Here is a 548930-nt window from a genome sequence, read left to right as displayed (position 1 = left end):
TTGGTCAGACCCTAGCTTAAGCTGCTACAGTGGAAAGAAATCATGTTGAAAATGATTGCAACAGGCAAACATTTCAAAACACAGTTTGATCAGATTTTCTGGACAAAAGATGTGAATCTAAGTAATACAAATTCAGAAGTGTTAAAGTGTATTTGTTCTGTACCTGTCTTCGCACATTGAAGTGAACCAGGACAAAAAGCCTTGGATGTGCACATACATCTTCGTCTATATCACCAGTATAAAAAGGTAACAAAGCAACAAGAGAAAAGCTTAAAAAAGCCAAGAAGCCCGGCAGTAACATAGGCCATAGTAAATCTTTATTTCTCTGCTTTTCCACTACAGGAGCCTCAAACATAATGGACAGGAACACAATCCCACAGCAGCTTTTTCCATTTTAAGTAGACCAAAATCAGCCTGCCTGCTCTCATACAACAATCTGAAGAACAGCAATCTGAAGATGCTATTCCAATGGTATTTCAATACATCATAAATTAGCCTATTTACAGCTAGAAAACTTAAGTACTGTCCAGAGGATACCGATGTCATAAAACCATGAATGGTGATTTGGGGTTTGTGAAAGCTAGAGCACTCCATATTGCACCTACATCATCATCTCTCATTTCATAGGAAAATCAAGCTGAAAATATCTTGACCAACTGACGCACCATCTTCATCCAACAAGCTCTTGATGTTCACTTCTGCACCAACGTGCAGATTCATAGAAACAAACTTCACAAATTAAAAATGCCATGATCCTCACTTATTACCCAGGAAACCAGCTTCCTCTTCCCACATAGGAATCTGGACTGCTCTAATGCTTGCCTCACAAGCAAGGTATCAGGGTCAAGCACATGGGACTCTGGATAAAGGGTGAACTCCCATTAACTATTGTTTTGTTTTGAAAGCAAGGTCTTTTGTGACTCCTTAGAATATAATCTACACTGATGTTTCTCCAGAACTAGCCTAGATAAAATAAAACCTGTATGATCTGAGCTGGGGTTGAACAGAAGTCAGCTGTTTAAGATGCCATCATAAATAAGCTAAGTCTAGCCCACAAGAGGATAACAGTCACATTTTTAACTATACTGGCTCATGATTTTACTTACTTCTTACAGAAGAGATTATTCAACAGACATAAATTCCAAGTAATCAAGTCTTAGCTGAGACCAGATTTCAGATCAGCAGTTGCTCTTATTTAGCTATGTGTCTATGATTATATCACACAAGTAATCTACCTGAAGATTCACAGAACAAGACAGAACTCCTGCCAAAAACGCAAACATACAGGTAAGTTGCTCTAACACCTGCACCGAAACACAGCAGTAAACCGAGCACATAGGTAAGTTTTCACAGAAGTTGGTGTTACATATAACAAGTGTAAAGGAGAATAGTTCCAGTGACTGAAAAAACAGGGATCAGCTTTTCATTTTGATATGCAGCTTGACATTTTTCTCTAGAAAATTAAATAAACTGCAAAAGCTCACTACATCCTGCTCTGTTCTAAACAAAACAAAAAACACCCAATGCACACCTAAAACATCCGTCATGTAAAGCTTTTGGTCAGGAACTCAAACACAGAAATCTAAACTAAAACAACAAATGCAGTTTTGCAATGTAACATCGGTAGTATTTTAAATCCAGAAAAAAAAACATACAATTCGATTTCAACATCAACAAAACCATAGCTGTATCAATACAGAAAACAATTTAATTTGTTTTGAAATAAATATTTGACATACAAAGCATATACAGTGAAAAAGGGTCACAATAAATTACAAATGGAGTTACTTGCTCATTCGCTGAGAAAAGCCCTTGATATTTCCAATTTCATACCATCAAATTTATCATTCTTGCTGATTTAAGCACAGCACTAAACAAATATGGATCCCAGTGCTTTCTTTCACAGGTACTGGCATGGATAATTTACTGCAGTGATCCAATTTGAAAATCAGTAGGGACCAGTAAATCGCTGCATAAAAGAAAGAGCGAATGAGGTGCTTTTTCCTTAGTGTCAGCAGCCTGCTATTATTATGTTTATTAGATTTTCTTGAAAGGGCTTCACATTTTCTCAAATATGCAGGAGAACTATATTTCCCCTCTGAGCCTTACATTAGCATTTTGTGCCTCAGTCCTTGAATACAAGTAAAAGATGAATTTTTCAATTCATTTTAGAAGTTTGTGCCATATGGATGGCACCAAACTAAGCAATGAAACTCCCTTACCTGTACAATATCTGCTATTATCACAGACCTAGCTTTTGCAGAAAAGTTAATAACTAATGCTGACAGTTTATAAAAAAAAAAGGTATTTTTGAATCCACATTTAAGAATAAATTCAATTACATTATCCATACTGATAATGCATCTTTGCAATAAAGGATTGCTTAAGGATCTATCCTTAAAAGATGATTTAAAAATGAAGGCTTAATTTTTCCTGTGATTTTTTTAAAGAAGCTTACACCCTGTTAAAAGTTACAAAGATACTGGTCTATTTATATATATATATATATATATATATATATATAATTTTAGCCACAAATATGTACACTGCAGCAATTAAAAGTTATAGACAACTGCAACAGATCAGCACACCCCATCAACACCTGGCACAGGAAAGTGCTCGTGATCTCATTCTGTCACATATTTCTTCCCTCAGCAGAAGAGGGAAGACACCAGGGGCCAAACCTAGCTCTTGCACATAGGAAGCAGTTTTTGACAACAGAAGCTGTTCTAGTTCGATGGTCTTTACCAGCCTTAATCTAAGCCCTGCAAGGTACAGTACCTTTTGGAAACAGGACCAAGTCATACATGATACAGAAACAAATCAGTCTCCCCAGTGCCTATCCAACTTTATTACTTTTTTTCCCTGCTCTGCCAGAGCTCTTGTATTGCCTCAGGCAAGTGAACTTTCCTCCCTCATCTCAGTTCCTGTCTGTAAAATGGGCAAGAACTTTATTTACTTATTAACAAGGGATCTGTACAGCAAATGTTGCAAGGTGCCTAATGATAAAAAGGTCCAACACAGTTAGCAGCTCAAAAAATGTCAGAACAAGTACTGGCTCATGACTATAATAAAGTTCATTAACATGGAACTTAAAATATTGACAAATATTGCTCCCTTTGAACATCCATCACGGAACAGTTAGCATTTCTGCTATGAATGGAACAAAACATAACACTGACAGCACAAAGATGATGATGAAAGATTAAAATTAAAAGACAATAAAGGAAAGGATAGATGTAGTAGTGGATTATTTTGTTAATCCTTTTTTTTAAACTGGCAATAGCTGCTCCCAACAGCCCCAATTGGTCCCGATGCTTTATTTATCTGCAGGTGAGAACAGACAAGTGTTATGCTGAATATCACTTCTACAGCAGGCTTGTGCACAGCAAGAGGTGGGTCTGCCCACAGACGTATCCAACAGCACTTTGACTCATGAAATGTTAAGATGATTAAAACAATGACCAGTGTGATCTATGCTAGTGGAAACATCCACTGTACACGTAGGCAACATTTCACTAGGACAAAAATTCTTCTGCTTTGTATTTGGGGGTCACAAACATTTTACAGTCAGCTGGAAAATTTCTCTGACTTCTGTTACAGCCTTTGCATCACAGCTAGCTGTTGACAGCAAAGCAACACAAAAAAAAAAAATCTCAAGCTGCTCAAGCTGTCAGGACACAACCAGCATTTCATGTGCTAATTTAGTAGTTAGTAGAGAAACAGTCACAGTTATAAGGAAACAGGCACAAGGACAGTGTGTTTTTGCTAGCCTTGAGAAAATTTGCGTCTTATCACTTAGGCAGCATAAGGCTACAGAACATAAAATCAAAGTTGATGCAGAGTGCAGGTCAGTTGCCCAATTTATTTTGCTTTTAAGTTCTTCTTATCCCATTGTTCCATATTTTTGTGGTACAGCAGTCAGGTAAGTTTTACCAGGCCACAAGCAAAATCCAGGCCTCAATTTTGTCAAGCAGCTCTTGGCAAAGCCAAGAATATAACACTAGACAAATCAGCTTCCATTTATGAAAATATTCCTCCTCAATCCATTTTTAGTACCACTTAAAGAAAAACTGCACAAAAGATTCCATATCCACATTTAAACTCTTACTTCATGACACTGTCTTCCAACTCTCTACTTACTGCAATCTCATTCACTTATTCCTTTTAAACATCCTTGCCCATTCAGAGTTGGATTGACTTAACATCCTTCAGTTACAGTTGCAATACATCATCTCCAATTTACACTAATTTAATAATAATAGCATACAGTTAAAGGAACAGTAAACCACACTTGTAACAGCAGTCTTAGACCACAAGCACTGGCTCAGATGAAACATGTCGCTCTCCTTAGAGGAATTAACAAAGCATTTATTTGCCTTCCATTCCCAGTATGGGGGACCAGCTTAGACAACCAATTTAAAAATCAGCAGAGGGCTGAACAGAACCTGATGTCACTGCCCAAACATACTGTGTAACATGAAATAGGCTCTAGAACGGTGCTGAAGAGTTGAAATGGTCAGAAATAGGTCTAGATTTCTGCTCTGATACCATTACTACAGTGCTTATTCATAGGTTAAGTTTTGAAACAAAGTGTCATAAATTTTTGCATTTTAGAAGGCAAAAATTTCCCATAAAATGATTCAGAGGTGCATAAGACACTGATTATGTCTCATGTCAGGAGCCCCAGTGGGAATAAGAGAACATGCACACATACGCACAGGACTGCATTCTGCTCAACTTCCAGGTTCGAGTATCAACATGTTCTGTTAAACAGAAAATAAGCTTGAAGAGCATAGCAAGTTACATTTAACACTCCTTTATTTATAGTAGAAATTTTAGTTTTTATAAAATCCTCAAGTCACAGGATATACATATATTGAAACTTGTTGCAAGTCTTAGCAGCTGTAGAGCAGTACTGCATGCAATTGCTTCTGCAGTATGCAAGTGTTCTATAAATAGCTAATCACGTTCAGAGAGCAAGATGAAAAGTCAAAGAGTATCATATTCAATTACCAAAAAACAGGTCTTTATCAGTACCAAGAGGTTGAGCAAAAAATGAAATAAGTGTATAAATACACATCTCTGAACTAGCACGCTAATACAACTGAAAAGGCTGAATGATACCCACATCACAAAAGATAACTCAATAGTTACATAAAATACTTTGCATCAAGACTGTTTGCAGAAGTGTTTCATGTAAGACTCCTCCAACGAAGGGAGAATAGTGAAGCACAGTACTTTACTATTTTTACAAAAGGCCAATGAATCCCACTTAATTGTATGTAATTAGAATATTAACATAAACTACAGAGGATTAGGCAAATACTTTGCCTTGGATTTATGGAAAGGCATTGTATTTGGACAGATAGTATTCTTTTTCCATGACCTACCTTCCAGCTGTTGGGTGAATGCATAATCAGCACTCAATTTAATATTCACTTCTGTACTTATGACTGATCTGAAGGCAGCATCATAAAATGGATTTACGCCAAAAAATCCCACAGCCATTTGTTTCAATAGCTGCCTGAATAGGTGCAATCCTTTATGCAAATTTCCCATCATGATGAGTCTCAGAAACTGGAAGAACAATTTATATAGAGCTAGCTACAGATTAATTTCCTAAAGAGTAGACATGCTTGAATTACCACAGTCTCACATTTGTGTAGACACAAGAACACATCTGCAATGATTCTCCAAAAGTTACTACATTTACATTGATTAGTTCACTTAAGAGATGGTTAGAAGTTTAAGCATTACATCTTTGTCTGAAAAGCCTCCAGGTCAGCAATTTGGCTTGGTAAAACATCTTGTTATGTCAAGATAGCTGTTTTCCATGGTCAGTCTTGAGATTTCTCCCAACAGCCTAATGCAAAACTATCACAAGGTAAAAGCTTGGAAGGGTTATCTTTAAGTAATGTTAACAGAAATAGGCTCTCCTTCAGAAAGAGTGTTAACTATGCCAGTTTGACAGTCTTTAATTTGTTTTGTTGAATTCAAAGTGGGACGTAATTTTATACCAAACATAGTAATTTAGACAAATTCTACAGATACATTTAATAAGCAGAAGAATACTGTCCGAAGTGTACTGCATAGGTATGTGCACCAGTGCTACCTACTGGAGACCTCCTACTGTAGCGATGCTTCCAGTTAACGTAAACCTACAAAGCACAAACTTAAAATTTTTTAATCAATGTCCAACAACTGATGATTTCTAGAAAACAATTCCATAAGACTGGGCATGTTTTAGATATATGCAGCTACTTCCCCCCCCCCTCACACCAATTAGCAATATAGCACAATAATTTTAAGTTTCCATGACTTGCTTTTGATATGCTAAATTTTATATTATCTCCAAGAAAAGCATATACACGTTTTTATACAGCCTGGAGTAAGATCAGTGTAAAACCAGGAATTTATAATCATCAGCAGAAGTGCCAGCTGCTCATAATGTTCACAATAGATGAGTGTCTGAAATTCAACTACGCAGCAGTTGGTGCCAATCTGCTTATAAAGGAAATGCTGCTGAGACATAGTCTTCTTACAAAAACAGGGCATGAGGGCTTCATTATTAGGTGTTCAACAACTATTCTCAGCTCGGTGAACAGAGTCCTGAAAAAAAGATTTAATCATACTTAAACATTGTATTAAAAATGCTATAGCATTTACCAGAACTCATATCTAAATGACTAAATCTAAACTCTAAATCTAACTCTAATTTATCTAAATAAGTGACTTTATTTTCTAAATAAACAAACTTAGATAACACATATATAGAACTTGCTAACTAGAAGTGATATCAACTCAGTGTTGCAGCATCTTGCAAGAGCTTCAGATTTCTTGTACTTTAAACATTAATATTTTTAATCAACTTTAATTCAGCCACTTCCATTGAAGGACACGGAAACAGCAGAAAAATAAAATCCCATATTCAAGGAAAAAAAACACACCACACTGGGGGAAGGCAGGACAGAGGAGTGATGCTTTTTCAGAAGTACCATAAGAGTTTGGGAGGCAATGGAAGTGGTGTGTTAGTGCTGTTTCTGACTAGAATGTGACTTGAATGCAAGAACATCGCACTCTAGAACAAACTCTTAAAGAGACAAACCTGAGAAATGAAAAAAAAACAAAAAACAACAACAAAAAAAACTTATAACAGTATCCTCACTTAAAACTACAGAAATACCATCAAACAACTGGGAGAACAGTTTGTTTGGGCAACCTGGTCTAGTGGAAGGTGTCCCTGCAGGGAGGCTGGAACAAAATGATCCTTAAAGATCTCTTCCAAGCCAAAACATTCTCTGATTCCATGAAGTTATTCTTAGTGCACAACCAAACAAATATGTATATTTTTTTTTAACCAAAAAAAATAAAGTGCATTCATAAATTTGTTGTTAAAAAAATACACATAAGACTGAACAACTGATTTCTTACAAAATAGTAGGTAATAGGAAGCAATCAAGCTTATGATTCTCTGACCTGTCTTGGCATACCACAGCATCAAGGCTGCTCCCTTGGTACTTTATCAAGCCTTTTTCTAATCAGACAGTTATCAGACTGGAAAGTACATTCATGAAATCTAACGTTATGCAAAACTTGTCATGAGAAAAAAAAAACAAGAAAGCATTGACCTGATCAAAACCTCATAGAAATATTTATAATTTCAAAATTTAAAGCAATGGAAGCTGGTCAAGCCAATGCTAATCAATAAGGCTTTATTTCAATTATAATAAAGCTGATTTACAAATCTAACTAAAGGAGGTAATTAACATGTTTTAGATCATACATATTTAAGATCTTTTACTTCTTCAGTTGATGTATATCAAACAAGTTTGTAAGCGTCTATTCTCACGTATGATTAGTCCTAGATAGGCATGGAACCTAAAAATAAGGATGTCGTTCTGATAAGTGGTTGCAGAACAATGAAAAAGACTTTCTTCTTCCAAACTTATTTTCCCCAAAGCACAGTTTTAATTATACAAGCATGTTTTGAAAACTCCTATTCAATGATGGTACTACACTCCAGGAAAGTTCACCTACATAAAATAAGCATGACCTTGAATCAGGTGTGGTAGGGTTTTGACACATTTTGTGGTTTTTAGTTTTTGTTTGTTTGTTTGTTTTTAAAGCTATCCAAGGTATATTCTGTATTCTACAGTTACCATTTGCACATTTACTATTAAGAGTTATGCATCCATTGCAGAAAGAAAAAATTCTGAATGCCTGAACACTACATCATTAAATACTAACTTCCAAAATCAATTTAATGCTTACCGACAGTATGGATTTCGCCGGGAGGAGTAGCGTAATGTTAGAAACCTATAGTAAATGAACGGCTGGAGCAGACTCCCCTGACCACTGAAAGAGAACAGAGAAGCAGAGCTTAATACCAGTTTTAAAAAGGTCAGGATTTCCCATAATAAAAGCAAGAAAACTATTTCAGTGAAAAAAAGACAGGCTATGGCCATATTTATTCAGATAATCTAGATCTGACAACAAAATATGTACATAAACATGCCTTAACAAAGGCAAAAGACTTACAGAAATGCAGTATTACAGTTTTCACATTTGTTTTATATGTAAACATTCTATACACCTCACTTCTGGTGACTAAGACTAACCAAAGTGACAGCGAGGCCAGTCTAGTATTAAGAAAACTAATGCTGGACAAGTATGGACATTGGCTGACAGTAGTACTCCTGTGTTACAGTTAACTCTTCCAGCCCTAAGCATAGCACTTTGAGAGTCTGGACTATATTTGTACTATCTTTTTTATTAAAAATTCAGAAAACAATGGAAACCGTACGTTTTGAGATATAACACTTAAACATATCAAACTGATTTAGTTACTCTGAAATTAGGTCTTTATACCTTACAAAGCTGCTGTTCCACGTGACAGTACTGCAAACCATTCACAAAATAGAGAAATACCTTGAGTTTAATTGACTGAAGCTTCTTTATATAACACAATATTAAAATTGTGTCAAATTGTACACTGCATCGCAGCACCAGTAGCTAGCTCCTTCAAATATGAACGGTATCTTTAGCCAGAATATAAAAAATAAAGTGAAAAGGGAGATGGGCTACAAGGGCAGGGGAGAAGTCATAGAATCATAGAATATCCTGAGTTGGAAGGGACCCTTAAGGATCATCAAGTCCAACTCTTGACTCCAAGTCTTTCATCTGTATAATATTTACAAGCAATTTAATATGCTTAGCAGCTTGAAGAACAAAATTTTCACTGTAGTTTCATCTAACTTTTATACTATTTTAACATTTGGTATACGATCTCTTAAAAGCTTCAGAATCTACTAGGTAGCTTACCAAGTAGCTACACTTCACGTGCTAAGTTTTCCATAGAGAAAAAAAAAAAAAAAACAGATCTCCCCGAAGTTGTAAAGCACTCTCTGTATCCAGTATCTAACATTCAAGTATCTGTCAGCTGGTAAGTTGCCTTAAAGCGTAATAGAATCTATCAGAGCTGAAGCACTGAAGGGTTCAGCTGACATGTCATAAGATGCAGACAAATTATGTTTCTGTCAACTTCCAGGAACATAAAGCCTTCCTTCTGCTGTCTTTGAGACCCCTCAGGACAAATGCTCTCACTGTGCAATGGCATACACAGAACAAAGGGCATTAATCCCTCTCCAAATATTAAAAGGCAATAACTCAAACTTCAGTGATTTTCAGGTCGTTATATCTTTGTACATGTTGGAATCCTACTGAAGTTGCAATCTTAAGAGCCCTAAAATGAATTCAACAGGCTGCACAGACACAGTGGGCAAAAATAATGAATTAGAAAGAGGCAAAGGTCTCTGGTGAGAAATAACATGGGAGAAGATATAACCCACTCCTGCTTGTATGCTTCTAGCACAATGAAATTCTATGCCACTTAACCTTCTGTGATCCAATAACCAAAAATAAGAGTGAACAGACACCTTCAGTGAGGCTAAAGATCAATATTCGATTACACTGACCAACATTATACTTACTAAACTACATAGGTACGCTTAAGTTATAGAAGTGGAAAAACTTGGATTCAATCCAACGTCACTCATTCTATGAAATTGAGTTGTTTCTGTATCAGAATGAATGCTGTTTGATTTCACAATGCATCAACTGCAACATCAAAGAATCAAATAAACTAAGTTCAAGCCTTAAACTATCACAAACTGAGATCCTTGTAACCCACAGCAAAACATACTTGGGTAGAAAGTTTCTCATTGTAAAAATATTTATGACAATTCTTACCTGAAGAGCATGAAAACTGTAGCTGGCATCAGAAAAATTTCATTGCAAGCAATGAATTTTAGAATATTCTGCTGATTAGCATTCAGTTTCTCTAAAAGGTTTCTCAGAAAGGGCAGACTATTCGAACCTCGTGCCTTTAAAGAAGAAAAAAGTGCCAGAAAACATACAGGTTATACTGATCTTCTCTAGCAAAAAGAAATCAAAACATTAACGTTTACCATTTATGACTCCCTCTGTCACTTTAGGACTAGATCCTTTAAAAGGGATTGAGATCAGTATTGCAAAGAAAACCACTGAAAGCGTAGAACCCGTATTAGGATAATCATTAACAATCTCAGGAGTCATAGAAGTATGAAGTTCAATTAAAAACGTGAAGTGTTGCAAATCCCTCATCCACCCATTTCAGGTCCAACTACACAGCGCTAGCCAACAGCCTTATTCTTCAGTCCACTAGGATGAAGTGCCTATGGTAGCAATATGGCCTAGTTAGGAGGTTGGAGCTATATAAAGCTGTTCAAGACAGTATACTGAGCATCAGGTTCACCTGGCAAATACTACTGTGCTTCCTAGCCTCACCCTGAAGTTTGTTATTTAACTGCTGATATAGAACATTAAACTTTATAGCACATGGACTGTGCTATGAAGTTTATAGACATTGAGAAGACGTTGAGAAGTTTATACTCCACTGATACACAGTAGTTGCTTCCTTCAAAGAAACCCATCTGAAGAAAAATAATTAGCATCAACTCCAGTATATTATTATCAAGTCGTAGCAGAAGGAGCAAAACAAACCAGAAGACTTTTCAAATTCTCTGCTGGGATTCCACACTGCAATTTCACTAACTCCTCTAACATAACTGAAGGAAATCATAGCTGCAACTCCCAAACCTGCTCATAAGCCCCAAACACACCACCAGTATTAATTATATACCAAATCATACTTACATCAAGAACCTTCTTTGTGTATGTGGCAGCATGAAGCAAAGAGAATAGCAGAACTGGGAAAATACTCACTGAAGCAAGCGATAAGGAAAATTAAAGGCTGCAGAAGTGCATAATTTCTCCACGATATTATGCTAACACACAAGTGATGGCTCTTTGCAAGAGGTTGGATAGAATGAGTAATACTTGATTAAGACATGTCTATGTCTAAGGCTGCATTTATAGCTGTGCCCTTTTCTTCTTACATCTTTTCTTTGCTACGCATTTTTATCAGCTTTAAAATCAGCGTGTACGTACATACGTGAAAGTACAACTTGCATTATTATACACCGTGCGTTTCCATTGAACTGTATTCTTTCTACATGAAAGACACATAAGGCTACTACTTAAAGTCTATCATATATATGTAGTCATCACAGTTTTATAAACAGAGGCTGTAAAATGCATTTCATCACTAAAGAACATGCAGCTGCCAGCAGTTCAGATTTTAGAGTGCAAGAACACAGACATTCCTCTGCCAGAGTAGGACATTAAGCATACACATACAAAACTGCACAAAGAAGAGCTACTTCTTAAACATCAGCTTTGAAGAGCCACAGGAGTAAGTCCTTTTTGCAGACTTGATCTGCCTAGTAATGTGCCTGAAAGACCTCTTATGGAAAAATTGCATCTTTACACGCTCTACTTGCAGTAAGGAGCTGTATGTGAACCCTGTACTGGTAATAAACGAAAGCTATCAACTTCTCTGAAAGGATCACGTGAGACTAGTAATAAAATATGCTGAACTTAAGTCTCAGGAAAATACTAGAAGCCAGAAACTGCTGGCTCCTAGTGCACTAGTTACAGAGGTGATTAACCTGGATATGGATCAATCAACATAAGCCTCTCCTATTTCACATAGAGTATGTTCTAAGAAAAGCCAACGTTCTATTTTAAATTATTTTTTAAAAATCATTAAACAAGTGATGGAAAGAATCCAGGTTTTAAGATATTTAAAAACATTACCAGGATGACACAAGCAAAGGATACTTGTAACAGGGTAGGAATTCACAAAGATAAGAGAGTACAACAGGTAGTGGCAGCTGTCCTCCAGCAAAGCCTGGGCCAGGAATGCCCTGCTAAGCTGAAAGTGCGGGAGCCTTTGGTGTAGTCGGAGAGCACTAGTAAGAGCATTTGCCAGCAAGGCACGCTGATAGAAGCTTGCTGCTTCATGCAACCTGCAAATCATCAGAGGAGACGTTACCATAAGAACCGAGCCCCTGCTCAGAAGTCTTTCACCCTTGAGAATTGCATCAACAATTGCACAATACCTGAAGTACTTCTATTATCGTACATAAGAACTAGTATGAAAAAAAAATCAAAAATTGGTAATACTGACTTACTGACAATGCTAAAGCGACTCAATATATCATTCTGTAACTACGCAACAACAACATAGCCAATACTTTATAATTATTCAACGCATTTTCTAAACACATCAAGTATTTTAAGCCAACCTTTAACAAAAGCTGTACTTACAAACCAACCCAGTATACTAACTATAAATTGATCCTTACATGAAAACCACTCTATGAAAACGGAGCATAGTTACTTTGTAAATTTTTAAATACTGTTTTTCAATATTGAAGTACATACCCTAGAAGAGGCAGGACAAATAAAGCAGAGCAGTAAACCGTGAACAAGCGGGAAATCCACATTGCCGTATCCAGCTTGTTAGCCATCAGAAATTGCTACATTAGAAGAAGACAAAATGATGAAGGAAACCGACTTCCACAGAAGTTGGGATTTTAATATTTGCATATATTGAATGTTCTTCCTTCAGTGTTAAATTGCAACTCCTCCAACAACCTTGAATCAAATTATAGCTTGAAGCAAAGGGCTTATTTTCATTCCGTGTGATATTTGATTTACTCAATGTTACTAACCAGATCAAAAATAATTAGACCGCCTCAGAATCAAAAGGCTCCTTTACACTCTACAACAGAATACATTGTTAAGATCTTCCATGGAGGTAGTGCTTCAACACATACCAATGTCACTGAGCAGCCAACTTCAAAAACTTATCATGTAAGGTCTTTAAACCTGACTGACTCCTGTATCTGTTGCTCCAAGGCTTGTTATAAACATGCACTTCATGCAACTGGGCCTAGAAATGCCACCCTTCTTACAGAGGGGAAAAAAGATGGAGCAACTTGAAGTTAGCATAACCACATCAGAAGCAACAGCAGGGTTTTAAGCTACAAAATCCTGGCTTCAAAAAAACACAAGAGCTCTCAGTAACGTAGAAGTTCTCTTGTTAAGCTCTTCTAACCACAGGCCTCTTCACACCTTTGTATGGTCCCAGGACCAGAAGGGCCCTAATGAAACACAGCATGGTTAAGTGATAGCAAGCCTAACAGAAGCATCAAAACATCACCATTTTTCCCTCCATCTGTGTTCCTCCCAGCTTGCCTATCCTTGCTCCCACCTTTTTCATGCCTCATTTTGTGCTTGGGTCTGCCAGGAGCTCCCCATTCACCTTCCACCCCTCCCAATTTTAGAAGCCAGTTTTAGAAGCCTGCTCCTTTTATATAGGAGACCAGAAATTAACCAAACAGCAGCTATCGTCCTGCACCGCCTCGCACGCCAACCACGCCGCCACTTCCACACAAGCCCAGCTTCAACCCAGCCACCCCCGAGCGGCCGCACGCCGCCAGCACGCCCCCACTGAGGCAGCCCTCAGAGGGGGCCATGCCCGGGCCGGGGGCTGCTGCTTACCACGGCCCCGCCGCCGGCTCCGCCTTGCATGGGCCCGTTCTGCGTGGAGTCCGCCATGGCCGCGCCTGCGGGGAGACAAGCGGGAAGAGAAGCGCCTCAGACGCGGCCCGCAAGACTCAGGACTCGGCCCCCGGCCCCGCCGCCGCCCGCCCGGGACCCACCGCGATGGCCGCAGCGAGCGCTCCCCGCACGCCGCCCGTCCCGCCGCGGCCCTGCCCCGGATGCGGCCTGATGTCACTTCCAGCCGCCTGCCGGGCCTGCCGGGGAATGTAGGCCCTGTGACGTCACGCTGCCCGCCTCGTGACGTCACAAGGCGTCGCTATGGGGTGGGGGGGCGCTATGTGTCCCCCCCCAGCCCGCCCCATGCTTCCCTGTGGGGCTGGGTGGGGCGGGTGTCCCCACACAGGCGGTGCCCCAAGCACGACATGGCGAGATGTCACCACAGGCCTACACTGCATGGTGGTGGTGGCATCCCCAAATACAGTGACACCACCACATACAGTGACATCCCCAAATACAGTGACACCACCACATACAGTGACATCCCCAAACACAGTGACATCCCCAAATACAGTGACATCCCCACATCCATGACACCACCACATACAGTGACATCCCCACATACAGTGACACCCCCACATCCGTGACACCACCACAGCAGCAGGCGTTCATCGCCTCACACTAACGTGGGATGGGCGTGTGGGTTCTCCCTCTCACCCTCCTCCTCAAGGGTCACGTCTCCTGCACGTCCCTGTGTCACACAGCACAGCCATGCCATTCCCTCAGGCCCCCGTTCCCACCAGGTGTGACATTCGTTTTCTCCACCCTGTGTGGTCCATAGAGGGAAAGGCCTCAAGTTGTGCCAGCGGAGGTTCAGGTTGGAAATGAATTGACATTTCATCCCAGAAAGTGCAGTCAGGCATTAGGACAGGTTGCCCAGGGTGCCCATATGCATCCATGGGGGTGTTCAAGAAAAGGCTGGATGTGGTGCTTAGGGACATGGGTGACATTGGTGGTAGAGGGATGGTTGGACCAGATGATCTTGAAGGTCTTTTCCAACCTTAGTGATTCTGTGATTCTATATAGACCACACACCATATAGACCACACTCCCCACCTCCTCCCAGCGGGGCGGTAAACAGCAAGAACATTAATGCTTGCTGCAATGCTGCTCCAGGGAGTTTTTTACCCACTGAGGGCCTAACAGGCTTTTCAAATCCATTTAGCAGGACGCATCAGTAACACACAGCCTGGTGCTATGCCTTAGTGATGTAAATGGGAATCACAAGGTCGCAGAGCCTAGGCGGGACGTGCCCCAGTCCTGCATTACTAACAGGGTCACATCGCACAGCAGTGATGCAACCTGCAAATTAACTGTCACGCCGCCTCAGGCTGTAACCGTGTGTTTTGATGTCATTGGTTCCCTGTCATGTAAAAAGGCAAAAAGGGAGCTTCTTCAAAGCTGTATGCACCCCAACATTCATGCTGTGAGCAGTACCAAATTAAAATGCAGCAGCTTTGAAGTGAGTTTCAAAAATCATTAAACTTTAAAGCTAAAGAGCTTTAATCAGCATTTCAGATATGCTTGTCCTTGATGTGAGGACTGAGCTGGATAGCACAAAGCACAAGTCTCCTACTCACTCTGTATCATGTAGCGTATCCCATTTGCAAGTTCTTGGAAAGGATTAATGCTCCATTCATTACTCTGTCCCTTGTCTTAATATTGATTTTTTTTTTTACTTGATCTGTGCCAGATAGCCATGCAAACACGATTCTGTGCCTGGTTAGAGGTCTGTGAATCAAGTATTACTCTGTTGAAGTGGCATCTAGTAAAATAAGACACAGCCAATGCCCATGCCTTTGCCTTTTAGCCTCTGTAGCTTCCTGTGGTTTGAACGCCAGGGTTTCTCACAAGGATGTGCCACAGGTTCCCCCTCCTGGTGACATGGATTCCAGAAACACAAGCCACCTGCTCAAGTTTCTAATCATTCCCAGATGCTTTTAATTACTCTTTAGCAGAAAAAAAAGATATTTTTTTTTTGTGCGACCGAGGCTGTTGGAATCAACATCTGCAATCAGCCTCATTTCTGGTTTGTGAAAATTGAACTTGAAGATTGATTAGAAAAGACTTGAGAAAGCATCAGGAGAATGTGTAATGAAATGTATTGACAGGGAAGGAGCAAAAGAAGAGTCAGCTGATAGGGACTCTAATATCATAACAATTACATGCAAGCTAAGGCTTTAGGCTAATCAACACGTTTCAAATTGAAGACGCAGAACCTGATTTTTCATTTAGTTTCCCAACCACTCATCTCGTGCTCAAGTGGCTGCAAAGCAGGCACAAGAACTACCTGCTACTTGGGGGGCATTCTTCTACAGGTGGAGGACACTCTGTGGGTAAACAACACTTGAGAATTAAAACAGTCAGAGTGTCTACAGGGTGTTTTCGAATGTGTAGTTAGAATACCAGCACACACTTATGTTAAACTGAAATTAAAGCTTTGAAAAGTGGCCCCTGTAAATTAACTATTGTGAGATTATTTTCTCTGTTATAAAGGAAAATATTAACATACACAGATTTATTTAGGTAAAGCAACAAAATTGAAATACATATTGAAGACCATCAGAAATTTAGCTCAACAAAACGTAAATGTCAAAAAGGGCAAACAAAAAAAACACCTTCTGATGAGTCTTCAAGATTATATGCTTCTTAAATTGGCCTAGGATGACAAACCCATGTAGTTGTCGGGAATGCTTGTTTATTCCTTAGCATTTGTAACTTAAGGATGACTGAATGTACGCACATACAAAACATTCACTTCTGGGGACTGTTTTGCCGTCTGTCTAGTGTCATTTTAGTGTCATAACACTAATTTTTATGTTCTGTTTTTGCAAAAGTTGTCTTTCACAGATCGGCCTTCATTTAATTTAAATAGAATGTTATTCTGTTATTTATTCCTAAAATTTAACGGCTTAAAAAGTGCCATACTGAAACAAACTTAATTAGGAATTAGGAAATTTTAACAGGAAGTACTACACTTGTGTCTTTACAGCTGAGAAGTTTCCTTTGTTTTGTACCAGTTTTTCTTTTCCTGACTTTCCCTCTCACTTTCATTCTGTGTCTGTCGTTACTTCTTGTTCGATATTGTCTTTCTTGTTGAGCGATTTGGACCACAGTACTCTTCACTTCAACTTGAGAAAAGACATTAAGTCGTAGTTTCAAAAATTAAATTTTGGCTATTGGCTTCTCCCTTTCCCAATTCTTTGCTGCTACGATATTGCTGAATGAGCAGAGAAGAGAAGCAGAAATTGATTCCCATGTTATTAATGATTTGGTTTCCGACAGTTGTAAGGGGATTCTTTCGTACCATCAAGGCACCAGTTTGCTTACTTCTGCTTCCACTGATGATTGATTGTTCAGATATGTAGAAGAGTACTGTTGTAATTGCCAAGGATTTATCTGTCTTATTAGCAATCCAGTCCCATTTCTTCTCCATGGCAGTCTGACACAATCAAGGTAGACATATCTGAAATCATAACTAACACATCTCTGTTTCTCCCCAGTGCATTTATAAGCCTATATAGAATTACTGGCTGTTAAGGTACCTAGGATCAGCTTTCTCTTAGCTTAAAAAATGATGGATGCTAGGAGATATATCTTGATTTTTCAGGCCAAAACATATACACCTACTTCCACTAACCCAATTTGAAGCCTTAGAGAAAAAATAAATAAAGCATTTTGGTATGTCTGTAAAATAATTCCTATATTTAAGAGTAAAAGAATACTTTGCATTGGTTAGCTCAGACTGAGACTCTGCAGACACTGCAAGTTTGCTAATGCTCACAACATCGCTAAGAGTTAAATATTGCATGGATCAAAATCAAATAGATTTGTGAAATTAAAATAGATTTGTGTGTATACACACAAGCAGTGGCATAGCTGGGCTGGAAAGGGAATCCACACACAGTTCCCAACTCCCCTTTGCCACTTTCCTTTGAGTCACTTTGTGTTTCCAAATGCAATCCTATACCAAACTCCACACGTCATTTGAAGACTGAATATCTGAAGAAGAGGGAGGCTTCTATGGTGTTTCAAATTAATTACTGAAAACCTCATTACAGATACTATGGAAATATTTTATAAACCATAAATATTGTTAAATGAATTTGGACAACCATAATAAAATATTTGTACTTTGCATTACAGCTTTATAGGTTGTTTTAAAGTTGGACATTGTATTGTTTTCCTAATAGCATCACAGCCAGCAGCATAAAAACTTTTATGGTCTTCAGTATCCTCAGTTCTCAACTACTTTAACAGTAGTTTGTGTATCATCATTTAGGTGGCATTCAGCACCTTGCAGCACAGAGCACTTGAGGTTCAGAGGATGATTTTATCTATTTTGTACTTTGGGACTTGAAAGAAGGTACTGTTGCTAACATCAGTACACAGTTTTCATTTATTTCAAATAAAAGAGAGAACATTCTTGCAAGGTCGATAGGATTGCAGTTCCTCATGGCCAAACTAGCTCCATTATTTGTATCAGTAGTGTATAACGCAAAGCTAAAATAAGTTTTTATGCAAAATTGTAATGAACAATTTGGTTCTTGTTAGTGGTTATCTCAAGCTGGCTGTCCAAATTTCAAGAAACAATAAAGGACATCGGGTCAATGCCTGTTACATTTTTCAGAAAAAGAAACAGAAGTCTTCTGTCTCTCTCTACTAGATTGCTTTGTGATTTTTGCTTGATGGTCTGTAGCAATATCAGACATGGTCTTCTTTCTTTTCCCTCACAGCTGGAGTTTCCATTTACTCACCCTTCCAGGAAGGATTAGCCTTTTAATCACTAAGTGCCTGCCAAAGCAGTGAAAGAGAGAAATCACAACCTTTTTGAAGATGTGGAAAATAGGAAGACAGTCCTTCAATTTGCTTTCTGTGATTTTCTAATTTGCAGGATTTTGGTATATCCCTACATTACTAGGGAGGGTGACACAGAAGCTGCAAGTGTAATCTTAAGATGTTACGAAAAGCTATGATAACTCTCTATGTATCTTTTTAAGAGTGGAGATATGTATTTTATTTGTAATGTTCAGCCCACCAAGGGCGTGAAAAATACTTGAAACTCAAGTATGGAAAGAAAGATGGGCAAGTGTTCTTTTAATAAATGCAAGGAAGATTTTATAATTCTGCAGCAAGAGAACATATCAACAAATGGGGAAATACAGTGAATTATAGATGTGAGCTTTCAACTGCCTGTACTGACCGACTGGAAATGCTGCTGCAGAAAAATTGACAGACATCCTCTTGCAAGCCTGAAGAAATATCTGAAGATGTAGTGATCAATGGTGAACTAAGTATTGTGTTAACTGATAAAACTTTGCCCTTCCCCTGCTAACTATGGACTACAACAAGGCAATAAAAAGACAGAGCAAGGAGAACAAATCCCAAAAGTTGTGAACTTTCATAGTGAAAACTTCCATTCATGATGCAAGGAATGTTAGCTGTATGTATGGATAGAAATATGCAAAGAAAGATTCCCTTTCTGAAATACCACCCTCAGCAAAAACAATCAAAAAACCTGCAAAGTTTGGCAACAGTTTGACACTTCACATGGTACAGCATGTGTAACTAAAGACCAATAGCACCATAATCTGTGGTCCAGTCATTTTCAGCAGATTTATTCATGAACAGAGTTACATTTCTGCCACTCATTTATCATGATATCTTTTTGCAGATAAAGAACTAGGTTCTATTTCAACCCACGTAAGCTGACTGATAATGAACTACTAAGAAGTTTCCTGCTTTTATCTGAAGTCAGCAGAAGTCAAACACTAGATATCTTCCCTCAACATAACTGTACCAGTCAGAAAGCCGGAAATCCCCCTCGATTCACATACAAAACCTTTCTCACTACTAGAATAAATGTGGAGACTGCACAGGTTTAGTTCTCTGTACCTCCAAAGCCACCTCTGGTTTCATCCACATATGTCTTTAGATTTTTTTCTCACATCTGTCTGTATTATCTGCACTCTTAAGAGTATTGCAAAAGTACCTAGGAAGCAGTTGTTTTACAGGTGTATACAGAAATCCTTACTAAGATTAGAAGAGGCTTCAGAGAGAAGCTTTTGATTTTGGACAGTTTTTACTCAATCATGTATAGTTTCCTAGCCACTCTAAGTTTCACTAGTCTCATTTATTATATTTTGTAAGTTCTTCTCAATGTTTTACCATGTACTGTCAATGTTGAATTTTCAAACATTTGTTGGGGTGCAGATAAACTCTGCAATCAGTGGCTTTCTATATTCTTTGAGAGATCCCATTCAGAAATTCATAATGAAAGAAGACTGGGTGGGTGATTAAATGATAGGGATATGTGGAAATATTTTTAACATTTTATGTTGAATTGTTTAAGCACAGTGAGTTGACATGTCTTCTGGAGATACACTGTTGCTTTTATTTTATTTTATTTTACTTTATTTTATTTAGGGGGGGGATATATTTACTCATTGGTGTTTATTCACCAAACATGAGTCAAATGCTCCAAGGGTTCCAGCTAATATAATTAATCCCTCTATTTTTTTTTATTTTATCCCATATAATTTAATTAAATTAATCTAGGTTTACAATCATTGCCAAAAAATACATGCGTATTTTATCCAACTGTTTTATTGTGGCTACTGGTAATCGATAAGAGCTCAGAACTTAGAAAAGATAAAGAATACATAGAAAAACAATCAGGTTAATTAGATTTGTCCTTCCAAACAGTTATAGGTAAAGTCCATCCATTTAAATCTGATCTAATCATGTGCTGAAGTGGCGTGAAATTGAATGAAACCAAGCTGTCCATATCCCAGAAATGTTCCTTGTGAGATATAACAATCCTCAAGGATACCAATTAGTCAGATAGCCTACCAGTAAGTCAAGGATAAGTTTCTCACTCAGTCATAATGCTTCTGATTTATATACAGACCGTGGTGACCAATAATGTAAGCTTATTCTCTGAGGCTCATAACTTCTTATTGAATTCAGCATTCCATGTTACATCTTTTGCAGAAATGAGCTATCTTGCATTTCTTCTTTGGCAATCTTGGGTCTCTTGTATATAGGAGCTAGCAATTACTTTATTAAGAAGGTAAAATACAAGGGAATTAGGGTTCAAGAGAGATATCTGGCTTTATAAAAAGGAATATGTAAGCCAAAAGAGATAAATATAGAGCAAGGTTACAGTTTCTGCAATATAATGGTCAGTGGTGTATCAGTCAGTATCAGTCAGTGGAAAGTGGAACAGGCAGGAAGAGAAGCACAGGGAATTCAGGAACTGACCGTAGAAAACCATCTATCTCACTATTTGCTTCTTCCCAGAGGCTTTTGATGAGTCATACCATTTATTCTTGATTACAAGAATTTTGTTGAGTTGCACACTTCTGAAAATTAAGTAAGTGTCCTTAATCTCATTTTCCTAGTCAAAACATATATAAAAGATTTTTTAAATTCTTCTTTGTCATAGATAAGATTGTCTTACATTACAGTGTGTCTAAGAACACTGTGAATAATTCTCTTGCAAGATAACATATTCTGCATCTTTGTCTTAACCTTTACTAGAGCCAGGGCCTTTATTAAAAGCCTTGAAATAATAAAAATTATGTCATACTTTTCATGTGATTCCTTCATTGTCATTTGTCTGCAGCAGGAAACAGCATGCAGGTGCAAAGCCTAAAAGAAATCTGACAGGAACAGGCAAAAAGTTCCAGAAGTTCACATGACATGACAAAATTCACATTGCAATCATTAAATGGTGAATTAGTATCCTGGGAAAGATCCTTAATGAAGAAGGATCCCATCCAGTGTTTAATATGATTCCTCTGGTACTCCATCAGGGATAAAGAAGCTATGGGAAGATGTTCTCAACATGTAATATCATGATGGGTGAGGGTGGAAAGATACAAAGATGTTTGAACATTGAGAGTCATTCATGATAAGAATTCTTAAGCTGAATTCTAGGACTGAGATGAAAAAAATGCAAATGGGAAAAGAAGATTAAAATGGAAAAGTGTAATGTGCATGCTTATTTTAGCACAAATAGAAAAATTCATACAAATAGAGGTATCAAAAAGATAAAGGAACATCAGTCAGAAGGTTGAAGCATTAAGAAGAAAGCTGTAGTAGAGTATTTAATGAGAGGAATATGTTTGAAGAACAGGAGAGGAACAACAAGCAATGAGAGATTAATTTACATGCAGCAGTATATTGCTTAGAGTGGAATCTGTATTCTTGGAGATTTTCATGACTCAGCTAAAAAAAGCCACAGGTGACTTGATCTGATGTTGGATATGGTCCTGCTTCAGCAGGAAAGATGGATCTACCAGACCCTGGGGTCTGTTATAATTAATATCTGTAGGACTTTGTGAAAAGTGGGGTTTAAAGAAGCAGAAACAGAGAAACTGTAACAGCTAGTAAAGGGTATGATGTCCACCATTGTAAGGATAACAAATACACAATGGAAGAGCAGTCGTGGTTATATGCATAGTGAAAGATGAGAACTCTTACAGATTCATAGAAATTAAAATGAAGTGATGAGTAGCAAGGCAAGTTAATAACAGAGTAAGTATTCTCAGAAATTGCATCATTATGAAAAGAAAATGTTGATTTCTAAGATACAGATAAAAGAATATGGGTTATTAGTAAGCATACAGTACAGCTATTCTTAGATGTCACAGCTCACAGCTTTCCTCATCAATACTGCATCAACAACCTGAGATATTACCTCTTTTAAATAATGCAAATGTTGTAGGATAAACATATATTGAAAATAAACCTGGACTGAGGAAATGCAAGTTTTTATTGTTTAAAAAAAAAAATAATAATCATAATATAAAAGATATTGATCTAAGCTTTTTATTTTTTATCAGAAATGCCCCTGGTTCTTCAGGGAAAGAGCTGATTTCGTGAGAGGATAGTAGAAGTGAATTGCTGTATATTAGGTAATACCGGGGCAAGTATCCTATTAGTTATATTAATGTTGGTACAAAAATAAATAGGTATAAACTGCTATTAATTTATTTTGACTGGAAACAGGAAACGTCCTAACCAAACATTCAGAATCTGTAACAGCCTTCCAGTGAGAACAGCGGAAGCGAAGAATCTACATTGAAAATGAAGCTTTGTGAGTTTGCACAACAACCTGATGAGCTTGCCAACTCAGATGGGTCCTCCTGAGATGCAAAAAAGAAACTCTCTTTCAGTCAATCTTTCAGCGTCTCAGTTAACTATATCAATTTACTGGGAGGAATGAAACAGCATCAGACATGACTTTTTTACTGTTTTGGTATAAATGAAGCTATGACCATATCCACAAAATGAAGAAAATTTCAGTGGTTAGTGACATTCATCCTAGATCTCATCCTTTGAAATCTCCTGATATGTACATTTTTCCTGAAAATAAATAAATAAATAAATAAATAAATACTGGTAGTGCTGATATATTAGTATTCTAAATACTGATTCATTTTTTCAGAACATCAGGAGTTTTTACTTGAACAGACAGAAATCAAATATTTTTGTGATTTTTTTAAGATAAACCTGAAACAAAAAAATGTTGTACTCTGCAATTTCTAAGGTAAAACAGTTTTGAAAGACAGCTGGTTAAAAGTATCTCAGACGTTCTGTGACTAAAATGAGAGAATTACATGTGGACCTCATAGTCAAATGTTTAAAGTTTCTCTAAAAGCTTGCCCCCAACTTTGGAGCTGGAAACAAAAGCCTCTTATGAGTCCCTAAAATACAAGCCAAGGTAGCAAAAAGGTCTGCCAGTGCTATCTCCAAGCACAAGGTAAAATTTATTTCTACCTTTCATCAGAATTTCCAGACACCAGCCTCAATTTCCACTGAATCTTTCCAAAGGTCAATCTTTGGCATCATTTTGAATGGACACCATCCAAGCCAAGTGACTCAGCACCTTGTTCATCAGCTGTAATCTGAAGATAAGCCTTTCCTCAGTACTGTCTGATGCTTTGAACCAAAGATGTTAACAACCTGATGTTAACTACCTGAAATATGAACTAGCCTGAAATATGAACAGAGAACAGGTCATAGGGCTTGCCTACTTTAAATCCACTACAAAGATGTGGGTTTTTGTTGTTGTTGTTTGTTTGTTTTGTTGTTTTGTTTTTGTTTTTTGGTTTTGTTTTGCCCAAAACATAGCATCATACACGCAATGAAGATGGTATCAAGTTTCTGGAGTAGCCCACGGCCAAGAATGCCATCAGAACTGTCGGGTCCAAAGCATGGAAACCATAACAGATCTTACTGACACAATTAACTACAGTCCTATGAAAAACTCACTGCTTCAAAAATATTTTCCTGCGTACCTGCTTTTATGAAGACCTTAAAAGAAGCAAATAAAGTGTGTTTCTATTGTTGGTGGTGGTGGCAGTGGTGGTGTTTTTGTTTTCCCCATAACAAAGCTGAGTATTGGTAACATTTGCTAGCCTAATGACCTTACTGTCCTGTAGTGGCAGTGTACACTGCTAACAATTAAATGGGATCCAGTTCTTTTACAGTTTTAAACCAGAGGCATCAATGATAACATTTAATTAATTTTACCCGTGGTCATCAGCTCATGCAATACAATCAAACTTGTGTCAATCAAGTATTTATTTGTCTTAGCTTTTCGTGGTGCTTATCGGAGGATTTATTGCTTAGCAATCAAACTGGAAAATAGTCATTCAATAGTCAAACATATATGAGTTTAAAGTGAATACAAGTAAGATCGTAGCTCTGTCTTCCAGCTGTAAGTTCTGATGAATGTTAAATTCATAAGATTAAATCATCAAATGAATGTATTTCTATTCCTAAAGTCTTTTAACTTCTAATATGACTATTATTTAAAATAGACACTCAATTCAAGAAAAAATATTTAGCATAGGAAAATAAATGTCTTTTTGTCCTCTCTATTTGGTCAAATAGATTTCCATCACCAGGACACAAATGTCTTTTATATTAATCCTCAACAAGATGATATCCTGTGTTCCAGTGCATGGTGCAAAGAAGAGAATGAACATTGCAAGCCTGAAAAAAAGAGAGTGGAGGGCCAAATAGTAGCTAAAGGGAAAGGCATATTCGGTGCCTAAGCATTTTACATTATTCCAAAATAACAAGTGGTTTCTCATCTCTTTCTGAACACACCATGTTTAACTCCACAAGAGATAGCTAGGTCACAAGGCAGATCTGTTTTCATCATATCCCTATGCCTGCTGGAAAAATTCGTAGTAGATTCTGTTGATAAATAATCATATCAGGTACAATTCATGTTTTCCTCCCACTGAATCACAGAGAATGAACAAACTAAGGAGCATAACCTCAATGACAATGTAGAAAATCTCTAGCAATCTTATTTCTAAACCATTTTTTGAAATTCTGGAGTTATGAAGAATTTCCTGTTACACAGTAAATAGGTGAAGTGAAATGTATGAATTCTCAGTTTCTGCAGTTTTCTCAGGGTTTTAAGGGAAATTTAAGCATTGTAATCTGATGATTTGTATTCCATCTATAATGGAATAATAATTTCCTATTTTTCCTTTCAAGTAAGTTTGTTCATAGTAATTCAGATTTCTAGTTATTCAGAAACTGGATTGTGTCTGCTTGCTGTTCTTGAAAACTAAATTGGGCACTCCATTTTTTTTTTTTTTGTTTTCTGTAAACACTTTGAGGTACACTTAGTTTTGTTGCTATGACACTTACTCCAGCTCGGCTGCATAACTGCAAGCAAACTCAAATTCCACAAGTCCAGGAAAAAATAATAATAATAATCTGAGCAATTGCAGCATTCTACAGCCTCCATACACTCAACTGACGCCTTTAGAGGTAACAATAACACTAAAGCAATAACACTAAAACAATAAAGCCCAAATGATGATGATTACAAAATAGTAGTGGTAAATTCTGTTCATCATTTACTGTATAATTATCTCCTAACATTTCATTGGAGACCCTCACATTAAGATTCTTGTTTAATGTATAAACCAACGCTGGTGTCTAACACTGAAAAAAGGTCACTAGAAATGAATAGTGAATAATATTTGGGACAAGAAGCGTAGTTAGGAGAAGTATGTAATACATTGAAGGACTTTTTCAGTGGTGTTGGCATCATCATAGTATCTCTGGCATTTGCAGATGTACAATTGCATGATATCTTGAAGGAATGGTATTTCTCAAAGAACAGCGAAGTTTACTAGGAACCAGAAATAGTGCGGGGGGATTTCTTCTTACACTCTTAAGGGGACTTTCATGCTATTTATCTATTCTTTTGAAAATGGAACACTCATGCCATCTAATCACGACTTCCTCGGATGCTGAAAGACCAATAAAAGGGGCACATTGATACCCAGTGAATAGAAATACAGTATTGCATTTTGGATTTGATCTGTTCTGTGTGTTCTTTATATTCAACCCATAATATTCAAAGATTGTTTTCATGAACCTAGCTTATGCAGTTGCTAGTCATCTGATTTCATTCTGCTCTGTAGATCTGTGTGAATAATTTGTCTTTCCTATTTGAGTATTGAATATCAAGCTGTCTAGTTGGAGAAATACTTTAAACTGATGTCTGCCATATGTATTTGTCATACACAAATTGAGATAGCACTTCAATTTCTAGGTTGCTAAGAGCTTTTTTCAGTAATGCTATCAGCTGAGATCAGTTTGAGTAAAGGCATTAACATCTGCTATCAAAATAGAGCTTTGTATTATGAACAATAAACTTCCTAAGGCTAATACCAAACAGTTAGGTGACTTGGGATTAATCTTTTGTTAGATCTCGCCTCTAGAGACCTACTGCGAAATCTTGTTTTAAAATCAAAAGTGAAAATCAGTTTAGTGGTTTCATACTTGTTCTATGTAGACATTTGTCTAGGTAACAAAATCACCAGACTATTCAGTGTGTTTAGCAGCCTAAAAGTAAAAGCAACTAGAGAAGACAGAATGTGTTTCCAGCTAAAATACAGTTTGAGCTAAATTTTAAACTGCAGCAAGAATGCATGTGTGAGGGCTGTGGAGTTTGTTCCTTTTGTGCCACTGACTCACGTCTTTAGATGAGCATAAGTGGCAGCAACCCTGTTCCTTAGTATTGACTTAGTATGACTGCTTTTCAGGCTGGTGAAACAAATCCTTACAAAGTGCTTTGATGACCTTAATTCAAAGACTACCTGCAAAGACCCTGTTTCTGCCTAATATGGGATGCTATGGAGTCCTGAGCACTCCATCCTATGCAATCCATCCTGCATGCTTGTCCATTATATACAGCACCTGGACAAGGTATGTTAGAAGGTATGTCCTTGACACTGTGATGTGCACCTTGGAGTGAGGTGGAGAGCATGAATACAAACAGTATAGACTCATGTGGTTACTCCACACCATCATTTCTCATTGCACCGGAAATCCAGGGTAGTTATTATGACACTGAGGACATTTAGCCTGTTTAATAAAAAAAGATCCAGAAAGTGAATCTGAGCAGTCCTGATAAATCGTCCATACTGCCAGCTCCTGCTTTACTCCTTTTCACTGTTTTAGGTTGCTCTGACTAACTTTCTCCAAAGCAAATCTCTAAAGGAGCCAGAAAGCAGTGTGAACATAAGTTGTATGGCCATTTAGCCTTAGCAGTAACACCTAGTCCCCAGATCTTTTTTGTTATAGAATAACTAACCTGCGAGTTATCACCAAGACAGATAATACACAGCCACCTTCCGACTTACTACAGGCAAACATGGCTCTTGCCCATTACTAAAACTAAGAAGCTGTAGGGGTAATGAAGACCCTGTATTCTGGCCCTTTTTCTCCATGTCCATGTCATGTGCTAGACTCAGAGTGGCTTTATCAACTGGACATTTTAACTGGGAAAATCAACTCTATGCAGTTCCTGCTGGTTTTGAAAGAAATTTCTCAGCATAAGGGAAATGTGCTCCTCAAATCCAATCTCTTGTTCTTGGTATCTCAATAATTAATGTAGTAATTAAGGTGGTTTTGCTGCAAGATTTTATTTATAAAAGTTTTAACCAAAGCAAATGTTGTGCATACACTAAGTTCTGATTCCATCAAAATGGAATTTGTTTCCCCTGGATGTTTAACTGCACTGCAGGAAAATACTTAGTCCAAGGCTTTTATATAATAAGCTTTCAAGATCCACTCAAAACAAGACAATCAGCATAAGAAGAACTTACCCATTATTGCAGGTATTTATAAAGAGACTGTATGAGAAAATAAAAATTGACAAATAAATAAAAAATTACCATTCAAAAATGGTAAATAAAATGGGCCAGGGCCTGTTCTCCAGGCTTCTGGATAAGAAAATACCACTGCTGTCCATATATTCTGCCAGTACTATTTACTGGGAACAGTCCCAGGTACAAATTTTCCCCACAAATTAAGCTGGGAATGGGCCCAAGCCCTGCCAACGAGCACTGTAACAATCAAATAGGTATGGGCAAGTACAGGCCACTCGGATATAAAAATTATTCAAAATGTTATTCAAAACCAAATAAAAGCGCAGGCAATTAGAGTGTTTAGTCTTTAATCCTTACCATTAGTCTGGCTATCGCCGCACACAAAGACCAGCCATATCCTGCCATCAAGCTGTCCACAAGCTCTTTTTACCAGAGGAAGGAAAGACATACGACCAGATATATTTTCCTAGGATACCGCACAACGCACAGCCGTGTAATTGCATTATACCACAGGTCCTGACTGTAAGCAATGAGCATGGCGAGGCAGGGTTCTGGGCTAACCGTCCTAATGGGCTATTTCAGTTGTTTGTTTTCAATAAAAAACCTTCCGCATTACATGCCAAGATTTAGAGTCCTTGGAGAAAGTTGTTAAGTTAGATGTATTAGTACTCTGTTCTAGCAGCAGCAGGCCTACGTAATACAGCAGGTTTTGAAATAAAGGTTGAATATTTCAGTCTTATATCCCAAATATTTGCATACATTCATTAAAAATGTCTATCTGTAGCATATTACAGAACACAGTTGAGGTAAATGTGTGGAGAAGGTAGAAGAGCTCTGTATTTTAATAAAAATATGAGCGATTCACCTTTTCCATTTATTGCTTATATAACGATAATGACTGAATACAAAAGGGTTCATTTCTTTCCTGGGCGGTTAAGTGAATATTATCCTGCAAATTGGGCATGTGCCGTCTATTAAGTGCCATCTGCCTCTGTACAGAAGGCCAGTGAGTGAATTATCAGCTTTCACCCGCCCCTGGCGGAGTCTGTGGAAACCGAGCTGAATTTAGGGGAAGGAGCCTGCATGTAAGAGGCAACAGAACCAGATCATGGGGCTGTGAAGTGGGCATCCTCTGCCTGACCACCACACCCTGCCTCTCGGGAAAATAAGGGGAGAGATGCCTAGTTGTGTACAGCAGTTACAGGGAGCTACACACCAGGCTATTCCAGCCTGACAGCAAAGAGGAGATGCTTTGAAGCAGGATTTTATGCCAGCGGAGAAATGCAGTTACCTGTGTAGTTTAGGTCTTCAGCAGATTTTGTGGAAGGCAGCACATGTTCTGGGTCACACGGGTGGGAAACTGCTGTATGGTTTCTCCTTTCTGTGCTACATTCAGCTGCTTATGGATCTGAGGCTCTCCAAGCCAGGGTAAAATGTGCTCATTTGCAACTTGCTTCGGTGTCTCCATACAGAATTGCACTGTCTATCTGTGCAACTCAGATTTCAGCCAAATATTGCTTTTAGTGCAGAGTCATTGAGTGAAGAACAGCAAAATTCAGGAGCTTTCCTGGGGAAAAAAAAAAAAAAAAAAGGAAATAAACAAAAATCAAGGCTTTTTTTCTTTTTTTTTCTTTTTTTTTTTCTTTTTTGAGTGTGTGTGTGTAGGAGCAGCACAAAGCACAGTCCAAGAGACTGAACACTGCAGACATGATATAATGGAGAACCAGGATGGTGACATCAGGAAATTACATGACACTCAGTACAGACACTCCCATGCCTCCAAAGCAGGTTTAACCAGCGGGTATTTATTATGATTATAAAATGCTTTTAACATTGCATTTTAAACATTAAATTGAATAATGCTTTTTTTATTCTAAATATTATACCTTCACATTTTACTGACTGACCTTGTTATTTATTCTGATGGAACAAGGCTTGTTTAAGAAAGGACTGATACCCTTTCCACCTGTCTTGTTTAAGAAAACCTCAGTCGAGCACCTTCTGATTTATTGTGCTTACTGCTGCTGCTGCTGCACAGGGCGGATGTCTCCATTTTGCTGCCTTCCCCCGTAAGGATCCTGCAAACAGAAAGGCCTACAGTACAGATGAGAAACAGCCTCACCATTTAGCAGTGAATGCTGCTGTGTCAGACATAAAGTGTTTATATCTCATTTCAGCTGAAATCCTTTTCCTCTTCTGGTAGCCCTTTTAGCTGGTGCCTGTTCTCCAAGCATGCACAAGAGGCACCACGGCAGGATGCTGGCTGAGACATGCTGGAAAGCAAGCTGTGTCTGGGAAACAGCTGGGGAGGGGGAAGAACGGGCATTAAAAATGGGCTGCTTCACCCCAAATTAGCTGTGGGTTCTTCTGAGGTTACGCTGGTGATGTTGGCTGCCTGCGAGTGCTTTCCTTCTTAAAAGCAGGAGCAAATGGAAATGTTGTTCCTGAAAATGGTGGGGTAACTGGAAGACTGCAGGGGTGGGTGGGTGCCCTTCTTGCTTGTCCTGGTGCTGCAGGGCCTGGCCTGGCCCAGAGTAAGAAAAATAAATTATTAATAAATAAATAAAAATAATAATAATAATTTAAAAATATATAACGAGAGGAGGAGAAAGGCTTAGGGAGGAACTGGGGAAGGAAGAAGAAGGGAAAGAAAGGGAAAATAGTGGAAGAAAGGGGAAAATAGTGGAAGGAAGGGAGAAAATACAAAGGAAGGAAGGAAGGAAGGAAGGAAGGAAGGAAGGAAGGAAGGAAGGAAGGAAGGAAGGAAGGAAGGAAGGAAGGAAGGAAGGAAGGAAGGAAGGAAGGAAGGAAGGAAGGAAGGAAGGAAGGAAGGAAGGAAGGAAGGAAGGAAGGAAGGATCAGGTCTTTCTGTAGAATTTGGTGCTTCCACAAGCAATCCCCACCACCTGCCGTAGCTATTTCCCTGGAGAACAGCCCGGATCACACAACAGGCAGGTAAAAGCCACCTTCCCGCAGGCTGGGAGTGCAGAAACACGGCGGAGCAGGCGGACCCGGCGCGTTTCGGCAGTCAGCCACGAGAGGGCACGTTGCGCCTCTCTGTGCTCCGCGTAATTGATGGAGGCAGCAGCGAGAGATAATTAGTTTTATGTATATAATATTTGATCATGAAAATATTCCTTGCCTTATCCTAGTGTAGGGAACCTATAATATATGTTAAAATAGTTAATTTTTTATTATGTCTTCGAATTGTTTTACCCGTCCTACCCCCCAAATTATTGTAGCATCAACTGAAAATGTAGGCAATGTAAGCAATGTTAAATCTAATTTTTCTGTGCAAAACCTAATTAGCCATTTTAAAAAAGGTTAACGCCAGCGCCTCAGACGGTTTTTGTTTAATAATCCTATTACTGATGGCTCATCATGTATAAAATGGTGCGGGTAGGATGCAAAATTTCCACTTGTTTATAAGTGTATCTGGGAGAAATGTATAAAATAATCTACAGCACAGGAGGCAGGGCAGTGCGGAAGGGAAGGCGCTCGCCTAAAACGTAAGTAAGGCACCTTTCGCTCCGCTCTTATTGCCATTGTCTTTGCAGGATCGAAATGTTATCTCTGGCTACGGATTTGCTTCCAAATCTGCGCAACCTTTTCTCCCACATTTGTATTCTAGAGAAAAATCTCGCTTAATTATTTTTTTTTTTCCCCTCTCCTCCTGCCGCAGTGCGAGCTTTTTTTCCCCTTGGAGAATAAATGACTTGGAGGACCGGGGTTAGCTCCTGCTGCTTGGGGAGGAGAGGGCATCTGTCCTGGAGAGCTCCCCGCGGGAGAAGCGGTGCTTCCAGGTCGGCCGCTGCAGTGTCTGGCCAAAAAAAAAAAAAAAAAAAAAAAAAAAAAAAGAGAGAAGCAGGAGCAGGTGGCTGAGGTTTTAGCTACCTGCCGGGAGCCCCAGCCTCCCGTGCCGGCTCACCGGGTCCCCTGCTAGGGCTCACCCCAGCTTTTTCCCGACACATCCCCGAAATATCGCACTCCGGCGAGGGGATGTAAAGAGCGCTAAGTCGTGTACCGGCCCTTTTGCTATTTCTGCTGGCATTTCATTGTCCTTCAGCGTCCCGAGGTGTCACGGTGCAGTGGAGGAGAGTTTATACGAGAAAGGGGAGAAAAGGAAAATGGTTAGGAAGCGGTTTTGCCGTGATGCAGGAGCAACCGTGAGAGCGCCTGGAAGGGCAGCGGGCTGCGGCTTGGGCACGGAGCTGCTCCTGCCCCACGGACCTCGGAGCCGCTTGATGCAAACGACTTCCCGAGCACGCCCCAGATATTTAATGCACCAAGAGGCACGATGGGGAAAAGTTTCCTTATTTAAGATTGGGAAAAAAAAAAAAAAAAAAAAAAAAAAAACACTAAAAATTCGGGAACGTCCGTGACTTTTGGCGTTCGCAACCCGAGGCTCCCGCCGCGCAATTTGGGAGGCAGGGATCCTTGGTGCCGGCAATATTTAAGCCATCCCCCCGTCCTCCTCCCGATGTGCGGCTGTAGGGGCACACGCGTACACCCGGGCGCACACGCGTGCGGGACCCCCCGGCCCGAGCCGAGCGGAGGATGCTCGGAGCCCCTTGGGGTGGGTTTAGGGGCTCAGACGGACCGGGACGGCTCTGGGATCGGGGATCTGGGATCGGGGCTTCGTGCTCGGGGATTGGGAATAGGGGATGGGAGCTCGGGGCTCCCCGCCGAGGCCACCCCGCTTGGAGAGCGGGCACAGCCCCTCGCCTTATGCAGCGAGCTCGCAGCTGACAATCTTTGTTTTAAACCCCCGCTGATGTTCCTCGCTCCCCATACCCCCCCATCAGACAAAAATATCTGCATTTTCACCCAAACGCGAGCAATTACTAAGGAAACGGGCCTCTCTCGCCGCGCATTTTCCTTCTGGTCCATTTGAAAACGGATCCATCAGCGGGTACCAGGCGTTTAAGGGAGAATTTCTTAAAGGGCATGTGGGACGGCAACAAAAGGCTGCCATTCACGGGAGAAGTCAAAGGCACTAAATGGGGACATCAAAAGGAATTCGGATCCAATCGAAAAATAAAAGAATCTGATTTCTTTTCTTATCTGAAACACGCAGATGAAAAGCCCCTAAAGCAAACAGCCAAAGAAAGCGATGTTTTTAAAACAGCGAGAAAGGGGGAGAAAGGGGCAAAAAAATAAAGAAACAATCTCATGAATGCGTTTCTTCGGACTTTAAATGAGATGAATGACAACATAGTATCAACAGCTTCTACACGACAAACCCCATTAGACTAATGTCTTTTCACTGCAGCGGTTTTTACGCTTTAAACTCTCCCCGGCCGGAGCAATGCCTATCCCTCTAACAGTAGGATAATCCGGAACGACCCTTTTTCTAGGTGAAGAGCGGCAGGCATCTCCCCGGGGCTGCCGCCAGAGGTTGTGCTCCGGGGCTTGGAGCTGCGGGGCACGGGCACACGGATGCCTGCGTCCCCCCGGCATCTCCCGGCGGCTCCCTGCTTTTTAGCGACTTGTTTCGGGGTTTTATTTTAGCGTTTCAAAGCAGAGGGCATCGCTGCGAGAGGATGCCCTTGCTGGAAATGTAACTCCCAGCAAAGAGAAGGGAGATGCGTGCGTCCTAGGGAAACGCGAGTGGAAAGAGCTAGGTCTGTCGGTGGAGGAGGAGGATGGATCCCCACTCCTCTGTTTGCCCGGGGAGAAGGGCCGGCTTCCCTCCTCCTTGCCTCCCATCTCCCAGCCGTAAAACCCCTGCCCAGGAAGCCGAGACTTTTCGGCGGTGCTTTCGGCTCGCCTTGTCCCGGCTGCTTCGGCCCCGCTACCGGCACGGGGCTACCTTGGGCTACTTTGGGCTACCTTGGGCTACCGGGGCAAGGGGGAAAGGTTTCTGCCCCGTCCCGCCTGCCCCCTGCCCGGATAAAGCCCTTCCTGACAGGGGAGGGAAGGGGCAGGCTGCAGGGCAGGGGCTTCCCTTTGGTCTCAGTGTGTGTTCTGGGAAGCGGTGACAGATTATTAGCGAAGGGAGGGGTTTCGCCGTTTGATGAAGATATAACACGCTCCGCACTCCCCATCCTCCGGCACAGGGAGCCGGGCAGTCCCTGACCCCCAGCGCAGCAATTTGGGGGATTGAGGGGGAGGAAGCCGGGGGGCAGAGAGGGCCAGGGCCAGGCAGGGAGCGATGGGATGGGGCGAGGATGCTCTTAGGGCAGCCTTTTGTTTGGGAGCGGGTGATCCGCATTGTTTGTCAGCGCCGAGAAGAGGGGAAATTAATTGCAACCAATTAATAATTAATCCCGTTTAAACAGCTTTATTATCAGCCGCGAACGAGAGGGAATTGGTCTGATAACCCCCCGAAGACCGAATGTCAAGTTTAACCAAATAGTTATTGCTTTATCAAGCAGAGCCTGCAAATAAATTAATCAAAAGCAAATATGTTCTTTGTGCGGCTCATTTGCCGGTAATGGATGGATATGAAGATTTGCCGATATTATTGTCTGTCATTCAATCTAACAAAGTGAACATTTATTGCATATATATTAAAAATTATCCCTTAATCGAGTGGGGCTGGGGCTGCAGTTATTGGAGTCTTCCCAGAGGTGAGGTCCCCTCGGATGGCAGCGGGGAGGGCTGCTCGTCGCCTCCCGTGCCGTTCCCTTCGGAGCATGTTTCAAAATTGCTTTAATCCACCGCTAAATTGAGCTGTTTTACTAACTGTCCGCGATATCACAAACAGTCGGAGGGGCTAATGGACGCGATGTTATAAAAATAGTGGACGTAAGGCACAGAAGAGGCGATATATTCGCCCAGGAGTGATGGCCGGGGACCCAGGCACGGGAAACAAGCCCTCTTTGTCTCCTCCTTGCTTACATCATTTGCTAATTAGGCATAAAATTGTCTTCATACACTGGTATCGCTGGCTTCATAAACATAACCATTATGGTTCATAAGGACCCCATTGTGGGGAGCCCTTCTCAAAATAGAAAAGGATCTGGAGAGGTCCGGAGAAAAAAACCGTCCCCTTTGTTTTCTCTTTTTGAGAAGACGGATGGGCAATGTCACGCAGATGATTACTTTGGACTATTAAATTGTCAGAAAGGAAGAATTTCCCTATTAATAAAGGGGATTATGGGGGAGCGCTAGAGCCGGATCCTGGAGGCTGCCGGGGCCCGGCCCGGCCCGGCCCGGCCCGTGGGAGCCGTGGGATGCCCGGGGCTCGTCCTGCCAGCCCCGCTCCGCTCCGCTCCGCTCCGAGCGGGCCGGCCCGGCCCCGGCGCCGGGGCTAAGTGGATGGAGATGGATGGAGCCGCCTATCGCCCCCGACGCGGTGTCAGCCCCCGGACAATTACTGTCTCCAGAGGGATGGACAGACTGACTGACACTGACCTCTGCCCACGAGCCCACTGGCGGCCCCGAGGAGCTTATGTGCAATTTGCTGGATTTCGTTTACAATAACCCGACTTGACATAAATAACTCTCCATGCTGTGTCTACGCCCGCGTGACCTCCTGAACTAGCGCGGAAACACTGCCGTATTGATCAGGGGCGCGGGATTTCGGCTTTTTCCTTTTTTTTTTTCCTTTTTTTTTTTTTTTTTTTTTAGCCGCCCCCCATCCCCGGTCCGCGCACTCCCCCGCGCCGTCCCGTCCCTGTCCCTGTCCCTGTCCCTGTCCCTGTCCCTGTCCCTGTCCCTGTCCCTGTCCCTGTCCCTGTCCCTGTCCCTGTCCGTGTCCCTGTCCCCGTCCCTGTCCCCGTCCCTGTCCCTGTTCCTGTCCCTGTTCCTGTCCCTGTCCCAGCGGGGGCGGCAGCAGGACCCGGCCAATCCCCCGCACGGTGCCGAGCTGGGACTGTGGGGGCCTTTGGCTTCAGACCCCTTTTTAAAAAAATTATTATTATTATCCTTCCTCCCACGGTTAGAAAGTGGCGAGAGTGAAATTCCATGTCGCGACAGCCAGCAACCCCTCGCGACGCCAGCTGGGCTGCAGCGCCGACGGATGCGCACGTCCCAGCGGCCTGAAGCCCAAGGACGGTCTCTTTCCCCATCCCTCTGCTTCTGGGGTCGAATATGGGGAAATCTATGTCCATAAGTATTAGAGACAGCCCGCTCCGCCCAAAGCCGTGGGCCCGGGGTCCCTGGACCCAGTGGTGTTATACGTAGGTTATACCTGCTTTCCTTAAGGTTTCCTTAATTTCCCAGCCTAAGACCACATCGGGGGGGCACTTCCCGATGGGGGCCAAACGGGATTTTTGTTTCGGGCCCCTGCGAGGGTTTGCGGGGCGGTGGGCGCAGAAATAAGCGGGCGGGGAGGTAACGGGGTGGGGGAGAGGAGAGGGAGCTCCCCAGCAGAGCTGTGATCCATTTAGCGTGACATATGGAAATCCCTGGCGGACCCACAGCCGCCCTTTATCCGCCGCTAACTTTTGTGTTAAACGTTCACAAGGCGGCCGGCCCTATCCATCCTGGCCCTATTACCAAGTGAATGTTGACTCCGGCGCTGCCTTCCTTTCTGCCTATTCTGGGGCTGCCTCCCGCGCAGATTTATGTATTTTTGATATTAAATTCTTGCTGTCATTGCGCCCGCTCTCTTGTTGACTTTCATTGACCCCCTGCCCTCGTCCCCATACTTTTCCATATTTAATTCCGGAACATTTTTGCCGGTGCCCTCCCCTCTTTGTTCCCTCCCGGTTGCCTGCCGTCCCTAACGGCATGTGCTGTTTGCTCTGCTGTTGAACTTGGAGGGGTCACATAGTCTTGCGCTGTGATGTCCAGCCCGGCCGCGCTGGGGAGGCGCCTTGTGTCCCGAGCCTTTTTTTCCCCCCCTAGCTACCGGCTCCCTAATGACTTGGGCAAACACCTCCGCTAATGATCCCCCGGGGCTCCCCGATCCCCTCGGGGTTTTGTTCGCCTGAACTCCGGGTGCTCTGCCCGTCCCGCTGCTGCCGTGGCCTCCCTGACCTGAGACATCGCAGCTCTTCTCCTTGGAGCGGGCTGCCTTGTCCGGCTCCTCCTGGGCCAAAGGCCAGCATCCCGGGAGCACTGCGTGCCACCAGCTGCTTGAGGTGACACCGAGGCACAAAGCCGAAGGAAACCCGGGCTCACACGGCCGCATGAATGTGGCCCTTTATCTCCTCTCCTCCTCCGCGCTCCGAGCCTCGGCCCCGCGGCTGGGCTGGGGGAGCGGGGCAGCATCCTGCCTTCCTTCCCCCGCCGGCCCGCCCGCTCCGCCTCGGCCGCTCTGTTCAGCATCATGATGTGACCGGTTTTCAGAATTGCAGTCGCCTGGTGTTTCGATTCTTCCCTGCCTGCGCGCTTGTGCCCTGGAGGTCCCTTCAAAATGGATGCTAATTGTTGGGGCTGCACACTGCTGCCTGCTAAAATGCCCCAGAGCTCCCAGGCCCTGCTCCTCAATGGCTTAATTGACAAGGACTTGTCTGTATTTAGGAGCAGCTGGTCCAAAGCATTGGCACATCAGTGCAATCTTAACACAGCATCCCTAGCCTGGAGGAGTATGAGGGTAAACGTGGTTAAAATGAAGGAAGATTTATAGTCGGCCCCCTTGGGTAATGCGACAGAAGACAGCTACCAAGATTTTCCCTGGTAGGGGTTTCATTCATCAGCTTCCCGGCCTCGGCAACGTGTCTAGGAGCCACGTTCCAGCTATTATTAATAATAGGAGGTGGCCATTTAGAACAATTAGGCAGGTGACAATATCCCACAATAACGGTGGCCCCGGACGAGACAGGGAGCCGCTCGCAGCCAGAGCCGGCACCGGCAGCGCCGGGGCTCCGCAGCCGCTCGGCTCCGGGCTCGTTCGGCTCAGGAGCCCGCAGCCCGCACCGCAGAGCCTCGCCTCCTAAATTCGGCCAGGCACCGGTGTGCTGCAGCCCCCTGCCAGGGGCTGCGGGGGATGCTGTCCCCAGGACCTGCTGCATCCCTTCAAATTTGCATTCAGTCCTCCTCCGGCGCGCAGAGGCGTTAAAAAAATAAAAGAAATAAAATTAGAGCATCCATTGCATCTCCGGATTTTAAATTAATTAATCTCTTTAATTTCGAATGCACAGATCAGATTTTATAGATTTTATATATATCCATATATATATCCGTGTATATATATCCATATGGATATATATATGTGTGTGTGTATATATATATATCCGTATATATATATATCCATATATATATATCCTCCAGTCGCTATAAATACTTCATCTCGTGTGCTTCCCATTTAAGCCATTTAAATTTACTGGGTTTCTTACCAGGAACGGCTGGGTTTATTTTCTGCAGAGGGTTATTCAGCGTTTCATACAAAGAAGGTTTATTGCACGCCTTAAAACCAAGGGATTTTTTTGTTGTTGTTGTTTTGCCATGTGTGGGAAATACTTTTATGTTCACACAGTTCGCCCCATGAATAGGGATAATAGGTTCGGGATCCTCATTGAAATTTGAAGTTTTTTAACAGAAATTCCCTAACTTTTGCTCGTTTTCTCAACTTTTTTCGTAGGAACAATGCCAACATTGAAGCCCTCGGTTGGAGTCTGCACAGTTGGAGATCTTTGGTGCCATTTTAGACATCTTTGGATTTCATCAATCAAACTGACTGCAATTTTCCATAAAAACCCTGAATTTGGGTCAGAAAGTGGGCAAAGCAGATAAAGATCATTCGAGCTGTCTTATAAGATGATAAATAGATATCCTTTCAGTCCAACAATGCAAGAAGTGCAGTTTTGTAATTCACTTCCATTGGTTCTGAATGCAGTGAGTCGAAACAATTTATACATGTTTTCCCATGGTTAGAAGATGTCTTTACATACTTGTCAATAGTAACTTGACCTTTTTCCCCACTGAGCTACGAAGAGGTGTTTTTTTTTTTTTTTTTTTTTCTTCTCTTCCAGAGTACAGAAAAGAGTTGTTTTGTTTTGGTTCCTTTCCTTTTCTCGTCCTCCCCTTTCTTTTAGCGGCTAAATCAATAGGTTATTTCTGCTTATCCCAAGGCTTCAGCAGCTGGTAGGTAGCTCACCGCTCTGCCCGGCGAGCTTTAGCCGGGTCTGTGGGACACACCGCTCGCTGTGTGCTTGAACTTGGAGACCTGGCCTTTCATCTAGGTGGGGAGAAGCCCTCCAGGTCTTGGGGTGGCTCTCTGGATCCCACTCCCATGCCCCAGCCACGCTATGGAAGAGTCTTTAGCATCAGCAGCGCTAAGGCAGGGCACCGCTCCGGAGGTGTTTCGGAAAATCACCTCCCTGGAGCTGGGCTGGGTGCTCAGGGAGGGGAAACTGAGGCACGGAGCCTCTCCTCCCACGGGGCAGAGGACGGGATGCTGCAAAACCACCCCGGGGCCGGGCAGCCGGAGCGGGGAGGCGGCGGAGGGAGGAGGAACAGAGACCAGGCTCCGGCTTGGCTTTTCCTCCCTTCTCTCCTCGTTCAGCTAAGTGCTGAGCACTCCCCGCTAATGGATGATGACCTGCGGTGTGCAGCTGCCTCCCGCTCCTCAGATAAAGGCCGCCTTTGCCATTAATCGCCTTTTGCAGCAGGAGCGCAGTGGGTGCCCGGGCACCCACCCGCAGCACCCCGGTCCTGCTTCAAGGGGCAGCCGCTGGCCCCGGCCTGGCGATGTCCCCTGGCTCTGGGGACAGCCGGTGGCCCTCCCCGAGCCCCCTGCCCACTCGTGGCCCCGTGGGTGAGAAGCAGAGCGAGTCCCGGCATGCGGAGGCTGCAGCTCTCCTCCCCGAGGCGCACCTTGGGTAGAAACCCCACCTAAACGAGACAACTTTACATTTGTATTTTTAAATATCATTCTTTGCATTTCTTCTTCTCAAGCGGTGACACCGCTGGTGTGCGAGGCCGGAGGGAGGCCCCGAGCCTCCCCGCAGCCTCTGCTGCCGAGGCCGGGCACGGAGGCGAAGCCCCGAGCATCCCCGGGCACGGCGCAGCCACGACTCCAGCAGGAGCCGAGCTGGAGGCATGCTGCAACAGTTCTGGGAACAAAACACTCCTATTGGGGTTGCAGTTAGCGTGACCAAAATAGCAATTTTTTCCTTAGAGACTCCTCCACCCCGCACTAAGCTTCAAAAGTGGCTGCCAGCAGGTGAATGCATCTCCTCTCTGCATCCTCCCCGGCTATATCCAGAAGCGAAGCCCCTGTGCCGCCACCCTGAGCCCCGTGTTGGTTCTTCCTTATTATTATTTTCTTCCTTTATTCTGTTAGGCAAATATTCAAGGGCACACTTGAAGCTAAGACTGACTGTAGGGATTTCTGGCCCCTTCCTTTGACAGGTGCTCTTTCTTCAGGCGTGGCCCCCGGCAAAAAGGTGCCCCCGGGCAGGGCAGGGGCTGCAGGGACCTCTCCGTAGGGGAACCTCGCATGTTTTCACACGGCCAGCGCGGCTCACTCACCTGCTGCTCGGGGCGGAGCCGTGCGACTTGGCCCCGAAGGGAAATCAATAACCAGCTCCTGAATGTCATCCCGAGCCGCTGGCACCAGCCGCCTAACGATTCAGCCGGGCACCCTGCTACAAAGCGGATGGCTTACCCGGGATGACAAAGACACCGTGGAAGATTATTATTTTTTTTCAGCCGACCTGGCTTTTACCAACAGAGACAGCCCTGCTCCGGCCCCACAGCCTGCCTGGCAGTGGGGATCCCCCTGCCCTTGCCTTTCTCACCGCCTGGAAGTGGGGCCGGCCCCAGGCGGGCAGGGGGCTGCTATGGCTGGGGATAGAGCTGGGGGGTGCGAAGCTGGAGAGACAGGGCTGGGGAGGCAGGGAGGGAGGCAGGGAAAGAGGTAGCGAGGGAGACAGGGAGGCAGGGAGGGAGGGAGGGAGATGCCCTCGGTGGGGCACCGGTGCCACTCAGGCCGGCGGGGGGCTCGCAGCTCGCTCAGCCCCGCTCCCCGGTCTCTCAAAGCCCCTTTCAGCCGCTCTGCGGGCTCCTCACCGGAGGAGGCTGGAGCTACATAAAAGCGCATTATGAAAATTATAATATCAGGCCCAGAGCATGTCCGCGGAGGCAGCTCGGCAGCTTTCAGGCATTGAGCCCCCGTTCAGCTGGGCCGAGCTGTAAAATATCCATTTGAATTCGGTGCCTGAATGGAGCAGCAGCAAGAACAACAAGGACCGGAGCAACAGAGCTCCCTTTATCCCCCCTGCAACTTCCCCCTGCTCGGTCATTCCTTGCCTGTCGCACCTTTCTCGCTCATGGGCAAAGCCGAGGGGCTTTTTTTTTTTTTTTTTTTTTCCCCTCTTTTTTTCTTTTCTTTCCCCGGAGCGGGAGGGGGCACCGAGCGGCGGGGCCGTGTGCGGGGCTGCCCCGTGCCCTCCCCGCGGGATGCTCCGGCCCCGCTGCGCTGCGGGGATGCGGGACGGGGATGCGGGAGGGGGATGCGGTACCCGGCCGGCCCCGCTTTTGGTCCCGCGGACCCCAAAGGAGCCGGGGGCCGCCGGGGGGGGAGGAGGGAGCGGCTTTGGCAGATATGATCTATGGAGGCAGATGAGCCGACCTGCTATTGAAAATATCGCCCATTGTCTTGGTAATGGCCCGGTTGCGACTGGGGTAACCCCCTTTCATATTAATCGAGCCTCGCAAGGCGGCGGTTTCCTGGGCGCTGCGCAGGCGGGCGAGCAGCGCAGGTGTTGGGGCAACCTGGGCAGGCGGTGGCCCGGCCGCGGCTCCTCGGCGCGGGCAGGCGGCAGGTGCTGGCGGGCCGCGCACCCTCTGCGGCCGCCGAACAAAGGGCCGGCTCGCCCCGGGTCCGCGAGCATGAAGAATTGTTTAATTTCAGGGGAAAGTGAAAGGCTCTGCTTCTGCCGGGACGTGACATTTCCTGTGGTGAAGCCTGCATTGGCTGCTAATAGAGATCTAATTGATGGGTGAAGTCCCATTTCCGCGCTTTCTCCTTTATTGCTCCATCCAGTCTGTTGCAAAATATAACCTTAATCTGATTTAGCAATTCCTCCAGGATTCGGTGCAAGCTTACAGCACAGGAAAAATCGTTATTAAAAAAGTTAAAATACAGACTCGGATTCAGTGCGTTGCCTTTCTCTCTCTCTCTCTCTCTCCCTTTTTATTTTAAACCCAACCCTGCCCAGGCTCCTGGCATTTAACACGTTCCCCTTCGGTAATCACCGCGGGTTTTATGACTATTAATATCGGAAGGGATGGGCGATAATGCAGCCGTCCCTCTTTGGTTTAAGTGCAACCGGGCGCCGGGGCTGGGACCGGAGCGCAGCCCCGACGGGGCGGCCCTGCGCGGCCGGCAGCCGGGGGGAGGCGGGGGAACGAGGCCCTTTCCGAGGAAGAATATAGCTATAAATACCAACCCCCGCCCCCGGAACGGAGCTGATGCATCCCTCTCTCCCAGGGCACACAATAACGGGTTGGTTCAGAAAGACAGCCGAGGGACCCGGTGGGAACCGGCTGATGCGCGGATCTGTGCCAGCTCCTTTCTCGCTGGGCAGGGGCACGTCGGGGCTGGGGAACCCGGCCGGGGGGGCTGCTGGGTGCCCCCGGCACTGCTGGGTGCCCTCGGCACTGCTGGGTGCCCCCAGCTCCCCCCCGGTCCCATGGACGAGCAGCGGCGGTGTGGAAGCGCTCCTCGGGCCGCCGGGCAGCGGCCAGGGCAGGGAAATTCCTCTTAATCGATTCCTGGCCTTTTTCTTCGGCTTTATTTCATCCGCGCTATCTGCGATAGCGAGGAGGAGTGTAGCGGCATTCTGGACCTATACAAACTCTCTTCAGTCCCCCCTTGATAGGTTTAATGAGGCGGAACGCGATGAAGGGGATTTGAACCGGTCTAAATGATTGATGAAGCCTGGGGCAAGGCTGAGCTTTTTCCGGATAAAGCCCCATACAGCCCGTCATAATGGCTGGATAGTGGCAGGGCCGGGCTCCCTCAAAAGCCGTGGCCCAGGCGCATTGATGGAGAACAGGAGGGAAGGTGCTCTCTTGTCGCCTAATCACCGCCTGCACTGAGCCACCAGCCGCCTGCAGCAGCACGGCGCTGCGGAGGAAGCGGCCCGGGGGCGGGGGGGCACTGCCGGCACCCGCAAGCACTCACACCCGCAAGCAAACCCGCACACACTCGCTCACACCCGCACACACGCACCCGCACCCGCACGGCTCCCCCCCTGGCACGGCACGGCAGCTCCCAGGCACCCAGAGCCTGGGGACCCCAGGAGGATGGGTGGTGCTGGTGGAGATGCTGCTGGTGATGCTGCTGGTGATGCCTGATTCCGGCAGGCAGGGCATCAAAATGAACCCTAGATCCTCACTTTCACTTCCAAGGAGTGCCAAGTGTTTTACTGTGGTGGCACAGCTAGCTTTGTGCCAACCCTCCTCGGGTTAAGGCCCCACGACTAAAAGTAATGCCACATAATGACTGGATGGGAAAGCCCTTATTTTATAAAACCTGAGTTGCCAGCAAGTCCCGCTGAGCATAATGCTCTACAATGAAGGAACCTCAAGTCCCACAGAAGTGAGTGAAACGCTGATTAAAATGTGCAAGCTGGTGCCTCAAGCATATGGGGGCAGACATTACGTGTGCCCGAATATTGCATAAAATCAGTGTTAGGAAAAAAAGTCCTGGGTAAAAATATACCCTCTAAAGTCACGATCCTCTAAAGCTGTCTACAGCTTTCCCCTTAACAATCAAACACAACCAAACACAGCCTGATTGTTAAGGCAAGGATGTTCCTTGACCCTGCTCTTAGGGCTCCTGGGATAGATAAAAAGTCCTTTACAATATCCTGTGGTTTTCATTATAGCAAACTACCAGAAACAATCTTTTATGCTATTTGAAAGTGCACCATGAAAAGAGGCTGTTGGAATTACTTGTACAGAGATAGAATTTAATAAAGCAATGAGGACAGGTTGGAGAGGAAAAAGGATGACTATTCATTTTTTCACTTCTTCTCTACCACTTTGGCTTTGATCATTCACCTTTGGGACTAATACCTCAATCCCGAATCAGATAAAACTCTTACTGAAGTCAGCAAAGCTAAAATCGTGTTCACCTTACTCATGAAATCCCACGGACTTCCAAGGAACCATTTACACTAGCAGAGCGAGCAGATTTAAGAGATACCAAAGTAGCAACCCTGATGGATGTAAAGTGCCTCCTCTTCTGCTTTGGGGTAGGAGTGCTCACGCTGACAAGGGAGAAAAAACCCTCTCGAGTAGAATAATTCCACTAATTCTACCCCATGCAAAATTTCCTGAGCACAAAGAAGTTGAGAAAGAATATTAGAACAACTTTGTTAAGAAATGAGCATGAAGGGTGAGTCAGGATTGCTGCTGTTTTGCAAAAGCCATGGTAAAGTGCTTTGGAAAGAAAAAAAAAAAAAAGAAAAAAGAAAAAAAAGATAAAGGAAATCAGTGAGTTAAATGAAATTATTAGTACATTGTGATTTGTCTCTGAAAAGCAAACAAAGACACTTGGGACAAGAAACTGCGGGTTGTCTCTTCCTAGACAAGAACTCTATTACATCTATCAATCTCCTTTTATCTCTAAATTATCATTGTTTTATTATTTACAATAAAATTACAGCATATTTTATCCTACTCTAGATCCGAGGATCTCAAGGCATCTTACAATTATTAATGAATGAGCAGGGCATAAAATAAACCTAGTATTTTATATTTAGATACCATCTTCTTCCTGGAGATCTAAAAGCATGCAAAGTTTCACAATTTGGCAACAACATTGGGGCAAATTTTATTTACCTACTTTTTATATGGAAAAAGAGATGCCACGAGAGGGCATGTTGACTTGGAAAGTAGGGCTCTCTAGTATTAAATAAAGACCTTCTGATTTCTTACCAGCTAATCCACGTCTTTCCTCTACCACTGCTAATACTGAACTTTCTCCTGGTTGGGAAGACCACAGTTTGCTAGCTCCAAGGGGAAGCTCCAAGCATCCCACCCTGCACTACAACACCTCTCCTTTCCAGGTGGCTCCACAGAAAATGCTGCAGAGCTTCTCTAAAACTTGGTGATGATGGGGAGGCTAGGTAAATTCATCAGTAAAGTGGTTACTCTCTTGGTGATTTCATCTCTCAGTCCTGCATGGAATCAATGCTGTGGCTAACTACACTGCCTCACACGTGGTGACTTTGTTCTGAGTGTTTTCTACCCCTTCCCAATAAGCAAGGTGGAAAAGAAGAGGTTAAGAGAGCCCAGAAAGATAGGGGTAGGCAGCACCCACATGGTGCTTCTGCAGGCACAGCAGCCAAGGGAGCACAGCAGCCAGAGGCACAGAAGGCACCAAGGCCTGGAGCCTGCCAGGTCTCATTTCATTCTGGGTGGAAAATCCAAATGCAAAAGCCCAGCTTCTTCCCAGCAGAGTAATTTGGTGGGAACTGCTCACAGGAAGCCGTAAGTTTCCCCCTTCCATGGGGTTTTAATGCAAAGAGAGGAACAGTAAGTTCATTTGGTCTTTTAATCCAGAAGATGGTTTCTTCCTCATCAGTAATAACAAAACTCCACACTAATATGATGACTTTTTCAGCTTATGACAACAGAGATTTCCTTACACCATAGTTATCCATGGGTGAGTACAGGCAGAATATTCCCCCAGTGAAGTGCGGGGTCGAGTGACAACCTGCATTGAGCACGTACTTGAGCATCACTCATCCCTATACTCCTGCTAGTTTAGAAAAGTCCAGCAAAAGCATCTACCATCCTCCAAATGTAGAATTTCCTCCATCAAAATCAAGCGAACTTGATGCCAGCGTGGATATATCCTGTGAGGAACATGTTTAATAACCAGCATTTTATGAGATGAGGTAGAAGTGGCTTCCCCTGAGAAAGTCAACCAAGTGCCTAGCTTTTTTGATATAAAGTCGAACAGACATTTCTCTCTCTCTCTCTCTCTCTCTTTCCCCCTTTTTTCCTAGCAGAGGTTTATGCCTACAGACTTTCCAGAACTTGGCCCTGTCTCTTGGACATGCAGCTAGATTTCTTCTTCTGATTAATGTATTTTGAAGGTCTTGCTTGCATGGATTCTTTGTTTCACAAACAGCTTTATTTATTTATTTTTTATTCCTTTCTTTAGAAGGAAAAACCCAGTTCTTACCCATTTAATGGGAGTGCAAGGAACATATCACCCACTGGCTCACTGTCTTCAGACCATTCTCTGGGTGCCAGCATTTACATGTACAGGAAAAGCTGGGGCAAATGTGCACGCACACACTGACATGCACACACAGAGTGAGACTGCATAAACCCAGGAACTCTGACAACAACTCTCTTGAACATTTCCTAAATATTTTTTGCTGATAAAAATATGGAACATCTACTTAAATGCCTTTTTTAAAACAAAACAAAACAAAAACAATCAATCAAGCAAACAAAAACAAACAGGGAAATAGTGGCCTTGCTATTTACAGGTGAAGAGGCAGCTAAAAGACTAAAAGATATTAAAAAGGGATATAAAATCTTTACACCTATTACTTATGAAGACAGATACTCAAAACAAAGCATACAGGAACTTCTGCCAATGTCCTCAAGGCTATACATCGAGTTGACTCTCTATAGCACACACGTGTCTGGGGCACATGTATGCATCTACATGCAAAATGTTTTTTTTTTGTGTGTTCGGAGAGGCTGAGCTCTCCCTGTTAGGTATCTTGTTACGGTCTTTTTCTCAAGTTTTCTATGTAGTGCCTCTTTCCTTGGAGGAAATGCCAAATCCACGCTTTTATTTAGAATATTTTCTTTGTGGTCAGGCACTCTTTTCTCCACCAGTGCGGCCGTTTGAAACGTCTCAGCCCTTCAGACCGCTTCATCAACAGAAGCAGAGGCAGCGAGACAAGCAACAAAGCTCAGCATCAGCGTGTCCCCGTTGGCTTTTCGCAGGGCTGCTCCTGCCAGTGGTCAGTTGTTACAGGAGAACAAAGTGCCGAAGATGCCTGCAGCTCCATTCAGCCGCGCGGTTGCCCAGGCAGGCAGGCAGGCAGGCCAGCAGCCAGAAGCCAGCAGGCAAAATTCAACAGCCACGCTTCGAAACGCAGGCAGCAGCGATCAATGGATCCATAACTCCCGGCCCTCCAGATATGGGGTCATCTCTCAATACTACCCCACTGTCATATACAACATTTGTCTTGTCCCGCTTTCAACTGCTTGTGTCAGTCTGTGGGGCGACTCCATAATACACATATACAATAGCACAATGAAAGCAATAATCTCCTGCCCAGTTTCTTTATTTATTTAAGTGCTATTACAAAGTTTCCTGCAGCAAAGAGAAGCTGGGAGGCTACAACCTATTCCAGCCATGCAACAGCTATCCGGATGAAAGGAAGAATGTGGTGACTTAAATAAATTACATGTTTCTGTGACTTTTTTTTTTTTCTTCCCTCCTCTTGGCAACACTATCAAAGGGTCTGTAGGGAGAGAGGGGGGCAGGGAGGTGACTTCAGTGATATTTCAAAATGCGTAACACAAAAAGAAGCAGAAATCCTAATAAACACAAATCGTGATTCCAAGGTAATTATTTTTCCTTCTGACATTTTTAAAATGGAATTTTCTCAATTTATATTTATTATGAGTAAAATGCAAATACAAGTCATACAGAATAGCTCGGAGCTTTCTCAGTTTAATGATTTTGTGGCTCTAGTTTTTGAAGTCCTAATATCATTATGAATCTTTAACATAAATAACTTCCGTAGCAGCAAAATGACTCCTTCTTAGTTCAAAATTCTGTCCAGAGGATTACCATAAAGTGCTAGATATTGCTGTTCTCAGCATCATTGCATTAATTGCACAGATGACTGCATTTGGCTAATGTTCACAAGCCCCATAATCAATCAGGGTTCATTCTTGCTCTGCTATCACCCCGACACACTGCCAATTACCCTTTACAAGTACTCACACCTCTTGGGCCCAGTCATAAATAGATGTTTCAAGGGCCTCCTGTAATGAATTTTTTTCCTCCGCTGCCTGAATTGACCAGGAGCTCTAGAGTCTGTTTGCTGGGATCAAGGGGGTCCCCTGACCAAGTTTTTATCTGCAGGTCACTAAGCACTACCTGTAAAGTTCTTGCACATACCCTCTGCCATCATGCCTTGTTCTCATGTGTTTATTACAGTGATTGGTGGTTCTGCTAGCAATGATGGAGGCCTTTCTCAAGGCAGAGACTACTGTCCTGAGATCAATGAACCATCTGTGTTTCACATTCTGTCCCAAATACTGTGCACCCTACAAACAATCCCACCATATCCAACTTCCACTGAGGGACTGAATACAGACTGAACTGCCAGATGGGGAAAAGTCTCCTTGTCAAGGCAGAGGACTCGATCCTCCTGTGCAAAGTTATCTATCAGAAAGTTCAGTACATCATAAAGCCTGTCAAATACTCCAGAGTGGAAAGTTTTCTGATCAATAGCATAGTATTTGACTAACATCACGAAAGCTATCCTTTGAGGACTTGGTAAAAAAAAAATATCACAAGACTAGAAACAATCTTTCCAGCCTGATAGAAAGGGAAGTTCCTCTAATTACTTTCTAGAGAAGTAATGAAAAAAAGTTGGAAGGGGTAAAACTGACAAAAGCACGTCTTCAGTAATGCATCAGCACGACCATCTCCATTTCCTATAGCTAGCACAAAGCAAGAAGTGGTTGCTCCAGCAAAGCCATTCATAGGCAGTGCCCAGTACCTCTCCTGAAGGTTAGCTGCAAGTACCTGGAGAGGAAGAGTCCACAGACAATTTTGCACTTTCTCCATGAGCATTGGGCAGGCTCCTGGCAAAATCAAAGGAGGGGCCCTCGGGGTGGGCTCTGAGCAAGCATGTGTGGGTAAGTGTAATTTGTTAAAACGATGTCTGCTCTCTTCGCTGCAATACCAGAGTCCTAAATGACTCTGTAAAGCATTGGCTGTGGCAGATCTGAGACATTTCTCAGTGCTTAATAATCTGACTGAATAATAAAAGAGAATTTGTGTGATCATGAAAAAAAAAAAAAAAAAAACCAACAACAAGAACAACAACAACAACAAAAAACAACAGCTCTGTTCTCCTACAGCCCTTCCTCTGTAAAGATTGCAACAGAGCTTTCTGAGCAGTTCATAAGCCATGAACAAAGATGGGATCAGGGCTATGGTGCTGGAATAGAACAGGAGTTAGCTGAAGGGCATCTATGTAATGAGATACAAAAGGCAGTTAAAAAACTTTAATCTGATCAATCTTATATGGAGAACTGAGAGTGTTTGCAATTGAATGCTTCTTAAAACAAAGCCAATAACTCACCATGTTTTCAGTGAGTGATCCAATCCCATGTTTTCAGTGACACAAACCTTCTTCCTCATTGGGCAGGTCTTCTTGGAAGGACCAACACCAAGATTTTTAGATTCTTAACATTAACCACAGTCAAAGAAGAAAAATGGTCTCAGTGGTGCAATGGCCTTATACACTATAGCAACTCCTATCCTTAGAAACGTCTGCATCTAGGAGCCCAGTTGCCCTGATGAGATAAACTAAGGGGGCAACTTCACTCTGGATCTACCACTTGTAAAATCTTTCTTCCAGAGAGTATTTCTAAAGTTAAACAACCACAAAGTTGTAATGTTGGTATCCTAGAAACAGGGTTGAGTAACAAGAAAATGTAGAAACTGGGCACATCATTTAGCTCATAGTCCTAAGATAGGCAAAATTCACATGAGAGCAATGGAGTGAGGACTTCAGGATGGGTTCCATCACTGGCCCTTTGTTTTCTTCCACATCACCCCTTACTTCCACTCTCAGCATAAGGAAGAGGTGGGAAGTGTGCTAGATGTGAGCTCGGTGGTAATGGAGTCAGCGTGTTTGTTACAGAACATAATTTGAAGTAAATAACAACTGGAGATGTCTCACACGGGGCCAGACCATACGCAAATTACATATGCACAGACAGAAGTCCTAATTGTGATAACTGCAAAGAACAGACTCTGAGTCACTGGGAAGTGAACTGTTTTCTGTAGATGACTCCTGCATCACATAAAAGACCATCTTCAGGAAATAACCTTTCTATAGATACGTGGCAACTCTCTACATAAACACAGTTGTTAGAAATATGTAGGATTTCCAGCAATGCTATAATATTTTTATATACACGGTCACTATCTATTCCATATACACAAACATCCGCCTACCCAGAAAATAATTGTGGATAATTCAATGTTCAGATTCGATAATGGATGCTCAAATAAATATGAGAATTCCAAGCAAATTTGTGCAAATGAAAAAAGATTTCCTCTGACATAATGGCATGGTGCAAGGCTGTCTGTAATGAGCTGTAATTTGTCTGGAAGAGCATTTTAAAGGGGTTGATCCATCCACTGGAAGACCAGCAACTGCTCTGAGACTAGAAGCAATGAGCCAGCCTGCCTCGTCTCAGAGGAAATTACACCACAAGCAGGCCAAATTTCTGACAACTTCCATAAATTATTTCAGATTTTCATATTTCAAATTTCATCTGCATTCATCATGTGAGTTTGACTGGGGAAAAATGTCTAGGAGGAGCTCTGCTAGCATTCAGTGCAGCAGTCCCAGGAGCCTGCCCTGGGACTAGATAATTTAATTTAGTTTTGATTAGATTATTCTTGCTGCAGTCTACTGCCAATCTGAAGTATTGTGCCTTCTCTTCTACTTAACCTTCCTGCCCCATGCCTGCTCCAGCCTGCATGCAGCTCTCTGTATTGCAGAATATATTTGAACAATCAAACTTAGGAGTTATTATTTTGCTTTCCATTGTCCATCCTTATAAAAGCACACATCTTTCACTGGGTTCCCTCTTCCCTGAAATCAGATTACTTCTTTTTTTTAAGTTTGTAATATTGTTTACCATTTTCAGTGGAAAGTGCCCTGTAATTTAGGTGGAAAATCTAAAATCATTACTACATCTCTGGATGATGCAACATACCATAAATAAGGATCATTTCTAAAACAGCTATAATCATCACTGGGCAATACACACGAGGATAAGAACAGGTAAATAATGAATTCATCCATCTATTTAACTAAAAATCTATTGTTAGCCAAAGTTATTAATCAAATCTTTAGCTAGTGGTCAATAGAAAAACAAACAAAACACCCCCCTGAACTAGCTCCACGGTGTTTCTCTGCAAGTAATCCATTAGAAATGCAGAATATGAACTCTTAGCAGAAAAATTCAACCCCACAAACAAAATGTCTTTATGGGAGAAGTGTGGGAGAACAAGAACAAAAACCTTCTTCGTGTGAAATGCATCTGAATGTATATAACACTTTTACTAGCAGTAACAATATGCAATAAATATTCCTTAATGTATAGGCATTATTTTTCCCCATTTACAGGATATGACTGAATTTATACATGTTTCAGGAGCAAAATATTTGTAACTCTCCAAGTTGCAGCCTGGATTATTAGAAACACAGATAAGGTAAACAAAGCTAATGCTGTTCTTTAAGTAATATCTATCACTTCCCTGTTATTGAGTTATTTCTTTTAACAATATAGGTTTTTTTGATGCTATGTGTCTGAACTGAAGATTTTAGATTCTTTATTGTTCTCCATTTTGATGAAAAAAATTGAATTGAGGGCTGTTATATTGAGTTTTGTTCCGTAAATATACTGAAATCATATTTTTGTTAGAAACTATCAATAAATCCAGTATAAGAAAAGTAATAAGATACAAATATGAGCAGGACCTTTGCAAAGGAAATATTACAAAGAGACTGTACCCATAAAACATATTAGGGAATGTGCTTTCTCCCTTGTGTTTGAAGAAAATGCAGAAGGAATTACAGGGAACTCTGTTATTTTTAATACAGATGCGACACATGAAATCAGATGACTTTAACTGCTAGGTGATAACATTCACAAAAACGATCAGACATGAACAGTTAATGTATAGATTGTCTTAAAAGGACATTATTTATCAGCTTGAAGATTTATTTCTCATTAGCACAACTTGCCAGCACAAGGCATCACTTTCCAAAAAATGACTCTATGTGTACACATACATCTAGATACATCTGCTACACGTTTGTGTGCACTCATATGTACTAATACATATGTGCACACGTATTATTTTGGAATTATTTTATGTGCATATAAATCTATGCATAAACACACAGGCAAGTCTATATTTTTTGTGTGATTTTTGGTAAGCAGGGGAAGAACCCACCACCAACAGAATCTGGGGAAAAGAAATGCTGAAGAGAGGAAGGGAAAATTTAAACACAGCAAATTAAGTGTGGAACATCCCACAAGGCACAGCTGAAGGTAGAAACAAAACAGCCCTGTGCTTGTTGTCTTTAAGCCTTATCCCACAGACCCAATACCTTGCATTTTCACACAAGCAGCCCTGCTGGAAACAACAAATTGGGTATGCAAGAAAGGGCCTCCAAGATCAGGTCACATGTACGGATGCAATGGGCATGACAAACACAGAAACGTTCCCCAAAATGTATGCATTTCTTGCAGTTTATTGAACAATCTCCAGGGTGGCACAAGGGAGGAATTCTTCTGACATCATCTGGTTTTGTCTACATTTTATTAAAAAACAATTTACATTCAGCAAGGGAAGCTGTCTTAAAGACCTATTGTTTTCCCTTGTTTCAAGCAGCATCAATGGCTCATTCCTGCTCCTCCTGAACTTAACAACCTCGGGCTCTGTCATTGTATAACTTGCTCAGGGCTGCTAAGGATGTGCAAGGGAGCGTTCAGAAATCTGCACCTGATGCACAGACCGCAGGAGGCAGCAGCAGGACTCGTTTCAGGCACTCTGTCTCAGGCTTTCTGTCCAACTTTTGGCATTTTATTGTTATTTAGGTTTTTCTTGAACACATCTTCCACGTGACCCTTATGGCACAGGTGGGATTTCTTGCTTTGCAGTGGAAGGAGAAGTCCCTGCTTTCCCTGATGAGTGCAATCAGAAGTAATATTGACTTCAAAGCTTTAAAAACATGACAAATAGCAGATTTGCAGTGCAATTTGTGTGTCGCTTAAAATGATGATGGGAACATACATTATTATTTAAAACCAGACTAAATTAAACCATTTTTATAATGCAAAAGGATATTATTCTAAGCACATTTAACTAAGAAGAGTAGCCATGACTATGCTCAGTTAATTATAATATAATTTATAGCTACTAAAATGAACAGACTTCATAATTTTCAAGTTGTACACAGTATCAGTCACCATCAAACAGTACGGTAATGATAATTTTTGCTTCTCCTCTCTGCTTCCCCCTACCTTTTCTTCCCCTTGTGCTCTTCTTCCCAGTGTCCAGATTCAGGTCAGTCTTCAGCTGCTTTGTGTTTTTTTTTGTCTGATAACAGAAATAAGATCATAAAAATCCTCTTCCCATTCTCCAAAGTAGAAGCACTGTTCCTGCCTCTTTTTCAGAAGAACTCTAGTTTCTTGAATGAAGTTGCCTTCAGTTTCTTAACTAAATAACTAACTAAAAAAAAAAAAAAAAGAGGAGTACATCAGCTTCTGGTCAAATTGCAGGTAGAGCTGACGCTAACCTGGCTTTTAAGAAATGCTTTAAAGCAATTTGCTAATCCCTGGTACTGAGTACTCAGAGGAAGCAAGATGTCTCAGGGCACGGTTTACCACAAGGGCTCCCAAGCATAAATCCACCCAACCAGACACCCAGAACAACTTGACTTCCAGGAAAAAAACACAGTAGCCAGGAGAAGAGCTGGATATAGGTGTTTTTTAAGAGCTTCTTTGAGAACTGTCTGTGATTGTAACAGGCAGTTTCATTGAATCATCTGGAGGTCCCGTCCTTTTCAATACAAGTAATGAATAAGTAATTTAATTAATGGGAAAGAAAAAACAAACAAACAAACACACAAAAACAAACAAACAAACAAACAAAAGTCTCTGAGAATGACACATGTCATGCTTGGGTAACAGAGATGATTTTATAAGGTAGATCTGGAGCTCTGGGAAGAGGTATCATTGGTTGCAATTTCAAAAGTTGAGGTTATTTTTTTAAACCTAGGGAGGATTGTTTCAAAATATGGAGAAAAAAAGGGGATTATTTTTGTAGATCATCTTCTGTTGAAGCAATACTTCTCCAAAATCATTACTAACCCTCCCACATCAGTCCACACACTGCTGATCTCTAAGCTGCCTCCCTACAGCATCACTTGAAGACACCAAAGGATTCCGCAGGATCTAACTAAGGACAAACCTTTCTTTTTCTCTTGGATTAAATATGGAGCATATGCCAAAGAGGACAGAAAGCAGCTCTTTCAGGGCAGCTCAGGTTTTCCCCACACTGGTCCGGTCCCTCATATTTATTATAAAAGGACACTAAAGGAGTTGGGGTTAGCGTGCACTCTGCAGCAGGACTGGGTCATTAAAGCTGTCCCATCACCTCAGTATAGCTTTAGCCATTTTGCAGCTAATAATTTGTAAGCACCTTACTTACTTGCAGGTGATTCTCCTCTTTCTGAAAATAAAAGTCCCAAATCACACTGAAATCGAAGTATCAAGTTGCCTGCAATTTTGAAACAGTAAAATTTGAAACAAACCCAACTTTTGCATCTTTCTGAAACAAGCTAAAGGTAAAATGCTATGGAAATTTTTCGAAGTGTTGGATTGCCTTTTTTTTTTTTTTAATAAGTGGACTTCTGGGTTTTCTCAGTGACTGGAAGTGAAGCAGACATATCATCATGGGGAGGCTTGTGTCTTAGTATCTGATACCTTACTGGAAATTGAGATAAGGACATCTCACTAAATAAATAAATAAATAAATATTGAAATCTTTACTAATTAGATTTCCAGCTAAATTTTGCACACTGAAGAGGAACTGATTTTCCAGACATAAATCCAAACTTTGTGGCTCTGGGTCTCTCTTCGTCTCCATAATATCGGCACAAGTCTCCGGATGAGCGTATTTAATATAGCTCCAAGACAGGAACCTTCTTCCCTCATTTTCTTAGTGTAGAGACCAAACCAGTAGTGAGACGAGGGTGTCCTCTGACAAGCACGGAGAAAGACCTCCTCCAGCCCCCAGCACTTTCTTTCAGCACCTTAACCTCAGCTAGGCAGCGTGTCAGCAGTGCTTATGTCCCAGCTGCATGCAAGGGCACCTCACCCTGGGCACAGTCAGGTGAGAGGTGTTATTCCAGTGGCCAAAAGGACTTTCCTTAGTGTCAAGCTGTATCACTGATATTTTATTTCAGACTTCAGGTATCCATTTTTATTTTTATTTATTAAATGCTTGCTTAAGAAACTCTCCACAAGGCCTCCAAAACCATATTTCAGGGAACACTGCATACCTTGGTGGACTGATGAAATTAAACAATATTTAAATTTATAGTTCAACAAAAATTTTCAACAATGCTTCTGAGAAACAAACAACCAAGACAACAACAGCCGGGCATCTCTCAGCCCATAGTGTAGTTTGGATACAGCAGGGCAGTGATCTTGGTGACGGGTGGAGGTGGAAGGAGTCCAGGACCCCCTCTGCAGGAGCATTGTTCCATCCATCTCACCCGTAAGCATCCATTTAAAGCTGGTGATTTACATCACCAGCCAACATCAGCCACGCCAAACACCTCACAGACAGGAGGAAGGGTGGTGGGACTTTGAACATTTTGTTGTGCTTGTGGCACTGGGCTGTCTGTTTCAGACACCCCTTTCCTTACTGCCTAGTTCTACTGAAGGATTTAACAGAGCATACAATCAAAGCAAACTCTGTTCAATGAATCCCTTAAAATCACCCCTCACTTTCAGTTCATGTTTAAATCCTAGCTATATGTTCCCACAGCACTCTGACCAGGCTCCCTGTGGCCTGCCAGGGTGGGCTTTCTGTGGTGTGGCTGGCCTGCCACATGTGGGCTACAGCCTCATCTCACAGTATGCTAGACAGCTGGCAGGCAATTAAATTCAATCTTCAGTGCTGAACATAGACATTAGTGTGCCCCATCATCAGGCCATGAAGTCTGAAAAACATCGGACTCATTTGACGTAGATAATAAAGGCGGTAATGCCACATAATCTGGGCAATGCTCATTTTTTCGCACACAGTAGCAGAAGCAGGGCTGACTCAAGGCTTCCCAGTAAGCACAAGCTGAATTCAATTTGCCAGTTGCAGCAGAGCAGCTCCTTGGCACCAGCCTTCTTGGATGACTCAGAGCACCAAGGCTGAGCCTATTCCCCTGGCCCCGCTCCCTGCGTGTCCACCCCTCCTTTGCTCCCACCCTGTTCCCAGCCCTGAACATCAGCATCCAGCCAGAATCAGGAGCTTCTGGCCACAGTTCTCAGGTAACTTTCTGTTGTACATACATACACAGTAACGTTTCTCATCACTAATTATCCAGCTAAAACGAAGAACAGGAACAGAGTGGTAGCTCAGGGCCATCTTCTAGCACCCTGACACCCAGGAGATGGTTGCTTTATGCTTAGCATGTGCCACCTTCTTGGGCTTTCTGCTGAGAAGAGAGGACTAAGGGGTTCCTTACCTCCAGACAGGAGCTGGGGAAGGTCTCCTGTGCAGATGGCATCAGGAGGGCAGGAAAAGCATGCCGCAGTGACACACTAATTATTCAGCTTATATTTCCTGCAAGAACCCATCCCTTCCAGCAGACACCACCGAGAAGTTTTGTTCCCAAGGAGTTTAGCCAAATGAGGGTTATTTTAAGCCTGCAACAGTGTTTCCAGACGTGATTCAGTGAAATGTATTATCGAATATGAAAGGTTAAATGGCTGCTTATGTTTCCTCTCCTGAGATGAAAACAAGTGGAGGTACCACACTGTTCTGCCTCCCTAGGCCCTGTGTGTTCCCGAGGACTGCAACAAACACCCTCTGAATGCCACCAGGGACTGGAAGGGGCAACAGGGATATCACACTAGTTTTCTTTTACTTTCCTCCCCCTTCCTTCCCTGCCCTTCTGCGTGTGCAATCAGTCACAGCCCGAGCTGAGCAGGGTGGCCTGAAGCAGGGTGGCCCCACACATCTCCACCGGTGCTCTCCTTGGAGCACCCCGGGCATTTTTGGGGTGCAGTGGGGAGGGGAGCAGAGGGTCAAAGGGCTGGCAGTCTCCTTAGCTCCCTTCTTGCCTCCCCAGGAAATCTGTGTTTCTGACCAGCTGATTTTTTTTTCCTTCTAGTTTGGGAATGTAGGTCTCGTTAATGAGATTAATGGGAGCTGACTGTATGTACAAAGAGGACAATAGGTCCCTAAGACGAGCCATGTCTCCTTTGGGGAATCTGTCATTACAAATGGGGAAGACACGTAGATTTGTTGTGGTCTCTTTAGATGCCAGAATACTCCGAGAACAACAGCGTGCTGTGGAGGCTGCTGGCAGCCCTTGTAATGGGAGGTAATTACCAATGACCACTGATTAGCACAAATGTCTGAGGATAAGGGCTGGTCCTCCTGGCTACCCAGTCAATAGCACACTTGCAGGTAAGGCAGCTGATTTATAGATTTTGTGCTAACAAACAGAAGGTAAAAGCAGAGTAGGATTGTTTTTGTGGGTACCTTGAGTAGGCAGGTCAGATTTGAGCCTCTTATTTGGTTAGATAACCCAGAGGAAGGAGCAGCTCAGTGAGACCCAGCTTGCATCTTCCCCAGCTCTCCAACAGAGCAGTTCTGTTGCAGTACAAGAATACAAAACCCTAAAAGACAAACCTCCAGTTGTCTTCACAGGTCCTGATTTTTATATTTTTACTTTTTCCCCAGGATTTGCAGTCTGCTCTTCCCTCCCAGCCTGCCTGGTTGTCACTTCCCTGGAGCAGCCTGGAGGACCCCCTCCTCAATGCTGGCAGCCATGCATCTCATGCACATAACCACTGTTTTCTGTAAAAATATCCCGTGGAAGCTGTCACTAGTCCAACACAAAACCCATCATTTACCTGGCCTTTACACTGTCAAAATACACCTGTCCTAGCCAGAATATTAAATAAGAGCTACCTTTGTTTAGCTGCAAGTTTAAAGAAATGCCATTTCTACTTCAGATGAAGTGAAATTTTGTTTCAGGCTTCGGCTGAGCTGTATTTATTACAAAATGAAGTCCCAATTTGAATGAGAACCTATTACTTCTATTACTCCCTTCTGAGCCATCACAAGTAAATATTATATAGATTATCAGAAGATATGAGGAGATCGGGCAGATTGGCTTCCTGATCAAGGTTACACTGTACTCATTATGCAGCAGCACATCTGGAATGGTCCAGTCGTACCCTGAGAATTCCTAATACATTAATAAGACTTACACCTCCTATAATTGCATTTGGCTGATTAACTTTCGCCCAGCTGGTCTTAGCTGCATAAAAAGGTATTTTATAAGCTTGTTATATAGAACAAAATTCTGAACATCTTTGGCATATATCTTGCCAACTTTTATTCTGACCTGAATAACTCACTTTCTGGCAGCATTTAGTGCAGATGAATTTAAAATATCCATCACAAACATTAGCCCCCCTGAGCCTGAAACTTCCAGATGTATAGTCATGACCATATGCCATGGAGAAAGATTATTTTCTTATTAGCCATTTTAATATTCAGCTGTAGCTGTCCCTCCTTGCTTGTAATGGAAGTTTAGCTCTTAAAAGCTTATAAAAGTAGCAAGGTTAGGTTTTTGGCTTTCTAAAGGCCATAGCTTTAGACCTCTAGTTTGGATGCCTTTGTTCCTGCAGCTGAATGCTTTCCAGATCACAGTAGAGTCTGTTTGCTCTTTGAGGAGAGAGGAAAGAATCCATACATTCCCCACTAGCTTAAAATGCAAAAACCCCTTTGTTCCATAGCAAACAAGGCGGCTGGAGATCAATTCTTCTTCTCCTACCATTAGGTGTCACTGCAGTAAATGGAAATTACAGACAAATGGTTTGAAAAGAGAAACCATTACCAAAGATTACTCTGTGAGAAGAGAAATAAATATGTTTGTTAAGTAAATGATGGCTGTATTCTAACAGCACCTTATCTACACGTCATTGCAAGCTGCTTTTCTAAACAAGCATTTTAATTAATTTATTTATTTTAACTTCCTGGGATTTGTCAAGGCAGTTACTCTAAACACGTCCAGAAATTATTTAAGGATCTCGTTGTAAAGGTATAACCAAAATAGGCTCAAACTGTGCAACCAGTACTCATTTATTGGTTTCACTAATTTAGTTACTTTATTAAAGGTGGAAATACAAGGAGATACATTCTGTAATCACAAATCTGTAGACAGGAAAAGAAAGAGCAGATAGGGAGGTCAAAGTACTTCAGAATAAACCAGTTATCCAACTTCAGCTCTAACAAGTTATTTCATTTTACTTCTTCACAGAGATTTATGGTTTTAGAGATCAAAGTACCAAAAAAAAAATAAAAATCTGTACCATTTGTGTGGTTATTATTATTATTTAATTTTGCAAGTTATTGCCAACATAATCACCTTAATATTATTTTCTTGATTCCAAAGCCATATTTGATGCTGAATATCTACCACAGTGTTAAGAGCAGGCATTTATGCTTTAAACTTCTGTAGTTTTACACTACCTGTGATTCCCTCTCACAGGGTCTGATTTAACCTTTGGAATTCTTATTCCAAACAAATACCTCCAAAAGCAATATTTTGCTCTCTCCCTCCACTCCACCCTCACCCCATTTTAAGCATAGCTCCAGTATCCTCTGGCTCCATTAAAAACCACTTTTAATCTGCAGGCAAGAGTCAGGCCCCAGCTGGCATCAGGGAAAGCTTCTGGGTTCACAGAGAATGTTAAATCTGGTGTCCAGCACTGGGTTGCTGCTCTGTGTACTGTCAGCCAGCTCTCCAGTAAACACAATCAATGCAGTTCTGAAAAACTAAACCTAGGAGTTTTCAGGCCATTTCATTTTAATGTACTTAGCTTTTCCACTTGTGGTAAAGTGGAGTATGGTGATTTTACAATAGTAAGTATATTTTATCTATGTATTTAGAAAATAAAGTAGTTTGTCATGAAAATATTTCAGATAGCAATTCTTTCCCCTCATGCATCCAGTGTGCCAAAAAAAATCAACCACTGAAGCCATCCAGCATACTGTTAAATACTGGAGGCCAGGTCTCTGTTGGCTCTGCTCACTGCAGCTCTTGGTCCAGTAGGACCACACCAACCTTCTCCATTAAAATGTCTGGACTCGTTTTAATTACCACAGTCGTTTGCAACTGTATATCCAGTGATTTAATTTGTTTGATTGCTCAAGATGCATGTACAGTTAATGTATATACTTTAAATCATGGTTTTACTTTGGGACCTGTGGGATGAAATAGAAAACAGAAGTCTATGGCTTGTTCTCTGTCTGTTCCTGCCACTGGAACAGGATTGATCTTCATAACCTGCTTGATTCACGTGATCTAATTCAGCGCCTGGAAAGTTTCACTAGGACTTGAAACGTTTTTCTTCTTGCAGAGAGTTCCTGTAACAGCTAAAAGTGAAAAAAAAAAAAAAAAAAAGAAAAAAAGAAAAGAACAACCATAATATTAAATATATGCTGTAGCATAGGAATATATGTATGATTCTATTTACATATGTCTGTATATATGTTATGTACTTTGTATTTATATACATAATATATATCGTATACATAGATTATATAGATATATACCCAAGCATATATGTGTATGCATATATAAGTATGTATTTTGCACCTAAAATCAAATGCATTTTTGCATTAAGTAATTTAGTTATTCTGCTATTGTAGTGGCTTACATTTTGGTAGATGAAGACAAACCGCTTAGACCTTGAAAACACATGGGCTACTCAGATAGATGGCATCTGGGAGGACTCCGAACTCCCTCAACATTCTATAGGGAAAAACAGAGCCAGGTGCATTTCTCCGTAAATCAAATTAGCTGGAAGATGCCACATCCAATTGTAGTAAATTGATGTGAGAGTTTGTGATGTCTATAGCAGATCTTACAACAAAGGTCAATGTGCAGAGGCTTAGACAACAGGCGGGTATACAGCAACTTGTAGTGGAACTGCTTGAACAAAAGCAAGGAAGATGTAAAATGCAATCAATTTTTTAATATAGGAAAATACAATCTTAATGATATATTTTAATTAACTCAGCCCAATCGTTTACATCCTTTAAAATGTTAATATAAAATGGTGTTTGACAAAGGCATTTCAAGACACATGTTTAGAAGATGGTTTTACCTTTGAAAATAAGAATGGGTTTATTGTAATCAGGCTCTAGAATAAAATAGACCTGGATTATGTGGACAGGGAAGCTTGGAAAAGAAAACAAATGTGGTTATCTATTACATAAACTTATTGAAAAACTACTGACATATGTCAAATTTGCCTGTCATTGTCATTGTTTTTAAACATCCCCCTTGACATCGGCAAGTTTATATCATGTTTTATGACACTTAATTATCCCTAATTTTATCTAATTAACTTCATAAGACATCTAAAGCAATTCAAATGTTTTCTTAAATAAATGATAAGAAAGCAGCCTTAAAGAGGAGGGCACATATATGTTCCATTCAGAAAACTACAGTTGTAGGAATGCTGAGGGAAAAATTAAACACCTAGATTTTGGATAAAGGCTGCCTGTGTAAATGAAACCTTAAGCCTATACAGACAAGGCTTTTAATTACTTAATCAAGCAGTGTTTTCTCCACAGGATTTTTGCCTTATTAACTGAGCAAAATAAATATTTGTTACAAATCATATATATATATAAATATATAATATATATAATATATAATATATATAATATATATAATATAATATATATAATATATAATATATAATATATAATATATATAATATATAATATATAATATATTATATATAATATATATAATATATATATAATATATATATATGTAGATAAATAAATATAAATATATATAATATATATGTAGATAAAACTTCTTAATCCCCAAGTGCTATTTGCCATGTATTGTTCAACATCTGAACTGAAGAAATTAATTTCTTGGTAGGTGTTCTTGTATGGCTTTCATCCCAGTTACTCAGTGCTTCAGAAAATAACATCTATGGATTTGTTTTTGTCACATTTAAAAAATTAAAATAAATATATATATATGATATCACTATTCCTATTTTACAGATGGAAACTGAGGAGCAGAGGGACTGAGGTCAAAACTAGTAGCTCTAGGTGCCCAACTTGCAGAGATTCAGACCATTTTGGGGGGGAGGGGGGTTGTAGCATTTTCAGTGCACACTGCCCAAATCCAGTTGCCTGTTGTTGTGTTGGTGACCCACCTATAAATTTCATGCTGCTGATGTTGGAGTCACCACCAAACGGATGGGCAGCTGCCTGGTGCCCCACGGCCCTGCACAGCACGTGCACCCTTCAGCTGATGGGGTTGTCTTCAGTGGCAGTGAGCTCTTTGTGGGCATCTTCACACATGTCAGAAGTCAGGTGTGTAGGCATGTCCCTCTGAGCCACATCCATTTGTATCTTAAATACCTCCAGGGATGGCAGCTCCACTACTCTCCAGTGTTTGACCCCCTTTCCATGAAGAAATTCTTCCCAATACCCAAACTAAACCTCCCCTGGCACAGCTTGAGGCTGTTTCTTTACGTCATTTGAGAAAAGACACACCCACTTCACCACAGCCTCCTTTAAAGAAGAAGGTTCAAATAAAGCCACAGACACTGTGCATTTTTGAAAAATACCGTACGTGTTTGAAGCTGAATTATCAGCGACTCTAGAGACAACTTTTTGTATCATTTACTTGGCTGGACTAACAGAGAAAGTGGCAGCAATGGTCAGAGAAGCACAGCCCCTTCAGACCAGACCACCATTTACAGGCACCACTGGTATTTAGCCAGGCTGATGATTTTCACTTATTCTGGAGTAAGGCTGGTTATGGTAGGTTGGTAATTCCCAATTATTTTTGACTTGTATATTCAAAGAGTTTAGCTACATTTGTGCTTAGATAATGTTATTACAGCAAATACTAATGAAGTGCACTTTGCATTTCAAAACACCCTTCAGGGCACTGGACAGCTCAGAAGGCTGGGACCAGGATCTGCATTGTCTTGCCTCTTGCTAGAAGTCCCTCTTGCAAGAAGTCCCTCTGAATGTCACCCAGGAGGTGCAAAGTGCTGCAGGGACGTCATCCTGGGGGACTGCATCCCCCTGCGCCCACCGCCGTTAGAGCAGTGACGTGGAGGCCAAGAGGTGAATGAGCCCCAGAGTTAAAGCACCTCTCAGCTGCAGAAAGTAATTCCCCTAGACAGGAGGGAGTGCACTGCAAGCTCTCCCCACTCCTCTTTGTCCTTCTGGAGGAAGATATTTCCCTGTTTTTTCCATTTGCTGTAGGAAATGTGCCATTTGCCTACTTGAGAGAGCAGCAACAGCTCGGTGTGAGTTACTGCAAAGAAGATGCTGCTCCCCAGAGAGAGTGGCCTGCATCTTCCCACGAGTGAAAACACTGACAAAAAGCAGTAATTCATTGATGGACAGAGTGCTTGAGGTGGACAAGGCCCAGACGAGTGGAAGGGCCCATGGATGTGGCAGGACACCCTGCAGACAGTTTCTGCAGGCCTGTGGTGCAGTGCTGCTGCTCATCCACGAACTGAGCTTCTGGGAACCATGCCTGGACCTGGGTGCTCTGGAAAATCAAATTTGCTTGTAAGAGAGCCAGAGGACTCTGCAGTAACTGGGAAGATGCTCCTGCCTGACACAAAGAGCCACGTAAAGGTATGGGTGTTATCCAGGACTGCATGCGTGTGGTGGGCAATGGGTATGTCCTGGCCATCTGTAGCCAGCTTGACTCACACCTACACAGATCAAGTCAAAACTACAGGTCATGAATATTTAGACAATCCAATATATTTTTATTCAAAAATTTCAGCAAAACTGCCCTGGAAAACCTTTTTATTTTTTTTCTTTTCTGCTGAACAGAAGCATAGGACAAAGGTCCCTATGGACCAGACTAGCCCTGCAGTGCTATATGATCACCCTATACATTGGGCTGGTTCTTCACAGGGTTGTTAAAGCAGCATTAGAAGCAGATTGCGGCAGCTGTGGAAGGCAAACCGTTTGCATTGCACCAGATGTTTTGCCCTGACAGCTCCCACATGTACTAATAACGCCGTCTGTATGCGTGCTGGGGAGGAGGGACAGCATTGCAAGGGACGGGTCTGGAGCAGCATGCTGGAATTTCTTCCGCCTGTCAGCAGAGCCTCTACGTTAGTTGTAATTTTGATGCATTAGTGTTCTGGTATCTCTGTCCATGCAAAATTAGACCCAGTGGAAGAGTAATTTTTTGCCTGGCTTCCTAAGGAAATGAAGCTTATTGCCATCATGCTGTTTGTGTGTCTGTCTGGGCCCTTCCTTATCCTCCCTGTAATAACTTCTAAGCCCCTTGGCTGATTTCAACCAGGTTTGATCGGTTACAGACTCAAAACCAATTATGTTTCCACGCATGGAATGAGCATAGACCATGAAATTGAGAAGTCCAAATGATGGCTCCCACGAATAGAAAGGCTCTAGCTTCAGCTCACACCAGAGAGCCCATGCCAACAGAAAGCTGGTGTAAGAAGGGAACAGGAGAGCTCATGGGGGCTTAGGGCATGGGGAGAGGTGAGCTGGGGAGAATGGAGCAGGATCTTGCCCCATCAGAGCAAGCAAGTTGTTAGGTAGGCTCAGCCTAAGAGTATCGACAGCCGTAACTGTGTGCGTGGTGCTAATTACGGAAACACAAAATAACCAGCTGTGAGTGGGATGGTTCCATACTGACTCCTTTGCATTTATTAGATTGTGCAGGGAAATTAACAGGTTGGTTTTTAACGGCATGGGGATCCAAGCCGTGACACAAGGGGACGATGAGATGCTGCAATGACTTCTCCTTGAAGGTGACTTCCTTGGAAGTGGTGACATTCAGATGCTACAGGAGATGATGTGATTTCTCCGGTGCCTTTCGGGGACTTGCACTTAAACTGAATTAGTCTGTATCTACAAGTTATGCCAGCTCAAGTATATCCCACGATGGTTAAACCAGCAGTCCTCCATGTTCAGGAAAGATACAGCTATACATAAAAGACCTGGAGGGCTTACATAAAGAGTAGGGGAGAATAAAAACAAGAGGCAAGAAAGCTCCTTATGCTGACACATCTAATATCCCACAGTCCTCACACAAACCTGGGTTTAGTGCCCTTTTACTGCCACTGAATATGCATGAATGTCCCAAAAATGTTTATGCTAGGACACGCACTTATTGCTGAATCCTCTGAACCTACTAAATAAAATCAAATCAGTCTTTTGGGGAGATCACAAGTTGATGGCAAGCATTTTTCTGTGAACATTTTCCAATAAAGCAAACCGCTGTCATTAAAAAGAGACTTTTCAATCAAAATATTCACCCGGCCACCCACAAGTCCTCCATGCCTTTATATATTTTTTAATAAAAAATGTCAGATCTTGGAAAACAAAACTATTCAATTTGCTGCTTTTATTAAAAACTGCAGGATCAAAATGATAAAGACTTGTCCATGTACTGAAAGAACAATTTTTTTTTTTATCACAGAACTTTATTTAAACAATAATTGCGATTATTTCTAATTATTAATTTTAAGAACGCGTATGTGTAGGCTTCATCTTAGTGACATGTGTGGCTCCTCAGCTGACATCTCTGGCCCCTGTAGCACTGGTTGCTGAACTCAAGGCCGCTCAGTGGAAGCACAGAGACAGGATGAGGGATGCTGAGCAGCCCAGATGGTCTTTAGCCAGAGGGCCTGGTGGTGTAGATGGTGATTTCACATTCCTCTTTTCAAGCAATTGCAGCCTCTGTAGAGGACAATGGTGTTTGCAGAGAACCAGAGTGGTCTAACAACCAGGACATGGGGCAGGAAAGAACATTGGTAAGAAAATTATGCTAGGCAGACACAGGAATCGCTAAACAGAAAATATTGCTTAGATTGGCAGAAAATAAGGGTAACCGTACTTGTTTTGACATATGTACAAGGGAAAAGGGTATTTAAAAATGCAAGTGTGGTTGTTAGTAGTCCTCGTAGCTCTTGCTGGTTAATCTGGTGAAACGGATGAAAAGTTAAGCAAAATAAATAAATAAATAAATAAAATAAAGGAAGTGGGGTGGGAAAGAGAATATCTAGCAATTTCATCTTTCTGTTGCTGTCATACGAAAAGTGAAATAAAGCTGTTCATACCCCTATTGAAATTCTGAGTGCTGCTCAATGAGTTTAAATTCTTCTTTTTTTTTTTTTTTTCCAGGATTTAGACAGAACCCATCCCAGCAGAGAGTTAAAGATCTCTTCCCACTGAGGCCAATGGCAAAACTTCAATGGTAAAGCAGAAGCTGGACATGAATCAATACAGGAAACATGACCCATTTTCAGGTTATTAAAAGAGTTGTGAATTTTACAGCATACAAATTTTTCTGTAGGAACTTCCACTTTCTGTGTTTTTTAAAATTCTGATCAATTCTCATGCCCCCCCACTCCACTCCTGAAAATTCAGATGCATTGAGTGAAGTGCTGTGCTGAAACAGAGCATATTTATTGACAATGAAAAGAGAGCAGTACACTTCCAAGCAATTTAAAAATAACTCCGTTCGATTAGTTTCAATGCAAGGATGATAGCGCAGAGGATTATTTTTCTGTTGTAGTAAATTATTTATGTGAAAGTTGTTTTCCCTTTAACAAGTAAATCTTCCTCGACACAATTGCATTAGGTCTCTTGAATTTCATAATGGGGTTATCAATGAATGCACACAGAGTTTCAAGGTAAGCTAAGCTCGGGCCATATAGAAAATCAGCTGCTGTACTTGCACCGACACAAGTGCTCTTCCACATCTCTTCACATTGGGAGAACAAAAATGACGTGCTGCTGCTGAGAGTTTCTTTCTGTTTCTCACTTTCCCTTCATGGAAAATTATCTATGATGGAGCAGTGGCAATGAGTTACGGCCCTGGCAATGAGGGCAGCATGCACAACTCCAACACAGATCTGCGCTAAGCTGCTGCTCACCCAGAGCCCTTCCCAGGAGGCTCTGAGCATGGCTCCGTGTCACCTTGCTCGTGGGGACCTGTCCAGGAGGGGACACACGTGCAAAGAGGGGAAAGAGCAGTAAAAACCTAGCCTACAAGCATTCCTGTCCCTTAGGAGATGTAAATCATCCCCTGCACCACAATATCAGTATCATCCCTTTTTCAGCACTATTTTTTTCTCTGCACAGCAGTAATTTTAATATTCTTCTTTTATTGCCACATGAAAAATAAAGGAAAAAAAATTCATCTTCCTCCTGCTGTTCCTTTCATCCTGCTATGGACAAATTAATGGCACAGAAGTGCCTGCCCCCCACTAGATTTTGGCTTTGGTCCTCTGTAGGTTTTTATGTAGCAGAATATGACACTGGAAGCAGCAGGATCCTCTGCAGAGCAATATTTCAGAAGATGATGCAAAGTCAGGCACAGTCTGGTTTCATATCTTCCTTGGGCATATTTACATGCACATGCTCTCCCTATGCAGCACAGAGATTAACTGAAACTGGTCCAGATAATATGGTACTTCTATAATTCTTGTTTCTTGCTACATATAATATAGCACAACAAACATATAGGAACAGTGAGGAAGAGCCTTGTCTAAAGCTGAACAGGGTGCACCCATTAGAGGGGATGGGTAAAGGGGGAAGCTGAGGCCAGGTGGGGAGAGAAGGGGCAGATGTCTTTTGTCAATGCTTACTTCAAGGATCAGCTCTCAAGAAAAATTACCCAATTTCCCTAATTCCCTAATTGGAACAGAACAGAACAGAACAGAACAGAACAGAACAGAACAGTTCATTTGGAAGGGACCTACAAAGATCATCCAGCCCAACTGTCTGACCACTTTAGGGCTAACCAAAAGTTAAAGCAGATTCATGATGGCATTGTCCAAATGCCTCTTGAACACTGACAAGTTTGGGGCATCAGTTAAGGATTATACTGTTTTGATTAGGAAGAACACTTTTCCAGGTGCACAGTGATGTTCTTCAGAGACAACAACAGGAAGACAAAAAGACTGCACTGAGAAGCCATACAAATAGTCACACTTGGACATCTTATGGAGCCAAAACCAGACAACATCTGGCTATTTTCCCATTTGGCATTCAAGGACAGTAAAAACATCTCCACAGGCATTCAAAACATTGATGGAGGTGGGCAGGAAGCTCAGCACTGCTTGGCTTTTGTTGAGCATCAGGAGCCAGAGCTGAGTATGTGAGCAGTACTTGCCATGTGGTGTGCCTACGTGGCAGACCTCCTGCCACGTCTCCTGCCTACGAAGAGAAGCAGAGACCAGCTATTTGCCCATACCACTTCTTACAGCTTCCTGAAGTAGGAGGAGAGGGCTGCGTACATCGTTTACAAGTTTAGGGAAGATTGTGTTGATTAGCCGTATAAGCACTTATTTCAGTTCTGCTGTTTCAATGAAGTGGTAAGACACAGCCTGAAGTGTTGCAAATTGAAAATGCAGTTCAGAAATACCTACCAAATATTTGAACCAACACCATATTTTCTAGGAGAAAATATCTTTAATATTTAAAATAGAGTTAATGATAGTACACAAATAACAAGGTTATTAGAGGCAACTCAGACATGTTTGTCCACAAATGATGCTCTGTGGGACTTGTGAGAAGCCAGAGAGTTTCCACCTTCTCTCTCTCTGCTCACCTTCCCGCTGACATTGCCTCTCAGTGATGCACAGGATGCGGCTGCAACAGCCAGGGGATGAGCACTGCAAGCATCACCTGGCCCCGTGGTGCTGCTGACCTCTGGCTCTGCTGCTCTGAAAGCAGGGATTCTAAGTAAATTTCCAGTTTTTCTTCAGAACTGGGGTGTTTGGTGAACTCTCTAAACTGCCAACACAATATATATGTCTATCAAAAATATTGGCTTGATAAAAGTAGACGGTGACACACACTGCCCACAAGTGCTTCTCCTAATTTGCCCTTGAGAATTTAAACTTTCAGATAAAATCTGTTGGGAGTGTAATGTTTCTGGAGACAATCACTGTTTATGTTTTTAACCTTTGAATTAAGGGTTTTTTTTTCTTCTTTTTTTTTTTTTTTTTTCTCAAATGCAAGCCAGAAAATGCTCCTCTAGTAGCATTCAGTACATTTATTTAGACTGATTTAATCTCCTACACAACTATTTGTAACTTCTATTTTTTTGACATTCTGAAAGCATACCTTCATTTTCTACATTGTTTTAAAGCTGATTCCAAAAGAATTAAAAAGATTAAACAAATGAAAAAGAAAATAGAATTAAAGAAAAATAAATGGCAGAAAACAAATTAACATATTATGCACAGTTCTGTTGTGGTTTTATAATAAAAATGCAATGCAATTAAACAAATTACTTTCTGTCATTCATAGTGGTTCGTGCAATGAGATGATGTGTGAGGACAAGGGAGAAGTTCTGCAAATCAGCTTCTTAATTACCTAAGCGCAAAGTTTTGGAGCTTCAGAGGAGCAGAAGAGAGCCTTGCAGTATCCAGATTGCATCAGTCATGACTCAGAGCAATTGTCCTGCTTTCTTTCCTGGAGAAAAACAGCAAATAATTATTAATATATCACTGAACACGAAGAATTAGTGAAATACATTGCAAAAACAGACACTGGTCTTTGTATAGTATTTTTTCATCAGTACCTGCAAAACAGTCTGCACTCTGGATGGAACTGATCTACTTCACCGATGGGCTGAACTGCCTTTCAGGGTCAGATTTTGCCTGATTTTAAAAGGGTTCTTATTGATTGAAAGTGGATCTGAAATCAGGCAGAGCTAGAAGAGGCCCGGCTATCAGCAGATCCCATTATGCCGTGCAGAGGGAGCTCCAGCCGGAGCTCGGCGGGGCCCCTGCAAGTTAAGCATATGCTTTAGTGCTTTGCAGGACCCGTGCCAGAGATCTCCATCCTTTACAAGATGGAGTTACCAAGCTGATGGACATACTCCAAAACAGGGCTCCACGGCAGAAAAAGCAGCAGATTAAAACCCTTAACTGAAGGCTCCTTTTCTCCTGAGTGGCCAAGAACAGAGGGGTGCTCTCAAAAGCACCCATGATTAAGATAAAGGGGAGTGCAGCACTGTCACTCAGCACAGCCACATGCGGTGCATCCTTTCTAACCTAAGAGAAAAGAGATTTGAAATGCTGATAGACCTTGCTAAGACCAGGCTGAAAACAGACTGGTGCAGAGAAAAAAAAATCTCCTGTAACTGCTATGGCTGCTACCCCTTGCAAACTAAGACTCTGTAAGGGCGGCCAAATCTTTCTGAAAAAATTTGGATATAAACAAGCAAGCAACCATAGATTGCTTAAAAGAAAAAAAGAAAAAAAAAAAGAGTGCTGCACACGCAAGAGCTTGGGGGTGATGAAGAGGACACAGGCAAACAATGCCAGTTCAGTCTTAGAAATCCTTGTAACGGATCCTGATGTGCTCATCTCCCCTGCTTTCATTTCTCTTCTGTCCTGGGTGAAGGGTTTGTGTTTAATAACATCATTTGCATCAGTGTGTCCCAACTGACCAAGGTACTAGGGCTGGGGGAGATTAGCATGGTAATCTCATTCTGATGGATAAAATTAGCAAAGATATTCCCCTGAATGGAGAGCTGCCATTGGCGAGCTGCCGTGCTTAGAATCAATTACTAAATTACTTTGAGCTCTAAGTCGACAGTAACAGAAAAATATTGGCATCGACCGAAATGAAATAAGATAAAAAATATGCGATCATTAAATCTCTCGCTACTATTCGCGAATGTGACTCACAAGAACTGCACAAAAAATAAGGCAGAATTTAATTTTTAACAGTGGTCCCTGTCATCATTTCAAGCGGAGCTGCGCAGTGCATGGAAGCAGAGCCCAACCTTCTTCTGCTGCTTCCCGGAGGAGCATGTGCAAGCAGAGCAGGGTCCAGAAAGGCTGTGCCAAGGCATAAACCCTTCCTTCGTGCTGCAATTACCCGCTCTCTGTGTGGCAGAGTGTACGTACTTACTGCTTTGCAAGTATGTGTTAGGAAAAGGAAGGTCCCTGCACCAGAGAATGCACAGTCTGGGGGGGGTTTCTGGACACACACATGGTGTGCAAAATTCATCTTGATTGCTCTACAATAAAAATAAATAAATAAATATATAAATACATAAAATATATCTTATTTTCACTACAAGCAAAACCACACAGAATATACCTTCACTCCTCATTTGACATGCTAGGCAGGGCAGAAGTACTTTGCAGGGATGGAGAAGGTCGGAAGGACTGGCACGTGCATTGCTTTGGCTGAGCTTTTGGAAGTAACTACGGTTTTCAGACTGCTGGCTTTTGACTGCCTCAGTCACGAGCAATGGCACACAGGTCTGGCATACAGACAACACCAGGCTTTTGAAGCTTGCCTAGTTGAACACGTGCACCTAGAGACCTCTCATATCACTGGCTGGTTTTGCAGAGTTAAGTCACAGAGGCTGTAAATAAAAGCCCAGTTCATCTCTGCTGGATTAGAGGAAATGCAAAAGAGAAAAACAAAAAGAAAAATTACCATCATTACCCAGAATATGGAACAGGGCTCATTCTATCTTTAAACATTACCCACTATCTTAGCCACAGTTATGGAGTATGTGGCTTCAAAATGAAAATAAAAGTAAAAAAAAAAAATCCAAGTAAAACATGACCAGTTGGATAGCAGAGAAAAAGAAATGTGAAAGAACCTTTTATCAGCTTTAAACAGTGGGAATCACAGTAGCATAAGTAATTGATAATATTATTAGCACAGTATACATATCAGCTGTCGGGATATTATGAGGACTGAATCCAATCTCTGTTGAGGGAGTCAGGGTCAACATCATTAACTATAGATCCTGTCCTGGTTTACATATAGAGCCCTCGGGCCAAGTGTCTGCCAGATACATCTCTATAGATGTGCATAGCTATAGGACATACAGGGGGCTAATCACACACATCAGTAATAGACAACAAGCTTTTGTTTATCTGAAGGTTTACTGGAATTAACTGATTAGTGTCAAGTTGACACAATAACTTTTGTCTGCAATGTAGTTGATCATTTTGATGGTTTTATTGATGGAGTGTTGTCTAATGTAAATTGTAAGGGTAGTTGAATGAAGTAGGAAACATTTTAGTTAAACAGAAATTGAAAAAGCCACTAGTAAGCCTATCTTTAAAATGTCACATTCTGCAGCCTTACAGATGCCATATAATAGTAACAATGATGGCAACAACAGTAAGTAAGGGGAATTTAAAATGGAAATAGGCACAACCCAGACATAAAATTAACTCTCATATAAATCCTTAGATGATATCCTGATGATAAAATGAATGTAAGGTGAATTTAGCATCTCTCCTTCACAAAAAAAAAAAAAAAAAAAAAAAAAAAGTCAACCTAATAAAATAGAAGGGAAAAAGAAGTAAAATATATTTATTTACCTAAACACAGAATGGCCCAATTTAGAATAAAAGTATGAATAATATTTAACAAAAAATTCCTGCTGTGGCAAACAAATTAATTCTTTGCATGGACTCATAATATTATTTTCTGTTACTTGTTAGGTATAATTACGTTCTTCCACAGATAATAAGTAAAATACTGCTTTACAGTGACATGTCAAATAGCTTTTATGAACTAGTTTAGGCTTTCTGTTCTTATGGCTTCACAACACAGTTAGAAGCTCTTGGTTCACAACTACACATAAGAATATTCATCTTCTAACATAAATAACAATGGACTTCTTTTCTGATCCAGCCATTAGGTTATTTGGTGCAGCTGTTGGATGATCTCCTTTGAAAGTAAGCTCATGGAATACAATTATGTTATGAATGATTCAAATATCAAAAAGATGCTATAGAGTCTGAAATATTTATGTTCTGCTATAAATAACAGAAAACTAATTCACATTCTTTTATAACTTCAAAATCACCTTCTTTTCCTTTCCAGACACAAACTGTTCTCCCCACAATAGCAACTCAAAACAATTAGGCTAAGACAAGGGGGATACTGTGTGTCACAAAACGAAGTAATTAAATTTAGGCAGTATTATCAATGATGCCCAGTTCCAACCATTGAAGCGGCAGTTAGTAACCCCAGTCTGTCCTTCTATCAAAAAGCTATTTATTCTTCATTACTGGCTATCCCTGGCTTATAGGGATTCATTGTCATTAGAGTAACTTATAGGAGGAACAGTTAGTGCAGTGATATTATGGAAATAGCCATTTCACAGTTCATGGGCAAAGTAGAATCGAGTCACAGCTTTCCAGCAGTTGTCCGTGATGGTGAAATCTTGTCTGTTTCATTTATCACCCTTGAGGATTCATTACATTTGTTTGGCTTATAGCAGTGTAATAGAGTGAAATCATGTCACCAGAGAAGACGTAGATTTTGGAGATCCCATCTATGCAATTCCTACTGAGATCTATACACTGCAAAACTGGGGACAAAGCATGTTGTACCATGAGGATGCAGATTTCCCAGTTTAGATAAGAAATAGCCAAACCAACACCATTCCACATTTTCCATATGTAGTAATGGCTCCCTCTTCATATGTCTCAAAATTAACCTGACCACTATTTGCTCACAGAAAATGTTGGGCTCTCTCTGCTTCCCACTTTGCAGCCCATGAAATACATGCTACAGAATTCTTCTCTCCAAACCACAGTCATTAGCTCTTGCTAATTATCATTGCACTGCATAGGGTGTGACTGTCTGAGAGCGTGTAACTTCAAGCACTGTGCTTTCAAAAGGTGTTGTCACACATGCCTTTAAATCAGAGGAAGGAGAAAATTACAAGAGCTTCTTACATGGAAGGCAATGAAAGTAAATGGATGTTTAGATAGGTTGTATCATTCTTGAAGAAACGTAAATCTAATTAAGCAATTCATTTTGTGTGCTTCCCTACCTGAGAGTACATTAATGCATCCAAGAAATCACAGCCCTTTTTCAGCAGCATCTGACTTAGCAGTTTTCTGAAGAACTCTGCTTCTCTACTCAAAAGTGCATGGTGTTGTTAGACCCTAATATTTGGTCAGAGCCTGGTGTTACTAGTCTATTAGGCACATAATAAGTTTATGCTTGTTTGAAACTGGCCAAATACATTGTCTGTCCAGATTTCTGTCTAGTTCCTATAAAAATTAACTTGAAATGGATTTTAATATAAGACTGGGAAAAAACAACAACAACAACAAAACTCAGTATGGAAAACAAAATGTTTCCTGTGATTAGCTCTGAAATAGCTAACCCAAACATTTGGCTTTTGTGCAAATAAAGTCATTTTAAACCTACTTTAAAAAATAGATCCTGTGCAAAGTTATATAACATTTCTAAATTCCTTTTTGCTAATTTTAAACAAGATGTTAAAATATCTTGCTATTGATATTCTATGGATCTTACATGTAGTTATTTGCATCATAAAAGTACCACTATAACAATGTCAAGTCAGAAGTGGCTGATAAGAAGCAAACACAATATGTTGCTTTTTATTTCTACAAGTATCATCTTTTTATACATAAAGCATAAAGGAATCTTTTACATGTAGCTGTACACATCAAGGATTCCCAGCTGTGCCTGGCAATGCGTAGTTAAGTAAAAGTATGAAAAGAAAACAGACTATTTGTGGTCTGCACAACAGGCAGGTACAACAGTCAGCAGAATGGCAGAGGGTGGTGGCCCTCTTGGGCAGCATTGGGAAGATGGGGTGGACAAAACAAACTTTTTGTGTGTGTGAGGTTGTGATTTTACTCTGACCACCCACAAAGAACAGGGAGGAATAGGATGTTCGGCAGTAACCTAAATTTCCCATGCTGGACCAGCCTATTGCAAGCCTAAGCTACAATACAGAAAGATGGTAGGGATCTCCAGACAATGCAGATGATGCTCTGTCAATGCATGAATATGCCTTAAAAGTACAACCAAGACAGATATCACATGTATATCTAAAATACATTCATTAAAATATATTCTATAGTGGAAAGGAGAAATCGGTTTAGAATGAAACTATGGACAGGCTCACCATGAACTTCAGCTCAACATTCCATTTATACAGTAACTATCCCAATTTCTTCAAAGGAAGAAGGGAGCATTTGAATTTTAAGTACTTATATGAGAGGTAGGCTTTTTTTCCACAAATGTTTTCTCATCAGAGCAGTTGTGAATGCAGGGTGGCCTCCTCAGGTATCACAGCCTGAGGATTCTTCGTTCTGTCTCTAGTGACTCCTTACTTTCTCTCTACACTCTTATTTTCCAGGAAATGTTTGAGTTCACTCTTCTCTCCTGCCTGCATTTTTTCTGTCTTAACTTTTACTTAACTCTCCAGAATGCCTTTGGCCATCTCTTTTCCTATTTCACGAACAACATGGTCACTGACAACTAAAAGGTCCGTATTCTTACTCTCAGCCACCTTGGCTCTGAACACCACCAAGGATTCTTCCTGTTTTCCTCTCCTCCTGCAGCTTCTTCTGCCATCCCACTGGAGCACTGAAAAAGATGAGATATGCAATAGTGGAAGATACTGCTATTTGTCACTGGGCTCACTGTGTAGAAGCAACACAAGGTCTCTTTGTGCCCAGTATAAACATCTCTAGTTCACAAGTTCAGCAAACAGAATAATATGAAATACATAGGTAATATCCAATTTATGTAACAAATTAATAGAAAGCAGTAATCTTGATGGCAAAAATATTCTCTAATCATTAAGATCAAAGGATAAATCTGAGATAAAATACTTTAAAACACTTTGCCCAACAAGTCTGTATTCAACAGCAATATTAAATTAGCCTAACAAATAAGAAGTAAAACATAAAAATTACAAGTTGTAAGGAGATTAAAAGAGTATTCTGTTAGTATGATTAAATGATTTGGGGTTTGGCATAGAGAAATAATCCTGAGATATGTTTTCTATCTCAGTGTAATATAAAGGCTGTGTATTACATAAAAAAAGGGAGAACAAAAAATTTTGCTTATCCCAGGATTCTAATTGCTTTATCTTGCCAAAATTTTTCATTGGGTCAAATACAAAGACCTTCATTCAGTAGTTACCAAGGCTTTCTTCAGGAAAATTCCCCTTGGCCTCATCGTTTTCTCTACAATTTTCACAGTCTTACAGGCAACTCACAGCTGCCCTATGGTACAATTTGTCAGTCATGATATACTGTGAGATATGTTATATGCGTGTGTGTGTATGATATAATGATGTGCAAAATAGAATATATATTAATTAAAATATAAGAGGAGAATGCTATTTCACTCACTGCTAATTTGCATTTCATATTCCCAAAACATTGTAATACTATTATAAGGTATTGATCCAAGCATGACCATTTGATTTCACATCAATACTAATATGACTTTTCCATGATCTGTTGACATGTGGGATTTTCCTGAGTGAAATATTTTTTCTGAGTGAAATAAATACATAGCAATGCCTGAGTATTTTCTCTGGTAAATCTGGGTTCAGCTGTTCTGTATGAAAAGCTGTTGATAACAATGTAAATCACCCTGTCCCAAAACTTGAATATAGACTTTTACCAGTAGACTTGGATTTCTGTTTTAATGCTTTCCCTAATCTATTTCTTTTCCTTTCCTGCTTTGATATAATGGTGTCTTTCCAATACTGTATGTTGTCTACAGCTATACTAAACATCCTAAACATAGGCAGAAAATGCCATTTAGGAGTAAGACTCCTTCAAAATCTCATTCCCATCCTTGGTGTGGTTGTTCAGGACCTGACATAAGGATTGCTGGAATAACAACCTTCTGCTGAATCTCTCTGAATTAGGTAAATAATATATTTTCTTATGAAACAGTTCTTGCTTTACTGTTTTTTGTATACAGATCCCAAAATCTTATGGGTCCAGCAACCCCATTCTTCTGTCCCACTAGATAGGCACACAGTATGATACTCAAATAGCCTTTTGTTTTCTCAGAACTGCTGATGTACTTCTTCCTACTAAATCCCTGTTTCTATCAACATTACACAAGAGTTTCAACCTACACTTTTGTTATTTTTTTTTCTGGTGGTTACCAACTTCAAACCTACCCAGCGGTTGGGGATAATGACTTATCTTTGCTGCAGATATCCACGTGGAGATCTCTTTCCCCATCTATACACACACATGTACCCTACACAGTTTATGCTAAAGACAACACCACCACTTCCATTGACTTACTTGGAGCAGACCTGGATCTTACTGGCAAGGAAAGCTTGAATGGGAGAATGCGGTATGTCTGGGAAGTGTGCTAAAAATTAGCCAATATTGGGTTCTTCCCAGATTTAGCCCAAAACCAGACATCCTGTTTTCCTCAGAGAAGCCAAGGAACACAAGGAAGAGGCAGAAATTGTCACTTTCTTCAAATGAGATGTTTGTCTTTTCCATCATCTACCAAGACCTGAAAATGGTTCACAACCCCAAAATCTAGCAATAGCCCTCACTGCTCCTGGACCACAGGGTTACTGCAGGAGGTGAAAACTTCACTGGGGCAGGGGACAAACTCTAATGGCTGATCCAAAGCAATTTAAATCACTTTGTGAGTTTGCTAGAGCTCTATCACTTCCTTCTTGGTTCTCTTGATAGACTGTGTGTAAATACAGTGTGTATTATTCTATGTCCTGCCATCTACTCACTTTCACACATCACTTTCCTTACTTTTGAAGATATCAGCATATTGCAGTATACAATTACAGAACCTGAAAACTCAATTAATGTGCTATTTACATGAGTATTAACTAGAACAATGCCTATAAATGCATTAGGAAAAAAAAAATCTTCTTACAGATTGCAAATAAACTTTTAAGAACTGACCCAGTGCCAATCCTTTCAGCGCCTGTCTGGATATAGGTAATTATTTTAGTTAATGGCACAGCACAAGGTCCCAGAGTACACACATAAACCCACATTTTCCAAGAGAGATTGAAGCAAGGATTACATAAAAGGTTTTAGTAAAAACTACAGACTTGTTCTCATCTAAAGCTAATACCCATTCACATTCTCTATTAACGTAAACAGATAATTTACCCTTAATTTAAGGACCCTTCACATCAAGCATAATCAGCTTAAGGAAGATATGTGGTCAGCATAAAAAAAGATGTATTTTGCATCTTATGTCTCCTGCTTTTCATTCAAGCTCAGCTCTGCATCCTGTTGTCTCCAACCAACGTAGGCTTCTATATTGCTGTTTCTCCTTGGCCAGCACTTGCCAGGTATGGTCTCTGGCTTGCTGAAATCCTGACAGAGGGAGCCTGGGCTTGACTGCTAAAGCCTGAGGGCCCCACCAGCACCCTTCTTACACTCACTTAGCAGAAGATGGACCATACATGACTTGAGCCTGCGATCCCATTTTGATGGAAATAAAACAAAAATGCAGATGTATGTGATTAGCACGAAAGCATTGTTGCACTTTCCAAGTTAGCACATGGGCCTGGATAGTCGTAATTTAATTGACTGATTGATTGATTGATTGGTTTGAATATTTTTACTGGGAAGCTAAAAATGAACAGGTGCCAGAATGATGTTGCTTTTGCATGGGAGTCTGGGACCATCCATCACGCGTCACTTGCAGGCAGGAGGGCTACTGGAAAACAGTGGGGCAAATGCAGCCAGGCTTTGCTAAGCCGCCTTGTAGAAAGAACATAGCTGTGGTGGTAAAAACAAACAGAGGAGCCATGGAGCAAAGCCGCCAGGGCTGGAGCGGCAATGCCAAGAGCAGTCACCCCGCTGTGGTGCCAGTAACAAGGGCTGACCTCCTCCAGGGTCTGGCTGCAGGAGGGGAGTTCTTCCTTCAACCCTGAGCAAAATGCGTCTGAACCACCAAGGAGAAGGTCCCAGCCTGTCTGACTGGGTGCTTCTTGCTCGTCCTTTCAGACTTGCTGACTACCTTTAGTCTCTCAGGTATGTGGCCTTGCTCTGACCTGTTGCTCTTGTAGAGAGCCTTGCAGAGCAGGACATACTACAGGGGCTCTGCGCACCTCAGCAGCGCCAACACGAGCCCTGGTGAAAGAAGCTCCATGGGATTTCCTTCTGGTAGCCCCTGCCCTTGTGTGGGAGCTGAGAGCACCTTGCCTGAAGGCAGAGTGTATCCTTCCGGGCAGGAATTCAGGATCACCAAGCTGTGCCTCCTTGTCACTGGCTACTTATTCTGAGAAAAGAGGCCTTTTTAGCTTTCCATTGACCTCTTGACTTAGAAACAGTTATCTTTCACTCTGGGAAGAACATACCTTTCCGTCCCTCTTACTGCCTCATTCAACCTCATTGGGCTGATCGACACAAACAGGCATAGAGACATCAAATTGCCCTAATTGGGTCAGGCCATAGGTCTGGTCATGGCCAGCGATCATTGCTTAGAGAAAGAACAGAAGAAGTGGGGCCCTACAGAAGGACCCTGCCCTTGGTGAATCTGCCCAGCTACCAGCAGAGTAAAGGCTGCAGCTGGTATCCATCACCTGATGATGCAAATACAGAAATACCAAATACCAGAAAAAAAAAAAAATCTTGAATTTTTTAAACTCATGCACATGGTTTTTATGAAACAGCACAAATATATATTTACAATTGTATGTGACATGGACCTCTATATGTGAATCACTAATGGCATGTTTCACTGCGCTTCTGTACTCACAAGAAAATAGGTGGATTGGCACTTTCTGGACATAGTAAAGATAAGAAGTATATATATATATATATATATATATATATATATATATATTTTTTACTACCAGTAGGGTTTCTTTAATTCTCTCTCAAGATATTTGCGCTGTGGTCTCTCTCCTTACAACTTGCTTTGTACATTTCATGGGAGGTTTCTGAGTTTCTGTGATCCTACCTTCAAGTTCTCAGCCCCGTTTCTGACAAAGGCATCACACTCCATAACTATGTAACTACTTTTATGACCAGCTTGCACAGGCAAGCTGCAGCCCAAGCAGGCTGTTCAACACTAATCCAAGCTCTGCCAAAATCATAGTCTTCAAAAGGTCCAGTAGGCTTTGACCAATTTCATCAAGCTTAGAGGCAAGGCCCTATAAGAGGTGCTGCTCAGGCTGTCCCCATGCACAGAACATTACACCCTAACTCTCTGTCTTTGCAAAACTGCACGTCTTTCCTACAATTTGAAGCATCCTACTCTTCCTAGGATCTTACTCTTTCTCCTGTGTGCTGCTCTGCATGGGGCAAAAAATACCTCTGGATGTACAAAGTGCCAGGGTTGGAAAAAAAAGAAAGCATGCTATTCATTGTCAATGTTTACGTAAGTGGAAAAAATCTTTGCTTACAAAACAGAAGGTGAAGGTTATACCATCTGAAATGTGTGGGGTGTTTTTTTTTCCTGCTGAGCCATGTCGGGCAGTGCAGGTGGAGCCTCTCCTGGGTGCAGTGGAGCAGACAGGCACAGCTTTGCTACGTGTTTCTGCTCTCACAACCACACACAAACCTTGAGCTGTTCTTTTTATCTTTCTTTCTTTTCATGGGGCTAAAAGATAGCAGTTTGTAAGACAAGCAACAGCCAGGCCTTGTAGCTTTTGGTTTTAACCAAAATAACCACAGTATTCCACTGGGGAACAAAGGAGAGAAGTGTCCGGATCCGCACTTCACTGGCTGGCCGATGCCAGGAGCAGGTTAGGGGCTGGAGGAAGATGTCTCCTGCATAGAGCAGTCCTTTGCTCCTAACAACAGAAAGCTTTGATTCGGCCACATCTTGGCTCCAAGAGGGAAAGCCAAGCCTTCTCTTCGGGCTGCTGCAGCCCCCAGGCCCCTCGTGCTGCCCTGCCTGTCCCAGCAGCTGCCCTCTGAGCATCGCTGCCTTTCACATCCCCTTCCCTGCTTGCACAGTCCACAGCTAGCATTTTGCTTTTTTTTTTTTTTTTTTTTAATCGCAGAAAGGCCTCCCCGCCTAATCTAATTCCCGCTCCTTTGTCACAAGCAGATGTCACTTTTACATCTGTGCGTCTGCTCGAGCGCCCGGCTCCTCCAGCCCAGCAGATGTTGCCGCCGCCAAGGCAGCAGCGAGGAGGGGTGTGTGTTGGGGGGGGAAACAACAAAAAAAAAAAGCAAGGCTCAGATCCCTCTGCTGGCGGCGGCCTGAACGCCACGGCCCGGCCCTGAGAAGCGAGAAGAGAGAAAAACCCTGGGAGAGTTTCGGAGCTGACCCTAACCGCGCCGCTCCCCATCCCAAATGGGGCTGCTCGACGGGGGGCTGCTCGCCGTCCTCCCCACGGGGGAGCTCCGGGCAGGGCAAGCGAGGGGAACCCCACACCGGTGCCCGGGGCTTGCTGCGGCCACGGGTGACCGCGAGGAGCCGTGGAAAGGCCGCTGGGCCGGCTCGGGGCCGCTTTCCCATGGGCGGCGGCGGGCGCACAAAGGCGCGCTGTTCCCTGTTTTGTCTCGCTGCCTCCGAGCATTCCTCCGGCTTCCCCCCAACCCCGGCCCCTTCTGAAAGGGGGAGAAGAGGAAAGAAAAGTGGCTTTTACACGGGCAGAGCCTTTTTCCCCGGCCCCCGCTGGCAGGAGGCACCCCGCGCATCCCCCGCGCATCCCCGCGCATCCCCTGCGCGCCCCGCGCATCCCGGCTGGGCCGGGGCTGGTGGCGGAGACAAAAGGGCCCTTTGGGAAGGCAAAAACAAAACACACACACACAAAAAAAATAGAGGGGAGGGGGGGAGAGAGAAAGCAACCGGGAGGCTCTAATTCTATTTGCGTCGCCTGGAAATCAGAAGGGGTTTTTCCACACTTCGCCTTGATTTGATTATTCCTTAGAGATGGTTTCTCTGCCCCCAGCCAGACGCGTGGGGGAAGGCCGCCGAGGCAGTTGGCCTATAGTGGCAGTAATCGAATTACCCATTTGCTCCAAGTTTTTCGGCAGAGCCGCTCGCGTGGAGAAAGAACAACCGGAGCCCAAGAGCCCCGGGGGGGCGGGAGGGACGGGACGGGACGGGGGGGGGACAGAGCCAAACCCTGCGGGCTCGGGGTGCGGAGCCGGCCCCGTGGGGACACCAGCGGGGGACAGGGACCCCGCGGGGCGGTGACAGCCCCCGAGGAAGGTGCTGGGCTTGGGCACGGTGGCTGCGGGTGCCCGGCTGCCGAGCGGCCCCGCAGCCCCGACGGCGCGTCCCGGGTGCGGGCGGCACCGGGGGAGAAAAAGCGGGACAAAAGGTTTTTCCCCGGAGGAAAAGCATTCGGAAATTTATTTTATTTTATTTTTCAACTGCCCTGCGCTGTTTGAGAGGGGGCGAGGCACCTCCCTGCCCCGACCGCGTATTCATATTCATGAGAGCGCGGGGAAATAAAGACAAATCCCCGCTGTAGTAACACTTAGATTCGCATCATTCTTTGGTGCCCTTTAGATTTGGGGGACGGAAGACAGATGTTTGCAGCGCTTTTCTCCTCTTGTCTGGCGGCCATAAAGGGAGAAGCATTCAGAGCTCGCAATTTGTTTCCACCCTCGCGCCGGAGCCGTGTTCACATTTATTTTCATTTCGCCGCCGCACAAAAAAGTGACCACGGGCCGCCGAAGGCCGTTCTTTATCAAATCCACATCGTACAACGTGCGGCCGCCATAAAACCTTCAGAGCTCGCCATAAAGCCATCACCCGCCTCCTCAGCGGCTCGAGAATCTTGAGAATCTTTCTCTCTCTCTCTCTCTCCCGTTTTTTTTTTGTTTTTGTTTTTTTTTTTTTAATGGCCCACCGGGAACCCGGAGCGCCGTGTCCCCTAAAAAAAAACCCGCTTGTTGTAAAACCTCCTTGTTGTAATTAACTGCACCGCTCCAGAGCATCTTTAAGGTACGAGAAAGCAGCGCCCAGCGCCGCCGTCCCCGGCTCCCCTGTGCTCAAGGAGCAGCCGTGAATTAAACTACTCAGCTCGACAAACACTGCGCCGGCTTAAATGCCCCCGTAAAGGCTTTAGGAGTTTGTTACTTTAATTGCCGACTTGTTACGGAGCACATAAAGGGGGTAATGAATGTAATAAAGCTAATTACCCGCGCATTTAAATCATAGAAAATCTCCACCGTCCGTTCGCGCGGCGGCGAGATGCGACTGAGTGTTTCCTGCGCTGCCCCACCGAGAGGGAAGCCTTAATGAAATCCAGCTAACGAAATGCAAATTACACCGCCGCCGAGCAAACTCCCCGCCGAAGCGCGGCGCTTCCCCCGCTGCTGCTGCGCGCAACCTGCGCGGGGCCCTGCGCACCCGCGCAGGGGGGCACCCAGCCGCGCTCCCCCCTCGCCAGCTTTGCCTGGTGCCCCTCGGTGCTTGGAAAGGCGCTGAGCCGAGCCCCCAGGCTCGGTGGCACAGTGCGAGCAGCTTGGTTTGGAGCTTTTCCTTTTTTCTTTCTTCTTTTTATTTTTTTTATTTTCTTTTTTTTTTTTCTTTTTCTTTTTTTTCTCCCGCAGGGGGAAAAAGCCGGCGCAGGGCTGCCCGAGCCCCCCGCACGCACCCGCTCGCCCCCCGCGCACCCACCTCGCCCCTGCCCCTCCGAGATCCGCGCTGATAACGATCAATAACCATAAGGAAAATTTAATAAAAGCCTTACGTGGGGGCGAACAACTAAAAACCGGGACCCCGAGCCCAACGCGGCTCCCAGTTACAATCCAGATGTTTTGCGCCCGGGGGCTTTTTTCGTTGCTAAAAAATCCCCGCAACCGCAGCGCCCGGCCGGAGCCCCCGGGAGAAAAAACACCAGCAAGCAACGAAAAATCGCGGAGAAATGCGATTTGGAGATTGCTGGTTTTATCCCCTTAACCAGGTGTGTGTTAAAGAAACACGCTCCGTCTGCACATTAATAATAATAATAATAAAAAAGAGCAACCCACTGGCCCACTTACTCTATTTTACAGGGTGCCCGAGTCTGCTAATGTCCCAGTCCTTTATAGCATTTCATGCACTTCGGGGGGTAGACTTGTTGTTAAATTGAGCGTGTAACGCTCTTACAAAACAGGTTTCTCTATGACATCAAGGTTTCTCTCCCTAACCAAGCGCGCACACAATAAAAAAAAAAAAAAAGAAAAAAAAAATCCGGGGAAGGAGGGGGGCGGTGGGGAACCACACTATCTCAATTTATGCCTAAGGTATATGATCAGTTAAAAAGGCTTAAAAGCACGGGCAAATTGGATCAGGGAGAATCGTCACCCAACTTTCATTATTTCCAAGTAGTGTGATTGAATTAAAGGGCAGGGAGCTGGTTAGAAGGGAGGATCGAGGGGCTCGGTGCGTAATGGTGTGGTATTAAATTCTAATTAGAGATGCAGGAATCAGCGATAGGGAGGTTGGACAGCTCGGTCCCCCAGTGCCAGCCCAATAGACTGATGAGTTATTGTCATGTAAAAAGCGCCAGCAATAAGACCAACCGCTTTGCTATTGTCCAAGTGGAAAGAGCCAAGTTTATTATGAGGACTATATGCTCTAGAGACCTCAGGCAAGGCATCTCATAGGAGGCTTTTTCATAAAACTAGGCTCTGCTGGTAGTAAGGAGGCCACTCTCGAAGCAGGCGTTGAGCTGTGCACATCTCCCCACCACAGGCACCTTCTCCATATATCCAGCTTTGATTTCATTTTTTCCACTTGGCTGAGCCATCCAGAGCCTTTTCAATGTATAAAATGGAATATTCTTACCTCAATTCCTCTGCCTACGAGTCCTGTATGGCTGGGATGGACACTTCGAGCCTGGCTTCAGCTTATGCTGACTTCAGTTCCTGCAGCCAAGCCAGTGGCTTTCAATATAACCCTATAAGGACCACTTTTGGGGCCACCTCTGGCTGCCCATCCCTCACTCCAGGATCCTGCAGCCTCGGCTCTCTTAGGGACCACCAGAGCAGTCCATACGCAGCAGGTAAGGACCTCCAGCTTTCTTAGCCCCGGCAGCCGCCTCGCTGCTGGTATATAGGAAGCCTTGATTGCATTTGAAAATGGAAATGTGTTTAGTATTTACCAAACGAAATTTGCTTACACAAATGAAAGAATTTATCACGTTAGAAGCGATTGCAGGGAGGGGTAATTCACTTACAGGGTTACACTATCCTAGTCACACCCGAACCGCCAACAAAATTATCTTAAGCTGCCAAAATGATAGGCATAATTTATTTACTTTGCGATGAGACGTAAAGCTTAGAAAATAATTAAATAACCAAAGAGTAAAGCTCATTACTGACACTGTCTTAAAAAAAAGGAAACCCAACCCAACAGCAGCAGCGGCGGCGGCGGCGCAGACCCGTTTTTTGCTGGTCATTATTTTTGCGGCACTTTTTACCGAAACCTCTTTGAACAGGATCAGCTGGTAAGGCTCGAGAAATGCAAACAAATTTCGAAGCAGCTCGGTAATATCATTACCGGGTGACAGCTAGCGAGCAGCCCGATGTTTCCTCCGATGCTTTGTGGCGCTTTCAATCAGTTCTCCCCTCTCCCGGCGCATCCCCCAGCCGGGAGCGCTACCAGCCGCCTGCCGGGCTCGGGGCTTTTCGCTCTCCCACGTTTAGAGCATCCTCGCCTCCAGCCCTCCGCACCCCCGTTTTAGCGTTAACCCCCTCTCGCTCTCCCCCCACGGGTGCCCCCCTCGTGGGTTTCTCTCCGCGATGACTGCTGGACTCCGCCGCCGCTTCCCGCACCAGGACGTTGCCGTTTGGGCACCCCGCCGCCCGCCTTTCCGGACAAGTATCTTCGGGCAGCCACGAGCGATTCACAGCTTTTTCTTCTCCTCCTCCTTCCCTCTTTTCCTTCTTCAGTTCCTTACAAACTCTTCACCGACCACGGCGGTTTAAACGAGAAGAGGAAACAGCGGCGGATCAGGACCACGTTCACCAGCGCCCAGCTCAAGGAACTGGAGCGGGTGTTCGCAGAGACTCATTACCCCGACATTTACACCCGGGAGGAGCTGGCGCTCAAAATCGACCTCACCGAGGCGCGGGTGCAGGTACGTGCGGCTGGGGGACGAGGGGGCGCCGCTCCGACGGGCACTGACGGGCACCGGGCGCTCCGACGGGCACCGAGGGCCCCCCCCGGGCACCGAGGGGTCCCCCGGGCACCGAGGGGTCCCCCCGGGTACCGAGGGCTCCCCCCGAGCTGCGGGCGGAGGGCGGCGGGGCCGTCCCGCGGCTCCCCCCGTGCCTCCCGCCCGCCCGCAGCGCCGTCGGGGCGCCTTGCGGGCGCCGTCGGGGGCCGGGGGGCGGCGGCGGGGCGCTGCCTTCGGGGACTACGGGGCTGCTCCCCCTCTCCCGGCCCCCTCGCTGCCCTCTCCCCGCCCGCTGCCCCCCCAGGTGTGGTTCCAGAACCGCCGGGCCAAGTTCCGCAAGCAGGAGCGGGCGGCGGCGGCGGCGGCGGCGGCGGCCAAGAACGGCGCGGCCGGCAAGAAGTCGGACGCCTCCCGCGACGACGAGAGCAAGGAGGCCAAGAGCACCGACCCCGACAGCACCGGCGGCCCCGGGCCCAACCCCAACCCCGCGCCCAGCTGCGGCGGAGGCGGCGGCGGCGGCGGCCCCAGCCCGGCGGGCGGGCAGGGAGCGGCGGGGCCCGGCGGCCCGGGGGGGGAACCGGGCAAGGGGGCGGCGGGGCCCGGCGGGCTGGCGGCGGCGGGGCCGGGGCAGGGCTGGGCCCCGGGGCCCGGGCCCATCACCTCCATCCCCGACTCGTTAGGAGGCCCCTTCGCCAGCGTGCTCTCCTCGCTGCAGCGGCCCGGCGGCACCAAAGGCAGCCTCGTCAAGAGCGGCATGTTCTGAGCGCCGGCCCACGGCCCTCGGCACCCGCCGCCCGCCCGCGGCTCTGAGCGGGGACCGGGACCCGGCCCCGCGGCGCAGGGACCCCCCGCGAGTCCCCCCGGGGCCGCCCCCTCGGCCCGGCCCGGCCCGGCCCCGCAGCGCCTCCGCGGGCCCCGACGGGGCGGACGGGGTTTGGTGGGGGGGGGGGGGGCTCCCCAGCAGGCCTCCCGCCGGTGTTTCGCTTTGTTTCTCCTCGTTTTCTTTTTACGAACCTCCTTCCCGCCGCCAGCCCGAGCGGGCAAGTGTCTTGTCCCCCCTCCCGCCCCCCCGCCGCCCCCCGACGGGGCGGTTCTGGCTCCGCCGGCCCTCGGCTGGGTTTGGGTCTCTCCGCTGCCGGCCCCCGGCCCCCTCGGCGGACGGCTTGTATTTATTATTAATTATTAATTATTCTTAATTATTCTTATTCCACGGTCCACGCAGTTTTTAGGCACCTCCGTTAGGGTTTTCTAATTTTATTTGAAGAGGCACAAACTCTAGCTATTAGTTGAATGTCGGCAGGTATGCTTTCTCTTTTTCTGTGTCTTTCTACGACTGTGTTCTGTGACTCAGCTGTATAGTGTTAATATCAGTACAGACTTGTCTAGTTGACCGTATAAATAATGTTTTCCCTTCTCGTAGTCTCTATGGCGTGTCTTTATGGAGAAATAAGGTTCTCACGGGTTCCGTTCCCTTTGCGTTTAGAGAGACCAGGTTCAGGCAATGATATATATTTTTGTTATCAGTTGCATGTCGTCTCATTCTTTTTTTTTTTTTTTAATTTTTCCCTTTTTTATTTTTATTTTTTTTCCCTACCTGTTGGAATATGTTTGTGAGCATAATCGTCATAAATTATGTTCAGGATTTTCAGATTTATTTATAATGTGGTTAAGATGAATGCTTCTATTTAAAAGGGGAAATATTTCTACATGTGCATATAGTTTTCCAAGAGTGTACCATTAATTGATTGTTGATAATAAAAACCAAAAGCAAATATAGCTCACCCCAGCTCTTCCCGCTTATTGTCAGGGGGTTGTTTGGGAGGTGCTGGGGCGATGGGGGGGGGGGGGCATGTTTTTATTTCGGCAGAGACTGAAGGTGAAAGTCGCAGGCTCGGGACGGGGTCATCTAAAGGAGGGGGGGGTCTGCAGGGATATTTGTCACCAGCCTTCACGTCGGAGAGGCCACGGCCCTGTGTTGGTTGGGGAGGAAGGTACACGGGGTCGGAGCTTTTGTAGCAACCCCGACGGTCAGAAAGGGCCGGAATTAAGCTCAACCCGTTACGATAAAAACGGGGAATGCAGCACGGGTCTGCTTTGTCCGCGGGTGGACCACTCCTGGAGTAACGGGGGTGAATTTTGCTTTAAACGCCCGCAGCTTTTTGGGGACGGGGCCTGGCGGGCGGCGGGGGCAGCGCCAGCCCCGACGGCGCGGCCGGGCCGGGGCCCCCCGAGGGGCTCGGGGCAGCCCTGGTGCCACCCCCCTGCCGCCCAGGGCCACTGTGGGGTGACGGCGGGGCCGATGAACTCTGTCTGACTCTGGCAGAGTCGACGGGGGCGGAAAAATAAAAGGCTGGCTTGGGGGGCTGGCTGTGGAGCAAAACGGCAGCAGCGTTCCCTGCAGTGCTGGAGTGTCCAGAGAGGGGTCTGCAGCCAAGGGCACAGAGAAAAGAGCCAGCAAAGCCAGGCAAGTGCTGGTTCGCTAAAGAAAATCCTTCAATAAGCAGATTTAAAATGCTGCAATAAACCATACGGTCAGTTTTCCAGAGGGAAAAACAAATAGGCACCCTGTATGCAATTATTGAATGCAAGTTGTGTTATCGCGTGGCTCGCTTTTACCAGTCCACCTGTTCTCCCAAACACCCGAGAAGGATTTAAGGACATCTCTGCTCAAGGCAAACTGTCTTTAGGAATGAGCCGTCTCCAGCCAGCAGCACAGCAGCAGTGGCGGTCAGTGGCAAGCTCCCCCTGCCCGATTCACCTGCAGGGCACGGCCAAGCTGACCCTTGTGCTTTTAGGGACAGCAAGACCCGCTCCTCTGGCACCCCAGCCAGCCAAGGGGCATCCAAAGATACTACAGCTGTTTGGGCCTTGTGGTGCAAAGCTTCCACGTTACAGCATGCACTGTGATTGATAAAGGGAGGAGATGACAACACACTGCTACGTGTCTGGGTGTTTTCTTCCCATCAGTTCATTACTTTGTCTGCTAAGACCTGGGGTTTGCTTCTAATATGAGGGCTTCAGATTCCCAGCATTGGATCTAGCTATGTGTCTGCTAGGCTGGAGACCTTTCTCTCTCCTAATTTCACTACAATGTAAACCGATTTGCATTCTAATCTATCTTCCTCTGGATAAATTAAGTAGGCTGTGGCCTTAAAACCTCCCATACTCCTCAGGGCTCAAACTTTTAAAATCTTTTCCAGAACTGAAGCCTGTTGGTGACGACACTTTGCAGAAAGGACATCCGGACAGCCCCAAATGCTGCAGGGTCTCTCTCAGTAATGGGTCATACAGCACTAAGATCACCTCTCTATTACTGACCATGATTCCGCATTCATGTATCTGAACTTCTCCTTGGTCCTTTTGGCATGCTGCAACCTTCTGTCCAGCCACGTATTCCCTCCAACCCTAAATCCTTTCCCTTCTGACCATAAATCCTTTCCCCTCTGACCATCAATCCTTTCCCCAGTCACTTCTTTCCCTGTTCTGGTCACCCCCCAGCAGTGCAGGGGACCGCAGGATGCCCCAGACCGTACAGGATGGACCTGTCGCAAGAACCAGCATGCCAATAAATTCATAAACCTTAGCAATTATTCAGTCAGGTAGAAATGGATGGTTTGAAAACTCATGAAGCTTGTTGCTCCAGCCTGTTTGAAAAGGAGTATTAATTAAGTAATCTGCAGCGTTGCTGCTGACCTTCCCAAGCACGGAGTCTAGGCGGGCCACAGGGCACCCAGAGGGGGCCCAGGCCAGAAGAAGACACCAAACGGCTGCTGACCAGCAGTGCCAGTGAGAGTCAAAGCTGGTCTCTGACACTGACAGACAGCACTCGCAAGGCAAGGAGCTCTGGGCAGGAGGACCTGGCAAGCCCAGGGATGCTTCAGTGAAGAAATGAGGGTAAGGTGTATCACTCGCATTTTGACTCATGTTATTGAAATAAAGAGTAGTTTCTTTTAGAATTCAACATCAATCTGACATGAATGCATGGTGTTTCTTGAGGAGTTCAAAGGTAAATTCACATTGCTAGTATTACAAACTTCAACACAGCTGTGTTTGTAGCAACTGCGCCGTTTTCTTGTCTGCTCTTTTCAATGCCGTGACTGGAATTCGGGCCTAATGATGAATTTGGCTCTGGGGCAGCTCCTGCACTCTCTCTCTTTCTTCTCTCCCGTACACAAACAAAAACTTGTTTACAATATGAATCTCTGAGATGGATGGGTATTTACATGACAATGCAAAAATGAATTTTATTAGTCAGGAATACATAGCTAGCATGTAGGAAAACTACAAGTAATATAAAATCTTTTTCACCGAGAAATGAATGTGTCTAAATGGTTTAATCTTTACATATCATCACCTTCTTAATAAAGCTATCAAACTATTATCAACTTTTTGATTTCAAAGAGTCAAACATTACTCTATGGACCACCCTCACCATCTGTAAGGCAGAGCAGCAATACGGAGGCCATACTGCAATGGGATCTGAAGCCTGCTGCTTCTGTCATTGGTTTTATTTGGTCCTTCACATGTTGGCACCTGAGAGCTGTTGGGGAACGAACCGATGGCTCCATCTGGAGTGCTACTAAAATGTGTCTCCATCTTTGAAAACCAGCTTTGCTCTTTGTGCTTTGCACAAGAGCTCATGAGGTAGGCCAAGGCCAGGCCATTTGAGAGGAAGCCCATCTTCTTGCCACATGGGGGGCTCATCCAGAAACAGCTCAAGAAATGTTGGTGTGAAATAAAGCTCCCTTTTTCTAGGCGGGACATTTCCTGTGGAAGGAGGAAATCAGCTTTTGGGCTAATCCTTCTCATGATGATCACATCAGCAGGAAATTAAAGGTTCTGAACATGGACAAGAATGTCATTTCACACGGTTGTGCAGTTCCAGTCAATGCTTTGTCCTAATCCTTTGTAGAGTAGAGGCAGAAGGGAAATGCAGACACTTCTTGCTGTTTCAAGTGGCTCAGAGGAAGAAGCTCAAATGTAGAAAGTCTATCAACAACATTAGATAAAAATTCAGGGTAGCCCTGGGACGTGTGAGACTAGCTATGCCTTTCCAGAGGTCTGAAATCTAACATCATCACTAAGGCCGCTGACACTGGGCATAAGCTGTGGACAGGGCCTTTGTCAGCCTTAACTTCCATATCATTTAACAGAAAGATGTTTACAGAAAACAAATCAACACATTAATTTTCCCTAAGGAGAAAATCTACCCAAATGTTACGAGGTGAATACTCAGCACCTTGAGAGCCGCTGCACTGGGGAAGCTTTAATTCTCACTGCAGTTTACTGAGGCAGTGTTAATGGAATTAAATACAATGTATGGTTACATGTACGTGCTCTACAGACTGTCATGAGGTGCAGGTTGGTCTTACCTGCCCAGTCTGGTGGGATTCACAGAAAGGTGGCAAGGACGATCAAGGGCGCATGTCATTCTAGATAGGAGGAAAAGTTACTTGTGTTAGCAAGGGAGTGTGCTGTAGTGTACAAGACTACATTTATGTGAATGCCAAAATACTGACCAGACTGGAGATGCTAGGTTAGGGATTCTTGGTTTTTACCCGTTTAATCTCACCTTTCAGCGAATGTTTTACTCTGCCAACATCAGTGCTGAAGATACCCATGGCCAGCTTGTAGCCAGCTACCTAGTGGTAGCTAGATCAATGTTGAGTCAGATTTATCTTTAAAAGTATATCTTTATTCACTGACATATTTACACAAATAAAACCACATGTAGCCTGCCTCTTTGTTCTGGGTATACCAGTGCAGCTCTGAGTGACGGAGTTCCCAAGGACCAGCTGGTAACATTGATGCTAACAGGGAAAGTAAACTCCCGTCCTTCCTTCACGACTCTTTCTTCCTACAGATATGGCTTTTATCAGTGTTGTACAATTGAGAATAAGATATGTTCTTCCAAGCACCATTACTTGCTTATATCACAGGGGTAAAAATCTAAAAGGATAACACACAACAGTGCCATAATTTGATTCCTGCCTTACTATGGAGCAAGTTTAGCATTGGTTAAAGGAGGTACCTCGGCACCTAGATAATCAGACTGAGACCCACGGCCATGAGATTTTGCTAAAGTAAAATTTTTAGCTAAATTCTAAAAAACTCTGAACTACTAAATAAGAGTATCCAGCCAGTACAGTCTGGTTTAATAAAAACTTCTGAAAATGATATAAAACCACCCATTTGTGGGTTTAAGCCAATCTCTGATTCCTAAAGATGAGACCTTTAACAAAGACTCCTCCTGAAAGATTTCTTGTGTGTTCTTCTAAACCATAATGTTGCTCAATTCCAGAAATAAGTTCACAAACTGCAGATCACAAATTTTAGGCTTTGTTCCTATATTCTAACAGCAAATGGGACCATGACCTCCCAAATTTGCTTCGTTTACCTTTCTTCTTTGTCTTTCTGGGTGGACAATAGTCCTGGCTACCTTCACGCCCTTTGAAGTGCTTTCAGCCCTGGACTAAGTGCATTGCACAGCTGAAGTCAAGTACTCATGTCTGCAAAACTGATTCATTTTTCCTGTTATTACTGATTACTTCCATTGATCAATACTTTCACTGGTGCATACCACTAATACATTTAAATGTCAATGTGGGAATTAATTATCCCAATTTATTTTCTTCCAAGGATCATGAAATCCAACTTTTTCTGAGACTTTGGGATATAAACATAAATTTATGACCAGATTTGTCTCTAAAATTGTCCAGAATCTTTTGTACAAAACCTCATAAGCTTAAAATAATTTTGAAGTATTTTACTTCTAAGGCATTTTTTACAAATACACTTAAAAGTAATACAAATGAAAATCCTTAATCACTTTAAAAATTAGCACATTGAAAAACTTGCAATTTCTAAACACAGTTACATGTGGGTTCTGAACAAAAAGGGGTTTCTCGAAGCAATGAAAAATATTAACGATACAAGAGATGATTCAATTATATAACTGTGTATTGTAATTCCCAATGATTTATAAAAGGCAAAATTCAGATATGCTATGCAATAAATTATCATTAGGATGAGACTACGGTTTGGTCTAATAGAATCCCATTATTTAGAAATGGAAAAAGAAACCCTATTAGATTATATAGTTAATTCTCTGCCAGTGCTGAGGTCACTGCTCTTTCACGCTCAGCTCCTCTACATGAAAATTGTTGGTGCAGTTGAACGGTCTTTTTCTGCAGACAGGGCTATGGAAATAAAAGAGGAGTATATATATATGTATATATATGTATATATATATATATATGTATGTATATATATATACCTGTGTATGTGTCTGTGTGTATGTGTGTATATATATATATATGGATGTTATATATAGAGAGATCATATTTCCTGGACCTGCAATGACCAAGAAGATTCATCTACTGCTGGTTTCAGTGTGATTTAAGTAGCATACAACTTTGGAGAGCAAAACCATAGCCTGGGAGACACTCAGTTTATACTGAAGAAACACTAGAAATGTGATTTATCCCACTCCATCTCTCAGCAACCCTGTGTTTTCCACCTAGAAATGGCTGTGAGGCTCCAGGTGTTGCCCAGTGCTGTTTGCAGCCTGGCACCAAGCTGCCACATGGCTTTGGGAGTTGCAATGACACCTCCCAAAACAACTGAGCCATTGATGCTGACACAGGCAGGGCCCACACGTTGTGCTCCAAGGGACTGGGAAAGAAAAACTTGCTCTGGGCAGGGGTGCTTCTGTTTGCCTGTCCAGCATCATTACACTGCAATGTGTGAGTTTAACAAACTCAATATTAACTACACTGATGGCTAACAAACAAAGGTACTAAAATTATTGCTTACTTTCCGTGGCTGTCTGCAAGAGAGCTGAGAAATAACTTGTGTGTTGCCATGTCAGGAGGCACAAATCCCATCACCACTGGTGGTACAGAGTCAAACAAGCACTGACTTTAAACAAGTATCAGATACTCCTGGTCAGCGTGGCTCCATGAGAACACCGTATTTCAAAACCCACGCCAAGCTGATGTTCTAAAGAAATGGCTTCAAACTTATTTTATTGTCACAGTGTAATTTATTATTATTATTATTTTGTAACAGAAGTCCTGGGCTGGGTAGCTGTCCCACCAGCACACCGCTCAAATGAAAGAGATGGCACTGATGTAGAACTGATGGAAAAGAAGATTTGAACAATTACACAAAGCAGATAAGCCATTAACTTGTACCAGGGTCTCATGACATGCTCTACAGGACAGTTGGGCTGCAGCCATAATTAAAGCGGGCCCTGAGTCATTCTGGTGTAGCACCAAATACTGACAACGAGGAAAAGAAAATCTCTGGTAGCTTCTGTGTGAGGGTGGGCTGGGGTCAAGTCTGATGCAGGCTGGGGCTGAAATACATGTACATGTATATTTGGGATACTGGGCTGTGAGACAAAATTGTCATTTTATTACAATTTTATTTAACAGACTACCATCTGGAAGCATAATCACATCTAGCTAAAGACCTCAACCTGCTTTTCCGCACTGTGTCACCTGTAGGAAGGATATTATTCTATTATGTTAAATTTTGCATTATTCTCCTAATCTCGTGCTTAAATTACTCAGATATTTAAGGAGTGAAAATGCTCTTCTATGGGAGTGACCCGATGGATCTCCTCTTGCAGTCAGAGGCAGCAGGACTTTACTTGGACACCCCCTGCACCCCCAGAGGTGTATTAAGCACCCAGCCCCACCTTCATCTCCCCCAAAAAAAGACACCGCCCAGATCTCCCTGCACTTGTGCACTGCTTAGATTTCACTTGCAAGATGACAGCAGCTCCTGCAGCACGTGGCGTACAGACAGACCTGAGTCATAGAGGAGGAAAAACATAAAACAGCAGCAGCCTGAGTTTGTGTTGTCCGGGATGAGACCAAAGACTCCCCATCCCCATCCCCGTCCCCATCTCCATCCCCGTCACCGACCCCATCCCCATTCCTATCCCTGTCCTGGGGCAGATTGTGGGGGTACGGGGTCAGAGAATGAACAGTCAGGGATGGGTCTTGTCGGGCCTCCCCCTAAATTCACTCCTGAAATTCTGCCTGGAATATTGTAGTGACAAAAGGTGAAAAATCAACAGGAGCCACGGTCTTTGAGTGTGTTGCTTTTATTAGCTGATAAATGCCACTTCCATTTTTAATCATCGCTTGATGAAGGCACTGATAGCCATATTTATATGTTTGGTGGTGGGTTTATTTTTATTTATATATTTATTTTATTTATTTATTGGTTTGGTTGCTTGTTTTTCCCACCTGTGGAAAAATTGTGACAGATGAAGTGTAGGAACGAGCCTACAAGGCCAGTTTGTTCCATTACACTGAAAAACTCCTTGCAAGGTAGGAACATCAACTAGCCTCCTCTGCCAAAAGGACACCACTAAGACTTTGCCCATTGATATCCTGGGCCCCTTTAGGATTGCTTTTAAGTACGCATACATGAAAAGTCATTCCTGGCCATGGGCTCATTCCTCTTCCAGCAGTACTACTCATCATCTTGGAAAAAGGGTCCCCTCTTTTCTGCCTACTAGCTGAAGATGCACTTAGTAAAGCTCATACTTGGCTTTGGCCTAGTTGGTCAGAGTTTCGCTTTAAGAGTTTCTATGTTCAGCCCAAATTTCATGTGAAAATGGTTTTATCAATGGCTTCACCTCTGCGAGGCAACTTCCCCACTCAAAACAATGTGCAAATATTGCTGCAGTGGCCAGAGTTAGGAAACAAAAACAAAAACAAAAACAACTTTTATGCTACTTTTTCTAGGTTTCATAATAACAAATATTTAGTTTGTCAGTGTCATTTGTTAACATGTAAAGAAATGGATAAATAAACTTAAATCAGGCTAAATATATTCTGCAACCTAGTGTGCTTCTTAGATTCTTTCTGTCATCTGGGAAGCGAGTGGAAGGACAGCGTAGCTGTAAATGAGCAGAATTATTGGAATGGTCCCTCCTTTAAGACAGACATCTTCAGTGTTAATTAAGAATTTTAAAATACTTTGGTGAAAATTTATGATAGGTTTAGTTTTATTTTTACTGATTTGTTTGAAAAAAATTCAACTGGGAAGTCTTTTTCAGAAAGCAAATTATTGTCGCTGCCTCCCAGCACCAATTTATTATCCAAAGTAATAACCTTGGCAAAAATGCCTGTTTCAACTCTTGAATAAGAACTTGGTTCACATGTCTAATGCCCTGTGTAAGAGAATTAGCAGAAACTCATCTCAATGCGGTTTCAAAAGAGGAAACTAAGCAGACAGCCTTGTTAATTTAGCATATAGGCTTGGAATAAAGTACAACATCCATCATCTCTTGAAATTCAATTAAAAATTGGTCTTGTGTCCAAGGAGAAGGAGCCAATTTTCTGCTGGAAGCAGAGCCTCGGAAGATCACTAAAACCCTTTTAATGGCTCTTTCATTGTGGGAGCCAATGGGAATGAAAAACCAGTTTGGGAGTTCACGTCACCCCTCCCATTAAAACCTCCAACGTGTGCGATCCTCGATCCTCGGGCCGGGCCTCCAGTTGGTGATGCCGTGCTCATGGACACATGGGGCATTCAGATCTGCTCCTTCGGTGCTTCCTTGGAGCCATCCTCGTGCCTTGGGAGGCTGCCAGGGTGCCAAGCCTCCAGGCTGCCCCCCGAGTAGAGGGTGAGCACAGGGGGAGGCTGTGGTGCCTGGCCCCCGTGCTCCGTGCCTTGCAGGCCATGCTCCCACCGGCAGGGAAAAGATGCTGGCAGACACACTCTGAGGTTTAATATCTGGGGAGAGGGAAGCCTGAAAATATGTTAACAAGATTTTCAGCATTAAACACGATTTTGTTTCAGATTTCAGCTGTTAAACATCTTAATTTGTTTTTGCTTTTTGCTCCGGTAGCGTAATGCTAATAAACTCTGACAGCTTGTGACTCCGCGACGAGGAGGTTTCTCAAACCAATCTCTTTGCCTGAAATTTGATTTACAAAGTGCCTCAGTCCTTCAGCTGGATGGCAGCAGTCGCCGTCACAACGCTTGTCATGTCTTGAAGCAGGAGCACACACTGGAAGCCATGAAAAGAGGAAAAGAGGGTGGTTTTTGCTTGTTTGTTTATTTTCTTGTGCTGTAGGATTCACTGAGAGGAAATAATCCTGTTAACCATTTTATATTCTCTTTTGTCAGTAAGCCAATTTCTGGAAATGCTGTCTTGTAATGTCTGCCACACTTCCAAAGAAATAGTGGTTGTTTTCCTGGAACAAAAATTAAACTCTATCTGCAAAACCTAGGCAGCATCTCTGCACTCTGTTTTTATGGTATAGCATACTTTTAATGATACTAATCCATTTTTTGATTAGTTGGTTTAATGGCTAATGCAGTAAGCATTTGGGCTCACATGTTCTTGTGCCAGCCCTACCTAGCTCTGGGCTTCTCCCCACCAGCAGCCAGGTCAGGCACCTCTCTGGGTGCTCATCTTACAGCTGCAGGTCGCTGCTGAGCCATCAGGATCATCTGCTCCAGCTGTAGGACACCCCTGGGTCACCTCTTCCCCAGAAAATCAAATTTTTGTCCTTTAAGTGCCCTCTGTGGCACTTCACAGGCCGGCGAGGCCAGCACGGCCCTCTGGAGGCCCCTGCTCCAGCCCCTGCTCCAGCAGGGACACCCCCAGCAGGGTGCCCAGCACCACGTCCAGGCGGCTTCTGAAGATCTCCAAGGAGGAGATTTCATACCATGAAAACCCAGAGAACAGGCAGGAAAAATAGAAGATGAACACAGACACCTGCTCTCAGAGGCATTCATCTAGGCTGCTGCTGGCTCTTGACCCTGCGCTGGGGAGCTACCAGGAGGTTTAAGCAGAAGGTTTCGGCTGGCCCCCTCAGCCCAGGTGCAGGCAGGAGATGCCCCGCTGTGCTCCACGCTGAAGTGTGGGGCTGGCTTCAGCCCAGCTTGGCCAGCTGCTGGCAGTGCAGCTGAGTCAGTGCCGGGCTTGCTGCTGGCTAATGGCCTTACTCCTAGACAGGCTGGCTCCGCTCCTGGCGGGCTTCTTGCTCTGCTGGCTTTTGCTGCAGTAGCCAGATAGCCAGGTTTCTCTGAGCTCTGCAGCACTGCACTGTGGTCACGGTAACAGCTAAGTGCATGCTCCGTTGCATTTTTTTTAAATTTCATTTTTGCTCTCTGTACAGAGTTTCCAACATCTTTATTGCCATAGCTCATCCAGGTTGTAGCCCAAATTAAATTCGCTGAGTGAAGACATTCTTTCTCTCGGCAAATTAGTTTCTGTGCCCCATTTATCCGTTTGGAAACAGACACGTAACAACATCTTTCTGCCTCACAGGGGTGTTTTTCAATCCTATTCCAGTAATGATTGCAAAGTGCTGTGCTGCTTTCTGGGGATGCTGGGCCCTGTAAACATCAGTCATCGCACATGTGGGCTGGGAGGAACCTGCAGACTCATCTCCCTTTTCTGTCTGTACTACTTGAAACATATTTGAGACACCCAATGAACAAAATCTGGTGCTTTCAAACATGCCCTGTGGCTCTGGCTATCTAACCTGAGGCCTGCTGAAGATGTCTGATTGTCTGGGGATGTGATATTCTCAAAAACCCCCAAGTCCCTGAAGCCGGGTGCTCAGGTATTGAGGTATTAAAAATGATTCAAATCTTGTCCAAATTGTTTTGTTTTTGTGCAATGTGAAGGAAGTAATTGGTATTTGTGTTCAAGCTGCAGCTCGGTACTGTCAAAACAGAGACATTTTTCCTTAAAACTATAAACCAGTAAAATGACATTGTAGAATATGTTTTCTTTCTGTGATGAAAGGTACTAGGGCAGACCATGCAGAAATACATCTTACCACATTTGCCTTGCTAGCCACAGGGATTTAATAAAGAACATCAGCGCAGCATGCACATAGCCCTACCACAACTGGGTTGCTTCAATCGCCTCCTTATTTACGTGTTTCTGCAGGAGCCCCCATGCAGGCAGTCTCTGCCCCGTGTGCTTGCTGCTGCTCAGAGCCCAGTGGGCAGCCACCATATTTGTTTACAACCCTTTTTTTGAAACGAGGCAAGAGATTGAAGAATGGTGTATTGATAAATTTGGAGAATTTCTGTCTTCCAATTTAGCTCTGGCATCAGTGGGGAAGCTGATTATTTTTACTGCACAGGGTAAGCCTTCAGCGCCTGGGTTGGCAGCACACAGGGTCACTGCCAAGTGCATGAACACAGCCACATGCTGCTCAGGTACAGAAGAAGCTCAAAAAACCTTGAAGCAGCAAGGAGAAAGGTATTCACATGTTGCATTCATGCTGTAAGCAGATTTTTCCTATTTAAGATAAAGAGAGAGATTGAGAAAGCCAAGTATTGAGCAATCATTTTCTATCCTAACCTTTTTATCCTCCTTTATACCTTGCTCAAGTGCTTTGTCTCGGTAAGGGGCTGACACTTAACATCCAGCCTCATGTGGAAAAGCCCAGCTTTGAGGGCAAAGAACCACCTACACAAATTCCAGCAGTATATGGAGAAGTGTGCCCAGAGGACCCAGGCTCATGCAGCTCAGGCTTTCTCCCCTCCATCTGATGTGCCAGGCTGTGCGGCCTCCCAAACTCCTCAGCCCTTGGTTCACCCAAAGGTCCATCAGGATCATCACCTCGGCCCATCAGAATCAGGTCCAGCAGATGTGACATAAAGATGCAGCTTTGCAAGTGGAACTACAGCACCATGCTCTGCACCCAGCAAGGCAGCAAAAGCATCAGTTAACCATGACAATTTTTTATCCCATCCTTAGGAACCTGGTACAGACAAGTGGTTTTATTCTGTTGTGAAGGTCTTCTCCCAATACAAATATTGGTACTCTCTATGACAGGGTTGAATAGAGGAAAACGTCTCCTTTGCAGAAAATATTGATTGTCAGAGGTTACACTGTTGAACCTACATAGGAATAGCACGAGTGGCTAACATCTGGTGATCATGTTTCTGGGAATACAGTTACTGATTCCAGTCATGCGTATTTGTGAACGCCCTGAAAGCATAGGTCAGTTCTTGTTTTTAGAATATTTTTATATAGTTTTTATATTGTTTTATTATTTTTTTATATATAGGTAATTATATTTAGGGTCATGCAAAACAATCTAGGAGCCTCTAAGTCTGGGTGCACTGCGGAGAGCACCAGTCCTTCCCACAGGTGCCCCGTGCTGGAAGTGCAGTCTTGGCAGAGAAGCTCTTTGCCTTTTCACAGGAAAGGTGTCAGGTGCCAGATGTGCTGTGCAGAAGGCGTGTTTCAGTGAGCTCCCGAAAACCAGACACTAGGCAAAAGATTCCTTTTAAGAGACACCACGCCTCACACGAGCACTGTTTGCTATCAGGTGTCAGTGGCTGTCTTTCTGGAAGCAGAGGCTTGACCCAACCATCTGGGATATTTTCTGTCCCTTGGGCCTTACTCTGCTCTCACACTCAGCATGGGAAGTGCCACAGAGTTTCCAGAGGAGTGGAGGCACGTCTCAGCTCCTGTGCTCGTTATCAGAGCAATACATTACCTGTAGTCAGAAGCGACAGAAAAAAAGGAAAGATTTGCCTTTCTGTTGATTTTTCTTCAGTTCCTACAGCCCTGTGAGTGGCTGCAGGAGGTGTCAGGCAGCAGGCTACCTGCTTGGAAACCTGCAGCTGTGACCCACGGGGGTGGCGTTTGCCAGGAGAGTTTGCTGCACGTCACGTGAGGTGAAGCAGATGGACTCTGCGGATGAGTTAGCAATGACTCATAAATTTGTCTCAAATAATGGATTTTTTTCCCCCTAAATGACTTTAAAACCCATATGCCGTGGGGAGGAGAGCTCCAGCAGCTACCCTTGTGGAGCACGGAGTCTTCAGTAAGGCCCACAGAGCAGCAGCTGGAGCCCGGTGGAGGGGTAAGCCTTCCTCCTGCTTGTTTAGCTCACACTGCATTTTATAAAACAAATGAACAAGAAAACTAAAATCCCCCAAATACCAACCCCACACAATGCTGTGAGGACAGTCACAGCCCAGCCTGTACTTTCCATCTCTGTTTTGGGCTCTTATTGCTTGCAAAACTTGAGCGGCTTCCAGTTCAGTCATTTCCCCTTATCAGGAAATTCAGATGAAATTACATTCCCACCGGAGGCTTTTAGAGGTATACAGGAGCCCTGCTTGCCTTTACAAGAGATGTATTTATTTTTTTTCCGGCATCTTTTTTTTTTTTCCAGACGAGGGTCGGCAACCTGATTGGGCCTGGTGTGCAGCACCCCTCCGTGCAGTTGTGTCCCTGCAGTGGGGCATTTTGTCACCCAGGCACGTGAGCAGGTTACGGTGCTGGTGAGGCAAGCAGCCAACATATAGACATTTTATACAGTCTACTGGATTACGGCAGCAATAAACACCTGCTGGGGGCTGCGCACCCACCGGTGCCCTTTTCACATCACAAGTAGCTCTGATTGGGTTGGGGCTGCCAGGTTGCATTCACCAGAAAATGATTATCACCACAGTAATATTCACCACAAGACACCATACCAGAATTAAAGGGAAGAAAAAGTACACAAAGTAAGTAAAGCAGCAGCTTTCACCGATGGGATGTTCATGCTCCACAATCCCATCTCAGACATATCGCATGCAATGCGAGAAGCTGGTTGTTAATAAGTAAAATCAACACCACCAAAGGTAATCAATGTTTTATTTATAAACATACATTTACTATAAAAGCTGTTGCATTTTAGACAAGTTTTCCTAATTTCCAGAGGCATTTTAGAATAAATAAAACCAAGGAAAGATTAGCGCAATTGGTATTCAACATCAGTCCCAGCCAGGACAGCGATCCTTGTCCTTGAGTGGACATGCACAGAAGGATGGTCCCCTTCTGGTTCACCAACCTTTAGGACATTCACTGAAAACTACAGATGTACTGCATCAATAACACTACTACATAGCAAGAGTAAGGAAAAATACACCATGGCAAGTGGGGTAGTGAAATACAGATGGGTTATGACACCTGTTGAAGGAGTAAGAGGCTAAATAAATTCTGAAACATCTAAAATCCATTACATATATTGTACTTGCTTAGCAATAATAAATCATTTTTGCAACAAATACATTTACATGGTAGTTCAAATGTAGTAAAGCGTTATTTTTGTTTCTGTGCTTAAAGTTCCTGGTAAGAAATGTATCATACTTGTGTGTTTAACCTGAAGGAAGGAAAAGGAAGGAAAAGGAAGGAAGATTTTAGACTGAATGAATTTGCCATATAAGATTACAAAGGAAATGTAAATCAAACATCAGCAGTTGGCAAGTACAATTTAGAAAACTGCTGAAAATTATTCTGTGCTGGTGAATAGATGCTCCCTGGGGGGAAAAGCTGTAGTCTGAGGATGCTGCTTCGTTTTGCTTTACATACAACTAACGTCACCAAAACATGCATATATGAAACGAAGGGATAGACACTGGGACAAACTAAGCAGCTTCTGGGATGCAGCCGTGTGCCTGCAGCGCTATGCACACCCCCTCCCCAGCCCTTGCTCATGCATTTGAGTCCCAGCCATGCTCCTACACAGCCTGGGCTCTTAGCATCAAGTTATTGAGAAGCGGATCTAACCTCTGTGACAACCAACCCTTTTGTACACTTGTGAGCAGTCTGCACATCTAAACCACGTCACACGGGGAAGCAGTGACTCACACCAAACAGATGCACGAGCATGCATTAAAGGTCTTGGTTAGAAATTAGGCCCAGGCATTGTTTGTTCACATACCCTTAATGTAGCCCATGGAATTGCACAGATGCACAAAGTAGTTTATAAAATCTGCTTCTGAATTTCCATGTTACACGTTATTTGCAGGAAAAAGCTGTGACGTCCACATGCAAAGTGTAAACCTCCTGGTTATCAAAACCTTTCAGCAGTAAGTCATGCAATCGGTTAATCCAAATATTGGACTCACTGTTTCATTTCCAAAACATTTTTTCTGATTTTTGATTAATTTTTTAAAAATATTCCCCAGGTGAAGTCCGTGAAGGACTTCATTTTTTTTTTTTTTGATTTATTGCATCCATAAGTCAGCACTGACTGTGTGCAATAGCTTTGCAGTTTCTAAGGCACAAATTGAAGGAAGTAACATGTAACTTTCCAGCAGATCTCCACAATCTCCTCACATGACAGCGTTGTACATGTGTTGCCAATGACACGCAGTTCTGCATGCTCATGTAACTCACATGCAAGCAATTGCCTAATGTTTAAACCAATAGTTGCTAGCTATATTACAACTCAAAATTATTGCTTCCCTAATAACGACTTAATTTCCATTTACCAACACATCAAAAGACAATGGATGTACACAGACATAAAACAAATCTTTTAATTTATTACGGTTTTAAGGCAGGATAAGTAACTTTTTCCCTCCATTGTAAGTTGCATCTCAAAGAGCTAAAGTGGGATATCTTAAATAGCCATTTCCTTTACCAAACTGTGCTATGAAATTTTACAACTGTAACACATCCCCTGAACTTGTCTGTGTACTCTGATAAACTCACACAGCTCTGGCCGTTGCTTCCATGAGCTGCTGGAACACTTCAGTGAGAAGCAAAGGCTTAACCAAAAGGCATAAAGGAAAACTGGCCCAAATGGGGGGAAGCTTTCGCCTACTGCCATCAGCCTCCTCCCTGCCTCCCTTCCAGGCTCACAGGCTTTGCTTATCTTGTTGGGGTTGATGTCTGGAGGAACACAGGTTCCTGGCTGCATAATTCATCCTTAACTCATGTGATGATTCTGGAGGGGACCCAAACCACACATATTTCTCCCCACGAGACTTCAACCAAACGTAATGATTGCAAGGGAAAGAGCAGATCCCAAAACAACTCAGACTGTCAGTGGGAAAGCACCACGCCAGACAGAACAGCTTCACTGTAACCATCACACTGCAGCTTGCAGGCTCGCGGTTCAGTTGCGTCTACCCACGCTGCTGCCTCTCCCCCACATCATCCTTTCACCAAATTCAATGACAACATCAGCTGCTGAACTTAGAAAGAAGGATTGCTCCTGACAGGAATCTTGCAGTCGTTAACGGTATGCAGTCTTTAGGTTTAATGAAGAAATCTTTATTTGAGAGAATATTGAGCTATAGTCATGAACATTACTTGAGGTACACAAACAAAAAATCCTATCACTAAAGGTGCAATAATTTATTTGTATAACTCCTACCCTCCACTGAAGGTAATATAAACACAAATGTTTCAGAATTACAGGATGTATTATCAAACTAGTCTCTGTATAAAAAAAGTTATAGCTTCAGTTATAACAGAGAAGTCATGTGCTGTGATGCTTAGTTTTTCAAATGCACTGATTAGATACTACCTTAAAATTACTTCTCATCTCAACTTGGCATATTCTATAAAGGTTTTGTAAACTCAAAATTTTAATTCCTAGAAATATTAACACAAAACAGCTTTATTGCATGTTTATTTCCTTATTACTTTCAGGAGGACAAAGTAACAGACTGAAAATCATAGACATACCTGAAAATGTGGGATTTTTTTTATAGTACTTAGGCTTTGCCTTACCAAATATGGTCATATATGTGTTGTAAATTTCTTAAGAAAGGGCAAAACAACATATTGCATTTTAAAGGAGCAGGTGCAGCGCTTTTATGAGTTTTTCAAAATGAGATGAGGGCCACGATGTCCATGATTCAAGCTCTTACAAATGATTGTCTGGAGGCAGCCGATACATATGAGAAGAGAGTTCCTTCTTCAAAGTAATTAGGACTGAAAGTCATGTCACAATGTAGTTGGCTGTCCAGCAGCTGGAAAGAAAGAAACAAACAGAATTCAGTCATTGGTTTACAAATTTTAACAAACATTCCTCCTGAACCAATGGAGTACGTAGGATTTTCCTGATATGAGCCTTATCGTTTTAAAAAAACACATCTGGAGATATGTGTCATTGGTGCCCTGCTTCTCTTCCTTCCTGCAAAGTTGGGGCACTAACTGCAAAGAAAGGTTTTGTGCTGTTTGCATTCTGCATGCACTTTTATTTCATTTACTCGGAAAGTACTTGTGGGTGTACTTACTATTAGGCTCTGCAGTGGCAAAACAGTCAAGCAGAGGACTGATGAGTCATCTTCAGCTGTGCCTGGTTTGTGTTACGTGGCAATACAGAGCCTTTGTGTTATCTGGCCATACAGGGAATCTCTTGAATTTACTGCTTGCCTTTGATTTCAACATTCACAAATCTCTAACTCTTTGCATTTTTGGCACTGAATAGTGAGCTCCCTCAGTAACTAGAATTGTGAGATTTTGTTGTCGAGAAATAACCTACCAATAAAATCCCATCCACTTTTATTTAAAAGTAGAAACATACTCTGGACTACTACATAATCTTTAATGTGTTTCTCCCTTAAGTTTTTTGGTAGTTGATTTTGAAACAAAATCCCCCACAGTTTCAAATAAACAAATTTCTGCAGCAAAAATATCTCACTGAGATGTCCCTAAGCATCTTAAACCAATACTGATTAATCCTGGGTTTGTCAGAGAACATCAGTTGTGTGCACTGCTGTGTAGGTATTCAGACATAGGCAAGGGTGGAGGTAGGCAAGAGCTGTGGAATCAGGCAACTGACTTTATATTTAGCATCAGACTTCCCGGAACTGGAAGGCAAAACACTAGTATCGTGCCCCTTTGTTCTTCAGTTCAGATGTGGAGTCTGTCAAATTTTAGTTAAAAATGAGTGACTAACCGTGTTTGCAGTTTCGTGACATCAAAATTTCAAAGTCCTTTTGAAATTGTCAAAAAAAAGGTGTAATTTAAATTTACATGGCCAATATTTTAAGATTTTGCACGAGGAGTGGACACAACAGGAAGAGACAACTTGTAGGAAAACTACAAACCCTTCCCATTATTATTTTTCAGAAACCATACGTTTCCACAAAACCGATTCCCACAGTCATCAACACAGTTCCCATTGTGCTTGATATGCACAAATGCAAAACCTTACAGCACAAAACACTGCACACAGTTCTGTACTGCATTTTCTAGCACTACAGTGGTAAAAGATGGAGCCTACAGCATATAGACTGATATACACTTTTACTGAGCCTTCATCTGTCCTTAAGGAACCTCAATTCTTGTTTAAGCAAAAAGGATTAAAAAGAAAAGAAAAGAAAAGAAAAGAAAAGAAAAGAAAAGAAAAGAAAAGAAAAGAAAAGAAAAGAAAAGAAAAGAAAAGAAAAGAAAAGAAAAGAAAAGAAAAGAAAAGAAAAGAAAAGAAAAGAAAAGAAAAGAAAAGAAAAGAAAAGAAAAGAAAAAAGAAAAGAAAAGAAAAGAAAAGAAAAGAAAAGAAAAGAAAAGAAAAGAAAAGAAAAGAAAAGAAAAGAAAAGAAAAGAAAAGAAAAGAAAAGAAAAGAAAAGAGAAAGAAAGAAAGAAAGAAAGAAAGAAAGAAAGAAAGAAAGAAAGAAAGAAAGAAAGAAAGAAAGAAAGAAAGAAAGAAAGAAAGAAAGAAAGAAAGAAAGAAAGAAAGAAAGAAAGAAAGAAAGAAAGAAAGAAAGAAAGAAAGGAAGGAAGGAAGGAAGGAAGGAAGGAAGGAAGGAAGGAAGGAAGGAAGGAAGGAAGGAAGGAAGGAAGGAAGGAAGGTGACTTATCACCTTCTCTTCCTTTTTGTATAAAGATAGATGTCCAAACGTGCATTATAAAGGTCAGGATTTCAACCGCATGAGGCAGTTTTATGGTATCAAGCCTGAAGAGGATAATCTATTTCTGAATGTGTTAGGTTAAATAATTAATACAAGGAGTTGCTAGCATTTCTTACCAGAATTAAAAAATAAATAAATAAATAAAAAATCACCACAGAAATAGTTATACGACAGCACCCTCTAGCTCTGCTGATGGGTAAATATCTCTGACCTGAAATAGCAGAGAAAAAAGAATCTGTTCTACTAGCAAAGGTGGGGAGGTATCTTTCCTACTCCTGGATTTCTATTGCTTTTGAGGTAGAGGAGGAGAAATAACAAGTGCTCTATATCCCTGCCCATCAATTACAGCTGTAGGCAGTGAGTATACTGAACACTAACATGTGACAAAAAGGCAATGATTACTCCCATGGATTTCTTCCGTGCCTTCTGAAATGCTCTAGCAATTTGGCATCCAGCACTAGAAAGGATTTTCAAGTGATCTAACGTAAGGCAGGAAAAGTGCATTGAGATTTCTTTGACATGCAATGTCAAAAATCTCTTTGTCTGGCTCATTCTTCAAAACTTGTAGCAAGCAACACATTAGCACATGTCTGAGGATCCCACCACAAGGATTTGTTGTGGTAAGTTACATTAAGTTCCTAATATTTTCCTTCATCCTTTCCTCTGCAAATAGATGCCTGGAGACATAACAAAAAAACAAAAAAACAAAAAAAAAAAAAAAAGAACTTCTCAAAATAAGGCCCAGGGTCCTAGATCTAGTGGAGACAGCTATACTGACTCGTGTGAGGTAACAGATTCAAGCCTTCAGGACATGCAATGTGTGTGCACTCTGTAGAAGTTTATGCAGAGCAACTGCCTTATAGCCTAGTATTGCTGAACAAAGATCCTTTGTGCAAGATTTAATGAGCTTGGAAGTCTTTTTCATACAAGAGGATGACTAAAATGAGATGGGAAGGCTCCCCTTTCTATAGCAAAGCTATGCCTAAGTTGCAAAGCCATTTTGGCACAACGTTTTTTTCCAGGAGGAGAAGAACCTGTCAGTAAAAAGGATGGTAACAGTGCTGTTAGAGTTCACCACAAAATCAGACAAAAATACACATCCACCTTAGGACACGATTTGATACTTACTTCTGGATCGGATATAACAATCGTTGCAGTTAAGAAGACCATTTCTAATCCTGACATCTGTTCCACTCGCTGCATCTCCCAGCTGTCCCTTGCAAATGCCACACTGTCAATTGAAGCACAGAGAAAGTATGACAGGTCATGCCCCAGTATCTGTCACAACTCTCCCAAAATTTTGACTTTTGTTTCAATATTTTTTGGAACAGTGAGAAACAATAACCCCCCAGAACCCAGCCCATAATCTTGTGGAATACTGTATATCAGTAACAATTTTTTTTTTTTCAGAGCCAACAGCATTTAGGACTGGATTTCAGCAGTCAGTACTCATACAGAGGTAATGTTTAAGTGGTTTTAAGAGACACTTGATTTTGATGTTGCACTCTAGAGCCAGCCTGTTTGCACAGGAAAATCTTCTAGAGGCCAGAGGTTTAGTCTGAGTAAATGTCAAAAAAAAAAAAAAAAAAAAAAAAAGCTACATAAACACCTAATACCAACTAGGGCTGGGATAATGCAGATGGACACTCTGACACTCTGAGTTCCCTAGATAACACTGCCTTGAGTCATTTCCTGAGACATTCAAGAACAGACACAAAAGTATTTCTGTTTAGAACTCTGGTGAAAGCCAGGATATACACAGAAATGCTGAGAAAATCTTCAGAATATAAAATCTTGCAATATTTTTGGATGACTTTCCACAGTCGAAGCTTTCCAGCCATGGGTCAGAGAGCTTACAAACTGACCAGATTCAAGGAAAAAAAAAATCACAAGATATCTAATTTTATATTTAGAAAGCAAGTACAACTGGAAAGTTACATGATTCCTCCCTCTGTAAGTTAGGAAGCTAAGTTTACTTGCTAAGTTACAGATTTTAGTTCATCTAACATCTGACAATAGACTGTATAGCAGTATTACTTCCACTTATCCACAAACAAACACAATAAGCATGCAAATCGCTGGTCATCTCATTTCCAGTGACACATCTAGACCTTAATACACTCTCTCTTCACACTGGATGATGACTTGAGATTTTCTGCAGGTGAACACAGTAAGAGACGTACCCGGAAGCACTGAATATGGAAGTAAAGACCAAGTGTTTCAATAATCATGGCAGCTCCCTTTCCAAGAGGAAGCCCACAGGTGGAACAAAGCTTCTTTCCACTGACGGACCTAGGAGACAAACACTGTTGTAAGAAAAAAAGAGCAGTAACTAAAACCCAAACAAATATTTGGACAGGTTTAGGGGGAGGGAAATGATGGGAGAAGGGAGCGCTGGGGGGGGGTTCACATCAGAAATGCAGGTTGGCCCTTCAACCATTAGGACATTTTCTACTTGAAAAGACAGTTTAACACAAGACATGTATGATTCAAAACTGTCTGAAATAAGGAGGGCTTCTGACTGAGCCCTGGGGCTAAAGCAGGCTTCTGCTGAATCAGCCTGCACACCTGCCGCACAGATGCACATCTGCCATCCAAGCAGAGGAGTTCAAATGCTTGAATGCACAGAAGCTCGGTCCCATTTCCTTGCCAGTCTGCTGTGCTACATCAAGGGAGATGTAAGCCTTTTAGCAGAGGCCCGGATGGATGGGAATCATGCCTGTGGATGACCAGGACCCAGTCAATGATGCAGCAATCAGAGCAGATACTCACATACATTACCTGACTCGGATTCTCAGTCTGGAATTTTCTCTATTTGTTTGCACATGGGTTTGCTTACTGCAGGTCAGAAGGCAGGAATGCTGCTCTTACACCCAAATGAGCTGGCTAAGTTCAAGCAGCAACATAACTGCACTAGCACAGACCAGGAATCAGGCACTTACTAACTCAGTTTAGCCTATGTTGCTGCAGATACATGCCTGTTATACTCCAGTTAGTTTAGATAAAAGCTGAAATCAGACCTTCATCTGTAATGCAAAAATACTTCAGCTCTCACCCTAAGATTAAGTCCTGTCCAGACATTTCTAATAAATCAGCTGTTTGATAACAGCTGGGCCCCAGGTACTCTTTTTCATAATGTTTTTAACGGCAGTGCAGGTGTACACTTATATGTGCTTCACGCTCTTCCCTTCTCACCTATCTGCCAGCCTGTCAGAAGTGGTGTTCATCTAGTGAGATGAGCCTGAGAACGAATGGGATCCCCTGTCATTATGTGTCACCCACCCTTTTTTCAGCCAGGGCTGAAACCAGGAGAGAAACTTCAGGATATATCAAGTGTTTTGAAAAGATGGTTTGATGAAATCGTACACAGATAAGCAAATTTACAATATCTCACTTCATGTTTTTGGTGCAACAACCTAATAAGCCACCAGAAGAGACAGATATGGGCTGCATTATGATTAAATTTCTTTTTTTTTTTTTTTTCAGAAGACACAGAAGCAGCACAAAGAGTCATCACAACCAAAAACTGTCCTTGCCTCCATCTAATCTATGTCACTACTGAGCACATCATTTTCTATCCTACCATGTACATTGGCAGCACAGGCACCTCAGTGTCTTTTCTTGTTTCATTCTTGTTACTACTTTTAGAATAACTTTGTTGGATTCTTCTCCTCAGCTACAACCATAACCCTTCTGCTCCCATCCCTTTTTACATTATCCTAGAGTCCACATTTGTTTCCACTTCTTCTCCACTATCAGATTTATTATACGGACAATAGAAGAATCAAAGAATAAAGTGCTTTGAGATTTTTTTTGAGAAGTTTTCTAATGTTTTACTGGGAGGATTGATTACATCTTACCCATTATTTTCAAAACTAAGATTTATTTCAGAAGAAGATCGTGGAAAAGGGACTCAGATCAGGTTACAGCTGCTAAATGATATGAAGTAGCTATCAAGAATAGTTATGTGTAGTGATAAATGATTTGCAATATCATCAAAATTGCAGCTACTATTAGCAAAAATAGGAGAAGCTGTTCACATAAAAAAATCTCAGTAGTTTCATGACAATGCAAATGGCATTGGAAAGAAGGGTTTGCTATCAAATCTGAAGAAAAATGTCATTTAAATATAACAAAGTTTTGCTATGGTTTCTGTGTTGTATGATTGCCCTATTTAATAAGCTAACCGATTTTAATATATCCCAAATTATCGGTGATTCAGTCAGGCTGCAGTTCCTATTTATTTAGAGTTGGAACATCTATCTCACTAAAAGCTGCACAGCTCATTGACAGACAGAATCAAATCTCCAGGAACACATCTTAGTCCTGAGCATGTGACTTTTCACTATAAAGACAACATCCTTTGGCTTAAATGCTCTGAGCTCATGCTTTAGTGCTTGCTTTGACTGGAGCTTATATTATCCTATTTTAATTTCATTGAAATTTCAATGATCAAGCAGTCCTATAGCTGCCTTCCGAACTGTGTTATTTTAAAACACAACGATACTGCTGAAGCAGGCAGGAAATATGGAAGAGGGAGCTACATGTTTATTATGTGGATGGTTATGAATTGCCACATTTAGAAGAATAAATAATGCATCTGCATAATACTAATGCAATTTATACTGCAGCGGTTCACCAGTGCCCACAAGATGTATTCAGTCTGCAAAATTCCTTATTGACCTTTTGTACCTGTTGGGTGACTGACTCGGCGCAGCAGGAGAGCAGGGAGACAATGGCCCGGATCGGAAGTTCTCGTGACAGCCTGCCCTAAAATACAGGAGAGAAAATGCATTACTACAGCTGAAAATAACAGAGGTTTTATCCTGAGAAGCGTACATCACAAGGCATAAATCTGATGTCTACTGCCATTTTGACACAAAACAAACAGCCAGCATGCATATTTTGGTTCAGAGTCTTGATCTGCTTGCTATTGCTCAATAAAATAACTCACAAAGTAATTACCCACGTGCTGACTCCTACCAACACAATGTGGCTTGACGAAGAAGGGTCAAGGCAAGGCACAACATCTTGCCAAGGGAACGTGCACAGAGGCACACTGGTAGAGCAGACGGGGGGTCACTGATGGAGGGGCTGTGCCCTTCACTGGGTAAAAACAAAGCTGTCAACACTGAAAAGTGGACTATTCCTATCTGCAGCCATTCTATCTTGCAAAAATTTGGTGAGGAAAAACATGCATGCTTTCTGTTATCAGCAATCATAGAACTGATTCAATCTCTCACTGCATAAAGCTGCTAGCAGATTAGATTTTTTTTTTTCAAACACATGAGTAGTTTTTTATGAGGATTAGGTAACCAAACCTCAATCTACATTAGTTTAGACAATATATAAGCTTTATAGAGGTGACATAGTTTGCAAGGAGACTGTTCGTATATACACTACAGAAAACTGATGTTGCTTTCTCATTACAGATACACTTTTTGCAAATATTAGGCAAACGTATACCCTGTTTACTGAAAGAAATGGCATTACCTTTTAGTACACAGCAAAGCATCAGAGAAGAAAAAAATATATGCAAAGTTTCTAGCAGAAAGAAAACATTAATCTGTAAACATCCTCTTTTAAATGCCATAATTCTTAAAGAACTATTCTACTGGAGTGGAATAAGCGATGTGTCTTTAGAAGCCAGGGAATGAAGCTCTCAGATACTAACTTCAGCGTGCCAGTGAAACCTAACCTACAGAGAATGCTGAGGAGGGATATAGGGGAGGAGAGAGTCAGCATGAATTTGCACACTCTGCAGTAACTCTTATTTTATGTTCTCACCTCCTTCCTTCCCCTGTGGAGTTCGGTTTCTGTCCCACACTCTGACCCAGGAAAGATCTCTGCCGAATGTCCTCGGAGCAATGCGGGGACTGTTTCGTCAGCAACTGCTGGTTCCATGAGACGTCTGAAATGGGAAGTGGGGACATCTCAATATTTAGGACAAAATGCTTTTGTCAGTACTGATTAGCCAACAAAACTTGTGGACGCACCATAAAGCAGACAACAGACATGAAAGTCAAAATTAGGCAAAGATGACCATCTTGACCATTGTAAGGAAACACCAGAAGCTTTCAGTTACATACAGTGCTGTGTTTTCACATCCCCAGCCCTCTCCTTGGATAGCTTGTACCCCTTTGAAAGTACTGTTACTTAAAAACAAATTCTCAGAAAACCAACACGAAATCAGAGATTGGCTCTGGCATCAGATGGGGGTAAAGTCCTGCTGCATTCCCTTCCCTTACACATAATAGTATGTAGAGTTGATAGAAAGGTGGTACACTCACTGTTCTCCATGAGCTTATCAATAAACAATTTCCTTCCCTTGTAATTTCCTTTTATGTTTCAGATGAGTGCCTAAGGCCCAGTGACAACACCAACCTCTCAGCACTATGCAATGAACTGTGGTGCCCAGGCAGCCAACCATCCTGCCCATCGGACGGAGCGCACTACATGGATCCTTCCAGACAAATTTTGTGGCTCACTGGTCAGGAAGGGCCACCTTTCAAAGCATCAACTAACTGGTTTAGAGGAGAAGCAAAATTTTGCTGGGGTCTATGAAAAGCATATTACGTATTTTTTATATCATCAAGGTCAAAAAAAAAAACTAGTCCTGACTATTTAAGATCTTAAGGAAAGAGCAAGGATGTGATGTGTCAAGGGGCAAGAAAGGAGCTACCAGAAGTAGAACAAGCTGTTGAAGAGAAACCAGAAAAGCGTTATTAGCAGTGATTAAAACTGTCAAATCTCTTAAGTTTGCTTAATCACTACTACACATCCTCAAGGTTGGATTGCTTGGCAGCATCTTTTGCTTTCTTTACTCGAGTAACCTTTATCAAAGAGCTAAGAATGCAATAAAATTGTGACAGGGTGAGCAAACTTGCTAAATTAAATAAACTGCATTTGCATTTGGAACAGGAAACAATACAATAATAATACACAAGTAATAATGCACAAGTAATAATACACTAATAACACTGAAACCTTTATTATCCATGGGTGGTTCATTATTTATAATCATTAATTTTAATGTTAGATTGAAAATAAAGATCTAAAATTTGTTTTTAAAATCTACAATTCCTTAGTCCTACTTATTTACTCTCCATTTATTAACTCTCCACTGTTCACCTACATTAGACAGTGATACTAAATTAGTGAATCTCCCTTTTTTGAGGGTAACCCTGTTGACAGAAATGCTTTGGGGAAGTTTCTACATTATCAAGCAAGCAATATTTATGGGGTCTTTAAAATTCTATCAAGTTGTATCAAGACAAATCCTGAATGCATACTGGGTAATGTAACAGATGGAAGATAACTGTGAGATTACTTTGAATTAGATTTCTACTTGCAGCCAAAACATTATTTGCTAATGTAAATATGATTTTAAATTTTACCTTATTTCTCTTTACTAACAGAAAACAACTTTTGAATCTGAGATATTCAAATTTTGAAGAAGTAAGTGTGCTATTAATTTCCAAAATTCTCTGAGTTAAATTGCAAGCCACTATAAATACCTGCAAGATTTCTATCTGGGTAAGAATACATGCGTATGAAGGTCTTGACTCTCACCCTGAGTCAATGGCAGATTCAGCCGGGCAGGCGAGCTGCGCTCCATCATTGACACCTGGTGCTCCTGTTCACCTCCTTTCAAGATACCCGTCTCTGGGTGTCCTGAGAGCACTTTATTTCCACTGCCAACAAAAATAAGTCACATTGTATAAATAAAGCCAGGAAAAAATCCAACTAGAGTCTAATGGTAAAATCAGATTTTTGAATGTAAGTGCAAAAATGTGCACTTATTATGTGCAACAGAAGTTTTGTTATATGTGTCAGCACTGACAAACCAATGGGTAACAGCCATGAGTTAACAAGTCTGACTCCAAACGTGCCAGGTGTTCCTTCTTACCTCACACACAGCCACTTACATGCACTAGAGACCACTCTGGATTTGTGGAAAATGGTTTACTTGGTAGAGAAACAGCTTCTTTCAGCGTTCTCTATACAGCATTCAGCATCATCAGATGCTTTGTGAAAGCTGTGATTACCAGTTTGATGAAAGACCAGTACTTTGAACACCATTTGGCAAGTTTGGGTATGGCACTTCTGAGACAGACAGACAATCTCACATTGCTTCTGAGTGAAAATGGCTCCTTCTCCTTCATTCATCCCAAAGACTTGTGAAACTTGTAAGCAAAACACAGTGCAGTGACATACACAGATGTCCGGGCTAAGATCTGATTCTGATCTGGTTGATGTAACAACCTCTCAGAGAAGTCGTATGCTGAAAAGGTAAGCCTTCTGACATGGCCAGCTAGCACCACACATGGCCATATATACATAAGCCTGATCAGGATGTATTACACCTATCACCATGCCAATGAAATGAGAAGACTAAGACCAAATGCACTTTATTTCCTCCTCTAGTAGTTGTTGCACCACTGGAACCACCACCTTGAGATGTGCAGTTATCACAGCCTCAGGGTCAGATGCTGATGTTCCAGCATCAATCATTGGCAAATGTGATGTCCCAGAACTATACAGAACACAAAACTCCAAAGGGCTAAGAAATGCCTAGGCTTGATCCATACCTCCTCTTTTCTTGCCAGCGTTCATTTTCCTTGCTTTTCAGAGGTGGAATACTGTCCTGCTCCCAGAGCAGTTTTTTCTGCCTTGTAACTTCATTTTGTTTGCCTTCCTCTGGAGAGCTGTTTGAATCAGTTGTGTTCTAGAAGACAGCAGGGGAGGGGACAAGGAGCTTCTCTTGAACTCAGCATCAGCATGCACATGAGCAAAGCACAAGGTACCCCCACGTATATTGTGTTTACACACCTTATCTTCATAAAGAACACCTCACATTATACAGTGGAATCATTTGACTTTAATAAGGCTAACTTTGTATTTAACAAAGACTTCAGCTAACATAGCCAATTAATTGGATTAAATGGAGCTCCATTTGCTTCGCTGTTTTCTGGAAGGGATGGCAGGACAGAAAAGGTGGAAAAGCAGGAAGGTAGGATTCAATCTCAACTCAGATATGCTTAAAGCACTGTCTGACAGTCAAGGTTTCGCATGCAGGGAAATAACTTCAGATTTTGTTGGCTTTGAGAGGGTAGGTAAAACAAACAGAAACAGGGGACTTTTTTCACAGCACCAGTCAAAGAAGAGAAGTAGCTGCAAAAAAAAGAAAGTTTAGCCCTCTGCTCCAGTCCAAAATGGGACAATGCCAGTTGGTTTAGGAATACGTCTCTTCCCTTGTGAAAATATACAAGTTACAGCACTTTGAGGTATCACCAGTTATGGAAGGTATCCAGGAAATACTCCAGGAAATACTCCTCTCATTGTTCCCAGACTTCGCTAGCCTTTAGCAAAGAGTGAAACTCTGCACTGAAGTTGGCTTTGACTTTATTGCCTTAGGATTCCACAAGAAACTCACCTCTGTTTTATTTCCTTCAGTGGTAGAGGAAGAAGAGGAGAGGAGATCAGCAGAGTTTGAAGAAACAATGAATGGAACTACAGTATCCTCAATTATCTTACGTTCCTAAAAAAAAAAAAAAAAAAGAGAGGACCAGGAGAGAGTGGGAGTTAAAAAACAGAATGATAACTACATGCTTAAAAATTAGAAGTGTAAAGTTTGGCTACATGTTCATATTTAAATGGCTAGGAAAGAACCTGTGTTACCAAGAATAACAGTAATACCTCAACTTTTAATTTGTTGCAACATTTTAAAATCCCCTACCTTCCACCATTACCATCTTTGAGACGGGATGCCCATTTCCAAACTGAAAAAAGTATTCCACTTGGGATGGCACCACTGCTTCTCACAACATTGGTCAATTAAATTACATATAAAAATAAGAAATTACACCTAGTACACAAGAAACCTATTTCAAAAGCTGAAAAAAAAAAACTTTTTCTTAAGATTACAAGCATGGCTCTCAAGCACAGGTGATAATACATCAATTTGCATAAGATACTACTAGTCAGACTAACAACATTGATATTTTCCACGTTTCTGCAAAAACGACCCATATATGACAGAATAAAAACACTATTGTCTATATTGTAAATATTCTACAATTGGAAGATTTGAACATTTCCTATGATTTTTTTTTTTTTTTAAACAGGCTGGATTACAAAACATCTACACGATGAAGCCCAAGGCAGACAATAACTGCATCTGGAATTCCACCAAGTCCAGACATCAAGTATATGCCAAAGCACAAAAGACTTTCACTCTGCAGGGAAGCCTGAGCGGGCCCAGACACAACCCTTTTGACTCACCCAGACTTGCATGGCAATTAGGCACCTCCACCTCTGCCAGAGACTCTGAGGATACCTGTCTAAATATTTAAATAGTTTTCCTCAGTGCCTATGGTAGTGTTTAAGAGAAGCAATCCTCCTGAGAATTCAGCCTTGAGAAGTCTTTCATTTAATAATTTAGGTATGGGTTTTCTTTTGGTTACATAAGTGGGTGCATTTAAATACAAGAAAGTCAATAAACCTCCTCCTTTCAGCCTTATACCTCCTCGTAGTATCTACGCTCCTCCTCTTCAACTTCCCTCTGTGCCTTTTCCCATTCCTCTTTCAGCTTGTCTTGTTCCTTCTGATACTTCTCCTGTAGGAGGATACAAACAGAGGTGAATTCAGAGCATACCATATTGGGAGTAAAGTCTGTGGTATGCAGTGAAAATGAACCTGTGAAAAATGGCTCCATCAGAAACAGGATGAAACAGAAAGGTAAAAATTAGAAACATCCATGGGTGTCAAAAAAGCTTCCTTTCCTCCTTTTCCCACTTGCTTCTATCTCTTACAATTAAGACCTTCAAACCATATGGAACTTTTAGCATACTACAAGAAGTTTAACCTGTTAGAAGTTTTTATGTGCTTAGACAGAAATTAAATTTATTCTAAACAATTTCAATAATTCCTTGTTTATTATATAGTTTTAAGAGTTGTAAAAAGCTGTCACACACCTGAAAACATTTAAGCATGGATTTTGCATTAATAATTACAGCTAAGCAGAATACAAACAAACAGGTTTTGCAGATGCTGGTTTTGGAACTAATTCAAGAGAGATGTCGGTACAATATAATGGATGATGAATAATTGTGCAAATTTAAAAGATAAATAAATAGTTTGCAAAGGTTTGATGAAGGTAAGCTCATAATTGCTAAGCAGTTCATTTTCCTCCTTGATGGGATCATTTTTTGAGAATTAATTTCACACAGTTTTATATGAAAAATTACCTTAAAGAGATCTTCATAATTGTGTGACAGAACTGGTTTGAATATGGGGAAGAATGGTGACTTCTATATGCCTTTTACAACAGTTCCAACTTCTGTTCAAATTAGAAACCACATCTGCCTAATCCAAAATAAATGCATTTACTGTCAAAAGAACACCTGAATTTGTCAGAAAAACCATGACGAGAACTTTACACCATTCCAAGAGGAAATAAACGTACTAGCTAAAAAGAAATAAACCTAAGAAAGCAGCACAGAGACACACAAGTAGTTGTACAAGATGAAAAGACTCCATTTTACTGTTCTTCATCCTTGGACGGTTTGGTGCTCTTATGTTGCATGGAGGAAACATATGACTTCTTTGGGACCAATCAAACCTAACCAGTATCAAAAGATACTACTCACTGACTACTTTGATACTGAGCAATATCAAAAGACACTACTAAGCGCAGGGGAAATTCAAGTTCTCAGGGCTGTTGCATTTCTCCCAACTACGACACAAACCCAAACCTTTTATAGAATACTCTACACCACCAAGCAAAACCAGTGGTTGTTTTGAGGAGGGTTCTCCCCCTCACAAAACAAAACAAAGCAAAACAAACCAACCAACCAAACAAACAAAAAAAACACCACCTTTGTGTACAAATTTAGTTTGATGTTTTCCAACAAGAACATGCAAACACAGCAGAAATCTACAAAAAGTTACTAAGACCAGTTGCACAAAGAAGAGTTGCACAAGCATCAGGGTTAGGAAAATATTAGTCTCAAGAAAGAGGCTCTAAGTAATTAAGAGTCTCACAGTTTATGCTCAACATACTTTAAATATAGTTGAGGATCAACATCTGGTTGAACTCTGCATTGGAATGCAGAACTAAATCCTTTCAGTCCACCCAGGGTGTGGGGAAGGGAGAAGTAAGACTGCATAAACCACAGAGAGTATTTGGTTCATTCATATGCTACAGAACTCTCTAAAGCATCCACAGAGGGTGTGGAAGACATGACATGAAATGCTTGACTTTGGTCTAAAGGAGCTGGAAACAGCTGAAGCACATGGTGGAAGAAATGTAGCATCTTCCTTACCTGAAGCAAGCGTTCTTGCTCATGCTGCCACCTTTCCTGACGCTTCCTCTCTTCTTCTGGATCCCAGGACCAGAAATTGAAGCGCTTGTGTGAAGGAAAACCAAGCTATTAGACTTTAATTCTTCACAAGGCTACCAGAAGGCTGCACTTCCTCTGGCCTGCCCCCAGCAGTGATGTTAAAATGGGAAACTCAGAACCAGATAATGGTACTCTTAGTTAGCACACCATATCCTGAGCTTCACTGACACTTGGGTTTTCCCACAGGTATCCAAATGAGAGAATAATCATTTGGTTTGCAAAGAAAGGCTTGGGAAACTTCATCTGGAGGGAACAAAAAGAAAAAGACCCGAAAGAAAGCTCTAAGCAGCACTGAACAAAGATGCCTCCAGGTGCCCAAATTTAAGGAAAACTTCTATTTTTCTTCTCTGTAATCTTCTGTGCAACATGCAAAGAAATTTGTGAATGTGAAATATATTCTCTCATTTCATATGTCTGCCAGCACAACAGCCTAAAGCCTCACTTTAAATTTTTATCCAGGGAAGAACACTTCAATCACAGATCTAGACCATGTTTTGGCTTGGATTCTGTTTTTTCTCTCTCAGTCTGATTTGGGGATGTTACAAGGCAGTTTGCATTAAAAAAAAATAAATCACATTTGTTAAACACATATATCTAAACCAAAACGACAATGCAAAAATGGTACTTACGTTTGATTTGTCACCACTATCAGAATCAGCTACAGAAAAAAAAAAAAAAAAAAAAAAAAAAAAAATTAAACTTAACAAGACAAAACAGCAAAAAGTGCTTAGCCTGCAATTAAAGCTACGTTGTTTCTGTATAAAAAAGCCTCACGTTAGTTTTCTATTTGTTCCCACAACCAAATGCAAGGACAAATTGCAAGCAAACAAACCAGAAAAATAGACTACACCCATCACCAACAAAGCTACTTCTAATTTGGGTACAGAGAAGCACAACTTTAACTAACACCAGGTTCTACTCTACCACTAGCTACTGCTGTCTACTTCTGGCCACAGCCATTAGCAGTGTTTGAACACTGAGCACTACCTACTTTGATCTACTTTTCCCTTCGTGGTTCAGTGCAAGGAAGGAAAAAGCATAGCAAAGCTACAAGGGTGGGACTACGCTATTCAAGAGCCACAGTTACGAAGAGGACCGTTGCCATTCTCTATTCATGTCTTCAGGCTGATGTAAAGAAATAAGGAAAAGGTATTTAGAGGCAGGTGATTTCATTTGGTGCCTGAAGCCAGAGCATCACAGCAATGTGTAACCCAACAGCTCTTTGTCAACTGTGCAGCAGGAATAGATGCTTTCTACAGAAGTGAGAGGCAGAAAAAGTCCCCGGGATCGTCAGCTTTTGCCCCAGTCCCACAGCTGAAGACACCTAGGACTCGAGGCAGCGCAGGGGATGAAGCTGCTCTTAGTGCTGCATTTACCTGGCTGCGAGAAAAACCGTGAGCGCCGCCAGTCGTTCCGCACCCTAAGCGGAACCGCGGCCCCGCGGGGCGGCTCTGCAGGGGATGGCACAGAGACAAAACAAGAAACAGGGAAGTCAAAAGGTGGTGGCGAGGCTCAGACCCTGGCCTACTCGGCCACCAGTGGGATTTTTATTACAGCAGCTTTGTAACAAGCTCAAAAGGTTTTTAAAGGCCTTGCAGATCACAAGGACTACCCAAATTTAAATGCTACTTTTGCAGAATGGCACCTAACCCTATATCAGAGCTCTAGCACAGAAATGCTAATACACTCTTGCATTTGTTTCTGTTGTACATGCATATTTTAAAGGATTATCTGATCATTTCATGGTATACATGCTGTGAACACTAGAGAGCAGCCAAGTGTTTCAGCATCATTTAGAAAATACTAGAGACGCCTACAATCTGTCACTCCGTATTTGGACTGATTTGTGCTTGAAACAAAACAATACTGTTGGCAAAGCCTGTTTGGAAAGTACCTTCCCACCTAAAACAAGTAAGACTTCTCATTCCTTTACTGACTTTCCTGTTTTCCACAGTGGATTACCTTCAGTGAAATGCTGGGATAATCATTATATTACCTATATATAAGCTGACAACCTCGCAAGTTCACAGGGGGAAGAAAACTTCCCTTTCTCCCTCTGTCTCCCCCTCTCTCTTTCTTTCACAATACCCACATATATGCATCTCTAAAATCAATATAAAATAAAACTACTAAATATTAACAATCTCAAGCAATACTTTGTCGTGAAGGCAAGAAAAATAAGTTCTGCTTTGCAAGAGCTTGTGATGCGCAGAGGTCAAACTGGGGGATGTGGCCAGATATGTGTGTTGGTCATCTATAAAGAGGAGCTACACACAAGCAGCTGAGTGAGGAATTGTCTCCAGGAGTTTTTACCATGAGATAAACCCAATTATTAAGCCATTTGCATCTGTGAGCAACATACTAATGAAATATAATACTCATGGACATAATACAGCTTTAATTGTTAGGCCTGGCCCCCTCCTTTGTGTCCCAATTCTGCTGCTGTGGTTAAGGGGAACAGCAAGAAGCGTCCCTTGCATCACAGAAGCCACGCTACCTGTATCAGTCAGATGCAACTAGAAATTAAACATATTATCTTCCAAACCTTCCAGGCCATTGATTAGGCATTCCCCCTTGACTACCACAGACATGCATACGTCCAGCTGAATTCTCTGCAGCTCCCAACCTCTCTTTTTGCTCACCTTGTCGATCAGAATTCTGCAGAGTGACCTGGCTGGTCTCAGGCAGCTTCTTTAAAAATGGCAATACTATACTTCCTTCTTGTTCCAGGGCCTTCGGTTTTATTACCTGTTGAGATGTTTGGGAACAGAAAACTGCATTCAAAAATCACCAGGTACAATCAAAGATTAACTTAAACCCTTTCTATTAATTTCTAAAACAATGTTATCAAAGTTTAATAAGCCTCTATTTCCAGAATTGCAATATGAACTTGCAATATTGAAGCAATGAAAATAACCACCAGTTGTTTGTTCTTGATACTCTGCACACCCAAGCTCATCCTAACCCAGGACCATCATCTAGTGTACCTGACAGAGCAGTATGGTGATGGCCACTTGTTACCCCTGCCACATACACAAAATCCACTGTCTACACCTTTTGGATACTCTGCTCTCCCAGTGTGTGGAGGGACTGGGCTTTGCAGGTTGAGTTCTCTTTTCTGCTACAGCCAGTTTACAGATTCAAACACTCCAAGCAGACACCGGGGAGTTTCTTTGGAGGAGGAACTCTCTTATAATCATTGGATTTGGCACAGAAAACATCTTTCAGGGTCATTTCTTAACATATTTTGAATGAAATCCTGTTATGACATTATACAGAGAGAAAATACCAACTAGATATTGCACGATATCCATTTCCTTGTGAGGTCTTCTTCTTTGTTTCATTTTCCATTCCCTTTCTTTCCTGCCCGTACATACCTCCTGCGTAGCAGGGAGCACTATTTCCTTCTGCTGCTCCATTTCAGGTTTCTTCACATCTTTCTCACTTGGAGCAACATCCTTGGAAGGGACAGGACTTGGAGGAAACTCTAAGCTCTTCACAACAGGGCTGGCACAAGCTGCAGTTGACTTGAATTGCTTTTGATCTGAACCTAATCCACACATACAAGAGAGAACGTCACAAGGTTAAGATATTTTTTCCAGATACAATGTAGACTTATTTCATATCTTCTTTCTTCAACACTGGCAAAATTAATCTCTCAGAAAAGACAAAACTTGAAAGATGAATTTCACCTGATGAAATGTAGATGCTAACATTTGAGTTGGTCACTATGGGACACCCTTCATGGTTAAAAAAGGCAGAAAGGCACTCCTTCGAGAAGGATCACACAAACAATTTCAGACACTTCTCTTGTCTGAAATGAGCTGTAACCTATTAACACATCTACTGAGGTACAGATCTCTGTAGTGCGCATTCCTAGAGCTGTACGATGAATCCTATTCTAAGGTGCTACCTGGACAAGCAGCTCTACAACAGTTAACATGGTCTCACTGTCAGCACTGGAAGATATGCCAGCTTGGCTGTTTCCACTAAACCAAGTCAGTCAGGCATCAGAAAGCAAAGAAATTGTGGTAAAAGGAAGCCTTGGACTGGAATAACCAGGTTGGGACTCAGTTCTTAAAAAAAGAAAAAAAGCAAACCAACAACACACACACAAAAACAACAACAACAATGACAAAAATTGATGCTGGTTTACAAGGACAAGGGACCAGGAGCACAAGGGCCCACAGCTGAGGTCTGTGAAAACCCAGTGGCTGCCAGCTGGCACCACCATGGAGCAGTTTCCGCCATCCCAGGCAGTGCACAAGCACCCACACATCTCTTAAACATCCTGGAACACAATCTCAGCTTCTGATCCTGTTCCACCTCCAACAGGTACCTCTTTGACAGGCTAGGAGAGGGAGCTAAGAAAGGGAGGCACCCCAAAGCTGCGCTAAGAACACCCACACCAGCAGAGACAAGAGCTGTTCCTGCTGCCTGGCAGATGCACACCACTTTGGAGCAGTTCCCACACCATTAGTGGCTTAGGGGTCACAGCATGGAAGTATCTGGCTTATACTGAACAGCAGATGAGGTTGTCTGTCACACAGCTTGGACCACATCTATCCCTCCAAAGCAGACACTGAAAATCCACATTGTTTTGCCATCGCAGCTTTCTCAAGGTGTTCTCCCAGCTTTCTTTGGCAGACCATATTAACCTTTGCTACCAACACTAAATGTTTAGCATTTCTCACAGGTGTGGAGCTCCTCACTGCTGACTGTTGAGAAGAGGATTTGGTTGATTCATTCCACACCTGCAATCTCTACATTACTTGCCAGCTGCAATTCCAGATTGTTACACTCTGTGCTGCTATGCAGTGATTTTTTTCTACCTGGAAGTCTGGCCTATTTCTAACTATGAGACAAAGTAATTAAGCCAGCTGATGAGCTGTCACTAGCAGTACATGTGCGTCATAGTTGTGCGGCACATCAAGAAAAGTCTGGATGTGCTTCTAATCTTGGAGGATGGTACTCCATTGATGTTTGAGAGACAAGCTCAATTACTTAAGTCACATTTATCTTCAGCAAATTGGAGCAGCATATTTATATACCAATTACAGGCAGAGATTTCCTTTAAATACCTACTGTAAACAGTCCCTTTTACTTACCTGTACCAAGCAGAACTTTAATAGACCCATTTCAAAAATACAAACAGAAAAAGACCATGAGCTTAGTATGATAAAATAGATACAGGCAGTAGATAAAATGCATGCTCAAAGGTAATATTTCAGAAACACCATTCTGAGGATAGCTGTTTCAAATTTTACGAGTAAATTCATTTCCCCAGATTAGGGATTGTGCATAGGGCCTTTAAAGCAGAAAATCAAGGCAGTGCACAACACTGTCACCTTGCACCCGGAGCAGCGTGCAACCATGAATGTCATTTCTGCCTTCTTCTGCACTGTCTAATAAACCCTCTTGGTGCCGCTGCAGATGCACTTACTGGGCTGCAGCTGCTGCAGGGTGGGCATCAAGCCCAGACCAGTGGTGGGCCAGGACAGGGGTCAGGGCAGCAGCCACCCACCTGGGGATGCGCCCAAAGGGCTCCCGGGTCCTGCTCCGCCGGGGCTGCCCTCAGTCTGCTGGCTGGCTGCCGGATCTGCTTCCCCCGGGGAGGCCTGCAGAGGATGGAAATGCAGTGAGTGCACTGGAAATAAAAGTATGGGTTAATTCTGTGGAGCAGTGCTCACTGCTGCTTCGTAATGTGTTGAGACCAGGCTGTTTTAGAGCTCGGTAGGGAGCTGTGCACTGGGGAGCGAGTCTCTGAGCGGTATGTGCTGCTCTGGCACCGAGTCACCGGGCTTTAATCTCCTTTTCTAAGCGTTCAGCAAGCAGCCATTATGCAGTCGCTTTGGAATAGCTCACGCAAGCTTTTAAAATTGGAGGATATCTTGAATTGTGTTAGCTGGAGATAAGCATACATTTCACCCCTGGTTTTCTCTTCCAGAATAACACAAAAACGTATGCATCAGTGAATACCCAGCACATTCGAGGGCTTTAAAAGTGGCAAAGTAATTAAATACTTCCTTTATTTCACGGTTGTCTAAACAATCAGTTATCTGAAGGGAAAAGGCAGAGTTGGTAATAAAGGTAATGAAATACTTGAAGTGTTATTGGGAAAGGACTGAAAAAAAATGGTGAGACCATATCAAGTGAATAATCCAAATCGTTTTGAAAAGCCAGCTTCCTGACCCAGGACAAGCCTGTTGCAGAGCTAAACCACACCATCAAAACAACAGTAGCATTGCAGCTGATTTATTCAGCAGCTTCCCCTTTATATCTGCTTTCCTGGTAGGCAAATCAGGAAAAAAAAAATGCAGCAAATCAATCAGCTACCGCGCGGTGCCTCTAGCACATGAGAGAGCTAGAAGATGGCGCATCCAACTGAGGAAGAAAAAAAAAGAAGCAGAGTACGTTTAGAAATGAAAAGCAACGCATTTCAGAAGCGATCTTTGTAGACTCCCTTTCCTGTCCCTCAATCTTATTAACAGCTGCGAGAGAGGAAATGTGCTGAAATTTCCTCTTTTCTGGGGGCAGGGTTCACACCTCCGCCCTCTGCGCAGACGCTGCCTCCCCTCCCCACAGACGGCCATGAGCCCACGGCCCCGCATCCACGCAGGCCCCACGGGCAGCAGGCCTGGGCTCCCCCAGCGGTGTCACCGGGACGTCTGGTGGCAGTGCCAGCAGGATGCCAGTGCCAGCAGGCACCTTGTGGGCACACTTTGACTTCAAAGAGCTTTGCTGTTAGCAGTGGGAGCAAACCCCTGTGTCTCTGCTCCTCTCTGGAGGGAAGCGTGTTGTGGCGAGGGGCAGGGAACGTGTCTGGGACAACTCCCTGAGACCAGTCCTGGTACGGGGCTGTGGCCAGGGGCAGTGTTGGGAGGCAGGACAGGCACCAAGTGACAGTGGTGAGCGGCTGGAAGTGGCAGTGTATCCCCTCTGGCACCTGCTGGGGATGGCTGCCCCGGACAGGGCTTTCTCCTCAGTGCCTGGTGCCTTCCCTGCACCCTCACCTCTGCCCACCCAAGTCCTCTGCTCCAGGCAAGGCGCAGGTGGCAAACCCAGACAAATGCAATAGGTTTGGCCCTTGTCATTCTGCTGCTCTCTTCTTCTGTATAACCCACCTCGCCCTTCCCCAGCTCAGCTTGATGCCAGCCTGTGTTTCAGTGAAAGCTTCTGCCCCTTTCTCTACCCCAGCAAAAAAATACCGCACCTAAAGGTGTCTCCTTCAACCTCAGTTCTGGCTCGTGACAGGACAGCAACTACTACTGGGAATCTTCTGTTCACTCCCACCCTTGTGCAATGCAGAAATAAGTATTTATTCCTCCACGAGGACAACCAGGCAGTGTAACAGGCTGCCATCTCCATCCTTGGAGGTTTTCAAGACTCGAATGATTAAGGACTTAGCAACCTGGTCAGCTCCTATAACCTATCCTGCTTTGACCAGAAGACCCTGCTGGAGACCTACAACCTGAATTATTCTTTGATTCTACAACCTGCAGTCCTCCATTAAAACTAAACAAATAGCTATTACCAAAAGCTCACTGTTTGCCCTCTACAAAGTACATTTTCACTGGAAAGGCAAAAGGTACCTACCCGATAGCTCTATTCATCATTCCAAAGTACAAGCCTTCCAATGAAATCGTTTCATGTTTCAATTATTAATATTTAGATTATTATTATGTAAAGCAACGGAACTCACCCTCCACTCTCAAAAAGCAACTGCTGAAACTGAAAAATTAAAAGGCTCAGCAAACACATGGGGCCAATACAACATTATCTCCTCCAGTTCTAGAGTTACCTCAGGAACCTACACTTGGTGCTGGGCCACACTGCTATCCTGCGTAAGTGAAATCTCAACTAAATCCATCTATGATCTTACTATCCAGTATGGAGGTTGAGCTAGTTATAGATACAGATGTTATTTATAGAAATTCTTTCAAAGAGGAGTAAAAAAAAAAAAAAAAAAAAAAAAAAAGGAAGAGTTACTGCTTGCTGCAGGAGAATTGATTTTGGAAATGACATACTGCAGAAGCCCTGCTCTTGCTCACGAGACTTGACTCTTTCTCCTCCCTCTGCTGAGCAATTAAATGTTAGCAACATAAAGCTAAAAATATAAAACTGATTAGTAAGTAATTTACAAAAAAAGATTAAGTGAACTTCACCGGGGAACTCTCATTCCCAGTGTATCTAATTCTATTTGTAATACCAAGTAACGTAATATTATCTAGTATTTTATCCGCAGCTATAAGATACATTGTAAAAAAATCATGTACTGATGGAGCCGATAAAATGTCTTTTCTTCCACAGACTACCACTTGCATTTCATAAATATTTTGTAATCAAAGCACAATGTTACCACTGAATATAAAAAAGCCATTAAAACATTCAATTGCACTTGGGAAGACTGTATTTTGACATGGGCACTGAAAAACACCTTAGTGAGTAATGTTCCTTGGGCATTTCAGAGCAGATCTGAGACTTTGGGATGAAGGACCCATGCAGCCTGTCCACACCACAGCGTTCATGTGGGAAGAGGCATCACTGCCTCTGCTGAGGGTACCTAAGAGGGAAGCTCTTGTGTAGTGTTATCAAACTCCTGTTTGGCATGACAATGTATCAGCTCAGTTTGTGGCCAACAGGATCTTTTATCCCATGGACTAGGATATCAATCCAGGTATTTCTTGAGCTATGATCCTATAAGCCAGAAACAGCCCCATTGCCTACTGCTGTGGCAGAACCTTTCTTACAAAACCCTAAAAATACACTAACTAGGAACTCTGAAACACTGAACTTCACAACTGCTACAAGAATTCAAACTCCAAAGGAAGTTACAGCAGAACTTTATTAGCCCTTATTGTAAATTAAGTCAAACTGCAGGTCAGTTAACACTACGTGTACACAAAATCACATAAAATGGTAATACTGTATTTTCTATGAAAACATGACAAAACAAGCTGTCTGGAACCAGCAAGAATGCAGAGAGCTGGAAGAATCAGGTGAGAACTACAGCGTGAATTCTGTAAAGTCACTCAGGAATGAAACTGGTTGCAGTATCAATAGCCACATGTACAAATTACCCGATGCATCCTTTAAACTTCTATGATGGAAGTTGTATATGTATCAGCATTTTACAGGTTATACTCCAAGCCTTTAAAATGTCATACAATGATTTTCTAATTGAAGCTAGCTTATTCTGTTGCGAGTGGTAACGCTGAAATGACCTTGGGCTGCCCCAGGTAAGTGCCTTGCATGCTATGCCAGTGCAGTGCTGCAGTCAGACACTGCTCTGACATGTTAAATCATCTGCCCCTTTCACTGGCAGCTAGATAATGCTATAATCAGATCAGCTATTACAGCCAAAGACCAGGGTGGATCAGTAATTGACAGAGAAGCCTTCAAAGTGCTGCAAGAAATAGCGTTAACAATTCTTGTTAGTCATTTTTGCTCGTTATCACTGCTCAATTGGGCAAAAAATAATCTCCTATCACTTGCAGACACTGAAAATCGGATGGGGGTCTGCGTGATGGGAGACATGGATGCTAAATTCATAACCACATCGCAAGCAGAGTTCTGTTCTGCCCACTTTGAAGTTTTGTTGTTCTTATTTCTCACTCTAACCCTTTTTCCCTTCAGGTAGTCCAGCCCGCCATGCATCTTCCCATGTATGGTTAAGGAAAAGCTGTCAATCTGGAATATATATACCTTACTCTGCAAGTGTTTCTTGTAATGAATCAAAGAACAAAGACTTGTCTTACCAGATATGTACAAATCAGGATTTCAATCCTGCTCGCTTGTAGTTTGGCCAACAATCCCCAACCACAAGAAAGCTTATACTTTAATCTCAGTTCAATCAGTGGATTTTTGAAGATGAAGGAGAGTGTTACTTGGATATAGAAAAAAAAAATGTTTCTTTTGTGCCAAGCATGCAGTGAGTAGAAACGGACAAGTTTAAGCTGGCTAACTAAAAATTAAAAGAAAGCCCAAATCTCCCCACCACCACCACCCCACCCCGATCTTTTTAAAGTTGCTGTCTATATTTATTTATTTTTTGGTTGATCAGAGCAAAGCTATAATTAGAGCTATAACAAGCCAGTAATTTCTAAATGGCCATACAAAGATTAGTTAAAATAAAGTGGTGTTACACACTGACAAATTAATCCCCCTACACTAAAATCTGCACAAATATTGTTTTAAAACAAAACATTTATTTTGCCAACTTCTAATTCAAAGAGTAAGAGGATACAACTTCTCAGTATTTGTAATGTGCATAACTGCTATGTATGATAGAAAGAAAACACAGCCTAATGGCTGAAAGACAGGACTGAAGTGAGGAGATGATTTTCACGTTGTTCCTGGCATTGCCTCTGACTGATCAGAGGATTTTGAGCATGTCAGTCTTCGGGCCTCTGCCCCAGTTTTTGCAGGGGAAAAAAAATAAAAAAGAGGTGTGCTTTACCTGCCACCTCTCCTAGCTGCACATTGTTCCACAAGCACCAGTGGGATACTTCCATCCTACTCATAGGCCAAATTTACCCCTCCTAGCAAAGTCAGCCTTGAATCATAGGCAAAATATAACTACTTTGAATAAAGGTATGTCTCCTGTAAAATCCCCCCAAAATCTAAGTACTTTGTATACACGATACAGACACAAGCCCAGTTTTTGGAAAATATTCTTCTTTACCATGCTTCCCACCTGCTGCAGCTTTTTGCATCCCATTTCATAGTGAATCCAGACAGGAGTTATTAATATTTCCCAATCAGTCGCTGGTCACCAATCATTACAGGGTTCACATGTATGTGGGGGTTCTTTTTTGTCTGAAAGACAACCTACATTGAGGTATGGAGTAACCCATACAAAATGGTCCTTACGCTTCTCTAGCTCCCAAAAAATCACACTAGCATTTCAAGTGGTACAACTTGATTAAACTTTTTTCCAAAATTCAGGCCAAGAGAGCTGTTGAAGTACAGCTGCACAGCATCTTCCCGTACTGCAGACAATGCCTGAGGCCAGCCGGACAGATTTAGAGCAGGGCTACACAGCTTCAAAGGGAAGGCTGCCAGGCAGAGAGAAGACAGGACCGGTCAATTTGACAACTGAATTGAAACAGCAGGGAAGCAGCCGTAAGAGGGATGGAGGAGGAAGGGGCATGCAAAGAACAGGAAGAGAATCAGATGAGGAGGACAGAAGGGCCAAAGGTAACATCTATATGAAAAGGAATATGAACTCTCACAGCAAGAGTCTGGGCAGAAAGTGAGCTAATAAAATACATAAAGAAAACTAAGCTAGGAGCAACTAGAGGAAAACGAAAACAAAAACAAAGCAACAAAAACTAGAAGGAGCATCTCTTAGTAGACAGAGGAACTGGTGCCTGTGAATCTTAATCCAAGCCAGGGAAGGACAGAGCTAACAAGTCTCTAAACTATATAAATAAAGGAAAGTGTGCAAATAAAGGCAGTGAAAGCAAGTTTAGAAAAGACTTTGAAACATGCTCCATTGCATCTGTTTGTATTTTTTTTTCTTAGCAGAAATGTAGTTGCTTCTTCCACTTCAGACAGCTCTGCTTCTTCATCTTGGCTGCTTCCTATCCCTGTTTGCATCTTCTCCTAAAAGTTCAGTAGGGTTAAACATCAGACAGAAACTTTCCGAGTGGGTCAAACTAAACACATGTTTAACCAAGCCCCTACAAAGAAATACTTCTTGTGAAAAACGCCACACCAGTCTCATAAAAAGATGCAGTGGCCAACTAAGCTGTTGCCTCATGAAGGATTGTAACATCACCACTAGCTAAAAGACAGTCTTTACTTCAGCCTTGCACAGGTTTCTTGCAGCTGGAGGTGATAAAAGTGGCAGCTTCAGAGGTTTTACTTCCAAGAAGGTGTTTTATGAGGAGTGCGACAAGCCCAGATGGCTCTTTTCTTTCCAGGCTTGGATTCCCAGCCTTCCTAGGAGAGGCTGTATCTTCCGAGATGAACTCAATACTCCAGACCGCAGATGCTGGCTGACATCACTGTTATCAGTTGTTCACAAACCAAAGTAAAACAGGGACGGGGGAAGGCTGAGTGAAGTGACTCCAGGTAGCTGCCCAGTTCCAGCAGGTAAGCTGGCCCCAGCCTGATGGCATCTAGCTGGAGATGCCTGGCAGGGCCAGCCTGTGCCCCCACACCAGTGAGGAAGCCAAGTGTTGGTCCCATGCTCCGTCTCTGTGGCCTGGCACCTCAGCCCTTCCCATCCATGAACTAGGGCATTCCTGTACACTTGACTGAGCTAAGTTGCTGCCTCGAAAATTAAAACTAAGCATTTGGGTACAGAGAAGCAAGTATTTAGAAGGAAACAAATCAGTGAATCTTATCTCAGGCTAGTGAATTTGCTTCCAGCCACAGGCAGATCTCCCTCTCTCTGCCCCCGTCATGCTCAGTGCATTCCACTTGTTTGCCCGTGGTAGACTCCCTCAAAGCAACCTCCTCACCGTGCTCTGCCCTTGACATGCCTGACACACACACCTTTGTTTGAGGCTGAAGTGCCTGGAGTAATTGTAATGATTTTCACTACCCAGTCACATTAATGATCAAATTATGAAGCTAATGATAAAAAATCCTTTGTTGGAATGGAGAAATAGCACCATTTGGGTGCATGCTCATTCTCTCCAGATGACTTCACCATTAAGCACGCTCAAGTTTACAAACCAGGAGCTTATTCTGCAAAAAACAGAGTTGCAAAGAATCTGGGGATTCCAGCAGTTCTGCCCATTTGCCAAAATCACCGCGAGGGCTAAGACACTGAAAGCAGAAAAATTAGAATTCAGCTGGCCACATCATCACCAAAACTATAGAAAGAAAAGGAAAGGGCATCAATCAGGTACAAAGAGGCCCAAGCCCTAACAGTGGCTGCTACTGCTGAATTTTCTCTCAACTCTTCCACAGCTCCTAAAAATGGAGACAGTAATATTTATGTTTTGCTAATTTTCTGACCACCATTGTTATTGCTTCTAATCTATAGCAAGCTGTGGCCCCTCTCTGCCCTCCAAAGGTTCCCCTTCCCAGCTCTCCCAGACCAGATGCAATGCCTACCTGGCTTCTCCCTTAGGACCAATTAATTCTGAAGCAAGAAATCTTTGCTCTGCCATCCTGCAAATCATTCACTCTTGCCTATACACCAATTCCCCCTGACAAGATTAAGTCTGTGCTCAGCGCACATCCCAGCTCCCAGCTACTACAGCAAGTAGACTTCAAAGCCCATCTGTCTGTGGCCAAAGACTGCCATGAAGCAGGGAAGTAAGATAAGACACAAGCCCTTTGGCATGAATGAACCATCCCTCCCTGCCCACTCCCTGTTATCCACCTGGCCGATACTTGGAAGAAATCTGAGATGAAAGCAAAAAATTATCATAATCCACATTTCACCGCATCTCTGATTCTCTTTGTTGTTACACAAAAAAGAATGGCTAAAACTCCCTGTCCTGCCACTTGTTGCAATCCTTTAACATACTTTATTAGTAGTCCAGTCCTTATTTCTTGTTTTGTTTTTAACCATCTACTTCTGTGATAGTTTTGTAGCATCTAGATTCCTGCTGTGATATGCTCCATTTTTTTTTTCTGCCTTTCTCTCTGGGGAAGTGGGGGAGAGAGATGAAAAGGTAAAATTAATTTGTTTCTTTGATAAGGCAGTTAAGAAGCACATTGGCCCCTTGGAGTATTTCAATAGCTTATCCCCTTCTCTAATATTTCTGAGAGGGGAATGAAAGCTGAATGCTCAAAACTGCCAGCACATCCACATCCTCATTTGAAAATTGAAAACTGAGACTAATTATAATGGCTCACACAGTCCAATTATGTTGCTGATCTAATCAGCTAACATCAGGAGAAGAGCTGAATAAGCGTGCACAATAGCTGGGACACAGAGTCAATTTCTCCCTGGCCCAGCACATTTAAAGCATGCTTATCAGCTGCATGCCATCCAAAAAAAAAAAGAAACGTTGGCTGCAAAAAGTTTTTGAACCTTCCCTTCCCATTTCTCTACCCACATCCCAGAGGAAGAAACCTTTAATTTACAAAGGATTTTTTTTCCTGGTCTGGGCACACCCTCTTGAAATAAAACAAACATAACCACTTGGGTTTCATTAGTTAGTGATTAAATACATTACGAGACAGAAAATTGGCAGAGAAAGTAAGGCTGGTTTGTTCGTGTTGCTCTTACTGTTGGCTCTTTGTGCACACTCTGAGTGGCAGGCCTCTGTAAACTGAGCTCAACACTTGTGGGGTCCTTCTTCAACTCTACCGGGGGCCTGTCCCCTCTGGCTACTCCATCAAATTTCAGAGATCTGCTTGGCGATTGAGTAAATATTACTGTTGTACACTCTTTATCCTTTTCTTCAACTCCGTTGAAATTCTCTCCATTCACGCTGACTTTTCCATCTACCTGCAGAATACAGTTAAATAAATACATGGAGGAAATTAGCATTCAGAGAAATTTAGGAAATTAAGACTTCAACACAACATTACTATTGCTGTTAACACAGTCTACACCATCAGTGCAGGACAGAGCCAAGCACACGTTTCAACAGGCCAAGATAGAAGAAAACCCCAGTCTGTGGGGTCATAAAATACAGACAGAAGTTCAGGATATTCCTGGATTTCCCAGTTTCCCACATTTCACTCTCCCAGTAACTTACACGTACCCTTTATGCACATCACATACACAGTGGATTTTAAAAGAACAATGCTTTAAGCTATACTTAGACTGAAATTTTGGGGTTTTGCATCGTGTCGTGCAAGAAGCCAGCTGGTTCTCCAGGACTAGTTAAACCAATGAGCTGCTGTGCAGTCTGGCAAGCTCACCACAGCATTACTAGCATATGCTTTCTGAAGCACTGCTGGGTGAAGTCAGAAGGCTCAGGAGCAGCAGAATTCATCCATTTGTTTCTTTACTTTTCATAACAGGGAAGTGAGGAACCAACAAATAAAATTGGGCATTCCACCTTCTCCATGAGGTTATAAAATAAATAGACTCTTTCCCAGAAAATGATTTTATGCAGTCATCATGGAGATGAGAGAGCAGAAACTGTTTAACTACTTTGTTCTCAAGGTTAAGCCTGCTCCTTGGAGGGCCTATATTCCCCCTGAGGAACTCCTAAGCAAGGAAGAAAATACAAAATAAGCTCTAGCTTCTTCCTTTGTATTGACACAGCTTTCTCTCATCAATATGTTTTGGATGGGCACAGCACTTAGAAAGTCCCTTCAGTTTGGCAGGCTGTTTGTAGAAGTCCAGGTATATACACAGAGAAAGTCTTGCTCAAAAAAACTTGTGTGACATTCACAGTAAGAGCCCAGCTGGGATCCGCAGAGGGACCAGAAGAGCACGAGGTATCAGTAGCACCATATAGCTCCTGCCTAGCTACAGCAGAAAGGTTTATAGGCTTGTCAGCAGGGCTGAGTTTTGGAGAAGAGCTTTTTTATCTCTGCACAGAGATCCTTCCTTGCAAAAGGATCATCACAGGAGACAACACAAAGGTGATGGAGAAAGTACAGAGAGACTGCTCTGCCACTAATTGGACTTTGGGGGAGTAACAGCAGAGACCCGTGATTTCTTAGGGAAGCCATTGGGATATATGTGGTGATGAGTCATGTCAGGGCTCTCCACAGGTACTGCATAAACAAAAAACGTGTAAAAACAAGCTCAGAGGTCTGGCTTTCTGTGGGAACTTTTGGCTTACTTCATTGCTATTGAAAAAGGATGCAACAAGTGTCAAAACTGCTTTACCAAACTGAGACATGGTTTAAGAGAAGTCCTTGCCAGTTCATCCTCCCTGCCCCGCTCCTCTGTTCACTATTCACTTATCTCCAATACTCTGCTTCTTGAGTAAACAGCTTAGATACCTCAAAAGCAGCACTCCAACTTAGTATATGTGATTGGTGCTGTGCTAAGGGCAAACCCCTCCTGTTAATGTCTCGTATATGTTCAGAGACCTGCTCTTCATCTGAGGGTGAGTACTGAGAGGCCATCTCCAGGGCGCTGGGCATCCTCAGCTCTGAGAGGAGGGCAGGGAGGTGCGGGCAGCTAGCACCTCACACAGCCAGCTCCCAGGCTCTGCACGTGTTTCACCCGTCCTGACTGCTTTTCAGATGGAAAGTTTCCTCACTGCCTTCAGCCACGCTGCACAATCCTTGGTTTATTTCCAGCTGCAAGTGTGGGCAGACGCTGAGCCCCAAGTCTTCTGGGATTGTGTGCTGGATTATCTGCTAGAGAGGTGGGTCATGAAAGACCTCAGAAATATAAAAGCCAGAAAAACACTGGCAGGCCACACCATCGATTTTAATGTCTCTGTTTAGACTAAGACATTTCTCTATTTATATTAGGGAGGAAAACCAAATGTTTGAATGATCAGGACAGATGCCCCAGCTGCAGAGTTAAACAAACATACTCCTCTCCTGATCTGGAGCAAGTCAACACATTGTCACTGGAGCCGAGAATCGTCCACAGACTGGTGATTCGGGGCAAAATAATGCTACAGCTACATAACAGGGAATATTAGGATATACATGTATAGGGAATGGTTCTTACTGAGACAAATCTCACTCCTCCACATCAAGATCTAGACAGACTTTCAGTGGTGGCTAGGGTGGAGAAGCATCCACGTGTTAGTTTCTCCCTGTATATGTGAACTATGTGTGGATTAACAGAAATGTGATGCATACAGGTCTGGGTCCTGTGAGAAAAAAAAAAAAAAAGGAAGGGAAGGGAAGGGAAGGGAAGGGAAGGGAAGGGAAGGGAAGGGAAGGGAAGGGAAGGGAAGGGAAGGGAAGGGAAGGGAAGGGAAGGGAAGGGAAGGGAAGGGAAGGGAAGGGAAGGGAAGGGAAGGGAAGGGAAGGGAAGGGAAGGGAAGGGAAGGGAAGGGAAGGGAAGGGAAGGGAAGGGAAGGGAAGGGAAGGGAAGGGAAGGGAAGGGAAGGGAAGGGAAGGGAAGGGAAGGGAAGGGAAGGGAAGGGAAGGGAAGGGAATCCTACTTCCATTCTCCATATCCACCCAGCCCAAGGATATACTCCCGAGGTTTTATATCCTATTTTCAGTCTTCTCTGAACCCTCCTGGCCAACACTCCAAAGCCTGTTTCTGGGTCCTCATTCAAGGCAGCCCCAATTTTGTCCAAGTTCTCTTCTTTCATTCCCATAATCTTTCTCTAATTCTTGCAACCTAGTGCAGCCACCCCACCTCTCTCACCAGCAGTTCCCAGTGACACCACTGCCCCAGTACCAATCTGTTTTCCCTCAATGTGCATGGGCACCCTGTATTCCTTCTTTACTCCAGTGAAGCAGCTTTCCCCATTAATCCCTGGTGAGAAGCATGTTTAGGATAGAGAGCATCTCTGGGCAAGCTGGTTTTTAACCCTGAAGGAGTAGTGACTCTCTGAAATAGATGCAGACTACAGTGTTTCAAAGGCTTGTGACTTGGCTGATTGGGACAGACTTGTCTGGGTGTGGCAAAATCAGATCTTTGACACAAAAGCCAGTTCAGGTATTGCTCCAAACATCAAGGCCTCCAGGGACCCCACCCCTGTCCTTTTGTTATAAACACAAACAAACAAAAAACATGACAACATACTCTTCCCTAACCTCTTTCTCACAAAACGCCTTGCTTTTATCCTAGAGGCCCCCCCATTTCTCTCTTTTTCCCCCAAACAAATTTAGCCTGATGGAAAATGACCAGCACAAATACTCCAGGGTCAAGTTCCTCAAAAAGCTGGTTGCTAAGAGAAGACCACTAGGCTGGAAAGCACAGTGCATGAAGCTGAATTTTATAACGTCAGAATGTTGCTACGAGTTTTTACTTATATTGCATTGAACATTTACATGCTGAGATGATTTACTCGGGACTTTTTTTTGCCTCCCAATTGACTTTGAGGAGTGCAACATATCCTACCTTAAAGTTCTTTAAAACTTCCTGTGTATTTTTGGGCTGAGAGTAAGGCTTGGGTGTCAGCATAGGCACAGCCTTGGAGACAACACTTTTGCTGGGAGATGTGCGGCCCGTCGAACCACTGGGCTCTAACTCAGCGGTGGGCACAATGGTTGCTTCAATGGTGGCAGTGAATTTTGGAGCAGGCAGCGACTGTTGCCTTAAGTATCTCAGAGGATTTGGGTCTTTCAGTGGGGAATCTGGCTCCACTGAATGACTTCTTTCCAGGATTTTTGGCATCTGCAGACGCTCGAGGACAGCTTCGCTAATGGTGAACCTTTCGATGTACTGCTGGAGGATGCTCTCAGCCTCCTCCTGGGACTTTGCGTTCTTGTACGCCTCATGAAGCTCCCGCTCTCTTCTCTCTCTGCATGGGAGAATACAAGAAAGACCATCACATTAAAATTAACACTGCAAATCAGTCCTGCTTCCTCTGCTCCATTGATATCCTTCCCTCTCCCCCACTCTAGTCCTGCAGGCCTGGCTGCGCACAGCTACCTATCACCAAAGAAGCACACCACAATTTCAGACATACCACTGCACTTAAGTAAAATACGTACTTCTCTTCCACAATTTCTCGGTAGGTTTTGATGCTTTTTCTGCGCTCATTTGATCCATCTCCAGACAATAACCTTTCCATTTTCTTTCTCTCAGCTTCTTTTTTTATTAAATCCTGGGAAGCACTCCTTCGACGACTCTTCCACCGAGCCAGGTCCTGCGGGAGAAGGAAGGTAGCTGAATGCAGATTTGCAAACAACTAAAAACTGGCCATCAGAAATCAATGAACCCAGTCAGCAAAGCTCTGCAACGCACTTGGTTGGCTTGAGATATGAGAGAGGAATAGGACTGTGGTTTGTATGCAGCTATGCAGATGCATTCTTGTTGAAGTAATAATCTTATTCTGTTTGGAAGCTGCTTGTCCACAATTATCCAGAGGACCCAGTGATTCTGGTTCTTCACTTCTTATGTGAAACGAATTTGGTACTAAGACACAGAAAGCCATGGGGGATACCTGCTATGGGCACCTACATCCTGCATCCTGCTTGTGTTAGGAATTCACATATATCAGAGGGTAGAAAGACAAAATTTGTTTCACAGTAAAATACTGTAGCAAACAAGTGTTTCTAAGCTGTAAAATTTCTCTGCAACCAACCAGAAAAGGAACAAAATTTTACATGTAAAAAATACCCTCTGCAGAACTTCTGCAATAAAAATAACTTCATAGGAAACTGTAGGGGCATGTTTGTCATTAACTTTACAACATTAGGAGATTGGGATACAGACAGTATTTCACGCACTCTAACAAATTCTGGTTTTAATAAAAACCAGAGATTCTGTACACATACTTAATTCAAAGGCTATTTCATTAATTACATGGTTTTCCAAATATTTTAATTGCATTTTTATTGGTAAACAGCAGAAGGTACTGCAAGCATAACTTATTTTATTAAAACCAGGAACAAACCTTGTCACTTTTAATTTAGCTTAAAACCACAAATTATTGACGTTACACTCAAGGGAATGCTCATTAAAGTATTTCTTCTCATGACCTACATATATCAGTCCATAATCCCCTTCTTGAAACATGGCCTTTCATTTTCTTCAGTTACTAATTATTCTCATTGAAGTACAAAAGCATTTCTTTATTCAGCTACTCCCACTATTGCCTATTGTTTGGAAATTAGTTTTTCATTAGCAAATTTCATAACATAAGCCCTCCTCCTCTTTTTGCAATTAAAAACCAGACATTTATCTTTTCCAGCTCTGCTGCTTTAGAAAAACAATAATAATAAAACAAGCTATGAAACTGTTAATTGTTGGCAAATTTACAGCATGGGCATATAACAAATATGAGACCATGAATGTGGTGTCGTCTCTACAAAGCCCTCTGAATGCCAAGGACATTCCAGTACAGGAATTTTTAGTAGCTCTTCAGAACTTTTAGTTTGGCGTGTAAGGTGCTGAGGGCCTGGAAAACTTGCACACTTTAGCTCAGAGGATTTTCCATTCAGCAGCAAAGAGTCCTCAAACCTCTTGAATTCCTTTGGACTCATTCTTATCTCTGCTGGGAAATTAAGGCTTCCCACACATACAGACCACTCAGTTGAAATCCTTCATTGTTCTACAAAAAGTTATTTATTAGTTGTGTATACTGTTCTTTTTGGGGCTTTTTCTGAATTTTCTATAAAAATGTCTCTAAGATGTTTTGTTGCAGCTGTCCTTATAATTGGAAATCACTGTACTAGCTGCTTGAAGAGATTTAAAAATAACAAAACTCAGACTGTCCTCACTGAAAATCAGTTTTTAGGAATGAACAAGACTGATACTGAAACTCCTGGTACTAACCTACCTGCAAATCATGAACAATGTTTTTGTGCCCCTGTTGATTTGCTGAAGATAATGCAAAAATAAAAAGGAGGGCTTGGGAACGGTTTGTAATGCGAGCAGGGTGTACCTAACTTGAAGGGTAATTTGTTTGCTTGGATAAGATGGAAAATATTAGCATTTTCTGTATCTATTCAATTTATTAAAGTCAAGTCCAACCTATACATTTATCACCCTACTTACTCCTATATTTTGTCACTTCGGGCAATTGCTAATTAGAAACTTGGAGAAATCAGTGAATAGAAACTGTTCTGCTTCAATTTTAACCTACAGTTTAATTACATTTAAAAATGTGTGTTGTATAAAGTACACCCAATTATGACCTTCTATACTTTTAGCAACAACCTATTGGGAAAAAAAAAAAAAAAAAAAAAAAAAAAAAAAGCTCCTGTTTTTAGTACAGGGCAACTATAGGTTTAGCAGGTTTACTTGTTTACTTTTTTGCCCAGCTAGCAGGCTTCAGTGCCAGTGTTGCAGACAATGTTGTACACTCACATCTTGCCATCTGGTCTCGTCTTCTTTCAGCTGGTTGTGTATGTTCTGCAGTTTTTCATGGCGAGCTTTGCTGTGAGGCTGAGACACAGCTTCTTCTTCACATCTCATGTCGAACATGCTCACGCTCCTAAACGATGAGGGAATAACAAGAAGGGCAGTGTTATTTGCAAGCTTATGTTCCCTCAACTTTCTTAGAGCTAAAGCCACATGAGGGTGCTACAGCAGAATCAGACACCTGCACCGTTACGAAGCTCCCAAAAGCAGCAGTCCCCTAAAAGGCCCAGTCAGCAGCCATATGACTTCCACGCAGCACTTCAAGCACTATACTCTTCAATTCTCTCTTGTTTTCATTAGCCAGCAGCACCTTTATTTCTCACTACGAAGTGAAGCGTTACCACCAACACTCCATCAGTAGCTGTTAAGATCACTGTATTCAGAGCTGAGTTCAGAGTATTTAACTTTTTGAAGATGTTTCCCACTGAGCTTTCACTGACCCCTCCAATTATACTGCAGACAGCAGCTTCCATTTTACTGTAAAACAAGAGAGGCTTGAGAAGTACACTGCAGGTAGCATGGCTGGCTAAATGCTACAGAAACCTGGAAAGCCTGCCCAGAGAAGTCCATGCAACACAAACAGCATGTTGCTTCCTCCTCTCCCTTCCCTGCCTTGAAGGAGCTCAATGCTATCAGCACCAATTTATTAATCTAGCCAACCTAACAAAGGCAAAGCCGACTGTACAACAAACAACCGTAATCAGGACAGAACAGTTTCTTCATACACATGCTATTTCTGTCCCTGACCTTTGGAAAGCTAAAGGAAAAAAAGGTCATGGTTTGAGATTATACAGCCATTCACATTATTTAAAGATCTCCACATGTAGATAATGGACTTACTACTCCCCCGTACTACTTATTATTAGTAAGACATGACCTCAGTTGTGCCATTAAAAGCGAAAAAGCAAAAAGAAAAAAGCCATGCAGCTCCACATGAGGTAATTTCACTGCAGTCTTCAAATGGTCATCCGTAGCTTTAGGTGAGCTGACTAGCAGGAGAAGCACCAAATGAAGACAAATTTATAGGCAACTGTGTACACAGTAATCAAAGTGAATACACATGGAAAGCTGTGCATATACATATTTAGCTGTCATCTTATTCAGGCAAGCAAAGATGTGAGCGACCCACTCTATAGGGAAAACTGAAAGGCCTGGACAGTGGATGGAAAAGGACATGCACAGTTCCCATCCCGTTAGTAGGCATTTATGCAGAAATAAGTGACAGAACACACACCCTACTGCCTTTAAGCATGAACAGCGAGCATATTACCACGCTTCATCCCTTACACAGAGTGCTGAGGAGGGGTACTTTGGGATTCTCTGTGGGTAAGTTAAGGGTTGCATTGCTCAGGATTGGATTGGAGCACTTTCAAATAACAGAAGAGAGAGCAAGTTTTGCTGTTGTTTTTAAAACTAAAAGCCTACTAATGAACATTTCCATACCAGCCATATTTTGCAGACTGCTGAGGTAGGTTGGGAGACAAATAGCATAATAAAGCCACTGTTGCTGTTTTTTTTTTTTCCAGTTTAAGTGCTTTTGAAACTTAGAGTAAGAAAAGCTTTTAGTGTTAGATATTTGCTTACTGGGTCTATCTGGTTGTGTAGCTCCCTTCTTGTACCTTTCCCTCATGTCAAAGAGTATTTCTTTCACTTAAAGTAGAAGAAAACAGAAGACCCAAAATGCTGATAACTGGTTCTAGTGCATGAGGAGTAGTCCTTGGTCATTTGGGGTGGGAGAATAAAGATACTTTCAAGTAGGAATCCTGACCTCCTAATGAAAGGCTAGTATGTTTTCCCTGCATTCACTCAGGGTACACAAAAATGGCAAAACAAAGGTTTTATGGCTATTAATGCAATAAAAAAGGCACTCTGGAAAAGGCTTCAACCTATAACAAGACTGAAACCATGCACTACAAGCCCACATGAACCTTCTATTCTAGTTGTCACCTCACGCTGCTCACCCTTCACTGCCATGGATAAGCTACCAGATGGGTTCAACCTGCCACCAGCCTAACGTCAGCTCTGCAGTAACAGGTTATAGTGTACATCTGGCAAGAGAGCAATCTGAAGGAGTCAACTCAAAGCACTGTTCTCTGCTCTGAGCAGCATATAACAGGCATTATCGAGAGCCACCTCATTTCCTCAGGACATGGAAAAGGCCACCTGAAAGGCCTATGTTGGTTTCTCTGCCTGACACATTCATCCTTAGAAGAAAATTGAGGCCAGAACTCTCTGGGCTTCTGTCAGAAGACACTTTCACTATGAGTCTGACATCATTTCTTCCAATTTCTTTCTTCCATAAGCTACAGATGACTCCAGTCTGCAACCATCACCTGCATGAACAGAGCTAGATTTACATCTTCCTTAAACTGCTGGGTCACAGGCACACAGGTGGGGGAGATGTAACAGTACAGAATTCCTGACCATGAATTTTCTGCCATGAGCAAGGCTCAGAGGACTGCATCCAAATTTTGGAAGCGACAGGCCCTTCTGCTGACCAGCGTACCACATCTGCTGCTTTAACAAAGGTCTGGGAAAAAACTGTGCAGACCAGCCTATTTTGTAGGGCTGGGTCTTTGGGACAATGTGATTTTTTAAGTTACACTAGTATATTCTTGCAAATTATAGTTGTTTTTGTTAGAGTTATAATACAGTAATACTTTTAAAAAAATCTGAAGTATGAGATAAAACCGTCTTCATAGGCTTGAGTGTTCAGACCATTTAATTTAAGAGTCTGATCTATGGTAAAAAATCTCTTTTATGAGAATATGTTAAAATCCTTATGCAAAGCATTTATTATGTGGCTGCATTACCATTCATAAACATACTAAGACTTAAGAAACCCCAACAAAACATAAAAAAGAGACAGGCTGGCTAAAGGATCAGACTCTAGTAAACAAATACTCAAATTTCTCAGACCACTATAATTCAATTGTTGGGCTTAAAGTATAAAGCATAAGCCTAAATGAACACTGGGTTGTCACACTGCCACCAGAATTCATCCCATCTCCTAGGGAGGTGAGGGACTGGTCAGCAGCAACACGTTAGCTGTAGGGAAGGCAACTGCAAGGGGAAGAGAGAGCATTTCAACCACATCGAGTTAACCTTCTTGTGCCTCTCCCGCTTCAGAAGAGACCATATTGCCAACACTTTACCACATAACAGCATGCCCAGCTACACCACTCTGTATTTTTTGCTCTGCATTTTTCGAAATCTGATCTGGAGAGAAATGAAGATGCCCCAGGATATCAGCGCAGTCCCTGCCAGGTCTAAACTGGCTCCCACATCTATACTGGGCAGAACGTAACAGGAATTGGAAAGTGACAGGAACTGGAAACCTGACAGAGGGCCACAGGAAAGCCTGGGGAGTGGAGAAAGGGAAGAGGGAACCATGAGCAACCTCTTGCTGCCCCCCAGCAGAGAACTATTATCTTATGCAGTGCTCACGTTGTTGTACTAAGCCTTTAATTATGTCTGGGGAGTCTCCAAGCAATCACAGCGCCTAGCCAGGGTTGTCTCCTTTCTTCCAAATTACACTGAATATTGCTTTTACAGGAGCTGGAGACAGCCCTGGGCTGCTGACACGATCTGATGGTCACTAACCAGCAAGGGCAATGCTGTCAGCCTAACAAGGGGGTTTCTAGGTTCTGCTGCTGGAATAAATAGCACCAAGTCTAGGGCTCGGTTCAAAGCATGGTTTTCAAAGGAGACTTGACAAACATTTTGGAAGCATTTTAAATGTCAGTTCAATTTATTTTTCCTACTCATGAGCCACATTTTATTAGATTCTTCCTAAGTACTTCATCTTCAAGAGGAAAAACACAATCTTACATTTATAAGAAATTTAAAGACAATTTAGGAAGCAGTTGTTCTGTAGCACATCTGGCAAGGATGATAATAAGGCTTGAACATTTATTATTTTGCCTTTTAAAACAAAATTGGAATCGATGTGCAGTAAACAATGTGATTTGTTCACATCTTTGCTACTCTCACATTATACAGCCAAACACACTGTGATGCCTCTTTGAAGGCATCTCCATGTACTTTCTAAAATGTTTGCATTTGATACAGACGTGCAAAACTGTGGGGAAATGTGAACAGATCAATCATACAGGTAATGCTTTATGAAATGGCAGGAAAGACTCTGCTGTGAAGTATAATATTGCTGTGTTGCTATGCTAGTTATACCTCATCTCTTGATTTCATTGAAAAGATTTCTACTTGAAAATGATCACATTTACTCTATGGGCAGAGGACACAGGCTGTGCACAGCATAAAGGAAATACATCTGCATAGTACAGGTCTTGTAAAGAATATTCAGTCCATGATTCTAGCCTTTATCATTAGAGGAAAGGTTGAAAAATATATATAAGTCTCTGCATACACTTGTCATTAAAATGAAACAATAAAACCCTCTCCGCCATTTCTACTTTGTGATTTAATCCAGGAGACAGAGAAGGTCATATGCATTTCTGTGAACAGAAGGATATTAAAGACACTATTATGTGGGTAGTCCCCAACTATTTCTTTGCTTCTAAATGACTGCGCTTTGTAAGTGAGAATAGCTAATACATTCACTGAGCTGTTTAAATGACATTGCATATTATTCTGAACTATAGTTCACATGCATCCACACACAATAAAAATGTTTAAATGCAATAAATGTCCCAGTCCTACTACTTTTGCAAAATGTAAAACATTGAGGTGAAGTGCTTAAAAATTAAGTTTAGTATATTATTAAATTACTCCCAACCTAGAAGGGATTCAAGAGAAAGATTTAAAAAGACAACAAAGGAACAGCTAAAGATATATTTTCCTGATAATTATTCTGAAGATCACAATGAATTTTATTGTACTTTGCGTTTTCCTTTTTCTTCCTGGTTGAGTTGTACAGGTCATACTTTGTGTTTTTTTTTCCCAGCACCCAACCCAGATTCAACCCAGTTATCCTTACCCATAACTGATTAGAGGCAATGGAAATTCAGAAGAAAAACAAAAGAAAAGAAAAAAAAAAAAAAAGGAAGGAAAATAAGAAAAAAAAGAATAAGGCTTTAAGCAACAGCTGCATATTAGTGTTATGCTCAGTTTTTATGGGCTTTTATATATAAATTATTTTTAGCTGCAATGTAAGCCATATTGCATTCAATTTTTCAGTGCTTTTCTGAAAAATTTATTTGCTGGAACACTGCAAAATAATAATGAGGCATCAACTGCATTTTAAATTAGTAGAAAGACTGGAAAGCATGCAGTGTAAGTTGTTTAAAACAGAATCTTGTGAACACAAGACAACTTACTCTGCGTCATCAGACACAGCAGTTCTGGGGCCGAATCTACAAGACCAAATACAAAATTAGAGTGTTGGTAAATACAGTAAATAGTAATTGCAACTGGACCCATCTGATTTGGGTAATGTTTCGTTGAACATCCAACCTCTACTACTAAAGCATACCAAAAGAGAACCAACCATGCTGTTCAGAGGTAATGTACTCAATACACAAAACTTACCTAATCATCTGACGGTCAAACTGCCCCAAAAAACTGCCCATCCCTCCCTGACTAATGCCCCAGTTGTAAAAATGTGCTACGGTATACCTAAACTGGGTTTAGAAATGAGTTAATGAAAATAGACAATATATTGACATTTACATTAAGTGGCTCACATGCAATAAATGGAGACAAAACTTAACAGTTACATTCCACAGTAGTGCTCAAGTCACCATTATAGTAGGGTAATTTTTTTTTTGTTTGTTTGTTTTTTGTGAAGCTGAAAAAAAGGTACTGGTAATACATATGTCAGTGCGTCATTCACCGAAGTGCCTGTCTTGTTTAGAGTCATGCAAATGACGTGTTTGTATCTGGGATTTATCATAAAAGAAAATAAAATACAAAAGTTGACACTGCAGCATTTTCTAATCATGGAGAAGCAAGACACACATGTCTAAAGATGTCCAGCAGAGTCCAGTTGAACCTCTGCTACTCATAAGCAATTTTTTTTATTCACATAAACAATGCAATCAAATATTTGCTTTCATTAGCTGTAGAAAAGAAAACAATACATTATACAGATATTCTTTTTGTTTCTCAAAAGTGTGTACTGGCATACAATATTTTAGTTTGGACTGAAAACACACCAAGCAAAGCAAAATCTGAATTCTGAAGTGTGCACACAGTAGGAGAGCAAGGGGTGTACAAGCTGCGTGGTTCACACCATACAGAGCTCACGTTTGCAGATGCTCATCCTTGGCTGACAATGTTTCATTTTTGTTTTCCTCAGGAACCTCCTGAAGCTTAGACGTTTGATCAGGGTGGACTTCATTAAGGCTATGTTCACCCACTTGGGCAGTACAAATAGTATCGTCTTGTCCAGCAGGAGGGAGATCGCATCTTTCCTGCCCTTGCTGCTCTTGTTGAGGTAGCATTACAGGTTTTCCAGAGCTAGTACTGCAGACTTGTGGACATTTTTCAGGCCTTAGTGAGCCAGAGGCAGCAGTGCAAAGAAATGTATTAAGCAACATTTGAAAAATCACATATACATAATGAAAAGAATAACTGTAATTTAACAAAAAACTCACAAACCGAAACAGCTAAGAGCTGACAAGCTAAATGAGATAGGTGCATAAAACTTAATTATAACAGAGTCAAATGCTTATACTTCCATTTTTCCATGCCAGTAACATAGATTTCCCTGGACACCCCAAAAGATTAAAGCTTTACGTACATATTCAATCTAAGGTCACTTCAACATCAAACCACTGTTCAATTCTACAGTAGGTGACAGTGTTTTTCTTCTCCTGGCTAATCTGCACATCAATTTTTCATCTGCATATGCACAGGTGCATGTGTACATGCTCCGCATGTACTTTGAAAAGGCTGAGGAGTGAGAACTTTCCAGTCTTGCTTGCATGAGGCTCAACCAGCCAATGCACAACTCTGTTCTGAGGCTTACACCTCCAAACCCATGTAGCCCTGCTCATCTGAGCAAAGACACCAAACCTTATGGGGGGAGCTAGTTTCAGAGTCTTCTTTTCCTGTCTGGGGGTCACTGGCACTGGCTAAGCTCTAGACAAGCATCTAATCTACCATATCCAGCACCACTTTTGTGCTGGAAATATTTTTAATGATTAGCTCATATTTAATCAGGAAACTCTTCAAATATAACACAATCTTGCTATGTCTATCTATTGTCACACGCTATTAGAGCTTTGCATCTGCTAGATCTCTGGTCTGAGTTTTAGACAGCTCTACCAGAAGGGCCAGAAAACCTGTGCTGCCTATCAGAGCTGTTTGAGCAGGAAGAGTCAGCACAGATTTAAGGACCAGCATGGAATAAACCTCTGCTGGGCCAACAGCAACTTTTCCAGATCAAGAGATCCAGACAAACAGTCCACAGGACTCACTAAAGGGAAAGAGACAAGCAACTTTCTTACCTCACAGTTTTCTTTTCAGGTTCTCTAGCTGTGCCCTGCTTAGTCTGCTGCTTTGAAAATGGCATGGGAAGGAACTGTTTAACACTTGGCCCCGGCTGTTTGAGAAAAGCTCCAGTTCTTCTGGCCAACATGTCATCTCTTTGCGGGTCTGGAAATTTCACTTTGTTTTCTGTTCCACCACTCTGCTGATGAGGGATTTCAAGCTGTTCTTGGCTCTCTTCTTGTGTTACAGTGCTGCTCAGAGAGACAAGTGACACTGTTCCATGATAATGCTCACTGGTACAGCCCCCAGGCCAGCAGCTGCTGAGGCAACCTGGGGTACTGGTACTGAAAACACAGCTGCAGCGTGATGGACAAGGAGGCATCTTTAGCTACAGCACAGGGAATGAGAGCACGAGGAAACTAAACCGAGTGCCACGCTTATGTAGGAGATATGTTAGAAGGTGGGGATTGATTAAAAATATATGCAAGGAATTGTTTGCTTAGAAGCTGGCATTAAAGTCTGGAGATTGCAAAAGAAATCCCCCCAAAAGATGAAAGACTGCTTTCATGCTGGACGGCAATTAACAATTGAAGTACTTAAATATTATGAAAGAAAACAGACTGTTTTATGTTCATAGGATACATTCTTGTAAGTAATTTCATAAAACAGAGCACATGCCATGATGAATGAGTAAAACACATCTTTAAAGGCTGCGCGAAGAATGGAATAACATTGCTGACTGATCTCAGCTCACACCACACACAAACCAGGCATGAAGCTCAGAGGGATCTGCTTCTGTTCTCTGACCTTTCTGCTTCCCGCGGAGTCTTCAAATCCTTCTCACGAGCTACTGCCTCCCCTGGCCGCTGCTGCAGCAGGTGAGGAGTTACTGGCAGGGGAGGACAATACATATGAACAGGGCTCGTGGTGCGCCTCTGAAAGGTCCCCAACCTCCTAACCAACATATCATCTCTCTCAATGTCTGGCAAATGCTCATCGCATTCTTCCTCAGCGCTTTCTTGCTGTTTGTTTGAACCGCACAGGGCTTGCTTCTCAGAGCCGATGGAAGTGGCAGGGGCGGGTGACAGCGTCCTCCTGCAACATTCATCTGTACCTGACTGCGCTGCCTCACTGGCAAAGAGGTGGTGAGGAGGGGTGAGACAGACAAAACGTTCCCAGGTCAAATGAGGCATAAGAGAAGCCCTTCAGCGCAGTTTGCAGACGTTTTATAAACACACAAACTTAACTGAATGAATTGCTTGCTAAATGCACTCATTAAAAACTCTTGCTACAGCCACAGACTAAGCAATTAAAGAAAAGCCAAATAAACGTAAGCTCTATTAATGTGTTAACTTCCCAGAGCTGCAATTCTCTTCCAGATGAACACCAGAAACACAGAGCGCCTTGGTTTCAGCAGTGCATCTTCAAAAAGCAAGTAAATCCATTAGGACTGAAGAAAGCATGTTTTGAACACCACTAAGGCCAGAAAGCTGAACGCCAAATCCCTCATGTATTGAAAGCAGGTGGAGAAAAGCTGCGGGAGTTCAAGAAGCAGAGGGCTTTAAAGATAGCTCAGGTTCTGAGATACCAGTGGTTTCACTGATAGCCAGAAACGTTGAGGTAAGCTGTCAGAAAGCATACGCACAGCGTTGTTTTGCACAAGCCTAAACACATTAAGGGACTGTGGAAGCGTCAGATGACTTCTGAGCAAGGCCGTGCGTGTCAACAGCTCTGAGGTGTGTGCCACAGCCCACCCCCATGCAGAGCGGCCTCTTGCGAGACCAGGGCTCGCTTCCAGCTCAGCGGTGCTTCCTACACCACACCAGTACCTGGGCTCGTTCTGTGGCTTGGATGCTGCATCGGAACGGAGCCTGCCAGCGGCTGAAGGAGAGCTTTCAACACCAGAGGGGATCTCCACGCTGTCTTTGCTGCTTGCCTCTTCTGCTTCACCCCTGCGGGAAGCTCTGCCAATGCTGAGCCTGTCCCATTTCTGCTGATCGATCTCAGTTACTGGCCCAAAATGCACAAACTTCTGCTTGGGGCCACCAGCCTTTTTGTTTGCTCTGGCTTTGCGGACAGCAAAATCGTCAGAGGCTGCTGCTTTCAGTGTGACTTCAGCTGGCGGAAGAGTGTCACTGGGACATTTGAGATCTTCTTCACTAGTCAGAATGAGGAATAAAAGAGTCCCCCCCCAAATGAGACCCCAGAATAAAGCAAATTAAATGCTCCTAAGTTTAAAAAGGGGCTTTATTTTAAAATTCAAGGACACAGGTACAGAGAGGTGGGGCACACTGTGGCCTGACAAATAAAATCCAAAGATACCAAGGACCAAAGATACTGTTTACCTGCTGGGAAAACATCTATGAAAGTTCTTCCTTAGAGGAAGGACCATAGCATAAAAATAGTTGCAGAATTAATACTTTACCCTTAAAAAAAGCCATGGTTCCCTGATGCAGACCCAGGCTATGTGCTACATGGGACCATGCAGCACCAGTACACCCCACTTGTCGTGTGGGGGTGCCGGTGGCACGAGAGCACCAGGAAGGGCAACTCACTTACCCTGCAAAGGGGGCACTGAATCTTGATTTGAAGGTTGCCTTTAATAATTCACCTCCAAAGTAACGGGGAAACTATAATATTTCTGAGACGAGAGAGTGATTGATTCTCGGTGGTTTGTATTAGAGCTGAAATTCCACACAGTAACCACATTGTTAGGAGAGCGCCTGAACAGATGGCGACCTCTAATTGGAAAATGGCATGCGCCTAAACAGGAAAGCCAGGAGTTGTTACCCTTTCCTATTGGAGTCACAAATCACCTGCCTTCATTAGAGTCCATCTCCACAGGGAAATAGCCTAGAATAACGGCTTTATACCAGCTCCCTTTGTGGAGGGTTAGTTTACAACACAAGCATCTCTACACCATACAACGAGGCTCCTGCAACTTCTGCTTTAGTGACAGATAGTGCTGGTATATTTACTCGGCACAGTAAAATACCATGCAGATACGTTAGCTCAGGTCTCAAAAGCAGTACAGGCACATTAATGCAAGGAGATGCTGATCCTTATAAAGCCCCCAGAATATAATGCCCCAAGTCCTGCAGATAGCTCGGTTAGCAGCACTACATGGACCTTTCTGCTGGTCAGCCTCCAGCAGCTTCACAACAGATCGATCCACAAGACAAAAGAAACCTTCCTGGGATGACAGCAAAAGCATCCAAAGGCAGAGCTACTACGAAACTGCATTTTTCTTCGCAATGGACACACTTCCATTTCACGATAGACAGCATCCCTACATAGATTTTTGGACTCCTCCTGAAAATCTAAGTAGGTAAAGACTTGCTGTCATCAAGGCATTCTGCAAGGTTAAAAACACAAGCAGACACAAATGGATTGTGACAAAATAAACATGCTTCTTAGGGTGCCCATCCTGTCCACAGGACGCACAGGATGACACTATACCTGGGCTCCCCTGACAGTTTCAATCTTTTCCAGGTCTCCAAATCTGCTTTGGTTATAGATGCATTCACAAAAACCGTATCTTCTTGAGGCTGAGGAAGGACACTCTGAGATTTCCGTTTAGCCAAATCGTCTCTCTCAGTATCAGGTACTTCTTCCTCCTCCTCTGACTTACTCTTCTCAGTTTTCAGAAGTGTGTTCTCCTTGTGTGTCACTAGTTGCCTTGCTGCTGCCACGTGCACCTGGCTTCCTCTAATTGAACACACATTCCGTTTCAGGAAGAGAAGATATTTCAAGGGAGCAATGATAAATCAGTGTCATTAGAAGAGGTTCAGAGAACAAGAAGATAAAACTGAATTTATAAGCAGATTATTTTACATTTATTTTAGGAAGTAAACATGAGAAGTTCTGACATAAAGTGATTCCGCCTACACTATCCCGCTCATGCAGTATTGAGACCACTTCATTGTATGACTTCTGTTCCTACCATGAGCAACAAAAGCCTTGGAGTTATTCCTGTATCAAGCATTTCTGCAATAAGCCTTCCCTTACATAGTTACAAATATCTCATTTCCATAATATTAGTGAAGTGAATTCAAGTTTTGCTCACAAACATACTACAGAGTTTCTTTGATCTTAGAGTCATGTCAATAGCATTAGAATATTAAAATTTGGTTATGTGTTCTTCAGATGCTGTGCCAGACTACTCATTACAAAATGTTAATGTAATCAAATTACCAGCAACCAAAAGGCAAGTTATGCATTACTGAAAAGAGCTACTAGATATTCAAAGAAAATTTCTCAATGTATCAGTAATTACATTCAAGATCCCATGTAACGTGTATATAGTGGTTTTATCTAGGATCACTTCTCTTTGCACAAATAAATTAAAAAAAAAGTTGTTTCCTGAAAATGGTGCATTCCTAGCAGATACCTATATTCAGCAGTTTCCTAAAGGTCTGTATCACTGAGTTGAAGAAAGATTTTTTAGGCCAAAATGTTGTAAGCCATACTCCATTTCTAAAAACAATACTATGTAAGAACATTAGCTTTATGTGCAACAATTCAGTGCAATATAGCAAGCACAGGTATTCAGAGCGTTAACCAATGACTTAGATCTGAGTCCATGATTTATGCAGGGTATTAAAAGGGTATTAGATGAAAAAATTTTATCCAAACACATGCTTCTAAAACGTTCAGCAAAAGAGGGAACTGATGTGCAAACATATCTTCAAAGTTTATTTTCCGTTACTCACACTCATGAGCTGCCTCTACTTGGACAAAGAAATTGTCTGGTTGTTGTTATTTTACACTGTCAATTTAAGCTCATGGTCCTGATACTCTAACAAAAACTTCCAGTAATTAATCTAGATTATTTTTTCTGTTCACTTTATGATGAAACATTTGCATTACTTTACCCTGAAATTTTTTTGTACTCCAGACAACTTTAGCCCTACAAAGCAACATGAAATTAAGCATTGTAATAGAAAAAGAAAGACCATGAATGCACACCTTGCATGTTCCTGCTTTTCCACCTGCAATGGCTTTTTACTGTCTTCCAGTTTACCTTTATCTTTATTTGTGTAGGGTCCAATTATAAAGGAGTTAAACGGAACTATTTGTTTGGGCTGATTCATTCTGGCTCTCCGGGTAGCAAAGTCATCCTTCTCTAAATCAGGCACTCTACTTGCTGTTTCATCTTCCGAACCAGAATCCTTCCTTTGGTAACGTGTCATGAAGGGGTTCTCCTTGCGAAGGATGATGTCTGGGGTGCTTCCATTGTCTTCACATGCTTGCATTTTACTGATATAGAGCAAAAGTAAAGAGAGCTCTTGATGCATGAGGGGAGGGAGAGTGGAGCAGCAACACACACCTCCAGGTCATAAACCAAGCGGAGTTAATCAAATACGTTCCAGGATACTGTTAGATTTGGCAATGACTTGTTATTAAAAAAAAAAAAGAATCATACAAGTAACAGATCTGCAAGGACTTCACATGGAAATCAATAATGTTGGATCTTTACTTATTTTAGTGACAGCTAGAAGAAAAACGAAGAATTTGTTTACCATACTATGTGGATGTAGTACTGTACATGGCAGTGTGAAACTTCTTCAACACTTCAAAGAAAGAAAGATTTGATGCAAATACCTGATCCCTGGCCAATGCTGAATCCTGAAATACCAGATAATATCTGGTACATGTTCATCTTAATGGCTCTGCTTTTTTTTTTCTTTTTTTTTTTTTTTGAGAGAGAGAGAGAAACCTGAGTAATCACTGAGGCTGCATGCCCTAATATTCTTAACTGTTTTTTGTTGTTGTTGTTGTTTTTTTCATGCACATTTGTGCTCGATTCTTTCCCCCAGAATAAGCCCTCTGTGCTGATGCTGATATACAATAGGGTGTTGAGTCTGCTAGAGATAGTAGCGTGCTGGCACACAGTGTGATCTGCCTTGGTCACAAACAACAGCAACACCAACACAACCTTGGTGCCCCTGAAGATTACAATGATAAAGACCCTTGACAGCTGGTGCCAAGAAAGACTAAGCTTATTTAACTTGCAACAGTCCATATTCTTAAGTAAACTGAAGAGACAGATGGCAAGAGTTAGGCCAATCTCACGTTTGAAAACCAAATTGTATTCAATGATATTTTGGAAGTTGGATATTGAATATTAGAATGTTCTGTGTAGCACTTTTGTAGGCTGCAAATATCTCACTTTTCCTCTTTCTTACAGCACACCGCGCTATACAAAGGAATAAAAAGGTATCACATCAGATTAAACAAACTGACATGAAGAAAGTAAATCTAAACAGCTTACAGGTTGTTGTCAAGTCTCTCCTCTATTTTAGAAAACAGTACAGTTATAATTAACTGTGTTTCTAAACAGTATAAAGTCCTACATGCTCCTTGTACACGCCACTTCTTTCATGGCTTCAGCTGCCCTTCCAAAGTATTGCTAAACAAGCTTTAGAGAAAATATACTGATCTAAAGCAGCTGAACTCTTCCTTAAGTTTTAGGCACAAGAGAACAGGTACCTAGAAGTCACATGCACTGGGACCTGTTCTGCCAAATAAGCCAGGGAATATGATTAACTTGATTCATTTTTAACCAGACCTTACTACAGGTACCATTACTCTTTTCTGAAAACTAATAATCTGGAAATAATTTTCAGAACTCTGGCCATAACGAAGATGTGTAAAATCACGTAGTACTCCATTAAATCATGTTTATATTTACTTCTTCAATGAAGATCCGTAATTTTTTGTCTGGTAAGGTTGGGGGTATTGTTTTGTACTTTCAGTTTCTAAGAATTATGTATAACCAAGTGATTATTCAGTAAAAACTAATGATTTTTCCAGTCTCATGTCTATCAATGCTACTGAGCATCAAACATACTATTTCTGAGATGGGTGTTTTCAGCTACAAAGAAATAGGGCCTTAAAATATTCAAAAGAACAACTATGAGTCACTGTGATGAATAACTGAAGAACTTAGGGCTTTTAGTATGTAACTAGACTTCCACAATTGTTTCTAGGTTAAGAATATTTTCCATTCATTTCCATTCTGTTTTTACTGGAGTCAGAGATAAGCTGTGATGTTTTGGGGTCTCCTGAATTCACTGTGTGACAGTTTTAGAAGTGCCTTTTAAGGTCAATTTACCACAAAGATAGCCAAGAGTGTAGATGTGAAGCTTGCACTGCGTATTTGCCAATCGCTCCTGCACACCCAGCCCCAGCCCTTGCAGAAACACCACACACATCCATGCTGCTACAGTAGGTGCTGCCTTGTGGAGCATCAGACCCTGGGTGTTTGTGCTGAATGAAGCAGGGTCTCATACAGGCTTGTGGATCCGTCTGTTGCGTTTCAGAACAATGAGAGGGTTTTGCATGCTTCTGCACCATCAAGATAAGAGTCCACATCCCTTTCACAAAGAACGTGCCAAGAATTCTTGGTTTGCTCACATTTCTCTTACCCTCCCTTTCTGCATCATCTATTAGAACAGACATAATTCTTCTCCTCTTTTTAGGGAGTCTCTATGAATCTGATGCGTATCTCTCAAATACAATAGTGTAAATAAGAGACAGATGCACACAACAAGCAAGCATGAAGGACCACACGTAAATAAAACACCGTGCTATAAAGAGACAATATACTCCTTTGGGAAGGGTGAATACTTTTTGGCATGCAGTCGTACAGCATCTAGTTCAGTGGAGTCCTTTCCGAGAACATGCTACAGCAATGGAGATAAGTACTTAGATTCCAAACAAAAAATGCATTTGCATACAAGTTCAAATCCTTCCTGTGCCAGACCCAGAAATGTCCCCACTGAGTTTCAGCTTTAGGAACAATTAGATGCCTTGTAGAACTCAAAGTCACAGTGGGTGTCATCCAGAGGTCAAAATGTTGAGAGGAAAATGCCTGTAAACAACTCAGAGCGAGTGGAAAACAACTGAGAACCTCAGGTGAAAGGAGAGAGGCTGACAGCGTAGAAAAAAGTTCAAAGAGGAGGGGCAAAAGGAAAAAGAAAAAAAAAAGATCAGAATACAGAACCAAGTGGGACTGAGAATTGTTCAACGCCACTAGTGCACAGAAATTTGATTTTGACTTCAAGGAAAAAAGAGAAAATTGAGAGGTTCAAAGTACAGGGAATGAGAATGAGACGTTAAGAAAGATGCTCAAATGCTCTGCTGTATCCTGAAGCATCAACACCAAATTCTTCCTTTCTCCTCACTCGCTATTCTTCCACTTCCACAAACACAGAACCTTCCTTACAGACCCATGTCCCCGATACACCTTCTGCTGTGTCTTCCTATGATTTCCAGGAGCAGGCTGATACTACACTACAGTGAAGCTTGGGATACAAAACTCAGTTCTTTGACCCTCAGCTTGGGCAGAAAACCAGCAGCTCCTCCTTCCACCAGCTGCCACATTCCAGGAGTTGTGTCTGCTGAGAGCAAGGAGGGACCATGGCTGGTTATATCTGCTCCCTTCTCCCCTTCAGCCCTGTCAGGACAACAGATTGTCCAAGGAAAGAGGAGACCCAATTTCATGCCAAAGAGCCAAACGCTTGCCCAGATGTGCTTCATTCCTGGAGAACAAGTAAGTGGGTCAAACACAGGCTTGGAAAAGGGGCTCTTGGATAGTATCTTCCAAATGCAAATGCAGGCAGTGCCATTAGTTGTTTGCTGCACTGCTAAACACAAGCTATTACTATGTATCACCATGAATACCAGCCTTGGACTCAGAACACAATTATGCTCATATCCTACTGGTTTATGAATTCCTGATCAATGAGCACACAAGCTGAACCTGAAGGACTAATTTCTGACTGACTTCTTTTTTAAGGGCTTTGTAAAGTAGTACTCCACAACCACATGCAAACGCTGGTTCTTGACAGCTTCTGAGTGACCTAGGAAAAGGACATACGATGTGTAAAGAGTGTGACTTTTATTTGCACATGATATATGTGCACATGGCTGTAGACCAGCTTAATTTATGCGTAAGCAAGCTGTATAACATAAGAGCTGTACTTTCAGCTTCTACCACCCTCCAAACCCAGTCCATAGACCCGCATCTGCTAAATTACCCACTGTCAAGATTTCACCCCATGATTTACCAAATTCACATCTCAAGAAGTTGACTTAGTCAGAATACAAATGCGGTGAGTATTTTCCTCAATAATCCAAAGGAAAATGTTTTAGATGGAAGGACATTTGGACACTTACCCTTTAGCCAAATCATTTTGATCATCTATAAGAGCCTAGTCTGCAGGCACAGTGGTTAAAAATCTGCTTTGTGGGCCATCCACATGAGAGAGATATTTCATGAGGACTTGGTATCTGATCATGGAAAGGCATGGCAGTGAGCCTACGCATCAGTCAGCTTGTTAGTTAAAGAACAGGAAATAACCAAATTGAATCACATCCAAAAATAAGTAACACAGGTAATAAGTGAAAAACTACTGATACTTCATGCCAAAGTCAGTCAAATGGTGATTGCAGAACTATGCCTCCACGTTTGAACTGGTACATGTGTTAACAAGCACTTTATACTTTTATAGTTCCTGCCTTTAAAAATAAACGCATCATTTATTAACACAGCTAAAAACATTAACCACATAAAAACTGTGAGTCAGTAAACTAAAACACCCCATCGCCAACAAGTATATATCTGAAACTTTTGCCTTAAGAAGGCATTTTTAGTACACATTTCTATGTATTTTTTATTAAAATGCACGAAAGCATTAAGTGGGAAGTGACATGTAGTTTGTGTAGTAGTTTCCTTGGAGTTTGTTGTATGCTGTAACACCATACAATTGCTCAACACAAATGCAGTTAGCATCATACAGCTCTCCAATGCACAACTGCCACTTCACAAGCTTTTTCATACCAAGACCTTCGCTAAAAGGCTAGCCATTGTGAGTGCTTAGCAGGCTGGATTTTTGTTAGAAGTGAAGTCACAGTGGATCGAGGAAGCCCACACTTCAGTCAATCCTAAAAATATGAAGCGTGCACAATTTCTCACACTCTTGGGCTAACCTGCCATAGCGCTGGGCTGCTGACATGACCTTAATGCCAGCTTGTTCCAGTCTTCGTAACTTTCTGATCTCTTCTGCATCTTCCCCCTCGGGTGCTGATGTTTCTTTTGCACTACATGAAAGAGACTGTTCTATGGAGTTTCCTTCTCTTTGACTGAAACCTACTTGATGTTTAATAGGGCTTTCCTCAGGAGCCATGGAGCCCATTTTCTCCTTTTCACACAGTTCTGACGTTTCATTCTGTTCTTCTTCTATGGTTTCAGGTTTGCTATTGAATTATACAAGGTGGTTTAATGTATGTTGTGCCTGATACATAAATACTTATTTATTATAAGCAAATTTTGTTGATATCAAGATGTCAAAGGATATTCTGATGGATGGCGCAAGAAGATAGTTATGCTTTTTAATGGAAGTTGCTCTGAGGCCAAATCAGAAGTGAAATACCAGTTGAAAAAAACAGCACCCAGAAACACATATAGCCACAGTTATATAAACCATACTAATATATAGCATACATATAAATTAATTTAAAATGCAGGAAAAACATTACCTATTTGATTAAATACAACAAATGTTGCTTTTAAGTATCATTTGTCGGTGAGTAATTGTCTTGAGAACTGAGCGAGGTCATCCAGAGCAATGTTGTCCAGCCTTGGGTTGAGTCATCCACCATGGTGGTTATAATAACCATCATTGTGTCAAACACAAGCAATACAATGCATTGTATGGTAAACAATAATGATATAAAGACAATGAGTTTCTCGTTGCTTTTCTACCATCTTCACTAATTGCTACAATTGATCAGTACCACCTCAGCAAGAGAGTTATTACAGCAGAAGGCGCTCCATACATCTCACGAAAAGAACAATAATCAGCTGTTTAAAGCATGGTCAGTGAGGAAGGGAGAAGTTAGACAGGCCAGTCTTACCTGAAAGGTCTGTCTCCTAGCGGTGAAGTCGCGGTGCTCCAGCTCTTCCGATACTCTTCTCGCTCGGCTTTCTTTTTCCGAAGGGGAGCAGGTACATAGAAAGTCTGATTACTCTTGTTCGGGAGGTACTGGTTAAAAGGCACAGCTGATTTAGGTTCACCGTGTGAGGTCCGCCTTGCCAACATATCATCTTTTTTCACATCTGGCATCTTTCTGTGTGGCAGGTCAGTTTCTGAGTCACTTCCTCTCCCTAGTGAGGAAGGAGAAAAAAGTCCTTCTTTTCATTTCCATCCAGGTTTTTTAAAATTATAAATCAGAGAAGACGCCACCAAAAAAAAAATTAAAAAAAATAGAATGTGAGTATCAAGAAATGAACTCATTTTTACCTGTATTTATATTTAAAAATCAGACACAATGTAGTAGCTGTAGTATCTACACAGACAGTAAACAGTTTTTCTATCAATCTTTATTTTGTACCCCTGACAAACTTCAGCCACAGCTCATGATTCAGGATGTTCTGACAAACTCGGGGTCAGATTAAGCCAGATTTGTCACTCACAGAGAACAGCTAGAGAAGCTTATTTGGCTAACTGACTCCTAGTTGTATGTTTGGGTATGTTCGACCTGGTTCACACTCCTGAACCTACACTTACACTTCCGTATCACAAGCTCAGTAAAAAAGGGCTTCATACTGCATTTTTATCAGAACAGCATGAATATGCATGTTTCTGGAGACATGTATTAACTGTACTTCAAATGCACACAGCATCAGCTTTGGTCAAAACCTAAGAATATAAATTCCTATATAGCATCAGCTGCTATAAACTGTGAGACTCAGATGGACTGTCTTCAGTCTCTCCAGCTGCCTGGTCAGTTAGTCTCCAGTTCAGTGCAAACAGACAAGGAAACTTCATTCTCAGATGGGAAGGGGCAATCTGCAGCATTTATGGGTTAGATTGGTGCTGCAAAGACTGAAGAATACTTGTTGACAAAGATATCCAGTGAGAGAGGAAAATCAAGAAGTTGCAGAGAATAAGATGGGAGATGAACAGAGCTGAGCAGCCGCTTTGTTTTGTACAAATGAACTAAGCCTCCTGATATTTACAACCCATTTAAAAAATCATGTTCACAAAAGCTTAGCAAAGACTAGTCCAGATTGAATATACAGTTGAAAATAAGACTCCCAAATGGTGGGACAATTACATGAAAGGGCATTTGCAGTGGAACTGCCCTCACAGCCATTTGGGAATACACTTCACAGACATTCACTGGATTCCCTGCACCATCATGAGCCTTTTTAAGTAATTCACAAAGAAGCCATATAAATAGTTCTCTCTCATCATCACAGGCCCTGGTTTGATGAGTGCAATACTCAACCAATTCTTCGATCAGCATTCAAAACTTCTCCCAGCTTTGGAGTGTTGTCTCTCCGGCAGTTGGCCTCTTTGCAACACTTGCATATGCAATAGTTGTTCTCCCTCCCTGGGGCGAGGGGGAAGCCACCCAGGTTGTGTCCTCTTGCTAATTCACTCTGCTAATAAATTACTAGCTAATTCGCTGAGCTACCTCATGAAAAACTGAAAACAATGAAGTCATAAAAAATCACAAGTAGCTTTGTATAATTCAAAGTAGGGGGGAGGAAAAGAGGTCCAAATATGTTAGGAATGTTTTTTTGCAAAGAGCTTTTGAAGCAGATTGCATGATTCAATGTTTGCACGGAGAGAGATGAAGAGGGAAAGGGAACAGTAAGACAAGACAAGACATAATGGAAATGAGTTAGACAAAATTCACAATGTACTTTTTGCCCGTAATGTTTAGCTTGGACAATTCTGGTAAAGAGCATATGAAAACTAACAATGTGATTGGTAACCTCAGTCTGTAGCTCAACAGAAAGTGAAGATGCAACCAAAAAATCTAGTGTTTGAGGACAGCAGAGGTTTGAAGAGCTGTAATACCATTAAACTAAGCAGGGCCAGCTTAAAAGAAAGTGAAAAGATCCCTTCATGTTATTTGCTATCCTATTTGCTCTTGACTTTGTTCTGGTGTTTATTTTTGTACTGCATGAAAACTAGTCTTGAACAAGCAGACAGAAATGTTGGAGCAGATAACCACAGCGGCAGCAGAACTATAACAGATTCCTCTCCCTCATTACTTATGTGCCTACAAGCACATCCAAGCTGAGTACTTCAAAGAAAAACAGCTTATTTAATTATTCATATTTTACTCATAAAATTATTTTCAGCTCAAATTTGAAAAAAAAAAAATCACTTGAATCACTTGAGGCCAGAGCACTGAATGAAAGATGCAGCTGTGTTCTACATTTATAACATTAATTTTGTTCTTCTGCATTTCCAAGTACAAGAAGAAACAGCCAGTTTCCACAACCCCTAACAAGCAGTTATATACTACAGACTTGTACACAACAGTGTGTCAAGGGGCCTACACGAGTTCATAAAAGGCATCACGCACAACTGCCAGCCAAGCAGAGGATTTATGCATTCCCAAATACGTTCATTTGTGGCTCTGTGCAGGTCAGACTGCAGTTCTACTGCTTTAAATGAACTGTTCTGCTCCATCACTGCTTTTGTTTGCTTTGTGCCAAGTGACAGGGCCCAGGTAGGACACCAGAGCAGTCCCTGAACAGAGAGATGGACTGCAGGTGGCTTAGTGAAGGTCATATCACTTAATGCTTCTAACTGAACTTGTCATCACTTTACGATCACTTACATGACCTCCATCCATTTTTTTTTTTCTAGGAGTACAAGGAATCATAATTTTATTCCATATCATATTCTTGGGTTTTTAAAGATCCTATCTGAGCTGAGAGAGAAGCAAAGCAAGCAAAACCTTTTCCTCCATCCAGCTTTGCATAGATAGTATTTCTATCAACAAGTACATGCAGCTGAGTGAAACACCAGCCTCTTGGGGCCACAGAAATAGGTCAGGCAGGGAAGAGGTGAGCCAAGCTACACCTCAGCTGCAACTCTTGGAGGAGTCAGCTGTGAAGTTAAGGCAGCAGCAAGCAGGGAAAATGGGACATATTAGAAAGGATTTGCAAGACAAGTCATACATGTGCAAACTACATCTGCGTGCACCCCCAGTCTGGATACGGTTAAAAATCAATTTTTAAGAACAAGCTCTCTATGCTTGCATCTTATTTTGTGCTTGTCATGGACTCAAGAATGTGACAAGATAGTATGTCTTAGCTGTGGCAAACAAGCAACCACAAAACCTTACTAAAATCTGCTAATGCAGCAGAAGCTGATGGGAAGCAGCTACAGGACTGGTGCAAGTGACTGCCCAGCAAACAGGCAGGGACCTCGGACACTTCTTCAAGCAGCCAGGACAGGGCAACACATCTCAATTAGGACAGGTGAGATATGCCTATTTGCCTTTTGTCTCTTTGTAAAAGGCAGAAAAATGCTTTGTAACATGGAGACTGTCTTCAGTTCAGTGTCTTAGGGGGCATGAGGCTGTTCCAAGGAATCAGCCCCAGCACATGGTTCTGGATGGTCGACCAGCATCAGTCTCAGTAGGACATGCCACTCTCAACAGCCAGGCAGCAGCACAGCAGAGGTTAACTCTACTCTACCCTTTACAATTCATCTGTGATACCAGCTCTCCCTGCCAGCTTTCCAGTTTTAAGGAGTTCCCCATCACCTCAGGAAATCTCTCAGGCGTCCGGTTATGATTAGCACCAGTTTCCTTCGCACTGCCAAAAGCAGTACGAACATCTGGTTCCTACCAAAAAGTCTTTCTGCCCTTCCTTTTTTATTAAATAAATAACATTACTAAGGAGAAGTGATTCATGTGTGGAATATAACTTCATGATGAAGTTCAACTGACTCATTCGTGTATCGTGCATGCAACCAAGCGGACGGAGCCTGAATCAAGCGTCCTTTTGTTCTGACCTGGAATCCTGCTCAAGACAGGTAACCTAAGTGCGTGCTCTACACCTGCTCCTTGGCAAATCCTTCCTCACGCAACATGCTGTGTTTACAAGCCTCAGAAAGCCTCTGAAAGAAAAACAAGGAAGGCAGAGAAGCAGATCCCCTTCTGTAAGCCAAGAACTGCGTGTCCTGACTCAAAGGTGTACAAAGATGGACACGGCTCTGAATGTGGGAGCTAGTCAGTTGCCCAATTTCCTAAATACCACAAAAACAAACATGGTACTTGGTGACATGTTTTATATCAGACCTGAAAATTCTGACAAGTATCAGATACTTCCATGTCATTTATCTGGCTAGGGTTTATCTAGGCAGCATTCTGTTCACTTCAATATTTCCCCTGTTCCTACGCTTTTATTTCTTGCTCCAGCCTAGTTCAAAAGTTAAAATGAGTCTGCACAACATCCTCTTACACCGTAACCCAGAAAAGCACTATCCCAATAATAAAATTACACTGCAATGATGTAACTCATTTTCCAATGCTACACTAGCCTAACTGAGACAGATTTCAAGTAAGCTGTTGGCAAAGTCATTTAAACCTCAGGGAGCACAAATCAGCATTCAGAGAGCAGCTCTCCCGCTGGATTAGTGATTCAGAGGCTGCGTCCAGCTTCTGAATGGCACATTTGCTCCAGCAACGCGTATGCCTCCCTGCGACCAGCACTTACCATCACTGCTTCCTCTGAGCACTACATCTGGAGACGGTGTCTGCTGCGAGCGGGAGCCAAAGGAGTCCAGGCTGTCGAAGGAATCATCTCTGCCGTGGCGCGGTGGGGAGAGGGAATCGCTGCGCTCGGAGTCCCAGCAGTCTATATAACCGCTGTCACGAATGCTGCGCTTTGGACTCTCAATATCCTCTGTTTCCTGCATGGGAGTACAGCAGGTAGCTCTTCATAAAGAAGCCACTGACATACCAACGAGATTCATTACACATCAGGTAACAAAGCATCTTGCAGAGTCCTAAAAATCTCTTTCCCCCCAAAAAGGATTTCCTTGCTTTCTGCCCCTTCTCCCCTTCAAAACGAAAGTGCGAGCTTGCAATAAAACCCCTTTTTATGCTGACCAAGAGCGAGGCATGCTATTAGATTAGCACGATGAACTGAGAAAAAGTTGCAACAACCGAGTTAATAAAGTGATCAAAACCGAGAGAAACCTGAAACTTGACTTGTCGTCCACAGTCCATAGCACCGACAAAAGCACTAGCATTTTAACATCATGCCTGCATCAGGTTTAAGTCTGCTGCCTTCCAAAGGATTCCCCCCGCCCCTTGCTTATCTATTGTATCTGGCTGGGACACCAGCAGACAGCATTTGTTGTTGCTGCTTCAGCTCGGCAAAATAATGAAGCAGTGTGCCCCAGCCTCCCTCTACCTTGAAGAGAAATTCCTGTTATGAAAGAGGGATGTCTTTCTGAAGCAATCAGCAATGAAAAATATGCAAAACGCTTTTCCTGATGCCTCAGAAGAATTCAGTTGTGCTCTTTACTCTTTGCCAGCTCCTGGCTCTGGGGGATATGAAAGCACTTGTAGCTGACCCACATGTTCAGAGCAGGGAGAACAATGGTTGTCTTTGACAGCCCTGTGATTATAAATTCTTTCCAGTGCAAGCAGCACATACTAAAACACTGAAACTCCAGCAGAGGAAAAGGTCAATAGAAGCCATCCTCACCCTTGCATTATAATAAATCCCTTGTTTTAGAGAGTGTCTTAACATTAATTACAATAGCACAGGCGGAGAAAAACAAAAATAACTACTTTCATTCAAAGATAAACCTGTTTTTTTTCTCCCCCGACAGTAAGTAAAGTCAGAAGTGTGGGTGCCATTATCAGACTGACATTTTGCGACCCGAAGAGACTGGAATGTGTTTTTTTCCCCTCTCCTTCCAGCAGCACTTGAATATTAATTCCTAATTAAGAAGCACCCCCTGGTTACCGCTAGCCGGAGCACAATGGCTACGTTCAGCTCGGCTCCCTCCGTCCCCGATGGCTGAGGTTTTACCCGTGACCGTGCTGCCAATGACGAGGTCCGTCCCCAACATCCCCGTGTGCCCTGGCAGGCCACCTCCGTAACAAAGCACGTTTGCTGGAGAAGTGACTGCGGGAGGAGAGCACTGCAACAAAAGCCTCCACGGAGGAAGGCAGGGAGGCTCGAAGCGAGACGGAGATGTCAGACCCAACGTCCTGCAAACTTCTCGGGGAGAAGGCTTAATTAGCGCCACGCACTGCTACGCTGCCAAAACGCCACGCTAAGGACAGCAGGAAAGGTTCCCTAAGGCCAAGCTGAGCCGTGGTAATGTTGGTGAGCAGCCTCCCTGCAAACTGAAGTGTTTCTAAAAACAAAATGTATCTATCAAAGTAGTAATCGAATCCTACACCATTTCCCTCCCCATCCTGCTTAGTGCATGAGCTACAATACTGACAGAAATGCCAGGGAACAAAGCTCTGTCTCCTTGCAATCTGCATGAGTTACACAGATCCAAGAACACAAATAAAATCCTATCAAAGCCCTGTTTGTGGCACGATCCAAAATCCTTTTAAAATCCAAATTCCCTAAATCCCCTCATCTCTTCACACCAACCAGCTATTCCCGACCCGCAGGCACACTTCCATTTTCCTAAATTACCGTTATGTGAGTGACACAGAAACGCTCAGCGGCTACAGGACTTAAGCTCAGGCAAGAAAAAGCCCCATCCTGTGTTTGCTATCTTCCAGAGTTTGAAAACAGTCCAATTGTGAACTAATGAGTTCTGCAGACCCTCCTTTCAAAGGCCTGTTTATGCTAATTCTGCGTGCAGCTCACCAGGAATTAGGAGGCAGGCACCAGGATGGTGGCCGAGACTTCTGCAAACGTGCTCTTTACGGCCTTCCCCTTGGCAAACCACCCTCCCCACCAAACACCGCCTGCCAGACGGGTACTTGTCCTGCTCTGCACAAACGTCATCTCCCAAATGTTATCAGTGGGAAAAAAAGAAGGTGATTATCTGCAGGCCTGACAGTGCACAACCAGCCTTTCACGTTAACTAATTCAAAACATGGCACGTCGCTGTGTGGTAGCAAAAGCGGGACTGCCAAATGTAAGATGCGTTTCTGCAGGAACTTCCCCCTGTTAAATATAATCAAAAAGCCATGGATGTTTTGTCATTGGGAACTTCCAGTTGGAAAGCAAAGAGGAACGTGTATCCAAATGGTTAATAAAATTAAAAACAGAGTAGCAGGAATAAAATTAGAAATGAATAGCCCTTTCAGTATGAGAAGTAGAAAAAGATGAAGCCAAGACAACTTACATCTGAGCCCTTTTGATTTGCTTATTAAAAAAGAAGGGCAGGGAGGATTTATAGCAGAAGAACTAAAACAGGCTGAATTTATGGTAGATTTAATTATTAAATTCTGTGGAAAAAAACGCCAGTAGAGAATGTGATAAAGTGTCTTTTCATCACTCAAGCTCAGCTATAAAGAACATCAGAGCATTACACAGCATGATTAACATGTTCTATTTTACGACCAAATCCTCTTCAAATTCAGTAACAGAGAAGGCCACAAGACCCAAAGTGGAATACCACAGGGGCACGGAGTAGAGAGGTGAGCTCAAAACGAGTCACCAGTGGCCCTCGTATCAGCACCACCTGAGAAGACTTTTCAGGACTGAAAAGAGCTGTTTTTACATTAAAGGAGTATGTAGCTTCCAGCTTTTATGGGATCTCTGCTCCGCTCCCCGTTCCAACATCTGCAACAAATCAAGCCCCAGACTCTTGCTTTTGTCTTCAACCTGCAGCACTCGGCTCTGCCGGCCAGGCGCTCCGCTGTCAGCTCTGCGGAGAACCCTGCCTTCTGGGGCCAGCCTTCTTCGTCCCACAAAAGGGCTCAACAAGACCTCCAAAAGTGTCTAATGGATAATTAGGTGCATAGATATGGCCTGAAGAAAAAGGAGCCTTATGCTGTGAGATAAAAAATTAAAAAAGAAACTATGATGCCATAGCACTAACATTATAAAAACTTGCACTTCTGCCGTAGCTCCACTGCCCACCTTTGTTTCACCTTTTGGGTTTCAGACTTTGGAGGGGCAACTGCTCTTTCTTGCACCTTCTATTTGGAAACAACTCAAGTATAAACTTTATTTCTTTATTGCTTAGTCTCAGCGATATCACTCACATGGCAAAGTCCCGAGTGATTAGTGCAGGCCTTGTCAGATGAAGAACAAAATAAATCTCTACAGAGAAGCAGGAAGTTCCCTTCTCTCCCCATTTCCTTTTTTTTTTTTTTTCCACAGAAACTGGGCTCACGAACAGTGATTTTATCAGTCTAATTAGGGTTCTCTTGTCACACTAGGATATAGAAACTGCTATCAGTCAGCCAAATACTTCTTCCTGTCTAGTGGCAGCTCATTGCTGGCCCTCTGAGACCCCCGAGTGAAGAGCTGCAGCTGCTGCAGATGTAGGAGCACACAGCTTGTGGACAGTAATGAGCGAAGAGGTTTTGTCCCCAGACCTACTGCCTGTGGTGACTCGGCAGGTACATGAGATGCGGAAGGAGTGGCAGGCATGAAGCTGTTTGGGAGCTGTGGAACGTATTTCACATCATTTCACGAGCTGTTTGTCCAAGACACACAATACTGGGTGCTTCCATCTTCTTACGTGCCCACTCCTTGCTGCTGTCACCCCCAGTAAATGCATGCTCAGATACCAACGCTAACCACTACTGAGGTTAAGCGTCCCAGGTTGCAACCATGCTCCACCACTCAACCACAAATCCCCAGACCACTCTACAGCAATGGCAACTTTTCCTTTCCAACAGAGTTCAGCTCTTCAGAAACCACCATGCCCTTTGTAAAACATCATCTCTTCCTTCTATCCGTCAGCTTTATTTAGATACTTCGGTTTCATGCTTTATGTTGCAACTCAAAAAAAAAAAACAAAAACAAAAACAAAAAACTACCCATGAGAACATGAGAATGAATGTTTTAAAGAAAAGAAATCTGCTCCTATAAGTCCTGCCAGCTTACTTTTGAGTCTTAACTCCTCTAGCTTGAAACTCTGTGTCATAAATTCATAAATGAAAATAATTCAAACCAAAAATTAAGGAAATGAAGACAACAGAGACACATGACAATTCTAAAGCCCTGCTTCACATCAAGTGCTGCATCATTAATATCACCACCAAGCTGGCTGCCAAAGAAAGTCATGTTTATGGCATGGAAGAGTCAGACACATTTTCAAAGGAGGCAGGGGTTTGCTAAGTAATTTATACTCCAGCCCATCATCTCTCTTATACTTAGCACCAAACAGGTTATTCACAGGAATAACAATTTCAACTAAATCCCCGTTCCCAAAATGTAACAAAACAATACCTTTCTCATTTGTGCCAGCAAACCTTCAAACTCCTTCAGGTTCAGGGTTGATCCACTATATGACGTGCAGCTGTTTGCCGCTTTCCCTAGCCAATAAATGGTGACTAATACCTGCAGAAGTTAATAAGAATTAATTGAAGCCATCCTCACAGTTACTTAGCTTAATTTACTTCCCTTAAGCATTTCTCATTTATTCTAAACCACACAGCAGTACAAGACTTTGTTATAAACCTCCATTGAAAGGGAAGTGTCTGTCAATGGCTAAGCATAAATACATCAGGCAACTATGAAAATTTAATCATGTAACTTAGCACGTTATATTCCTGGTATTGCTTTTATAAAAAATGGAACTGTCCTGTCTGCCTGGAAAGCAAACACCAGACATAGAATGTGTTTGCGTCTATTTCAAGTAAAGAAAAGGAAATTCCATTTTTAATCATCTTAACATAGTTTATCAATTGATACAGGAACATTTATTCCCAGTGATCTGTTAGCTTAAAAAAATGCTCAGCCCAAGATTAATCAAAAACCATGAGCATCTGATTGTTTCCATTACACTAAACTGGAAAGAGTTAGTGGTTGCATTCAAGTTCTGACGATGTCTATCCGTAATTCCAAAGTCAATTCAAAACTAGCACAGAAGACAAGCCAAGAATTGCACTTGCAAATGTTTATATACCCTCTCACTCCTTTAGGTAGCAAAGAAATCTGATCTGACATGGCTGGGTCTGCAGTTGTTTTAGGGAAGGAGAAATTAAGAGGCTCAGGATGGTCACATCCAACACCTCCAAAAGCACCAATATTGAGGTCACGCAAGGAAAGCAAACAGTCCTCTAGACCCACATGTGTCTCCACTTATCTAGCTGCACTATCTTTAAAGGTACCTGTGCAGCAGCAACTTGGATTCGAAACTGTTCATCTAAGGAAATTCATGTCTGTGTTTTGCACTGGTTAAAAATATCAAAGCACCACCTCAGAACTTACGGCATTTTCTCATGTAGTGCTCGTTACTTCTGGCTATTCCATGACATAGCAAAGTATTTAACTGCAGAACAATCAGGAAATAGTTTGATGTGGAAAAGATGTGCAAACAATAATAAATGATAATTGCCTTTAATAGCTGCCATTAATCATCTTATAAAGTGAAATAAATGGAAGTACATTACTTTATGTACTGATGGGACAAGCCCATATAGTTTATACTATAAAACGAATTAAAGAAATAGAGCTACAAGAAAACCTATGGGGGTGGTGGGGACAGGCATCTCTGCCAGACCTTTCCCTAAAACATGCACTCAAATTCCTTCAGTACTTCCTCCTCAGTCATATATACTAGGCTCCTGATTATCCTTTTTCAACCAACTTTCTCTACCATCTCTGTCCTTCCTACAAGTGTGATATCCAAAGTCACACACAGCACTTCAGCTGAGGCCCTGCCAGAAAATACTGCATGTGGCATGCAGACTGTCTGTTTAAAAACACAACCGTGGTGCATAATATAAATAATATATATGCCATTAAATTAATTGCATAGAGTTTTTTATACAGTTCAAGTTTTTCTTTCTCATTTTTCAGATTATATCCAAATTGATACTACTGTGCTGAGGAAAACAAGGTGGTTTTGTCAATATTCATTTTTTTGTCTTGAAAAAAATAAGTATCTGAACAATTTTCCTTCAACCATCACTACTCAACACAGAGCATCAAATTTATGTAAAAATCCCTTACCGTACATGTTCTCAAGTTAAGTGGAAACACTTGCCAATCTAGCACTCCTAGCAACGAGGAAGCTGGCCAATTCATTTAGCCATTCCGTTCTCTGATGAAGGTTGTGGGATTTTTATTTACTTCTGCTAACATTTGGTCACCTTCTATCTTCTTCCTTTCTTTATCCATGGCTTTTTTTTTTTTCCCCCAAAAAATAATGACACATTTTAGTCACATGGTCTGAACTTTTGGGTAGACCTGTGCGGTGTCAAGAGTTGGACTTGATGATCCTTAAGGGTCCCTTCCAACTCAGGATATTCTGTGATTCTGTGATTTGCAAGCAATTCCAATTGGCTGCAAGCCAGGATTGCAGTACTGTGCACCTGGAAAGTACACATTGCCCGCAAACACACTGTGGAGAACACTTTTGAAACCTTACCTTTGCAATGACGCATCTATACAAATACACATAGCCAGCACCCAGAAGAGTGCTAAAATGCTGAAAGCTGAACTCTTCCCCTACAACTTTGCGTGTCAGATGCAGAAGATATTACTTTAATGATGGTGGGAAAGACAGAACAAAATATTTTTCTTTTCTTTTTCCTTTTTTTCTTTTTTTAAACCTGCAGTCATGATTACTGGCTTGCGAAGTTATTAGGAAAAGGTCTTGGCATTTCCTAGCAGTTTATAGGGATGTAAGCCAAATATAAAATTGAATTTATAGCAGTTTACAGCTGACTAAGGAGTAGAGCTTGCTAGGCTTTAGAAGAATACCTAACTCTGAGTCCAGCAAAGTTTAGCCATTTTATTTTCCACTTAACAATTACAGAATCCATTACCATTGCCATTAGTTCAAATCAGCAAGAAATTAAAGTTAAATGGAATTAGCCTTTCTGGGAAAACATTTATTTGGAAGAAAAACAAGAAAGCTAGCAAATCTCATAGAAAATTTGTATGCAGATGGAAAGGTAATTTGCTTCATTTTAAATCCTTTGTGCAAATTCACTTTATGTCTATATAGCCATGAAAGGTTTCAAAGCAGTAGCTTCATGGGCGAGTCAGGCCATTCCCACTGAAAATCGTCTCACAGTAGACAGCACAGAGATCAGTTTGCTTATTTCTTTATCTAAGCAGACATTCTCTGTTTTATTTCTCCTGTAAGGCTGCTTTGCCATAGCTGCTCTACCTATGTTTGCGGAACAACCCAGTTAGATTTGTATTCAGGACCTCTCAGTGATACTCAGCTATACAGGGTTTTTACTGTTCTAGCTCAGGCCAAATACAAGGTAACCCAGACAAAAAAAAATACTCCAGGTCATGTACTTACATTTTTCAGCTTCCTACTACAGTCAATGTTCCTGGTTGCACATGCACACACACAAAAAAGAAAGAGGAAAAAAAAAATCAGAAAACAGACACACTTTTCAGGAGCATGTACGCAGCAGATCACGTTTTCCCTAACAAAAGTCTGCAGAATGCTTCTGCTGGCTGGAAACACATGAAAGCTAAGAAGATGTAGTTCACACATTCATTTATTCATAACGTGGGAGTATTTTGTCACCATTACTTCAATCATTAAATTATAATTCTGGAAGTACAAAAGAAAATGAGTTTGTAATGGTCCCACAGTAAAGTAGGACAGAGCCAAGAATATTTCCTTTAAACAGAGGTGCTGATTTGTTCAAAAGAGAAGACCAAAGACCTCACTGCTAAAATCCACTCTGCAGTAATCCAATAGTCAGGTTCTGCTCCGTGGTAAATCATGCAACCCATACAGATTCTGAAAGCAACTGAACATGCATATGACTCCAAGGAAATCAACACCAAGCATTAATGAAATATAGCAGGTGTTTCTGTAGAAACAAGCACCACAAAGAACAAAGCAGATAGGTGAAGCAATAAAGATCCTGCCACTTACAACAGAGCCTGCTGAGGAAAGCATATTCTACTGTCTGACTGTATACTCGAGCACTCAGACTCAACATAGGCATCCTTCTCAATTTATTTTTCACTAACATTTATCAAAAAGGGAGTAAGTTTGTTAGAAACAACACAGCAGAATGTTTGCACAAACATAAACAACATTTCAAAATTCAGCAGAGAAACCATTAAAAAAAAAAAGAATGAAGGAAATGTGTATCACATTTAGATGCTAAAAAATAAATGAGTATTTCAGATTTAGTACAGATTGTCTCCTGATTATTGTATAACGGAATTGCTGTCTACTATAACATTACGTCAATATTAAAGGTTAAGCTGACAAAAACAAAAATAAATGTACTTAAATCTGTGAGAATAACAAAAACTCAAATATAGGCCAACACATAAATGAAGAACTTTTGATATCTTTTTCAAGCCAAAATTTTATCCATCAATACCTACATGCTAAAAAAAAAAAAAAGTACTATTTTTTTCTTAATAAAATAGCAGTGGAAAAAGGTCTTATTTAACAAGTCAAGAAGAAATTCCTTACAGCATTAGCTCATAACCTTTATAAGCTGAATGATCCAAAGAAAATAGATCTAATACCTACTTCAATTAGCACCTATATGAAAAAAGGTTAAGAACTGTCATTACGTTAATCATGTGCAATAATGTCATATTTGTCCTTTACCACTGAACAAATACCTTTTTTACTGTGTTAAAAAAAAAAAAAAGTCTTCGAAGAGGGAAAAATCACCTTCATACTTGAGATCTAGCTAGCAGAAGACAGTCTTGAACATATTTCTCTACAAAAGTCATGGACTTGGCTTGTACACCTCTCTCGGTTACTCAGCATGAACTTGGACAGTACTAGAAAAACATTTGGCTCATTTCCACAGCTGCTTTCTCTGAAGAGCTGATGGGAGAAAAAAATCCATGCCAGTGAGACACTTCACATCTATCGAGCATCGTACGCAGCTGAAGGCCAAGGTAGCTCTGCAGTTTATTACTCCTGGTGGAAGTTGCTTACATGCTGGACAGCTCTCCTTGGAGCTGCATGCGAGCCCCAGCCTCCAACCTGCTTCCTCTGAGCTGCTCTGCTCTCCTCACCTCTAAAAGATCCAGCTTCTTATAACGACCATTTATCTCTGGTTTTGTATGGAGATTAGGGGTTGTTTTGCAGCTCTCTCCAGCCACTCGTTGCCATGATTTTACAGGACATGACGAGGAACCTCCTTCATGGCAGGATTACCAGATTTAGAACTAGGCTGGGAAAACCTCATTGCAGGCTCATTACACGGTCCCCTCTGGTGCTGTGTACTCTACTGGTATGTACATGCAAGAAGTGCCTCAGACTCGGAGCCAGAAACTTGGAAAGGAGCAGAAAGCGGGAGACTATTCCTCAAAGCAAGGAAAGTGGCCAGTTTGATTTTTCAGAACCTTTGAATTTTCCCAGACAGTGCTGAACACCAAGAAAACTTGCCCAGCTTTCAGTGCCAGAAGGGAAAAAAAAAACCTAGAATGCCGCTGAAATTCAGTAAATTGTTTCCATATACTTTGCTAAAATGGATATGTCTGACCAGGATTTCATTAGTGATTATTTTTGGCCAAATCTTTCTGGCCAAATGAACCAAGGCCATTCAATCAACTCAGCAGTATTTGCCTGTCTGTGGAGCAATAACTTTTTAGTATAACATGACAGACCTGAAGAATTCATGAAAACTTCGTGACCAAAACAACTAAAAATCTTGTTAATTTTATAAATCACAGTGGGTGCTCTTGCTTTTTGGGGGTGAGGAACTTGACTGGCACTCGTATAAATGAGTAAAAAAAGGAGTTTGACTGTTCCTACACAATGGCAACATCTTCCCTGAAAGGATCATTTTCCATATAAGACCTCAATCTGTGACTGCACAGACTTCAACTGAAGCCTGCTCTCTACAACCTTAGGCTAGTCAGTAATTCTTTCTCTGCCGATTTCATATCCATACTTCACATCACTTTGTAGTATAAAATGTTGAAAATACAAGCATTAGAGTCTGAACACCTCGTTATAAGGGATGTGTACAAACCATGGCAAAAAGCTATTAATTTTGGAGCTAGAAAGTTTTAAAAATCATTTCAGACAAAAAAAAAAGAGAGAGTGAATTAGTTATTAATTAGTTATTAGCAAGAAGAATCTCTTGATATGTGTGTGGTAATCTGTGTGGCAGTAGGTGTGTGGTTTTGGTAAAAAAATAAAATAAAAATCTAAACTGTGGCGTTTCCAGTTCATGCAGTTTGAACGGAAGCCCTCAGCCCAAATGCCGTGTCACAACCTATTGTTCTTGATAGAAAATAAACAGACCATGCTCATTGTCTGCACCTTGTTGAGTCTGAGACCTATAAATGTCTTATAATGCATCTTCAAAATAATTTAATCTGTGATAACAGAGTAGTGTTTTTTTTTTTTGACAGTCTACATTGTTCAGAAATTGGATAAACTAAAAATGCTATCAATTTAAACTCACAAACCATGTATGTCCCACACAGTCTCTTTGTTTGAACTAAATCAGTATTTTAAAAGAGCTGTGGTTGATCTCTTTGGGAAAAATAACACTTAGAGAAAGACTGTTGAGGAGAACGATGTATTCTTCCCAGCACTGGAAGTTTCAAAAATCTCAGCTTCTTATTTGCTTTATACATGTGACAGTTCTGTACCTTTTTTGCTCATCCTCAAATATTTACCATCTAGTCACATGCATCTGAGAGTGTAACATGCTCAACACAAACTGCTGTTGTACTTACTTGACAGTCACTCTGTTCGATGTGTCCTGCAGGTCACCAGGATCAAACAGCTGAGATTCTTTAAGTCCCAGCTCTTTGCAGCCTCTTAAGAATAAGATGATGTTGTCCTGAAACAAGGCACAAAAAAAATTACTCCTAACTTTTCTTCATTTGAAAAGGTAATCTTACTGAACCAGCATCTCCCTAATTCAGTAACAGCTCACTGAGTCGCATCGTTAGCTAGATGAAGAACCAAAGCCATTGCCAGTCACATAATTTAGTAAGACAGCATGTGTTGTGCTTGAAAACCAGATAAATATGAAATCAAACTATATATATATATACTAACTGCAACAAGTTTGTTGAATTTTCTCTTTCCAAACCCAGATGTTGGCAACTTCTTTACACGAAAAGGCCCTGATAATTTCCCCACCTACTGCTGTAGGCTGCCAGCAGAAGTTCAGCATGTTACAAGGCAGAAAAGAAATGTCTGGATTTCTGAAACAAGTGGGAAAGGCAGGTATGGAACATGAACATCCTTTGACCAATTAAGCAAACAGTTTGTTCAGAAAGCGTTCTGCATGTCAATACAAACACAAGCCAGTTATTCCTATTTCCCACAAACATTTCCTTGCCCCTCTGACCTTAAGCTGTCAGAAAAACCTCTTTGGGAAAAGAGGCAGGTATTCCCTCCACAAATAAGAAATTTAAAGTTATACTTTAGATAACCACTGTCTGTAAGCAGAGGCAACATCAACTTTGTAATACCATTCATGGAGGATTTACACTTACTGTTGCGTTAATCAATAATCAACAATCAAACTTACTGATGTTTGACTTACTGTTGCCTTAATCAATAACTGAAATTAAGCCCAAGCGGATGCAAGCTTCTTTCAAACCAAAGAGGGCTGATGGCACATGGGTTTGCGCAGAGGGATTAAATCTGTATGTGTGCACAGGTGTTTAATGTGTATTTTATACTTACACATTTGCACATACACCACCACCCCTTTACAGAACTAGTGAAGCTTTCTTACATGTATGTAGATAAGAGCTGAAGATCAAGTGAGCAAGTTACCAGATGTGTACACTGCTAACTCAGTAGCTGCAATGGTACGTGTGTGGACAGGTGTGGACATATAACGTACAGCTTGATATTCTCTAGGGCCTCTCATCTAAAACCTCCAGCAGGAGGTGACCTGTCCTGTGAGCAGTTAGGAGAAGAAGCCCCACAGTGTGCAGCAGACACCTGAAGGACAGACTCCCACCTGTATAAAACTTGGGAAGCAAAGGCCTGAAGAGACCGGGCAGCTCTCAGCTCCCGGCTACCCTTGCGTGCGACAGGAGCCCAGAGCTGTCCCCACGTCTGCTGCCAGGCTTTTGTTGGTGTGCTCCTGACGCAGCCTCCTTTACGCTGCCAGGGCGCAGCCATCAGCATGCAAATCGCGAGGGCTCCCTGCATGCCAGCAGCCTCGCGCACAAAGCTTGCTGTCACCAGCCACCCCGCAAAAAAAATACGGACCTGGAAATTTAGAGGAGTCCAAATCTCCCTTTCTTCCCTGGCTGAAACTTAACAGCTCTGGAGGGGAGCCAGAGGGAAAGGAACAGCAGTCGGGACAGCAGAAAGCCCATAACCTAGAGAGACAGCATCATTCATGACATGAAAAGATGCTTGTAAAATTCTCCATCTGGCTTACTGTTTGCATGATAATTTTTCCGCAGTATTTCCAACTGCAACATGAATAACTCTTGTGTTTAGCCTTTGAAGGCGGACAGTTCTGGTCATTTCCAAATGGTGGGTGGAGCGATGTGTAAATCTAATAAAAATGCAAAAGCATTTGAAAAAAGAAGTTCCCAACAACATTTCCTAACAAAAATACAGAGGACATACAGGACACAGTAACCGAATAGGTTCAGAAAACAATCAAGGGAGGGGAAACTCTGGGGATAACTAATTGCACCCATCCGTATGCCAAAAAGTTCACATCCAAGTTATGATAAGCAGGAATGAAAATATCAGTCATTTGGCAGCAATTTACTTTGGGCTCTCAGTTCTTCTGCTGATGAACAAATGTCCGCTTCTCAAAATAAAAATCACAGTGTCACAACCTTATGCCTGCTTTTGTACATGCTTTCATTTTGATGGTCATCATAAAAATAACATTTGCCGGCAGTCACTAACACCATAGCCCTTGGGAAGCTGGTCCCTTATTATTGGCACAAATAACCATGCATGTCAACAAGATGCAATCACTGAACACAGAAAGAAGTTTTCGCTTCTGTTAAGCGTCTCAGAGTATTTATTTCTCAATGGTCCTAAAAATGGAAACTTATTTAAAAGGATAAAACAACAACAAAAATTGTTTTCAAGTGGTAGATATTCAGGTAGACCTGTCTATCCTGCCTATTCCCAAGCCAAAATGTACCTCACAATACTACAAAAGTTTTTCCTGGTTTGCTTCAGTACAGTTGAAACTTATATTTGTCACTTCCATTAAGACACTGGAGAACAGCACTCTTAAATCACTAAAAGGGGAAAGGAGTCTTATCATTACCACCCCGCTCCCAGGAAAGCCTTCTCTCTGGATTACTACACCATTCACTGGCCCAGTCCTGATTTCTTCAGTTCTCAGAAGATTTTGTTCACATTTTTTGAGAGAAAATACAGTTCCTTATCTGTGAGTGCTACCTACTCACTTTTTGTAATCGCCTATTGTAAAGCAGCTGTTCTTTGCTGCTGTTGAAGTAACTAAAGAAGGAAAAAAAACCAAACAAACAGTGCTGCACACAAGCAGCGATGTGTCTAAAATGTCCCTTTTTACCTTCAATAAAGGACTGAAAACACTCAGCTAGCATGCATGTCCAGCTCCGTACAACTTGGCAAAGTTAAATGGGTCACGCAAGTGGGTCACAGTGCAGTGGCGAGGATCGCAGCCCAGTCAGCTGGGCTGCCTCAGTTAGCAGGGCGGTGTCTTTTACAGTGGGCTCAAAGACAACAACACTCCCTGCCCCATACACATATGGGCACAGGACCAGAATTCGGTCCCTCCTACAAGGCAGTAACACACGATTTTCTTAATACCTTACAGGGAGATGATAATGCCTTTCTCTGAGCGGTTACTGGCTGCAGTCACAAGCTGGAGCAGATGGAGGATCAGTTGCTTGGTCAGCACATCATATCCTTCATGCCCGGGGGACCCACAACTGTCTCCTGCTGCCTTCTTGTGGTTTTGGTTCACACCACTAGTCAGTGACTCACTTCAATCAAGCATCTTCTCGTTTTGTTCTTTGTATACCCAGAGGAAGAGTGAGTTAAAGATGACAGCCTGAATTTCTTTTGCAAGCTGTACAAGATTTTAGAACAGAAAAGCAGCTTTTATCTGTAAAATAACCTAAGCTATAAACAGGTTGCTTACAGAAGACAAATGCTCCAGTGTGGTGACAGATAAAGGACACACTGGCTAAAGCACAGGATACACTGACAAGTTGAAAACTAAATGCTTTGTGCTTGCCTAAGCAGAGCCCTGACAGTTGCTATTAGGTCAGCACTGTAAAAGCAATGAAACTTACTCACAAATGTTGGAAATGCAAAATTTATCAATTAAAATGTTTTGCTATCATAAATTTCAGAACAGAAAAATTAACCAACACAAAAGATGAGTTTTCACGGGCAAAGACTGCCATGGCCCAGCAGGAAGGGATGGGAAGGAGGTGGGATAGACAATCAGAAGTGCAGGGCACTGGCTCCCGGGGTCAGCAGGGAGCATGAAGCTCAGCTCCGACCTTGGGAAGAAGGGAATAAAAGCCTGAACATGCCCCCAGTTTGCTCCTGCTCTCATGCTGCATTGCAATATCATCACCTGGCCATTCACATTGGTGTGCAACTCACATGGGGGTGCAACTTGCATGGGTGTGCAACGTACAACCTCACCTCTACAAAACTCTTTCAGCATAATGTATAACCAACCATAGATAATGCATACGGGAATGGAGGTAGAGGGACTGCACCCCCATAAAGGTGCAGGGAGGGAGAATACAATACTCACAATATTTGGGTTTGTTTTTTAAAAGATGGGTAATGTATATAATGTATAGATCGAAAAAAATGTTCATTGTATAGCTTTGGGTTATTTTCCTTGCACACGAAGTGGAGCACAAAACCCTAAATCCCATAAAAAACAACAGAAATTGGCAGTTGTGTAGGACAGACACCCTGGAAAGCCACCGCAAATTCACACAGTAGCACTGCCAGCACACAAGATAGTTCAAGCTAGCGAGAATCAAATATTCACAGCAGGCAAATTCCCTCCATAGGATCTGCTGATCAGATGCAATGGAAAACAGCTTGAATTTGGCCCACTTCCACCGCTTTCATCTGCCACAATAGCACACTACGTATTCTCGCTGGATCCACGCTGCAGATCAGAAGCGCGGCTTATCGCTGTGGAATGATCGGTCGTCAGATGTACCACAACACGGCCTGGATTAGATACCCAGATAGACGCAGGGCAAACAAAAGAAACCCCAGCTATACGTCTGTGTCAAATACATGTCACAGCCCAAAGTTTGCGGTCTCCCGAGCTGCCGGGCAGGACAGCTGCAGACAACCAGGTGGCATGTTTCATCTCTGGAATGCTGAAATTTTCCCTGTTCCAGAATAAATTTGATATTTCTAAAAATATCTATTTCCAAACCGCTTTTCAGAGCAATTTTGAATTCAGGCTCTTAAAAGCCTTGTGTTTACTCTCAGCATTTCTTCCTAATTCCCTCATTTTTCCATTTTATGTAAATAATTAATGATGAGCGCTTATTTTCGTAAAAGCACTGGGTCCCAACTGATTCACAGCCCGAATGAAACGTTCGTGTCCACCAGGGAAGAACTTCTATGAGAAGGGCTGAGAACGTCTATGTATATTTTACTGTATATAGAGTATGCTTTCCTGCATACAGGAAAATGTTTCCTGTGAACAACACGTCCACAAAACACCACTTTCTGTGAGATTTCAAGTTAGTGGGCTGGCAGCGATGCCCTCCAAGCCAGGCCGTGTCCCTTTAGAAGCCTGTGGGTAAAGGCCTCACCACACCAGTACTGAAGAAAAACCCCACAGGAGTGTTACAGGGTGCAGGTTTAAGGCCACATAAACCCCCACAGAATTTCTGCCTCAAGTAGCCGGCATTAAAAGCAAGGTGGGGAAGAACAGAGCTTGACCCTGGAGCAAGGAGGGAAAGAAGAACGTCCCTACCACCCGTCTGACCCAGGGCAGCAGGCTCTGCAGTGGCAGCACTGACGGCCAGGCGAGCAGGCACTTGCAAAAACCCCACTATAGTTCACCACTTCATCTTGGCCCCAGATACCACCCCAAAGATGGCAAAAGGATGGTAAAAAGGCAACTGGGAACAGAAGGAGCAGGCTGTCGTACTGCAGCTGACTCTTCTCCCTCCTCAGAGCAGCGCACCCAGACAGACAGAAAACAGGAGAAGGGCAAAGGGGAAAATGATTACCGTGTGCGATCATGTGAGCCCCTGGGAGAAAAAAATAGGGCCAGAGAATAAATACAGTGATGATTAGATTAAAATGAGAAGAATAACACAGTGGCAGAAGGTGAAGTTGTATGCCTCTGAAGGCAGGGCTAGAGAAACAGCAGGGAAGAGGGCCAAGTTTGCCTGGAGCGCCAGCAGCAACAGTACCTCTAAGAGCTCAGAAAAAGACAACACAGACGGTCTTGGCAAAGAAAAGCCAGCCTTTTTCTGCTTCTGTTTGGGCAGTCAACAAGGAAGGGATGTGTCTCCTCAAGCCCTGCTCCATTCTCTCCAAAAGGAAAAAAAAATTAAAAGCTCCGTGAAGAAAGTGGGTCTGTTGGGAGCAGGCTGCACCTACACAAAACATAGCAGAAACCCCAAAGGCGGCTCTAAGCAATCTTGGAACAATACCTAGGACTGGTAGGACACATTCTGTACCAGACCCTGAAGATGTAGCTGGAAGTACCAAATTCCCATCAAGGTGCTTAAACCCTGCTGCTTCCAACCAGACTTATAAGCTACAGGTGCCTAGATCAGGAGGATGCTCCATTTATCTTTCCAGAGCTGCTCTTAGCAATTTTGGCATCCAGCAACATCTTTCGCTGATAGTTCCAATCATTAGAAGCACATTCAATGTACATTAATGAAGTATTTCAACCGAAAATAGTAATTCAAACAAAACAAAACCATGCCATGCCATGAGACTTGGCAGGGGGAATCTAAAAACAAGCACAAAACAGATGAACAGCATTACACAGACCAAGTTGTGAGTACACTTGTCCTTCAGCTATCAAAAAGCACATTGTTTAAAACTAAAAGCTTGCAATTCTTTAAGAAAATCAGAAGTCCAGCAGCAGTACTCAGTCTTAAGAAATCCTTTGTTGTTTTCCTAAATTTGTCCTTCACCACCGGGTGATTTTCTTTTTTGGAATCTTTGCCCTTTAACAAATTTCAAACACATCTGTAAGTTTCCTAGGTGACCCAGGGCATTATGATGGTTGTAACCAAAGTCCCCCCAAAGGAATGGTCGTATTCATAACAAAAGGCAAACACAAAATATAAAATGGCATTGCATGTCTTGGGCAGGTAGTGAAAAGTTCATGCTGGGTACAGGGAGCAACCTGGGTGTTGAATGAAATGGATGATATATCTTATTTCTGCAAATTTTTAACATGAGCTCAAAATCCCTGCAGCTCTGTATGATATAAATGGAGGAAGAAAGAACATAAGCAAGAGCAGCTTTCAACTCAACAGGCAAAAGCAAACCACGGGGGGGTGGGAGGGGTGCGCGCAGCAGGAGCACACAGCAGACCCTATGAGTCACTAGCTAAGCAGGTCCTGAGATTTCTCCTTGCTGCATCAGTTCATTATCCCTGAAGGCACAAATAAAACATTATACAAATGGGGGCTCAGCAAACATCCTAGTCTTTGGGGGAAGAGAGCAATCAGATGATGTGTATTCCCTCCAATTTGCCAGACCGAAGATACACCCAGAGATGGCTTTGTTTACAGCAATGGAGACAGAACAAAGGGGAAAAAAAGCCCACATCATTTTCAGGCTATTCACTGGCTCTGATACTGATGAAATCATAGCCAGATGTCAGCATCCACCCAATCTTGGAGAAGTGGTGCCTATCTGATGCCATATCCTATGGTAACAGCCACACTATAGCCAGGGAAGAGGTGAAGATTTCCTTTCAGCCTGTTCTCCACAGCTGTTTAGATCACAGTGCTTGGCATGCGAGGGTTTGCGCCCCATTGTCATTGCTTCTTCTGTTACCCACTTTTAATATTTTTGATGAATAAAGCCCATCGAGAGCAGGGTTAAAATAAATAAATAAATAAATAACCAAAAACACGTGCATTGCAGTGCAGCCTCCTAGATGTTGCTGGGAAAACAACTTTTAAATCCAGAGTCCGATGGGTAAAAACACCAGGAGAGGGGAAAACACCATAGCAAAGAAACAAACCAACAAGCAAACAACTTAAACCTGGTTCCTTTTGCTGTGATGGAAAGGTGCTATTTACGATGCTTTGTCCTGTTGGTTGGGCTATGGAGAATGTGTTGAGGAAAGAGCTACAAAAAAAGAAGAGAATGAAACATCAGGACAGCAGTGTTCTCAGTGCAACCAGCGTTCAGCATCTGCGGTGTGCACCCCATCTCACCCATCCTCCTGGCAATATTTGTGCTACCTGAAGAAGGGTGAAAAAAAGTCATGAAGACAAATCTGACCTTTATTTGCACTCACATTTTTAGGTATTGCATTAGGAGTGCTGGGAGCATGACTATCCTAAACAGAGATTTCAAGGGACTCTGAAACAAGGTTTAGTGCCACACCATTTCTCTCCTGGGGAACTGGATATTCTCCATTCTGAGAGCATCCCTGTGGCAGCTCCCTGCAACTGAGATCTACAATGAAATAGAAAAATGGGCAATAAATTCACAGCTATGAAGAAAATGCCGTTTTCTGAGTTTGTTTTCTTTGTGTGATTTACTACCAGGGCATGATGAAGTGTCAAGGAAAGCACTCAGTATGACTACCTGCTTGGAAGATCTCAAAGACAGTTATCCCAAACAAACTGCTTCAAGTAAAGTAAAATACATAGACTTTAAAGCTAGAGTTATAAATTGTAACTATTATATCACACTGTGAAAGCTTATCAATCTGCATTAAAAATAAATAAATAAAAATGAAGGAATTCATAAATGAATGAAGTTGAATTACCTCCTGAGTTATATACCCAATAAGTACTCCCTAGGGGTAATCCCAAGGAACACTGCAAACCGCTTATGCTGCAACACAAACGTGTCTTTTACACTTTACATACGGCCATCAGCTACAGCCAAATGCTGCTGAACAAACCTATACCTCTCCTGACTGCTGTCAAGGCAATCGTGTGTTAAGCCATAGCACAACAGATGTTTCTCAAAAGCTATTTATATACATGTTCCTGCTAAGACATTGTGCTGTGCATGTAATGAAGATTACTTATGTGAAGCAAGTCTATGTGCTAGATTTTGACTATGTTTTCCTTAAATATATTTGTAGATCAATTACAAAATACTACCTTTTCTCACATAGCCTACCTCCCTTTCTCTGCCTCCAGATTCCAGGTTTCATAGGATCATTTTATCACATTTGACATCTCAGGGCACTGTTACCCTGTGTCTGCTCTCTTTATTTTGACTTGACTGTTGAGAAAATAACCTTATTTTTGAGGAAAGAAAAATTTCTCCACCTAAAAAGGTGTGTCTGAGGGTCATGAGTTACTTGCCTAGCATAATCCATTACAAACCAGTATAAGAAACCTAAAGCACATCTGAAAAAATACTTCTCAACCTGCAATCACTGTACTATTCCTAGTTTTTCTCTCTCACTACAAGCAAAGCAGATAGCAAGGACACAAAGAGTAACTGGAAATGAGCAGCAGAGAGATTTAAACCTGCCACTTCGCTGATCAGTCTGATCAATCTGCAACCTGATCAATCATATAAGCAAAGCTATATTGGAGTTACAGCCTTAATTCCTATCTTACCTGTGTCATTTATCAGCTGTCTTCCTACTCAGACACAGAGGCAGATCACTTTGAAACTGCAAAGGTACAAAAGAAACTGGTATCTAAAATTGAAATCAAAGTGACGTGAAACCTCCAAAGGTGAATGCATGACCACAACCTGGCAGCCTTGTAATGCATCTCCTAATAACAGCAACAGTTAAGATGACTTTACTTTCTCATCCCTTTCTTTTACAAGGTATATTAAGCAAAGATATCTGTTGTTTAAAGCCAAAGAGCAGGAGGAGTTGGCCAGCACTCTGACTTCTCTCAGCAGACAGCAATCAGCCACACAAGGATCAGGATACTGCATAGCCAAAGCAGTTGGGGGGCCTCTGTGTCCCGATATCCCATACAGCTGCTGTAGGTGGGCCTCAAAAGATGCAAGGAGGCTGCCTGGGGGGGCTGAGGGCCTGGCAGTAGCTGTTAAAATCAGACCAAATCTCTATTCCCGAAGGCAAACAGCAAAATAGTGAAACAGCCAAGGAGGACTCATTCCTGCTCAGTTCGTGACCTCCGCAAAAAAAGCAACAAATTCCTTTTCTCCTTTCAAATTAAACATCTACTCTTTATTGCCAAGGAATATGTTTTAATAATCTGGGGTGTTCAAGGTTTGATAAACATCAGAAATCTCTTTGCTGCTGTTACATGACACCTGAAATACATTTTCCCCCCACTCACAGCTTTGCATTTTCATGCCAACATTACATAAAACATACTGGACTTCTTTAACGTACAGGTTGGGGTTTCCTTGCAAATACTTCTAAAAGAAGCCGTTCAAGTCCAAAACCCACCAATTTATTTATTTTTAATTGGCTTTTTGTACTGAATGAAGTTCCAGCACATTCCATTTGGAAAACCTACATTATTGTTTCTATTTTCAGCTTTAAAAAAATAATTTCACATGTAGATGTCTAGAACAATTTCAGTGAGGAAAGAAAGGGGAAGAAAATAATTTAGTTTGCTACAAGTAGATTTTATAGACAACCAAAATATCTGTGCAAAAAGCTGTAAAGTAAGTCAGTGCCTATTCTTAACTTTGACCATATAGATTTTAACTTCCTAAATTACTGACTATCACAACACTCAACCGATATATATGATGTTTCTTTCTCAGATTTGAAAACATGTGTTTGGTGTCCAGTCACCTTGAATATCTTCAGTTTCGGATTTTTAACAGTAAATACCCAAGGCAAGATGAGCCACCCAACAGGTTGGCGGCAATTTCTTTTCCATCCCTATTCAACTACCAGCAAAGCACTCCCCAGATGCAATTCAAGAACTAACGCAATTATTCATGAAGCTATGGGAGCTGCAAACTTAGGTGGACTACACCAAATAGCCAACCTAAATTACTACTGTTGTAGTAGTCTAGTAGTAATCTAGTCTACAGACATTGTGCAAATACACCTTTGTAGGGTCACTTGGAAGGCAGGATTCATGGATTACATTTGGATGGCAGCGTGGTTTACAGTTCTGAATGCTAAGCTTTCAGGAAGAATGAAAAGTAGTACAATAATATAATGTTTTTAAGACTTTCCTTAAGTTTATGGGCATAAAATCAATGGTTAAAACAAGAGGGAAAGAAAGGAACTCTTCTTTAATGCAGGGTGTTCCTATTGCAAGGCTTTCTCCCAGCTCTTGCAGAATGGTTCTGGTCCTTCTGGGCAGTGAAAAATAAGACAGAAAAGGATCTTTCCTCTTACAGAACAGATATTCCTGTACTTCCACTTACTGTAAACAGGCTGGAGATGTATTTGGGATGTAGGGCTACATCCTACCTCCTGAAAATGCAGAATGCTACAAGGGTAGGGAGATGACCACAGGCATCGCACCGAGTCTTATGAACACAAGCTATGGGGTGAGAATGGCAGAAATAGCTTGTTCTGTTGGCAGTGGCAAAAGAAAGGGGAAAGGGGCCCAGTTTTGGGCCCCTCGCTACAAGAAGGACATCGAGGTGCTTGAGCGGGTCCAAAGAAGGGCGACGAAGCTGGTGAGGGGCCTGGAGAGCAAGTCCTACGAGGAGCGGCTGAAGGAGCTGGGCTTGTTCAGCCTAGAGAAGAGGAGGCTCAGGGGTGACCTTATTGCTCTGTATAAGTACATTAAAGGAGGCTGTAGCGAGGTGGGGGTTGGCCTGTTCTCCCATGTGCCTGGTGACAGGACGAGGGGGAATGGGCTAAAGTTACGCCAGGGGAGTTTTAGGTTAGATGTTAGGAAGAATTTCTTTACTGAAAGGGTTGTGAGGCATTGGAACGGGCTGCCCAGGGAGGTGGTGGAGTCACCATCCCTGGAAGTCTTCAAAAGACGTTTAGATGTAGAGCTTAGGGATATGGTTTAGTGGGGACTGTTAGTTTTAGGTCAGAGGTTGGACTCGATGATCTTGAGGTCTCTTCCAACCTAGAAAATTCTGTGAAATAAATCAGCTCTCAGTGATAAATCATTCCTATCATTTCAGCATATATCCTACCTGCCCTCCTGACTAGACTTCAGATCTCCTTTTGTTTATAGAGGAAAACAACCAAACCATGCTTACACTTCAGTCATGAGTAAGGCCAGCAGAGATGTTCATGCATCCTACAATAACAAGCTTCCAACTCCTCACCAACTGTTTCTGGAAAACTTACAACTTAAATCCACATTATACGAGTAGATACAGCTTAACTGATAAGCATGCATAAAGGAAAAGGGTAAGCTTAAAGCAATTACCATGTATTCCTTTACTCAACAGAGGGACTCAGACTACAGCTGGTCCATCAGAGAGAGGTGTACCTAGAGCACAGAACCAGCAGAGCCCAGCAAGATCATTAGGCCAGGCTTCAAGGGCCATGAAAGCAGCTGTACTAGCTCCAGAGCCAACAACAAACCGCCAGCAATTTAGCTGAGTTAAAGTCCTGCAGAGCCCCAGTCCCAAGCCAGCTCACATGTCTCCAAACCGCTCCCGCAGACGCATTTTTCTGGAGAAGGCGAATGTTACACACAGCTACCCAAAATCAGCTCACGGCCAGCAGGACGTATTGGCTTTGGCAAGAACCTCAACACTGCCCTTCCTAGGGCCTGGGCAGTATCCATCAGACACAGCACTGCCTTGCCTGAACACATGCAACCAGATCAGGCTCTGCACTGTGCTCAAGCTAAGCAGCCCTGCAGGCTGGAGACCCTACTACAGAGCCACCTGGGACTTATGAGGTCAACAGATGTAACACCACTAAAAAAAGGGGTTACAGAGCTATGTGACCACTTTGTGTGATGTGGGGAAATTGCCCCATTTTTTGCCTGAAATGCAGCAGCAGTGCTCTTTGTGTTTGAGCAAGCCAGCCTGGATCTGTAGAGGGGTTTCAGCAAGTTCAGCATTCCCCCAGTCCTCATTTGGGGGCTCGAACGGGATGATCTTTAAGGTGCCTTCCAACCCAAGCCATTCTATGATTCAATGACTCCATGACCCTGCACATGACTGCGGAGAGCCTGGGCACACAGGTAGTGCCCGATTTCTGGGGCTTTGAATACCTGCAAACCCCAAGGTGTGCCCTCCTTTGCCACGAAGAGTATTTCACAGCTTTGGGCCACTCACCCCCAGGACAGGCAGAAGGTCCTGGACACGAGCAGCAATCCTACAAGGGTTGTCCTGAGGCCATGCTGAGCTTCCATTGTCTGGTATACCCAAAGGACAAGGTTATATGCAGTATATAAAGAGTATTTGTGTACTGCTATACAGTAGAATAATTCATACTGTAGAATAATAGTAGAATAATAGATACTAAGAAGGAGAATACCGATCACAGTCTGAAGTTTTTTGTTCTGCAATTTGCTTACGTAACAGTTTGTACACGGGACTAAGCGCTGGATTTCTAACACTTCTCACTAAGTTTCAGCCAAAAGAATAGAATAAGTAATGTGAACTGTTGGGAAGATAAAACTATCTGCAAGAATTCTTATGCAAGTACTGGGACAACACCAAGTACAACTGCAATGACACAGTTCTTCAAACGTATCCAAAAGCCTAGAATTCAAGCAGTTTCAGTTCTCTAAAATCGTATTTTAGAAAGTAAATTTTAATCAGGATTGGGTGGCTCAAAAGATTGGGTAATAGTATTTAAAAAAGCAAGTGATTAATCTGTGATCAACTAGAGAGTAAGGACTAAAGAGCATTTAAGGTCTCAAGCACGCCTGGAAACCAGCCAGCTTACCCTAATACTATGGGTGCTGACTCCAGGCAGATTTGGGAATTTATACTTTCTCACGCGGACCTCATGCTTATGAGTAGCTTCCTCTAAATTAAAGTAGAGCCACTCCATGATTCTCCCCAGAAATCTGCACTGTAGTCATGCTTATGAAAAGCTAGCGACATTTAGACCCCAGGCTTGCTGATAATGCTATGCTGACAAATGTCTTGTTTCACCGTTGCCTTTCTCACAATATCTATGTGTTGTTTCTAAATTACAAGCTTCTGAGGTCATAGACTGTGGTTTTCAAATACCATACAGCATCTCGTGTAAAAGGGATGGAGAGATTCCTACCGGTAAACTTTATACTTTTCTGGAAAACATATTTTGATCACTGCTGACTGTACCATTCAAAGATCTGAGATGCTCTGAAATCAAGGCCACACATTCTGAAGATACAGCTCCTAAGCTCCTTCAAACTAATAATTATATGGGATTGACTTTTTCTCTGTTGGTTGTTTTAGACAGAATGAAAGAACAAGCAACAACTGGTGTTGTATTTCTGGAGATAAAGTTATCACCCACTCTGAGACAATTCTGCTAATACCCTGCTTACTCAAATATTTGTTTGTCTGCAACGCTTCTCTGAGAGGATGTAATAACCTCACTTATTCCTCGTCTAAAATTCTTGTCCACTGAAATATTAAATTCCACTCAGCCACTCTTCAGCACTGTAAAAATAAAATACAGGCACACATGCTAAGAAGGAAGATGAAGCTAGCCTCATCCCATTTCTCAAATAAAACAAACAGAAAAAGAAAAAACAACAACAACAACAACAAAACAAACAAACAAACAAACAAACAAAAACACAAAAAACAACAGTCCCCAAAGACAAATTGTCAGGTTTCTTTTTTCCATAAGTTTGTTCCTAAACACTGACTTTGTAGCAAATTTTACCTGCCCGTCTGGTGCACAAGAAAGCATCTATTTATTTATTTCTACTGGCCTCTTTGGAGGCTTTTACAAGGGTTCAGATAGCACTCTCTGAGGAATGTGCCATATGATTTACAAGTTTGCAACTAATTTTGCCAATGATTAATGCAATTCCTGCATTTGTTCATAATTTGTTTTATGAAAGAATATACATTGTGTCCAATATATACTACCAAGCCTGCACTGGCTTATATTTGGCAAAATTTGCTTATATTTTGTCTGAAAACAAACAGCACAGCAAAACAGCATGCCTGTGTCAGATGTGTGTGGTGTTCTCGGGACATTTCAAGTTAGGCTTTTCATGAAATTGTTGTGGTTTAAGAAGCAACTACTGCCTGACCTCTTCAGGGATAACAGGAGAAACTTAATGAAAGAAAACATCCGAGAATTGTACAACGAGAAAGGGTTTTTCTATTTCTGCACGTCAGGTAAAAGCTGTATAAATTGTTTTTCTACATCAGCAGTTGAGAGAGTTTTATTAGCTTGTGCTACTGACCTGTGCGGACAGTTTTCTGGCACTATTTTCACAACTTGTACAGTATCGCCTCAGTTATCCAGATCTTCTTGTTATCCCAGCAAGGGTCAAATTCCTGACATGTATTAATTACGCTGAAAATTACCCTGGATTACTTGAAACCTCAAATAACTGATCCTATTCACCGTCCTCCCTTTTAAATAACAGAGGACATACTGTGTGGTGGTGCTAATACTTTGTAGCTGATCCCTGTAACTCCAGAAATTAATACAGAAACGTCACACTTCTCATCTAGCAGGCCTGCTGGCTCCGGTCTGGAAACCAGGACCAAAATGCAGATGTAGTTCATGGAAACTGTCCTACTCATGGCTGTGGGGCAGGAGGTCGGAAGGACAGACACTGTTGCTAGGTAGGGGTGGTAAAGTTAGGATCGGTTATGGAAAAAGCCAGCAAGCCTCCTTCTGACCGAACTAAAAACAGTATCCGAAGGGACAGGAGTGATGAGGCAGCTTTCGCTATGAGAGGTTATTAGCAGCATCCAGGGCTGCTTGGAAACACCAGTGGGATTTGCTGGCGGGGCAGCCAGGCCACCCAACACACAACCAGCTCCGCAGTTATATATGGCAGGAAGCAAGCAGGGCAGCAACAGCCCGGGCTATCAATTTATGGCCTGAAGTTCGTCACACCAAGACAGGTGCAAGGGTGAGATTCATACCTGGCATTCAGTCCAGCTGCCTCCCAACGATACCAACATCAGTACCAGAGAAAAGGATGAGAAGGGGAGCTGGGGGAAGCATGTTTACCCTTGGCTGGAAGGGGAAACACAACTCTAAATTCTGCAGGAGAACTCGTACAAAGAGAGAAGCCAAGGTGGCGAAGCAGTGTATAGCACAGCCTGAAACACGTTGCCTTGAGCTCAGCAGACACCCGCATGCATGCACACATTTAGCAAGTTCAATACTTATTTACAAGCCTGAAAAGAGAGCTCCCTTTCAGGCGTCTCCCAGCAATAAATCAGCGCCCACTCCGGCCCCACACAGCAGCAGACAGTCCCCACCCCAGCGACAGCGCTGCCTGCATGAGGATTAGGGGCAGAAGCAAACAAAAGTGGCAATACAGCAAGGACTCGAGCAGGATGCCACTCCGAACACACGAGGACTGCCTCTGTACCACAGTAGTAACTTTCTAGACTATTATTTATCTGGCTTGTCCAAAATTGAACGCGTGATCCTCCCTAGTCAGCCGCGGGGTGGGTTTCCACACCGTAGCACAAGGCCATGCAGACTTCAAGAGGTTAACAGTGGTGTTGATGTACCTCCGTCAGACAGCTCAGCCTACCGCCGCATTTTTGCACAAGCAATTAACTAAGCCGCTTCCTTTGCAGCATTAATTTTAACAGGTTTACAATAGTATCATTAGACCTCTGGACATTTAAGAGGAAGCGCATTACAATTGGGAAGTCCTGTGCCAAGAAGGAAGTGAGTGGCTTTAATCCAGGAGCACTGAGGAATGCAAAAGGCAAGGAGACTTCAGTGTCAGATATTTCAGCCTCTGTGAACTCTTGACCATGGCACCAGACTGCAGAATTTCTCCAGGCTCTTCAAGCAGAGAAATCACTGCACGTTGGTCTTTAAGGCAACTGGGACGTACTCTGCTAGTTTCCCCTTTTGCTCGTTCATTTTAAGCCAGGGAAACAACTGCAGTGTGATCTTTGGAGGGAGACACGTCCCGTCATCTGCATTCAGCACGTACGCTGCTGCTGGTGACACGCACATCATCTGACAGAAAGCCACTCGCGCCGCCCGGAAAGGTTTTCTGCATGGAAACAGTACCAACAGTTGCTAGCAGACGTAAACGGCAAGAGAATTCACCGAGCTGAGCCACAGCCAGCAGGAGATTAGGAGCAGCATTCTTCCTCTACCATCAGCCGTGCATGGACTGGGGTCCCACCAGGCTGTTGCTAGCTTGCGCTTGCTCTCTTGTCACAAAAGGGTTTGGTAATAGGGAGCCTGGGCCCCGCTGGCCCATTTCGAGTTTGCAGATCTGTCGGTCTGACAACAGCGTGGAAACTTTTGTTCCCACTCGCCTGGAGGGGACCGCTCAGGTTAAGAGCTGCCTGGAAGGCACCCTCCCCTCTCACATCTCAAGAGTTGCCTGGCTGTCCAAATTCTCCAGGATCACAAGGATTTTATAGCAGCACTACCTGCACCACAGATGCTGTGAGAACGCAGGGTAGCAGTAAATACAGCAAATATTCTCATGCCAGTCAGTGCCATTTCCACTGCAGTTAGCTCTCTCTCTGTCAAACAAATACCGGGATTGAGCTGTCCCCTGGAGCAGAGGCTACATGTCACTGAAAAAGACAGTTGAGGATAAGGCAGTATTTATAGCACAGACCCACAGGCTCCAACCTGTGAGAGGCTTTCCAGAATGAAACAGCCCTAAGTGCAATTTTAAACACAGCCTTTAAACTGGGAATTTCAGGATAAGACTTTCCCAGATGCCCATCTCCTTTGAGTTTGGCCAATAACTTAAGAATTGCATCCAAGTCTAAACTCCCTACCTACAGCTTCACGGCTGCTTAGTGCCGATGGAAGTTCATTCTGGTGCCAGCAGGAATGGCAGCTCCTTCCCTGCCACAGCGAGCTGGTCCCTTCCCTCCTGCTCACACGGTTGCATGCTGCAGCTCTGTGATGAAGGAGAAGGGTGGTTTTCAGGCAGCTCACAGTTGTCTGCTCCAGCTAACAGCCATATGAGCACTAGTGCTGGCATGGCAGAGGGTGTAGGAAACTCACATTTGGATTAGCTGAAAGCAACCACAGCCACAGGTCTAGTTTTCCTTGTTAAGGAGAAAACCTGAAAATACAGCCAATAGCTATTTTTTAGCCTCAAGACATGGGAAGTCATAGCCCTGCTGATTTTGAGTGTGCTGGGCTATACACGCAGCACACCAGCTCTTTTCTTCTTTCATCCACGTTGCCACACTGATCAATTTTGCACCAGAAGTCACACAAAGATTGCCTGGACATAACCCTAGTAGTGCTGCACTCATCACAGGCAGCACACTCACACTCAGGGCATGTAATTCCTCCACAAAAACTCCTGGAAATGCCCAGCTGTTGAGAGAAGTGTTGGCAGCAGGAGTTGGCCTGCAGATGCTGGAGACATCCTGCTCAGGAGGCCTTTCATTTCTAAGGCAACGGCTGGAGGCAGCGCTGGCTTCTTTACTTCAGTTAAGTGCAACCCAGAGAATGGTATTTTGTTTGCAAAACTATAACTTTTCTGGTACTTACATGAATTAAGACCTTGTTCTTCAAAAGCTTGCCATTTCTGAAATATCACTTGACCAGAGTCAGTAAACCAACATAATAAAAATCATGGCTGAACTTGGAGACTTTATGATCTAAAATCTAACTAATCTAAAAATTAATCGAGGGGTCAATCTGCATTTTCCACAGGTGCAAAGCGAGCTCCTGCTGGAAACCAGCTGCCCTCCCCAGCCTCAGGAAGGACTCTGTCATTTATAGTAAAGGTTAATGCCGTGATAAGGGCAAGTTCACATTTCAGCTGCCTAGCATTAGGTTTTCAGCAGCAGCAATGTTTTTCTTTTTGCCATTTTCAAATGTTATCCCTACAATCCTTCACTTTACTAAGCCTCCTATGTCAAAAAAAAAAAAAGTGTAAATAATCACTACACAAAGCCTTTATTTGTATAGTTTATAAATAGCATCTTCGGAAGTCAGTTGTCTTCCTGCCCCAACAGGTAGGTTCCTTGCTTTTACTTGAGCATTTTTTTTCTAAAGGGTGGTAGCTAGCTAACCCTTCTCGAGGCCAGGCAATAAAACTGTGTGAAACAGAAGAAAAAAAAAATAGAAAAAAAAATCAGAAAGGAACTGCTCCACTGTGACCATCCTCTCGGTTTTGCACACAGAAAAAGTTCTCCTCACCTCAGAATTACATATTAACATTTAAAATTATTCAATGTGAATGAAGTTAATTATAAATCTATTAATTAAAGCCGTGGTTGAAAACTGAAGTGGAGAGTGCAGTCTAAAAACAGGCTGTGAATGACACAGGAATGCCTGCGATATTTTTGTAAGCGTTATTTATTATTTGTATTAACATACCGTCTAGGAGTCCTGGCCGTGGTGCAGGACTCATGGGGTGAGGTGTTAGACAAAAACAGACTAGCAGATGATCCTTCCCACAAAGAGCTTACACATATTATTAGCTCTTGGCCAAAGCAAGTCACGACACTCTCAGTGGCAATGCTCAGCAGGCTCAGGGCACAGTTTAAGCTGACTGTGAAGCTGCACCATTGAACCCTAACCCGTCTGGTTTGGGAAGAGGCCATGACAATGTGACAGTTTGCATCCACCCATAGCTGTGGTGCACAGCACGCACCCTACAAACCTTCACAGACGTTGGCTGCTGCCATCCTGGCCAACGAGGAAACCATGCATGGTGCCTGGGTCCTGTATGACAGACTTCACCTGGTAATGGGGGAAATGCTGCTGGGCACTGGCAAGAAGCATGGCAGAAAGGGACGGTCCCCTGAACATGGCAAGCAGGGGTCCCAGCCAACAAACAGCTTTGCTCACCGAGGGCACCGCAAGCACTGCAGCCAGGGAAGCACCCGCAGGGAGGGACCTGGAGACAGCGCTGAGGTTGGGCTGCAGAAGCTCTGGCTGTGGGTGCTGGCTGGGACCAGAGGTGTACAACGCACACAGAAACTTGAAAAACTTCAATTTCAGAACCAAGCAAGGTGTCCCTACAGCCACCCAGCTCTGCTGGCAGCTAAAGACAGAAGGCACTCTCCTGGATATTAAGGTCAGCTCATCAGCCAGACTGCAGGACACAAAGACTACTGCGAGCTGGTGTTTGTAGCTAAACTCAGCTCCAACAGTCAAAGGCAAATACCAGGTTGGCTCATTTACCTCCAGTGTTTGTTTGTTTGCTTTTTGATGGCTCACTTCTTATTAATTTCCTATGATTTCAGCCTCTCTCACATCTGTACACCAGGTTAAAGCCCAAACTTGGAGGTCTGGGCAACAAATCCAAGTGCAGCCGTGGAATAAGTCTTTGGTACATACGATACTGTCAGATGGATGATTAGTTTCCAGCATCAAAAGTATGTGCGTTTCTGAGCCAAATTCAACAGCATGGCAAGTACAATCATTTCAACCAATAAAATATTAAACAAAACACCAGCATTGTGTTTTGCACTGGTTTTTCTTTAAATGGGAGGAGAACGATGCTTTCTGGACAGTATTTGCATGGTTAATTTGGAGCAATAAAAACTTTCAATTCAGTCTAAAACAACAGGCCACTCGCTCTGTGCTTCCTGCCAAATTTGAGCTGATGGCTGTTTTCGTCTCCTCTGACGAATTAACTCCACTGTCCCTGTAGATTGTTCCATGCCCTGTTTACAAACACCCTGGTTAAGAAACACCTGTTAGTTTATTTTTGTATTCTTCATAAAACTTAGACATCTTTGTGTGTACAGCATACAGCTGAATTCATTACACAGGAATGTTACAAGGTAAAATCTGTCTGGCTAAGATGACACCAAATCAAATAAGCAGGAAAATCTAAACAAAAAATTAATTCAAATGAAAAATAAAGTGAACTTTCAGGAAAAAAATAAGCATACAGAAACACTGCATATGCAAACTTTTTTTTCTCTCCCTTTCCCAAGGACATTATTGTTGTAGTGTCCATTTACATTACAGTACAAGATGAGCCAAAGCACACAGTGCTGTTCCAAACCACTGGCCAGACAGTAAGTATTGTTCTAGTCAAACATTCAGATACCAGAACTGAAGGCATGCACAGGAGGTATAAAGAAACCAATTACTACTAAGAAGATCCACAGAAACCATGACAGAATGGTTTGCATGGGATTTTGCTCTGCTGTTTGATGCTTTGTTTTCCACCAACATTCCCAAAAATGCTTGTGGGATGTGAGTGCCAAGAACTTACTCCTGTTAGACAGTGAGGAAATCTTGCTTCTGTTTACTTCACATGTACCACACCTCACACAGCAGGACTTCTTTATGGATACAATTGCGCTGGCAAATGAATTTGTGCAGCAGAAATAAGAAGCACAAACTAAGGAAACAAATTATCATGGTTTATGGATCTAGACATTACAGTAGAAGCTGGCTCTTTCCAGAAAATGCTATATGGAATTAGAGGGAGAGTGGGAAATTAAAAAAATATATTTTCTCATTCTTCCTTCAACAAAAACATAACAACATTGAAGTACAAGTTAGAAAGATTAATGAAAAACAATATACATCAATTAAAGGTCCACGTATTTCTCTATCTCCTTACATTATTTTTAATTCTGTGACATACATTACATTATGTTTGTGTCTTCACTATATTTGTGTCTTGTAATTACATTTTCAGGCTCCTATCATGAAGAAAAATCATTTAATTTGCTGAACTTAATTAGAAGTACAAATTCCTGAAAGCTAATGAATGCAATGCTGAAATACTGTTGAGACATCATATGACATCAAAAAACACTGGAGTTTATGCAACAGGACAGCATAAAAGCAAATTACCAGCACCAACAGACAGGTAGCTATTCTTGATAAGGTTCATAGCAAGTTCCCAGAGAACATTTTGCCAAGACAAACTTCCTAGGAAAATAATCACTGAAAAAAAATATCTTGTTTTCAAAGGAAGAAGATTTTTTTTTTTTAAACAGTAAGTTACAGTTCTGCTCACCTCAGTGCAATAACTATGCAACCAGGTGACTTTCACTGGGCTATTTTTTGCATTGCTAAGTCATACAAATATCACACATACAAAGATGAGGACCATGCACAAGCTGAAAACTGGATACCATCGTAAACAGATTTTTATTCAGTAGTGTTGAAATATGAGCCAAGATACAAGCTAAAGTTCAGCCCTTTAACTTTGTCTTGGCTACTTCCTACTATTATATGTGAGAGTCTTTCACACAGTCTCTGAAGTAAGTGTCTAAGCTCCTGTGGGGATTGTTCAAGGAACTGAAGTAATGCTATAAACTCTCCTAAACTCTGTCAAACAAAAGATAAGGCAGAAACCTTTTCTTTTCTCACAGAGTGACATTATTCAGGGACAGGAAGCAAGAACTAGAATATTTTTAAAGGAAAAAGATAGTTGACATATAGTGGTTAGCATTATAGAGCATTGCTTACCTAGGGTGCTGCAGATGTGTTATTTTTATAGAATTAAATATATAATGATATAGTTGTACAAAATTGTAGGAACCTTAAAAATAAGTTGTGCCCACTCTGAACATCATACCCAATGAAGGAAACCAACAGCAACTCACTGAAAAATTGTTGGCTTTGTAAAAATCACTTATAATCATATTCAATGTACCTTACTCATCCATCATTGTGGTCTTTTAATTAAAAACTCAGCCAAAATACTTTTCCAGGCTTGCACAATTAAATACATGAAATGATACTTCTGGAAAGCTAACAGCTTTAAAACAAAGATGTTCAGTATCAACTTCTAGCATGAGAAAATTTCTCCTGGAAACGTGGCTCTTTCAGCAAAGCCTGTTAATCCTACATGTGTTTAATATGTTCCTTGGATGTTTTGTGAATTTGCTTTTTGGTGGGAGTATTAGCTATCTGGATTAATGTATAATGAACAGGAATAAGAAAGCATTTCATCAAACTTCATACTCACTGCAAGTCTGAATACCAAGCCATTGGTCCTACGTTTTATTTCATTAAAGCAATGCATCATCTCTGCTGTGATAACAGAACCAGTCGGCACTTCCAGAGATGAAAGCAAATTACAAACAGGCCTGTCACGCTGAGCATATGTAATTCTATATGTAATGTTGCATACAATCCACATCCTGACTTAGGCCTGCAACCAGACAAAGATCATCTTTGTCCATTTATACAGCCTGCACTTAATAGAGTGGTGTGCAAAACCCTGAGTCCTTACTCTAACACTGCCATGCTATGAAACAATAAATTTTGCTTACATGATTACATGATTGCTGTTCTGGTATACAAAAGGTCTGCAAATAAGCCATTCTCTCTTAAACCGCATGAGGAAATCACCGGTAAGAATTTCAGAGTAACTGCAGGTTCGTCTAGCTTCAAACACCAGGAAAAGTTGAAGAATTCAATCTGTCAACAGTAGAGCAGTTGCACATAATACTTCACAGTAATGTTATAAGAAATCACTCAAACACCAAATATAGGCAAAATTTTTAGAGTTGATAATAATTCCAGATGAATATCTCAGCATATCCCCAGTAGAGGCCTACAGTTTACTGTTAATTTCCTTCACTAAAGCGTACTTCTTCATTTGTCCTTATAATAACAAAGGAGAAAAATAGACCATCATTTGGAGAAATAAAGTAGACTCAAGTAGACATTTTGTAGAGCTACATAATACATGACTGTTTATGCCTCTAGAGGTTAATGATGAAACAAAAGTGAGTACTTTACCATTACTCATAACTTTTAGCTGCAATTTCCTAAAAAAGAAAACCTACCTGTTGCCTCTACTAGTGAATTATATACTTATTTTATCAGCTATAGGGAAGAAATTAAGGTAGAGTGATTAAGTGACACTTTTTAGGCAGAAGCAGTATCTGGGAGTTCAAAAGCACACATTTCACTCAAAGCAAAAGAGGCAGTTATGCTTCCATGGTATTTCCATGAGTACTGGAGGAAATCACACACACTGAGGTGAAATAACTGGAAACGTTACTATATACTATGTCAAGCCAACCAAAGCTAAGATAATAAAGAGAAATCAGCAATAAATAAAGGAATGTCCCTCACATGCAGTCAACCAACGAGGAGTTCTGACTGTTTCTGGAAAGTAATGTTAATTTTTTTATTTTTTTTTAAGGCCTATGGACATGGTACAGGTATGAGAGAAGAAAAAGATACACTATGTGCTCAAACACAGTAGTGATGTCTGTACCTTAAAATATTATGCCATAAATTCATGCTAACAGACAATCGTACTCAATAATTTTAAATTTGCACACAATCCTTGAAGCAATCGCTCACCACTAAGTAAATATGGCAACAAAAGTCAACAGGTACAGCACTAGACATGTTTAAAAGCAAGTCTCTGTTGGAAGGCTTGCTTTGTTTGGAATGATCTATTTACAGCATAGTAGGTAAAAACACCCATTAGCAATGTTCAAAAAGCCAGACGTGCCAGTGAACTTTTAAACAGTCTACTACTGTATTAGGAAAAATATTTAGAAAAATAATTACTTAAGGTAACTAAAGGACATGGGTACAGAAGTAAAAAAAAAAAAAAAAAAAAAAAAAAGTCACCTTCCAAGACAAAAAAAAAAAACCAACAAGCTGCTGTATTATTAATAGCTTGAAAAACATTTTTTTTTCTTACTGCTTTGTAGACATACATCTGGCAAGTGAGAGCTTTATCTCAAAAAATGAGAACACGCACACACTTAATGTTTCCACGTCCTTCCTTCTACAATCAACTTACCTTTGGGATTTTACACATGAATAAGAAAAAAAAACACAACAACACAATGTAATTTAATATCATCTTCTAAAAACAGTCATAACAAAAATGGAATCTTTTATGAATGGGAGACAAGGAAATGAGAATTGCACTACTGGCATCTTTTGCAGCAGCTTATTCCAAGTACACCTTTCAATTAGGCTTGGGTAGGAATAAGCTAGATGGGTTTTAGAGGCAAAACAAAAGCACACGAGGAAGCATTGCAAATGGGGTGGTAGGGATCACAAATGAAATTCTAAAACTATGTGGTATTCATGCAGAAATGGGCCTGTCAATCTACAGGTTGAGGGACCCAGACTCAAAAGCTAGGTAATTACATTACAGAACCAATTTAAAAATGAATGTAGCACGGTTTCTGAACACACTGAAACTTTTTAATGCTGTTTACATAAAGGAACGTTGACCTCAACTACCAGCAACTAATACATTCTGAATCTTGCAAAGCTAAGTTAAACATCAGTAGTGTCGTAAGACAAAAGAACTATGTATGCAAGTGTATCATTAGTCTAAATTGAGGATGGTCACCCTCCACACACCCAAGAGGCCCTTTTATTCTTAGCCACATCTCAAGGCCAAAAAAAAACAAACAAAATATCAATACAGCCATATTTCTGTCACACCCCCTACACCTAGCATCCATTCATACCCCCACCTTCCTTCCCAGCAGCAGGCACAAGACCGTGACACCCTCTTGAGGTGACCCCCTGAGCACCAGCACCCCAAAGAGTTGGAGAAAACTGTCTCAGGGGTCAAGTTCAGCCCACAGGCTGTAAGTACATCCTCTGTGGTCTTCCTTGCTCATGACAGATTATGGCCAACTTCTGCTCTGCCCATAAAGTCAACACGAAATGGTTCCCCAGATAGTCCTGCAATGAATGTTATCTGCAGACTGTGGTGTTCTGAGGAAAAGGCAAATGAGACAAAATATACAAATACATTTTTCTTTCTTTCCAAAAACCTATCTTTTTGCGGTCACAGCTTGAAAAGCATACAATTGAGTTCTTAGGGAGCTAGAGCCGAAACTTTCAGACAGTATATAACCAAGAAGATATTTTTCCTCTAAAAATACACTCTCCCTCCTGAATACGTCCCCCTTCTAAAAAAAAATAGACTGGAAGGTCTTCAGATGTCTGCACTGTTCAGATTTCAGCAGGACTGTCTGAGTTCAGTAAGTTAGAAGAGTTCAAATTACAAAAATAATTGCTATCTAAATCACACAGTCACAAAACCAAGATTTTTCTCCATTTGATATACTCACCAAACCTGCAATGGGGGTCGGTAGTCTATTGATCTTTTTTATCAATCCCGGCTTTATTGCATTCAGCAACCTGTCATGAGAAAGGAGTATTTATGAGTGTTAAGTCAAAACGCAAATTATCAAACACTTGTGCCCAGCATATAAGCATTTTATTATGGCTGTGGAGATTCTCCCCATTTTCCCCTCCCAAAAATGCGTGTATCCAAAGCTTCATCACTGAAATGAAGAAATTGAAAAGAAGGAAAAATATACACAGCACAGAATCCCAACAATATTTCCTTCATCTCCCAGATTGATGTAGATCACATCAGTCTTGACAGGCTGTGGGAAAATGTTGTCACATCAGTCTGCCTCCCCTGCCTAGGGGCAAGGCATGTCTGGAAGGAACTGAGAGCAGAAACCCTGAGGGCATCTGGGTATCACCACAGCTCAGAAAGAACAGTCCAGCAGTTTCTGTGCTGCAGGGTGAGGAATTTTCATCATAAAATCCTCTTGCAACAAACTGTGTTTCTCTACCACCCTTCCCCCAAGAGAAAACCTTATTGTGCTTTTTATCCAAAGGCCAAAAATTCAGTCCCAACCACTGGAAAGAAAATCATCAGATCAAGACACTCATTTCAAATTCAAGATCTTGAAAGAAATCAAAAAAGAGGCCTATGGTAGTTAAAAACTAAAAATTAGAGTGTCTGCAATGAAAGAGAGGTATCTCACTTGGTGCAGGCAGTCTCCATTCAGAAACTACCCCGTCCAGCAGCCTACCATAACCACACGTGGCAATGAACACAATGTGAACCAGGTTTTGGGGAGCTGGGGGCACTTTTTTTTTGGTTTTTTTTAATCATCTTGCAGTGAAAAACTGTGCAATCTAGCCTCATACAGACTGCGGTACTACTCCTGCCTTCTGCTTATGCTAACATCTAAAACTAATATGTCCTAGAAACAATGAAAGGATACACTTATATATATATATATATATATTTATATATAAAATCTTTTTTTCTCCCCTTAGATGCGCAGAATGGTAAGAAAAGAGCCACACATCTATTTTCCTAAAGTCATCGTTTTATTTAAGTTTTTTTGCAAACAAAAACTACTTTATTTTTCCCAAAGGCACAAACTTATTTTTCAGACTTGCACAGCAAGCAATATAAACTAATATTTTTCATTTAGCTGCTGCAAAAGGCAACTAACGATTTCTTTTTCTTTAAAGCACTTATTTCTGAATACTCTAGTTTTGTCACAGTGCCTATTCTGACTCAAGGAAAAAAAAAAAAAGATGTATTAAGTAAAGCATCCCATTTTCTTTATTACTAAAATGCGAATAAATCAGACACAATAACCAATACTGCAGACGCACATCAAATGCCATAGACAATAACAGAAAGTAAAATAAAGAGCTCTTAATGGAAACCCCAGAAGTCAAAGCCCATTCTAAATAAATCGTCAAAGTGCCTTGTACAGGCTTCCCTGTGAAATAAGGGAGAGGGATAAAACGAAAGAAAAGAGCAGGGAATAAACAACACTTTAGATCACGGCTTGGAGTCTGAAGAGGGAGGAAATGGGACAGGGCAAGATGGAAAAGCCTGAGGAAGAAAGGTCTCTATTATTAAAATGTTTACCTCCTGTTGGAAACATCTCTAAACAGTCTGGCACTAAAAACCTTCAGGACTGGCTCACTGAAGAACGTGCCAAAGGCAGCTTTCTTCCAGAGTCGACTGGCTGCTTCCAAACCATTGCCTCATCCCCAGCAACAGTCCAGATGCCAAAATGCCAAGTGTTGCAAGCTGGCTCGGCCACCAACCTGGCCAAAAAGCTCCAGGCTGTGTGACTCTCACAACCCTAACCCTGGGCTCCTTCAGAGGGGAAGACCCTCAGACACGAGGCCTGCAAACAAGTACACGGAGGAGACAAACTCTGCAGCCTTCCTCTGGCCCCATGGCACCGGCCCCCCAACCACAGCAGGGTGTGTTGACTACAGTAGGGTGTTCATAAACATCAGCCGTCACTTTTCTGCACCACTCAAAAAAAGGTCTTGTAAGAAACAACCAGTACCATTCAGAAACATTAGCAACCAGTACCCGGCAGAGCACTGTGCTAGCTAACATAGTGCAGGCAGCAGAGAAAAGACAGCGTGACCACAACCAGAAGCAGCTATTTTTTTCTGCACTTAACTGCACAGCAAGGCTAGATAAGAGCACCATATGCAAAAAAAAGGACAGGGGAACAATTCTAGAGTCTGTTTTCCAATCTTGTGGGTTATCTCTGAGAATTTTTTGAGACTACACCCCTCCCACCACACAAAAAAAAAGAGATAAGACAAATTCACATTCTTCTTGAATCCTAACTTTGATAACTTAAGGCATCAGAAGCACTGCTGAGCAGATCATTCTAGTACATTAAATTATGTCTTAAAAAATATCTTTCTATTTCTGCAACTCCTGAGAAAGGTATGGAAAATACATTTCCAGAACAGGTGTTACAGGAACAGGATGGAATCCATCAGCAGTAATACACAGAAGTGTTTGGTGCTTTATTTTCACAACATTTATCCTTATTACAAAAGCTACCCATATCACCTTCATACCAAGTCACACAGAGCAGAAAATCAATGTAAGCCTGGCCACAAGACAGAGTTAAGGTCCTACCCCTGATCACGTTAGGCAAGTTACTTCCATCACTTCAGCAAGCACATGACAGTAACAGTGACACTTACCATGTACATGTAACTGTCACGACTGAGACTAAAACGTTTGCAGTCTACGTCTCACAAAATGAAAGCCTCCCCTAGCTTTATTTTAATGACTTCATAAAATGCTTTTTCACTCTCCTGTTCCTGCAGTAGGAAGACACTTGAAGTCATCTGCTCAAAACCACACACCTAGTTGATGACATATTACAATCCTCCGCCTCAAACACCTGATCGGGGTGGCCATTTTAGCAATGCTGGCCATTTAATGAAGGCACTAAGGTGTCTACTGGCAGGTGCTGGTAGAGGGTTTGGGACAAATGGATACCCACTTGTCCTGAGACTTTGAATGATCACTCATTTCTCTGAGTACCTCCTATCTCCTACTGACCCTCTCTCCTCCACAGAAGTAGTCTTTTTTCTTGTGCAATAAAAATCATCACAGCTCAGGTATATTCAGGTATAAATCCTTTGTTGTGAGGGCAACAAAGACAGATGCACTGTTTGTCCTGAACATAAAATAGGAGCCCTCCAGTCCCATCCCCAAAATAAGGCTCCACCAGTTGCAAGCCCAGGTTTTCCCAAGCACATAATTAGTTTACGTATTTGTGTAGTTGTGTTCTTCAAATAGAGAAAATCCACAAATGGATGCTCAGCTTCTAAAAAAGAAAACACAACAAAACCTTTACACCACTGTGTACCCCATTCTGTTACGTGAAGCTTGGTGAGATACTGTATAAATTGTCAGAGTTGAGTGCTGAAGTTGTGTCTTTTCTGTTTGTTTCTTTGTTTTGTTTTTAAAAGGTACTACTTTTCATATTCCTGCAACTATGAATCTAGGACACCAGATGTCAATGGGACAAATCCAACCAAGCAGTCCTGAGTGAAGAAAAAACAGAACTATTTTAAATCTTCCATAATTTTTCTATTTTCCCTTCCTCTCCAGTAAGATATTGCTTATTTAAGGTCTCATATCACATGGTGAGGGAACAGTGGTGGCAACAAACCATAAAACAATGTCCTTTGGTACTGTTCTCAAAAGGAGACTGTAAGTACAGTCTCCAAGCTTGGCCCTTTTTGATAGCAGGGGTTTGGTGACCAACAGGCATTTTGGAGACAGCTGGTAAAACAAGGTTAGGCAGGACTCTTAAAAAACTTCAGCTTCCAAGCAACTTGCTTCTTACAGAAAACATTTTGGAGATTAACAGTTACTTAACAGTTACTCTTAACAGTTACTTTTGTTAAATGATATGGCGAGGAAAAAAAGAAAAAAGAAATATAAAGACTTCAATACTTCTACTGAGGCTGTTCTAGTACCTGATATAATCTGCATTTCTCTGACATAACCAAAAGGAACATACGACAATGAAATTTCAAGGAACGTTTTATCAGTAAAAGAAGCAACGACATAGCAAAATGAAGCAAAGACGAGATAAAACAGTTCTTAAAAGGACTAAAATACAGTATGATGAAGGCAAAAAAAAAGCAATCCTACCAAACCGTCAAAAGGCAGCAACCCAACACAGGGTAAAATCAAAGCTCTTCAGGTTCCGTCTGTAAAACATGAGTCTCTAAAAACATGCCTGTCCCATTCGCAAGATCCTTCAGACACTTAGCTAGGATTTCTGTCCAACCCAACCCCTCTGGCATTTACGCACCTGCCCTGAGTCAGGTCAGTCCTCTGTTCTTCACTTCTCTCCTTTAAGTTCTCACCCACTTCCAGTGCGATATTCACACACCCATCCACCCCTTCCCCTGGCCAGATCCTGGCTTAGATCCTTTGGTAGTTGGCTGCTACATGTTGCTGGTAAGACTCTGCACAGCAGATAAAACCTGAGAGCTGCCTTACCTTATGGAAACTTCAGGGCACAATGGCACTGGAAAGCTGATCCATTCCCCCTCTTATAGGGAGAAGCTAGGTCATTTCCTTCCCCCTGCAAAACAGCTCTGGTAGGTATGGGAAGAATCAGTTGCTCTATTTGGTACCGTCCCCAAGGCTTGAAATTCCAGAAGATAAAGTATCTCTGCAGTAGGACAGCCAGGCTGAAATCAGGACTAGCCACTGTGTGACTAACCTATGAGACCTTCCTGGGGTTGTTTATCAGCAGTTAAGAATTTGAAAAACCTCTGCCAGGAAGAGAAGGCGTTTCAGGCAACAGCTGATAAAAGATCTAATGAAAAGCACCAAGACAACTGCACATGAAATTCTTGCAAGAAAGCGTCAGTTAAGAAAATATTCAGAGGATGGTTGCCAAAACCCAGCCTCTAAGAAGACCTTGTTTCTAAGAGAAAATGGAACAGAAGCACTTTCAGAGAATAAGCTTCAGAAATGAAAAAAAAATAAAAATAAAAAAAAAAAAAGGAAAGGTTGAGATGATGTGCCATTCACAGATGATTCCAGCCTGGATGGATATGTATCCAACAGAGTTCTTCGCCCAAATAGCAGATCATATTCCTAAAAAGAAAAGCTTCCTAGTGACCTGAACTTAAAGTAAGAAGGCGTTTCATATTTGAGAGTTTAGGAAATTCTATCCACAATAAACCTTCAAGAAGACATTTATCTTTTTTTATTTTTTACAGATTTATATTCTAACAAGCAGCCTCTCTGCACTTGACAATTATTAATCCAACCCGTTTCAGTATCTACGTATTTTCACCTTATGCTACATAGTGACAGCTCCAAAAAGCCCAAAAGTAGTTGAAAAGGCTAGGAAAACCCACTATTAATCTTAAATACAGGCAAATCATATTGAAACAACACAGACAACAAAAGTCAATAGATTTTTGTTGCAAAGGAAGTGTCAAAGAAGTTTCAAAATATCGAGATGTTCCTGAGGTCACAAAAATATTTTTGGGAAAACATTCTTGAGTGATTGCTAATGATGCCCCTGTTATTATTTATGTAGGGTCAGATGAACAAGGTGCTTTTTTAACATGCGAAACAGAACTGACTTTGTCATATAAAAGGCTCACAGTCCCGTCTAATAAGTAAAAGGAGAATACAGAACTACGCAAACCTGTAGGACTGAGAAAACAAGTCAGCCAAATACAGCATTGCATGGGCCTTGCTCTGCCAAAGACTAAAAATACGAACGAGATAGAGGCTTTGCAAAACAGCTCAAGAAAGGCAACAGGGAAGATTGTGCCTTCACAAGGACTATTTATACAGAACCTACTGCCACAATGTAGACACGCAGACTGTCTCATGTACCTGTAGATTTACAGCTCTCAGCTTTACAGGGAGCAGCAATAAGCATGGATAATTACCCAAAGTATTTATCCAAAACAATTTCTTAAACATAAACTCTTGGAAAGCCGAAACCTCTCACAGGATTGCCTTGCTTTGCACTTCAGCAAAACTCAGTTTGAATGGATCAGTGTTCCGCAGTCTCTTGCTCTGTCAATCACCAACCTACGCTGGAAAAACCCTACTATTTAGTCTGCTGAGATGCATATTTCTTTTTTTGACATAAATACAAAGACAGGCCATTCTAGTTGTACTCAACCATGCTCCTCAATGGCCATTCTCCCCTTCTCATGCACACAGCTGAGCATTATGGTTTACGTTACCCTTGACCCCTCACCTAAACCACACAAATAAATAGCTCTTCATTTTAACACGGTAATAAAACTTAAAGATTAAAAACTCTGGGTTCATATAAAACTGTTTCAGATGTCCTCACATGAACCTAAATCTTAATGCTTAATGAGCCTTGGGGCCTGTCTCTCTAAACTGGAGACATGCCAAATCCATGATGCCGATAATGTTTTGGCTTTACAATACACAGCCTGAAAACCACAGAACACCAATCCCTTCTTACCTCAAGGCATGGGTCACATTCAAAACTTCAAGTATGTCTATGAAACTCAAATACCTTCTTAGTTTCCAGGAATAGCAAATTCAAACAAAGCTTAATTAAGCATAAGGGGCTAAGCAGCCACTAACTTCGCCAGTGAGGTATCTGGCAAGACAAGAGTCTGTGTGATGTACAGTGCAGGGACAAGTGCTGAATTGATACCAGGGCCACACCACTGACAGATAAGTAAAATAACATATAAAAAACCTACAATCTACAATGACTGCATACTTGTTTTCCCCTACCAGCTCTCCCCAAGTGGCAGGGCAATTTTAAGTAAATGACATTAACTTGCAAAACCAAACAGATGTTTAAACAGCCAAACAACTGAAATACCCTATAGATAATTAAAGCTGTTCTGAAGTCGAGTTCCACACCTAGCGGTACCACTGATGCAGAAGACAAAGTTTAACTATCCCATAGCATTATACTTGCACTGATCTGGCACATATCCAGCCCTCACTGAAAACAGCATTCATGTCAGCCCAAAGCTTGGTCAGATGCACTGTAACCATGATGCAAGCCCAAAGAAACTCTGCTCTCCGAGAATAAGCAGCTCATTCATCACCAGAGACATAAAGAACACAAGCCAAGGAGATCTCTTATTTATAGAAGAAAATGATTCTCATGACAGAATAAATGATAAATTCCTTTAAGTAATTCTTGATCACAATCACTTTCAGCTCACGTAGATTTATAGCCCCACTTCATGCTTTTCTTTAAATACTGTTAAAACAATCAGTATCCATGACTAACTCCTCATGTCTTTTCTCACACTTAAAAGTACAATAAAGATTGCAAGTTTTATTTTTTAAGTGCATATATCCCTAACATGCATGACTGAAGGGAAGTGCCTTTCCTAGAAATTTTCCTGCATATGAAAAAAGGGTAAAACTTTCCCCTTAACATACTGTACACGGCCAATTTTACCAAGTATAGTTAAAAGCTACAAACCCACTTTGTATTTGCTCTTTCAAAAAATAGAGTAAAGGAGCAGAGTCAAAGAATGCTGATTACAAACATTAATCACTGGTTTTGGACAATTTAGTAACTTATATAACACCACGTGCTAATCTAGAAAATAAATACCTTGGGAAAAAAAAATTAGGAAAACGTTCATAATCTAGTATCCAGAACTGCATATGCAAGTGACATCTATCTTTAATCACATATGGTCATTACTCTTTCACCGTATTTATGCCATGGCTTCCCAACAGTATTTGTTCGAACTTTCACATTTGAGTGAAATCAAAGGTTTATTATGGCTGCATTTACTGCTATAAATTGATTTACATACAAACATATAGCAGACACACAAAAAAACTGTTCTACATATGGAACCCATGGCGTTCACACTATCATGACACTCCTGCGCTTCACTGCAAGGCCAACTCATTTGTGCTGATATCTGAATCTGGATTTGGTTTAAGGTCCACATCCCAGCTGTTGTTACTTTTTAATAACTTTATGTTTTGGTCCTATTCCTGACATTACAATCTCATTAACATTACTGCAAACTTTCAGAGTGGTGGGACAGCTTGATTGCTGAGAAAGCTCAAGAGAAAATATGATTCCAATTGCTTCTCATAAATGCTTACAGGTGCATTTCCCTACTCACTAGGCACCTTCAACCCTTTGATAGTCATATCAAGGCAAGTAAATAACTTGGATTTTCAAGTCTCACATCCCCACAGACCTTTCTAACTGCTGAATGCCCAATGTGACAGGCGAGAATCGGCAGCAGCAGTGCAGGGCAACGAGGGGAGGCGGGCAGCAGGGAGAACAGAAAGGAACTGCTCTCCTTAAAAACACCTCCAAGAGTATTAGAGCAATTAACAACTGGGCAAGTTTACAAGAAGTTGTATTCGTCTTTGCCTTCATGTAATGATTTTTAACTTACTAATAACAGTTGTTGCATGATTAGAAATAAAAGCAACTTCTATTCCCTTACCTACTGTTTCAGTAAAGCTGAACTAACCGTATCAGTGGGGCAGGTAGGGGCAGACAGTATGAACTTTTTCCTGTTGCAATCAACCTTCATTCAGATGTCTAAATCTAGAGAATATCTGGGTAAAACCTAACTATTAAAGCTATGTAAAAAAAAAAAGGGAGAGGGAGACAGAGAGTTAGAGGGAGAGGATGAGGGAGAGGGAATATGCTGGAACACAAACTGGGAATTTCTAGTGATGTTTGCTGCTGTCGATGTTGCATTCCTTCCTCACGCAGATTTCTGTCTTGTCCCCAGGAAGGCATATTTGCCCTCACATGCAGCAGCGTAGCCAGGAAGCTCCTCAGTCTTTGCATACAACAGTTTAATACACAAAGCAAGAACGGAGCAATAACTGCCTCCATCTAGCTGTGTCTGATGTCCCTTGCTGAAATCACCATCTGTACCGATGTCAGGCAGCTATGCTAAAAAGCCATGAAACCATTTCAGAAAAACAGAAGTAGTAGTCATTGGCTTCTAAGCACAGCTGGGTGAACAATCAGAGCTGGTACTGTCAGGGAAACTGCACAAGTGGGCTTTCAAAGCCAGCAAGAAGGAAGGGCTTGTGTTACTCTCATCTGTCAGCATACAACTTGATGGCATCCTGCGTTGTTTAAATATGTTCCTGAGTTGAGCGCGGTGAGCTAGGAAAATGTCATAATGAGGCTGATCGAGATGCCAGAGACCGAGCAAACACTCCCAGGGAACCAGGCACAAGGACTTGCAGGTGCCTGTGGCTAGCTCAGGAGCGTAAGGCTTCCCCACTAGTCAGGCTGCTGGTGCACAACACATCCCTCCCAAGAGCCTGAGCTTTTGGCATGGTGTAGTTTTTTTCATGTACTGAAATATGTGCATAGCTGCTGGACGTGAATGAATGATCTGTAACCAGTGTGGTGACGTCTACCTGAGTTTGCAGTGGACTGCTACAGCAGTACCTCAAGCGTTCACATCTCAGTAGTCTGCTAATTACCAGAGCCGCAGCTGGGAGAGATTTATGAGTCAAGGGTCTGTCAGCAGGGAAGAGAAATGCTGCAAAAGGCTTGCAGGAGAAGGCGAGCGTCACTACAGGTTCTGAAATATCCCTTGAAGGAGCAGATAAGAGAGAAAAGGGAAAGCTCCTGTTACTGCCTCGCTGAAACAGGAACCTGCACCTGACGAAGTGTAGGCCATAAGCATTGCAATCAGCTGGAGGGAGGCCTGGCATTACTGTGTGAAAGGCTCCAACAACCTGCTGCAGACAAACATTTCTCCTGTGTCATTTTGCACAGGGCTAGTCTGGCTGTTAGCAGACTGGACCCCATCCCTGGAGGTGCTCAAGGCCAGGCTGGATGAGGCTGTGGGCAACCTGATCTAGTGGGAGGCATCCCTGCCCATGGCAGGGGTTTGGGACTGGATGGTCTTTAAGGTCCCTTCCAACCCCAACCATTCTGTGATTCTATGGTGCCTACCTCCTCCCATTTTGGGGCAAAAAGCCTGCATGGTCCAAGGGCAGCTTGAGACCTGTTTGGGAGACTGAGGGCAAAGTGGCTGTGTCCACCTGCTGACATCAGTTCCCAGTCTTGTAGCTGCTGGGATCCCTCAGGACCCAAGTTCACGTTCAGTCCTCATCTCAAACTACAACAGGCAACAAGAACACTGAAACACCCATCTGAAAGTAAGCCTCAGTCCATGCTTACATGGTCATCACCCACAAAAGTGCCTGACTGTGAGCTGTCAGCTAATGACACTAGCAATTACTGTGGAGACAAATTGAGGCAAGTTTGGCTTTTTCCTAAAACTTTCAAGCTGCAAATCCAATAAACCAGACCAAAGGTAATGTCTTCTCCCATCTTCAGAAACCTAAGAAACCTCTAATTCCTTTCTTGCATTCTCCAGCTTATCAGAGATTTTAAGATGCAGTTTTCATCTACTTTGTTGAGTTGTGATAAAAGCTCAACAGATTGGAAGAGAGAGCTTGAATACTGGTAGATTTTATTCATAAGGTGGGTACCCTGGTGAGGTCTCTGACAAAACAGAAAACTCCTATCTACAAAGTCAGTATTGCCGTGGCAGCTTTACTACTAGTGCTTCACTGAGCAAGAGATAAAAAAAAAAAAAATTACCAGTGCTTCATCTGCCAAAGCTTGTACTTTTCAAAGATGCATTAAGAGCTCTGTGTTACACCTCCAAATTTCTACTGAGTTCTTACAGCAGACTTGGATGCAGTGAGGAGCAAACTTTTATTGTTGGTGTCATAAATTCTTCATCATCAGAAAGTCAGACTTGAAGGCCTAAGTGGTGGCTCTGGTTAATGCTATGCAGCCTACTAGAATTTCATCCACCAACCACAGCTGCCAGATGCCACATGTAATATGGACCTCTCAGGTCAGAGGTTGAGGAGACAGGTCCCTTCAGACTGGTTTGCACAGATCCACAAAGGTGAGCAAGGACGAGCAGTTTGCCCAACACCACAGAACAAGTTAGCAGTATAACCAAGTGTTGTCCCTTCACCTGCGTGCTACTGGAGCTTACAGCCTCCTAAGAAATACATATTCACACTTTTTTTTTTTTTTTTTTACCAAATCATTAGTTAAGCTTTCCATCTACAGCATTTAAATCAGACTACATCTGTGTACTTGCAGATAAGATTAGAATCTAATCTTGAAATACACATCCCTTACTTTTCATGCAACACAATTCAACCTTAACGTTTAAAGAGCACTGTGAAGTGACTCAGCACTCAGTACTTCAATTGAACACGCAGAGGAGTGAGATCTTGAGCAAGAGGCAACCCCTGCGTACAGAGAGGTAAACGCCACGCTCCTTCCGAGTTACACAACATTTGAACAACAATAACAACTACTTCCCTCCTCCCAAAGCCACTCCTCAGCAAAGACATGCAACTACAATCAAACAAGATCGTATCACTTCCTTTATGCTTTTTTCCACTTTAACAGCTAAAGTTCAAGGTATCTGATTAATGACACAAGTGAGATATACAGCGGTATTTACACAAGTAAGTTTCAAAGCTATTGTAAACTACCTACAGTTGACTTACAGGATATTAGCTCAACCATACTGCTGAAAACAGACTCCGAGTTCCAGCACCTTTCCTAGTATAAAACAAACAATAGCTGCAATGTTCCAGCTAAACATCTCAGGAGATCTCATTCATAAATTGCAATATGCATTCAGTTCTGCACAAGCGTCATCCTTCTGGTGTGCAAAGACAGCTGTTACCTACTTCAGGGACAACCCTGCCTGCCCAGGGAGAGAAATCCGTCCATACAGACGATTCAGGTCAGCAGATTATCCCAAACTCCTGACATCCTGCATGGGCTTTTCAAAGAACATGGGGCATTAGGGCACACTTCCAAATTTCTCTTAAAAGTCACCAGCTTTGGCATCCAAGGCCACAACGTGCTTTTGGAAGACTCTTGCCAAAAACCCGCTGTTAAAACCACAGAGAGAAACATGCAAAAGTTAACTTGCATCTCTTGTCCAAAAATTACAAAACACATCATTCAAATACACCTTTAGGTAAAATTTGGAGGATGTCTAAACTTTCCAGAAACTATAAAAGCAGCTGAGTATTGATGGTGTTCAGATGGTTAACTCTTGACAGGTCCAAGACTCTTGGACCTGGAGCTACTCCAAAACACTTCACTGCAGTGGAGACATCTATAGGCAGGTGTGGAACACCATTCGCCAATCTGTGGTTAACATCTTTAAATAAAAGGAAACCAAAAAGCAAACATCGTTTTCACTTCACATAACTCAGCTAAGGAGGTGGGGTGGAGTGAGGGAAGCACTCTGCAAAGCCTGTTTTCTTTAAGCCACATTTCAATCCTCACCATAACAATAGCGTCGGCACTGAAAGGATGCTGCTGTCAAATACCAGTGTGCACAACGTCAAAGCTTGCAAAAGGAAACTAACAGACATACTCATTAAAATTCATTTCATCCATAGTCAAGAACATATTCAAGGCTCAAAACCATAAGTGTTACTTACTCACACAGAAGAATGCCGTTTTCTAACCCAGAACGGAAGTCTTTCTCACCAAAACTTCTGCCTGTCACTTGCTGTAAAAAAGTAGGGGGAAACAAAAGAGTGGCATACATTAGAAGGTGTGCTTTTCAAGAGCAATTCATAGCAAACAGTTAAAGCATCTACTGCAAATGAAACATCCGAATTTTATGGGCATTGCCGAAGAACTAAGTTGTGTACCTCAACGAGGTTCTTCTTCCTGTTTCATTGAGCTATTTAACCCATCAAACAGAGATATTTTTTGCAGCTTATTAAAAAATTAGTATTGGGTTTGAACTTTTGCCTTTAACCTCTCACCTTCCCAGAATAAGCAAATCCAGCCGGAAGCACTTGCCCTTCAGCCACACACCACCATACTCCTTGCCATATGAAATGACATTTCTCATCCTGAAGTCAACTGTGAGCATGGACACAAACTTGGAGGAAGCTCAGGTTCTGGCACATACTCAACCCTCTCAGGGATGCTGGGACCAGGCAGTACATTCTGCATTACAAGCTCTTAAGCTCTCCTCTTGGAGATGGACCATGAAGGAACTGTCTAGGAATCCTAATCCTGCCTGAGGGTGCTGAATGCTAGAGGCATGACCGAAGCCCTGTCCATGACTCATTGCCCTGTTGACAATGGCTTGCCTCTCATCCTCAAATCATTCTCAACAGATGATGTGCTCGGCTAAAGGTATTACCACCAACAAATATGTAAAAATAGTTATGTTTAGAGAGAACTGAACAGAAACAAACCAAACCAAAACAAAAGGCCTGCCTTGTTTTCAATTGTCCTCCAGGAGGTCTTCTCCTTGCCCAGCCAAAACATTGACCGGATGCTTACAGAGTTCTCATGGCTTGCATCCAATCTTTCAGCAAGACCCTTGCTCTGGGCGTTGCTTCCACCATAGAAGAATAGTGGACTGGGGACACATCTGTCCTTATGTACCAGTTCTCTCCTTGCTGTTCCATTCAGATACAAGACCCTTCCCCTCCCAGTTTCCTGTCATAAAGACAGCAATTTATAAAACCTGACAAGTTTGGCACTTTCCCACGGGATTAGTGGCTGCACTAGCTTCGCAAATGCTGGTTGTAGCTACGCACAGCCTTAGACAGATGACAACACTTTGTTGGAATTAAAATGCAAGTAAGAAGCCTAAAACCTAATCCCCCATTTAATTGTAAGCATATTGTTTTTTCAATATGAAGGAGCTTCTCCCACAAACAGTTCACAAAACTTTACCCCCCCACCCCCCATATTCTCAAAGTCAAAAGTCAGATTTTATTTGAATGCATGAAGTAGAACAAGGCACTGGGTTGCCCTCATGCTTCAGTAGAAACCAGACACAATTTGCCAGAAGGAAATGATCTCTGATCCTCTAAACTACTTCTAATCATAGAGAATCATCTCTAATCTTGATCGGCTGGGAGAGAGGGGAATCACGACAACGTAACCATTAGCATTTGGGATGAATAATAGACTCAGCACATCAAAATTGACATTTATTTCATCCACAGTATGGTAATAGAAAGGAATAGGAAGAGCTATTTCATAAAGACTTGACTCACAGGGGAAGAGCTCTGTGCAGGAAAAAAAGAAGACGACAATAATTTTATTTCCCTTCTCAACCTAAAGCAACATCAAACGTTGTAGCTGTGGAAGTCAATCTTTTCATGTGTTTGTTGAACATCTGCATTCACCAGGGAGCAGTACCAAAACTGTGAACACAATTGAAGTAAGAATCGACCTGCCAAAAGCTCTCCCATGGGTATTGCTGTCATTACTGCTGGTGTAGGAAGGCTGCATACATAATATCTGGCTGCAAGAATAACATCGTGAAATGCAAATACACAGCTGGAACAACAATTCATCTAGTAAGAGGTACAACAAGAACTGACAGCAGGTGAGGAAAGACAGGAAGGTCTAGAAACAGTGCATGTCTGTTTAAAAAGGAACTGGAAGTAAATGAGGCATGGAAAGGTTTGTGCCTATTCTAGATGCTCCAGCTGCAGAGGGGAAGCATTCATCAGCTACAAGTCTCCTGATTTAGCCAATTAAAATGTATGAAAAGTACATCAGAGAAAGGCTTGAAACTAAAAATAAGACTGAAGATGACATTATAAACGTCAAAGATAAAAAAAAAAAAAAAAGAAAGTGTGCAGAGAGGAGCAAGCAGCTGGACCCATTTTTTCCAAGAGGAACTTAAAGCTCCGTTTCTTGGCACATACACACAGGTATATTCATGCTTACACATGGAAAATGCATGTTTAATCATGGTGTCACAAAACTGTTGTGTGTTTCACAGGCCTATGCTATGAATATGATCTGAGCACGGTTCTGCGCCCACCAGTTCATCTTCTCACATATCTGGGCACAAGCCTCCAGTGACTGCACAATACTCTGAAAACACTGGCATGCAGAGGGCATTGTTTATGCTGCTGCGCTTTACTACTGAGCTTCACTGGACAAAAGAAAGCTGTAAATCTGCAGCCAGGTACAGAAAACTGGAAAGTTGGGGGAGCAGATCTCTAGCCCATCAGCTTTCGTACTACAGAGGAGTGGTATTCAGACCTGAGCCATGTCACCGGTACACACAACACATTTTGGCAGTCTAGGAGAAAGCAAGGTATGCTGAAGAGTTACCTATTCACTTCTGCAGTGTCAGCACACTGTAGCACAGGGGCCCACAAGTTAGAGGTAAGCATCTTAAAGGAAAAACACAGCTGTATCCTGCTAATGATTTCTAAAAAACAAAAAAGCCTGCCACTTCTTCAATGTTTTATAAAGCTGATAGGAAAAGAGTTGTTTTTCCATGTCATACTGCAATGCAAAAATAGAGAACAGAAGTGAAACACAAAGTTTCACTAATAATAAACACAATTTATTATTGTGTTTCATTTACGTAAGAAGGAATTGATTTTTATTCATCATCTGGATGACATTTTCTTCTCTAAAAAGCTGCAAACGTCTTCATCCAGGGCAATTATTTCACTGCCGGATGTGTTTCTCAGTTTCACTACCACTTGGCAACCCAGAAAACTAAAGCTAAAATGAGTAATAAAAGGAATATTAGGAGACTAAACCGCAGCACACTGACTCTCCATGACAAGCTTTATGGCAAGGGCTCTAATAAGTATTTATACACAGTAACACTTCTTCTATACAGTATTGTTGCTGATTAACTCCTTTGTTCCTTGCAGTTACGCATGCCACTACATCTATGTCATCACGCGTGGCTGTCATCCAGCCACTAACCAGTGCCACATTACACAACCCTATTTTCACCAAGCGTCAGTCCGCTTTGTTTTCCTTGCATTTTGTGTTGCTGCTGGTGCTTCATGAGACTGAGCTTGCAAAGCCTCTGGTGGAAAAACAGCTTAAGGGCATGAAAAAGAAAAGGTGACAAATTAGTGAGCAGATGCTGTCCTCAGGTGAAATTTATCTCAGCCAACAAGCTACAAGTAGATGAATAAACATTAGGCCATCAGGGACAACACTTTGAGAACAGCTAGCCTGATTTGCTGGATGCACATCTGAAAATAGCATGTAAAGCAGCAAACAAAAATATAGACACAGCAGGGAGAGGTTTTTGTTACCCATTACACATTTTGGAGGGCTTGTGAAGCATGGCAGCAAAAAAAAAAAAAAAAAAAAAAAAAAGATTTTTCACAAAGTTTGGTAGGCTGTTCGTTTCTTTGTACATAGGTACAATGCATTTCAATTTTGTGCAATCACTTCACCATCCCATGTCAACTTTTACTTAAATGAGTAAGTCCAACCCGCTACAAAACTAGAAAACATACTGCCTTTACTCTACTTCAGGGAGTTGTAAAAGTAAGGCTTAACCCATAATAATCACGTGTGTAAATAGGAAGCACCGGACCATATAAGTAACAGACAACACGAGCCACCAAAAGATGATGTAGGACAGTTTTTAGGACATCAGGTTTGGGCACTTTTAGAGTAACAAATTCCTACTTTCCAACTTCCAAGATTACTTTTGAGCTAATAACACAAATATGCCAATTAAATTCCTTTTTCACATAGCACAGACAAGAGATTTCTGAACTAAACAACACTGATGAGGTTCAAGTCTCCTTTACAATGGTGGACAAGGACTGCAGCAAACTGGGAGAGCTTTCACTGGATCCTGCGTTTGATGCTTTTACAACAGGATTTAAACTCTTAAACATCTATCAATATAACCCAGCCCTGAACAGTCATATTGTACTGTCATATTAGGAAACTAGAATCTAGCACAGTACCATGGTGTGAATTTCTGTTATCAAGGACAAAAACAGCATAGGCTCAGATTGCCTAATGTAGCCACCAATGAACCACCTGAATTTTTTGTGCTGCAGAGCTGGAAAATGTAAAGAATGCATGGGAGTAAGGGGAGAGATTTCACACTTGGGTAGCAAGATTAATCTGTAAAGAAAGCACTTAATATTATTTATCTTTAGATCTTCCACACACTGGTTATTTAACTTCAAGTGCAATTTGCAAAGTTAACTAGCCGTGCTGAAGTCTCCTTTGTTCTCTTTTTCCTCCTGCTGTTTACCCTCATCCTATTCTTTGAAGTGACACAGAGCTGACTTGCTCTTTATTACACTTCATAGGAACTCCATTTTTCCTTAGCAACAATAGCATAAAATACAGGCTATCATATTGCCTCTCTTTGCTCTAAAATCCCGTCTGCCACTACCACACTGTCAGCTGGGTTAGCTGACAGTTTGGTGTCAACATGTAGCATGGGAGAACGATGCCACTGACACAAACATGCCCCCAGCCCCTTTGATGGACACAGTTCTAAGTCCTCACACAGAATGATTTCTTTGCTACAGGATGATAATCAGTGTCTTTTCCACGAAGGGAGAGACAACTAAAAGCCACCACAGCTGATTTTTTCATGCCCTTTGCCTAGTTTAGTGAGCAAACAATACTAAGAATGGCATGTATTTATATTTAATGCATACACTAAAAAGAACAGATCCACTTAGCACTTCATTTAGTAAACCTGTCAAAGAAAATACAGAAAGAGGAGTAAAATAATTGCACCAAAGTCCCATTCCATCCCCATTCCTCCTATTAAACAATTTTTCCCCAAGAGGAAGACAACAGAGCTCCACTTACACCCCAGACAAATCACAAGGCTACAGAGCAGCATCGCTTTGTTGACTCGGCCCGGAGCTTAGTGGGCTGCTGACAATCCGCCCTCACTGCTTCGTAACTCACCAACGGAGAGAAGAGATCTGCCTCCGAGCACCTGCACTATAGCTCTGCCTGCTGAACGGCCAAGAAATGTGGACAGAAGATGACTGCAGGCAGAGGAGGCTTATTGCTGCTGATAAAGCACAGGCTTCACGATTCCCTTTTAACGCACCACCGCCATCAGCAAGTATTACCTACCCAAAGCTTTAAAGTTAAATCTGGGAAGGTTTTGCTCTCACTAATCCTGCCCGTCACCAGAGCTTTCCACATGAAAATTCTGCACTGGTAACAGCAGCATTATACATATGGTGTTGCCATACATTGTTTGGATTTATGATCACACAGAGCCGCGCGCGTCTCTGCCAGGACATCTGGTAGTATAATCCCAGCTGGCTGGCAAACTGCTAAGGAGTGTTAAAATTTCACGATAGAGTAAATCAGTCTTCTTTTTAATCTCCCCTCCCTAACTCTGTTTGTATACATGCCCAGGTGTGCTGCCAAACGTAGCAGCCTTCCCTTAGGGGCAGGGTGGGACAGAAAACATTTCATTAAAGGCTGAATGTTTTGTGGAGAGCAAAGAGCAGCAAGAATAAACTTAAAAGCTACTTCCATCAGACTTCTCTTGGCTGCAGCGCAATTCCCAAAAGCTTCACCTACCAGCAGGTCATCTGTTACATCAAATTTGTATTTGACAGTCAGTAAATTGCCAGTGCATCATTGTCTTACGGGTAACCAGCTTCTTATCTGTACTTCAAGCAGTATTATCAAAATTAGATACCAGATGACAGATATGACAGAACACCCCAAGATACCTGGTTTCAATCAGTGGTTCAGTTTAGGGTTCTTTTTATTACCTAAAAGAAGAAAAAATAAGGCATCTACAGGAAAAAACTTATTTCCTGTGTTGTGGGATCCATCATTTCTTCCTTAGTTTTAAGATGAATTAAAGAAGGGGGGTTGCAGGCTCTCGCACACAGATTTACCAGTCAGATGTTTGTCATTTATCCTCCTCCTCTACTTGGGAGAATAAGGAGGAATGAAATGTTATTTCAAGGAAATAATTCCTATTTGATGGTAGCATAATGGTACCACAATGATACGTTCTTTAGCTCTGTGCTGATTTCTTTAAGCACGCAACCTCACGCAGGTCAGAGGAGCAGAGATTGGGAGGAGCATGTACCACGTAGACCCAACAAGTGCAACACATACATGACAGCGATGCAGGATGCACCTCTTTCATCCAAGGCACTCTTTAAGCCAATCCTGGCCGTTCCCACAGAGCCTGGCCTCACTCCACTTCAGTGTCTGGAGGAGTCATCTTTTTGGCGGCTGACTAGGTAAATTGAATCCCTTTTTACTACTGCACAGCCCATTCCACTTCAGGGTGAACCAGTCCTTCCTGGAAGCTCCTAGCTGCACCTTTGAAGGGAAGAGGAGCAGATGACTAATAATTACTAGCTCTCATGAACACCTTCCAGGCTTACCTTTCCCCAAGGTCTTGTTATTTTCTTACCCAACCAGGCTAAACAGTCTGCTCATTGAAAAATGAAAGGCTGAGAGAAGTTACTACGAATTTTCCAGCTTCTTTATTATGATTCCCTAGGACTTGCCATGTACAAACACCTGCACTGCCTTCCTACTGTCCTTCTTTCAATGCATGCAGAAAAAAGTCTGTATAGTGAGCTACTCTCCAAAGCTAGAGCTATTGATTTAGCCTTTATTGTTTCCCTAGCGTGACGTTTCTTAAAGGTGGAATTGGTTCTAATAGAGAACTCAAGTTTTGGCTACCAAACTCAGTGTAGCTGGCAGCCTAAAATGCCCGTCTCCTTTTTTTTTTTTTTTTTTTTTTTAAATAAGGTTAAAGCTTTTTTAGAAAATGCCTGACGAATTTTCACTTTGCCTCCGGTTGATTCCACTAGCAACTTTCCAACAAAACGGGAAATCGGGAAATCTGAGCATCGCTGAAAGGGCAAGGAGCTAACAGACAAAACTCCAACCCACTCCAACCCATCGTAACGCCCTTTTCCGCCTGCAGCATCTCACAGGAGCAAATTCACAGACACTTGAAAAACCACTCCTCCAAAATGTATGCTACATTGCATCATTTACATGTTGAAACTGAAACAGCTGCTAATAAAACCCTCTATTTTCTCTCCTCCAGCTTTAGAGAATTTAGGGCTTTAAACACTTCCGATTCAGGACTGTGTGTCAACTAATTACAGCTGCAGAGACAGAGCACAAGTAGCAGCTTCCTCACTGAGCTCAACGTCTTGTCTCTGCCTCAAAGCAATGAAGAGATCAACAGCTCTGTAGGAGATGAAGGGATCACTGCAGTATCCAGATTTGTTAATCGCCCCTTCACACGACTCTAACCTATTTTACATTATTGCTGCATGTATGTGTTACAAAACCATTCTGCTACTTTTTGGACAAGCAAGTTTTTTGACACCAGTGCACTGCTTTGAGTCGGGAACGTGCATCTTGGCAGACAACTTGAAGACTGCACACATTTAAAGCTGGACAGAGACAGGAACACAAGAAGCTGCAAGTACAGAGGCCCAACACCAGAACCACTTCAGCTTGTCATTAACCTCTGTCAACAGACAGACTACCAGAGCTCAGTAATTACTGAGCAGTCGCAATGAAAAATGTCTGCCAGGAGACACCAGCTTCCCTTTTTGAAGAAATCAGATGTTCACCTGAGCCAACCATTACTGAATTTAACCAACCATTTACAGATGACACTTTATGTCCTTAGGTCTCAGAGGAGCCTCTCAATTGCCACTGATGAGCATCACTAGGCACCAGCCTACCTTGAAGCTTTTAAATTTAAAGTCATATCAAGACAATTCCATATGTAAAGTGTCCCATTTACAGTCTGTAATTTAAATATATAGATAAAAGTACAGCTTAGCAAGACATTTTAAGATCTGACCTGATTCTCTTGACAATAGGCCCGGAAGTCCAGAGCAAGCAAAGCAAGAAACTGTGGGAAATAAGTTATTTTATATTGACAGCGCTGGAAAGCTTAGCTTTATCTACTGTCAGTGCACTGCAAAACACTGGTCCTTGCAAAGGAAAGGGAAAGGGGAAAAACAACACTTCTGAGGGCAGGATCTGAGCTCCTTGGACGTTCCCTCCAAACTCTGGGTCATCACTTGGCAGGATCTCCAGCAGGAACAGAGTTGCGTGCCATAATTTTTCAATCACTTGCAAACGAAACCACAGAACTACCAGCTTCTAAACAGGAAAAAAAAATGTGCATTTCAAAAACCGTGGAATGCAGAAAAAGGATCCACTTTCCTGCAGAAAGAAGGCTGACCTTAATTCAGGCATACAATTTCAAGGCCTTCATTAGTAGCACTCTGGAAGTAGATTTGTTATTAAGCTAAGTGTGCTTTTGTTCCTGCCTCTATAGAGACGAGCTAAGGGAAGGCATTTAGGCTCTGAAAGCTTTTCCAGCTAAGCCAGTTTTTAAACACCATTTGGCCACCGAGCAAGGGTGGAGCTACATTCCCAGTGCTGTGCGGAGCAGAAAGGGCCTGCTGCTCCCTCAGGGCATGGAGCAGCCGGAGATGGCCCCAGCGCAGTCCGTGTCCTCCCCAGTGGGGCCTGAGCATGGCAGGCAAAGATGTGTGTCATACCAAGGCCCAGCCACAGCACCTGATGTGGCAAATTGATGATCTAGGTCCAGGGTCTACGCCTGGAGTCCAGTCAGGATCAAAGCGAGACAGGGCCAGAGACAGGACTGGGGACACAGGCACAGCATGGGTCTAAAGTTCATCCAGAGAAAGACTCACAGCAGTCACTGAGCATCCAGTGAACCCTTGAGCTGTCCTGCAGAAAGCAAAACATGGCCCAAAGTCAGGCTCCACTAAGAGTGGCTACATCAAGCGGGACGGAGTGGCCACAGCCAGAGGGCTTGCACTGCAAATGCTGCCTCTATGCCAGGCTACTCCACATCTCCAGATGCTAGCAGAGATGGTAATACTGCAACCCACAGGCAGTAATTGGTTCTTAAAGACCCTCTGATTCACTTTACGTATCATATAGCAATGGAAACCCCCTTTCTTCTCCCCTCACACCCTATATGAAAACTGGAGAGGGTGACACATCCACAAAGAGAATGCTGCCATAAGGGAAGAAGCAAAAATGATAAAGTAAATGAATAGAAAGGTATGGTGAAACAGAACAGCCATTTCTCTCCGAAGTACAAAGGCATTACAATCCAAATGGAAAGCCTACTGCAGCCTCTAGTAAAGAAAACTTTTTTTCTGTTCTCCCCAAATCTGCTCCATGCCTCCAGTGTCCTACACCCCGAGAAACCCTGCAGAAGAAAATGACAGCTGCCATTACTGCTCCAGACTAGAGAAACAGTTAAGAACAGCTAGAGTCAACTAATGTTTTTGATCAAGTCTCTTTCAAAGTGGATGTGATTCATCAGTAGACTTGGCTGCCTTAAATAGAAAATAAAGTACTTCAAGATTTCAAATGACAGAGTGCTCTTCAAAATGCACTTTCTAGAGTAGTGGCCAGCTTAGACAAAACTAAAAAAGAGAGCCTCCTTTTTCCCCCCTTCTGCAACATTTACTTCTCTCTCCTCCTCTCCCAACCCCCCAACATTACTTTTTTCCCCAGCTGAAGACCATTTAGACCTATCTTTCAGCAGATTGCTCCCACAGGAGATGGCCATCTTGCAGTGTGTAATGAGCACTAGAATTGAAAGACATTTTTCATTCATCCTGTTTAGCTGTTTAGCTGGAATAGGGCAGCTCCACGTAGATACTGATAGGGTTTTCTGGTAAACGTAATTCATAAATCAGTATCGTTGTCTCCCTGCAATGATAAACATACCACTTAGAGATCGAGAGCATCAAATCAAGATCCATTTACACGGCTGCCCCTGAGATACAAAACAGCAAGGCTTCGCAGGGTAGATTGCTCCTATTTTCTCCCCTGCTGCTCCAGATACAGGGAGTCTTTGTTTGGAGGACATTGAGAACAGAGCGAGAAAGGGAGGAGGATTGATGATGCTTACAACAATAACAAACACTGCTCTTTTCTACGGCGAGAACACCTGCTGCCTCCATCAGTTTAGGCTCATCCATTATGCAGCACGCCAGCAGCGATGGCTCCCGAAGCACTGAGGCCATGGCAAACCTGACCGAGGAGCAAGGAACGGATCAAGCAACCTCATGTTATCAAACAAACAGTCTACCCGAGCACTCAGTCTCTTCCCTGTTTAGTGCTGTATGAAACAGATACTAGGAAGAATTAGATTAAGCATCTGGTTCAAATACAGGAATAAATGAAATTGCCTTCAACGAAGTTTGTCAATTTAGCCTTGTAGTAAATAAATTCCTGAAGAGAGAAGAAAACCCAACAACTATTTTAATTGCTGTTACTTTTATTTTTACTCTTAGTGGAAACCATGTAAGGTCTTAAATGGATTGAAAGGAATGTAATTATTTAACTGTAATGCTTTAGTAGTGGAAAAGGAGCCTATTAAAAACATGCTTAACATTTCCAATCTAAACAGTAAGAACTGCAAGTCTCAAAACATTTGCTACCTTTCTACAATTCTAAAAATCTTTGGAGTTGGCCACTTTCCCATCAGACATCAGGCTTGTCCCATGAACATTTTCATGCTTCTCCCACACCATCGCCTCCAGAGGCAACTCCAATGCTACAATAAACCTGCAGCATTGTCAGGACCCAACATTGAAAGGTATCTTTAAGTGGTAAGGGCTAGAAAGCAAAGTACTTTTAGAATGAATTCACAACTTTCAGCTGTCAAAAAGAAAGGAAAAAGCCTGACTGATTAAAGTTCTTTGTCCCCAGATTGGTTTTCCAAATAACTCCAGAAATTCACATCCAGAAAGCAACCTTTCCCAAATCTGAAATAAAAAAAACCACCTAAGGATCTTGAAATTATTCATTAATTCACTCCTCATACAACTATATAAAAAGGAAAATAAAATTGCTTTGATTAAATCAGACCGTTTTCAATTTTCACATATTATTCAAATAGCAAATGAAATTAAAGACAAATAAATATCCTCAACTTTATTCCTTTTAAAAAGCACAAGGGTATTGACAACATTATGTGGCACTCTTCAGTAGTATTTTACTTCTAAATGTGGAGTAGCATTACTGCTTTACAAACAGCAAAATGAGCCAATACTGTTCAAAGAGGGTCAGAGCAATTAATAACCTCACCTGCCAGAACAAGAATCCTTGGCTAGTCTACAAGCAAAATCATAAACAACATTCAGAAAGAAAAGAAAAGAAAAAAAAAAAAAAAAAAGAAAAAAAGAGAGAGAAAAAAAGAAGAAAAAGAAACCAAGACTACTACACATTTAAGTAATACAGATATCCCGTGTATCAGCCAACATTTTTTGGAAAACACTGCAAAACATTCTTTTGGGAAGGCGTTCACTTATAGGAAATCGTATTTCTCTCCCCTTGTACTTTATTGTGAAAAGGTATTTGCATGACAGCAGGAGTTTTGTTGTTCAGTTCGAATGCTCATATAGTCTGTTCAATCCTGCCTGTTTATAAGTGCACCAAAGTCAAATTAAAATCTAAAATAAAACCCCCTCGTGATGTTTTAAAAGCCAAAACTCAGGAAGAATTCAAAGCTTCTTTCTCTCTGGCTAAAATTAAAATTTTCTCTCGTAACCAGCTGACTCTGATAGGTGCAACTTCTAAGCCCCTTTTTCTAAATATTGCCCAGCCTAGGCTGCAAGAAGCAGTCACCTGTGGCAATCTACCAGGAACAGCTGTCTGATAACAACCTGTCATCTGGAATTAAGGGCAAGAGTTTAAGACTTTACATGAGAAGGGGAAAAAAAACACATAATGTTCCTGATTTCATGAAAATATCCCCTTACAGAGAAAGACAATACGCTTTCTGAAGTGTTTGTGAACGCACCTCCTAGCTTTTCACTCCATGGCTATGAGCAGAATATGAAAGTGTTTACATGGAGCTGGAGAAGCCACTGGAAAACCAACGTTACTTTGCCAAGCCCGATCTGCTGATACACTTGCAGCCACCACCTGACTTAGCTATGCCAGTTAATCTGTCTTAAAAGCTAATTTTTCTTCTGGTATCAATCCTACCATTACTGTTTTGGTACATGACGAGAGGCACCAGGTATCTGAGCTGGCTCTTTTTAGCCAAGACAGGAATACCAGCACACTCTCCAACCATCTGTTTTTATCATCCGCTGCAAAGGTTGGCCAAATAATTGTAAGTCCAGCACATTTGTAGCCTTTTGCACATTCTGCACTCTGACTCCACACTTTAGAGAACTGCTAGAGGTTTTCTCCCCATTAGCTTGAAGCGATATTTCCTTATTCTCACCCCACTTTGCCTTTTATAACAAGATTTTTACCCGTCATTAATAAAAGGAGGTATTTTTCCCTCAGCCACACAACAGTAGTGGGTACAAATATTTAATAAACCAAACACCTACATGGAGCAAAGGAATTTAATAAAGGCACGTTAAAAGAGAGAAAGATAATCCTGCTGCTGCTTCACATGGTGGATGGCTGGAAAGGTGTAAACGGGAAGGAAGGGAGGGCAAGCAGGGCCAGGTGCCTTCATTGCACAGCATTGCATCACATCCATTTTGTGCTTATCACTTTCAGCTGAAGTCTGGGCATGAACTTTCTCTGCTCCCTCAAAGTTTGACTTGGGCTAAAACACAAGGAGACACGAGGATAAAAATGAAGCTGCAGACAGAAAAGTCCTTTAGCCATTAGGAGCAACACATAAATCCTGTTGATGCAGGTTATCTCCTGACAGAGAAGCACAGCTGCTGAGTCCAAAAATTACAAAACCCGTGTTTGTCCAAACATTAGGAACACAAGAAGAGGGCTCAAAACGTTTATTCTAGTTGCTTCTTTTCTATCTTCATGAGCTGACACTGTAAAACTACTTGAGGCGTTTGCATTAATACAAATTAAACGGGATAACAAAACTATGTCTCTAGCTAGTTGTGTCTTCTTACTGCTGATCTGAAGAACCATTATATAATGGAACTAAATTGGATGTCTATTAACATGAAAATACAGATTCAACATCAGAAAAAAATAATATTTTTGTACATTTCACATCCAAACCACAAGCCAGCAAACACTAGAATTTTCCCCAAGACTAATAAAAGTAAGTTACTTTGTGGTCTTTGGTTACTAGTCTAAAACCAGATACATTACTTTAAAACTTTGTTTTTACCTAGCAGGGCTTACAGTTTAAACCAGACAGCAAACGAAAATGAAAATTTGGACAACTGAAACCTGTTTTTGAATACTGTTTAGGACACCCTCCATCTAGGCTTGAATTGCTTCTTGAACTGCTCCACAAAACCACATCCTGTCCTCATTCAGTTGTGCCATTTTCTCCCTCATCCTCTAAAGCTTAGTGCCGTATGAGAAAACTGATTTGGGCCACTTTTAAGGGACCTGAAGCGAGATCCTGTAGAGACATAACTGCAGAGTAATTGTGTTAATACCACAGATTTTCACATTTTAGTGGCATTCTTTTTGGCTCTTCAGATAACAATGTTCATTCCAGCTTTGTGCAGGAGGAGGAGGAAATGGAATGGTCCTGTCTAAAGCCAAAGTTAAGAAGTGATATTGAACAGGCAAACTGAATAAAAAATATGCTTGTCCCTTGCTACATCACCAACAGATGGTAATGTCTTTTGCAGAGCTCTTAACTAAAAGCAGGCCATTACCCCTAGGTGCCCAAATCTGCCATTAGTTTCTTCTATAACAATTTGCAAGATAACCTTTTAGAAGTTGGGCAAGCTGAGCAGAGGTGTTTACTAACATGAAAGGTAAGGTCTTTTTAAAGACTTGTCCAGGGAAAGTCAGAGAAATACATGACAACACAGTACCCATAAACTCCTGTGGGTGATTTACTCTGATGAAATAAACCACATGTGGAAAATGAGGAAATAAAAACACAAATGTAAACAACAGAAATTCAAGCTGATGCATTTAGGTGAGCTGTCACAATGCTGCGTGAAGGAGATGAAACTAAAAGAGCATATACAATGTTTGTTTTTTTTATGCTTAATGTTAGCTCACAGTCCTTTCATCTTCGCTGCCTCCCTTCAAACACCTCCGGTTTGCTGCTGCCCCCAACGTACCATCTCCTCTCAGTGCTGACCATGTTGCCGTTATAGTCACAATAGCACATTTACACTGATTTACCCAATTTTGTACACTAAGAATAAGTATTTCCACTCAGGAGCAGAAACTAACATCTAGCTAAATATCCCTTGAGCTTCTAGTTCGGTTTCTCATTCATTTTCAGTTAGGCATGTATTATTTGATCTAAAGGCAATAATAACCACCCCAACAGCTACTCAGATTAGTGTAAACTAAGCCCCTCAGCTCTTGACAGGGAACTAGCTTTGCCTGACCCAGTGCAGCCCTGTGCAGGTCCTTTCTGCACTAGGGTTGGAGAAGGTGCTACTGCCTGCAGCTAGCAACTCCCCTGCACTCCAAGAAGGTTGAGCTTTGCTTCTTCTGTAAGTGCCCTCAGATAAACAAAATCCTTTCTTTGTTCCTTCCCCTTGTAGTAACAGGAGTGACCAGATGGGAAAAATCAACCAAAGGTTTTCCTGATTATAACAATTTTATTATGAACAGCTGTTTTTCTCCTACTCATCGCTGTATCTTACACAACTTCTCAATGGCCTTATGCACACCATCATTTCTGCATTTATCTACAACCTATTATTTTTGTAACTATCCCTATAAAGGGCTTTTAAATCTTCATATTGTAGATGTGCATTCGTTCAACAGCTAAACATTTAACATAAACATACATCTAACATTTCACCAGATTAGAGGATCTTTCCAGCTAACACATTTTACAGGTTTTATCAGTTTGCAAATTCACAGAGCAGCCTCACAGGGACTAACACTTACATGTCTCACAATCAAAACAAACAAAATCATCAGTCCTTAGAAGATATTTAGTAAACAAAACAAGGTGTGTGCTGACTGCAGCATTAACATAAACAAATGCCACCAACATTATTTTTCCCATACTTCAGAAGTCAGCACTATCTCCAGATTCTCAGGAAGACAGCACAGCTTGGATCCCTGCTTGGTTGCCTTAATGACAGGTGATCAGTGCCTAATAAAGGACTCAATGCTAGTGCCTTGCAGAATGAAAAAAAAATAAATCATAATTTGACAAAGTCACAGAACAAGACACTTATGAAGCTGTTTGTAATTAGCTTGGGAAAAAAAAAAGAAAAAAAGAAAAGAAAAGAAAACAAAACACATCAGCAGTAAACCTGCCAGCTCTTTGGCTAACTGCAACCCCAGAGATTAGGAGGGAGATGAGAAATACTGGCACCAGCTCCCCATGTAAAGGCTGAAGATGTGAGAGGAGAGGAAGTGGAAAGGGAAAGGGCAATGGTTTCGCAGTCTGTTCCACCACTATCATCTGCAAACTATCTGTACGCATTAATGAAACAATTAGATTACGCTGCTAACAAACCTAGCAGCCTGCATTCGTGTCTGTGATGTGTGTGCACTAAGCAGGTCCGGATGCACACTGGCACACAGCTGGCTTGAATCAAACATAAGTCTCATTGGTATCAGTGGCTGCCACCTCTCAGCTGTGTTAAATAATGATAACTACAAACATTCCGTATTATTTTCATATTCAGTCGCTCTTAAAAAATCGAGTGGCAAATAAAGCAAAAAATTCTGGTGAAGTTGATTGGTTTTGAACATTGAGCATAAGCCACACAGAATATTTTTGAAGGAAGCTGCAAAATAAAAACAAATTTAAATTTTAAAAATGTGTTTGGAAACATTTCAGCTGCTTTTCTTTTTAGTATTTCCCATGTAACTATTTGTGGTTTGCTAGGAATTTTTTAATATTCATTTGATTCAACAAACAGATGCCAAAGCTTCATCTCAAAATTCTGCTTAAGAGTTTAATTTATTTTTTGAAAAGGAGCTAATAGGCTTTAAATATCTAACTCTTCTTCAGCAAACAGTCCAGAGACAAAAACCAGCCAAAGGTCAGACTTGCTAAACACGTATCTATGAAATTCAGATGAAAACAATGCTTCCTGCAACTAATACTTTTTCTGTGTTTCCCACTGGGCTCAGAATTCAGTCTTTTTGCTATTGGGACAGAGGGCAAAAATTCTTTTCTGTAAGTAAAGTGTAGAAATACCCAGCTGTGCAACTTGTAATCTACACAGAGCCACACCAAATGCATGCATGCTTCGGGTAGGCTATGTCCCCCTCCCCTGCCCCAGTTACTCATATAGCCAAGGCATGAGATAAAAACAGCTATCTGATGCAGTAGTTGGGAACAGGGAATTCCCTGTCACACTCAGTCTGAGACAGATGCCTGCACCTGCACCACAGCAGCCCTCTTGGTCACTGTTCAGCCACCCCAGCTCAGCCCCATGTCCTGCTGGATGGAGACCTCGGCCACATTGCCACTACTGCTCCTCCTACCAGCATCACCACCAGCTGCTGGAAAACATTTTGCAGTCACTCCCTGGATGACTTTGAGGGTCTTCAGTGAATTCTTGAGAAATATGAAACCCAGTGGGAGGAAAAGGACAAGCGTGACTACCAAAACAAGTTCTCCCGGAGTTGTAACACTTAAAGGCAGGTACTGGTCCAGCTTGCTGCTCAGCCATCAGCTGCTTAGCTGAGACAAAAAAAAAATAAATCAACAAATCAAATGAATCATACAAACCCAGCAACTGGGCCAGGAATCTCTCTCTCTCTCTCTTCATATGCAGACTTTTTTTTATATGAATGTTATCCTTGAGGTTAGCTATTTAATCAGTATATTGTTTTATAAAGCCTCTCACCAGCCTTTAAAATCTAATTATTTCTGTGGACCAGTCTCTCACTTAATACAGTTACTTTGCACAAATAAGGGCACCCAATTTGAAGGCACAGGTACTTGTATATTAGAGATGGAAGCACTTTTTTACAGGGAAAAACTGCTCACAACTGTCAGATAACTAGGACACACACACACAAGGATCAGGCTATTAGTTCTGTAAGACCAGATGCTAAACTTCCTCAAATGTGCTCTTCATTAAAAATAAGTAACTTCTGAAAATTGGGTATTTATCCATATGTTCCCTACAACTACACAAACAAATAAAGGAAAGGTTGGATGTGGTGCTTAGGGACATGGTTTAGTGGGTGACATTGGTGGTTGGGGGATGGTTGGATCAGATGATCCTGAAGGTCTTTTCTGACCTTAGTGATTCTAAGATTCTAAGAAAGCAGCTTTTAAAAACTGAAATATGTGTAAGTTGCTGTCTGTTTCCTCCTGTCCCTCGATATATGCTTAGAGGTTGAATTTCACTGGTTTGTGCTTCCAAATGAAGTCACACAAACCTTGCAGGTGCAAACTCCATGGTACGGGAGAACAGTCCTTATGGCTGAAGAAAACAAGGCTACACACCTGTTCACAGAGGAAACGTCTGCCTATGCAGTCTGTTCATTCTAGATCAGACAAAACCCTACCACATAAAGACATACCTACAATTTCAGTGACTGCATGAAGTCTCATTGTTCTGTTCATCTTGAAAAGGTAACTAATTCTACCACATTTAAGGCAGAGTTACTGATATCCATTTACACAGAATCACAGAATTTCTGTCCTTAAGTGTCCTTAGTCCTCTCCTCCTTATCTTAGATTGTTGTTGTTTTTTACATTTTTATTTTATTTTTCTCACCAATGTGATTTCAGGTATTTATGATACCACAGATATTGCTGGAAGACAAGCCAGCACTTAATCCACTCACATCCATTTAACACTAGCTCTCACAAATTCATGATGGTAGCTGTCTGATAGTGCTCCTTAGCAGAGACATACCAAGTAGTCAGATGCAGAACACGGAAGCCATAGGCTAATTTATAATCCCAAGCAAAGAATAACTGTCTTTGCACCATCCTCTCAAACTATCAGGTTAGTAAATGTAATTTTTGCAACAAATTTTGCACAATTTGTGTGCTGACAGCATCTTTTTGTTCCGTTACTAGGTGCACACAGAGTAAAAGACTTCAGAACTTCATGTCTCACACACAAGGTCTCATCCTGGCTGGGCATGTCCTGTCCTCTCCAAAATATTTAATGCAGAAGGCAGCACTGCAAGATGTACTCTGTCACCATCAACCTGATTTTCACAATACAGAGCAAAGCTAAAAGGATTAGGGGCTTTTAGCAAGACGTCGAGTTACCTAGGAATCATCAGCTGTGATATTTATTTCCTCAACAGCAGTATAAAAGGAATAAAGCTATGCTAGAAGGGCATTTTCATCTTTCTGAGCCTCCTTCATTAACGAAATTAATCATCCTTTATAGTAGGGTACAATGCCAGCTGCTCTTGCCAATATTGTACAAGCTAGGGACGTGACTTTAAAAGTCCGTGATCCTCCGTATCTAGCACTTGGTCATTATTCAAAGGGCATCCATCTCATCCCTTCACCATGCAGACTGGGGGCGGGGGGGAATGTGTTGCTCTTTTCCGCGTTAGAGACTTTTCTGCTGGAGGAATGCTAAAGAAATGCCATTGTTCTCATCAAGCACTCCATCACATCATTCTTTTAGACAAATTCAATCTTGTGCTCCTGCCTTAGCTTGCAGAGCAAACACTAGCACATCTCAGGTGAGGATGCTTTCTAAAACTGCAAGTCTTTGCAAAAGGATGAAATTGATTCTGCGTAAGTCGGGTTCGTTCTGTATTACACATTTATACTAGAACTCTGCTGATGCATATAAAGGACAAGCCATATTTCTTGTAAAAGGCTTGTCATTTGGCATGTAGCACCAACTGCTTTATTCAGTTTTCTCCAATTAGCAGAGTTATTTTCTATCCAATTAAAAGAACAGGGTACATTTAGTCTATGGACCATTCTAGCACACCAAACAAAAGTCTTTTGTGATCAGTGAGAAAATTCACAGAGAATGCATACGGCATAATCATTTTGCATTATGTGTGAAATTCCACATCATTAACCCATGAAGAAGCAAATCTTCCCCACAGCTCCTCCATATGTAGCTTCAGACAGGTCTTTCTGATCCACACTAAAAGCAAATTGGCTCATCATCTAACGCAGCCACTTGCAGACTGGGGAAACAAAAGCAAAGAGAGGTCTGTGTGTGTGTGGCAGGCAACAATCACACTCTGGGAGACAAAAGCACAGTTGTGAGGCAGAAAATGCTGTTTTTAGAACTTACAGCAGTAACAAGTAAACGTGAAACATAAAGGAAAAGGTAACTTCACCCCTCAACAATCAAAAGCCAGCTGACCAGCCACTGAAAAGTCTTGCCCTGTGAAGAGTCAGGAAATGAAGTGTTTATAAGGTTATCATCCACAAGAAGAAATTGAAAAGAAAGCCCCCTTGAAACGTAGTTTCACAATCAATCAATCCATAAAATCTGAGTTGAAATGGTATTCAATCAATTTTTACAGATACAGAATATCTTTAATGGCTGTATATTTTCAGTGATATATCAGAGGTGGACTGTTTCTGTCTTCCCATTGGAACTGGTGCTAATAATGCTTTAATGAGTCTGGAGCTAAGATGTCCCCTCATCCTACATGGCAATGGTAACAGCCTATACGTACACTTGTGAGTTCTGTTTTGCTGCCAATTTTTTCTTCTTTCTTTATCAGAAGAATTCCATTGCAATGCTCACTTCCAAACTACCACCTCACCCAGAGAGAAGATTTCTACTCTACCCCATTCAGTCTCCTGTTGTTGTGACTGAAGAGCTATGTGACAATACTGAAGAGTGAGATACATTTGGAACTGGGAAAGTTATTTAAGTCAAAAGACAATGCTAGCACAAGAACAAGCAGGTATACATCAGTCATAGCTGCGTCTAGGTTGAAAACTTGTGTTTCTAACCATGGAAATACTCAAATGCTACTCAACTAAATCTTCATAACCACATTGCTTCACTGTTCATTATTACTTCTAAGATGAAGTTTGGCCATCTTATTTTTTTCTAGGATTACATGCCCCAGTTGCCTGTAACTGTGAGGGTTTCCACACAACGTCATCTTCTCTAGTCCTGTATCCTACGGCTTCTGTGCTGCAGCAGGCATCCTCTTTTCCCAAAACTATCCTAGTGCCGACAGCAGATGAGATTTTGGTCACATCCATGAACAATAAACTTCTCACAACAGTGCTGTTTTGTGTGCTTGTTTCAGCTGAATTCAGCTTTTTTTATATCTTCATCTTTTTCCTTCTACAATCATGTATGCAATCTCTGAAGTGCAACATGCTGACTTTCACTGGTGGGATTTCAAGACTGGAATCCGGAGAACCTAATCCCAGCACAAGTGTAACTGAGTGAGGATACCATGCTAGAATTCTACAGTTCCTGTGCTAGAACTAGGTAGCCAACTCCACTGTAGAAGAAGGCCTAACAGGTTCGATATGCTAAGAAATGACCAATCCCCCAAATGACAAGCAGCAGTTATTTTTGTCCTGGAGCAGCTTTATTTCACATAACTGCCCAAGGGCACTGAAATGTTTAAAAAGGCAAGGATGAAAACTCAAAACAAAGAATTAACAAAGCTGTTTTCAGTGCCATGTTTAGATATTGTGCAGTAAGCCTGGAGCAATGCCACACAACAAACAAGATCAATACTGAACAGCTGCCCTTGTGCACTGAAGGGCATCTTGGGCATTGAAAGAAACAGAGACTGTTGGAGAAAGTCTGCAATCATGTAAGTAAAGATCACAACCTATGCTGCATCTTAGAAAGAAGACTGGAAAGATCACCTAAATACCAACACCAACTTTTGAGTGTTTATCTTCAAACTGCCTCTACATTTTTAAAACTATTTTTATTAGTATTCCAATTCACGTACAAATACTGAATATTAGCCCTCAGAGGAATGCAATAGCTGTGACGTCTTATTGTTATGTCCACAACCAAATATTGCTGGATCTTGTTTGAACCATGGTAGAATTTGCACACAGAAATCTAAAGTTTTTTATTTATTTCTGTTTTAGCTGCTATCATGCCCAGAAATTCAATAAGCACTAATAATTGCAAGCTAAATTAGGAAAATGATTAATTCTCTGTACTATCTTTGAGAGCAGTTCCTAAACAGTTCCCCAAATTATTTCAGTGTGGAGTGCTCCTAGTTTCAAGAAAAACCTTTAGGGTTGTTCTGACATTCAAGGTGAAAAATCCTTGCCTAGAACAGGCAGGTAGTTTAGATATTGAAACAAGTATATACGAACTACCAGGGAAGTCATCAATTGTACATCTGTTTTGTTTCGTGAAGGACAGAAGTGCCATTTGGAAGGGGGATGCGAAAACAGCCTGCACTGCCAGATCTTAGATATCAAAACTTTATAGAATAAATTGTTCAGAAAAATCCTGCTCCAGGCAACTCTAATGAGTGGACTTGGGGCTTTATATAAAAGGACCAGAAATGGTGTGCAGGCTGAGTGAAGCTCAAGACGCAGCTTTATAAGTTGATAAAACAAGGTTGTGCTTCAGGCAAGTGGTGGTAGAAAGAACAGCTGAGGAAGTACATACCTTCAATGCACTTTATGTCCCATTTTATAACAAATAAACCAATTTATGGATCACTCAGCATATGAAATCACTTCCACACTTTACAGAACCAGATTACAGTAGGCACCACAGTCTCTCTGCTTTTAAACACTTTGGGCCTCTTCCACAGGGGAGAGACAAAGAGTGGAGAGTTACTGCATCCCCTAAAATTTTGACAGGAAGTTCATTAGAGAGACAAAGAGCTCCTGACCAAAAGACTGATGCAGTCGGACGAAGGAAAGGCTCTGTTGCAAAGCTGCACTGTCCAGCTCACAGAAGAACTCCGTAGCCTTGTCTCTCAGATGTCTGCATTGATGGTAAGAATGCACTACTCCAGCACTTGAAGAAAATCTTGCGTCTCTCACTAGTTCCTGCTAGTGCACCAGTCATCATCTAACATATGCAGCAGCTGGATAAACAGAGCTTTGCACTGAACATAAAGATTTCTTTTGATTTGTAATGAAAACCATCACTGGCCATCACAGCTCACCTGCCACAGAACCAATAATAGTTTTAAATGTCAGGCATCAAAGAAGCCTAAGCACGGAATACAGTCAGAGCTCTGGCACTCGTGCCTCTTACGACACATATTGACCACAGAAATAGTTCCCAGTTTTCCATATGTAAGACTTTTCATACCTGTGTTGCAGACCTCACTAAAGCATGATCCAAAAACAATATTAGCCCTAAACGGAGAGGTTTTCTTCACGAGGAAGCAATAACCCTCCTTAAAAGGAAAGCGTTCTCCTCCTAGTTCCTTTTTCTGGGGTTCTATTAAAAAACTGACAATTACGGGTACTTGACGCCTTCAGCCAGCTGTCTCTCCCTCAGTGCCTCCTAAAGGCTCGTGTGGACAGAAGCCAGAGAATCCATGTTCTGGTCTCTGTGTTCTCTCTTGTCTTCGCCTTCTGCCTCCCCAGGCAGGTGTCCCTAAGAGCACCAAGATGTGCAGAGTAGCTGTGGAGCTTACACAAACTCAGCTAATGATAGCGATAACACAGAGCATGAAGTTAATGACCTGAGCAAGCCAGGATGCAGCCCCATGTGGCCTTCCATTCAGCCCTGCACAATATTAGATGCATTATGCACATCTACCCCTGCATTTAAAAAAAAAAAAAAAAAAAAAAAAAAGGAAGGAAAAAACACTGCCACACAACCACAGCCAGCTTTGCAAAATACATGATGTCTTGTCTGTGGACATAAGAACTAGCATGCAGTGTTACGGACACCGCTACACGAAGGGCTGTGCACACTTGCATGATGTGCAGTGGAGTAGAGTGCGAAGTCCTACGCTCTAAATGCCTCATGTGGAGGAAGCTGGATGACTGCCAGCGGCTGTAAGGAAAGAAGAATAGGCGTGGGATCTCAGAAGAAACAGTATAAGCGTATTTGTATGTGGCGAGGTGGATGGTGATGAGCCAGCCTGAAAGCCCGCAAGCTGCCTCAGAGAAACCTACATAGCCGAAACTTTCTTAAATGCCTCCAGAAAGATACAAAGAACTTGTACACAAAGAATTAGCCTTAGCCCCAGTATTGATCTATAGAGGAACACTCTTAGTAAGTGACATAAAACTACAGATCACTGGCTCTTGAGTCCAGACTGTTCTCCACCAGACCTCCCACTCTGCTGGTCTCTCTCCAATTTGTACTGAAGAACACGAAGGGAGAGCATGTCAAAAGTCAAGGCAAACTACATCCACAGCACTCCTCTCAGCCATTGAGCCAGTTACCTCACCACAGAAGGTAACCAGGTTGCTCAGCCACAATGTGTCCTTCGAAAATTGAGGCTGCCTATTCCAAATCATTTCTCTTTTCTTTGTATGCCTGTGAACAGCTTCCAGGATCTATTGCTGCCATAACTTTCCTGGGGACTAAGGTGAGGCTGACTTCTGTAGGTCTCCAACTGGCCCTTCGTGAAGACTGGCCTGACATTTCCCAGTTGCAGCCATCGTGGAGCTCTCCCAGTTGCCACGACCCCTCAGTGACAGAAAGCAATCTTCCTTCCACTGCCAACGTACTGCAGAAGACCTTTTTGTTACTGTTCACATCCCTCACGCATCTCAACTCCAGCTCAGTTTTGGCCTTCCCAGTTTGGTCCCTGCATGCCCAGGTAAGGTTGCTGTACCCCTCCCAGACAGCCTGCTTATTCTTATTTTCACCTTCCCTGCTCTTTGCTTGCATTCCCTACTCACTGGCAGCTGCCTGACTTCCTGCACTCAGAGTGGAAGAAACTGAGAAACGGAGTTGAGGAGACTGCCCCTGAAGAGCAGCCAACTCTCTTGGGACTCTCTCCTTCAGAGCAGCCTCCTATAGGATACCTCCTACCAGTTTCCTGAAGAAGCTGATGTCTGCTTTCCTCAAGTCCAAGGGGGTTCCTCTACTTTTAGCCTTCCCTGACAATTTTAAATGTCACCATCTGACAATTGCTGCTGCAAAAGCTGTCACCAGCTACCGCATCCCAAACCCATTCTTCCTCATTCCTGCAGAACCGCTCTGCTTGTCAGTTTGTCCAGCACCTGTGTCAAAAGATTGGGAAGCAACTATTAGGGATGCGGGCTGCAGCTCCCAGGCAGTGCACAATGTCACCATAGAGGATATATGCAAATGTACGACTGTATCTGTAAAGACGGAGTGAGCTGACAGTCAAAAAGCACAACCAAAAATAAGTGCTCTGGTGTTGTTCTTCTCACGCAAGGCAAGAACAACCAATTGTTTAGAACACAGAGGACCAAACCCATGGAATTTCCAGGGCACAGCTTCCAGCGTGACTTCCAGAGAGGTCTGAGGTACCTCCAGCAACCATCTGAATTCCTAGGAAGCTGAAGAGCTTAAGCACACCAGGAATATGCACTGATGTCAGCCTAGCTTTTCAGTACTCTTAAGAAAATGGGAAAGGAAGAAATGAAAGAGGCAGTCATTGAATTTGACAACATAGTCTTTGTTTATCGTTTTGAGGATCTTGATCTCCGGCATACATGGAATTTTCAGAAGGATTTGACTGTCACGAAGGGAAACAGAGTCCAGATGTCCAATACTCAAATAACAGAGCCTGTGTGCAGTTGTTGAGGAATCAGTGAAAGAAGTCTGGTGCATTTATGTTCTGTTTGAGTTCTGAAATACTGTTGTCTGATGAGATAGCTGTGTGAATGTTTGGATTTGGACAAAAGAAAGATCTCTGAAAAGCTGGAGAATACAAATAACCTGCTCTAGGGCTAGACTAATGTTCAAGTGTGTTTGTATTTGCTTGATTCTTTCTAAGGTCAAGCATGGATCAAGGAAGGGTTAGACATGAAGGTCATCTCCTGTTCTTCTGTGAGCAGAATTTTTATTTTTGTTTATTTATTTTAAACCAGGAATCCTTTCTTTCAGGCTTTTCAAATGGCTGAGTTATGAAATCCCCCCTGACAAGCTATCTCATCTGCTTGGTTGCTCTTACCACCATGGGTCATACAGCAATGGTTCAAAGAGCCTCCAGAAGGCCACAGCTTTTTAGATAGCTACCTATAAATTTGCTTCAGTTTGGGCCTTCATGGACAACACTTTCCAGTTTCCTATGTTTTTGCTCTCTGCAAAACCATCTTACTCTTAGCTTGGAGCAGGCTGTTAGAAGACATCCTCACCATGGCTTTTTCCAATCAGGCTCTGTATCTGCACTTCTACAGTAAAAACTCTTCTGAAGAGACATTTGCCAAGACTATTTTTCAGTGACCTTCCCAAGTACATACTGGCAGCCCTGGCCATACCTAGAGCTTACTCTCCAAGTAAGAGAGCTGCAGTAGAGTCAATATAAAGGTGAGAAATGAAACTTCATACCATACTCACCATGAAACAGTAGGAAAGCTCAGAATCCTCCAGCTTGAAGAAGCAGACCCAACACACACACACTCTGTAAGAGGACTTTGGAGCAGCTGTGCACAGGAACAATGTTTTACAGTATGCAGTCTTTTGCTATTTCCCAAGCTACCTTCCTGCTGCCCAAAGTCACTCCACACTTACGGTCCAACTGTAAGTTGAAAGCAGATTGCACAGATAGCAGTGAAAAATACTGAGAATTTCAAGAATGCATAATCTTTACTGACACCTGGCAAAATAGTTGTTAGTACTAAGACCTGTAAATCCATGCCAAAGAGGCTTAAAAATAAATAAATAGGGAACCTTAGTCATCTGATCTGCATTTGCAAAATTGCTGTGGGAATAATGATTGTCCCTGTTTTCTACTCTCACCAAGCATACCATAGCATTAGAAGTGTTCTGTCAGGCCCACAGAATCCCTACAATTTGGGTGCAACTCAGGAAAAGAAGTGTAATAGGAAGAAAAGAAAAGAAAAAAAAAAAAAAAAAAGAGCACTGAAAGAACAGAAGAAATTATTGGAAAGCTTCTCATCAGTAAGATGCCCAATAATTCAGCTAGACTGCAGCACAGCCCTGCATCAATATAATTATTATTGTGCAGAGCTGGCAAGATTTTTAACACAGACACCTTACAAACATCTTGGCATGTGATAGCACTTCTACGTGCCCTTGCTCTTTGTTTTGTGAAACTAATAATACCTTCCTCTAGGACAGAGCTAGACTGCGACTTATATTCCCCTTCCCCCTTTCAACACCGCACATGTGGGAAGAGTTATCATTAACGTCATAGACTATAAGAGACAAAGCTCTGAGCATCTGTGAAGGTCCATCTGTATTCATGACAACACCGTTCTGTTCAGAGGGTACGTAGCACGACCCGCACACAGCTTCCTTCCTCAGCAGCACCTTTGCGCAAGGAGGAATGGAAAGAGGTGGCCTTACTTTTCCGTAGTGATGGTTCTTAGGCTCTTATCTCACACAGCTATGTGTGTATTCTCTATCTCTAGCATGTAGTATTAGCAAATAGTCTGCAAAACTTTCCAGACCCATTTAAAAGCATAATTAATCTTGGAAATAAAAGTGCAACCATAAAACTCCCATGGAATCCATACTGGGATTGATGAAAAGGCATCAAGGGGAGTCAAAAGTCTACCCAAAGAGAAAGGAACTTTATTCTAAAGTTTCCCCTTACTAATACTTGTGCAAACATAGGGAGAATTTTTGGACCAGATAAGAAACAGCTGTTATCACTGATTGCTGACATATATAAACTGAAAGAAAACATATTTAATGGTATTTTACCTTAGGAATCATGCTTTAATCTATCAACTTCACCTGTATTCACTCTGCAGTGTTAAACCACTCGTACCTTTGGACAGAATTAAACATTCACAATCAAGAGAAAGAGGAGTTCTACTTAAGCTAATACTGAAAACTCTTCGATTATTATTTAAGCCTATGAGGACTCCAGTTTAAAAAACAAAATGCAACACAGCTATGTTGCAGTTTCCTTTCCTAGGTGGAAGGATTGTTTCTTCCATCAGCACAGAATTTTGTGAGAGCATCTTTTCAATTTAGCTGTGAGCGTAACATTTTCCTGGCTTATGTGGGCTTGCTGATGTCATTACATAGCCAGCTGCCTGTTTATTTTCATTTAGTTAAAAACAACCAAAAAGAGAAAGTCTTGAATTTGCTGTTACCAAAATGTCCACATTACACATGGCACAAGAGAAGGCTTAATGTACACGCATTAAGACTACAAGAAAATTTAAGTAATGAAATTCACATAACACCACTCAAAAATAATGAATCTAAAGCAGTCTCAGAAGAAAACAGGTTTAGTGATCTCCCAGTCACTCACCATTACTTTAAGAGACAGAAATAAAACTCCAAAGCTAAAATACAGTAAGCCACTGAATATAGCACTTCAGTAAAGAACCATCTGAACTCTACTCACTAAATCATGTACAATATTTAGAGAAAAGGTTCCTAAAACCTTTTGATGGCTAGCAATGGAAACGCACCTGTCCAGCAGCCACAGCAGTTTATATAAAGCGGCAGATACAAGGTATGCCAACACCTACACAACCTCAAACAGCCTAAGCAAAAAGCAATGGAAAATTAAAATAGAAGATGCTAATTTGGATTTGATAGAGTGAGAGTAAAATATTCACTTTAGAGTAAAAGTCATAAATCATTTCCAACAACATACATGCAATCCTGATGGCTCCCAAAACCCTGACCTCTTTTTTCAGGTTTTTCTAGGAAAGAGTTTGACATGCTAGTGGTACTCACCTTTTCTTGATGAGCTCTCCCTACTCACTGAAAGCTCCTTCAGATACTTTAACTTGTGCGGAGCATTTACTAAGGTCCCCCACAAGACCCTGTTCTCTAAACTGGGGACTCACAAATTGGGTGGGTGGATGGGTGATTCAGTGGGTAAGGAAATGGCTAAATGGCCACATCCGTTGAGCTGCAGTCAATGGCCCAATCTCTGGAGACCAGTGATGGGTCGTGTCCCTCATGAGTCCCTATCAGAACTGGTACTGTTAATAACTTCACTGGTGACATAGACAGAGGAATGGGGTGTGCCCTCAGCAGGTTTGTGGATGACACAAAGAGGAGCATGCAGTTGATGCTGTAGAGGGATGGGATGCCATCCAGAGGGATCCTGACAGGCTTGAAAGGTGGGTCCATGCTTGGACCTGTTGGAGCAGGTCCAGAGAAGGGCAGTGAGGATGATCAGTGTACTACAGCACCTCTCTTATGAAGACAGGCTGAGAGAGGTGGGGTTGTTCAGCCTGGAGAAGAGAAGGCTCCAGGGACACCTTATTGCTGCTTTCCAATACTTAAAGGGGGCTTACAATAAAAACGGACAGAGACTCGTTACCAGCTTGTAGTGACAGGACAAGGGCAATGGTTTTAAGTTAAAAGAAAGTAGATTTAGATTAGATATAAGGAAGAAATTCTTCACTAAGAGGGTGGTGAGGCACTGGAACACTTGCCCAGAGAAGCTGTGGGTACCCCACCCTGTGGCAGAGGGGTTGAAACTAGATGATCTTTAAAGGTTCCTTCCAAACCAAACCATTCTCTGATTCCACTATTCTAATTTTCTAAATTAGCTGTCTGCTGCCCACAACTCCAGAGAGCACCTCTTTGCCCCATCCACCAGATCCAGCACTACAATCAGTCTCGCTGAGCCAGCACCCCAGGCGGCACCCAGATGAGATGACTGGCTGACCCCGGCTTTTCTTCCACTTCACTGCAGCTAAAATACAGAAAAAACAGACTCAGCAAGTGTGCACTGCAGATAAAAAAGCTCAAGAGAAAGGTTCGAGTGAACTTCCAAGACTCTCAGTGCCTCAAAAATGGGATGTGCTACTCAATTCAAAGTCAGTACACTGCATATATGACATTTCAACCTTAAAATGTTATTTAGGAATAAGAAACCATGAATTTCATAAAGTGTCTGAGACTCCAAAACACAGAATTAATCTGTAGACAAAGCTCTGCCCCCATCACAATGCAAAAGGACTGGAAAATGTTTCAGATAAAATAGGTTTGCATCAGCTATAGCGTAAACCCATACAAAATTAACTTGGGTAACAACAGGAACATATTTCAATTTGACCAGACCAGAACTTCCTGACACCCATATAACAGTCTCAGTTCATGTAACTCAAAGCTAAGAGACTTGAAGACATGCTACACACTAAGACGTATGCAAACCGAGACTTTCATAAAGTTTTTTATTGTTTATACAGTTGGTAACCATTTACTGCTAAAGGCAATATGCAGTAAAGGTTTTTTGGGTGTTTTTTGTTTTTTCTCCTTTTTTTTTTTTTTTTTTTGAGTTGATACCACATGTTTTCGCAGACAAAAGAAAAAAAAAATCCTTTAAAAACCAAAGCAGCCAGATTCATTTTGGAAAGAAGCTTGCAAAATCCCAGCGAACCACATCTGCAGAGTAACTGCAGTACTAAAATGAAGTGATTCCCACTAGCTCCTAGATCCTGTGTACTAATGTAAAAGTATTCCTCGGCTTTAACAGAGCGCTGTCTCTGGAAAAGGCTCCTCCTGCCTTGCCTACCATCTACCCTGTTAAAACTGGTTAAGCATTTCCACTCCATCTGTCGATCTGGTGTCCTCATCTCAGGAGATTCTCTGCTGACATCCCTACAAAATTTAGTAACTAAGATGTGAATGGGGCAGCCAAATGAAGCAATAACCTGTAACTCCTGCAGTAAATTTCACTGGCTTGGAAAGTTAAATACCTTGGACTGAAGTAGTCCCGCAATGACTGCAAGGAGCTGCACGAAAGTAGTGACTCCATCTCCCAGCTCTGAGCAGTTAAGCTGTCTCATTTCAAAGCAATTCCACAAGTTGGCTTTAGCTGCAAGCATTTCACATTTTAAGAAGCATTTTTTATTTTTTTATTTTTTATTTTTTTTAATTGCAAGCCTGCAGTAGGAAGCCACACATACTCAGAAAGTGAACTCCTAAAGCCAGTCACAGACTTGACTTGACCACAGACTACTCTGAACTCAAACACAGAAGTTTGACAGGAAAGCACAGTCTACCCCTACAAAAGATGGGCTTCAGCTTCTTACCAACGAAAACCCCAGGGAAATCCAAGAAGCCTGTCTTGTCTCTCACTTCATCTGTTCATTGTAGGGGAGAGGGGGAAATTCCATCTGTGCATAGAAAGTTCCCAAATCCAGCCCTACAGACTGCATGCTGTTAAATTAGTGCATTCATTAGTACAGTGTTTTGGAAATGTGCCTGTACATTGTGTGGGAAGAAGGAAGGATCTTTCATTTTAAAAAAAAGAAGAGACAGAGAAATTGCCCCAAGCTGGCCTATCCTAACATCTCAGCACCAGTAAAAATTATCACAGATCTTCCCCTTATGAACTTCTATGTAAAACAGATGATCCCAAGCATCAGAGTAACTAGTAGTGCAATTACAAATTGATCATACATGGGATATCCACTGAACAAACAGCATATGTGATATACCTTCAGCATATAGCTGACTCGGTTTATTGTTGCTTGAGATCTGCTTTAGCCCAACCATTATGGGCAGTTCTCCTTGAATGCAGCTCCATGTAGATCACGAAGAAGAAACCGAGCTTTTCCAATTTCAGAAGCAGAAGAAATGCACCTGTCTCAGAACCACCACAGATACTTAACTGCCTTTCCTGCTTTTACTTTTTACGATCACCTGGCGTAAGAAGTCACTTTCCCACTTTGCTTATTTTGATGGACCACTACAGCTCACTTTGTAGTGCAGCCACCTAAAATAACGGCTGAACCTGGCTTCTGCCATCCCTGAGTTGTATCCTCTCCATGTTGACTACACTGGCTGAGTTTTCACACTTGGCAAGAAAGGTGATTCCTACCAACCGACTTTGACACCTCATTTAAAAGGTTTTTCCACCAGGATTTCTACTTCAAGGGCCCCATTGACTTACAGGCACTGAAGAACACTAATTCCCTCCATTTCTTGATGCTCCATATAACTTACAGCATCTAATAGTACCGTTTTCATTCTTCTCTCCCCAATTTTAAGACCAGAACAGTATCGATGCCCATATGTCTGTATACAAATGCTCTCAAGATCTAGTTTTACACTGTGTTTCAGCCTCTGCTTTTCCCATGACATGAAAACTCCTGCCTACATGTCTTCCATCTGTGGACTGAGGTTTCAAGAACATGATGCTCATCAACAAAGTCCTACTCAATCCTGAACCTGCAAGCACTCAAGCGCAGCAGAAGTTTTATGCATAGAGATGGAGGTCCTCTGAGTGCAGTACAACTACTCGGGTGTGTAAAGTTACTTATGAGCTTAAGCACTTCAGGTTCTGTCCTTAATTTTTTAAGCAAGTTCTCTGCCAAAAGGGCAAGGAGTTTCACAACAATCAGCAGTTCTTGGGAGATTTCCTCTTCTTGTTCTAAATCTTATAAGAACAGCTGTTCTGGAGAAAACTTGGCCATATCTGAATGTCCACACAGATTCCAAAACCACAGGTGCAGGCTGCAAGCCAGGGATGCATATGTAAGTCTTCCTGAAGGTCTATGGGATTCAGGTTTTCTCCTTTCTCTAACTATAAAACCACCACCAAAGGCACGGGGATCAAAAATTAAGCTTCAGCGATGGACATACTTGTTGCTCATGTTATAGCCAACACTATTAATGAGATTTCAGGTTGCGACAGTTTAGCAAGACTTCTTGAGCTGTTCCCACGGCTGACTAGCCCCGTTGTATTAAGCTTAGAGCGTCTTTGTTTGAATATCACAGGTCAGTAGGGAAATGGGCAGCAAGGAAGCAGACCACGCAGCGTGTGGGCAAGGTTCTCAGGGGGCAGAGGGCTACCTTGCTGTTTTACTAGAAAAGACATTTGTTCAAAGCATTATTACAGTATTACACGTGCTGTAATCGGCAAACTCCGGCTATAACAGCCCTCAGAGTAATTGCTACCAAAGTTTTTGTTCTCTGTAAGCTTTAGCAATTAGCACTAGACATGAAGCAGACGCTGCCACTTCCAGTTACTGACCAACTTTAAGAGAATTCACAAGGCCTACTCGGTTTTCTCAGCTAAATACTTGGGTTAAAAAGAGGCAGTCTCGCCTACAGTCTTAGTGATTCCTATACCACTTTCCAGCATACCTACCTTCTATCTTCTCCAGCAGAAAACGTGCTATCAGTCAACTATTCAACAAGCCAGACATTTTTTTCCTGTCATCTGCCACTGAGAACCTAGGTGTAGTTCTGGAAAGTTTTTGTTTTGCTCATATTAATTTCATAAAAAGCTTATTAATTTGCTTATATTAGTCTCCCAATGCATCAGGAGACTTGAAATCACATAACTAGCTACCTACCTGGATCTCATGCTGCAGGCACCTTCTCTAGAAGTCATCACAAATATCTGTCAACAGTCAGGGTCCAGAAAGTGGGAAAAGTGAAACAATTTTAGAGAGTGAAGTTAACGTGAAATTATTAGCTTTGTGGTTAAATCATTCACTTAATATGTTTTTGTTCAGTCAGCTCAAGACCAAATTTGCATTGGGGAATGATACATATAGGCTTTTTATATTGTTAAAGCTTCTCAGCCACATTTGTAACACCAAACATCACCAATTATGCTTTATTAGATACTAAACACACAGTCTATTCAATGTAATATGACTTAAATAAAACACTTTAATAAACACTTCAAATTCCTCATCTACTCTTTGCTAGCTGCAGGACTTCAATAAAGTCCTGAAGATCAACAGAAACTCAAAGAAAAACTCTGACAGCTTTTCATGCTTTTAATTGTACTCTGTCTCCCTTAAGGTGTAAGATGCATTGCATACCAAACCGTACTTAAAACAATTAAAAGTCAAGAGAAACCATGCCCTAAACATTCTAGCAGTGCAAGGTTAGAGCAAAACCTCAAAGTTCATGGACTACTACAGCAGCAGCAGTATCAGTAAATGCATTTTCTGGTATCCACCCCTTGAAATCCCCCAGTCAGCGCTGGCTGGCAATGGACAGCAGCTTTGCAGTGAATACGCCTGGACTCGTCACACTTAATTACAGCGTGTTTCTCCCATCAGCTTGTGGGTGGGAGTTAGACAGGGGACCCTACATGGTATGACTCATTAATTATCTGAAAGATTTCCAGATAGCCAAACTGTTCATCACGGTCCTCACCCACAACAAAGTCCCAAGTCGATTCTCGATCAGCATTTTCTTGGCTTGCAGTTTCCCTCCCCTGCTCCACAGCAGCAGTGCTAACTGTGAAGAGTACAACCTGCACAGCTCAGACACTGTGAGACCTAAACACGGCAAGGATCCTGGGATGGGAATCCCAGGGTAAAAACAACTTGCTTTCTAAAGGGTTTTTCCTCTCCTTGCTCAACAGGAGAGCATAATTTGCTATCCCTACAGAGTCACCAGTGATTTTGTCCATAGCAGAAGTATTACATAAAGGATGAACCTAACAGAAATGAGTAATACATAAGATTATGTCACTTTAAGGTTTACTGCTAGGGAAGTTGTTTTTGTTTCAATACAGAACTCTAATGAATCAAATCCTTCAGAGTTCTGATTCCATGCATTGCTCTCCTGAAATCCTCCACTTCAAAACCAAAACCAGTGCCATCCACCAAATCTTATACATTGCTCTCATTCTATATCATAATAAAATGTTAAGGGATGGTAGAGTAGTGCTAATAGCAAGAAAATCAGCCAGCTTCTTTCATGAACTGTGCAAAAAAGTTAATAAATAAAACCAGATAGAGTTGCTCTAAAATTTTTTTTAAAGTCACAAAATAAAAAATTGTATGTTCATTGAATGGCCCAGGGGTCATCCTGATACCTTTGTTTAGATACATGTAGTACCGTAGTACCAGGGAAAGGGGACAACAGAAAGAAAAGTGGATGTAATGTATGCACATATCTACAAGTGGCAACACTCCCAAACCTGCCATATAGATTTATTGCATCATCTGTGGCTCAGTCAAAATTCATTAGCTCCGTGTGCATGTATGTGAGCATGGGAGAGTGTGCGTGTGTGTATTCACACATCTGCTTTCAATCACTACGCTGTGGAAATCCTACACAGTAGACACATTAAATGTCTTTAACTACAACCTGAACCAAACTGTGAAAGAGACAGAAAGAATGTAAAAAGGAGAACTTTTCCTTCCTTTCACAAAGGGAACTGAGAAAACGAGTCATTAAATACCAGGATTGCTTTGCACTTCAATTAAAGTGTCAGTAGAAGTTTGGTTTAGAAGATGAAACCAATAAGTATGAAAAATACAACAGACAGGTATTCTTAGTAGGAATTACCAAGTGGTGTCATAGCAGCTTTTGAGAAACAACTCAAAGCTGAGACATATTATACCCGTCTCCAGTGAAGGCAAGTGTGATCGTCTCTTAAATCTGATTAACTTGCTGTAGATCTGCAATAAGCAAGAAGATCTGATTTTCTGTATACAGCTGTGTGACTGCAATATGCAGTCACAGGTGTGGGGAGTAAGGGAGGCCAACTATATTCCTTGAAATGTTAAGGTCTAGAAAAAGCTATAATGTACTCTATGCTTTCTCCATTCACTGAATCCTGCGTCATGTAATGAGCTAATTCAAGTTCAAGTGGCAATGTACTCCCAGGGCCTAATGATGAGAGCAGTTCCCAGCTCTAATCCACCTGGCAGGGCTCTGCTCTACGCAAAGTGTCTCCAGAGGCACTAAGTCATACTACAAAGGTGATTCAAGCAGTGGTTAAATCAACCAGGGCAAAAGCAGTGCCTATAAATGTCTCTTAATACCAGGCTGCAAAAGAAATAACTACTTTGATCACAAGCAACCCACAAGCTGGAGACTGCTTTCAACTTTAGTCCCGTAAGAACCTTGGTGGTGACAGCATCCTATCTACAGCTGTTACAGGAGACTTTGGGTAGATGCACTGAAAGTCACAGCCAGTTTCATTTCTTTATGTGTCCTGCAAAAGGGAGGCCTCCTTAACTTTCTGACTCTATAAAACATAATTTTGTAATGAAAATTGGGCCAGACAGCTCTTCTAGCTCTATTTACACTTAGACTTTTGCATTCCTACTCCACTTCTGGTTCTGAAGCATCATCCATGGGTCTGAAGGAGGGTTTAAACCACCTATAGAAGTGATATTTTAAATCATTCAGTTGGAAAAAAAAAAATGTTTTAAAAGACAAATAACAGGTTTCTGCAAAAAAGCAGTACTCCACATCTATTGATACCCCATGTCTTTGGCTAGTTGACAGCTGTATTTGCACTGGATTTAGCATAGTTAAATCTTCCCATCTCTGCAGTTATCCTTCATGGAGAACTTCTATGCCAGGTCAAACTCAAAATGGATTTTAATGAACACCATAAACTACTTGGGAGGGAATTTATAAATGAAATAAGGAATAGTAGAAATCTGCAAGGCTACTGGAATTCTACAGGCACAAAAAAAAAAATACTTTCTCAGTCATTTGCTCTTGTGAAACAGCTTTAATTGTTAGAGTTTTCCTGGCAGGACAACACTCCTCCTCCCCTAGATCTTTTCATGCCTCATACAAGCCTTTTAGGACAATGACAGCAACAGCACATCAGTATGTATGACATGCTAAGAGTCAAGTGACTTTTAAGTTATTTGCCACCAAGTTTTCTTCTGAATTTTCCCAAACATTCTGCATTTTCCCATCCATAGATGTAGTTTCATACAGAACACTTAAAATACTGAAGAAGCAGCCTTGTAAAGCTGCTGAAAGTTGAATAATAATTCCTAGTATTGACCTCTTCAAACGATGTCAGGTGGTTTATCTTCAAACAGAGATGATATCAACTGCAACAGAAATGTTATCTCCATGATAAATATGTAGTCTTAAGCTGCTATGGAGAACAACTAGCTGCTGCTTTTTTTCCATGTAATGATGTTTTCTTTAGTACAATACAAATCCCTTCTTCAAACTTTATTCCCGTTTCTTGGTTGAAGGTGCTAATCAATATTACAAGCAGGGAACGGGAGCAGAGCATCTGTACATTTGTATGTACTTACCGTACTGTAAATATTTAAGTGCATAAACAAGGATGATTTTATAGTAAGGAAAAAAGTGCGCAACTTCAACCTATCACTTGAAACGCTCTCACACAAAATACTCAAACCGACTCTGCACAGAAGTTATTTTGCATGACTAGTCTAAATAGGACATTCTCGTCCAAGTCCTTTATCATAATATCATTTAATACAAACCAAAAGCCACCTTTCCAAGCCCAATGCATGACAACCAAGACCTACACTGAAATCACGCCTTTATCAGCAATGCCATTTTTCCTGTCCAGTGTAATTTCCTGTCCCCTATCCCCAGAAACCTTCCTGCCAATGTGTGTTCTGACCTGTAGGGCTGAAAAAAAATTAATGCACCAGCATAAATTTGATGATGACATTTCATAGCAGCCAGTAATAAGTGAAGTGTCCAAGTATATAGGCCTCCAAATTCTGTTCCAGAGGACTTAAGCCATTGTGTTGCATCTGGCCAGAAATGCTGGCAAATACTGATGAGATTATGACTTATGGAAAGTCAAACCTCAGCACTAGACCAGCTTAAAAGAATTGTTTTAATTTACAGTCAGAGACCAAACATAAATCCATTGTTTATTATTTGGCTGCCCTTTCCCCAGCTGTCCAGCTTCTAACATCAGACACCTTCACTGCTGTGCTATCCGCCACAAGTCTTACATTTTTTCAAGTCTTGAACTCCCAGAAGCCATTCCTGTAAGAGATCGCATAGTACACTGCAAGAGATCCTTCATGATAGGACCACAGTGAAACACGAAGAGCAGCTAAACATCAAAAGAAAAAGAAAATCTTCTGAAGGATTCCCAAGAGCCATTTGCAGAACATTCTCCAAGTGTCCTCCATTCTCAAACAACATCCTCTCCCAGCATTTCATACAGCAGATGTCTCCAAAGAAGAACAGTTATTTTCCATTTCCTGGGGCCTCCTTCCCTTGGAGACCATTCAAGCCTTCCCATGAGTTAGCACACAACTACCTGTCAAATGTGGCCACCCTCCACCTCGCTGCTGGCTTACCATGATGTTGGTTACAACAAAATGGTTAGATTTTGTTGGTAAGCCATATAAAGCTGAGTGCGAAAACCATACCTTTGAAGTAAGAGTCTACTAAGAATTCCTAAATTACTGAATGACAACTTGGGTGTCACAGCTGGCACCTGTATCTCCTTAGGCCATAAAGTAGAAACACTTGCTTTGAATACATTGCTAATACCAATACAGACAGAGAACAGGAAGAAAAAAAAAAAAAAAAACGGTGAAAGAAAAGAGGGACCCCTTGCTAAAATGAATTTTTCGGGACAGTAAAGCTGTGAACAAGAGTTTCTATTTCCCCCTTGCTTAAATTGCAAGTGTTATAAAGCAGAAGGATCACAGTATCAGCCATGGAGGAAGAAGTTACTTAGCCATGAAAGCTACCAGTGCCCCACAGGAAAGCAAGACAGCACAGTGCGGTAAGGTTTAAGTAACTGAGTTTCACAGTGGTTTTTCGCATCACAGACTCAACGTGCATGCCCACTAAAAACTCCGCTTTACTGCAAAAGCCTGATTTATAACCTGAGTATTTTGAATTTGTGAAGGACTTGGCTTTTTGTAATAAAGGTTTTAGTGTCATGTTCTACAAATAGAATGTTTTCTCCATCTTTTGGAACATTTGGATTTTGTCACTCTTAAAAGCTGTCAGAATTTTAAACTATTAGGCAGCTCCATAAGAGTGAGGGGGATGGGAAATGGAGAAATAAACTGGGGGGTGAGGGTGGAGTATGGCATTCCATAGATCAAATGGTATCAAATATATCATTGCACAGACATTTGTTCCCGGTTCTACCAGCTACTGCATGCCACAAGCTACAAGCAACATGATAGCAGTTCCTAAATTTGTCCAAAAGGAAGAAGCCATTTGGACCTGTTGCAAAGCCTTACAGTTAGAGGACAGAAAGAAACGATACAGTCAGAAGTTCCAGACATGAGCTATTTTGACAATGTCCAGGGCAAAAGAAAAAAAAAAAGGAAAAAGAAAAAAAAATTAAAGGCCTTTGCTACCAAATTAATTCCACAGGTAATTGAGACAGTTCAGCCCAACAGCTGAAAGCAACATCACAACAAAAGCACAGTGCTGGGCTTGGCACCCAGCAGAACTACCTCAGCTGCCCTCCCAGGGACTGTTCAGATAGCTTAATGAATATATATATACATACATATATATATATACACATCTATATACATATATACACGCACACACGCACACATACACACACGTTAATATATCTATATATACACACATGCATGTGCCAGCAAGCAACAGGCAATCAAAAGAAATCTGAGATACTTTTATTTTACCCAGATAGATTCAAAAGACAAACCTGTTCTGAAATTAACTTAGGCAGACATAGCAGACTCAACCTATCCTTCTGCTTTCCCATTTGGTGATGAAAATAAGCCACACACATCAACTGCAAGAAGGAAAATAAGAACACCCAGACACTCAGAGTTTCAGAGTTTCATAACTGCCCCTTAAAGGGGGAAAAAAATAAAGGAAAAGAAAAAAAAGGAAAAAGCCACACACAAACACAGCTTCAAGAAATGGTAAAAAAAAAAAAAAAATGAGAGAGAGAGAAGACAGAAAGAAAAAGAAGTGGATGGGGGAGGATAGGAGGGGCAAACCCAAGAATTCCTAAGCACCCTGACCAGGCAGAGCATCTGTCTGGCATCTGCTGAGGCCATGACAGGAGCTCACTTCATTTCAAAATTTTATTCTCTGAATATATATTGCCTCTAAATGACTCATGTTCAGAAGAAAAGGATGGAGTTGTCTTTAGTTTCCGTGAAAGAATACATTTGAGAAGACAAAGCAGTAGTTTTCAAACTGCACTTTAAGATCTGTGTATATTAATCATACTCCTGCAGCCCTTTTACTTGTTTGTTTGCTTCCCCAGCCAGCTAATTTGTTCTCATCTTTGAACTAAACAGAAAAAGTGTGGGATTTTTTGCTGGCCACACGAGTGGATGGGAACTCCTGCACTTGAGCTCAGCACCTCAGCCGCAGCTGAAAATCAGCCCCTGGATTTCAGAGGGCCGTGGGATGCACCGAGTTGTGGTACCGAGAAGCCACATTGCCTTTAACCAGGCACCTGCTGCAGCTCCAAAACCAGCAACAGAACACCATTTTTCAGGAGACCGACAATAAAAGAGGGCACATGGAAAATTAAAGATAACTTTTATCTTTGAGTGGACTCAGCATCTCCCAGTGTTGCCAAAGCACCCCTCCTGTTCCACAGGAGCCTCCTGGCTGGAGCAAAGCAGGGGATGGCGGTGTGGGTGCTGGGGACCACCCCATGCAGGGCAGAGACCACCTCAGGGTCACCAAGGTTGCCTGAGGCCAAGCCCAGCAGCCTTCGGCACCATGCAGCTGGTGTGACTCCCCAGGAGGTGTCTTGGGGACCTATGCCACGTAGTCACCTCCTTAGGCCTCAACCTGGGTACAGACCCTCTCCTCAAGGCCAGGGTGAAAAGCGTACTTAGCCAGGCCCAAAAGCATGGTGATTTGACATGAGAAGTGCGAAGGAGGAAGAGGAAGTGGGGATGACCTTGTAGAAGAGGATGGGCTGAACAGGCAAGAGGCATGTGCCTCCACAGGCCATGGGAGCAGGAAGACATTTGTCAGCCCCTCACCTCTGCACAGCAGTGCTAGGGCCTGGCCAGAACTGAAGTAATACTCCTTAAAATTACTGAAAACCATCTGTAAACATTATTCACATGAAAGCTTGACTCCACTGTCATTGGAAACCTAGGCATTGAGCTGGAACCACACGAAGACAAAGCACTGGGTTATTTAGGCTGTGGATTTGAGGCTACTTTTTTCACTGCATTCCTGGCCTTCTACACATTTCCTACCAGACAGCAGCCTCCTCCAACCAAAAACTAGCAGCACATATGCAGAACCATGGGCAGCCTTTCGGCTCCAGCCATGTGCAGCAACCTGCTGGCTCCGGGCACGCAGGATTTCCCCATGATCTGGGCAGGAAGGGAGGAGAGGGAAGGAGATGCAGGACAATGTAGCAGCAACACTAAGACAGCAACAGAGTGGACCAAAGGCAGACTGGGACCATATTTTTGGCTTAACTTGAACACCAAGACACTTGGAAAATATAAATTTATTCATGGGTGCAATGGGCTTAAAAAAAATGGTGTGAACTAGAGACCTGGTCAGTAATTGTGTCCAGAATATTCCCTCCTTACTAGATTGAGTTATGGCAGGGATAACAATCAATGCTATATATTAGCTGCTGTATAAATTAACATTAAATCTACATTCTGGCACATTTTAATCTATTAGGTTTCTAGTTAAGACTTTCTTCCTGATAATGGCCTTCTCACCATGTTAGTGCATCAACCCAGCACTAGAACGGGTCCCAGTTGGGCTCAAAAGGTACATCAGAGACAGCAGGCTTATCTCCATGGCATCCCTTCTGCAGGCAGAGTGGGGTCTGCTTGGCACTTAAAAAACTGAGCGGAAACCCTGCAACTCTTATGGTCAGAAAGAGTGGCTGACACCGACTTACTAGTAGCTTTTAGGCCAGCAAACCTTTTTGGCAAGACAGAAGAGGAGGGAAGGTATCAGGATGTCCCCAGACAGTGATGTCTGAGAGGAGCAGGAGGGAGAAGGAATTCCAGGAACAGCTGGCCACACTGGAGATACCTGGTTTCAGTGTATGTTTTAAAAAGGAATGGCATGCTTAAAGATGGCCACAAGCATCAGACAAGCTGTGCTCTTGCAACAGCCTTCCCCTTTTTGAGTTTTCCAAGTTCACTGCCATCAGAGATACAGCTGGATAAGCCCGTTAATGGGCTGGCACATTGCCTTCTACAACAAATAGGCTGCAGTGCATAAAGCTGACAGGAAAGGTGCTTCACGGAACGCATTCGGGCATCACCATCTATTACAGAACATTTTCAGGGTAGGACATGCACTAGAGATGGCTAACTACATTCTGCCTCAGTTCAGCCCTCCCAGTTCAAAAAGCTTGTTCCTAGGTCCATCTGGAGACAAAGCTTATTGACCCATGCAACAACCCAACTAAAGGCAGACATTGCATCTAAATGTTGAAGGAGGACTGGCCTGGCCTCACCAGAGCTCCTGGAATCCCAAAGAAAGAAGGCGAAGGATGGTCTGCAGTGTCTCAGTCCTCACCATCAGCTCCACACTCAATGGAGAACAGCATGGAGAATACCTCAGCAGCAGAATGTCAGAGGTAGCTGCCACAGCACCAGGTCAGGCCACCGCTCCTGCATTTTGCATGTGGTCAGTTGGATAAGTTGTATTCATGGAACACATTACTACAGGATGTCAGAAACACAAGCAGTTACTTTTAAACCAGGGAGCTCAAGGACAAAAAAATACACCAAAAAAAGCCCACACTCCCCAAACTACACTATCTTTCTGGGCATCTAGCATGACTGAACTAGTCTTACTCTTCAGTTTGTCAAGGGACAGGTACAGCCATCAACCTAGAGGGAAGTATATGACATGTCTTAAAATAATTTTAAAGTTTTACCATGTGAGGCAAGCTGTAGAAAAAATCAGTCGCTTAGTTTGCTGGAGACCCAGACAGGACAGTAAGTTTTTGTACAAGGGATGTTGGGACAGGCTTCTATGCAATTTTATTTGGGGGGTGTGCAGAGTTGGCATACGCACCCTCCTTCACATGAAGCACCACCCAGTGAAGAACCAGTGGATTAAAAAAGGAATCCACAGACAAGCTATTTCCTGGAACATCAGCCAGGTACGATGGAAAAGGACACTGCTCAACCAGCTTCACTTCATAGTGAAATCCATGCTATGGATGGGTGGTCTTTTGTCTAGTGTTAAGGACCAGATGAGCAGGCACCATCAGCTGCCTCCAACTGTGTGAAGCTGGCCACCATGTCCAGTCTTCAAACTTTGACCCCTTAACTGAACCAAAGGGGATGAGATTAAAAGAATACGTGTCCTATACCCACATATTCAACATTGTTTATACAGCCAGATGGAATAAAAGCCATTAGAGGCCTGACAATCGAAATCCTACTTCAGACGATGTGTGTCATACTGCTTTGACTCATAAATGCATGTGAACATTTGTAAAAGGAACTTCAACAGAGTATGTCATAACATTGTTATGTTGCAATTCATTTTCCCCTGAAATAAAGATGGTGATGCTCTTCATTCTGACAGTCACTAAATTCTCCACAGTAACTCAATTTTCAGAACAAGTTTAAGCTTTGACACCATCTTACCCCAGCCAAAAAAAATCAATATACCAAAAAAATAGTTTATATAAAGTTCAGATATTTAGCTCAAGTGAGCCAATTATCTTCTTTTGAGAAAACCAGTTTTGAGAAAACACTGTTAAAAGGCTACTAATGAGCCTACAAAAACATATCCTACCCTACTGTCCATACCCATAAATATGAGGGTTGAGGTTAACTATATACAGACCAATAAATTGTGCCTGTCTTCTCCAAGGCTTTCTGCAATAGCACTCAAGAAATTACACCGAGAGTTAGCCAGCAGCTTTCTTCCACTCTTTAGAGAACAAAAGTCTGATTTTTGGAGGTGGAAAGCTGATGGTGCTCACATATATGAAGGACTGGGAATGAAACAAGACCCATTTGTGATGCTCACACTCATGCCAACAGGATATAGCTACCTTCTTTACTGTATTTGGGGCTTTTCTGAAAGTCAGCATGAAATAAAGTCTGGATCAAGTTAGTGCAGTAGGCACACTCCAGCTTCAAAAATCTTTTACTTAATCCTCTTTGGTTAGCTTAATTTCGTCAGCTCTCCCCTTACTTCAAGGTCAGCTACTTCACGGAAAAAGGGTATATTCTTAGGTTTTCAGAAAGCACCTACAGGATTTAATATAAAAAGGTATTTTTCTTGGTGCCTGGTTATCAAGTGTCTGCCATGCAACTTTCCACATTCTCCTTGCCATCAACAGAAACCTGCACAAAGCTACCTTGTGCTAAAATCTCAAGTTTCTCCTCATTTCCACAAGAGACACTAGCTGCAAGCATTTTCCCAGGGTTCCAGCCAAAACTTTTATTCTGCTTACTTATGCCCCCATTTGGGATCCTATCCTCTACTTCTGACCACTGTCATAGTGCAGCTATTGTTCTGCGAGGCGATTTCATGCCAACACACCAGAAGATACTAGTATGATGTAGACCTTTGTGCTTCAAAGCCAGACAGGTAAGATTTCCTTTCTAATCAACACATCTTACAAAAATGGTCTTACAATGGAATCCTAAAACTTAACTTAAATATATAGCTTTCCCAATTCCCTGAAGCTTTCATTTGAGATAAGCTCATGTTACAGTCACAGTACAAAAGCAGATAAAAAAGCAAGCTTTTATCATAACTTTTAGAGGGTCACCACGTACTTTCTACATAGCCAAAATGTTGTAGAACCTGAAGAGTAACCAAGGCAAGACTGATTCTTTAAGAAATATACCTTTGACCTGAATTGGACACTACCACTCTGCTGTCCCCAGAGCATTCCAAAAATTAGCTGCAGTGAAAGGTAACATAATTTTAAATCTATGGTTGGTGTATGGGTGTGGGTACACATACACCCTTAGTGCACTCCTTCTCTTTAGACATCCCAGTGTCGTGATGGAACAGAATCACCAGCCGGTAGGACTTGAGTTTATCAACAGTTTGCATCAATAATACTCAATGTATTTTGTAACCAAAAGGTTGTATGTCAAGACAAGTATACTGATCTAGATTGAACCCAGTTCCACACAATATACTTTTAGGAATCCTTTATTTTGTTGAATGCCCACTACTGTTAACCTGTTGTATTGTGGGTCATACCAGACATGCCACTTGGACTCTAACTCATACTCCTTCCATAATACTAAGCTGATTCGTTGATTACCAGGATGAAGTTTACTGTGGTTGCTAGTCAAACTTATTATGAATCCTGTATTAAGGAGAATTCCTTAAATTTCTTCTTCCACCACTACAAAAAAAGACATGTATCTGTTCTTGTTCAACGTACCTAACAGCCTTATGCAGTTTTTACACCTTGTAGTTGGTTCAAAAAAGGCAAGTGAAATTTGTAGATTTTTAAACTAGAAATAGATCCCTACTTCAAATCTGCCACAAGACATTTTGGATTTCAAAGGAAAAAAGCACAACCCTGAGAATACTGGGTATCAAATGAAATATTTCAGTTTGACTTTCCATTCTTAACTACAGAAGTTAGTGAAGATGTTATTGAGATAAAGCAGATTTAGAATAGCCGGCTGATATCAAGCAGATCCACTACCAAGACAAATAGACATAGTAAACTTCTACGGCCTTTACGACAGAGAAGTTTTGATCTATTAACCTCCACATTCTGAATTTCAGCCAAAGATTTCAGACAACCTGCATACCAAGGAATAGACAATTCCACACAACAGCACAGATGTTACCGACTAGTCTGTCCCAGACCTCTCTATTAATAATGGTCATTTCAAAATTCCTAATGTATGGACTCCTAATTCATCATGACTTCTTATTTCCGGAAAGAGGTCATAAACACGACGAATGATTTATTCCAGTTGAATTGTCTACAGTAAGTCAGAAAATTCATGCTGAACAATGTCTTTGATGGGCTTTATCCAGGAAGGTGAAGAAAGAAGGTCTACAATGCTCATCAAAAGAGTACAAATAATTACAGCAGCTTATAATTTATGAGTAAGGGAAATTTATAATTTATGAGTAAGGATTCCATCGTGGTGGAATTAAAAAATAAATAAATTAAAAATCTAACTATCTAACTAAGGGCATTTCAGCTCTGCTTCCTTCCCATTAGAACCAGTAAGGGTGGCACACAAATCTCCTGACCCCACAGCACCCACACTGCTCTCTCATTTAGGCCAGGGCCAGCTTTAAAGAACACAGTCCGGTGAGGTATGGGAACAATGGCACTGAGAAAACAGGAGACAAGGAAACTGCCTGAGAGCATCCAAGAGCAAAGAGCTGATACTAAAGCAAGAAAAATTCATTAGGTCGCATTAGGAGACAGATTGTAAGCCTGAGAGAGAATGACATTTCCTTGCTTGTATAATGCGTATGTGGGTAGCACAAATAGGAAGGAATAGCAGGGAGCTAGAGAGATGATTTTATATTTCAGGTAATTACATTTCTTGCTCTGAGATTTGACTACTGCCCTGGCTTGTGCCACAGCACTCAGTTGTGTTTCTAATCAAGTCCTTTATACCGAGGTTTTGATAGCTGATTGCTAGTCATACGTTGCTCATTTACCGTGAGTGCCTGGCATCCCTGCGCATGGAAGAGAGCCATAGCTGTGCCTCTATAATGCTACTGAATGCTAAGTACACTGCAAAGAATGCAAGGTCTGGAGTCTCAAATTAGCATACAGTCTTGAGTCTATTTTCCCCAAATCACAGTCCCAGTACTTGCAGCAATGACATAAAATTAGATTCATGTTTGCAAAGAACTTTTTTGCAAAGATGCTGTAGTGATGAGCACGAGAGGCTGAGAAAGCCAGTGATTCTGTCCTTGGGATTGGGTTTGAATAGCACATAGTAAACATGGCATAGGACTGCATGTTGAACAGTGAGGAGAAAGTGAAACACTGAATAGCTGCTCATTAGGAGCAGCACTATTCATTCTGCGCACTAAAGAGATACTCAGAAGAAACACAGCAGTGACCATGTATTTAATATGCATGCCCACGAAGGAGAATTGCGGAGAATAGCTTGCAGAGACAACACTATTCTATTCTTTTAGCAGGCTTGACCCTGCAAATTTCATCACGTTCTCCAAGACTGAAGACAGAAACTTACACATGTAATTATTCAAATAGCTCTTACTTCACCGGTGTTTAGCAGTCTTCAGTGAACGCAGGTTGTAAGATGCTGGGTATTGCATGAGTGAAAAAATCCCACCTATTTCCACAGCATGAATACAGCATGCTGTAATCTTGGTAATTTTCTGGTTTTTAAGTTTCTATGTGCAATTTAGTCTCACAAAAGCTGCAAATACAGGACAGGAGATAAACTGCCAAAAGGCTGAACAGTCAAAGTGTACACTCAAATGAAAAATAACAGGGAAAAAAAAAAAAAAAGTAAGTCCAAGGAAACTATCATTTGCATTAGTATTCACTTGTTTTCTTAAATGCTCTGCTGTTCATGAGGGCATCAAGCTGGATTTTCTGGTACTGTACACATGAAAGCTCTGTTGGTGTAGAAAGCCATGTATTCTAAGACAAATTCACTGAAACTTCTTCAGCTATTTATTAAACCAACTGATCTGTATGGTAATAGAGGTTGCTGTAATAGATTAAAAATAACAATAATAATAATAATAAAATCAATGTACCTAAGAAATGCAAGTCACTTATTTTCCTGTGCCAAACAGTTGGGTGTTTATGTTTTGTGTTATAGAATTTGTTTCTGTTAATCTAACTTAAAGCCTCAGCAAAAGACAACAAACTGGGCAAGGCCTACTTACTCTTAAAAAAACATGCCAAATTTCTAAATTAGACATCTGCTATAAAAGTTTAAGGGTGTAACCTTACCATAACAATGACCATCACCAAGAAACCAGGAGTCACTCTCTCAATTTACAAAAACCACCACAGAATCTGCAGGCTAGAGGACAAAACTAGTGAGTGTCCGGACTAAACAGGGACACGAGACCCCATTACCAACAATGGAAACGCACAAAACATGGTCTTTCAAGACACACTCTTGTGAAATCACTCCATCAAGGACTGAATAATTAAAGAAGTCATCTCAAGCTAGAATCTCATTCTCCAGCCTGGAGCACTGCCAAGGCTGTCAAACTCCAGGTGGTGCTGGGAATCTCTGTAGGCTTCAGCACACAAACCCGACAAAGGTAAATCCTGGGTGTTGCACCAGGGGGCTGAGAGGCGACCTTACTGCTCTCTGTGATGTCCTGAGGAGGGGAAGGGGAGAGGGAGGTGCTGGTTTCCAGCACCCACTTCCTCTGCACCTTTCGGCTGCCCCTTCTGAAGAATTCCCTGAAAATATTTACCAGCCTTCTGAGGAGTCACCTCTTCAAAGGAAAAATAAAAATTAAAAAAGTAACTTTATAAAGGTAACCAGAAATAATTCTTCCCAAACAAGCACGAACCCAGTGCAAGAAGTGCCAACACCTACCTACCCCTGCACCCAGTCCCTGCCTGCATTATTGCTTGTTCCAGCAGCAGGATCAACCTGGACAGCACCTGCCAGCGGTGCTGCAGCTCACCCACCCTCCCTGGTAGTCCCAAAGAATGGCTCTCATGGCAGGAGGAGATGCATCCTCAGCAGAGGGCAGGCCTGGCCAGCACCCCTAAGGGGATGTGCATCTTCTGAACGATCTAGCCAAGCATCACAAGGCTAGAAATATTTGGATAGCAAGAGAAAATGAACGGTTGTTATAAGGGACACCTCCCATTTAAATGTATAAAAATAGGGTGTTGCAGACTACTCTGGGGTTTGTGGGGCAATGCTGGTAGTTTTTAATTTTAATTGCAAAAGATAAAAGGCCCAGAAAGCCATGTTCCATCCATTTCTCTGAACTTACCTAGTAAATGTTTCTGCTCATGAAATCCAAGTAAGCAAGTCAGTTTTGTTTTTATAGTCTTCAGTTTCAAGATGTACCTTCCATTACAGACATGGTAGCAGGAATTATTGTTTTAAATAGGATTTAACATTATTCTTTCCTTCTAGAGAATGAATTCTGTTGTGTCAGATCATATTCATGAACAAACACCTTCTTTTCCACATATTTTCCAAATATAACATGTGCTGATATTTTATATTAGCAGTGTCTTAAACCAAAGTCACTCAAGTCTAAAAATACAACATACATCAGCTGAACAGAGTATTAGAAACTTATCTCCTGTTGAAAGAGCCATTAGTTCTTTTGCCCTTCTATTCATAGTGTTGTTTTTTCTCTTAATGAAAACCACCTTTGTTTTTCTCCTTTCACACCTATGGTTTAGCCCATGAGAGAATTGCTCGCCAGAAGCACATGAAATTCATCCTGTGCACTCAGGCAGCAGATAAATCAGGACAAATTGATGTGCCCAGGGAAAGCATATTCGTATGATAAAAATTAAAGGTGTTATCACAATCCTTTCTAGAATTGCACAGGATATTATATACACAACGTGTGAATAGGTGTCACTAGAGATGAAGTCAGACGCAGATCATCAGAGACCGATACGTCTTCTTAGCATTCTCTTCATCATGCAAGAGATCCAAAGCCGGTGAGAAATGCATTAGAAAAGAAGCAGATGTTGGGGGAGCATCGAGTTCTTCTTTTTACCTTCTTATCGGCAGCAAAACAACACGCATAAGGAAACAAAGCCTCTTGATGCAGCCTGGACCCGTGCCAGGTCCAACTAAACTATCAATTCTTGATTTTAATCACAGGAGGAGCTCAAAACTGGAGCTCCCAAACCACAGCATACAAGTAGCTTCCAGGTGACTGCTAAGCAGCAGAAAAGTGAGAAGAATGACTGTTCAAATACCAAGGGTCCCCAAAACCCTTGAGAGAAGGCTGGGGAGACATGACCTGCAGCATCAGCACCATCAGAAAGAAGGCACCGGCGCCACCATTACAATAACTTTCTTCCCAGGACTGTGCTACCTACGTGCCTAAATTGGGAAACTACAGCAATCATCTCCAGGGAGTGAACACCACAAACAAACTGAGGGAGACCTTGTTGCTTACAGACTTCACTGAGTGTTTGGGGAAGGGCTGTATACAGAGCCCCAAGCATACATGCAGTATCTGCATGCCCCGAGAACAAGCAAAGCTGAACAAGGTCTGGCTTTTAAGGTTTTGGCTTCAAAATATTGTGGGGAAGGGAAGAGGTGGAAAAAAAAAAGAGTATTGATGGTAAGCCTTTACCCTTTGCCCACAGGGCGAAAAAGCTAGAACTCCAAATACGAAGGATGCAGGACAAGTTAAATTTTTTAAGCAGCCCAGAATTACTGGTTTAATGGGTCTGCCAAGTGACAGCACGCTCCCGGTAGAGTTCTGGCAGCAGAAAGCTCTTAATCCAAGTGAATTACTAACTGGGAATAATGTCAGCAAAACAGCTGTCAGGATGCTATGCTGCTCAAGCTGAATAGACAAACAACTGCTTAGGGTCGGAAAGCAACACATTCAGCACAGCCTCCAAACAAAGAGCAGGAACTAACACCACCGTTTAACCAACACCTGCCACCGCTACCTTCTGCCTTAAAAATGGGAGTGTGAAGGAGGAAAGCAGAACAAACAGAGGAAACAAGCAACTGTTCTCTTCAGAAGCAGCAGCGTAACTCTGGAACAAATTTGAGAGTTGTCCAAGTCTCTTTCAAAAAGAAGATGTGGCAAGTCAGTACATATCTGTGCTCAATGCTTCTCACTTTCCAGTGAAGTGGAAAGGGATACTACGTGCTGGCACGGAAGAACTGTTAAGAAAAGAAACAACTTCACAGAAACTACGTACCAGAGAAGCTATGTTAGACTCGGTGAGCACCTTACCGAAAGCAGGATTGCTAGCTCATACTTCCCGTAGAACAACCTGTACCTCCCCTGCAGCACGCCTGCAGTTCTGAGTCCAGCCAGGGCTCCCCAAAGTGTGTGTATGGACAATAGATATATTTACACTGGATTGCAAATGCCTGATCTAGCTTATATTCTCTGAAGGGCCAATCTGTTACAGGTTGCCTTCTTTTGATGCTCTTTATTCAAATTCCACTCCCCATCTCTTCCCTTTACTCAACTACATTTCTTCTTCTTTCTTTTTTTTTTTTTTCTTTTTTTTTTTTTTTCTCTGCATCAGATTTGGACTGGTGTTGTCCAAATGGTGAAAGAGGACAGAGATAATTTCAAATGCATTCATCGGACACTCGAGGCATAGCAGCTGCTCTGAGCCAAGACCTTACCCACTCGGTTACAAGCCAACAGACAGTATGGGAAATAAGAGATACCAAAAGTCTTACCTAAAAAACATACTCTGGTCCCTGTGATAGTGCTTCAAGTGGCAGTGCAGCTGTATCAGTCCTTCCAGTAACACAAAAAGGAAGGGCCCAAGCAGAAACCCAGGAAGAAGAAGAAAAGCCTTGAAGCTATATGCACCAGAAGACACAAGGAGGACAGATGATGAACTACACAGAAGTTATTTGAGTGAGCTTGCAATAGTCATTTTCCCCACCTAAAGCCACCTAAAACACTTAGGGCACAAAGCATGCAGACAGCTGGCAGCATCCACGTGACAAAGATACATCAAGTGAGCACCTTTTGCCACCTCATCTGCTCCGTATTAACTGATGGATTACTTGGCAGTCGTTTATGGAACACAAAATCCCCCAACCTTGCCCACGCAAACAGCAAGCAGAATGGCCCAGAGCACCCTAGCCACCCGAAAGTCAGATCTGAAGTCAGATGGGCTTTGATGAGCAAGGAGGAGGCGTTCAGCTTTATTAGCAAGAGCAAAGTCTTAATACGCTCAGTTGTGCTAGTCCAAATACTCTGCCACTGCACTGGGAGCAAAATCTATACTTACCCCACTCCAGAAATTCCCAAATATGCTCTTTTCCTGAGCCTCATCAGACTTCTGGTAGGAAGAAATCACAGTTCTGAGAAGCAGGACGTTTGCACAGGCCAACAAACACTGCTTCGAGTGTGTTTTTTTACAAGAAATTTTCAGATCCACAAATGCAGTCGCATGTGGGGAAATTGTCAGGCTGCATCCTAAGGAAAACTGTTATGATGCACTTGCAGAACAGAAAGGACATGAGTATACACAGCTGAAGTGACCTCCCCTTACCAAAAGCTTTCTACATTGTCGAAGAGTCATTTTTCTAACACACTTCTTGTTGAAGAAAGATTTTCTTCATAATCAAAGTAAACACCGAGTACCAACATGTTTCTGCCAGGCACCTCAGCTTTACAATCACTGTCATGTTTGCTGTACCAACCACTTACGCCTTGTATGCAGTTGTAGCTAAATCTGAGGGCCCCCTCCTCCCCAGCAAATGCAAAAATAGAAGCTTGTTTTGCTCATTCACTCCACTCCATCTGGTGTTTCAGATATCCACCTCGTCCCTCACGATCTTTAAAGAAAACCTCAGACTTTTCATTCTCTTCATTGAGTAGTTCCTTAGAGCTCGGGTCCTTTCTCAGCAAGTACTGACATCTACCCATTTCCCACCCCGAAGCTTCACTTCTGTTTGAAGCCCCCTGCCCTAAGCACGTACTGGAAATGCTCACTGCCCATAGGTAGCACCGGCACCCCATTCCCCACCAGCCCCTTTCCCACCACCACCTATTCCCTAGTAGCACTGGAGCCCAGCTCAAGCCATGGGAATCTGCCACGTTGATGTTTCATATAAGAGCTCCCCACCCTGCACAAAGGCTGCCCCCACTGCTAATTCTGGAAGTCAGCTCCTCCTAGTGTGCTGTATGCAGCCCTGTGCCCATGGCACACAGCAATGGGGTACTCCCCTTCCCCTGCACAGACATCCATCCCCCTTGCATCCTCCCTTCTCTCGGGAGATACCAAGGGACAGGAAAAAGGCAGAAAACAAAAGCTTTCAGCACAGTTTGAGACTGTGCCGCTTCCAAGTAGTCTGCTTTGGCTTTGATCTATTGATTTCAAGGCCCTTCATGTGGGAAGCTGAAAAGCAAGTTTTCTCCACACAGCTCTAAAATGAAAAAGAAAAGCCAGTATGGCATTGTAGGATCAAGTACAGCACTGAAAAACCAACAAACATGGAAGGGGGGGCGAGGGAACCACAATACCAGACCTGCCCAAAACCAGAACATGCAATCAGGAGCCTTGGTTGAAATCCAAAAATGCAAAATAAAGAATTAAAACTATTACACAGCATTACTACTTCAGAGACACTAGCAAACTACAATGAATGGAAACTAATGTTTAAAATCCCACAGCACTGGTAGACAAGTTTTCTACTAAATGTGACTGGAATGTCATCTGAGAGCTAACCCTGTGCATTTTCATCAAGTTACACCCTACCCTACACAGCTGCCCACAACAGTTTTGCTTTCTTTCTCCCCTGAAGTTACTCATGAGAAGCAATATGATGGAAAGGAGTGAAGTACCAAAGCATTTATTACTGAGGTGCATTTTTAAATGAAAAATCTTTTTGTTTGGGATACTCGGAGGTGCCTCTAGCACCAAGTGCAGCACATCCCTCCTAAGGGCAGCTGGAATAAATTCCATTCGATGCTCATCTTGAGAGAGCACCCATACCAAGTGAGCCTCTGCAAATCTGACTGCTCACTGCTCCCCGGGAGAAATAATCATTGAAAGATAAGCGAGGGAGGCGAAGCCTCACCAGCTTTATTTTTAACACCCGTCTCCCTTTACACTCGCCTTCTCGCAGGGAATTTCTGACCCCGCAGCTGTGCTGTGCCAATCCAAGGCACGCTGGATGCCAGGAACCGCGATGCAACAGCCGCCACCTCCAGTTTCAGAAGGGGCCGTGTGCCTGGGCTGTTCCAGGGGAGCAGCGTGGCATTCCCTGCACCCTGTACCTCCAGCAGACAACGTCCTCGCTCTCCACACAAGCGGCCATCAGTCCAGCACACTTGGCAGAGCAGCAACGTGGGCAGGGCAGCACTGAGCTGAGAGAAGGAGAAAATCAGGCCCCGGCAAGATCGAAGATCTGCATGGTCGTAATTAAAATGTTTGGAGGGTATTTTTGCTTCTCTTTAGAAAAGGCAAGCTGTTTCTAATAAAGGATAATTTGAGTCGCTTGAACTTTGTTGATTTATGACTTTTTTCATGTTTTTCCAAAACTGAAGGCCCCCTTGTCAAAATAAGAATTGGTTTTGGGAGGGGTAGGATGTTAGGCTATGCTTTTGTACCATTTCTTTCAACTCAGGAGAGAGTCACCTTTATGACTCACTGATTCTGAAATTTCCTTTTTCTCATTAGTGCCATTTTTCTGGAAAGCAGTTTATTTTCTTGGCTATCTTTAATTGATCCAAACACTGGCAGAAGACACACACTGCACATGCATGCTCCCAAATAAGGACTTCCTTTTTTTCCAAACCACAACTTTAAAAACCAACTCATCAGAGTCAGGAAAACAATAAACAAAAAAATATTTATATATTTGCTTTTTTTTTTTTTTAATAAAAGAGAGAGAGAAGAAGAGAAAGAGAAAAAGGGAAAGAAAAATAAAATATAACCCCCAAATCCATACCTATTGTATTTGTTTTAGGATGTTGTAGCGACCCTTCTGCCAGAGCCACAACCTGCTGGGACCACAAGGACATAATGTAGCCCTGTGAGTTCACAGAAAACACTGCTTGCAAAGCACCAAGAAGAGATTTTAATCTCAGTCCGGTGTCCTCTGTAGCCACACAAACATTCTGCTCCCACTTGAAATCAGTTATTTATGGGCATCAGCCTCCTCTTACGCAAAAGAAAGGCTGCTTCTCAAGTCAGAGTAAAGGTTACAAGTATTTGTGCTAGTCTGTGGCCTGTTGTTGAAATACAAATGGAAAGGTTGTTTGGGGCTTTTTTCCTTCAACTCTGCCATCCCTGGAATTGGCAGGTATATTACCTTTTACAGGTTTCAGCCTCTCACTGTTGGGGAGAAAAACTTGAATGTAAGAATTGACTTGTAAGAATATACTTGGATATAATTAGGCACATGTAATGCACCAAATTTATTTTTTAAATGATCCTTTAATCCATCCAGAGACTTCAGTGCTCATGATTGTAATACTGAACTAAAAATCTACCCATGTCTACAGGAAGGAAAACAACTGGAAGATATTTAGTCTCAGGATGAGGACTCTTTTTTTTTTTTTTTACTGTTTTCTCAGCACACTGAGTATATACAGCCACTTTCCGTATAGCTTGTAAACAACCACAGGGATGGGATGAAGTGGGGGCAATCTTGGAGGCTGGAAGAGACATCACAGAGAATTTTTCCTTTTGTGCTGTTCCTGAAACTCACTATGGATCGCATAATGGAAGAATCCCAGTCCTGTTTCCAGCATGAACCAGGATCATGGAGAAACGTCTGTGAAGGAGAGATTAATGGAGATCATTTCCCTTTTACATTACGCATTCAGCTGTAGAAAGCTGAATTAAGGAATTGCTTTCTCTCCCTCCACCATGCTGCTCCTTAGCCTGTGAAGCGCTCCATGAATCACTGACAACAATGCTGGAGCCAAAAAGCCATAGCAATATTATCTTTCAAAATCCTAGCTTGTCAAAATTGATTTCAAAATCGAACCATCTTTGACACTAGGCATGAGATCTCCAAAGAGCAGAACCTAGTGAAACAAGGCTTCTCTTCAAACAGCCAGATGAAGAGAGTTCTCTGCTTTCCCCACTGACCGAGAAGTCCCTAGACTATTTTAAATCAACTTTAACATCAGGAGCAAGCTCTATTAATAACTCCATCATTAAGTGAGCCATTCTGTGGCAAGGATTACTAGCAGCAGTCATTATATATACACACATAATCAAAAGAAACTAGTTAACAGTTCTGCGTGAGTTATACTAGAACTGAGCAGATTGACTACGAAGGTAGAGGATCATTCTAACCAACTAATACCATGAACAAAGAACCACTTAAGGATTTAATTCTCAAGAATCAAACTTGCACATCATCTCAAGACCTGAAAAGAAAAGGGAATAATTTAAATTCCTTATTGGTCAATAAGAGCAGTGTAAAATGAATTAAATAAATCTCACCAACCAAAGGCAATCAATCATGTTTTCAGTTTTCCAAAATAAAAAATAGGCTTAGTAGAAATAGTTGGATTGGAAGCCAGACACATTTTATGCTGCCTTGAGGAGTTTCCACAAGGGAAACTCAGTAGTGTACCCTGAAAATGCCTGTCGAAAGCCGAAGGAGCTTTGCCTTTGTATGGAGAAGGATCTTGTTCATGTGAATCGGTGCTTAAACGTGACATTAATATAAACAACCAATAAAGTAGGATTAAAAATAAAATGAAGGGATATTCACCCACCCACTTTCAAGAAACCACAGATTCACAAATAATTCAGGCTGGTAGAGACCTTGGGGGGGCTCCTAGTTTGACACCCTGCTCAAGCAAGGGCAGCTCTAGGCCAGGCCAGGCTGGTCTGAGCTTTGTTCATTTGGGCACGAACCCACCGAGGATGGTGGTTTCCCAGCCTCTCTGGGCAGCCTGCACCAATGCTCAACTGCCCCTGTGATGAAGAAACTTTTCCTCACGCCAAGTCAGAACCTTCCCCGTTTTAGTTTATGACAAGCATCGCACGCTCCTGGCCCAGGCCCCTGTGAAGGCCATGGCTCTGTCCCCCCCAAGTAACCTGCCCGTACATGCAGGGAGTGCTGCCAGGTCCCCCCAAATCCACCTCTTCTCCAGCCCAGCTCCCAGGACAAGTGCTCCAGCCCCAGCCAGCCTGGGAGCTCTCTGCTGAGCTCACTCCTTATCAATGCTTATCAATGTCCTTCCTGTACTGTGGGACCCAAAACCACACGCAGTATTGCAGGTATGGCCCAGCAAGCACCAAGCAGAAGCAAACAACCACCTCCATCAACTCACTGGCTCCAGAAAATCCATGACGAGCTGACCTTTCCTGCTGCCAGGACACTGCTGCCTTGTCAGCTGGTCCCCCCCAGCCCTCTCCAGCAGAGCTGCCCCCCAGGCAGTCACTCCCCACCCTGTGCTGCAGCAAGGGGATGGTCAGCCTGTCCCAGGTACAGCAAGTACATTTCTGTTTAATAAATAAGAGGCAGCAATGGGCAGGGTTTTTTTCCAGTTTCAGCTGGGGTGTGTTCTAGTTCATCACATTCTTACAAGTCTGTCCCTAGGACATATGCTGCAGCCCTTTCACCTGATACTGTTCTTAGCATAGCTGCAAGAAGTTTCAGCTATTAATTTTGATGCTATGTTACTGGTACCATAGTAGCACTGTTGTAATCATCGCAACCGAGGAGACCAAGTGAGGCAAGGGAACACAGTAGTTTATTTCTTAAATGACATGTTGGAGGGATGGAAAGTTAGACCTTCAGAGCCTGCATGCCAAAATGCTCGCACCTTCCCCCTATGCAGCTGCATCAACTGCCCTTTCAAATGGCACTTTCACTCCCATAAATCTTGCTTTCTTTGTGGCATTCTTCCACAACTGGTCTTGTTGGGATACTTACAGAGAATCAATACATGAAAGTGACCATCTGTGGATGAAGAAGTCCTAGACTGGTAGCTTTTCCAAATGAAAGATAATATCGTTTTTATAACCTGTGGCAAAGTAACACTTCCTAGATTGGCCAACACATTTTAGAGGCTAGAAAACGAGTCTACCACATTGATCATCTAGTTAATTCTCCATACTTGGAAAGATTCCACCTTCCTTTCGAGACGATAAACATTTTCCTTTATTTTATTTTATTATTTTTTTAAAATGTAGTTCACACTAGCAGAACAAATGTAATGAGGTTTAATAGCTGTGTTCAACAGGTCTTTACCACCAACCACATAATGACATTCCAGACTTTGGTCTTAAGGGCAGATCTTTTACCTATTTTAAAATTTTAGCAATGAAAGGAGAAATTAATTCAGTTTTAAGACAATTAACAACTCAATCCTGCATTTCCTTGACATTATCCCTTTATCAATAGCATCGTTGTTCCCACTACTCCCACTCTTGTGCTAAGCGCTACTTGTAACATGGCTTAAATGGATCTCATGACAAGGGAATTGGGTCCATGTACACAGGACATAAGGTCAGCTGCCAGGCAACTGGGAGAAGAAAACATTTCTATAAGATGATAGTCTGACAGGTCAGAGAGTTTGGGCAGGTTCTTCCACCCCTTTAGAACAATCTATTTTTCATTCCACTGAATGACTAATTCAGCCAGAACGAAGAGCATCACATCAACCCCATCTGCAGCCACTAAATGCTGCCCTGGAGATGTAGAGAAAGAAGAGAAGAATTCCTCTCCAAGTCCAGTCACAATAACCGCAGTAAAATTATTCTGAATTCACATCCATCTTGGACCAGAAGTCAGCCACCTTTTGACTCTTTATAGCTCCCACGTTGTGGGAAATATTCATATAGCCTAACTTTAGTTGTCCACAAATCAGGCAGCTTGTCCAAACTATTTGCATGGATTCCTTCTAGTCTGAGGAACATCCTCATCTCTCCCACCAAGACGAGAGACTTGAGATTAGTACAGACAGATCAGCTGGAAAGTTAGGGCACTGTCAAACCTGTCAGCCAAAACTCCCTTCCAAAGCATGAGGCCCTTATTGAAAGCCCACTGAGGTAACTGAGAATCTCTCTGTTGAAAAGTGTCTGTTGGATTTCTGTCCAAGTAACCGTGAGACTGCAGTGGCAGCTGAAGGTCCCAGTTGGCTAGAGGCACCACCATTCTAGGACTAGAGTCCCTGTTCAAGCACCTTGAAGTTTGCTTGAAAGCAAAGGTAGACTAGATGTCTATGCATACTTGGGAAACGCTACTGCAGTAGCAACCTGAAACCTCTTGCAGGATGTAGGTTACTCATAGGCATAGCCAATCAATGCTCTTAACCAATACTTTCAATAAAAAGAGCTTTATCTCTGATGTTCCTCAAAGTCGGGGCACTATAGTCAGCATCATACCACATTTCCAAGGCCATATAAATCAGCTTGTAAATTACTCAAGTTCCAGACCCCTCCATCAGATTATCCGATTCAGTCCCTTCACCACACAGAAAAGATTTTGTCAATGAACTACTTCCATCTCCATTTAAGTCCCATTTTCGCAATGGAAGACATAAGCTTCAGCTCTCTAGAACTTCTCCAGCACAAGAGGGAGAGATGCCCTAAAGAAATGTTGTTTCAAGACAGTAAAAAGACAATAACATGGTTTACTTGGCTGAATTGCTGGTTTTATACCCCTTGCATCGTTTCACAGATAGGGTGGTGTAGAAGTGACCTGTCTATTTTGCTGTGCGACCTGATGCATCCAGAAATAGTAAATACACCGGGTCCCACTTCTAGAAGCATGGCCACTGTTACCAAATTAAAACTGCTACCTTCAATGCAGAAATCTGACAGCGGTAAGGAGAAAAATTCAGAACCAACAAACCCTTCTGTGTGGGGAATTTCTCCATAACAAGAAGACTCTGTAGAGGAATACATACAAGAGAAAAGTGACAGACTTGTAAGTTGCTGCATTTTAGCCCATACACATCTAGAGGGAATGGCAAAGTCAAATGCTGACTACGGGGGACAGAAAACATGCCTTGTTTATTACCATACAACTATAAAGGAAGCTTTCTTATCAGCTGGCAAACTTACTAAGGAATACAAGTCTATGGAAAAGCCATCCCTAATTGAACCAAGTCTCAACAATGAGGATGGAGCATATTAATGAGGCAAGGATAGGAGGTGCGATGATGAGATAACAATACCCTGAGGAGTTGCACCAGTATTAAATGCGACTTTATTACTGTATTGCTCTGGAGTCTGTGCAGCAAGAATAACTCTGTTTATACAGATGTTCTTTCAGCCATCAGTTATTCTAGTTTAAGCACACACACTGGGAACCTTGACATTTTAAAATTACAGGCCAGTAGATTAAATTAGATTTGTTATTTCGCTTTAGTAAGCCACTACACTTTACAAGGCTGATATATTCTTTCAGTGAAACTGAGATGCACTAATTGAAATGGGATACTGCACCTTTAATAATGCAGACCAATGTAGCTGTCTCACAGGGTTTTTCATCAGGTGCCTTTATTTTAAGTCTTCTGAGTGCTACTTATATGGTACATTTTATCATTAAGAGGGCATTCTTTACTTAAGTAGTGCATGCCAAGCTAAATTAAAATAATAGAACCGGTTTACGCTAACACAGAGGGAAGTGCGGTTGCTATTTATGCAGAATTAAATATGTGATTAAGGCTGAACTTCAACCTCCTACCAAAAGTGTCTCATGATCAAAGTGGAAAGCCCACAGAGTCCCCAAATGCCACCTTGGGCAACGCGCAGCTCACGTCAAGTCTAACACCACTTGAAATCAGAGCTCAGGCCCCTTGGCCTGCTCAGGTGTTCACCTTGGCGCTTCTGGCTCAGAGCTCCAGGGAGACACAAAAGGGAAAGGATTGTTACGAGGAACCACCCAAACTTCAGCGCAACTTGGGCTGCCCTGTTCTGTGAAGTAACTCTGACGGAGGGAAAAGAAAACTCCCGGCACCCCGGAGACGTGCTCTGGTGAAACATCAGACGCCCCAGGAGTAAATAAAGGCCTCTGAGACCTTCTGCCTGGAGGAAGGGAAGTACCTCAGTCCTTGAAGATTTAGACATTCACCACTTTGTGCCGTGGCTCTCCATCTGCAAAAGAGGACAGCCGCCCTTCCCAGCCCCGCCAGAGGAGAAATGCAGTGCCGACCACAGGGCGGATTCCTGTCAGCGCTGCACAATGGTGACAGCGCTCATACGACTATTCAAACCAGATGAGAATCCAGCCCGCCAGCCACACAACTTACTCTGTAGAAATAAAAATGCACAGCCAGCTCAGAGTTTCAGATCTGCCCATTTCTGCCCCCATTTCCTTGTGTAGCTCTGTTTCACAGTCTTAGGCAGGTTTTAAGCTGTCTCCCACTGCTGACGCCCCCACCAAGTCTGTCTCCTCCGTACGAGGCAGGTTCAGCAGCCCTGCTTACAACAGCTACTGTTTATTTTATTTTCCTTTGAGAGTTCACTTCACTTTAAACATCCAGAGCAGAGTTGGAAGCCACAACTGGACGTTTGCTAACACCTCTAGGCCAACGAATACACTGGTGAGAGACGACCACGGAGCCAACTGGAGCCCATGGACTCAGGGGCTGGACACAGCATGAACCCCATTTCTGGTTTTCGCCCAGATCAATAGGGTTAGCACATGAATGTTGATACCCATAATAAACAAATAAAATCTTGGGAATGTTAAGACTGCTGTCGCTTTTCAGTAACTTTGGACTAATATGTCAAGTTCTGCCTAATTGCTCAGTCCAAGCCATCGGGGGAATGCCGACCACATTTTTGCAAGAGGTAATAACCCTCATGCCCCAGAGCTTACACCGGGCTGTGATTAGAAGGAAATATCATTCTTGAGGCAAATTAAACCACATTCACTTCACAGGCGGCTCCTTCCTCCCTTCCCATAGCAGGAGCACCCGCTGTGGGCACTGCCGTAGAGGCAGACGCTCCCCCCAGCCCCGCGGCCACAGCAGTGCCCCCGGCTCCTGCCACGCTCCCCAGTGGGAGGAAGGTGCCAAGAGTAACAGTCCCACCTCGCATCTCTCACCCTGCCTTCCGCACACCCAGAAGATTAAAAACAGCGACAGAGGAAGCCCAAGAAGCCATATACGGCTTCCTTTATATGTGTGTGGGTCCTTTGGACCTGCATCAAGTGCATGAGGCGTTGCGAGCCCTCGCACCCTGCTTATGGGGCCCTGGATCACACAAGGACGGGTGTGAGACCTCCCGTCACGGCCAAGCTGCCCAGGAGGGATGTTTCCGCCTGACCCACGAGTTTCTGCTCCGAGACAGGAAGGCTTACACTCCCTTAATTATTATCATGCCCGGGGTAATTGCTGGCAGCCTCGTTACCTACAGAGGACTGCTCTGCTGTTGAGTGCCTGGCTCTGTCAGCCGCCAGCAGCACTCGCGGTCACAAGGGATTTCAGTACCGCATGTATGGCAGGGTCATGTGCTACAAAGTGGGATGTACAGCTATGGGTCCGTCTTCCCAAGACAACCAGCGTTCATTTGCGCTCCCCTTTTCCTCTCGCAGGCAGCCCACTCACCTCCCACCGGCACAAAACCCCATCTCTCCCCGCTCCTCACTGCTTTCCTGCCCCCGGTCCCGCAGCAGCCAGCCGGCTGTGTCGGTGCAAACCCCCCCAAGCCTGACACAGCATTACCTTTTCGGCTGGCGTCGGGGTGAACCCCGAATCCCGACAGCCTCCAGACCCTGCGCCCGACCCGCCTGCAGTGTGCACCCGGGGTTTAGGCAATCGTGAAGTTGCAGCGATTTCCAGGCGAATTCGCCCAGCCTCGCCAGGAACCCGGCATCTCCTGCGGCTTACGGAAAGCTGCAGATTAAACGCAAAGCCCGCAGCAGCCGGCAGCTATTCCCCTGCCATCTCGGCCGATACCACCCTCACGCGTCTTCCCGACCCGCAACCGGACCGCGGGCTATTCCCAGCTCCCCTATTACCCCATGCCAAAATATTTAACCCTTTGGTTTCGCCCCCCAAGCCGGCTGTTTTCCACGTTTTATATCACCGCAGCCGAGCGGCGAGGCGGCCCCGCGGGATGGGCACGGCCCAGAGCGAGAGGGGCACGGGGATGGGGGCACCCCGATGCGCGCCCCCGGCCGCCCCGATGCGCGCCCGCGGTACCTGCGCGGCCCCCCCCGGCGGGGGCTGCGGGGATGGAGGCTGAAGGTTGCGGGGCTGCAGGGTTGCGGGGCTGGAGGCTGCGGGAGCGCCATGTCCCCGCAGTGTGCCGGGGGGGGGGGGGGGGGGGGCCCGCAGCCTGCCCTCCACCCCCATAGCCCAAGGAAGCCCCCGCTGGGGGTCGCGGCCTCCCCGCACCTGCCTCCCGCTCCTGCTTAGGGCCGGGGAGGGGAAATGCGATTAAGGGATTGAGCCGGCGGCGGAGGAGGAGGAGGAGGAGGAGGAGGAAGCAGCACCCGCATCCCGCCCGCTCCTTACCTCGATCCACTTCTGCGCCTCGCCGAAGGCCGGCTCGGGCTGGGGCTGACCCTCTGCCGCCAGCTCCAGCCCGGGGCTGGCCATCTGCGGGCCCCCGGCTCTCCGCCCCGCAGCGGGGCCGTGGATGGCCGTCGGGAGGATGGCTCTGATTTTTTGGGGTGCCCGCAGCCCCGCCGCTTCTCCTCCCTCCGAGCTCCCTCCCTCCCTCCCTCCCCCCGGCGGCGCTGCTCGCCCGCACTCGGGTCGCCGCCGAGGCTCGGGGCTCGGTCCTCGGTCCTCCCTCCGTCCTCCCTCCGTCCTCCCCCGGTCCTCCCTCCCTCCTCCGGTCCTCCCCCGGTCCTCCCCCGGCCGCCCCGCCCGCCCCGCCGCGCCGCCAGCTAAAAATAAACCGGGAGGGCGACGGCGCCCGTGCCTCCGGGCCCGAGGGGAGGAAAGCCGGGGGGTCAGAGCCGTGCCGGGGGGCTGCAGCCCCTGCCAGGGCGTGCTAAGAGCCGGCTGCACCGGGGGGGGGGCGTGGGGTTGGGTGGTTTTGCGTGCAGGGGGAGAAAACGCAGCCGCCTCCTCCTGCGGAGGCTCGCACACCTCGGCTGCGGTGGGTGAGGAGCCCCGGCTGGGGCAGGAGGGCTCCCGAGCCTGAGGTTAAGCAGAGAAGTTTCTAGAAGGATAAAATGGCAAGGCCTTCGTAGAGCCAAACCCCAAAAGCTATGGCATTCAGCTGTTCGGGTGTGAAGGGTGAGCCAGAGGTGCTTGTCCCAGCTCAGAGGGGTGGCTGCGAGCTGGGAACACAGGCGTGCGAGCACTGACCCCAACTGCTACGGGGTTTTGTTGAGAGGGGTGTCCCGTCAGAGCTGGTGGCTTGCTGGGTTTCAGCAAACTGATGGGAAGCAAGCTGCAGGACCGACTCTGCAGCACTGCCTCCTTGGAGGTGTGAATTGGCCTCGATCCAAAACTTCTGCGTCCTGCTTGTTGTCAGAAACCAGCCAAATGCACTAACTCTTCAAATCAAACCTCTTCCAATCACCAAAATTCATATACCCAGCTCCATTTCCATTCCATTTTACCTTTATGGTTCTCTACATTTCACTTTGAACCTTATTTATGGTTTGGAGCTGCAAGGTACCTGAAAAGCAGCAGGTGAGGTTCACAGGGATTTTCCTGAGAACACCAACTAGATGAAAACCCCATTTTTGGCAATCTAATCTCAACCATCTCAAGAGAATAATAAGTGTATTTAAAATGCCTATGCTAACACAAACTATTTTCTGATTCTTGTAATATTTAAATACCACCGATGTATATCAGACATCAATTAGATTTGTTTTCCCGGGGCAGTGGAAGACTAACAATTTAAAATAATTATCCTGCCTTTTTTTTATTATTATTACTCTGCAATATCAAATGTATGATTTTGCTGTCTGGTGATCTCAGCATCGACTCACTGGGAAGTAGGAGAACAAGTTATGGGGTGGTCATCGTACTGCTCACGGCTCGAGTTCAGTGCAGGAACGACCATCACCACCATGTACCTTGTCTGAAATTGAGAGCTGCACACCCAATTTTCATTTATACCATCACTTTGCAAGGGTTGCTGAAGCTAATGTGCTCCAACACTCATACACGCATTCAGGCACTGATTTCTTTTTAAATCGATGAAGTCTACACCAAGACAGGTGGAAGCAGAGCTAGTGCAGTCCTTCGAAGAGCCCTGTCTTGTGTTTAGTGGTGTAAGAGAAGCCCTGAGTGGCAGCGGGAATCTGGCCACTTCTTCCCTAATCCTAATCCTAATCCTGAACCTGCTTCTCATCTGGTCAAATCCGATGCAGCATCCTCACCTCCCTGTTCCCATGGAAACAGTGCTAGCATCAACCCAGCTTTTTTTATTTTATTTATTTTTTAAGCCACCATCTGCCTGGGGAGCAGTAGGGCTTTCTGTAAGCCCCTGGAATACCAGTTACAGATTTTTGCAAAGGTTTTTCTTTCCCTTTTGTATCCATGCTGGTGACTGGTACAAGAGGCAAAATATGAAAGCAAGCACTTAGGAGCTCCAGGAAGGTTTTCCTAATGTCACTTTGCTAGCCCTGACCAGCAACATTACCAGAAATACATCCAGCCACTCTTGCTAAAATTGGGCAGCAAATGGACTTCGGAAGAACAACAAAATAGGTTAAGTTCCCTTGTAGCTGCTTGCAGAAGTGTCTTGTTTTAAAACAAATGCCTCAGTTCAGCTTCTCCATTTTTCTTCCCTGTAAAACTCAGGCTAATATCTCAGCAGCCCTCATCGCCTTATCGCAGATCTGCATCTGCACTTATCAGACAGGGGAAAACCTTTGCAAGAGCAGACATCTGTGCCAAGCTTCATACCTTAGTGCAGGTGCATTCCCCCTGCCCGAAAGGAGACTGTGCCCATGGGCAGGTAAAGTAACTGTGTACACCAGATGTGGAAAAATGGGTAATGCAGAGGGTGAGGAGAAGTTATAAGCAGAGGATGAGGGTCTCTGATTAACAGGAATCTCTCTGCTGCCGTGATCAGAAGGAAAAACAGAGATTTTAATGAAGATACAGTTTTGGGTACAAAGGGGGCTCCACTTGTATTGGCTGGTTTGTTCTTCTCCCCAGTTGGTTTGCTCTGCTGGGAAGAGGAGCTGTCCTATGACTTTCAACGTAAAATATAATATCTTTAAAAGGAGCAGGGGGTTAGTAAGGCCTGGTTTGTGTCACGGCAGGCCTGATCTTATCCCAAGAAATAGCTTGCATCGGGGAAACTGTGCCCTGGGCAGCATGTGCTGTGGCGATGCATCTCCCTGAAGGAAGGGGCCAGGTCTTCGATGCGTCTTCAATTCTGGTCTTCAGTGGTCTTCAGCTGTCTTCAGCTCTGGTCTTTGTGGCCAGCAGCTCTTAGGCTCCTTCTGCTTGTGTGCTCCTGATGCCAAGCCTTCTTCTTCAAGGAGTGCCTCCCACAGTGTGCACCCAGGAACATGGGCTCTGAAAAAAAAAAATACTCTTTTACCCCAAACATGTTGCACAACAAGCAAAGGGGTGAAGCAGCAGAGAACCCTCCTGGCTTGCTGCTCTTTTCTTTGTAAGCTGCTACAAACACGCCTGAGGCCCCTCGGCTGGTGGAGAGGGGCGGCTATTCTGCTGGCCCCGGGGCTTTGCTGCCTCCTGATCTGCTCAGCAATCTGTCGGCCCTACTGGCACTCCGAGCCCTGCTGCTTCCCCCTGTCGCAGGCACAGCTGAGCATCCTGCATAATCTCTGGCCAGGTTTAGGAAAAATCTGAGCTCAGCCGTAAGCAGGCTGCCCCAACTAAATAGCTTCTCGGCTGCTTGCTCGAGGACTTGTACCCATTTTGCTGGTTTCTCGTCCCTTTGGCAAACCACTGAATGTCACGTGGAGAACTTGAGGCTGAATGATATTTATCTTAAAAATACTGCTTTGAATGCCTTCATTCTCTAGGGTATAAAGCAAGGGTAGTCGCATCTAGCACAGCTCTGCATCACCTCCCCACTATCTGAGTGCCACCGCTGGACTCGCCCACCTGCGAAGAGCGACACAAATGATGCCTGGTGGGGCTGTGGAAGTTGGACAGCCCTGACATAAAGCATCCTTAGCATGACTGCTTCTCAACTGGTATTAATCCTGCTGGAGAATATCTGGAGATTTTTCTACTGACTACCACGGGCAGGCTGTGTGCTTTCACAGCCTGTTGTGTATGAAAAGCTGAGCAGAGAGGTGGGCTGAGCCTGCAGGCGAGAGGAACCCTTACAGCAGCATCTGTCAAAGCAGAGGAGAGCAGTAGGAGGAATCTTCACCAAAAAATTAGCATTTTCTTCATTGATAAAACTAGGTTCAAAAACAGTTTGACAGCCTCTGAGAGCAGGCTAGTAAAGGTATCCTCTCAGAAGCAAGAGAAAATATCAATTTTGAGAAATGATTCAGAGGAAGACTGTTCACATTCAGGAGTTTATTTATTTACTTATTTATTCATTATTTGTTTTAAAACACACAAGCTAAAAGCAGAGTAACACGGGGGCTTTAGTGGTTATTTCCCATGAACATCAAGCATCCTGAGATGACGAGTGCATGTTGGATTGCTCAGTCACTCAGGCGGATGCTGTGACTTCACATTTTATTTAACTGGGGCATCTGCTGGGGGACATTTGCAGTGTTCAGCACTTGGCCGTCAGCACCTGTTTGTTTATTCCTGCCGTGCTGCCTTCTATCACAGTCACTTTCTCCCTGCTACCACTCACTCAGCAACATATTGTCAGACTTGGCATCAAGGATCTGAGTCATTCTGAGGAGTACAGGGGTGGCTGGATCATCCAGGCTTGCTTTTTCCCTGGAGAAAAGCAGTGTTGTCCCTTCTCACCTTGTCCCAGGAGACAGCACAAAGCCTTTTGCAGAGCAGTTTTTCTCTAATTGGGAATTTGAGATTGAGTTTTGAAAGTTAATGCATTCAATTCTTACCTCCTAGCCAAGCACTATTTAACACTTTCCTGTTTGTCTGTGTTTGCATTTAATTAAATGCTTAGACTTAAAAAGCTGTTGGCTATTCGGGGTCTGATATACCACAATGCTCTTCAGCTAGCTCTGAGCCTCATGAATCAGTGTGCAGGCCATTCAGAATGAGCGATCATGCCCATAAACGCCCGTAAATATTCAAGTCGAACATCACTTTCAAAGCATAATTGTTTGGGCTTTCTCCATCCTCTCTGTTCCCTGCGCAAATCCCTGATCAATATCTCTCTGGTCTGAATGCTGATACGCTTTTAGGTGTGGGTTTTTCCCTGCCCAGCCCTCCTCTCTGGCTTTGGCACTTGGTTCTCCCTCTTCTCAAGGCCTCCAGCTCCCACGCTGATGGCTCTGCTGATTGCACAGAGCCTGGCTCAGCTTCTCCTTTAATCCACAGCCGTGCTCAATGCTCCCACTCACCCAAACAAGCACTTCCTTCCTTCGTAATATTGTTCTCATCAAGCCCTGCCTTTCCTCTGGTGTGAGAAATTCCTATATCCCCAAAACAATGTATAATCAATCTTGCAAATCACTGCTACCTCACGAATAACCTGCAGAAAGAAAAAAATATATATAAAAAAATAGGCCAGATCTACCCTAAAGCAGGCTATAGCAAGGTAGGGATCAGTCTCTTCTCCCAGGCACCAATGACAAGACGGGAGGGAATGGCTTTGAGTTACACTGGGAGAAGTTTAGGTTGGATATTAGGAGAAATTTCTTTACTGAAAAGGTTGTGAAGTATTGGAACAGGCTGCATCGTCTAGAAGGAACTGCAGAATGGTATCTTCCCTTCTCTTCTCTCAGTAGGTTTCTCTGTGGCGCAGATAAAAAAGGGGAAACCTATGCCTGGAGTTAGCACTGGGCATTATCCAGACTTGTTTGGGATATTAGCTGATTCACAGTGAAATCAAATATTCATTCACTCAAAGAAACAGGCAGCTAGAAGTGGAAAATGGAGAAAAAAAAAAAAAAAAGCAAGAAAAAAAAGTGAGTAAGAAAAACAGTGACTTCATGCAGGGCAACAATTTATTTTATTTAGCAGCATTATAACTTAGTTCCATGACACAGGATATTTTTTTTCCTGTGTGTTGAATTTCTAAAGGACCACATTTAGCAAAGCGTTGTGCTTGACTGGAAGCAAGAGAAAGCAGGGTAGTGTAGGCTGTGGGTGAGCTTGTTCCCTGAAGGCAGGCCGTCTTGCTCGGTGATCTCCTCCAGCCTGACAGTCCTCGCAGAACAAGACACTCATCAACGCCTGTGGAGGTGCTTTGGTGCAACACGAACCATTTCTGGGACAGACAGCACCCGTCATGTCGTCTCAGGCATGGATGGTCACATACATATCCATAAGAGCCAGGACATCACAGCCAGCCACTGGTCCAAGCTTGAAATAAAGCCTCTTGATGTTGTCTTTATTTTTCTCACCCCCTGTTCCAAAGTACAGAGTACTATTTGCAACCCTGACTGAATAAGTCTGGGAGTTAGGAGGAGTTGCAGGCATCTCCCCAGACAGCAACACATCCTTAAACTACGAGTACCAACAGGTTGGTAAATCTTATTGATTACTTCTCCATTTGCACACAGACAACAGGTAAAAACTCATTTGCTGGAGATACTGATGGAAACTGAATACTTCTCCGTGTATGTGAAGCATTTAGGCAGGACAACAAGTACTTGTTGGGCCTTCCTATAACCCTTCAGTGCTTCCAGAGAACTGCTTCTTCTGCTGCCTTGGGGGTCAAACCTGACTTTCCTGAAAACCCTGGGAGCTTTCCTGAGTGTAGAAGGTGCTATCCTACAAGAGCGTGGTCAGACAGGAGCCAGCTCCGACCCAGCACCATTACTGCGCTGCTGGCCCCGACTTAACAAGCAGGGCGTGTTCACTCAAGCCCAAGTACCACGGGGCAGACTTTGGAGCCAAGCTGGCTCTCCTCCAGCCTGCTGTAGGAATGGATGCGGTGACACAGGTCTGTCTGTCGGACCATGTGGGCATATTTCCTATTTAAGTCCACACTGACGAACTGTCAGGGACGAGAAGGCCATTACACCGTGTTGAATCTCTGTCTGAAACACTGGATGATTCATTACACAAGAGCTGCCCACCCAGATGAACGTGGGGCTGATGAGGTTGCCAAGAAATCACTGCTCTTGACTGTAAAGCCAAAACAGTTCATGAGTTCTCCCCTTAAAAAAAAGAAGCAAAATAGAAAAAAAAATCCCTTATAAGTTATTTTCATAAGTTTCTCTTATTATTACTTTTTTAATTATGTCTTTCTGTCTGGCCAGCAAAAATGCCTGGAGTTTTTCCCAGTTTAGAGGCCTCAGTGCTCCTCTGTGAGCCTTCAAAGGAAGCCCAAAGGTCAAGAAAACTTCACTGCTCATTTAAGGGAACAGAAGGCACTTTCTCGGAGTTGATAATCCATGTCAGTGAATTGATTTCCAGTACCTGTTGAGTCTCTGTCTTTTTTTGGCTGCTGATGGGGCTGCCTGTCACCTGAGCTCCTGGTCTAACTGAGGAAAGAACAGGCAACCTAGAGCTTGCAGAGCTGTCACACCTGCAGCTGATCCAAGGCAACACTTCAGAGTATATCTACTTTTTTTCATTAATCATTGCTTTCCAAAAGAACAATATTTACTGAGCATTTTTCTTCTTAAAATATAGTATTAATGGATCCTGTCCTCACTACATTGATGATCCATGTTCAGGCAACTGGATGGGGATTTTTGTAAGACTATAAAGGAGCTAGATGTTCAGATCTCATTTTTTAATTAATGGGATCAAGCACCTAAGTCCTATCCATGCCTTAAAAAAATCCATTCCTAAGACACCAGTGACACCATGTTTGCTCAGTGTGCTAGCAGGTCAGCAAAAGATCAAAATGAAAATGGACTTGTAAGAGGTTGGAGCGCTATCTTCACGAAAACCTTGCAGAAGTCACAGCTCCAAGGCCAGCGCAGGGAATGCTGGCACCATCCATCATTTGGCAAACATGGACAAAGGGCCTCCTGTTAACTTGAGACATTTTTTGTGATGATGTGTTTCTCTGAAAATGATTGTATTAATTGCTTTTCAGTGCTGAATTAGACCAGTTTATGTCATAGAATCAAATAATTGCTTGAGCTGGAAGGGACCATAAAGATCGTGTCACTCCACCCACCTCTGCAGTGGGTAGGGACACCTTCCACTAGACCAGATTTGTGTCTGCTGCACTTCAGGCAAGCTTCATCTTAAATCCTTTTCCTTGTAGACCACATTGCAAACAGAATGTAGTAAAGATTGTTGAAAAGGAGGGGACAGACAACTGTGGGAGTACCTCGTGAGATTAGTCAGCATCTTCCATGCCTCAGTGAAACCGGGAAATCATGAGCCCATCAGGGATAAGACTCTTAAACGTTGTTGGCAATCAAGACCTGTGGGATCTTCATCCCAGTGAGTAAGAAAAGGCGTACAACAGGTTCTACAGAGCGGATTTTCCAGCACCGGAGGGTAACTGGGCTCTCACCTGTGGGAGCTCTTGTAATGTGAAACTGTCTTTTTGCTATCTTCCTAGGAACCAGTGCTGCCTTTGCACTTCAGGATAGCTTGACAGTGCTCAGATATTCATGATCTAAACCTAGGGGAGAGGCAAGAAAAATGGAGGGTCAGATGTGGAGAGCATCTCCTCATAGAGAAACAATGGTTCTTCAAGGCATGCATTATGGTAATCTGTGGGCACATCCCAGCATCACCAGGTTGCTACAGTCTTCCCTCTCCCTTTCTGCAGCAGTTAATTTCATGAGATGCTCTGAATACAGACTGCTGAAAGCAGCAGAAGGCACTCACAGCATAGGAGAACCCAGCTGGAAACCATCGTGGTGTGCATATGCACATGCTGGAGGTGCTGTGCTGTGGAAAAGTGTAAGAGCTGTACATATGCTCTGCTAAGCCTGCCAGTTCTTAGAGCTGCTCTTCTCAAAAACTCTTGCTTTCTGAGGCCTTGAAAGTGCTGGGGACTCCAGGAGCAATGCAGGGGAAATGAGAGATGTCAAGAAAACTCTGCAGCCCTTGGGCAGGTGAGAATATGGATGTTGACCTCTGCTGTTTTTTTACTAATTCTGGTGCACCCCCATCATGAGCTTGGCAAGAGCACATTGACTTTCCATTTAGAAGGTCATATTTATATACATTTATATTTGTATCTTTCAGTGCTCAAGACTGTCAAACCTCCAGAAAAAAAGAAAGAGAGATGGGGTTTATGAAACCTGTCTGCTTCCACAGGAATGCTGGAGTCCCAAAGAGGAGGCTATAAAGTGGGAAGAACACATAATAACTTCCAGGATTTGTTTCTTATCTTCCTCTTAAACTTCTGGCCCTCGGTGCATGAATTGTAATGACTTTATTGGAACACTCTGCATTTCAAAGCTTGTGATAATACAAAAGCCATCCCATGACTGATTTCTTCTTGCAGAAACACCATTCAGAAGTATGGAAAGAGATGTTTACATCAACAGATATCCTTAGTTTAAAACATGTTGAGTGATTGCGAAACTTAGCACTGAATTTCCAAATCCGTTTAAGTTCTCAAGTGATCATAATATAGTTAACACGTCCTTTACAGAAAACATGCACAAAAATAAGGAAATGAATGCTTAAACACATAATAAATCTTTCACTCTCCCCAGAATAAATGCACTATTCTTATCAGGCATAAACCACGGCCTATTTCTCCATAATCGTACTCATAAATCTGGCTCAGTTATTGTATACATTTTACTATCTGTGTATTTACTTTTGAAGAATACTTCTATAAATTTCCTAAAGATAAAGGGATTCACTTTTTTTTTTGTAGATATCTACAAGTTACTAGCTCTGGTCAATAATAGCAGGATATTGTTGGAAAGGAAGGTATTTGATGGCAATTTATCTTAAAATTATCTATGCGACTTTAGTTTGCACTTAGTTTAGTTAGTTGAATTGGAAGAAGAATATTGATACCACTTATAGAACCTTTATATTTATATTTAAAGAGATAGACCTTGTTGAAGAAAGAACATACAGTATTTTGTGGCACTGCTGAAACAGCTGTGTTATATAGAAATACACCTTTTGTTGTGCTTTGAAAAGGAGTGGGGTTTACATCTTCATGCACAGGCTGTGTAGGATCTGGGACACGTGTCACTACGTGTTATGTTGCTTTCAGGCACAAGGTAGATGGTTGTGTTGAGGTATCTTTCTACCTGAAATACTACAAAGCCCATTTTGCTGCAATGTGAACATAATGCCCCAAGAAAAAGCCAGACTCTTGGGTTGTCTGTGTGCATTTCACGAAAGGTTTTGACTCTGTGAACCAAGGTAATCTGCTGATACTCATGTAAAATTTGATCAACTAACAAGTCCTGTCCTGGAGGGTGTTCTTAGTGACTTTATTTTGGAAATGTTTTCTGTTTACAACTGGAATTAAGTGATCTGGTATTGGTCCTGGTGTTACTGAGAACAGTGTTTGCTGAACTACCGGGGAGTGCACTGAGGGTGCTGACAGTGCCATTTATACATGGGGCTGTTAAGATAGAAAAGTCCTTATCAAGCACAAGTTATGTGCAAAGGGAAAGATAATGGAGGAAACCATGTATGACTTGTCATTTGTAAGTGGTTGTTTTTAGTTAGCTCCTGCTCGTAACGATAATCATTTGCACATTAATTGCTTTGAATCTCTTACATTGCATTCGGATTTATGTTCCCTCTGAAAAAGGAAAAAGAAAAACAAAACAGAAGCTATGTTTCCAACAGGACCATCTGGTTTGCTGTGGATGTTTCAAGTTTACATGGGTGCAAAAGCAATTGAAGAAATCCACTGAAGAAAAATCCATTAAGGGATATGAAATACGAAGATACCACATCTGCCTCATGGCATCCCTCCAGCTCCTTGTAAGCTGGTACAGTTCGTAAGAGCATACAACTATGGGTTCATTCTCCTCTTATATTCTACTCCAGGGTCATGCCACTGGCCATTCACAGAGGTTTGGTGCTTTTTGATCGGATTCTGTATAATGCTGTAATTTTATTGAGATCAGAAATCACACTAGAGATTGAGGTACATCATGATGTACTGATGTTTTTGATTTTTTTCTTACCTTCAGCATGCTTCTCTGAGATGGCACAATGCTGATAGCATCACAAAAATTATGGGCAGGGAAGGGACCATTTGGTAACTTACAGTGCCATCTATGGAAGGAACACAGCACCAGCCTGCAAACTCAGGTCTCATTGCCTTCAACAACCTTGTTGTGCACCTTCAATAGCCAGATTACAGTTTTAACCATCAGCTCGAATTGATGCACTGGAGAGGGTGCTTAGAATTGTGCAGCTCTCTGAATTACCACTGGGATAAAGAAACTGGGTATATGTTAAGCCAAAGAGGGATGGTGACTTCATGATGAGCAGTTAGAAACTGGTGTGGAAGAGTCGGGTATGAGTCCCTGTTCCAGCAGATATTTAACTGCTCATATGCAGAGAGCAGCTGCAGGAAGAAAGTGGGAGACCCATTCACCACAAAGCACCAAATAGTCACAGAGTCATGGAATCACAGAATTGTCTAGGTTGGAAGAGACCTCAAGATCATCAAGTCCAACCTCTGACCTAACACTAACAAGTCCTCCACTAAAGTGAAGTAGTTAAACTTAACACCGGGGGCTTCAATCCATGTTTTGACTGTAGATCGGGGAAAAAGCCGAGCCAGAGAAGGGGCCTAACCCAAGGCAGTCTGTTGTGTATTTTGTCCCCCTCTCCTTCCGAAGGGCTGCCCGGCCTATGCATCTATCATTAGGACAGTCTGCCACAGTGAGAGCATTAAGCAGACATAACCACCTCCCTTTTGCCATCATGATGTGCTTAATGCCTTTTGAAGTGACCCTATGCCCTGACTCCTTATTTCCCAGAGTATCCAGTGGCCTGCTCAGTCTGTAGGCCTCTCCAATGCTCAACCATAAGCCCCTCAATGGTTTGGTTTGGTTTGGTTTGGTTTGGTTTGGTTTGGTTTGGTTTGGTTTGGTTTGGTTTGGTTTGGTTTGGTTTGGTTGGTAGGGGCTTGGAGGGCCTACATGAAGGCTGAAGTCTCCCTGAGTGACAGAGGGGAAGGAGAGGGCCTTGGCAATGCCTGCCATGCCCTGAGGGCTGGCCCTGTGGGGTGTGCTCATGAAAGCTGGCAGCAGAGCTGGGTGTTCAGCACAAGGCGCTGGTGAGCTAGCCTGACTTGGTTTTGTGACCCTGAAGAAACTGGATGAACTGTTCTTATGCTGAATGAAAGGAAAGATTAACTCCAGTTACTTTTATAAAGTTGTCTTGCCCAACCTTGCTTCATTCAGACCCTGAATCTGGAGGACATAAGAACAAAAAAAAAAAAGGAAACAAGAAAGAAAAAAAAAAAAAAAAAAAAAAAAAAAAAAAAAAAAAAAAAGAAGAAGAAAGAAAGAAAAAAAGAAAAGCAAGGGAAAAAAAAAAAAAAAAAGAAAGGAAGAAGAAAAAGAAAAGAGGAAAGAAGAAAAAAAAAAGAAAAAAAAAAAAAAAGAAAAAAAGAAAAAAGAGTTCACTCTGCAGCTGAATTTCTTGCGTCTACCTGAACAGTGCACTTCCATTTTCCACACTGGAAAATATCTAAATATCTACTTGCAAAACAACTCTTAGGGAACAAAAAAAAAAAAAAAAAAAAAAAAAAAAAAAGAGGACACAAAAGCACTGACATTTTTAGAAGAAACTGTTTGAAATCTTTCACTACTGAAAACTACTTTTTACATTTATTTGGAATTTACAGAAAAATCTTAAAAGTCTTAAAAGAGATAAGCTCAGTGGTGGAGTAAGATGGTACACCACAAGAGTGAGGGTACAGGCTATGGGACTCTGGGAGCTAAAGCTGGCACCATACTTTACAGCGTGGTCTGATCTTTATGGAAGTGAAAAATGCAATCCAAGCTGAGGATTTGAAGTTACACAAACTTGCTTGGGCAGAGGTACAGTCGAGGGTGGGTTTTGCCAATGCCAATGTGGTCACCCTTAGATGTGTGGTGGGAAAAGTGGGGTGTCCTAAGAGAGACGCCACTCTGGAAAACAATCCCCAGATGACTGCCCGCCAGCCATCCTGCAGCATACATCACGCTGTGTGGCTGCTGTGAAGGAATGCAGACCTGGGTTGCTTCTGTCCGCCTGGTGTGTCTCATCCGGAAGGCTTCCCCGACAAGCAGACTTAAAGCTGTGTTAAAACGAGTGCATCTGGGCCACGAGACATCAGTGAAACTCATTACTGATTCAAGTACAAATTCTCTGTGTTGGAGCACAGTACATTTCTAAATACAAAGACCCGTCCAGACTGCAAATATTTTTCAGATTAGCCAGAGTTGTAAATGAACCACGAAATGAGAGGCCTGTCCATCTGTGCTGTGGGCAGTGGTCGCATGGCTGAATACTGTCAGCGTGCACTAGCTGTAGGTCTGGAAGCCTTTTTCCATGCAGAAAGGTCAACTACAAGTCCTTACAATAAATTACATGAGTTTCATAGCATTTGGTTACGTTATGGGTGATTTCTTTCTTTTTAGAGCTTACGAAGTGTATGCATGTTTCATAGTATTTGTAGAGGTTTCCCCCAGTTAGTTATCTTAGGTACATGGGATGGATTCTTAAGGGCACTGCTGCACACCCTTTTGCTTTGTGGTGGATTTCACTGTTAATATTTACTTGCAAATAAGATATGCACAAGCATTTATTTTGCTCCAGACAAGAGTGAATATAAATACACAAGCAAGCAGGGGTTGGAAGCCCTTTCTATAGTTCCTGCATCTCCTCTTTCCTTTCTAAAGCAGAAGTCAGTCTGAAAGCTTCAGTGAACACTTGCTTTGGAAATGGGCATTTTTGCAGACTGCTGACAGCAGTGCTACATTTACTACAGAGATGCAGTCACACAATGGTTTGCCTCTGTATTTTCTGGGTCATAGGCCAGAATTCTCCTGGGTGCTAACATTTGCAATCAAGCTGAGTTTGTCAGTGCGCAGTGGGGCTATTTTCCTTTCTAAAGCTGGTCCTGAATGGGAATTGTGAGTGTCACGTCTGCTTTAACTGGTTTTGGTTCCACGTAGAGTCAAGGGCTGAGGTCCTTGCCCTGAGGGGCTGGCCACTGACCTCAGTACAGCCAGGCATCAGCCCACAGGTCAAAATCCCTCGGTTTAGGCTCTCCACCCTGCACATTCACAGCTGATGGTGTTATTAAGTGACTCTGCCAGAGTACTAAACGGATACCTGGAGGGGTCACTTCAATCAGCCATAAGGAAGAGCTCAACCAGAGTCCAGACTCACTGCACTCAACCTTAATTATCTAACTGAAGAGCCTCATTTAAGCAAGTGCATGATCAACTTTCCCTAAATTCAATGCAGTGACCGATTTTCTTTTTGTTGCAAATAAATATTTTTCCTTTTACAGGTGAATATGCTTCTGAAAAGTAGCTCTATCTCAAGCATTTTGGAGAAATGCCATGCAGGAGCTATTGACTCTCTTTAGGTTTTATGATTCTTATTTAGTCTGAAAGGTGTTTTTTATTATTATTATTATTATTGTTGTTGTTATTATTATTTATTACAATGATCCATGTTACATGCTGTGTATTTTACAGTGTGGCTATGGTATTAAATCTTTTACCTAAGAGGAAATAATAAAACTGGTCCAGTCAACAATTTGTTCTGGACAATGCAAGAAAACCTGAAGATAAACGATGTGACTGGTGCTGTCCCTCACTGCCATCAGTGCTGCTCTCCTCTCTACACAGAGTTTTTTCTTCACCCGTTGGCACATACTCTCTGTATGAAGCTATTACACGGCTATAACAAGAAGCACACTTTGGCCTGAGTGCTGAAGCACTGGAAGGAGAAATATTGGGGTCTTGCCATAAACACAAAGAATAGTGTGGGACTGGATAAACCATATCCAACTTGTTATTGTTTTGTTTCTTAAGGAGCCTTATGGAGCTTATTTCTTAAGAAGCTTTCCAGCAGCATTCTTATGAAAAAAAAAAAAAAGATATAGAGAGGGAAGTTGCTCTGTTGGTGGCCACTGCTGATGAAAAGCCTAAAAATCCTCTGTCTGAGAAGGAAGGCAGAAAGCCCACACAGGTTTGCTCTCTCCTAATGCACACAAGCTTTATCTATTATATTGCAGCCTGCAAATATGTTAAAAATGTATACTTTATTTATACAAACTCATGTTACTGCTGCAGCAAAAAATATTTTGAGAAGCAGTTGAACTTGTGAACACTTACACTTCAGACTATGGTTACATTGTGGAGATTCACGTTTTCTGCCTGGATATGATTTATAAACACTGGATTTAGTCAGGGAAAGTCTTCATAGAGCTTAGCTGTAATTTCCTGTTGTAAATGGAGTCTGATGAGTGAGGTTATGAAATCTTGGAAAAGTTTAATTGTCCTAAGGAAAGAAAGCTGTCCCACTCAATGTAGCAGAATTTGGAGAGTTTTGTAAGAAGGATTGGCAGTTTGCTCACTTTCTGTCCTATCCAGAGTGAAAAATACCAAGTGAGCGGCTGCCACTCGAAAGCAAATGGATTTTTGCCCTCCTAACAGGACGGGCTCCGGCTCCGACTGTAAGCAGCAGTGGAAATACCATCAAGTGTCTGGCTCAGGAAATCACCTCAGCCTATACACGGCTTCAGCTGTGCTTAAGCCCAAGCGAAGTCAGCAGAAATCACGGAGTAGCTGAGAGCTGAGGTGCTCTGTAAGATCAGAGCCTGAGCAACACAGAAATTAGAAGTAATTGCTCCTGTTGCACCCCACGAGATGAACTGAGCTGCTCAGTGTTTGAGCAGAGGACATTTCCCTGCACTATAACCCCACCAAATGTCATGGAGTCTCCGGCCAAAGTGATAAAACGACACTTCCTGACCCGCACGCATCAAATGAAAGCCAGCAACAAACACAGTGCTGGGGAGTGAGTGTCCCCATGTGATTGCACCTCACAGGGCCCAGCAGGACGGTGGGTTTACCTTTCAGATGTACCAGCTAAGCTTATAGGGAAAAAAGCTTTAATAAATAAATAAATAAATAAATAAATAAATAAATAAATAAATAAATAAATAAAAATGCATATTGTTAGCTGCTGCTGGGATGAATATCTCAGGATTTTTTTTTAAATGAAAGAGATTTTAAACTCCATTCCTCCCATGTTTTTCAGCCCGTCTGTGAGTGCTCTGCTCACAGCAAGTGTATTATTCCTTGCAGGCAGCGGGCACGGCGCTCTCCTAGGACTCCCTCTGGTTGCAAACCTCAGTGGGGACAGCCGTGAGCTACAAACATCCAGGCAGGGGCTAAGCAAAGGACTGAAGCAGTCTTCTGAGAGGCAGGTATCCTTGCAAGCAGCCGTGCCATAGCAGGCCATAGAACTGAGGCAATGTTTGTAAAATGTGTTGTGCAAGATCTGCTTAAACAGCGCTATTTTGTTGCCCTGGAATACTGCACTTTCCCAAAGAGCAGCTGTGCACCCACATAAAAACTTTTTGTGAACCCTCACAGCCTCATCCAGGAACATGCATTGGACCAATTTGTGTCAAACAGAGGGCTTTGCCACCTATTATAAAAGATTTGCATGATGTTTTACAAGTTTGTCAGGGCTGCTGTCTGTGCCACTTGCTTCCCGAAACGCAGCAGAGGTTACTTCATGGCTTGTTTCCACGGTCTTGTTGGGATACAGAGAACTGAAAGCCAAGTCCTCAGCTGTGCCTTATAGCTAAGGGAGACCGTGTCCACCTCCGCATGTAGCACTGGGCTGCAGCAGGAACCTCTAAGAGCTTTTTTTCTGAAGTAGGTAAAAAATAACTCTCCGGTATCCAACCCTTCTCTAGCTTTGTTCAGTAAGAATTGATCCTGTCACAATAAATGGCAGGACCTGACCTTCAGTTTCATTGTTCAGTGAAGGGAGAAAGAATGGTTGGCAAGGTCAGAGGAAGCATCAAGGCAGCCAGATAGTGGTATTTTCTCAATGACCTTGTTCCTTCATCAGCACTTCTTCATTCTGTAAAACCACCAGGAACATGGTCACAGCTTTACCACCTAAATCCTCTGTTTGTCAGCCTCAGTGCTGCAACCAACCCTTTTTTATATATATAATAATATGCAAATTTGGGTTTATGAATACTCTTCAACTTCATTGTGGACCTAAACTTTCTTTGGGATGGGAGGGGAAAAAGGAAGAAGAAAGTATTATTTCTTGAATTATGATATATTGCAATAGAAGTCTGTGGGAAAAATGTATTGAGGTATTAAAAGGGATTCAGGGGATTATATGTCAAAATAATGTCAATATGTCAATACAGACCCTCTTTTGAAGGTGAACATAAGTTCACCTGACTGTTCTCCAGGTCAGTCGAGCTGTGGCTAGCCTAACTCTGAGCTTAGCTAATAAGCCACACTAAGAGGTAGGGAATAGTAATTCAGGCCAAAAGCCAAACTGGTGTAAATATAAACCTGCCTCAAAAACAAAATAAGATATAGGTAGTTGTAGTTCCAGCTCTGCCATCAACTTCATGCATCACCTTAGGTAAATCACCGAATCTATGTCTCAGTTCCTTACCTGCAAAATGGGAATAGTAAAACCCCACTTCTCCCTCTCTGCACACATTAAGAGTGGGAGCTGTTCTGGTAAGGTTTTAGCATCCATAAAGACTTGAAAAGAAAATGCAACTTGGTCTTTCCATAGTTTTATAAGTAGTTGTGCCTCTCAGCTTGATATTGAATGGTCTTAAGCAATGACTGTCCTGTGGTTTGTTTTTTGTTGTTGTTGTTGTTTGTTTGCTTGTTTTTTGTTTTGTCTTGTTTTGTGTTTTATGGGGCTGTGCTTGAAATGTCAAACCTACTGAAACACATTTGCCCCATCTTGTTCCTCAAACATGATGCAGATCTCCTCACATTGCTTGCTACAATGCTACTAATGTAGGATTGCTTCTCCTCACGTCTTGCTACAGGCCTTGCAACACCAGCTAACCACATCTGAAACTCACCTCAGCAAAAAGTACATAAGAAATGTTCACATCAGCTGCACCTTGCTTGTTATCCTTACATTGGGCTTCACCTACAACTACATTTATGATGCATGCACTTTTTTAAGGATCTGGGAAATGTCATTATATCACCTTATCAAGATGCTGCTGGAAGGAAAACCCTTTAGAAATGAGCAGGAATTCTCTCCTTTTCCCATTTTCTCCATCAAGCTTTTTCTGCCTTTCTCCAGCACCTCATTTAACGCTGGTTGCTAAATTCTGGTCTCCTCTACACCATCGCTGCAGGTACAGCCTCGCCAGTGCCACGTGGAGGTGGATAACAACTTTCCTCCTCCTGCCGGCCTCGCTCCTGCCAGCGTGACTCCCAGCCTGGGCTGCGTTTTCCCAAGTTCTTGCCTGTTCCCACTCAAGTCCACAGTCTTGCTGAGCTGCACTCCTGTCATCAGCCTCTTTCCTTACTCCCAGAAGGAAGAAACCTAACAAGGAAACAGCACTGCGGGGATTGTACGGCGGTTGAAGATGCAGAGGGTGTTGTATCAGCTGCAAATAACCTACAGACCTAAGCCAAGGCTCTTGAAATGCATAGGAGGCTTCGGATGTTACATCACGCCGAAGTTAACAGTTGGCTAAATTGAAGATTGGGTATTGAGGTCTGCAATCAGAAACGTGTTTAGCATGTGAGCGATCCCACTGAAAGCAGCAGGGCTTGGTGTGGACTTCGCGTTATGTACACATTCAAATAGAAGTGCTGCTCGATCTGTTTTGCCATTGGTGGCTCCTAAATCAGACTCGGAGCCGAAAGTTTCCCAATGCTGCCACCTACAGAACCGGCTACCTACAGCTTTCAACACACAGCAAAGAGCTGGTAGGAAAATGATTGCAATCCTCAAACCCCATCCAGCACTGACAGTGCACAATGTTCAGTTCTAAACAGATGAACCTGAAACCCTACCTGAGATTCTTAAGTATTTCTCAAGCATTTCCCAGGAAAATTCCCAGCTGAGAAATTCCCAGTTCGTTGTGTTGGGAGTTCACCCCTAGAAGGCTGCACAAAAGCCGCAGCAACCTGTTCACTCAAATTTAGCAAGCTGCTCAGTAAATTCCTGACGTACCTGGAAGAGCAGCGGCAACCAGTCACCAATTTCTGTCAGAGGGGGCATGAAACGCTAACAGGCCCCACAAGCTACCTGCCTGCTTCAGTGATTGTCACGATGAAAACCCAGGGACACACCAGGAGCAGCTGCACAGCTAATATTGCCAGTTATGATCTATTCAGCTTTCAGATCCTCATCGGTTGTTTCTTACCCGTTCCTTACCTCCTTCACCAGAGGCAACTCTATCGCAGCTCCCGAAACCTTGGCCCTCGCCAGCAATTCATCTTCCTCTAACCAGGTTGTTTAGAGGAAAGCCCAGCTGCCTGCCAAGCACTTGTTCTAATTTTAGTAAGGGAAAACAGCCTTGCTGGTGGTGTACATGAGTGGATAGATAACACCCACTCCTTAGTTGTTCTCTTTACTTCCATCCAGTGAAACTGTACCTGGGACCAGAGGGTGAGATAATAGAAAAGGCTGCCACAACCCTTCGCCTACTTTTCCACAGAGCCAAAATTATTCATATATTTGCCTTTCAGGTGATTTTGAATTCAGAAGCTTGAACTGAACAGTGAAAAATATTTGAGATGTTAGAATAATTTCACTAGCACTGGATTTGTACTGTTAGGTTAAAAAAGCATTGCTGCAATGACTCAGAAATACAGTAGGAACTCAAAGATGCTTTCAGGTGCCTTTAATATTACCTGTGTGACTGTCCACAGGCACAGCTTCAGCAGGTGCCCTAGGCAACACCTAACAGCGGAGCAGTCCCTGCAGAGCAAAAGCACCTTCCCCCAGGTACAGCATACAGCTGACGGTATGTATGACAGCTGACATACAGCTCCTAGTGCACCTGGTTTTGGTTTTGCTCCTTCCAGCCTCCCGTGCTCACACCACAGGCAGCTTCCCTCCTCAGACTGCGTTGCCAGGCTGCCTGAGCTGCAGGGGCAGCAGCAAGGAGATCGCTCCAAGGGGGAGGCTGCAGCAGATGCCACACGAGGCCTCCCTCCACTTCTCACCAGCTTCAGGGGGAGCTGCTGTTGTAGGAGAGGGACACACAACAGCTCTCTCCTTGGCAGGAAGCTTTCACCCTCCTGTTAACCATCAGACTGATGTTTCAAATTGAAGTACCATGATCTTTTGTTAAGCCCCAGAATCTGAATTTATTAAAAAGCATTGTGAGCCCCTGCTAGCTTCAGCCATCAGGTGACTGTAAGGTCCAATACAGAACACTAGGCATGGCTTCAGGCAAAATTCATATTTTGAATTTTCTTCAAAGCCAGGAATGTTGCAGCATAGAGGTAACAGCAGCCACCACAGAAGTTATGAAGGTACCAGGCACCACACAGCACAGAAACCTGCTGGGCTGGCTGGCACCAACTAGAACAAGGTGTTTAGAAGGCCTTAGCTGAAGGGCACTTCAACCTTTGTTACAGCCAGCTGTAGTATGGGCAGAGAGGTACAGATAAACAGCAGCTAGATGCTGGTAAGAAAAATACTTCCTACTGAAGGTCAGTTGGTTGAGGCCAATGAGTGTGTATTTCATCTTAAAACTTCCCTACCGCTTCCTTTGCACTCATTCAACATGAAGTTTCTTCCTGCAATTCAAAACTCATAATGTGGGGTTTCCCCTGTTTTAAGGTCATTGTGGAAGAAGTGTGATATGACCTTTGAAGGAGCTCCCAAACATAGTAACAAGTAAATAAGCCCCCACTAGCTAGCTGAGAACTGTGTTCAGCAGCCAGATTTTTTTGCCACAGATAGAAAAATAGAAAAAAAAACATTCTAGTACCACCTTCTATCAGAAGGTGAAGTGGGACATCAATCAATTCACTGGGCATGCTGTTCGCTTCTGCTGACAGTACAAATGGCCTCATTGTAAGAAGAAGACACCTCAGGCCTACATCTGAGTGTTCATTTATCCCACCTCACCTGAAATTGAAATAAATGTGATGTCAAATTGCAACTTAAGAGCTTGAGCAGAAACGTAGTGCAGCCCTGAAACATGTTATCCAGACACTAAGGTATCTCCATCCCCAAAGGCCTTCAAAGGAAAAGCAGCAACTGCCCTACCCACCTGAGGCAGGTATTATTTAACTCAAGAGAAGGACTTTAAGGGTCCCTTGAAAGCAATATTTATAGGTGTCACAAGCAACTCCTTCTGGAGAAAGGACGTGAACACTGAACTCCACTTAGTCTTCCAGCAGAAAGTTTTATTCTCATTAAGGACAAGGAAATATCAACCAACAGCTCAATTAACAGACACAGATTAAACAAGCCCTGTTAAGCATTTTCTACTTAACATGTGAAAAAACAGAGTCTAAAGACATCCAATGTGTCTAAACTGTTCACGTTAAAACTTGAGCTCATCCTTTAACATAAGCTCAACTGATGTTGCTCCTGTGTATAGCAAAGGGTGGAAACAATTTAAGTTACCAGAACAGCTGTGTTTAACAAGTACTGAAGCACTGGAGTTTAGACTGCATTTACTGTGTGCTATTAAACTGTTTTCCTTGTGCCTCTTCAGAGTCTCAGGCAGACTTGCAGAAAGCCACAGCAGAAAAACGAACTTCTCCTTTCTCACGTTCTGTAAATTGCCTGCAGATCTTAGCAGAATCCTTAAAAGAAAAACAAGGTTTAGTTGATTGGGACACACTTGTTGTAGAGGCTCTAGGGAAGTCTGTGGCTCCTCCAAGTCCCCACAGAGAAATTACTAACAGCACCAGCTAATAAATATACTTACAGATATCTAGGTCTGTATGACCTTGTTACCATGGTGTAAGGAGTAGCTTGCGCAGCAAGTACAGAAACTATATCCTGCAAGCACACCCTTCAGCCTTTTAGAAGCCGCATTTTCAGGGAATGAGATAGACTGTGGGAAGTCTTACCTTCAAGAGCAAGTCATCTGAGCTTGTGCCATGGTTCACAGGAAATGGCATGCGCCCATCTGTGAAAGAAAGTCCTATCACTCAGTGTGCTTACTACTTCTGTAAGGATAGAACTCAGCACAGCAAGCCCAAAAAGCAAGTATATGAAGGTCTCTGGAGAAGGTCAGAGTAAGTTGTCAATACATGCCCAAGTGATAAGGGGACCAAGTATTCCCAGCTCTACAGGAGATGACATGCTTTCCAAGAGAATATAGGTGTTCAGTGCAACTCACCTTCTGTTAAAATCTACAAGTCATAACTATAAATTGGCTTTGAGGATGTCAGTAAACAGCTTGACTGGCAGCAAGCTTCTAGCCAGATCCACCAGCTCTGCTGTACAGCATGAAGGAGGCACACTCCAACTCCAGAGCTCTCAGGACCTTACCCAGCTCATACAGATGTCCATCCACGTTGGCAAACAGGATGAAGTGGAAGTTCACACTGTTGTCATCAACCTTAGGACAGACCATTAGATTCAGTTAATAGACTGAAAAAAGCTTATTACTATGAATCCTACCTGTGACTACAAGACAATGGCAGCATCAGCAAGAAACAACACCAAAGCACTAACAAACCAGCTGAAGAGGCCTCTGCAAGGCTTCTAAAAGGTAAAATCCCAAAAGCCCTAGCACACTAACACTTTAGGAAGTCTGAACCTAAATTTCTAGCCCATTTGAGGAAGAAATCCTGTACATTCACCTGGAAGTCATTTGTTTCTCCTGCCTCATGAGAAATAACTGCATATTTTTGTCTGGCAGATAGCTGTGCTCTACCACCCTCTGTATTCTCTTCTCCCAAGATTTTACCCATTTGTATCTTACCCGACACTGTCCTTCCTGTGCAACAGAGTTGTGGACTTCTTGTATAGCCTGAAAAAGAAAGCAGATACAGGTTACTACATCTGTAAATAGTGATAGCCATCAGCTACATCAGCTACTTGTGTACTTTGTGTACCTTATTACTTGCAAAGTGCTTGGCTCTCTCTTCAGGAGAGAGATCAGCTGTTTCATCAAGGAATTTCTTCAGGGCAGACCCCTCATCTGCACAAGATAGAAGACTTTATTCAGCATAGGTAGAGAACCAGTTACAAACCAGACAGCTTACAACACTCAATGCTCATTGTGCTAACTAGGAGTAATTGTATTCAGCCTGGAACCATCTCCAGCATAAACATATTACAACTACCACTTAAAGTGGAAGTAAACTATTTATCCAGAAGCTATTGATGACAATCTACACAAACAGCCAGAGTTCAAGTGCCTCAGGATACTCTGAAGACTCATCTCAAAACAGACTTTCAAATGGGACTTGGCATTCCTGATTTCCCCTGCAGACTTGGCAGAAGCTTACAGGCTTTGTGTGTCTTAAAGAACGGTACCAGTGGCAAGAACAGTTTTATCTATCCATATTCTGTCAATTGATATTTAAGTTCTGTCCTTTGAGACTCTGCAGATGAATATAGCTCTTGGTTATGCTAGGCTTATTTTGTCTTTCCAGAGCATGAACTAGTAGTGCAGTACTAGGAGACACTGAATTCCTAGTCTTACCTGAAAAAGATGCCATAGCACTCAAGGGTGCTATCTCAGAGACGCCTTTCAAGAAGCACAAAGCAAAGCTGGTCTCAATCTTGCCTTCCACACATCCTTCTCCTTGGTGTAAGAACCCCTTGGGTGGTGTGGGATTTCAAGTTCAAGGGACAGTGACAAGAAGTTGCTATATTTTACAGTTTGAACAGGAAGGTACTTTTTGACCCAGTGACATGCCTTTCTTTACAAGAACTTGTAAGCCTGCTTGCTAGGAAATGGAAGGCTCCAGTCACCTGTTACCTAGGCCAGTTTTGTATCTTTTCCTATAGAAATGGAACCAATCAAACCCATCCTTTATAGGAAGTTTATTTCCACACCCATATCATCCTGTATTACTCTCCTACGGAAAAATAAACAATTTAAATTGATTTATGGACTACCCTGAGCAAATCTATGACAGACATAACTGTCATTATGAATTTTATCTGTTCAGTTGACATCAACACCAATGTCAGTAGCCACTTCTAAATATGATGCTTCCAAGTTACAGATACATTGGCCAGTCCTGCTGTGCATCCTCCCCCACCCCACGATACTCACTAGGGTACCTCTGCAGTCACCAGAGTCAAGACACATTCAGTTCTGCAATTTGTGCTTCTCTCCAACATATACAAAGCCCACTTACCAGCAGCAGCACAACATGTCTACTACAGCTCACACCCACTCAGCCTTCCTCTGTTGTGAAGAGCACTGGAAATTCAAGCACTCCAGAATGTTCATACTCACCAAGTTTCACCTTGTCTTTGTTATTAGCAACTGCGTGTATCAGACCAATTGTCCCACACGAGTTACTGACAGTCTGCTTCAGGAAATACACCTTGGAACTGATTTCTTGGTCCTTTATTTTCTCAGTCTGTTGTTTCCTGAAGTTCTCATGCTGTAAACACGTAATCATTTCAAACATTTCACTATAGTGTTACCTTTTTATTATGCAAATTGCCACACAGACAGATATGCAGGAGAACCGATACCAGGTCTAGACAGAAAAGACTCGCACAGAAAGTCATCTTCATGGCATGGGTCCAGTAAAGCATTGTAATGCCTACTCTGGATGCAGGCCAAGCCTTAATGGACTACCTGCATGACTCAGTCATATCCAAAAACATTGCTCTTGGCCTCTCCATCTGTGTGGTACACTGGAAATAGCTTGAGGGGGAAGTAATAATGGATAGGCTCTTTTATCCTCTCAATTGTTTTGCCTATTTAATGAGACTACTCAGCATGTCTCCGCATTTGTACCGTTAGGTTACCTCCCTTCATGAACCCCTCCCTATCAGCAGGATGTATAGACCAGCATAAAACCCATTGCTACTGAAAGGTTATAACCCTTCAGTTGAATAACATCAAGCATCTTTTGTTTCAAAGACCACCTCCTCATCCAGTTCTTCAGCATTGGTCAGACAAAGCACCTTAATCACCCAGGGGTGGTTTAGGCCTTCCCGAGCAATGATTCAGCATGATGGCTGAACCACCATTCCCCACGCTCAAGGCGGCATTTTCTTCAGCCAGGCACACAAACCGAAGCACAGGAGGTGTACCGGAGCAAGCAGCCTTATTCTCTGGCTTGTTTTCCCTCAGCTCAAGCTGTTTGGAGGCAAGGGCTGAGCACAGGCACCCACCAGACCACACCCACCCCGCAATATCTGACCACTGCCTGCCCAGACAGCATCCCTACCAACCGGGAAAGGTACCCTTACTAAACAGGAAGGTTATAGGCTGCCAGCTTGTTTTTTTATTTCATCTTAGACACAACCCAGCCTGCAGAAACCCCACAGAGCACTGCCTGCTGTGCAAGCACCAGGGCGAGCAGCAGGCTGGCAGCTCATCCTGCCACCAGCGAGGGGATGTGCAGGGGATGCCCAGCACCCCTCGGCACGGCTCAGGGCCCCACCTACCTGCTCGGTGAGGGGGAAGAGCAGCAGCAGGGCGCAGGCCGGGCTGGGCACGGCGCCCAGCGCCTCCTCCTCGAAGCCCAGCACGTCCACGAAGCGCCAGCCGGGGCTCACACCCAGGCGGGCCAGCACCTGCGGGGCACAGCGGGCGGGTGGCACGGCCGCAGCCCCTCAGGGCCCCGCCACCCGCCGCGGTGACACAGGGAACAAGGAGGAGGAGGAGGAGGAGGAAGGCGCCGCGCACTCACTTTGTTCAGCATCTGCAAGACAACGAGGGGGAGACGGGGGCTGAGTGGAAGCTCAGCGCCTCGCCTCAGCTCACCTCACCGCCCGGCCCCCCGCGCGCACCTCGGGGTTGATCTCCATGGGCTGCCACGCCATGGCTGCAGGCAGGAGGCGATGTCCCCTCACGCGGCGATGTCCCCCGGCAGCAACAGCACCTCCCGCTCCTCACCGCCGCCCTCAGCGCTGTGGCGCGGAGCCGCCCACCCCGGCCCTTATATAGCGGCGGGACGGACCACGCGGCGCCGCGGTGGGGGGGGGAGGGAGGGAGGAGCGGGGCGAGACCAAGGCGGGGGGAGGAGGGGGAGACCCCGGCCCCTGTGGTGTGGTGAGGCGGGGGGGAAGGTGCTAGAAGGGCCCCCCCGTGTCCCGCCCTGCCGCCCAGCGGGGCTGTCGCTGTCCCCAGGGCCAGCACGGGGCAGGTGCTCCCTCTGTGTGGCGTAAAGGTGTTCAATACAGGCAGTACGTGCTGTTGGAACAACAATACGGCAAAAAAAAAAAAAAAAAAAAGATAATAAATGCAACAAAACCCGTCGTCGTCAGCCTGCTGGTTGCATCGCTGCAGCTCGGTTCAATTCCTGCCTTCGAGTCGAGCCCTCTGCAGCTAATTATAACACACCGGGCTTTTTATCTTTTATTCATGACCGACAGCTTCTCCATTCTGGCCTCGGGTGTGAGCACAGCAACAAACCCAGGCTCTGACACGCAACCTGGCCTGATCTCAGCTGAGCAACCCCTCTGCTGTGAGCAGGAGCTTGGCATGGAGACATCCTAAGAGCCCTTCCAACCCGAGGCATCCTGTGATTCCTCCTGTCACAGTAAAGGCAAAGCAGTATACACCGATCAACACCAAAGATTTCTTTTTTTGGGGGGTGGAAGATGTCACAGTAAACAACAGCATCATTTATTTCTGCCTTTTCCCCTCAGGTTTTAGCTGAAAGCGTTGATACCCATCAGAAAGCCCAACATGTCTGCTGGGTACACAGTACCTTTGACTACCATCCTTTTTGTGATCTACTCTGCCTGTGCTGGAAGATGCAAGTATCCCAAAAACTTGAATCAACAAGTATGAAGCTAACGATTGCTGATACGTATGTAGGAGACTGCACGCAGCTCCTCTGAGAGGATGACAAGTCTTGCAGCCTAGAAAAGGGAAGGCTATAAATGGCAAGAAAAATCCTGCTTCTGAGTTGCTCAATGGCAAATGGTGGTTATAACTCCAGCCTGCCTCAAATAGCAGTGCTCAAATCTCTGGGTTACTGTCATCCCTGGGATGGCCCCTATGTCCACACAAGCAACACACAAGGGCCATAGTATTTCTAAGGGATGATCTGCCAAATCTATCAGTACATCACACTTAAATAAACAGTAAATGTAACTGGTAAAAATCTGCTGCAGTTGCATAAAGATGCCTGCCTCTGGGAAGCCACGTAAAAACGAGTGCTGTGTCATATCCAGTACCCATCTACCTCCTTGCAAAGAGGAAGTCTCTGTACCATCTTTCCTCAGTGCAGGTAGATGTAATATGGCAATTTTAACCCAATACTTTGCCATTATTATAATAAAATCAGCTCACCAGAAAAATTGACTGGAAATATTTGTAAACATTTTGCATTGTCCAAATATAATAAAACTTGTGGTGTTTAACACTGCCTGTGAGTAAAGCTTTAATTCAGATGCCTAATCTGGAAGGAAGAATCTTCACTACATATATAGTCTTTGGGCAGATTTCTTTCTCCTAAATATAGGGCCCAGTGGTAATATTTACTTTCTCCCTGTGTTTCAGTGTAAGGTTTACACAAGGAAGATCTAGACCTAAATTTAAGGGCCTTTTCCGAGTTCAGAAGCTCTCCTAACAGGAGTGACTATGACAAGCAGGGTGGTGTGGGAGATGGAGCTGGCCTTATGCAATGCAGAGCCCCTGATGTGGAAACTGAGGTCATAAACTGCTTTAGAAGATCATTTTCCTATTCCTCTGCCAGAAGCTAAGCCCTGAGACTTTTCAAGTCCCTACCTTCAGCTGCATTATCCACACCTCCCTACCAAACACCTCAGACCTGTGCCTTCCTTTGTTTTACTGTGATATTATTCACTTCCCAAAAGAAGGACCCCAAACCAATTCCTGGAAATCTATACTCCCTACCTCCCAAACAGGCAAATTGTGTCCTTGGCTTGCTGGTGGAGCCCAGGGCAGGAGGAGCTGTGCACCGCTGCATCCCACAGGAACCCAATGCTGCAGGTCAGCAATTTCTCAGCACCTGCCCATATGCACTTACACTGCAGTGTGCTGAAAGCATCGGAGTCACTGTGATTATCTGTTGTAAGTCATTTATTGGGCTGGGGTAAAAGCCTGCCTGAGAGCAGTTATTACAGCTCAGTTATATCACAGTAGTGTGCTTGAGGGAGAGGTTGCCCTATACAGAAATGCAGCATCCTTGAAGAGTTGCTTGGACTACTTTTACTAAGGCCAGTGTCGACATAACTCATAGCACAGCTATGTTGATGCCCTTCCTATTATCATAGGGGCATTTAGGATCTCTTCATAATTGACAGCAAGAAGAAGAAATCTGCGAGCATAACTCAGTGGACCAAATGGAGATGTTAGCTTTGGGGACTAGTCTAGAAACTGGTCTAGAAACACCAGTTTCACTCCCTTAATAATAAAGGGGGTCTGTGGGACCCAGTTCAGGTGACTTTTAGATGGATGAATCCAACCTTATCTGCCTGGATATTAGCAAATCCTTGTAGCTTGCCATAGCTAATGTTATGATAATGTATGATTGAGCATGCATTATGACATATAGCAAGGACAGACTTTATTTCTGGTTTGGAATTTCCCAAAAGTCAGCAGGACTGCCATAAGCCTGCTGAGGCAAGACGAGATTTGCAAGGGCTCCACATGCACAGCTTACTGAAAGCATGAGGGGCTTTTAGCCTGGTAGGTAAGTGGCTGTGAAACAAGACGAGTTCCTATCACTTAGCAACAAGTATGCAGTAGGTGATTGGAAAGCTAATAAAACACAGTCTTATTTTCCGCCACTATCTTTTTCCCTGTCAGGGTACCTCCACATGTCAATGGCTGCAGCGTTGTGAAGGACAGATGTAAGGGAATTGCAACTGCGTTTGCGTACAGGTTCCACCAAGCACACGTTATATTCTGTGTATCACCATTCCGGCTATACCACAAAATGTGCATAGCTTTCCAAAAATGAAAAGCTGGGATGTGCTGAAGAAAGCCTTTCTCCCGGATTCGATGCTGGGGAAAGCCCCGTGTCTGGTGCGTAAACCCTGGTGGGCAGCAGAGCCCCACACAGCTTGCTCACCACCCCCCGGTGGGATGGGGGAGAGAATCAGAAGGGCAAAAGTAAGAAAAACTGTAGGCTGAGATAAAGACGATTTAATTAAAAAATAAAAAATACATACAAATATAACAACAACAAAAACCAAATGATGCAAAAAGCAATCACCACCAACTGTCTGACAGGCAGCCAGCCCCTGAACAGTGGTCTCCTGGGAAACTCCCCCCACCAAGATTTTATTGCTGAGCATGATGTTACACCGTATGGAATATGCCCTTGGTCAGCTGGGAACAGCTGTGTCCCCTCACAGCAACCTGTGCACCCCCAGGCTCCTGGCTGCGGGGGTAGAGTGGGAAACAGAGAAGGCCTTGAGGCTGGGAAGCACTGCTCAGCAACAGCTGAAGCATGGGTGCTTATCAGCACTGTTTTGGTCACAGATCCAAAACACAACATTTTATGAGCTGCAGTGGAAAAAATTAACTCCATCCCAGCCAGACCTAGTACACTATGCCATAAGGTGCCAGCCATAAAACATGGCAAATATTTCCAAGGCCATAACAGGGACAGTGGGCATCTGGGGGCTGTGTAAGGTAGTAACATCTCCCTTTCCTTCTGGTAAATTGCATGAACCGCAGCAGTAATTCCTCTGTATTAGTGCCTCAGCCCTTAAAAGATCAGAGAGATCAATAATGAAAGCACAGAAGACTGTTATCATAAAGGGCCTGCGTCCATGAAAGCTTCGGGCAGGACCAGAGGTGTGTGTTTGCATTGCTGAGTTGCAGCCAGCTTCATTTAAACACTTGTGCGAGGATTCTCAGTGACTCAGGAGATGTTCTGGCCAGGAGGTGGAATGAGTAGGGACTGCTGAGGTGGCGACCTGCTGAAGCGTATGAATTCTTGGTTGAATATATGATGAAGGAGGCATCTGGTAACTGGAGGCAGGCAGCGCTGAAGCTATGCAGATAAAAGGGTTAGGATGGTGAGGCTGCTCTGCCAAGGACTACCTCTGTGCATATCGACTGCCAGCAGTGATTCTGCAGTCACTGCAGCCAAGTCCTCTAGCATGTAAAAAATGCCTCCACAGAATGCAATAGCTCTTCTGGAAATCTGTAGGTGGAAGTGTTCCCTGAGGTGCTAAAATGTAGCTTTAAAGGCCTGCCTTCAGCATCTCAGCTCTGAAGAGTGTGGCTGTGATTTTCCAGGATTCGGATTTGTCTGGCAGGATGCTTGAGATTCTTCACCTTGCTCCTCTGTAAAGTCGTATCCACCACAGGCGATGGTGTCTTGTAGGATGCTTTGTTTCCTGGTCGAAGCAGGACGAACAAGGAGTGACTCCTTTCTCCGCAAGGAAAGGCAGAAGGGAAATAACTGTTGACAAGGGTTTCTTAGTTCCAACCAGATGATACGCTATCTGTTTTTATTTGGTATGAAGGCTTGCTGGGCTTTCAACAGATGAGGAAGACACATGGGCAGTTATGTCTCATTTTTCTTACATGCTTTCTTTGGGTGACGTTAGCAAGCCACCCGTCTTCCTCTGTAGGCAAGAACAATCCATCTCTCCAGTCTGTAGGGGAGAACAATCTATCTCTCCTTCCTCTGTCTTTGTTTAGGTAATCTATACATTCTCAGGATTAGGATTCTTTATCTGGAGATGCCAATTACACATCTCAAATAAGAGGACCTCATTTTGTGTGACGTTTTAGTGTAATACATAAAATAGGTAATAATAACGAATTCCAGTTTTGATGTAAAGGTTGGATGATATCTGTGATAGGCACCTGTGTCACTACTTATTTTTTCATCCACCCAGTGCCTCTCATATGAAGGGGTTTTATTCTGAAATGTTGTCACTCTGCCAGTTCAGCAGCACAAAGCATCTTCCATTGTGTCATGGAGCTCAGATTTTTCTTTCTTTTCTTCTTTCTCTCTCTCTCTCTCTCTTTTTTTTTTTTTTTCTTTTCTTATTTATTTATTTTCCTGGGGGGCAAGAGGGGCTAGTGATGGGGATTAATCCAGATAGAAAAGGCAGTCCTACAACCCATCTTTTCACACCAATGGAGACCTTTAGCAGGATGTTGAAGTAGCTGACAATGGGAGTAAGTGAGCAACAAAGCCACATCATAAAAAAGCCGTTCAGCTTAACTCGGTCACAGGCTCCTGAAAGATGCCTGCTTTGTTCCAGGCATCTGGCACAGTTCTGTGTTCCTGCTGTATCTTGTAAGTAGTTTTCTGGTGAAACATTTCCATCTGTTTTATACATATATCTATATATGTTTACTGCCACATATAAATTCTGAAGCAAGGTGTGCTCAGCTCAACATATTCTGCTGAAAGCTGTGCTTCAGTAACAAAATTGTCTCAGGCAGTACGAGTCTCACTACCATTCTGTACATCAACGGGGACACACCACGGTAAGCATTGACTCCTGACCTATATGTCACTCTTGGGAAATGCGAGGATTTTGTTTTTAATAAGGGAAGCACCTCGAATTAAATCTTCAGGCACAGACCAGTTGTGAGTTCCAATGTGAGTTCATTTTCTGCATCTAAGCCAGCCCCAGCTACCTCCTCTTCATCATTCCTAAGGCCCATGGCATATCTTGGAGCTCCCAGCCACAGAAATACACAGGTATTTTTGGTGTGCCGCTCTGGGGGGCCGCTGGCTTGGGAATGACTCAGAGCAGCACAGCTCTGATGCTTTCTCAGTGTGACTGCAGCAGATGCAAAGCCTTGCAGGCCTAGATCTGCTCTTCTGATCTGCTAAACGGAACCAGCTCCCATGTTAATTACAAATTAACAGTAGCTATTCACTTGTACTTACAAGACAAGGCTTTGATTTCAAAATATGTAAGAGCTAGAGACTTAACCCCACGTTTACCACCACTTTCCAGAAGTACATCTGGAGGAACATACCCCTTCGGTTCAGCTTTAATTCTGTCGCAAGGCCTTCTACAGATGGTGACCACCCAGGGAACTGCTAATGGAAAGCAGTTGTGCTGGACGTGGAGCTTTCACCGGCTGGGGGACGTGACAGCACCAGGGCCCTACCGCTCTGTCTCCCCAGGGCATGCCACTGGAGGAAGGTTATTAGCTGTGGCTGGTTCAACTGCAAGCAAGGAGCATTAAATCACAGTGAAAGCAGACCAGTTGTCCCTTGTAGGCCTGCCTTTGCTCTGAGCTGCTCTCAGAGCAGAAATCTGTGGTGCCACCTTTGCATCTACCTCAGAGCATCAGCAGTGGGGAGCAGAGGGAGGCTTTTCGTCCTCTCTGTTCCAGGAATTTTTCCACGTTTTTCAAGGAGGAGATCAATTCTAACCCCCCACCTTCAAGAGAAATATTTTGTGTTTGTTGCTGATGGAGAAGGTGTTTTCCTGAAGATCAGTCTAACAAGCACTGTTTTGAAACGCTTACCGAGGCCGCATGTAAGGATGAAGAACATCATTTGGCCCTCAAGCCTTACTCGTTTCAGTGGAGGTGTTTGGTTTAGGAATGTGCATGCAGAAACACATCCCTGTCTCAGTGGAGAAAAATATTTACATGGTGAGGGGAACTGCAGCATGGATCAGAAAAACAACGGGACTGTATCGCATTCTGCAGCTGTAAATACAAATGCAAAACATGCCACTCTTTCCAGGGTATGTTTGTACACACAGGGCAAAATTCCCATCGAGTGCATTTGCAGCCTGTTTTTTTCTGGCTGTATTTAGCGCACTAGACACTGGACTTTTGTCTCTTGCTTCAGAGACAAAGCTCTCCTGTTAGTAAGCTTACTGTTTCCATCTTTGTCTTAGCTTTTTCACCACTTAATTCGTGTTTATTAGTGGATGTGAATGTGTAAACAGGCATATATATGGAAAATGAGTGGGATAGACATTCTGACCTGAGACCTGGGTTTGCTGATGGCCTCTCTGGGAGCTATCCTGCTGCACCACCTTGGATGTCCATCGGGAGCGGAACCATCAGCACTTCCAGCAAAAGCTCCAAGGTGTGAGAGGGCCGGGGCTGAAAGCCAGCAGCTGCTGGCGTATTCTCAAAATAAGGAAAAAATGTAGGCTGAAAGGCAAGCAGCATGCCCAAATCTTTGTCTTGTATTCCTGCTTTTCAGATATAGAAAAGTATTGTAAATCATATGTGTCAGTGGCCATCACAAAGCAGAATTATATTTCTTGCATTCGTTTTAAGCATCCAAGGCAAGACTAGATACGTTTTCGCTTTGCAAATTTGAGCTATTTTCTTTATTTGACTAATTACAGCCCTTGCTCTTTTAGGACTTTGGAATATTTTTTGTGTGCCAGAGACACATAAAACAGTAAATAGAGCTTGCTGAAAAGTCAGCTCTGAAAGCACCTACTGCCTTCCATCCCAGTGCTTAAGCAGCTGTTGTAGGATTTAAAAATTCTGCATCTTTTCTTAAAGTTTTCCCTCACTTGGCTGCTCTAGCTAGAAGGAGGTCCAAAATGGGTTGTTTTCCTGCAGTGATCACATGCTGAAAGTCTTCTGGTTCTTCCATTTTAAATGTGTGTTTTTTGTTTTTTTTTTTTGTTTGTTTGTTTCAAATATTGCTATAGTTTTCAAGCCAACACCATCATCCTGCTTGCCTCCCCCAAAACTTGTAATGATAAAAAAATGGAGCTGCTCCAGACTTGAGGAGTGGTTGGCCTCCTTTCCTTCACCTCACCGTCAGGAAATCCCTGTATACCACTGTACAACAGACAGGGAAAGGACGGATCAGAGAATTACATCTAGTCAAATATCTCAAAGATCATAAGCCTGTAATGAAGAGAGATATCCTGTGAGTCTAATTCTTGAATCTTCTAGCTGCATGTGCGTGTGGTGGCACTCTTTATTTGGGGAAATTTATTTGATTTAGCATTTTGAGATGGAGACTTGATATAACAGTGATCAGTGTGAAAATGTTAGAGACTCAGTTCCAAAGCAAATTACTGTTCTGCTATAACTGAACTTTCCTCATTAAGTTTCTATGTTAAGCTCAGTTTTTGGAATAATATATTCAGTGAAAGGTTATTTGATGGTGTAGGTTCCTCTGAAATATTAAACCACGATTGCACCGCTAGATGGTAGTCTTGTTTATTCCATATTCACCGCTTTTCTACTTTCATCTGCAGAGAGAAACCGTTTCTCATGAGACGGGATTGGTGCGTACTTTAACTATCCCCCTACAGGGAATAACCCTTAAGTAAAAAGCTGGGATATAAAAGAAGGCAGAGGAAGAAACTGTATTAACTTCTCCTGAGAGGGCAATCAGAGGCACAGTCAATCTCAGAGTAGGATCTGTAAACCCGTGCTGCACTGAGGAAGCTAGTATACAGGCAGCTATTCGCCACTGGAAGCTCAGATGGTCGCTCATTCCTTGTTGCAAAGTCAGATGGGCATTGACCAAAATAAATTTGCAATTTGCATTCGTAGTTCAAACACTGAGACAGCAAGATGATGATGAAATGTTTTGGTTATGAACTGGTAATATAGAAAGGCCTCTCCTCTTATTATTTGTAATGTTTAGAGGTGTTGTTTCACTGGATGTTTGTGGCTTACAAAAAGAGGTAGTAAGGGCTTTGTATCAGTACCTTTAGCCCGCAACTGCAGGAGCCATTTCATTGTACTCAGAAAGTTAACACATCAGATTGCTCTAAAACAAGAGATCTATATTTGATGAGACTGGCCGAGCCTATGCAAGCAGTATATCCACATGGAAACGTTTCAGAGAAGTCTGAGTGTATTGAGCTGCTGTCCATTTAGGATGTATATGAAATTCCTTATTTAGTTTCCTCAACACTTCATTTTTATGACTCTGCTTACTATACTGCAAACCAAAGTGCATTATATGGACCATATAACTAAATGCTAATCATATTTTTAACCACATAGCAAAAACCACAATGCAGTGCTTTTACACTTCTCATCAAAGGAATGTGAATTTATGACCATCTTGCTTGGCCACTGATGTCAGGAGAACATATTAATAGGCTATTCACTCATAATCTGGGGTAACCCAACAGTTGCCTTGCATCTCTCCAATAGATGAAGTGCAAATTCCAGGGAGAGTTCTGCTCCATTATGCCTTCAAAGTCTCTGCATAAAGGCTTTCCCTGCTGCTGGATGATGTGCTTTCTTGGAGAGGAACGCACCCTGATTTGTAGACATTGGAATTTGATGAATCACCTTTGGATGTCTCAGGAGGCCATCAGTCCTTCCTGAGCTGATCAAGATGATACATTTCTATCACAGATAATTAGGACTATTTGGAGGGCTTTCTTTGGATGTCCACCATAGTTCTGGATCTGAAAGAACAAATTAAAATGTGAGTCTTAGCATAAGTAAGTATTGTTCTTTTTATACAAATCTTGACTAAATCATGTCCACATTTGAGAAAAATGCAAGTACCACTGTAAACAAGAAGAATAAATTTAGGAGTAAGTTGTTAAGTGATTAAGTATAATTTCTAAGTGCTTTGCTCTGAACTATGACATCTTTGTCTAATTGTCGCTTCTTCTTGTTCATCACAGTAGTGCTCATAATTGCTTTTTTTTTCTTTTTTCTGTTCTTTAGGCTGATGGATGTCAGTATGACCTGCTAAAAACACGAATATTTCTAATTAAAGATGTTATATTCCTATTCATCTGAATTGTCCCTATAATTATAGTCTGAGTTCTGCTGTTAGGGGCATAGTTATAAACCTGGAGAACAAAATAGTGAAGGTTCTGGAAATGCATAGGAAAAAAAAAACATCCCTTCTAGATAAATAGATTCACCATTAGAAATGGTGCAATAAATTTTGAAACGGTCTTGGGCACTCTTAATAGGATTGCTGAATGTGTTTTAATTTAAGAGAAAATCAGCCTGCCCATTTCATTATTGTAACAGTCTTCTTTGACCTCCTAGGGCATCTTCGGTTAGTCTGATGTGGCACTGTATTTTATTAGTGATTGTTTTGCACCTGCTTTTCCAGTCTTTGTAAGATTGTTAGGTGGAAGAATGAAAGATCTGCTTGCAGTTGCCACTCAGCTACTGTGTCATTTTAATATTTTTGCCTTGGTAATGAGTAGTTTTTTCCCCTGTAACCTCAAAAGCTTACGTTGAAAGGACAGAACCCCAAGTATTTGGTAAGGCTTTAAACAGAAGGAGCTTCTCACAGGTGTGCTCTTTTAAGCCTCGCTACTAACTCCCCACAACGTCGCTGTGATCCCCTGCTCCTTCCTCTCAGGATGTGCCCAGGGCTTCACTCGCAACCTGCTCCTGTTGTTCTGCAGGTGCCTTAAAGCCTCGAGGTTTCCAGGACTGGTCCTTTTGCTCATTTTCCACGTCTGGGAGCACACCCTGGACCTTTCCCTCAGTGCGGGCTGGGTGCCTTTGGAGCCCCCCCACCACCACAGGGCTGCCTGGAGCACCCCCAGCGCGCTCCCTTTGTCAGGCACCCGCCTGCCTCTCCCTTCTCCCGGGGGGCAGCACAAACCACCGCTGCCTCCCCACACAACCCCTAACCCCTGAGGGTCGGGAAAGCTGCCCTGGAAGCCACCTCAGCCCCGGGGGGAAGCTCCTTGGCGGCCGGGAGCCGCTCCCGGAGCCGCAGGTGTGAGCCGGGCGCCCTGAGGCACCGGCGGCGCCATGTTGTGCGCCCTCCGCCGCCGCCGCCCCGCCCGGCCGGCCCCCTGCGAGCCGCGGCGCTGGGCGGCGGCCAGGGAGGAGGGAGAGGAGCCGGGAGGAGAGAGGAGAGAAGAGGAGGGGCGGCGGTGGCGGCCGGCGGCCGGAATCGTTTCCTGGGTAAGGCTGGGAAGCGTTTCCGGAGGGCTGGCTGCATCCCGCAGCGGGCTCCGGGCGCCTCGGGAGCGGCGCGGTGCGGCGGGCAGGGCAGGTGCGCGCTCCCCGCGGCGGGGACGGGGCGGTGCGGGGCTCCCGGGCAGCCCCGGAGCCTTCCCCCGGGGAGATTTGGGTGGGTTTCGGGGCTTTCCGCGATTTCAGTGCCGGTTACTGCTGCTCGGGGGCCGTGCGGGTGGGAGCCCGGGGGGAGCAGCCCTCGGGGCGCAGCGCGGAGCCGCGTTAATGTCAGGCGGTGCGGGGGGGCTTGCTCGCGGTGTCCTGCTGGGGCTCAACCTTGTGGCTCTGCCCCTCCAGCACCAAATATTGCAGCCCACACCGCCTTCAGGGCGCAGTTGTGCTGCTGCCGTGCCGCAGGCTGTGCAGGGTTGGGCTCCGGGCAGGATGCGCTGCGCGGCGCTGCCCCGGGGGCCGGCTGCGGGCGTGCCGTGCCCTGCGGCTTCTCACCGGGTCCCTCCGGCTCCTTCGGCATCCCACACGCCACCACCCTGCTGCCTGATGCTCTGCTGCTTTCCAAAAGCCCCAGCGAGTTGGCTGCCTTGCGGTTGGAAGTGTTTTCTGCCTAGGTTCAGCTGGAGTGTGTGCGGATGCTGGAGCACTCGGAGGGGGAGACATCCTCGTGCGGTGACCTTGTGGCAAAATCTTGGCTGGTTAACTTCTTTCCTTAAAGCAGCCAAGCTAAGCATGGGTGTTTTGACTCTTCCTTTGCAGCAGTGAGCGTTTGATGGAGCGCTTTGGGGCTTTTCTTTTTTTCCCTGGTTGTTTAAGAGAAGATTTGGAGAGGACTCATCAAGAAGAATACCAGTTTTGTTGCATGTTACGAGAAATGTGTGACCATCCTTAACACTGAGGCAGCCCAAGTGAACTTCGTCCTCTGTGATGAAGGAGAAGGTCTAAGCAGTGGGTCACAGCGGTGTGGGAACCATTTCTTAGCAGAGGGGATGCACAACTTGCAAGCCTGGGTTATTGTTGTTGTTTTCAGTTTTGCAGCTAAGGAGCCAGTGAGCAAAAATGATCAATTTTGGTGGGGCACTGGGTGGATTCTGCTGTTCCCTTGGTCAGGAGGGAACAGTGATGTGCTTAGGAAATGCTTGGGGGTGTGTAGTGAGGACTGGTGCAGCGTTGGAGCTGAAGAGAGTTGTGACTTGAGGAGCTGGTTAGGAGGAACGTGAGTGCTTGAGATTGGTGAGAAATCCTTACAGCAGGCAGAAGCTGGGAGAAGGCCACAGTGAAACCTGGTAGTTGGTAGGTGATGGTAGGTAATCAACTGATTGCATCTCCATCAGATGGCAGATCCATACTTTTCAGAAGCTCTGACCTAGGATGTGCAATCCCACTTGAAATTCATGCTGAAAACAGACTATACCACCCATATGTTTCCCTTGGGTAGAAGACAAGGGTTTGCCTCTGTCCTGTGCTGTAAGCAAGGAACTCAGCTGCTGGGAACACCAGAGCAGGAGGAGATGTGCAGGGCATGTTAGCTCCTTACTTGCTAAACTGCTGCTGTCCTGCTGCCACGGAGAAGGTGACAAATGGTGGGGCGTGTTGGGCAGGAGACTGGCAGGAAGGACTGGTGGGATGGGTGGGAGCTCGGGGGGTTATCAGGCACATCTTCTCACTTGTGCTTCTGGTGGAGCAGGTGCAGAGAGTGGCTGGGGTAAAGAAACAATCGCACCAGAGGAGACAAGGAAAGCCTGGCTCGTCTAGCCTAGGAAATGAGGCCTGAGAGGGGATACGATTGCAATCTGCAGATACAGCAGGGATATAAACAGTAGAAACAGAGAGGAGCTATTTAAACTAAAGAACAATGTTGGCACGAGAACAAATGGATGTAAACTGGCATGAATAAACTTCGGCTGGAATTTCGTTTCTTCCCTAAATGGAGTGAGGTTCTGGAATGACCTTCAAAGGGGAGAAGTGGGAGCAAGACCCCTGGCTGGCTCTTAAAGATATATTGAGGAAGTTTGTGTCATGTGCTTGGCTCTGTGGCATTAAGAGATGAGGCTCGGTGACTCAGGGAAACCTTTTCTGTATGTGTGAGTTAACCGAGTACAGATTTTCTGTGTTAATGTTTCTTATTTTAAAAATCTGACATTCAGAACTGACATCAGAATAAACTGCTCACTTTACGGTTTGTATCGCTGCTTAGAAAGGATTGTGATGTGCTTAGTGGCTGCTTCCTGAAATATTTTACAAGTTTAGGTTTTCTTTCCTCCAAAACGTTGTATTGGCTTACAGCAGTATCTGTGCAAAAAATTGTGCAAAAGACTATTCTTTAGTTTGTGTATCACAGCTGTTTGAGTTTATTCTTCAGGTTACAAAATAAACTGCAGAAAAAGTGTTTCTTGATTGAAGCAATTGTTAAATCCTGTAAAAGCAGGAGTTGGGAGGGGACAGCTGATCCAGATGGTGTGAATTGAGACCAGTGCTCCCAGCTACGCTGCGGCTGGAGGGCTTTAACTCTGAAGACAAGTCTAGTTTATGTAGTTGTCTGCGGGTTTGTTTCATTTGCTGTTAGGCAGAACAGCTGAGAGTTATCTTGAGTGGTGGTTATAGCAGTCCGACTCGTACAGAAGTCTGTAGGCCATTCTAAAAATATGGTGTGCAGCACAAAACACAACCAGCTGCAGATCCTGCGTAATAGGTCCTGTGACTGTCAGAAGTACGTGACAGCTTCCAGAAGATGCAATAAATATAAAAAAGGAAGAGCAGCAGTGGTGGGCCAAGGCCTCACCTGTCTGCCCCGGTAGCCAGCTGGGGCTCGACCCAGCCATGTGGCACCCAGCTGGTTTCATCTCTGAGCAGCACCTCCCAGGTGTCTCCAAATGCTTCTGCAGCTCGGTGGGCTGATGGCCCCCAGCCCTGGTGGGCAGCATCCCTGCACCTCTGGACCCATGTCACTGTCCTCGTCTCGCTGTGGGTGAGCACTGCTGGCTGCTGCCCCGTAGCTGTGAGGAGTTGGGAGTGCTCTGTGTAATGTTCTGCTTTAGCTTCCTTTTTAGAATAAACAAACAACTCCTTCACCTTCAGCCTCCTTCTGTTCCAAATCCTCATCTGATCTCTCTGCAGCCCCCCGGGACCTTATTGCAGCCTCCACGGCCTTTGCCCAGGAGCGCAGCTTGTCTGCAGGCCTGCTTCTGGTTGTGTAAGAACTCCCTCCTCCTGTTCCTTCTCTGCTGGATTCCTTCCTCTGGTGGCTCGTAGCTCCCATGTGGCAGAGGCAGTGAGATCCTGCATTATGACATTTATAACTTCATAGTCCTCTGTCTTCCTCCTCCATTTGTAGTTTTACCTGACTGAAGAGCTGCCTACTCAGCTGTTCTTTGAACAGAGGCTGTCCCTGAGTTTGAGTGCCCTTTCCAGGAGTCCTTCCTACCTCTAAAGATCCTTTTAGGGTGGGAGGATCAGGACTGCGTGCAGTTTTCAGCAAGTAGGTGAGCTCTGGTGCTGTGCAGTGACATAACCGTGCTTTGTTTTCGTAGCGATTTATAACGTTTGATGAGCTTCTGGGGCTGCTGCTGAGCTCATTTCATGGATGCGTGCAGTCGTAACCTCGCGATGTTGCTCCGGCGCACGATCATTTTGGGGCCTATCAGCCACGTAAAGCTGCGGTTGTGCCTTTCCCATGTCCGTCTCCTTCCATCTGCTGTGTTTATTTGCATTAGATCTCATCTCCATGCTGTTGACTCAGTCTCGCAGGATTGTCTGGAATCCTTCACATCCTGTCCTTGCCGCCCGAATAACGTTTCATCAGCAAACTTCCTTGGCCCGCTGCTCCGTCCCCTTTCCAGGTCTCATGTGAGCATCTCAGGCAGCCCGAGTCTGAGCACAGGTTGCTGCTGAACTTCACTGGTGACTTCTGGTTGCTCCAAGAGAGACTGTTTACCTTTGTCCTTACCCTGCTTCTGTTTTTCCACCCTCTGCATGTCCACATGGGACCTCTTCTCTTACCTCTCTTGGCTTAGTTCCCATGAGGAGCCCCATACCTGTTTGGTAAGCCCTTTTGGAAACTCAAGGAGATGGAAACAAATGGGTATATCCCACATTTGGTACCAACTCTGAAAGGCTTAAAAAGCAGGGCCGCTCCTCCTGAAACTGTGGACTTTTCCAAAATCCTGTCCCTTTATTACCAGCATCTGTTAAGCTCATTTTGGGCCCAGCAGAGGTGCTTGGCCATGCACTTCATGCTTCCCTGATGTCCTGCTGAAATCCTCGTCTCTTTTGCTACTTTCCTTTCCCCTGCTGCATAGGATCCAAGGTGGATCTCTAATTCTGTCTCCTGCAGTCAAATCCTTTTTTTCTTAAACTAAATTATGCTGAGCTTCTGTCTTCTCCCTTGAAAATATGTCATTCGCATGGGCAACTGCTTAGATATTTTCATTTTTTATTTTTTTTTTTACTGCTGAAGAAACTTTACATCTGTGTATTACACTGATGAGTGCCTTTAAAGCGCTCTGCGTAACAATTAGGGTGATTAAAAAGATGCAGATTCCTGCTTTTATCAGTAGTCTGCGTGCTGCCTGTGTGGTGCGCTTAGAAACCTGCCGTGGATCTCAGCTGAATGGAGTCAGGTGCGATTTACTCGAGGATATTTCCTCGGGAATGTAAACGATCAACTTTCAGTAGTAGCACATTAAGAGTAACGATATGTGACAGAGGAGGGTTGCTACGAAATCAAAACGTGTAAATTTTTGCTTCTGATCTCAATATGGGATAGCCGGTGTCTGTAGTTGTGGTTTATTTTACCTTGTGAATAGTGCTGCTGCTCTTAAAGTACTGCTCGGCAAATTTCTGGCAGACCTCTTATTAACAGCTTAATCTTTTGGACTTCACGACTCAAAAAACCTCTGCAGAAATCTCAGCGGTGTCCCTCTCCAACGTGGCCAAAACCGAGTAATAACCTGCTGATGTAGTCTCCTAGCCCTTATTGTTTGGCTGTCCTTTTTTTCCCTGAAGAAATCTTTCTCTCTCCTTTGTCTTCCTGGCTGGGTTGTGTTGCTCCCCAGGTAATGTATCCCGGCAGACAAGCATCAGCCCTGCCTGCCCTGGGGAAAAGCCTGGAAGCACGAGGCTTGCTCTGCGATGACACGCTTTTAAGCCGTGTTGAGTTCCTTTGTTGAAGGGTTGTGGGTTGTTTTGTGTTTTTTTTTCTTTTAATGCAAATATAGCTTAATTTTCAGAGGCACCAAGAGGAGTATTTCTATACTTCTGCAGATATCCACGGAGAATGGGTGTTTGAAACAAAAAACCACCACACCCCAAGGGCTGGATATGGGCACTAAAACGTAGCTCAGTCAGGACTAATTTTTCTTATGTTTATTAGCTGGCTGTGGGGGGAGGTTTCCTGGTTCCAAAGGGAGTGAAAACGGCAGGAACAAAATGTTCCCTACCGTTATGAATCAACTTGTTGGAGCAGAATAACCCACCAGAAATTTTACATATTTTTGTTGTTGTCTATTTGTAGAAACATGCCATTTCTTTGTAGCGTTTTCAGGGTAGAAAGCACTCCAAACAGTTACCAAATTACAATAATTTGGTGTGACTAATATTGGCAGGATTTAGTGAAGCCTTTATCGGGAACCTCTTAAGTGTAATTTCTCAAATGGGATGGAGGGAGATGCTGCAGGGCGCTTGCTGGCCAGCTGCCTAGCTCAGAAAATTCGGAGCTTGACGTGAAGCCATCCCATGTATTCGGTATAAAAACTCACTTTAAGGACCTGGAAGCAGTAGTTTGGGTAAATGTGGCAACTAATTCATTGCTACGGTGTTTACATTTGCCTAGCTAATTCTGTTTGAGGGGAGGATTATCGCGAGGAAGGGATGCTTCTCAGCGAGGTATTGACCTGTGTGCCTGTGGGAGATGAAAGGGAGTCACAGGGTGTATCCTGGAAAAGGAAAGCCATTTCTGCAAGTGTCTCCTGCTGTTTTTTCCCCAAAATGCCTAGCTGGACATTTTTCCCTGGGTGTGTGCAGCACTGAGGGTGTTTTTGGCGGCACAGCCCCTCGAAGAGCTGCGTGGGCCTGACCCCTGCAACCGGGCTGAGGTGGGGCATGGGGAGAGGCTCTGCAGTGGGGAAGCTTGGGACCAAAAACCCTGTGCCCTTTAAGAAATTAAATTTCATTTTGATACTGTTTTTTTCCCAAAGGTGCAGACATAAAAGTCAGCTTAAAAATACAATAGAAATAGCATACATACTGGTGGGTGGGTAAGGGGGAAGGGAAAGGTTATGAGGATAACTGTGTAATGCATGTGTAAGGAAAATGTTGGTACCCGTGTATATGGAAACTGGAGTATTAACAAAGCAAAATAGCTTCAGTGTGTTCCATCTTTGTTCTTCAGAAGTATTTGGGATTGGATTTGTTGTTATATAAGTTTGTGGGCTGATAAGATGACTACCCAAGGAGATTAAAATAACTTGGTGACAAGACAGTATTTGCTTCAAACATGTGCTGTTATTTAAACATGTGCGAGAACTGCTAGCAAACAATGCTTGACTATATACATGTTTTAACCTTATTTTTATAATCTTTGCATGCTGTTACATCAGCATTTATCTGTTTGTTGTGTTTTTTCACCAATTTTTGGCAATTCTAAACTCTTTTCAGTAAAATATCCTGTATGTTTTCAACTGATGCAAGAACAAACTGGGCAAAAAAAATGAATAAACTTAATGGTTGAGATATTATATATGCCAAAACAGTATCCAGGCGTTGACTGATGGAGGTGTGTGGGCATTTAGAGGCCAGTAGGTCTTTTTGGAAGAAAGTAGATGTATCTGAAGGTGACAAAGCTGGGTGCTGTTGGTCAGGGTAGTCACATCCATGGTCCTGGGGAAGGTTCTTTGCAGCCTGACAGCGTGCTGACACCTCGGTGGCCTCATGCTGAAAGATGTGTGATGGAAGGCTGTTCGGGGAACTGAAAATAATGACAGAAAGCTCAGGTGTGGCAGTGAGGGATCTGTGTGGGGAAGGAAGATCCGGAGGGAGAGCCAGGAGGCTCCCGGGGATGTCAGCACTACAGTGAGGCTCGCTCCTGAGGAGGACCAGGAGGAGTGGGAACATCAGAACATCACTAACAGCTGTGTACCTCAGGTAGGAGTCAAGCTTTTGTAGTTTCCCAGCTTGCTTTAAGCTGAGAATCAGCCAGCTCTGCCACGGCCTGGTTGTGCTACATCTGCGTGCACGTCCCTACCGCTGCGGCCGACCTTGCTGGTGGGCGCTGTGTGGAAGATTTCCTCTGGTAGCAGCCACTGTGGTGGTGCTGGGAGCTCCTGGGCCTTGCCTTGTGGTAACCTGCATGCTGTAACGAGCCCAGCCACCCTGCAAGTGCCTGAGAAGACACAGGAGCTGGCTCCTGGCCGCTTGCCACCCTGCAGCACAGCGCGGCTCGCTGCTGTCCCAGCTCAGCAGGTAGCAGTGCTGCCGGTATGGAAGAAAGACATTTTGTGGGATCTGTCCAAATCCATAGCGGGTTGAACAGGAGGGAGACCGAAATTCTTCAGCTGTGCCTTGTTCAGCCTTCCAGTGGAAGAGAAACCCGTCTTCCTCCTAACGCGTGCCCCAGCTTTTGCGAATGTGCAAGGTAAAATGATTATTCTCTTAGATTTAAAGCCTGGATTCTCCTTCCGTGAGTTCCCGTGGATGGCTAAATCTGTGCCACTTTGAACATCCCTCTGAAGACAGATAACCTGGGCTTCTCTGAACCCTCCCTGGAAGATTCACTTTGAGGGATTTGGCCTGCTTCTCTGCTTCTGCCGTGTGCTTCTGAATAATCCTTGAACTGTAAATACAGCGCTGGAAAAAATAACATTTGAGCTGGCTGACAATATTGCGGCTCACATTAGGACTTAAATTAAGAAATACGAGCTTATGCTATAAATCAGAAATTTGGGTTTGTAACCCCTTAATTTTTGGCCTGATAAATCGTATTACTCCCAGAAAGCTGTTAAGGTTCATCTCGGTAAGCGCTAAGGATGTTTTAAATCCATGGATTATTTAAGTTCCGCCTGTGCCAAGGTTTAAAATAAGACTGCTAATGCACGGGACACGCCAGCTGTAAAACCAGGAGTGGATGGTGTGGAATCAATGCAGGAGACACCGAGCGACCTATCCAACTTCAGACCTACCTAGCGTTCAACTTTAACTCCTGCTGCCTGGACTGCTTTTGCTAGCCTGCTGTACAGGGACAGAAAATTCACTATGCCTATTTTTTCACTAGTATCATTAGTATTCTTGATTAAAAACACTCAAGGATGACCTTATGAAGCCAAGTTGCCCACTGAAGAATCTTTTTCTTTATATTTGGTAATTGTGTTCTGTGAGCTCTGCCAGGAGAGCTCCTGTGGAGGGATGAAGATGCTGAAGCCATTGAGTTCAGGCTTGCTTGCCTGCCCCTTGGCCATCAAGGCTGAAAGCTGCACACTTTTCATTTGGTGTACTCTGCTGGGCAGGGAAATAGGGGCTGCAAGCGTGCCCCTCGCTTGGTGGTGGTGTCCCTCTCTAGCTCTCCTGTGGAGTTCTTGCTTGGTGGGTGGGCATTAGCACCTCCTGGGCTCTCCCTGCTGCTGAGTGGAAGTGTTACAGAGCTTCCTCAAGCAGGAAACTGGGCTTTCCCAGTTTTGGGGTTGCTCTCTGAATCGAGACTGCAAGAAAATGGTTTTGGCGTAGGTGAATGCGATGTGTTGCTATGGCAGGATATGAAGCCTCCGAGCAGGAGGAGGTGTGGAAATTCTAGATCTCTAAAGAGAGAGGCTTAAGCTGAATTTGCTTAGATTTTAAAAACTGATGGAGGTAACGATATCTAAGGATAGTGATGCGCATACCCTCTGAATCTAAATCGAAGGTATCTATGCTCCCAAACAATGGCTCAGGAAAGGCTCGAGCCAGTGAGCTCAGGTGGAGGCAGCAGCTAGCATATAAATAGATTGAGAAGAATTTTAATTACACAGCGGAGCTAGATGATGAAACTGGCTGCAAAACCCAGGAGCAAAATACGCCTAAATCTCTTGGGCAGCATTAGGCACCAACCTGGAAATAGCACTCCACTGTGGAGCAGTGGGGAGGAATGCTCTGTACCAAGTAAAACATAAACATGCCTAAAAATGTTTTCTAGGCTTATTTTATTTTTTCCCATCTCCCTACTTGTTTTAAGGCCTAGATTTGTTCTGAAAGATTCTAAAATTATATACATTTGAGAATAAAGCTGATTTGTTTCACAGAAACTAAGTTTGGGTCTGGGAGTTTCAGGCTATGCTCCTTTGCAGTTTCTTGGCAATTCCTAGCATAGTGTGGTGTCCGTAACTTTTATTTATCGCTTTTAATTCAGAAGTGCTAGATAACTCGACTGCTTTCTCAGCACAACAGGAAATTCTAAAAGGCCTTGAGAGATTCAGTATAAAGCTAGCAAAACGGCCACAGCTGGATGGTAAAAATGAAAACAAAACCAGGTATTTTCCAACAAGATGTCACTTGGATGTGACAGGCTCAGGGACGAGCAGCAGTTCTGCCTTCCTCAAAAGCTTTCCATGAAAGAACCTTTTTTTTTTTTTTTTTTTTACAGCAGAGCAGTACACGTGTTGAAACTTGGCTCTTACAGAGCAGCTTTCTATAATGTGATACTGGAAGTATCTGCTTGCCATATGGAAATTGGTAGTAACATTACCTGCGCTTTTGAAGTGAGTATTTCCCTATTTGTTAGCCATAACTTGAAAGCACCGCAGTATCTTAAGCTCAACAAAATGCTTAAACTTGAAGCAAAACAGTTGCTTTAAAGGAATTTCAGTGATGGAGAACCTCTCTGTTTCGCACGGTGGGAGCAATGCAGCTGGAGCAGGTTGGGGTCACTGAGCTGCAGGAGGCTGATGGACACAAAGCATTGCCCTGAAATAACAGCATGGTCCCGATCTCCTCCAGTGGGGACCAAGTATTGGGACAACCTAGAGCCACTACTGGGTAGCCTAATTCTACGCTGTTGTCTTAAGAAATACCAGAGATGGCTTCAGAAATTGAACTGTTGTTATAGAAAGCTCTCTGTAACAACCAAGCTCAGGATACTTGCTTTCTTGCCTCAGAGCAGGTGTGGTCTCTGTGCTACTATTGCACATCTCATAGTATAACATTTTGTGTTGAAAACACCTTTTTTTCTTACAAGATAGAGAGCAAAACATTCACACTGTTAGCATGGGGTTAACATCTTTTAATTACATGCTTTAAATACAAAGCGAAGAGATGTTGGATAAAACTAGGGCCCAGGAGTGATGGTAGCACACAAATTTCTTCATGGTTGCTTTTAGCAAAAGGGATCTGTTAGGCTGGATATTTGTTGATAAGTGTTATCACTTAGTTTAATCGAGACAAAAGGAGCTAATCTTACCTTTAGCCTGCATCCTGTTTCTGTGTAAATCACTAATTGCTCTTCTGTGAGCAGCCACCAGCTTTGGGATCATATGATTGCTGAGGAACTCTTGGTGTTTGAATTGTGTGTGATGTTCCCTGGTTGTGTGCAGCACTGCCTGTTTTTTTTTTTGTTTGTTTGTTGTTTTTTCTGTGAATTCTTGAGCTGCTGCTCTTAAGATGAGCTTTTAGGTGGAAGCCTATGGTTGCTTCTCCCAATAAGCTTGGCACATAAACCCTGTAGAACTTCACTATGCCAGATGCATTCTCGTGCTCTCAGGTATCAAAACTGGCTTAAACCTTTCGGTTTGATTTCATGTTGGTGACCACTTTGCACAAACACATGCTTGGGTCACCCAGGGACAGGCGTGTGGAAGTGCTGAGGAGTGTAGTGTGCCAGGGGAGCTGGGAGGAGGATACGCCACGTGCCCCTTCCCTGGCATGAGGCAGCTCAATGCCTCTTCCAGAGCCTCGCGGCAGGGCATCTGCATCGCTTCTCTGCTCTAGAAAAGGTTTGTGTGCCTTAAGCAAGTTGTTTGTTTTCCGCTTGTACATCAGCCGTATTTGTAGAGAATTTTGTGGGTTTTCAGTGTTTTGCTTTTTTTTTTTTTCAGCCTTGAAACAGTTTTTAAACTTCCACCCTGCACATTGAAGTATTATTGTTATTATTTTATTTATTCTTTGCTATTTCTTGGTTTTGGTTCTCATAGAACGTGAACCAGTGCACAAGTTGTTTATTTTCTTAAATGGTAGTAGCCTCGGTGTGTTTGCAATGAGGTGTTGTGTGTTTGCAGAACAAACAGTCTTGTAATATGTAAAGTTTTAAAACAAATATCGAAGGAAAGAATAACTAAAAACATGAAGGGAAATGGGAAAAATTGCAACATAAGTTTATCCATAGCGAGTCTGTGCCAGAGTAAATGACTTTTATTTCTTTCTACCTTGAGCTGTGAGTTGGGTTAAGCGTGTTACATTTATCTGGTCTATAAGGAAACATTTGTTGTGGCATGAAGAGGAAAACGCTGAGCCACGGGTGAAAGGCCTGGTTAAAGGGGAAAGAGGAGGCTGAAGAGCAAAGGAGCCGCCTTGGCTGGAGGAGGACTCGTGCTGGGATATCTTCACAAGAGCTTTGGCAACCAGAAGTTAGGAACGCGCAGAAGACGTGTTAATCTTGCTGGTATTCAGCGAGATGTTTGTAGGCATGGCAATGTATTGAGCCGCTATGTAGCGTGCTGCTGAGGTCTCGTCTAGGAAGAAGTGAATCATATTGATAGTGAGAAGGATGATTTGAGATTCTGTGTGAAGGCAGCTCCTCGTACTGAACACGTTCACTGGCTGTGGCCCAAGTGGTACCCAGCTTTTCACGGGGAGATGCTCTGGGCTTTCTCGTCTCGTGTTTTCTCAGGTCTTCCCCAGTTTCCTTTCTGGCTCTGCCTCAGTTTGCCTTCGTTTATCATACTTTCTCTTCACAGAGTAGCACAGTACCGTGCTGTGCTCGGGATCCTGGAAAGCTGGTTGAAGCTAAACTGTGCTAATGGGCTTTGGAAGCAGCACTCAGGGTAACTTGGGCTGCTTTACTTGGCCTGGGAAAGGGAAGGACCTCTATAAGGCCTATAATCCAAAGATTAAAGTCTCTGTAAGTCTTTATAACCCAAAAAACTATGTGTAAGGGCTCTCTCTATAGGTCTATATATATCAAGGCCTACATATAAGGTCTGTATAATCCAAAGATTTGGTCTTTGGACTGCCTGTGGCTGCATATTCTCCCAGGCTGAGGATGCAGCTTCCGATGTGGCCTCTCATACCTTGCCGTGAGGTGGATTCACAAGGCATTGGTAGAGTTGTGGCTTTTCTCTGCTTGCTGCAACGCAAAGACTTGAGGAAGGACTTGACTGCTTACGTGATTATAGTAACAGGACGTTAAATGCAGGTGGTTACCTCATACATCTCTATTAATTAAATGGTATAGTTGACTGTGAACTAAAGTAGACTGTGAGTAACCTGAAGCCCCATTGGGTTTCAGGCTTAGCTTGTGCTTTATAGTTAGTTGTCTGTCGTAATAAATAAATATAAAAATAACACACACCATCTTCCTTCCTTGATTTTTAAATGTCAGCACAGCCCTACTTCTGTGTAAGTGATTTTATCTTTAAACATAGCACTGGGGAAGGACGAGCAGTCCTAGGAGCAGTGTTTGGAGGTCAGTTTGAGTTTCGTGCCATCACCAGCCCTCCTCCTGTGGTAGGTAGGTTGGGACCTGCCTCTTCCATCAACATCCCGTGAAGACGGGGAGCAATGATCCAAGTGGTGCCTGTGCTCACTCAGTGCAGAGTGGCACAGCAAATGAAGGCAGCTCTGTAGGTCAGACAGGGAGGATATTAGGGCTAAGAGGAGGGATGGCTTCCCTAAATCCTCTACTGCATTGAGTCTGGGGTAGGATAGGACTGGCTGGGAGGAGGAGTGCTAAATTTGGGCCCCTGAAAGTCAGGACTTAAATATGGTGTATGCTTAATTCTGTAAGAGATGTTGTCTCCAATATCCTCAGACCTATGGGTCTGAATGGTTGGGGATGCTGCTATTCAGTTACCACAGGGATTTTGATGGTCTGGGAGGATGTTTTTACCTGCCAGAAAACGACTTTGTTCATTTTACTTAGCAATGTCCAATTCTTCTGCTTTGCTTCTGTCGTTTATTGCCTTTAGGGGACATTTTTGGCCAGCTTCTTGTCCCACTGACGCTAATAGGATAGGTGGGCTGAAGTACTTCCCTCTGAGGTGAGTGAGGTCTGGATCATGTTTCAAAGGCACGTCGCTTTGTTCAGGTGAATTTATGCTCCCTTTTTTTTTTTTTTTTTTTTTTTTTTTTTTTTTTTTACCCCTTGTGCCTTGAGGTTGGGTTGTTTGGATCCCGAAGCTCATGAGGCAGCATCAGGCTCTTGGTTTGGCTGTGGGCTGGCGGTGCCTGAGCACCAGCCGGGTTGGAGCGCCTTTTGGACAGCCTCTCCTGGCAGACAGGGTGACCTTTGTAGTTTCAGGATATTGTTTTTCAGATCTGTGCTTTTAGGCCTAATGGCTCAGCTGGTACTTCTTTAAAATTGATGTGTATCCAAGAGCTAAGTCAAACTGTGTGTCTGGGGGCTGAATTAGGCTGCTGAAGGATTGAGGTCAGGATACTCTTCGGTTGCAAATATTTTCTCTTTAGCTTTGACAAGTAGTGTGTCTTCTTGCCATAAAGAAACTGCAGAACATGAGGCAAAATTACCGGAAGCCAAAGATTTATTGACTCTTAGATTTTTTTTTTTTTTTTTCCGAAAAGGGCTCTAGTGCTCTGTGGAGGAGGATGGCTGTATTTGGACTCAAGTGCCCAGCGTCTGCTTACAGACTGCAGAACTTGATGCAGAGCAGTGTTCAGAAGCCACGTGGCTTTGCGTGGAAAGCAGCAGCACAGCTGGGGAAGGTTATTGATGGCTCTGTGCACGATTAAACATGGGCAGAGGCAGGGGAGAGGTGGCATAGAGCAGAGGAGGCACCGGCACGTGTTGCCATTTGGCTCTCGTTCAGCCTTTCCTGGAGGGTTGGGCCATAAACTTCTCTCCTCTGTCTCCCCCTGCAGATTGTGCTCCCTGCCAAGGAAAACTTAAACCTGCAGAGTATTCTTTTCTGTGCAGACATACCTTTTGACTGTGATCATGACGGAACATCTCCCTTGCCATGGGTAACCTTTCGCAGCACTGCTCGTGTCCCTGCGTGAGCACAAGTATAGGAAAAGATTAATAAAGGCTTTCCAGCTGCACCTTTTTTTTTTCCCCTCCAAGGTGAAGTGCATAGGAAAGTTCAGTGTGGCTGATTTCTGATTTTTTTTTAACGTTTTTGTAAAAACAAATAATTCAAGCTTGTTATTAAATGCCCTTTCATCTTCTTTCTTAATTCATCTGGTTGTATTCAACTGCCTACCTTGTGTTCTCAGCATTTTTTGGGGAAAGTTTTATATTTAGGAAAACACTTTATTGTGAAACACTTTTAACATTATGTTATAAAAATAATATTTAATGCCAATGAGAAGGTTTATGTTGCGAAGGCAACTGTGTAGCACCTTACAAGACATCAGAACACCATGGGTGTTGGGGGTTGTGCCATGAAGGTGCCCGTCTCCAGTTCCCCACGTGACTGTGTAATTGTGTTTCATCACGAGAGGGCCTGTGGATGTTGGTGGTGCTGGGGAATTCAAGACGTGCTCTAATGTCTGGTTTATGCCAGGATTCCTGCATATATTAAATAGTTGGTAACTGCGCTGATGCGTTTCGGGAGGCGGCTTGAGTAATGCTGTGCAGTCGGCGGTAAGCTCGATATGCATCTGCCTTTTCTTCCTGAGTCACAGCGGGATGGGAGACGTAGGCGTCCCATGGCTTCATTTTCCATAGCCTCCGGGGAGATTTCTCCACCTCCATCCCTTCAAAACCTTGGAGGGGTGAATTCCTGTCTCAGCTCCTGCCTGGCTGCTGCCGAGGATGCTTTTTGTGGTGCTGTGCACACCCCCCTTCCACAGTTACCTGGGTGGTAGTTTGATCTGTTAACCTGGCTTCAGTTTCAGCTTTCAGATGGAAGCTGTAGGTGCTGTGGGTGCCAGCATCGGTGTTACAAATGGCAGCTGCTGGTCGTGTAGATGATAACTTGCACGTTGGTGGATATATCTATGGACGTGGTCTGACATCCAGGAGTTGGCACAAGTGAAATTTGGCTGGTTACTTGCAGTTCATCCCTTTTGTTGTAGAAAATCTTTCTCTTTAAGATGAGAAAAAACTTTATAAGTGACCTGGAGTCACCGACAGAAAGAGCTGTCTAGGCCCTGCTTGAAGTTGCTTAAGTATTTAATCATTTTGTGTTTAATCAAGTGTTTAATCATTAAATGTTTAATCATAAGTGTTTTTTTTCTTTTTCCCCTTCAGTGATCGCTTTGGTCAGAGCGGAAGGCAAAGCCCACCAGCTTGTTTGCAACTCAAGCAGCTGCGCTGTTCTGGAGGACTGCTTCTGGCACTCTGCTGAGCTGGGGCTCTCCAAGTTGAAACGAGATTTTCTTGGAAATGTAAGTTAGGTGCTTTTGAGACTTGCCTGATTCCCTAAAATATGTGCAGTTAAAAGTTTGGTCAAAGCTGTGATGCATCAGTATGCTTAAATGAGAACAAAACAATGTTTGTGGCTAAGGACTGCATTTCATAAGTTTCCTGTTCAGTTCTTTAAAAGCATTGATATTCAGCTACTTGGTTCCAGCCTCTTTCCTCTCCTTAATGGAAAAGTTCAGTTCTGGTGGTTTTTTTCATGCCTTGACAACTGCACTCATAGTTTTTAAATTAATTTACAGTAAGACAGGTCAAAACAAGGGCAAACAATTTGGAAGGGAATTTTTAGTCTTTTTTTCTTTTTTTCTCCAGACTTTTTCTTTTTTTTTTTTGGGGGGGGGGGGGGGGGGGAGAGGGTAGTGGTGTTTTTTTTTTCCTTTTTTTTTTTTTTTTTTTTCTCTACAGAGAAACCAGACTTGAGGTTTTAAGGCAAAGGTTTAGGCAGTAGTCATGGCCATCTCATCTGCAAGGATACGAGGAAGGTGCTGCTGTTAGCTCTTCCAAGAGTTAGTAGTTGAATCCAAAAAAAGGCAGGTTTGGAAACCTTTAAAGACCATGTGCAGGCTAAATGTAGTTTTATATTCATTCTGCTTCTTTTCAAGACCTTTTAGTGCACATCACTGAGAACAAGTAGAAAGAATACGTGGAGAAGTGAAACGAACAATAACGTGTATGTTGTTAGAGCAGAGTAGAACGTGATGAAAGTGGTACAACTCCTGTTACACATTTCCACTTTTTTTTGGCCAAACTTGGCAGGGATAGTTGCACAGCACCTAGGAAGTGCAGGAGGAGGTAAAGCCAAAATGTAATTTAGTATAGTAGCAGACTCACAAGACACATTTATAGTTTATAAATATGTATATGATAAATACAAATATATATGCATTGCAGATAGTGATGAATTCAGTGCTACCTCCTACTGTTACAAAATATATATGGCCTGTATAAAAGCAGATTGTGGAGCAGGGCTCTTTTCTGCTTGGGGCTGCTAACTGAGGACATGTATACTGAGTGATTAGCAATTTGGGAAGGGTGTTGCTTATGTCACTTTTGTGTTGTGCAGTGGTGGGGCAGCTGCAGTTTAATCTGTCTTGGATGTGAAGATGGTAGTAGCCTTCTTAACTCAAACATAAGTTGTATAAATTTGTACTTCTGAAAATCTTATCAACTGTTAAGATAAAAGATACGCTGTGATAAGTCTGAATTGCTGCTGAAGGAATAATGATGAGAGGAAAAATGGAATGTTAGATACTGTTTTAACTTAGCAGCTGCGGTTTCTGTGATAAAGGCACATAAATCCCTTCACATGAATCAAACCACAGTTTAGGAATTCTTTTAAATATTTTGAGCCCGTTTTGATTATGTATTTACATTTAAAAATACTTCAAATTCCGAGAGGAAGTTTTCTTCACTCTTCCTGATGCTGTGTGAAGTCCTTTGAGAGGAAAGGAAGGGAGTGTTCAGAAAGCTATTTCTGACATTAAAGGGCTTCAGAAATGCTGAGTGCATAAAACCTTGAATTTGCCTTTCGGGAGTTTGCATTCGCAGGATGGGAATGGTTTTATTTAGAAGTCAGTGGTCCGTGCGGGGCCAGGGGAGGCATGCACAGGTCTGGGGAGCCCATCAGGCTCTGGCATCGGTCCCCAGCCCTGCTCTGCTGGAGGTGGGACTGGCAGGATGCTGCCACCTGGCCCAGGGCTGGCCACTGAGCTGAAACCCATCCCCAGAGCTCCCCTCCTGCGCAGTGTGCCATCAAGCTGAACAAATTCCAGTGCTAGTGGAGCTTGTAATCAATTAGTCACAAGGCGAAAAGGATGGGAAAGAAATACAAAAGGCAATAGCTGGGCTTCTAGAATCGGCAGGGACTTATTAAGGGCCATGTGATTGACAGCTACTCAGCACCTTCATTTGTGTGTGAGCAAGCTGTGCCAAAAGCATCCATAGCATAGGTTGCACATATGGAATTGACTTTTATCCTCACATTTAACTATTTGCACGTCCAGGGACGTTCTCTATTTTGAAAATAACCTGACCTGTATCGCTGCTCTCTCCAATGTAGGTGTTTTTCCACCTCATTCCCCAGTAGTTTCTGGTCTACACATTTAGACTAAACGTGGTTTCTTCAGATCCTTTAACTTTGTCCTTATCTGGTTTATATCAGCTGCCTGAGGAGTTGTGAACTCCCCTCACAGTTTGTACTCAGCATGCTTTTCTTTTTCGTTTTTTTTTAAAGAAGGTAGATGTGAAGTGCATGAATCAGACTCCAGAAACGCTTCTCCAGCGCCTGCTGTCTATGCATGAGAAGGGAAACCAAATTCTGGAGGGAAAAGCTGTCATTATGGCAGCAGAAATAATTTCCGATTGAGACTTGCTATTCAGATGCTTCTTTTATGTTTCCTATTTCAATCTCTAGCAGAGTCTGTGTATTATATGGTGAATTAAATGGCTTTTTAATAAGCTTGTAACTACTATCTCCCAAACTCTGTAATTTAGACACTTCTGTGAATAATAGCACATGATGTATAATAGCATGTTGCCTTCAGTCTTCTAAACTCTAATAGAGGGCAATGCTGCACAAATGTATAATTAATTAGGTCTTAATTTTTAGTACTTTGCAGCCTACTTTATGCAGATATCTTTATTTGTATTGCAGTGCAATTGAATCGCTGGAATAATTAATCTGCTGAGGAGTTAGGCTACCCAATTATGATAGCAGAGAGAATAATAAACGGATCCCCACTGGATGTTATTTTTGTTTTGATTGAGTAAAGCATACAGGCAAAACTGGCAAAAGTCCTCAGTTTTTAACTTTGGAACTGGGTTAGTACACACATGTACGCCTCAGGGATCTCTGCTGTTAGCAGTTTCTGATGGAGCCCTGCCTCCACAACACGGCTGGTGCCTGAATGGGAGCGTTGGCTCCTAGCTTCTGCCCAAGACAGCTGTGTAAGGGCCACTGTCACCCTGCTGTAGTGGGAAGAGCAAACAGTTTGTTTCTGGACAGGACTAATGAGGCACTGCAGTGGAGTGGGATCTGCCCGTGCCTCAGGTCCTTACAACATCTGGGATTTCAGGCACGTTGAAATGTTCTCCTTTAGAGTCACTGAATGGTTTGTGTTGGAAGGGACCTTAAAGCTCATCAAATTGCTACCCCCCTGCTGTGAGAAGGGACACCTCCACTAGACCAGGTAGCTTAAAGCCCCATCCAGCCTGGCTTTAAAATCTAACGCTGCCCAGAGGTGAGTATAACTGGGAGCAGCAAGTGGTGATGTGCTTTCTGTGACTGGAGCTGATGAGCTTCTAGAGGAAACAGCAGAGGGTTTTCAGTTATCTCCTTCACTGATGACACCTGTGTCTTCCAGCCAGGCAGACCTGTTGAGTGTTGGTAATTCACCATTATGCTTGCAGGAAAGAAGGAAGGAAATTACAAGCTCTTTTATGTACATAACAGCCTTGTTGGTGATGTTGCACTTCTCTAGCATCTATACTGAAATAATTGGTGTTGAATTATTTACTTGTTGATATTCCATCCCCCACTAGGGATTGTCTTAACACAGCTTGGTGGATAATTGGAAGGTAGACATTGAGGTTTTTTTTTTTGGAAATATGGAGTGGCTTTCATCATATTGAGGGACTTAAGCTCGATGGAATTGGTAACAAGAGAGTGAGAAGACGTGGTCGTCATCTTGCAGTTGGCAGTGAGATGATGACTGAGTCTTTAGTTATGCAAGAAAATGAGGAGGCCCACCCAGACTCCAATTACATTTCATGAGCTGATGTCTCAGGTCAAGAGGACTTTAAAAGAAGATCCTAGGAAGAAGATGGGATTTGAATGATCTGGAAGAGGTTACCCACTTCAGAAAGTAACAGCCTGGAAAAGCAGGGACTTGGACAGCAGTGCCGGTTGCTCTCCTAGGACAGAAAGGCATATCCTTGGGCCTATCACGAATGTTAAATACTACATAATGCAAAGCAAGGTTTTTCTTATATCCTGGCTCTGTAGTGATCCCTTTGGGTAGAAAAACTGTTTTGAAGCAGTTGCCACTAAGCCTTGCTTTAGTCAGCTGGTGTCACGGTTTCCTAGAAGAAGACTTGTGTAGGCCCAAATTCCAGACAGCTGCATGTGTCTCCGCAGTGACAGCAGCTGGAAAACTGCAGGGTTCGCAGCCTGGAGGAGTGGAGGCTGGAGGTTGGTGGCTGTGCCGCTCTGCCTGGTGAAACCTGAGGACACGAGGCTTGCTTCAGAAGCATAACAAATCTCGATGGCTAAATTCGTGGCCTCCAAAGACAACTTAATTACTTGCTCTGTGTTCAGAGCTGATCGTGTTTCCCTAGCTTATGAAATGCATAAAGCCTTCATTTTTCTTCAGTGGGAAATAAATTCTTCTAGTTTCCTCTCAGAGGGCAGTGAGGTGCTTTAATCTATGGGGTATTGATTTATCTAAACTTCAAGCCAGGACATTAAGTTCTCTGAGAAAATAGATCTTTGCCCACGCATGGCTCTAAATATACACTTCCTGAGGTGAAAGGGTTGAGATGTCTTTAGCAACACATGCACTACTGAGATAATCATTAAGGAAATTGTACATTCTCCAATGCTTAATATCTAATTCTCAGAACAATTTAAGCTTTGGGCAATTTATGTGGAGTGTCCTGTTGTGTCCTTTTTCTGTGGAGCAACAAAAGGAGGAGGAGAGCTCTGTGGCTGGGGTAGATGGCTTCCAAAAAGGTCTGTCAAATCTCTGGATAGGAGATGCACTAAAGCATCATCAAAGTCCATATTCTAGATGTAAGAGGTGAGTCTGAGATCAGACAGTACTCAAAGCAAAGCTAACTTTCTCTGAGCAGCTCTTGGGTGCTGTTTGTGTGGGGTGTCTTCCCCACTTCTGTGAGTGTCAGAGGCTCCGGTGGGCTGTGCAGTGAACAAACACTAAGCCACAGACTCTCCGATCTAAAAGCTTGCATTTTAAGGTTGACTGTATGGTCTTCTTTCTGGATCTTGGCACTACATCTTCCTTAGAAGGTCCTTACTTCTTTTTCCATTCCCAGAGCCAGACACGTTGTCTATTCCTGAAACCACGTTGGCTTTAGCAGCATCCTTTGGGGTGGCTAGCACAGCATGGTATTCTAGAAGAGCCTGCACTATTGTCTTCTGGAAGACAATGGTTAGAATAACATCATTCATTATCTCAGTTCTGTTCATGCAAGGCTATGGAATTTGTGGTTCAGTCTTTTTGTCTTTTAAACCATGGCTGTATCTTGAATATGGATTTCTGCTGAGCCATTCCAAGTTCCTTTCTAGAGTTAATGGTTTATTTAAAAATCATATGAGGTTTTATAACAAAATGTACAAGTTTGCATTTGGTGTGTATTAATTTGCATTTGTCACTACTGAATTTCACTGCTGTTATTCCTTGTCCATCCATATCGCTTAATTCTCTCTGAGAACTGACAGTCCCTTCAGATATTGCCTTTCAGCATGTCAGCTGCTGATGTTCCTGCCCTTAACCTCTTACTCCTCCATCCTTGCTTTCAGTTCATTGAACTATGAAATACTTTAAAACACAAGGGCATGGGAGGCAGGCTGCTGCAAGCCTTTGCTGCCATTCACACTGAGCCTTTATTTTCTCACTGTTGCTGGTGATTTCCTAACCAGGGTTTAGTATGTGTGCATCCATCTACCTATCCATCACCTGGGAAAGAACAAGTGGTAATCCCTGTTTCCATCCTCTCTTGACTGGGTAGGCAACACAAAGCACACCTTGTTCAAAACGCTTCAGGAAATACCGAGTCTCAAAGCTGCTCTCAAAAATCGCTGTGTGTTGTGGTTGGCCAGGGTCTTTTAATGTAGTGACCAGAAAAATTTGGGCTCGCTTGGCAGGTCTTGGTGGTATTCCCAGAGCCAGTCCAGTATGGGTTCATTTGTGCTTTTAATTCTTTTTGTAAAATATGTCTGTATGGATAATTGTGTGTGTAATGCGGTAGCTCAAAGAACAAGGAGCAATTCAGGCAAGTAGTCCAGAGTCTTGCCTTAGTGACTAGTTATTTAAGAACTATGAAAAATAATAATTTAAAATAAATGTTTTAACTGGGATTAACTTATTTTTTGTCTTTGGCCAGTAAATGTCAATTGCTTTAGAAACATGGAAAGCTTGGGTGTGTTCCAACCTCATCTTTCAAGCCTTTCTTCTTCCTTTTCCGTCTTTACTTAGCTTTATGCCAAGAAATACATCAACTCTGGTGACTCAGATGTGAGAACTCGATTTCCTTTCATTTTTAGTCCACCTCTTATATACATGTGCCTATATACTATTAACTTCTAAAAAGCCTCTATTTAGACTTAACACTAATCAGTAACGATGAAAGCGTGTGGTTAATTCCGTGGTGTAAAAACTTATATTAGTTGAAATTTCTGGAGCGTGGGTCTGATGTGCAGTGAGATGTGGCTGCACAGCTGGGCTCTGGGCAGATGCTGGCAGGCACTCAGAGCTGCAAAATGGGAGTGCTCAGCTCAGGTTTCCAGCGTGGTGCTGGTTCCCATCCCCTGGTCCAAAATTGCTCGTTATGACTTCGGTATCTTTAGTTAGCTGACTGAAAAGCACATGCTTTGAAATGCAGCTTTACGACTATTTCTCTGTGCGGTAGTCCAAGTTTTCATGAGTGCTGAGGAGATAGTTCAGTGTTATTTTTTATTGACCCACAATGGCATTTTTATCTCAAAATGTGTGCTCCCTATCCTGAGGAAACAAGGCTTTATGGTTTTATTAAATAAAACATCACATCAGAATCCATACACATGTGGTGAACGTGGTGTTACGCTGGTTAGAGTTTGGCTTAATGAAAGCATCACTTGACATGTAGCTCTGGTTTTGGTGGGTACGAGCCTTAGTTTTTGAAGGTTCTTATTTCTTCTGTATTCAAATGTTAAAAGATATTTTGGGGCAGCTTCCAACAATAAAATTAAACTGACTGGATTTCCTGTGAAACTTCCTGTGCTTCCTGCTTCTGTTCTGGCTTAAAATTAATGGTGTTAAAAAAACACCCTTTCTTGTGTCATTTCTACTTATGATTTTAGCCAGAATGTGAAGGCAAGGAAGCATTATAACACTTTAAAAAAAAAAAAAACAACAACACAACAACAACAACAACAAAAGAAAACAACTAAAAACCAACCAACCAAAAACAAACAAACAAACAAAACACCTTCAGCCTAATTACCTCTTTTTTAAATGACAGCCAGAATTTGAGGTTTCTGTCACCTGTTTTTATTTAAAATGGGTATAAAAGGCTTATCCTTCAACACATTAACATCTCAGTGCTTATACGGACAAAGGAAAAAAATTGAGTTAGTAAGAAAGAGCAAGCAGTCAAAAAAGGACACTCTCTGTAAAAATTACTTGAGTTGATGGAAAATTGGAAGATTAGCCCAGGTAATGGCATGTGTGTTAATTTGGGGAAGTTTTATCAAGCAACGTGTGAGCACACTGCTGGGATCAAATGGTGATTGAGCATTAGTCAGTAATTCTATGCGTGTGGGTCAAGTATATGCTCTTGAGTTGTTTCTGTATATGGTGTGCTGATCGTACCCATTATTTTTGTGCTTTCCAAGACAGTAGCCACTTTCTTCCTAATTTAAGTCGTCTTTTCTTAGGACAGTCAATGCCAATTACTTCAGAAGCATTGAAAACGTGGTGTGCTGCATGAACATCGTCCTGGCTTGTGTTTGTGATTCTCCCTGTGCAGTTGTGAGGTGGTCATTTAGGATAGGACAGTTATTTCTTTCCTTTGCAGTGCTTGAAAATCGCATGTTTGGCATTTGGTGCTGCACAGTACAGATGAAGGTGTCTGGAAAAAGAGCGTCATGGCAATTTTGTTATAATAGTGTATGCTAAATGAGAAAAAGTGAAGGGAAATCCTGCAAGCAGACTCTTGCTCTGGAATACCTTTACTTGGAGTTTTCAAAGCTGAAGCCCAGTCTGCACTTTCTCCTTGAGAAGCTGTAGGTCAACTTCCTGAATCTCCCCAAACGCACAGCTACAATGCTATGGGTAAGATGTGTTTCTGGGAAGTTAGAGCCAACACGCAGCAGAAGTGTGGAAAGGGAAGAAATTAAACCCAAACTCTAACAAGGGTGAGGGAATTAGGAAGGGTTAAAAAAAAAAAAAAAAGTGAGGGTCATTAGTATTAGATACGTAAATTAATGTAATTTCTGACGTAGGCTTTATTTGTTGGGAGGTAAAGCAAGTAGACTTCAGGCAGCAAGATACAGAAACACAACAATGCAAGCAGCTTGTTTTTTGTGACTTTGCATCTGGATACAAGCAAGCATGGCAGTAACCCCCTGGCTGAGATTATTGCAGGGCTGTGTAACATTTCCAAACAGCACTTTGAATTTGGCCCCACTGGAGATAAGAACAGTTACAGTTCGGCGTATGCCCTATCTCAGCGTCTTCTCCTGAGAGCGTGGTTCCAGAGTGTGGTTCTTCTGTTTTTAAAGGTCGTGCTCAGGCAAGGATCATTTTAAAGGTTTTAAATGCAAGAATGGAAGAGCAGTGCAATGTAGTAAATGGGGAACTAGGTTAGGACACCTGAGCTGGTTGAGCCCAACTTGTGCTCTGAGTGGGTGACAAAATTGCTGCTGCCTTGAGTAGCATTGGGCTTTCACACAGTTTCTAGTCTTGGCCAGCGATGCAGGGGATGCAGAGGGCCTGTCATATCCTGACAATCCAAAATGTCTTTTTTTTTTTTTTTAAAGGGGAGTACAGGGAGAAATTAACAAACCTCCGTCACTTTTTGCAATGCCCTTATTTTGACAACTGCTGGTCGTAACCCACCTATGTACCATGTGCAGGCTGCCAGCTATCTGAAGAGGTGTGTGCTCTTTCTTCCCGTGCCTCAGTACAGGATATATTTCATTTCATGAAGCTGGTACGCTGAAATAAGAATTAGGAACTCACAGCTTTTATTTTTTAATAATCATCAGCAACAAGCAACTTCATCAGTCTGGGCTGATGCTGTGGCAGGGTGCATCTGTGCTTTAGAATCAGCCTCACTGGTGTTTCTAATGTGATCCTGTACCCTAGTTGATGTCTCTTGCATTATTTCTCCGTTTTGTATTTAAAAGACTGTTTAAAAGAAAAGGGTTTATATGTTTAAAAAAAAAAAAAAAATCACTTGTAACAAGTCACTTGTCCAGGCTTTCTATCCTTTTCGTTTTTATAAGGCAAATAAAGTTGTAATGTATGTAAACAACACTTGGACTCTACAATAGTATTTTTTTATGGCACTATGCCTGACGGTCTTTAAGCCTTGCTGTTTTATAAATTCACTTTGGGTTTCTGTGGGGGGGGAGAAACTGCTGATATATTCATTGAATCTAAGGGATTAAGGTGAGGAGGAAACTGAGTCTCCTCAACTGCGTGTTGTAGTTTTAGAAAAACCAACAGGACGATGTGAAAGATGTTAGGGAACAATCTGTTCTCTGTTACAGTTTTAGAGACCTCCAGTGAAAGAGGGCTTTTTTTGTTTCTGCACACCCTGAGGAATGCACTCTTGTATAGGTGGGGTACCTTTGAATGCTTTTAACAGCTTAATCGGTGCATAAACAAAACCACCCCAAAGGCTGCTTTGTTAGTGGAACAACAGTGCTTGTGTGGTATGCCTTTCTGGCTAGGTCTAAGCAGGGGTTTTCTGGAGGCCTTTTTGCATTTTTGGTGGTAGCCCTGTGAACTCAGAAAACACCCCTGCTGCGTTCCTCGCTCTTCGGTCTTGTCACTGGTCAGTGAAAGCCGTGTCTACAAGAGCATTTACTCATACCTTTTTAAGGTTTGACATGTATGTCTCTTCTTGGCAGTTTGCAGGGGTACTTTTCTTTCTTGATTTGAGATTCTTGAGGTTGAGATTTTACAGCGTTGTTCATAGCAGCGTAAGCTGGTGCTTGTGGTGGAGATGCCTTGTGGGCAAGCTGCGAGCGTTAGGCTACAGCCTTAGCACTGCGGGCTGCTGCCAGGTTAGACTTGTGTGCTGGGAGCAACTGGACGTGTTTCACGGCTTCTGGAGAAGCTAAGTGTTCAGTTCCCCGGGGTGAATTTCCTTGATTAGCTGTCAGACTCTTTAACTTTCCAAAAGCTGGTTCTTATCTGATAGTACAAAACGGAGCCTGACTGTTCAGGTTGGTGCTGGGAAGCAAAGAAGACTCCCTGTTCCTGCTTGTGCTGCGAAGAAGCTGGGCACCCGAGGTATGTGGCTTATGAAATGCTTCTGAGAATTGTCTGAATGCGGTTTGTTTCCCTGCAGAGCATCAGGCTGTGTGGTGGATTCTGGACCTGCTGCTACATTTCAAACATTATCTCAAATGTTAGAAGAATCTGCATTTCTGTAATGCAAATGTATGGCTCTAGTGCCTTCACACTGCTTACAGCTGGCTTGCATCGTTTGCAAGGCCAGCAGAAGCACAGAGGGACCACTACAACCTCTGCATCCAAACCCCTAGTGGAGAACAATGCACCAAAACATTGGTTGGTGTTCCTCGTGAATAGCCCTGCTCATGCACTGATATTTATTTATTCATTTTTAATGTCTCAGCCTGGGTTTTCTGTGGTTGATTAGAATTGGCTTTACCTTTTTTTCACGTAAAGCAACTTGATGTTTTTTAGCTGGGACGGCTGAAGTGTGTGTACATGTGTTCTCCTTTCATTGCAGTTGTAAGCTAGAGATATTTTCTGAGGGGCTTGGGGGGCATTTTTTGATGTGGAGCAGTTTGAACTGTGCAGGGATTTTCAGTGTGTCCAAGTGTTTTCTAAATACTCTGAGCCACTGGTTAGCGGTGACATTAACTCTGTGTTAGGAGGAGTTCTGAGCGGTTCAGGAATTAAGTTGTTGGAGCAAAGAGAGGAGCATTGGCACAATCAAACCAAACAAATGAAGAAGCTAGCTAAAGTATGCTGCAAACTGAAAAGTGGGAAGGGATTTGTTTTTAAAGGACTTAGTTCTTTTGCAGCCGCTTTGAACAAGAGCCGAGGAAGAAGACGACAGGACTTGTGATGCTCATCTAAGCATTTTGCAGCTGACAGCATTTCTTTCAGAGTAACTCCCATGGCGTAAAGAGCTAAGTACCAGGCTGGCGTAACTGCTTGAGATGGGCAGGGTGACAGCTGGCCACTCTTTTGCTATGCATGTGCAGTCTTTCATCTTATGGAGAGCTTTCTGTGCTGTAAAATGTGGAAAGGAATCATCACCTCCCCTTTTTACCATCATCTCTTGTGTTCAAAAGCCCATGTCCTTGCATAGGTTTATCACACTACAATATTTCGTGCAACAGAAGGTTGGCTTGTGAGTGTCTGGACAGAAACGGAGTGCTTTTTCCTTTTTATGTATATGATGGTGGACTGCTAAAGACGCTTCACTGACATTTGTACCTTCCAGTTAGTGAAGCACACTGTGAAGACCAGAGGAAGAGCTAAAAGCGGGGAGATCCTGTTGTGTTAGTAGTGATGGTGACCTTTCTACTGCTGTGATCCTGGGAGACCCATCTGCTGCTTACTGCTGGATTAAGGTTGCTATACTTGGACAGAACGTATTCCAGTCTTGCTGTATCTCACAAGCTCTTATTTAAAGAAATTATTCTACTGTGTAATGTTACTCTTTACAAGTCTGAAGTAAGCATTTTAGCAAAACTGAGTGCTTATTCACTGGCCTCGACAGCCCACAGAAACCTGGTGCTTTGCAAGTGTTTTCTGTTCCACAGAACTCCTGTTTCCCTTATTTTTTTGGACAGTTTCCCAGTATTGCCGTTTCATGCTCTCCACATCCAGCGGTGAGGTAACACAGCGTGCCTTTGTCCCCGCTCAGACGGTGCCGTTTTGGGGTGGGAATCGGTGGGAGGAAGTGGGCGGCTGGTGCTTGCAGGCCCCAGGAGGAACGGGGCAAAATGGTCCCCATTGATGGGGCCCTGCTAGTGAATACCTTCCCAGGTCTCTCACTGCTTGATTTTTCTTGGCTCTGTGAATCGCCTGAGTTGCTGAAAACTTCAGGCTCTCAGCGCTCCAGGGTGTTTTGCGTGGTTGAGCCTGAGGTACCTCAGGCAGCTCCCTCGCCATCTTGGGGCTGCTTGTCCCCCCGCAGCCCGTCCAGGCTGGTCCTGTGTCGATCAAGCTTCTGTGGCAGAAGGATTGTGTCCTGTGGTGAACAGTTTGAGCTGGCATGGCAAAAGACAACTTCAAAGACAGAGCAGCCCTCAGGTGTGACTGAGCAAGGGTGCCTTGGCTGCCTTCTGTGCCATCCGGCCTCTGGGCATGGAGAAGGGGAATGTGGTGCTGTGGGGTTCGCGCTGTGCTATGCTCAGGGTTTGCTTTCCTCTGGTTGCTTTAGGGCTGTCTTGCTACGAGGTAAACTGTCAAGTATTCTTGCTGGACTTGGGTAGTTCTCAAGGTCCTGTTTAGTTTCACTTGGGAATTGTGAATGTATTATAAAGCTTGCAGCAGAAAGGGGGAGGATTTCCTCTCTCCCTGTTAAAAATAGCCTGTAGCCTAAGGAGGAATCAAAATTCCCAGAAGCTTGACTCAATGTGCTGGGCAAAACTCATCCTGCTGCAGGCTTGCTTGTGGCCTCCCAGGGGGGAATGGGTTTTGTACAGCCTCTAGCAGACTAAAGGCCATGGGGAGAGTAGCTGCAGGGGGGAAAGTGGGAGAGAAATATCCTGTAAAGGCCAGCTGGAGTTGACTCTGAAACAATTTCTCTGATAGTTTGGGAACTTAGTCTCTGGTATTTGAGGCTAAAGACTAGTTAGTGCCCGGGGCTGGTGTCCTCTTTGGAAAAGGATGTGTAACATAAATCTTAGTGTATCAGACTTCAATAGTTGGAGATGCTCCCTGCAGGCCCGTGGTGCTTACAGGAGGCAGGAGCTGCAAGGGAGCCAGCCTAGCCAAAGGCTGTTCTGGAGCTGCAGTGTTCCTAGCAGCAGCACCCTGTTGCAGCTCTTCTCAGATTAATTAGTGGTGTTTAATAATGAACAGTGCTCCCCGTGATGGTAGCGGTACTCCTGCAGCAGGTACTGGTTCCCCACAGCATATCCAGTCCCTGATCCCTTACGGGAGAACAAGGTTGTGCCTGTTTCCTCTGCACAAGCTGTATTTCAACAAATAGGTGAGATGATGTCAAAGCAGAAATGCAATTCTTATGCATTTTGCTTGGTGTGTAATGCATACCTGGCTCTAGTTCTTGTAGTAAGTCTCACTGAACAGGGTAACTTACATGAGTATGCTGTTACTGTGTTGGAGAACATCATTGTTCTCCAATACAATTGAGAACTCATGGTTCAGTAGAGACTTGGCTCTATTTAAGTCAAGTCTTTTCTTATTACTTTACAACTCTTTTTTTTTTTTTTTAGCGATTCTACTGTTTCAGACCATGGGGAATGAAAACATTCGAAATACGAACTGCAGTACTCTCACCAGTTACCATAGAAATCTAAATAAAGAGTGCTTTGCAAATAGTGTAAATATAGCACTTTAACAGCTCTCACTTTCTTAAAAAGACATGCCACTGCTCAGATTTCTGTAGGAGTGGATCAGGTAAGGGCCATTGCATGTATTCAGAATAGAAGTGCTGTAGAAATGCTGCGCTAACACTGTTTGCAAAGTATTTTCAATATTAGAAAACTTTTCTGTTACTGATTTTCATATCAGTTTGCTGTAGAGATTAGCAGTGATAAAAGAGACCAGAAAGGATGCTTTGTGCTCTTTTATAGAGTTGCAAAGCACTCAAGATTGTGTGGATTGTGAACGAGTCACTTACAGAGCTGGTTCTGTAGTTCCAGTGGGAAATGAGACCTGGTGACATGCAGAGAAGCTTAGAATTGCAGCCAGAAATTCAGGATATAAGAAGCCTGGAAGTGCCTGCTTTTTTGGGCACCTCTCAGACCCTCCCCTGCTCTCACAGCACTCGTTGTACAGCTCCAGAGGGGAAAAAGGGGGGAGCTGGATTTGGATTTGGGCTGCTTTGTGCTTTGCAAGTGGCATGGCACTCCTCAGGCTGGTCTGATCTCAGACATGCTGGCTTGTGACCCAGCATTGTTAGGAGAGGAGAGCTGCGCCAGGTTTTCCCCTTGCCCTGAGGAACACGTATGGTGCATGTCTCCTCTGGTGGGAACTGCTGTGTGCTCAGAAGTGCTGTGAGGAGATTTGCTGCAAGAGCAAATCCTGTCCATCTACCTGTGGCAGCGTGGTATTCTCATCACTTTTCATTGTTATCAAAGTAAATATGAAGGCGTTTTCTGAAAGCAGCCACTGATTTCAGCAGTCTTCATCTGCTTCCAGTCATCTGATATCATGTAAATCACTTTCATATTCCATTGATTTTTTTTTCTTTTTTTCCTAGGGCTGTCTGGCTGGTAGTAGGAACCTCCTTGTAGAAAGGCAGCTAAGCATGTAAGAATTTTAAATGAGTTTCCATCTGGTGTTGTTTTTGGCTTTGTAACAGGAATAAAAATGTTTTGCATTTTTACAAAGTGGAGGATTTTTTTTTACCCTCCTGATAATTAAAAATTGGATCTGAAAAGCAAAATGGAAATTTACTGATTTGCAGAGCTAGATAACTGAGCTGTGCCCTTACACCAGCACACAGCTGGGAGTCCAAAAAGCATCTGCACCATATGATGGATGGGCAAATGTGGCTTTTTTTTTTTTATATATATATAGAAAAATTGGAGCTGATACAGCTTCTTGCTGCTCTCTGAGCAGTGTGGAGGTATTCCTAAGATGCTGTGCTCTTGAAAGCTTCCTAATTAGTTTTACCAGTCATCTCTAATTAAAACAAATTACAGCTCTAGGTCTACATCAGGTTCAGGTGTTAGGTCGGATAATTCTGTGCAGTGCTTCTTTGGGTGTTGATGCTTCCATTGCTACTTAACACCCTGGCATAGGTTTGGAGAAAACCAGGCAGTAATTCTGGACTGGCAGAGTATTGATGCTTTCTGGAATTCCTTTTTTCTTTTTTTTTTTTTTTTCTTTTTGCAGCTTGTGCTCATCACCTTGCCCTAACAACTCTGTCTGGATGAAGTGGTTGGGACTTCTTGTCTGGGGAGAGCCGAGGCTTTTGCAGGGTGTTTGTTTGTTTTTTCCAGTTTTGCTGCATTTGTCCTGTGGTCCAGAAAAGCAGGCACCTTTCTAATGAGGGGGATGATATTGCATAAGGACAAATGGGAGATGATGACTAATTTTTCTACATTTGTTTTATAACTTGACACTGGGAAGGTTTAATATTGAGCAGGATTTCAGCAGGCTTCAAAATTCACTTTGGCTGTGCTTTGTCTGAATGCTTTTTCCATCGCTCTTCCTTCAAAACATTTTCTTCCCTTTCTGATCCTGTTTTACTGTTCCAGAGGCTTCAGGGTGCTTCAAAGGCTCAGGTAAGGCCAAAAACTGGCTCTTGTATTTATCCTGATGCCTGCACTGTGCTCTCCCCTTGAAGATTGTCAGCCCTGTAGGCATAAGTCACAGGGCTGAGATCCTTGCTTTTTGAGGGCAAACGGATCAGGGGGACATATTTTTTTTAATAGGATGCAATTGTTGTTGTTTTGAGTCCATCTTCTTGACATTCTGCAAGAGAGATAGTTCCACTTGCAATTTTACCCAACCTCTGTGATGAGAAAGAAGCTGATCTGAACTCCGCTGTGTTTTTTTAATTGATCTACAATTACACTTTTTTTTTTCTTGTGCTGCTCTCTAAAACAGCCAGCTCAGTAAATCTAGCAGCTATTACAGTAGTTGCCTAGTGGCTGCGTTTTCAAATGCTTGCAAAAAATAGTAGATGGTAGAATTGAGCTAAGCACTTCTTTCCTTAGATCTGTGCTAATATGGGGTTGCACTTCTTTTCCTCCACTAAGTCATCAAAATTGAAGGCAGTTCTCATTAAAGATTAACATGATAAAGAAAAGTTGAATTTGGATATAACGCTGCCAACTAATTACAGGCTAGCACTCGTGCACTAATATAAATCTTGCTTGAAATATGCTTAATTGCATTTGAAATAATTTCAACTATAAACTATTTTTTAATTTTTTTTACTTAAGGCCTGCACGTGGCGTTTGTTGGTCTGCGTGTAGCTAGTGGCTATTTTTCTTTCCCTCCTCACAATAAAGGAATTTAACATCTAATATTTAATACATTTACTATTTATTTTTCAGTTTCTTCTTCAGTTATCGAAGATCAAATGTTTCTGAGGTCAAGGGCTCTGCCTGTTTCTCTCTTCAAAGGAACTGAGATTTGCAAAACAGTGCAGAAGTGCTAAGCCAAAGGCTGGAGAACAAAGATGAACACTTTAAGTCCCCAGCTTCTGACTGAAATGAAAGGAGGGAGGTCAATGCAAGCTCTGCCTCCAAAACTCATGAGCTGTGACCATGAGAAACACAGAACTGACTTAACATGATGCTGAGGAATGGGGAGGTGGAGTTGTGCTGTCTTCAGAGAAACAATACCGTTTTTTTTCCTGTATTTGTTTCTTTTTTAATTATTATAAATTGGAGCCTTACGTGCAATCACTGAACTTTGCAGCCACTTGGTTGTAAGAAGCGCACGTGGTTGTGCAAGCCGTGCAGTTCTGAGCGCTGCAGAAATAAGGGCTTCCACTGAATTGCTTCAACTTTAATTACAAGGGAGGGAGGGTGAGTGTATATTGGTACAGAAGGCTCTCTGGGAAAGGAGTTCTCACAGAATTAAGAACATTCTTTTAGCCAAATACCTTTGTGTGGGAGGAAAACTAATGTTATAGCGAAGCTGGTAGGTTACTGCTGAAAGGGGCTATTCTTATTTTATTTATTTATTCTTATTTCCCTGTGCACATTGTGTGATGTGGCCCTGCCTCCTTGTTTCTGCCAGCGCTGGCACTTTTTTTTTTTGATTCAACACTAGGAACTAAATACACCATCAGTGTTTGTCCTACTCCCTCTTACCCCTTGGGGTTCTGGTGGCTTATTTCCCTGTGTAGGACCCTGTGCAATGAAATGAGTACAGGAGATCGTACATTTCTTTCACTGGGCACAGCTGCGTCAGGTTTGGGGTGCATTGGATTTTATTTTTTCAGAAATATCACGAGTTTCTTGGGATGCTGCAGGAGTGGTCTGTCAGGGCTCCTGAGAGCTGGAATTGAGCAAAGACATTGAAATGCAACGGATGCTCATCTCGTACACTTTGCAGTAGGTAAAAGGAAGCTTTTTGCCCTTGAATCCTTAGTGTCTTGCAGCGTATTGCTGCTGCTTGTGATCTGTGCTGCTGGCTGGCTGGTAGCCCTGCTGTGTTTCACGCCTGTGCCACTGGTGTGGATTCCCAGAGGTACCCAGAGCGGCTGGGTTTTCCTTCAGTGCCTCCTGCCTGCATCCCTGTCAGGAAGAGAAATCCGCTCTGTGCACCTAATCCCCTCCCCAGCAGCAAAGTGGCTATCGAGCCTTTTTCACTGGAGCTGTTTACTGTGTCAGAGGAAGACAAATACACGCTGATTACCACCACGCTGATTGCACGGAGCCATTCCCTCACTCACTGTAAATTGCAGCAGTTCTCTCCCACCACCACCAGCTCAAGGACCTTTGGTACCAGACTGGCCCTGAGTGTTGCAGACATCAAATATGTACTTGTTACTGCAGAAATCTGCCAGAAAAGAAAGTGTTGCAAAACGTGGATGGACTTTGAGAATCAAAGCTTCTTTAATGCAAGGGCCAGGCGTGTGTGTAAGCCTTTGTGCTGTGCAGTGCTGTGGCTGCTATCAGCTATAAATCAAGCACTGCATTTGGCAGCACTTCTGCAGCCAGCTCTCGCAGCTGTAAGACTTTTGTTCAACTGCAGCAGTGTTGTACAGGTTTTTCAGATGGTCAAAGTAAATGCATCTTCGTGGTTTTATTTAGTTCTTGCAGATGTTGTCCTGAAAGGCCCCGGTTATATCCTGTAGGACACTGCGCATCGCTTCCTGGAATTGCTGAGGGAAGGTTGTGATTCTTGACGTCTTAACAATTGATCAGGATTCAGCAATTTTTCCGGATCTAAAGCAAGAAGTTGAACTAACTTGCTGTTTGTTTGCCCACAGCTTGAGCATAACCCAGTAAGGATTTGAGGATCAAACTGCCCCATCCTCAGAGGTCTGGCTGCTGTGAATGGCTTCTGTTGATGGCAGTGCTCACACTAACAAGCTGGTGCAGCAGTTTCTTGAAACACGTGCCCTGTAAGGAAGGTGGAAGCTTCTTACACTCTTCAGTCATGGGCTGTGGTACGTGTTACTCCTCAGCATGCAGTTTTGCTCAGTCTCCAGTTTGCTGTTGTTACCAGTTGTTCCACCAAACAGCAGCTAAATGGGTCGCTCGAGAAGAGCTGCTCTTGTTGCAACCATTTATAGGGGCCTGGGTTTGCTGTGAGTAAAATTAATGGAAGCTTTGTGCTCCACTCAAATGGAGCCAAATTTATTACCTCCTAACTTTCCAAGGGATACGAGTAAAGCTGCACATAAATTACACACTAATTAGGACTTCATAATAAAACAAAACAATCTTTATATAGCTTTTTTTTTGGTATAAAATGCCTTACCTGAACCTGAAATGAAGGAAACCATAAGAACAAAAAATGCGTAGCTTATGTTTACTAATGATATCTACTTGTGTGTTATCTTTTATCAGTGGATCTGGAGATGTCACGCAGGCTTCCAGCAGCTTATCTCGTCCTGTAAGTTAGGGGTTAAGAGCACCAGAAGCTGTGCATTTCTAGGCAGCAAGTCGCATTACAGGGGGAGGTGACAGCAGGCGCTTGGCTCAGCTTCCCTGCCTTGTGGGCAGGTCTGGCTGAAGTCCTGAAGATGCTTCTGATCTTGCAGGGGTTTGGTGCGAGAGTTGTCAGTCTGAGGCTCCTCTGACTGCCTGCTGAGGCTTTCTTGCTTGTGAGCAGTAGGTGCCTTCGTTTTTCTGTGGCTTGTACCATGTCCCATTTGCTTAGTTATCACTTTGTTGTACGCTGTTGTTGTCCTCTGTGTGGAAAATTGTGGAGAGAACTCAATTCCATTTCTTATGCACAAGGCAAACCTAAATGGAGGGTCTTTAAGCAGTGTCAAAAAGAGTTATTTAAAGGATGTTAGGTGTTATCTCTTCCAGATTGTCTTATCACATCTGTCAAGAAGCCAAGGGTGCTATTTGTGGTGCTTGTGTGTTTTAGTAGGCAGCGTCTTGCCCATTTGACAGCAAGCATAGACAGTTTGTACAAGGCTACTCTCACTGTCAATAGTGAAAGAAAATCCTTGGTCTTCCAGTTCTGAGCTCTCACTTTGTGTTTGGCCTCAGTTATCATTTTTCATTGACCTAATATTTAAAGAAATCTCTTGAAGTGGTACTAGTTCAGCTGGATCCAAGAAGAAGTTTAGGTGCCTGTAAGTATCCAGCAGTTGCAGCTAACTAGTAGGAGCACAGCTGCATAGTTGTTATTTACCTCCCACTGTATTGAGAGCAGTTCAGCTTCAGGAAGGCTGAGGCTTGCAGGAATTACCATGTCCTCCCTTTATGTTTGGGGAGATTAAAGAAAATGTATTATTGCTGCTAAACTGCGTCTGTGAAGAAAACATGGAGCCTTTAGAAACAAATTTTAAGTGCAAAAGAAGAGTTTGATCTTTTCATGCTCTCAGGTGAAATAAATTCAATTGTTTTAAAACCTCTGTCGTAGCTCTCTGTCTTTTTTCCCGACTGTAACCATTGTTCCCCTGTTTCCCCACTGAAACCATGTTTCGTCTTCAACAGTTATTTGCAAAGGAGCTGCATTTGTTGTAAATACACAAAAGCAATAGAGTATCATAATTTTTTCTGGTGCCTCATATCTTCATCAGGAAGAGAGGGGCTTTTTCTGTGTTGGGATAGATGTCACAATCAGTTGTGTTTTGTGCAATTTGTTAATTTCCAAGTAACAGTTGTACCTTCTTAATGGAAAACCGTAGATGACAAAATTTCTAGTTGACATTTCAAACCAGACCTCATAGCTGGAGAGGAAACATGTCATGTTTGGAAAAAGCATGCCGATGCACTGCGTTTCTGAGCAGATGCCTCCTGTTTCAGTGTAGGTTAAACTCTCCAAGAACAAGCTTTGAAACAGGTTTTGTACTGAGATTTAGCCTTGTGTTTTACTTTATATCCATGGTTCTTGGAAGATGCAGCACAACATACAGTCTAGTCTGTGACTGTGGCAGCGAGCCCCTATGTCAGCAGTGCAGAATATCTATAATATCTATGGTAATTGGCAGCAGTGACAGAAAATAACAGAATTAGATGGCATGATTTTTAGTCCTCTGTGAATTCTAATTCTTATTTTCCCGTTGAATGACCTACAGTTTCTTGTGTTTTTTTCCCCTTTGTTTTTGACCCTAACAAAGTGATTAATACATGGGTTGCTGGTGGCTAGACTACCTACAGTATAAGAATACTTTGGCTTATAACTTGTTGAATGGCACTGGGGCTCAAAAAGGCTAGAAAACTGCAGCCTTGGCCAGTGAGAGTGCCTGGCGTCACGTCTGGCAAATGAGCTGGCTGGGAGTGAACTTCGGAGGAACTGCGGAGAACAGCCCAACTTGAAGAAAACCAGGAATGTCACTTTCTTTAAAAGGTATCCCTTCAGAAGTCTTCTAGACTATTGCAAAGTCAGCAATAATCTGCCCCCAAATTACTGAAGAAAGATGCTGTTTTGGGTCGTTCTTCACTGCTATCTTCTCTTGCTACCCTGGCAAGGCATGCTTTTGTCTGGGCACTTCATCCGCTACTGCGTGCAGAGATGGGAGTGCTGCTCTCTGCCTCACCTGCAACAGAGGTAACGTGCCAGATGACTCACTTCATATTTATTTCCTCTCCTGGGGCCTGTTTTATTTAAGCCATCAAAATAGAAATCTTAGCTTGGCTTACACAAAGCAGAGTCACTTCCTTTCCTAGCTGTCAGGATTCACAGAATTAGCCCAGTTACGTTTTTGGGGCATTACAAACCTGCTCGTGAAAAAGAAGGCAAGTGCTTGTGTGGTGTGTGTTGTTTTTTTTTGTTTTTGTTTTTTTTTTAACTGTTCTTTTCATTGTGGATTTCTTTCACAGAAGTGGGAAGAGAAGCTGCTGCTGCTTCTGCTTTTTGGTCTGTCTACTCTGCAAGTGCTTCTTCAGCCTGAGGCATGCTGCTGTGGCCAACCTACATTAGATGTGAGGTGGGCTGCTGTGTCCTCAGCTGAGGCTTAAGGTTTAATCGTAGAGCAGAGTGCTTGTCCTGGAGTAGTTATGGATTATTTTCTAACTGGAAATAGGCTCGATATTTTGTTTCTTTTAATATTCTATTTTGAAGTTAGAAGCAGAGGCAGAAGCAGGATTAATTAGAAGGATGGTCAGTAGCACCCCAGGGGGCAGGTGGCAGATGGCTCCTGGCAGGAACGTCCTGAGAACATGAAGGTGTTCTCTCAAACCAGGTTTTTAACCACACATCTATCTCGGTGTATTATATGTAGGGTGTGTTGTGGGGTTTTTATCTATTTAGTGCATTGACTTCTCTAAAGATTTGATAGCTGGTGTACACAGAATTGAAAAGAAATGTAACAAACCACTGGTGTTAGTGGTGGAAGCAACGGGCAGAACCCACTGGTTTCACTAGGCACAGATTTTGTCTGCTAATTGCTGCTGCAAAGAGGTTCCTCCTCTGGCTTGTACCAAAGCACTCTGTGCTGATTTGGGACCATGCTTAAATCAGTGTGATGGAAGATCCCTCTGCCAGTAATGCTTTTTAATTCCCTCAGGAAGGGATGCAGAACTCCCTGGTCTCTGTTATGTTTTTTAATCTTTGGCTGTCTTTGAACTGCAGTGTTGGTGCCTTCATCAACTTTATCACAGAATCACAGAATTTCTAGGTTGGAAGAGACCTCAAGATCATCGAGTCCAACCTCTAACCTAACACTAACAGTCCCCACTAAACCATATCCCTAAGCTCTACATCTAAACGTCTTTTGAAGACTTCCAGGGATGGTGACTCCACCACCTCCCTGGGCAGCCTGTTCCAGTGCCTAACAACCCTTTCAGTAAAGAAGTTCTTCCTAACATCTAACCTAAAACTCCCCTGGCGTAACTTTAGCCCATTCCCCCTCGTCCTGTCACCAGGCACATTATCTACATTTTGACTCTAATACTGTAGTGACTGTTGCATCAGCTATTCAACTTGCAGTAGCACTGTCACCTCTTTGCCAGGTAAGCATTTTTCTGACCAGGTATCCAGTGTACAGGGACTCCTGTGATGCTTCTCTAAGTGAAACCCCATTGCTGCCTGCTGCACTCCACCTCCTGCACCTGCTGAAGACCGCAGGACTTCTGGGCATTGCCCAGCTGATGCTTCTGACATAAGGTCTCTCTCTAACAAATGCTTCTTTGCAGCTTGTTACCACGGGCTATGCATGCTAGTTTCTTTTGGAGGGCTTTTGCTCTTTTGCTTAGGCAGATGTTGGGGTCACCCTTCCTGTGTGAGCAGGGCTGTCTGTGGCAGCTGCTGTGTCCTCCATCTGGACCTTCAGAGGACGAGGACCCGTTCTGCTGTGCTGAAGTTAGGTCAGGTTCCTCACTGCCTTTCTCTGAACGCTGTCTGGTATTTATTCGAGCCCCTCTGTGTGTTCCTGTGAGCTTCGGGGAAGGCTGCAGTGAGAATCCCCGCTGCAGTTCATTAAAGCACTAATGAATGATGGAAGCGCAGTTGGCCAGGATGTGAGTCAGGCGCGGTGGTGAGGTTACGTGTGTCATCTGAGTCACTGTGCTGATGCTGCTCTTGGCCTGTCCCCGGCGTTAGGTCTGACATCTTTCAGTAAGGTTTAAAGGCGTGGTGAAAGATTACGGGCACGGTTTCACATTGCTTCAGTCTGCTCCGAAGTCGGTGTTACGGCTGTTACCGACAGCAGCTGGTAAAGGCTGTCCCTGTTCTTCACGCTGCTACAGCACACCTGCTCCTTGTTCCTGGCGCCTCGTGGCCTCCTGTACAAGCTGAGTGGTTTGAGGACCCAGCTGAAAACTAACCCCTCAGAGAAGAGGAGAGCTTTTGGTCTTGCCCAACGTAGATCCAACCCATCATGGGAGCCCTGGAGCCAGCACAAGTCAGGAGGTTGACCCTTAAGAAACTATTGGATTCCTGCACTGCCTGCTCTGTCCCCACCAGAAACCATCACCACAGCCCAGCTCTGGACAAGGCATCGCTTTGAAATCTCCTGCCTGGAGCGGGGAGAGGGATTGCCAGCAAGAGGGGAAGAGCACAGGGGCGGGCAGGCTGGGAGTGGTGGTGCTTGGACTTGAAGCAGCCGCAGCCAGCATCCTTCTGGCGGTGTCACTGCGGTGAGACAGCTGAGCTGCTCCAAAGGCCAGCTGCTGCTGGGAGGGACAGGTGGCTTAAATCAGCGTGGATGTGAAACCCTACCATGGCGTGAAGCATTTGGCTTGGCTGGCTGTGGAACAGCAGCGTTCACTTCGTGCAGCTGAAGGTCTGTGAAACGATCCCTTAAGCTGAGGTGAGCACCGCATGGTCGTACTCAGAGTTCACGTTGCTGGGTCTGGCACTCTTTATTCCATTTAAATTCTGCCTACATGAAGTAGGCAGAATTATTCCAGCATATTTCCAGCTTTTATTTATGCATGTAGTAAGCTGAGCATCAACTTAAAAGCTATTCTAACTTCCCGTCTTTACTGACTGTAGGAGTAAGTTGATTTTTACATGAAGATTCAAAGTTGGTCGTCCTTGCAGGCATCTAAAATGTGTGTGCAGGTCCATGCACATATCTGTACGTACGTTTGTAGTCCTGCACACACACATCCTTGCTTTCAGAAGGAAGTCTTGGAGCCACTGGCTCTGTTGTAGGAATGCTGAGCACAGCCAGCTTCCTCGTTGGGTAAACTGCGAACAATGGGAGCTCTTCCTCCTGGCTGATGAGGGCTTCAGCTGAGGCTGCTCATTCTCATAGTGTTTCCTGGCAGCTTTAGGGTTTTTTTTTTTTTAAGTGTCTGGTACAGAGTTGTGATGTTTTGACTTACAGCCACCTCTGTTAAGTCTCGGTGCTGCTGTGGCCAGGGACTTTCTTCCTAAAGGTGTGATCCTGCACTTGTCTCCGAATCCACCAGAGTACCTCTTGGAGGTGCCACGACTGAGGGGAAAATACTCCTAAGCCAACAGGATTTCAAATCTGATTTGTCAGTTCTGGCAAGACCTCATGGAGATTCTGCGAAATCTGTCTGGGTTCTGTGAAATTAGTGGCTAAACTCCAGTTGTTTTACGGGAGCCTTCCTCAGACTTCTGCATTAGTACATCAGCTCAATTAGCTTTATATATTACATGCTTTTTTTTTTTCTTGTTGTAGAGCAGCTTCTTTTTAATTTTTTATTTCATAATACTTGGCATCTTTGTCACAGTTTAGCCTGAAGATCAATACACAGAAAGCTCCCTGTCAAAACCAGCATTGTTCTCGTGCTTCTGGTTGTTATTGGTACTCGTTTAATGAGTCTGGCCCCTCTGCCTCTGGTGTAGAGGTCACATTTTTGCAATATTGATTAACTTAACCGTTTTGAGTAAATTTTACAGCCCCTGGCTGCTGCTGACCCTAAATTCCTGCAGCACCTCCAAGCAAGATGCTGAACATAGTTCGCATTCCTGGTGCAGCACAAATGGGTGTGCTGTCAGTCGGTGGGTGCTAGGACACAGCACGGCAGTGTGCACCCAGGAAAATCCTTTATTTGGAAAAAAAAATAGTTGAATTTAATGTGGAGCACTACATTGGTAGGTGAGATCCTTCTTGCTGTGGTTATGAGTGATGCTCTTTGGTTTCATATGGGTTTGGATGGCTTTGCATGAATGGAAATCTTGAGGTGAGGGGGAATCGAGGCCTTATTAAAAACAAGGGGGTGGCAGGAGATTTTAATCCTTTCTGGCTACGAGAAGGGAGCAAGGGTGAAGGAACATGATCTGGGGGAATTTAATATTCTTTTTATTGTAGCTTCCTTCTGGAGCACGTGGTATTAGCTGCTGTCAGGTCTGTCCTGACATGGTATTTCCTCTGTTTTAATGAAAGTGGTTGTAGCAGCGTGCAGGGCATTTTAGAGACACAACAATATTGCAGCAATGTATTAATTCTGACGTTCCACTTTTTGGAATAGACCTGAAGTGTAACTACAACCATGTGGCAGTGTGTGTGTAATGTCCTGTGGGAAAACTTCCTTCCCCTTCAAGAGGAAGTTCATTTAGAGGCTTTTGCTGTAATGAAGACGTAGCCGCCTTGTGTCCGTGGGATTTTAGTTAAAAATACCCCACCATGCACCATTTGCTAATGAAATCTAGGTCTTGAGATCTTAGGAATGGAGAACCTGAAAAGAACCAAACTGAGCACACTTTGGGCATAGTATAAAGCTAATTAATCTGCAGCCTTACTGTTGTTAATTTGTTAAAGGCATTGGTAGTGCTTGTCTTCTGAAAGAGCTTCCGAAGTAAGCAATTTCATTCCTACTCTATTGAATAAATAAAAAGAATTTATTTATTTATTTATTTATTTTTAAGTCTGGTGCCTAGTTGGTATATCCTGACTTGTGAGCACATATTGTGTTTTTCATCCGTATCATACACCAGCAGCAGTCATTCCTGAGAAGTGTTAATTTTTGGTAACAAGGCAGAAGCACTGAATGCAGGCCTGCAGCACGTCGTTCTCTGAATATCATGCGTTGTCTTTCAAATGAATTAAGAAATGTGCTTGCGTGTTACACAATGGAACTTGGCTAAATTTAAGGGAATAAACGTCTGAAGCCTGTAGGATTAAGGAAAACTTTGTATAATTTATGGCAAAAGCTTCGTGAACGCTCTCCTCAAGTCAGAAGTAATCCTAAACTCAATGCCAAGTTGTTGTCTAAACAGGAAGCAAGCGCACGATGCACAAATAATGTCTCCATTAAGTACCAAATTTATTGTTGTCTTTCATTTACTCTTCAGGCAGTGGTTCTCGTGACTTTTTTGTAGCTGATGCTTTTGTATCTTTCGTCTTCCTAATTTCTCTTCTGTGGAAAGCGTATTTTTTCCTGGTGGTGCTACAGGAGTTGGTCAGCGTTTCTGCAGGAGAAACTGCCAGTGGCCTCCAGCTGGTGTATTTAAAAACAAACAAAACCTAAAAGTATAAACTAGTGAAGACGTTTTAGCGTCAGAGCAGATCCTATGATGCAATAAGATGATTGTTTTTTTTTTTGTAGGTGATCAAAAGGTTGACCTTTCTTTTCCTCAGGCTGTTGTTCCACTGATAGATCTCCCTGTCAGAGATAAGGAATTGAGCATGTACTTCAGAGCACTAGACCCGTGGCCTTAACTAAAAATAAATAAATAAATAAATCTAAATATATTTATCTTGGTCAGAATTGTGAAATCACAGCTGCTGTATTTTTTTTAATCTGCTTTACTTCCTGGAGAGATCAACCCTGGATGGTGAGTCAGCTCGCTAGCAAAAATGATTAATCGAGCAATAAGCTAAATAAGGACTTTCCTATTAAACACAAGCTATTCTGAGCAAGAAATATTCCCAGTACTCGCTGACCCTGTTTTGTTGGCTTTTGTTTTATTTTTCAAATTAAAATCGGTTGTTTTATTTGAGGTAATGGAGGTGGGACAGGTCTGGTAGTTAATTCTAACAGTGGTTCTGCCTTAATTCCACTGAGCACATGGATAAGTGATGCATCCCAAATCCTTCATAGCTTTGCAGAAGATCTTTTATGGTATAGAAAATATGTGATGTCTTCTCCCCATTCCTCCTGAACAGAAATGGCCAGGGCTTGTAAAGAGAAGAGAAGATCCCCTTTTGCAGCTGAACAGCTCCTTAGCAAGAAGTTCTGGACGTGCTGTCCTAGCACGCAGACTCGGTATGGTTTCTGTTAGCACACGCTGCAGAAGTTGCAGTTAAGGGTTCTGTATTGGCTGCTGGCTGGCTTTGAAGCCAAATTCAGGAGGGCTTGTAACAGCATCATTAACATTGATTATGACCAAAATGGGAGAGAGACCTGAGCCTTTTATTTTGCATTTTTTCAGTGCACTCATTCGAAGTGCGCAGTCTGAGAGTCTGCCTCAACTTTCTCAAGTCACCTCTTGGGCAGATATGCCTAGATAGATTTCTTGAATATATGAAAATAAATGTAAAAGAAACAGCATGAAATAATGCAGATGTGAGACAAAGCTCTTCTAATGGCATAATAAATGTGTGGAGTGAGTGGATGCCCAGGCTGATGTGAAAACAGCAAAGGCCAGCAGTACTGGCAGAGGGCCTGGCCAAGCAGGATGTGGAAAGGCAGAAAGTGGCAGAGGAGCCAGGCTGGCATTGCTAAGTGCCTCGTGGTGAAGCACATCTCTTGGGAAATGTGGACTGAGGAGTACCTGGTTGGGAAAAATGTTTCTGGCTCGTGGAGCTCCTGTGTTGAGCAGATGTAGTATTAAACATCACCTGATGAGAGGGTACTGTGCAGTCCTGCTTGTGTCTCCGGCTCTTCCCCAACAGCCCGTCCTGTTTTGCTGGGTTTGACCTGCGAATGGATGCGTGGAATGGGAAGGGGAGAGAAAATAATGAAAAAGCGTGGTGTGCCCTGAGGGGGGAAAGGATGGCTTAGGCTAAAATGCTGCCTCCGTGTCCCATGGGGATGATATGTGGTGGAGTGACTGCATCTCCTGCATTATTCATCGCCACTGGCTCCTGCTGTGCTGTGGGTGTTTATCACAGGAATAGCAGTGCTGTGGGTTGCTGCAGAAAAGGTGTGTGTGACCTGAATGCTCATCGCTCTCAGGTCTTTCTCTAAGTGACAGATAAGACCTGGTCTCCAGGCTGGTATGTCTGCTGAGAAGTTGAATCGTTTGGAAATGTTTTTCTCTCCAGCAGCTTCTGGACAAACATCTTTAGTTGCCTCTAACCTCGTGGTGTACCCTCTGTCCCATATATCGGCATGAATTCTCAGACTTTCAAGTCCTTCCTTAAAATTTGATGTCTCCATAAAAGTAAGTTGGCTTCTTAACGTGTAGCTGGAAAAATGCTCAGCTAAGTAAGTTGCACCCCATTGTGTGGAGTGTTAAGGGTAAGATCTCTGAGAGGAGTTGCAGGCTCCTTTGCTTTCAAATACTGAATAAGATTTCTTTCCACTTTTATTTTTTCCCCTTCTCTTCAGCTCCTCCAGCTTAAGCATTTTCAAAGCACACTCGTGTTGCTGCTTAAGTGTTAGCAGCAAATCAAACATGTGGCCTCTGTGAATTGTAAAGCGTGGGTCAGGAGGGATAAGAGAACAGAAAACACAACCTGATTGCCATCCACTGGGGGGAAAACAGGCTGCAGTGGTGCTGGGGCTGTGCCCTGCCAGTCACCGTGGAGCACTACACGCGTACCCTGTGGGGATCGTGCTGGGCTTCTTGGCATCGTAACCCGGGACTGCCAGCCTCAGCCCAGATGTCTGCTCAGACAGTTTCATAATAGCAGCCACTTGTCTCTTCTGTCTGGGCTCTGCTGCAGGCTGAGCAGCAGTCGTGGCTGAAGAAGCGCTGAAAGCTAGAGGAAAGGGACAGGCTTGGGGATGGAAAGTTGGGGGAGAAGGGTTCGTGCTGCCTGGGGGGATGCTGAGTGCTTTGCAAACCCGTCTCAGGGCACAGGAATTGTGTGCAGGACACTTCTGGGCTCTCCTTTGCACCTCCCTGGTGTGCAGGATTCCCTGGGTTTTGCCTGGAGGGTGAAGTCCCTGCTGTAGGGCAGGGAGCCAGCATGCTGCAGCCCCTCAGGCAGCATCGCCTTCACGTGGACAGAGCTGCAGTGCTGCCTGGAAAACAACTGGTGGTTTTATTTTAGAGGCATGAAGGAAGAGCACAAGGTAGGCAAGGAAGTTCTGGGTAAGAAGCTTAAAGTAAACATGGGAAGAAATATAAGGAGCAGCTCGTGTTGATGCTACAGCTGGAGTGAGCTGAGAGGCAGCTATTTGAGCAGCAGACTCGTCCTTTGCCCTGGGCAGGATGCGAAGCGCATCTGGCAGTTGCCAAAATGAGGATATAGTTTCAGTCCAGAGCAGCGTGAAAGGCAAGTTTGTTAGTTTGCCCTTTATTCCCCTTGTCCCTTTGTGCAAAACTCTAAAAAGGAAAAGCCAAAACCCCCTTCCAACTTCCACTTTAGATGTTTTTCATAGAAAGATTCACTCAAATGGAGGGGACAGAGCTGGGTATCAGTCACGAATATCAAGCCCTTCTCTTCTCCCTGTCCCTTCTGTGGTTGACATGCCTTGTGGGGAGGCAGGAGACCCATCCCCATGTTCAGTCCTGGCCCAGCAGGACCTGACCTCCCCCTCTGCCCTTTCCAGGAGCATGTCCTGGCCCTATGGCATGGCACGGGGGGCTGCTGGAGCCCTCCCTGCAGAGGAAGGGAGGGAGCTTGGCAATGGGCTGCTCATCTGGGTGGGTGAGAGCTGGCTTGCAGCCCTGGCACGTAATGTAGAGCTTATATTTCAAAAATCCTAATAATTCCTACAGGTAGGATTAGAAGGTCATTGCCCAGAATGTTTTTGTAACCAGGAAGGGGAAGGGTGGGGCCCCTCCTGCAAATAATGGATTACCAAATCTCTTCATTTTTGTTGCACTTCGCAGAGCTCATAATTAATGCAGCACCACACAAGTTTCACTTGTAGCCACTAATTGTGAAAGAAATGCTCCTGAATGCGCTGAGCTATGATGGGATAAGTGGAAGCCTTCCCTCCCACTACATCTTCCTGACCTTCAAAAACTTGGGAAGGTAAAATGCCATCTAAATGATGCTCTCTTACTTGCAGCCCTCTAGGGCACTCAGTGAATTAATGTATAAGATGCTCCCTTCTATGGATTTGGCAAAATCTGCTGTCAAAGAAGGTAAGATTTCTTTGCAGACAAAGGAAGGTAGATACTAAAAACGTCAGGAAAATCTTGAGGCAGTGACAGCAGCTTTCTCCCCTACCCCCTTCTTAATGACTCTTTTACCCTTCAGCGTGTCATCAGCATCCTTCACTCGTGTCAGACTGAAGCACAACTTGTTAATACAACTGGCACTTTCCTTGCTTTAAGAAAATCGTAATCTGTGTTTGCTTGTTGTTTTTTTTTTTTTTTTTTTTTTTTTTAACTATTTCCATGCTAAGGGCCCTAGAAACAGCAGAACAAAACTCAGCTCCTCCTTTTTTTCTTTTCGAGAACCTCCAGCAGTCTGTGTTTGTGGGGTGGTTGCAGGTGACTGACCGGCGGGCTCGTGGTCTGGAGTTAGGCACTGGTAATTGGCTTTCTGGAAGGAAAGAGAATAATCCATCCCTAAAATAGATGACCACGTTGTACTTTTTAAATATTGATGTTGTGCTGGACTCTTCCTACTGCAGTATTTTTAAACTGGGGGAAAGAGGTGGAAATTTTAAGAAGTGAGATCCTTCACTCCCTGTTTAAAAGACACCTAAGGCAGAGTTCCCAGTCCGACAACCCAGCTGCAACGTGTCTGTGTGTGCAGGGGGAAGGCTGGAGCACAATACCTGTTACAGGGTTCATAGTGATACAGTTCATTCATCACTATGAGATGCATACTGTACGTATGTAATATATATCTTCAATCTCCATACATAAATTCATGTGTGTTTCAATTCCATGCCACGCATGTGGCCTGCGGTGGGGCACGGGGGAGAGCTGCGGTGGTTCCTTGCTCACGAAGACCTGCTTAGCCTCAGGAAGGTGGCTTTGGTCTGATGCTGAAGGTCATGGGGAGTCTTCATCAGCTAGATGTTACTTCTACAGCTCTCTCAAAACAAAGTGAGGTTTGTGCTAGCATCTCAACAAGGGTGATAGCTCCCTGATCCCTTCCTTGCCAGCTGGTGTTTTCTGCTTGTTTTTTTTTTTGTTTGTTTGTTTTGTTTTGTTTTTATTTCTAATTCAGATGCTGTCATGTGCACAAGGCTGTGCTGCATTGTGGCACCTGTGAGGCTAGCTGAGGAGCCAACTACAGGTCTGTGTCCTGTGGAAATCCAGCAACATCTAATTCTGTTTCAAGTGTACGTAGCTGTCACTCCGTCTTTGCAGAGGAGGGAGATGGGGACTATTTGATTTTCTGCACTTGCACCTAGAGCTGCCTCAAGCAGCCAGTTGTTTATTTCACTAATTGAAACAGTGTGTGCCTCCTTTGTCCTTTGTGGGCGTTAAGCATCTGCTGATTCATTTCTGAAGGGTGCTCTCCGTGCTTGCGTGTTATCTGCCTTCCAATTTACCGCTTTTAATCAAGTCCTAAATTAATTATTCTCGTTCGTATAGGTTTGGGAGACAGCTTGCTGCACTGTTGGCTGTCTGAGGTTTTCTTTGAAACATTAAGTTATGTAAGTAGGAAGGAGGGAAAAAAACAAAACACAACAGGTCCTGTCTTCATCTCCCAGTCGTTGTTCTCCAATCTTCCAGTTTTCAAGGCAGGCAGCGTGGTGAGAATGTGGGTGGGGAGGTGGATGTGTTGTGCAGGAGGGCTGGGCTGGGCTGGGCTGGGCTGGGCGAGCGTCCTCAGCTGGGAAATAAAAAATGCTGGGGGTGCAGCAGCCCTGTGGCAGGAGCTGATGGCAGCGGCAGTGTCTCCTTGGATCTGAAGTTGTTGAGACTTTGTTTTTGCACTTTCCTCCCAAGAGTTATTGAAGAATTTCCCAAGTAGTCTTAAAGGCACCATCACAGATCCCCTGTGCTGGGGAAGCTGTGATTTAGCCATCATCTTCCTCCTGCGTCTTGCAAAGGGAAGGCAAGGAGAGAATTTGTCTCGTTCCAGGCATAAAATGCCTTTTGAGTTGTCTGGTTTTTATTGAATTAGCCACTGCTTCTGCTGCTGTTACACTAGGCTTGGTCTAAAGCAAATTAGGTTTCATGTATAGGATGAAGAGGGTTAATTATAACAACGGCCACGCCAGCATCTGTTTATCTCAGGAAGAAACCCTTAGAATTATTAGGGAGGAAAAAACCTAGCCTGTGTGCCCGGTCTGTGCAGAAGGCTGGGGTCTTAAGGCTTACCCCAGGAAGGTTTGTTCATATGAACCCTGTGAATCTCAAACAGAAGCAAGTGCCTGCTTGCTTGGCTTTGCTGGCACGAGGGTGTTCACATAGCACGTTCTGTCCCTCTCAATGAAATCTGATCGTCTGGTACAAAAGTCCACACAACTGTGCCCATTAAATTGGGTTAGAACATTAGGCTAATGAGCACAAAGCATTGTTCTGCTTCCTTCCTGCCCACTGGAAGAGGTGGCAGTTTTTTTAATCTGTTTCATTATTGAAATCAAAATGAGTATATTTTCTTGATTTCTTCAAAAAGCTTTAGATTTTAAAATTATTTTTCATTTGTTTATAAAAGTTTCAACTTTTAAGCCTCCAAATGACAAATCCAATTTTAAAGAGAGCATTTTTATCTCTCTTAAGTACCAAGACAAAACAGATCACTTAACTGGGATTTAGAGTTCTTGAATTACTTTTAGAACAAGGACAGGAAAGAACAGCTCTCTTAAAATGGGATATAGTTTGGCTTGGTTTAGACTGGCTTTTGCTTTAATAAAAAAAAATAAATTTGAAGCTTTACAGCAGATGAGATTTGTATCTGCAGTCTTGCATATTTATTTCCTCCAGATGGGGAGAGAAATATGAAGCTGAATAATACCTTGAATCCTAGAGCGTGGTTTGACAGATCTGCTGCCACTGACGGAGCATCTCCTGATGGGGAGATAACCTCGCTTCTATCACTATGTGGCAACAATTCCTATATATTTTTCAATACCAAAATCCACAGCATTAACGTAATTGTTTACCAGAGGGCAGGAAGGCTGAGGTCTGACTGTGTTGTAGTGTACAGACTGCAAAAATGAATGATGTACTTGGTGTCTGCTGAACACAGGCTTAACGGAGAAGATTTTTGACTTTATTTTCTGAAGTAGGTTATGAATGTGCTGTTTAGTGAGGACTTCTTGCTGCTTTTTTAGTAATTTAGGGCTCCTCTTTCATCTAAAGGCACTTTCTCACCAATATTCAGTGTTTCTGCATGTCATTGTCCAACATCAGCTTATGACACCCGCCCAGATCGTGAAGATCCCTGTGCCATAATATAAGGATCCAGGGGTCTCTGCCTCTGTTCGGCTTTTACTTCTCCTGAGAATGCATTGCAGTATGCTGCGGAAGATTTTAGGGGGCTAACTAGAGATGATGTTGGAGTTACTTGGTCACATGCACTGCTTTTCTGGTTCCCAGACTCGTGTCGCCTCCTGGTGCAGTGGAGGGTGGCTGTGAGCATTTGTTCCATTAACCCTGACCTCCAGCAGCTCAGCAGTTCTCATTAATCCCTCCTTGACTCCTCATTAACAAGAGCCCTAATATGCCACATTTTTGTTTTGCAGCTTTTCTCATTTCTTCATTGTGACCTGAGAGGGTGTCAGTGCCAAGGTCTCGAGGACTTAGTGCTCCAGTGCGGACTTCCCACCAGCGAGCTGGGGAGGGTAAGTCATCTGCCGTGGGTCCAGGGGTCTGCTGGGGTGGGGGAGCTCCTTCTGCGCCTCTCATATCTCACATCTCAGGCACTGAGCTCTCAGACCTCTTCCAGCACAGCCAGGAGGTGCCTGTGTTTCTACGTATCACTCACATTGTTTATTGTGACACTTCTTAACGAAGATGTTCCAGCTCCTCTGTGACTCTAGCAAGAGCAGTAATTATTTAGTCTTGCATATTGTAGGTTTTTTCAGCTGTTTGTGCAACAAAGCACTGCAGCTTTGCCACCTCACTTGAGAAAGGGTTGTATGCAACAAGGGTGTGTTGTAGTAGTGCTCTTCCTCTGTGGTACCAGTAAATCTGCTAACATGGACACTCCTGGTAAATTTCAGTGTACTTTATAGCAGGAGTGTGGCTTCCTGTGATGTGTTCAACAGTTCAGGGTGCGCTTTGAAGTGGGAGAGAGCCAGCATCAGCTGCTTTGTGTTACTGGCTGAGGCTATCTACGTGAAGGGACTTAGAAGCCTCTGGCACCGTGGCTTTCCCTTCTGCTGCAGCAACCTGACAGGCTGGGTGTGCTCCCCCACACCTGGCAAGCCGTGGGGCTTCCCATCCTCAGAAGGAAGGTGTTTGAGAGGTCTGGCATTGTCTATCCATTAAGAGTGCTGATAGCTGGGAGACTTGGGCTAAGCGTGTCTGTAGGTCTGGACTCCCTTTATGTCTTTCTTTAATTATTGCTGAGTTACAGCTATGAAGGTGCCTGATTTTTTTTTTTCCCCCTGGGAAGCCCAGGAAATTTGCTTTGAGAATACTGGTTCTTGTGGACTTCCTTCAAAACAGAGCTTTCTCCTTTGTTCTTCACAAACTCTGTGTTCAGAGTCTGACATCTGACTATCGTGTCACACTGCCATTGCTGCCCCCCTCAGGTTTCAGTGTACAGCAGTTATGGACTATAATAATATGTGTATTTGGATTATTTACTCACTAAGTCATGTACTCACTACGTCAAACCATGTTCCCAGCTGTCCCTGGGCGCTGAATAACCTGCTGGAGTTGTAGTACGCTGCATGCTGTCTCTCTCACGTTGTGGTGGTTGTAATCTTTGGCTAGGTTGTAGTCTCTTGCAGTTGGGAAAGGATGGAATCTGGCTCTGGGAGCCTGGTGTGCAAACCCTGGCTGATGGCTTCCTGGTTACATGCTGTACTTTCCTAATGAAGGTAACCCTAAGTAGGGTAGTGGCATTTATGAGCCAAAGACTTGAGCTTGGCACATTCAGTAGCAGAACAGGAGGAAGGCACAAATTGTAGGAATCCTGCCTTTGTCACGTCCAGTGGCAGAAGTCATGTTATTTTTTTGACCAAAGCAAATAGTCACGAACTGATCCCCGTTGTGTGGGGGGACGATGCTGTTGAATCCAGGGGTAAGTGGCTCTCCAGAGGAGGTGTAGCAGCTGAAGTCGCAATTTCCTGCTGGGGCACAGTGGTTATTTGTGCCCCCTTATTCCAGGCAGAGTGGAAAGGCCTGGCCATGTGATTTTAATAATTTGGAGAACAGTGTTTTGTTTAGCTGGTTCTTGCCTGGTGTAACTTTTTTTTTTTTGAGTTTTGAGATAATTTGTTTCTTTTTCTAACAGCTAGGAAACTATTAAGGGAGTAATGATTAATTTGGTCAGTAAATGTTCTTGGAGTTCCTCCTTGCTAATGAATGCTTTCAGACAAAGAAAGGGAGGAAATAGGAGCTGAGCAGCAGTCTGTCTACCTCTGGTCTTATTAGCTGATAATGTTACTGTGGTCAAATTCTCGTGATGATCTAACGAGGAGGTGCTGGGATTTGGAGCTGTTGAGCTCCCTTTGCTGCCTCACATCAAGTTTTTTGTGTTACCTTGGAGCATTTGTGTGGTTTTGCTGCCAAAGGGAGTGCTTGAATGTCTGTACTTCCCCAGATTACTGACTTTTGACTTTGTTGATTGCAGCACTGCAGATTCCAGCAGCCTGATGGGGGCTTTCAGAGCCTCTGTGGGCTTGCAGCTCCGTGACCCCAGGTCCAACCAGGAGCAAGACTGAGCACGTAGTCCCACAGGGGCACAGCCAACCAAACACACTCATCTGGCTGCAGAAATCAACACAGGCAGGAACACTCAGCAGTTGTGCAAGCACAAACACAGCCAATGCCCTCACCCAGGCCCCTCTTGGGCTGACCAGGAGAAGAGCTGTTAATGGGAAATTAGGAGCACGTCCCTAGGGTCAGGGCAGGCCACAAGCACCCCAGGAATGTGCCCGGATCCCCAGCTGGAGGGTTGTGCAGCTGTGTGTGCTGTTGGTAATATTTACACATACACCATGTGTGCTATTTAAGGTATTTGCAGGGTGCAGTTGAGTTTTAAAGAAGGAATTAGAGGGGTATAGAGACAAAGGATGTAGGGAACGGCCAGAAGCACCTGATCCTTCTCGGGAAGGTGAGGCTGAAACATGTATGTTGAGACATGCCAGTTGCTTGCCCACTTTCCCGCGGCAGGATGGAGAAGTGTAAAGGAGAGAAGCCTTGGTGGGTCAAGGGCAAGTTGAATAGGTGAAGCCTCGCTGCGTGTGCAAGTTTCCTGCTCCCGTAGGCAGTGACCTTCTTCATTCTGAAGGGCTGACCTGGAGAGCTGCTTCCCTTGACTCATCTGAGGTCACATCCAGCCCCCATGGGGTTGAGGTTCCTCTGGGACAGCCCTGGCAGGGGCTGGGTTAGTGTCTGTGGGGTAATTGGGATTCCCTCACTTGCCACTGAACTCCTTTGTGTGTGGAGATGAGCTTTTTATCACGTAACCTAACACGCAGCAGTGCTGATCAGCTTCACATGATGCTGTGAGCTTTACTCCCAGGCACTTCATCTTCTGATAAAACACTCTGTAACCACAGCGTCTTGTGTTTACCGCGTGTGTATGTATAATATCTGTGTTGAATATGGTTCTTTGTGGTTATTAAAAAGCAAAATATATCTTTAACGTGTCTGTGGAACATGCTTTAAGGATCAAAGTCCAGGCCAAGAACAAACTGTGTGTGGACACAGCAGTAGCTCAGGTTGTCCTTCAGGTGCATCAGCATCTTCCTCCGTGGCCCAGTGAATGAGTTCAGTTTTCATGGCTGCATTTCTGCTGAGACATTAATTTCTGTAACGTGCGGGCCTCTATGTTAGGGGCTGACCCAGAATCATTAGTTTTGTAGGCTTAGTAGAAAATCAGTGGTTGCTGTCACCTCAGGCTGTACTTGGTGACCCCTCTTTACTTGAAGTTTCTTACTGAGAGTCATTTCAAAGTATTGGGTACAGAGCCACACAGTTGGTTGAGTCTGACCAAGTGTGGCCCAAAACACACGTGCTTGGTGATGTTTCATGGGGAGGTGAGGAGGTGAGTTTGTGTCCCATTGTGATTGACCTCCTTTGGCCTGTCTCTCCTTTCAGCAGAGGAGCTGGAACCTCAGGGGATGACCCAGAGCACTAACAACATTTTGGCAAATGTTGTTGCAGAGCCGTGGTGGTAGCTCCCCAGTTGGGCCCTTCAAGCCTTTTTCCATGGCATAAGAGGCTGTCAGAAAGCTTCTGCTGTATGTTATCTTCACTTAAGACTGGAAAGAATAGCTGCTTTTTAGTGGAAGATGCTATTCACAAAGTCAGGCTGCTTCCCTGGCTCCTAACAGCAGTGCTGTGCAGTAGGTTGGGAAGGAAGCCCTGGGGAACTCCTCAAACTGCAGCAGGTGCATGGCACGGGCTGTGCTTGTGCTGTCATTGTTCATCGTCACCTTTTGCAACTGGTAATGGCAGCAGAAGATGTAGTAGGGGGTAGTGCAGGACATGGTTCAGCCATTTTTACAACCTTGGTATATCATACTTTCAAAAAGAAATAAATTTCGTGCTATATTGATGGCAATTGTCCTTGCAAACCAAGGACACGGCTCTTGCCTTGGGGGAGGGCATCATGGAGCGGAGAGACCTGGAAAAAAAATTGAGTCTGAGCTGGTGGTTTGTTGCTTTTTTTCACCAGACTCATCTGCTTTGTCAAATAAAGTAAATTAGTACCGTGAGGTAGAAATGTACAGTATTTTTTTTAAGTATGTTTAAAGAGAATCCTTTGTTACTTTTTTAATTATTTTTAATGGAGTATTATGTTACTTAACAACATTGTTCCTTGCTCAGGATTCAGAAGCATCAGACACAACACAAAACTCAATTCTGATTATTCAGACAGATTATTAATTAAAAAAAAAAAAATCCTAATAATAAGTTCTTCCATCAGGCTCAGGAAAGGTGGAAATTTTTATGTGATAACAGGTAATAAACTGTATTTTGACTTGTGTCTCAGGTAATATTTTTTCCCTTTTGAATGCTGAGAATCCTTTCCACTGCATGGTGGCAGAGAAATGTGGCACGTGGCCTGTCAACCTAGGACCAACTTATGCTTTACTGCAACATCTGTCAGTATAATACGGGATGTGAATGGAAGAGGAAAGAGAAGAGGTGCCCAGGAATGTGCTTACCTTATTCTAAAAGCATTTCATTGTTATCTTTGAAGAAAGAATCAAAGAGCCCCAAATGAGGGCCTGTCTCACAGCCACTGTTCAGTTGTTCACACGTGTGATTGCAGCGCCTGACGGCAGTACGGAGCTGGAGCAACAGGCAGAGAGGATCATGTCCACTGCGTAATGCAACATACAAAAAAGGATTACCAAGTGTTTTTTGTCAATATACCAGCTATAGGTTTTGAATAGGCATTTAGTTAAATGAAACTACAAATCCAACATGCTATGGTTTGGTTGTCTCTTGTAGTCGTCATTTTTGAGAGATGGTGGGGTTAAAGAAGCACGTTGGCAAAAAACTCCTCTATTGTTTTCAGTATAGTTACTATTTGGTAAACTTCTTCCAAAGTATTTCAGTACAACATTGTTACATAAATCATGACATTTTGTTGTAGAACTATAGGGGTAGTTCCTGTATCTTTCTTCTAGAAATACGTTAAAAATGCAACTTTTTATTTCCTTATTTCATTAACTAGTCTTAAATATTAGGAGTAATTTCTGCAGCATTACTGGAAAAATATTACTTTATTACTAAAATGCTGCAGATTGTATGGCAGATGTACAGCTGTGAAGTCAATAGAAATCTTCAGACATACAGAAGAATGGTTTGGGTTGGAAAGGACCTTAAAGGTCACCTAATCACAACCCCTGGGACACCTCCCACTAGACCAGGTTGCTCAGAGCCCCATCCAGCCTGGACTTGATGTTGTATGGAAGTATCTAATGTCTCATTCATAAAACCTGTCATAACTGGAAACAAAGGAGAGTTTTATTTTGTGTGTACTCTATTCGGGTTCTACAGTGCTGTTCTGTGTAAGTTCCTCATGACTTTCCATTTCTTATTCTTTCACATCTCTGTGAGGAGGGAAAAAAAAGACACACGTACACCAATCCCCCTCAAATACAAACAAAGCAATAACAAAAGAGCTTAAAAAAAAAAGTGTAAATATTATCCTGAATCGTGCTTCAGAAATGGTTCATCTGTTTTCAGTCACTGCTGGTTTCAGCTGCTTCAGAGCAGTAAGAAGTCAGAGAAAAAGTGCAGAAGGCAGATTGAGTAACCTGTTTACAAAGTTTCATCCAGATTTTTGCTAGATGAAAGTCATTTTATGCTTTGAAACTTGATACCCCAAATCTTAGTTACCTTTTTTTAACTTTGTGTTCCAGATGCGCTTGTTATTCGGTAATCTTGCAGTTTTATAACCCTGCTGAATTCTAGTCCTGAGATTGTGGTTTAGATGCTTGTTCACCTCTTGGTGAATTCCACAGACAAATTGTGGACAATGGGTTAAAAAAAAAAATCACCTGAGAGGACTAAACCACTGAGAAGCATCTCCCTTTCAGATTCTTAACCTCATCTTGTTACCCAGTTCGTGACTTCTACGATGAAGCCCCATTAGCTTGTTGTTCGCTAATTATTACACCCTTCAGAAGGCTGTTCTTGGACCACATCTCTCTGATGTTAGCTGTGTTCTAATTTCCAGCCTAAATTTAGTAATGACTGCTTTAGGTGCTCTTTCTTCTTGTGCCAACATTACAGTTTTTTTGGTGCTTCTCTCAGCCGTCATTTTGCTGCAAGCCAAACTCCTAATATCCCCGTACAAGACAAAAATCTGTTACCTTGATTATCTTCCAATTTCCCGTGTTTTCCATTAATCACTCCGATGTGTGAGGGACCAGATGCTGCTGCGCTGCTGGGGTGAGGCCTGGGCATTACCTTGTACAAACGCTCTGCAGGGGGCTGGCACCTGACAGCACATTTTCCTTCCCCGTGAGTGCATCGCACCGAAAACAGCGTAGGTCAGTGCCCTGCTGATGTACCTGGGTCTCTTCCTTCCATCGCGGCCCAGCACTGATAGCAGAATTTCTTAGCAGTTCCCTGAATGACTGACCTTGTGCTCTGTGTCATTTCACTTCATTACTTTTCTATTACGTTCCTTTCCCAGGCTTCAGCTTTTCTTCTGGTGATTGCAGCTTTCTCCTTGCAGAAGAGCTTCCGTATTTGTGACACCAGCAGATTTCGCTAACACCTTTTATGACAAAGTCATTAATGATAATACAAATAGCAATTTTCTTTTAACATCCAATACTTTCAGCTCTTCCCTATAACTTGTATTTCCTTTCTCCTCTGATTGTGGCACAGGATGGCCAGAAGTTCCCAGTTTGCTTCCACTGGACCTTTTGTTGGGACCTTTCTTTGAGTTCAGCCTCGTTACCTCCTCTGAGGTAAACATTTTGTGCTTCCCTCCATGCATCAGAGTTCTTCAATACCTTTGATAATTGTCCATTCCTTAAGTATTTTTTTTATGGTCTTTGAAAAATACACTGCAAGAAGCTGCCTGGGCTTGTCTGGGCAGCTGATGTTTGTATGTGTGAGATCAAAATCAAATATGAAGAAAGCCTGTGCTAATGTCTTCCATTGCCACAAGTAAAATAATACTTTGTTAAAATAATTTTGTTCCAACGTCAGTCCTCTGCTGTGAATTATAACTTGTATTTTAGCCAGCTGTGCCTGTATATATCTGTATGGATGAGATAAATGTGATCCATATAGATTAATATGTGATTGGGCTCCACTTTTTTTGAGAAGAATCCCTGCCCTGAGGTTTTGAAACACAACCTTCACCGCATTTGTTTGCATTTGCTACCTCCAGGTCCCCAAACAACAGCCCGTGCTGGGGCTCCGGTGCATTGCAGACTGGGGATGTAATGCGTTAACTTAAATAGCAATAGGAGTCAGAAGTTTGATGACAGGAGGAATGAGGAATAAGAATTGAACAGGATTCTTGTGGCTTTATTTTGGTGTTTCCTTTTGAAGGTAGAAAGAGAGTGGAGGCTGCTTGGGGCAGCGACAAGGGAAGTTGCAGGAGGTATCTGTGGTGGCTGGTGGTGGGACAACTACTCCAGAAGGAGCTGTCTAAGGAAACCATTTTTTGTTTTGGTTCACATTGCTGCTTTTCTGTCCTCACACTCTGGAAACCAGCTGAGTTCAGCTTCATCTTATGTCCTGCTCTCCTGGCCGTGTATGGGATCCACTTGCTCCCTAATGCCTTTGTAAGGGTGAACTGCAGGGAGAGCCTCTTAGGCTCTAATGCTAACATGGCTGCTAATGGGTAAGGTGGATGAATGAACTGGGAGATGGTCTCAAGTAATAAAACACAGACATTCTCTTTGCTGTGTTTCAGTGCTTAATGGAGGATACCAACAAAATGAGAAATGTGGTCATTTGGGCCTTGTTGTCCCATTTGAGCAGTTAATGAACATTTTGGGTTTAGCAGATGCATCGGTTTGAAGAAAGAAATTGTAGCTCATGCCATTAGTTAATTGAGAGCTGGCAAGCACAGAAATTAAGACATTTTATGATGTTTCTAGTACTATTTTTCTCCACTTCCAAGTTTTGCATCTGTTCTTAGAAGGACAGCAGCAATATTGTGTTCGTTTCTACAATATACAGGAAAAAGGTGGAGAGTCGTGCTGAAATGCTGTGACAGAAGTCCCAGTCGTGCTTGAAAAGCTTCCCATGGAAAACAAAAGCAGAGTGGCATCTGCAGCTGCAGAAGGAACAGACACCTTCTCATGCAGAATGACTGCCAGTCAGCTCTGAAAAATGCTGTTCTCTGATCTTGGTGCAAATGAGATTCAGAAATTGCCATTGTAACCCCCAAATATTGTAACCCCCTTGTTTTGGTCTTTGCTAAAAGATCGGTGGTAGCTGATGATGCAATGAGGTCTGCGTGCACAAATACCATGGTCACTGCCCTCTGAGCCTTGCGTGCAGGCAGATTGAAAAGCAGCTGGCTGGGAAAGCTGTGGGGTTTTACTATTTTTATTTATTTTTATGGAAGGCATTCCCCTTGCACATCCCCTAGCAGAATTATTTCCTGCTGTTCAAAGCCAGACGTTAAAGGAAGGATAGTACATTTTGTCAGAACATCACCCAGAGAGCACTGCAATGTGATTTTATTTTTTTTGAGTAGGTGTCCCTTGAGAAATTTCTTGCAATGGCGTTTTCCTTTCCCTGCTGTGTGTAGCTGTTCTTCGTGGCTGCTGAATGATGGAGTCAGTCACGCTTGGGTGACTTCTGTAGGTGATTTGCAGTCTTTTGTCTTTTTTCATATCCTTTTTCTTGGGCATCTGCTGGCAACCTATTGTACATACGCACTGGCCACCAGAACCTTGTAGATTATGTTTGAATGCAGGTGTAATTTATAGCAAATATTGATGGAGTGGATCCAGGGAAGGTGAAGGAGTCAGCTAGCCATTTAATACTCTCATAAGCAGCAGCGTACTTGAACAAATTCAAGTAAAAAAAAAAAAAAAAAAAGGTTTAATGTCTTCTAAATGCATGGCACTTAGATTATGAGTTGGTTGTGCTACAGAATTAAGTGAAGCAAATGATCCTATCCACCCAGTGTTTGGACATAACTTCTTGATACACATTTAAAACAAACAGAAAAAAACAGAGTTGTATTTATTTTTCACTAGTGTCAGATTCGTACAAGTCAAACAAAACTATTATGCAGCGGTTATAAACACTAAAACGTAGAAGAGCTGCGACAAGCCCTGTGAAGATGATGATTTAGGAAGGTGACAGCCTCAGCAGAAAGTCAGAGCAGACTTCTCTGCGAGGTGATTTATGCCCTCATTTACGCATGGTGATGGGTGGCTGTAAGGTCTGGCACTGCACCTGTCAGAAATGTGAGGGCAGCAGGTGAGGTGGACGCTGGTTTCGGGGACGAGAAGGTGCTGCTCAGGCTTTGTGTGATGGCTGTCTGCAAGTGCTCGCAGTGCTGGGCTTCTCCGTGCCTTCTCCTTGGAGAGAAATCATGGAAGATCATCGAGAAAGGACCAAAAATAATTCTTCAGGCAGAGTTGAATCAAAACACTTCTTGGAGAAAAATCATTAGACTATATGTGCATTTGTGTGTGTGTGTATATATAGTTTTTCATTTAACTACAATGATGTAAAAATTAATATAAAGCATGACTTAATGTGATTTTGCAATAGAATAAAACAAAATAAACAGCTGTTAAAAAAAACAAAAAAGCAGATTAAAAACTCATACTTCGAAGACCTGACCTGATGCATTAGGTACACTTAGGCTTACCTCAGATCTGTGTGCAGTTGTGGGTAGCTGGGTGGTGTACATTGAATAAACAAATCTGCCTCTATCCTACTTTGAAAGGCATGTTCATTCTGCTCACAATTAAAAGATAATTCTTGAAAAAGAACAAAAAGCCAAGCTGCTGCTTCATTTATCTTAATTCTGGTGTGTTCCTGCTGGCAGGTACAGCCCAGCCAGTATCCGTGTTGTTTCCCAGGGCAGTTGCCTTACCCTGTCTGTGTGGCACTTGTTTCCAAATTGACTTCTGATAGGTAGGCTTTCAGCCAGGTTGTAAATTTCTGCTGGTATCATTTTATACAGAAACTGATAAAACCTCTGCTTTAGTGAGAATGTATCTTCATGTTGTCTTTTTCAGAGATTTGGGGATTGTTAAAATGTCTTATTTTAAAACAGTTTTACATCTGTGTCCCTACCTGGCCTCTCCTAGGAGTGATTTGTTCCCATTGTGGCCATACTTCTTTAGGAAATCCTTATTCTAGTGTAATTCAGCTGTTTAAGATCATAGTTATGGGGATTGGGAGTTTTTATTTATTTTATGATGTGATGCAGACAGCCCCCTCCAATGCTTTCCTGCTAGGGGGGGAAGGCCAGATCACCAGAGAAGTGCAGGGATGCCAATGGCAGCAGGAGGAGGAAGTGGGGTAACACAGGCGGCTGGATTTGGGTTGACTGAAGGCTGATACAGAGCAACAGCTGGAAGGGAGAGAATGAAATCAAAATAAAAGTATCTTTATAAATAAATGTGGTTGATGGGTAGTGGGTATTGGGAGACATCCGGGAACGTGAAGGTTGTTCAGGTAGTCTGAGAAAAAGGGAAAACTGAAAATTAACTTTCAGATTTTGTACTAAACCTTGCGCTAAAGATAGAAACAATGGAACTTCTTGTTTTTAGGCTAAAAGATTTTACACTTGGTATTTGACAAGTTTGGTAGCATTTCAGTTAAGATTTTTAATTTGTGATTTTTTTATTCCAGGCTGACCCTGATACATGTTGTACAATTCTTGGGTCAGATGGGGGTTTTGATACTTCAAGAAAACTGCTGCACTAGTATTAAGACTGCATTCGTGTAAAGCCAGTAATGGTTTTAGAGACAGATTCAAAGCAATTATACCCTGTTGTTGTACGGATAAGTTCTGCTTCCATAGTGATCTGTTCACCAACTTGTTGCTTACTGATCGCTTCACAAAAATTAAGATGTTTGGTCTGACCTGCTGCCTGTACTTAAAGCTAAAAGCATACTCTTTCTTTCTCAGTGTTTGTTTTTCTGTTGGTATTGAGAGCCAAATTAAACTGCTGTATGACCCAAGACTTCTCTGTGCCTCAAAATTTATGTAAGCTTATTAATGGAGGCCAAGCACTAATAATAAATTTATGCTGCATGTATAGCACAACAGTTCATCTACTCTGACAACACGACCATGAATAATTTATACACATAGTTATCCTGAAATTTGTAGGGGTCATTAGCATTTTAATGAAAAAGATACAGCTGTTGCACTAAATCTTCACTCGTTTTTTTCTCCTCCCCCAGCTAAGCGTTTCGATCCGTACTGGGAGAGCAGCGGACGGCGTGCGGTGATGTGCTGACTGGCACTATGGGCAGGCGGTACCCGGGGGCTCACTATCGGCCAAGCAGCTCGTGTACGTATGCACTTGGTCTAATTTATTTGTCACTGCATTAATTTGGAAGATGGCTAAGTTTATAATTTTTTTTTGAAATAGTATTTGTGAAAGGATGCTGACACACTCTAATCGATACACGCAGCTCTCCTGTGTGTATACCCAAATGGTAAGTATATGGATTTATGTTCAAACTGCAAAGGCATTTTTGAGAACTTTGGAAATAAATAAAACAAACAAAAAAAAACAAACATACAGTTTGACTTGACCAAGCCTATGGCCGTGTGCTGTGTTTTGTGTCCATGGTTCATTTATTACAGGGTTCAAAAGTTTAGCTGCTATTCCTTCTCACTCCCATCCCAAGTTTTTAGCAGAGCGTACCTTCAAGTTAACAGACAGCTTGAGCCTATCCTAAAGCGTCACAGTGCACTATTGCTTTAATTGCTTATAACTGCAACTAACAGCACCAGTTTTGACTATTGAGGTCAATACCATTCATGCATTGTACATTTTAGATGGTACTTCAGCAAAGAGTTTGCCTTAGATATTAGCACTGGGATATTGTCAATGCTAGAACTGGGGGAAGAAGTGGCTGGTACAGCTTTGATATGTCTCTGGCAGTCATGTGGATTTGCAATAATCTGTTTGAATCACTTGATGTTACATCTAGGAACTGGCCTTCAAGCCTGGCCTCTCATGCATCCTGCAAGATATGGTATATGTGTCTCAGCCCAGGCTTGAAGCTCAGAGCTTTAAAATGATCCTTTGTAATGGTAGGTGGTTGAGTCTTTCCCATTTCTACCTAGACAGAACAAGTAATGGGCATTACATTATTGTCAGAAGAGCCTAGGATGTTTTTCCTATTGTCTATTTTAATAGCTGCAGACAGTGGTGAACTGGAATTGTTTGCCTGGGGAAGGTGGGGTTCTTCTCTGGGGTTCCTCACGGGTGGTCAAACACTGGACAGGCTTCCTAGCAAGGTGGTTGATGTCCCGTGCATGTCAGTGTGCAAGAGGCATTTGGACAGAGTCCTCAATAATATGTTTTAACTTTTAGCCCTAAAGCAGTCAGGCGGTTGGACTGGATGATCCTTGAAAGTCCCTTCCAAGTGAACTGTTCTATTCTGTCATCTGCCAAGTCAGAGATTTGTGTCAGGAATAACTGATGCCAGAGCTCCTGTCTGAGGACAGGGATAGCAAAACATCTGCTTCATGGTTGCTTTATTCTTTAGTTTATCCAAGTTTTCCCTTCCTTTAACCTGTTGTGGTCTCTAAGCCAGGAAATTAGCTTTCTTTTTTTGGTTTTGCTGCTGTATGAGTTGTGCGACTTCCTGGTGCCTGGCATAATAAGGGCTTTGGGCATCCAACAGTAATGGCATTGAAATTGCCCAGTCTTTGGGAGATACATCTCTAATAGCAGAATAGATCCTAGTGAAAGTACTGGCAAAATACATCATTTTGTTTTTGTTTTCTTTGTGTAAGTGATGAGTAATTGCAGCATCTCAGTTATTGTATTTCAGGCATCACAGTTTTTGCAAACACAGGAATTGCTTTACCCTCATTTTCTGATCTTCCTGTTGCACTGTTAAGGACTTGGTGCAGTCTTAAGCCTTTGTCTCTGGCTTTTCTTTTGTCTGTCTGCATGGATATAGATAACCACCTTTCTGTAAATAAATTAATTCTGTGAGGGGAAGAACTAGGTGTGTGCGGAGTATGCCAGTTCTATTGCTCCTTTGGTGGTAAGATGACCTTTCAGTCACTTATGGCGCTGACTGCTTTGTTGAATTATTTCATAAATTTAGCAAATGTCGTACTGCGTAGTCTTAGGAAAGGAGCAGAAGTTTTTACATGCAAGGAAACATAACAGTTTAAATAGAAAACAGCTTATTTGTAGTCCAGTGCTAGGAAATACATTTGAAATACAGGTGCTGAAGGCATAGAAGAAGCAAGATGTTTAAAATGTAAAATTGAGAGTGGTGAATTTAACAGGTGCCTGCTAGTTTAGACTTTTTAAATGTGTAATTAAAGAGAAGTGATGTCTCTTGATTACTACTATGAAGGAAACAGTCTTGGGTGTTTTCTTGTCTCTACTTAACACTGCTTGTCTTGACTTCATACCCAACAGGGAGCCTCCCCTGTGTGCTGTTTTGGTGGTGGTGTTTTTTTCTGTGTTTTTCTTATGAAAATTATAGGCTTAACAATGGAAAATCTCCAGCTAATGAGAAGCTACGTTTTGTAAACAGACTTCTCCTTCATGAATTTCTTGTAATCTTCATTCATATTTTTATCTCTTCTAATATTTGCCTGTAAAACCCACTTTTCTGCAGCAACCCACCTGGAAACACAAGAGTTGTGTTGTTTAGGTAGCCTCAAATTTTCTTTCACACTGGCTAAAATTTTGGTTCTGCACACCAGAGCAAAAGGCCTCTGTATGTCTGATACAGCTTTCTGATGTGATGCCCGTGCATATTCTGTCCCCAGAATAATTAATTCATATTAGTTACTGAAGTTGAAGCAAAAAATTTCTGAGAAATTGGAATTGGTTTCAGTGCCGTTTTGTTCTCAGAAGACCTGAGAAGCAAGGAAATGCAGGAATTTCTGGGAGGTAGTTTCAGTACTTGCTGACCTTTGGAGTATGCCAGGGCGGAGGCACAGTCCCACATTGTCACTCGCTGGAAGGGACATGCTCGTGCCTGCAGCTCCATCTTCGTCCTTTCCTTCTGCAGAAGACAGCACCAGGTCTGCCTCATGTAAGTCACCCTGAGCAGCTCTTTGATTCAATCTGCAGTTTCCTGCCCTGTATCTTCTGGCCTTTCCAGACCTCGGTGTAAAGAGATCTTAGTGTGAGACTCAGGTATCAGCACTGCTCGGGTCATGCTCAGGAGGTGCAGTTCTCATAAAGTTGCTGACAAGCTGCGTAAAATCATTATATCTTAGACGAGGAAAAGGCAGGAATACCATTCAAGGAGTACAACTTACAAAGGTACCCAGTGGTACATACGTTGCTCTCCTCCTCTCTTGTTTAGGTTTCTACCTTTTTTAGGAAGCTCTGTGGAGTCTTGCATGACAGCTTCATCGAGGTCCCTTGGGAATTCCTGGCAAAGCCCCAGGACAGGTGCTGGATCCCACAGATAAGAAGTCAAGTCTGTAGCGCTGACCTCCTTTGCCAGCTGACTGGGAGCCTGTGGAGAAAAAGCTTCCTTTACAAACCATGGGTGCATATTGACACTTCTCTTTATTTCTTAATACAGTTAAATACTTGCAGGTCACTGCAATACACCAGCTCCCTGACAGGTCAACTTGTTCTCAACAATAAAACTGGAGAAGAGTGCCCTGAAGCTGAAGGTTTCCCAGTAGCTCTGCTGCACATTCATGGACGACCACCACCTTATGGGGCTGTGCGGTGTGTGCTTGCTAAGGGAACTTTGGTTCCCTCAGTGTAAAAGCACCTCATGAAGGTCTGATTTGTAGGTGGTGACAGCACAAGAGAAAGGAGCAGAGTATTTTAGCTAGCACATTGAGACCCTAAGGCTCCTTGCAGAAATCTAGGCCAGTAATGCTAGCAGCTTGTTCTTTGCCACTTGTTTGAAGACTTTCAAAGCCAAGTTTGTTGAAACTGAACACACTTTTAGCCACACTTCAGAGGAATATAAATGTCAGTAAGTGCTGTTGCTTTTTTTTATTATGTTCTCCTTCCACTTTATTATGGATTGATCTGTTTAGTTTATGGGGACCATAAAGAAAATAGGCATGCAATAAAACATTGATTTTATTTATAAGCATGCCCTTTTGTTTTATATAAGAGTTCTGTGGGTAAAAGTTTCTTGTTGCAGTACAGCAGCATTCTCAAGGAGCTTTACTTGCTTCAGTAGGCCAAAATTAAACTTATCTCTATATTCTAGTAGCACAGTAACACTTAGGGGAGTTACTATGGGATATGGGCCTCTTAATCATCTCGCAGCTGCCTGTCAGCTTATGCAGTACTGCAGCAATTGGTATATAAACTGTTCCTGTGTAGTGAAGTATTTCCTGGTTGTCCCATTAAGGCTTGGTTGAGGACAATACGTAGTTTCACTGGCAAATTTTGAGTCTGGCTGAAATTGTTCTTTGTGTAATAAGCCTTATTTTAGTTTGGTTTTTAATGGAAAAACAAACTACAAACTAAAAATGAGGATGTGATTTCTGGTTTGAGGCACCCTCTGCTCTGAAATACATCTTACTCCATTACTGGGAGAAAGGGATATGTGGGGAGGACACGGGTCCAACTTTAAGACAGTTTTAGCAGATGTGTACATACAATCACCTTGCTTAGGATAGATACAAAATGTTTTTAAAATACGTGGAACAGAATGAATGTTGTCAATGTGAAAAATCTGTAGTTCCCTCTCCTTAATAGCCCTGATCATCTCCTTTTACAAAACCTGGCAATCAATTTAATTGTGTTCTAAGACTTATACTTTTTTTTTTTGCTCACTTGTCTCAATTTACTGTTTGCAGTTTGAAATGATTTTGAAATGAAAACACCATGAATAAATTAAATTAGGAGGTTTGATTCTTTATATTGAGTCTAAAAATATATACATTTCATTTTCTTTCATATAGCGTTGTAGAGAGTTTTCTGAAAGGTTGTCCCATTTATTTGGGTGTTCAGATTAACATGTGTAGAGCCCAACCTGACATTAAGTACAATCTTATAGTAACAAGAAAACAGTGCAGGTGTACCATGCTCTTTCAATTGTATTTTGAGTTATCAGCTATGAGGTAATTGCTGGCTCAGAACTATTACTGCCAGTCAGGGTAATTTGAGGGTAAAAACATTTCTGGATAACCTTATAAGAGCTTAATGTGTAACTAGCCATAAATTTATTATATGTAATTCAGAGGGCAACTGAAGTTTGTTGCAGGTGAAATCCTGATTCCAGGCCTCCAGGAACTTAATTGCTAAAATACATTCTTTTAAAAGGCAAACCTGAACTGTCTGCATTTGTGTATATACACTTAGTTGTTCCTGGAGAAGCTGTTTGTGCTCAGGCATATGCAGTAGGCTTTGTAGGCTTTGTGGGAATAGCAAAGTGTTTGCAAACTGCAAACAGCAGGCTCGCAGACGAGATGTGTGAGAGGTGGGTAATGATAATCGTAATTTTTTTATTTCTTGTTTAGCACAGATGCTGTGCTGGAACTGAGCTCATCCATCACATCTGACAGGGGGTCAGTTAACTTTTTTTTTTTTTTGCTCCTTCTGTTAATAATGCTGTCACCTGTGCTAGATCTTTACTTTTGTTGCCTGTGCCTCCTGACCCAAGAGGCTGGTGCTGCTGAGTTGGTGCCATCGTGAGCAGGTGGAACACCAGTGTTGTGGTGGATCCTGCCAGCTTCTTTAGCCCTGGTCAGGAATCAGTCATCTTTCTAATTGATCTGCTTCCTGGTTATGGGGTTTTCAGGTGATCTAAGCTAAATTTATATGGAGGCTCAAAATTCCCTGGTCTGCATTCAGCCTGAATCAGTCTAAGTCATTTTATGTGCAAAACCTGTGACTACAAATTCCCTACTGTTGTTTTATTAAGCACCTGCCTGTCCTGCACAGCATTTTGGTTGCTTTGGTTTTCATAATTCTCATCAGGTCTGATTACATCTTATTTACCTTCAGAATTTGTAAATGCTTTGGGGAGACACTTGAGACTTGAGAAGTTGCAGGATTTAGAGGACCAAGTCCTCCTTACTTTGTTGGTCTCAACTGTAGAAACTTCAGTTACTATTTCTGAGTTAGTCTCTGTAAGAGAGAATGAAATGAATGCTTGCTCTCTAGTGTGAAGCATGAATTTAAACTAGAGTTGTTTATTTGTAATTAACTAGTCTGAGATATTATCTTTATTTGCAGAGATTGAGTGGTTAATACCTGTAATAATAAAATAAATAAAAGAGCCTAAGGCTGAGGAGCTTAATTTACACAATAGGATAAAAAAAAGGCTGAAGTTCAGTTAATAAATGTCTGAAAATGTGTGGATCAGATGGCAGAAGGTCTTAATATCTTTGCTTTCCAGTAGCCAAAAGATAAAACACGCTCCGTCTCCTTGCCGTGACAACCCCGGTTTTGCCTGCCAGACTTTTCCATTCTGCATAGGGGTGAAAATCTGATTAAGGGAAGAAAATCGAATTTGGAGAAGACTTGGTACCTTGTTTTTCCCCTTAGTAAATGCTGGCTTAGTCCCGATGGCGTGTCATGGTGACGCCTTCTGTAAATGGCAGCGCTGCTCCTTGTTTCCTGGGGTCACTTGGCTGCATGACTCTCCGAGCAGCGTGAGATGAGCTGGGGTGGTCAGCAGCACGGCGTTTGTCATGGCCAAATCTCTACCGCTCACTTACATGCATCAAGCTTAATAACATGATAAGGAAAGAAGCAATACGTTTAGCATATTTCTTGTGTTTTTTTGTTTGTTTGTTTGTTTTTTCCCTTTATAGCAGCTAGAATCTGTTTTGTAAGATATTTTGTACCTTGCTTCTTGCTCGGTGAGGAATTGGACTGGAAGGATGGGAAGGAGGAAAGAAAAAATGGTAAACGAGTGGGTGTGCTCCGCCAAAGCGCCAGAACTCCTTGCAGGACCTTACGTTGTCTTTTCCTTAAAAACCTCATCGAAAGGCAGATCAACATTATGGATTTCCATTAATAAGCGCATCAGGAGAACACAACCCTGCTGCTGGGCTGGTGCAGCCACTTGGCAGCGTGGTTAGCTCTGAAGGGAGAAATGTGATTTTGTGGCAGCAGAGGCTGGCAGGCGGCCGCTCGGGGAAGCGGGAGCCAGGAGGGGAAGCTGGTCGCTGGGTGGTGGTTTCAGTGGGGCTACGTGGGCAGAAGGGGCTGGAAATGGGAGAAGCTGCATTCGCAAGCAGGTCGGGGAGGTGATTTTGTTGTGGTATGAGAGGTGCCAGGGTGGGTGGAGAAAGCGGTGATGATGCCGTGCTTGAGCTTGACTAAGTGGCCTCAAGAGATCCCTCTGATCCTCAGCAGCTCAGAGGTTTGTGTGGAGGAGTCTGCAGACAAGTGTGAGGGCACACGTGCAAACTGCTTGCAACCCTGCTCCTTTCCTGCTCTTGTGATCCCCAAACTGCTCTGTGCCCTTTCAGAGTCTAGGGCTTAGCTTGCTTTGCTGGCTTTGCTGAGCTTTTTCCCTCCAGGCTTGGTCCAGCAGAGATGTCACTGCTGGAGGGAGCCGTGGGGAGAAAGCCACTGGCTGTAGGAACACCCTTTGTTGCTGCCATTTACCGCAGCACTTCATCCAAGTGTTTTTCCCTCTCCTTTTCCCTTCTGAAAATATTTTATATCCCCTTGAATTTGTGTTGGTACATGGGCTAAAAGGAGCACTTGATTTGAGTCTTTTAGTCTCCGTTCTGATTTCAGCTGCATTAATGTAAGCCCAGACTTCATTAGGAGGTTTTCAGCTGAAATCTGTGTATTACCATTTAGCTGGTTCTAATGGAAGAAAAATGGAGATGTGAGAAGATGGTGCTAGGATGCTTAATTGTGAATTAATGTTTTAACATTGCCATTTACCCTTTGAAGCTGGGGGATTAGCTAGTGCCAAGCTGGAACTGTTCTCTCCACCTGCTTAGGCTTCAATGAGGTGAAGTCTGCAGGACCTGTGGGCGTAGCCCCACAGCTTGATTTGGTCATTAAACATCTTGTCTTCAGCACAGAGCCTTGCAGAAGGGAAATCTACTTTATGAAAGGTTTGTATTATTTCTTTTCTATGTTCCCTCGACACGACAGCAGCAGTACTCATAGGCAGACAGAAATGCCTTGGCTTCCAGCGTATGCATTGCTTGCATCCAAACCAGAGACTACAGCAAAAGTGGCTTAGCTCCAAAAAGATGGCCATAAGAGGGACCTGTACAGGAGGCAGCTGCCTAGTTTGCTTTTAGTGATTCCCTCTGGTTGGATCTGCTCTGCAGACTGCATTTACTAGTTTGATATGCTTGATGTCATTCTGCAAATTGTTCATGTGAATATGCCTTACTGCTGGGTTTATTTTACCAGTGCTGGTGTAGTTTCATGAATAAGCTATAGGAGAGTAATTGGGGAGGGGGGGGGACAAAAACAGCTTTGCTAACCTCCTGATGTTTTTGCTGCAGTATGTTGTATAAAACTGGAGAATATTGTTGAACTTCTGCTCTTAATAAACCGTACATTAAGAAAATGATGTCTGTGTTAGTTTTAATTACTTGTTCTCATTAGTTGTAGACCAGTGACTACCACACTTGGATTGTCAGATAGCTTTGAAAGCTCAGTAGATCATCACTGTTATAGTATCAGGGTTTGTTTAGAATACTTAAATATTTTATTTTGTGTTTTCCTTTGGTTTTAATTCTTACATGATCCCTCTTTTCAGATTTCAAATTATAATCTATTTCCTGATGCATTGCTGACGCCCCGTGAGCCATGTCAGAAGTACTTCAAGGTCAGATGCCCTTTAAAAGATTCTGCTATGCAAATATATGAAACTTTCTATTTTTTCTTCTTCTTCCCAGGCCCATTTTTCGCTTTCATTCTGCACTTAAAAAATGAAAAAGAGCAAGGATTTTCATTTCTTTTTAACACTGCCTTTTTGAATAAATTCTATTCAGCATTTTAAAACCTATTCCTATAGATTACATGATGCAAAAAACTCTTATTTCAGTTAAAGCTAAATCAGTCATGCACTAACATTGTTTCTGTTTGTAATGACATTTTCTCTGTCCTCCTCCCAGCTCTGTTGGGTTTATGACATGATTGAGAAACATCAATAAAAGCCATTCAAGTAATAGTGTTATTTATATTATTATGATGCTTAGAAAACTGGGGCTTTTTCCTGTTCAGCACGTTATGCTGGTGAAAGTGTATTAATCTATCTATAGCTATGTGTGTATATAGCAGACGTATGCAGCTGAGACTGATTGCTTTTTAATAGTAAGCAAGCTAGAATCATTAATGAATCGCTATGACAGATCCTCTGCCTACTTCAGTGCTGTCTTAAAGCACCTGCATTTTGCTGATGTCTGGGATGGGCTTCCTTTGGGAATAGCTAGGATGGGCTTCCTTTGGGAATAAAGATGTGTTTTGAGCATTGTGGTGTCCTGTATAAAGGAGGTGGGACAGGCTACCTTCCTTTTTCCTTATGCTGTTCTGTTGTGCAAGCAATTTAGGCTTTCTTTTGTGTATTTAAGCATTTCCTTGCAATCAAATATTTTTCCAGCCCTTCACTTAATCCTGGGTTGGTAGCAACTTCTGACCTTGAAACCCAAAACCTCTCCTTTGCCATTTTTCTTCTTTTTTCGCCTTTCTTGTTGCTTCTCTTCTTCCCAGCTTTATTCCTGACTGAGAGAGGACGGTGCTGGCTGTGCCTCTTGCAGAGCCTGGCCTGGCTCGCGAGGTGACAGCCAGCAGGAGAGCGGGGTGCTCCTCTGTACGCACCTCCCAGTCCTGCTTGTTTGCACAAGCTCGGGAGGGGAGGTGGTATCTAATGAAAGGTTCACGCTGACATTTTTCTGCATACAATCACACTACAAGCAGCCCAATTCAGTGCCCAGCTTATCAGCATTGCTCGGTGGTGGCCAAGGCATCACGTGGAGCCTCTGGAGGCTTTGCTTCAGTCATCAGTCCATGTGCCAGTGTTTGTCGTAAATCAAGCGGGCAGCTTCATCAAGTAGATTAGCAGAAGATAGTGCATCTTGTTTCTGTGTCTCTCTGGGCTTATTCTTACAGTATTTCTGATATGTGAACTTCCAGCTGCAGGATGTTGGCTGAAGATAATCCCGCAGGCAGATTCTTAAGCTTTATCAGGGAGGATTATTTTTTTTTTTTAAGGAACTTGTTCAGTGGTAGAAAATAGTGGCAAACATGGTAATGCAGCAACTCGACAGAGGACAAGAATAACTTTTGGTCTTGTTTCAGATTGTGGCAGTTGTATTTATTGATATTGATATTGATATTGAAAAAATAAATGCTTCTTTTAATTTCCTGAAATGTAAAGGAAAACTTAATCTAGTGAAATCTGCAGATATCGTGCAGTTCCACAAACTGCAAGGGTCAGGCAATGGATGAAACTTACTCTGCCCTGTACATTTATTTTTATATGCAACTTCCAAATTGTCAGACTTGAACTGATTCAGAAAAAAACACAAAACATCAGTCTATAAACAGTTTTTTTAATGTTTTTTTAGATTAAAATGTGCTTTGGTAAAATTAAGTTGGATCAGATGTGACCTTGCTTGCGCTGGACTTCATTGTTTTTAGGCAAGATTCAGGAAGCAACATTTATTATGTATTTATGGGATGTACGCTTTAAAACTTGCTTTAAATTATACGATGATTGTGTTTTAGAAGTCTTCCATGACTAAAACTGGAATTGTCCATAGGGTGTTTGTTAACTATTAGGTGAAGTGACACAGGCTGGTGCACAGTGTGCACGGATGGTCCATATCTGAAGAACTTGAAGTTGGTCTAGACTGACAGAGAGGTATTTGAGGACATACCAGAAGTGTGAACGTGTAAAATTTAGTTTAAATTCTGTTTTGAACAAGCTTTAGAAGTTTTTCTAGGTGAGTGATTCAAAGAACAAAGATTAAATATGGTCTGCTTGGTTTTAAATGGAGTGGAGTGATGGTTGGGAGCACATGGCTTTGCAAGCCCATGAAAGAGCAGGGAATATGAGTGACTGTGCCTTTGGTTGTTAACGCTGTGAAGTGCTCCTTTTCACTGTGTTTACATAGATATTTGTTTAAAACCCATATGTTTAACCTCTTGTAAATCTATCCAGCAGTCCATTCCATCTGATATCAAACACACAAGGATGCAGCGCAGCTTGGCTGGAAGTCTCCCTCATCAGCTAGCTCAGCTTAGAGCTTCTCATTCCTGGGGAAGCCCCAAACATGTTCCCAGGTGCAGTGTGAGCAGTCAGTGATAGCTGAGAGTTGGTACCAACAGAAACGGTGTTTCGTGCTGTGCCAGGTGGGAGTCATTTATTAATTGGCCTCTTCTGTGGTTGCCAGGTGTCAAAGCACTGTGAGCACTGCAGCGTGCGGGTTGAGGTGCTCAGGGAGTGTTTGTGCAGATCAGTGGGAGCTGTGAACAGGCAGCAGAGGAACACGTGATATTTCTTAAAAATCATTTCTTCAGAGTCTAAAAATGTGTTCCCTCAAGAAACTTTGAATTTTTCAGAGTGTGAGCTGTACCCCAGCTAATTAAAATCAGAAACTTGTCCACAAGGAGAAAAAGACTGGTTTTATTTAACTGTGACATGTGTACTCTTAGTATGTCACATCCTTAAGTTTGAAGTTTGTGAGCTGTAGAAATAGTGACCTGTCTTCATCTCTGGAGTAGTCTTCTATTAAGTGGATTGAACCAGGGAAGGACATTATCGAGTGATTTTTGATAACCATCTCCCCCCCGCCCAGAAATCGAGTACAGTTTTGTGTAACTGCTTCCTCCTCTTCTTGTCTTCCTTGTCTCTCCTCTCTGCTTTCTGACCCTCATCCCTCCTTCCTCCAAAAAGAAAAAGAAAAGAAAGAAATGGCAGAGAACTTTCCACTGTTAAGAGGCAGGAGCAGGCTGGCCAGCCAGGCTGACAGTTGGCAGTCAGTGAGAAAGGAGCAACATCTGCCTGCAGTCTGTTCACAAATTTCTCAAATTTTCTGCTTCCTAGTGACAAGTCATAATGGGGTCCTTACTCTCTTCCTCCTCTGAGGTGGTAGTGGTGCAATACTAAAATAAAACGACAACCTGGGCAGTGTTTGGACTCCAAGGTGTTTGCCACGGGCTCCTCTCCTGTCCCCTGCAGTCCCCTTGGGCCGCAGAAACTGACATGAAAAAGCTGCATCCATTATATAGGGTCAAGCTTTCTGCTTGTTTCTCAGCTTCACGGTCCTGATCTCTCCCTGGTTTTCTGCCTCTGTTTTTCCTTATTAAATAAGCTAAGCTTTTGTCTATTCTCTTACCCGCTTAGGTTGTGGTCATTTTCTGACTGTAAAGCGAGTACGTAAAGTGCTGCATCCCTTCACCAGAAGCCCTGGCAAAATACTACGTAACGAATGTGTTTCATGGCTGCTCTTTTTTTTACTCTTGCAGTCGATTCCGGTGTGGACGCGCTGGCGGTGTTTATGGCAAGCAGCAGCACGCCGGACGCCGTGAATCGCAATAACCCCGCCACCCCGCCGACCACCCTCCACCTGCGCTCCTCTCACAACGAGCTGCTGAACGCGGAGATCAGGCACGCCGAGGCCAGGAACAGCACTCCCCCCAAATGCAGGAAGAAATACGCCCTGACGAACATTCAGACGGCCATGGGCCTTTCCGACCCTGCAGCACAGCCCCTTCTGGGGAGCAGCTCTGCCAACATAAAGCTGGTGAAGAACGGAGAAAACCAGCTGAGGAAAGCGGCGGAGCAGGGACAGCAGGATCCCAACAGAAACCTCACTACCACGGCAGGCATGAACGTAACTTCTGAGAAGTTTGAAGGTAAAGAGCCAGCCCCGCAGGATTCCTCTGGCTGTGAAATATTGCCCATGCAGCCCAGGAGGACCAAGAGCTTCCTGAATTACTATGCAGACCTGGAGACGTCCACTAGAGAGCTAGAGCAGAGCTTTGTGGCGATGGAGGATAAATCTGCCCAAAGCAACAGCCAGGCTTCTACCATTATTGTCAATGGGGAGGCCCTGCCCCGGAAACAAAACAAGCAGTCAAGCCCAGAGGATGGCCAAACTGCCACGGTGTCTTCGAGCCCTGAGACTAAGAAAGACCACCCGAAAACGGGGGCCAAAACGGACTGTGCGCTCCACAGGATTCAAAACCTGGCTCCGAGCGATGAGGACTCCAGCTGGACCACGCTGTCCCAGGACAGCGCTTCGCCGAGCTCACCTGATGAGACAGGTAGGCGAGAAAAGCTGCTTGTAGTTTTGGGAACGTGTTGCTGAGTCTTCTCAGGTGGTGGCTGGAAGGAGTGGGGTGACTCAGCATTGCTTTTAGTGGGGAAGTGGTTGAAACACAAATGCAGAGCCACCATACAGCTCCCCATCCTTTAGGGAATGCGTGGCAGCCTCCTGGTTGGTCCTAGTGGCTTGCCTTTCCCTTTAGGAAGGGCGCTGCCAGCTGCTGTATTCAGGGCCCTAAAAATTAAGAGGCCTTAATTTTTGCAGTAATTCCAAATTGTCTCAACACCATCACTAATAGGTGAGCTCACCATTGCTAGTTTGTGATTGCTTCACTGCTTGGAGGGTAGTTGTTATGAGATGTACCTGTCTGGAGGTGCTTGGTAATTAATAGGCATCATTGCCTTATATTTGCCTACAGATGGCAAGCAGAAAGAGTTCTGAGTAAGAGCTGTTGCTTTCGAGCAAGGATTTCCAGGTGCAGAGATTTTAGTTTTCTATTTTGACTCTCTGAGCATCCCCACTCCACTCCCAGTCACTTGATATACTTTTATATACTTTTCAGGACCCATTTAACTTGGGTCATTTAACTAATGTGTTTGATTTTTTTATGCAGCAGCTCCATGCAGTAATTCAGAAGCTGAAATCGTGGCGTGTCATTTTTTGAAAGCCTGGGCTCATTAATTATTTGAGCAGTAATGGTGACTTCTGCACGGGCTTTGTTGTGATTTACAACACGTCTGTATTATTTTTAAACAGCAGAGATCTCATTTATTCTGGTTCATGGACTTTGTAGATAGACTTGGATATAAAAAAAAAAAAGATACGACCGTCAAAATGAGGGCAGGCAGTGCGATTCTCAAGGTGATGTGTGGCTAAACAAATGTCGCATGTTGTTTGTATTTTAAGTGACTTCATTTATTACAGTATAGGGGTTTTGTACTGTGTGGAGATGGCAGTGATCCAAGTTCACAGCTTCATTACGTTTTGGTAGCATTTGTGGCAGTCTCAGTTGTGTGTGATCACAACAAATAGTGGGTTTGATTTTTTCTTAGCATGTTTTTTTCTACGCACAGCAAGAAGTCCCCACCCACTACGTGACACACACTGGATCCTCTGATCTTTTCTGACGCGTAACAAACCTTTTGCTGTTCAGAGAACTTCTGTGCAGTCATCTCTTCATGTGCAAAATGAAATTTGTTTTCAGTTGACTGAGATTGCTGCTTGTGTGTCCTGAGCAATAATATGAATTCAAGGTGTGTGGCAGCACTGATGGCATTTGCTGGAGAAAACATCAATAGGAGGTTTTTAGATAACAATGCTGAGAGTGTCAGCTCTGCCTTTGTGCTTGCTGCAGGCTTGGGGGCAGAAATGTGGGTAGAAGATTTACATGCAGTGAAAACTAAATGAAAATAATTCCAAGTAACTTAAATAAGGGTCACCCAGGATGAGCTGGTGTAAGTTTCCTCTCTTTCTGTTAATTAACGTGTTTAATTTTTTTCTTCCAAGCTATGTATTGCCTCTGTGTGATGTCTGGGCTCTTTCAGCACTCAGCAAAGAGGATTTTCTGGGTTATATTTAGGGGCTGGCAGCTTTGCTAATGCTTGATAGGATGGGTACCACCAGGGCTCCTCTCTGCCCCTGCACCTGGGCAGGAGGAGTGCGCTGCATGTGGTCCTCCAACCCTTGTGCTCGTGCCTCAGCAATTAACGGCAGCAACCAAAGGGAGAAGGGCATCCAGGAGAAAAATCTGCAAAAGCAGACAGTTTCAGTTATATGGCTTCTGGGAAGGGAAAAAAGATGCAGTTTCAAGAACAGTTAATCCATTAAATAGTGAGAGGAGATGCCTGGAGAATTATTAATGTCCAAGCCAGAGATACCGGGTACTTTGCAGTACGTGGTTGAAAATTGCAATAGGCTGCTTTCAGGTCTGTTGGATCGTTTTGGCCTTCTCATCTCTCTCACACAACTCTTCCCTATCTTGGTTAACTGAATGTTTGGGGGTTTTCGTGGTTTATTTCCTTTTACTTGTTTTCGGAGGTATGGAATTCAACAACCCTGAAGAATTTACTCTCAAGTTTAACTGCGTGCGCTGGGGATGCATCACTGCTTAGACAACGTCCTCCTGAGCTGTCTTTCAGGCAGGAGGCTCTTCTTTGTGATCTTGTGAGGTGTTTTCAGGAGACTGGCCTCTTTTTCTGAGTCAGGAGGCAAACATAACACCGCCCAAGTTCAGGAAGCAAAACAACTTCTGGTAAACGACTGGCTGGATATTAAACAAACATTAATGCGGTTAATTAGTAATATTGTTAAACGAATGTAATGGAGCCAATTAATGACAGGGGCGCCGAACACCACAAGCACAGTACGGTACGCTGTTAGGTTGTGCCTTGAGGATGCTCCTTTCTCTTCCAAAGAAGTTCTCTGTATCCACAGCTGGACAAGAAGAGCACTGACTTAAGCCGCCAGAGGTTTTTATGAGGTTTTACAGTTTTCTGACCGTCTTACTGAGATTCAGTGCTTCAAAAAAGAAAGTGTCCAGGCTGATTTGAGAAGCAGGGAAGAGCTGTGGACAGCAAACCAATACTTTGCTAGAGGTGCTTAGCAAGAGTCAAGCCCGAATGGGTTTCATGCAGCCTTTCCTGGAGCTGATTCACTCCCAACACTGCAGGTGGCCCGCCCCGAGCAGGCGAGCTTTCTCCTGCTGTCCTCAGCCCCCACAGTGGGGGAAGAAATAATTTGTTTGCCCAAAACCCAAGAAAAATACTGGAATTTAATTTTGCTTCCTGTTTCATCATCGTTTGAACCCTCCTGAAGATGGGGAAGGAGACTAAGAACCCCTGATCCATGAGGAGGAAGGCCCCTGGGGTCTGTACAGCTACAGCTTTATTTTTATTTTTTCTGCAGCTGAGCATGGACAGCAGCCTCCCCCCGCTGCCCAGCTTCTCAGCCCTTGGCTCACGCAGCGTGCTGTTTCTCCCCGGATGAAAATATCAATCAAAGGGGAGTCAAAAGTGCAATTTTCCTCCTTTCGGGCAGCGCTGCTGCTGGATGTGAGTGCTGTACGCCGAACGCCTGCCTGCTGCTGCTCTCCCAGCAAATGCAGGATGGCAGCTTAATAGCTGGTTACAAACAAACAAGTTCAGCCCCGTGCAGAAATGACAGCAATGAGACTGGCCCTTGGGGACTGGGAGTTTGAATCTTGTAAATAGAGCCTGCTATGCTGAAGTAATAGTGCGTCTGGCTGGAATAGCCCCCTAATACAATAAAAATTGCAGCAAATCATGAACTAGTCAGAAAGATTTATACCAATGGTCAGTCCTGCCCCTGATTTTAACCAGCATCTTTGACAAAATTAAAATGAATGTCCTTTAAAAGCGCCCGTTTTCCTCTGCAGTACCTATCTGATACAGACAACAAGTATGTTATTTACTACAGAACATGTTTTCTCTGCTCCTGAGTGTGGAAAAAGATTTATGGTGGTAGAAATCCAGTCAATTACACTTGGGCTAAACCCAGGTCCTGTAAAGCCGGGGACAGAATATAGTCACCTAACAGTTGTAGGATTCCAAGTAAACACCCCATTTTCACTGACTTTCAGGAGGGCCATGTGGTTATTTGTACAACGTCCACAATAATGATCAGCATTCAGGGTCTACTGGTGGGAGGCCATAAAATAAATGGAAGTTGGTAGAAAACTGAACTTGAGAGGTGCCTCTTTGGCACCCGCTGTGGCTGTCGGTTACCTGGAGCTGCCCAGGGGCAGCCGGGGCAGCCTTCCTGGGGTTCTTAAATCCTCAGCTTCTGTTCTCAGAGAAGTGCTCTGACTTGAAACACGAAGTTTTCAAGGTGAAGAGGGGTGGTCGGCACCCTTTTGGATTTGGACAGTTCGTAAAAATAGGTATATAAGTTGAATCAACGTGTGTAAATTCAGGAATTGGAGAACAGATGTTTTACACAGCAGCGATGAGCATCCTCTCCCAAACTGTTTCCAGCACCGGGGATTTGGGGCTATACAGGACACGTTGTGTAGTCACAGCTGTAGTTTCATCCTTGCTGTTTACCAGACAGATAAAGAAAGGTTCTTTGTTTTGTCAGAGCCATTGATTTCCCTCCCCAGGGAGGCTTGATCCAGCTGCCTGCCTCCTGTCCCCGAGGTGCCTGGCGGTGTCCCAGGTGAGCACAGAGGCAGAAACGAGGGCTTGAGCTGTGGAGGAGCGACTGCAGGCTAAGCAAGACACGCATCAGATAGCACTCACAGAGCGTATTAACCAGCTGGATAGAGCCTGCAACATCTACCCTGCAGCGCAGAAAAGAAATTTGTTCCTTACCTGGGCTTGGCTTTGCTTTAAACATTGCTCCCTGGTAACCTCTGCGATGTGGTGCCTGTGGGGTCGGGGATGTTTGTGTCATATTCTTTGCAAACACAGCTCTCTGCAGCGTGACATCTCTGAGTGCTCCGGGGCCAGGGGACATGGAGCTGACAGTTGTCTTCTAGTGGCCGTGCATTGGCTACCAACACATCACCGTGCCAGCTCAGTGCTTTGCCCAAAATAATGTCAAATACTGACCTGTCCTAGCTGACATAGCTTCATTAATTTTGATATTTATTTTTTTTCTGCCTGAACTTCTAACCACTCGATAGGAGTTTAAGAAGCTGTCTTATTTTGCCTGTGATGCATCATTGCTTGTTCACTGCTGGTCTTTTTGTGGACGTCTTACTTGGTGGTGTAGTAAAGCACACAATTCCTGGTCTGGATGAAAGCAGAGCGCTGCTTTAAGTGCTGTGCTATGGTTGTGAGTGTTTTAAAATCAGCATTTTCACTCAGTAAAATATATGGCTGTGGGGTAATTAATGCCTGTGTAGCTGGAGGTTGTGGTGAGACGATGTAGGAAAGTGAATGCTGGCATTGTACTACCACCAGAGTGGAAGCTAGAGCGTGGTTTGCAAGATCTTCAGATCCAAAAGTTCTCCCTGACTGTGTAAATTACATTGTTTTGTGGTGCCAAGGGACATTTGGATTTGCCTCTCAGGGCTCATTGTATAGAAGAGGCTTCTGAGCATCTGTAGGGAAAACTTGGGTTCCAGGAGTGATGGATGGGTAGCTTCATGTTTCTTACTTGACAAATGATTTCTGGAGGCTTTTCAAGCTTCTGCTGTTTCAGGGGTGTACAAGTCTCTCTCATCTGAGACTATGGAAAAGAGTTCAGTTTCAGTCAGACGCATTACCATGGAAAAGGGAAAGGAAAACAACCTAATGGAAGGAATTCAGAGGAGGTAATGGGAAAAAGTCAGGATCCTAATGGCCCTTTCAGAAGAATGTTAAGGAAGGAGGCTGTACAGAAGAAAATTCACCACTAATAGCAGACTAACAGTCTTTCTTTTTTCTTTTATAAAAAAAAAAATATCAGTTCATAAAGCTGTAAAAGTAATAGCTTATTAAGACCAAAATTGATCCAGCAAACGTCTGCCTCAGCACTTCTGAATGGTGCATAAAACCCAGACCGAATTTCAGCCCGCCTGACTGATGCTTTTGACGTGGGTGCTGAAATCTGCAGGGGAGGGAAGGAAGACCCATAGCTACCTTTGGAAAGGCTCTTAACCTGCAGACCACTGTTCCTTAAGGCAAAACGAATATTTAAGAGTAGCTGACAGCAGAAATGGGTGGGCTGGGTGTGTTGTGTGTGCTGCCCTGGCACGCTGGAGCAGGCCATGCCCTGGTTTGCCACCTGAGGTGCTCCTGTGCCTCAGCTGCAGTAGGTGTGATAAAGGAATGGTGTTGGCACTCGGGTGGGGGAGAAGGAGTTGTAGGGTGGGGAGGAAGGTAGAAAGGGGTGGAAGGTGGCCTGGAGGCTGATGAGAGGAGGTGACCTGCTGGAGGGGGAGGCAAAAGGAGAATTACTGCAACTGTGGAGATCTAGGAGAACCCATCACAAGCTGGGGGAGAAGCAGGTGGCAGCAGAAGCTGGCAGCAAGAGTATAGGGAACTTAGGCAAATGGGACTACAGAGAAGGTGGTATAAAGAGGATGGCCAAAGAATGAAAAGCAGCAGAAGGAATTTGTATCATTGGTTTATCCATGGGACTTGAGAAATCTTAGAAATAGGTCCCTCCAGTGCTGCTGTTTCCTTCTCAGTGATCGCCAGGGCATTTGGATGAGTGGATGAGTACATGGCCGTTTCACTGAGTTTGAGATGCTGCCAGACTGTGCCCTGCTTCTCTTCCACCTTGTCTGCTGATGCCTGTATGAACCCGGGCAAAAAGCATCTAAGCCCCCTTTATTCCTGGATTTCACAGAACCCAGCGGCCTGCCCAGTTGCTCCACTGAGGGATGTCAGGAAGAGCCGATGCTTTGGTCCTGTTGCTTTCCATGTGCTTCAAGCTGGGCCTACAGGAGTTACTTAAACTCGCGCTTTCTTACAGAAAAGTAAAGTTTCTTATAGAAGTCATGAAAACTCACAGCAGGCAAAACCAAAGGAGCTTTGGATGAAAGTCTTTTTTAATCCTGAAGTACCTTTAAGAGAAAATGAAATCCTTGCTGAGGGTTGGGTTCAGGCTGTGCTGAAGGAGATGTAAGTGCACTGAGGAGCACAGACCTAACCTGGGGGAGCTCCTGCCCTGCTGTATCCACACCTGGAGGCCTCTCTCTTCGTCTCCCCAAGTTTGTGGCTCATTCAGACCCCAATTTCTCAGGGCACCGGTTCCTTATGTGCATACCTCTCACACCGTTCAGCTTTCAGTGACTGAAATTGAATTCAGGAGAGGATTTGTGAGGTGGGCCTTGGCATGCCTCACAGAACTTGCTCTGAACTCAGGCCTCGCTTGAGAGTGGGTGTTTGCTCCCTGCCCTAAGGGACGTGAAGCCTTTTTTAAGCAGCCCCATGAAAGCACGTACGTTTGCCATTAAAACTCAATTGCTTGATATCAAGATGTGTGGAGCCCCTGGGTGCTCAGCATTAGGCTGTAAATGTCCAGTACCAGGATGTCACAGAGCCTGGGGTAATGACATTACATGGGTTTCCTGTAGGGTCTGAGATCGGGATTTCTAAAGCCAGCAGAGCATGCCCTTCATTTTGCACAGTGGATCTATCCATGATACTTCCAAGATGAGAAATCCTCAAGCTGAGGGGGAGAACAGCTCCAGATCCCATGGGTGTGTTTTTTCTGTCTGCTCTCTGTGGGCATTTGAAGCTTAAATCTGTTTTTATACGGTATTATGCTACAGGGGTTGTTTTTAACCACTACTTGTTTTGTAGGCATTATATACGCACATCACTTGGTATTCTGGACTAATTTATAACTTAATATCAAGTAGTCAGTCTTAGAACTGTTCAAGAAACTATCTTAAATTGTTAGTTTTTTTTCCTAAACAGTGTCATAATTTAACATTAATTCAACTAATTCTTCCAATTATTTTCTTTTTAATAGCTTTTCAATTCAGATTCTGCAGGGCTAAATTTAAAAATTAAGCCCTTCTTCCATGATTATCTCAGAGGTCGTTGCAATGAACTGACATGGGCACAGTAGCACTGTCATAATACTCAAATAACAGTTGTAAAACTGTAGGGTGCATTTCTTGTTTGTGCGTAAGCAAGCACCACAGGATAAAATACTCCAAATCTAAGGAGGTAGCTTCTAAAAAGGGAAGGAAGTAGATTTTGGCTTTTCCCTGAACCTGAGAAGTTTTTGGTAAGGAAGAGAAGAGCCCTTCCTCCTTCCCATCTCAAAATGAAAGCCAATTAGAGAATGCATGTCTCAAATTGTCCAAATTAGCTTTTGAATTAGAATATATTCCCATTCAGGCCTTAATTTAATTTTTACTTTTACTCTGCAAGAAAGAGAAAGTCAGTTATCCTGGTCATTTTGGCTGACATGATTCTTGGCTTTGCTTAAATTATTGATTATAACAAGGGGAGGGACTTTGTGATGAGAACAGCGCTCCTGCTAATAGAAGCCTTTCACTAAATCAATTTCTACCATTGCTGCAATGCACCTCCGGGGAGTTAGAGGTTAGCAGCCTTAAGAAGAATTTTGTCCTCAAAGAGTGGATCTTTGCCATACGTTTTTCTAAACCTTTTCATGTTTATACAGGCAGCTAAGGGAAAAAAAAAAAAGAAAAAAGGAACAAAAAAAAGAGAAAAACACCACAAGTATATTTCCGGGGTTGATTTGCAGGGTGAGGGGCTGTTCTGGTCCAAAGTTGAGCTGATTAAATCTTGATGTGATTGATATCCAGGGGCTTGTGGGCTGAAAGTACTGTTTCAAAAGCTTGTCTCCTGAGCAGAGTCAGTCAGAAAATATATCAAATCAATGTCTTGCAAGCTGGAATCAATTCAGTAGAGAATACACTGTATGCACACACTGCTGCAATTCCTCTGTAGCAAGCTCTCTCAGTTTTTCTTGGCTTCCTAGAAAATGCAGTCATTTATATGGTCAACATGTGGTGTTTCCTCTGTTATATCTACCGTCAGTGGAATAGGGGTGGCTTGTCCTTTCTCCCACCCAAAGCACCATTCCTCGTTAGACTAATTAAGTAAGTGTCTGTTTAAGCATAGCAGTGTGTTTTCCCATATTTGAGCTGGAAACTGATTTGGAGGTACAACCCAGAAGGAGAATATGAAGCTGTTGGGACATGCACAGAGCAAACTTTAAGGATGCTGGTAGCAGATCAGTACGTGTTGAACTATATGGGAGCATCTGGTAACTGTAAGTAACGCTTTCTTTTTTATTCTACTTCTTCCAAGCTCTGGTTTATGATGCCTCTTAGCTCTGGGTGTTGAATACAGTTAGTTCATCTGTTAATAAAAATGGAGCAGTGGAAGATCAGCTGATATCTGACAAAGGCAGCGTGCATGGTGCAGAGTAAATACTGTAAAGGTGTCATTTCTGGATGCTTGGCTTGTCACTTAAAGGAGTGAATTGACAAGTGATGTTTTAGATTTGTGATCCATAGAGCGTGAAGGTTTTTACATAGGTTGGAAATCCATTGTGAATTGGACTTTTATTTTCTCCTTCACATGTCACAAATGCCTCCCCTGGGACTGCTTTATTTAATGCAGCTGAGGGAGGGGTGCGTGGGGGAAATCTGGCTAGAGCAGTACCTGCAGTCATTCCCTGAAGTTCAAGGTAAAGCAACTTTTGATATACTGAGTGAGCTTTTGGGGGTTACAAGAGTGAGCTGGTTTATAGCCACTATTTAATAGGTATCTGTCAAAGAGTGTTGACTGACATCTTGGAAACTTTTTTTGTCTGTTTTTAGTGACCACCAGTTTTGCCAGTCCTAAATCAATCAGTTTGGCTCAGAAAAATGATCTTTGGTCAGGAAGCTGGTCCACACAAAACCTTACTGTATACAGCTTTTTTTTGTCTTCGTTTGTGGAATTGTAATTAAATAATGTAACTGTATTTGCTCCTTCCAAAACCGAGCAATAAGAAATAGTGATCTGTTTTGGCGTTTGTAAAAATCATTTCAAATTCAATTCTTTAGTCTCCTGGCTACACAAATTTCCCTTGGTTAATTGTGCTCAAACATAGCCAACGCTTTGCTAACAGAGACCTAATGAGTAGGAAGAATACGTATGAAAAATAGAGATTTTAGGACTAAGCTTTTACTTGCACAGAGAAAAAATTTTGTTTGACTTTTTTATTTCATGAAGTGTTGGTGACTTGGTGGTGTTTTTTTTTGAGGGGGGGAGTAGGGTGGATTTAGTGTTCCGTGTTGTTTTGTTTTCTGAAATGGGTGTGCCAGGCTTTGTAAAATTGCATTCTGGATACATTAAGAAATAAGTCCCTTTAACAGTGATCAAAATGAATGTGGGATCATTAATAGCAAGTGTCTTTTCTGTATTTCTCTTGATTCCGTGTCATAGTGGAACTCTAATTTCGTAACTGTACGCCAGACTTCTGTACATTAAATATACTAAGTGTATTACTTTATTGGAAGTTTCTCCACCCTGAGATTATCCAACTCTAAAATTGCTTCACAGGGAAAGTGCAGTTTCTTAAGAAGGCTTCTCAGGGAGCAGAGTGCCATGGAAGTTGCCCCATTCTCTGTTCCTTTCAGTGACTTCTGTCCACGTCCACTTTCTGTGGTTCTAGTTTCAAGGAGCTGATCCAGAAATCAGGGGTGATCCAGAAATCAGGGGTTCAGCATGCTTAATGCTTCCCAGAGGAAAACTGCCTGGCTGTTCCGGAGCTTCTAACTTGGGAGTGACTCTTCTTAGTCTGTGACAAGCTTCAGCTATAGCAATCCCAAATAGATGTGTGGGCTGTGCCTCAGAAAGAATGGTGGTTTCCCGAGAGTGGTGCAGAAGGGAGGGTTGTTTCTGAAGTGTCTCTGCCAGGAGTACAAAGAGATGCTATCTACATGCTTGACCAACCACTACTCCCAAATTTTGGTAACTTCACTATAATAAGTACTTGGTGGTATTTTAAAAAAGGAGGAAAAAGAAAATCTACCACTGATCTAAAAGTTTTTATTAACTGTACAATTATTTTACATCCTCTCTTTAATTATAAAAGAATGCTTATTGGTATCTTGCATTTATAAAGGCTGTTTGTTAGTACGGGTGAATAAGAATGGTTGTTTCAATTTACACCAAGAAACCAGTTAAAAATAACATGAAAGCAGAGCTGTAACTTTTCTCGTAAAATAAATACACCCAGGCCCCAAGCAGTAGTCTAAAAAGTATTTGTCTTCAAAAACAAGAATTGAATTTAGGTCATTGTTTATCTTTTAGATTAAGATTTTATTCTAAATTCATTTTTTCATTTTTTTGGTAAACGTGAAAGTTTCTAGGGTTTTTAGTGAAACTTGTCCTTTTTCGTGGGCTATCTTCAGATTTTATCTTAATTCCAGAAGTTGGGGACTTAAATACCAAACATCACAAGACACAATATAAAATTAAATAAAATCTGTCAAAGCACTGAAAATAAGCCTACATTCATGAGTGGAGTATTTCTTTCCTGTTTATTGTTATTTATTGTTTTAAAAGTAAAGTTTCTGAAAGCCTTGCAGCTTCAGTTCTGCACTGATGAACAAATCTGGAACTTCACTTGGTAATAGACTAATGATCTTCTGTGGGACATGCTTTTGTGTTTTATGGCTTGCTGATGGACAAGGTGGTGGTCCGTGTTTGGAAGACAGAAGAATCTGTACCTTCTGGTAAAGCTGTTGCAGACGGGTCAGTTTAAAGGCCACCACATCAGGTTCTTTTGACTTCAGTTATTTTTCTTTTGGTTTATCGCTTTACAGATGCTGTGCTAGGGCTGTGTGTTGTGCTGCCCGAGGTCTTTTATCTAGGCTAACTGTATGCAGAAGGTGACAGGATTCACTGGGAAATGACTATCAGTGCAGCAACAGTGAATTCCTAGCTAGCATCTCACATGCAATATGTTGCTGTCATCTCTCCCTTCTATCTCTTAATTCTCATGGAATACAAATAATGTGAGACACAAGCCTATAAACATTTACTGACAGAGCTCTCTTGAACCATAATAATGGTGCTATGCAGAAGCTTGTAGTTTAAGCAGCTAATGACGTTAATTGCAGTCAGGTAAAGGAAAATAGTTGAGGTTAAGCTCCCCCTCTCCACAAAACACCTAAATGTGTCTCTCAAGAGCAATGGGCTCTACGCTAATCAGTAGATCAGAGCTACTCACAGTGCCTGTACTTCATGGCGCTTCTGATACATTCCTCTTTCCATATTCATCAAGGTATTGAAACCACGTAAATGTATTTGCTTGTGAAGACATTTCCATGCATTAAATGGCTCTGTACAATTTAATGTAGTAACGTTGTCCTTTTAAATATGTGCTAATAGAAAATTGAAGGTGAAAAATGTGTAGGGATAATGATATTCAGTCCCGTAACTCCTGCGCTGCTGCTGTCATATCAAGTCATTGTGTACCTTTATGAGAACAATTTTTTGGTGCATTTTCCTTCTGGGAATGTATACCCCTCAGAGGAAGCTTGGGTATGATATAGCAATTTGAAGAATCTCGTATCAGATGTGGCTTTTTAATCTGACACGGACTAATTGTTGTGGTTACTGCTGTCAAAATCTTTCAGTCCTGTTGTTAAATCCACTGTTTCCAATGCAAACCCTCTGCTGACTCCAAGCTTGAGCTCACGTATGAAGGTTACAGGGGCTACAGTTCAGGTCTGTACTTCACTGGGTACATCAGCTTGTAGGAACAGCCGTATCCGGCAGATCTTAGACTCAGTTCTTCATGGTTGCTTCTGACCGGGGTCAGTAGCACCAATTTATGAGAAAAAAAAATAAAAAGCAAGAAAAAACAGGGCTATCTAATGCAGTCCTCCCGCTGTTATATCCTTTCCACTTTTAGCAGTCAGTGGATGTAGGGCTTTCAGACTTGGTATGCCATTCACATTATCTTCTTTAATTGTTCTTGATAGACCTTTCTAACATGAATTTATTTAATCATTTTTGATCTCATTTGTATTTCTGGCATACACAACATCCTGTGACCAGGAGTCCCGCAATTTAATTACGTGGTGCATGAAGAAGTACTTCCCTCTCTTATAAAATTGCTCTCTGGTAATTTCGTTAGGTGCCCCCTGCTTTACTGCTGTAGGAAGCAGTAAATAACAGCGACTGTTCATTTCCTTTCCATCCTTGCCTTCTTCACACCATTCGTGGCTTTACAGATTCCTGTGACATCCTGCCCTCCTCCCACCGTCCCTCCGGGCTCCTACCACGCTCCGTGGCTCTGCCTGCAGAAGCAGTTTTATATTTATCTCTTTATGGCTTTTCCCATTCTGCTGTGCCCATTTTTATAATGGGCTGTGTGGAAGTGTGCGCACTAGTCCCGTGATAGTGCCACTCTACATAAAAAGTGCAGGCATAAGGGTTTTGTCTTGCTCTTCCTTCCTAACATAGTGCCACGCTGCTCTTTTCAGAGAGCTTGTCAGTGACCTTGGTCCTTCCAAGTGGCAGAAGGTAACTGACTGCCTGTCACTGCCTGTGAGCAGTTTAAGTAGCAGAACAGAAGGGTAACAGTAAAGGAACTTTGAGAAATTAATAAAAACCAGGACCTGGAAATCCATCTGGTCAGGAAACTGAAGGCTGCATATTGGAAAAGCTGCTCTTGAAGCCATGCGTGTCCTAGTCCTGGAGGGCCTTTTGACAGTCTTTTGTTTTTCTATATCAACCAGGTAAGTACAAATCCAGAAGAGGAAAACTTCTCATCCTACACAACCATGGCTTTCCCTAGAGCCCCTGCAGCTCTTTGGCACATCCACAAATTACAGCATATCCACCAAAGATCAGATAATGTTTTTAGCTGGGGAAGGACCACGCTATTCCCCGTGCATATCTCGATCTTTCATGGTTTGTGACAATTAGCTGCGTTTTTTCCATAGTGCTAATAGGTCTCAATGGCTTGTGGTATGTTGTACGCTGGAGATATTTTGTGTATTGTTTTTACTGGATCTTGTCATTTTTACATTCTTGCAAGGTAGGAGATTCTAGCTCTGGGTTCACAATGGAGAAGACTTTTGATGGTTGTTACGTTCTGGACATATGCAGCTTTAAGGAGAGTTTGTCCTCAGTTTTTCAAAGTGAGTTTTGATGATAAACCTTGCGTCGAACAAGAAAACAGGAGGTGCAAATTGCAAGTGAAATTCTGTTGTGATTCTGCAGAATTCACCTTTTTTTTTTTTTTCTCTCAAGTGCTTGTCCAGCATAAGACTCCAGCTGATGTGTTAGCTTTGTTCCTGGCTACCATTTCTTGTTAGACTTTCCAGGATGGTCTGTGACACAAGTTATTTTTCTGTATTTTCTTCTAATTCTTGGTGGTGGTTATCTCTCTGATACCAGTTCTGTCTCCTTAAATCTGGATTTCTGAATCTAGCTTCAATGATGTCCATAAATCCATCCCTATGAAAAATAAATACAAAATTATAGCGCTGGGGTGACGTGAAATAGATACAAGAATGCAAATAATGACTTTGCTTGTGCTGGGTGGATGCTTTCAGAGATGATTTATCTCTCTGAGTTTGCTTAATGCCTAAAGATACCTGGATGCTATGAATAAAGTTTTAATGGAAATCTTGTAATGATGTAGAGAGGGGAAATACTTAAACCTCCAGGCTGTGGTAGCCCTGTTTGCTCTACCAGCAGGGTTTCCTTTGGCCTGGAGGAGGCTGTGGCCCATGGAGAGCCCCCGCAGGAGCAGGCCCTGGGCCGGAGCTGCAGCCTGTGGAGAGGAGCCCACACAGGAGCAGGGGGCCTGGGGGAGCTGCCGCCTGTGGGGGACCCGTGCTGGGGCAGTTTGCTCCTGGGGGATGGACCCCGTGGGACGGAGCTGTGTGGGAGCAGTGCTTGAGGAGCTGCTGCCGGTGGGCAGCCCCCTCAGGCTCAGCTGGGGAAGGACAGCATCCATGAGAGGGACCCCATGGGGAGCAGGGCAGAGAGTGACCGTGAAGGAGCAGAGATAATTTTTAAGTGGTCTACCTGTCCTTATCTCAACCCTTGAGCCCTTTCCATGGTATTTTTTCTCCCTTTCACATTGAGGAGAGGCAGTGAGAGAGAGGTTGTGGTGGAGCTCAGCGGCCCAGCTGGGCATACAAAGCCTGGGCATGGCTCTGGGCAAGCTATTTCGTGTATCACAGACCTCTCCTCCTACCTCTGCTCACTGTGTTTAAAGTGGAGCTCACTTTCTGCTGCTATGAAGATAAATTCATTCATACAACACTTTGTGGTGCTCCAGAACAACCGCCGTGCTTTGCCACGCACCCACGTTGACTGAGGGATGTGCAGACCTTGTGCCGGAGGAAGGAAACGGCTCTTCTTGCAGGTTTTACTTTTTTCTTCAAGAGAAACATTTAATTTCAGAGAGTAACACGGTTGTAATTCAATTTTATGTTCTGTTTTCATTGAATCATTAAATTCAGAAAAAGAGGGTTTTTGAAGGCATTTGCACAGGGCTGTGAATGAAGCCGTCAAAGGAAGGCGGTTTTAGCCAAGCTGAATTGTGTCTGCACCAGTGGCCAACTTCACTGGCTCTTAATTAGCCAATGATAGGTACAAAACCCGCTAATGAGAGCTTCTTTAAAATTTCAGGCTGTCAGTGTGTTTATTCAATACGTCCTCCAGAGAAGTGCAGTCCTGCCTTTGGCTCTGCACCTTGTTCCCCCCTGAATTCGGCAGGCTTCCTCGTATTTTACATTAAGAAAATTATCGGTTGCCTGGCACCTCACTTCTTAGGCCATTTTTTATTCTCTGCAGTTCATATTCTAATGGGAAAAAAGCGCTGACTGTGGCGGATCCCTTCTTCCGTGCTCTTACTGTCATTCAGATTGAAGAGATGTGCTAATGCCACCAGATTTAAACTCAAGGCTCCTTACCCTCAGCTGGAACAAATCTGTAAAATTGTGGCGTCTGAGCCTGCTGCCCTGCCTGCAGCACGCACAGTCCCTCTGCACAGCGCCTGCTTCCCCTCTCGCAATCAGAAAGGCATCGGTGTAAAACTGCTCTTTGTGTCAGCACTTACAGCCTGAATTTATCCCGGATTATACTTGTTGGTTGCCCAAAATTAAATCGTTAATGGTTTCTTCTCTGAACAGCTGCACGCTAACATATGGATTCACATTGATCAGACAGAGTCAGGCTCTGTATTTTAGCAGAGAAGCACATAAATTCAGAGGTGCCACCAAGCTGATGTTTCCCTGCTTTCTCTGCCAAAGAGTTGGCTGCGTTGCTGAGACAGATGAATTTTCTGGGGGTGGGAGAGACTGGGCGCTGCGTGCACGAATTGCTCTCCCTGTGCTGGGGTGTGCTGGGCAGGGAGCCTGCTGGGGCGGCAGGGCCTGTGGGGACCCTGCTGCCTGAGTCCTGCAGTCCCTTCTCTCACATGGCTGTTGTTTTTTTTCTTTAGATCAGGCAAATCCCCCTTTTAAAACAATGACAAGTGGTTAAATGGGATATGAACCCAGAACACAGGAGCACATGCAGCACTCTTGTGGGGAAAGGTATAGGAAGGAGAGATATGGTGCCAAAAATCAGAAAAGCAGGTGCAAACTGCTGCTGCCAGATTGTTGTAGCCCTGCAAGCTAAGTCACGAAACCACACTTACAGGTTTGCTGCTGAGGCAGAAGGTATTGGTCTGGATGAATTTAGTTGCTTATAATCTCTCGAGGCACAGCACAATGCACGCTCACCATGGATTTGAAGCAAGCCAGAGGTAGGCTCTGCTGTGTGCTGACCTATTGTTATTTTTTCAAGCAAAAGCTTTTGCCACCTAGTGGAAAAAAACTAGCACTTCAGCTAAGCAAGAAACCCCCTCACCCTGGTCATATACAAAGTGTGTTTACATGCATGGGTAACTCGCTAAAACAGGAGCAGATTATTCCGATTTCACTTGGAATTTAGAAGCAGAAATCTGAGGTAGTGGAGCATTTTGTTCACGTGTTATTTAGGGCTGTGTCTCATTTAAGCACGAAGCTGGTGAACAAAGGGTGTTCGTTTGTGTGCTGCTCTCTCAGGATGAAGACAGTTTAACAAGTGAAGGAAAGCAATGAATCAAGTGATGCAGAAGTTTTTGCAACCCACTACAGCACCTTCAAGCAGTGATTCATCAGCCTTTGCTGAGGTGCTCCATCCTCATCCCACTTGATTCCCAGTGCTCTTGCTGTGCCACCATCACTCTGACCTCCTCCTCCTCCTTCCTGCAGGTGGGGTGAGCCTTCCCAGATCATGGCTTGCTTCTTCCTGGACCACAGATTCTGTCACAACAGCCCTGCAGGGCACCCCCAAGTCTCAATTCTTACCTTTGCCAGACTCTGCGTGTTTTGTGGCTGGCTATTTCCTGTTAACAAATGGGTTAGTCCTCCCATTCTTACCTATTTTGGTCCATTTTCCTGGAGGGAGCACGTGGACGTTTCCTTGTGGTGTCTCTGAGGCACTTTTCCCTGCTCCTGCTGTTAGTAACAACTCCTGCAAGCACAAGCAGAGGGGCTGGTTTCTCAGCTTCACCTCTGGTCCTCAGGCTGTGTTCCCTCTCTGCAGAGACCTCGCAGAGCCCCTGAAATCTCCCTTTTACTCAGGACAGGCGGTACTGTTCTGGATACTCATCCAGAGCCACTATCAACAGATACCTCCAGGACCCCAAAGCTTTCTTCCCCAGATCCTTCCATGATCCTACAGGCTGAGCACGCACATCCTCTGATGCTGTAGGTTGGGGCTTTCTTGCCCCATGGTTTCATGGGCTCCTGTTAAACAGGAAAACTGTTTCTGAGCAATAATTCCCCAAGCCTATCTCCATCCCTCTTGGGAAAGCATAGCTTTTTCTCTCCTCAAGTCACTTGCACTTGGTTTTCTTCTGTTATTGTGCTGCTGCTTTGGTTCCTATGTCAACAGCTTGGGTTTTGGTGGTTGAAAGGGAGAAGGTGCCAGGCAGGTCCTGCAAACAAGTGGGTTTAATGCTTTTTTTCTTACTGCTGAATGTTGACTAATCTGCTTTCCTCTCTCTTCCCTCAGATTAGTCATCTCTGCTTTGAACGCCTTGTGTGCCTGTAGTAGCTCATTATTTACATAGCAGGACAAAGATCACATCATCTTTTAAAAAAACTATTAAGAGAGAACAGCACAAGCGCTTCATCCCAAGCTTCTGTAGGATTTGCAAGTCATCAGCCTTTTCCGGTAATGCCTTATAGCACAGGTGGCCAAAATGGCAGCTCCTTTTGGCACGGATGGTGCCGGGTGGGGGTATGCCCATCCACACCACTCTTCAGCACCGTTTCCTGGACCCGTTTGGAGATCTCCCTCCTCTGAGTTCCTGAAACGAAACGCAGGCGGCTGGCTCAGCAGCCCCGTGAGGAGGAGGAGGAGGAGGAGGATGGGGTTGTCATGCCAACCAGCTGCCTGCTGATCTGTGAGGAAAGGTGACACCGAATGGCCGGCTTCTGCCTGTTTGTCACTCCTCCTCGAGCAGCGCTTCCTACATTCGGCAGGCTTGCTTGATTTATAATCACCCGTCCCGGTGACTTGCGGCTCTGCTGCCTTTATTTCTGAGATAACACTCGTGCCTCTCGTGGCGATGCTCGGACGGGCTACCTGCTGACCATTGCTGCTCTGAATTACGAGGAGGGGTGGTACCATCAGCAGTGCTGTAAGGCATGCGGAGTGAGGAGAAAATTTGTCTTCTGGGTGTGTTTGGTTGGCACACCCCGGCAGCTGGACCTCGTGCACTGAGCCCGCTGCAGGAAATGAATGGGATAAAAACATTCGGGGTCAGTGCTCTTTCTGTCGTACTGTTTAATGGAGGGTGCTTGTTTATTTTTGCCTTCACTCATTAATTCGTCTTCCTGTCCCTTCTCATGCCTTTCTTGATCTTCAGTGTGAATATGGGGTAGGCAGAGGGGGGAATACATTCCCTTTAAGGTCAAATGCCAAATCTGTTGGAATCAGTGGGATCTTCTCAAGAAAAATCAGTGTGGTTTTTGTTTGTTGTTTTTTTCTTTGTTTAGGCCCAGGAGATAGAAGGAAAACATCTTTTATTTCAAAATCCTAAAGGCTCTGAAGAGGAAGAAATGCTTTCCCCCACCCTACCCCCCTCATTTTTAATAAAGCCTTTCTATCCGTTCTATCATTTTTAATAAAACCTTTCTTTCCCCCTTCCCATCTTCTCCTTGTGTGCCCAGAAGTACAATATCTACAACACACACATCACATTATGAGCCTGCTCTTTCCTTATGCTTTCACGCCAGCAATGAAGGAAGCCGTCAGATTTTATGTAGTGGTTTCCCATTGCTACCTGAACATGCTGTTGGCAGCACGCTGTTGGATCCTGTCTCTGTCCCATTGTTTGCAATTTTTGGAACTTTGCTGCAGATCTTTTACTTTAAAATGAGCCTTTATAGTTTAAATTCCTTCATGTACAATGTATTTGCTGGGATGTGAGAGACTGAAAAAATGGATTAGTGGATTTACTGGTGGTCAGATTCCTTTTCTCGATTTGGAGAAATCTGACCGTGTCCCTGTTTGGACCATTGTGCTTCCAGCCTGGACGCTGAACACTCCTTTTCTTTTCAATTAACTTCTCAGTGTGGAAATATGCTTTTGAGAGAATCAAAGTCTAGATCAAGTCCTGCAGTTGGATGGTATCCCTTTTCTTTGGAGGATTATTTTAGGACAAGCAGACACAAAACAAGAATTGAGAGAGCTAAACCAAGCGTACCTACTTTCTGAAAGGAGAAAAGTGAGATCTCTCATCTTTATCTTCGCACAGTATGGGTATTTTATTTCCTAACCTATTTAGATAATGAGGATCAAGTGCTTGCAGGTATTGTTGGGTCTTGCTGGCAAGCGGTCTCACTTGGTCATTCAGCTGCCACACAGTGAAAGGACTGACAGAAAATCAAGCCCTTCCCGTGATTCCAGTGGAGCTGCATTTGCATCAGCTGGAGACTACATTTACATCATCAGCTGCTTCCAAGTACAAGTGATGATGGCCATGGAAGCAAATCCCTTAAAAAAATTTAGTCACTGACTTTTGTCTTCATCCACTGCGCCGTGTTTGTCATCACCACCAAGTTCTCACTGAAGTGTAGATAACACCAAGCTGCTACTTTTATCAGTCTTTGAATAGTTTATCTAAAGGAAAACAGAAAAGGTGCTTCCAGTCTATTTTAAATTATTTTTTATATTCGTGTACAGTTCCCGTGCTGGTGCATTTTTCCTTGAGGTATCAATTATCAGCTTTTCTTTGTATCACAAAATGCGATCTTTTTCTTCCAGGCCTAAGCAACCTGTAAATACACCAGGCATCTTCCTCTACCTTATTTCTGCAAAGGGAAGGAGCTAGATTGTTTTTTTCCAGCCAGGAGTGTTGAGATTTGCTACTGAAATGAGGTGGGATTTCTAGCCTTTGTCAAGAAGAGATCCAGGTTTATTTAATTTAGCACAAACACAGTGCCACACAGCCTGATTTTCAGTAGTGGACTGGTGATAAATCAACTGACGACAGTGGTGGGTGGAGTGCTTGGCTTGTTTTATACTGATAAATACCAACTTTACGAGGGACAATGGAGATACTGGATTACTGGGTAGCAGAATTTGGTCCACAGGAAATCAAGTGTATAGCTAATGTTCCCCTAGAGATATGTATATATAAAATGAAAACTTCAACGCAGCTTACTCTTTAATTAACAAATATTGTGCTGCACCTTTGCATTCCTGCTCTTCTGGAAATTTCCTGCAGAGCTCTGGCCAATTTCTTCCAGTCTGTGTTTTTTCTGAGTGACTGGCCTGGGTCTCCCCTGGCAGTGTTTTTTGCTCTGCCTGCAGAAGAAGGCCTGAACTAGTTACAGGCTGCTCCTGCTGCATGGCACTGAGCCTCTCTAACTGTGAAACATCTACAAATGACACACGGACAGCAAACAGTCAGGAGCAGCAGCTGGAAGGCTGCTGCGTTTAGGTTCAGGGCGCACTGTTTGTATCTGTCGTGGTGCCACTGATAAGGCCTGCACTCGGTCAGCGCTGCCCTGGAGTGACACGGGGTGACTGCTGCGAGGGGACGGTCATGTCTGTGGCGTTGCAGAAGGATGGAGAAATAGATGGCCTCACATACTGCACGTTTGCTCTGATGGATCTTGCTGAATGTTGCGGTAATTGAATGAGGGCTAAAGAGTGATTCGTAGTGGCAGCAGTTTGATTAGTATTCTTTCTTCCCCTGAAACAGCAGTGAAATAAATGATTAAAGTCCAGCTTTTGCAAAAGAACCTCCTCACCGATCACATGTGCTCTTCAGTAAAATATATCATCACTATCTCTCTTCAGTATCGTAACACAGTTTTCCTAGATCAGCACCAGATCATAAAATAGTTTTACTTTGAAATAACAACGTAATTCCTACATTTTCTAGCTGCTGTGCCAGGCTTAGTACCTGATCCGGAGCTGCAGCGTGGAATTTGAGTGCTCGCTGTCAGGTAACTGGCAGAGGCTGACATTTGGGAAAGGGAGTTACAAGCAGCAGTATGGTACGCTATATGGGCTTTATGGTATCATCTTCAGAATGCAAAATGTGTTCACAAAGCTGTCCTAGCCTGAATTACCAGCTAAATGTGTTTGTCTTTATGGAGGTCTGTGTCTGCTAGTTCTTTCAAAAGAGTGAAGTAGCAGTTTCCTTTTGTGTACCAGGCTTTATTTTCCTGGTATTTTTGAAGTTTTTACTGAACTCCTCAGTTACAGTGATACCAGGATGAAGGCTGTATTGGGTGGTGGTTGTTTTTTTTTTCATTACAGGCTGCTTGCTTCAGCCGTTCAGACAAAAATTCAGACACAAGCATTTATTTGAGTGAAACTAGAGAAGACAGTTGCAGCAAGAGAACAAGTCTTTTCAGACTGTTTTACTCCTTTGTAAGTTTATTAAAAATGGAAGCATCTATTTACCCGTTAAAAAAATATATATATTTTTCTAAAACCTTACTATGTTCTTTTTGGGTTAGTTCTTTCTATTTTCATCTTTAAAGATAAATGACTAACACGAATTCCCCGTTTGGTTTTAAAAGGGAATGGTAAAGCCTTTCAGGCACTGCCTTCATCTTGGGCTCCTACTTCTGATTATTTCTTTTTTATCATCCCTTTCCCCTTCTTTTAGAAATGTGTTTTTTTAGAAATTTTTATCATCCCTGTGGTGCTGAGTCTCCATGTAAGCTGTGTGGTGACAGTCCAGATGTCCAGGAGATGGCTTACCCATGAGACCTGTGCAGCTGTGGGGGCAGAGCCATCCAGCCTTGCTCCTGGTGGCCCTTCCACACTTCGTGCTCAGGCAGCGCAGTAAGAGGAGGTGAAGGATGAGCTGCAGCCTTGCTGCTGTGCTGAGCTGTGCACGTGGAGCTTCTAGCCCCCTGCCTTTGGGGCTGACACTGGACTTCATCACCTGTGTGCATGCAGGCAGAGGAGTCACCCTGTGCACCAAGTTCTCCAGAAAAACTGGCTTTCAAAGATCTGCAGCCCTGTGGGAACCTGCATGGCTTAGAGCTCATCCTTTTGTGTGGTTGTGCAATGGTCTGTTCCACTGATCAGAATCTGAATCTTTTTTGCTGTAGAGAGACAAGCTCTAGAGGTAATATGAAGCCAGGTTCTTAATCTCAGTATCTTTTTTTTTTTTTTTCCTGCAGTTCAGATACAGTGGTTTTATTGTACTCTATTTCAGAATTGCTTTTCGTAGTCCCGTTGCTTTATGCATTTCATGCAAAAAACCTCTTCTAGTATAGCCTTCCAGGAGACCCTGGCCTTCTGTAATATGCGTGGTAAATAAACCAACCATGGTACAAACGGATACACATTTTCTTGAATTATATCCTAATTTTGTTTTGTAAGCCATGCTTTTCATATTATCAGAACAACAACACTTTCCAAAAAGCACATGCAGGCCTGTTTCTTTGAGCATGTCTGTGCTTTTGGTTTCTCACTGTGATAGGCCTGCTTCTGTTGTACAGAAGTTTTTCAGTTATTAGGTTCACAAAAAGTCTTTCTAGAGGGGGTGCATCCACCTTTCCTGGCCTCACATCTGCCTTTTGGAAGGCATGATGGTACCGTATGTCATCAGGATATAAGAGTTTGTATCAGCAGTCTACACGGAGTCACAGCCAGAACTATTTCATCAGCAAATCAGTGAAGAGCACGGAAAAGGCCAGGAGATGCCAGGCAGAAGTTTACCTCCTGGGAATGACTGGGGAGAAATTGCAGGAGGGTTCCTGATGGCCATAAATCATCTGCCACTGAGGAAGCATGTATGGCTCGGTCATCCACAGACTAGAAAGAGCCACTTCCATGTAATATTTTAAACTCCAAAACCTTGGAGACATAAAAGAGGAGTTCTTAATTTGAGATGAAGTCCAAGGTGTTCAATTATATTTTCTCTTGGGTTTGTTACATGCAGGTTGTCTGGCGCAAAGTGAACAGAATTGGCTTGAGTAGATACAGATGCCTGCTTCCCTTCTCCCTCGTCTTGTGGCTGGCACTTTCCCTTTTGAAGAAAATTGGAACTGAAAGGACCATTGGGTGTAGGAGGGTATCAGTATGGTGCCTTCATGTTCCCTGTGCCCTGGTAAGGAACCATCCTTACAGTGGCCCATGCAACAAACAGTAGGCTTTCTGACTCTATGTCATGCTATTTAACAACGTCCTTTAGTTTCAGAGAAAAAAAAAATATTTTACTACCTATAATTCTATATTGAAGGAAAGAAAACATGTGGGTATCCTGTAGTAGGTCTCTGGTGCCACAGTGCCCTGTCAGATTGTATTTGTATGTTGACTCTTACTTCCAGCTCTCACATGCTGCATCTCTTGCAGTGGTTCATTGCCTTTGACTTGCACGATGAATGCTTTCATCTCCGAGAGCAGGCAGTGAAGTAGGCAGGCTTTCTAGTCTGTGTTTTTATTCCCTTAACTGACTGGTTTGGCACATGGTGTTTCAGTGTGAGCACATCGGGTCTGGCTTCGTCCTGTTCAGCCGTGTTCAGCGCTTGGTCCCAGCCCAGTACCTCTGCACGAGGAGTACCCCAACACGAGCACCAAGTGTCTCACCCACAGACTGCATCATGGTTTTGTGTGGGAAATACAGCTCTTTGAACGTCCTGGGCTGTAGTCATTGAAATCATTTTGTTTAGGTCTTTCTGGTACAATTATTATAACAAGTTTGTTGTGTCCTCTGCATCCTTGGTTGATTGGTTTGAAATAAATAATTCAGTGCATCCATAGCATAACACTTTGCTAACTGTATCTGTAAATATGTGTGCATATGTGTCTGTATAACAGGGACAGAAGCAGTGTCTACATTAAAGCAAGGAGAAGGCATTTCATGTCATGGCAATGCTGAAGTATGATTGTTTAATGCCATAAACTATATGAACCTGAACTAATCTGAAATTCTCTTCTCTATATAACAAAGGCTTATTATTTTCCTGTTCCAGCATGCACTGAAAGGCCTGATATGTGTTTTGTGAACACTGGCATTATTGTGATATTTTGTAATTCCATGAACCGGTTATTTACATTTACCCACGTGTACATGGACTTGCAGATGTCACCACACAGACTTCAGTGTGGTATTTAGACATTCAGTGTTTGTACCTGTCACTTTTTGCCTGATGTGATCAAATTATTGAAAGTCTTTTGCTTTTGTTTTATTTTTATGTGGTTGGGAAAGGTGCAGGTAAGTTGTTGGACTGGAAAAATAAAACATGCAAGACTGAAGGTGAATGGGGCTTTAGAGCACGTAAGACCTTGGAGTCAGGAACTACGTGGGTGAATGCAGTAGAGAGTATAGAGGGGGGGCACATAGAAGTGAGTGTTCGCTGTACTTGGGAGTTTTTGGAGTTAATTATTTGAATGTCACTGTTTTCAGATATTGGGCCACGAATTGTGGTCTGTGAGGCTCATTATTGAATTTAAGTGTAATGATGCTGTCGTGTTTCTTCTCAGCAGAGCTTTCTAAGATTACTCTTGAAGTTGTAAATCAGTGACTTAAGAACTGTGAGTGGCTTTGTGGGAGAAATAACCTGGGTTGTGTCCTAAAGTGCGAGTCAGATCAAGTTATGCCATTTGTGTGCATGCAGGTGCATAAATATGGATAGCAGAAATGAGAGGGATTCAATGGGCAACAGAAGTGCTAAAGCACTTAAGAGACTTGAGGGTCAGATTAACAAGAAACTTTTAATTCAAAAAAGACATGGAAGAGAAATAAAACTGTATAAATCAAGATATTAAGATGTTCTGTTGTCTTTTCCTGTTGGCTGTTTTTCACAATAATGTAAGAAAAGACTGTGTAAAATTTGTTGTCCATCAGTTTCAAATTATTGGCCTTCCATTAGCTTCCATTAATTTCATACAAGTCAAAATAATGGATTGTTTATCCTATCAGCTTCAGAACAATTTCCTAAACAAATTCCAGTGCTTCTGATGGGGTGGACATCTTCCTCTGGTCAGGTTATTCATCTGCCCTCCGCTCTGTGTGTTTTGAGGACTGTCTTTGAAGGTTGGAAAAGTTGCTGGAGTAGATGAGCCACTGCTCCTTGGTATAGTGCTTTCTTTCTTTCCTTTTTTTTTTTTTTTTTTTTTCCTTCTCGCAATAGCTCAGTTCAGAGTGCCAGGATCAGTTCTTGTCATGTCTGCTCGAGTGCTGGTGAAATGTCCAGGAGGGTACTTGTCTTTCCCTGCAGCTTGGCAGTTCTTGGAGTACAGCATAGCAGCTGGTTGATAGCACTGAACATAATGACACCTCCAAAGCAGTTTAGCAGTGAGGTTTAGAAGAGCACTGGCTCCCTTCCCAGCCTCTGAAGAGCACATAGCCCTCAGAAGACAATTGTCCCTGTGGTGTGCACACAGGCAATACCCCTGCCTTTCTAAAATGCACTGTTTTTTTTCTACTGGTGACATCTCTTACATGCATCTATAAACCCATATTATTCTGGGAATGTCTCTGGTTATGGTAAGTATTGCTGGCATGTTCTTAAGTTAACAGGAGATTCACCAGAAAAGCCAGTTTATCATCCCTGTGTTAGCACTGTTGGTGAGTTTTGTTTTTTTCCTACCCCACTATAAAACCAATTCAAACCAGTATGTTTGTGACAGTCATGGTTGTATGTAAAATGATCAGTCTGTTCTTTTACTCATGTGGTTTTGAGCAAGCAGTCTCTTGGATGTTGCAAGTAAAGCCAGTGCAGGTTGTCTGATTGCTTTATTGTTTTATGTGTTTGTTGTTTTGTTGTTGAAGCTAAACCTTATTAGAAGAACTAGTTTATCTGATGGCATTAGGTAACCTCCGTATTGGAATAGCTCTTTGGTAAGATTTCCCTCTCTTTGTAGGCTAATTGAAGCCATGCAGGTTTTGTTACCATATTGTGAGACTCAATAATTCAGTGAGTTTTTCTGGTGTTCATTTTCACAAGAGCAGTAATCAGCAGTACCTGCTGTGCATCATGGAGAAAGCCCATGAAAAAACTGCTCATACCTTCGTAACATTGATTTTTTTTTTCCTTTTTCTTTCTCTGTTCCCAGCAGATATATGGAGTGATCAATCATTTCAGACAGACCCAGACTTACCACCTGGCTGGAAAAAGATCAATGACATTGCTGGGATCTACTACTGGCACATACCAACAGGAACAACTCAATGGCAACGTCCCGTGTCCATTCCAACAGATCTCCAGGGCTCACGGAAAGGATCCCTTGGCTCCATTACTCCATCCCCTACTCCAGAAACTGAGGTAACACACTATCCTGTTATGTGCTGCATACTGCATAAAAAAAAATTGATATAATTTTTTGAAGTAGCAGTTCATTACCTAAAGTAAGCTTTAGAACACAGGGCCTGATATTATCCCAAAGCATAGCTATTTGTTGATATATTGATGTATATTTTGTACTAGCTGTGCCTCATAGAGCATCCTAGACCTTGGATGCGTAGGATGAAATCAGACATCTCACATAAATTACCTAGTATGTGATTGATGTGAAATGATTGTAGTTCTCTAGCATGTGCTGAAGCATTACTCCATTATACGGGTACAGGATACATAAAATTTTTGCACATTGTAGCAGTCTTTTTTTTTTTTTTTGCTAGACTCTTTGTAATTGCATCTTTCTGTTTCACATGGTAGGAGTAGCACACAAAGATAAGCTGAGTCATCATTTGAGACACCAGTTCCTTTACAGGGTAGCTTCTATTAACTAAACATCAAATATTCTGAAGTATAAGCCTCTTAACTCCCATGAGTACAAAATAGCTGCACAAGTGGATCACTGTGTTGCAGTCAGTCTTTTAACTAAAAACAGAAAGAAACATGCTCTTTTCTTCCACATGGGCTGAAAGAGCAATAGATGATACAGCCTCTTAAAATAATCCTTGTAGGCACCATCCAGAAGGTTGATTGATGTCATATATGTAGAAATATAAAATAAATCCTCAGAAAGTAGAGTGTGCTTCAAAAAGTGCTATCGTTTCAGTTTTGTAAGTTAGGAAGATTTTTGTGGGCTGGAGTACTAACACTATCAAATCATTTTGAAATGTCATCTTTTTTGAACTAATCTTTCAGAGGAATGTGCACAGTTTTTACAGAATCAATGGAAGTCTTTGTACTAGCTTTGGTTTTTGGATCAGGCAATCCTTGATCTTTATTTATTTTTAAATGTATTTAGATATGACATTTCTTCTGTTCTTGATTTTGTTGATACATGAACTGAAATAACTTAAATGAAAGCTAAGAGCAGTTAAGGACATCCAAGCGTGTATTACAGTCTTGACCCTTATCCCAGATAGGTTTAAACATGTACCTTCTTGTTCCTTATTTCAGAAGGAATGCTCCCACATGTTCATAAATGGTAGTCGTAAGGTTACAAACAACCACAACATTTCAGTTACAGTTCACAGAGGAGCTCCTGTGAAATGCACAGTGCACCAAACACATCGGAAATTATTTCTGAGAGAGGTTCATGGAGAAAGACAACAATTTGTATCAGTCATGTAGAAAACAATAAAAATACTCAGAAATGCTGAAAGTAAAGTGCTGCACATTCTTCCAGTATAAATTCCTGGAATGTTTAAGTGAGGGATATAACTTCACCACTTCACCACTTTCTTGTACTCTAGGATATGGACAACAGGGCTTCAATTACAGTAAGTTAGAGATGTCTTTCAGGAGCCCCCAGAAATCAGTTTAGTTGGCAAAACTGCAGAGGCAGAATGCATATATTCATTTGAAATATTTTTCTACCCCTGTTTAAAACATCTCTACAAGGAAAATGTCAGACCTGCTAGTAGTGTGGCAGATGTACCTTTAACCTTTTATAATTTTGTTTGCTTTAAAAAAAGAGTTTGTCACTATAAATAATGATAATTCCCAGCATTACCGTCAAGAGTATGAAACGTAGGCATTGAAACAATATAGGTTTTAATACAGTGCAGATGCATAAAATAATACATTTGAGGAGTTATTCTAAAATGTGGTATGTGCAAGTACATAATAGGCTCATTTAGGTTTTGATGTGGAAGTGCTAATGCACTGGAGAATCAGATCCAGCCATGCTGTGTGCATATGCAGATCTTTGGCAGCATCAAAACCATACACTGCAGTTTAAAAGATGATGCAGAAAATAAGCAAGTCTCTAATACTTATATTAATATGATAATATCATATGGCTATTTAAATTGTAGGTATAGGCTGAAGCATTTGTCTCTTCGGGGTTTTGCATTCATTTATAAGCTTCTAACATACCATTATTTAAATAATACTGATTTTTTTTTGACTTAGCCATTACCAAAGATAACATTGCCCTAAAATACCAGCAGACTGATAGGATTAATCTGGAAATCTGTGGTCTGGCCAATCTGACACGTCACAAAATATGCGGATTTTGGTCTAGGACAGGGGCTCCCAAGCATCTTTATCCTGGTGCTGCCACTGGCAGCAGCAGCGGTGGTGGATGGGCTCCAGCTCCAAGTTGGAGCACGCAGGAGCTGTGCTCGGCTGCTTCCCACAGAGCTGTTGGAAGCCTGTGCTTTGGGAGGGCTGCTGTAGCTCGTTCCCATGTGCTGGTATTTGTGTTGTTTTCTTCTGAAAAGGCTGGGGAAACTGAGGTTTTAGAGGGATGGAAAAGTATAATCTAGGATCGAAGCATGGGTAGCGCTTCTTACCTGTCCCAGCAGGCTTCCATGAGTCCCTGAAAGTCTTTTTATCCTTTTCACATTTTTCTGTGAAGCATCATGTGCTAGACCCGAGATGAGTTTATTTGGGCTATTTCAGCTTTTGGGTTTGTCAAATAAACATTTAGAAACACTTTTTTTTTTCTTTTTTTTTCTTTTTTTTTTTCCCCAGACTAATGTTATTTTCATGCTTTGTCTTGTTCCTTCTTTTTCTTTCTTTTTTTTTTATTTTGAACTTCGTGTCCCTGTCTCTCAAATGATATGACAAACAGAAACTTTGCTTCCTTTGACACATGTGGTAATCCAGTAAGAGCTTCTTTGAGGTCCCGGCCCCATTTGGTGATGGTAGCTGTGTCTTCTTAAAGGCTGACTCATCACAGGCCTGCGTCACCTGTAGGAGCTCTTCTGTAGGTAACATAGCTGCTAGCAGCTAATAATTAAAAATGAGGGGCTTGGTAGGAAAAGCTAACAGCTGTTAAGCAATTCAGAGGTGTGCTCGGGCAGTTACTGATGGGAGTTGTTTTTCACAAATAATTGCTCCAGTGGGGATATCCTGAAAACACTTCTGAGGTGAGGGGCTCAGAGCTGGGCAACCTGGAGGGCTCATCTTGAGAGGGCTTAAAGCAGAGTACCCAGGAGTTTGGGGAGCTGCCAAGAGCTCAGCACCCAAATCTCCTGTCCCACCTGGCTCTTGTTCAGGACTCTGGGGTCCCTGTCCCTATGGGGAAGCAGAGGGACAGCTCCACCACCAGCTGCTCCTGCCAGGCTTTGCAGAGGACAAACCTCAGGTTGCTGTAGGGCTAAACCCGTTCCTCTCTCTTGACTGCACCAGTGAAGGCCTCCAAAACCTTTTAGAAAGTTGAATGGAAAATGAGAGGGTGGGTGGTTTGTTTCTTTTTTGCTTGTTTTTTACTGGTTCTGTTTTTGTTTTTAAAGGCCGGTAGACTTTACAAAACTACTTCTTCAGCCAGACATCTCTCTGTACTCCTTACTAATCCTCCTTCCCTTCGCTGTCCATTTCTTGTGCTTTTTCTCTAGAAAGTATTTGATCTTTACCTTGTATGTACCTTATCCTTGTATATATCGTTGTGTTTCAGTATACCTAGTTCCAGTAGTGTTAGTCTTTTAACAAATGTGCCAATCAAATGGAAATCCTAATGTTTCCCCTTAATTGCTGTTTATCAAAGGCTGTAGCAGCTGTGGCCAACATTCATATTCAGATTCATTTTGCTTGCTTTTTAAGATCATAGTTAAAGAGTAATTTCATTGTCCGTTCCTAATTTATATTAACTTCCCTTGTTTCAATCATTTGTTTTGGTAAGTAACTGTTAGAGGCATGTCTTCTCTCCCCTTTCCTCCAAATGCCACGATACAGTAATTAGCTGAAGTTTGAGGTGATCTGTTCCCTAACCCATCCTGTAAATATCAATGCTAACAACAGTGTCTTGTGTTTTTTTTCTTTTTCTTTTTTCTTTTTTTTTTTTATCAATGTGCTTCTTCCTGTGTGAATAATTATGTGTCTAGAAACAGCCATGGAGTGATTTTGCTGTACTGAATGGGGGAAAGATTAATAGTGACATTTGGAAGGCAAGTATATTGTCAGATTTTAGAACCTTTAATACTATTACCCTTGTTTTTTGCATGGCAGTGGCTGTTTTTTCCCCTTTTATTTTTCCATGAATGTCATTCATAACCTAGGCTGAAGTGAATGGGGGTACTGCTAGGGATGTCTAGCTCACAAACATGCTGCTTTTTCTGATCTTTCCACTTGGAATGGATTCAGTCTAAACTTGCAGGGCAACTGCCATAAGTAATGAATAAGATGCCTGCACTGAATGAAATGCAGCTTGAGACTATGTATGCATGCCTCTTTTCAACTTCAGCCAGAAATACTATCGCTTCTTTGCAGGGAGGATTTAATTTCCCTTTGAAATAAGAACTAACGTGGTGGTGTCCTTAATACTATGCTGACAATGCTACCTTTATCTCTAGGATCTGCATGCAGCCACCGTGAACCCAGACCCAAGTCTGAAGGAGTTTGAAGGAGCAACGTTGCGCTATGCCTCCTTGAAGCTCAGGTACAGTGACTTCAGAAGTCTCTGGAATGACCAGATCATCTCATGCTTTGCTGTAATTTTTTTTTTTTGTGTGATTTTAAGGTTGATTTTTATTTTTTTTCTGTAACAGAAATGCTCCTCAGTCTGATGATGATGATTCTTGTAGCATCAACAGTGATCCAGAAGCCAAGGTCTGTAACAAGATACACGAAATGGCATAATGATTAAAAATTTGCAATTGTGAACATAACTTCCATGCTGCAGAATGTCTCCTTGGTTGCGAAGTTAAATACGCTCCTTCTTTTGGCACAATGTAGACTGACCACTCCAGACTTACTCCATCAAAGAAATTTGCAGATTTGCTTCATTCAGTTTGGCCAGGAAAGTGTGACAGTGTTACAGCTGGAGATTCTACTGTCCAGAAGTAAGAAATGACCTCTTGCACAACCAAGCAAGTCTTCTGTCCTAAATACGAGAGGGATCTGTAGTTTATCATGGCTGGATAGCTTCCTGGGGCTTTCCATGACAGCATTTGTTCTGTATTCTGAAGTCTATCCCCCTTTTAAATACCCTTGTTCATGTGGCTTCTCAAATTCTCAGCTAGTAACAGGGAATCTGCTTTTTTAAAACAAGGAACTTTGTATTTTAGAGAACAGAGAATGCAGTTTAGTTTGAGGATAAAATTTGTGAAGAAAAATGAGACCACTATGTGAGCAAGTACCATAATTAAATCAGGGCCTTTACTGATGTAATCTAAACTTTTTGAGGGGAAAGAAGTAGCAGAAGGTCTTGAGTGCTTGCATACATATCTCCAGATTTGTCTTGTTGACAGTTTTGCCATGTGCTTGCATCCATTTTTAAGGATGTATGTGAATTGCTATAATTGGAAATCCAAGTAATTTCAATAAGTGTTTTGGCTGTGCCATGTAACTGCAGTGACTGACAGGAGCAGAAGCTGCTTATATGCAGAAAGACAGTATGCAACAGATTTAATAATTATAATAGCATTAATGATATATTTTAGGAGAGAAAACAGATTGATCAGGGTACTTAAACGTCTTTGTCATCTTGATTATTTGGCTTGTGATGTTTAAATCAGATGTAAATAAGCGTGCTCCGCTCGGCAGGCTGGCAGTTAAAAAGCAAGGTTTCAGCTGCGCTCCTTATAATGACAGGCACGGTAATGGAGTGGGGGAGTGATGAGCGTTAGGTAGCAGTCCTCAGAACCAGGAAGCTGTCCCTTAAAAGACAAGTCTGAGGGTGTGGAAAGCATTGCAGGGAGACAGTATTTTGCTAAGTCTGATTCTTTACCAGGTGCTAGGTAGGATTAGGGAGCCCTTCCTGCATGGAGGACTGTGGCAGTGTTTGTGTGGACAAGGAATACTCATGTTGGCATCTCCCTCCCTGTGTGGCTAGCAATTTAACTCCAAGAGTTATGGAACTGACACCCATCCAGTATCTGTGAAACGGGTTGAAGCCAAAAGCTTGTCTGTTATCAGCTGTTTGTTTTTCCTGTTTAGGCCAAACCATGCTGATGACACTTAAATGAGTAATAGCTGAACACTGAAACATTCACAGGAGAAGTGACTGAGAGGAGCAAGATGAGAAATAGAGGAGGAATTACACATGTATTTTATGTTTTCCTAAATCTCTTGACTCAAAGACAAGCAGCTGCTGCATACCCATACTTGGCAGGGATGGGAGATGGTCAGGAAACAAGAGGGAGATCCCATTACCGGTGGGATCTTCAGTGGTCACGCGGATGGTAAAGGTGTGTGTGGTAGGTGAATTCCTTGCTAGCCCACTGTACCCAAAATATTGTGAGTAAAAAGTGTGATAAGATTTGAAACTGGTGCCCTGACACTTGTATAAAGCAGAATTTTAGCCTCTCCTCTGCCACGTGGCTTGCCTTAGCTGTATTAGCAAGCACGGATTTTTTTTCTTTCATTACAGCCTAGAAAGAAGCTTTTTGAACTCATTAATCTCTCTATTGGAAGAATTTGTTAAAATGATCCTTGTTAGAGATATTTTGGAGATTTTAAATCTATTCATGGTAATGGCCTGTACATTAAAAAAAAAATAAAATAATTCCCTCAGTGGCACTGAGTAATGTTATCTTTCAGCAAAGGGAACTGTGCCACCTTGTGGAAAGCTCAGGTAGTTACCTTCCCCAGAGACTGAAGATTTTAGCACTGCAAAAATGTCAGTGTTAAGAAAAGTGTGTCATAGAATTCACACAGATCCTGTAAGAAAAAGGATTTATGCAGTGATGCAGTCAGGCATTCAAAATTGTGCATAAACAAACATTTCCCTGTATATCATGTGTTCAAGGTACAGTTCTCAGCTTCAGATCCTTGGCATTTGGTGCAGGTTGTCTGCACAAGACCATAAAAGAGAAGGGGAAGGGGGAGGAAGGGGAGGATGATTACATCCAGCTTCTCGATTTCAGTGATTTATTTTGGTAGGAATTTCTTGAAGAGATGGCTCATTGCGCTTGACAGGGATACTAATTCTGCATGTGAAACATACACAACTGGAAATGAATTTTGAATTGGTGCTTCCCAGGAGACAGATCATAACCTTCCTAGTTAATTTATAGAGAAACCTGTGCCTTCCTAATTGAGTTTCAAGGGAGGTAAAAAGATACTTTTCCCAGTCCTGGACTGTAAACTTCTCTGGCCTGTCTCTTTTTACAGTGCTGTAAAATATGATGGCTGTGTGTAAAAGAGTAGAAAGATGCTAAATTTTTTCCTTGTGGTGGTGCAAAGAAGCTGAACCTCCTGAGAAATCTGTCTCCATCCCCAGGGAGGGGCTGGAAGATAGAAGAGCAGTGGGACTCATTTTCTCTGAAATCTGAACAGAATTGGCCTGACATTTGGACTTGCTTTTATTTTTTCCATTCAAATGTGGTTTTCTGCTTAGGCTTAATGTAGTCTTTCTGTATGGATTTTCAAATTCCCAGTCTACGTTAGCTTGTTCAGCAGGGCTCTGCTTCCCAGCTTTGCCATTTTAGAGTAGCTATGTATTGATGTCTAAGAAATGGAAGAAGTATTTATACCTGCTGAAGTACTAAGTGATTGCTCCAAAAGTCTGTTTTCTAATTTAGAAATCAGTAAATGTTCAGTGGCTCAAAAGAAAGGAAGAGGACATCATTTCTGAGTTGGGCAGAGGTAGAAGATGCTGATGTCAGGTATTTAAATTTGATGACTTATCTGCAGGTGAATGACAATTCAGTTGAAGATCCAGAAAATGAGTTGGTGATGAACTCCTATGCATTTCCTGGGCACTAAGGATTAACCAGTTGTGCCTTTTGCAGTGATGCAAGGGACGTTTCTGACGAGGTGTCTTGTCATGCTACTTGTGGCTGTCCTGAAAGCAGCCTGTAAATAGTACTATTGAAATATTTTTTACAAAATACTAAGTGGCCCCCAAAGAATTAATTTCCATCTCTGTGCTGCTTCTCTTGCTGTGGAGGTAGGTACGTGTGGTTTGGAGACACCCTGTTTTTGCTTGATTCTCATCTTTTCCAGAAGCAAACATCCTGGCTAGACACAGGACTTTTAGCAGTCTGACTGTCTCCTTAAGGATGGAGATGAGTGTGATTTCTTGTCCAAGTGAAGACTTAACCAGAAAGCAAGTAGTTTCTGTCATGTCAAGTAATTACAAGAAAGGATAATCTTTCCACAAATTACGTATGTAATTCTCTTCCAAATTCAGAGTAGCTTCTAAAATTGGTGGTACAAACAGGGAGCATTCAGTGCTTTTCCAGTAGGTTCACAGTCCTGTATATAAACTTCTCGTGAGCACATGAAACTCTACAAAAAGCTTTGATTTAGTCCATCTCAACTAAAACCTGGGGTTGCTATCTTCCTATAACATGAGTGCTTGTTTCCTTGAGTATTGCAGAAAACAAAGAGCTGCTGCCTTTAAGTACAGCTGATCACGTCTGTAACTTTGGATGGACTTTTTTCCAATACCTTGTAGAGGAGATCTGAAATAGCCACCCTCCCTACTGGAAAATTCTTGATATGCAATTCCATTTACTTTTTCAGCTTCTGCCTGTAATCCTTTTCCTTGCAACTTAAGCCATAGTTACAGGCAGTATTTATAAGTGATCGTCAGATGAGGCCATGGAAGAAAAGTTCTCGATTTCAATATCACTTGGGCGTGGGGGGGAGCCTTATTTTTTCAAGTATTTTTGCTAGCAGCTGAAATTTTCTTGTAAACAGCAGAAATTTGTATTTGGGGGGTTAGCCCAAAGAACACCTAAGGACGTCTTTGAAAAGGCTGAAAGGCAGGTGTTTTGTTTTGTTTTTTTTTCCTGTTGTTCATGAAATAGCATAAAAATGGTTGCTCAAAATGCAGGAAAAAAAATTATATTTGGTGCTCATGGATCTTCCTGAAATGATATTTGGGAATGTTTTAAATCAGAAGAACTAGAATAAGATTTAAGTACTTTCATTTGTTTTTTTTCCTTTTGGTATTGGCCTATTTAAGACTTTCAGAGGGAAGAATGGTAATTTGGAAATGAAGTCTTAATAAATACTACTAACATCTACTGTGTCATTAGGTGAGGTTATAAGTGATAATGTTATGATGTGGCACCCATCATAATATGGATTTCCATCTATAGGATATTTTCTTCCCTCTTGTCCCAAAATGGGGTGTTAGTTATAATCAAACACAAAGATTAGCCCAAGAAAGAAGAAGACATGGTTGTACCCAAATGTCATCAACTGGCTTGTTAGCGGCATACATAGCTACAATCTGCTTATTTATTATAATATATGTATAACATAAATATCTGGGATAATATAATCTAATTTCTTGAGCCCTTCAGGACTATGAGATTTATTGTTAGATCCTGCAAAAATGTTGGATGTCTTTCAGTCCTAGAAATCCAGCTTCTCTCTAAGATCTAATTAGATACGAGTCTGCTGTGGCAGATCAGGACATGGGTGACTGAGCAGCAGAAGAGATGTGTAGGGAAAGATTTTCTTGAAGCCTTTCTTAGAAAAAGGTATCACAAAGCCATTCCTCATGGGAGCAAGAATGGAAGATGCTTTAAAATTTACCGTAAGTCTCCAGGTTTGTAGAGCAATGATAACGTCTTGAATTTGGGGACATTATCAGTGTTTTATTTACTGAGATACAATGGACAAAAGGTTTGCACTGCTGGATTTCTACAGGAGTGGGAAAAGAGAAGATAAAATACAAGAACCCTTTTGTCTCAAATTATACTTTTCCCTTGAAGCAATGACATAAGTGTCGTGGGTTTTATTTTAATGTTTCTTATTTTATCTTATTTTTAATTAATCACAGTTTGCTCAGTGCTCTGTGGCACAGCACAGCATCAACTCTTCCTGGGCCAGCAGTGCTGTATGTGTGACTGATAAGGAGTCCTTGGGAATGGGCAGAAACTGGGGGAAGAAGCAATCTTCATCATACTTATGTCCCATGGCAGAAAGCTCCTCTTGCTGTTCTGCAGATCGATGGATTTGGTGTGCGGGAAGCTCCCTATTTAGCTCAGCCTCTGCTGGTATTGCTTTGTTAATACACTGCTGAAGTAATCACAGCTTGCAGCCCTTCGTACTCCCCACTGGAGAACGATTATTTTACCTCTAAAACAATATATAGCCTCCACCAGCTCCAGTTTTAGAAGAGACTGTTGATCGTGAACTGCCTCTGGAATATCTGTTCATCACATTGCTGCTACAAAATGAACTGATCAGATGATATTTTTGTGCTTCTCTTCAATTATTTATATTAGCTTGCCAGTTGAGGGCGGCTCAGGGAAAGCAGCCCGCGCTTGTCTGCAGTGTCACAAACTTTATCACTAAGTTGCATAGATTTTTAATGAAAAAACACAGAGTGCATATTGAGATATTATATATCCATATGCATTACATATTTATGTATGTTATGTATATACACAATATATATTATTTATACACAGTTTGAAAACAGCATGGTAAAACTTTGGTGGCTTATTTGTCTATAGTGGACTTGCTGAAAGCGAGATTTATGGAGGAAGTTAATTTAAAAATCAGTTTAAATGCAACATTGTGTTGAATGACAGAGCAATATTTAGATAGTTCTAACCTGTGTGCATTTTTATTTTGGTATTAGTTCTAGCTCTAGATTGTACTTTATAGGAGCAGAGGTCTTGGGTGCCAACATTTCTTGCATTTCAGCAAAAAGAAAAGGGAGTAGGAAGTAACATTTACCACTTAAGAGATATAAAAGCATGAGATATGCAATATGTTGTGGTGCCATGTTGCTACGTTTTCAGGTATGCAATATTCCATATGCTTTAGGATGATAGCTCTACAGTACTGCAGGGAGGCAGTGGGACGGTGAATGGGTCCTCAGACATGGGAAGCCCACCAGGGTTTGGGAATCAAGATTTCTGGACTTGGGATTCATTTTCATTTCAGTCACTTTCAAATAAAAGAGTGAAATCAATCAGCAGTGATTGAACTTCACTGACTTTTATATCCTGTCCTAAATGTAATCGCTGCACAAAACAAATTACTCTTAACAACGTTGCTTCTAAAGAGACCTGAAATCCTGACTGTACTGAAGGCAGATTTTTTTTGCCATTGTTTCATTAAGGTTGAGAGTTCACCTAAAGGCTTATTTTTTTTATTTTTATTTTTTTTAGTTGGATGTCATACATACTACCTTTTGAAATTGCATACAACAGTACTGAATGAAGCACTTCTGGCTGTGTTAGAAACTCTTACATCCATCAGCCTGCACAAGAGCCCTCATCAGAAAAATAGCTATATTTCACTTAAGGTTAAGGATAACAACTGCAGAGCATCAGTTTTTTAAAAATGAACACACATTCTTCCATAACCTGTGAACTCCTGCAGGGCTTGTCTTCACTGGCAATGCAAATATGTGTTTGCTAGTGCTTTTTTTTTTGTGCGTAGCAGAATAACAAAACCTGTTTGAGTTATCCTACAGGTCAGTTATTCTGCAAGATAGACCCTCACTTGAGCATTATTGTAACAATCATCCTTTGTTAGTTTCTGGTGAACAAAGTGACTGCCTTTTCTGCACAGAAGAAGCATATTTATTATTTCACTGTATTAAAATGAAACCCAAAACACCATTTGTAGCTCAAAGCAAAGTCCATAACCCCAGCCTTTTAGGGTATGAAGTTAAGGTACCTGCAAAGCATCTGAAATCAAAGCCTATTCTTTACTGAGAAGACCAGAGAAAAGGCACTTTTAATTTCTATTTCAGAACTGTATTTACCAAATGGGTATCAGTTGAGAATAATAGCATCTATTCCATTTTGCTCAACTGAGTAGGCTTTTTACTTGATCAGAAATGTAGTAATGAATAAAAAAAATGGGATTCATAAAAATCTTGAACCAGCACAATGGTCCTGCAAGGCTTTCTTGTCTTGATAGAGTGGATTTGACCTCTGGCTGTGAGCCAGTAGGCACCACTGAGACAAGTATTAAACTGAAAAGAAGAGAGCCACTTCTGTCATCCCACGCACCGGAGTCTGAGTGTCTGGAAAAAATGAGGCTGTAGTGTCTTGGAGAATGAGCGAGGGACTGACAAAGCAGAGAGTTCAATATTGACCTGCCCTAGAGATATAATTTATTTAAAAAGTTAATTTACAGTATTTGTAAAGCCCTCACATTCTACTCCACAAGAGCTGAATTTATAACCCCCTCCTTGCAATAGCAATTACTAGTGGATTTCTGAATCCTGTTGTGATTTGAGCATCTGTGTGCAAATTTCTGTATGATCTACACATTCTCTGCAGTTCAGATAATACAACATGAGCTGCAACAGAAAGCTGGAAATGGTGAAAAATCTTATTAGTATGGGTTTGTTTCTGCATTTCAAATTTTGTTAATTAAGAAGTTTTATGTGACAACTGAGCGTTTCTATGAGAAAATGGATGCAATGATGTCTGTTCGCAGCAATTAAATGGAAGTGTTTGTTGGTTAATTGCATAGCAGCATCTCTTTATTCTTTTGTTACTCGGTTTGGCTTTGATCATCTCCAATATTTTCATCTGAAATCGATGCAAATTGATGGGAGCAGGCAAACATATTGGGACGTATTTCTTTCCTCGGATGCGGCGGCTGTATTTTATGGTACTTCCAAAACATAAAGCAAGGAGATGGGTTGTTTTATTTTGAAGCCATTAAAGACAAAGTAATTGGAATTTTCAAGATTGTGCTGGCTGCATAAGGAGCGATTAATAATGTGACCTACATGCTGCGTCTCAGGCACAAGTCTGCTCAGTGGCCTGTGATAAAAAGCCCTATTGAACACTGTAGTGATTTACGTATATCTGCCGACAGATACAGCCTTTAAAAAGGAAAAACATAAAGGGAAACGAAGGAAAAAAGCTCAAATTAAAGTCCTGTAGAAGCAGAGAAGAAATCAGTAGCATATGTATAAGTCACCAAGGAACACGTACCCAAATGCGATCGAGTTTGTAGTGGGTACCTGCAGCTGTGTGACCTAAAAACAGTCAGTCTGTGTTTTTAGCATGTCCCTTGGTTCGTTGTACTCAAGCTGATGTCCTAAAGCAATTTTTCCTTGTCACGGGGTCTTGTCTACCTGTGTCCTTATGATCCACCCAGTTCCCAGTACTGCTCTGATTTCAGTCTTGTGTAATTGTCCTCTGCCTAGCAGGGGATTGCATTTGCTCTGGGTTTTTCTTTTTTTTTTTTGTTTTTTTTCTAATGCTACCTGTATAGCACTACATGAGGCAACAGCTGGAATGTGGTGCTTGCTTTCGTGCAGAGATATTGGAGTCCTACATTGCTGGAGAAGCTCCTGCTGATGATCCTCTTGGAAAAGTTCTCGCAGAGCGGGACCATTCCCTGTTGTGAAGGCGTTTGTGACACTAAAGAGCAGGAGAGCAAACCATGATTCGCCAAATTCATTCAAACCTCTAAAACTACTCAGCTTTATGTGATACTTTAGGTCTGAATTGCACTGCGAGAGAGATTTACAGCCTTTTACAGGGCTTGGATTGCAGCATTTATGAGTTTGGTTCTTTGACTGCAGACCATTAACTCTTAAACAGTAATTGGATTTGCAGCTAGGCAAACAAATGCTCTCTGCAACTGGAGAACTGAACAGGGATACCTGCCTTTTCATTCCGTATCTTTGATCTCTCCCCATCCCAAACAGTAGTGTCCAAATGCTTCCAATGCAGTACACCCTTCTTAAACCTGTCATTCTTCCTATGTATGTGTTCTTTGGTTTGCTTCAGACCTAGCTGTCTTTGCCAGCACTTGGAAAACTTGGAAAGAGTCTGGGGACATTAGATTCAAGCAAGCAGGAAAATCATGCTTCATTTATTCAGATATGTTTTTCTAAACCATCCTTTTTAGGGACTTGATATTAAGATAATGCAGAGAGTCCTAACCAGGCACAAAAAGCTAAGATTTTGTTTTGTATGTTAGTGGTGAAAACGTCTAACATGACATAAAGGTACAACAAACAAACAGCAGTTTGTTTACGCCCTAAGGGAGGGGGGAAAATTATAATGAGGTAGACTTCTGTAGGCTTAATATTGGCATCTGGATTACCTCGAAATTATAATTTGCCAAAAATTAGCTGTGAGCCTTGAGCAGAGGGACTTACCCAGCTGGCATTACCAGGGCTGTCTGTTTTAACAAGCTCCTAAGCTCTTAGTCAAGGAGGGCTGCACTCTGGTTTCCAGTGAGGCTGGTTTTGACTCCACGTGTTAGTTCCAGGAGAGAGGAGGCTGCATGGGCAGAGCTCGCTCAGCTCAAGGAAGCACTTTCTCTCTTGGCTTGTGAGTGTGGCTTTGGGGAGCTGGGAACCGTGATGCTGTGATGCTCTGCCAGCTACTGAAGCACTTCTGTAAGTTTTCTACAGTTACTGGCAATACACAAGAGGGGCATGCAGCATGCATGAACACACTTCTACTGCCTTCCCCCTTGTACAAGTGCATGTATATGTACTTCTGTTATCTATTATACTCATGAAAAATAAACCATAGTATGGATCTCATGTTAATCATATTAATTAGTGCAGAAATCTGCTCAAAAGTCTGTCCCTACCTCTGAGTCAGACCAGCACAGGTATTCAGTTAAGCCACACAAACAAAAAATTGCCAGGTGCCAGCAGCTGCCTGGTTTTCTCTCGTCTACCTGGCGTGGAAGCACTGAGAGGAACTGGAGGTGAGGAAGGATGCCAAGCTCTCCCTGTGAAGGGGAACGTGTGGGATGGACAGCAGAGCATCCTCTTCAGCTCACTGTGCTGTCGTGACAGCGGGCTACAAAGGGAAAGAAATGCAGCAGGTGCCACCACTGGTGAATTTAAAACATAGAATAATGATGTCTAAGAGGAGGAAAAAAAACAAAAGCACCAGTTCGCCATCCTCACCTTCGTTACTAATCAGAGCTGTGCCTGCTGTCAACTTGAGCTGGTTGCTTTTCACCAGTTGTTGGCCTTAAGATATCTACTCCGTTCAGCGCAAGGACTGGATTTCTCTCTGTGTTTGGAAATCAGCTAACAAATTGCAGATGTTGTTGAGATATGAAGAATAATGAGGAAGCAATATGCTTGTTACGTACATTTAGCTTTTAATTTCTCCTCAGCCGATTTAGGAAATTATTCTCGCTGCTAGTATCCTCTACTCAGTGCAATATTGAAATATTTGTATTAAAACCCAAGCCAAAACAAAAAAGCCTTTTGGCCCAGTAAAAACTAAAACTAAAAAAAATAATAATCTGTATTTAAAAAGCTTGCAAAGATAAATATTTAATACCTGCAGGGGCATCACAGCACTTTCAGCAAGATTCATGAGCATCTGATGTGCCAAAACCAATCCTGCAATCTTAAGATTAGATGAGCTTAATAATGGCTTAAAAAAAGGGGGGGGGAGAGGGCTGATAGCTTGTATAGCCCTGAAGTGAAGAGGACCCCCTCAGTGGTGACCCCTCCATTGTTTGCTCTTTCACCTTCTTCCTCGCCTCTCTGTGCAGCTGGAAGGCAGCGCCTCTGTGGGTTCCTGCAGAGCCGGGCCAGGCAGCAGGCGGTGTAGGAGAATTTGCATATCGGTTTCCTTCTTTTTGAGGCAAAAAAAAAATAAATGACGATGATGGACAGTGGCAGGTTTTCAGTGATTAATTCTTCCTTGTCTCACCTTTGCTTCTCTAACTTGTGCCTGCCAAATCCTGCACCTCCACAGGTGGCAGTGAGGCTGGCAACGAGGATTTGAGTGCAAGGAGTGAGCACAGGGTCAGTCCTGAGGCACTCCTGAATCACTGACTTAAATAAACAGTTTCTTCATGTTATTCTAGCAAAACTGGAGTGCAGAGATGGGATGGGATTTGATTTAGCAGTGTTTAATGCCCATCGCCATATTACGTGCCTAGAAGGGAGCAGGAATTGTATACGGGATGTCTCAGGAACTATTATTGCTGAACCTTTTGGGACCATCGTAAAAGTTTGGTGTGTCTGTTGTGCATCCTTTGCTGGCAGTGTGGTGCAACACGAGAACGAGATGCTCGTGATGTTCTCTGATTCAAATCTTAGTCTCACAGACAAGCTCCCATTGCTTTACTGTGCAGTCTGTATTTCACCTGCTGTAAAACCTTGAGAGCAAATATGGTGCGATTTGGTGTTTCTTTTTCAAAAGTTGGTGTTCGTTTTTTTTTAATCTCTGCCCTGGTAAATGTAGGGTAAAAATACTTCCCTTCAATTTCTCTCATTTTGTTTTGTTTGCAGAAAGCACCATATGTGTAAAGCATTGCCACCATAGATTGTTCTGCCAACTCCGTGCTCTGGTTGGCTAAACATCCTTCTGCTTAAAAACTGTATAATTAACTTGTTTTGTTTTAAAGGTCATTTTTAATTTCTTCTAGGAAAATCCTGCCTTCCTCTTATGCTGGCTTTTCATTTTGTTAGTCCTTTAACTTTGTTATTGCTGGCTACCTTAAACTTACTGTAAAAAAATATTACTGTAATCCACAAGAAAAAAATCCAGATAGAAGCCAGGCAGTGAGATATACTATGAACGTGAATTTCACAACAGATGTAATCCAATAGTATTTTATTTCTTGTCAAGTAGAGCTCAAGATACTTGATAAAATTTCCTTCTATTGTATCTGGGCTTTTTCCTTTTTCCCTCTGTGTGTGTCTGTGTTTGTGTCGCAGCAGTCACTGTGTTGTGCACTATGATCCATGTTCAGATATTTTCTGGTTTCTTTTCTAGTGCTTTGCTGTGCGCTCTCTGGGCTGGGTAGAAATGGCAGAAGAAGATCTTGCTCCTGGGAAAAGCAGTGTTGCTGTGAACAATTGCATCAGACAACTCTCTTACTGTAAAAACGACATCAGAGACACTGTTGGTATCTGGGGAGAGGTAAGAACAGATAAACTTGTCCTCCTCTTGGAACATCCCTCTCATGTTTTAAAACAGCTCGAAAGAAGAGCTCTTAAGGCAAATATATCCATGTTCTGTGTTTGGGATATCTCTATCCCAGCTAATCCTGCTAGAAAATATGAAAGGGTTCAAGGACAGTGCTGACATATTTTTGTTCCAAACTGCTCAGGAAAGCAGGGGCCCCAAAGACCTCACCTTAACATTTACGTCTTTATTAGTACACACCTGTGCAATATCAGAGTTGGGGACACGCAAGCAAAACTGTTGAAATCCTTCTATTGGCCAGAGGTTTTAATGTGATGCTTTGGAATAGCATCTTCACGTGTTTCCCAGGGACAACAGGGCTTTAAGGAAACCCTGGCTGGCGTGACCTGTGCTTCTAACATGGGTGAGAAGGTTGAGAGTGATGGACAGATGGCTTATTTTAAGATGATTATTTTATCAGTCTTTCAGAAAGAAATGAATTTCATCAGTCTGTCTGTTGGTTCCTCTCCAATAGTTCTTGAATGCGTTGACCAGTGTTGTTCAGTTGTGAAGGGTGTCAGATTCCCACAAACTGAAGGAAAATCAGAGTGCAGAGGGCTGTGCACCCTCATCAACCTGAATGCTGCAAGGTCCGTGCTGTATTTCTGGAGTGGCAGCAAATATGGAGTAACACGGTAGGAGCTAAGGTGCAAACATGAAGGCAGGCAGAGGTTGTGTGGTGTGGAGAGCAGGTGTGCTGGGGACGGATGAAAGAGCCAAAGGTGTGGAGGAAGATGAAATAAGACAGGAAAATCAGTAGATGAAATAAGACAGGAAAACCTGGTGTTGTATTGGTGGGATGTACAGAGGACACAAGACAAACCCACAGGAAATCAGTCTTCATTGTTTGATTGTTCGTGAAACAACATCCTTAAACTTCAGTTACATCTCATCTTCACCCGCTTTCCTGGCCAGTTTTCAGGGGAGATGCGCTAATGTGCATTTACTGCACAAGATCTGAATGCAAAAGTGATGTAAGAGTGAATGTTGTTAGCTTCATTGGTATTTATCGTAGCGAAACAGCACTGCCAAAAGAAGAGAATTGCCTGTTTAGGTTAAATAAAGAAATAAATCGGGGAAAAATGCTTCATTCTCTACAGTCTGTGGCTTATGTTCTCAGTCCTGGCTCAACCTCAAGATTCTCCTCAAGAAACTGGCTGCTCTGGGCTTGGACTGGCGCACGCTTCGTTGGGTTAGAAACTGGCTGGATAGCCGGGCCCAAAGAGTTGTGGTGAATGGAGTCAAGTCCAGTTGGAGGCCAGTCACTAGTGGCGTCCCCCAGGGCTCGGTGCTGGGGCCGGTCCTCTTTAACATCTTCATCAATGATCTGGATGACGGCATTGAGTGCACCCTCAGTAAGTTTGCAGATGACACCAAGCTAGGTGCGTGTGTCGATCTGCTCGAGGGTAGGAAGGCTCTGCAGGAGGATCTGGATAGGCTGCACCGATGGGCTGAGGTCAACTGTATGAAGTTCAACAAGGCCAAGTGCCGGGTCCTGCACCTGGGGCGCAATAACCCCAAGCAGAACTACAGGCTGGGAGAGGAATGGTTGGAGAGCTGCCAGGCAGAGAAGGACCTGGGAGTGATGGTGGACAGTCGGCTGAATATGAGCCAGCAGTGTGCTCTGGTGGCCAAGAAGGCCAACGGCATCCTGGCTTGTATCAGAAACACTGTGACCAGCAGGGCTAGGGAGGTGATCGTCCCCCTGTACTCGGCTCTGGTGAGGCCGCACCTCGAGTACTGTGTTCAGTTTTGGGCCCCTCGCTACAAGAAGGACATCGAGGTGCTTGAGCGGGTCCAAAGAAGGGCGACGAAGCTGGTGAGGGGCCTGGAGAGCAAGTCCTACGAGGAGCGGCTGAAGGAGCTAGGCTTGTTCAGCCTAGAGAAGAGGAGGCTCAGGGGTGACCTTATTGCTCTGTATAAGTACATTAAAGGAGGCTGTAGCGAGGTGGGGGTTGGCCTGTTCTCCCATGTGTCTGGTGACAGGACGAGGGGGAATGGGCTAAAGTTACGCCAGGGGAGTTTTAGGTTAGATGTTAGGAAGAGCTTCTTTACTGAAAGGGTTGTGAGGCATTGGAACGGGCTGCCCAGGGAGGTGGTGGAGTCACCATCCCTGGAAGTCTTCAAAAGACGTTTAGATGTAGAGCTTGGGGATATGGTTTAGTGGGGACTGTTAGTTTTAGGTCAGAGGTTGGACTCGATGATCTTGAGGTCTCTTCCAACCTAGAAAATTCTGTGATTCTGTGATTCTGTGTGATTCTGTAACCACAGCAACGCAGAGACCCTTCAGAGGAGCAGCTGAGAGGAAGAACCTGTTTAAAAATGAAAATAATGTTTCCAGGGGCACACATTTAAAGTACCCCATCTATAGAAAGTAATTTCAGAAGGTGTATTTTTAATGTAAGAAGTGTGTATTATGCATACAAATAAGCAAGATAACTGGTCTGCCTTTTCCCTACTTCTGGAAATGGTTTTATTCAGTTAGCATACCTAGACAAGCAGATAGAGATGACTCAGTTGTAGACTTTGGACTTACTGCTGTTCCTGGCAGGGGTGAAAAAAAAAACACATTCTCTTCAAATGTGTGTAATCTCATCTATTTTTAAGAAAACAGAACTTTGATGAGCTTTAAATGTTTACTTTGAAATCATGTGTTTTATGTTGTTTAAAATTTAATGTTCAGATTTGTCCTTATTCCCCTCTGTCAATCCCATTGTTCTTTGTTTAAAACTCTTGCCAGTTTTCAAGCCAAACTGGTGACAAGTTTTGGTCCCCTGGAAATGAATTTTTAATTCATCATGATATTCATAAAAATAAAATAAAAACGAGCACGACAAAACAGTAGAGATGCTGTGCTTGAGTAGGTGGCTCCTGAAGTAAATTGTCTTCTTGATTTAAAAAGAAATCATTACAACCACGTATTTCTGCTGGCAATGTAGTGTTTCGAGAGTGATCGGAAGAGGCATGGTTTAGAGAGGAATCTGAAAAATGTGGTTGTCATTGTCATAACAGAGCTCGTACAGCAGAAATCTATTACAAAGCTAGAACTGATGGCTGCAGATAGGGGTTTTAAGATTGCCTCGAGATTTATTTTAGCTAGAATGTAATGAAAGTGAAATTGGGACTAGGACTGTCCCCACATTTTCATGAATAAAAAATAAAGAAAAAAAAAGAAATAAAAAACAAACCACCCTGAATAAAATTCTGACCCTACAGAAGCTTTGTCACTGGCTTTGGTACAGGATTTCACACCTCCTCCCAAGACAAATTCCCTGTAAATTTCTGACTTTCACAGTTCTCTAGAATCTAAGGGAAAAAATAAAAGCAACTCACCGGTTTGTATCACCACTTTGCCGTGCATTATATCCCTTTACCTTCCAAAATCACTTCAGTGAAGATGTACTGATGCCATTGGCCTCTATACCACCATACATAACACCTCCCTGAAATGCTTTTGGGTCTGAGACTTTCCTTTATTCCCTTTCCCTTCGTGGTCCTTCCTGCCAGAGCCCTCCTCCTTGGAGCATCAGGTCCCTGCAGCTCTTCAGCCATCCGAGACAATCAGGTTCCGCGTGTGTCTAAATCCTTTCTCCATGCCCGTTGTGGTATTTCCATCTTTAAAATAGCTTTTGTATAATAAAGCAACAAAACTTAGCAAAATATATCGCTTCTGGCTGCAGCCAAGCTGTCCCTCGAGCATTGCAAGGATAATTTCCTGTGACTTATGTTCTTTATCTGTCCATTTTTCCAATCTTCTCCAGCTAATTTGGATTTAGTTTTATTACCTTAATCCCAGCGTATTTTGCATGATGAACAGATTTTACCTTCGTGTAATAATTTTCTTCTGGAATAAATACATACGTAGAAAATGGGTCAGAAAAGCAATCTTGTGGCACTTGGTAACATTTTTTACACAAACTACTTACTGCTTCAGACCTCCAAGCACATTTCTCACCCTTTTTTCTTTATGGTGAATATGTTCTCAGTTTTGTTTCCTCCATCGTCCCGGTTTACCTATGCTATCCTGGCTTCTGTCCTTTATTTCCCATGGTTTTGCCCCGTTTACATGCATGGTTATGGGGCTAAATGATGTTTTTGTGCAGACACCAGGTATAGCAGCCTGCCTCCCCCTCCTCTCCCATGCCCCTCTCAGAGCTCACGTTGCCAGCTCTGTGTCACAGTTTGGATGCTCATTAGGGGATTTTGGGGGGGGAGAGGTGGTTGGACCCACATAGGGCAGAAGGTTTAGGCCGGGGTCCCTGTGGTTCACCACCTTCCCCCATCAGTGGGCAGTGCCTGCCCCTTGCTGCCTGGCCTTGAAGCCCTGGGGGCAGGGTGACATCAGTATATGTCACTGACAAACACAAAATTAGACATCATTAAAACTTGAGCCACTGTAACCAGGCAGGGAGAGGGTTTCTGTGTCATTGAGGTGAAGAAAAAGGTCATTTCTGAAATACTTGTCAGTGGGAAGTCAGACCCTTTCCATTCTTTCTGTTCATTTATAGACTCTGGCACAATAGAGGGGAAACAAATTACTCTATATTTAGCTGATAGTTCCCACCTTCTTATCAGCAGGAGCTTGTCTTATGTCTCTGGCAATAAGTCCGGGATCATTTCCATGGGATCCCACAGTCTGCAGCCTCTGAGAAGAGAGCTATTAAATGTGGCAGAAGAAGCAACAGCCTTTCTGCAGATGCTAGCAATAGGAGGAAGATTAACACTTCTGAATTAGCATCCAAAGGAAAATTGCCCATAAATTTATTTCCTCTAAAGGGAAAAAGGATTCTTCATGTTCTTACATGCCAGAAAAATTAGGGAGAAATACCGGCTCCAGGATTCTGCAGTCACTGGCACAATTTGCATTCATGCTATTTTTTTTCCCTTTAATTAATCTTTTTTCAATGAGTATCCTATAAATCCTCTGGCACATACAAATTGCTGTCTGTTCCCATGACCCACTGGCTAAAGCTTATGGAAACAAAGCACGTATTGTTTGAAGGAGGGAACTCTGCCCTAAGAGTATAGAGAGGTTGATGCAAGCCTTTACTATTAACACAGTTCTTCTGCTATATTTAGAAGAATTTACTAGAGATAGGATAAACAAAATAAGCCATTGAGTTACTCAACAAATTGTGGTTGAAAGAGTCAAACAGTTGCGTTTAAAAAATATCAAAGGTTTTTGTAATTGGGATAATTCAAAAATATAGTAGTAACAAAATGCTATCTTTTATCTTTTTCACACTAGAAGTGAACAAGCTTGTTCTTTATTGTTCTTGGGACAAATTGAAACTTTGAGTTTCAGTGGGACAAACTTTGAGTTTCGTTTTATCCCAAGAAGATGAAGGCATAACGCCTTGATCCCAGTTTTGAGAGGGGGACATACTCTGTAACTGTACCTTTTCTGGAGTTGCAGGGCAAGGACATGTACCTGATCCTGGAGAATGACATGCTGAACCTGATCGACCCCATGGATCGCACAGTTCTTCACTCGCAGCCCATCGTCAGCATCAGAGTGTGGGGCGTGGGGCGTGACAACGGCCGGTGAGTCTGCACTCTTCCTGTTCCTACTGACCTGGTGCTTCCTGTGTCTTGCCACATACACATACAGGAGCGTGGATGTATCTGGAGTGAGTTAGGTATCAAAACTATCCGTTTGGTTGGGTAATTGTGACCTGGGATGATGAGACAATGGGTAAATTCCTTTTTTAATCATGGTACTATTTTTTTAATCTCTGCTTTTCATAGCATACCGCTTGTATCCTGTTTTGCTAAACCTGTGTTGAGGAAACATTTCAAATGGATTCAGCTAGGCACATCAAACTGGACATGCAACATTATTTTGTTTTGTTTGTGTATTTAATATCATTTCATGTCAAACCATGTTTTCAAATATGGCCCATAATATAGTTCTCCTGGCTGTGTGAAAGCAATTCTTCCTGCTGCTGCAAGTTAACTGTGCTCCTTATTTTTCCATGACTGTGTGCATTTGTTTCCACTTTCTTGGCATGTTTGATTTGACTGAGGGAAAAGTAATGGTTTTACTCTGTGGTTATTGCTTAAAGCTTCTGAAGCAAGAAAATTCCAAAGCGTATTGCAGAAAAGTGAGTTTTTTCACTGACACGTGACTGACGGTGAGCTCAAGTTCTCCCTTGCCCTAGGGAGCAACCCTGAATGTGTACGTAAAGGCTTTCCTGAACAGGAGCCTGTCTTGCATTAGCTCTCATTCCTGACTGATCTTTTGGGAGCATCCTTTTCCATGCTATATCTGCTGTGGAAACAGGATTGTGAAGGTAACTTATTTAGAGCAGGATAGCGAGCTGTTTCCATGTCCCGCTGAGCTTTCTGGTCTATCCAGAATATTTCCACTCACATAGAGCAATTCCAGGATCTTCAGGCAGTACCCATCCCGGGTAGTAAGGATTGAGTCATGCTAAAAAAACTGCTGCCTTTTGTGGCCATGTTTGAGACAGAACATACTACTTTTACTGGAATTTGTTATGTTTGTGTTGTGTTTTTTTTTTTTTTTTTCACCAGAGTAAGTTTGATTTCCAATTCTTACTCCTTCAAGAATTTTGATGGATTCTTCAATGTATATTGTGTGTCCAGTATGGCTTTTGGGACTGGAGCCCATGCTTTTTGAAATGCAATTTATTTAACATTTTATTAACCCATTAAAAAAAAAAAGGATAGTTGGAAAAACAGAGCGTACATTATTTGTAAGTAAACTCAGACTGCATGTGATGTTAATTAACGGATAGGAGATCCAAAAGACAAGCAGAAAGTTACAAACTTGTGACTGAGCTGTCAGATGTACAACGTGTTCTGCATATAGAGAGGGTCAGTGTAGGAAATGCACTCCGGAGGGTAGCATAAATGATGTAACATTTGCTCAACAAGCGCCAACACAGAAGAAAAATGCTTCAGGTGACAAGAACCTGAGCTGTGATGGAAGGCCAAAAGACAGCCTATCATCTCAGCATTTGGTTTGCTGTTTGGGGGTAGGAGAAAACCTCACTGCTGAGTTGGAAAGGAAATTGCATTTCTCTTTTCATGTACTCATTCTCATGCAGACCTTGGGTTCATTCTGGTAAAATTAGCTGTGGTCCTGAGGTAAGAAACACCAGAGTCATGCAATAACTGCAACCGCAGCTTTCCCTGACGATGAGTTTGTCATCATTAGAGAAAAGAAAGGGGAACGCCTTGCTGTTTGTAGTGGATTAACTGTGTGATATGGTGACAAAATCCCACGTTCTGGCATGAAACTTGCCCAGAAGTTGTTGCACATGGAAGTTGTTCATTAGCTACATTTCGTGTTCCAAGAGTCCATATAATAAAATCAACTGGGTTTGTTCTGAAAGACAGTGTTTAAATACTGTAGAAATGTATGTTTTCTTCTCTTTTGACCTTCTTGAAATACATAATGACCCACTAGCCCTCATTTTTAACTGCATTTTCCTTGTAGTAGTTTTTTTGGGTAGATCTGGCTTTGCAAGATGAAAAGGTTTTCTAATGACACCTGACCAGATGATTTTCTAAGCAATGCCATAATGAAAGATTGATGAAATACAGCGATTTGCTGATGAAAGTTTAATCTAAGGATATGTCAGCTAGCTCACCTCAGGCAGAAACATCTACTGGGAGGCTATAATAATTCTCTCCATACATTGCACTGTTATCTTGACCTCTAGAGTTACTGTAAAAAAAAAAAAGAGAGAAAAAAAAACATACACAAAATAGTTGTGTGATAAGCAAAGACTCCATCATTTTGTTGACCTAAGCTGTGTGGTGATTCTGTGTTTTGAAAAGGAACATCTTTTGTTTCAAATTAATCCCTTAGTACAGTATGTTTGACCTTAGGAAAGACCAGAGCGCCTTCATAAAATCGTGAACAAAAGCAGGTTCCCACCAGAGAAGCTAAGCTGGAGGTTATGCATGCATGGCTGTACGTGTAGACTCTGAGCTCCTGTGTTTGATATGCATGTATGGGCAATGAAGGAAAATAAATATATTGTACCTGGCCATCCTTTTGGCAGAGTCTGTGTTTCTTAAGCAACATCTTGTGACTTTTTAAGAGTGAAAACCATTGCATTTTGTTGCCTTTACCAAAAAGATCATGATACTTAGTTTATTTTTTCTTAAATATGAGAAAAATCCTGACACTCGGTTAAATTGTGTGAGGGGTGGTATCACAGGTGTACCAGCATCATTTGTGGAGCTGCAGTCCCTTCTTAACAATTAGGCCATGGTGTGTTTTTTTCTGGGCATTAAAAGCATCGTGGAAAAGATCAGCCTTCCTGAAGCTGTGCCAGGGTTGTTCTCTTCAGTTGTGAGCTGCAGGACTGTACATTAATCATGCTTTAGGTCAGGTTTTGTGTCCCCTTCTCAGCTGCTGGTGCATGCCCTTTGCTTTCTGAGCTGCTCTAACTAGTAAGGGAGGTAATGGCCCATCCATTTTGCACAAGAGTTTCTGATAGCACATCCCCTGAACCCTCCTCTGTCTTCATTGCTCTTCCACCAATCCAAAGCCCAGCTCAACTTTTAAAACCTCTTGCATGAGTTTGGTTTTTTGGTATGGTTTGTGTGTTTCTGTGGAGGCAGAGAAGGGAGGGCAGTTGTTCTTGGCTCTTAAATGGGGGAGATTCTCTCACTGGGGTTTCATGGCCTCACGATCCCTGAACAGACAGTGCCAAAGTGTTGTGCTCCCTCCTCTGCCCTAACACCACCCGTTTGGGCAGGTGGTGATGGTGAGGATCTCTGCAGCTGTGTGGATGTCCATACTCCCATTTCTTTGGACTGCTCGTGGTTCATTGCTCCCTTAGATATCAGGACTAAAATGAGGCTGGCAATCAAAAAGGGGCAGAGAGGAGGACCATGCTGGAGAAAGTGGCATGATGCACACACTGAAAATGAGGCACAGTCATCCTCAGGATGGGAGGTGGGCAACAAAATGAATGAATGCCCCAAGTCAGATGGGAGTAATCCTGTAAGGCTGGAGGAGAAGAAACTCTCATCAAACCGGGAACTACCTTTCTCTAGACAGCCAGATTTGGAGGTTTGCACTTGAACAGCATTGCTCCAGCAGGTTAAGCATTTTATTTTTAATTGTGAGTGCATGTCACGGTAAGAGGGATGAAGAAAGGCTTGAGCAAGAATTGGTTTGTTAGAGGAGAGGAGGGGGAGGGGGGGGGAATCCGGAGGCTGTGCTGCAGGTAGGGTGGCTGTCTCGTGGAGTTATAACCCCTGTTTCCTGGCTGAGACTGTGTATTTACATGAACTACCTGGCTTGAACCCCACTGCACATCTATCATATAGGCATCAGATTTGGGGAGGGATACCTGGCCTTAATTAGGTAATTTAATGTTAAGTGTGTACAATAAAGATAAGTTTAGTGTGCCTGGGGTATCTGTAATTTATCATTCCCCCTTTCAGAAAATATTCTGTGTACAAGCAACACAACATCAGGCTTCGGTGATGTAGTGTGGCTTATAATTGCATTGTTCAGGGAGGAGTTGAAGGCCTTTTAGATTTGCCTTCCCTTTAAGGTGGTGATTGAAACCCTGAATGTGCTCTGAGGTCGAGCCTTTCTCCAATTCTGTGTGAGAAGCTTATCGAGCTGTGCAAGATAACAAGTAATAAACTTTCTCTTCCGCATAAAGAGACATGGTCAAGAAAAGCTGAAAATAAAATAAATTAAAACCAGGATGGTGCATGCACCTGCTCTTCTGAGGAGATAACACCCTTCAAAGCACGTGTAATTCCAGCTGAACTCTTCAAACTCGGAGATGCCGTGAATCAATATTGCCTATTCCCCTCGGGCCTCATAACCTTGGAATGAGGACAAAGCATGCAGTTAGGAATCAGGTAATAGGGCACAGGTGAGGGATTACACAGGGGAAAAGGCTTGCTCTGGCTTTTCTCACCCATATACTTTGCTGGCTTTTGTAAATAATCTCTTCTTTTCTCCTTTTCCCTAAGCCAATTGCACCTGAATATCCTTTTTGATATATTTTGATAGCATTTTCCTCTCACTAAACAATAGTTTAGCTGATTTTCTGTACAAAACTTCATGCCCATAAGGCCTGACATGACCATTTGCAGGTGCAGTGTGTTGTAAGGAGTAATGGAACAATGCAGCTGTGAAGGGAGAAATGTGTTTTCAAAGAAATGTGGTTAAGTGGGTGCAAAAAGCTGTATGTTTGCATTATTTTGGTTAACAAAAGTGGTGTGTTTTAGTTTCAGAGTTTTAGCCTAAAAGACAGTACGTTGAAGGTGAGTTGAAATAGGGCCATAGTAACTTGAAATAAGCATCTCTAGTTATGATTACATGATTACATGTAAATGATTACATGTGACAACAGGGGATTTTGCTGTTTCTGACACACCTTTCTCACAGTTAAGTCAAATTGTGTATCTGAGCCTGGACTACAAATAACCACAGTGATGATGCCAGGTTATCTCAATTAGTAGAAAGGATGGCATAATGACTTAGTAAGGCTTAGTGTGTTTGTACAGATTTGTGCTAGAAAATCTCCATGTACTCCCTGGGATTCCAGCTGTTAAAGGATTTAGGATACAACTAGGGTAATCTGTGTGATAGCCACTCAAGTTCTCAGGTCCCTCGATAATAGTTGGACTGCCTGTGAAAAGTGTCTGTGGCTCAGGAGAGCTACTGTCTGCTGTTGTAGGGTAGAAATCTGATGCTTCTGTTATTCTTTTCACTGTATGTTAATCAAACAGGTGCTGCATGCAGGCTGAGCTCCTGTATTTACCTGCTTTAACTTCATGGCAAAACACTGATGCAAGTGATGCAGAAGGCAGCTGCTTTGCTGCTGGGACAGCAAATGTCCCACTCCCAAGCTCTCTGCAAACCCCCTTGTTTTCAACACCAACTAGAAGCTTGGCTCTTAAGTGCCAATTAAAGGTGATTTCAAATTAATTTATTTACTTTGCCTTGTCATGCACATGGGTGCACGTGCAATCAGTTGCGCATGCAGAGACTGCACTAAAAAATAGCATCCTCCCTCTGAAGCTGTTCAGTTACCAATAAGATGGGCACGTGAAAACCTGAGCAGAAAAGGCACAGAGAGCATAGGTCACCAAAGAAACAAGCAGTGTTTAAAGAAAAATCATGCTAAGAATACTTAAAAGCCCCATGCTGGCTGAAATGCCCGACACAGCTCCCTGTTACCTTGATTACAGCATGTCTGTGTGAGCAGTAACAGACGCTCTGTCATGCGGGAGCTTATTTGGAAAGGTCAACGTTTTGTAAGACATATTTACTTCGCTCATTGTTTTGTGTGGTAGGCAGAAACTTGACTTCCTACAAATGATTACTGGACTGGGCAAGTCATTTCTGGTAAAGTAATTCAGGGGAGAAAACTTCCTGGGCAGTAGAAAGGGTTTAATTTGATTATCTCTGTGTTACACTACTTAATGAAATGTGGGGCATTCATGACTTGCTAATACAGCAAATTAGAAAGCAAAAGTGCAGCCAGAAAATGATCCATCTCTTGTTTTTCCTTCTCTTCAAGCAGTTCATGTGCTGTGCTGGAGAGTTATAGATGGGATGTTTCTATATGTGCCTTCACCGTGTAAATATTTACATCCACCTACGTAAGCACTTTGCATCAGTGTTATACTCTGATATCAAGGGCACTTGTGAGATGCCTGTGTATTTGTAAACCACTGAAGGTCTTCTGAAATTCAACATGTGCTAGAGTAAAATAAGCTCTCAGGGTTGTGCTGTCTCTCTCTGAGCTCTGTCACAAACTTGACTGAAGTGCACCGCTATAGTCATTTGGAACATGCCTCTAAAACACAAGGGGATGAGCTTGCTCTCAGCTCCCCACTTCAATTATTTAAATGCTGTGTCTGCCTCGGGATCCCTTTCCCTGTTCGCTACTAGCTGATTAAGATTCAAATATTTATATGCAGGATGTCTTTATGGAAATCAGAGCGTGTACAGCCTTAACCATTACGTGTGCTTAGAAACCGTTTTCACTCCAGGCTCATAATTCTGAGAGCGATGTGTTGGCTTGGTTCCTGATGTTGGCTCCACAGGGGAAGGGCCTTTGTTTGGCTGTGGTATTCAGCACAATTCGCCCTCCGGCCATGGAGGTAGGTAGCCTGCTGAAGTCTCTTTGATATGTGCAAATTGATTAGCAGAAACTTAAACACTAATTTGAGTAAACCGAAAGATTTTTTTCAACAGATGCATCAAGTGTCTTAAACATTTAGTTTTTTTTTTACTGACTGACTTGGTTTTGTGTTTAGTGTTACGTGAACGTCTGTGGTTTTGCAGGAAGAAAATTGTGCTTGATGACACTGAAAATTTGATGACACTGAAAAATCTGTGCATTATATCTTTCATATCTCACATAAATGCTATTCATCTTAATTCAACTTAATGCTGGAAAAATAAGTTAAATTTATAATTTGAATGATGCATTAAATACAGAACTCAATTGCCTCTAAAATTTATTGCTTGAAGTTCCCCTTTCTGCACTGTGACAAATTTCAAAGCTGGCTAGAAGTAGGCTCTTGTGCCCTCCGGGTCTGACCAAATTCCCCTTTTAATTAATGGGAAGTCTTTCATTACCTTCAGCATGAGTTGGGTTAGTCCATAACTTACAGGTGTGGGGCTGGAAACCCTGGGCATTGCTGAGTACAATCGTGTAATACTTTGGGGAGCAGCAGGATAGTTCAGCTGTTATTTCCCAGCAGGGCTAAGGTGGTTCTTGCAATAGCCGAAAATAACTGATGGAAAAGAAAGGAGCAAACGATGAATCTTAAAAAGAGTACAAAGGAGTTTGAGGTCTGCTAGGTCAGGAAGGATGGCTGGCATCAGTACCTGACCTGGTATCCTGCTGACCTTATATTTAATGTGGATGAAGTCAGTGATTTTTTCTGTTTTAGCCAAGCACCTGTGATACTGAGCTTGCCTTTGTTCTGGGATGCCTGTTACTGACACATGGCCGTGTTTGGGGTGATGCTGTGTTTGTCAAGAAGATGCATAAAGAGGAATTGTAGATTACTTAAGGAATCATTTTTCAGTAGCTCCAAGTGGAAGGGTCCACGTGGGTCCTTATGGCTTTTTGTCTGCATTTGCAGTCTCTTAATGGTGTAGGTCTTTGGGCAAGCCGATAGCAGGTCTAGTTCAGTTGGCTACGGGTATATTGAATTGCTTTTGCTTTGTAGTTGTGTATCATCAGTCTTTGTTGATTGAGAAGTTTCATCTTCTGCCTGTTCCTTTTGGTGCAGTCTGAAGAGCCTAAATAAACCTTACGTGTATGTCTCCAAAATGTAGATACACATATGATACAAAAAAGTACCCAAACCCACAAGAACAGATGCACCAAGAAAGATTTTTTTGGCACTCTGTGTATTTAATTAGGAAAATTGCTTTTAATCTCTGCTATCGCTCAACTTCCAATAGCAGCATAATGAGATGAATTAGACAAAGCAAACTGAACGCTTGCTCGTGGCCTCTATTCATTTCTGAAGTACGTACATGGCTTCAGGGGGCTGAGTGTAAAAAAGCAAACAAAGCCCTTATGGGATATTGCCAACTGAGGCGTTCAGAAATGGTAATCATTTTGTCACATTAGAGCCTTTAGGGGTAAAGGAAGGATTTCAAACTTCCCTCACCCATCCACAGATGCTGGAAGTTTGTTCTGCAGTGTGTATGGAGATTCTTAGATCCCTGTCTGAGTCCAGGATTTAAACTTTATGAAATGTTCCCTCACTTTCTCCCTGCTCTTTTTGAAAACAATGTGAAATTTCAGATAAATCAGAATATTTGGCAGTGCTGTGGCTTCTTGATAATTTGTGATGAAACTAGATAGAGAGGATGTGCAAGGATGGGACTCCAGATCCACCATGCTTTGGATTTGCAGTTGTGTGTTACAACACTCCCCAAATCTACATCTTTTGAAGATCTGCCAGTACCTCCAGGGTGGGTGCAGCAAGGATCTCAGCTACTGGTGATGTTCACCTTTCTGTAGTCCAGCCACAGCTCTGCTGGCATTACGGGGCTGTGTGTTGGGATGTGTGGTGTTTTGCTCCGAGTTAAATCAGCTCCTGGCTGTGCAAGAGGAATATTTGATGAATCTGGGGAGGATGTGCTCCCATCCCCGTGCCTACAGCATAAGCTAGGTTCGTTTGCTCGGTTGCCCTGCTGTTCTCTGCCAGTTTAACCGGGGAGCTGGGCTCAGCACCAAGTGCATGGAGACCTGCCCAGATTCTTCCCTGTTAAATATCCATTCCCTCACTGTTAGCTTGGCTGAACCTTATCTCCAGTGAGGAACAGAGCAGCCTGGGGATATATAACCCAACTGGAGACCCAGGAGAGGGGGCACGTGATAGCCGGGAGAGGCTGGAACGACATGTGTTGAGTTCACATACCAGGCATGCCCCAAAACATCCCTGCTGCCGTGAATTCAGCACATTTATCAGTGCAGGAGTTGAACTTGTTGGGTGCTGAGAGCTCTCCTGGGAAGTGTTCACCTTGTCAGGGCTTGGCAGTGGGGAACGCGTTGGCCCATTTTGTGCTGCAAGCTCAATTTTTCTGCTGCCTGTAGGCAAAGTGCACCACTGACAGCCCTCCCGTTTCCTGATGAGGGATTTGGGTGCGAGCTCCCACCTCTGGCTGGCAGTGGGGAATTGGATTTGGTGCAGTTTGTGCTAGAAGTGTTTGTGATAGCTCCCTAGATATAGCCTGTATACAGAATTTTAAATGCATGTCCAAGGTTAGCCACTGCACTATTTTGGGTTGGGCTGAGGGCTGGCAAAGTTAAGTTTTGCCAGAGCTGTGAGTATGAATTATGGCTGTGGTTCCTGAGCAAGCTGTGTGTGCACAAAATGGAAGATGCTGGGCCCAAATTGCTTTCTCATTTTTGGGAATTGCCTGTTGGCCAAGCCCTGGGAGATTTTCCTCTTGCTGACGGCAGAGGTAAACCCATTGCTCTTTCTGTAACTAGAAGGCACAAACTTAGAGCAGAGAGCATGGGGTAGGGGAAGGGAAGCTGAAAGGCTGACAGCAGGGCTCAGTAGCGGAGCCAGCATGCTCCTACCCAGCCATATCTTTACTGAAAGATGCACAGACCACAAGCATTGTGTACCAAAATAACAAAACCAACAAGGGATTAGAATTCGGTCCCAGTTCATTTACTGGATAGCCAGCTAGAAAGTTGAGACCTGGAATGTGGTGTTCATTAGGCTAATTTTTACACATTTTCAAAGTTCAGGGAACAGTGGCTCTCTCCCACAAACTGTTTCAGCATATTAAAACAGCAAAGTTTGGCTTCTGTCCTTAGCAGCCTTTCAAGTCAGTGTCTAACGTTGTTCTCACAAGCGCTGTCGTTTGGCCAGCTGGAAAACCACCACGGCCTGTAAGTGCTGTAGTTGCTGAGAGTGAAGGAGGGGAACAGCAGCAGAGAGAGAGGGTAGTTGTCATCACTGTCAGGTTAATTGTCATAATTTTCAAGCTTAAACGAGCTATGATGAAAGAGTCAACATTATTATATGGTCTTGAATTCTTGCTAGCGCTGGGCATCCAGCACATCCAAGAAAGAAAGAGCTGGATCTGTTTCTTCGTAGGCAGCATTGACAGCTTTGTTTATTAAATTCCAACCTGTTATTCCCATGGAAATCAACAGAAAGCTTTCGGGATGGCACAGGTTGCATAATTCAGCCTGCCAAACCTTGTTGATGGCACACAGGAAGGAAGGAAGGAACCTCTGTAGACTCTCGGGGTAATTTTAGGCTGTGAACAAACATCCTGCTCCAGAAAGAGCCGGGTGGCTGGAAGAAGCACCTGCCAGCAAGCCGTCCTTGGGTGCTTTTCACCCTCCTATCTGCGGGGGGGAACACCCGTGGTTGTGTTCCTTGCCCTGCTTGCACTTGTGTTCAGCCATTCGTCCCCCCGGCACCCAGAGGCACCCCCTTTTCTCTCGGAGGTTTCCCAAAAGAGAATAAAAACCGGAGCTGCAGGAGGCTGGTTTTGCTGTCACCTTTAGAGCAAAGCAGCCCCTCTAAATCAGATTTCCTGTTGCCACGTGTGGCAGTTCGGGAAATCAAATTATTTGGCGTGTTTTTTTTACGGCTCAGGGATCAATCTCACTCCGAGCATGAGCAGGGGTAATTCCACTGGAGTAAACACGGTTGTGTTTGTGCCTGACTCCTCGGGTTTGGCAGTACATCTCGGCAGCCTGTTCAAGAGGCTTTCCCCATTGCAGCCGGTTGCAGTCACGTTGTGAACGCTCTGCACGGGGTCGGGGAAACTGCGGGGGAAGAGTCCCTGCGCACCTCGGCATCCCCCAGAAGATCTCTGCTGTCAGAGCGCATCGCCTGGCAAGTTCACGGGCTGGCAACGTGGCGCAGGGGGAGGAGAGGGGCTTCTCCAGCCACTCGGAGCCCATGGTAAAGCCAACGGGAAGGCAGGAGAAGAACGGAGCCTTTTGGGGGAAGCGCTGCCGGCTCGCAGCTGGAGCAGGCGAACAGAAGCGTGCCCAGTCTGTCAGGAGAGGGGGAGCCTGTGTGGTGTGTGATGCTGGCTGCAAAATGAATGAGCTGCTGTGCTCGGGGGTGACGGGCCCCCGCTGATGGAGAGCCTGTGCGTGGCGTGCATCGTCTGGTGCCGGGACGCGCGCTGCGGGCAGAGCGTTGCGTTGGGTGTTGGCGTGCCACCTGCCCGGAGTTACACTCCTGCTCGCTGCAAGAACAAGGTAAGAAACTTAAAAAGTGGCAGGAAAAATCCTCCTGCCCCATCCCTATCCCCACCCCCTCACAGACAACAGTCTCATGTTGGTAGGAGCCTTTGTCTCTAGCTGTATTTTCAAAGCTGTGGTCCATTAGCCTAAAGCCTCTGTGTGGATGCCTGCGAGGCAAATTGCAGCTCCTGGTGTGACAAAGGCAAGTCAGATCTCTTTTCTCCAAGAGCTGCCGCTTAACAGCCTTTGGGAGAGCACTGTAGCAGAAATGCTGGGCTGTGTGGAAAGCGGTGAGTGTTTGATGCTGCTCTCCCTTCAGATGCGCTCATTTGAGCAGTAAGCAGTAAGTAATGGACCTTGATGTTTAAGGGGCTTGGGGGGTCTGTATTCAGTTCAAAATTAATTGTTCCTGAGCCAGCTCTAGTTACTTGATGCATATTGACCAGCTGGAGTCTGTAGAGGATAATCATGATTTGTTTTCACTGCTAATGTTGCATTAATGGGCAAATAGGTGCTGTAGTTGTGAATAGCAAGAACCTCATGTACTGAAAAAGAAGAAACCTCTCTGTTTTAACTCAAACATTCAGTGCGTACATAATGATTTTTGTATCATTCCCAGCTAACTTCTAGCCAGCTAGTCTGGGCTTTCTTCCTTCAGCCCATAATTGTCAGTGGGCATCATTCAGTCTGTGGCAGTCCGAAAGAATTAAACATTTTTCAGGCAGAAGTGTCACACTGTGTGTAGGGATACATGCATGTAAAAATATGGGTAGTTGAAGTGAAATGGTTAATGGCTCTTTTGACAGAAGAGGAAACTTCGTGATTTAAATGTAATGTATTGCCTTGAGGTCTCTGGGCTTGCTTAATCCTATCTGTATTCGTAAAGAATTTGCAGCAGGAGAAATTTCATTGATTTGTTAATTGATATATAGCTTTGAATCCTCGTTAACGTTGGGTGCAAAAGGGAGGGAAGAGAGACAAGCACATTAATCTTTTTCTTTAAACTCAGCAGCTTCACTCTTAAATTAGGTCTCTCACACCTTACAGAGCTTCGCTGCTCTCCCTGTTCTGGGCAGAAGGTTTTGCTTCCTTAAAGGATACTGAACACAGTGGAGTCTTGATATTTACTAGTGAAATATATGAACTGTTTAATCTCTTAAAACCATGGCTTTAATTACGGTTGTGTAGCTGTTGCCTCACAGTTAATGTAAATATAACAACTTGTGAGTGAGGAGAAGGATGTTATTTAGCCCTGGAGCATTTCTCAGTAAAAAATGGCTTGTTTATTTTCATGAGGATTTAGAAGAAAGAGAAAGATAGTGTGGCTTTATTATGTAATGCAAGTTAGATTTGTTAAAGTACAGATTAGTTTTCCCTTTTACAAGAGTGGATGTTATTTTAAACACTCAGCTGAAATACAGATGAGGATCAAACAAACGGTGTGAGTTAGTATTTTGGGTGAGGAAGCGGCGTGTCTGTTGGATGCCTCTGCACTGGGACAGTCTGTTGGGTGTCCTGTGCAGCAGGCCGTTGTGGTTTGCCGTGCAGACTTTCCTGTGTTTCATGACGTGAAAAGTCTGCGTTACTGTGGACACCACTCTGATCTAATTGATACGAGTGCTAATATTGATTCAACTGCTCTCTAGGCCTTTAATTAGCCATCGAGTGCAGGTTTTGCTCCAGTGGAGTTTGAGATAGGTTGAAATGCCCTCATTCTCTGGGTGAAGTTAATCCAGGTCAAAAACTTAAATCAGGGAATATCAATTCAGTAATAAGTGCTCAGCTTCGTGTCCTTGTTTTAGAAAATAAGTGGCATGTCCCTGCATTTGGTTTGGTGTCTGCCAAAAAAAAAAAACATACTCATTTTTCTTACAGTATTTTGATTTAATATTAAATTCTTCTCTACGTGTTTTAACAAGTTTCCGAACTGATGTGCTGCAATATCTTTTTGGCTGAATTCAGTAATTCTATTAAAAATTAAAACAGAGAATCACTGGGAACAGTGGCCTGCTGTTCAAAGTTCTTTTCATGCTGCCAGGTTCCCAACAAGCCAAGCATAATGTTTCCCAAGGAGAGGGAAAGCAGTGGTCTGCAGCGGGTAAGGAAAGCCCCCCAATGTAGGCTTACATCAGGTGAGTGAGTGCCCGCGGTGGCCGTGAGCTGCAGGGGTCTGTAACGGCAGCATCTCTTTCATCTCAGGGCGTCAGTCACTGTGCACAGGTGAGGGAAGCCCTGAAGATGTTGTGAAGTAACCTGGGGTTGCTCCGTGCTTATTTTTGGTCTGGGCTTGAGGAGTAACAAGGACCCATCTTGCCTGTCAGATGCCAATGTGATGTCTAGCACCCAAACCATCAGTGGGACTTCAGATTCAGAGCCTCTGGTCTTAAGAGCAGAGTTCAACCATTACAAAACCTGGGTTCATTTGACGTGGCAATCTGCCTCGTATTTTCTTTTTCTTTTTCTTTTAAAAATAGAACCCGACTAGGTTATTGCAGTCTTCATAATATATGATTAGCAGCAGAAGGCTAGATCAAGCCATCAATTTTTAAGCAGAAACCTTCTTTTCTACCAGTAGTGAATTGCTTAAAAATTGATGGCACAATCTGGCCCACGGTGAACAGGGACTTTCTGCTGTAGGGTTGGGCTGTGCTTCGGCTCAGTCTCCGTGCTGGTGGTGAGAGGGGCCCAGAAACACAAGGCCACAGCTTGTTGGAATAGTCTGATACTTTTTGGAAGACAAAAAGCCCAAGGATCATTTACAAAAAAAGGTTAAGGAGCTACTGAACCCTTAGAATACCGTAAGCTTTTACATTTTACATTCAGTGAAAACAAATGTATTTTTCTAATGGCATACATAGGTGGAAGAACATAATCACCCTCTAAGCAACAGAGGGACTTCAGCTGCATGGAAATGAAGGTCGTTTATTTGATCATGTTATGATATTGAGGTGTAAGTACATTTTACGTAAACATTTTGCTGCATAAAGTGCTCCTACACTTTGTAATTACAAATTAGAAAACCAGAGCAGGGCCTCGTCTGTGCCTCAGAGGGTGCACCTGGGCGGGGACTTACAGCTGTAGAAAAGGTGTCATGCATCGTTGTTTTTAACCAAGTAAAATGTGCCTGGAAATAAAATCTTCCAGTAATTGAAAGCAAAGAAAATTCAGTTGGTATTTATCTCTGAGAGGTGGCCAGAGCAGATTGTGCCTTGTGGAGATGTCTGAGGGCTGTGGAGGTCAGAGGGCAGACCCCTGCACTTGCACGTGGTGTAGGCGACACGTGGCAGCCTGGTTTCCTTCTGATCTGCTCAGACAAGATAACTGGGGGGAGCTGCAGTCAGCCAGACTCCAGGGGAAGCTACGGGAATGAAGATGTGTCAAGTGCTAACCTCTTTGCCCTGTTAGCTGAGTGTGTCAGACACCCAGGTGGCCAGGCTGTGTTTAAATCCACCTGCCGGGCACAGGGCGGTAGGCTCCTTATTCTCTCCCGTGCAGTGCAGTGACCACCAAAGCATTACTCAAGCAGAGCAGCGTTACCTTGCTTCTTTAGTAACTTGCCAGAGATGCCAACAAGAGCAAAACCTGCTAAGTTTCTCGCTGTGGTTTATTTTCCATTGCACAGTGGCTCTGCTTTGTTGAAGTAGGAGACTCCACAGAGGCTGCGGGTTGATGCATTTCTGCTCTCCTGGGACAGGGGCGAGGACAAGGACACGTTGTGCTGAAGCTCTGCGAAAGGAGAGAGGATGAAGGGGGGTGATCGGGGGAAGTAGGCGACCCTGGCATAACTGCAATGTGCTTGGAAGTCAGAAAACAACCCAGAATAAATGGGCCTGGCAGAGATCATCACCTCCTTCCCGGGGAGGAAGCATCCCCTGGGGGCTGTCCCTGGCAGGGATGCTCCTTGCTCACATCCCCTCAGGCTGGGAGGTAACTGGCTGTTTTCCACACAGGACTTGGCCTTTTCCCCTCAGAAATGAATCTCAAATGCTGCATAGCAGCCCTGGCAGTATTTTCTAGGTATCATCTTCCCAATATAGGCAGGCTCTGGCTTGACCCCTTTTAACTCAGTCAGCTTGGAAAAGAATATATAGAGCGCTGCACTGAGGAACTTGCACAGCTGCTCTCATGGCATTTCTGGCACTTAGAGCCATCAATAAAATCTGCCAGGAAACGGAAAACTTTCCATGGCTGCTTTCTATCCTTGGGGTGCATTTCGTTCTTTTTTTTTTTTTTTTTTAAAGGTAAATGATTCAACTGTATGTGAGCTACTGAAATATGAAAGGAACACAGGCAAGTAGTCTTCTGTATGAAATTAATTCATTAATTACAAGGCACTCTATGAAGAGCTACTGGATTAATTTGGAAGCTGTAATTAACTGATTAGAAGCAGGATGCAGCCCTGCTGGATGTGTGAGAATCCCGCAGCCGGAGCCCCGTTCGCTGCCTGGGGAAGTCCGGCAGCCTGACTGCTTGTGTTTTTCTCACCTTCCTGAATTTCCTTCTCTGTTTTTTTTTATTTATTATTATTGTTTTGTTTGTCTGCATTTGCAGCTGCAATGTGCTTGTTCTGTACAAGTGCATATTGCACGGTGATGGGAAAATTAATAGATTTCCCTTCAAGAGTCTGCACCAGCAGGTCATGGCTTGTGTTTAACTGTACTACATTCAAAACCTGCTAGATCCAAGGCATTTCTTCTTCTAGTTCTGTTTTCATTCCCCTAGTACTTTGTGTCTAAATTGCTGGAAGATATTTGCAATATAAAGCTTTGTTGGGAGAGGTAATCACTCCATGTCCACTTCATATAAAGCCAGTGATTAACGCGTGGAGAAGATGATCCCTGTTCTGCTGCGCGTACTGCTTGGAAACATTGACTCTATTCTCCTGGAAAGTACAAATCATACTATTTTTTTATTCGTATTTTCAAGTTGACATTGAGATAAAGAATCAGGGCTGTCTGTGCTCAAAAAACTTTCAGTATTCACAGTACAGAGATCTACTTTTAACCTCTTAGTCTATTGCATGCTGGCAGCCTGGTGAAATCCTTTCCAGCCCAGCTGAAAGCCCGTGGAGCTGGAGCAAAGGTGTAAGTGGGGTTTTGGTTGAGGACATCTCCGCAGGTCACCACTGGATGTCAAAAAGGGGGAACTCCCAAGTTCACTACCTGGAAAGAAGCAGAGCAGAGGACCCCGTATTATTTCTTCTTTACAACCAGACTACGGCCCATGCTTCCACCGTACCGTTTCTGGGAATGTCTGCTACGTTCATAAATATGGATCTTGTGTCCAGCTTGGCTGCTTTCACTAGCCATGCTGTGGAGTGTTTTGGACACTGGAAGGCACACCACTACTCTGCTTATGCTGAAATCAGTAATACTAAGATGAAGGAGTCTATAAATAGAAAAAAAAATCCATTACAGGATCAAAAAGTAACCATAACAATTATTTAAATGCCTGAATCAAGCCTTTATAGAGCAATTTGTCATCAGCTCCTCTCAGGAGCAGCCTCTGTACTCTTTTGACAAGGAAAATAGGTCAGGGCTGCATTGTGTTCTAACAGCAACTGTATGCCAGCAGCTCAAGGAGTTGCTGCCTTTCTTTGTACTGGCACCTTGGCCCTCTGCACAAAACGGAATGAATGAGTCCAGGAGAAAAATGAACCCTGGATTTGTTCTTAAATAGAGAGATCAGAAACCAGGTCCTGCACATGAAGAAATAAAATATTAAGGAATGAGAAGAAACTGATCTGGGGAGAGAGTTAACGTACTAGGATTTGTGGATGTTGCTGTGCTGTCCGGGTAAAACTGGGGGATATTCATGATCTAAGCAATAAGTCAGAACCCTTTTGTCAAGGATGTTACTTCTGTCAGGTACCTGTGTTTGCTGTTGTGATGACAGAAGTGAGTAAAATAATGGAAATAGACTTAGGTGAGGGAGGGTAAGAATTGTAACATCTAGAGTTTCAACAGTTCTTAAGGTCGAGCATTAGGAACTGCACCAGACAAGCTTTTTGTTTGTTTTTTAACAAATTTTGTTCTGGGGTATCTAAGGAGATTGAGCGTATTTGTTTTGCTCAAGCAATCTGGGTACTACATTGGTAAAATGGATTTGTTCTTTAGGCAAAAACAACAAGGATAAACTGTGCTTCAGTACTCAGATGTACCGAATGCTTCATTTAAGATATAAAACATCAACTTTAAAGGACACGAATGCGTGTGCTTTGTTTCTAAGGCATGAATATGAAATCTTAGTAGAACTTCATGCTTTATAATTTGAGATTTGCCAGGTGCAGAAGATGGGATCTGTAGAGGTCCTTTTTGCATAGGTATTGCCACTGGCTCATCTCAAGTCCTTGCTGAAGCAGACTTCTGTGTGCTTGTTGTAAGCCTGAAGCTTTATATTCCAGGCTATGACATTTAAAGGGTGTTTCTTGTCTTTTTAAAATGTGGCTTTAAAATCAAATCCAACAGTTCCTTTAAACATTATATAAGTGCCACAGCTAGCTTTGCAGAAGGCTCATGGAGTCGTATCCTGCAATTAAACCTCCAGCTCTGGACATATGCACCCATGTGTGCTCGCACTCCCATGTTGGATGGGCGCATTCGTTAACCATATGCACATTTACTTAAAACCTGGCTTAGAAGGCCTCTGTTTATTCCAGATCTACTCACTAAGCCATTTCTAAGCAACAGATACCCGTGTAAGCTTCACAAGCTTGCTAAAGTGAGATGTCTAATGGGAATTGGATCCCTTCCCTTCAGCGTGTTCTGTCTCTAATCCTACCCTTAAGTACACGGGGTGACTTTTCCACTCCACTACTCATTTCTCAGAGGCAGAACTAACCAGGGGGATGTAGAGTCCCACAGTTTTTGTGCTGTGCGTGAATCTTGCTCAGATGAGTCCTTAAAAGACCTGAGGTCTGTGGTGCATGGGGGTGGAGGGCAGGACTGCATAGCCCACGGAGACTTGTTTGCGAGGACCTGTTGGAAAGCTGGATACACGGTTGTGCTTTGCAGAATGCGGCTCCTCAGCCTGGCTTTCCCTGGCGTCTGGAGGAGCAGAAAGCAGCTCCCACCTCCACAGGTTAAGGTTGTTATCTGTGTAGTGACACTGTGCATCGCAGGAAGCTCTGTCCTGTTCTCAGGGAGAGGTGGGGAGAAGCAGGCAGCAGCCCACCTAGCTTCCCAGTGCACGTGCTGCTTTGTGGAAATGTCAGGTGAAACCAGCTGCTTTCTGCACGTGGCACCCCTAGAAGGACACGCTCCTGGCCCTGTCCTGCCCATCTTTAGGAAGGGGTATACAAAGAGTTGGTGTCCGCACAGTCCTGAGTGCCTCAAGAATGAAGGCATGTGGGGATTTTGTGCTCCTGCCGTCAGCTCAGTGCCTGTGCGAGGCGGTTCCCCAGGCTGTGACTTCTGCAGCATGTGACTTCTGCAGCGTGTGCCTTCTGGGGCAGCCCGAGTGACCTCAGAGCAGGAGCTTGTGGAAAAGGCACTCAACGTGCTCATGCAGATCTGTATGCTCCTGCAGTTTAGACAACTGTAAGGTTTTCACAGCCTGAACAATTGTTTGTTTTGTCAGTGTCTGCTCTAAGTAGAGTTATTTTAGAAGAAGGAGGGTTTGTGCACTTTGTCAGTCCATTTTTGCTTACCGCGTACTACTTCCCCTGTTTGTGAGTGGTATTTTAAGCTTCATTACCTCCCCGTGTTGATATGTCTGTGCTGCCTCTCTAAATTCAGCTGATGCCTGTTGGCTTCATTGCATGTTTCCAAAAATACAAACTTCAGAGCAACAGGATTCAACCAAAATAAGCTCTGGAAGGAAATAGTTGCAGGACACTTGGATACGCTGTGCTACAAACAAGTAGTGAATACGAAATGTACAGCACTTTACAGCCACCCTGTCTCATCGTATGCTGGAGATCTGTCTGTGTGAGTGCTTTCTAACTTGCTCTTTCTCTTTCTTCATGCTTTCCTGGATTCAGAGAGAGGTAAATGATTTTCATTTTCCCATTTTTCTCTGTTTATCCTCCTGGCATGCACCAAACAGTGCTTGTATCAGTTTGCTCGTGAACACTGTCCTATAGGAGCTAAAGTTCAGCGAGGTGAATTCACGTGTCTGTCACCTTCTCAGCTTGCTATTAACTGTACTGCCGAGTTGAACTGACTGTTTCTTTCTTTTCCAGGACCCAGACCCTCAAGTTTTAGCACAGTTTAAAGCCATGCAATACAGCGGGTTGTGATGTTGGCTTCTGGTGTAGATATTGCTGTTCTCTGTAATCTGAAATGCAGAAAAGTTACATTAAAATACCATCTTTCATTTTTAAAAAGTGTGATGTTAAGAGCAGGGGGCTAGAGGAGCTAATTATAGTGGCAGCTGGAAATGTTGATCCCTTATTTCCCGTTTTTTGCATTCATTTTGGTTGCAGCTGGGCTGCTCGCTCGTCCTTTGAGCGGGACGAAAAGTTCTCACCGGTGCGTTGGGTTTGTTCGGCCGTACAAAGGGACCGTTTGGGACCCCGGACAATGCTGCCCGTGTGTGGGAGCACACACAGCGAGGCATTGTAGTCCCGTGCTTTGCAGCACAAGGGCTGCAGCCACGCCAAAGTCTCCTGCTGCTGGAATCGTATCCCACGGATGAGATGTGGGTTTTGTTTGCCCTTCTAAATTGCAAAGGCTTGATGCCGGGACCGGGTGGAGGAAAAGTGGTTTAGAGATGCAAGCGGTTGCTCAGGTTTGCTTTGTGGAATATAATGAGGACGCTTTCCAGGCTTGGCTGGTTTTTAATCAGTTCTTTAGGCAGCGTTGGCCTAGGGAAATGTTTGAACTTTCCTGATGATGGCTTTGCAATCTAATGCAGGCTTCATGCGTGCGGGAAGCAAGCATCCTCCCAGACAAACGCGGGCAGAAGTGTGCTGCAAGCAGATTCGTGGGTAGTGTCTGTGCATGACTGCGGTGTTCTCTGTCTGCATAACAAAGAGCAAGGGGAACCAGGGAGCATCGCTTATAAAACGATTCTCAGCGGAGACATTAGCTGCTCTGGTGGAGTCTGCCGTCTTCGCTTAAACGCGCAGCGCTGCTTTGAGCATCTCAACTTGATGTATTTCTTTATTAAATCGTTAAATATTCCCTGTAAACAGAGGCCTACATCTTCCAATTAGATCTGGAAGACGGAAGCATTGTCAGAAATGTCTAAGTACTAATTTGTTAAAATCAAATTTACGGGATCGATTGCACAAAGGCTGTTCGGTGGTTCATAGGCATAACAACGCGTTCATCTATTTTAAGGAAATACAGCATCCATGAAATATGATAGACCAGCCGTCCCGAGGAGTTAAACCAACAGTTTGTGTTGCTACAAAAGAGAAGCAGCAGCTGCAGCGGGCCTGACAAGTTTCCTCATTGGTGTGCTTTCCCTGAGCCACGCTGCGCGGGGTCGGAAGGCAGCCCCCTGCCCATGCATATTTCATAAACGCTGTGAAGCAATTAAAAAAAATCACCTTGAAAAATAAAATACAATGTCAGCGGTCATTGTTTCCACCGGTTTTCATAGGATCTACCCCTGAAGTTCTGTCTTCATTTACATTTGTTTTAAAAAACGGGATGCCCGAACTGCTGCTTGCCAGCCTACCCTGTCTATCCAGCAGCTGGAGAGCAGCAGTGAGCCCTACCTGCCCCCCGAGCCCAATGTGGAACAGTGGTGGCCACATGCTGTGCTGGAGGTGCATGGGCACCCCGGGGCTTGCCCTCACCAGCACACTGCCAGCGCTACGAGATGGAGTCTCCAGGACAGCCTTGGTGGTGACCACAGCTGATAGGCAATCCTCCTCGCCTTGCCCGTGAAGGCAGTGCTTCAGCTGTTTGATTTTGAGGTGAGGTTAGGAAGGAAAACCAGCATGGAACAGGAATCGTAGCTGTACGAGGTGTGTTGCTGCTCCTGTGTTGGCACAGCTGAGGGATCTGGAGAGCACATATATAACATCACACCTTGGCATGGCTCTGTTTATGTAAATCTCTGGTCCTCTGCAGCCCTTGGTAGTAAAAAGAGAAGGGTTTGTAACATCTCAGAGCTATCCTCTGGCTGGGGAGGCAGTGGCAGTAAGTCTGAGGGGAGCCCTGTCCGAGAGGAGGTGGCAGCCAGCCTGGAGATGTGGGAACACATCTAGGGGAACAGCTTCTGCAGCTTTGTGCGGATCAATGTGCCAGAAAGAAAACGGAGTGAAAGTCGTGCAAATGCTTCCAGGCTTGGAAGCGCTGGGCTCCAGAGGGCCAAGCTGGGTATCAGACGTATATCAGCTCCACGAGGGTTTTAACAAACTGACTTGGAAGGGCGCAGAATGGTGGCAACGATAAGACATCAAAGAGCAACCAGCAGGCTGTGTGTTTTAGGGCTGCCAGATGAAAGCCTCTGAGTATCGCACAAAGTAGCCACGGCTCCTCCTCGAGAGCTGGCGAGTGACGTTATCAAGGCACGAAGCGAACTCAGCCTTCCAGCAGGGGATAATTTGCACTGCACATTTTATGCATGAATTAGAAAAACAAGCTACACTCTGTCAGCGCCAGACCCTTTGAGGAGAATTTAATAAGTGCAGAACTGATGTTTTGCTTCAAGGAAACCCCATTTTTTTATTATTTTTTTTTAAAGTTGTGTGAGGATTGAAATAAGAAGTCTCTGCTTGCTTAACTACCTCGGCCAAAACTGAATGCCCAGGGCATGTAATGGTGGAGAAGCCTGCCATACTGGGTTGCAACTGGGGAGCAGCCAAACAGCACAGGAGCTCTGTAGGCTGGAGTGAAGAGAAATTGCACGGTTTTGGACATTTTTAGGATTGCCAGCAACTATCAGAAGCTTTGGGAAAATTCCTTTTCTCCCACAACTTTTCCAACTCTAATCATTGAGGAGAGAGGAATATATGTGGTTAAATGCACAGAGACCGTCTGGGGGAAATGGGAAGGAGAAGACTCATGAGTGGGGATTTTTGTGCCTTCTCCTGCAGGATTTTATTCCACAGTGGATGAGATAGTTACTTGGTGAAGAGGGTTATGAGTTTCCTTTGAAGGGAGTGGAAGGAAAGCAATGGTCTCAGTCCGTGTGTGTCTGATATCTGGCAGGTGAAATGCAAGTTGAAAGGTCCTCAGTAAATCTTCTCCAAAGAGATTTGCAACTTGAGTGAATGTTGTTTCATCTAGTTCTGGTTTCTTGCCCTTGGATTTTTCTCCCCAACATTGCAAACTACTTGATGCGAGCCTGCTAAAAACAACTGGCCTGAGCAGCATCCCACACTTTGTTCCAGTTACGAATCATTTCCCTTCCTCCTATGTGAAACAGCAGTCTTGGTAAAAGATTTAAAGCATTAATCCAGAAGCCTTCTAGTTGTTGTCATATGTATTACTGCACAGCTTCTTGCTCCTCAACGTCTCTGCGGTTCGTGATACTGGAATATTTGTGTGTCACAGAAAAACCTAATGAGCGTGGTCTTGTGCTTTGTGGCCCCACACTCATGGGCGCGTGTGTGGTGTGCATCAGGACATAGAAATCAACAGTCATTTTCTGTAGGCTCTTTTGGGTGCATTGGAATGAATTTTAAGCCAAGCCCAGAGGATATCATTTTCTGCTCTGAGGATTCTTGTTACAGTTTGTAATATATAATTTTGCAAAGCAATTTACATTTTTTTTTGCACAGGTATCATTTTAACACAGTTGTTTAAAATAGACACAACTCAATTTTGATTGATACAAGTAAAAATTTCAGGGTTCAAGGCTAGGCTGTTGGCTTTTTTATTATTATTATTAAACAACGAGAGAAAAAAAAGGGTTAATGCAGTTCTACACACCTTTGGAAAAGTAAATTTATATTGAGAAGGCAATGGAGGATGTGCTGCTCTTTCAGGCTGTACCTAATTGGGATGTCTCCTAGGACTTCAGCCTAATAGTGGCAAATGGCCGTGACTGCTACTCAGACAGGACAGCATTAGCATAAATCACATTTAATGTGATTATATTCACCCAGGGTTAAGCATCTAAGTGATGCCTAGCCAGGTGTTAAATAGGTATGGCTATCTAAGTTGCAGACAATTACTGTAGACATTCAACAATTAAGGAGGGTAAAAGAGCAAATAAAAATGAAATTCCTTTCTACTTAGCACCTTACATTGCCCTTGCAGTTCTCTAAATTGCTTTTTAAAATGTCTCTTGGTAGCACTACACTCTATGAAAAATTAAGAAATTTCTGCTGTATTTTTTAACTATTCAGCAGAGCCAGCCTTGCCCATTAGTCTTGTGCAGCAAAATAAATTTCTCACCTACTTTTCTGGTTTTCTGGCTTTTTTTCCAGAGTACTGGTTTACACCCAGCTCCTGTATCCTGAAAGATACCGGTGGATCTTGTACTACACTTGCAAGTGATTAAAACATAATCCAGTCTATGCAGTCTCCTTCTCTATAATCCTGTACCAACAGAGCTGGTGTGTTTGTGTTGTGAACTTTCAGTAAATATAAAGCTTTTTGCTGCAATGAAATACATTATTCTCCCATTAAACTCCCTTGTTCTCCTTGCTGAAGGGAATTTTACCAGGAGCTGTGGTTCAAAGCCTACAAATTTCACATGTGCACACATCTTTTTGAGATGGGTAAGACTCCAGCTGGATGAGATGTGATCTATTAATCCTGTGCTGTAATCTGTATCCAGCGATGGGTTTTATAAAGGCTTTTCATTTTCTTCTCTCCCTTGTTCTCCCAGCAAGGTGTAAAGGCAGGAGAACGGTCAGAGGAGGCATTTGCCCTTTTCCATAAATTTCTATTACAAACACGTTACTTGGCACTTCTTCATTATCAAAGGGGCTGGTTGCACATAAATCTCACTTAAATGTTAATCAGCTTCAAGTGAGCTGCCATCGAATGAAAGAGTAAGCGACCCAGAAGGGACCTGAAGCAAAAGAAGTATCAGAGAGCAGTCTTAGGGCTTGCTTGGTACTCGAGGCTTTGGACAAATTGTTAGTTGCCTTCTGGTCTTATGTAGGGAAACAAGGCTTCTCCCAAGTTTTATTCTGTTACCGATGATGCTGGGACAGATGCTACACAGTGCTCAGAGCCATGCCCTTTGCCAGGAGAGCTTTGTTGGCCCTGCACACAGAAATGCCTGAAGCAAGGCTGCTGCTGGGGATGGAGGAGCCACCAGTCTGCGCAGCCTTCTCCAGGTGCCTGCTGCTGGCCTGCCCTGTGGGGGTGCTCCTGGGAGCGTGGCATTGGGGTGACTTCAGGATTAAGGAAATTGGAAGTATTGTTTGCACGCTGTCAAAATGGGAGAGGGTGGCTTGCTAGCTAATTTTGATTGATGACTTGAAAGCAGATGGTGCTGGCAGGGCTGGGGATGATGCACTGCTGCCGGTTTCGAGGAACTCACATTTCCTCCTCTGTCTCAGCAGATTTACAGACGTGGGCCCTGATCATCTACAGGTTTATGCATATTCACAATTACCATATGTAATTAGCTGATTTACTTTGTTCAAGCTGTTCAGGTACTTAAAGTGAAACACTGGCGTGTGCGCCTGAAACACCGCTCTGCAGGCTTTATTAGCTCAGTCAAAATTGATGTAGTAGCTGGTGTTTCATTCGCTGCCATAACGGTGCTCTAATTTCATACCGCCTTGTTTGCACATGCATGCTGTTACACACAGAAATATTTACAGAAGCAGCAGGACCAAACGCCGGAGTCGGGAGGTGCTTGTGAGAGGTGTTTGTGTTGAGGCCACGTTGCCCGAGCCGAGGGGTCCGGGGCCCTCCTGGCAGCTCCATCCCAGCACCCACCGGCAGTATCCACATCAGGAACTGCTGCTTTTTGCACTTCCTTAGGTTGACAGAGTGTGAGTGAGATTTCACAGGACAAAGAAAAGATGTTTCTCACAGCTTAGGGGGCTTAACAGGCAGGCCAAACAGGAGAGAGGCATTAGCACTTCTTTGAGACGGCCGTGGTGGAGAGTGTTAGGTGACCTGGGGTTGCTACCAGCTCTGTCAGAAAATGAAAGCAGTGCGTTTTGACTAAAAGGAACATTTTTGTGGGCAGTATTTGCCCTTTGGCAAGTGCAGAGCTCTCATCAGGACGCTGTCATCCTCCTCTAACAGGGACAACAGGACCAGAGAGGGAGGTGGGCCCCTTCACCACGAGTATGGTGACTTTGGTCCCTTGGCTGCTGTTAGGCCTGCAGGGACAGCGGAATGTCACCTCTGCCTGAAAAGCAGGCATGCTCATTAAGTGCCTTCCACACGGCTCTCCTTTGGTCAGAAAACTGAATTTATGCTTGTGAGAGAAGTGAGGCTCAGCGGGCTGCCCCGAGTCCATGCCTCTCCCTTTAAAGGCCTGTTGAAAATACTCTCGCCTAAGGTGTTTCCAACTTACAGGGTGTAGTTGTGAGTGTTGTTTAATCGTGACTGAAATCTTGTCTTTGATCCTGACAGAACTCAGTCTTTAACACCCTTTTCGTCATTCAACTCATTTTTATCTCTGCAATCCTTGGAGCGTTTCACAGGGAGGTGAGGTGCTGGCCAAATGCACGTAGTGTTACTTCACAGACTCCCTTAAGGCCTGAAATCCTCACAGCTGATTCTAGGCCTCAGGGAAACCCTCTGCAGGGTGAGATTTCACATGGCTATGGGGGCTGGTCAGCAAAACCCATCGGGGCTGGGTGGCACAGAGCCAGAGCCCTGCCTGGCCTGGTGTCCTGGGTAGTTGGTTGTGGCAGTCACAGTCAGTCTCTGAGGCTGTTAAAACTTGAGTTGCTGGCAATGCATCACATCTTCCAAGTCCCTGTGACTTGCTTTGGTGGCTTTGCCCCATCTCATTTTTTAGTAACAATATGTTTCCGATAGCTTTCTGGCTACCAGAAGGTGCGAGTTATCATCTGTGTTTGTGCAGCCCCTCAGAGGTGATGGCTTTGTCTAATCCTGGTACCGTGCAGTGCTACAGGGGCTGGGCAGGTTGCTGCTTCGTTAAGTGGGTTGCACAGCACGAGCAACTCAGCAAAACAGCACAGGCTACTGCTCCTGGGATTGTCTTGTAAAGGAACACATAAATCACTCATTTACCTGTCCTCGAAGGAGTATTACTGATTTGAGGTTAATGCTCATAAATAGTAATAAATAGCCATGCAACTAATGGTACCACAGATGACTTTCAGTGCTGTTTAAGTTAATGTGAGCACTGGTTTCAGCTGTTACATCTGCCCTCTGAAAGAACAGGCTTGTTCCAGCAGTGAGGTGTGTGCAGCAGCCTCCCTGTCTCTGCATCTTCATTAGCCTGCAGCGATGGTCACTGCCAGCAAGTTTGGCGTGTGTGTGATTCCAGCTGGGAATCTTCATTTTGCTTTTGAACCATTCAGCTAGGAGGAAAGAAGCCCTTTTAAAGCAAGGCTTGGCACACGTGCAGAGAAGCAAAGCACCATCTTTTTCCAGGACACTCAATGCCTCAGTGAGCTTGCAGTGCAGTGCAAGGGAAGAAGTTGCTGGGAGGCTCTTGCGGATTGTGGCTGAAGTACTCAAGCATGAAGCTGGGGCTAGGAAAGCTCCAGGCATCCTCCTTAATAGACAGCACCTTCCTGGACTATTACACTAGATTAAACCACAGTCTCTGGTTTTCCCTGATGACTCCAGGACAAACATCTTCAACTCAATTAGCTTCTACAGTAAATGAAGAACTTGGCAATCCGTGCTAAGTTGAACCCTGCTAGGGATATTTACAGACTTTACATATTTTTTGAAATATTCCTATATACAAATCACATGGTTTAGGAGGGAAGGGACGTTATGTTTCTTTTTGTCCACGTGGGATATCCCTCCTATTTCTTCACCAGTTAGGGTACTGCTGGCAATTGGTTACATGTAAAGAGCAAAGGCAGTGAAAGGGGCTTCAGGTGTAGCAGGCTGCTGGGGGCTTCTGCTTCCCTGGTCAGGTCTAATTCCAGTTAGCAACTCACCATCACTCTGCTAGAGAAGCAGAGTCCCAAAGAAATCTGCGGACAGCACAAGGGTCCCAAAGTAGGATGGGGTGGTGGCTGCTCAGAGGACATGAAAAGGCAGAGGTGCAAAACCAGAGAGTGTAGTGTCTGCACTCAACTTGTGGTGACTGGTTGGTACAGTGCAAATTATCTCTTTTGTAGGGCATCCTTATTTAACTTTTGAAAAAAGAAGGTCAGAAATTTAGGCCAATTAATGTGAACAAAGCTCAGCAGGTTCACATCTCCCTTATGCAACCAGATCTCTAATTATTATCTGCATATTTTAAACACTTTATATAGTCCTTTGAAATACATTGTTCTCTACCTAATGCTGTATGCTGTTTCTCAGCTTTTCTATCATTTAAGAGCTTCGCGTGTTTTCTTTTTTGTCTTATTCTGCAGTTCTCTCCTCTCCTTTGTCTTCAATAAAATATTTGAGTAAATTTTTTTGGTGTATTTACAAATGCAGTTGGAATTACAGGTTGTAAGTTCAATGAATCACCAGTGTTATGAAACTGTAATTAGCTCTTTAATTGTATAGGTTAAGCATCAAGCCTTAGCTATGTTTTAGGGTATGCAGTTTATTAATTTTGTAGATCTGCTTTGTTTAAGGCATGCTTTATTCTCTGGCAGCTGAGACGTACCACTTGTTAAATTAAAGCAGGATGTACTGTTTTGCAGGTACTGCTGTTTCTAACATGTTAATTCATTTTGTCTGTGCAGAGACTTTGCTTATGTGGCAAGAGACAAGGACACAAGAATTCTGAAATGTCATGTGTTTCGATGTGACACACCAGCAAAAGCCATCGCCACAAGTTTACACGAAATCTGTTCAAAGGCAAGTGGATTTAAAGGCAGCTGCATTAGTCTGCTGAGAGGTCCCTGAGCACAATGCATGATCAGTGATCTTACGCACCGTTGGTTTATTTTTTCTCTCTGGCAATAGGAAATGGCGTGGAGAATTTCTAAAGGAAAGGACACGAATGGGCGTGGTGGGAGGGTGAGCATAAAGATGTGGGTTCAAAATGGAAAAAGAACATGCAGTTTCAATGAATGTGAAATGGTGATATGAAACTTCGTATCAGACCTTGTTTGAATGGTATTCTTCAAGCATGAAAACAGTTGCTAACATGATAGTGCCCAATTAAAAAAAAATCAGTGAGATGGAGGGAATTAAACTACTGTAGTTACAAATAAATGAAGGATCTTGGTACCTGTAGTAGTACTGTCTGTAATACTGGAGAGGACTGTTCTCTTCAGTCCTTTCACCTTACGTATCTGCCACCATTCCCTGGTTATTAATTTTGGTTTTCATGAATGGTCAGCTCATGAGTGTCCCCTGTACGGTCATTTCATGCAGTGTTAAGGTAGCACATCCTTTACAGCAGGAGAATCTGTTTGAAAGGCTTTATAGCAAGAAACTTAAAACAGACTGCTTGAAACTATTTTGAATTCTCTTACTGAGCTGTGGTGAACTTGAGACTATATTTGCTTTTTTAAAAATATTACACTGCTCATTCTGGTTTTTGTTAAAACGTGTCAGATTGCACCAGAGGAAGAGGGGACAGAAGAACACGATCAGTTCTCCCTGTGTAACTTGTCCTCCTCATGAGTCACAGCTCTTCCAGAAAAGCTCATTATTAAACCCTTGGGTTTTAAAATTCTGCTGATTTATTTTATGCCTGTGCTTGTTTCCTTTTTACATTTTGTGTTCATGTGAGTGAGTGAAGGTCAGAGGTGTCAAGTTCCTCTCTGTAGCCAGCTGTATAGCCTAAAAATGTTTAATTTTTGCAATGCTGCAGACAGGGCTACTGAATTCGTGATGTTTCACACCAACAACGAGCAAATTTACCCTGTATTTATTACTGTGACCTTCCTGGCAGCAGGGTTTGCCCGAGGCAGCAGCAGAAGGTTGTCCTTGTGCAAAGCTGCCCGGGGACATGCTCGGCTCCCTAGCCACAGGGGCTGAGCCTGGCGAAGCCTGGACCTGCTGTGTCCCTTGTCCTTCTCCAGCTCTCAGTTCTCACAGGTGTTTCTAGCAAGTCTAGCAGGGAAAAATGTGCTACGTGGGCCCTGCCACAGCTGCTTCTATCCAGCCAGCGCAGCATCTAGGAAATGCCACGGCGGCTATACACAGGGGTATCTGTGCTGTCAGCAAGGCAGCAGAGCTGTCACGTGTGTAATTGTGGCATGAAGCTCCCAGCAATAATTTGGGATCAGAGAGCAACTGAGCGTTTTCAGCCATAGCTAAGTGTAACACTGAATGAAATAGGGTTGTGCTGTTAGGCAGAGCCTGTTCCTTCGTAGTTCAGCAATATGTATAACTGATTCAGCCAGCGCTTGGCATGTGCTCTCTGGCACACCGGACCCCTTTGCTGAGTCAGGGCTTATCCCTAAGCTAGTGCGTATCATTTTTTATCCTCAGGGGGAGTACTGTCATATGTCCCTGTAACAGAAAATACTTCCAAATATGAAACCTAGAAGGAAAAAAAAAGAAAGAAGTTTGCCAGAAGTATCTTCAGACCAAGCGTTGTCTGCTGGAACACTAGTTATCTCTGTAGCTTAATTACAATCGATGTCATCAGTGTAAAGAAGCAGATAAAAATGTTTCATACATGAGCTTTGGAAAACCTCCTTTAGCTTCCCTGGGTCCCTTCTCAGTCATACATTTTTATGGAATGATCATCCAAAGTGCCTATTTTGAAGGGTTTTCATCTAGTGCTAGTATTGTACATTTTGGGGAGGAACATGTTGCATTTTGCATGGGATTTTTAATTCCAGAAGAAACATAAAAATGGAGGAAAAAATGACACGTAGCAGAAGATAGATCAGAGGAACATAAATAATGAACGCACTTCTTTGTACATTAAATATTTATATTTCTTGCTCTGTTACTCCTCTCTGCAATTTTTCTGTTGATAAAAATGGCTGTGTTTTTTATTTATTTATTTATTTTCCTCTTCCATTTGTCTCTCACCTAGGCTTGGACGTCTCTTAGGCTCTTAATGTAGATAAAGAATGGTGAATAAACTGGCAGCAAATTAAAGTTCCTAAACCTGTTTAGTTATGTAATTCCTGACTAATTTCTGGAATGAGCCTTGTAATAGGAGTAAAGTTATACTTGGAGATACTGCTGCACTACATTTTTGAAAAAATATCACGTTATCACTGTCTTATTCAGATTATGGCTGAACGGAAGAATGCTAAAGCTATGGCTTGCAGCTCACTACAAGAGAGGAGTAACGTCACCCTTGATGTTCCTCTGCAAGGTACTATACATTACAGCTCAAATCCTTGGGATTGTGCTATTTTAGATATGTTTCATTTCTGCTGCTGCTTTTGACCAAAATGGGTGGAGAGGTCAGGAGTGTAATCCTGTTTTAACTACTGAATCTGGTAAGCTGGTATTGTATGAAACATTTTTAATTCTTGGTCATGTTTATAGTAATGCAGTCATGACAGCTTGTGCATCCCAAAATAGGAATTTTGCAAACACAAAATCTTACTTATGGCTACTTGCACGTATATCCTGCTCACATCAAAATACTCTTGACTTTAGACTGCACAAATTGGCCAAATATGCCCTAAAAGCAGACTATGCTCCAGTTAACCACATAGACTCAGAGGAGCTGTAGGACTCCTCCCCCTAGGTTTTATCATCAGTTTTAGCAACTTCCAAGGCAAGAGGTGCAAGTGGGTTGCTATCCGACCTAAGGGTCTTCTGCACACTCACTGCATGGTAAAAGCAAGTTGCCTTTGCAAGCCTTTGTTGGTTCTAGCTGAATAGCTGCTGTTTTGAAAGTATTCCCAGAGAACAAATGTACTATGTGCGAGCTTACAGGAAAATACATGCTTTTAGATCCACCAGTTCATACTAAATAGCTTACCCTTAATCCATCAACATGTGTAATTTTCTGCTCAGGCAGAAGTATTGATTACTTGTAGCCTGTGCTTAACACATTAACAGGGATGGTATTAAAACTGTTTCCAGACTTTACATGGTTATGCAGTGAAGCTCAGGTCTGTATGTCTCAGAGGCACGTTCATTTATATTCTCTGTTGGTTTTTTTAATATGTCAGCAATACAATGTGACCCTATTCTTAGCATAAATGAAGAAGAATTGAAGTGAAGAATTAGATGATGCAACATTCTGATTCTCTTAGAAATTATTTGGCATTATTCTTGTCAGAGGAAGTGTCGATTTGTTTTAATCAATACAATATCTGCAGAGTATAATGACTAGGTAAACTGTTTTATGTTATTGATGAAATAAAAGTCTTTTTCCCAGCCATGAGTAGTGATAAACAGAAATCTATCTTTGTTCCCATGCAGTAGATTTCCCAACACCAAAGACAGAACTGGTGCAGAAGTTCCACGTCCAGTACCTGGGCATGCTGCCTGTAGCTAAACCTGTGGGTATGTACCACTGTGAATTGTGACTTCAAAGGTAACTTTCATAAACTCTAAGGACTGGATTCTGGCTCACCAAGCATAAATGCATGGTTTTCAAAGGGTAGCACTTCTTGAACTTCAGTCATAGCAGCCAGACGTGAAGACATCTTAGTGTTCAACACTTCATGTAAACGTGTTTTGCAACCAGGGTATTTTGGGAGCTGCTAAGAAAGCATTTTCTTTATACTGCTTTCTCTGAATATGAGCTCTGCTACTAATGAGAAGGGCCTTAGAGAACTGAAATGGCGCAGCAGCTAAACACATTTTTTTCTAAGTCAGAGGCACCTGTTTTGCTTTTGCAGATGAAGAAAACTAACTTCACAACCCATCATCAAATTACTTTTAATGATTCCAAAACAACGTGTTTTCTGTACTGCTATGTGCAAATAAAATTGTTACTGTTCACTTACACGCATTTTCTTCTGTTTCAGGGATGGATACTCTGAACAGTGCTATTGAAAGTCTGATGGCTTCCTCTAGCCAGGAGGACTGGATGCCAGTTACCATGAATGTTGCTGATGCTACTGTCACAGTCATCAATGAAAGAGTAAGGCAGACTGTCTTGTTTAAAACATGTTTAACATGAGTGTTGAAAGCTGGGAACATATAAGGTCTAGAAGAAAGTGTTCGTTTTTACTAGAATTCATTTGCTTACTTTACATTTTATTTCTTTCCAAGGCTGTGAGTCTGCACACATCTCTGTTTTCTAGAGGCTGTTACTGCTTGTTTCAGCTTTGGCTTTATTTACCATTCCAAGCATATTCTCAGAAATATAAATTATAAGTATTCATTAGATACTTAAATTCAGTGTTATCCTTTCTAGAAGTTTTGAGCCTAAAATATTGCAGGATAAGCCCTAAGCAGCAATCCAACTTTATTCTTGGTATGGAAGCCAAAGGTAACACTACAATTTGTTTCACATCCTGTCCTTTTATCTGCATCTGTTGATGAGGTGCTAAAGCAACATTTCTATACACCTGTTTATTCAACCTAAAGTTGGTAGTAAAGTTTTGTAAAATATCCCATAGTAATGCACATTTGTTTTATTCATAACCAGAATGAAGAGGAAATCATGGTGGAATGTCGTGTACGGTTCCTGTCCTTCATGGGAGTCGGCAAGGATGTTCACACATTCGCCTTCATTATGGATACAGGAAACCAGCATTTTGAGTGCCATGTTTTTTGGTGTGAGCCAAACGCAGCCAACGTATCAGAAGCTGTTCAGGCTGCTTGTATGGTAAGTGACCTTCAAAAGGCACCTAACAGTATGTAAGATTTTCCGCTACCTCAATAAACGTATTTCCAAATTTGCAATTATATTAATTTTCTGAGATAGAAGGAACACACAAAGCTAGTAATTGGGATTCTGATCTATTTAATGAGTCTGAAATGTCAATTTAGTGAGCAATGCCCCTTTAACGTCTTACCTCCACCAATGTTTCAACACCTGTGTAAGGTAGAGATCTCTTCCTTTGTTACAGAAGTTACCTAGTGCTGGAAAAACACTGTGCTTAGAGCTGTGTTATACAATGCAGTGACAATGCACTGAAAAATAATCCCTGTTCAAGAACAGATGAATCCAGAAAACTTATTTTTCAATTTACAAAGGGTTGTTCCTATGACTTAGTATAGCACATCCGTCATGTGCTAAAGAAGAGACTGACAGACCCACGTCCCATTGACTTCGGTAGGGCTGTTTGTCACAGTTAAAATGGAGGTTTGACTGTATTTCATAAGAAAATACTAAAAATGTATTTTAAATGCTCTGAAAGTGTTGGACACAGTGAGGATTGCAGAATGCTTTTGCTCTGTTGCAGTTACGGTATCAGAAGTGCTTAGTAGCCAGACCACCTTCACAGAAAGTTCGGCCACCCCCACCTCCTGCAGATTCGGTGACAAGAAGAGTTACAACTAACGTAAAAAGAGGAGTGTTATCCCTCATTGACACTTTGAAACAGAAACGCCCGGTCACCGAGATGCCCTAGCTGCGTACAAGAGAAGATTCTCCTAACGTTTAACTGCAGATAACAGTAGCTACACTAAGGAAAATGAACTGACAACGTTTGGCCTTCCATTTCAAATTGCTGATGCTTTGTCTTCAGAGAATTTATCCTTATCAAAACAATGTTAGACAAGCATGTTCTCTCGTTCTTGCCACCATCGTGTGATATGAAAAGAAGCATGAATAATTTTTTGCTGTCAGTGAGTTACACCATGAGCAATGGAAGGTCTGCTTGACTGTAAATACATGAACATTACCAAAACTCACACAAAAAAAAGAATATGGCCACGTCCTTCCCAGTGAACTCATGCTAAAGTACTTGGAATGAGTGATGCCAGAGTTGATAGGTTCACCGTCTCAAGCTGGATTTGCCACAAACCAATCTTAAATCCTACCGCACTTTGCTCGGTTTTCAACACTGGAGTAGGTACCAAGGATCAGCTGCCGTTGAATTACTGTAGATTAAATACCAAGTTTTATTTTTTACTGAACTACACCTGTTAGTTTTAAATTGTTTGTCAGCATTGGTCTAGCAATCACTGCAGCATCTCCCTGACGTGCTTTTGAATCATTGCGTCATTTGATCGCCTGTTTCTACATTATGGTTGTAGAGAAGAATCATGTCTGATACCAAACCAATGCTGAAAAATAGAGGAGTGTTTTCAGTAATTGAGTACAGGGTGACCCACTGAAGCTTTTCATTTTTAAACATACAAATGCAAATGTTGGCAGTTAAACTCATTGTCCCGAATCTGTCATTAACCCATCAAAAATACAGTTTGTTCCACACAGAGCTCATACCAACCAGGAATAAGAAAGAATTGGTAGTTTTACTGTCTTAAAACTCTTACAGAGACTAAAATGTTGCCTGTCTTTTCCATATGAGTATTTGATTATATGTTTAATTAATTTTCTGGTTGCACAACTCCCCCTTCCCTTCAGAGTTTGTTCCTGAATACTTAGTGTGTCACAAAAAGAACAATCATATTTTTTATTTGCACAATTCAATGAAATTTCTTTTACTTTTAATGCTCTGTGACAGAATAATGTGAGAGATGTTTTCTAACAGGGCAGTGCTTCAAGTGGGACAACTTAATTTCGATGCTTTTGCTCCAAAGGCCTCCTGTAATTGCCTTGATCCACACAGTAGTGCAGATCCTGACAAAGTTGGCAAAGTATTGCCCCTTGAAATTGTACTTCATGCTAATCTTCAACTGCAGTTACATATCTTTAGTTTCTCCCTTTGCCATCTTCTCTTTAGACCTGCAGATTGGTACAAATTTTGGAAATGGAAAATTAAAGATATTTTTCACTACTGTTAAAAATGTTTTGCCTCCACTTACAGGTATGTTCCAAACAGTATCTGTCTCTGAAGTCTGTAAATTTGGTCACAATGTAATTCTAAAAGAACGTTGCCAATGCTGTTTTTTACAAGGACTTTTTATTTTACTCTACTAGATTGTTCTAAACAAATAATTTTATTTTTTTCATATTGGAAGAAACCAACAGCAACACCTGGGCAAAGTAAATTGAGAATATAGGGGAAAATAATTATGATTCAAGACATTTCTGCATGGAAAATGTAGAACTATTAGAGTAAAAGCCTAAGGTATGAGCAGGTGTAGGCGAAGGCTAGCTATGCAACTGTGGACATCTAAACTGGAGGAGCTGAGCCTCCTCTGATCTCTGCATGACAGGGAGTCTGCACCCGTGGCAGTGGAGCAATTCTTTCCTTTCCTGCTGCCTCCTTTGGACCAGATCTGTTGTTTGTACAGTTGGAAGAGAAGTCAGATCAGCCTAATGTGAAGACACTTAGAGAAATCAGCCAGGTCTCTGAATGTGATCCAGTTGGCTACTTGGCTGTGCAGATGACAGGTTATGCCAAGCAGGCAGGGAAAGCTGGAGGCGATGGGAAGGCAAACCCACCCCATTCAGGATTCGGATTTGCAGCTGTTCTACAAAGACTTTTAAGCAGTATAATCCAGTTTGGAAGTTGTACCTACACAGTGCTGAGTCTCCCCAAGAGAGATACAGACTCTGTGTTTAAACTAAACCCCCACTTAGGAAACAGCAGTGTAAAGGCAAGAACCTGGGCGAAGAACCTTTACACATCCATGTCATCAAGGCTGGAACGTCTAGTTAGCTTTCACTAGCAAATCGTGCAGTTGCAGGAAGGGCTGAAGGAGAAGACAGGTATTTGAAAAGCTGTAGTCACTTGCCAATACGTGTTTTGAGTTTTGTGTCCGTTACCAAAATGCTGTTGATTTTGCAAATATTTAAGCAGTGTGCCAAATGGTCTGAATACATTTGGCCCTTTTGCTGCAGCAGAACTCCTTATTTTCCAAAAAATTAAACACACCCAGGTGTTTGCAGAATCAGAACTATTTTGCAAAGCCCATTACCTTTTGTTAAACAATCTATCAAGACACTTTTACCATGGCCAAAAATGTATGTATGCCATACGTGCGTTTGAGTAATTGTCACTGTTTTAGTTGATGTTCTAGCAACCCTTCAGTTATCTATGCATTTTTTTATAATACCTAGTGATTCTGTAGGCAGGCAGCCATGTTCAGTATGCCTTGTATGTCTGATGCCATATTTTAAATTAACCTGTTAAATACAGCTTAAAATATTTTTATTTTATTTATTCTATTTTTACTGAAATATCCTGCATTATTATGTTGATGTATTGTCTTTACTGGACGTGATCTTGTAACATTCTCTACTCTGTATACTATAGGTTGCCTAAAAAAAGGCAAGCCTTGTAATTATTTGTAGTCACATTTTTATTGAAGCCTGTAGAAAAATCATGTAAAGCAAAGCTAATTTCTTAATTTTTTCAATGCAAGTAGTAAGTTAGAGGTAAGTATCACATGTCAGTCATGTCATTAATGTGCTCCCTTGCAGAAGCAAGGAGATTTATATTCACAGTCGGAAACTAGAGATAAAAGCCTTTCTTTTGAAATCTGCAGTGCTGGCTGTAGGTTTTATTTAAGCCACTTACTTTCATTTGAAGGGGGAAAATGGGATGCGGGAGATGTAAGGCCATAGAGGCCACCTACAGGGGGGTTAAGTGGGAGTAACAAAAATTGCATGGAAGGGGCATAGAATCCACTCACAATAAAATGAGGTCTTAGTGATAAACATTATGTGCAGAGCCACCTCTGCCTCTTGAAACAAGAGGCCCTTCTGTGATAGGAAGAAAAGCTGGGGAGTATCTAATAGCTTAGGCCAGTTCTGTGTCATTTACTGAGAGTTCGACATCCCTTTTAATTTTATCAAGCATTTCATAGGTCATTGTTTGATTAGGGATCTAAAGTTGTTAGTAAAGCACCCACAGAAAACAGAACTTTATTTCAGCAGCTAATCGGGGCTCAGCCTTTACAGGGTTACCAGTAATGCCATGATTCCTTCCTCGGGCAGGTCAGTACGTTACTAAAACTTGTGCTGTACAATCAGCAGAAGTTAGTTGGATTTATTTTAACAGCATTAAGAAAGAAGGAAACAGCCACTGTTTATTAGCAGAGCTCAGTCTTGCACAAAGCACCGAATTGACACTGAAAAGGATAATTTTCCCTGCTGTTGACCACTTCTGCACATTTAAATGTAATCTGTTCTGAGAATAAATTTAGCTGCATAAAATGATTGTCTCAACTGTTACTGGGCCATGGAACTGGGAAATTCATTTTTTTTTTTTTCCAAATTGTGACTGGGAGGGAAAAACATACTGGTTGTTTAGAGGCAATGGAGCTTTTTGTATCTGGAAAGCTGAATTAACAGTTTCTAGTTGAAAGTTACAAATATGCAACTAGTTTTCTGCCACTTAGTTATGAAAGATACAATGTTACTGTAAAAAAAATCACTTTTAAAGTGTTTGAGTACTCAGGCTTCTGAGTACTCAGAAGAGTACAAGACAGCTGAAGTCAGCCCTAGATATCGCCACCATGCGATGTTTGGTGCTTGCAGACTAAGCTGGTGGCCTGCGCAATCAAGATCTTCACTAGGGCTCTTTGATATTTTTGTTAAGTTCATAACTGGTTTAGCCTCCACAACGTTTCAGAGACTCAAACCTCGCCAAGCAAGATAAGGCCAATGGTGGAACACCGTGATGTTTGTTACGTAAGTAGCCCTGCATACCTGTCATCAGAAAATGCGTGTTCATCTTGAAGTCATTTCAATGACAACTAATAAATGAGTGACACAAATTTTGATACATACATTTTTTTTAATTGGAGTTCACTTCTCTAACTACAAAATCTCTTAATTTTTTAAGGCATTTAACAATAGTATTTAAAAAAAACAGAACTCCTTACTTTCCTTTCTTTTTGTCTAGTGTTGAATCCTCCTTTAAGATGGTTTTGAAATAAAATGGGGATTTCTTTTCAGTTCTATCCATTAGAAGCACGCAGGTCTAGATACATCCTTAGAGTTTCTCCAGAAACAGAGCTTATCCTTTTCTTGGAACAGGTAAGGAGCATGGGTACACAAGGATATACAGCAGGTGAGTGATGACTGAGTACAACAGCTGGTGAGGATTAAAAACACTAAGAGAAGTGTTCACTGATTTGGTGAGGCACTGATATTTACGTGATGAACACAAGGCAGCTGTCCACACTGGTGGTGTAATACATCCTTTTTTTCCTAAAGCTCATCCAGCTACACTGACTGGTGCTAAGGGAAAACATACACGTGTTAAAACATTTTCTCTGGATAGGTCTAAATCCTAACAATCCCCAAATTACCTCTTACAGTCGTTCTGTCAAGTTTGCCATTTTCATACTTACATTGCCACATTTAACAATAAATCAGTTATTAAAAGTGTGTGTCCCTTTTATGCTATGCTCAGACTATAAAACAAGTGTAGGTATTTACCAGTTACTCTTCATTTGCTTGCAGCAGGGAGCAGGTTAGAATCCCACAGCTGATTTTTAAAGAAAGACAAACTACTCTGTGTTTAGTCATTATTCAGATGATTAGCAATACTATTTATAAAAATAACCTACTTTGACAGTAACGCCTCTTTTCAACTCAGATGAGTCGTGGCATTGTCTGACATTACATTATTATGACTATTCATTATTTTTAGTATCAGATTATTTATCTAGTTTCCACTGATGATAGTTTTTAAGCATTTGGGGGTAAAAATTGAAGGAATAAGTATTAGAAAGCAAACCATGTGTTTGGCCAGGTGCTGTACAAAATTTCACACCCAGTCAGAAATACAGCTGAGCTACCTGGCTTACTGTGCAAGGCTTAGTTTCCATGTGTCACAGTCTAAAAGGTAACTTACAAAAATGTTTTCTAGCAGTTGTAAACACAAACAATCATTTACTAAATGTAGGTTCACTTAAATATGTGAATATATATTTAACGTTCATACAGATGTATGCAGGTCATAGGCAAAAAGAAAGCTATGCTTTAACTTGTCATTTTAAAGTGTAGAGCAAGAAGCTGTAGTATTTTTTTACCTCACTCCCCCAGTGGTCTACCAGACTTACACATCTAAACTGCATACACTTTAAAATGTAATTACTGATTTTACGTGATTAACATGGCTATTTCCATCCAGGTATCCTATAGTATGTTTCCCATAGTTAGATTTTCCTGAATAATGATAAACTGTAGTGTAAGTGTGTAAATGAATATATTCAGGAATCCTTACCTTTTCTGTAAATCTGGAGGAAAGTTTAAGGACCCTTGCAGCCACAGCTGATTCCTTAGCATGGTTGGTTTGACCACTTTTAGGCAGAGGTCGTGGAAGCGCCCTGTCACTCACGCTCCTTGCTCCAGTCCAGTCAAAATAGGAACTGGAAGTTGGCATCCCGGCTTGGGGACGTCCATATGGTGATATCACTGGAGGAAAAACAATTTCCACAGGCTTCAACACAACCTTCTTACGTTCTGCGCGTGCCTTTCTGGCAAGCATCTGTCTTCCATGCACCTTGCCAATGGATGGCAAATGAGCTGTGTGTTTCAGAACTCGAGGAAGACCTGTGCCTGCAGCTGGGCTGACAGGTTTCTTAGGTTGAACGTAACCGACTGGTTGGCTGATGTTCTTTTTTCTCAGTTTAGTTACTGCTTTAGATACTGAAACTGCAGTATTAATATTAGATGGTGATGGAACTTTATGGTGATGGAACTCAGCCCTCCTTGGCTTTGTACCACTAGCAGTAACACCATTTCCATGTTCTGTCACTTTCCATTGCTTTTTCTCATCGTCCTTTGTTTCTTCTGCAGTGGTGCCCAGTAGTCCTTTAGATGCAGCACGAGCCAAAATGTCTTGAACGGACACATTTTCAGAAGAATCTTTCTGAAAATTTCAAAGGAAACAATAATACATCTACGCCACAGCTGTAAACTCATCACATTGATCCGATTCCTCAGAATTTACCCACAAGAAAGATATGGCAGACTCTAGCAGAAATACTTCAGTCACATTTGATAAACAGTAACTATTTATTCAAGAAGTAAATAATGTGGCTGTTGTGTAAAGTGGTATCTGCACAGTTGCTCTTCACAGACTTTGCCCTGAAGAGTAGAAATGAATTCTGGACTTTTTAATGCATCTCCCTTATTGATTTGCTTTGTAACGTATCTATAACACTGTGTGTGAGAGAGAAATAATTACTAAAATACAGAATTATTAATAATAATGTCAAGCATGACTGATTTTCATGATACTGAAAATCTCTGTTCATAATACATAAGCAAAGAACGCAAACTACATTAACTAGGAACTAGGTCAACAGCCAAACACTTGAAGAGAAGCAATGGGGAAGAAATCATTTAAAACTACACAAAAAGGGTTGGTACCTGAAAAACAGAGGCTGCAGTTTAACTTCTCAAGGTAAGTTTTGTTAGAAAACCCTAATTTCTAGAGTCTCCTAAAAATCTGATCACTGATGCAATTAGGAGCAATTGGTTCTGTGCAGTAGAGTTTCACTGAAAAATGATTCAAATCAATTACCTCAAACAAGTGTTTCTCTCTCTGATTGGAGAGAATAGGGTAGACAGATGTATACACCATGATTCACTAAAACTTACTAGCTCAGAAAACCAGGTTAAAAAATATTCTATATGGAAAAGAAAGAGGTCAATAATCAATAACCTGAAAGGCTTTTCAAGTGTGATCCTCTTACTCTCATAAAATATTCCCCTTTCAATTCTCCCCAGGACACACAAGCTTCTTTCAAGCACTGGAATTGGGAGTATTACAGAAAGTGATACAAATAGCCAAATAAGATCTCGTATCTTTAATTTTCAGTGGAATTTCTAATTAGCTCCTCCTGCTTTCTTCTTTTGGTGAAGAAAGTCCGACTTTCCTCAGCCACAAGATGAAAAGCTCGATGCTAAGGGGTACAAACCATCCCTGTAAGGCCTTTCCTCAGACTTCCATTTAGCCAACAAAAGCCTTCTGCTTGTCAACCCAGATCTGCACATGCCTTAGTTTTGGAAAGAAACATTCATACCTATTTTAGTAAAATTATAATGAAGTTTTAATCCGTACTTTGATACTGGCAAAGCTTGGTGATACATACAGACCTAACGTATAACTTCCCTAGACACCATTTATCATGATTCTCAATCAAACTGCATATTCTATTCCAAGGTGTGACAACAGTGTATTTCCTCTAAAAACATTCCTCACACAGACCTAGATTAAGCGACTGCTCTGACCACAAACTGCTCTGACATAAAAAGCATGTTGGAAAGCTGTGCTCAACATAAAACCCTAGGAGTTGCACATTTCAATTAATTATCTCTAGAAAATCTGCAGCATTGCTCCCCTGATATTTGGTCTTTTTGAGACATCCAAAGATGAGCAAGGTTTTTTTTGTGTGTGTGTGTGTGTGTGTGTGTGCGCGCGTGTGTTTTTAAACTGTTCCATTTTATATATTCTTTTGTGGAAAATGACAATATTCTTTTTCTGTGTAGCGTTTTTAAATTGTAATTTTCTTAGCTTACCTCTCTTGCTATAATAGCTAGGAAACAGCCACTGGAAATTTCTGATAGTTCTGTTCTGAAAAAGAAGTCAGTGCAGGACTCTGGATTGCAGCATGTAGGAAAAACAGGAGGAATAAGCCTACAGAAAATAAAGAAATGACCAATAGATATTATTTAAAGATATAAAAGAGGGTAAATGATATATTAAGAACAATTTCCAAATTATATCTTGCAATGAAAGTTTTATGAAGCCTATTTTCACTTTAAAAAAAAACAGGCAATTCAAGACAAACATGAGAACTCAATCATATTAACCACCAAATGCTAAAATGCTAATCCTTAGTCTGATTGCTATATACAGGTCACTGTTACCATGAGTCTATTTAATGGATGAGCTGACCCTGAAAATTAATACAGAATTTGACTTAAATTTGATATGGCCAAAAGAAAAGCCATGAATGGTTTGGAGTCTCTCCTCCATACACCTGTTTGCAATGTGGACTCTTACGTAAGGTAGAGCCTTTGCTATGAACTATATCCTTAAAGAAAGCTCAGCGTGAAAAGTGGGTACACGTTGTGAAAATGTCAAGGGCATTTTCAAGCCGTAAGACTGGCTGTGTGACCCCAAACTCCAGCATGGCCATTTTGTTTGACACCACTCCAGCAACGCAGAATAATTCCAAAACATGTAACATACATTAAGTGCACCTGGCCTGAGAGTCCTCCATTTTCTTGGAAAACCAAATTAGTACTAAGTAGATGTGTGATGATCACACAGGGTGTTGTATTGGGATAAGCTGTTTCTCTCAAAGCCACTACTCCCAGCACAGGTGCCAGCAGTTATGTGACAGTTTTTCATTCTATTCTGCATTATTTTAGTCAAACGTTAGCTAATTCTAAGGAAGGTGCCTAAGGAACTGTCATAAGTAATAAACAGCTCCAGCTTTCACCTTAAGACAAGTAGCTTCCCGCTACGTATTTTATTTACGGCATTCTGTTACTGCTCTGTTTACACTGGCTACCAGCAGCTTTATTACAGCAACAACTATGCATGGAAAAAGTCCAAGATCTGTGCATGACAATGAAGGATTCTGGAGTTGGCATTTATGAAGTTCCAGCAGTCTTCACTCACAAATTTGCTCAGGTCTGCAAAAATTCTAATGTAATTTCACCTTCCCTTTCCTACCATCTGACATTTGAAAGTACAAGTATAATTTGGTGGTACGACAAGTTTCATAACATTGCTGTAAAACACAGAATCTGTTTTTGACTTTGGGGAAAAATTTGGGTGAGGGTTTTTTTTTTCCTGAAAAAGTCAAAGCTCATGAAAAAAATCCTGTTTTTCCTTTTTTTAGAAAAAAAAAAGTATTAATTTCATTATTTATAATAACAAAACTATGTACTATTTATGTTCAAATAATTTAGAGACCTCTGTGTTCCAAGGTCCTCGTAATTCACCTGCAGTAATAGCTGCATAGACTTCAAGACATGACAGACTAACAGAATTTCAAATCCTAAAGGAAAAGATAATTTAGAGGAGGAGGCCACAAACACTTTTGGACTAGCACAGCACCACTGACAAGACATGCCCTGCTTTCATTCATACCATTTGGAGTAAAGTTTCCAGCAGGTTGCTCTTTTGTACTGGTGACTTGAAAGAAAGATGCATCTTATTGTACTGTATCTTAGTACATGTAACATCTTTCTTTTTAAAGTCTTTGGATTGGTAATAGTTAATATTTAACATTTTAATTATACAAAATGTAAATACACTGAATGCTATCTTGAACCACAGTACCTTTCCTCAGGATGGCCAAGTCATTAGCTTAATCTAGGATAGTTAAATAAATAAAGACAGTATTATGCAACAAAAACTCTTAACCTGCATCCTGTAATCGATTGTTTTATCTATGTGCGAGCAAGTACCAACTGTCTGCATTTATGCAACTGACTAAAAGGAAAATCAAAACATCCATCAGACTTCTAACAACTTCTTCAGCTGACAAGGATGACAGCTGACATGTTTTAACTACATATACAGTATGCACACAAACACACATACTTTCTTCATCTATATATATTCACATCTATTATGATTACAAAGGATGCTCTGTAACTATAACATGTTCCCCCCTCAGAAGTCCATTCATCTGAACACAGGCACGAACTGTTGAGCAGCAGAGGTTCTCGTTCTACATTATGTTCTCGTTTTAAGACTTACCTTCTTTCTCCTTTTCCTTGAACTGATCGTTCTAGGTCAGAAGCTGAGAGCACAGTAGCAGGCTCATTGACTTCTAGTCTCATTTTATCTTAAACTAGCTTCTTTCTCCTTTAAGCTACTTACAGGGTGACAGCAATAGATGACAAAGTTGCGTACTACTTAGTACTCAGAGCATCAAAAGGAACAGAATCAGAGGCAGCAAAAAACTATTGTAAATGTTAATCTAATAGAAGAGACAGAACAGTCTAGGATAAGAATTATGCTACAACTTAAACTTACACTTTAAGTAGTTCTGTCTATGGAGAACTTATTTCATACCTAAATCGTTTTAGTTTATGTCCTTCCACACCAGATTCCAGTGCTTTTTTCACTACTAGTTCATTCTCTTCTGGGTAAACCGAAGAAGTGCAGTAAACAATAGCTTGCACTTTAACTACAAAAATAAAAAATAAAATATATATATATAATAAGTGCTAAAATTCTTCCTACACACAGTGGTTTAGTAAGAACCAAAAGCAGCATAAAACTTATGCTTGTATGTCACTTTTACTAATAAAGTATATGAAAAAACTTATGTGCAGGAGGATAATCAAAACCTTTTCAAATATTTGCAGATTTCAGCACAAATTCAGGGCTGCATCCAGTCTTTTCACACAGCTGCTAATGGGAGGGGGGAAGAAAGTTGCAGCATGAAGATGGAGTCAGAACCAAGTATGACTCAGCCCATTCTCTACACAAACCCGACGATAATTGTATTAATGGCTGGTGAATATTACAGCACAGAAATACCCTTAGTGTTGTGAGGATCATTATTTAGAGCTTTTGTTTACACACTTGCTGTTAATAATCAGCATGTCTTGAACAATACTACAACTGGTTGTAGTACAGTGAAGCTGATAGTACCAGGTGCCCTCAGAAGCCTGAGAGGCGGCACACTTACATTTCATTGCATGCATCAACTCGGTAAGCTGCCGCTCAGCAAGACGACAGAGTTTATCCTTGGACACAGATCCTTGTAAAAGGTCTCTTAGCAATCCGGCATCTAAATACAAAAAGTTGTAAATTTATTAATACTACTGCTATTAGCGTCTTAAAATTCAGTTCTTAGCAGAAAAAGCTTTGGTAACAAACATTATCATTGCTGGTGCAGTGGGAAGGTAGGCTTTATGAATTACAACACTAAGGAGTGCCTAAACAATTCTTTCTTTCTTAAGTTTACTTGTAATTACTACTGCCTCTTCTTTGTTTCTGTTTAATAAGAATTGGACAATGAATAGACTTACATTAAGTCAATAAAGGAACGTGATTAATGGAAAACTGTACACTCATTGGTATATTGAATGATATTTTTCTGCCTATAGTCTTTTTACTTTAGGGAAAGATATACATATATATAAGCTGCCACCCAGAACAACCCCCAAACTTCATACTATTGACTTGAAATTTTTTTCTTATTGAGAATCCTAAGCTAGGCCAAATACACTCCCACTCATTTTATGTACAAAAATCATAATTGATTTTTCTCATTATTCTCTTTTGTACAAGTAGACTACTGTGGAAGTCCATTACACGCACAGATTTATGCAAGTTGTTTAATGTAAGTTTTATAGTAGTTAGAAATCTAAAAGGAAGTTTTGGGGGAAATGGGTGTGTTTTTTTTTTTTTTTTTTTTTTTTTAAAAAGTTACAAAAAAAAGTTAAAAAAAAAAATCAAAAGTTACCTCCATGTTCACTTAAAATAAAATCTATTGGATTACTAAAACCCAGTCCAGAGCATTGTGGTATCAACAAAATCACTTTTGCGTTTTGAAGTCTGGGATCTGTTGGTCGAATCTCAGTAAAATCTTCATATAACAACTGAATATCTGAAAGAAAACAAAAATAGAGTGGGAGGGAGGAAACGCGGTGGTTCCACAAGAAGGCAAGCCTGCCTAATTTTAATGTGGTAAGGGTGCAGAAACAATGGTGTTCCACAAACGGCCATAGAGCTACAGCCTGCTAGACCAGATCCTCCTAAGTATGTCCTGCTGATTTCAAACAGCTAGAAGGATTAGGCCTTACATTCTTCCACTGAAGGGACCGATAATGGGGTGCCAGTCTTGTTACAGTCTGTTCTGATTATGTCCTCTGGGTAAGCTGGATGAATGCATTGATTTTGGATTAACGTTCTCACAAACAGGTATAGATCAACCTGAAAGCAACAGCCAAGGCACCAAATACACTGATTCCAAAGTTCCCGGACAACAACAATTAATATATTAACCACTTATGTGGAGAACTTTGCCATGACCTATCAGGAGTCTGAATCTATGACATGATTAATCTGCAAACTTGATGAGCTTGAGTGTAGCTGAAGAGTTCTCAGTTCACCTTGTGACTGTAGTGGGTGAACAATTAACAGGTGAACTGAGAACTCTTCAGCTACACTCAAGCTCATCAAGTTTGCAGATTAATAACAAGTTGTTACTACCCTCCCAAACCCTCAAACAAGTGATCCTGAATTCTGACAGAATTATCATATTTATAGATATCACAAACATGTAACACATACTGATCTCACATCTATAGAGATATCACACACCTACATAACAATACCTTATGCAAATCACCTGTTTAAACACATACTTTCACATCCCATATGATTGAACAAGTTCCTCAGTTCATCTGCTTTTGCTGAAGATTTTACACCACAAACAAAAACTCTGGACATGCTGTGATTTCTCAGCGCTGACATATGGGCGATGGTCAGATGGGAACCTACATGAGCCACTATAATGTCACCATCCGTATTCAGCAGCGCCTGTACAGAGTGTACAGCAAGACTGCGGGACTTATCCTACAAAATAATGACACAAAAAATTAAATACGACCAACTAATTTGGTTTCTCACAGTACCACCCTTCTTTTCCAAATTAGGAAATTATTTCACTGTTTTCATGACAAACAGGAAAGAGGGGAGAAGATAAATTAATCAGATATAGCTAATATAGAATTTTAAAAAAATACAAACTCGAACATCTGAAGTCAAACTCACTAAATTTAAATAGTTTAATGCTTAATAGAACATAGTATCTATAGGTGAAAAGAAATGTGTGCGTATTATCCCCTTAAGAGGGGACTCAATGACAGTTCTAGGAAAGACAAACATGGTCCATAACATGCAAAATTTATCCTCAGGTGCAGCTTATCAAGGAAAAGTAAAGCTATTCACACAGCTCCAGAAGGAGAGCTATATAGGTGAAATGAAGCACTTACAGATTAAAAAGTAATATTTTGCTTAAGTTTGGACAACACAGAGACAGATTTGCACACAGAAAATATAGACAACACGTGTAAATCATCTCACACTACAGATACTGAAGAGGAAAAAGTGATATATATCAAACATCTCTATCAAATTCCTTGAAATTGCAGAGTGAAGATAGGAAGCACAGGTGCAAACTTTTGGACCAAATCTGGCAAACACTTATGTTAGGGGTGGGAGAGCAGCACTAAATTCACATTAGCATCTCTATATATACATCAGTCAAGAACCACCATGTCCCACTAGAGAGAAATGGAGCTTTTCAGGGTTCTGTTTCCTCACTTTGAAAATTTTTAAATAGTAACATTCAGAATTTGCTTCCATGACTTATTCAGAGTGTGTTTATGTCTGAACAACTGTATAGGACAGTCACACAATACATGACTTCATCCTAATATTATATTATTTTAGTTTGCAGATTAGTATCACTCACTCAAGGGTGACATCAACTCACCTGTAATAAGAGTTTGCAATCTGCAAAAAGATCTGAATTCAGCAGTTCTTCTTTAAGAGAGGAAGGAAAAAACAATACATCGTGGCAATGCTGGTCCATACAGTAAGTGTAACGGTTGAAGTCTGACACAGATTCAACTTCTGTGAATCCCTTATTCTTCAGATCTCTGACAACATCTTGAAGGCTGTTAACATACAGCCCTGACCATTAAATATACAGTGCTTATTTAAGCAGTATAATTCACATTGATACTGATGACCTGGATTGTTGCCTTTAGTGATTTCTTAGTGGGTGTTGCCTATAGATTGATTTCTTTAGTGTGTATATACACACACACCTGCAGGCATCTAAAATATTTATTGTATGTGTATCTAAAACATGTATTTTTACAGACTAGATACACAAACATATATATAAAAACAAAACAAAAAAAGTAATACTGCCTAATGCAGGAGGAGAATTCACACTATTTAAGACATCTAAGTTCCATTTCAAAACACTTAAGTTACTAAGTCTGAGTAAGTCTGATAACAGAAATTAAGAAAGAGGCATATGTCTCCAGAGGATGATTCAAAGCATCAATATGCAACTGTCCATGTGCTCTGGAGACCCTGTAGCAAATTTACTGCTGAAATAGCTTGGTTCTTTCAATTGCTTTCAAAGTAGTTCAGCTCACCAATGAATTTAACAGCTAATATCTGAAGTAATCCTTCTGTAAACATAATGAAGTTAGAAATGCTGAGGTTTGCAGTTCAAATATAATGAAGATTTAAAGGTATATACACCAAGACTTGTTTGTTGAAATGCAGTTTTATATAGTGCTATAAACTTATATAGTACTTTAAATGCAGAGCCAACACTGCAGCTTTCAGACTAATCTTAGCTAAACTTTACAAAATTACAACTGGTGTAAAACACCTTCTTTATCTTAAAAAGCCTGTAATGTAAGCACAAAACACTGATCCAAAACAAAAGTATTAAATTGTTTAAAACAAGATAAAATGCATTATCTTTATAACAAAATGCATAACAAAATAACCCAGTATGGTTTAACTTATCACCATGGGACTGGGAGCACTAGTGTTCATATGGAGTAATCACTGATCAATGATTAATAATAATCAATAATCATAATCATCAAGATAATCACTGATTAATGATTTTTAAAAGTGTATTTTAATTTCACATTTATGCTACCCTTACAGAATAAACACCAATTTTAAGTATTGCACCTGTCTCTGCACCCTTGGCCAATGTTATCACTTACAGCAATACACCCACTTTTTAAGAGTTTTTCATCCACATAGTTCTTTTTAACTTTCTAAAACAACAGAATATAACGAACTCTATCTTTCATTTACAGTTTATGAATACCATTACTGCAATATATAAAAACTTCCAAAAAGCATAAGGCAATGTTACTGTACTAAGCAGCATTTACTGTAATAAACTTAAGTTCCTGGTAATAACATAACCTTGAAATTCCAAAACAAGTGTACGGGACCTATATGATGGCATATGTAAAAAAAAAAATTAAATGTTATGTGATACTTTTAAGATGTTACCTGGTCTTAAATGTATTTATCCAGACACACAAAGGTAAGGCAGAAGCCCTTTGTTCTTGCTTCCGTATGGTTTCTGGTAGGATGTATTCAATTGAAAGAGCATCATGTTTGATGCGATATCTTGCTAGTGCAGCTGCCAGTTTGATCCTAAAACTACAAAACATAGTCACAGGTTGAATACGTTTCTACCAATGTTTGCACCAACTACTGACATGCAACAATTCCATTACAATAGTGTCTTGCTCAGAAACCAACAGCGAGACTGTGCTTTGCAAGCTGTTACAGAAAATGCATGGAGGTATTTTACTATATACATAGTGAGAGGTATTTTACTATATACTGGTATAGCTGAAACTATTTTATTTGAATACACACAGGACTGGAATTCTGACAAGTGACTCCACAAGTCAATTTTCTCACCTTTGAAAGAACAAGGCAAATACGTATTAGAACTGCAATCTGTGGAATATAACCACATTTTTGTTAGGTATTTAATGACATAAACACATGCATTGCAGAATGAGCATCTGAAAAAAGCTGACCTCTAAACATATGCAGAAACAACAGAATTATGATGGAAATCGGGAGTCAGTTTTGTTAGCATAAAATTATAGAATGGTTTGGGTTGGAAAGGACCTTAAAGACCACATAGTTTCAACCCCCCTGCCATGGGCTGGGAAACCTTCCCCTAGACCAGGTTGTTCAAAGGGGAATGGGGATCCAACCCGGCCTTAGACACTTCTAGGGATGAGACATCCACAACTTCTCTTCTTCGTTACATGAAATGTCAGATGAAATATTCCTGGTCTTTTCCTCCTAAAAGCTTCATGCCTAATCTCGATACATGATACTTCAAACCAAATAAAAATCGCTGGTGAGCTACTTCAAATATTAAGATACATTGCTTACTGCCTTGCAGGAATACCTTGCGTTTAGGGTGTTCACAAACTTTTGGGGCTACTCTGTAGCTAGCAGCAAAACAATTGTCTACCAAATACCAGTTGATTTCTTCAGACTTAGGAAACAAATACTTGAACACTATTTAAAATGTTTATTGTACCTATTGTTTTTTTTCTCTCATTACTTAAAATAAATATATATTATCAAAGTTCCAAAATAGCAGCATAGCTAAATAAATGTATGTTATTCCATTACACAACACTTAGGCTCTAGACACTATTACTTTCATAAATATGAATGTTTACTAAATATTTCTTTTTTCCTAAAATTGTATGAAAAAAAAAGTTCAACAACTCTACAATAACATAACTTTTTTCTAATAATCTAATAAAGTATAAAGATAGTTTGTTAGCAATATTTTTCTTAGCTATAAGAATATGAAACTTTCCCTTCAAATCACTTTCTCATCAAAAATTAAAAACAAAGTCCACAAAATTTCAAGATGAAAGGCATCTGTGATACTCACAAATTAAAAAAAGGCAGTGGTTATAAAAATCTGTTTCTGCTCATATGTAACACACACACAAAAAAAAAAAAAAATTCTTAGCATGCATACCTGTATAGAAAATGTTCTATCTTCCTAACTTCTGCTACAGGTTCCTCTTCATCAAAAATCTCTCGTGCTTCAAACTTTCGGTCTTGGAGGTCATAAAGCATCACAACAAGCAAGCTGGTTAATTCATCTGGCTGCAACAGAAAAACAACTGGGTAAAGAACACGGCACAAAGCTTGCCTTACTTCTGCAAAAAGATCCATATCAAACAGCAGTCTCCCACATAAGAAGCATACAAACCTCCAATTAAACACTTCTTTCTGAGAATATGTAAATAATTCCTCATGAAGAATTAGTAAAATTAGTAAACTACCAAAAATTTAAAAACAACAAAATATAATGTTATTTAGCTTATCAGAACTTAAAAACATCCTGTATACACACAGATAACATGGATATCTTAAGAACTTTCACGGTTCTCAGAATTTAAACTTGCAAGTTATATTCTTCTCATAAAGTAGTTCCCTCAGTAGCTGAGGTAACAAACTTCCTGACATTTTGTCTCTTGTAGGATTCTTTGATATATAGCAACTCATGAACTCAAACAACTCTGCAGCTGGGACAAATGTAAAATTTCCTTCTCATGTCTAAATGTCGGAATAAGGCAGCGTCTCCTTAAAGACACTAAATACAAGCACTTCAGTTACATCTTGCTTTCTCTCAAACGTGACTGAAACAAGCTAGAAAACTCAAGTTACTAGGGACATACCGTGAAACATAACATGTGATTACCTAAGTCTCAATTTCTTATTTCCTTATAAGCATAAGCTGAAAATCAAATGTTAGCGTTAGATCATTTGCCTACTCACATCAATCTTCACAATTAACATCAGTTCAAATTCATCTTGTAATTTTCAAAAGGCATCAAAGACTAACTAGAAGGAACAGCAGATTCTTCTGCCACCTCTAGATTTTCTTTTCTCTTTCTTTCTTTGAAGCTTTTAATTCCCAGCATCAGGGTACAACACGCATCTAGTAGCTTTGAGATAAACACTTTAGGCAAATAACTAAAAAAAGACAGCAATATTTCAGAAAATACAAAATATGTTTCCTTAAAAAAAATGTTCACTTACTATTGACTGACAAGGGTAAACACAACTGTCTAGCAGTATTTCTTCAAGAAACTCTTGATCTGAAAAAAAAATATATATATTCTCAAGTTATACAATGAAATACAAGATTATATGCAAGAAAAATAAAAACTTACCAACTACTAGAAAAAAGCCTGGAAGTTTGTATCATGAAAATTAAAGCCAAGTTCACCCACAAACAGTAACAACTCTAAGCATAATTACCTTACATGAAAAAACATAGATTTTAAATGCTTGATTCCACAAAACACTACCAACACTTAGATATATTTAAATATTTGAGGGATAGTATTCATCTAGTAGTAACTTACTACTTCATTTGCAAAAACTTACCCAAATCTCTGCTGTCAGGCTGAAACTAATCACTTAGATTTTATACACTTTTCCCTGCTACATCACTTCTGTTGGCAATTCTTTGAAAAAAAGTTTTGTACTTACATTTCAGAGCATTGAAAGCTAGTTCGTAAGACACACGCTGGGAATACTCATCTTCAAAAGTTAGCGCAGGAGATACTGAGTCATCACCATACCGCACTAACATCTTATCTTTAGGTTTTTTATTACGAATGCCTTGAAAAATCTTAGCGGCGTTTATGTAGACAGAGTCATGACAGACATTCTTCCCAATCAGAGTCATTGTTCTTTTCTCAGCAGATCCTTTTACATCCGAAATTTTCGTTTCACTCAAGTGAAAAGTATCATTTGTAACATCCTCATGAAAAGACACCGATTTACTTTTAGAACGTGGCATTCTTCCAGTCCTTGATTGGGCAAGTGCAAGTCACAGGATTGCTGCCTCTGCAAAAAAAAAAAAAAAAAAAAAGTTTGCATTGAATTACGACATTTTCTTTTACTAGAACACTCTTTTACCTTCATTTTCAGATTTTCAATAGAATTTGTTTCTAGGCTCTAATTCTGAAAATACATTTATACTTGCGTAAGTCTGTCATAGAATCAGAGAAGCATTTAGGTTGGAGAAGACCCCCAAGATAATCTGGTCCAACCTTTAACCTAGCACTGACAAGTCCACCACTAAACCATGTCACTAAGCTCTACATCTACATGTGCTTTGAAGACCTCCAGGGATGTTGACTCAACTACCTCCCTGGGCAGCCTACTTCACAACCCTTTCAGTGAAGAAAATTTTCCTAATATCCAACCTAAACCTCCCCTGCTGCAACTTGAGGCCATTTCCTCTTGTCTTACCACCTGGTGCTTGGGAGAAGATGCTGTGGTCAGACAAACGTCTTCTTCTGTTGAGAGTCAAGCACCAGTGTGCCTAGTGTTAGGTGCAGCACAGATGGAACCATGGAGCGAATGTAAATTTATTTTACAATGTCATATTGAAACCTAGCAAGTAGTTCTACCAGAAGAAAGCTGTGACTCTTTGCTAGAGTAGAGTTTCAGATTACCTAAATGAAACCAGAACTCGTGTGTTTTGAATGAAGAAAAATTTTAAATGTTGTCAAGTTACTTTGTACTAATTTGATCTGAGGACAGATATCCCTCATTTTGCAGAAGTGAGGACAGCACCTAACATGGACCCAGAGCTCAAACCCCTCCTCCATCTGAACACAAAATATTTATTTTGAGAATAAGGGGCAAGTGAACCAATTTTTGTGGTGTCAGGACTTTCAAGCCTTGTAGAATTCCTGATTGTTTGTAAATTCTTTGACAAGCTGCCTTTGCTGACACTGCTATTAAGATGATTCAATGAATACACTTTCCCCAAAGACAAATGTCATCTTAATAAAGATGAGATGACAGTGCTCTACCCTGTGCAGACACACCACATTGTTGCACTACTGTTATTCATAGCTTGGATTACTGAACTGTGTGCCAAGCAGAGAACACCAAGCTTGATTAATAGGAAGCTCTGCTGGGAGGAAGTAGAGGGGAGAGAAGAGACCCATTCCATTTATCTATGTGCTTGTAAAAGCACTGAAAACAGGCAGGAAAGTATCTCCTCACTTCTGGTTCCAAGTCATAATCCACTAAATCGGTAACAATGATCAAGAAACCCACTGTAAGCACAACAGTTCAATGAGCACTACCAGTAGCATCACAAGGCAAAAGTGGAGTTGATTGTGTCCATTACCTGTGCAAAGGGATGTAAACATCTCTCTTCTGAAAACACCTGTATAATGGAAGCTGGCAGATTCCTGTAATACAAATTACTGTTATCTAAGTATAAACAATAGCAATGAAGATACTGCAGGTTTCCAGTAGTAGAGTAGGAACGTGGCAAGCACTGAGCAATAAGGCAGCTGGGGAACTGAGCTACATAACCTTTCTGCTAGGCAGTGCATCTTAAGAGGCTTCGGGGTGTTCACAGTGGAGGAATAACATTTTTTATTTTTTTCTCCAGTGATTGAGTAGAGGTCTCAGCAAATATTTGGAGGGTTCAACATCTGTAAGATTACAGGGAAGTCCCAGGAACAGCACATAAAGAGAATGTGGGTGACAGAGAATAAAGCCTTTATGTTCAAGCTCTTGAACAACAAGCTTGGGGTGGTCTTTGCCCTCAGTCTCTAAACCATTTGGGAAAGAATGATACACCAAACGTCTGCCAGGTATCCTCACAGGATATCCACCAAATACAACTGTCTCAAGGCCATCAGGTCTAAATCATTGAGAGATTTTTCAGTTATCACTTCCCAACACCAGAGGTGCACCACCCTTTCCACCACGAGGTTTACCAGTGAAGAAAAATTGGATTAATTTATTCGAATGCTCTGTTTCAAGCAAAGCTGCCCACAGCCCATGCAGTCTTGCAGTTACAAACTGAATTAACAGCACTACACAAATGCATTATTTGTGGCACACAACATAGATCAATATGAAGAGTAAGTCAGATGCTTCCAGTTTATATGTAACTTCACTTAGATTTAAGTCAACTAACACAAACAGTTGGATTTTAGGATTGGCTCCAGCTTTAACTTTATGAACTCAGGTGAACAGAACTATGACACTTACTCACTATAGACTCAAATATACTCACTATTTCATCAGTTATCACCTATTTTTGGAAGTCTCTACCACAACTACATTCAGAAAAGGCAATAAGCAGCCCCTCAGCATTTGGGTTATGCCAGGTAAGGCAGGCTGGCCACCTGTTCACGTTAATGGGAATTCATGCTAACAGGAATTGATGCAGAGTGGCTGTGGGCATGGACGGGGTTCCTTATACATTAAGGGAAAATCCTTGGCAGCTCCCTACTGTAGTTTACCCTGGTAATCGCATGGGTATGCACAACCATACCTGCTAACATCAGCCGTGACCGTCTGTCCCAGAGCTCCTACAGACTGCCAAGCTTCCCACCGTCCCAATCTCCATTAACGAAGCTGGAGGTGAGGGAAGACGAGTTAAAAACCACGGAAGCCAGCCCCAAACACACCCCCCAGCACCCCTTTAACAGCAAACATGCCGAGCCAGGAAGCAGGGCCCCACCCAGCAGGGCGGCACCCACCTGCACACCCACCCCACGGGCTCCCCGGGGTGCCGCTTCCCCCACGGCCCCATGAGCCCTATGCCGGCCCCTGCCCCGGCCGGCGGGCACCGAGCTCCCCCGGGCCGTTGGGCTCGGGCCGGGGCTCGCCGCCCCTCAGCAGCAGGGAGCCGGGGTGCTGGGGGTGCCCTGCGGGGCCTGGGCCGGCCGGGAGGGGGCTGCAGGGGCCGGGCTGAGCCGCCCTTAAAGCCCGGCTCCTCCCCGGGCCGCCTGAGGGATCACAGCCGCCATGGAGCCCGCCCTGGCAACGGCGGGGGTGGATCTGTGTGCGCCGTGAGCCCGTGACGGGACCTCGGCGAAAAAGCCTCATTTCTGGGCAGCGAGAGCTCACCCTGTGCCCCTTCCTGGTTTGGGGTGGGGGTTAGCTTAGTGTTTGGTTTGGTTTGGTTTTCGGTGGTGGTGGTTTCTTTGTTTTGCTTTGTTTTCAACGTTTACATCCCCATAGGGCACGAATTCTTGTAAACTCAATGTCTCCTTTTAAATTATAAATCTTTCATACGCACATATTTTACTCCATCAAAACCACCTGCAGTCGCGGGGCTGGAAATTGCTGGATATCCATGCGTAGCGCCGGTTACCCACCTAGACAAGGCACTCACTATTCATTTGCACTTGAAATTAACAAGGTGCTGTGAGAGAGTTTTAACCACCTCAACCTCGTTTTATATTCTATCTTGATGCACATAAATGGATCAAGCCTTTATTTACTTCCAGGCTTTTTAATGGTTTACAAACAATTTTTGACACTATTCCTAATAGCTGAGCCATCACCTTGTCAAAAATCTACTTCATCCCCATAAACCTTGTTCCTGTTACATCAGTGCTGTTATGGGCAATGCTTAAATTCTGCTGAATAAAGGAAAATAGTAAAATCCCCCGTGATTCAGTTAAAATCTACGATGCCTGACAGCGTGCACTTTCCTGCACGTTGCCTAAGCATCTGCCACATGCAGAAGTCCTAGAAAGTTAAGTTCTTTAGACTCACTTCTGCAGCAGGACTGCTCAAAAACTGACTAACCAGGATCTGGGGCTAGGATGATACTATGTTTAGTAAGGCTTAGCACACGTCTAGCACATACACATTTTTAGAAATTGAGGCCCCAGACCTTTTGGGGAATGTTATATATGGAGTGGTAATTCGTGCCGAGAAAATGGTTGATATTAATAAAGAAAGGGGAGATTTGGGAGTGTGGCCATGGGGGTCAGCAAGACCCGTGGTTGATGATAACATCAGACTCTTCACGATGAGGCCATCAGGAATGTAAAAGAGCTTAGAGGGAAAAAGGAAGGGTGATTCAGGAGATGCCATGCAGTCTCCGGTTTCTTGTTCTCCATTAAGGCATGGAAGTTTCTGGGTGTTTGCTGTTGCTGTTATATGCAAAGTTGTTTGACCAATGAAAAGTTGTTTTTGAAAAGGACTGCTCTGGGGAGAAGGGTAGAAGAGGGGAGCCTGCCCTCAAGATAAAGAAGGCAACACGATGAAGTTATGTCATCAATAAAGAAGCAGAAAGAAGGAATGAAGAGGAACAGGCCAGCAGAATGGAGACCAGGACGGGAACAGTGACATTGATTGCCCCATGAAGATAGGTATGGCCAAACTCAGCAAACTGCTCAGAGAAGCTCGCACAGAAAGTCGCTGGAAATGGCACACCGGAGCTGGAGAGAAGCTCAAGCTGAGAGAAGCGGCCCCACACACAGCTGCCCCTCGCTGGTAAGCAGCTGCACGTTGTGGGGAATCATACATGTACGTCCTTAGGAACAAAGACTGTCCTGGTAACCTTACAGCTTATTCTCCTTATTGACAATCGGACAGTTTATGAGCCTGAAATACGGGACCAAACTGAGGTCAAGGTGTGGGACTCTGCTACTAAAAATGACAAGGTTGCAGTGGGATTGCTCAGCACCTGGCGAGCAATCTCTGAGGCCTTAAAGAGCCCTGTGGGACCACAGTCAGAAACGTGTGGTTTGCCAGACAGTGAGGGAGCTGCGGGCTCCTTTACTGATCCTTCTGCTACGCCATGGGCCCCTCTGCTGCTACAGCCATCGAAGGCTTTTGCTGTTCCACCCCCTGCTGACCTGGACGTGCCTTTTGACCCAGGCCTATTGGCCTTGAAAAGGAGACTGGTATGTTTTTATTCGATCCGGGAAGATTAAGATACATAAGGCCTGAAGACCGAGTTGCTTGACAACTTAAAGCGAGACATATTGGTCAAAAGGAATGGGAAATGGAGACTTGTATGTAATCAAGAAAAGGAATGGGAAATGGAGACTGTTAAGTCGTGGAACTTCAAGGATTCTTTGTTACCTTTTCTGCTCGTGATTATGTATAGGCGTACTCGATTTTAGTAAGTAATAGAACTTAAAGTATTGTTTGTTACCTTTCCTGATTGTGCATATGTGTAGGCATACTCGGGTTTAGTATGTAAAGCAACGTGCTGTATATTTAGAAAATTGATGTTTGTGTGTGCGTGTTGGTGGAGCGTAGACTCCCCGCACACCCAGCGCTGTTTACTTTATACCTTTTAGAAATATTTGTTTTATAAATATTACAAAATTCAGATTGAGTTGAGACCTCATTTATAACACTTTGGAGACTCAGGAGTTGGCCTCAGCGATCCTCGTGGGTCCCTTCCAGCTCAGGACATTCTGTGGTTCTATGACCCCAGTGGAGAAGTGGTGAAAGGCGACAACCAGACCAAGATACGGTAGGTTTGCCAGGATGGATTTTGGTGCCGAAGTTTCCTCCTCAAGTCTACTTCAGCCATGAGCTAGGGACGGCCCTCTGTGTGGTAACAGGCCCTGGTGCTGAGGTCACAGTGTATCCCTCCTACATCCCTCTGCCGTGCGTGCCAGCTGTGGCCCAGTTGCTTGTGGGGCCGGTAGGAGGAGGACCCAGAGAGAGCGTTGTGTCTATCTGGGGACATCCTGCTGCGATGGAGAGGCTGAGAGCCCTTAGCGGTGAGGGGCAGCGGGAGGGAGGTTGGGGGCTGAAGCGGGACCCTTCCCAGCAGGCTGCTCGGGGCTGCGTCTCCTGCGGAGATTTCTCTCCCAGCTGGCCAAGATCCTCGTCCCTACCAGCTCCAGCCCCCTGCGGCCAGCAGCACCGATGACACTTGCTCCGTTCTTTCCTTCCTTCCAGGTGTGGGCTGCTGGCCCAGACGTAGCCGTCGCCAGGGCAGAGGCAGGCTGCCAGGGCCTGTCCCTGAAGCGGCCCCGACCTCTGCCAACGTTGTGACTTCTCTGCTAGAGCGCCTGCAAGACGAGGAGGTGAGCTGGGGGCTCCCCACCATGATGCAGCAGGGGGAGCAGGGGGAGCCTGTGCCTGGCGGCACCTCTGCCCTCCTGGTTTTGTCGTCCAGAAGCCCCTGCACAGGGCAGTGCCCAGCCTGGAGCTTCTCAAGGAGCAGTCATTTGCCCGGGCCCCATCCCAAGGTCCCCTGGCTGCCCAAGCCCAGAGGCCAGGGGCTTTGTGTCCCTCTTGCAGCTTCCCAGCCCCAGCAGCACATCCCTAGGCTCTGCAGAGCGAGGGCGGGCAGCTGGCGGCGCGCTGGCAAGAGGAGCAAAGCAAGTGCAACTGATCCCTATGGTGCTCTGTCCCCAGGGCGACAGAGCGCAGACTTACTGCGAGCTGGAGAGCGTCTTGTGGGGAGATGACAGCTGCCTGCAGTGCGGTGTCGTCAACCGGCTGCTAGCAGAGGTGTCCTGGGACCTGACAGCTGACCAGGTGAGATGGTGCTCTTGGGAGGCGAGGGGAGCAGCCTGCCAGGCATTGGAGGGCAATGCGGAGCACACAGACAGGTTTTGCTGGCCTTGGGGCCCCACAGAGGCTCTTGAGCCAACCTGAGCCTCTGTTTCAGGGCGTGACGGAAGACACAAAGGTGGCTGCCAGTGACGTCCTGGTGGCTCTGGCCCGCTCCCACTTCAGCTTCGTGCTAGCCGAGCTCCTGGCCCAGCTGAATGCCCCAGGGCAGATCTCCAAGGAGTTCGTGCTCATCACTGTGGGCAAACTCCTCAGCACCAACGGTACGGTCCAGCACCGCCATCCTCCCTCCCTCCCTGCCTCCCCTCCCGCTTTGGGCCAGGCTGGGAGAGCTGGGATAGAAAGGGATCCTTCCCCTCTCCACGCAAGCCGTGCTGAGCTGGGGGGCACCGTGGCTGCAGCGCCTCCTCCCTCGCTGCCAGTGCCGGCTGGGGGCTCTGACCGTGGCCACTCTCCGCTCTCTTCTCAGCCCTGCAGTGCATCCCCTTCATGCGCGTGGTGCTGTTGGGGCTGCGCACCGTGGTGGGCCAGTTAGGGAGCGGCCGGATCCTGCGTGCTGCCTGCGGTGGTGAGTGGACCCTGGGGAGGGGCAGGGGCAGGGGCAGGGGCAGGGGCAGGGGCAGGGGCAGGGCAGCCCCTGGCACCTCGCTCTGCTCTCAGAGCGGGCATGGCGGGCCTGAGCCCACGCTGCTGCCATCCCAAAGCACTGGGGACGCCTGGAAAGGGTGGCTGAAGGTTTCTGTGGGCTGGAGGTGAAGGTGCCCGGGAACTCCTGGGTCCTTTTGCTGCCTTCCTGGGCTTTCCTACTGGGTGAATGTGCCCTGATGGGCAAAAATGGGGCTTCCAGCAGGCTGGCGGGGGGTGCCGCTCCCTTCCCTGCTCCAGGCTCCTTTTTCTCTTCTCTTGGTGCAGCTCTGGAGCAGTGGGCCAAAGTGGTCAACGTTTACATCTGCACCTGGAAAGGATGCTCCTTGCCTGCTACGGAGAAGGAGCAGCTCTACGAAAACCTTGCCCAGGTGTTCTGCTCTGTGGCAAGCAACTGGCTGGACTGCCAGGAGGAAGAGGTGAGAAGTGCTGCTTTCCCAGCTGGGGACGGCAGCAGGGATGTCCCCTGTGCCTGTGCCTCTGTCTGTGCCCAGCGGGCTGGCTGCAAAAGGCCCCAGACTGGCTCTGTGCCTGGGGCTGGGGGCTCCCTGCGGGGAAGCAGCTGAAGCCCAGGGCATTTGGGCAGGCAGGGCGGGGGGTGAGGGGTGGGGAAAACCTCTCTGCCCTCCAGAGCAAGCCCATCTCCTGCAGGGCAGAAGGGAAAGGGCAAGGGGAAGGCCTCTCTGTGGGCAGGGCAGGCCTTCAGCCTTTGACGCTGGGCCTCCCCGCTTCCTCTCCAGGACAAGCAAGCCGTCATCGGGGCCATGACTCCCTTGATGCGTGTCCTCCTGCACAAGGAGGAGCACCGGGAGCATGTCTGGGAGCAGCTCCTCTGGCTCCTGCAGCAGTACCAGACGGTCCAAGACGCCTCCAGGGTGACCAAGGTGAGGTGTGGCGCAGGGCCTGGCACGGCCGTGGGGTCTGTGCAAGTGGCACGAGGGCTCAGGGGCTGTTTGCACGGGGAGCTCTGTGGCTGTGCACAGTTGCTCCATTTGCAAGTGGCTTGACATGGCTTCGGCCCTTTCTTCCTCTCCTGTTCTCTTGCAGAGCCTCCTTTCTTTCCTGGAGGCCCTGGAGCAAGTTCAGATCCCCGTCCCCAAGGGCAAGTGTCTTGCCATTAACAGCGTCGTGTACAGCGAGGTAAGGGGAGCCTGCACCCACACAGCCACAGCAATTCCCTCTTGGCTGAGTCTCGGGAGGACTCCAGAGCCCCGAGTCTTTGAATGCTGCTCGGCCTTGGCTCCTGGGTGGCTCCTGGGTGCTTCAGACCTGTGCGTGGGTCCCTGGGGACGCTGTGGGGTGGGCTGGGTTTTGGCTGGGGGTCCTCTTGCCACCAGTGCCCAGGGAGATGAGAGCTGGCAGCGCCGTTTCTTTTCGGGCCCTCTCAATGCTGCTGGGACTTTCTCCACCATGTTCCCACCTTGTTCCCACAGCTCACTGCCGACACCAAAGAGCACAGCCAGGACCAGAAGGCAGAGCTGAGCCAGTGCATCCTGCTGCAAGGTAAGGAGAGGAGCTGTGGCGATGCCCCGTAGGGTCCCGGCAGCTCTCTCCCAAAGCTCAGCAATGGGGGTAAGCTGCTTGCTAATGCAGGATGGGATTTCCTCCCCACAGCTCGCATCTGCCCAGAGGAGACGATCCTGTTCCTGGAGTCCCAGCTGGGCCACGAGAGGGAGGCCGTGCGCGTGGCAGCCCTGGGTCTGCTCGGTGCTCTGGCACGCTGTGACGGTCAGTACTGCGGGGTCAGGGCTTGGAGGGCTCTCTTCCGCCCTCTGGGCTGTGCCTCCACGCATGCCTCACTGGATCTCTTGCAGAGCCCGCGATGGCAGAGAAGCTGCCCGAGGTGGTGGAGGCTGTCAAGAGTGTGTGCAGGGACCCCAGCATCCCGGTGAGCTGCTTTGGGAAGGGACTGTGCCGTCAGGGTCGGGGTCGGGTTCGGGGTTGGGATGGGAGAGCAACCTTTTCCCTCAGGGCAGAGGCAGAGCCTGGCAAGGCTGGACTAGAAGGGCTCGGACCTAGGCAGCCATTTCCCCGCTCCTTCGTGTTTACCGGAGGGAGGGCTGACGGCCAGAGGTGATGCCGCTGCCGGCATGGGCAGGTCCCCGTGGCCCTGTGCTAAGCACACTTGACCCCTGGCAGGTGAGGAGGGCAGTTCTGCACTTCATCAGGGAGCTGCTCAGTGCCAATGCCCAGAGCTGCTCAGCGTGGGACGTTGTGGGCTACATCTTCAGCGAGTTCAGCCAGAGCTCGAGCAGAAGGGTAAGGCCAGCGTGCAACATCTTCCCTGGGGAGATCTGCTGCCAGGAGGCTGGCATGGGAGCCTGCTGGGGCCACGCCTGAGCCTTCTGGGGCAGGAACTGAGAGCAAGCGGGGCGGGGGGTTCCCAATGGTGTCTTGCAGGCTGCGGGACTCCTGTCTGCCCAGGAAGCCCAGGAAGAAGGAGCTCTCCAAGGGCTGTGCATGGACGTCCTGGGGTCACTGGACATCTCTGTGAGAGGGATGGCCAAAGTAAGTCCTCCTCTGTCCTGCTGCTGCTGCTGCTGCTGCTGCTGCTGCTGCTGCTGCTCCTCTCCTCTCCTCTCCTCTCCTCTCCTCTCCTCTCCTCTCCTCTCCTCTCCTCTCCTCTCCTCTCCTCTCCTCTCCTCTCCTCTCCTCTCCTCTCCTCTCCTCTCCTCTCCTCTCCTCTCCTCTCCTCTCCTCTCCTCTCCTCTCCTCTCCTCTCCTCTCCTCTCCTCTCCTCTCCTCTCCTCTCCTCTCCTCTCCTCTCCTCTCCTCTCCTCTCCTCTCCTCTCCTCTCCTCTCCTCTCCTCTCCTCTCCTCTCCTCTCCTCTCCTCTCCTCTCCTCTCCTCTCCTCTCCTCTCCTCTCCTCTCCTCTCCTCTCCTCTCCTCTCCTCTCCTCTCCTCTCCTCTCCTCTCCTCTCCTCTCCGTCAGGCCATTTGTTCCTAGCCCCCTTTGCACACCTGAAAGCTCCCCCCCAGCATGCTCTCAAGTGCTCAGGGAGATGCACACCATCCTCCCCATCTCTGAGCTGAGGCAGAAATGCTGACGGGCTGAATTGTCTCATTGCCTACAGCTCCTGTGGCCGAGGCTGCTGATCTATGTGATGCCAGCCAAGTACACGGGCATGCTGATCCCCCTCTCGCGCTGTCTCCGCGCCCTGGCTGAGAGAAATGAGCTGACAGCAGGGCACGAGCATCACGAACTGGATCCCGATGTCCTCAACGCCCTGTTGCAAGGTAGGAGTAGCAACTCCCCCACGGAGCTCTGCTTCCCTCTGGTCTGCGCCCTGCAGGGACGGCAGCGTGGCAGGGCACGGTGTGGCTCGGCATCTCACCCAGCATTTCTTTCTCCCCTCAGACACGACGCTGACTCCGCACAACTTGCTGGCTCGCCTGCTGGTGGTGGCGGGGTCTCCTTTTGCGGGCAGTGACCTCCAAGCTGCTGCCTTGCTGGTGCTGCAGAGCCTCCACAGCAGGATCCACGGAGCTGTGGGGGCCACGTGGAACAGCGAGATTCCCCTGCTGCTGCAGTACCTCCAAGGTAAAGTGCTGCTGGGGAGGGGGCAGGGGAGGGAGGGCATGGCAAGTCAGCTTCCCAGCATGGCTAAGGGGAATCCCCGCCTGGTGCCCAGTGCTTCTTCTGCTGCCGTTTCGTTTCCCTGCCGGGGAGCCAGCACTGAAGCTGGGGGGAGCGGTCCCACAGCCATCCATTCGTCCCGGCCCTGGTGGCACCTCCATGGCCCTGCTGGGGCGGTGCTTGTGGGGAGGGACGGACGGCTGCCTCTGGAGCGGGTGCAGCCACCAGCTTCCCTGGGCCAGGCCAGCTTTGCAGCAGCTCTTCTGTTGTGGCTTGGTCCCAAGCAAGGTTTTTGTCTTCTTTCTAGGAGGAAAGGGGAACATCCCAGACGCTGCCGAGTGGGAGCGCCGTCTGCTTCAGGTACTGCAGCCCTGGGAGGCGTAGCATATAGATAGAGGTGGCATTCCCCAGCTGGCAGGGGTGTTTCCCAGGCACCCCACTCCTCCTCCTAGAGGAGTCTCTCCCTTCTCCCACGGGCCACAGCTCTCGTGGAAGGCCACTCTGGCGTGGCCGTGTGCCTTGGCACTGCCTCTTCCTGCTTGTCAAAGGCCAAGAAGCATTCGCTTCCTCTCCTGTTCTCTCCTGCAGTTCCTGAGGGCATCCCTGGAAACCATCGGGGACGACGCCTGGATCAAGCGCCTGAGCTGTGCGCTGAGCCAGCGGCTGGACAGCTCTCCCAGCAGCTCTGGGGAGAAGGTCGGTTCCCTGCCCGGCTCTCCCCTGGCAGCGCAGCCACGGGGCCCCCGCCCACGTGCGGGGCTGGGGCTGGGGCTGCAGGCGCTGCTCTGCCCACGAGGGCTGTCTGCGCTGCTTCCCTGGCCCTTGCCCCCCGCGGCCTTTCCCTCCTCTTGTGCTGAGCGGGGCTGGCGAAAGCCCATCCCTGCGTCCGGGCTCGGCTGCTCCCCGTGCGCTGGCGCCTGTCCTGCTCTGGCCCCGTTGCAGCACGCCAGGCTCTTGCTGCATCTCGGGCTCGGCTTCTTCCCTTGCAGGCTTTCCTGTACAAGGCTCTTGGGACGACGCTGGGAGCTTGTCAGGAACTCCCACACGTCCAAGAGAACCTGCTGCACCATCTGATGAGAGCACAACCTGAGGAGCCATCTGAGGCCCAGGTGAGCTTCCCTGCTCTGTCCCTGGGCCCTGCTCCAGGCCTTTTCCAGCTCCTCATCGCTGCCCGCCACTGTGAACGGCTGGGCCTGTGCCAACTGTCCCTCGCTCTTTTGTTGCAGGGAATCATTGCTCTCGTCTGCCAAGCCGCCGACAGCCACTTCCGCCTGGCCTTGGAGACACTGACAACATTTGCTGCCACCTCGAGCAGTGTCCGGGGCCTTAGGGTTTCCAGAGGCAGGAAGGTGAGGTGTTTGGGGTTTCCCTCCCTGGCTGTCTTCCACCTGCTCTTCATTGTGGGCTGTGGGGGGCCATGGGGCGGACGTCTCACAGCATCTCTTGCAACGCAGACGACCCAGGCCAGCAGGAGAGCTGAGGCCACTTGCAGGGCTGTCATGCTCGCCCACAGCAGCATGGCACTGCGTGCCTCCAAGGAACAACTGCTCGCCCACGTGGAGGCAGACATCGCGGGCAACATCCTGCTGCTCTCCATCTCCAGCAGCCAGGTGAGAGCTCGGGGCATGCAGGGGCAGGGCTGCTGGGTGCCCCAGCTCCAAGCCCTCCATGCTAGGGCATCCTGAGCCTGGCTGTCTCTTTCTCAAGGTCCCCCGAGGAATGGTTTGTCCCAGCACAAAGATCCAAGCGCTTCCCCTAGATTTCCCCCGCGTGCACATGTTCCTCTTGCAGCCCGTGGCCCTTCCTCCAGTTCCAAGGGTTTTCTTCTCTCTTGGGCCCCAGAACTTGCAGACCAATCTTGCCCTGGCGCAGAGCATCCTTGAGGTCGGCTGTGCCATCCACGCTGCGGGGAACTTGGGCAGCTTCCATCCTGTCCTGAAGCACAAGCTGCTGCTGATCCTGCAGGTGAGTGCCCAGAGCCAGGGCTGTCTTGCAGGGGAGTTTGGGGCCATGCCAGGAGGCAGGAAGGTCTCCCTCAGCCGCGTGGGAGCTCCTGGAGCCGTGTCCCCAGCTGGTGGGGGGGGCCCTTGGGTGCTGGCAGGCAGTGGCCATGGCTGGGCAGCCGCTGGGGAGCTGCTCCATCCTGCAGCGCCCCTGTGGGAGCTGCGGGAGCGCTGCAGCCAGTGTCTGGCAGGAGTGCCCGTCCCTGGGCAGGATGCGAGAGCTCTCCTGTGCCCAATGCCCACTTGGCAACTTTCTCTTGCAGAACTTGATGAAGACGACGCTCTGGGACTTCCCGGCAGCGTCCCTGCACCTGAAGGTGATTCTGGCCCTGGAGCAGTGGAGGTAAGAGCGAGGAGCTGCGGGGGCTGTGAGGCGGGATGACGTTCCTCCTGTCGGGGAGCTCCCAAAGAGCAGCACTCCCTGCCCCAGCCTAGGCTGCTTGGATTTGGGGCTGTCGATGAGGACAAGCCCAGATGCCATGTGACCCTCTCTGGAGAGCGCTAGGAACTCCTCTTTTTTATTGTTTTCCCTCGTCTTCCTTTTTCCCCTTGCCAGCAAGCTGGAGATCTCGTTCAGCAGCAAGGAAATTTGCAGCCTGCTGTCTGACTGCTGCCGGGCCATCCTGCCACTTCCTTCAGCGGCTGAGCAGACTGGGGAGATCAGGAACGCAGAGCAGGCAGTGCTGCAGCTCCAGGTAACTTGCTGTCCCTTCCCTGCCCACCTCTCGCTCAGGACAAGCTGCCCTCCCCAGCACAAGCTGTGTGCTGGCAGCAGCCGTGATCCTGCATCTGCGTCCCTCTCCCCCGCTTTCAGTCTCTGCACATGGCCACGAAGGCTCTGGGCCGGCTCATGGCAGTCCTGCTCAAGGCAAAGCCAAGCCCTGTCGACTTGGTAGACATCGCCGAGGTGAGTATCCATGGGGTGCTGGGGCAAGCGTCCCTCCTGTCACCAGTGGGGAATTAGCAGAGGAGCAGGAACCTCCTGCTGCCATGCCAGGTGACTGTGAGCTCGGGGAGGCCAAGAAGTGGGCCCTGCAGGGGGGAAAGCCAAGAGGCAGCCCCTGGCTGGCTGCAGCAGGGAGCTGGCTGCAGGGAAAAGCTCCTGGGTGGGAGCAGGTGCGTCTGAAGAGAGTGGGGCAGTGCCGCAGGGAAAGTGCCAGGAAGGGAGGGAAATGGAGAGGGATGGCGGGAAGGGAAAGATGCCCCTTGGCAGACAGAGCTGCTCTGCCCCAGGTGCTGTGGTTCTGGCTCTCCTCGGACAAGCCGTGGGTGTGCAAGAAAGCCCTGCAGGTCTGCGCCCAGCTGCTGGAGGACTGCAGAGATGGAGTGGCTTTTCAGGTGAGGAAGGATGCCCAGCGTGTGCCCCCAGCTGCAAGGGGGCCTGGCAGGGCAGCTCTGCCCAGCTGTGCACGGGCTGTGGGGTCCCCCAGCGCCCAGCCCCCCTCTGCCCAGTCCTGGCCTGAGCAGGGCGCGGCTGGGAGACGCAAGGGAGTGCTGGGGCCACCTCCAGCCCTTGTTCTTCCTCTCGCCCCTGCAGACAAGAGGTGCCTACCTGCCGTTTGGCGCCTTGGCGGGATTGCTGGGGCCTCTGACCTGTGAGCCCACGAGCAGCTCCCGCCAGCTGGCCGCTGCCTGCCTCAGCTCCCTTCTCCACATCCAAGGTGAGTGTGAGTAGAGCAGGCGCCTGCCGGCCCTCTGCCCCGCCTGGCCTAGCGGGAACCTGGCAAGGGCCATCCCGCTGCAGCGAGTTCAAGACTGACTCCCCTGGCCTTCAGCAAAGGCTGGGAAGGGAAGTTCAGTTGCCCTAAGTGGGACTCCCCTTTTCTCCCCGTGCTCGTTGCAGCCAAGGCCACGAACAGGCTGTTGGAGACAGACGACCCTGCGAGCTTGTGTGAGGGGCTGAGTGCTCGCAGCGACGCCTCTCAGCAGCTCCAGACCTCCATCCGCATCGCAGAGGTAAGGAGTGCCCTCAAGCTTGCCTTATGTTCTGAAGAGCTGGAGCGGAGCCGTGACGGGCTCTCGATCTCTCCTGGTTCTTGCATCTTTCCAGGTCGTTTGCAAAAACGTCCCCAAAGAACAGGCCGCAGACTTCATGAATGCCATCCTGGGGCCCTTCCGGCATTCCAGAGGAAGCCGCGTGCGTGCTGCAGGCAACTGGATGCTCACCTTTCTGGAAACGTGTGGCAAGGACATTGGTCCAGACGTAAGAGACATTTTGCCATGCCTTGGACTTTTTTGCTTTGGCTGTCGCACCACACATCTTGCCGTTTGTGTGCTAAAGAAGCTCTCGGTGCAGAGTCAGGGCTCGGGCAGGGTGCTAGGGGTGAAATTTCGCCTTCGAGCGTGAAAGCGTGGCAAGGGAGCAGGCGTGGCTCATGGGCTGAACGTCCATGTTCCCGTGCCAAGACGTTCTTTCTCCCCTGCTTCTTTCAGGTGCGAGGAATCGTCTCCGCCCTGCACACCTGCACAGAGTCCATGCTGGAGCCCTCGTTCGTGTACTTTGTGCACCATGCGGTGCTGATCCTGGCCCGCCATCACCGGGAGCTCACGATAAACGTCATCCTTGAGAAGTTTGTGCCTCTGGACAGGTACAATGCGCTCCTCCCTTTCCTGCTGGGCTCAGAGAGCCGTAGCTTGCCTCCCCTCCCTAGGGCGATCCAAGGGGAGCAGCAGCTCCTTCTCCTCCAGCCAAATGTCGGAGGTGTGCTTGTAGCACTGGTAACAGAGCATACGGGCTCATGGTTGCACATCTCTTGGCAGAAACACACTGGAGCTGTGGAGGACTCTGGGGAGAGCCAGCATTGGCCTCGGTGTGCTGAAGCGCTTAGCGAGGAAGCTGAAGAAAGTGGGAGACGACAGCTCCCAGCCCAGCTCGCCCAGTCGCAGGCTGCACGCCCACCAGCCTTCTCCGGAGTCCTTGACTGTACGTTCGGTGGCAGAGGCTTTGTGCCTGCTCCCCCACTCCCAGTCCGAGGGCAAGGCGTTGGGTGCCCTTTGCAAGCGTCTCGACACTGCTGCAGTGTCTCAGCGGTAGCAGTTCGGGACGGCCGGGACAGCCGCTGCTCCCAGGCTGCAAGGCTGTCCCGGAGATGGAGACGGGGCGTGCAGGCAGTAGAAGTGCCCCAGGCAGCCAGCGGGCCGGGGCTGGTGGCAAAGCTCTTGTTTAACGGGTGCTTGTTGGGTGCTCTCATTTCCCTGCAGGTCACCCGTGCCATCTCCGAAATGGTGTCCGTGCAGTCCAAGGAGGGGGTCCAGAGCTTGCTTCCCTCCCTCCTCCCTGGGCTCCTGCTGCAGCTCAGCAAGGCACTGGGGGAAGAGATGCTGTCTGCGCCCCTCAGCCCCTGGAGAGGGCACGCTGAGGATCAGCGGCAAGAGGGCAACGTGTGCAGGTCAGGAGCAGGAGGGGCAGGGCAAGGGGGGCTTGAATTGCCTGGCCATGCATGCTTGGTTGTTTCCTGTCCTGCTTCCTAGGCGGGAGGCCACTTGAGGCTGCAGATTTGCTTTTTTCCTCCCATCCCTGTTTGTTTGGGGCTTTCTTTTCTCTGTTTTTCTCTCTGTCATTCTTGCACGATGGCTTGTGCAAAGTTGGTTTTCACTGTGGTAGAGATGTCTGTGTGCTGAGGGTCTTCCTGGGCGGTGACTCCCAGGGAGCACAAGCACAGCTGCCACATCCTCGCAGGGTTTGTGGCCCAGCTCTGGCCACGGGCAGCTGTGCTTTCCTGCCGTGGAGGCTCTGCCGGTGTAATTCCCGGCCTGTCAGGGTGCACCAAGCATTGCACTCAGGCGGTGCTGCCTCCCTGGGGAGGTTCGAGTGCTCACATCAGTCCCCCCACAACACAACACAACACAACACAACACAACACAACACAACACAACAGGGCACCTTGCCAGGGCTTAAATAGACAGTTGCTTTTTTGGCCGGCTTTTGCCACAGACCTGGTGGCTACAGAGCGTTGCCTCTGCGCTTCTTTGCCTCTCTCTCCGTCGCTGGAGCTTGGGATGAGTGAAGAAGCGGCTCGTAAAGCTGCTGAGCATTCTTGCTCTGCTAAGTCCCTGTAAGTTCTGTAAGATCCCTGCGGAACACTGCTCTGATCTGAGACTTCTCTGGCTCTTGCTCTTTCCCAGGCCTTTCTGCAAAACTCTCATGGCAGTGCTGAGCAAATGCGCTGAGAAGAGCTGGCTGACGCCGTTCTGGAGGCAGAAAATGTCGGCGCTGCTGGAGAGCCCCCGCACTTATGCCGAGGGCATGTGCCTCCTGACGAGGTGAGAGCCCCAGGGCAGCATCTCGCCTTCCTCTCGGTGGCTGCGCCCAGGGGAACGGCTGCCGGGGCCCTTTCCTGCGTGCTCGGGGAGCTCTGTGCAGGGCAGAGCAGCGCCTGTGCTGGAGGAGGGCAAGTCCGCGGTGGCAGCCTGCAGCCTTCCCACTTGACCGGGCGTTGCCCCTTGTGCTCTTTGTGCAGTGTCCTGCTCCGTGCCCAGCTCATCTCCCGGGAGCTGATTGAGATCTTCTCCCAGTGGCTGCGCTACCCATCAGCAAACCTGCAGCTGACGGCCATGGCTTTCTTTGCTGAGGTGAGGCAGTAGGAGGGCAGGGGGGCTCCCCAGGGCTTTTCTGAAAGACATTGCTGCTTGGGCTGCCTCTTGCTGTGGGGAGAGATGAGAAGCAAGCGTCCCCATCGAGACTCCTTTGTGCGAAGCCTGCTTGTGTGCTGTGCCTGGGCTGAGGTTGTGTCCTGACTCTCGTGGCTGTGTTGCTCTGTTGCAGCTGATGAAGGAGCCGCCTCTTGAGAAGAGGAACGTCCTGAAGACTCTGCGTGTCTTGGCTGAGAAAGCACAGCACCGAAGCAGCACCATAAGGCAGCTGGCAGCGAGAGCTCTGGGCAACGCAGCCGGCAGCATGCCCGTGGAGGTGAGACGGATTTCCCTGCGCTCTGACTGCAGGGATATTCCCCTCCCTAGCAAGACCCTGGGGGAGAGCTGCTTCAAGGGCCTGGACAGAGCGGCAAAGGCAAAAGCAGGGCTCCTTTCCCTGATGCCAGCAGGGCTGCCGAGGGCAAATTGGGTGCCAAACGTCAGAGTAAAAAAGTCTGTGCACGTCTTTGGCTTTGCAGGTGCGGAAGCACGGGAGACAAGTTGTCCAGGTGCTGCAACAGAGCCTGGCGGACACTGCCTGTCCCGAGGTGGTTGCAGAAAGCATGCTGGCGCTAGCTGAGCTCGTGAGGGTGCTGCAGGCGGTGAACTTGGGATCGGCCTTTGAAGACATCGCCAGGGCCACCAAGATGTTCTTCGAGTCTGTGAGTGAAGCCAGCTCTTGCTGCCGCTGCTCTGAGAAGCGTGGGGTGGGCAGGGGCCTGCACGCGCCGCCTGGATGGCCTCTGCTGGCTGAGTGCCTGCTTCGGCCTCGTTACCCAGCTGACAAACGGCTTTCTGCTTGCAGGAAGAAGAGTACCTTCGCTACTCGGCCTTGCGCCTCTATTCAGTCCTGGCCTCCTCAGCCTCGAGCAAGCGGTCGTTCTTTGCCGGAGAAGTGGCGGAAACATGGGTCAGCCTTTTCCTGCACCTCCGGGATCCCGACTTTGCAGTTGCCAGCGTAAGTGCCCTTGGAGCTTGCTCCCAAAGCCCCAGAAAGCTGCGTGGCCACGGCCCAGGCGTGGCTGGCTGAGCTCCCTGGGCAGGTCCCACACACGCTGCTGGAGGAGGAATGACGGCACAACTCTCTTTTCCAGATGTGCAAGATCACCTTCAGTCTCTGTGCTCCATTTATGGGGCTGAGGCGGCCACAGGACATCATCTCTCTCTGCGAGAGGCTGGGTGCACAAGAGCTGCAGGATGCGCTCTGCACTTACCTGGTAAGGAAGCTGTGCTCCAGCGAGACGTCAGGGCCCTGTGGACCTGCCCTGCCTCTCCCCTTCCCCCTGCCCCAGCTGGCTGAGGGGCAACAGAAGGCATCTTTCTGGACCCTGTGAACTTGTGCCTTCCTGTCTTGCCCTAGGCCAGAAACGCCCCCCCCATGTTGGAGAGGCTCCGTGCCGTAGCCAGTAGAGGCTTCCTAGAGAACGGGCAGAGGCTGCACCCATCGACCTTCGAAATCCTTGGTGAGAGCCCGCACTGGAACTTCCCACTCCCTTTCCTGACCAGAGCGATGTAGGGGCCTCTGCTTTCTCTTTGCTCTTTCCTCCGGGCCCTGCCTTTGCAGAACAGGGCACACACCGTGCTGTGTCCCATGGCTGAAGATGGGGTAGACAGGGACGCAGGGCTTTGCCTTGCAACCTGCCTCCGAGTTCCTTCAAAAGCTTGAGCAACCATCAAGGAGTGATCTGGAGATCAGGGATCCAGCTACCATCAGGAGTGATCAGGGGGCACAGCTGCCTGGGCTGGCTGCTCACAGCTCTGTCTGTCTTGTTGCAGCTTTCCAGGGCCCGAGCAGCACTGAGGACACCCGAGCGTGGAGAAGGCAGACAAGGCCCTAGGTGACCGTGGCACCCTGTGGGCAATAAAACTCTGTACATGTACGTGGTCTCAGCGCTCGCTGTGTCCTTGGGGAAATCCAACTCCACGTGGCCTCCCCTCTGCGGACAAAGGGTCTTTTTCGTAGGGCCAGGGGGGCACGTTGGGGCCTGTGGGGAAAAGCCTGGCAGGATGCACAAATGGGTTCTGAAGGAGCTGGTGGACCTAACCGGGAGGCCTCCCAGGGTTATCCAGCAAACGTCACTGCGATCAGGAGAGGCTGCTGGCAAACGGGAGAAAGCACACGTCGCCCCTCCAAATTGGTTTCTTCCCTGAAAAAGAAACCGCTTGCCACTCCTGTTCCCAACGTGTACATTTCGTGAGGAGCGCAGAGAACGTATACTACTGTAACCTGGATCTTAACTTTTTCCCCCAGGTTTCACTAAAGAGCCCTTTGCACCCTTTGCACATTCCAGGAACTCATCTTGGGCATCTTTGGAAAACTGCTCTCCAAAGCAGTTCTCAACATGTGCTTCTGGGATGGTTTTACTCAGGTGGGCAGCTGAGCTCCACCACAACCACTCTCTCACTCCCCCTCCTCAAAGAGGAACAGGGAGAAAAGAGGATGCAAAGGGCTTGAGGGTTGAGATAAGGACGGGGAGATTGCTCAACAATGATCGTGACAGGCCAGAGTAGGGAGACAGTCCCATTCATTGCCTATTCCTAACAAGCTAGAGAAGCGAGAAACAAAGGAAAGAAACCCAAAAGGCCATCCACCCTCTTCCACCTCCTCCCCCCAGGCGGCAGTCTCACGCAATTTTCTTTCTTGCAACCTAATTTTAACAGAGTCCTATGACCAGCAGGTCTAAGCCTTATGATTAATGTAGTTATCTGAAGTCACCAGCAATTCAGTCCCTCTTCTACAGGACTATACCAAATGCTCCAGATTTTATTCCACTGAGAGATAGTTACTACAATATTTCAAGTACAGTTTCAAAAAACACGTTCAGTTTATATCTTGGTGTCAATCTCAAGTGACTTCCAGTAAACTGGGGTAAATTTTTCCTCTAGTAAGGCAGCATAGACAATTCTGTAGAAATAGTATTCTATAACACAAAGTGAAATATATTGACAACAAATAGAAATCATAAAGTATTTATTGTTTCATTAAAAAAAAATAAAAGAAGAAGAAACTGCATTAGAAAGGTTCTTAATCCCTTTCTCCACACCTTTGCCCCTCAGCCACTGGCAGGTTAATGTTAATAGCTGCCCTCAGGTTAGCCCAGAAAAGGGCACGCTTGCTCCTCTCCTTTGGCCACTCCAGGTACGTTCTCTTTGCCATGAGAGCCTTCAGCTTGTGGTACCTCGCAGGGATAATATACGGAGGGATAGGCTCCAGCAAAATCAGGATCAAGCTGTTGCAGTCTCACTGAACAACTTGTGATGGGCAAAGTAGAGCTCGTAGTGACACCACTCGCTCTGCACAAAGTTGGGAGACAACACAAAGATTGACTTGTAGCTCTTGTCTATGCAGTTAATGATATTCTCCACAATGCTCTTGCCGGGAACAAAGTTTCTCTCGTGCTGGCACAGCTGGACGCTGCCCTCCCCCTTCTCCAGGTTCGGGATCAGCTCGGTCTTCACCCACACGGAATCGCGCTCGCTGTAGGAAATGAAGGCGTGGAACTGCAGGACGGTTTCCCGCTCCTCGGGGCACTCGTGCCAAGCTCTGCGCTTCGTCTGCGTCCACTGCCACAGCATGCGCACGTACCACGGCACGTCCAGGTAGATGCACAGAAAGGCCACCACCCCCACCAGCACCAGCGTCAGCAGCAGAGCCGTCACAAGCAACAGGGTCATGTTGCAAGCGAGCTCCGTCAAGTGGAAGTCCTTCAGCTGCGTTCCCTTCAGGTCCTCGGGGTACTCGCACACGTATGCCTCCGGCCAGCCGGACAGCTTCCCCCCAGACTGCCTCTCCAGACGCACGAAGGCCTGCAGTTCACAGGAGCACTTGAACGGGTTGTGCCCGGCTTCCAGCTCCCGCACCCTCTGGCAGCTCTCAAAGAAGTCGGCGGAAGGGGTGAGGATCGAGTTCATCTCCATATTCAGGATCTCCAGGGCCGAGAAGCCACCGCACCCCGGCAGGTCGGCCAGCCTGTTCGACGCCAGGTTCAGCTCTTTCAAGGACTTCAGCTCAGCAATCCCCTGGGGGACGCTGCTGATCTGGTTGTTGTGTAGGTCCAGTTTGTTGACATTGACCGGCAAGCACCTGAACACGGACTCTGTCAGCTGGTTTGAGGACAGGTCCAGCTCCTTCAGAGACTCAGTCCATTGGCAGTGCTCCTCGGCTCCATCGGTACGCAGCAAGTTGCTGCTCATGTCCAGATAGCTCAGTGATTTCATGTACCTGGTCATGGAGCTCACCTTGGAAAGGCTCTCAAATTTATTCTTCTGTAAGATAAATATCTCCAGTTGAATTAATGTATCACAGTTCTGAAAAAGCAGATCGGTTAAATCATTGTTTATAAAATTTAGGTATCTAAAGGGACTGTTAGATGAAGGACATAGCATATGTATCATCTCGGATCCTGCTACTGTCAAGGCTTCAGTGTTCATGTCTGCAAGTATCCGGTACAGGTCATCCTGTGAAAAGTACAGATCTGTGACTAAAATGTTCTTCAGTGCCAGTGCTTTCATGGAAGTACCCGAATACCTGAAGTTATATTTTTCAATGTTCGACAATTGCGTAAAATTGTTGATATTGAAATATTCAATGGATGATTGCCATATAGTCTGAAGAAGTTCAAGAAAAATATTCCAGTCCACTGACACATTCGTCAGTGTCAGATTTTGTAGCCTGGAGCCTTTTCCGAAATCAGACAACAAAGTTATTAATTTTTTTACATTGCTATTAGTGATTTGTGACAATGACAGGCTTTCTGTAGTGTTTTCTATTACAACCCAATTGTAATCAGCTTTGGACCGCTGATGATGATGATTATACAACAGTGGAAGGCTCATGATGTTTTTCTCAGAACCACCTTCTGGAAAATTATTAGAAACAGGTGTAAAGAGTTCATCTTCCACAGACAGGCTGATATTGTTCCAAAAAGTTAAAACAAAGAGACACTCATAAACAAAAAAGTTCTGGAGATCTCTCATTTTCTTTGCCGTACTGGTTTATGGTTCCTTGCCAATGCTCAATATTTATCCATCCGTCTTTGTTCTTATCCTGTAACAACAACAAGAAAAACATATCGTATCATTAAGCGTCTATCCAACAGCCATCAAAGACCAACTTTGTTAAGGTTCATACTTTCTGCCTCTCCCTTTGACTCAGAAAGCAATTATTATAAACCTATTATCATTCACGAGAGGAGTTCCTGATTTGTTTACTTAATTTTATTATTTATATATGTATAATAAATGTTATTAAATAATTTTATTATTTAATTAAGACATTCCTTCATTATTTAATTATTATTTGATGGTGTATTTTCATGCTTTATGATAGGATAAGCAGGCAAAAAACCCAGGAACCATATCTCTCTCCTGTTCCACAGCAGTGTTTTGATTGGGTTAAATAGCGGACACGATGAGAACACTGGGTAAGGTGATATTTGTTTTTATTTTATTTTTGAGTTAAAACAGAACAGCACCTTCAGTATTGAATGCCAAACACTGGGGTTATTGCCCTAGCAAAGACATAAACCAGTCTCTCTTTATTTCTGTACGACACTGGTCAGAAAGTCCATCTTAGCTGAGGTCTGAATGTGGAACTAACTCCAATGGAACTAATCTATTGTTCTGGTTTAGCATACTGTTGTGATATATGGAGTAATAATTCGTGTCAAGAAAATGGTCGATATTAATAAAGAAGGGGGAGATGTGGGAGCGTGGCCATGGGGGTCAGCAAGCCCCAAGGTTGATGATAACATCAGACTCTTCACGATGAGGCCATCAGGAATGTAAAAGAGCTTAGAGGGAACAAAGAAGGGTGATTCAGGAGATGCCATGCAGTCTCGGGTTCCTTCTTCTCCAGCCGTTAAGGCATGGAAGTTTCTGGGTGTTTGCTGTTGCTGTTATATGCAAAGTTGTTTGACCAATGAAAAGTTGGTTTTGAAAAGGACTGCTGTGGGGAGAAGGGTAGAAGAGGGGAGCCTGTTCTCAGGAGAAAAAAGGCAGCACGATATAATGAAGTTATGGCATCAATAAAGAACTAGAAAGAAGGAATGAAAAGGAACAGGCCAGCAGAACGGAGACCAGGATGGGAACAGGGACATTGATCGCCCCATGAAGATGGGTTCAGCCATAGTCAGCAAACTGCTCAGAGAAGCTTGCACAGAAAGTCGCTGGAAATGGCACACCGGAGCTGGAGAGAAGCTCAAGCTGAGAGAAGCGGAGCCACGCACACAGCTGCCCCTTGCTGGTAAGCAGCTGCACATTGTGGGGAATCATACATGTACGTCCTTAGGAACAAAGACTGTCCTGGTAACCTTACAGCTTATTCTCCTTATTGACAATCAGACAGTTTATGAGCCTGAAACATGGGACCAAATTGAGGTCAAGGTGTGGGACTCTGCTACTAAAAACGACAAGGTTGCGGTGGGATTGCTCGGCACCTGGCGAGCAATCTCTGAGGCCTTAAAGAGCCCTGTGGGACCACAGTCAGAAACGTGTGGTTTGCCAGACAGTGAGGGAGCTGCGGGCTCCTTTACTGATCCTTCTGCTACGCCATGGGCCCCTCTGCTGCTACAGCCATCCAAGGCTTTTGCTGTTCCACCCCCTGCTGACCTGGACGTGCCTTTTGACCCAGGCCTATTGGCCTTGAAAAGGAGACTGGTATGTTTTTATTCGATCCAGGAAGATTAAGATACATAAGGCCTGAAGACCGAGTTGCTTGACAACTTAAAGCGAGACATATTGGTCAAAAGGAATGGAAAATGGAGACTTGTATGTAATCAAGAAAAGGAATGGGAAATGGAGACTGTTAAGTCGTGGAACTTCAAGGATTCTTTGTTACCTTTTCTGCTCGTGATTATGTATAGGCGTACTCGATTTTAGTAAGTTATGGAACTTAGAGGATTGTTTGTTACCTTTCCTGATTGTGCGTATGTGTAGGCATACTCGGGTTTAGTATGTAAAGCAACGTGCTGTATATTTAGAAAATTGATGTTTGTGTGTGCGTGTTGGTGGAGCGTAGACTCCCCGCACACCCAGCACTGTTTACTTTATACCTTTTAGAAATATTTGTTTTATAAACATTACAAAATTCAGATTGAGTTGAGGCCTCATTTATAACACTTTGGAGACTCAGGAGTTGGCCTCAGCGATCCTCGTGGGTCCCTTCCAGCTCAGGACATTCTGTGGTTCTATGACCCCAGTGGAGAAGTGGTGAAAGGCGACAACCAGACCAAGATACGGTAGGTTTGCCAGGATGGATTTTGGTGCCGAAGTTTCCTCCTCAAGTCTACTTCAGCCATGAGCTAGGGACGGCCCTCTGTGTGGTAACAGGCCCTGGTGCTGAGGTCACAGTGTATCCCTCCTACATCCCTCTGCCGTGCGTGCCAGCTGTGGCCCAGTTGCTTGTGGGGCCGCTAGGAGGAGGACCCAGAGAGAGCGTTGTGTCTGTCTGGGGACATCCTGCTGCGATGGAGAGGCTGAGAGCCCTTAGCGGTGAGGGGCAGCGGGAGGGAGGTTGGGGGCTGAAGCAGGACCCTTCCCAGCAGGCTGCTCGGGGCTGCGTCTCCTGCGGAGATTTCTCTCCCAGCTGGCCAAGATCCTCGTCCCTACCAGCTCCAGCCCCCTGCGGCCAGCAGCACCGATGACACTTGCTCCGTTCTTTCCTTCCTTCCAGGTGTGGGCTGCTGGCCCAGACGTAGCCGTCGCCAGGGCAGAGGCAGGGTGCCAGGGCCTGTCCCTGAAGCGGCCCCGACCTCTGCCACTGTTGTGACTTCTCTGCTAGAGCGCCTGCAAGACGAGGAGGTGAGCTGGGGGCTCCCCACCATGATGCAGCGGGGGGAGCAGGGTGCCTCTGCCCTCCTGGTTTTGTCGTCCAGAAGCCCCTGCACAGGGCAGTGCCCAGCCTGGAGCTTCTCAAGGAGCAGTCATTTGCCCGGGCCCCATCCCAAGGTCCCCTGGCTGCCCAAGCCCAGAGGCCAGGGGCTTTGTGTCCCTCTTGCAGCTTCCCAGCCCCAGCAGCACATCCCTAGGCTCTGCAGAGCGAGGGCGGGCAGCTGGCGGCGCGCTGGCAAGAGGAGCAAAGCAAGTGCAACTGATCCCTATGGTGCTCTGTCCCCAGGGCGACAGAGCGCAGACTTACTGCGAGCTGGAGAGCGTCTTGTGGGGAGATGACAGCTGCCTGCAGTGCGGTGTCGTCAACCGGCTGCTAGCAGAGGTGTCCTGGGACCTGACAGCTGACCAGGTGAGATGGTGCTCTTGGGAGGCGAGGGGAGCAGCCTGCCAGGCATTGGAGGGCAATGCGGAGCACACAGACAGGTTTTGCTGGCCTTGGGGCCCCACAGAGGCTCTTGAGCCAACCTGAGCCTCTGTTTCAGGGCGTGACGGAAGACACAAAGGTGGCTGCCAGTGACGTCCTGGTGGCTCTGGCCCGCTCCCACTTCAGCTTCGTGCTAGCCGAGCTCCTGGCCCAGCTGAATGCCCCAGGGCAGATCTCCAAGGAGTTCGTGCTCATCACTGTGGGCAAACTCCTCAGCACCAACGGTACGGTCCAGCACCGCCATCCTCCCTCCCTCCCTGCCTCCCCTCCCGCTTTGGGCCAGGCTGGGAGAGCTGGGATAGAAAGGGATCCTTCCCCTCTCCACGCAAGCCGTGCTGAGCTGGGGGGCACCGTGGCTGCAGCGCCTCCTCCCTCGCTGCCAGTGCCGGCTGGGGGCTCTGACCGTGGCCACTCTCCGCTCTCTTCTCAGCCCTGCAGTGCATCCCCTTCATGCGCGTGGTGCTGTTGGGGCTGCGCACCGTGGTGGGCCAGTTAGGGAGCGGCCGGATCCTGCGTGCTGCCTGCGGTGGTGAGTGGACCCTGGGGAGGGGCAGGGGCAGGGGCAGGGGCAGGGGCAGGGGCAGGGCAGCCCCTGGCACCTCGCTCTGCTCTCAGAGCGGGCATGGCGGGCCTGAGCCCACGCTGCTGCCATCCCAAAGCACTGGGGACGCCTGGAAAGGGTGGCTGAAGGTTTCTGTGGGCTGGAGGTGAAGGTGCCCGGGAACTCCTGGGTCCTTTTGCTGCCTTCCTGGGCTTTCCTACTGGGTGAATGTGCCCTGATGGGCAAAAATGGGGCTTCCAGCAGGCTGGCGGGGGGTGCCGCTCCCTTCCCTGCTCCAGGCTCCTTTTTCTCTTCTCTTGGTGCAGCTCTGGAGCAGTGGGCCAAAGTGGTCAACGTTTACATCTGCACCTGGAAAGGATGCTCCTTGCCTGCTACGGAGAAGGAGCAGCTCTACGAAAACCTTGCCCAGGTGTTCTGCTCTGTGGCAAGCAACTGGCTGGACTGCCAGGAGGAAGAGGTGAGAAGTGCTGCTTTCCCAGCTGGGGACGGCAGCAGGGATGTCCCCTGTGCCTGTGCCTCTGTCTGTGCCCAGCGGGCTGGCTGCAAAAGGCCCCAGACTGGCTCTGTGCCTGGGGCTGGGGGCTCCCTGCGGGGAAGCAGCTGAAGCCCAGGGCATTTGGGCAGGCAGGGCGGGGGGTGAGGGGTGGGGAAAACCTCTCTGCCCTCCAGAGCAAGCCCATCTCCTGCAGGGCAGAAGGGAAAGGGCAAGGGGAAGGCCTCTCTGTGGGCAGGGCAGGCCTTCAGCCTTTGACGCTGGGCCTCCCCGCTTCCTCTCCAGGACAAGCAAGCCGTCATCGGGGCCATGACTCCCTTGATGCGTGTCCTCCTGCACAAGGAGGAGCACCGGGAGCATGTCTGGGAGCAGCTCCTCTGGCTCCTGCAGCAGTACCGGACGGTCCAAGACGCCTCCAGGGTGACCAAGGTGAGGTGTGGCGCAGGGCCTGGCACGGCCGTGGGGTCTGTGCAAGTGGCACGAGGGCTCAGGGGCTGTTTGCACGGGGAGCTCTGTGGCTGTGCACAGTTGCTCCATTTGCAAGTGGCTTGACATGGCTTCGGCCCTTTCTTCCTCTCCTGTTCTCTTGCAGAGCCTCCTTTCTTTCCTGGAGGCCCTGGAGCAAGTTCAGATCCCCGTCCCCAAGGGCAAGTGTCTTGCCATTAACAGCGTCGTGTACAGCGAGGTAAGGGGAGCCTGCACCCACACAGACACAGCAATTCCCTCTTGGCTGAGTCTCGGGAGGACTCCAGAGCCCCGAGTCTTTGAATGCTGCTCGGCCTTGGCTCCTGGGTGGCTCCTGGGTGCTTCAGACCTGTGCGTGGGTCCCTGGGGACGCTGTGGGGTGGGCTGGGTTTTGGCTGGGGGTCCTCTTGCCACCAGTGCCCAGGGAGATGAGAGCTGGCAGCGCCGTTTCTTTTCGGGCCCTCTCAATGCTGCTGGGACTTTCTCCACCATGTTCCCACCTTGTTCCCACAGCTCACTGCCGACACCAAAGAGCACAGCCAGGACCAGAAGGCAGAGCTGAGCCAGTGCATCCTGCTGCAAGGTAAGGAGAGGAGCTGTGACGATGCCCCGTGGGGTCCCGGCAGCTCTCTCCCAAAGCTCAGCAATGGGGGTAAGCTGCTTGCTAATGCAGGATGGGATTTCCTCCCCACAGCTCGCATCTGCCCAGAGGAGACGATCCTGTTCCTGGAGTCCCAGCTGGGCCACGAGAGGGAGGCCGTGCGCGTGGCAGCCCTGGGTCTGCTCGGTGCTCTGGCACGCTGTGACGGTCAGTACTGCGGGGTCAGGGCTTGGAGGGCTCTCTTCCGCCCTCTGGGCTGTGCCTCCACGCATGCCTCACTGGATCTCTTGCAGAGCCCGCGATGGCAGAGAAGCTGCCCGAGGTGGTGGAGGCTGTCAAGAGTGTGTGCAGGGACCCCAGCATCCCGGTGAGCTGCTTTGGGAAGGGACTGTGCCGTCAGGGTCGGGGTCGGGTTCGGGGTTGGGATGGGAGAGCAACCTTTTCCCTCAGGGCAGAGGCAGAGCCTGGCAAGGCTGGACTAGAAGGGCTCGGACCTAGGCAGCCATTTCCCCGCTCCTTCGTGTTTACCGGAGGGAGGGCTGACGGCCAGAGGTGATGCCGCTGCCGGCATGGGCAGGTCCCCGTGGCCCTGTGCTAAGCACACTTGACCCCTGGCAGGTGAGGAGGGCAGTTCTGCACTTCATCAGGGAGCTGCTCAGTGCCAATGCCCAGAGCTGCTCAGCGTGGGACGTTGTGGGCTACATCTTCAGCGAGTTCAGCCAGAGCTCGAGCAGAAGGGTAAGGCCAGCGTGCAACATCTTCCCTGGGGAGATCTGCTGCCAGGAGGCTGGCATGGGAGCCTGCTGGGGCCACGCCTGAGCCTTCTGGGGCAGGAACTGAGAGCAAGCGGGGCGGGGGGTTCCCAATGGTGTCTTGCAGGCTGCGGGACTCCTGTCTGCCCAGGAAGCCCAGGAAGAAGGAGCTCTCCAAGGGCTGTGCATGGACGTCCTGGGGTCACTGGACATCTCTGTGAGAGGGATGGCCAAAGTAAGTCCTCCTCTGTCCTGCTGCTGCTGCTGCTGCTGCTCCTCTCCTCTCCTCTCCTCTCCTCTCCTCTCCTCTCCTCTCCTCTCCTCTCCTCTCCTCTCCTCTCCTCTCCTCTCCTCTCCTCTCCTCTCCTCTCCTCTCCTCTCCTCTCCTCTCCTCTCCTCCTCCTCTCCTCTCCTCTCCTCTCCTCTCCTCTCCTCTCCTCTCCTCTCCTCTCCTCTCCTCTCCTCTCCTCTCCTCTCCTCTCCTCTCCTCTCCTCTCCTCTCCTCTCCTCTCCTCTCCTCTCCTCTCCTCTCCTCTCCTCTCCTCTCCTCTCCTCTCCTCTCCGTCAGGCCATTTGTTCCTAGCCCCCTTTGCACACCTGAAAGCTCCCCCCCAGCATGCTCTCAAGTGCTCAGGGAGATGCACACCATCCTCCCCATCTCTGAGCTGAGGCAGAAATGCTGACGGGCTGAATTGTCTCATTGCCTACAGCTCCTGTGGCCGAGGCTGCTGATCTATGTGATGCCAGCCAAGTACACGGGCATGCTGATCCCCCTCTCGCGCTGTCTCCGCGCCCTGGCTGAGAGAAATGAGCTGACAGCAGGGCACGAGCATCACGAACTGGATCCCGATGTCCTCAACGCCCTGTTGCAAGGTAGGAGTAGCAACTCCCCCACGGAGCTCTGCTTCCCTCTGGTCTGCGCCCTGCAGGGACGGCAGCGTGGCAGGGCACGGTGTGGCTCGGCATCTCACCCAGCATTTCTTTCTCCCCTCAGACACGACGCTGACTCCGCACAACTTGCTGGCTCGCCTGCTGGTGGTGGCGGGGTCTCCTTTTGCGGGCAGTGACCTCCAAGCTGCTGCCTTGCTGGTGCTGCAGAGCCTCCACAGCAGGATCCACGGAGCTGTGGGGGCCACGTGGAACAGCGAGATTCCCCTGCTGCTGCAGTACCTCCAAGGTAAAGTGCTGCTGGGGAGGGGGCAGGGGAGGGAGGGCATGGCAAGTCAGCTTCCCAGCATGGCTAAGGGGAATCCCCGCCTGGTGCCCAGTGCTTCTTCTGCTGCCGTTTCGTTTCCCTGCCGGGGAGCCAGCACTGAAGCTGGGGGGAGCGGTCCCACAGCCATCCATTCGTCCCGGCCCTGGTGGCACCTCCATGGCCCTGCTGGGGCGGTGCTTGTGGGGAGGGACGGACGGCTGCCTCTGGAGCGGGTGCAGCCACCAGCTTCCCTGGGCCAGGCCAGCTTTGCAGCAGCTCTTCTGTTGTGGCTTGGTCCCAAGCAAGGTTTTTGTCTTCTTTCTAGGAGGAAAGGGGAACATCCCAGACGCTGCCGAGTGGGAGCGCCGTCTGCTTCAGGTACTGCAGCCCTGGGAGGCGTAGCATATAGATAGAGGTGGCATTCCCCAGCTGGCAGGGGTGTTTCCCAGGCACCCCACTCCTCCTCCTAGAGGAGTCTCTCCCTTCTCCCACGGGCCACAGCTCTCGTGGAAGGCCACTCTGGCGTGGCCGTGTGCCTTGGCACTGCCTCTTCCTGCTTGTCAAAGGCCAAGAAGCATTCGCTTCCTCTCCTGTTCTCTCCTGCAGTTCCTGAGGGCATCCCTGGAAACCATCGGGGACGACGCCTGGATCAAGCGCCTGAGCTGTGCGCTGAGCCAGCGGCTGGACAGCTCTCCCAGCAGCTCTGGGGAGAAGGTCGGTTCCCTGCCCGGCTCTCCCCTGGCAGCGCAGCCACGGGGCCCCCGCCCACGTGCGGGGCTGGGGCTGGGGCTGCAGGCGCTGCTCTGCCCACGAGGGCTGTCTGCGCTGCTTCCCCGGCCCTTGCCCCCCGCGGCCTTTCCCTCCTCTTGTGCTGAGCGGGGCTGGCGAAAGCCCATCCCTGCGTCCGGGCTCGGCTGCTCCCCGTGCGCTGGCGCCTGTCCTGCTCTGGCCCCGTTGCAGCACGCCAGGCTCTTGCTGCATCTCGGGCTCGGCTTCTTCCCTTGCAGGCTTTCCTGTACAAGGCTCTTGGGACGACGCTGGGAGCTTGTCAGGAACTCCCACATGTCCAAGAGAACCTGCTGCACCATCTGATGAGAGCACAACCTGAGGAGCCATCTGAGGCCCAGGTGAGCTTCCCTGCTCTGTCCCTGGGCCCTGCTCCAGGCCTTTTCCAGCTCCTCATCGCTGCCCGCCACTGTGAACGGCTGGGCCTGTGCCAACTGTCCCTCGCTCTTTTGTTGCAGGGAATCATTGCTCTCGTCTGCCAAGCCGCCGACAGCCACTTCCGCCTGGCCTTGGAGACACTGACAACATTTGCTGCCACCTCGAGCAGTGTCCGGGGCCTTAGGGTTTCCAGAGGCAGGAAGGTGAGGTGTTTGGGGTTTCCCTCCCTGGCTGTCTTCCACCTGCTCTTCATTGTGGGCTGTGGGGGGCCATGGGGCGGACGTCTCACAGCATCTCTTGCAACGCAGACGACCCAGGCCAGCAGGAGAGCTGAGGCCACTTGCAGGGCTGTCATGCTCGCCCACAGCAGCATGGCACTGCGTGCCTCCAAGGAACAACTGCTCGCCCACGTGGAGGCAGACATCGCGGGCAACATCCTGCTGCTCTCCATCTCCAGCAGCCAGGTGAGAGCTCGGGGCATGCAGGGGCAGGGCTGCTGGGTGCCCCAGCTCCAAGCCCTCCATGCTAGGGCATCCTGAGCCTGGCTGTCTCTTTCTCAAGGTCCCCCGAGGAATGGTTTGTCCCAGCACAAAGATCCAAGCGCTTCCCCTAGATTTCCCCCGCGTGCACATGTTCCTCTTGCAGCCCGTGGCCCTTCCTCCAGTTCCAAGGGTTTTCTTCTCTCTTGGGCCCCAGAACTTGCAGACCAATCTTGCCCTGGCGCAGAGCATCCTTGAGGTCGGCTGTGCCATCCACGCTGCGGGGAACTTGGGCAGCTTCCATCCTGTCCTGAAGCACAAGCTGCTGCTGATCCTGCAGGTGAGTGCCCAGAGCCAGGGCTGTCTTGCAGGGGAGTTTGGGGCCATGCCAGGAGGCAGGAAGGTCTCCCTCAGCCGCGTGGGAGCTCCTGGAGCCGTGTCCCCAGCTGGTGGGGGGGGCCCTTGGGTGCTGGCAGGCAGTGGCCATGGCTGGGCAGCCGCTGGGGAGCTGCTCCATCCTGCAGCGCCCCTGTGGGAGCTGCGGGAGCGCTGCAGCCAGTGTCTGGCAGGAGTGCCCGTCCCTGGGCAGGATGCGAGAGCTCTCCTGTGCCCAATGCCCACTTGGCAACTTTCTCTTGCAGAACTTGATGAAGACGACGCTCTGGGACTTCCCGGCAGCGTCCCTGCACCTGAAGGTGATTCTGGCCCTGGAGCAGTGGAGGTAAGAGCGAGGAGCTGCGGGGGCTGTGAGGCGGGATGACGTTCCTCCTGTCGGGGAGCTCCCAAAGAGCAGCACTCCCTGCCCCAGCCTAGGCTGCTTGGATTTGGGGCTGTCGATGAGGACAAGCCCAGATGCCATGTGACCCTCTCTGGAGAGCGCTAGGAACTCCTCTTTTTTATTGTTTTCCCTCGTCTTCCTTTTTCCCCTTGCCAGCAAGCTGGAGATCTCGTTCAGCAGCAAGGAAATTTGCAGCCTGCTGTCTGACTGCTGCCGGGCCATCCTGCCACTTCCTTCAGCGGCTGAGCAGACTGGGGAGATCAGGAACGCAGAGCAGGCAGTGCTGCAGCTCCAGGTAACTTGCTGTCCCTTCCCTGCCCACCTCTCGCTCAGGACAAGCTGCCCTCCCCAGCACAAGCTGTGTGCTGGCAGCAGCCGTGATCCTGCATCTGCGTCCCTCTCCCCCGCTTTCAGTCTCTGCACATGGCCACGAAGGCTCTGGGCCGGCTCATGGCAGTCCTGCTCAAGGCAAAGCCAAGCCCTGTCGACTTGGTAGACATCGCCGAGGTGAGTATCCATGGGGTGCTGGGGCAAGCGTCCCTCCTGTCACCAGTGGGGAATTAGCAGAGGAGCAGGAACCTCCTGCTGCCATGCCAGGTGACTGTGAGCTCGGGGAGGCCAAGAAGTGGGCCCTGCAGGGGGGAAAGCCAAGAGGCAGCCCCTGGCTGGCTGCAGCAGGGAGCTGGCTGCAGGGAAAAGCTCCTGGGTGGGAGCAGGTGCGTCTGAAGAGAGTGGGGCAGTGCCGCAGGGAAAGTGCCAGGAAGGGAGGGAAATGGAGAGGGATGGCGGGAAGGGAAAGATGCCCCTTGGCAGACAGAGCTGCTCTGCCCCAGGTGCTGTGGTTCTGGCTCTCCTCGGACAAGCCGTGGGTGTGCAAGAAAGCCCTGCAGGTCTGCGCCCAGCTGCTGGAGGACTGCAGAGATGGAGTGGCTTTTCAGGTGAGGAAGGATGCCCAGCGTGTGCCCCCAGCTGCAAGGGGGCCTGGCAGGGCAGCTCTGCCCAGCTGTGCACGGGCTGTGGGGTCCCCCAGCGCCCAGCCCCCCTCTGCCCAGTCCTGGCCTGAGCAGGGCGCGGCTGGGAGACGCAAGGGAGTGCTGGGGCCACCTCCAGCCCTTGTTCTTCCTCTCGCCCCTGCAGACAAGAGGTGCCTACCTGCCGTTTGGCGCCTTGGCGGGATTGCTGGGGCCTCTGACCTGTGAGCCCACGAGCAGCTCCCGCCAGCTGGCCGCTGCCTGCCTCAGCTCCCTTCTCCACATCCAAGGTGAGTGTGAGTAGAGCAGGCGCCTGCCGGCCCTCTGCCCCGCCTGGCCTAGCGGGAACCTGGCAAGGGCCATCCCGCTGCAGCGAGTTCAAGACTGACTCCCCTGGCCTTCAGCAAAGGCTGGGAAGGGAAGTTCAGTTGCCCTAAGTGGGACTCCCCTTTTCTCCCCGTGCTCGTTGCAGCCAAGGCCACGAACAGGCTGTTGGAGACAGACGACCCTGCGAGCTTGTGTGAGGGGCTGAGTGCTCGCAGCGACGCCTCTCAGCAGCTCCAGACCTCCATCCGCATCGCAGAGGTAAGGAGTGCCCTCAAGCTTGCCTTATGTTCTGAAGAGCTGGAGCGGAGCCGTGACGGGCTCTCGATCTCTCCTGGTTCTTGCATCTTTCCAGGTCGTTTGCAAAAACGTCCCCAAAGAACAGGCCGCAGACTTCATGAATGCCATCCTGGGGCCCTTCCGGCATTCCAGAGGAAGCCGCGTGCGTGCTGCAGGCAACTGGATGCTCACCTTTCTGGAAACGTGTGGCAAGGACATTGGTCCAGACGTAAGAGACATTTTGCCATGCCTTGGACTTTTTTGCTTTGGCTGTCGCACCACACATCTTGCCGTTTGTGTGCTAAAGAAGCTCTCGGTGCAGAGTCAGGGCTCGGGCAGGGTGCTAGGGGTGAAATTTCGCCTTCGAGCGTGAAAGCGTGGCAAGGGAGCAGGCGTGGCTCATGGGCTGAACGTCCATGTTCCCGTGCCAAGACGTTCTTTCTCCCCTGCTTCTTTCAGGTGCGAGGAATCGTCTCCGCCCTGCACACCTGCACAGAGTCCATGCTGGAGCCCTCGTTCGTGTACTTTGTGCACCATGCGGTGCTGATCCTGGCCCGCCATCACCGGGAGCTCACGATAAACGTCATCCTTGAGAAGTTTGTGCCTCTGGACAGGTACAATGCGCTCCTCCCTTTCCTGCTGGGCTCAGAGAGCCGTAGCTTGCCTCCCCTCCCTAGGGCGATCCAAGGGGAGCAGCAGCTCCTTCTCCTCCAGCCAAATGTCGGAGGTGTGCTTGTAGCACTGGTAACAGAGCATACGGGCTCATGGTTGCACATCTCTTGGCAGAAACACACTGGAGCTGTGGAGGACTCTGGGGAGAGCCAGCATTGGCCTCGGTGTGCTGAAGCGCTTAGCGAGGAAGCTGAAGAAAGTGGGAGACGACAGCTCCCAGCCCAGCTCGCCCAGTCGCAGGCTGCACGCCCACCAGCCTTCTCCGGAGTCCTTGACTGTACGTTCGGTGGCAGAGGCTTTGTGCCTGCTCCCCCACTCCCAGTCCGAGGGCAAGGCGTTGGGTGCCCTTTGCAAGCGTCTCGACACTGCTGCAGTGTCTCAGCGGTAGCAGTTCGGGACGGCCGGGACAGCCGCTGCTCCCAGGCTGCAAGGCTGTCCCGGAGATGGAGACGGGGCGTGCAGGCAGTAGAAGTGCCCCAGGCAGCCAGCGGGCCGGGGCTGGTGGCAAAGCTCTTGTTTAACGGGTGCTTGTTGGGTGCTCTCATTTCCCTGCAGGTCACCCGTGCCATCTCCGAAATGGTGTCCGTGCAGTCCAAGGAGGGGGTCCAGAGCTTGCTTCCCTCCCTCCTCCCTGGGCTCCTGCTGCAGCTCAGCAAGGCACTGGGGGAAGAGATGCTGTCTGCGCCCCTCAGCCCCTGGAGAGGGCACGCTGAGGATCAGCGGCAAGAGGGCAACGTGTGCAGGTCAGGAGCAGGAGGGGCAGGGCAAGGGGGGCTTGAATTGCCTGGCCATGCATGCTTGGTTGTTTCCTGTCCTGCTTCCTAGGCGGGAGGCCACTTGAGGCTGCAGATTTGCTTTTTTCCTCCCATCCCTGTTTGTTTGGGGCTTTCTTTTCTCTGTTTTTCTCTCTGTCATTCTTGCACGATGGCTTGTGCAAAGTTGGTTTTCACTGTGGTAGAGATGTCTGTGTGCTGAGGGTCTTCCTGGGCGGTGACTCCCAGGGAGCACAAGCACAGCTGCCACATCCTCGCAGGGTTTGTGGCCCAGCTCTGGCCACGGGCAGCTGTGCTTTCCTGCCGTGGAGGCTCTGCCGGTGTAATTCCCGGCCTGTCAGGGTGCACCAAGCATTGCACTCAGGCGGTGCTGCCTCCCTGGGGAGGTTCGAGTGCTCACATCAGTCCCCCCACAACACAACACAACACAACACAACACAACACAACACAACACAACACAACAGGGCACCTTGCCAGGGCTTAAATAGACAGTTGCTTTTTTGGCCGGCTTTTGCCACAGACCTGGTGGCTACAGAGCGTTGCCTCTGCGCTTCTTTGCCTCTCTCTCCGTCGCTGGAGCTTGGGATGAGTGAAGAAGCGGCTCGTAAAGCTGCTGAGCATTCTTGCTCTGCTAAGTCCCTGTAAGTTCTGTAAGATCCCTGCGGAACACTGCTCTGATCTGAGACTTCTCTGGCTCTTGCTCTTTCCCAGGCCTTTCTGCAAAACTCTCATGGCAGTGCTGAGCAAATGCGCTGAGAAGAGCTGGCTGACGCCGTTCTGGAGGCAGAAAATGTCGGCGCTGCTGGAGAGCCCCCGCACTTATGCCGAGGGCATGTGCCTCCTGACGAGGTGAGAGCCCCAGGGCAGCATCTCGCCTTCCTCTCGGTGGCTGCGCCCAGGGGAACGGCTGCCGGGGCCCTTTCCTGCGTGCTCGGGGAGCTCTGTGCAGGGCAGAGCAGCGCCTGTGCTGGAGGAGGGCAAGTCCGCGGTGGCAGCCTGCAGCCTTCCCACTTGACCGGGCGTTGCCCCTTGTGCTCTTTGTGCAGTGTCCTGCTCCGTGCCCAGCTCATCTCCCGGGAGCTGATTGAGATCTTCTCCCAGTGGCTGCGCTACCCATCAGCAAACCTGCAGCTGACGGCCATGGCTTTCTTTGCTGAGGTGAGGCAGTAGGAGGGCAGGGGGGCTCCCCAGGGCTTTTCTGAAAGACATTGCTGCTTGGGCTGCCTCTTGCTGTGGGGAGAGATGAGAAGCAAGCGTCCCCATCGAGACTCCTTTGTGCGAAGCCTGCTTGTGTGCTGTGCCTGGGCTGAGGTTGTGTCCTGACTCTCGTGGCTGTGTTGCTCTGTTGCAGCTGATGAAGGAGCCGCCTCTTGAGAAGAGGAACGTCCTGAAGACTCTGCGTGTCTTGGCTGAGAAAGCACAGCACCGAAGCAGCACCATAAGGCAGCTGGCAGCGAGAGCTCTGGGCAACGCAGCCGGCAGCATGCCCGTGGAGGTGAGACGGATTTCCCTGCGCTCTGACTGCAGGGATATTCCCCTCCCTAGCAAGACCCTGGGGGAGAGCTGCTTCAAGGGCCTGGACAGAGCGGCAAAGGCAAAAGCAGGGCTCCTTTCCCTGATGCCAGCAGGGCTGCCGAGGGCAAATTGGGTGCCAAACGTCAGAGTAAAAAAGTCTGTGCACGTCTTTGGCTTTGCAGGTGCGGAAGCACGGGAGACAAGTTGTCCAGGTGCTGCAACAGAGCCTGGCGGACACTGCCTGTCCCGAGGTGGTTGCAGAAAGCATGCTGGCGCTAGCTGAGCTCGTGAGGGTGCTGCAGGCGGTGAACTTGGGATCGGCCTTTGAAGACATCGCCAGGGCCACCAAGATGTTCTTCGAGTCTGTGAGTGAAGCCAGCTCTTGCTGCCGCTGCTCTGAGAAGCGTGGGGTGGGCAGGGGCCTGCACGCGCCGCCTGGATGGCCTCTGCTGGCTGAGTGCCTGCTTCGGCCTCGTTACCCAGCTGATAAACGGCTTTCTGCTTGCAGGAAGAAGAGTACCTTCGCTACTCGGCCTTGCGCCTCTATTCAGTCCTGGCTTCCTCAGCCTCGAGCAAGCGGTCGTTCTTTGCCGGAGAAGTGGCGGAAACATGGGTCAGCCTTTTCCTGCACCTCCGGGATCCCGACTTTGCAGTTGCCAGCGTAAGTGCCCTTGGAGCTTGCTCCCAAAGCCCCAGAAAGCTGCGTGGCCACGGCCCAGGCGTGGCTGGCTGAGCTCCCTGGGCAGGTCCCACACACGCTGCTGGAGGAGGAATGACGGCACAACTCTCTTTTCCAGATGTGCAAGATCACCTTCAGTCTCTGTGCTCCATTTATGGGGCTGAGGCGGCCACAGGACATCATCTCTCTCTGCGAGAGGCTGGGTGCACAAGAGCTGCAGGATGCGCTCTGCACTTACCTGGTAAGGAAGCTGTGCTCCAGCGAGACGTCAGGGCCCTGTGGACCTGCCCTGCCTCTCCCCTTCCCCCTGCCCCAGCTGGCTGAGGGGCAACAGAAGGCATCTTTCTGGACCCTGTGAACTTGTGCCTTCCTGTCTTGCCCTAGGCCAGAAACGCCCCCCCCATGTTGGAGAGGCTCCGTGCCGTAGCCAGTAGAGGCTTCCTAGAGAACGGGCAGAGGCTGCACCCATCGACCTTCGAAATCCTTGGTGAGAGCCCGCACTGGAACTTCCCACTCCCTTTCCTGACCAGAGCGATGTAGGGGCCTCTGCTTTCTCTTTGCTCTTTCCTCCGGGCCCTGCCTTTGCAGAACAGGGCACACACCGTGCTGTGTCCCATGGCTGAAGATGGGGTAGACAGGGACGCAGGGCTTTGCCTTGCAACCTGCCTCCGAGTTCCTTCAAAAGCTTGAGCAACCATCAAGGAGTGATCTGGAGATCAGGGATCCAGCTACCATCAGGAGTGATCAGGGGGCACAGCTGCCTGGGCTGGCTGCTCACAGCTCTGTCTGTCTTGTTGCAGCTTTCCAGGGCCCGAGCAGCACTGAGGACACCCGAGCGTGGAGAAGGCAGACAAGGCCCTAGGTGACCGTGGCACCCTGTGGGCAATAAAACTCTGTACATGTACGTGGTCTCAGCGCTCGCTGTGTCCTTGGGGAAATCCAACTCCACGTGGCCTCCCCTCTGCGGACAAAGGGTCTTTTTCGTAGGGCCAGGGGGGCACGTTGGGGCCTGTGGGGAAAAGCCTGGCAGGATGCACAAATGGGTTCTGAAGGAGCTGGTGGACCTAACCGGGAGGCCTCCCAGGGTTATCCAGCAAACGTCACTGCGATCAGGAGAGGCTGCTGGCAAACGGGAGAAAGCACACGTCGCCCCTCCAAATTGGTTTCTTCCCTGAAAAAGAAACCGCTTGCCACTCCTGTTCCCAACGTGTACATTTCATGAGAAGCGCAGAGAACGTATACTACTGTAACCTGGATCTTAACTTTTTCCCCCAGGTTTCACTAAAGAGCCCTTTGCACCCTTTGCACATTCCAGGAACTCATCTTGGGCATCTTTGGAAAACTGCTCTCCAAAGCAGTTCTCAACATGTGCTTCTGGGATGGTTTTACTCAGGTGGGCAGCTGAGCTCCACCACAACCACTCTCTCACTCCCCCTCCTCAAAGAGGAACAGGGAGAAAAGAGGATGCAAAGGGCTTGAGGGTTGAGATAAGGACGGGGAGATTGCTCAACAATGATCGTGACAGGCCAGAGTAGGGAGACAGTCCCATTCATTGCCTATTCCTAACAAGCTAGAGAAGCGAGAAACAAAGGAAAGAAACCCAAAAGGCCATCCACCCTCTTCCACCTCCTCCCCCCAGGCGGCAGTCTCACGCAATTTTCTTTCTTGCAACCTAATTTTAACAGAGTCCTATGACCAGCAGGTCTAAGCCTTATGATTAATGTAGTTATCTGAAGTCACCAGCAATTCAGTCCCTCTTCTACAGGACTATACCAAATGCTCCAGATTTTATTCCACTGAGAGATAGTTACTACAATATTTCAAGTACAGTTTCAAAAAACACGTTCAGTTTATATCTTGGTGTCAATCTCAAGTGACTTCCAGTAAACTGGGGTAAATTTTTCCTCTAGTAAGGCAGCATAGACAATTCTGTAGAAATAGTATTCTATAACACAAAGTGAAATATATTGACAACAAATAGAAATCATAAAGTATTTATTGTTTCATTAAAAAAAAATAAAAGAAGAAGAAACTGCATTAGAAAGGTTCTTAATCCCTTTCTCCACACCTTTGCCCCTCAGCCACTGGCAGGTTAATGTTAATAGCTGCCCTCAGGTTAGCCCAGAAAAGGGCACGCTTGCTCCTCTCCTTTGGCCACTCCAGGTACGTTCTCTTTGCCATGAGAGCCTTCAGCTTGTGGTACCTCGCAGGGATAATATACGGAGGGATAGGCTCCAGCAAAATCAGGATCAAGCTGTTGCAGTCTCACTGAACAACTTGTGATGGGCAAAGTAGAGCTCGTAGTGACACCACTCGCTCTGCACAAAGTTGGGAGACAACACAAAGATTGACTTGTAGCTCTTGTCTATGCAGTTAATGATATTCTCCACAATGCTCTTGCCGGGAACAAAGTTTCTCTCGTGCTGGCACAGCTGGACGCTGCCCTCCCCCTTCTCCAGGTTCGGGATCAGCTCGGTCTTCACCCACACGGAATCGCGCTCGCTGTAGGAAATGAAGGCGTGGAACTGCAGGACGGTTTCCCGCTCCTCGGGGCACTCGTGCCAAGCTCTGCGCTTCGTCTGCGTCCACTGCCACAGCATGCGCACGTACCACGGCACGTCCAGGTAGATGCACAGAAAGGCCACCACCCCCACCAGCACCAGCGTCAGCAGCAGAGCCGTCACAAGCAACAGGGTCATGTTGCAAGCGAGCTCCGTCAAGTGGAAGTCCTTCAGCTGCGTTCCCTTCAGGTCCTCGGGGTACTCGCACACGTATGCCTCCGGCCAGCCGGACAGCTTCCCCCCAGACTGCCTCTCCAGACGCACGAAGGCCTGCAGTTCACAGGAGCACTTGAACGGGTTGTGCCCGGCTTCCAGCTCCCGCACCCTCTGGCAGCTCTCAAAGAAGTCGGCGGAAGGGGTGAGGATCGAGTTCATCTCCATATTCAGGATCTCCAGGGCCGAGAAGCCACCGCACCCCGGCAGGTCGGCCAGCCTGTTCGACGCCAGGTTCAGCTCTTTCAAGGACTTCAGCTCAGCAATCCCCTGGGGGACGCTGCTGATCTGGTTGTTGTGTAGGTCCAGTTTGTTGACATTGACCGGCAAGCACCTGAACACGGACTCTGTCAGCTGGTTTGAGGACAGGTCCAGCTCCTTCAGAGACTCAGTCCATTGGCAGTGCTCCTCGGCTCCATCGGTACGCAGCAAGTTGCTGCTCATGTCCAGATAGCTCAGTGATTTCATGTACCTGGTCATGGAGCTCACCTTGGAAAGGCTCTCAAATTTATTCTTCTGTAAGATAAATATCTCCAGTTGAATTAATGTATCACAGTTCTGAAAAAGCAGATCGGTTAAATCATTGTTTATAAAATTTAGGTATCTAAAGGGACTGTTAGATGAAGGACATAGCATATGTATCATCTCGGATCCTGCTACTGTCAAGGCTTCAGTGTTCATGTCTGCAAGTATCCGGTACAGGTCATCCTGTGAAAAGTACAGATCTGTGACTAAAATGTTCTTCAGTGCCAGTGCTTTCATGGAAGTACCCGAATACCTGAAGTTATATTTTTCAATGTTCGACAATTGCGTAAAATTGTTGATATTGAAATATTCAATGGATGATTGCCATATAGTCTGAAGAAGTTCAAGAAAAATATTCCAGTCCACTGACACATTCGTCAGTGTCAGATTTTGTAGCCTGGAGCCTTTTCCGAAATCAGACAACAAAGTTATTAATTTTTTTACATTGCTATTAGTGATTTGTGACAATGACAGGCTTTCTGTAGTGTTTTCTATTACAACCCAATTGTAATCAGCTTTGGACCGCTGATGATGATGATTATACAACAGTGGAAGGCTCATGATGTTTTTCTCAGAACCACCTTCTGGAAAATTATTAGAAACAGGTGTAAAGAGTTCATCTTCCACAGACAGGCTGATATTGTTCCAAAAAGTTAAAACAAAGAGACACTCATAAACAAAAAAGTTCTGGAGATCTCTCATTTTCTTTGCCGTACTGGTTTATGGTTCCTTGCCAATGCTCAATATTTATCCATCCGTCTTTGTTCTTATCCTGTAACAACAACAAGAAAAACATATCGTATCATTAAGCGTCTATCCAACAGCCATCAAAGACCAACTTTGTTAAGGTTCATACTTTCTGCCTCTCCCTTTGACTCAGAAAGCAATTATTATAAACCTATTATCATTCACGAGAGGAGTTCCTGATTTGTTTACTTAATTTTATTATTTATATATGTATAATAAATGTTATTAAATAATTTTATTATTTAATTAAGACATTCCTTCATTATTTAATTATTATTTGATGGTGTATTTTCATGCTTTATGATAGGATAAGCAGGCAAAAAACCCAGGAACCATATCTCTCTCCTGTTCCACAGCAGTGTTTTGATTGGGTTAAATAGCGGACACGATGAGAACACTGGGTAAGGTGATATTTGTTTTTATTTTATTTTTGAGTTAAAACAGAACAGCACCTTCAGTATTGAATGCCAAACACTGGGGTTATTGCCCTAGCAAAGACATAAACCAGTCTCTCTTTATTTCTGTACGACACTGGTCAGAAAGTCCATCTTAGCTGAGGTCTGAATGTGGAACTAACTCCAATGGAACTAATCTATTGTTCTGGTTTAGCATACTGTTGTGATATATGGAGTAATAATTCGTGTCAAGAAAATGGTCGATATTAATAAAGAAGGGGGAGATGTGGGAGCGTGGCCATGGGGGTCAGCAAGCCCCAAGGTTGATGATAACATCAGACTCTTCACGATGAGGCCATCAGGAATGTAAAAGAGCTTAGAGGGAACAAAGAAGGGTGATTCAGGAGATGCCATGCAGTCTCGGGTTCCTTCTTCTCCAGCCGTTAAGGCATGGAAGTTTCTGGGTGTTTGCTGTTGCTGTTATATGCAAAGTTGTTTGACCAATGAAAAGTTGGTTTTGAAAAGGACTGCTGTGGGGAGAAGGGTAGAAGAGGGGAGCCTGTTCTCAGGAGAAAAAAGGCAGCACGATATAATGAAGTTATGGCATCAATAAAGAACTAGAAAGAAGGAATGAAAAGGAACAGGCCAGCAGAACGGAGACCAGGATGGGAACAGGGACATTGATCGCCCCATGAAGATGGGTTCAGCCATAGTCAGCAAACTGCTCAGAGAAGCTTGCACAGAAAGTCGCTGGAAATGGCACACCGGAGCTGGAGAGAAGCTCAAGCTGAGAGAAGCGGAGCCACGCACACAGCTGCCCCTTGCTGGTAAGCAGCTGCACATTGTGGGGAATCATACATGTACGTCCTTAGGAACAAAGACTGTCCTGGTAACCTTACAGCTTATTCTCCTTATTGACAATCAGACAGTTTATGAGCCTGAAACATGGGACCAAATTGAGGTCAAGGTGTGGGACTCTGCTACTAAAAACGACAAGGTTGCGGTGGGATTGCTCGGCACCTGGCGAGCAATCTCTGAGGCCTTAAAGAGCCCTGTGGGACCACAGTCAGAAACGTGTGGTTTGCCAGACAGTGAGGGAGCTGCGGGCTCCTTTACTGATCCTTCTGCTACGCCATGGGCCCCTCTGCTGCTACAGCCATCCAAGGCTTTTGCTGTTCCACCCCCTGCTGACCTGGACGTGCCTTTTGACCCAGGCCTATTGGCCTTGAAAAGGAGACTGGTATGTTTTTATTCGATCCAGGAAGATTAAGATACATAAGGCCTGAAGACCGAGTTGCTTGACAACTTAAAGCGAGACATATTGGTCAAAAGGAATGGAAAATGGAGACTTGTATGTAATCAAGAAAAGGAATGGGAAATGGAGACTGTTAAGTCGTGGAACTTCAAGGATTCTTTGTTACCTTTTCTGCTCGTGATTATGTATAGGCGTACTCGATTTTAGTAAGTTATGGAACTTAGAGGATTGTTTGTTACCTTTCCTGATTGTGCGTATGTGTAGGCATACTCGGGTTTAGTATGTAAAGCAACGTGCTGTATATTTAGAAAATTGATGTTTGTGTGTGCGTGTTGGTGGAGCGTAGACTCCCCGCACACCCAGCACTGTTTACTTTATACCTTTTAGAAATATTTGTTTTATAAACATTACAAAATTCAGATTGAGTTGAGGCCTCATTTATAACACTTTGGAGACTCAGGAGTTGGCCTCAGCGATCCTCGTGGGTCCCTTCCAGCTCAGGACATTCTGTGGTTCTATGACCCCAGTGGAGAAGTGGTGAAAGGCGACAACCAGACCAAGATACGGTAGGTTTGCCAGGATGGATTTTGGTGCCGAAGTTTCCTCCTCAAGTCTACTTCAGCCATGAGCTAGGGACGGCCCTCTGTGTGGTAACAGGCCCTGGTGCTGAGGTCACAGTGTATCCCTCCTACATCCCTCTGCCGTGCGTGCCAGCTGTGGCCCAGTTGCTTGTGGGGCCGCTAGGAGGAGGACCCAGAGAGAGCGTTGTGTCTGTCTGGGGACATCCTGCTGCGATGGAGAGGCTGAGAGCCCTTAGCGGTGAGGGGCAGCGGGAGGGAGGTTGGGGGCTGAAGCAGGACCCTTCCCAGCAGGCTGCTCGGGGCTGCGTCTCCTGCGGAGATTTCTCTCCCAGCTGGCCAAGATCCTCGTCCCTACCAGCTCCAGCCCCCTGCGGCCAGCAGCACCGATGACACTTGCTCCGTTCTTTCCTTCCTTCCAGGTGTGGGCTGCTGGCCCAGACGTAGCCGTCGCCAGGGCAGAGGCAGGGTGCCAGGGCCTGTCCCTGAAGCGGCCCCGACCTCTGCCACTGTTGTGACTTCTCTGCTAGAGCGCCTGCAAGACGAGGAGGTGAGCTGGGGGCTCCCCACCATGATGCAGCGGGGGGAGCAGGGTGCCTCTGCCCTCCTGGTTTTGTCGTCCAGAAGCCCCTGCACAGGGCAGTGCCCAGCCTGGAGCTTCTCAAGGAGCAGTCATTTGCCCGGGCCCCATCCCAAGGTCCCCTGGCTGCCCAAGCCCAGAGGCCAGGGGCTTTGTGTCCCTCTTGCAGCTTCCCAGCCCCAGCAGCACATCCCTAGGCTCTGCAGAGCGAGGGCGGGCAGCTGGCGGCGCGCTGGCAAGAGGAGCAAAGCAAGTGCAACTGATCCCTATGGTGCTCTGTCCCCAGGGCGACAGAGCGCAGACTTACTGCGAGCTGGAGAGCGTCTTGTGGGGAGATGACAGCTGCCTGCAGTGCGGTGTCGTCAACCGGCTGCTAGCAGAGGTGTCCTGGGACCTGACAGCTGACCAGGTGAGATGGTGCTCTTGGGAGGCGAGGGGAGCAGCCTGCCAGGCATTGGAGGGCAATGCGGAGCACACAGACAGGTTTTGCTGGCCTTGGGGCCCCACAGAGGCTCTTGAGCCAACCTGAGCCTCTGTTTCAGGGCGTGACGGAAGACACAAAGGTGGCTGCCAGTGACGTCCTGGTGGCTCTGGCCCGCTCCCACTTCAGCTTCGTGCTAGCCGAGCTCCTGGCCCAGCTGAATGCCCCAGGGCAGATCTCCAAGGAGTTCGTGCTCATCACTGTGGGCAAACTCCTCAGCACCAACGGTACGGTCCAGCACCGCCATCCTCCCTCCCTCCCTGCCTCCCCTCCCGCTTTGGGCCAGGCTGGGAGAGCTGGGATAGAAAGGGATCCTTCCCCTCTCCACGCAAGCCGTGCTGAGCTGGGGGGCACCGTGGCTGCAGCGCCTCCTCCCTCGCTGCCAGTGCCGGCTGGGGGCTCTGACCGTGGCCACTCTCCGCTCTCTTCTCAGCCCTGCAGTGCATCCCCTTCATGCGCGTGGTGCTGTTGGGGCTGCGCACCGTGGTGGGCCAGTTAGGGAGCGGCCGGATCCTGCGTGCTGCCTGCGGTGGTGAGTGGACCCTGGGGAGGGGCAGGGGCAGGGGCAGGGGCAGGGGCAGGGGCAGGGCAGCCCCTGGCACCTCGCTCTGCTCTCAGAGCGGGCATGGCGGGCCTGAGCCCACGCTGCTGCCATCCCAAAGCACTGGGGACGCCTGGAAAGGGTGGCTGAAGGTTTCTGTGGGCTGGAGGTGAAGGTGCCCGGGAACTCCTGGGTCCTTTTGCTGCCTTCCTGGGCTTTCCTACTGGGTGAATGTGCCCTGATGGGCAAAAATGGGGCTTCCAGCAGGCTGGCGGGGGGTGCCGCTCCCTTCCCTGCTCCAGGCTCCTTTTTCTCTTCTCTTGGTGCAGCTCTGGAGCAGTGGGCCAAAGTGGTCAACGTTTACATCTGCACCTGGAAAGGATGCTCCTTGCCTGCTACGGAGAAGGAGCAGCTCTACGAAAACCTTGCCCAGGTGTTCTGCTCTGTGGCAAGCAACTGGCTGGACTGCCAGGAGGAAGAGGTGAGAAGTGCTGCTTTCCCAGCTGGGGACGGCAGCAGGGATGTCCCCTGTGCCTGTGCCTCTGTCTGTGCCCAGCGGGCTGGCTGCAAAAGGCCCCAGACTGGCTCTGTGCCTGGGGCTGGGGGCTCCCTGCGGGGAAGCAGCTGAAGCCCAGGGCATTTGGGCAGGCAGGGCGGGGGGTGAGGGGTGGGGAAAACCTCTCTGCCCTCCAGAGCAAGCCCATCTCCTGCAGGGCAGAAGGGAAAGGGCAAGGGGAAGGCCTCTCTGTGGGCAGGGCAGGCCTTCAGCCTTTGACGCTGGGCCTCCCCGCTTCCTCTCCAGGACAAGCAAGCCGTCATCGGGGCCATGACTCCCTTGATGCGTGTCCTCCTGCACAAGGAGGAGCACCGGGAGCATGTCTGGGAGCAGCTCCTCTGGCTCCTGCAGCAGTACCGGACGGTCCAAGACGCCTCCAGGGTGACCAAGGTGAGGTGTGGCGCAGGGCCTGGCACGGCCGTGGGGTCTGTGCAAGTGGCACGAGGGCTCAGGGGCTGTTTGCACGGGGAGCTCTGTGGCTGTGCACAGTTGCTCCATTTGCAAGTGGCTTGACATGGCTTCGGCCCTTTCTTCCTCTCCTGTTCTCTTGCAGAGCCTCCTTTCTTTCCTGGAGGCCCTGGAGCAAGTTCAGATCCCCGTCCCCAAGGGCAAGTGTCTTGCCATTAACAGCGTCGTGTACAGCGAGGTAAGGGGAGCCTGCACCCACACAGCCACAGCAATTCCCTCTTGGCTGAGTCTCGGGAGGACTCCAGAGCCCCGAGTCTTTGAATGCTGCTCGGCCTTGGCTCCTGGGTGGCTCCTGGGTGCTTCAGACCTGTGCGTGGGTCCCTGGGGACGCTGTGGGGTGGGCTGGGTTTTGGCTGGGGGTCCTCTTGCCACCAGTGCCCAGGGAGATGAGAGCTGGCAGCGCCGTTTCTTTTCGGGCCCTCTCAATGCTGCTGGGACTTTCTCCACCATGTTCCCACCTTGTTCCCACAGCTCACTGCCGACACCAAAGAGCACAGCCAGGACCAGAAGGCAGAGCTGAGCCAGTGCATCCTGCTGCAAGGTAAGGAGAGGAGCTGTGGCGATGCCCCGTGGGGTCCCGGCAGCTCTCTCCCAAAGCTCAGCAATGGGGGTAAGCTGCTTGCTAATGCAGGATGGGATTTCCTCCCCACAGCTCGCATCTGCCCAGAGGAGACGATCCTGTTCCTGGAGTCCCAGCTGGGCCACGAGAGGGAGGCCGTGCGCGTGGCAGCCCTGGGTCTGCTCGGTGCTCTGGCACGCTGTGACGGTCAGTACTGCGGGGTCAGGGCTTGGAGGGCTCTCTTCCGCCCTCTGGGCTGTGCCTCCACGCATGCCTCACTGGATCTCTTGCAGAGCCCGCGATGGCAGAGAAGCTGCCCGAGGTGGTGGAGGCTGTCAAGAGTGTGTGCAGGGACCCCAGCATCCCGGTGAGCTGCTTTGGGAAGGGACTGTGCCGTCAGGGTCGGGGTCGGGTTCGGGGTTGGGATGGGAGAGCAACCTTTTCCCTCAGGGCAGAGGCAGAGCCTGGCAAGGCTGGACTAGAAGGGCTCGGACCTAGGCAGCCATTTCCCCGCTCCTTCGTGTTTACCGGAGGGAGGGCTGACGGCCAGAGGTGATGCCGCTGCCGGCATGGGCAGGTCCCCGTGGCCCTGTGCTAAGCACACTTGACCCCTGGCAGGTGAGGAGGGCAGTTCTGCACTTCATCAGGGAGCTGCTCAGTGCCAATGCCCAGAGCTGCTCAGCGTGGGACGTTGTGGGCTACATCTTCAGCGAGTTCAGCCAGAGCTCGAGCAGAAGGGTAAGGCCAGCGTGCAACATCTTCCCTGGGGAGATCTGCTGCCAGGAGGCTGGCATGGGAGCCTGCTGGGGCCACGCCTGAGCCTTCTGGGGCAGGAACTGAGAGCAAGCGGGGCGGGGGGTTCCCAATGGTGTCTTGCAGGCTGCGGGACTCCTGTCTGCCCAGGAAGCCCAGGAAGAAGGAGCTCTCCAAGGGCTGTGCATGGACGTCCTGGGGTCACTGGACATCTCTGTGAGAGGGATGGCCAAAGTAAGTCCTCCTCTGTCCTGCTGCTGCTGCTGCTGCTGCTCCTCTCCTCTCCTCTCCTCTCCTCTCCTCTCCTCTCCTCTCCTCTCCTCTCCTCTCCTCTCCTCTCCTCTCCTCTCCTCTCCTCTCCTCTCCTCTCCTCTCCTCTCCTCTCCTCTCCTCTCCTCTCCTCTCCTCTCCTCTCCTCTCCTCTCCTCTCCTCTCCTCTCCTCTCCTCTCCTCTCCTCTCCTCTCCTCTCCTCTCCTCTCCTCTCCTCTCCTCTCCTCTCCTCTCCTCTCCTCTCCTCTCCTCTCCTCTCCTCTCCTCTCCGTCAGGCCATTTGTTCCTAGCCCCCTTTGCACACCTGAAAGCTCCCCCCCAGCATGCTCTCAAGTGCTCAGGGAGATGCACACCATCCTCCCCATCTCTGAGCTGAGGCAGAAATGCTGACGGGCTGAATTGTCTCATTGCCTACAGCTCCTGTGGCCGAGGCTGCTGATCTATGTGATGCCAGCCAAGTACACGGGCATGCTGATCCCCCTCTCGCGCTGTCTCCGCGCCCTGGCTGAGAGAAATGAGCTGACAGCAGGGCACGAGCATCACGAACTGGATCCCGATGTCCTCAACGCCCTGTTGCAAGGTAGGAGTAGCAACTCCCCCACGGAGCTCTGCTTCCCTCTGGTCTGCGCCCTGCAGGGACGGCAGCGTGGCAGGGCACGGTGTGGCTCGGCATCTCACCCAGCATTTCTTTCTCCCCTCAGACACGACGCTGACTCCGCACAACTTGCTGGCTCGCCTGCTGGTGGTGGCGGGGTCTCCTTTTGCGGGCAGTGACCTCCAAGCTGCTGCCTTGCTGGTGCTGCAGAGCCTCCACAGCAGGATCCACGGAGCTGTGGGGGCCACGTGGAACAGCGAGATTCCCCTGCTGCTGCAGTACCTCCAAGGTAAAGTGCTGCTGGGGAGGGGGCAGGGGAGGGAGGGCATGGCAAGTCAGCTTCCCAGCATGGCTAAGGGGAATCCCCGCCTGGTGCCCAGTGCTTCTTCTGCTGCCGTTTCGTTTCCCTGCCGGGGAGCCAGCACTGAAGCTGGGGGGAGCGGTCCCACAGCCATCCATTCGTCCCGGCCCTGGTGGCACCTCCATGGCCCTGCTGGGGCGGTGCTTGTGGGGAGGGACGGACGGCTGCCTCTGGAGCGGGTGCAGCCACCAGCTTCCCTGGGCCAGGCCAGCTTTGCAGCAGCTCTTCTGTTGTGGCTTGGTCCCAAGCAAGGTTTTTGTCTTCTTTCTAGGAGGAAAGGGGAACATCCCAGACGCTGCCGAGTGGGAGCGCCGTCTGCTTCAGGTACTGCAGCCCTGGGAGGCGTAGCATATAGATAGAGGTGGCATTCCCCAGCTGGCAGGGGTGTTTCCCAGGCACCCCACTCCTCCTCCTAGAGGAGTCTCTCCCTTCTCCCACGGGCCACAGCTCTCGTGGAAGGCCACTCTGGCGTGGCCGTGTGCCTTGGCACTGCCTCTTCCTGCTTGTCAAAGGCCAAGAAGCATTCGCTTCCTCTCCTGTTCTCTCCTGCAGTTCCTGAGGGCATCCCTGGAAACCATCGGGGACGACGCCTGGATCAAGCGCCTGAGCTGTGCGCTGAGCCAGCGGCTGGACAGCTCTCCCAGCAGCTCTGGGGAGAAGGTCGGTTCCCTGCCCGGCTCTCCCCTGGCAGCGCAGCCACGGGGCCCCCGCCCACGTGCGGGGCTGGGGCTGGGGCTGCAGGCGCTGCTCTGCCCACGAGGGCTGTCTGCGCTGCTTCCCCGGCCCTTGCCCCCCGCGGCCTTTCCCTCCTCTTGTGCTGAGCGGGGCTGGCGAAAGCCCATCCCTGCGTCCGGGCTCGGCTGCTCCCCGTGCGCTGGCGCCTGTCCTGCTCTGGCCCCGTTGCAGCACGCCAGGCTCTTGCTGCATCTCGGGCTCGGCTTCTTCCCTTGCAGGCTTTCCTGTACAAGGCTCTTGGGACGACGCTGGGAGCTTGTCAGGAACTCCCACATGTCCAAGAGAACCTGCTGCACCATCTGATGAGAGCACAACCTGAGGAGCCATCTGAGGCCCAGGTGAGCTTCCCTGCTCTGTCCCTGGGCCCTGCTCCAGGCCTTTTCCAGCTCCTCATCGCTGCCCGCCACTGTGAACGGCTGGGCCTGTGCCAACTGTCCCTCGCTCTTTTGTTGCAGGGAATCATTGCTCTCGTCTGCCAAGCCGCCGACAGCCACTTCCGCCTGGCCTTGGAGACACTGACAACATTTGCTGCCACCTCGAGCAGTGTCCGGGGCCTTAGGGTTTCCAGAGGCAGGAAGGTGAGGTGTTTGGGGTTTCCCTCCCTGGCTGTCTTCCACCTGCTCTTCATTGTGGGCTGTGGGGGGCCATGGGGCGGACGTCTCACAGCATCTCTTGCAACGCAGACGACCCAGGCCAGCAGGAGAGCTGAGGCCACTTGCAGGGCTGTCATGCTCGCCCACAGCAGCATGGCACTGCGTGCCTCCAAGGAACAACTGCTCGCCCACGTGGAGGCAGACATCGCGGGCAACATCCTGCTGCTCTCCATCTCCAGCAGCCAGGTGAGAGCTCGGGGCATGCAGGGGCAGGGCTGCTGGGTGCCCCAGCTCCAAGCCCTCCATGCTAGGGCATCCTGAGCCTGGCTGTCTCTTTCTCAAGGTCCCCCGAGGAATGGTTTGTCCCAGCACAAAGATCCAAGCGCTTCCCCTAGATTTCCCCCGCGTGCACATGTTCCTCTTGCAGCCCGTGGCCCTTCCTCCAGTTCCAAGGGTTTTCTTCTCTCTTGGGCCCCAGAACTTGCAGACCAATCTTGCCCTGGCGCAGAGCATCCTTGAGGTCGGCTGTGCCATCCACGCTGCGGGGAACTTGGGCAGCTTCCATCCTGTCCTGAAGCACAAGCTGCTGCTGATCCTGCAGGTGAGTGCCCAGAGCCAGGGCTGTCTTGCAGGGGAGTTTGGGGCCATGCCAGGAGGCAGGAAGGTCTCCCTCAGCCGCGTGGGAGCTCCTGGAGCCGTGTCCCCAGCTGGTGGGGGGGGCCCTTGGGTGCTGGCAGGCAGTGGCCATGGCTGGGCAGCCGCTGGGGAGCTGCTCCATCCTGCAGCGCCCCTGTGGGAGCTGCGGGAGCGCTGCAGCCAGTGTCTGGCAGGAGTGCCCGTCCCTGGGCAGGATGCGAGAGCTCTCCTGTGCCCAATGCCCACTTGGCAACTTTCTCTTGCAGAACTTGATGAAGACGACGCTCTGGGACTTCCCGGCAGCGTCCCTGCACCTGAAGGTGATTCTGGCCCTGGAGCAGTGGAGGTAAGAGCGAGGAGCTGCGGGGGCTGTGAGGCGGGATGACGTTCCTCCTGTCGGGGAGCTCCCAAAGAGCAGCACTCCCTGCCCCAGCCTAGGCTGCTTGCATTTGGGGCTGTCGATGAGGACAAGCCCAGATGCCATGTGACCCTCTCTGGAGAGTGCTAGGAACTCCTCTTTTTTATTGTTTTCCCTCGTCTTCCTTTTTCCCCTTGCCAGCAAGCTGGAGATCTCGTTCAGCAGCAAGGAAATTTGCAGCCTGCTGTCTGACTGCTGCCGGGCCATCCTGCCACTTCCTTCAGCGGCTGAGCAGACTGGGGAGATCAGGAACGCAGAGCAGGCAGTGCTGCAGCTCCAGGTAACTTGCTGTCCCTTCCCTGCCCACCTCTCGCTCAGGACAAGCTGCCCTCCCCAGCACAAGCTGTGTGCTGGCAGCAGCCGTGATCCTGCATCTGCGTCCCTCTCCCCCGCTTTCAGTCTCTGCACATGGCCACGAAGGCTCTGGGCCGGCTCATGGCAGTCCTGCTCAAGGCAAAGCCAAGCCCTGTCGACTTGGTAGACATCGCCGAGGTGAGTATCCATGGGGTGCTGGGGCAAGCGTCCCTCCTGTCACCAGTGGGGAATTAGCAGAGGAGCAGGAACCTCCTGCTGCCATGCCAGGTGACTGTGAGCTCGGGGAGGCCAAGAAGTGGGCCCTGCAGGGGGGAAAGCCAAGAGGCAGCCCCTGGCTGGCTGCAGCAGGGAGCTGGCTGCAGGGAAAAGCTCCTGGGTGGGAGCAGGTGCGTCTGAAGAGAGTGGGGCAGTGCCGCAGGGAAAGTGCCAGGAAGGGAGGGAAATGGAGAGGGATGGCGGGAAGGGAAAGATGCCCCTTGGCAGACAGAGCTGCTCTGCCCCAGGTGCTGTGGTTCTGGCTCTCCTCGGACAAGCCGTGGGTGTGCAAGAAAGCCCTGCAGGTCTGCGCCCAGCTGCTGGAGGACTGCAGAGATGGAGTGGCTTTTCAGGTGAGGAAGGATGCCCAGCGTGTGCCCCCAGCTGCAAGGGGGCCTGGCAGGGCAGCTCTGCCCAGCTGTGCACGGGCTGTGGGGTCCCCCAGCGCCCAGCCCCCCTCTGCCCAGTCCTGGCCTGAGCAGGGCGCGGCTGGGAGACGCAAGGGAGTGCTGGGGCCACCTCCAGCCCTTGTTCTTCCTCTCGCCCCTGCAGACAAGAGGTGCCTACCTGCCGTTTGGCGCCTTGGCGGGATTGCTGGGGCCTCTGACCTGTGAGCCCACGAGCAGCTCCCGCCAGCTGGCCGCTGCCTGCCTCAGCTCCCTTCTCCACATCCAAGGTGAGTGTGAGTAGAGCAGGCGCCTGCCGGCCCTCTGCCCCGCCTGGCCTAGCGGGAACCTGGCAAGGGCCATCCCGCTGCAGCGAGTTCAAGACTGACTCCCCTGGCCTTCAGCAAAGGCTGGGAAGGGAAGTTCAGTTGCCCTAAGTGGGACTCCCCTTTTCTCCCCGTGCTCGTTGCAGCCAAGGCCACGAACAGGCTGTTGGAGACAGACGACCCTGCGAGCTTGTGTGAGGGGCTGAGTGCTCGCAGCGACGCCTCTCAGCAGCTCCAGACCTCCATCCGCATCGCAGAGGTAAGGAGTGCCCTCAAGCTTGCCTTATGTTCTGAAGAGCTGGAGCGGAGCCGTGACGGGCTCTCGATCTCTCCTGGTTCTTGCATCTTTCCAGGTCGTTTGCAAAAACGTCCCCAAAGAACAGGCCGCAGACTTCATGAATGCCATCCTGGGGCCCTTCCGGCATTCCAGAGGAAGCCGCGTGCGTGCTGCAGGCAACTGGATGCTCACCTTTCTGGAAACGTGTGGCAAGGACATTGGTCCAGACGTAAGAGACATTTTGCCATGCCTTGGACTTTTTTGCTTTGGCTGTCGCACCACACATCTTGCCGTTTGTGTGCTAAAGAAGCTCTCGGTGCAGAGTCAGGGCTCGGGCAGGGTGCTAGGGGTGAAATTTCGCCTTCGAGCGTGAAAGCGTGGCAAGGGAGCAGGCGTGGCTCATGGGCTGAACGTCCATGTTCCCGTGCCAAGACGTTCTTTCTCCCCTGCTTCTTTCAGGTGCGAGGAATCGTCTCCGCCCTGCACACCTGCACAGAGTCCATGCTGGAGCCCTCGTTCGTGTACTTTGTGCACCATGCGGTGCTGATCCTGGCCCGCCATCACCGGGAGCTCACGATAAACGTCATCCTTGAGAAGTTTGTGCCTCTGGACAGGTACAATGCGCTCCTCCCTTTCCTGCTGGGCTCAGAGAGCCGTAGCTTGCCTCCCCTCCCTAGGGCGATCCAAGGGGAGCAGCAGCTCCTTCTCCTCCAGCCAAATGTCGGAGGTGTGCTTGTAGCACTGGTAACAGAGCATACGGGCTCATGGTTGCACATCTCTTGGCAGAAACACACTGGAGCTGTGGAGGACTCTGGGGAGAGCCAGCATTGGCCTCGGTGTGCTGAAGCGCTTAGCGAGGAAGCTGAAGAAAGTGGGAGACGACAGCTCCCAGCCCAGCTCGCCCAGTCGCAGGCTGCACGCCCACCAGCCTTCTCCGGAGTCCTTGACTGTACGTTCGGTGGCAGAGGCTTTGTGCCTGCTCCCCCACTCCCAGTCCGAGGGCAAGGCGTTGGGTGCCCTTTGCAAGCGTCTCGACACTGCTGCAGTGTCTCAGCGGTAGCAGTTCGGGACGGCCGGGACAGCCGCTGCTCCCAGGCTGCAAGGCTGTCCCGGAGATGGAGACGGGGCGTGCAGGCAGTAGAAGTGCCCCAGGCAGCCAGCGGGCCGGGGCTGGTGGCAAAGCTCTTGTTTAACGGGTGCTTGTCGGGTGCTCTCATTTCCCTGCAGGTCACCCGTGCCATCTCCGTAATGGTGTCCGTGCAGTCCAAGGAGGGGGTCCAGAGCTTGCTTCCCTCCCTCCTCCCTGGGCTCCTGCTGCAGCTCAGCAAGGCACTGGGGGAAGAGATGCTGTCTGCGCCCCTCAGCCCCTGGAGAGGGCACGCTGAGGATCAGCGGCAAGAGGGCAACGTGTGCAGGTCAGGAGCAGGAGGGGCAGGGCAAGGGGGGCTTGAATTGCCTGGCCATGCATGCTTGGTTGTTTCCTGTCCTGCTTCCTAGGCGGGAGGCCACTTGAGGCTGCAGATTTGCTTTTTTCCTCCCATCCCTGTTTGTTTGGGGCTTTCTTTTCTCTGTTTTTCTCTCTGTCATTCTTGCACGATGGCTTGTGCAAAGTTGGTTTTCACTGTGGTAGAGATGTCTGTGTGCTGAGGGTCTTCCTGGGCGGTGACTCCCAGGGAGCACAAGCACAGCTGCCACATCCTCGCAGGGTTTGTGGCCCAGCTCTGGCCACGGGCAGCTGTGCTTTCCTGCCGTGGAGGCTCTGCCGGTGTAATTCCCGGCCTGTCAGGGTGCACCAAGCATTGCACTCAGGCGGTGCTGCCTCCCTGGGGAGGTTCGAGTGCTCACATCAGTCCCCCCACAACACAACACAACACAACAGGGCACCTTGCCAGGGCTTAAATAGACAGTTGCTTTTTTGGCCGGCTTTTGCCACAGACCTGGTGGCTACAGAGCGTTGCCTCTGCGCTTCTTTGCCTCTCTCTCCGTCGCTGGAGCTTGGGATGAGTGAAGAAGCGGCTCGTAAAGCTGCTGAGCATTCTTGCTCTGCTAAGTCCCTGTAAGTTCTGTAAGATCCCTGCGGAACACTGCTCTGATCTGAGACTTCTCTGGCTCTTGCTCTTTCCCAGGCCTTTCTGCAAAACTCTCATGGCAGTGCTGAGCAAATGCGCTGAGAAGAGCTGGCTGACGCCGTTCTGGAGGCAGAAAATGTCGGCGCTGCTGGAGAGCCCCCGCACTTATGCCGAGGGCATGTGCCTCCTGACGAGGTGAGAGCCCCAGGGCAGCATCTCGCCTTCCTCTCGGTGGCTGCGCCCAGGGGAACGGCTGCCGGGGCCCTTTCCTGCGTGCTCGGGGAGCTCTGTGCAGGGCAGAGCAGCGCCTGTGCTGGAGGAGGGCAAGTCCGCGGTGGCAGCCTGCAGCCTTCCCACTTGACCGGGCGTTGCCCCTTGTGCTCTTTGTGCAGTGTCCTGCTCCGTGCCCAGCTCATCTCCCGGGAGCTGATTGAGATCTTCTCCCAGTGGCTGCGCTACCCATCAGCAAACCTGCAGCTGACGGCCATGGCTTTCTTTGCTGAGGTGAGGCAGTAGGAGGGCAGGGGGGCTCCCCAGGGCTTTTCTGAAAGACATTGCTGCTTGGGCTGCCTCTTGCTGTGGGGAGAGATGAGAAGCAAGCGTCCCCATCGAGACTCCTTTGTGCGAAGCCTGCTTGTGTGCTGTGCCTGGGCTGAGGTTGTGTCCTGACTCTCGTGGCTGTGTTGCTCTGTTGCAGCTGATGAAGGAGCCGCCTCTTGAGAAGAGGAACGTCCTGAAGACTCTGCGTGTCTTGGCTGAGAAAGCACAGCACCGAAGCAGCACCATAAGGCAGCTGGCAGCGAGAGCTCTGGGCAACGCAGCCGGCAGCATGCCCGTGGAGGTGAGACGGATTTCCCTGCGCTCTGACTGCAGGGATATTCCCCTCCCTAGCAAGACCCTGGGGGAGAGCTGCTTCAAGGGCCTGGACAGAGCGGCAAAGGCAAAAGCAGGGCTCCTTTCCCTGATGCCAGCAGGGCTGCCGAGGGCAAATTGGGTGCCAAACGTCAGAGTAAAAAAGTCTGTGCACGTCTTTGGCTTTGCAGGTGCGGAAGCACGGGAGACAAGTTGTCCAGGTGCTGCAACAGAGCCTGGCGGACACTGCCTGTCCCGAGGTGGTTGCAGAAAGCATGCTGGCGCTAGCTGAGCTCGTGAGGGTGCTGCAGGCGGTGAACTTGGGATCGGCCTTTGAAGACATCGCCAGGGCCACCAAGATGTTCTTCGAGTCTGTGAGTGAAGCCAGCTCTTGCTGCCGCTGCTCTGAGAAGCGTGGGGTGGGCAGGGGCCTGCACGCGCCGCCTGGATGGCCTCTGCTGGCTGAGTGCCTGCTTCGGCCTCGTTACCCAGCTGACAAACGGCTTTCTGCTTGCAGGAAGAAGAGTACCTTCGCTACTCGGCCTTGCGCCTCTATTCAGTCCTGGCCTCCTCAGCCTCGAGCAAGCGGTCGTTCTTTGCCGGAGAAGTGGCGGAAACATGGGTCAGCCTTTTCCTGCACCTCCGGGATCCCGACTCTGCAGTTGCCAGCGTAAGTGCCCTTGGAGCTTGCTCCCAAAGCCCCAGAAAGCTGCGTGGCCACGGCCCAGGCGTGGCTGGCTGAGCTCCCTGGGCAGGTCCCAGACACGCTGCTGGAGGAGGAATGACGGCACAACTCTCTTTTTCAGATGTGCAAGATCACCTTCAGTCTCTGTGCTCCATTTATGGGGCTGAGGCGGCCACAGGACATCATCTCTCTCTGCGAGAGGCTGGGTGCACAAGAGCTGCAGGATGCGCTCTGCACTTACCTGGTAAGGAAGCTGTGCTCCAGCGAGACGTCAGGGCCCTGTGGCCCTGCCCTGCCTCTCCCCTTCCCCCTGCCCCAGCTGGCTGAGGAGCAACAGAAGGCATCTTTTTGGACCCCGTGAACTTGTGCCTTCCTGTCTTGCCCTAGGCCAGAAACGCCCCCCCCATGTTGGAGAGGCTCCGTGACGTAGCCAGGAGAGGCTGCCTAGAGAACGGGCAGAGGCTGCACCCATCGACCTTCGAAATCCTTGGTGAGAGCCCGCACTGGAACTTCCCACTCCCTTTCCTGACCAGAGCGATGTAGGGGCCTCTGCTTTCTCTTTGCTCTTTCCTCCGGGCCCTGCCTTTGCAGAACAGGGCACACACCGTGCTGTGTCCCATGGCTGAAGATGGGGTAGACAGGGACGCAGGGCTTTGCCTTGCAACCTGCCTCCGAGTTCCTTCAAAAGCTTGAGCAACCATCAAGGAGTGATCCGGAGATCAGGGATCCAGCAAGCATCAGGAGTGATCAGGGGGCACAGCTGCCTGGGCTGGCTGCTCACAGCTCTGTCTGTCTTGTTGCAGCTTTCCAGGGCCCGAGCAGCACTGAGGACACCCGAGCGTGGAGAAGGCAGACAAGGCCCTAGGTGACCGTGGCACCCTGTGGGCAATAAAACTCTGTACATGTACGTGGTCTCAGCGCTCGCTGTGTCCTTGGGGAAATCCAACTCCACGTGGCCTCCCCTCTGCGGACAAAGGGTCTTTTTCGTAGGGCCAGGGGGGCACGTTGGGGCCTGTGGGGAAAAGCCTGGCAGGATGCACAAATGGGTTCTGAAGGAGCTGGTGGACCTAACCGGGAGGCCTCCCAGGGTTATCCAGCAAACGTCACCGCGATCAGGAGAGGCTGCTGGCAAATGGGAGAAAGCAAACGTCGCCCTTCCAAATTGGTTTCTTCCCTGAAAAAGAATCTGCTTGCCATTCCTCTTCCCAACGTGTACATTTCGTGAGAAGCGCAGAGAACGTATACTACTGTAACCTGGACCTTAACTTTTTCCCCCAGGTTTCACTAAAGAGCCCTTTGCACCCTTTGCACATTCCAGGAACTCATCTTGGGCATCTTTGGAAAACTGCTCTCCAAAGCAGTTCTCAACATGCGCTTCTGGGATGGTTTTACTCGGGTGGGCAGCTGAGCTCCACCACAACCGCTCTCTTACTCCCCCTCCTCAAAGAGGAACAGGGAGAAAAGAGGATGCAAAGGGCTTGAGGGTTGAGATAAGGATGGGGAGATTGCTCAACAATGATCTTGACAGGCCAGAGTAGGGAGACAGTCCCATTCATTGCCTATTCCTAACAAGCTAGAGAAGCGAGAAACAAAGGAAAGAAACCCAAAAGGCCATCCACCCTCTTCCACCTCCTCCCCCCAGGCGGCGCAGGGGAATGGGGGCTGTGGTCAGTCTATGGCACTTCACTGCTCCTTCTTGGTCACTCTTGTCCTCTGTGCTGTGGAGTCGCTCCCATGGGATGCCATCCTTCCCAAACTGATCCTGCGGGTGCCTTGGTTGTAAGCATCTTGGTGCTCTGAACAAGAGAACTAGGTGGGGAAACAAGATTTTATACATACCTATGAGTAGGCAAAATTGCATTAAAAAATCTCTCCATCATCAATTTCAGCTCATAACAAAACCGCAGAAAATATACACAGGAGACTCCAAACTTCATCTTTACCGCACAGGTCAAAAATGGGGCAACAATGCTAAAATCAGAAGAATAGCTTCCTAGGATCTGACCAAAGGTTCATCTGCTCCGCTGTTCTGTACCCAACAGCAGCAAAAAGCAGTTGTCTAGAGAACAGAATAAAAATAGGACAAGCACATAATACCTCCCCTAGGTACCTTCCTGCTATTCAAGCCATTTGCAGCTCAGGACTCTTTGAGCCACCCATGGTATTTTATGTGACATACTTCTCATTGGACTTCTATTCCAAGAATTATTCCAAACTCTGCTTAAACCCATGGAAACTTTTAGCATACACCAGCATCTACAGCAAAGATTCTTCATATTGTCTGAAGAGCAATTTATTTGCTTCGAGCCTCTTCTGTCTGATGTAAGTTCCTCACATTCCTTTCTATCGCAATAGACAATTTAGTCTGTTAGGTTATTAGTCTCTAAACACTATGCCTATGCCTGTGGTGATTTTGGAGACCTTGCATCTCCAGTAAGACTTAATTTTTCCAGGATAGAAAGTCCTATTATATACATGTGCTCGTTTTATTGTTTCCCTCCCATATTGTATACTTTTGGAGATGTGGGGAATCAGAAACATAGTTTTAATGATGTTGGGAAACTATGGAGCCAGTGGCATGGAAGTTTTAGTTTTCTACTCCTTCCTGCTTATTTATTTATTTATTTATTTATTTATTGAATGCTATGCATTGAATGGATACTTTTATGGAAACTGTCAATAATGGGGAACAAGGCCTTGCTCCTGAGTGGCACATGCCAGCTCAGAGTCAATCTGCCTGTGTTTGAAACAAGGACTCTTTTTCCTGTGTGCATCATTTACCTGCACTGATTTTATCAGCCATTTTATTGACTGGTCACTCAGTCTTACAAGGTCTTTCTGACCTCATTTCTAACACCTTCCCTCATCCTCACTACTCTGAATGTCTTCATATGCCTCACCTCGAGTACTGTGTGCAGTTCTGGGCACCACAGTATAAAAAGGACATGAAACTGTTGGAGAGTGTCCAGAGGAGGGCTACGAAGATGGTGAAAGGCCTGGAGGGGAAGACGTACGAGGAACGGCTGAGGGCACTGGGCCTGTTCAGCCTGGAGAAGAGGAGGCTGAGGGGAGACCTCATCGCAGTCTACAACTTCCTCGTAAGGGGGTGTCGAGAGGCAGGAGACCTTTTCTCCATTAACACCAGCGACAGAACCCGCGGGAACGGAGTTAAGCTGAGGCAGGGGAAGTTTAGGCTGGACATCAGGAAGGGGTTCTTCACAGAGAGAGTGGTTGCACACTGGAACAGGCTCCCCAGGGAAGTGGTCACTGCACCGAGCCTGACTGAATTTAAGAAGAGATTGGACTGTGCACTTAGTCACATGGTCTGAACTTGGGTAGACCTGTGCGGTGTCAAGAGTTGGACTTGATGATCCTTAAGGGTCCCTTCCAACTCAGCATATTCTATGATTCTATGATTCTATATAAGCAAACTATTTTATCTCATTGCTTCTCTCCCTTTCCAGGTAGTTGCTGAACACAAAAGAAAATGCCAGTATGAATTACTGTAGAATTCCACTGGTGACTTCCCCTTACAGCTTCCCTTCCTATCTTCTCATCAATCATTCTTCCATGCAGGGACATTTTTATCCCCATTGTTTTGAAATTACAGTCCAAATATGGTAAAATATAGAAAGGCAAAAAGACCCAAATCTGCCAATCTGGACAATGCCCACAGACTTCTTGTCGTTGCCGATTTGTGAAATGTTGAATTTCCCAAAGAAATCAAGAAACCCCAAACATTTTATTTTTCAAATGAAATGGCAGGTGCAGACAACAAACGTATCAAAACCTAAGATACCCGTTCATGTGACTTTCCTATCATCCAAGTCTTTCACCTTCTAGAAGAGATATTTCATGACTCTTCACTCACAGGAACTTGTGTGGAACAAGTTGTGAACTTGTTCATAATGAGTGGTTAGTATATAATTTACTTATAACAAGTGAATAAGACATTGTTAATGTTAGCTACCAGAGCTACATTTAGCTACATGTTTATGTGTAACATAGACATGTCTGCATTTAGCATCATGTTGTTCTTGACCCTTTGTGTTGTTGCTCTGTTGTGGTAGCTCTGTCAGACATACTAGATTAAACCTATGAGGAAGGATACCATTTTTATCTGACCCAACACAGGTTGCAAAATTCATCTGTAAATAGATCTATTTATATAGCAACAGAAAGTTAGTAACAGAACAAAGACATCAAGGGTTTTTTCTCTCTTTAAGTGCTGTGTGAGTTAGCTGTGGTTTAATAGATCTGAATCTGAAAGCAAGTTTTGTTGCAGAATTTTTCAGAAATACGATGGTTCAAAACTGAGAGTCACTGTAATGTTTTGGTGGCTCAAAGATGTCTTTGTTTTGCTTTTAAAGCATTTAACAAGAACTGTGTCTTAAATTTAAAGCCTTCAAGGAGATACTGTGGGAAAAGACGTATGAGAACTACTTTAAATTCCATTTTTTCTTGTATGCCATTCCTCCATGTTTATGCATTACACTTACTATAAATTTCTGAAATATTCTTTGGTATTTTGATTAGGGTCAGGTCTCCTGCCTCAGAGGTGGAAGATTTAAGTACTGGCGCAGAGAGTCAGTATTTCATTAGAGTTAGAAGTTAATCTGAATACAGTATAATAACTTCAACCTTAAATACCATTCAACCATACAAAAACTAATTCCTGGCCTCCAAACTAAACTGAGAATATAGGACTGAGAAAAGAAAGGTGATAAAACAAATCTTCCTCCCTTGCTTTTCTAGCCTACTTGCAAATCCAGCCAAAATATGTTAGAGGTTCATTTTTAAAATGTCAAAACAATTTTTGACATTCAGTTTGTCTGGATTTTTTTTTAAGCTAATGGCCAAATAAGTCCAAAAATTGCTACCAGCTTCAGAATGATCAACTGCTCACTGAAATGGTTGCCCAGATATGTTCTGTGTTTTCATTTACTTTTGTTGTTGTTGTTATAATGATTACAAGAATCTTGGATTATGTTTTATAATATTAATAAAAAAGTTTAGTTTGATCCAGAACATCATAATTTTCCCCATTCACTCTTCCAACCATTTCTTTTACAGCTTGGAGGACGTTGGCCGTAAATCGGTAAGAACAATGAAAGGGCTTAAGATTTACGAATATCCTGCTACAAAACAGTAGTATTAGTAAAACATTGTTTTAGAAATTTGAAGCATGAAGGACAAGGGAAAACTGATTTTGAGGTCTCAGAAAGAAATCTGAACATGAAACACCAGAATAGTTGCTATTAATAAGATGTGTAGAGGCTTAGAAAAGGAGTGCTTGAACAAGAGGAAAGTGAACTGCTTCAGGGCAACAGGAGTAAGAGAGAAATAGAGCCAAAGTTGCTATCCAGAGGCCATCAAAAAAGGAGCAGAGAAGAATAGCACAGTTTCCAGTCAGAAAGAAACATGGTAAAATGGCCGTAATTGCAGTAGTGATTAATGTATTCTGGCACTAGTGACCTTAGCTTTCCAAGTCTTCAAAGGGTATGATTAAGATTTTTGGTAGAAACACTGTAGTCGCAGTATTCATAAAACAATCCTCTTTAATTTCATTGGTCTATAAGTTAGGTGTTATTTACCAAGAAAAATGTAAGGTTATGTTCCTTGTTTCTGATGGTTATGACCTTTAACTAATGTGGCAATCGTTGCTGCTAATGTTAGGATTCAACGGTGATTTTCTATTCACAGATACTTTTCAGAAACATTTCCATCACAGGCAAGAACTCCTGTTGGCATAAGTGGACAATTCTCATCATAATTTCATGTAACAAATCTGAACTTTGGCTTATCCTTCAAAAAAAAAAAAAAAAAAAAAAACAAAAACAAACAAACAAACAAAAAAACCTTCTGAGTTGTCCTTAAAATAAATGTAGCTACATTTATACATGTAATAATATTCCTTGAAGTAAAGAACAGAACAATAACCAGTACAGCCGAAGCGATCGGCTCCAGGGCAGACGCGTTCTGCAGCAGAGTGGAGGATTGGACAGGCAGGGATAATTTTTCCAGCACTGAGCCCACTCAAGGGAGCCACCAGGACCCGGCAGACCTAGTGAGGGAGGTGAAGGAGGCGAGAACGAGACATAGGCGTTCGCAATGACCAGGAACATGGCGAACAAGACGGGCAAACAGGGCGTGGTGCGTCAGAAGGGAGTGGCGCAGCAGTTGGCGCAGCAGTTCACAAAGGCAAGGCGAGCAGGCAGGGCAGCGCCCTCCCCCCTGCCCATACGAACACCTCCTCTAACAGTGGTCTACCACTAGCTCAGCTGCAATGGTCTCCACCAGGCACAGTGCGCTCTCCAGGAAGTCTGTACACACCCAGACCGACTGCCCGCTCAGAACTGCGGCAGTTCAGGTCTCCTGGTGCAGGGAGTGCCTGAGCCTGTTGCTACCACCTGCGGGGGCAAAGAGACTGTGCGTGTGAGGTGTGAGCAGGTGGACGACCTGGTCTGCCTCATGGCAGAACTCAAGGACGAGTCAAGAGGTTGAGGGATATCAGGGAGTGTGAGCGGGAGATAGACTTGTGGAGCAACTCCCTGCGCAGCCTGAAGGACACGTACCGGGGAGAGACCCCCAGATGGGGGTGGACCTCCTGCCCTGCTGCTGTCAGGCAGAGGACCTAGGAGTTGAGGAGGAATGGAAACAGGTCCCTGCTCGACATCGCAGGCGATGCCCCTTCCTACAGGCCCCACCTTCCCAGGTGCCCTTACGCAACAGGTTTGAGGCCCTGCAGCTTGAGAGACCGGTAGCTGAGGAAGAGGTGGAAAGTCTACCCAGGAGGATGCCTAGGGCAAGGAAGTCAACTCCACGCCTCAGGACTGCCTCCACCAGGACAGAAAGAAGGGTGATTGTTGTGGGCGACTCCCTTCTCAGGGGAACAGAGGGCCCTATTTGTCGGCCTGACCCTACCCATAGGGAAGTCTGCTGCCTCCCTGGGGCCAGGGTCAGGGACATTGCCAGAAAGCTTCCCAACCTAGTTCACCCCTCTGACCATTATCCTCTTTTAATAATCCAGGCTGGCAGTGATGACACTGAAAAGAGAAGCCTGAAGACTATCAAATGGGACTTTAGGGGACTGGGATGGTTAGTGGATGGAGCAGGAGTACAGGTGGTGTTTTCGTCCATCCCTACAGTGGCAGGGAGGGGTACAGAGAGGACACAGAATGCCCACCTGATAAACGCATAGCTCAGAGGCTGGTGCCAACACAGAAATTTTGTTTTTTTTGACCATGGGGCGCTTTACTCGGCACCCGGCCTGATGGCCACAGACAGATCCCTATCTCTAAGGGGAAAACGGATCCTAGTCCAGGAGCTGTCAGGGCTCATTGAGAGGGCTTTAAACTAGGTGAGAAGGGGGACGGGGCTGAAACAAGGCTTGTTAGAGCTGTGCCAGAGGTAACAATGGCAAGGCTGGGAGAGAAGACAATGTCGACTGGTGGTTAGCAAACGTGATGCCCATCTACAAGAAGGGCCAGAGGGCAGACCCAGGAAACTATAGGCCTGTCAGTTTGACCTCAGTGCCAGGGAAACTCATGGAGCAGATTATCTTGAGTGTCATCACGCAGTACTTATACTGCGGGTCACTAGTGGCATTCCCCAGGACTCAGTACTGGGGCCGGTCCTCTTTAATACCTTCATCGATGATCTGGACGAGGGGATCGAGTGCACCCTCAGTATGTTCGCAGATGACACCAAGTTAGGTGCGTGTCTCGATCTGCTCGAGGGTAGGAAAGCTCTGCAGGAGGATCTGGATAGGCTGCACCGATGGGCTGAGGTCAACTGCATGAAGTTCAACAAGGCCAAGTGCCG

General features: G+C 44.3%; 9 protein-coding genes, 1 long non-coding RNA gene and 2 pseudogenes across 45 annotated transcripts; 6 read left to right on the top strand and 6 right to left on the bottom strand.

Annotated features, from left to right (window-relative positions):
• Window positions 1–1688: 1688 nt before the first annotated feature.
• On the bottom strand, window positions 1689–14234 carry TMEM33 (transmembrane protein 33). Its single transcript, XM_068680216.1, has 8 exons — window positions 14112–14234; window positions 13951–14015; window positions 12829–12923; window positions 12223–12410; window positions 11197–11264; window positions 10252–10385; window positions 8275–8358; window positions 1689–6612 (listed from the first exon to the last, which is right to left on the bottom strand). Exons 2-8 carry the CDS (start codon window positions 14005–14007, stop codon window positions 6483–6485), a joined length of 756 nt encoding a protein of 251 aa, XP_068536317.1. The 5' UTR covers window positions 14008–14015; window positions 14112–14234; the 3' UTR covers window positions 1689–6482.
• Window positions 14235–84279: 70045 nt separating this feature from the next.
• PHOX2B (paired like homeobox 2B) lies at window positions 84280–87744 on the top strand. The gene is made up of 3 exons (XM_068680215.1): window positions 84280–84856; window positions 85746–85933; window positions 86277–87744. The coding sequence occupies exons 1-3, from the start codon at window positions 84616–84618 to the stop codon at window positions 86733–86735; spliced, it is 888 nt and encodes a 295-aa protein (XP_068536316.1). The 5' UTR covers window positions 84280–84615; the 3' UTR covers window positions 86736–87744.
• A 13860-nt stretch (window positions 87745–101604) lies between these two features.
• Window positions 101605–274257, bottom strand: LIMCH1 (LIM and calponin homology domains 1). 11 transcript variants are annotated; one of them, XM_068680221.1, is made up of 34 exons: window positions 273940–274257; window positions 211948–212018; window positions 199427–199496; window positions 173947–174053; window positions 170564–170594; window positions 167530–167640; window positions 162856–163051; window positions 158241–158517; window positions 157314–157580; window positions 152286–152576; window positions 150777–151025; window positions 149147–149476; window positions 148125–148448; window positions 147335–147568; window positions 146130–146375; window positions 145202–145237; window positions 139854–139980; window positions 137534–137688; window positions 136938–137340; window positions 133221–133442; window positions 124548–124641; window positions 122401–122573; window positions 121666–121771; window positions 119653–119681; window positions 118946–119029; window positions 117145–117237; window positions 116056–116160; window positions 115211–115347; window positions 114192–114313; window positions 112407–112530; window positions 111303–111389; window positions 108803–108911; window positions 107748–107850; window positions 101605–104734 (listed from the first exon to the last, which is right to left on the bottom strand). In XM_068680221.1, exons 1-34 carry the CDS (start codon window positions 274021–274023, stop codon window positions 104709–104711), a joined length of 5223 nt encoding a protein of 1740 aa, XP_068536322.1. In that variant the 5' UTR covers window positions 274024–274257; the 3' UTR covers window positions 101605–104708. The 11 variants fall into 11 exon arrangements, with proteins under 11 accessions (XP_068536322.1, XP_068536327.1, XP_068536324.1 ...); XM_068680226.1 differs by lacking the exon at window positions 273940–274257 and adding an exon at window positions 273145–273318; XM_068680223.1 differs by lacking the exon at window positions 211948–212018.
• Window positions 274258–294761: 20504 nt separating this feature from the next.
• Window positions 294762–299465, bottom strand: UCHL1 (ubiquitin C-terminal hydrolase L1). The gene is made up of 9 exons (XM_068680213.1): window positions 299323–299465; window positions 299223–299234; window positions 298978–299106; window positions 297809–297959; window positions 296451–296536; window positions 296318–296365; window positions 295882–295951; window positions 295458–295516; window positions 294762–295187 (listed from the first exon to the last, which is right to left on the bottom strand). Exons 1-9 carry the CDS (start codon window positions 299353–299355, stop codon window positions 295101–295103), a joined length of 675 nt encoding a protein of 224 aa, XP_068536314.1. The 5' UTR covers window positions 299356–299465; the 3' UTR covers window positions 294762–295100.
• Window positions 299466–310174: 10709 nt separating this feature from the next.
• On the top strand, window positions 310175–469528 carry APBB2 (amyloid beta precursor protein binding family B member 2). Of its 25 annotated transcripts, none has more exons than XM_068680201.1 (18): window positions 310276–310424; window positions 325725–325861; window positions 359293–359391; window positions 370595–370704; window positions 379067–379135; window positions 382780–383580; window positions 409610–409815; window positions 413775–413837; window positions 414243–414328; window positions 414438–414498; window positions 426543–426689; window positions 432151–432278; window positions 460155–460269; window positions 462613–462700; window positions 463765–463848; window positions 464316–464431; window positions 464942–465121; window positions 465702–469528. In XM_068680201.1, exons 5-18 carry the CDS (start codon window positions 379117–379119, stop codon window positions 465867–465869), a joined length of 2262 nt encoding a protein of 753 aa, XP_068536302.1. In that variant the 5' UTR covers window positions 310276–310424; window positions 325725–325861; window positions 359293–359391; window positions 370595–370704; window positions 379067–379116; the 3' UTR covers window positions 465870–469528. The 25 variants fall into 25 exon arrangements, with proteins under 25 accessions (XP_068536291.1, XP_068536302.1, XP_068536299.1 ...); XM_068680198.1 differs by having other exon boundaries at window positions 409607–409815; XM_068680197.1 differs by lacking the exon at window positions 379067–379135 and adding an exon at window positions 367914–368023 and having other exon boundaries at window positions 409607–409815.
• Window positions 469529–470091: 563 nt separating this feature from the next.
• Window positions 470092–487709, bottom strand: NSUN7 (NOP2/Sun RNA methyltransferase family member 7). Of its 2 annotated transcripts, XM_068680212.1 has the most exons (15): window positions 487448–487709; window positions 487240–487322; window positions 486076–486139; window positions 484416–484775; window positions 483960–484018; window positions 482890–483020; window positions 481374–481526; window positions 479809–479992; window positions 478676–478886; window positions 477772–477915; window positions 476992–477093; window positions 476370–476484; window positions 473852–473969; window positions 471549–472196; window positions 470092–470557 (listed from the first exon to the last, which is right to left on the bottom strand). In XM_068680212.1, exons 4-15 carry the CDS (start codon window positions 484726–484728, stop codon window positions 470543–470545), a joined length of 2193 nt encoding a protein of 730 aa, XP_068536313.1. In that variant the 5' UTR covers window positions 484729–484775; window positions 486076–486139; window positions 487240–487322; window positions 487448–487709; the 3' UTR covers window positions 470092–470542. The 2 variants fall into 2 exon arrangements, with proteins under 2 accessions (XP_068536313.1, XP_068536312.1); XM_068680211.1 differs by lacking the exon at window positions 487448–487709 and having other exon boundaries at window positions 487240–487396.
• A 3360-nt stretch (window positions 487710–491069) lies between these two features.
• Window positions 491070–503984, top strand: LOC137855315 (maestro heat-like repeat-containing protein family member 2B). The gene is made up of 37 exons (XM_068679353.1): window positions 491070–491210; window positions 491344–491509; window positions 491716–491814; window positions 492159–492310; window positions 492632–492775; window positions 492939–493031; window positions 493325–493394; window positions 493506–493619; window positions 493706–493779; window positions 494031–494150; window positions 494292–494399; window positions 494967–495129; window positions 495251–495433; window positions 495777–495829; window positions 496058–496165; window positions 496459–496578; window positions 496696–496818; window positions 496924–497079; window positions 497312–497434; window positions 497736–497815; window positions 498029–498167; window positions 498287–498379; window positions 498706–498810; window positions 499010–499133; window positions 499316–499428; window positions 499523–499675; window positions 499906–500060; window positions 500233–500395; window positions 500674–500861; window positions 501598–501735; window positions 501933–502044; window positions 502238–502381; window positions 502584–502766; window positions 502910–503062; window positions 503199–503321; window positions 503465–503567; window positions 503881–503984. Exons 1-37 carry the CDS (start codon window positions 491070–491072, stop codon window positions 503940–503942), a joined length of 4641 nt encoding a protein of 1546 aa, XP_068535454.1. The 3' UTR covers window positions 503943–503984.
• Window positions 503985–504848: 864 nt separating this feature from the next.
• Window positions 504849–507169, bottom strand: LOC137855733 (toll-like receptor 1; annotated as a pseudogene).
• Window positions 507170–512254: 5085 nt separating this feature from the next.
• LOC137855734 (uncharacterized) lies at window positions 512255–512909 on the top strand. Its single transcript, XR_011095916.1, has 3 exons — window positions 512255–512521; window positions 512633–512746; window positions 512833–512909. It is a non-coding gene; the product is annotated as an uncharacterized lncRNA (long non-coding RNA).
• Window positions 512910–513094: 185 nt separating this feature from the next.
• On the top strand, window positions 513095–523024 carry LOC137855314 (maestro heat-like repeat-containing protein family member 2B). Its single transcript, XM_068679352.1, has 28 exons — window positions 513095–513277; window positions 513419–513526; window positions 514002–514164; window positions 514286–514468; window positions 514812–514864; window positions 515093–515200; window positions 515494–515613; window positions 515731–515853; window positions 515959–516114; window positions 516347–516469; window positions 516771–516850; window positions 517064–517202; window positions 517322–517414; window positions 517741–517845; window positions 518045–518168; window positions 518351–518463; window positions 518558–518710; window positions 518941–519095; window positions 519268–519430; window positions 519709–519896; window positions 520638–520775; window positions 520973–521084; window positions 521278–521421; window positions 521624–521806; window positions 521950–522102; window positions 522239–522361; window positions 522505–522607; window positions 522921–523024. Exons 1-28 carry the CDS (start codon window positions 513095–513097, stop codon window positions 522980–522982), a joined length of 3651 nt encoding a protein of 1216 aa, XP_068535453.1. The 3' UTR covers window positions 522983–523024.
• An 864-nt stretch (window positions 523025–523888) lies between these two features.
• LOC137855732 (toll-like receptor 1) lies at window positions 523889–526209 on the bottom strand (annotated as a pseudogene).
• Window positions 526210–527252: 1043 nt separating this feature from the next.
• LOC137855313 (maestro heat-like repeat-containing protein family member 2B) lies at window positions 527253–541163 on the top strand. The gene is made up of 37 exons (XM_068679350.1): window positions 527253–527388; window positions 528313–528382; window positions 528689–528944; window positions 529261–529383; window positions 529517–529682; window positions 529889–529987; window positions 530326–530477; window positions 530799–530942; window positions 531106–531198; window positions 531492–531561; window positions 531673–531786; window positions 531873–531946; window positions 532198–532317; window positions 532459–532566; window positions 533021–533183; window positions 533305–533487; window positions 533831–533883; window positions 534112–534219; window positions 534513–534632; window positions 534750–534872; window positions 534978–535133; window positions 535366–535488; window positions 535790–535869; window positions 536083–536221; window positions 536341–536433; window positions 536760–536864; window positions 537064–537187; window positions 537370–537482; window positions 537577–537729; window positions 537960–538114; window positions 538287–538449; window positions 538728–538915; window positions 539627–539764; window positions 539962–540073; window positions 540267–540410; window positions 540613–540795; window positions 540939–541163. Exons 1-37 carry the CDS (start codon window positions 527253–527255, stop codon window positions 541161–541163), a joined length of 4869 nt encoding a protein of 1622 aa, XP_068535451.1.
• The last annotated feature ends 7767 nt before the right edge of the window (window positions 541164–548930 follow it).

This window comes from Anas acuta, chromosome 4, assembly GCF_963932015.1.
Source record: "Anas acuta chromosome 4, bAnaAcu1.1, whole genome shotgun sequence".
Taxonomy (NCBI): domain Eukaryota; kingdom Metazoa; phylum Chordata; class Aves; order Anseriformes; family Anatidae; genus Anas; species Anas acuta.
The sequence above is the reverse complement of the archived record's forward strand: the minus strand, read 5'-3'. Positions and strand labels throughout refer to the sequence as shown.

Excerpts from the sequence above, each read along its gene's own strand:
- TMEM33 (XM_068680216.1), bottom strand. The coding sequence starts at position 14,007 with ATGGCGGACTCCACGCAGAACGGGCCCATGCAAGGCGGAGCCGGCGGC. Across the intron at positions 10,386-11,196 it reads ACACAAAGAAGGTTCTTGAT|GCACGAGGTTCGAATAGTCT; the intron begins GTAAGTATGATT and ends TCTTCTTTAAAG. Across the intron at positions 6,613-8,274 it reads CGGCGAAATCCATACTGTCG|GACTCTGTTCACCGAGCTGA; the intron begins GTAAGCATTAAA and ends TCTTTTTTTCAG.
- PHOX2B (XM_068680215.1), top strand. The coding sequence starts at position 84,616 with ATGTATAAAATGGAATATTCTTACCTCAATTCCTCTGCCTACGAGTCC. Across the intron at positions 84,857-85,745 it reads GAGCAGTCCATACGCAGCAG|TTCCTTACAAACTCTTCACC; the intron begins GTAAGGACCTCC and ends TTCCTTCTTCAG. Across the intron at positions 85,934-86,276 it reads TCACCGAGGCGCGGGTGCAG|GTGTGGTTCCAGAACCGCCG; the intron begins GTACGTGCGGCT and ends CTGCCCCCCCAG.
- LIMCH1 (XM_068680221.1), bottom strand. The coding sequence starts at position 274,023 with ATGGCCAGCCCCGGGCTGGAGCTGGCGGCAGAGGGTCAGCCCCAGCCC. Across the intron at positions 212,019-273,939 it reads AGGCGCAGAAGTGGATCGAG|CAAGTGACAGGCAGAAGTTT; the intron begins GTAAGGAGCGGG and ends ACTTTTTTACAG. Across the intron at positions 122,574-124,547 it reads CCCTTTGGGCGCATCCCCAG|GTTCAGATCAAAAGCAATTC; the intron begins GTGGGTGGCTGC and ends TGTGTGGATTAG.
- UCHL1 (XM_068680213.1), bottom strand. The coding sequence starts at position 299,355 with ATGGCGTGGCAGCCCATGGAGATCAACCCCGAG. Across the intron at positions 296,366-296,450 it reads AGCACTTTGCAAGTAATAAG|GCTATACAAGAAGTCCACAA; the intron begins GTACACAAAGTA and ends TTTCTTTTTCAG. Across the intron at positions 295,952-296,317 it reads CACAGGAAGGACAGTGTCGG|GTTGATGACAACAGTGTGAA; the intron begins GTAAGATACAAA and ends GTCTGTCCTAAG.
- APBB2 (XM_068680184.1), top strand. The coding sequence starts at position 373,366 with ATGCTCGTGCCTGCAGCTCCATCTTCGTCCTTTCCTTCTGCAGAAGAC. Across the intron at positions 413,838-414,242 it reads TTAATAGTGACATTTGGAAG|GATCTGCATGCAGCCACCGT; the intron begins GCAAGTATATTG and ends CTTTATCTCTAG. Across the intron at positions 460,270-462,612 it reads TACACGAAATCTGTTCAAAG|ATTATGGCTGAACGGAAGAA; the intron begins GCAAGTGGATTT and ends TGTCTTATTCAG.
- NSUN7 (XM_068680212.1), bottom strand. The coding sequence starts at position 484,728 with ATGCCACGTTCTAAAAGTAAATCGGTGTCTTTTCATGAGGATGTTACA. Across the intron at positions 479,993-481,373 it reads ATAAATACATTTAAGACCAG|CCTTCAAGATGTTGTCAGAG; the intron begins GTAACATCTTAA and ends GTATGTTAACAG. Across the intron at positions 473,970-476,369 it reads CATAAACTAAAACGATTTAG|GCTTATTCCTCCTGTTTTTC; the intron begins GTATGAAATAAG and ends TATTTTCTGTAG.
- LOC137855315 (XM_068679353.1), top strand. The coding sequence starts at position 491,070 with ATGGTGCTCTGTCCCCAGGGCGACAGAGCGCAGACTTACTGCGAGCTG. Across the intron at positions 492,311-492,631 it reads TGGACTGCCAGGAGGAAGAG|GACAAGCAAGCCGTCATCGG; the intron begins GTGAGAAGTGCT and ends CTTCCTCTCCAG. Across the intron at positions 496,166-496,458 it reads CCAGCAGCTCTGGGGAGAAG|GCTTTCCTGTACAAGGCTCT; the intron begins GTCGGTTCCCTG and ends CTTCCCTTGCAG.
- LOC137855314 (XM_068679352.1), top strand. The coding sequence starts at position 513,095 with ATGCCGCTGCCGGCATGGGCAGGTCCCCGTGGCCCTGTGCTAAGCACA. Across the intron at positions 517,415-517,740 it reads ACTTGGTAGACATCGCCGAG|GTGCTGTGGTTCTGGCTCTC; the intron begins GTGAGTATCCAT and ends GCTCTGCCCCAG. Across the intron at positions 521,807-521,949 it reads CCAAGATGTTCTTCGAGTCT|GAAGAAGAGTACCTTCGCTA; the intron begins GTGAGTGAAGCC and ends TTCTGCTTGCAG.
- LOC137855313 (XM_068679350.1), top strand. The coding sequence starts at position 527,253 with ATGAAGATGGGTTCAGCCATAGTCAGCAAACTGCTCAGAGAAGCTTGC. Across the intron at positions 536,222-536,340 it reads AGGCAGTGCTGCAGCTCCAG|TCTCTGCACATGGCCACGAA; the intron begins GTAACTTGCTGT and ends CCCCGCTTTCAG. Across the intron at positions 537,188-537,369 it reads CTCCCTTCTCCACATCCAAG|CCAAGGCCACGAACAGGCTG; the intron begins GTGAGTGTGAGT and ends TGCTCGTTGCAG.